General features: G+C 41.2%; 22 protein-coding genes, 2 long non-coding RNA genes and 1 pseudogene across 42 annotated transcripts; 9 read left to right on the top strand and 16 right to left on the bottom strand.

The window, feature by feature from the left end:
• Window positions 1-5,599: 5,599 nt before the first annotated feature.
• Window positions 5,600-25,981, bottom strand: LOC129186863 (macrophage-stimulating protein receptor-like). Of its 2 annotated transcripts, none has more exons than XM_054785558.1 (21): window positions 25,902-25,981; window positions 22,319-23,591; window positions 16,055-16,225; window positions 15,857-15,976; window positions 14,885-15,055; window positions 14,649-14,815; window positions 14,424-14,553; window positions 14,206-14,342; window positions 13,953-14,132; window positions 13,768-13,867; window positions 12,624-12,857; window positions 12,392-12,538; window positions 11,095-11,257; window positions 10,923-11,012; window positions 8,871-9,074; window positions 8,716-8,796; window positions 8,430-8,611; window positions 8,218-8,327; window positions 7,856-8,021; window positions 6,821-6,957; window positions 5,600-6,733 (listed from the first exon to the last, which is right to left on the bottom strand). In XM_054785558.1, exons 2-21 carry the CDS (start codon window positions 23,510-23,512, stop codon window positions 6,514-6,516), a joined length of 4,104 nt encoding a protein of 1,367 aa, XP_054641533.1. In that variant the 5' UTR covers window positions 23,513-23,591; window positions 25,902-25,981; the 3' UTR covers window positions 5,600-6,513. The 2 variants fall into 2 exon arrangements, with proteins under 2 accessions (XP_054641533.1, XP_054641532.1); XM_054785557.1 differs by having other exon boundaries at window positions 22,319-23,731; window positions 25,902-25,951.
• Window positions 25,982-69,388: 43,407 nt separating this feature from the next.
• On the bottom strand, window positions 69,389-72,108 carry inka1b (inka box actin regulator 1b). Its single transcript, XM_054784857.1, has 2 exons — window positions 71,601-72,108; window positions 69,389-70,387 (listed from the first exon to the last, which is right to left on the bottom strand). Exons 1-2 carry the CDS (start codon window positions 71,601-71,603, stop codon window positions 69,476-69,478), a joined length of 915 nt encoding a protein of 304 aa, XP_054640832.1. The 5' UTR covers window positions 71,604-72,108; the 3' UTR covers window positions 69,389-69,475.
• Window positions 72,109-73,473: 1,365 nt separating this feature from the next.
• On the bottom strand, window positions 73,474-109,702 carry gnai2b (guanine nucleotide binding protein (G protein), alpha inhibiting activity polypeptide 2b). The gene is made up of 9 exons (XM_054784411.1): window positions 109,186-109,702; window positions 90,730-90,772; window positions 87,180-87,321; window positions 82,825-82,985; window positions 80,082-80,210; window positions 78,398-78,527; window positions 78,007-78,160; window positions 75,967-76,159; window positions 73,474-74,297 (listed from the first exon to the last, which is right to left on the bottom strand). The coding sequence occupies exons 1-8, from the start codon at window positions 109,301-109,303 to the stop codon at window positions 75,969-75,971; spliced, it is 1,068 nt and encodes a 355-aa protein (XP_054640386.1). The 5' UTR covers window positions 109,304-109,702; the 3' UTR covers window positions 73,474-74,297; window positions 75,967-75,968.
• A 1,391-nt stretch (window positions 109,703-111,093) lies between these two features.
• Window positions 111,094-143,313, bottom strand: slc38a3b (solute carrier family 38 member 3b). Of its 3 annotated transcripts, XM_054784132.1 has the most exons (17): window positions 142,989-143,302; window positions 134,829-134,957; window positions 134,624-134,644; window positions 133,653-133,734; window positions 133,466-133,581; window positions 132,700-132,773; window positions 132,376-132,468; window positions 131,439-131,520; window positions 125,138-125,220; window positions 123,103-123,161; window positions 121,911-122,069; window positions 121,717-121,796; window positions 121,542-121,642; window positions 119,586-119,710; window positions 119,354-119,498; window positions 115,501-115,604; window positions 111,094-115,196 (listed from the first exon to the last, which is right to left on the bottom strand). In XM_054784132.1, exons 2-17 carry the CDS (start codon window positions 134,930-134,932, stop codon window positions 115,092-115,094), a joined length of 1,533 nt encoding a protein of 510 aa, XP_054640107.1. In that variant the 5' UTR covers window positions 134,933-134,957; window positions 142,989-143,302; the 3' UTR covers window positions 111,094-115,091. The 3 variants fall into 3 exon arrangements, with proteins under 3 accessions (XP_054640107.1, XP_054640109.1, XP_054640108.1); XM_054784134.1 differs by lacking the exon at window positions 115,501-115,604 and having other exon boundaries at window positions 142,989-143,313; XM_054784133.1 differs by lacking the exon at window positions 134,624-134,644 and having other exon boundaries at window positions 142,989-143,303.
• LOC129186160 (uncharacterized) lies at window positions 134,812-141,616 on the top strand. 2 transcript variants are annotated; one of them, XR_008572205.1, is made up of 5 exons: window positions 134,812-135,031; window positions 135,147-135,276; window positions 137,601-137,823; window positions 138,672-138,884; window positions 140,799-141,616. It is a non-coding gene; the product is annotated as an uncharacterized LOC129186160 (long non-coding RNA). The 2 variants fall into 2 exon arrangements; XR_008572204.1 differs by lacking the exon at window positions 140,799-141,616 and having other exon boundaries at window positions 138,672-139,145.
• An 855-nt stretch (window positions 143,314-144,168) lies between the features above and the next one.
• On the bottom strand, window positions 144,169-155,316 carry rbm5 (RNA binding motif protein 5). 2 transcript variants are annotated; one of them, XM_054784131.1, is made up of 25 exons: window positions 155,183-155,316; window positions 154,923-154,957; window positions 153,543-153,711; window positions 152,508-152,666; window positions 152,356-152,425; window positions 151,863-151,936; window positions 151,133-151,216; window positions 150,835-150,895; window positions 150,432-150,491; window positions 150,192-150,352; window positions 148,757-148,854; window positions 148,596-148,683; window positions 148,457-148,525; window positions 148,190-148,244; window positions 147,407-147,507; window positions 147,173-147,308; window positions 146,992-147,083; window positions 146,750-146,917; window positions 146,527-146,667; window positions 146,258-146,344; window positions 146,001-146,177; window positions 145,845-145,919; window positions 145,667-145,767; window positions 145,455-145,584; window positions 144,169-145,380 (listed from the first exon to the last, which is right to left on the bottom strand). In XM_054784131.1, exons 2-25 carry the CDS (start codon window positions 154,937-154,939, stop codon window positions 145,255-145,257), a joined length of 2,499 nt encoding a protein of 832 aa, XP_054640106.1. In that variant the 5' UTR covers window positions 154,940-154,957; window positions 155,183-155,316; the 3' UTR covers window positions 144,169-145,254. The 2 variants fall into 2 exon arrangements, with proteins under 2 accessions (XP_054640106.1, XP_054640105.1); XM_054784130.1 differs by having other exon boundaries at window positions 144,172-145,380; window positions 153,531-153,711.
• Window positions 155,317-155,952: 636 nt separating this feature from the next.
• On the bottom strand, window positions 155,953-157,960 carry brk1 (BRICK1 subunit of SCAR/WAVE actin nucleating complex). Its single transcript, XM_054784872.1, has 3 exons — window positions 157,793-157,960; window positions 157,272-157,354; window positions 155,953-156,413 (listed from the first exon to the last, which is right to left on the bottom strand). Exons 1-3 carry the CDS (start codon window positions 157,908-157,910, stop codon window positions 156,387-156,389), a joined length of 228 nt encoding a protein of 75 aa, XP_054640847.1. The 5' UTR covers window positions 157,911-157,960; the 3' UTR covers window positions 155,953-156,386.
• A 518-nt stretch (window positions 157,961-158,478) lies between these two features.
• Window positions 158,479-159,710, bottom strand: LOC129186312 (glutathione peroxidase 2-like; annotated as a pseudogene).
• A 265-nt stretch (window positions 159,711-159,975) lies between these two features.
• On the top strand, window positions 159,976-206,139 carry LOC129185927 (testis-expressed protein 264). Its single transcript, XM_054783609.1, has 4 exons — window positions 159,976-160,347; window positions 167,739-167,960; window positions 193,091-193,256; window positions 205,030-206,139. Exons 1-4 carry the CDS (start codon window positions 160,093-160,095, stop codon window positions 205,296-205,298), a joined length of 912 nt encoding a protein of 303 aa, XP_054639584.1. The 5' UTR covers window positions 159,976-160,092; the 3' UTR covers window positions 205,299-206,139.
• Window positions 206,140-214,522: 8,383 nt separating this feature from the next.
• Window positions 214,523-221,129, bottom strand: LOC129185930 (uncharacterized). The gene is made up of 3 exons (XR_008572167.1): window positions 221,078-221,129; window positions 220,893-220,975; window positions 214,523-220,832 (listed from the first exon to the last, which is right to left on the bottom strand). It is a non-coding gene; the product is annotated as an uncharacterized LOC129185930 (long non-coding RNA).
• Window positions 216,158-242,573, top strand: grm2b (glutamate receptor, metabotropic 2b). 2 transcript variants are annotated; one of them, XM_054783604.1, is made up of 7 exons: window positions 216,158-216,733; window positions 218,396-218,541; window positions 224,009-224,631; window positions 233,669-234,506; window positions 236,829-237,892; window positions 240,046-240,238; window positions 240,317-242,573. In XM_054783604.1, exons 3-7 carry the CDS (start codon window positions 224,116-224,118, stop codon window positions 240,388-240,390), a joined length of 2,685 nt encoding a protein of 894 aa, XP_054639579.1. In that variant the 5' UTR covers window positions 216,158-216,733; window positions 218,396-218,541; window positions 224,009-224,115; the 3' UTR covers window positions 240,391-242,573. The 2 variants fall into 2 exon arrangements, with proteins under 2 accessions (XP_054639579.1, XP_054639578.1); XM_054783603.1 differs by lacking the exon at window positions 218,396-218,541.
• A 1,522-nt stretch (window positions 242,574-244,095) lies between these two features.
• On the bottom strand, window positions 244,096-251,244 carry rrp9 (ribosomal RNA processing 9, U3 small nucleolar RNA binding protein). Of its 2 annotated transcripts, none has more exons than XM_054783605.1 (16): window positions 251,059-251,244; window positions 249,950-250,318; window positions 249,745-249,833; window positions 249,558-249,670; window positions 249,427-249,494; window positions 249,308-249,349; window positions 249,101-249,227; window positions 247,962-248,086; window positions 247,797-247,889; window positions 247,623-247,723; window positions 246,399-246,533; window positions 246,027-246,089; window positions 244,872-245,029; window positions 244,679-244,758; window positions 244,538-244,611; window positions 244,096-244,262 (listed from the first exon to the last, which is right to left on the bottom strand). In XM_054783605.1, the coding sequence occupies exons 2-16, from the start codon at window positions 250,031-250,033 to the stop codon at window positions 244,160-244,162; spliced, it is 1,455 nt and encodes a 484-aa protein (XP_054639580.1). In that variant the 5' UTR covers window positions 250,034-250,318; window positions 251,059-251,244; the 3' UTR covers window positions 244,096-244,159. The 2 variants fall into 2 exon arrangements, with proteins under 2 accessions (XP_054639580.1, XP_054639581.1); XM_054783606.1 differs by having other exon boundaries at window positions 244,884-245,029; window positions 251,059-251,242.
• Window positions 250,459-255,223, top strand: LOC129185928 (uncharacterized). Its single transcript, XM_054783610.1, has 6 exons — window positions 250,459-250,593; window positions 250,807-250,973; window positions 251,069-251,216; window positions 252,870-253,039; window positions 253,109-253,337; window positions 254,224-255,223. The coding sequence occupies exons 2-6, from the start codon at window positions 250,824-250,826 to the stop codon at window positions 254,388-254,390; spliced, it is 864 nt and encodes a 287-aa protein (XP_054639585.1). The 5' UTR covers window positions 250,459-250,593; window positions 250,807-250,823; the 3' UTR covers window positions 254,391-255,223.
• A 204-nt stretch (window positions 255,224-255,427) lies between these two features.
• On the top strand, window positions 255,428-260,687 carry cav4a (caveolin 4a). Its single transcript, XM_054783611.1, has 3 exons — window positions 255,428-257,738; window positions 258,980-259,167; window positions 260,091-260,687. The coding sequence occupies exons 1-3, from the start codon at window positions 257,514-257,516 to the stop codon at window positions 260,239-260,241; spliced, it is 564 nt and encodes a 187-aa protein (XP_054639586.1). The 5' UTR covers window positions 255,428-257,513; the 3' UTR covers window positions 260,242-260,687.
• oxtrb (oxytocin receptor b) lies at window positions 260,450-268,537 on the bottom strand. The gene is made up of 3 exons (XM_054783607.1): window positions 268,413-268,537; window positions 267,420-268,338; window positions 260,450-262,678 (listed from the first exon to the last, which is right to left on the bottom strand). Exons 2-3 carry the CDS (start codon window positions 268,300-268,302, stop codon window positions 262,422-262,424), a joined length of 1,140 nt encoding a protein of 379 aa, XP_054639582.1. The 5' UTR covers window positions 268,303-268,338; window positions 268,413-268,537; the 3' UTR covers window positions 260,450-262,421.
• Window positions 268,538-282,307: 13,770 nt separating this feature from the next.
• On the bottom strand, window positions 282,308-327,140 carry LOC129186141 (SLIT-ROBO Rho GTPase-activating protein 3-like). Of its 8 annotated transcripts, XM_054784084.1 has the most exons (23): window positions 326,982-327,140; window positions 323,041-323,442; window positions 316,083-316,278; window positions 304,644-304,806; window positions 300,988-301,050; window positions 297,159-297,350; window positions 295,981-296,109; window positions 295,689-295,913; window positions 295,502-295,603; window positions 294,437-294,634; window positions 293,659-293,743; window positions 293,117-293,144; window positions 291,180-291,282; window positions 290,475-290,535; window positions 289,305-289,382; window positions 288,935-289,069; window positions 287,797-287,902; window positions 287,507-287,734; window positions 287,225-287,298; window positions 286,482-286,662; window positions 286,231-286,374; window positions 285,909-286,167; window positions 282,308-285,440 (listed from the first exon to the last, which is right to left on the bottom strand). In XM_054784084.1, the coding sequence occupies exons 2-23, from the start codon at window positions 323,105-323,107 to the stop codon at window positions 284,964-284,966; spliced, it is 3,294 nt and encodes a 1,097-aa protein (XP_054640059.1). In that variant the 5' UTR covers window positions 323,108-323,442; window positions 326,982-327,140; the 3' UTR covers window positions 282,308-284,963. The 8 variants fall into 8 exon arrangements, 7 of the variants coding, with proteins under 7 accessions (XP_054640059.1, XP_054640061.1, XP_054640060.1 ...); XM_054784086.1 differs by lacking the exons at window positions 291,180-291,282; window positions 326,982-327,140 and adding an exon at window positions 290,779-290,809 and having other exon boundaries at window positions 282,310-285,440; window positions 323,041-323,534; XM_054784085.1 differs by lacking the exon at window positions 326,982-327,140 and having other exon boundaries at window positions 282,311-285,440; window positions 295,689-295,910; window positions 323,041-323,534.
• ptgis (prostaglandin I2 (prostacyclin) synthase) lies at window positions 327,034-341,120 on the top strand. The gene is made up of 10 exons (XM_054784092.1): window positions 327,034-327,288; window positions 328,352-328,475; window positions 329,289-329,464; window positions 329,532-329,672; window positions 331,142-331,254; window positions 331,322-331,503; window positions 337,691-337,847; window positions 337,947-338,128; window positions 339,591-339,742; window positions 340,767-341,120. Exons 1-10 carry the CDS (start codon window positions 327,218-327,220, stop codon window positions 340,924-340,926), a joined length of 1,458 nt encoding a protein of 485 aa, XP_054640067.1. The 5' UTR covers window positions 327,034-327,217; the 3' UTR covers window positions 340,927-341,120.
• A 2,115-nt stretch (window positions 341,121-343,235) lies between these two features.
• On the top strand, window positions 343,236-386,611 carry kcnb1 (potassium voltage-gated channel, Shab-related subfamily, member 1). Its single transcript, XM_054783679.1, has 3 exons — window positions 343,236-343,544; window positions 346,284-346,938; window positions 376,143-386,611. The coding sequence occupies exons 2-3, from the start codon at window positions 346,363-346,365 to the stop codon at window positions 378,033-378,035; spliced, it is 2,469 nt and encodes an 822-aa protein (XP_054639654.1). The 5' UTR covers window positions 343,236-343,544; window positions 346,284-346,362; the 3' UTR covers window positions 378,036-386,611.
• si:dkey-7k24.5 (somatomedin-B and thrombospondin type-1 domain-containing protein) lies at window positions 384,419-390,578 on the bottom strand. The gene is made up of 5 exons (XM_054783684.1): window positions 390,018-390,578; window positions 388,500-388,691; window positions 388,288-388,366; window positions 388,033-388,218; window positions 384,419-386,274 (listed from the first exon to the last, which is right to left on the bottom strand). The coding sequence occupies exons 1-5, from the start codon at window positions 390,283-390,285 to the stop codon at window positions 386,157-386,159; spliced, it is 843 nt and encodes a 280-aa protein (XP_054639659.1). The 5' UTR covers window positions 390,286-390,578; the 3' UTR covers window positions 384,419-386,156.
• On the top strand, window positions 389,962-398,886 carry rdh20 (retinol dehydrogenase 20). Of its 2 annotated transcripts, XM_054783683.1 has the most exons (6): window positions 389,962-390,228; window positions 393,597-394,025; window positions 395,331-395,429; window positions 395,532-395,677; window positions 395,755-395,886; window positions 395,957-398,886. In XM_054783683.1, exons 2-6 carry the CDS (start codon window positions 393,597-393,599, stop codon window positions 396,075-396,077), a joined length of 927 nt encoding a protein of 308 aa, XP_054639658.1. In that variant the 5' UTR covers window positions 389,962-390,228; the 3' UTR covers window positions 396,078-398,886. The 2 variants fall into 2 exon arrangements, with proteins under 2 accessions (XP_054639658.1, XP_054639657.1); XM_054783682.1 differs by lacking the exon at window positions 389,962-390,228 and having other exon boundaries at window positions 393,468-394,025; window positions 395,957-398,884.
• stau1 (staufen double-stranded RNA binding protein 1) lies at window positions 397,132-408,951 on the bottom strand. Its single transcript, XM_054783681.1, has 15 exons — window positions 408,765-408,951; window positions 407,610-407,899; window positions 405,749-405,870; window positions 405,494-405,650; window positions 403,721-403,877; window positions 403,456-403,627; window positions 403,290-403,385; window positions 402,995-403,207; window positions 401,262-401,405; window positions 401,043-401,189; window positions 400,891-400,957; window positions 400,503-400,822; window positions 400,313-400,435; window positions 400,124-400,203; window positions 397,132-397,889 (listed from the first exon to the last, which is right to left on the bottom strand). The coding sequence occupies exons 2-15, from the start codon at window positions 407,800-407,802 to the stop codon at window positions 397,802-397,804; spliced, it is 2,079 nt and encodes a 692-aa protein (XP_054639656.1). The 5' UTR covers window positions 407,803-407,899; window positions 408,765-408,951; the 3' UTR covers window positions 397,132-397,801.
• Window positions 408,952-409,380: 429 nt separating this feature from the next.
• Window positions 409,381-425,380, bottom strand: pbrm1l (polybromo 1, like). The gene is made up of 30 exons (XM_054783672.1): window positions 425,243-425,380; window positions 424,809-424,959; window positions 424,646-424,743; window positions 424,245-424,392; window positions 422,633-422,779; window positions 422,370-422,486; window positions 422,204-422,272; window positions 421,555-421,653; window positions 421,394-421,479; window positions 421,226-421,317; window positions 420,942-421,158; window positions 420,716-420,857; window positions 420,539-420,624; window positions 419,314-419,593; window positions 419,134-419,239; window positions 417,686-418,325; window positions 417,243-417,463; window positions 416,971-417,159; window positions 416,727-416,884; window positions 416,404-416,646; window positions 416,038-416,183; window positions 415,802-415,959; window positions 413,283-413,466; window positions 413,003-413,210; window positions 412,717-412,915; window positions 412,486-412,641; window positions 411,000-411,164; window positions 410,669-410,733; window positions 410,388-410,592; window positions 409,381-410,302 (listed from the first exon to the last, which is right to left on the bottom strand). Exons 2-30 carry the CDS (start codon window positions 424,935-424,937, stop codon window positions 410,139-410,141), a joined length of 4,917 nt encoding a protein of 1,638 aa, XP_054639647.1. The 5' UTR covers window positions 424,938-424,959; window positions 425,243-425,380; the 3' UTR covers window positions 409,381-410,138.
• A 439-nt stretch (window positions 425,381-425,819) lies between these two features.
• camk1a (calcium/calmodulin-dependent protein kinase Ia) lies at window positions 425,820-445,528 on the top strand. Its single transcript, XM_054783673.1, has 12 exons — window positions 425,820-425,971; window positions 427,606-427,724; window positions 435,949-436,080; window positions 436,702-436,776; window positions 438,924-439,062; window positions 439,135-439,261; window positions 439,478-439,553; window positions 440,110-440,222; window positions 440,297-440,375; window positions 440,574-440,661; window positions 441,026-441,188; window positions 441,644-445,528. The coding sequence occupies exons 2-12, from the start codon at window positions 427,639-427,641 to the stop codon at window positions 441,745-441,747; spliced, it is 1,182 nt and encodes a 393-aa protein (XP_054639648.1). The 5' UTR covers window positions 425,820-425,971; window positions 427,606-427,638; the 3' UTR covers window positions 441,748-445,528.
• On the bottom strand, window positions 439,435-469,841 carry si:dkeyp-67f1.2 (uncharacterized protein LOC556106 homolog). Of its 4 annotated transcripts, none has more exons than XR_008572177.1 (14): window positions 469,534-469,841; window positions 466,694-466,798; window positions 464,599-464,705; window positions 464,413-464,518; window positions 455,806-457,617; window positions 455,629-455,724; window positions 455,526-455,567; window positions 455,321-455,444; window positions 454,281-454,339; window positions 450,921-450,971; window positions 450,749-450,833; window positions 450,549-450,678; window positions 450,230-450,458; window positions 439,435-441,948 (listed from the first exon to the last, which is right to left on the bottom strand). XR_008572177.1 is itself a non-coding variant. In XM_054783674.1 (13 exons), the coding sequence occupies exons 5-13, from the start codon at window positions 455,816-455,818 to the stop codon at window positions 441,898-441,900; spliced, it is 651 nt and encodes a 216-aa protein (XP_054639649.1). In that variant the 5' UTR covers window positions 455,819-457,617; window positions 464,413-464,518; window positions 464,599-464,705; window positions 466,694-466,798; window positions 469,534-469,841; the 3' UTR covers window positions 439,435-441,897. The 4 variants fall into 4 exon arrangements, 1 of the variants encoding a protein (XP_054639649.1); XR_008572178.1 differs by having other exon boundaries at window positions 464,599-464,647; XM_054783674.1 differs by lacking the exon at window positions 450,230-450,458.
• A 2,755-nt stretch (window positions 469,842-472,596) lies between these two features.
• Window positions 472,597-508,373, bottom strand: cfap20dc (CFAP20 domain containing). The gene is made up of 17 exons (XM_054784922.1): window positions 508,022-508,373; window positions 507,859-507,948; window positions 506,420-506,513; window positions 506,268-506,340; window positions 503,423-503,537; window positions 503,160-503,313; window positions 500,678-500,821; window positions 497,279-497,451; window positions 497,109-497,160; window positions 496,072-496,191; window positions 495,858-495,983; window positions 494,528-494,853; window positions 487,971-488,330; window positions 483,993-484,229; window positions 480,834-480,895; window positions 475,209-475,303; window positions 472,597-472,874 (listed from the first exon to the last, which is right to left on the bottom strand). The coding sequence occupies exons 1-17, from the start codon at window positions 508,040-508,042 to the stop codon at window positions 472,756-472,758; spliced, it is 2,361 nt and encodes a 786-aa protein (XP_054640897.1). The 5' UTR covers window positions 508,043-508,373; the 3' UTR covers window positions 472,597-472,755.
• Between the last annotated feature and the right edge of the window lie 64,668 nt (window positions 508,374-573,041).

Here is a 573,041-nt window from a genome sequence, read left to right as displayed (position 1 = left end):
CCAGTTGGAACACTTTGCTCATAGCACTGAACGCGATGCTTTTGAGAAAACTGCAGTGAACGAGGCTAACAGATTGTTTCGCTGTTTGCCATCACTGGATGTTTGCATGAATCACCAACTTCACACAGATCATTAAAAAATAATGACATAATGAAGCCTTACAGATCACTGACACACACACACAGTACACATGTAGCTGAATAATAAACAATTAAAATCGCAACTTCTGATCCATCCATGTCAATTTCAGACTTAAAATAATTTTAGCCCCACCCATTTATGTTAAAATACCCCCACTTCCGGTTTATACCCCGCCCACTCCAAGTACAGATACAGATACAGGTAACTTAGATGGGTGAAGAGATACAGATGCAGATCGTGGTGTACTCGCTCATCCCTAGCTATGACGCACTATTTTAGCGCTTTTGAAACGATTTAGACTTTTTCATCCCGGTAACCGGCCCATGCCTCGTTCCGGCAGATTGGATTCCCTTCCAAATTCCCTCATCCATTCCCCGCCTGCCACAAAGCCCAAACTTTGCACACTCCTGACAGGCGTGGGGGTGCGAGGGCCTGTTCATTGCTCGCAGCTTTAATATTGAATCATTTTCCTGTCTGTCATGTTTTTTTTCCTTCAACTGTTTGCTGAAGTTCTATGTTTGCTTTTGACCAAATGGAATTGTGCTTGCGTTGCTAAACCTAAGCTGTGCTTACTTGAAAATGTACCGCAATTACTTTCTCGGTCATCATTTGCAGACACTTCTGGAAATTCATCACATTCTGACGGCTTTTGCCTCGACGCAGTGTCACAGATGATACCCTCACACTTGGAGTAGAACATTTGGTGCTCTTTGAGGTAACCATAGTTACCACAACGTTGCGGGACCGGATGTCCATACTGTTGATCAGAGCGCATCTATGAATGCTGTTGTCAGAGCAACCGCTCCGTTTCACGGTGCACGTCACTGGTGGGGGAAATTAGCTTAGAAGTCATGAGATATGCGCTCACGCAACTCATACTGAACTTTTAAAAATAAAACCAAGCCTCACAAATCAATGGTAAAAAAAATCTACACTTTAATTTGATTTTTGCGTCATGCTCTCCGGACTGAGCGCCAAGTTTCGTATCCCCGCGATTACTTAATGTCTGCACACAAATGTAATTTATCTCCGAGTTCTCCTGCGCTAATACAGAGTTTATAAGAGCCCTTTGTCTCTGTGCCGCTGGTTACGCGCTTTCATCAAACAATGAAACCAGCTTTCAAACTGCTGCAGTTATTGCTGGGAATAAGTGTTTTATGCACGGTTATTCAACGTAAATGTGCTATTGCTGATCTAATCGTCATAACAATGCAAACCCGGCACCTTTATGCTAAACTTTAAGTGTCCATATTTGCATTTTTTTACTGATCTTCACCAGCGTAGATGTTGCATTTTACCCCAAATGCTCGGGTGAAAGACAGGCACGTTTTGTCACATTCACTTTGCACCAAATGCGCTTTGATCATCCTGAACGCGCTCTACTCGATGCATACAAATCATTTGTGATTCTGTTGTTTTACTTCCGCGCATAGAAGCATACACAAATAGATTATAGAGCATGGATAAGGCAGTTTGCTAATTTTTAACCATATCTTTCTGCCTTCCTACACACCTCTGGTATCAAATGATGGTTGCCATAGAAACAGGCTCACAAGCCACAACATGGCTTTTGGAGGACAGATAGAGAACAACATAAGAGAAAGTCTTCTATTTTCTGTCTTTACGGTTACTTTCCCCCCCCCCCCAGGATAGATTTATTGCAGTTTGAGGATTTTAGGTGACTTTTAATTCCGTAGTTGTGCTTTTCCCAAAAGACTTTGCTCTGTAAGGTCATTTGCAAACACGGCATGACGTTTTAATTTACTATGACCTGACGTAAATCCACTTTGGGCTCAGAGCAGCTGTGTTACAATATTCCTCGAGAAGAGCATCAAAAGCCTCATCCTTCCTAGAATTTAAATTCAATTGCGTGTGTATGTCATTGGTTAGAGCGTTCAAATATCACAAACACTGAATGGGAAACAACAGATTCTCTAACAGCAAATGGGGAAGGAAAAAAAAGCTTCGATTGGATTACTCAGTCTATTCACCATGCAACTAAAGTCATCACATGCTCAGCTGCTTCCAAAGATGGAATCTGGAGTGTAAATAACCCAACAAAACAGCCTTAGCGGGAGTGCAAGTGTACTTTGTACACTCGTGAGTGCAACATTTGTGCAATCAAAGCAATGAGCCAAATCCCTTTGGGTTTGGCATGAAGATAGTTGAGGGTTTTATAAATATAAATATAAATATAAATATAAATATAAATATAAATATAAATATAAATATAAATATAAATATAAATATAAATATGGCCCAGCTTACTGGGAATACAGTCACCCCCCTCGCACTATCGTGATTTTTCAGAAATGAATGGATGATGGCTGTTTTGTGGTCGACTATGGCTTATTATCAATCCAAACTTAATGGAACACAAGTGATGTTTTACTCCGGTTACTAAGCTGCAGTAATGACACAAAACACTGAGACATTACCTTAAAGCAGGGGTGGGCAAACTTTTTCACTGGCAGGCCGCATTGAGTTAACAAAATTGGCCGGAGGGCCAGACTATATATTTGACACATGCACTCTATTTTATGCTAAAATGATAACAGTCGACCCGGAATTATATGCTCGTGTCCCTTTTTTCAGGAGCACTTTAAATATCACACCATATCAAATAACAAAATTACATTTTACTGTTTTGTTTTACTGAATAAGACACCAGGAATGTACACGAATAAAGGATGTGATGTACAATATGATCTATGAGCGCTAAAACGTTGACTATTAAAGAGTATGTCCCCGGGCCATAGTTTGCGCAACCCTAACTTTAAAAAAAAAAATGCCCATCATCCACAATCCTTATGTGAGACCTCAGCACACGTCTTTCTCTTTTCTGTGCGTTCTAAAGATCTAAAAACAACTAAAAAGAGTCAGCTAAGAGTGCACGGCTTCTGAAAAAAAACTCCAAACAGTGCCAACAACGCCCCTTTTGCATAATGTGACCCGCATATTAACCAAGCTACAGCGACATTGTTATTATTCTTATTAATACTGGATCAAGCACAAGGACCCTTGTTGGGCTCAAAGCGGGGGGGGGGGGCATCTGGGATCCCAGGTGTTGCCGATGAGCTCTCTGGAGGATGAATGGATGAAGGAGGGTGCCGACATGACAACCCTAATGAGGTTTGAAACACACCCCCATCCTGCCTTTACCCAAGGATAGGGGCTAGGGTGTGTGTATTGGTGGTGGGTGGGGGGTCGGTGGTGGGCAGACCGAGCACATACATGCTCACAGCATGGAAATAAAACCATAAAACCCTGTTGGAGCTTTTTGGAGGTGTTTTAATAGCGGCCTTTCTAGGCGGAGTAGGTGCGTCCCATTACGTGCATCAATTACCTGCCTCTTTTTTTATCTGTTTTTATATCTTTAGAACGCACAGAAAAGAGAAAGCCGTACTGTACGTTCATGTCTCACATAAGGATTGTGGACGATGGCCAAAATTCCAAAAAAGAGCACGTTTCCTTTAATGTCGCAGCACGCAGATGACGCCTGATATTGTCTCATTCATTTTTGCATCGAGTGTTTAGACCTTTTTAGATGTTTGCATTTTGAAGCCTTTTCCAATTTGCTGCCATGCTGACAATAAAATAGATGATTATCAAGCATCGTTAGCTGCAACGTGGTGTCTTTGGAGGTCGGACGTTCTTTCATGGCTCTGCAAACGTGTCGATGCCTTTCAGTAATAATCCCATCTGCCGAGACATTCACTGCGAGAGCTGACACAGGAACAAACATAACACTTCTCTCCATCTGCAACCTCCCGGCTCCTCATCCACACTCTGTCAATGCGCCGCAACAATGGCCGAGTGCAACGAAGAGCGACGAAAACTGCCTCGCTTTTTCAAGTATGCGCTGATGGTAGACAAGCTCAAGGATAGACAAATTCAATTCAGTGGAGAAAAAGTGGCGGAAATGACTGCAAACGCCGTCTGCGTGGATGGGAGTCACTTGCTTGAGAAGAGCATGTCACAAGGCGGCAAGGCCGTGTTGTTGGAGCCCAGCGCACACAAAGACAAAGTGTTCCAAAGTTTTCAAAAATGTAACAATCAAAAAACACACTCGATGGCGTATACAGAAGGCATTGAACAACGACAACAAAAGGAGACGGCAGCAGAACGGGAAAGCAAACAAAGGAGCAAACAAGCAAACCAACTGGCACAAACGTACAGGCGTCCCTCGCTATATTGCGTTCTTTCACAAAACAATGAATGAATAAATGATGGCTGTTTCAGAAAGACAAGTTTTATGTGGTACTGTGGTCACTCGGCATGAGACGTGACGTTAGATGACATTACCTTTCACACTGCATGGAGACTGGCTGCTGAGCCAGCACAACCCAGCCGACATGCCATGGCTGAGATTGAGTGGGGGGGGGGAGGTTCTCCTCTCCTTCTGTGTGGAAGTGGTAATTTTCTGGCTTCTTTGTCCTTCTTCCCCACTCCATTTGAAACACTTTCTTGAATTTAGAATTAGCAAGTTGGAGAGGCTAACTAGTTAGCGCAGTAGCTTGCTATGCTAGCGGCGGCTGTCGTTTATGTCCCTGCAGTGATCCCGTAGCCTGTGTTGTAGCAATGTAGTGTAAACGATGACAGTGACTGTGGGGGTGTTATTTCATGTCTACAGGGCTCTGATGTTAAAATCCATATTTAGAAACTTAAACAGGTTTTCTGTGCTTTAACTACGGAAATATTCCATTTATTAAGATTGAATCCTACTTCACAGAAATTCACTTATGGCAGTCGGGCCTGTAACCAATGAACTGCGATAAATGAGGGACGACTGTACTTACAAAGATGTGACAAAAAAGTCAGGAAGAATACTTCCAAGGCAGTGGTTCTAATGAGAAGATAGGACATCCGTCCTTTTGCCGTGTGGTCAGCGCTCTCGCCTCCCATTGTGAAGGTCCTATGTTCGAGCCCCGGTGGCGGGGGCGGGTTACATATGTACAGCAAAATGTCCACTTAGAGAGTGGGTGTACTAGGGATGTAACGATATCGTTATTATCACCGTATGGTTGAATGTACTCAGAATGTTTCAAAATGACTGATACACACACTGAAGTCTAACAAAGTTGTATTTTAAAAAAAAACACACGCACACACAATGTACAGTGTTCCCTCGCTCCATCACGGTTTACCTTCGCGGACTTTTGCAGATTTTTTTAGTGCAATTTTAGTGTTTTTAGTTTTTACAGTGACACCTCTACAAACATCGCACACAAACATTACGTACATGCCGGCCAAAGATGTATGCAGTATTTTTTCTCCACAGAGGGCTTCCAGTATTGCGTGCCGGCACCGTCATGAGTTTGCTTGACTGATGCAACTTCAACTTGTCCAATAAAGTTCTTCTCAAAACCAAGACATTCTTGAGTTGCAGTACCAGACAGGACCGCAACGGAGCGCTCAAAGACACAATTAAATGAATAAGTTATTTCACACTTCAACATTTTACAACTTTGCAGTAACAGAACAATTTTATTAAAAAAAAACCCAAAATGTTTGTATTGCCTTTACGTGAATTCCGACACTTGTGACAGTATGACTGTCAATGAGGTTAGTGTGTGTTGCACCCATTGTTGCTTTCTCATTGACACTTCTGTGTTGTAGTGCGTCGCATCACTGCGGCAGCCGGTGTGTACACTTCCATCCAATGCGTTGGGTGCCCTCTAGTGGTGATAAGTGGTACTGTACAAACCTGATCATCCAAACAAGCTCAGTCTCACTGCTTACTTTATGTGGTCCACATATCTTCTAGAAATGCTCTAAACAAGATAGGTTCATGTTCATCTGGTGCGCTGACTTTATTCATACTCTGCATTATGTCTTTATACACAGAAATAATTAACATCCAAAACAAAAAAAGTTGACCCCTGAGCATGAGTTAGCAATCATTTAACGCTGACTTGCAAAAATGTCTAAAACGTACTTTACATTCATTTGGCCTCACGTGTGTTTCACATCCATTTTTTGCTCAGGATTAATTTGTTGTAACAGAATGTGGGACTCAAGTAAGCAAAGTCTTCCATCCATCCATTTTCTGTGCCGCTTATCCTAATTAGGACTGGTCGCCAGCCAATCGCAGGGCACATAGAGACAAACAATCATTCACACTCACATTCATAACGATTAGCCTAACATGCGTGTTTTTGGAATGTTGGAGGAAACCGGAGTACCCGGAGAAAACCCACGCACACACCGTGCGGCCGTAAGCAAAGTCTTTTAAAGGAGAAAGCAAAAACTAAGCTTCTGAGGTGCCACAGTTTGAACACGTGATAAATAAATTCTCGCTTTGTACTCCGTGAGCCGGAGCTTCCCATCACAGAGTTTGCAAGTCTTTCAAGCTGCTCCTCAGCCGTCGGCTTAACCGTCCGTGCCCGACTCCGAGCCCTCGGCTTCGTCCGCAGACGCAGTCAGTGACGGGTACGGCCTGGGCTGGTCCAAGTTGACGTAGTTGACCTTCAGGTTGATGTAGTGCTCGCCAGTGAGACAAGACAGGATGTGCTGCATGTCCGTCACCAGGCTGTGGAACGTTGGTCTGCGCTCAGGCTCTGGGTCCCAACATGCCAGCATGATGGTGTAGCTGTGGGACGATCGCATGATCAGGATTGCGCAAACAAGTCTTACAATTATTTGAAATGACGAGCCTGTTTGTTTAAGAGGATCTTACAGAGTATCGGGGCAGTACTGCGGCTGCGGAAGCCGACGCCCCTTCAGTAAGTAGTGTGTGATGTCGTAAGGGTCCACGTCCGGATATGGACTGGCCCCTCGGGTCAGCAGCTCCCACACCAGCACGCCGTAGGACCACTAGAAAGAGATTTCCACATTTCCCAAGTGAGCTCACAGAATGTAAAAATGTAAACAAATAAAAATGACTTAAATGAGCCGTCAAACGTAATCAAAATGAAAATGACTTAAGTCTAAAAAAATTAAAATGCCCTAAATAAAAGTGAAAAAATTACTACAAATAAAAAGACTTAAATAAAAGTGTAAAAATAAAAATAGTTCAAAAGAGTAAAAAGTAATAGAAATATTTATAAAAAAAATAGTTTAAAAGTGTAAAAAGTAATACAAATATAAAAGACTTACAAGAGTAAACATTATTGAAAAATAAAAATGACTTTAAAGTGTAAAAATGTATACAAATAAAAATGACAAAAGTGTAAAAACTAATAAATATGATTTAAAATCTACAAAATAGTACAAATAAATAATACCTTATAAAAGTCAAAATTAATAAAAAAATAAAATGCCAATTAATAAAAAAAATAACTTAAATAAAAGTGTAAAAATTTATAAAAAATAAAAATGATTTGGAATACAAGAATAAAAAGTAATAAAAATAAAAACTATTTAAATAAAAGTAAAAAAGAATAAAAATAAATAAAAATGACAAATAACAGTGTAAAAAGTAATACAAAATATAAATAAAATGACTCAAATAAAAGTATGAAAAATAATACAAATAAACACCAAATAAAAATGACTGAAATAAAAGTGTAAAAATGAATAAAAACAAATATCACCTAAATAAAAGTGTAAAAAAAACAAATCACAAAAAATCAAAGTGACTTAAAAAAAATTGGGTCCCGACTTAATGTCCATCAGAAAATGTGGGTCCCAGGTTGAGCCCATTTGAGAACCCCTGCTCTAGACAACCCGTCTTCTTTCTCTGGCGTACCGAATGGGTGGATCGTTTACTCACCACGTCCGACTTGATGGTGAACTTTTGTGTTTGCAGGCTTTCAATGGCCATCCACTTGACCGGTAACTTTGCCCGTTTGTGATCTTGAATGCTGTAGTACTCCTTGTCGTAGATGTCCCTCGCCATGCCAAAGTCGGCCACCTTCACCGTGAAGCTTTCGTCCAACCTACGGCAATGAACGCCCACACAATCGGAGCAAATCATTTCAACCACACGCACCGTTATTCACTTTAATCTCCAAAATATTGCACATGCTGAGTGTGTACGAGGCCGTAGCTTATGCTTGCCCCTGTCTGCTCACCGGAACTGCCTCTAGGTCGCGTGGTAGAAACCCAGCAATAGAAGATATGATTAACACTCACATGCAGTTCCGTGCAGCCAGGTCTCTGTGCACAAATTTCTTCTGAGCTAAATACTGCATCCCCTTGGCAACCTGCAGTCCAAAGCCCACCAGGTCTTTTACGGTTGGATTCTGTGGAGGACAAATGCAAATGTCGCAACCCGTCAATTAAGAAAAAGACAGTCGGTTTAGCGAGGGGAAATACCGACGGTCACAAGTTGCAGAAAGTTTTACCCTCTGAGGCGAGCGGATGAAATGACGCACATCCCCATGCTTCATGTATGGCAGAACCACCAGGGGGAGCCCTTCTTTGGGCAGCATGATGCCAAGCAGAGACAGGATGTTGGCATGGTGGAAGCCCTTCATGATAATGCCCTCTCTGAGAAACTGGTCCACTTCCTTTAAATCTGTGATGCCTGTCGATGTAGTTGAAGGCATATCTTAGAGGAAAGGGCTCGTATAGTAATTACTGGTGTAATAAAACGTGTGTGTGTGTGTGTGTGTGTGTGTGTGTGCATACGGTTCAGGGATTTAACAGCACAGTGGACCTCCTGCTTATTGCTGTCTTGCAGATATCCATGATAAACCGTCCCAAAGTGGCCTGTGCAAGATACAACATGAAAATGGATGAAGACACTCAAGGGTGCCTAAACAATCGACGTCTAACAGACTCGCCTTTCCCGATGATTTGGCTGTCTTCGACTCTGAGCATCTCAGCTGGGATGAGGACGTCTTTGACCTCCTCCAGCAGATCCGAGTTAAGGCTGACCATGGAGATGTTGTCCTGCGGCATCAGCGGAACGGCGAGGTGATCGTAGCTGGCGGCGTACAACAGACCTTGGAAGGCCATTCCTCCTGAAGCTGATGTTTGGTTGGAGTCTGTTGGAGCACACGCGTCAGGCAAAATCCTCTTTTACGCACAGATGGCACATGACAGCCACAACGATTCATCAGTCATTCATCCCTTTTTATACGCAAGTCAAGTCGAGTCCGAGCGACTTCCGGACTGCTTTGAAAAGATTCTGGACCACCACGTACATACACTGTGTATGGTGGGGATGGTGTGCTGCTGACCTCGACTCGAGATGTTGTGGATTGGTGGAAGGAATAGAAGGAAAGACCTGCTCAATCCCACCGATACGTCTTCTAATGTGGAAGCAGTGCCTGGGGACTCCATGGTGGGCTCACCTATCTCTTGGGCTGAGGTGGTCAGGAAGCTCCTCGGTGGCAGGGCCCCGGGGGTGGATGAGATGCACCCGGAGTTCCTTTAGGCCCTGGTGCTGTGGGGGTGTCGTAATTGACACGACATCAGGCTCGTTGCCCTTTGTCACCCATTGTTTTCATTACTTTCACAGACAGAATTTGGAGGCACAGCCAGGGTGTTAAGGGGATCCGCTTTGGTGGCTGCAGGACTGGATCTCTACATTTTCCTGATGATGTGGTCCTGCTGGCTTCATCGGACTGTCATCTTCAACTCTCACTGGATTGGTTCGCAGCTGAGCGTGAAGCGGCTCGGATGAGAATCAGCACCTCTAAGTCTGAGTCCGTGGCTCCTGCTCAAAAAAGGGTGGCGTGCCGTCTCAGGGTTGGGGATGAGATCCTTCCCCAAGTGGAGGAGTTTAAGTACCTCGGGGCTTGTTCAAGAGTGAGGGAAGGATAGAACACGAGATGGTCAGGCAGATTGGTGCAACGTCTGCTGAGTCTGCACCAACTGGTTGTGGTGAAGAGGGAGCTGAGCCGAAAGGCAAAGCTCTCAATTTAGCGGTGCATCTACGTTCCTACCCTCACCCATGGTCATGAACTTTGGGTAGTGACCAAAAGGACAAGGTGGCGGGTACAAGCGGCCAAAATAAGTTTGGGGTGGCTGGGCTCTCCCTTAGAGATAAGGTGAGAAGCACTGTCATCCGGGGGAAACTCTGAGTAGAACCACTGTTGCTCCGCATTGAGAGGAGCCAGATGAGGTGGTTCGGGCATTTGGTCAGGATGCCTCCCAGACGCCTCCCCGGGGAGGTGTTCAGGTCACATCCAACCGGTAGGAGGCTTCGGGGAAGACCCAGGACACGTTGGAGAGACTATGTCTCTCAACTGGCCTGGGAACGCCTCAGGATCTGCCGGGTGGAGCTGGACGAAGTGGCCGGGGAGAGGGAAGTCTGGGCTTCCCTGCTTAAGCTGCTGCCCCCGCAGTGGTAGAAGAAGGATGGATGGCTGCATATGTATTCACTAGGGGCAATATTATAGAAAGTAAAGCTCAATATACTTTAGAGTAGTCAGTGTACAGCTTGTATAGCAGTATAGATCCACTGAAAATGAGTCAACACTGCCATTCTTGTCTAAATAGCTGACATCACAAGTGAGTAGCAAGATAATTGTGTCTTGTCAAGCATGGTGGTGGTATTGTCGGTCTGGGGCTGCATGAGTGCTGCCGTCACTGGAGAGCTACGGGTCATTGATGGAAGCATGAATTCTAACATGTACTGTGACATTGTGAAGCGCAGCACGATCCCCTCAAGCTGTGTCCTTTGCGTGAATATTAAGTGTGAGCAGCATTGTTATCTAGCACTGCCTTAATCCTCTTGGACACGGAATTGACCGGAGCTGCACAGGTTGTTACTGGAATCCACTACCACTCCTCCATGATGGCATCACAGAACTGGTGGCTGCTTCGCAATGTCACACAGCACTTTCTTTAATTCACAACTCAGGGGAAAGATCGTGTTGATGTCTCACTCTGTCTGTAGTCGCCCGTCGGGGACAGGTCATCATGGCCGCCTCTGCGATTCATGGACAGCCTGGTTGATAACCGACTCTCTATGATGGCTGAAAGCACAAATGTGATCAGTGAGGATTGCTCAAAAAGGAAACCAACCAAGAACCAAAGAATATAGGACAACTTCCTCACCTCTCTTCTTCTTCCGCAAATGAATCATCACTATTAAGGCGATCCCGGCGCCCACCAGCGAGGCAAAGATGACACCCAGCACAATGGCCGCGATGACTGAGTCGTTGTTGTCGTCCTCATAGAGGACGGTGCCGACGTCGTAGAGGTCCCCGTTCACAGAGACCTGTAGCGGCAGATCGTACTTGTGAGTCATTTATGGGGCTCAATATTGTTCAGCACTTCCTTACCGATACCGACATCAGCTGATACCGATATCGGCAGCAGCTCTTCACGCAAACTGATGTGATGACACATGACACACCTGGATGCATTTCACACATAAACACAAAATAACACAACTACTGCAATATGCTAAACAACGTATGCCACACAGATACTAATAGCATTACATAATATGTATTATTGTCCTATTATTTGATATTCTTTCTTCATTTCATGGATTGATTGAGGCCTGGCGTCTATTAGGGTGGAGGAGGCCGCTATCAACAACTGCAGTAATAACACAAAAGAAAGGTTATTTTTTAAAATCAAAATGTGTTTAAAGAAAGGCTTATAAAATTACAATTTATATTTTAAAAAATCTAATAAAATGTAAATGTGTAAAAAAATTTACTTGTAAAAAAACATAATAAAATTTGTTTTAAAGTCTAATAAAACTACAATTTAGAAAAAAAATCAACTTGTAAAAATATCTAATAAAAATGTGTTTTAAAAAATTTAAAATCACAATTTGTAAAAAAAAAATGTAACTTGTAAAAAAAATCTAATAAAATTTCAATTTGTTTTAAAACGTCTAATACAATAAAAATTTGTAAAGAAAAAAATGTGTAAAAAAGTTTTTTAAAAATTAATAAAATAAAAACAAATGTAATAAAAAAAAGTAATAAACTTCAAATTTGTAAAAAAAAGGAGTGCAATAACGGTTTCACCTGTACACTAGACCAATAAAAATATTTTATAGTAATTTTTAACACATTTTCATGTACATTTGGTACGTAGCTCACATTTTGTATCATTTTATTAATATTTTTGGAGACGTTTAAAAAAGAAATTGAAGTTTGTCCATTTTTTTACTTTACAATGTATAAACATTAAAAAATACTGTGAAAGTTTGAAAAGATTAAGTAAAAATTTGTAAATATTTTGTTAGTATACTTAATATAAAACTGTGTTCATGGTACTTACAGTAAATCAGCCACAATATGAGTTACAACGGCACATCTAACGTCATCCAACATGTCATCTGTATTAAAAAGTATAAATAAAGGTTTTGTGTTTCAATAGCGTTCTATCTCACCCTGACAGGCAGTCCCTCACTGGGGATGACTTGGTTCTTGGGAAGCCTGCAGGTCAGCTCATTCAGCAGAACCTGAGCATTACAGTCCACGCCCCCGATGGTCATGTTGATCTTCATGCACGAGTTGACCGTGTTCAGTTTGCGATGCTGTTGTGCAACATGACATTCAAAGGCTGTGATTACACGCCACATGATGTGGAGGCTCAAGTCATGCCAAAGCGTGCAAACCTACGTGCAGCGAAACCTCGTTGTCTCCGGGTTTAAGGAGCAACACGTTGCCGTCGTTTTCGAACGGGATGACTTTGGCGTCGGGGTGGTAGTCGAAACGTCTCCTCCACAAGTTTCTTTCTCCATCCATGTGAATGGAAAGCTGTCCAATGTCTGACTTGTCCTCCAGCATGTCATGCGACGGCAAAACGGGGGCGCGGCACACCATGTGGGTGGCATTCCTGGTGCCGTTACATTCCTGCAAGGAAATATCAGTGAGTGACGGTGAGGGTTGAATATTAGCCTGCCTTCCTTCACACCTGTGTTTTGGCAGTCTGGTTGGGACCAAAAATAAAATTTCCTACTTCACGGAAATTCACTTATCACTGGCGGGGCTGGAACCAATTAACCGCGATAAACAAGGGATTCACGTATACCTTCTGAATACGGTCGTCCCTCGCAATTATTGCTCCTTCGCTATTTTCAGAAATGAATGAATGAATGATGTGGTAGACTATGGTCTTTTATTAGTCAAAACATATTGAAATACATATGATGTGTAGTATTCTGGTCACTAGGTGGCAGTAATGACACAAAACAGTTCTCCTCCCATTCCATGTGGAAGTGGTAAGTTTTTGGCTTCTTAAATTCAGATGAAGCAAATTTGAGGCTAACTGGTTAGCTTGCTAGCTAGCGGCTGTCTCGATTCCCTGCAGCATAAGACTTGCGCAAAGTGTTGTAAACAAAGAATAATAGCAGTGTAAAGGTGACAATAGGGGTGTTATTTCATCCCTACATGTTACAACCCATATTTAGAAAGTCATAAACAGGTTTTCTTTGCTCTAACTACCAAAATATTCAATTTATTAACACTGAATTCTATATTGTGGAAATTCATTTATCACGGTCCGGTCTGGAACCAATTAACCGCTATAAACGAGGGACGACTGTATTTTGTATTTGTTCTACTATTATTCTACTATATTAAAACTACTGCTCTTTTTCCCATTTTTGCTGTTGTTTTTGTGTATGTTCTTGTTTAATTGTATTTTGAGAATGTGTCGAGGGTCAATAAAAAAAAAAAGCAGCCATGGGCTGTAAATGTCCCCTGGGCCGCACTTTGGACTGCAAGCGTGTAGCGTGTTTGCAGAATGTGTATTTCACCTTACCCACACTTGGGATTCAATTTGGGATGTTTTGGAAGAGTACTGGACTGTAGTCGTGTGTGCAGAGTCCAGACTTTGACCCTCTATCAGCAGCTTGGAGCCACTGAATAACAGCATCAACAAAATAACTCCATTATATTCAAGCAAGATGTTCATCTGATGCAATGTGTCACTTCCTTCTGTCCTACCTGAAGAATCCACAGTGAGGATACACAGAGGTTATAACGGGGTTCTTCTTGTACACGAACGTCTTGGTCGTGGTGACCTCAAAGCTGTCGATTACGACCTTGACGGGAAAAGTCCCGACGCCTGTTGCAGCCTCAGTGAGGCACACAATGGAAGACAACGTCCCATTTCCTGCTGGTGCTCTGCACAGGAACATAGAAGAAGTTGAACCCAACTGACAGACTTTTTGCAATGAAATAGTTCTGTGTTGCTCACCTTTGAATGTGACACTTTCTGTCAGCGATGAAGGCCTGCGTCAGCAGCCCGGAATCAAGGTAGCGGCCTGTCAGCGTGACCAAGGTGCCGCCAAACACAGGACCACATTCCGGCTTGATTTGTGTGATGCTGGGCTCCTAATTAAATGGAGGTGTCATACAGTAAATGTGTGTTTTTAAGGCCATCAATGGTATGAAAATGTATACGGTGAATCTCACCACAAGAGAGAAGCCGGACACTCGAGCTGTGCCTTCAATGGAGTAGTCCCCCCCCACCTTTCCCTCGTGCACTTCCAAAGTGATGGTCAGATTGTGGTTGGACACTTTCTCCTTGACTTTGCATACGAGCCTGCATGGGAAAGGTTGCATCCCCATTTGAAGTGTCAGTATCCATACCCACGTAAGGTGACCTTTGTGTTGCATTGTGTTTCTTTTGCTACTCACACTTGACTGCTGCTTTTTCTAGGCAGGACACGACACAGCGTCCCGGAGCCCAGTGTGACCACGTGGGTGATGCCGTCAGTGATGGGCGGCCTCAGAGGCGACTGAAACTCTCTCCCGCAAAGCGTCAGCTCGGTTTCTCCACCAGCCGGTACCATCTTGGGGAAAAACTGCAAAAGAGAAATTCAGCTCTCAAGTAAGTCACCGGTGTCAGGTCTAAAGTGGCGGATTAGGTTTACCTCTGTGATGACCGGCGCACAAGAATGTTTGTTCCATAGCGAGGTGCACTCGTGTTGCCTGGAGCACGTACCCGAGCACCAGCCGCAGTTCATGAAACGCGGTGCCATCAAACACATGGAGCATGTCACAAAATGTGTACACCCCGGTCCAATGGAAGGCACCCGAAACAACTGGATCCGGGAGAAATGAAGACAAGGATGAAGAAGAACTGAACGGTCAGGACATGTATTAAAACCAGGGATGTGACGCACGCCACGGTAGTACACTAACAGTGTGCAAACAGTGTCAAAGCGCTATACAAGTGAAACCTGGAACCTTGGTTATCGTACGTCCCGGTTAGCATGTTGTTTGGTTAAAGTTGAAAATTTATGACAAAATTTTGCCTCGGTTCCAGTTAGAGTACAATATTTTGCACACATTGTTGTTTTATTAATACACTACAGGTGTCCAACTGTGTTCTTGATGTATTTTTATCACAAAACATCATTTTTAGCAACCTATTAGCTTGCTAATACTTGGAAGTGGAATTCAGCTCCGTCACCCCTCTATGATGTCATCAGCGGTTGACTCTTACTTTGAGTTCCTGTTTCCATATATTAGCAAGCTAACAGGCAGCTAACAAGGATGTTTTGTGATAAAACTACATTGAGAAAACCGCTGGACTCAATATACTAATGTATATTAATAACGCGCCAAAAACTCACGCCATATTCTACTCCAACCGGAAAATGTATGCAAACCGAGGCAGAATTTTGGCGTAAATTTTCGAGGTTAACCGAAAAACACGCCAATTGGGGCGGAACGTATTAATAACACATCAAGACACGCTCCATATTGTACGCTAACCGGGAAATGTACGCAATCCGAGAGAAAATGTTTGCGTACATTTTCAACGTAAACCAAAACAATATGCTAACCGGGTACGAACGCTAACCGAGGTTCCACTGTACTGAGCATGATTCCAGACATACCTGATTTCCAGCCACAAAAAGGAGCAAGTCGTCGTTGTAGACAGCTGCATTCCTAGATATTTCAGTCTCTCCAAGAGAATAGTTGGCAAAAACAAAGGGTGTGTGTGTTGTAACAATCACCTGAAACCGCAAAGATCGCAGTCGTGAACAAAAAGCAGCATGCTGCAAATACAGGAAGCGCAAAATATGGTGGATTACCTGCAGCAGCCTTCCATCTGAAGTCCCAAAGTGGCCCAGAGTTTGTGTCCCACTGATGGTGACCAGGATGGACGTGAAGAGGATGTCTCTCATCTGGCTGTTGAAGAGGTCTATTCTGTAGTAGGGCTTGGACACCAGTGTGGGTTTGGCCGTGCACGTGTCATTGCCTGACTGTGACAAAGACAGTTTGGTTACACAAACGTTAGTGGTGATGCTGTGCAGAGCCACGGGGGATGCACCTATCCCAGCTGACTACAGTACAGCAGGGGTGTGCAAACCTTTTCCAACAAGGGACACATAGTGAAAAATGAAAGGATGCAACTTTGCCACTTTCAGATTTTGTAAGATATGCTAACAAGTTGGGCCGCACGGTGGCCTAGTGGTTAGCATGTAGGCCACGCAGTCAGCAGATCGCTTGGGCATCTCTGTATGTAGTGTGCATATTCTCCCGTGCGTGCGTGGGTTTTCTACGGGTGCTCTGGTTTCCTCCCACATTCCAAAAACCTTTAATTGGTGACTCTAAATTGTCCACATGAATGTTTGATTGCGACCAGTCCAGGGTGTACCCCGCCTGTCGCCCAAAGTCAGCTGGGATAGGCTCCAGCATACCCATGACCCAAATGAGGATAAGCGGCATAGAAAATGGATGGATGGATGCTAAGAAGTTACACAGTATTTCAAGAAAAAACTGCATATCAGCTTTATCATATACAGTAGGTGAAAAATTATATTATTAATACCAACTTCGCTCTTTGCTCTTTTTACCTCACTTTTACTTTTGTTTTTTGTTTTTATTAATTTTCCAAACTTTTCAACTTTCTTCTTAAATCTTCTTCTTAGGCTTTTTAGGCTTTTTTATTCCCATAATATTGTAACATTTTCCCCAACCTAATTTTCCAAAAATTCCAACTTTTGTTTTGTCATTTCTCATAATATCACACCTTTTGAAAATATTATTTTTTTTTAATTTCAACTTCATAATACTAAAATGACAATGTCTTACCTCATAATTTTCACTTTTTTTCCGTCATCGAATAGGACTAGTTTATCTTAATATTTTGACTTTATTCTCGTAGAATTACAGCTGTTTCTTCCATTTCTGCTGTTTTTTTAAAAAAAACATTTCTTCTTGTTCATTTTCTTTTTTGTAGTTATGACTATTTCTGTCATATTTTGACTTTATTCTGATAACATACAACCTTATTTGTTGTTTTGTTTGTTTCTCATAATATTAATGTCTTTTTCTTTAATATTTCACATTTATGCTACTAAAATGGCGTTATTTTTCCCCGTAATATTACGACGTTATTCTTGTCAGATTACAACTTTTTCTCTTAATATTTTCACTTTATTCTCTGACAAAATTACTGCTGATTTTTCCATGTTTGCTGTTTTTGGACTTTAGAAAGAACAAGAAGAGGGTTCTACACACTAAGTCAAGATATGAACTAGGGGTGGGAATCTCAGGCCACCTCACGATTTGATGTGATTACAATTCAGAGGCCTGCGATGCGATGATGAAAACGATTGTCAATGCACCTCGATGCATCTTTAGCTTGTCAATTTTTTTATGCGTAATTTTTTTATATATATAATTTCTTTTTACTCACTGTGTACTACTAAAACAAAGCATATTTGTGATGATCCGCAATTAGTATAAACATGAAACAGATTATCTTTTCATAATTGGAAGGTTTTATGTACCAACATATTTCCCATTGCACAGAAAAAGCAGGAAAAGCAAAGCAGCGTGATTAACCAAAAAAATAGGCTGCCCTTTCACAAAAAATACAAAAAATACAAATGAATAGGCCACAAGAAATCAACATACCTGCGCAACATTACTGAACAGCTCAGTCATGTTCGCACCCGTGTGGCTTCAATTCATTCCTCACGTTTGTAGCACATGAGACGCTAGCTTCCAGTCATCAGTAATGAAGTGCGCCGTTACGGTGACATAAGCCCTGGTTCTCAACAACCGAACACTACCGCAAATCCGTTGCAGTAGAAGTTGCGATTGACTTTGTGTTTTGCGTCGCCTTTAGTTGGGTGGAAAATTAGTTGTCACCTGCTCGATGGTTCTCTGGTTGGCAGCAGCTTCAGCTGGCTGTTTTTCCCTCCTCGTTCAGGTGGAAACGCGCTATGTGGTTTCTCATATTTGTCGTGTCCCCAAACTATTTTAAGCTTGTATGACAAAGTTTGCATTTTGTGTAGCTCATTTTTACCTTCAACTACATGAAAGTCAAAGTGCTTCCAGACGCTCACTTTAAATCGGGTTTAAGCTCGGCCATTTTGGTAGTGTCTTACACTTAGGTGCACCACCATAAACTGCCCGGGTGGCACTTCCGCATTCCGCCTTTTTGTTCCGCATTTATGAATCGATAAATAATCGTCAATGTCCGCATCGCGATGCATTTAAGAATCGATTATTTCCCCCACCACTAATATGAACCCAGAACTTTGTCACTGGAAGGGACAAGTGTCAGCCACCGTGCTTCTTTACACGTCCGCATCCTGTTACTTGTTTTTCGTCTTATGTTGCTTATGTTCTGCCTGCCGTCCTGTTGCTGTCTTTCCTGCATCTGGTCTTCCCACACATTCAGTCTACGCTCTTGCCCTCACGTTTGCCTCTGTCAGCATCAACATAAACATTTACATCTTGTTCATCCATTTATAGAGGAAGTTGTTCCTCCTTGCCCGCAGTTAAAAGTAACAAGCAGCCCATTCAACTGCAGCGACTCTCCTCCATATGTTGACTCAATGACTCACGGCAAGTGGATCTCATGTTCTCACAAGATCTCATATTTCAGCAACCATGATATCTCTATAGAAAGTAAAGTTAGAGTAGTCAGTGTACAGCTTGTATATTAGTATTGATTTACTATCACCACACAGGCCTTATTGTCTAAATCAGGTGTCCAAAGAGCCATTTGCGGCCCGTGGCACATTCTAAAAATATAATTTAACAAGAAAACAAAAAGAAACAAACAGAAATAATTTAAAAAATTAGTTAAAATACATTAAGAGAAAAAATTTGCAGTCTAATTATCCAGAAAAAAACGTAATTTTATGGGAATAAAGTAATAATATTATGAGAAGAAAATGTACAAAGATTTAAGAAGAAAGTTTAAATATTTTTAAAATTCTCATAAAAAAAGATAGACCTATGTTTGTAGTAATAATATGCTTTGTCACCTATGTAACAAAGTTGAGATCAAGTTGAGTTTTTTTCTTGAAATATATATAATATATAAATATATATAATATATACGCATTTTTAGCATATCTTACAAAATATGAAAGCGTCAACGTTGCATCCCTCCATTTTTCACTATCCTTTTCAGTTGATAGTAAATGTATGCTGCTGTACAAGTTGTACACTGACTACTCTAAAGTATACTTTCTACAGTATTGCCCCTTGAAAAGGTATATTGTCATAAAAATGGCTGCTGAAATGTTTTGCTGGATACTGCACATGCAGAGATTCTGCATCTGATAACATTTAACACTGAATGAAGCAAATGAGTGGTCTAAACATTCTAGCTCTTTTAGTCTCCTCAGGCTTACTAGACGGAAAAAAGTCAAACTATCTGAGTTCAGGGTGCACTGCTAAATGCTATAGAAGGCCATTTATCCCAGCAATTTCCTGTTCAAAGCCAGTCCCTCCTCCTCCTCCACTTTTTTTATCAGCAGGATTTATTACGTGTTTGCTGGCAGGCATTCCTGGCCGTGTACACACGGCTGCATGTGAGCTCAAAGGACACAGCTTGAACTCCATAAAAAGGACACGCCACACCTTTGAAATGAAATAGTACTTCGATCTGGTGGAGATAAGTCACCGGGCCGCCTGCTTACTTCCCCTTGTGCTGACGTATCCTTGTGATCACACACGTACAGCAGGGGTGTGCAGACCGCTGTTTCTTTTATTGGCCCGCAGCACATTTTAAAAATGTAATTTAAGAAGCAAACTCAAAAAAGAACAGCAAAAAATGGGTAAATCAGCAGTAATTTGACAACAATAAAGTCAAAATATCACGAGAAAAAAGTTGTAATCAAACAAGAAAGAGAATAATGTTGCAATATTATGAGGAAAAATAACGTCATTTTAGTAGCATAAAGTTGAAATATTAAAGAAAAAAAGACGTTATTAATATTATGAGAATCAAACAAAACAATGAATAAAGTTGGAATTTTTGGAAAATTAGGTTGGAGAAAAAGTTATAATGTTACGAGAATAAAGTCAACATATTATGGGTATAAAGTCATAATCACCAGAAGAAAATGTACAAGAAGAAATAGCTGGAAAAAAACACAGCAAAAATGGGAAAAAACCCCACTGTAATTCAGTACTTTTACAAGAAATCATTTTAGGAGCATAAAGTTAAAATATGAAAGAAAAAATACATCAATATTATGAGAAAAAACAAAACAACGATTAAAGTTGCAATTTTGGGGAAAATTAGCTATAATGTTACGAGAATAAAGTCAAAATATTATGGGAATAAAATCATAAGAAAGAGAAGAAAATTTACCAAGTTGAAATAGTTGGAAAATAAGAAAAAACCCCAGCAGAAATGAAAAAAAATAGCTGTAATTTTACAAGAATAAAGTAAAAATATTAAGAGAAACAAGTCGGATTCTGACAAGGAAAAAAGCCACAATTTTACGAGAATAAACTCGTAATATTATGAGGTAGAATATTATCATTTTAGTAATATAGAGCAGAGAATATAGATATATTAAAGAAAAAATACGTTAATTTTTAAAAGTTGTAATTATTATGGAAATGTGGTTGGGGGGAAAAGTTATAATATTAGTTGAATAAAGTGAAAATATTAATAAAAGAACATTTAGAAGATTATAGAATTATAGAATGTTGGAGAAATAAAAAAAAAAAAACAAGAGCTAAAATGGGAAAGAGTGCAAAGCAAAGAGTGAAAGTGATAGTAATAATAGGCTTTTTCACTGATATCACAAAGCTTAGATGCACTTTATATATATATATATGTGGCAAAGTTGCATCCTTTCATTTTCCAGTATGTGGCCCTCGGTGTGGACATCCCTGGTGTTCAGTATGAGCAAGCTTTTATATGACGTATCTGTCTAGTGCAAATATATGCTGAGAAAAACTTACTGAGTCATGCGCCCCTCCCATTCTTGTATTTTTTACTTATTTATTTTTTCCCTTTCCTTTTCTGTCATCACTGCATAAGCTACCCATTATGTGCTGTTTGTTAAGTTGTCCCAAACACTTAAAACCATGACCATTACCATTACTATGTCAAATGTAGTTAATGCACATCAAATAATATAAGTATGTACTGTAATCGTAATATACTATGAATATAATATTAGTCTAATATGGGACCTTGAAGAGAAAAGTGCACTTTTTTGGAAATTTTGCCCATCATCCACAAGCCTTAGGTGAGACACGAACACACATCTTTCTCTTTTCTGTGCGTTCTAGAGATATAAAAACAGATAAAAAGATGTAGCTAAGAATGTACGTAATGGGACGCACCTATGAAACCTTCTGACAACAGCTCCAAAAAGCGCCAACAACGCTCCATTTACATAATGTGACCTGCATACTAACCAAGCGATATTATTATTATTATTGACATTGTTACGCCCAAGAACTATGTTACCGGCGTAGTGACACCTCGCCCCACCACACCGGCTAGCTACAAGCCGGCTAGCGACTAGCTTCACCACACACTCGCTCACAATGCCTTAGGCCATTAGCGAAAGGTAACGCTACATATTGGAGCTGCCGCCACTGCTGCTGTGTTTTTGTTTTTGAGTTTGGAAAAGTTAACGCTAGGTGTAGCGTTCCTTTCTATGTTGCTATGTGAAATCAATGCACCCAGGAAAGAAGTTCCGCTAATGCTTCAAATGAGCAAAATACTGTAAGTATTCCATGTTATCATGAATGTAGCTGTTACTACATGCTCACAGCATGGATATCAAACCATAAAACCTTGGAGTTTTCTGGAGGTGTTTTTAATAACGACCTTTGTCGGCGGAATAGGTGTGTCCCATTACATGCATTAATTACCTGACTCTTTTTACCTATTTTTAAATCTCTAGAACACACAGAAAAGAGAAAGACGCGTTTATGTCTCACATAAGGATTGTGCATGATGGCCAAAATTCCCAAAAAAAGTGCACTTTTCCTGGAAACTTCCCGGCACACTGTTTGTTGAGAATAGATGACTTCCTGTCTAAGGCTTGCTTATGACCGCTGACCCAGTAGCTACTCACCTCATGTGGGCAGTTCTCACACGTCTGGTAGTGACACAGTCCTCTGGATAATTGTTCCGGTCCAGACCTGCAGCAGTCCTCCACACCGTATTCGATTTTATTGTTGAGCGCGCCCAGGCGGAAGGCACACAGGGCAGAGTTTTTCTGGGGTTCGCCCCTCACGTTCACCTCAGCAAACACGCCATAGAGGATGTCCTCTGTCTCGGACACCCTCAGCTCGTCGGCCAGATTCTTCCCCGCGTGGCCAAAGTGGGCCGCCATGAGTCCGTTATACACAACATCCCGGTAAGCGTCTCTGCGCCGCCTCTTGGGCTCGTACCTGCACTCCAGGACCAGCTCCCGGTACATCCACACCTCATGAATCCCCACGGGGAGCCTGCCGAGACGTGTCTGAAAGGCCGAGTCGGCCTTGGAGGGGTTCTCCCTCTGCATGGAGAGAAAGTAGACAAACTCCTGTGTGGCGAAGCTGTAGATGTAATCGATGTTGTACAAGTCCCTCAGGTGGGGCAGCACGGTCAGGCCCTGCATCACCATTTGGAAGCCGTCTTCGGTGGAAAGCGGCCTCATCACGGACACTGACCTCCGTGGGAACCTCTGCACCACTTTGTCATTCACAGTTGCAGCCACAAAGAAGTAGGACGTGGCCGCCTGTTCCACTATGGTGACCTTGGTGCCCAGTGGACTGGCAAGACAGTCTGGACAGTTGGACGGAGAGTTCTGGTCTTCTTTGTATAAACACCGAGGCTCAGGTGGCATGAACTCAACATCAATGAAGAAACAGATGCCATGCTGGGTGCTGCCGCAAACGTACAAGTAGGGCAGGATGGGCAGAGCCGCGTCCAACAGCAGCACCTCGTTGTCCGTGTCCACCGGATCGCTGGGATCGACTTCTACGTTGCACAGGTTGCACGTTTCACACTCCGGACTTCCAACGGGCCCTGTTTTCACCTCCCATATTTTGCTCAAGTCGTCATTCAGCGCCTCCACCACGTTACGCGAGGCCACGTACGCCTCCCACTTCACAGGGTTGACCGCTAGGTTCTGTATTGCACTTCCGCTTTGGAAACTTGGCAGCGAGTATTTCACAGAAAAGTCCACCAGCGCGCGAGGACCCAGAGGACACGTGTGCTGTCCTGAGGAGATGTTGGCTTGTGTCCATATGCATAGCGTCAACAAGGTGACCCACTCCAGCATCTCAACAGTACAATCCTGGTGGCGTGGCGTGCTACCTAGAATACACTCCTTTCCACTTGGAGAACATTGTGGACCAGCTCTGCGTGGATGACATGGTGACATTTTAGATCAGGGGTGTCTTTTTCCAGTGACGGTCACATAGTGAAAAATGAAAGCTCGGATATGCTAAAAAGTTGTATATATTTCAAGTAAAACGTGCATCTCAGCTTTGCCATATACCTGTACAGGAGGTGAAAAAGCCTGTTATTAATATCAACGCGCTTTGCTCTTTTTTCCCTATTTTTACTGTTTTTTATTTTCCAGATATTTCAACTTTCCTCAAATAATCTATTTTTACATTTTCTTCTCTTAGTATTATGACTTTATACCCATAATATTTTGACTTTATTCCCATATATAATACATTTTTCCCCAATCAAATTTTCCAAAAATTCCAACCTTGTCATAATATTACGACTTTTAAAAAGCAACATTTTTGTCTAATATTTCAACTCTATGCTATTAAAATGACATTATATATCTTGATAACACAGTTTTCCCTTGCTACTTGCGGTTCACCTTCCGTGGATTTGGATTCTGTGTTTTTTTAAAGTGCAAATTTTTTTTTTAAACAGCGTACGAACGCGCATTGTGTTGTGCGTCCTTGTGGTGTATTAGAGCGACCTATTGATGCTCTGTTGTATGTGTCTGTTATTGTATTTACTACTGCTACCAGCAGAGGGTGTTGTATACACGTGAGAGTTGAAGACGTGTGCTGCTGGATGTCCCTCCACCTCATCAGCCGAGCCATAACAGTCCTGATTGGCTAAGGGAGAACCCGCCCATTGTGCTCTGCGTTCTGATTGGCTGTAGACCATTGTCAATCAATCTCTCGTGAACCACTGTTATGTTTCCTGTTTGCTAGCAATCGTAGTTGTATGATCGCTAGAGCGCCATTATAAGATTATGGAATACCGTAAAGGAATCTTCGGTTCATGGAGGACTACAAAGAGGAGTAAAATACTACGACAAGAGCAATATGTTTTCACAAACGCTACAGCTGCACGGCGCCCGAACAAGGCACATCAGAGGAGTGAATACAGTGAGTCACTTAATAAATCCTTGTGTCCAAGAGATTGCTCACTAATATTCAAACGAAATTTGAATTTTGAGTGTGTTTAAACAAGAGAGAAATGTGAGAAAATGTTAATGCCTGTCTGAGAAAAGTGTATAAAGTGTATGGTGAGGGGTTTTACAGCCTTCAAACAGATACAACAATTGCACACAAAGTTGGCTACTTTGCGGATTTCACTTGTTGCGGGCTATTTTGGGAACCTATGCCCCGCGAAAAACGAGGGAACACTGTATTACGAGTTTATTCTCGTAAAATTGCGACTTTTTTCTTGTCAGAATACGACTTGTTTTCTCAATATTATGACTTTATTTCCTTAATATTTAAACTTTTCCCCAACCTTATTTATAATAGTATAATATCAACTCTGTGCTACTAAAATGACAATATATTTCCTCATAATATGACAAGTGTATTCTTGCAACGTTTTTTCCTCATGAGAATCAAACTTTTTTCTTTTTTTTTTCATAAAAGTACAGCTGTTTTTTTTCAATTTATACTGCTGTTTTTTTTCTTCTGGTAAATGTTCTTCTCGAAATTATAACTATATTCCTGGAATAACTTTTTCTGCAATCTATTCTTCCAAAAATGACAACTTTATTTGTTGTTTTGTTTGTTTGTTATATTACAACATCAAAAAGTCGTTTTTGTTTAATGTTTCAACTTTATGCTACTAAAACGACATTATCTTTCCTCTTACTATGACGACATTATTCTTGTAAAAGTACTGCTGATTTTTCCGGTTTTGCTGTATGTTTTTTGTTTTTGTTTTCTTGTGGAATATTTTTAGAATGTGCCGTGTGCCAGAAATGGCCCCTGGGCCGCATTTTTGACACCCCTGTTTTATAGGCACTACACTTTTGCACAGACCAACCTGGCATGAATATCTTAGAAGAGCTCATTTTCAGACTATTTTAGGCCATTACTGTAGTAGTAAGTGATGTGAGACAAGCGGCAGAGGAGTGAAGGTGACTGAGAGAGAATGAGAGCAACTGGGCAAGACACGACTTGCTTGAACATGCGATGCAGCCATGGAGACACTCGGGCCACAAGCACAAATAAACCCGAAAACACTCCAATTCATTAGCAATGTTAAAAGTGTTCCAGTGTAATCGGTTAACATAGAAACAACTCCTATAATGAACCGGTGTGAACTATTATTACACTAGTGAGAGTCCGTCTTATGCTAATGCTGCCACAGAAGTCATCGTGACGTCACATCTTTAAAAGTGAATGTCTAAAAATACGTTTTGAAATACATTTTTAGTGGAGGCTCACCTGACAGGAAGACTTCCAGCCTGTAGTTTGCATAGAGTTCAACTCAACAGGCAGCCACACGCTTGTCAAGTTTGTCGGAGGAAAAACCGGATGTATACTTTGTCTTCAAACTAAAAGCACGAAAGCGTAACTAAACGTAAAAGCATATGAAATACAATCATTTTCATTTGAAGATTTATTTTTAATACAGATATGCGCGGTATCTAACATTGTGGATAGTGATTTAAAAGCCGACCATGTTATGGAACCCTGTATATTGGTGTGAATGTGAAAGTTGCTCCCAGGAAGCACGTACTACCCCAGCTGCTTTGTCCATGGTGAGCCTGCGGAGCGTCAGCCGCACCCGCTAAGGAAGTAAAGAAGTAATTGCGCAACCTGACAGTCAGACGTCCTCATTATTTCTTTGTCATCATTTTTACACCGCACGATGCATCATTATTTCTCTGTTGTCATCATTTTTACACCGCACGATGCAATAATTTTGACTAAGGGTGAGTGTGTGTGTGTGTGTGTGTGGCGGGGGGGGGGGGGGGGGGGGGGGGCTTTATCATATTTGGCATTGCTATGGGGAAATCGTTGCTGCTCTTTTCATTCTCTGCTTGTGGAGGGTTCTGCCAAAAATGCATTTCTTGGAGATGGGAGATGATCTGGTATGAGAAGAATGTCTCCTGAGCCTTGCAGCTCAGGCCTGCATAAAGTAATAGTAATTCAACATTAGCTGGTTTGCAAAAAACTTTGCAAATTCACCTAATGTGCCTGGTAAATTTCAAAAAGTAATGTATCTCATATCATAGCATGAAGAGTACAAGACATTTAATTCATTTATTAATTTAAAAACTTATTAATTTTCATTTAGTTAGTTATTTATTTAAAACCCTGAAGTATATTGAGGTAGCGGGTGATTTACAATATAGCCCAGCTAATATACAACAAGAGAAAAACAGAGGACAAAATCATATAAAATATGTAAGAATTGTATTTTAAACACTAAAAAATGGCAACAAGTAAAATAATGAAACCATTCAAATAAACAATTGAACTTTCAGTATAAAAAACTTTATTCACAATTCACACATGGCTTCACATCACCAATTAACAACCCCTAATCTTGCAAGAAGGAGCTATTTGTGAGGCTCAATGATGTCCTCATTTGCATGATTCAGGAAGTTAAACGCCTAACAACGGATCCAAAGTTCAACAACAAATCTCTGCCGCATTGTGCGTAAATGCACCAAAAAAGTCTGAATTGTCAGTCTTGACATGTTTAACACTTCAAACTTCATCAGCCACCGAGCAATAAAGAATCATTCGATATATTTCCTATCCAAAACACATTATTTTGACTGGAGGCCAAATTTAAAAAAAATGGAGGAACAAACACAACTTCAGGGTTATGCTGGTGTGTGTCTGTCCAGTGAATTGACACACAACTTGACTTTCACTTCCGAAACATGTTTTATGGACACGTTGTGATGTGCAAGGAGCTGCAGTGCCATCTGCTGGATGTGATGAGCCACCGCACCACTTGGCCCCATGATGAAAAGTGCACGTTTCGTCACATCCTCACCAAAACTGAATGGATTTACGGCCCCCAACCTGCAACTTTTATTGTCCCTCGGTGCATTCCAATACTACTGTTACACGCGAAAATTAAAAAAAAACAACAGCAAAAAATAGCGGACATTTTACAAGAATAAAAACAAAATCTTAAGAGAGTAAAGTCATAATATTAAGGGAAAAAATTCATAAAGATTAAATTTGAAAGGGAAAAAAGTCACAGTATAAGAAACAAACAAAACAAAGAATAAAGTTGCAATTTTGAGAAAATTAGTTTGGTATTATTATTATTATTATTATTAAATGCTATAATGTTATAACTATAGATGCACAATGTCTTTTTTTTTTCAAACCAATACCAATAACTTTCTGTTTCTCAAGACCAATAGGGTACCGATAACCAATAACTTTTTTATAACACCTGTTGTAAATTTAGTGTGCACACCTGGCAGTAAGAAGGACTGGAAGGAGAACCAGAGTATAGAGCGGAGGGAGCCACCTGCTGTGGCCCAGCAAGGTGCGCTATATTCAGACACACGCTCAGAGTAGCCGGTGTGACGCCACGGAGATCTCTGGGAAACATTTTGCACTTTTCAAACACGGCAGCGCTGGCGTTTCAGGTGGCTGGTAAGGTTTTTGTGTGCTTGATGGGTTTTTCTTCCCTCGTCGCGGAGCATTTGGTACAACGAGCGCGCAAAGTGTCTTTGTCGGAAAGTGAATGTTTACAAGTGAGCTGAGGGGAAGTCACGGCAGGCCCTTAACGTCACAGGCAGGAGAAAAAAGGAGCGCTTGATTCGCTCACCCTCACCGTACGGGTGATCTCGCCTCACTGGAGCGTTTTTTTTTTTGATTATGGGTAATCAGAGCTACTTTGAATGTTATCGGATTTATCAGTACGATGCTACATAATTATCGTGCACACCTAGTTATAAGAGTAAAGTCAAAAATATTATGAGAATAAAGGCATACTTGTATGAGAAAAAATATACATATAAGAAAGTTGAAATATTTGTAAAATTAAAAAAAACAGCAAAAAAAAGTAACAGTTCATTATAATGGTAGGCTTTGTCACTGGTAAATGAATAAATATATATATTTAATATTAAATATGTTTTAAATATAAAAAACATCTCTGTGTATCTACATGGGTTGGTTTAAAAGTGTATAAAAACTGGCCCCCGCATCCTTTGTGTTTTCAAAAAGTTTGGACCCCCCCCCCCCCCCCAGGTTATTGTTGGTTATTGTTTTTTTTAATGTTATCGCATTTATCGGTATGACTTCGTAATGCCCTCATATCATAATTATCGGGTCAATGATTATCATTCCACCTAGTTAGAATACATTAAAGACACTAAAATAAAGATAAGAAAAGTACATTTATGAGTGATTTTTGTGTAAAAATGAAGAAAAGGCTTATTGGTGTTGATCAACGAATGAAAAGTATGACTTAATATTGGTCTAATTTGGCATAATCCGCGTTATTACGGTGTGCGTGACAGTGGAGTCCAGCAGGGGGCAGGCTCGGCCTTGCAAAGAGCTTGATGACGTTCCCTTCCCTTGTTGGCGTTGATGATGACTGCGTGCAGGAAATGGCTGTGATTCAGGTGGCATTTCCTGCATTACCCCTTCCTATTTTTACTTCCCATTTCAACTTTTTGGGGTCTGCTTTTGTAGATTATGCGTGTCATTGAACATGTGCTGTGTGTGTTATTCGGCATTGTGGATTTTGAGGACTTTTAGCTGCTCAGTGAAAGGTTCGATCACTGCCATTGGGACAAGTTGAAGACAGTCAGATTGCATCAGTGCAGAATTACTTGTATAAACAACTGGTGCTTACATAACCGTGCAGGCTGCACACGCTTAAATATCGTACATGCATTTATAAAATGTTTGACTCACTTCACTTTTAATGTAGCGTGTGCTGTAATGCAAGCAGCTGTAAACATGCTCTTAAAAGTCATTAGATGTATTTTATAGTGTGTTTTATTGGTGCATGAAGTCATTAGGGTGTTTAACAAACTAGAACATGTGTTGGAATGTTAGCAGTAAAAAAAAACAAACAAACAAACAGCATTTGACCCTGCCATAATAACTTTATTATCATGAATCAATGGATTTTAGGCCATTCTCATCTAAAATGGAAAAGAAAACAGTTCATGCTGAGACTTTTGTGTTTATTTGAAGTGTGCCCTGCGTTGTTAACGTCCTGAATATGAGAGGACAGTGAATTACAGAAGTCCGGGTGTATCGGAGCCCTCCTAATCCAGCTGTGTTGTGAGGTATCACTCTTGTTTGTTTTACTGAGATTTAACAGAATTACCAGAAAGTGCTTCCAACTTTTTGCTTACGTCGTCACTTCTCTCTCATTACGGCAGGGGCGTCCAAACCTCTTCCAGCGAGGGCCATAAACTGAAAAATGAAAGTATGCAACTTTGCCACTTTGATACTTTAAAAGTGCATTATTAGCATGAACGTTGGTTTTTGCTCTTTTTTGTCCAATTTTGCTGATTTTTTTGCATTTTCCAAATATTTCAACTTTCTTGTTGTAAGTTTTCTTCTCGTAGTCATGACTTTATTGCCATCATGTTTTCATTTTATTCTCGTAACATTACAACTTTTTCTGCAACCTAATTCCCCCAAAATTACAACTTTTATTTGTTGTTTTGTTCGTTTCTCATAACGTTACGACTTGTAAAAAGAACATCATTTTTTCATCAATATTTCAACTTTATGCTACTAAAATGACATTATTTTCCCTCATAATATTCCAAGTTTATTCTGATAAAGTTATTATATTTTTTTTGTCATTAGCATACAACTTGTTTCTTTTGATATTTTTACTTTATTCTCATAAGATTAATAACCTTTTTCCCAACCTTGTTTTCTAAAAATTGAAATAGTTTTGAATTGTTGTTTTGTTTGTGTCTCATAATATTACAACTTTTAAAAATAAGTTATTCTTTTCTTTAATATTTCAACTTTATGCTACTAAAATGACATTATTTTGATTATTATTATGAGTTTATTCTCTTAAAATTTCATTTTTTTCTCTCATTAGCATACTAATTTTTATGGTAATATTTTGACTTTATTCTTGTAACATAACCTTTTCCACAAACTAATTTTGCAAAGATTACAATTTTATTTATTGTTTGATTTGTTTGTTTATCTTTTTTCTTTAATATTGTAACTTTATGCTACTAAAAGGACATTATTTATAAGTTTTTCCTAAAAATTAAGATTTTTTTTCTTTCGTTAGCATACTACCTTTTTCTTAATATTTAGAATTTATTTTCGTAACAACCTAATTTTCCAAGAATTTGTTTTATTCCTTGTTCCTCATAATATTACAACCTTCTCAGTAATGTATTTTTTCTGTAATATTTCATCTTTACGCTTCTAAATTACATCAAATTATGAAAATTTCTGACTTTTTCTCATTAGATTCCAACTTTTTTATCTTAATATTTTGACTTTAGTCTTGTAAAATGACTCCTGATTTTTCCATGCTTTTTCTTGTTAAATTAACAGCTGTGGTCTTTGGAGAGCCCCAACTGTAAGGATATTTCAACATTATGCAGTCTTTATGCCGTCCTCCCATGGAAAACATTGCCACTGTTTGTTCTAATGAGGGTTTGGAAAGGTTGCAGTCCCATTTTCCTGTGTTTTCCTTGCACACGTCCACTGAATGCATGACTGTGTGTTTTCATGTGCATGCCTGTATGAGTGTTGCTGCAAAAAAAATGATGACATTTCCTGTCTGTATCGTGAGTCTGCACAGCATCACAAGGGTGGAGCGTAACAATTCTGCGGTGACTAAACACAAAAGTCAGAGCCTAAAGATGACAAGACATTGTTGGCTAAGAAAATTTATGTTTTATGCAAGACCGGAAGTCACCTAGACCAGGGGTGTCCAAAGTGTGGCCCGGGGGCTATTTTTATTGGCCCGCAGCGCATTCTCAAAACATGATTTAACAATAAAAATAAAAATAAGTAAGCAACAGGAGCAAAAACGGGAACATCAGCAGTAATTTTACAAGAACAAAGTCAAAATATTAAGAGAAAAAACTTGTAATCTAACAAGAAAAATTCAGAATTTTATCAGAAGGTAATATTACGAGGAAAAATAACATCATTTTATTAACATAAACTGTAAAGATGAATGAAAGATGTTATTTTTTTTAAGTTGTAATATGGTTGGTTTGGAGAAAAAGTTATCATAACATACTGTAGATAGATAGATAGATAGATAGATAGATAGATAGATAGATAGATAGATAGATAGATAGATAGATATTATATATTGTAAATATTACATATATTTAGAAGATTGTTTAAGAAAAAAGTTTAAGTATTTAGAAAATTAAAAAAACAGCAAAAATATAAAAAAAAAAAACTGCAGTAATTTTTCAGGAATAAAGCCAAAATATGAAGAACATAAATGAATAAAGTTGTAATTTTTGGAAAATCATAATTTTCAGAAAAGAACTTACAAGAAGAAAGTAAGCAAGCAGAAAAAAAACATCACCAGCAGAAATGAAAAAAAAAACAGCGTAGTTTTACGAGAATAAAGTCAAAATATTAAGAAAAAAAAGTTGTAATCTAACAAGAAGAAAATTGAAACATTAGAGAAAAAAGACGTTATTAATATTATGAAAAAAGTAATGAATAAAGATGTAATTTTTGGGAAATTGTAAGAACTTACAAGAAGAAAGTAAGCAAGCAGAAAAAAAACATCACCAGCCGAAATGAAAAAAAAAACAGCTGTAGTTTTACAAGCATAAAGTCAAAATATTAACAAGAAAAAAACTTCTCAATTTTACGAGAATGAACTTGTAATATTATGAGGAAAGATGTCATTTTAGTAGCATAAAGATTAATTTAAAAAAAAATTTAAGTCGTAATAATATGATAGAATAAAGTTATCATTTTTGGAAAATTAGGTTGTGGTAAACCTTAGAATATTATGGGAATAAAGTCAAAATATTATGAGAAGGAAATTGAAGAGCCAAGAATGAAGTTCATACCGTCATCCCTTGTTCATCGCAGTTCATGGGTCCCAAGCTAGCGTCTCAACCATGGCGGGTTCCTCTCAGCCACGGCATGTCTGGCGGGTTTTGCTGGCATTCCAACATTACTGATGCCTAGTGACCACAATGCTACATGTAATTGACTTTCAATATTTTTGGACTAATAATAGGCCATAGTCAACCATGAAACAGCCATCATTTATGAATTAATTACTGTATATCCGAAGAACCACAGTATAGGGAGGGAGCAATATTTGAGCCGCCATAAAGTGAGGGACGACCGTATGTACCTTTGGGCTTACTTATGTGTGTTTGTTAGATTTCACAAGTCAATCTGAATAAGCTGTTCTGTTTTTCTGACAGAATAGTTATGTTGTTTCCTCACCCGCAGGCCCTGGAGGTTCTTGGGAGTGGATGTGAAGCAGCCTGTTTGGTCATGAACGTCGGGAGAGAAAGGTCCTTCACACTGGAAAGACTCATGAGGTAACCTCTGGCCACCATTACAAGCACAACCTTCACTGGGCATTGGTGGGGTTTCTAAAATATCAACACTTCTTCCCTTAAACTGTGACGACAAGGCAACATTTAGCCGAGCTAAAGTCTCGTAAAATTGGGCACGTCGTGCTCAACGGTGGTTCAAATTCCCTGGTCCTTGCGCCTTTAGAGGGCACATTTTGCACCAAATTATCGGTTGCAATCAAAAATTTACCAAGCATCTGACCTCAGGTTCCTGTGTCGTTCTGTTTTTTTCAAATTAGGTTGAAGAAAAAAATCAAACTATTATCATAATTGTGAGAAGAAAAGAAATGAGAAAAACAGCTGTAATTTCACAAGAATAATGTCCAAATATTCCGAAAAAAAGTTGTATTGTAACAAAAGGTGCAATTTTACAAGAATAAACTGATTCAAAAATCATTTCTAGGAGCATATAATTTAAATATTAAAGAAAAATATGTTTTTTTTAAGCTGTAATAAATGAGGATGAAGCGGTATAGAAAATGGATGGATGGATGGATAAATTATGAGAAACAAACAAACAAAATTGTCATTTTTGGCCAATTAGGTTGAAGAAAAAGTCAAAATATTATGAATAAAATCATGATTATGAAAAGACAATTTACAGGAAAAAAAGTTTTTAAAAAATAGTTGGAAAATTAAAAATAGAAAACAAAAGCAGAAATGAAAAAAACAGCTGTAATTTTACAAGAATAACGTCAAAATATTCAGAAAACAAAGTTGTATTGTAACGAAAGGTGCAATTTTACCAGAATAAACTCAATGAAAAATCATTTTTAGCAGCATAAAACTCAAATATTAAAGAAAAAAATGTTTCTGAGAAACAAACAAAACAAAATTGCCATTTTTGGGAAATTACATTAGAGAAAACATTTTAATATTATGGGAATAAAGACTACACGTTAATTGGCGACTCTAAATTGTCCATAGGTATGAATGTGAGTGTGAATGGTTGTTTGTCTATATGTGCCCTGTGATTGGTTGGCGACCAGTCCAGGGTGTACGCAGCCTGTCGCCCGAAGTCAGCTGGGATAGGCTCCAGCATACCCCCACGACTCTGATGAGAAGAAGCGGTATAGAAAATGGATGGATGGATGGATGGGAATAAAGACTAAATATTATGGGAATAAAGTCATAATATTCCAAGAAGAAAATTTGCTTGCCAAGATTATTTAAGAAGAAAGTTGAAATCTTTGGAACGTTAAAAAAAACCCTGCAAAAATGGGAAAAAAAAGTTCTTAGCATATCTACATGTGTTGCTTTACAAAATATCAAAGTGGCAAAGTTCCATCCTTTCATTTTTCATATGTGGCCCTCGCTGGAAAAGATTTTAGACACCTCTGATTTAAACCGACATCGTTCAAAACCCTAAAACCCTAAATTTCACCATCCAATCTGGCAAACCCCCCACCCCCTTTTGTCCCATTTGAGCCAACACACTGCGGCAGCGTGTCTCCTGGCGCTCGAGCACGCCTGAAACCCGAAGCCCTGAAAGCCCTGGCTGATAAATATCTCTTAGCACCTCTTAGGGGTTTGTAATCTGCTCAAGCATGCAGACGGAGTGATGTCACATGTTGCTGTCACACCTGGGGGCGCACGGATCAGTATCAAGACCCTCGATAACCCCCCCACCACATACACACACACACTCCGTTCATGACATCAGTAAGGCGACACAATGTCATAACAGCCTGCCAACGAAAACAGAAAATGGGGAAACTCATGTGGTCGTATTTCTACTTCTCTTTTTCTTTTCTTCCCTTCCTTGTTTCTCTTTGTCCTGGTGGCGATATGGTTGTTTTGGAGCGTCACTCATGACCTCTCACTTTCTGGGGAACTGCGGTAAGTGCGTCAGTTGAAAGGTCGTAACCCGCCTGATAGGCTAATGATACAACATAGAAAAACAATTTAAATAACCATGCAGTTTGCACACAATAACTCTGTATGCAGCTTCACTCTAATCACAGTTCATGAATAAATCATACTGTTTTGCGATTGAATACAACGTATTTTTAGTCAAAGTTGAAGAAAATGTTGCATATTTTGGCCTAAATGAAGCATAAAAATGGCTGAATGAAATAAAATAGAAATATGAGACATTCAGAAGATGCATTCAGACACGTTGTGATGATCTGTAGTATTGTACACTGGTCACTAGGTGTCAGTAATGGTACTGTAATGGTGAGACACACAAGCACTAGACTTGATTGCCAGAAGTTCATTCATTCGTTTTCTATACCGCTTCTCCTCTTTAGGGTCACGGGGGCATGCTGGAGCCTATCCCAGCTGACTTCGGGTGACAGGCGGGGTACACCCTGGACTGGTCGCCAGCCAATGGCAGGGCACATATAGACAAACAACCATTCACACTCACATTCATACCTATGGACAATTTAGAGTCACCAGAACAACAGGCTTTTATTGCGGGTTTGAATGATCTCACAACAAGCACAATAATCCCTCATAAAAATCTAGAATAAAAACTCTAAAACCAGGCTAAAACTCAACTCAGAACTACTGATCTCACTTCCTGTCCGCCCACTCAGGTCCCCTTGTACTGGAACACATTTACAGCAGCACACACAGGCACAAGTCTTATTTATGTCTTACAGTAAATGCCTTATTTTCTCTTATTATAGCTACTATATTGGGTAATAGTAGTGTAAAGGTGAATATAGGGGTGTTCATTCTTGACCAGAGGGCTCTAATAATGTTAAAAAGTTTATTTAGAAGGTCATAAACAGGTTTTCTACGCTCTAACTACAAACACTTCCCATTTATAACTGTAAATTGACTTGTTGAATGCTAATTGTACCAAGTGCTCCGCGATGAGGGGAAAAAACCCATCGAGCACACAAAAAACCTTATCAACCACCTGAAACGCCATCACCGTGGCGTTTGAAAAGTGCAAACGGTTTGCCCTGGACCTCTGTGGCATCACACCGACTGTCCGGAGCGTGGGCCCGAATACATTGCTTTTTGCTGGGCCACAGCAGGTGGCTCCTCCCACTCTATACTCTGGTTCTCCTGATAGTAGTGATGTGCTAGTAGTGATGTCATGATATTGGATTAGGACAAATCAACAGGTACAGTTGGTCAAATCCTAATTTGTTCCAGTCCTTCTAACCTCCAGGTGGGCACAAACTACACTTAAATCATCGGTTAAATCGGGTATCGAAGAAGAGAAGCAGAAAGTCATGGGTTTTGGTTTGAAAAAAAAAGATATTGTGCATCTCTAGTTTGGATCCATGAGAAAAATACCAGTGGGAATGCTAAGCCAACCGCATTATAGTGCGGACTGAGGATCTTTTTTTTTAAATTTAAGGCCCGGACCAGAGTACCAAACCACAAGTGTGAATGCAGACAAAAATATCCTGCAACCATGAAGAGAAGCAACATCACAAAGGTCGCAAAGCCACTCTGCTGATGCCTTTTGGCAGCCATCACTTGTCTTCTTGCAAGCGTTTGCCACCATTTGGCCTCTTCAAAGCCCCCGGCCTCCTTTGTTCCTCTTTCAGGCGTACAAATTGTGTCGTCAGCACTCGACTGATAACAATATTAGCGAGGCCGTGCCACAGGAAGGTCGCAGGCCTTCTGTTTGCCTGTTGGACGGAAGGGGTCTGTACTTGGTTGGTGTCTCCTCTTGATGTTTGACGTCTGCAGAAAAACAAAGTCAAGCATTTTCAAGGCGTTTTTGTAGTTGTTAAGGTTACAACTAGTTTCCCCTCACTCGCTGGTGAGAAGCACTCATGCATTTCTGCATCTCGGTGAATCAACCATCTTCATCATTTTTTTAATGAAAAAGTAGCATTAATAAGTCCTAATGTGCATAAAAGATGTTACACACAAACATTTATTTAACTTTCACTTATTTTTTTTTTCCAACAGTGCATGTAAGATGGCTAGTTAAAAGTCATTCATGGCTGTCTTCATCTTTCTTCCGCGCAGTAAAACCATTACAGTCGTCTTCTTCAGTGTTGGAATTGAACAGCCTTGCAATTCCTTTGTCACACACTTTGTCGGTCTCTCTCTCTCTTTCGTTGTCGCTCTCAGTGTCCTCTCAAAATGATTCTTCTGAAGTACACTAAATGTCGCGAGATTAGAATGTGACCATAAATAAGCTGCATCACCGTATAAACTGCAGGGTTCAAAGAAAAAAAAATACACTGGTAAATTGTTGTCCAGGCCAAGTGTGAGTGCAGCCAATGGTTTGGTTACGTCATCTATGCCTGGGTTACTGCGCAGGAGGCTGGGGTGAAGGAGAGCTGTCATCTGTGAAAAGCCCAGTCATGCAGATGTGGCCCAGCGCCTTTGACAAGGTAAGAGTAGAGAAGAAGAAAAGGTGCTCTGACATCTCAGACAGCACGGCGGCTGAGTCTTAGCGGGGAGCTTCACTTTCCTGAGCATCATCTGTGTCCTCACTGACCCGAACCTCCGTGTGTCACAGCAATGTAGTCGCTGGATTCTCATGCACTGATTTGAAGGGTTGAAGGGACTGTCGAAAAACACTTAAAGCTTCTTTGTGGGCCTGTTTGGAAATGTTGTACATGTAACGCCCGAGGTGTCACCTTATATCACAGCCAACATGGTTGCTTCAGACCCATAATTACCTTCTGACCTGTTGGCCTTCCATGATGTTCCAGGGAAAGCTTTGGGGGGGAAATGACTGCGATAGATGAAATTCCATCAGCTTTTCCAGCACTTTCCTGACTGAAATCCATTCCAATGTGAAGGAAGAAGCTTGAGTACAGGAGTATTTCAGGAGAAATTGCGTGTGAATGCTGGCAATGCTGACGGCAAATGGCTGTAGTGCTGTAGCTAGCATGCTAACACCTGGCATGATAGCGCATGCTAACGTGCTAGGTGTAAGGTAATACCTAAGAAGTTGGTAAAAATGCTGACATGTTAAGTAGGGATGAGCGAGTACACCACTATCTGTATCTGTTCACCCATCTAAATTATCCGTATCCGAATCGGTACTCTGAGTGGGCGGGGCATAAACCGGCTTAAATTGGTGCTAACGTTTAGTCTTTATGTAAGTTTATACTTATAAAATGGCTTAAATCTAATTTTCTGTACTGCTTGTCCTCATTAGGGTCACGGGTAAGCTGAAGCCTCCAGTTAATGGAACACACATAGTTTTGGAAAGTTGAAAGGAGCCGGAGAACCTGGAGAAAACCTACGTAAGCACGTGGAGAACATGCAAACTACATTTTCCTCAATTATCTGACCACAAGGTTATATCCTACAGTTGTTTTCCACCTTTCTGTGTCATTTCCAGCTCAAAAAATACATATTTATAAAATAAAAATTCCCTTTAATAACATTTTTGCACATGTTTTTGATGCATTTGATGTGTTTATGCCCTAGAGGGTCTTAGTGGACCTCCACAACGCTATGATGTAAGTCAGCCGAATATCAGATGTCATCTTGAATCATCAACCATACCGCACTTCATCTTCTCCTCATTTGTGTTCCAGTGGTGCTTGCGGATGGATGGAATGTGTGTAGGAGGCTTTCAGAGGCATCAGATTGCCACCTTGGAGCTTGCTAACGGGACCCGCGGCCATCGCTGAGCGTCAGTCACGTGGTCAGCCTTTGTTGGGCCGCCTGGCGGAGGGATGACCTCACTGGTCACGTCCATCACGACACACGGGGTGACTTGTGTATTAGCACGTCTGGGTAAGTTAGGTCCCAGAGCATAGTATTTATTTAAATAATAGGTCTCACAACAGGTTATTGGAAGCGTGTTAGCCTTGATGGTGGAATTCAGACGCTTTAAAAAAGCCTATGTAGTATACTATTGTGTACTTTTGTGTACTTGTATCCAAGGGGTGTCACGGGACTCCCAGCTCACAAGACGAGACGATGCCCGAGACTGGGTCCACGAGAACGAGACGAGGTGAGATTTTAACATTAACTTTAAGAAAAGTACAATAAAACAACTTCAATTTAAGTATAGTTTGTGCACACCTGGAGGTAAGAAGGAATGGAACAAATTAGGATTTGACCAACTGTACCTGTTGTTGTGTCCTAATCAAATATCATGACATTACTACTACCACATCACTACTATCAGGAGAACCAGAGTGTAGAGCAGGAGGAGCCACCTGCTGTGGCCCAGCAAGGTGCACTGTATTCGGGCACGGGCTCCGAGCAGCCGGTGTGACGCCACAGAGGTCTCTGGCAAACCTTTTGCACTTTTCAAACGCCGCTGTGCTGGCATTTCAGGTGGATGATAAGGTTTTTTGGGTTCTTCCTCGGAAAGTGAATGTTTGTTTACAAGTGAGCTCAGGGGACGTTAGGGCAGGCCGTTAAGAAGTCACTTTTGCATAATACCAGACCTTTGAAGAAGGCAGGTGTGCGTAATGTCATGTCCAGAGAGGATATACAGTATATACGTAAGTTGAAGTTTATTCTATGGAAGTTATGAAAGTTATGAGTAAACAAGATAACACACTTGCAAGAATACTCAAGTTTAATCCTCTTTAGCCACCAACCTCCTCCTCTCCGCTCAGCACCATCGGCGGTGTCAGCGGCGGCCGCTACAAGGCCTGGCTCAGGTGTCAGCTCTCAGGCGACAGGTAAAGTGCTGTGATTAGTTCTGCTTCAGGGACAAAAGGAGGGGAGGGGGCTTTGTGTGGCTTCAGGGCAGGTGTGTGCGGCGGCAACTACTAAACCCCCCTCCCCCCCCCCCCCCCAAAAAAAAAAAAAACCCACCAGCAGTGTGAGAGGAGAGGCGGCTGGGAGTGTTTTTATTTTCTACTCTGCTTCATCAATCCAAAAGGAGCATTTTCATGTCAGGTCTCGGTTCTCTCACATTGACTGGTGGGCAGTTCTTTGTCTTGTTGGAGATTCCAGGCAGCAACAATGCCCTCAATGCTCTTTTTAAAAAAGTAAATTATATATATATATATATATATATATATATATATATATATATTTATATATGTATATATATATATATATATATATATATATATATATATGTATATTTATTTTTTTTTTTTTTTAGCTACAATGTTTGTCTCAGTGTTTCAGAATTTTCTAGCAATTTGCACTGCAAAAAATTGCACCATAATATTATAATAATAAAATACATATAAATATTAATCTAAATAATATTTTGTGGACCAGATCAAAATAATAATGGGATTAATTTAATAAATGCATTCATGCAACTTGCATATATATAATATTATATATCGAAGTATAAATGCATTTCAAACTAAGCTAAATAATTAAAGTAATTAAATACAATAGGAAATAAATTGCAATGCATGCACTTAGAAATATAATGCAAAATAACATGAATTGAATGTACAGTAACAATAAATACTGCATAATAGAATGTATAGTGCTTTTGTACAGTTAGTTATAAACATTGATTATGAAGCTTTTCTTCCATTTCTGAATCATTAGACCAACTCAGATGTAATAAAAATACATACTTTTCATACATAAAATAAAGTATTTTGTGTTATTAAGTGGCCAATTTGTGCATCTAGTCCAGTAATAATATATTTTGGAATGTGCCAGCTCCTCTTGGACACCGTCCACTTGTACTGGTACTGTCCAATATGTGGTTCTGTCCCCCGCTGGGTCAGCCACACGTCTTTCTTGGGGAGTAACAGCTTTATATGCCCACCACGGCCATCTTCAGTTACACTAAAGTGTTTGGAAAGAAAAGATCCCCAAAGCTTTCAGGAACTGAGATGTGCGTGAATGCATTGAAATGGTTTAAGCTCGTCTTCTTTGGGGATAAATGTGGAGATTTTACATCCTGCCTCGCTGGCTGGGGAGCATGAATGAGCAGTTTCAGCCTGCAAGACTGCTCGTGTTTAAAAAAAAAACACTTAGCAACTCAATCTAAGGCAGTCAGAAAGAGCTTTATTCTTTTCATGGATAGCGTCCAGCTCAGTGGCAGAGGTTATTCCAGATTTTAGCCACACGCTGTTCATTATGGCGTACAGCCGCAGCTTTATAAGACAAACACAACCAGATTAGAAAGTAAAGCAACTTTCTAGGTTGGCTTCAAGGGGATAACGCAGTAGAAATGACATTATGAAGGAGTGCTTGTCGAGCCCAGAGGGAATGAGACACTGGAGTTGCCTTTAGCTGAAACTCTGAGAGTCAGAGGTCAGCGAGTGTTAGCGTTTTGGGGGGGTGCTCTGTCTGGAGGGACGTGAGGCAGCAAGGTCTGCTTTCAACTTTGCTTGCAGGCAAAGCTGTAAAGAATTGCTGCGGCCATGACAGATTTGTGATGCTGCAATGATGTCTCAGGTCAGCAATGGATGTGAGATTGATGACAAGCAGAAGCTCCATCACTGAGTTTGATGGCCACAGAGACGTTCATGTTCCTATTTTTAAAGCTTTTAGCAAGACTGTAACTCAACTCTGCATGACATAGTGCAGACACACAGTGTTGTTATGCTACAGTATTAGCATTACAGACAGTACAGCACCGCTATTAATAGCCAAAAAACACAACTAATGGAAGCACCCATAGAAATATGCTCTAATATGCCACTCACTTTTTGAATTGTAAAATGTACACCGGCAGTGTTGGGCACATTATGAGAAAATAATGACTTTGAAATTAGTAACAGAATTACTCCTTCATACCTGGGAAAGTCATTATTGCGTTACTTTTTGGAAAAACCTTCATATATGTCAAAGAATTGGGATTTAGCTTTGTAGTGGCGCGTGTTGTCGTGCAATGTTTCATTAGACTTGGGCTTGCAATTTTATACCATAGCACTAGGGGGCAGGGTTTTCCTGAAAGTGAGCAACAACAACTCGCTGACTAGCTATTTAGCTCTCTGTGGTGTACTAGTGAACAATGGCAACTGAAGCGACATCCAGATTGTTGATATAGATATCGGTGCCTAATAATGAAGCACATTCGGCAATCGGTCGATGATAGAGCAGATAGCATGGAAGTCACGGTCTAGCCTTTAGCCTGGTCATCGGGAGACTTACTCGTCCCGAGAGGACAAACTGACGTTTTCGACAGTGTGTGTGTGTGTTTTTACGGAAGTAAAAAACTGTCCGTTATAAAGCAACCCCAAAACAAACGACTAAAACAATGCATTACAAACATTCCAGTGTAAATGCCCCTCAGGGATTGTGGTTCTGTGTTTCTCTGTTGGCTTTTTTAGGGCTGCATATTTAGCACACATGATGACCCACGTGACTATTTGCTCTTTTGTTTGAAGTTGTGTGTAGTTTCATGGATGGTGCACTTTGGATACTTGCACCTTCTGTTGCGTCTGACTCGTGGTCTAGACATGATCTCACCTGATAAAAGTAGCAACACATACGGCCTCGGCTGAGCTCTGCAATGTCCGACGACCACTTCATTATTGTGTGTTTTTGTAACTCAAAGTAAACATCGCTTGTGCCGCACTTAAAGCTGCACAGTTTGTAATCTGTCCCAGCGTTAATAGAAGATATTAGCCGGCCTCGTTTGAAGCGGCTACAGACGTGCAGCTGTTAAATCTCACTGATCAGACATGCAGTATCAAGAGATCACTTTACCACCACTCAGACGTCTGTCCTCGGCAGCCTTGGTTCATTCCTATCAAGTAACAAGCTGCACAGCCATCAAGGTGCATGCTCACCAGCGCTGCGTGGCCAGATGTTGGTCAGCCGTTGAAGACCACCATCAAGCGGCCCCCCAACTCATGCAAGGAAAAATACCACAGTGAGGTGTTTTGGAAAAGGTGGCTGTTCATACGTGACCGCTTTGCTCTCCAGTATACAAACTCTTATTGCTTTAAAGCAGATGTTTCCCAATATAGGAAGTCCTCCCCTCTCCTGCCCTCCCCGCTCACCTTTGGTTTTCCTGCATTGCTGCTATCCTTCATATTCAGGCAGACATATGTCAACAAATAATTGCAGCTTGACGCCAATTTTTTAGAATAATATTTCATCCCACAAGCAACAATGTAATGTTCAAGAGTTATTATTGTTATTATGTTATTATTATTGTTATTTACTATGTTGTAATTATTGTTGTTATTATTATTATTACTATTTATTATTATAATTCTTATTATTTTTATTATTTTTTATTATTATTATTATATATTGTAAGGACAAGTGATATTGAAAATGAATGAATGGAAATTGTTATATATCCCTCAATGAACCCCCCCTAGCCTCGGTAGCACTTGTGCAGCTGCATGCCACTAACACCACCATGCTCCATTATCTTGCTACTTACTGGACAATAACTGCTGTGTGTTGACTCATTTTCAGTGGTAGATACTGCTATGCAAGCTGTACACTGACTACTCTCAAGCACGTGCTGACGAAAAACCTGACAAGGAAGTCCAAATTTAAAGTCGAGGTGCCCTCAAAGCTTGCTTACTTTTCGCAGTGCCAATGAAAACCATGCAAAAAGATGTTACGGTCACGAAAAGAAACCTTGCACTCTCATAACATTCATGTCAGTGATAACAGTCATGATGATTGGGCACCGCATGATGTTTACATATTAATACATAATTAACTTAATCATGTTTTATTCATGTGGTGTAATTTGGCCCCCGCGTTGCAGCTATATATTTTTTTGCAGCTTGTAACACAAGCAAAACTCTGTCACAGAAATTGTGGGCCTATTTTGCAAACAGCACATCAATAAATCAATAACGACTTCCACTGCAAGTCATTTTTCAGGCTGCCACTCAATAAAACCATACAGGATTAAATCACCAATGAAGAAAAGACCATACGTTCATTTTATCATCACTGCACCTCAATTTCCATTTCACCTACGACTAAGAATTTCCAAATATACACAGAATAGAAGATCCTTGTACAGATCTCTGCGGGTTTGGAGAACACGTCATATCTAAGTTGTCTTTCTGCCGTATGATCCCTTGGGATGAAATGCTAACATGTTTCCATAAAACATTTATGAGCTAATGTAATTTGTTAGCTATGGCATGATTTAGTTGTATTTACAAAAATGTACTTTAACTAGCCATGAGCTGACACCATAAAGATTCATTTAAAATGTGCTGACTTTCCTGGAGGCCGTGTCAATAGAATATTCTTAATGAGGAGCCCCTTGGGCTATGTACTTGGCAAACTACAGCATCAACATGTTCTCATGTAAATGTAGTGGTATGTTGTAGGAACAGTAAAGAACTGAACTAAGAAAACTGGTATTTTCTTGGCATAATGACAAATAACGTCTTGCAGGCAGTGTGATGATATTACTGGTGAGGAGCACTTTGGGGTTTCTTCTCTGTCAAACAAGCAAACTCAGTGTTATTCAGCAACATGGGTGTCGTTACTCTTGCAAACCTAACCCACATACAGGCTATGTCAGTTTTCTACAAGAGTCAAGTAATACTGTATATCCATCCATCCATTTTCTACGTTCCCTATCCTGTTCAGGGTTGCTTGTGTAGCTGGAACCTATCCCATCTGTAGGCTGAGAGGTGGGCTATAAACCCATTGGGTGGAAATGGGAAACTAAGAATGGGTCATAGACCAGCAATTCAGCCTCTTTTGGATGCACAAAAGTTAACTCTTTGAGCCAATACACTAAGCCAGCTGATTTACATTGAGTACACAGTGCTACTCATTTTTTTGTACGCCCTGGTTTTCATAGAAGAAACGCATGGAGGGCACGCGTGTGATGTGCTGATTTTTGAGCCGCAGACTGGCCGCAGAGGTTCTTTGTCATGTCAGACAAACTCTACGGGCTCTTATGGTTTTATTTCAGGTTGCAAGACAAACTTACGCACTTCGTACGTCTCGGTGTGTCGTCCGTACGGCCAACGTGTGTCTTGCTTACGTTTTGCTCGTGTCAGGTTTGGGCAAAATGTAATTTTTTTTGTACGTCGCGCTTGCGGACTCCTATGTGTGTCATGCGCCACACGTGCACCCCACGTATGTATAATTAGTGCGGCCAACGCACGTGCAGATATTTCGTATGTCCTCCATGTGTGTCGAGATCTTAGTCCTTCATGGTCACCACAAATACATTCTCCATCAACAACAACAAAAAAATGCAGCGATTTACAGTAATGCAGCGATATAAACCGCACAGCCAAAAAGTTCATGATGCAGCGATTTGGGGAACGCCAAAAATTGCATGGCCAAAAAATTGTGTGTGCAGTTGTGACCTAGGCTTAACAAAGTTACACCACAAGTCTCACCTTTTTTTCATTGAGTACGGCTGCTAAATAAGTCACCGTGAGGCCAAAGTAACTTGCATGTGCCAGCACTTTGATAAAGACAGGTGAGAAACAATTAAATTCAATCAAAAAGTCACAGCAAAACACAAAGGTGGTGTTCTAAGATTCTTCAGTGAAGGTAAAAGTGACGATAAATGTTCATTCATCCATTTCATTTGTCAGTTATATGTATTTGCCGTTGTTTTCTGCATGTAAAACTTTATTCTCGACGAAATGTTTTGTGTTAATATTTTTGGATATCTGGAACGGATTAACTGGATTGTCATGACTTTTTATCTTATCAACTGACCCTTAGGAACGGATTAATAACTCAGGGGTCCAACAGTACTCCATAATCACGGTTCGGTACATACCTTGGTTTTAAGGTCATGGTTTGGTTCATTTTGTGTACAGTAGAGGAAGAAAATTCAAAACACTGAATACTGATAATACAACTACATGTACCCCTAATTCTACTCTATATTACTTTTGTCCATCCATCCATCTTCTTCCGCAGCCTAAGCAGGGAAGCCCAGACTTCCCTCTCTCCGGCTACTTTGTCCAGCTCCTCCTGGTGGATCCCAAGATGTTCCCAGGCCAGTTGAGAGACATAGTCTCTCCAGACATAGTCTCCTGGGTCTGCCCCGTGGCCTCCTACTGGTCAGACGTGCCCTAAACACCTCCCCAGGGAGGCGTCCGTGAGGCATCCTGACCAGATACCCGCGCCACCTCATCTGGCTCCTCTCAATGCGGAGGAGCAGCGGTTCTACTCACAGTTTTTCCCGGATGGCAGTGCTTCTCAACTTATCTCCAAGGGAGAGCCCAGCCACCCTATGGAAACCCTAACAAAACCCGAACAAAACCTCAAAGAATGTTTCAAGGGCAGCAGGAGACCAATGGATGCTGTGCTCCTGCAGCTGTGACTGTGTCCACAAATACCCACCAAGGCCACAGCGAAGGAATGATATCTCGTCATTAAACGCACCTCCTTAAATCACAGAAACTTTGTAGCATCTTCACGCATCCTCCACACTTCCGACCTTAACTAGTTTGCTCTTTCACGCTCCCTTGATGCTCCTATTCTTACTGAAGTGGCAAGATTGGAGGGCATGTAGGGTAGGAGGGAGGCACCAAGGTCAGCTCTTACACTAGTTTCTTTGTTCGGCGGCTGCAGAAATGCTGACTATTTCCTGCCTTGACAGGATGCTATGTATAGCCAGAGAACACGGTCTGCAGAGCACCCACAAGGATTTGGTTTTCATCCACTCAGCATGTCACAAAATGCTTGTTACCCCCTGAAAATTGTGCACATGTGAAATGGTGAGTATTTGGGAAGGTGGTGATAGAACGCAACCAGCAGCCACTTTGTGATATGATCACACCACCGCGAGGTCTCACATCTGCCGCCGCACGTAATAACAGGCTTAGAAGGAGAAGAAAGCGGGAGAGAGGAGATTTTCCTCACATGTGGTTCAATCTGTGCCGTGCCAGCAGAGGGACAAGGAGAACCTGATCCAAGGCCCTTAGTGGTCCAGCGGGGACTCCAGCGTGGCGCTCCATTGTTCGCTTTAGTAACTCAAGACGGAGACATCGCTAATGAATAGTGCTCATGGGATAGTGAATAATCAGCCCTCAGCACTCATGCCTTCTGTTTGGTGTGTGGTTGGCCTTGTTTTGTCAAGTTCTTTGTTGTTTTTTACCGCTTTGTATTTGTTTTACTTTCCGTAGAGACCTTCTCTCGCATGGAACATCACTTCACCGTCTATCTGCATGCCGTCTGTGTATACAGTCACATCTATTTACCTGATGGCAGACATGAGAGACATGTATGTAATCGCTTCAGGCTACAATCAAATTTGAGATTTAACTACTATTAACATGACAGCACATATTTGTTTAGCGCTACAGCCACGTGTACTGTTTGTATTGGTTTGTGTTAAGCTGCTGAACTGCTGCACACACAATGAACGTTTCTCAAAAATGCACCCCTACTGTGTTGCCTGTTCTATTATTTTTCTGACAAATACACCACATGGTGGCGCTGTTATTAAGCCCCAAGGTCGTACTGACTTGAAGTTTCTCACACAACCCCTCTGTAACTGTAGAGTTTTTAGCCGAATCACCACAAAATTTGGTATGCCCATTTAGGGGACTGACAAGCACATGTGTGTAAAATTTGAGCAATATTGGCTGCCATCAAGCAAAAATGTCTCTGCAGGGGCACAGGCGGGGCTTAGCAACTAATTGTCCTTTTTTTGGAATTTTACCCATCATCCTCAATCCTTTGTGAGACATGAACACAGATGTCTTTCTCTTTTCTGTGTGTTTTAAAGATATGAAAATAGCTAATAAGAGGCATGTGATTAATGCACGGAATGGGATACATCTATTCAGCCTACAAAAGCCGCTGTTAAAACATCTCCAAAAAGCTCCAACAAGGTTTTATGGTTTTATATTCATGCTGTGAGCATGTAGTAACAGGTACATTTATGATAACATGGAATACTTACAGTATTTGGGGAACTTCCTTCCTGGGTGCATTGATTTCACATAGCAACATAGAAAGGAACGCTACACCGAGCGTTAACTTTTCCAAACTCACAAACAAAAACTCTGCAGCAGTGGCGGAAGCGCCAATATGTAGCGTTACCTTTCGCTAGTGGCCTGAAGCATTGTGAGCGAGTGTGTAGTGAAGATGGTCGCTAGCCGGCTAGTAGCTAGGCGGTGTGGTGTAATGTGGCGAGGTGTCACTACGCCAATAACGTAGTTCTTGGGCGATAATAACAATAATAAAAACAATGTCGCTGTAGCTTGGTTAATATCCAGGTCACATTATGCAAATGGGGTGTTTCTAGGCGGAATAGGTGCGTCCCATCATGTTCAGTCTTAGCTGCCTGTTTTTAGCGAAAGTCATGTGTGTTCATGTCTCACATAAGTATTGTGGATCACAGGAAAAATTCCAAAAAATAGTGCACTTTTCCTGTAAATCACTCAGCATTTGTCTAATGATGATAAAACTTTTGAGGTTATCTGTATTACATGCACGCTAGCATGTCTTCCAAAGCATTTTGACCACAACTTATAGGGGTCACACATATGTGTCACATATGGCTGCACGGTGGCCTAGTGGTCAGGAGATCGACAAGATCTGGGTTCTCATCTCCATTTGGGCATCTCTGTGTGAAGTTGCATGTTCTCCCCGCGTGTGCGTGGGTTTTCTCCAGGTCCATTCCAAAAACATGCAAATGTGAGTGTGAATGGTTGTTTATCTATATGTGCCATGTCATTGGCTGGCAACCTGTCCAGGGTGTATCCCGCCTCTCACCCAAAGTCAGTGGTGATAGGCCCCAGCATACCCCTGTGGCCCTAGTGTGCATAGAAGACCGGTACTGGAACTGGTACAATGAGGTACTGGTCGGGCATGAATGGGTATGCTTGTGGTTTATTTGTTTTGGACTTGCTTAAGTTACATTAAGTATTGCACACATACAGAATATTGTTTTTGCAGAAACTGCAAAAATAAAACATTTTTACCATGTTGATTTTATGTAAACATACAGTACATTATGGCTGACAACTATAAAACATTCTTTTAGCTTTTTTTTACCACCATGTGGAAGTGATTAAAAGTGTATTTCCCCCTGTTTCATTATTTTCTAATTAAAGTCGCAATGCCAGCGGGAGAAAAGACAGCGGGTTTCTCATTAGTGAGCTTCGTGTGTCGGCCGTCCCAGATGTCCTGTGTGTATTACAGATGTTCTCTTTTAGGTTTTTTTAGCTGCTGCTGTTGTTACTTCCAATGCAGTTCGTGTATAAAAAGTCAACAACAACAAACAAATGCACACGGCATCAAACTAAAGTCTGGTTGTGGTTTTGATTATCTGCCATGTTTACGTCCCAAAGACTGCCTTTATAGGATGCGCACCACTACAAAGAGCACACAGACCTTTGCTTCTGTGCAGCAAGCAGCAGTGTGTCTCCATGTTGGGGGGGTTGTTAAGATGTGGCCATGTCTGGTCTGTGCAAGATTTTCTTCTCTTTTTCAAACAGTGGAAAAAATATTTCTGCCTTGTTGCTGAGGATACATGACTCCATACATCGCAAGTGAAAAGGCTGCTGAATACAGCTGGTGTTATTGTGTGAATGCTGAGAAAGTAAAGCACTGACATGTTACTTTAGCAACAAGACATTTTCAACTTTTACAGACCGTTCATTTTTTAATTTTTGTCCTGTCCAGCCATTAGGGCAGATAGTATTGTTGATCTAAATGCCCTCATGTGCTCAGCAGATTTGCTCTGCCAGCGAAAAGTGTGCGATACAATTCCCCTGTTATACGGAATTTATTTAACTTTGATGTTTTGTTGTTATGCAAACTTGGAGTGGCTGTACCGGAGCAGGAGGGGATAGAGAAGAAGAGAGAAGAAAATAGAGGAGGGAGTGCGTGGACAAGAGGGGGACAATAAAGGGAGATACAAGGACAATTGCGACAACAATAACAAAACAACAAAAACAAATAGGACTACATCAGCAAATGTCTGTGACGGCTATAAAGACCATGACGGAGAGGATTGTTCATTTTTTTTAATTTTACTTTATTTTATTTCATTTCAGATGTAATTTCCTCATTGCAAGTGAAAAGGCTGATTTGCATTGTTGTGTGAATTTTCAAGTATTTGCAAAAAGTATGACTGCAGCTTTAATTTAATTTTCATCATTTTTTTTCTTTTTTTCTTCTTCTCAGTCGGAACCGCACCTCTCCATGTGAAGGAGCAGTGACACACCAACCCTAAACCCTCACCCTATCTCTTAGTCCAGCCACCCTACGGAGGAAACTCATTTTGGCCACTTGTGTCCGCGATCTTGTTCTTTCGGTTACGACACAAAGCTTGTGGCCATAGGTGAGGGTAGGAACATACTGTAGATCGACCGGTAAATCCAGAGCTTTGCCTGTACCGGTTTGGTACAGCGACCGCAATACTGCCGACGCTGTGCCGATCTCACACTCTAGCTCTTGAACAAGATCCCGAGATACTTGAGCTCACTCCGCAATCCGCCCTTTTCTGGCTTTGTCTCATCCTTTGTCTCATCCTAGAAGCTTCACACTAAGCTACAAACCACCCGAGTAACCACTGAAGGTCACAGCTTGGTGAGGCCGTCAAGACCACATCATCCGTGGATAGCAAAAAGGAGACGCTAGCGCCTGAGATGCTGTACCTAGAAATTTTGCCCATAAAAATAATAACAATAACACAACTGATGACAAAGGGCAGTCTTGGCATAGGCCGACATTCACTGTGAACAGGTTCTGCTGACTGATATTGCTGCTGCAGTTGCATAACGACCAAATGGCACGTAGGAGCATGCCGTCTAACCCTTTATGGGATGCCCCCTTCAACAGCATAGACGGGAATGGAAGCTTATATTTAACCACACTAATGATAAATCGATAGGTTGCTCCGATAGTCAACACATGGAAAAGTCCATAGTGCTTTATGCAACACAACAACACGGCGTGACCTTTGGTTGCTTAAGCATTTGATCAATCACTGCTGCTATGCCGTGATAAAAGCTGTTTCCAATACCACAAGGTCAATACTGCATGGCGACTATGAATAAATACCATTTGCATCACCATACACACTCCTGATGAAACGTTTACGACCGAGTGCAAGAATGTACATTTTGCACTGTTGGGTCTTCAGGAGCTTCAAAATGCAAAAAGAAGTGGGAGTGAGTAAGCAATTTATTGCAAAGAAGCATGAAAGTGAAAAAGGTTGTTCATCAGCTGATCAAATGTTTAAGACCATAAAAAAAAAATAAAATAGAAGTAAAATGTTGAAAAAGGAGTGAGTAATGAGTAGCTGCGCCATTCTTGTTAATGAGCTGAAAATGGGCTTGGGCACGCTTGGTGGTGACATTGTTTTGGGTCTACCGCTTGACTTTTTTGTTCCATGAGCCTCGGGACGTTTGAAGAAGTGTGAAATGACTGTCTTACTGCGTCCAACTTAACTTGCCATCGAGAGATCATGACAGTGTGAATACCTGACACTAAATCACATTCAATCCACATTTTGACCAACATTTTTCCTTTTAAAGGCTGTGCTCGTAAACTTTATTGGCACTTTAATGCTTCTTTGCAATAAGTTGCTTTTTGGATCAGGAGTGTATATATACGTAAATATGTCTTATCGTCCATTTGCTCTTTGCTCGTCTATCTGTAGCCTCCAGCGTGCCAGCAGCCAGTGCTTTGTTTTTGGGATGTTTTATTGACTTTCGGCCCTGTGGTCATTCGAAGCCAGGTGAAGTGCTGTTATCGTCTCATTTGAAAGACAGTCACATTGAGCTCGTGTTTGCTGTTTTGCACCTCAATGAGAGCCATTGAGAAGCAGCGGGCGGCTTTCAGGGAGCGTGTCAAAGCTCGCACTCTTCTGAGAAGCTGCTGCTTGGGTGCATTTTGTAAAGAAGGCTCTGGCCACCCTCCCCGGTGTGTGCTGGATCATTGTGGTGGGCCACGGGGGGAACGGTTGGAGGTCGGTGCCATCTGTTTATTCATGGCCGCTGATCAATAGTGATCAGGTAGCAGATGACACTCCCCATCAAACAAAGGAGGCCTTTTACATGACAGTTGTTGTCTTTTAAAGGCCGTATACTGGAGAATGAGACGCAGTTCAACTCATCAATTCAAAACGTGCTGTCAGGTTTTACAAATGATCTTTTTTATGGTGAATTAATTGGTGGTCTTTCGTTTATATTCTTGATAACAGCATCAATGGACAAAAGACAGACTTCTTTGAGCATTTCAACACTTTCTTGGATCATTTACAGCTAAAAAAAATACCCATTTAACTAATACAAATTCAAAATTCGGCCATAATATGAATAATTTATTTGCACGTTAAACATCTCTTCTTTTTTTTTTTTACACCTGTATTTATTTATTATTTAACATTTAAAGACAGGAAGTGAACAAACTACCAGTAATTGCAGACATGTAGAAAACTCTGCTTCTTCCCATTTTGGACCTATCTGTACACAAATAAATAGTGCAGATGGCTTGCACCCATGCAGTGACGTCACAATGATGTCAGAGGCAGCATGAATGACGTTCATTGGTCCCGTGCTTCTGTTATAACACAAACACATTAGAGAGTCTGTCTAAAAAAAAAAAGAGGAAATTGATTGATTGTTCCCAATTGTTGTTCCTGCTGATCAAGCTGCCTGTTATTTAACTCAGTGAAAACGAGCATTGTTGTACGATACAGCTTGCGTTTACAGCCGTCATCAGCCGCATGTTTCCTTCCAAGATGACGTCTCACATTGTCTATACCAGGGTTGTCCGTAGTTCGGGCCCAGTGGCCATTTGCGGCCCGTAGCGCATTCGCAAAATATGATTTAACGAGAAAACTGACGGAAAAATGACGGAAAGTCAACAACGGTAGCGAGACACCTGGTTTACCGATTGCTCTCTCACTTGGAGCCCACCTATGTGCTACCTGGAAGGTCTGCTAGAGCTCCACCAATGTACTCTCACGTCCAAAGTCTACTTAAAGAATGCGTATCATCCTCTGGAAGTTTCACCAGTGATATATCCATCCATCCATTTTCCACGCTGCTTATCCTAAGTAGGGTCGCTGGGTCGCTGGTACACCCTGGACTGGTCGCCAGCCAATCGCAGGGCACATACAGACAAACAACCTATGGGGAGAACATGCAAACTCCACATAGAGATGCCCAAGTGGGGATTCAAACCCAGGTCTTCCCTATCTTGCTAACCACTCACCAGTGATATATGTTCTCTCTCTCTCCAAAATATGTTTTTGTCTAAATGAAGGTGATTCTATGGTTCCCTTTTTTCATATCATAAAGCCAAAAGCAGGGTTACAGCCAGGAATTCTGCCCCCCCCCCCCCCCCCCCCCCCCCCTTTTTAATGAATTAATTACAGATTTCATTAGTAATTACCTATTTTTTGGGCCCACCCCTGGCCAATAACACTCATCATAATTTTTTTTTTTTTAATAAATCCACGTGATCGGTATTGGCCGATTTCCCTCATAGATGATCGGTATTGGAATCAGCAGCGTAAAACCCTGATCTAAAGCCATAATTTCGAGAGGAAAATCTACAGGAACAAAGTTAAAATAGTTGGGAAATTAAAAAAAATAATAATAAAGTAAAAATATTAAGAAAAAAAGTAATATTCTAATGAGAAAACAGTCACAATTTTCCAAGAATTAAAATGTAATTTTAGTAGCAGAAAGTTGAAATATTAAAGAAAAATGACGTTAGGTTTGTAAAGTTGTGATATTATGACAAACAAACAAACAAATAAAGTTATAATATTTGGAAAATTCTAAAAAAAAAAAAAAAAAAAGAGCAAAAAGTTGAGACTAATAATATGCTATTTCACCTATATTGGTGATCCCCAACCCCCGGGCCGGGTCATTTGGTACCGGGCCGCACAGAAAGAACAAATAATTTCCATTATTTTTTTTTATGTTTTATTTTGAAAAGTGGCCGGATTCTCTCTGTTACATCCGTCTTACTTGACGCATGTCCATTGTGCGTGTGCAAACTGTCTAATGCCGCACAGATAGACTACTACTGTATTTTTACCATTTTCTTTCACCATGCTGATACTATGTGGGAATGCATGAAGGTAAGTTTTGATGACTTACTGAGTGCTAATCTGCACATTTGTCTCAAGTTAATTCATGCTAGCACACTGCCTTTTACCACACACGTCAAACAGCGATGCAAAAATCTCTCCAGGCTCGTACTGGTGGATGGTGGGTCGGCATTCATTTTGTGTTTTTAATTAATGTTATTCATGTCTTAGTTTTACACAATGCATAATAAATAAGATAAATTAGATCGCTATAATGTACGAACCACCCCCTCACCCCACCCCACCTCAGTCCGCGGCAGATTTGTGGGAACGCAAGCCGGTCCGTGGGTCAAAAAAGGTTGGGGACCACTGACATATATGACAAAACTGATGTATTTTTTTAGATACTGTATATTTAACTTCTTTGCATATCTTAAGAAATATCAAAGTGGCAAAGTTGCATGCTTTCATTTTTCACTTTGTGGCCCTCAGTGGAAAAAGTTTGGACGCTCCAGATCTACACAAAAGGAAAGCTTGAAGGAGATTAACACACACAAAGAAATTATGATCTACCAGACCACACCGAGACTGCGTGCCCCCCCACCAAAAAAAACCTCACTTAGAAGTCCTCCAAACCAGGAGAATTGCCTTTGAAGAAGCAGGCCTGCAGCCACATGGCTTGTAAAAATATTTCCACTGTTAGATTCCCGGCCAAGATAATGATGATGTGGCAGAAAAGCGCAGAAAGCCTCTCTTTAGTCGGCCAAACTTCCTTCCTCCAAAATCCTCCATCGCCGCTTGAGGGCACGGTTAAAAACTCACACATGCAGGACTTCCACGCCTTCCTTGTAGATTACACTGAGAGACCTTTCTATTTTTGGCTTCCATCAATTAGCAGCCTTTGTGGACGCTGGAGACTTTATTGTGTACAACATCCTGACTTTACTCAAGCCTCCTCTGATTAACTTGCAATATTTCAAATTGACAACTAAATTGTCCCTAAAATTCATTTGAGACAGAAAACTACTACCACGTTTCTTTGAAAACAATGACAGATGAGGTGATTTTATTCAAGATAAGAACTAGCTAGCTAGATAGCAAGATACTGTATACTGTGCTGCGTGTAGCTAGCTAGTTGGCTAGGGGTAGGGGTAGGATTAGGAGTTGGGCATAGGGGGAGTTAGGGGTAGTGTTGGGTTAGGGGTTTTGGGTTTAGGCAAACTTTTATATTAAAAGCATCAGAATCAAGAATCGTTAGGAACCGGAACTAAAACGTGGAACCGGCACCAGAATGGCTCAAATTCAAACGGTGCCCAACCCTAATCATGACAATACTGAATATGGAGTTCTTCATCATGTCCATCGTCGTTCCGGTTGGTTGTAAGATGTTTGTCTCCGTGCTGGCGACGCCGCATGCATACTTGCTGCAAAAGTGACCTTGTTGTGTTTGCACATGGAGCTCCTACTTCATCAAGATGCCCTTGCTGACCACGAGACCAAGCTGTGATTAGACTTGGGATTAGACCATTCCTCCAAGTTAAGGAACTTAGCAGATGACCTTTCAGACACTAAGTTCATGTGATTATATAATGTCTCTTTCTTAACATGCAATACACATGCACACTGTTAAGTGTGTGCCATTCATTCATTCATTTATGGCGGCCCACCACAAATACCTTTGGCACTACCTGTTCATAAACACATTATATTGAATGAATTTAGGATTAAATATTAATAAACGGTATATTTCTGTTGTTAGCGCATAGACAACCCTTTTATGACTTTCTAAATATGATTTTCACCATTATTAGAGCCCTCTAGACATGAAATAACACCCCTACAGTCACCTTTACACTCATATTACCCAATGTAGTCGATATAATGAGAGGAAATAAGCTATTTAAGACATAAATAAGGCTCGTGTTTGTGTGAGTTTCAATAGATGTCTTCCAGACGTTTGACCAGGAAGTGACGTCGGGTATTCAGAGTTGAGTTTTAGCTGGAGTCCCGCCAATACGTGATGATGATTATGATGACTATTATTATTATTACTATTATTATGTTATTATTGTGCCTGTCTTGAGATGAATAATTACAAAATGATAAAAGCCTGTCGTCGGCGATCACGTCTGGTGCGTGTTACCAGTGACACCTAGTGGCCAGTGTAGGCTACGGTTCATCAACGTCAAGCAAGTTGGTCATATTTACACAGGAACATCTCTCTCCGCCCCTACATAAGCACCCATAAAAGCCTCTGAAATAGACTTCCAATAAACACCTGGTACTCTCTGCAGTTGAGTAAAGAGGTGTCTTTCTGTCTGCATGTGGGTACAGTAGCTATATGGCTAAGAAGCTGCAGTGCTTGCATTTAGTTTATGACTCTTTCATGGGATGGAGTCGTACTTGCGGCTAACGTTTGTAATTGTTTCCAGCAGCTCTTCTTGTTCTTCTGTTGCTGTGGCCATGTTGCATAGCTGACGTCATTCCTCGTGATAAAGCGACGGGGGCCATTGATTGGCTTGGGGTTCCTGCCACGGTTTGTGTGTCTGATATGAGAGACAGGAAGGAGAGGGAGTGGAGTGAACAGAAATAGGTTTTTGCACAAAATGGAACCAAACAATGTGCATTAAAACAAAGCAGAAGTGTCCTAAGTGCTCTTTGCAAGATAAATGAAGAGAATTGTCCTTGTGCAAAAGAACAGCATGCTGACACAGCTGAACTAAAGGTCCTACTTACAGGATATACAGCATCGTATGTTGGTATACACACTCCTCATCAGAATGTTAACACCAGTTGAAAAACTGCAAGAATGTACATTTTTAAGAAGGTTCTAAGTAGAGCTTCAAAATGCAAAAAGAAGAAATGGGAGTGAGTGAGTAAGCAAGCCGGCTATGTGGAGATGTTGCAGGGGGCATCCCTCATGACTGAAGGCCCTTGTCTGTGTGGTAACGACTGGCTTTTTCAACAGGACAACGCTGCACTTCACAAATGAATAAACTCTCTCTTTTGGACCATCTTGCATGTTCCCCTCATCTAAATCCAATGGAGAACTTTTGGGGATGGATTTACAAAAATGGACATCAGTTCCAGACAGTGGATGCCCTCCGTGAAGCCATCCTCACCGCCTGGAGCAACATTCCCACTAGCCTCCTGGAAACACTGGCATCAAGCATGCCCAAACCCATTTTTCACCTCATTAACAAGAATGGCACAGCTTCTCATCACTCACTCCTTTTTTAGACATTTTATTTCTATTTTACGGAGGTTAGGTTTTGTTTTGAGCTATGGTCTTAAACTTATGATCAGCTGATGAACATCTTATTTCACTTTAATGTTTCTTTGCAATAAACTTTTTTGTCTCACTCCCATTTCATCTTTTTGCATTTTGAAGCTCTACTTAGAACCTCTTTAAGATCCAACAGTGCAAAATGTACATTCTTGACATTTTTGAGCTGGTCTTACCATCTGATCAGGAGTGTATGTTGAGTGTGTGCTAATAACATGAGTGTCCAGTTGCTTGGCTACTGGAGCAAAGATAATTGGAGCAAATGTGTTGTTTCTCCTCTCCAGCAGCAACACACTGAGTGACATATTTTGACATCTTTGTTCTGCAAGAGAGCAGCTCTGACTTGCGTGCAGTCAGGGGCTACGTTACGCGCGTGTGCGTGAGCATATTTACCGTCAACATGTGATATCATGTGATGTCTGGCCCGCACGTTCCCATTGATTTGGTCTTGATGCTTTATTGTGGCTGTCTTTGGAGGTCAAAGGTCAGTCCTGCACGGGGAGTCAGTTGAAAGTCATTGAGTTGTTGTGGTTTTTACACTAATTACTAGATCTTTTAGTACAAGGGTGTCCAAAGTGCGGCCCCGGGGCACCATTTGTGGCCCACTGCTGTTTTTTTATTGGCCCGCGGCACATTAAATATAATATAATGTAACAAGAAATATAATATAATTTAACATAATTCATGTTGTTAACATAATTAAATTATGTTAAACATAATTTAACACAAAAAATAAAAAAACAAAAAACAACAGCAGCAAAAATGGGAAAATTGTTAGTAATTTCACAAGAATAAAGTCAAAATATTCAGAAAATTTATTTTTTTCATAAGAATAAAGTAATAAATCATTTTAGCAGCATGAAGTTGAAAAAGTCTTAAAATGATTAACACTTGGTGCTAAGTTGTAATTTTTGGAGAATTAGAGTGTGGGAAAATTGATAACATTGTGGGAATAAAGTCAAAATATCAAGAAGAAATTTGAAATATTTGGAAAATTAGTTTTTAAAAAAGCAAGAGCAGACATTTTACGATTATAAAGTCACAGTCTAACGAGAAAAAAAGTAGCAGTTTTATGGGAATAAACTTAATATATTTAAATGTAATATTATGAGGAAAAATAATAAGTCTTTTTTTTTTAAAGACGCAATATTACGCGCAACAAACAAAACAAAGAATAAAATTGTAATTTTTGGAAAATTAGGTTGGGGAAAAAGTTATAGTACTACTAGAAAGAAAACTTTGAAATATTATGGAAATAAAGTCATAATTACGAGAATAAAATTTACAAGAGGTGAGTTAAAAACTTCAAAATATTATGGAAATAAAGTCATAATTATGGAATAAAATTTACAAGAGATGAGTTAAAAACTTCAAAATATTATGGAAATAAAGTCATAATTATGAGAATAAAATTTACAAGAGATGAGTTAAAAACTTCAAAATATTATGGAAATAAAGTCATAATTATGAGAATAAAATTTACAAGAGATGAGTTAAAAACTTCAAAATATTATGGAAATAAAGTCATAATTATGAGAATAAAATTTACAAGCGGTACGTTAAAAAGAAATAGTTAATTTTTTTTTTTTAAACAGCAGAAAGTTTATGAGAATAAAGTCAAAACTTAAAAAAAAAAAAAGTAGTAATCAAATGAAGAAAAAATGTAATCTAGCAAGAAAAATGTTGGAATTTCACAAGAATAAAATAATAGTATGAAGCAGTAGCGTGAAATATTACAGAAAAAATGACTATTTTTTTTTAAAGTTGTAATATTAGGAGAAACAAACAAAAAAAAGAATAAAGTTGTGATTTTTTTCAAACTGAGGTTGGGGAAAAAGTTCTAACATTGTGGGAATATATAAAAGTAACAGCAGAAACGGAAAAAAACAGCACGAATTTTAGATAAACGCAGAGAATAAAGTCGTATTCTAACGAGAAAAGGGTAGCCATTTTCTGAGAATAAACTTGTAATATTATGAGAGAAAATAACGTCATTTTAGCAGTATCATTTAGTAGCATAATGTTGACGTGTTCAGGTCAGAATCAACTGATTAAAGAGCGCCAGACTCTGTGTGACGCTGTGGGGACGCCATTGTGTCTCCGTCTGCCGTCATAACAGAGCGGCTTGGCCTGACGTGATGCGCATGTGCTAATGACGCTTAAAAAATGTTAACGCAGTTATTGAAATGAGTTAGTTACTGCCGTTAATGCGCTATGTTTGATAACTTACCTAACTGATAGTTGAATGAATGAGTAGAAATATGAAATATGCAAACGATGATGTACTTTCTGTAGCCCATGAATGCAGAGAAATAGACCACTAAACTTTTTAGATGACTCTAAAAGGAGGGTATTTTGGCTTTATGGCTTTGTAACACAAGCATGTGTGTGTGTGTGTGTGTGTGTGTGTGTGTGTGTGTGTGTGTGTGTAGATGCACATCCAGTCCACTAGGAAGCACCTTTGTCACCTTTTGGAGCTTATTGAAGCTGTCAAGAGTGTTGTTGATTGTTCTCAGCTGCTTTATTACGATTATTACTGGTGTCGCCTCTTCATTGGTGGACCATCCGACACGCAAGTACTCCATCTGTCAACTCTGTTTGTGTGTGTGCGTGTGTGTGTTGTCTATCAGCAGCTTGCAGGAAACAAACGCACTTCATGTCACGGCTTCCTGGTTGGGGAGCTGATAGATGTTGGGAGGCCGGCAGGAAGTGACCTTGGGAAATCTTCCAGCCGTTCCTTTTCCCTTCCCAGCGAGGGCGTGCTGTCCTCACGCGGGCTGCTATGCGCTCCATCTTTTATTTATGCTTTTCACCCCTAAGCCTGCTCACCTTCCTCCAACGCACACAATAGCCTTTGTTTCAAAGCCATCGGCTCCTTTACACCCACCAGGGTGCCGACTCACGGCGTGCTGCTGTTGATGTGCAGGTTGTGGACAAAAGTATTGGGACGCATCCCTCGGACAATCCAGCCATTCCTCAATCAAGTCTGAATCTTCATTCTTCATTTAGCAAGACTTTTTATACGACTGCATGCCTGCTGTCATACATACAATACAGTATGTGGAACACGTCTTCTGTCATCTGTCCTTGTGTCCCCGTGCATAAAGCAAGGTCAATAAGGGCATGCATGGATGAGTGTGGTGTGGAAGAACCCATCACTACTGCCATAGACAACAGAAGATGCGCAGCAGCAGTATTCATGGATCTGACAAAAGCCTTCGATACAATTAATCACACTATTTTAATTTCAAAATTAGAAAGGTACGGAATTAGAGGTTTAGTCTTAAATTGGGTTAAAAGCTACCTAGCAAAGAGGAAACAATTTGTAAAGCTAGGAGAATATACATCTGGGAGTCTACACAATACGTGTGGAGTACCACAGGGGTCCATACTGGGACCAAAACTGTTTAACTTGTACATTAACGACATTTGCAAAGTAACTAACAACTTAAAATTGGTCTTATTCGCCGATGATACCACCGCTTTCTGTTCTGGTGAAAGCACACAAGAACTCATTAAAAAGGTCAAGGATGAAATGGTCATATTAAAGTCATGGTTTGACAAGAATAGATTATCTCTGAATTTAAGTAAAACTAAAATAATGCTATTTGGTAATAGTAGAAAGGACACGTACGACCAAATACAAATTAATGGAACGGATATTGAAAAAGTGGAAGAATATAAATTCCTTGGGGTTATAATGGATGAAAAAATGAGTTGGAAATCTCATATTAAATATATACAACAAAAGGTGGCGAGAAATATCTCTATATTGAATAAAGCAAAATATGTTCTTGATCAAAAATCACTCCACACTCTGTACTGTTCCTTAGTATTACCATATCTAACGTATTGTGTGGAGATATGGGGAAATAATTACAAAAGCAATCTTCACTCACTCACTGTACTGCAAAAAAGATCTGTGAGGATAATTCATAATGCCAAGTATAGAGAACATACAAACCCTTTATTTTTAAAATCACAGATATTAAAATTCGCAGATTTAGTACACTTTCAAACCGCTAGAATAATGTATAAAGTTAATAATAACTCGTTACCCAAAAATCTAATCAAGTATTTCTCAATTAGAGAGGAGAAATATGATCTTAGAGGAAAATTAAACCTAAAACATTTATATGCGAGAACAACGCTGAAAACCCACAGCATTTCCGTGTGTGGAATTAAATTATGGAACGGATTGAGTAAAGAACTCAAACAATGTACAGAGATGAGCAAATTCAAAAAACAATACAAGCAGTTGATGTTTGCTAAATACAAGGCAGAAGAGTCCTGATTGTTCTGTCAGGTTTGTTATTTTATTTTATTTTATTTTATTTTATTTTTTTTCTATTTTATTTTATTTTATTTTATTTTATTTTTTATTTATTTAATTAAATTTTATTTTTTATTTATTTATTTTTATTTATTTATTTATTTATTTATTTTTATAATTTTCTTTGTTGTGCTTAAAAAAAAAAAAAAAAAAAAAAAAAAAGGTCATTATTATTATTATTATTATTAATGTTCTTTCTTTTTTTGGGGGGAGGGCTATCTCACCGTTATCTATTATGTGTTATCCTGACTATCACTGAAAACATGACATGGAATCCAGGAAGTGAACTACATGTACTGTACTAGATGTAGAATGGATGGGGGGTAGGATTAAATAAGCTTTGCTTCTTCCTACTCCTTTTGGACATGTGGAACTGTCAAAGAATGATTCACGAGATGTATTCCATTGTAACCTTCATGTTCAAATAAACTAAACCAAACCAAACCAAACCAAACCAAACCAGTTGTCTTAAGAGCTGAAGCTGTTATGCTCAATGATTTTTTTTCTATAATAAGAAAAAGAATGAAAAAATGGTATTAATATATAGACTAGATTATCTATAGTTTGTCGGATTATATTTTAATTAATTAGTCATTAATAATTATTTATATATTAATTGATTATATATATATATATATATATATTTATATATATATATATATATATATATATTATATAATCATTATTATTATTATTGTTATTGTTATCATAATACTCATATAATAATAATTATTATGTTATTTGTAGTAGTATTAGTATTATAGTATTGTTATTATGGTTATAATACTTATATAATAATAACAATAATAATACTAATAAAATAATAATTATTATTGTTAGGATTATTATTGTGAGTATTATTATTTGTATCAATAATAACATTATTATTACTATTATTTTTAATAATAATTTTTCATAGTAAAAGCAAATATATATTTTTTTATATACTTTTTTTTCTATCTGCAGCACTTTTAATTTGTCACTGAAAATATTACATATTTGATAGATAAATACTTTCATTCCATTGTTGTATTTCTGTTATTCTGTTATGTATTTTTTAATCATAATATATTGACATTTGTCATATATTATGATAATATATATATATACTATATATATTATTATTATTATTATTAAATGTTATTTTTTTTCATTATTATGATCAGTCCTAATACAACTTGGCAATTTTGTTCCATACATCGCGGTTCACCTTTTGCGGAGCCTCAATGTTTCGCAGATTTTTTTTTTTTACAGCGTATGAATGTGCATCGTGTTCTGCGTCCTGATTGGCTAAGGGACTGTAGGCCATTGTCAATCCATCTCCTCCGTTCCTTCCTGTGCAGTAGAGAATGCGTTTGCTGTGCCAAATGTACATAAATGTTCGATCGCTAGCAGTGTGACTCTGAAGTGCTGTATGTTTGCAAGTTTTATCCCCGAAAACACCCACAATGTCGACGATACGTTGTGCACCGTCAAAGGCACCCAGAAGGCAGAGGAGGATGCTAACCATCGCACAAAACGTTGGACTTGCGGACATGCTGAAGGAAGGTAGAAGTTGCGGCTGTAGGGCGCCATAGCGGAATAAATTCATCTTCGGTTGGAGGAGGAGGACGAGGAGGAGGGAAATACGACGACAGGAATATGTTTTAACAAGGATACAAAAACGCTACAGTACAGTTGGATACTTCGCGGACTTCACTTATTGCGGGCTATTTTAGTAACCCATCCCCAGTGATAAACGAGGGAGCAGCGTATCTACTGTATTTGTATCATTATATGCTATACAGTCGTCCTAATAATGGGAAGTGTTAGTTAGTAACACTAACTAACACTAACTAAAAGTAAGTTTATGCAATACTGTATGTTTCTGTCCTCTCCTTAGGTTGCCGCTTCTGTTTTGTACTTCACGTTATTTACTTGTCATTCCTTCATTCATTCATTATGCACAGTTCATGTCATGCCTCAGGTTATTTGTGCACAAATCTCTTCACACGCACGTCGAACCTGATGCGGTTTGTTGGGAGGCATTTGATGAACTCTTGACGGCTGCAGGTAGCTGCAGTTTGTTTGCAGACGCCCACCGCTGTGTTTGAGGTCACAGGTCACCGCCAGACCTTTTGCAGCGTTTGCACACATCTACGTGCGCACACAGCATCCTTTCAGTGCTCCACGCTGGTGTTTGCATTCCAACGCTAAGTGAATTATTGCTTTATGAGGAGGAATAACACAGCTGGAACGTCTAAAGATGATGATGATGATCATGGCTTGGAGTTTAAACACGAGCACGCCGCTGCACACACAAACAATAACCAGCCTGCCTTTGTTTGTGGCAAACGTAATGGCAGGATGAGCTGTTTCCTCACACACACACACACACACACACGCACACATGCACACACACATACACACTCTAGGCAGTGATGATTGAGAGTGCGCCTCCTCAGGTTTCCTTCTGTTTGTTGTGGAGCAGCTAACGATGGAAATGAGTGAGCACATTTAGCAAACTTTTAGCAGCACATGGAAGCCTCAGGCTGTTTGAAAAGAATTCATTTATTACTTTTTTCATATGTGGGAAAACCCAGCCATTTGGGATTTTTCTCTCCAAAAACAGGAAGGTTTTATTTGTTGCAGAAAACAAATTCACAGTTCAGTAAATTTGCGGATTTCCGGTTCAAAACAATACTTTTAATTTGTAGGAAAACCCGCCCAATTGGCCTTTTTCTCTCCAAAACAGTTTTTCTTTTACAGAAAACATATTCATTTCCCCGCAAATTTGCAGCTTTCTGGTAAAAAAAGAACAAAAAAGTACTTTTATTGTTTGTGGAAAAAACACCCATTTCTGATTTTTCTCTCCGAAAACAGGTGTTTTTTTCTTGGTTTTTTTTTTGCAGAAAACCTATTCATGTCTCAGCATATTTGCGTATTTCTGGTATAAAAAAAAAAAAAAATTATTTATGGGAAAATCTTCCCATTTGGGATGTTTCTTTCCAAAAACAGCAGGTTTTTTTTTCAGAAAACGTACTCACGTCCCTGCGATTTTTTTTTATGGGAAAAAAAAATTGTGGAAAAAAACCCACTCATTTGGGCTTTTTTCTCTGAAAATTTGTGACTTTCTGGTTAAAAGAAGTCATTTTTTTATTTGTAAGGAAACAAATTTCATGTCACATTTCATGACATTCATGTCACTGCAAATTTGCGGCTTTCTAGTTGGAAAAAAAAAGTACTTTTTTATTTGTGGAAAAACCCACCCATTTGGGATTTTTCCTCTAAAAAAATAGCTGTTTTTTGGGGGGGGGATTTGCAGAAAACATATTCATGTCTCGGCAAATTTGTGGATTTCTGGTTAAAAAATTTTTTTTTATTATTTATGGGAAAACCCTCCCATTAGGGATTTTTTTTCTCTCAGAAAATGTAGTACTCCATCCCTGCAAGATTTCTCTGAAAATTTGAGGCTTTCTGTTAGAAAAAAGTATTTTTTCTATTTGTATTTGGGATTTTTCTCTTCAAAGAGGTTTTTTTCGCAGAAAACACATTCATGTCACTGCAAATTTGGAGCTTTACGGTTGAAAAAAAAAGTACTTCTTTATTTGTGGGAAAACCCGCCCACTTTCTTTCCCAGTAAACATATTCACATCCCCGCCAATTTGCAGATTTCTGATCCATAAAAATGACTTACTTTATTGATGAGAAAACCCAACCATGTGGGATTTTTCTTTCCGAAAATTTGTCTTTTTTTTCAGAAACACATTCCCATCACTTGTAAATTTGCAGGTTTTTTTTGTTTTGTTTGTGGGAAAACCTTTTTCTTTGCAAAAACAGGATGTTTTTTCCACAGAAAACACTCCCATCCCGTGCAAATTTGCAGATTTCTGTTAAAAAAAAATTCTGGTTGATGGGAAAACCCGCCCCATTTTTCCTTTTTCTCTCATCGCCGAAAACGCATACTAAATCTCTATTAATGTATGCTGTAAATATGTGCTGAATGACAGTCACTTTTATTGCAAATGTTGATCTGAAATCAGAGGACAATGGAAACGTCAAGCTAGCAGGAGGTTTTGCAGGAGGAGGAGCGAGCCGGCGGAGCAGCAGCAGCATAACCCAGACTTTATTAGAGTGTAAAAATTAGATATTTTCACGGGCGTCCCAATTACTCTTGTTTTTTCACAGTTTGTGGGTGGGCTCGGACGATAACGCCACGGATAGCAGGGATGGACTGTAATGCAAAATACGGGCGCTGTGGGATGTTACGATACAACCAAAGCACAAAGAAATCTTCACTAAAACTTTGTTGTGCGTTGACATTTGTGGCGTTTTCAAGGCAAACACCTGCGGGCAGCTGCTGTGTGTTGTGGTTAGATGGCCGGCCATGTGCACAGCATGAGGGCCCACATGGCAAATAGCCCCCCCAGCACCTCCTGCAGGACTCACATCCTGTGCACTCACCCTTCCCCTAACTTCCTGAGTTTACAGGAGGGACAGGCAGGGAAAGTTGAAAAAAAAAGATGTATAAATGCGTGTACACGCACGCCACAAAGCACATTAAAGATACAACAAAGTCTGCTGACGTGTTCACCACGTTACTCCATGGAGTCCATTTGATGGGCTTTTGCAGGAAAAGTCATGCGTTAGTGGAGAGCTGACATATTTGGGCTTTGTTTTCTTTAGTTTATGGAAATGATAAGTAAATAGGGTGTAAGAGACACCAGATGAGATGATACACGAGATTGGGCCTACGAGAACAAGACGAGACGGGATTTCAACTTTACTTTTAAGAGAAGTGCAATTAAAAAATATATGACAATATATGACAATCTACTCATTTAATTTCTACTATTTTACACTCTTCTGCACTCTGTGTCCACCCACCGACACAAAGAGACTGCATGACTGACAAAGGGGCTCACTCCGTTCATGCCATTGTTCTGTGAAACATGGTGCTGAAAGCAATGCACAGAGTGAACCCTCTTCCTGCCTGTTTGGAGGCGAGAGATGAGGAAAACAGGCATGCATGCACATGATGATGCTATATCGAGGCTGGAAAAATTATCGAGTTCATTTTTTGTGTGATACATTTTTGATGTATTGTTGTGCCAGGCCGAGTGCCCACGAGACATTTTGTTTTCTGAAGGAGGAATCTTGTCACATTTTCATCTTGCGTGATCTTGGGACAACCCCTATAAATAAATATAACAAAAATATTTAGCAAAAATATTATTTTAGTCTGTGTCAAAACTGACATCTTCAGAAAATTGTGTGCAGCATTTTTGGGGCGGTTGCATGTCGCAGATGTTTTTTTTTTCACTTTTTTTCTGAATTTGTTCATTTTTTATGTTTTGGGTTTTGTTTTTGTTTTTTAGAATTGTTATGTCTATTATAGATTGAAATCATTTTTAATTGTTTTTATTTGATTAATGATACTCATACACTCATAGACATAAATGTTGAAGTGCTGCTTTTTTTGGTTGTATTTGTTTATTTATTAGATTTTAGTTTGATAATTTTGTGATTGTCATGTCTGCAATGGATGGAATCCTAATGTATTTTAATTTAATGTAATTCAGTCTGTTGTATCAATCATTCATGCAATTCATAAATACTTTGAATTCAACTTTGAACTGATATTTTCTTTTGAAATTATCATTTTTATGCTGATAAAGGATGTAAAAACCTTGTGTTTTTTAATTTAAATTATTTCAATTTAATGTCATACTTTTTTGTCAATATTTTGTTCATTTTTTGTGTATTTTTCCCCATCATTTTATTTGTTACTTGCTTTTACTTTTTTGTTGTTGTTGCCGTAACAGTCCATTTCCCCATGTTAAAGTCTTATTTTTGCGTTTTTTCTTAATTAAAACTGTTAAAATTAAAACTATATAATATTTTTACACACTTTGGACACAAAACTGTAAGTACTGACGTTTGCTCATGAATACCAAGTAAAGAAATGTGTTTTTAATGGCTAAATTGCAGCGGAGGATATATTGTTAGAATTGCTCCATGTCGGTGTTTCCATGGAAAAAGATATACAGCATATAAGCTATGGAGTAGATGCTGGCGGCTGCAGGAGATGTTTCAAGGTCTCATCATGGAGGCATGAAGAAGGCTGCCGGCCCACGGCAACACGATCTGTGCCATCTGGACGTCACAGTTTTAAGTAAAGTCCTCCTCCTCCTCCTCCTTCTTGGGTGAAGAAGCTGGACGACGACAAGGTCTTTAAAGTGTGTCGTCACATGGCTCGTGTTGCAAATACACACCGGAGCCTCAACTATCAAATGCCTTCGAAATTTGGAGTCCCACTAAAATTTGGGGGGAAAGGACTCACTGTGTACAAATACTTTTGTCCACGGTACTTTAGAGCAGGGGTGCCCAACCACTGGGCTGCGGGAAGCTTTCACGTGCAATGATAAATGAAAAAATAACTACATCAAATTTTATGTAAATGCATATCAATTTCGGAAATAAGGACCATTACTTCATTTAGAAAAAGAATATACAATTACAAATCCCATAGTTTTGGCATTTATATGTTGTTTGTTGCAAGCGGCGACCCGTCCCACTTTGTTCGACGGCCCCTGAACGCACCATCGTGCGTGTGCCAACTTTCTCTGATATGGACGGCACAGATAGACTACTACTGTATTTTTACCGTTTTTCTTTCACCTCATATTTCGTCTCAAATGCTGATACTATGTGGGAATGCATAAAGGTAAGTTTTGATGACCTTATTGAGTGCTAATGTGTATATTTGTCTCAAGTTAATTCATGCTAGCACACTGCCTTTAACCACACACGTCAAACAGCGATGTAATCATCTCTCTGGAAAACAAACTTGGTGGATGGTGGGTGGCTGCAGTCATTTTGTGCTTTTAATGTGATGATGTTCATGTATTAGTTTTACACAATACATAATAAATAAGATAAATTACATCGCTCTAATGTACGAACTCCTCCCTGGTCCGCGGGAGATTTTTTTGGGAAAACAAGCCGGTCTGTGGGTCAAAAAAGGTTGTGGACCACTGATATAGAGCCAAGCTCGTTGGAGATGACGCAACCTTTTGTGGTTTTATGTTTGTAACTTCCTGTTTCTTACTTCCCCTTCCTACTGGTTTGCCTGTCTAGTATATTTCTCTCTATAAAAGCTTTTGGATGTTTTTAATGTCAGAACAATCTGAAAGTCAACCAGCGTAGTTTGGAGGCTCTACTAAAAAGAACACAGACGTGAAGTGTGGACTATAAACTTTTACACTCCATAGTCTCCACTTTGCTGCAGATGCACTCAGATGTTTGAAGCACGAAGTCGGACACAAGAAGCAGGTAGAGCAGTAAGTCCCAAGGACTTTGTACGACTCAGCTAAGCACAAGAAGGACCAGAACTAAGAGGCTGAAAGGGACCACAGCGCCACCTGTGGTAGTGGAGGTTTTCAGTTAGGTTTAGGGTTTGTAACTAGGCTTAGAGTTGGTAACAGCTGGTACAGTTCGGGTGTCAAGTTAGGGTAAGGGCTTGTAACTAGGCTTAGAGTTTTAAGTTAGAGTTAGGGTTGGTAACTATGATTCAGGTTTAAGTTAGGGTTGGTAACTACGGTTCAGGTTTTAAGTTAGAGTTAGGGTTGGTAACTATGGTTCGGGTTTTAATTGGGGTTAGGGTTGGTAACTACAGTTTGGGTTTTAACTAGGATTCAAGTTTTAATTAGGGTTAGGGATTGTAAGTAGGGTTCGGGTTTGAAGTTCGGGCTTGTAACTAGGGTTTGGGTTTTAATTAGGTTTGGTAACTACGGTTTGGGTTTGAAGTTGGGGTTTGGGTTTTAAGTTAGGGTTAGGGCTGGTAACCAGGGCTACGGTTTTAAGTTAAGGTTTGTAAGTAGGGTTATTGTTTTAAGGGTTAGGGTTGGTAACTGAGTTAGGGTTTCCAGCTAAGCATTCATATTGGGACAAGAAAAAGCAGATTTTTAAAGATTTGTGAGTGTTTTTATTGACTTTTTGGGTAAAAAAAAGGATTGTCTCTGCTGCATTTGTACAAAAGGTGAATCCCTTAAATATGAAAGGTTTACTGAGTCAGATGTAACCAATAATGTCGTTGCATATTATGGGCTGTCGACTGCCCGTCTTCATGAGGGCGGTGAAGTGGTGGAAGTCTGAGTCGAGTGCATGAAGGCCCGTGTGGGACTGGTGGAAAAAAGGTTTGACACTTTGGAGTCCCACAGGGCAGGACATGCGCTTGGGGGTCTCAGCAGTCCGTCCGTCCCCAGCGGACTCTGCTGTCCTCTGCCTCATCTCCACACTTTTGGACATCCCTGCCAGTCTCCGCCTCATGTTGAGTAAAATGTCTTTGGCCAGACGTCGCCCAGCACTGGGCTTTAGTTCTGCTTGCTCCGGACACTCTGGGAGGTCCATCCAGTTCTTGATGAGGTCCGCAAAGCTGTTGTCCCCTAGAACCAGAGGCTGCCTGTTCCTGCTGCGGCTCAGTAAGGACGTTGTCCAGTCCTCTGGCTCGCTGGCCTCAAAGGAAGTCCAGCGCTCCAAGCAAGCGTCAGAAGTGGATTTTGGTCGCACCCGACCTGAAGGTCCCGTGTTTGTGCGGAGGCAAGCGGAGGAGGACACCCTGACGTTTCTTGTCCGTCTCAGAACCACTCCTTCATCCTGCCAGGAGGCCTCCGAGTAGCCGGAGTCAAAGTCCACGCTGCTGGGGGAGCCTTGAGCCAATCGCTCGTGGTCTTCCTCCCCGTCTTCTTCTTCAAGAGGGTTGGCCAGACAGCAGGCCGAGTCGTACGTGCTGGCCTCGCTGGCCTCGGACACGCGTTGACCAGACAGTCGCTCCTGCTGCAGGGTCCGCTGCTTGCAGAGGCGCGTGACGGCGAAGGAGGAGCGGACGCACGGCTCGCTCAGCGGCCTGGGCCTGCTCGCCTGCTTCAGGTCCTGCAGGGACCGCATCACGTGGAAGCAGTCGCTGGAGTGTCCCAAACACAGCTAGAGAGAGACGGAGAGACAAACACACACAGATGAAGTCCGCAGCAAACACATCCCTTCATGTCCTGACTGGACTCGTGTTGATTCTGAGCCAATAGGATTCCTCCCGGCTGAGATCACCGGACTCTGTGAGCAAAAACATTCCTGACTAACCTCAGAGCGGCTGCTTTTTATTGGACACCGTCAGCGCTTTGGAGCAGCAGTCAGAGCGCAGGACGCACATTTTACACGGGACAAACTCTCTCTGCTTCCTTTGGATGGAGCGGGGACACACGGATGGTATCCTCTCTTACAGGATGTCCACTATTATACCAGTGCACTTGAACGCAACACACGTTGCAACGTCAGGTAGGGTTAGTGTTAGGGATGCCCTATCCTAACCAGAACCCGTAATTGGCTTGTGGTGTACGAGACACCGAGACAAAGGGGGTCATCTCTGATGTTCCTGTGTACCACTATGTCAGGGGTGTCCAACCTTTTCCCATCAAGGGCCACATGAAAGGATGCAAGGGGCCACTTATATATAATGTTATATATAATGTTATTTGTATAATAAAAGCAAATATATATATAATATTTATATAAAAGTATAGAAAATTATATAAAATATCTTTATTTTTATATATTTTTTTTATTTTGAAATAAAATAACATTCGTGCCATTTCAATCTATTTTGCCCATTTTTGCAGCTGTTTTTTGTAGTTCAATTTTATCCCTACAATGTGTAGCAGGCCAGTAAAAAAAATTAGCTGCGGTCGCAACTGGTCCCTGGGGCCGCACTTTGGACACCCCTGCAGTAGATGGCGCCTGCGTACCACCCGTGGTACTCACGCCCCAGTTTCAGAACCATGTACTAACAACAGCTAATGCAAGTTATAGTAGCAATCTAATATAAATAACATCAAAATTAAAATAAAATATACATAATAAGTAAATAAATAAAAAAAATAGCAACTTAAACAGTTCCAGAGATGTTGTGATGTTGTCACAGCTGTGCGGCTTTGTGAACCATTTGGGACCCCCTCCTCACCCCCCATTGCTCCACCATGTAAAAAGGTCCTGTTCTCCTTCACCGCCAAAACACAACACAATATTGACTCGTGCACATGTACACTCTTCTTGTCTTCTAGTCTTATCACCTAGTGTGTGTGTGTGTGTGTGTGTGTGTTGTGTAGCTGCAGGAGCATGCAAAAAGAGTTTAAAAGCAACTTACCATTGCTTGGCAGTCTCTGCACTAACGCTAAAACTCCTTGTTGTGTGTTCTAAAAGCAAAAATGAAGAGAAATAATGACCATCCCCAGCATTTTTCAAACAGTAGCTTGGTTGCGATACTGCTCCGTTTTGCTCCACATGAGGACTGACAGCCCTCTTTGAAGAAATCAGTATTTGGTCTGAGCCAATCAGCGCCGTGCTGGCAAAACTCTCAACCAATAGCCAGGCGCCTTAAACCAAAGCCCCGCCTCTACGAGACCCACTGTAAAACGAGTCAAAAATTAAGATGAAGCGATGAAATCCGTTGTAAAAAAAATAATGTAAAAATAAATTACGTGTTATTTATTATACTATTTTGCTCGATAAACATTTCTCATTTACAATATTACACGCTAATTCAACATTTTAAGAAGTTGATCATCTGGTTCGAAAAAATAGCCACACAGTACGTAAAACTTGATAAAGGACTCACACTGAAAGAAAACAATGACTTTGTTTTTCGTAATATAATCCACATTGGTGAAAGTCTAGCTGGCTTTGCATTACAAGCACAAAGGCGCCACCTGGTGGTTAGTTCTAGTCATGACTTCAAGATTAGCATACTTGGCTGAATACAAACCTTTTCACACCTTTTCCTTGAGGCTTTTGTGTCGTGTTGAAATGCGTCAAATGCTCCATTTTCTATTCTTTTGGCTTTGGTGGCCGTTTCGACACGCATACAAGCCGTCTGGCAACTTCTTACTTCATTTGCAACAACGAAGATGAAGCAGCACCTTGTCTTCTCTTGCATTCAAGCCTCTACAGCTGATGAACTCCTCCTACTAAGCCGGCAACGTTAAAGCAAGTCCCGTTTTATCCCAAATGTATCATTAGATGTTTCTAATACGTGCCAAAATATGAATATATTTCCAAAGTATAAACAGCTGTCGGTATGATACAGTGCAGGTCTACACTACATTGGTTTTATTCCCTGAAATGGCACTTTTTGTGTATTAATAAAAATTTGACTATATTTACAAACAAAAAGCATTGTCCTATTTTTAAAAAATATTTTAAAAAGTTGTAATTAAACCAGTTTTTCTATATATTTATTTAAATCTATGTATATATTAATCTGATTTTTGTATTGATAAATATCAAAAATTGAGCTGTATTATGTGGCAATGGTTTTGACTTAAAACAACTTTGCTGTGTGTTGGATTGAATAAGAGGACTTTACATTTGCATTAATAAATACTTGATTATAAAGTAACAAAAAATATAATTTTTTTGTTAAATGGCAATCATTTGGACTTAAAAACTATTTATGCTGAAATGAATTATAGAATTTGGCAGTTGTAATTAAATATTAATATTTAGTGTTCATATTTTATTAAATGAAACAAAAAGCATATGTATATACTGTATATGTGCACACACACACACACACACTCATACATACAAATATAATTGATAATATAATTGAAATATAATTGATAATATAATTGAAAAAATTACATGATTTATATGTTTTAATTAAAATAGATTAAAATAAATAAAAAAAAATTGTGTATATATACACACACAAAAAATATATTTTTTAAATAAAATATTTTTTCAAATTACATTTTTGTAGATGTTTTTGTTACATCGTTAAAACTGTAATTCAATAATAAAAAAATAAAATTAAAATTTGTTCCATTTTGAATTGAATTAATAATTTTGCGCTTGTAATTAAATATTTTTGTATTCGCAAAATTGACTATAGTTAAAGCATGCACTTATTAAAGAAAAGTATACAAACAAACAAAACAAAATCCCCCCCCCCCAAAAAATATTAATAAAACCAAAATCCATAAAGTGTGGACATTTTTTCACTTTTTGTAGTATGGCAATGATATGGACTTTATAAAAAAAAAACAACAAATACACAAATTTGAATTAGAAAATAAAGACGCCACATTGTACAGTATATTGCACATAAAAATGGTGCTAAAGTGCGCTAAGGCAAATAAAATTGGTTAAAATATGAGAAAACAACATTTTGACAAAAGGACAGTAGAAATACAAACGCTGACATGACCCAACCTTTATTCTGTACACGGAACAAACGAAGTGGTGTGATGTAGAGTCTCTGTGCTTGGATGCGTGTTTGCTTCTGAAGGTGCGCAGTAGAAATTAGCCCTACAGAATAGTTGACACCACGGAGGGAGAGGGAGCACGTGTAAACATACAGCAGCAAGGCACAAACAGAAATAATTCCACTGTGAGATGATGACAACAAACACAAACACAATCCAGGTTAGCGACAGACATCATTTCAAAGCTCACACATTGGTTTTCCAGTAAACAGGATTTTTCCTTTTTTTGGGGGGGGGGGGGGGGGGGGTGTCAAGCTAATTGATAGAATGTCATGCAGGACAACATTGATGATTATTGGCCGTAAATGTTGTACAAAAGTGGTGTCACATTCTCTTGGAATTAAAAAAAAAAAAAGAAAAAAGTGGTAGAACTCGACGTGAGTGTCGGCTAAAAGTTGTCACAAAATGAGGGTTAAATATTCATTTCAAGGGGGAGTATAAATAGTAAAAGTGGGACAAAGTATGCGAGACAAAAGATGCGATGCTTGTGTTCGTTTGCCCTTCCAGGAATCTCCAATTTTTCCAATATGAGGAGCAGTTCATCGTCACACGCTCGCCGGCGTCTCTCATGCAGCGTCCTGACACAAAACACAAACACAACAGCTTCACATAACAAATGAGCAACATTTTGCTTTCACACGCCCACTTTGAGAGCTGCTGGGGTTCATCACTCATTCATTCATCCACGTATTCATTCATTCCAGGTCAGCAGGGTGCGTATCATACAATCAGATTGCTGTAAAGTGCAGGCGTGGATTGGCTCTTGGCACATTCTAAAAATACCGTTCAGCAAGGAAGAAAAAAACCCAGCAAAAATGGAAAAAAAGAGCACAGGAAAAAAAAATAGCATAAAACTGAAAAATTAAAGGAAAAAAACACGAGAAACAAACAAAAGCTAAGAATATCGTTGCAATTTTTTGGAAAATTAGCATGTGGGGGGGGAAAAAAGTGAGAATATTGCAATAATAAAGTCAAAATATTATGATAGTAACATCACAATATTACAAGGAAAAAAATGTCCAAAAGAATGTTAAAATTTGTTTAAAAAAAAAACAACCAAAAAACAACATTTTACAAGAATAAAGACCAAATATTAAGAGAGTAATGTCATGATATTGGGGGGGCAATAGCATCAAGCTGAAAAATTTAAGGAAAAAAGTCCTAATATGAGAAAGAATAAAGTTGCAATTTTTGGAAAATTACCTTAGGAAAAAAAGTTCTAATATTACAATAATAAAGTCAACACATAATAATAACAGCATTATATTACAAGAAAAAAATTGTACAAGAAGAAAGTTGAAATTGGTAAAAATAAAACAAAACAGCAAAAATTGATTTTATAAAAGATCAAATATTGAGAGGATAAATATTATAATATTGAGAAAAAAATTGAAAGGAAGAAAAGTCCTAATGTGAGAAACAAACAAAACAAAGAATAAAGTTGCAATTTTCGCTAGAGAGCCACAATATCCTTTCTTTCCGGACTAATGCTGATAACTTTCTGCTTCTCAAGACTGATGTGATACAGATAACTTTTTTATATCTACTTAAGTGTAGTTTGTGCACACCTGGAGGTAAGAAGGAACAAGTTAGGAATTGACCAAGTGTACCTGTTGATTTGTCCTAATCAAATATCATGACATTACTTCTACTACTACTACTACTACTACTACTACTACTACCACATCACTACTATCAGGAGAACCAGAGTATAGAGCGGGAGGCGCCACCTGCTGTGGCCCAGCAAGGTGTACTGTATTCGGACACATGCACCGCGAGCAACCCGGTGTGACGCTACAGAGGTCTCTGGCAAACCTTTTGCACTTTTCAAACGCCGCGGCACAACAAGCCATAGGCGTCGTAGCGATGCTGGCGTTTCAGGTGGCTGATAAGGTTTTTAGTACCTCTTTTTAAAAATAGAATAATCCAACAAACAACCGTGTCCCCCCAAAAAAGTTTTTCTTTAAAGAAAGCACAAAACGGGCAATACCTGCTTTAGTTGCATGGTGACAATATTTTTTTTCTTCTATGTAATAAATCAAATTAAGAAGGGCTATTAACGTCCTTTGAAGTGCTGTAAAAAAGCCAAAGAAAAAGGCAAAAATGCCCAGAATGAATAATTTGAGTTCAGGGGTTTCAACTTTTTCGGACTTTAAAGGCATATTTGCCTCAGAAATTCTAATCAAAATGTAAATCAGACGACTTGTGGGGCGTTTGAGGTGGACCCCCATCGCACATGCATCCTACCTTCAGAAGAGGCCGCAGTCTTTCAGGTTGTTTTTGATGATGACGTCGGTGACGGCGTCAAAGACAAACTGCACGTTCTTTGTGTCGGTGGCACAGGTGAAATGCGTGTAGATCTCCTTGGTGTCCTTCTTCTTGTTCAGGTCCTCGAACTTGGTCTGAATGTAGCTGGCCGCTTCGTCAAACTTGTTGGCCCCTGAGAAGAAGACCACGGTTGGAGAGCTGCTTTTACTTTTGGAGCCCTGCCGAGGGGCCCCCTGTGCTCTAGCGAACGGCAGCTGGAGCCGAAGAATGCAGATTTAGCCTGTACACAACTTGAGATTCATGGAGTATGTTATTAAAACGAAGCTTACTACGGTGCACCACTGGGATCCGATATCCTTTTAAAAGCCCCAGAAATGAGCAGGGCCTTTTTAAAAACAGCAGAATGCTCCTGTCATGTCGGCCAGGGGTGTCCAAAATAAAGAATAAAGTAAAAGGCAAAAGTTAGAACTTTATGGGAATAATGTCAAAATATTATGAGAAGAAACTATAGTTGAGTGAAGTTGAAATATTTGGAAATTTGTTTAAAATTTGTATATATATTTTTAAAAAAGCAACAGCAGAAATGAAAAAAGCTGAAATTTTAGGAGAATAAAGTTGTATTTTAACGATAAAAAAGTAGCAATTTTATGGGAATACACTTGTAATATTATGAGGAAAAATAATGTCAGTTTAGTAGCATAAAGTTGAAATATTACAGAAAGGTTTTTTTTTTCCTTTTTAAAAGAAAGACATATGAGAAACAAACAATAAAATTGTAATTTTTGGAAAATTAGGTTGGGAAAAGGTTCTAGTCCTAGTAGAATAAAGTCAAAGTATTATGGAAATCAAGTCATTTTAGTAGCATGAAGTTGAAATATTAAAAGGAAAAAAATATTTTTATGTCATAATATGACAAAAAGAAAAGTTACAAGAGGAAAGTTGAAAAGAAATTGTTGGGAAACGTAAAAACACCCCAGCAGAAATGGGGACAAAACGGCTGTAGTTTTCAGAGACTTTAAGAGAAAAAAGTGTAATTGAATGGCGAAAAAAGAAAAATGAAAATAAATTCAATATTATGAGGAAAAAAATCATGTCATTTTAGTACCATAAGTTGAAATATAAAATGATTTTTTAATTTTTATTTTAAATAGATATAATATTTTGAGAAACAAAAAAAGAATAAAATAGAAATTTTAGGAAAGTTAGGTTGGGGAAAAAGTTACAGTACTCTTAGAATAAAGTCAAAATCGAATGGGAATAAAGTCATAACAGCAAAACTGAAAAGAAATAGTTGGGAAATAAAAAATTAAAGAAAGGGGAAAAAACAGCTGTAATTTTACAAGAATAAAGTCAAACCTAAGAGAAAAGTCATAATCAAATGGAGGAAAAAAAGTAGCAATTTTATGAAAATAAACTTATGGGAAAAAAGAACGAGATGAGATGACTAAGATGAAATGCAGCTTCTTCTTGAAATACACGGTCATGGAAAAATGATTAAACCACCCTTGTTTCTTCAGTTTCTTGTTCATTTTAATGCCTGATACAACTAAAGGTGCCTTTGTTTGGACAAATATAACAATGACAGCAAAAATAGCTCATAAGAGTTACATTTTTTGGCAGTACAATGCTATAGTAGCTACTCCTGTAAGAACTTAGGTGATTTTGGTTATCATGATGAAAACCAAGGAAGTTGCTAGATATAAACTCTTATTTGTTATCATTATATTCGTCCAAACAAATGTACCTTTAGTTGTACCGGGCATTAAAATGGATCAATGAACTGAAGAAACAAGGCTGGTCTAATCATTTTTTCCATCACTGTATAACTTCTTAGCATATCTTCACAAAATATCAAAGTGGCAAAGTTGCATCCTTTCATTTTTCACTACGTGGCCCTCGCTGGAAAAAGTTTGGACACCCCTGATATCGACGATCTTTGCCTAGCGTGTTTTTCTCAAGGTCGGTTCTGTAGAGGAGCTTAAGGTGGTACTTTGTGTAGGAGAAGTATGTTGTGGGTACCTGAGTATTCTGGGAAGCAGATGGTGACGGGGCTGCGCGTGATCTTCTCCTCAAAGAGGTCCTTCTTGTTGAGGAAGAGGATGATGGAGGTCTCTGTGAACCACTTGTTGTTGCAGATGGAGTCGAACAGCTTCATGCTTTCGTGCATGCGATTCTACAAGAGAGGAGGACGCCCGGTGAGCTGCGACGAGCTGCCACCAGGGGGAGCTGTTGTCCCATAACTCAAACGGCAAGAGCTCCAGCTTGTGTGCGCGCTTTCATTCAATTCCTAACCTGTTCAAATAATTGAGGTCAACCGGTTCAAGTCACATGCATTCCATTAAGCAGGTAATTAGTTTAACAGTAAAATGGATGGTGCAGTATTATGTTAAAAGCCTCGTTACGTCCTCACCATCTCCTCATCCTCCGCCAGCACCAGGTCGTATGCACTCAGCGCAACGCAGAAGATAATGGCGGTGACTCCCTCGAAACAGTGGATCCACTTCTTCCTCTCTGAACGCTGGCCTCCAACATCAAACATCCTGCAAGGAAGCCAGGAGGAGACACACGCCGGGTTAGAACGTTTAACTAGTGCAGGGGTGTCCCAAGTGCGGCCTGGCGGCACATTCTAAAAATATCATTGAACAAGAAACCTTAAAAAAACAGCAGCAGCAGCAATCATGGAAAACTCAGCAGTAATTTAACAAGAAGAAAGTCAAAATATTAAGAGAAAAAAAAAGTCATTTTCTAACGAGAAAAAAGTGGTAATTGTAGAATAAACTTGTAATATGAAAAAGACATTTTAGTAGCATAGAATTTCTTTTTTTCCGTCGTAATATTATTAAAAACAAAGCAAAGTTGTACTTTTTGGAAAATTGGATAAATAACAGAGTTGAAATGTTAAAGAAAAACAGTTTTTTTTAAAAAGTCGTAATATGAGAAACAAACAAAACAAAATAATATTGTACCTTTGTGGAAAAATAGGTTGTTGAAAACTTATATTATATTATAGGAGTCCTTACAGGAGTCCATCCATCTTCTACCGCTTATCCGAGGTCGGGTCGTGGGGGCAGCAGCCTAAGCAGGGAAGGCCGGACTTCCCTCTCCTCGGCTACTTCGTCCAGCTCCTCCCGGTGGATCCTGAGGCGTTCCCCAGGCAATTGAGAGACATAGTCTCTCCAACGTGTCCTGGGTCTTCCCCGAGGCCTTCTGCCGGTTGGACGTGCCCTGAACACCTCCCCCGGGAGGCGTCCTGACCAGATGCATGAGCTACCTCATCTGGCTGCTCTCAATGCGGAGGAGCAGCGGTTCTACTCAGAGTTTCTCCCGGATGACAGTGCTTCTCACTTTGTCTCTAAGGGAGAGCCCAGCCACCCTTCGGAGAAAACTCATTTCGGCTGCTTGTACCCGCCATCTTGTCCTTTCAGTCACTACCCAAAGAAAAATGACCACAGGTGAGGGTAGGAATGTAAAAATTGAGAGCTTTGCCTTTTTTGCCTTTGCACCCTCACTCTATCACGGTTTTTCAAAAATGAATAAATGATCGCTGCTTTGAGGTTGCATACGGTCTATTAACAGTAAAAATATACGTGCATATTTAAGCAAGTTGTACGTATTCATGACTTAAATGAAGCATTTTCATAAAAATGACGAAATGAAGGAAAATACAAATATAAGGCATTCAAAAGACCTGTGTGCGCCTTTAAGCGGCGGGCCTGGGAAGTGACGCCTGTGACATCAGCTGGCTCCAGTTGACTGTACTGTACTGTACTGTGTACCGTGTCAGTACAGACCCATTTATCAAACGTTTGAAGACAAAAACCTGCTCATACATCCTCCACATCAGCCCATTAGTATCCCACACAAGTCCCGAGGACATATTTTATGTGCTGCATAAATCTGTAGTTTTAATCGACCAACAAGAATGTGAGGGGTGAGGATCTCATTCATGTACACTCTGTAGTAATAATAATAATAATAATAATAATAATAATAATAATAGTCATAATAATTATGGAGTAGGTGAGCACTGATGGGTTTATATGTGTTTTTACAAGAGAGTGGGTGGTCTGCTTTTCCTGCAGGATGATTCTTACTTGAAGTGCAGCTCCTTGAATGTGAAGTGAGTCTCCACGATGCCGGTGGTCTTGACCCGAGTTCGCAGAACATCCTGCTGGGTGGGGATGTAATCTGCTTTGGCTATCCTCTCCAGATCGTTCAGGTAGCTACAAAGACAGCCAGGCAAGAGGGAACTGAAAACACTGAAAATGGTGCACAGTTTTTACAGCTGGAGCCTAAAATCTGCCAACATGCTGCTTAAAGGAAAAGTGCACTTTTGGGGGAATTTCGCCCATCGCCCACAATACTTACACAAGACATGAACACACACGTCTCTCTTTTCTGTGCGTTTTAAAGATAAAAAAAAAAACAGCTACAAAGAGACAGTTAAGAATGGGACACACCTATTCCGACGAAAAGCCTTCTGAAAAAACCTCTAACAACGCTCCATTTACCGTTACCTGTTATTGTAGGCGCTCGCGCCAAATAACTACTTTATGTGCGTAGTGACACCTCGCCACACCACTATGTGAAATCAATACCCCCAGGAAGGAAGTTCCGCTAATGCTTAAAATGACCAAAATACTGAAAGTATTACATGTTATCATGAACAAAAATATTCTATTTATAAAGAAGGAATCCTACTTGGCGGAAATTCACTTATCGTGGTCGAGTCTGCAACCAGTTAACCGCCAATTAACCACTGTACAACATTTTAAACCTACTGTATACTGCTCAACTGTAAGTCTGAAAAGTAGGTTCCCTTTAACGTGTCTTTCTGATGTTTCACGTACTATATTACCCAGACGACGGTCGATCAGCGATTATTTGTGATGCAGCCTGTCCTCGCTTCCGGCAGCATTGCATCATCATCCTGGCCAGCTGGGAGCTCGGCGAGCCCTGTCAGCCATTGTTGCTTCGCACACACACACACACACGTGTAACATTCAGCCTTTCATCACCAGTGAGCCTTGACAACTGTTAAAAAAAAAAAAAAAAAAGAAGTCATCCTAGCAGACGCTCTTTTCAGTTCAGGATGCACACAAGGAAACAGATATTACTGTACTGTGTGTGCTAGCCGAGGTTGGCGAGGGTTTTTTCCGCCATCAGGCCAGATGATTGTGCTCATCAGCTTGCAATATTAAAGAATGCAACCGCAGGGACGACTAAATAATCAGGTAATAGGTGCTAGAGCCAGTCTCTATGGCTCTCTGGGGAGGTCAAAGTAGGCTTTCCAGACAGACCGAGCGTAGGAAAGAGACACCATTAGATTCACGGTGATCTCTGCGGGAGTATCAGCAATCATTTCGCACAATGATGCCAACAAACACCACGATAAGGAGTGCAAGATGGGAACATGTATGCATTTAAAAGTGCAGTTTTCTCACGCGCTAGCTTGCATTTACATATAGTGGTGAATTACATCATGCGGATGGCATGTGGACAGACGCATGTTACAATAACGAAATAAGCTTTCCTCAAAAGTGTTGACAAATGTTTCTAATTGCAGTCTGTTTCGTGGTTGAATACGGCCTATTATTAAAAAAAAAAAAAGCATATTTAAGAAAATTGTACATATTCGTGGCCTAAATGAAGCATTTTCACGCATAAAAATGTCTAATTTAACTAAGTAAATGAAGTAAAATACAACACAAGGCAGAAGCATTCTAATTGTGAATGTAGTATTCTACATTGGCCACTAGGTGTCAGTAATTGTTCAGTGAGACAAGGACCAGACACCAGAAAAGGCATTTGTTGCAGGTTTAAGTGGTCTCACAACAGACACAATAACATAATAAGAACACGGGCTACGGTTGGCCATAACCCACGACGAGCTAAAACTCAACTCTAAACCTCCAGCGTCACTTCCTGTCCTCCACACATCTGTCCGCCCACCACTAAGGTCCCCTAGGGAACACATTTACTGTGACACACACAAGCAGGAGTTGTACTTAGGTCTTAAATGGCTTATTTACTCTTATTATGTCTACTATATTGGGTAGTACGAGTGTAAAGCTATTTAAAGCCGCCATTACAATTCATTGATGAGACAATAGCCACAGCAGGAAATACGCTGTCTATGCTACCGTGCGAGTCTGTTATGTTATTTAAGTCTAATGTGTCTTATTTTCTCTGAATATGTCTACTATACTGGGTAATAGGAGTCTAAAGGTGACTATAGGGGTGTTATTTCATGCCTAGAGGGCTCTAATCGTGTTAAAAACCGTATTTAGGAGATTGTAAACAGGTTTTCCATACCGTAACTACAAAAGTATTCCAGTTATTAATGTTGAATCCTACTTTGCAGAAATTCACTTATCGCTGTCAGTTTTGGACCCAATTGACCGCCATAAACGAGGGACGACTGTACAGCAAAAATAAATCAGTCACTTGGTGTCAGTCATTGTTCGGTGAGGCCAGCACCGAAGCACCAGATTTGAACAACCGGCTTTTATTGCTATTCAAGCCGTTTGAATAACACAAAAGCCACAACAATTGGAATTACTGTGAATGTTCCAAGTAATCAAGTAATCGCCGGGGCCTCCAGTGAACGAGTTGGCATTCACAACTGTGGCTGTAGTCAACCTCCTGATGTAGTTTTTACTCCAAAACTCCAAAAGATGGCAGCAGTTGCATTTGAAGTAGGAGTGGTCTGCTTTGGTCAGCTTTATCTACCTCTGCATGCGCTTTGAAATGTCGGTTGCACTTGGTGGTGTGAAAGTCAAAATAGCTACATTTTCCCGTTTCCAAATCATGACACATTACATTACACACACTCACTAGGCCGCCGAATCATTGAGCTGGTATTCCCGCGAGCGTGCAAAGCAGCTCTGTATGCCGCCGTCAGCCCACAGTCGCCTGATCACGTTGGCCAGGTCATCAGGGAGGAGACCCTGCTCCTCAGCCGTGGCAGACAAAGCAAAGAGCTGCTGGGCGTCATCCTGCAGGAGCACACGCACGCACACACACACGCACGCACGCACACACCAGAATGTTAGAAGAAACAAGTCATTATTTTAAAAGAAAAAGAACACAAGAATACACACAAAGTAATAATATCACAATGAATTACTAATTTATGAGAATAAAGAAGTCATTTTGAGCATAATGGCCGCCACACACGGGAGGCGACATCGCCTCGAGTCTATTCATTTTCAATGGAACCTGCGCGTGTCACCGTCCAGCCAAGCGACGCGTGAAATTCGTGCGTGTGAAAGTTTGTGTGACGCGAGTCTTGCGACGCGATCCCAGCAGCTTGGGAACTCGTTGGCACAGTTATCTTCAATACTAGCAAGATCCGGTACTAGCAAGAGTCCTCGATCAACACCGGTCGCTTTTCCTCCTCTGAACTACTTTTATACCCCGATATTCCCTCCACATCTGACAGCCAATCAAACCGTGGGAGACTCGTACAATTCCCTCTGGGTGTGAATGTGTCGCTCACCCGTGTATCTGGTCACAATCGTTTGTCGCCTCCCGTGTGCATGGTCTCATACGCGATGGCGATGCATTTGCCAATCGCGGCCGTTTGTCGCCTCCCGTGTGTGGCGCCCATAAAGGACTACGTACTTTTCCGAGGGAAAAAATTTGATATTACAAAAATAAATCTGTAATTTTATGACAGCAAATGAGTAATTCTATGAGAAAAAAGTCATGAGAATAAAGTGGTAAATTTACGAGAATAAAAATGATAAGAAAAATTTCATTTTAAGAAAATAAAGCTGTATACATTTTTTTTTTTCATTTTATAAGGAAAAAAAGCCATGAAATTATGAGAAAAGTATTATTTTTCTGAGAAAAAAAAAAATCATTACAAAAATAAAATTACGTTCATGGGAACATAGCAGTACTTTTCTGAGAACAAAAAATGACCTTTATGATGAAAAAAATATAATAAAGATTTTCAGAGAAAATCTTATACTAAGAAAATAAAGCTACAATTTTTATGAGAATAAAGTAGTCATTTTATGAGAAAGACATTATATGAGAATAGAGTAGTAATTTTACATGAAGACAGGAGTATTGTGTTATTTAAAAAAAATGATATTACAGCAACCTTGCCTCTCGCCCGATGGCAGCTGGGATAGGCTCCAGCATACCCCCGCGACCCCAATGAGGAAAGGTGGCATAGAAAATGGACGGATGAATATTACAGCAATATGGCTGTCATTTTATGAGAATAAAGTACAGCAATGTGGAACTAAACTGCTGCTAGTCATTTTATGAAGAACAAATTTGCCATTCTCCAAGGTAGTACATGAACGATTACACACGAGGGGTGTCACAAGATCTTGCGTGATTAGATTCCTCAGTCACAAAAAGTCTCGTGGGCACAAGGCCTGGGATGATAATAAATAATCACACAATAAATGAAAATTAACTTCATAATTTTGCTGGCCTGCCATGTTTATGAGTGTCTGTTTTCCTCGTCTCTCGCCTCCAAACAGGCAGGAAGTGGGTTCATTCTGTGCATTGGTTTCAGCACCTTCGCACGTTTGTTCCATAAAACAACAGCTTTTTTTGTTGTTGTCGTCCTGTCCAGCCATTAGGGCAGATAGTATTGTTGATCTAAATGCCTCATACGTGCTGAACAGATTTGCTCTGCCAGGGAAAAGTGTGAGATACTCGTTCCCTGTTATACAGAATTTATTTGATGTTTTGTTGCCATGCAAATTTGGAGCGGCCGGACCGGAGCAGGAGGGGATAGAGAAGAAGACAAAATAAAACAGAGGGGGGAGTGCTGGAACAAGAGAACAACGATACAGAGAGAGACAACAGCACCGGCATAAACGAAGTGAGCCCTTTTGTCAGTCATACAGTCTCTTTGTCTTGGTGGGTGGAGGCGGGGCCGCTGCATACACACATTTCTCTTTTTTTCCATCTTTAAAAGTAAAGTAAAATATGTTAAAATCTGAGCGATTCGAAATAATTGGACTTGCCAAAATGATATTTTACTCATTTCAAGCGTACATATTACTTAAGACAAGTGAAATGGTCTAGCAGAGTAAGAAAACATGTCAGAAGTACTTTTGATCTTGATTTCTGATATTTACACTTGCTTATGTTTCAGTGCTTACAGTGCATGTGCACGCGTCAGCGTGGCAATGACGTATGTCTCCCTTTTATAAACCAGCTATGAGCTATTTATTGTTTTCTGAGGCATACATTACAATGTCGGCAGTTAATCCCTCAAAGTGTGGCATATTTTATGTGCAGTACCACATTCCTGTCTGTCCTCTGGGCCTTGCATGATGGACGTGCACGCTCACACTGTGTTGGCCACGGCAATCATGCGTGTGCGTACACACTGTACGCCCACGTGCGGAATTATACGGCATATGTGTGGACTTAGAGTGGAGCCTGGTCACATTTGATGCATTGCTTTCATGTGTGCACACTTAACTTCACATCTTTCTGCTGTCTGCGTATGATTTGCTACCGACGTTGATGGCGGTGTGTTTATTCACATTTGTTCTGTAACAATTAGCTTGACTCATGAACTTGCAAGTGAGTGCATGATAATTACAGCTCCGGGCTAATAATGCTGTCCTTTTGAAGCCCGAGTCCAAAGCCTGGCAACGACAGAATCATTAAGATGGTACAAATTGATGTGATGCATTGCAGAGGAGCTCTGTGGTGTTCAAAGAGGGAGCTGGGCCTTTTAAATCGTCTCATGGAGGTCAGTGAAGAGCGTTTCATGTTATTTCGCGTATACTCACTGGTCACAACATTAGGTACACCTGTAGAACTGCAGTGCACTTGTTGACCACTTGCAAACGACAACCTCAATAATAAACAAACTACTCCACATGAACACAAAATGCTCCTAATTTCTGATAAACGAGTGCACACTTGATGATGCAGTGCTAGTAAGAGTGAGCACACCCCTCACATTTCTGCAAATATTTCATGGTATTATATCTTGAGTTATGTCATGGGACAACGCTGAAAAAAAATGACAATTTAAGTCAAATAAATAAAGTATTCCACAGAGGCGTGGGGGGTATAAAGCTGTCCTTGAACCGTACGTGTGAGTAGAGGCACGGTTTGGGGCTCAATCAGAGTCTGTGTTACTGACACATGAGAAAATAAAAGACAAAAAGGATTTTTTTTTTTTTTAAGGTTTTCTTATATTTTAGGGGTGTCACAAGATCTCGCAAGATGGGCACGAGGCCTGGGATGATAATAAATACATTCATTAACCACACAAGAAATGAAAATGAATTCAATCATTTTGCCAGCCTCAAGATATCGCCATGTACGTGTGTCTGTTTCCCTCGTCTCAGCGCCTTGGTGTGTTTGTTCCATAGAACGACGACATGATCGCTGTGAGGAGGCGGGGCCCGCTAGCATACACACACACACACACACACAGTATATTGTTACATATTTTTAATGTACTTTTCCTAAAATTAAATGTTAAAATATCGTCTTGTCTTGTTCCCGTAGACCCAATCTCATGTGTTGTCTGTATTGTCTAAGTGCTTCTCTGTTCGTTTGAAAGACTAAGTTTAGAATAAATAAATTGGTAGCTAACTCGTTAGCATGCTAGGTTTAAAGCAGCATTCCCCTCTTGTGTCCCTACAGTGATCTCGTAGCCTGCGCATTACAGTTAAGCAATGTGTTGGAAACAAAGCATAACAGGAGCGTACAGGTGACTATAGGGGTGTTATGTCATGTCTACAGGGCTCCAATAGTACTACTAATCAGATTTAGAAAGTCACAAACAGGTTTTCTATGCTGTAACTACCTGTACCAAAATATTCCATTTATTAATATTGAATCTTAATTTGCGGAAATTCGCTTATCGCTGTCGGATCTGGAACCAATTAACCGTGATAAACGCGGGACGATCGCATCTTGATTGTTTGGAAGATAAATACAGAAAGAAAACTTAAAAGGCGCGTCGTTGATGCACGGCCCAGCGGGCTAACAAGTGTTTACCGAGCCTGTAGTTACGACTCCATCCTGGAATGCGTGCGTTTATCAGTCAAGTCTCAACAAACTTAGCTTTCCAACGGCGTATAATACACCTACGCAGACACTGGGGGGTGTTAAACCCCAGCCAGCCAATCCAAAGTAAGCATGGACACATAGAGATGGCGGTTGACGGCGGTTGTGTGGGGTTATCTTACCACTCTGCCAGTGTTGCTGTAGTCTATCTTGAGGCTGACCATGGCTTTGACGATGGCCATGATCGACTGGATGGTGTTACTGTAAACCACAGCGCGGTACTGCTTACACTCGTCTTCCGAGTAGCCGTCCTCATGGATGATCCTGAGGAGATTGACATCATCATCATCATCATCATCATCAGTAGCTCACCAAAGAGGTCGCATTGCAGTGAGCATTGGAAAACGTCTACTATAGTACCATGCTTTGCTTTATAATGTTGGAATTCATCTTTCCCCTCAATGAACCACAGCTCCCAAGTGCTGGCAGCACTCATGCAGCCCCAGACTATGATGCTGCCACGCCCATGCTTCCAGTTAGCAGTTACCTTACTACTCACTTGTGTGTTGTCAGCTATTTAGACAATGACGGTGGTGTGTTAACTCACTTGTGGAATACAGACTACTCTAATATGTATACAGAAATATACAAGTTGGCTTTCTACAGTATTGCATTTAGGTATGAGATACTGTACTTTTTTATATTTTTGCAGCTTTTCTGATAGCATTGCATCATTTATTGAGTTAAATCTTAAATATGCACACAAAGAATAGGTCATCGGAAAGTTTAACAATAAAATAAATAATTAAAAAGGCTAAGTAATACAGAAAAATAAGCATTTTTAGAAAATGTACACATCGACAAATAAATCCTCCATAGTTGCAGTAAGACAAATAAAGTAAAACAGCATTGTGTTTAAATAGCCACAAAAGCAGTAAACAAACATGCACTCTTATTAAATGTACAAAAGACAGCAGCACAAAACACAAAAAGGCTTCATTTCTCACCCAAATTCCAATTAAAACCGAGTCTTGTCGTTGTAAAGGACGATTTTATTCATTTTCATTTGTGATCGTCCACCTAATGTGTCCAGTGAGCTTCCTACATGTGTACTTCTTTCTTCATCACTTCTGTTATTACCGTGCACCTAAACGAGGAATTTAACTGTCTATTGCTGAGATGGAATATTCTGGACTGATGAATCAAACCGCTGAGGGTGCTCAGGAGGTCGTAATCATATTAACTCTCAAGTGAAAGCACTTGCTGCTTGACGGCAGTCGTCATTTAACAGACACATTGCCTCATTTGGAAAATTTGGATTTGCTTTGTCTTTCTCTGTGTGTGTGTGCGTGTGTCTGTGTGTTTGTGTGTGTGTGCGTGCGTGTGCGTGTGGAGGAGTTTAATAATCAATTCATGTTGCAGGCTGACACACATGCATGTTTGTGCTCGTGTTAAAAATGGTGTTTAAAAAAAAAAAAAACAAGAAAAAAAAGGTGTCATACTGTTCTTGCTTTGAGCTCATAAAATATGGATCCAGTGCCCAGCTAGCCTCGAGGAATGTGAATAATAAAGCCAGTTAGGGTCCTGCACGTGTTCTGATTGGTGCTCAGGCCGAACATCACGCTGCGTTTCTTGCACTCCGAGTGGCAAAAGGCAAGCGCAGCCAACAGACATCCCTGGGACACCACAGAGATGATCTGCGATCAAACCGCTGCATGGTTACTGCAAATATTGAGCGGTTACGTTCTGAGGAAGCCAGGAGGATCTGTCTGGGGGGTTGACAGCGTGAGCACACGTGAAGCTCTGCTTTTAGATGGTTTCCCATCTAATATTTTTATTTACGGTTTATCTATTTGAGACCATCACACTTATATAGGGTTGCAAAAATTTGAGGGGGAAAAAAAAAAGGCTACGGAAGTCAAAAAATGGATGCAAATTAATGAATTCATTAATGTAAATTAATAGCAAAAGACGTCAATAGACATCTTTGGCAGTGAAAGAGTTAAATGTGACTTCAGTGTAGCCACTCCTAGGCCAGGTGTTTGCCGCAGGTGTAGCTTGGTGAGGTGTAGCTTCTCCGTGTAGCCCCTGCAAGTCGTAGCTTCTCTGAAGCCCGGTGCTAGCTCGCCACAGTTTCTCCTGGTGTGAGGCGTAGTTGCTCCGAAGCATGGCATTAGCCGCTGCTTGGCCAGGTGTGAGGCGCAGACACTCTGAGGCCCGGTGCCGGCTGCAGATGGCGCTTATATTGAGGGGTAGCTGTTCCGGGGCTCAGTTTTACCCTCTTTTTCCAAAGGTCGGTGCTAGCGGGAGATGACGCCTGTAGCGAGGTGTAGCTTTTCTGGAGTTACAGCGCAAATCTAGTCTATATCGATATGAACGATATGTTTGTTTTTGATATGGTGCTTCAAAGAAATACCAACATATGACGCAGCCCTAGTGACTCATTTATTTATCATCATCCCAGGCCGTGTGCCCAATCTGGTCGCACTTTAATCTTGAAGGATCTTGTGACACCCCAGGCTTGTGTATGGATGTATACGTGTTGTGTAAAATTTGTTTTACCCCAAATTTGCATTTAATAGCATTTTATCATTTTCTTTCAAGTCCTACGGAAAATGTCAAATTGAACAGTTCTTAAAAAAAAAAAAAAAAAATACAAAAAATACAAAAAATACAAAAATCCCGAGCTAAATTTTCAATAGGAATGAATGATGTAAAAGATGGCGGCACCCTGCGTGGCAACCTGGGATGCTCCGATCAGGGTTTTATGCTGCCGATTGCGATAACGATCATCCATGAGTGAGATCGGCCAATACCGGATTAACTGTACAACTTTCTATTTATTTACAATGAGTGGTATTGGACAATTCCAATACCAATGGCGGCTCAATACGGGTGTTGGCAACCCTACGTGGCACAGCACACATGTAGGGTTTGGCGCCGCACGCCGAAAGTTTTTTGTGACCAGCTTTGAAAAGGCATTTATGCCGATCAGTGGCAGAGCCAGAAATGTTTCATTGGGGTGGCCAAGGTGAGACCATTACTCACATAAGGGTGGCAATAAGTTGATACTGAATTCTCAGGAAGGCCAGTGGGGTGGCCGAAGCGTGACCAGGCCACTCCGGCGCTCCGCCACTGCTTTTGGGCCGTCTATTAGAGCAATTAATAGCTGAGCAGTGTGCTGAAGACATGTGTTCAATGCATAGTTTCTGGATTCTGCTCCCCATCACGGCGGCCACACCCGCACGGGGCATAATAAAGTGTTTCAACTCTAAACTCCCTGGTTTCGCAGCCCACTCGTGCTGCTACAGAGAGCTTCCATTATTAACAGATTCATGTACTGAAACACACCAAGCGGAAACGGCAGCTAGGCTGAACTAATATTAACACCACGGAGCTGTGATTGTCCAAATTGTCCCCCAGCCGTGGGGGTGGCCACCGGGGTGGCCGGAGAGTGACCAAGTGACCCCGTAGCTCCGCCACTGATGCCGATCATTTACGGAAATCTACTAAATCGGTGGCCGATCGATCGGAGCATCCCTTGTGGCAACAGAAGCACAGCTTCTACACTCAATTTTGTTACAATCCAGCCTGAAACTTGCAGGATGTGAACAGAAGCTAATAAACGATCCAAAGTCCTTACTGCAGTTACAACAGGCAAGGAGCATTGGAGAAACGCCTTCTCCGACAGCTAGGCGGGATCATTTAGGGGCTAAAGAGAAAAAGACTTACTTCATCTGCTTTACGATGGTGCTCTTCCCAGACTCCCCGGCACCTGTTGGAATAGTCAAAAGATTCAAGTTAGAAAAACCTCAAACGTCTTTGTGAGTTCGTTTGGGGGTTCACGCAATCTCCTCCAGCGTTGACCTGTCAGCGACATCACATGAGCTCCTCTGGGTTGTCTGCTCTTGTTTGGGTTCCTTTTTCTAGTCAGGAGATCAAGCGTAGATTTGCGTGTGGAGAAGAGGGAAGCTTTCAGGCGCAGTGCATCATTAGAGGGAAACTTCAGTCTGTTTGCAGGATTGTGCTACAAATAGACCGTTGAAGCATGCGGCAGGCGGGACGGACACATCTGGGTCTCAAAGTTTCATGGAAATTGGATAAATAGGTTTCACATAATTTACCATAAACCCTTCAGCGTGTTTTTAGTAACGTCAGTAAATGCTCCCCTCGCTCGGCATTCAAAGCTGATGAGTTAACCGGCAAGGCGGGCATATTTGATCTCTGTCGTCGTTGGTATGTCCGTGGCGCTGTCAGGAGGGCGCCACCAAGCGCTGCCACATCACGCCATCTTGACCTAGCTGCCAACAAACATCAGGTCAGAGTGACGACGACGGAATAGGAAGGGGCAGCAGCGCTCCTCTCTCCTCTTTGAGTGACAGAGGATGGCGTGCCAGCTGCAGCAGCACAGGGTGTCAAACGCAACGCCTGAGGCTGCTTCTTCTGTCCTTTCAGCTGATTTCAACCTGCAAGGCATCCTTCAGGGCCAAGTGCTGTCATATAATGCGGTATTAGTCTGCATGCACCATTGAATCTGTCTACAAATAAGACAATATCCTCTATTAAATTAACCTCCAAGTCTCCTATGGTCACCAGGTGAACGGTCTACAAAAATAACAACCACTGGGGTTTCTAATTAAGCAAAAAAACCCAAAAAGTATTAACAGTTGTGGCTGTAGGCAAGCTCCAACCTTATGTACCTTTTAGTGACCCTGCTTTTGAATCTTAAGTAATAATAGCTAAAGCCGTCCATCCGGAGGATTTATCTATTGGTAGATAAACACAATTCATTCAATGATACAATTCAAGGCTTACAATACGATAGCTTGTATAAAAAGTCCCGTTTGTGCCGTAGGAAGAGCTATCAGTCTCTCTGTGGACACACGCATGAATGAAGGTCACCTTCCTGACTCCAGAATAAAACACATCCATTAATATTTCAGGCCCCACGGGGAGGAGAACACGTGACAACACAGGTGAGCGCAGCCTCATTCTTCACGCTCGAGGTGGGCTTTCGGGGGGCAACCTTTTAATACCAGTGTAGTAAAAACCCCATTGAAGTGATCAAAACAAATATAGTGGAGCACAGTACGACGCGAGTGTCGCAAAATATCACATCCGCGTGGCTGCATAGAAGGAGTGTTTAGGTGTTGACACTGAGCAGGATGCAGAGTGATGTTCCATGGAGACCTCTAGAAGCCTAATTAAGTAATCACACATGGGCTCAAATATTTACATGATTGCCAGCAGAGAACATCAAACAGCCGCACATGATGAGCATGTTTAGATTAGCCATTACTGATTGCAGCACCGCAGTGAGGACGGCGCAGCTACTGCATTCACTTGATAGCAAAGACAGTAACACAACGAGGCCTGTCACGATAACAAATGATTGCCAATAAGTGATAGTCAACATTATTTTGAGACCTTTTTTTCATGAATGTAATGATAACATATGGCAAAATAATGCGAGTACCAAAGGTAATTAGTATTGAACATTGTAATTGGAATGCCAAGAGCTTTTAAATCAAATCAATTAAACAAGCATCATAATAAACAAACCAAAAAACAAACGTGACCAGTGAACACAACCTGTTTGATCTTCCACCAAGAAAAAGAAAGACTTCATGTGGGGAAGAGTGCACAGACAGACTGTCAGGATGTGTGCAGGATTCATTTTAACGCGCTCCCTGTACTGATTAATAATAAATAAGATTTACAATAGTGGACCATCTGCGAGCATCCCAGTGCTATTAAAAAAATCCATACTGCAGCACTGACAGCGGAGAGGACATCACCAGTTGGAACACAAGCCTCTCCATGCAAACAAGTTGCATTCTAAAGCTAACTGTGGTCTGCAGTTGTCGCTATTCGTTTTTCATTCCGCATCCTCGAGTGAGTTCAAGTGTAAAAAAAAGCCAAAGCAGAGACCGTTCAGGAATATTAGACGTATTGGATGAAGGAAGATTGCCTGCAGACAAAACTCTTGACACACTCCAAGCAACTATGAGGGCTTTTCAGTCTTTGTGGCGGTCAGGATTTCCATTTCCACTATGCAGTACCGATACAAAGCTACAAAAAAAAAAAAAGCATGTCTGTAATAGAAAGTGGCCAACAGGCTGTGACACACAGTTCATCTGCTATATATCCTGGCTCGCTGCCGCCCCCCGCCCTGCAACCCAATGCTCGCATCCAACAAGCTTTTATAGCCATTAAAAGGTTAACGTCCTGTGGGCGTCGATAAAACTGAGCAGAATGCAAAACAAGCACGCCCTGTGCTCTTCACAAGCTGACACAGCTTAAGTAGTGATGATGTTGTATTATGTAGTGTGTATTCCCCAGCTGACTTTGGGCGAGAGGCGCAGTATGTATGCGCTGTACAGTGTGTGTGTGTGTGTGTGTGTGTGTGTGTGTGTTTGTCTGTCCAGCCTGGCAAAAAGCCCTCTGTGCCATATAATATCCTATTTCCCACCCTGTACATATTTCAAGTGAGGGACAGTCTGTCTAAAAACCAGACGAAAAGACAGGCGTTCAGCGACAGAGTATAGGACTATTGGAGAGGATATACCCACTCGGCCTCGCCCGTCTGTGCCAGTGATACGCAGAGGCGACTCGGACCCGGTTGATCTCCTCAGCTACCTGCCCCCCGCCTCCCAGCCCCCGACGTTGAGGTGCGGTGCCCCTGTTTTTGAACACTTCACTTCCCTAAACTGACAAAGATGAGTGCATAAAATGATTGATTGTTCATTGCCATTTTTGGAACGTTACTAAAAATACAATTACACTGTTCAAAATCTTACTGTTGCACTTGCACTGTCCTAAAAAGAAACACTGTAAACCAGGGTGGCCAAAGTGCGGCCCAGGGGCCATTTTCGGCCCACAGCTTGTTCTTTGTTCTTTCTAATGAGCTATTTTATTATTTGCTTTGTCACCTATGACACAAAGCTTACAGTACAATAAACGATGACATACATTGGATGATCTTAGCATCTTTAATGTACACACCGAAGTGGCTCCCACTCCAGTTTCCTTCACTGCCATGTCAATATTTTTCCATTTTCTTCTGATTATCTGGTTCTGGGTCACGATGGCAGAAGTCTCAGTAGGGAAGCCCAGACTTCCCGGGTCTGCGGCCACCTCTTCCAGCTCTACCGGGAGGACACCAAGGCCTGCTGTGAGACATAATCCCTCCAGCGTGTCCTAGGTCTGCTCCAGGGCCTCCTACCAGCTGGGCATGCCCGGAACACCTCACCAGAAAGGCGTCCAGGAGGCATCAGTACTAGATGCCTCAACTGGCTCCTCCTCTCAAATTGCCCAACAGCGCCCCTGGCCAATAGCATTCATCATAAATAAATTGAAAAATGTCCAGTTAATCAATGTGATCGGTATTGGTATCGGCATATCTCACTCACGAATGATCAGAATCAGCAGCATAAAACCTTGAATGGAGCATCCCTATTAAGAACATTTACACAAATGTTGAATTCTTGCTTGCATATTAACGACGTGGCTCTCCGAGACCTACATCCGGTACACACAGGTAACCTGATGAACGGCAGTGTAGTGATTCACATAGCTGACGTTCATACAGGTGACGTGGGATCAATTCCCGCTCAATGAGCTCTCTTCGATCGTCTTGTGATCGCCAGGAGATCAATCCGGGTCTGCCTGTTGTTTGGGACTACATGACTCCTACATTTTGCTGAATGGCTGATTTTATGATCAGTCTGTAGGAATGCAAATGAATCCCATGCATAGAAGACAGCACAGGTTGGCATTTTGTTATCAGCCTCAGCATCTCTGCATGCTGCAGCCTGTCAGTGCTTCCCAGTGTAAATACCACTTATTTCAGCCGAGACAATACTGTACGTTGTCGAGTTATTTTAAAAACCGTAATGAGCCCTGCTGCCACTCTCAAACCTGAGGCCCACATCGTGCACAGTCTCCTATCCAAGCAGGTGGGTGGCAGCTTCACATGCAACATATGCAGAGAGTTGGGGTGGCATAGGAGAAATGTCGTACGTGTTTAGTATAGGATATGGTCTGGAGTAAAAAAGTAGGTCATGAGCGGCGCAGCGAGCGGTTGAGCTTCACTGCTAGCTGGTCTGTGTAGAGAAGCACACAGCATAGAGTCGCTGTACACACCAGCGATTAATCCCTTTGTTCTGTTTGCTCACCAGTGGGCGGCTGCGGTGAACGTGACCTGGCTACTTAATTTACATCCAGCGAGTCATCACAACACATCCTAAACGGCACTACAGGGGGAAATTGGAGTATAGAAATATTTTGCAGCAGCATAGTGACTAGGCATGGACAATATGCTATCATTACTGTTAGCGGTGTAATGCTTAATGATAATCCATTTTCGGTATGGTGCAGAAGTGTGCCAGGTTCCTCTGCAGTACACACTGGGGGTAAGTGTAACTGCCTCACAATATAGTCTCATGCCTGCTCTGTAAACAAATACAGTGCAGGAGTCCTAGCTCGAGATAGTGCCAGGGAGAAGCCAGAGCTTGAAAACCCTCCTCTATGGTAAAAAGTCTCCCTCGCTGGACCAAAAATGAACCAAACCATGACGTTCAAACCGAGGTGCTTACCAAACTGCGCTTAGGGCATACAGTTACTAGTAGGGGTGTCACAAGATGTCGTGAGATTAAATCATGACAAGATTTCTCGTTCAGAAAAAAGTGTCTTGTGGGCGTAGGATAATAATGAATTAATAAATGAAAATGAGCTGGATAATTTTGCCAGCCTAAATGTATTGTCATGTGCATGCGTGTCTGTTTTCCTCATCTCTCGCCTTAAAAAAGGCAGGAAGAGGAATCACCCTGTGCATTGCTTTTAGCACCTTGGCGTTTTGTTTCATAGAACAACGGCATGAACGGAGTGAGCCCTTTTGTCAGTCATACAGTCTCTTTGTCTCAGTGGCTGGAGGCAGGGCTGTGAACATTTACCCTGGACGTGCGGCCACGTACACAATCAAACTATAAAACTGTAAAAAACCCTTTACGCTCATTCAAAACAATAATTGAAGGATAAGCAACTCCAGAGTAATTTACACTTAGCATTCTGAGTTTTCAAGGCAACCAATCTTCATCTTCACTTCTTAAAGCTTAAGTCCATTTTATGCAAGTTTTCCATGTCATCTCCAAATCGCTTTTCCTCCTCAAAAACTATTGACACGTCGCTCAAATCTTTGCTATAATCACTGTAAACATCCTCTGTCTCATACACCGCTGTGTTTGTTTACCTGTGTGTTATTACACCGATGGAGTCACTTCCGGAAATGAGACTGAACAGCGAGAGCTAGTTTGTCATGGCTGGTGCCATCAACTATAAATGTCATTTTGGCAAATTTACCATTTGATTCCAAAAATCAAACAATGTACAACATAATTACAAACAATATATAACATATCAGGGACCCTTTAAGTACAACACTAGCACGCAAACAGGAGATGTCCTATTAGAATTATATGTTAAATGTATCCATAGTCTTAAGGAAATATCCTAATCCTAACCTGCCTAATTGTAGTATCAATATTTGTTCCTAAAACAGTGACAAAACAAGTGAGGTGAGCCAACACACAGACACACACACTGTATCACATCTGGTGAAAACCCTATACTGTACCTGCAGTGGATCCTATAGAGTGTGTATACCTGTAGCGTGGACAAAGACAATACAGCCATTTAATTGCTTCTTCCCAGGCTAACATATGGCGTTATGCAGCCCTTGCATGAAGCTACTAATTGACAGATACAAGCGACTATCTTCAAAACGCTGCCGGTGCACATAATTACAACAAGGGCCAGGCAGATGTAACATGACATGCATACCAAATGTGGGCATTATAATCAATCACACCCCCCCCCCCCCCCCCCGAGGCTGCACGTTGAGCTATATGGGCTGCAGCATTAACTGTACAACGGGAGGTTCCTTACTATGAACGCATTTACTGTACACTGCAGTGCATCCTTCTGCACGGTTAATCATCTATAGCGTCCAGTTCATGCTTGTAGACATTGGGTGGGCGTCACCGGCATTGCTCTTGACTGCTTCACCAACCAGCATAATGAGTCACTCGGCCTCATCATCTTCCTCTTCTTTGATGATGATGTGGCAGAAGCCTCTGCTCTTTTTGTCTAATCTTTGTCTTTTTGGATCAAAGTGACACATGCTGTAAGTGGTGCCAAGTGTTCTCCTTTCAGAGGCTGCTGATCCACCGTGACTGACATTTCCAGCCAGTCAGAAGAGCCTGCTGCACCGTATGCTGGGAATACAGCATTGTCATAGATTCACGTTGGTTAGTGTCTGACTGCCGAGGGGGAAACTCTTCAAACAAATCTCATTCTGCCTCAAAGATGTTGATACGCTCGAGCCAGTCAAACTTTTCTCAACTGGTTTGAATGGAAAAAGTACAAAAAGGGGGCAGCTGTTTAGAAGAGGCAAGCTATTACTTTCATCAGCCCAAACCTTACACGCAAGACTTAAAGGAAAGGTTTTCTCTCTTACAGTAATTTGCTCATTGCAAGCATTAGCGGAACTTCCTTCCTGGGTGCTTTGATTTCACATAGCAACATAGAAAGTAAACGTAGAATCTTGTGGCTATTGACATATCGTGAATGAAATACAACAGTCAAACTACATTTCAACGCACACCACACTTCCAGACTTCAAAATAAGAGCGGCGCACACCCTGTCTAATAGTGGCAATAAAATAAGTGTCTTAAAAAAATAGCTTACATGAATGAAACGATTGCAATTGCATCTTCTTTAACCACAAGCACGGATACGATCGTTGGTCGAGGATTTTGTAGCAATGAAACGTTAGAAAAATACTGGGCACATTTTACTCAATGACGCAATAAAACAATCTATGGTGATAAAATACGTGTAAAAAGAAAAAAAAATGGAATTAAAAAAAATTTAAACAGGAAAAAACAGTTTTAGGAAAAACAAAACAAAACAGATTTCACGGGGCCTATACCAGTTCACGAGATGAGACGATACGATACACAAGATTGGGTCTACGAGAACAAGACGGGATGATATTTTAACATTACTTTTCATTGTACATTAGGTGTGAATGATGTCTATATGCGCGCTGGCGTGTACCCCGCCTCTCGCCCAAAGTCAGCTGGGATAGGCTCCAGCATACCCCTGCGACCCTAATGACGATAAGCGGCATAGAAAATATATGGAAGGAATATATATTGCAATCTATTCATTTAATTTCTACTATGTTGCACTCTTCTGCACTCCGTTGATGCCATTCTTGTATGGAACAAACGTGCCGAGGTGCTGAACGCAATGCACAGAGTGAACCCTCTTCCTGCCCGTTTGGAGGCGAGAGATGAGGAAAACAGACATGCATGTACATGGCAATATACTGAGGCCGGCAAATTATCAAGTTCATTTTCATTTCCTGTGTGATTAATTCATTTATATTTTTTCTCATCACGTTTTAATCTCGCGAGATCTTGCGACAGCCCTCATGGTAAACATGCTGCCTGTGATTGGTCAATTTTAACAAATAAGTAATTAACCTTAGATTTAACCAGCAGTTTATGTGACAGGGGTGCTTCGGTATTTTTAAATAACCTACTGCCAAAACGCTAGTCAAAGATCCTCTATATAACAGAAGCACTGAACAACCTTAGGGGCGTTTGACCTTACTGTATGTTCTGAATTACATCAATGGGACAAATCAATTGGACATTTTGAGTGTCTGATGTCACAGCTGAGATGTCAGATCAATTGAAAGCCCGTGTCCAGTTGGCATGGAGCACACACACACACACACACACACACACACACACACACACACACACTTGTATTCAATATGCACTCAGCCTCACAGGATTCCCCATCAATCCCACTAATCAAGTGACGCCGTATTGTTAATCGATGGCAACACTTGACATGCGGAAGCTCTTTAGCGAGGCTGAAAAAGTGATCCTTAAGCAGCTCGATACACAATGAAAGAGACGTGTCCAGCATGATGTTTCTGTTTGGAGCCTTCAAAGCCAACATGTAGACCCATACAGACATACTGTACGTTTGTGTGTCATATACCACAGCTATGGTGACAGAATTCGTTTACGTGATTCAATAAACGGAAGTGTGCTTCTTAGGTTGCTGTGAAAACAATGGACGACATTGATTGCCGACAGATGAAAACTAATTTGTTGTTTTGAGGCCACAGCGTGCCAGAGCACAAAGAATAGATGTTTCATTACTGCTGACCTGACAGCAGCATCATCATCTTCTGGGAGACAAATGGGATGTTGTGCCGCTTCCACTTGTGCAGCGTGTTTAATTGATGCTATATGAAGGTGTGACCTCATTCGCTTAACAGCTTCCCCGGCACTCTGCAGAACACCGAGGTGTGGACAGTCATTCAGCCATTTTTCTCAGTTGTAAAATTCGGAGGAACATCTAATGCGGCTTCAGGATTGACTGTCACAATTGTAATTGCCTCAATTTATCCTTTCATGCTGCAGCTTTCAAAAGATGAAGGTCCCTCACAGACAAGATAACTACAGAGACAACAAAGGCAAAAACACAGTTTTCACAATAGGTCAACTCACCACGAGGGGTGTAGTGGTATTCGTGAGCTGATTTTTGGAAATGGAACATTCGGTGTGGTACACAGGTGTACAGAGTTTGGACAAGGAACACATTGAGTGAGGGACAACAACAAACACAGCGCAGCCCAGCCTTTGGTTAGCGGTAACGATAAACCTTCTTCCATCGTTCAAGTCTTCTGTTTGGGAACACTTGTCCTTCCCAGTGAAATACGTGAAACAAAGATAAGGACTAAAGCAGTGCGCCGCCATTGTTCAGTACAGGTGGGGAACAGGGATACAAGTTGGAACTACAGTGGGGGAAATCAGTATTTGACTCCCTCACTGATTTTGCAGGTTTGCCCACTTCGTCGTCAGTGCGGCGTCTGGGAGACATCCTGACCAGATGCTGGAGCCACCTCGTCTGGCTCCTCTCAATGCGGAGGGCAGCGGCTCCATGCCGAGCTTCTCCGGGATGAGAGTGATTCTCACTTATCTCTCAGGGACAGCCCAACCACCCTGCGAAGAAAACTCATTTCCACCGCTTGTATCCCACGAGCTGAGCCTAAAAGGCAAAGCTCTCAATTTATGTTCCTACCCTCACCTATGGTCATGAGCATAGTGACCAGAAATTGCAGCAATAAATATATACTGTAAATAAACGGGCCAATAATTAATCGGCCCGATATGAGGGAATTATGACATCATACCGATAAATCCAATAACATTAAAAATATCTCCGATAAGTGCTAATTTTAAAAAAATGCTCCATTGAGGCAAGATTTCCCGTACTGTATTGGTGAGCAAATCAAGTGCTCCTTTTTCTCCTTGTCCTGTCATTTTTTAAAAGTTAGTTATCTGTACCATAGTGGCCTTGAGAAGCACAAAGTTATCGTATCGGTTTGAAAAGGTTTGGAAAAAAAAGATACTGTGCATTTCTAAAACAAAATCAGCCTACCGGGAAAACTCCCGGTACTCCCAATGGTCAGTCCACCTCTGTCCACAAACGGGTTGTTGGCATAAACGGTTCCACTTTATTATTTCTGATTTATTTGATCTATTATTTGTATTTTGTGGATCCTCAGTGTACACACCCTGTTATTTTTTGGTTAATGTCGAAAATGTATGTACAAATTTTGCCTCGGTTCACCGTCCACCGTTTACAATATGGCATGCGCCGGACTATAGAGCGCACTGGTACGTAAGCCGCACCCACCAAACTTAACCAACCAGTAAAGTCATTCATCGCCATCCTCATCCTCCTCCTCCTACTACTACCGTAACTAAAACCACTCAAGTTGTCCTCTTCAAACAGAAGCTGGACTAATTCTACACTTGATGAAACTTAAGACGCGTCGGCGATCGCTGCATAAGGCTTCAAAACATGATATTAGCTTCCACTTCGCTCGTCCACGCCACTACTTCCTGAAGCTGCCCTCCAAGCATCATGGAAATGTAGATGAAGGCATAAATTAGCCAAAGGCTGGACTGCCCTGTATTGTTTGACTACATTACCATGTTCTCATTATGAATAAATGTACCTTTACACCAGCTTCTACTGGACCAAAATCAGTCCTGTTGTGTATTTATTTATTAACAGCAGACTGTTACACCCACGGTGTAAGAAGGAGAGGTTCCGCAGGTCCTTCATACCGACCGCTGTCAGGCTCTACAACACCTGAACCATTTTGTATTCACTATGTCACTATGCATTCTTCACTTGTGTATCTTGCTTGCTGCTGTAACAAGTGAATTTCCCTGCTGTGGGATTAATAAAGTACTACTACTACTACTACTACTACTACTATTATTTTCCATATGGCTGATCCCGTTCAGTGTCAGTTATGATGTCCTATTTTCAGCCTCAGTAATAACAGACTTATCACCTCTTTTGTTTCACCATTTGTCTCAACAAAACTCCATCAAACTGAAAAGTTTGCCAAGCATTTTTTTTTTTAAATAAACCCCATCAAGCACGTCCTACATCAGCTGCGTTTAGTGTAATTACACGGATAGACTGAAGTATTGAAGTCAATACGGGAAGCGTCTTGATGAATACTTGTCCTGAAAAGACTTTGCCACTTGCTGAGCCACTCGTGCGCTCTTCATCCAAGAAGAGAAGAGAAGTGTGATGACGACGAGAGAACAAAGGAGAAGGAAGGAAGGAAGGCGATATTAGGCATCCTGAATTATGAATGCCGCTCATAATGGAAGTGTGATTGGAAAATGAACGATGGGGACGGCTCCGATTAAGACAGAACCCAACGGAGGGAAGTAACGGTGGTTCACGTGAAGGTCTCGCAGCTTCGTTCGCTCGGAAATAGTGACGGTAAACTCGATTCCTTTTACTGGCTCGAGTTGTTATGAGTCACTCACTAAAGTGAATCGAGAAGCTAAAACTAAACGCTGATCCTCCAACATCTGTCCGCCCACCACCAAGGTCCCCTAGAGAACACATTTACTGTGACACTTCTGGAGAATTACGACTTAAATGGCTTATTTTATCAACTATATTGGGTAGGACGAGTACTGTAAAGCCATTTAAAGCCACCATTACAATACCCTGATGAGCCAACAGCCACCGCAGGAAGAACACTGTCCAGAAAGAAAACAAGGAACTATTCACATGTGAGCCTGTTGTCTTATTTATGTCTAACATGTCTTATTTTGTCTGCTTACATTTACTATGTTGGGTTGTACAAATGCAAAGGTGACTGTGGGTGTTTTATTTCTTGTCTAGAAGGCTCCAATAATGATAAACCGTAGTTAGAAGATCGTAAACAGGTTTTCTATGACATAACTACGGAAATATTCACTTTGTTAATATTGAATCCTACCTCGTGGAAACTCACTTAGTACCGCCAGAAACGAGGGACGACCGTACTGTGGTGTGGCATCTCACCATGTCATGGTGAAAAACGAACAGCACAACACGTAACGGGTCAGTCAACACGACGACCTACCATAGACTCTAACACAGGGGTGTCCAAACGTTTACCACGGGGGCCGCTTATGGAAAAGTCAAAGGATGCATGGACTATTTCGACACGTTTTAATTTGCAAAAAAGGCTGAGGGCCGCTGTTTGGACACCCCTGCTCTTAACCTGTTATTTCCAAATGCCCGCAAGGCATGCTGGATACTGTAGCAGCAACTACAAGGTGATACCTAAGGTGAGGTATCGGGGTTGCACGTTTAGACACATTTTGCACCCTTTTTGTGTGCAGCAGTTCAGGTGTCAGAGTTTGCTTAGGGTGTCTCTCCCCCCCCCCCCCCCCCCCCCCCCCCCCCCCCCCCCCCACAAGAGTAGCTGACATCCGTCATTGGAGAAGAAAAAGGCTTTTCCAGCATCTGTTTAATACGGCGCTCGAAAACCAGGCACTTTCACTAAATGTGCGTCCACGATGACTCATGCTTCATGTTTAGCATGTCCTCAGCTAAATCACGTGGTGATGACAGAACTTTCAGAAAAAACATTATTTTTTTTTCCCCAATAATAAGATGCTTCCTGCTTTCATGACGATTCCGTGGCATCTACGGGGTGACTCATGTTCCCTTTGCCAGAACTAACTAAAGTGCATCCTCTCACACAAATACCACAATTACAGCGTGCACACGGTGTCCTTAAATCATCCGCGAAATTGACAAAAGAGAACAGCGGCGCATTTTACACAGAACCCAGCGAAGCGGGACGCTGTCGTCACTGTTAGCTCGTGCGCACAACCCCGCAATCAGATAATTAGATGTGTGATGACATCAGCCGCGTAGTATAAATGCTTGCCTGACTGAGACAGCTGCTTTTGCAGGAGAAAAATAGCGATACTGTTGGCAGTGTTAAAGCCGACTCAGTCGCCCAACCACTGATCCTATTGTACGGTTCAAGAAAAGACAAAAACAGACCTCCCCCAAGGCCAGCACTAAGTTGTACACCTCATAGATACTCACCTCTTGCAAATATGATTAAAGATTCATGCATTAGGCAGTAACAACTTAGGCAAACGTACACATTCTCTTCTTTAAAAGCATTTTTATCTCCATCAGGGGCGTCCAAACTTTTTCTAGCAAGGGCCACACAGTGAAAAATGAAAGGATGCAACTTTGCCACTTTGTTGTTTAGATATTTGAGCTGTCCCAAAAGCAAAATATATATCTGTGTCAAAGTGAAAGGTATGCCTGAAATGCATCTTTTCACAAAAAGCTGGTTTTCCTCCCTTTTCTAGTGGATATTTTTTCCTGAACCGTACCTACCGAATGTCCTACACGAGGGAAAGGGAGGAACAAACTTTTTTTTTTCCTGACGAAAGATTGGAGTCTAATCGCTCTTTGGGTCGGTTCCGTGTTCATGTAGCCGTCTGTGTGCCTTGAAAGATCAGTCAGAATCGTCGAAAATGGCCGGTACCATTTCCTCAACAGAATTTTCAGAAAATTACAACATTATTTGTTTTTTTTTGTTGTTGTTTCTCATAACATTACGACTTAAAAAAAATAGCAGATTTAGTCTTTAATATTTCAACTCTATGCTACTAAAATGACATTTTTCATCACGATATTGCGAGTTTATTCTCGTAAAACTTTTCTTCTTCTTGTTAAAATACAACTTTTTTCTGTAAATATTTTAACTTCAAAAGTCTTTTAAAATGGCAGCGTTTTTCCCTTTCATTTCTGCTGTTTTTTTTTTTTTGGGGGGGGGGTCCAACTATTTGAACTTTCTTCTTATACATGTTCTTCTTCTAACTAGGACTTTATTCCCACAATATTTTGACTTTATTCTCGTAACATTGGAACTTTTTCTGCCACCTAATTTTCCCCCAAAAATGACAACTTTGTTGTTTCATAGTGTTATGACTTAAAAAGAATAACATCTTTAATACTTCAACTTTGTGCTACTAAAATGACATTTTTCCTCATAATATCACAATGCTATTCTCATTAAATTCTTACTTTTTCTCGTTAGAATAAAACATTTTTTCTCTCAATATTTTAACTTGATTCCCCCCAACTTTCTTCTTATCCATGTTCTTCTCCTATTTAGGACTTTATTCCCAGAATATTTTGACCTTATTCTTGTAACGTTAGAACTTTTTCTGCAATCTAATTTTCCAAAAATTTTATTTTTTTGTTTGTTTTTCATAATATCACGACTTAAAAAGAATAACATCTTTCTTTAATATTTCAACTTCATGCAACTAAAACGGAGTTATTTTTCCTCATATTACAATCCTATTCTCATAAAATTACCACTTTTTCTCTTAATATTTTGACTTTTGAGGTTCAATAACAAAAAAAAAAACAGTTGCGTGTGAAAGCTCTCGATGTAGTACGCCTATACCGTCCCTAGAGGGCAGCAAATCAGCAGTGTGTCCTTTGTGAGCGAACATCAAAAAGAGAAAACAACTTCCTCCTGTTCGGATTTGGCTTTTTTACTGGCTCGCGGCTTATTCTAAAAATAATATTAAACAAAGCCTGCATCAGAACATTACAGAAGAGGATTAAGGCCACACACAAAAAAAAGTTAATAACTAAAAAGGTTGTAATCAAAAAAAGTTTAAAACATTGAATGTCCCAAAAAAACTAAATTACGTATCGACCCAAATACAAAATGACCCATCTCTCAAAGTGGCCCCTGTTTCTTTCAGTTTGTATGTATGTGGCCCTCAGTGGAAAAAGGCTCCTGGATTAAATGATTGCTATCAATTGAGTAACAATGGAGTGCAGTACATGCCGTCACCAGCAGAGGTGCTGTTGATCAGTGAGCTACGTCCGCGCAGACCTCCGCTATGGCAGCAATAGTCAGCTCAGTGCAACACTGGCGTGGAAGCAGCAGCTCACTTTCTAAAAATGTATTTTAACAACAAAAAAAAAATTAATTCAGCAATAATTTTACAAAAAAAATTCAAAATATATTTAAAAAAAATTGTAATCTACTGCGAAAGTCATGATTTTATATTACGTCGTAATATGATGACAAAAAACCCGTCATTTTAGTAGCATAAAGTTTATATATTAAAAGAAAAAAAATATTTTCTGCGATTGGCTGGCGACCAGTCCAGGGTGCACCCTGCCTCCCACCCAAAGTCAGCTGGGATAGGCTCCAGTATACCCCCGCCACCTTAATGAGGATTAAGCAGCATAGTAAATGAACGACTGAATGAAGATCCAAAACAATAAATACACCTGTCATGTTTGGAAAAGTAGTTATAATGCTACGACAAGAAAGCAGAAATATTGTGGGAATAAAGTCAGAATTCCAAGAACATTTGCACCACAGAAGTTGAAATTGTTGGGAAAATTTAAATACAACAGCAAAAATCTCAACATTTTTGCAATTTTAAAGAAAATAAAGTCAAAAAGTTAAGAGAAAAAAAATCTGTATTGTAATGAGAAAAAAAAGTCACAATTAACGAAAATAAACTAAAATAATGTAACTTTAGTGGCACAGCATTTAAATATTGAAAAAAATATTTAAAAATTGAAAAATCAGCAGTAATTTTACAAGAATAAAGTAAAAATATGAAGAAAAAAAAGTTATAATCTACCAAGAAAATCTCATAATTTTACAAGAATAACGTAGTAATATTACATCATTTTAGTTGCATGAAGTTTACATATTAAATAAAAAAAAGTGTTATGTTTTTAAAGCCGGAATATTATGAGAAACAAAACAAAGTTTACATTTTTGGAAAATTATGTTGTGGAAAAAGTCATAATATATCCAGAAAACGTTTGCATGTTCTCCCCGTGCGTGTGTGGTTTTCTCCGGTTTCCTCCCACATTCCAAAAAACATGCATGCTAGCTTAAGTGAAGACTCTAAATTGTCCATAGGTATGAATGTGAGTGTGAATGCTTGTTTGTCTATATGTGCCCTGCCATTGGCTGGTGACCAGTCCAGGGTGTACCCCGCCTGTCGCCCCAAGTCAGCTGGGATAGGCTCCAGCATGCCCCTGCGACCCTAAAAGAGGAGAAGCGGAATAGAAAATGGACGGATGGAAGTCATAATTACAAGAAGAAAATTTGCGACAAGAAAGTTAAAATTGTTGGAAAATTTAAAATAACAGAAAAAAAAAGGTAAAAGCTGTTGCAATTTTATGACAAGAGTCAAAATATGAGAAAAAAAGCTGTATTCTAATTAAAAAAGTCAGTTTTAGGAGAATAAATTCATAATATGAGGAAAAATCATTTTAGTAGCATAGTGCTAAATATTAAATAAAATAAAAGTATATTTTTTTTAAGTCATAATATGAGAAAGAATTTAAATTTTTGGTAATATTATGGGAATAAAGTCAAAATATCATGAAAAGAAAAGTTACAAAGAAAGTTGAAATATTTGGAAAATTAAAAAATGTATAAAAAAAATAGTTTTTTTTCCACCTATTTGACAAAGCTGAGTTGCAGTTTTTTCTTGATACAGATACACACACTAATATATCACACATATACACAGACACACACGTATGTGTACGTATACAGTACATCTAGAACTTCTTAGCATACAAACCACCACGGCCGCTTGAAAACATCTCACCTTTACTCTTGGCAACCTCCTTCGTGGGGGTGATAAATCATGAAAATGCCCACCTTGCACAATATTTTCATGGTCTGAATTCATCAAGATTTTATGCACTCCCTGATGGAGGACACACACACACACACACACACACACACACACACACACACCGAGAGAGAGAGAGAGAGAACTGGCTGCTTTTGTTGACTAGCCATGCTGCAGCTCGCCATCCTGGCTTGCGTTACCAGGTTGTCACAACAAGATGACACATGTCCTGCACCACACACACACAAACACACACACACACACACTCACCCTGCACACACTTTTACTACATGATGCAAGAAGATATATAGAGGAGAAATGTGATGCCAAGCTAATATAGAGGACTTATCACTGGACTCCAAGCCAAAAAGAAACAGGGATAGTCAGGTGAAAAAATTAGGACGCACCGCCCTGATGCCATCTGTGGCACCCCCATGGGACCCCTCATGCTCCAAATGTTTAGGAAGTCTTGCTAGCAAACATGTAACATTAATATTGAAGTATAATATCGTGGCGTTCTTGAGATTTGAGCAGCTACTGACGAAACAGGTGCCGCAAAGCATGCTGGAAGCCGGCATCACTCCCAGCATGCATTACGTTGTGTCGTGTTTAGAGTTAACAAAGTTGTTGCTTATTATTCCACGTAGTAGTAGTAGTAGTAGTAGTAGTAGTAGTAGTAGTACTAGTAGTAGTAGTAGTAACTGCCCGTGTGTGTTTTTACTTACTTGTTGCATGTGGTGCTGTCATTTTTGTTTTTGCATCGTGATTGTAGTTAGTGTTCTATCTTTCACTGCGAGTCAGTGCCTCTGACCATCTTTGAACTTTGGCGGCGAGTAGTACAAAATATGTCCCAGTGGGCTGAAAGTCGAGACCCCCGGTTAAAAGAAATGGTCAATGACTTACGGATAATTAGATGCCAAGTCATGCCCTGCAAGGACGTTTTGCTTGATGGCGGCCATGTTTTTTCAACCGATCTTGCTCAAATTTTTCACACGCACGCGGTTGTCAGTCCCCTAAAAAGGTGTGTACCAACTAGGGGTGCACGATAATTATCGGGCCGATACGAGGGTCTTATGACATCACACAGAATAATCCGCTAACATTAAAAATAGCTCAGATAACCGATGCTCCAACCAGGTGGGATAACCTGCAGGTGAGCAACCAAGCGCTCCTTTTTTTTCCCTCCTGCCTGTGACGTTAATGGCCTGTCATAACTTCCTCTGAGCTCACCTGTAAACAAACATTCACTTTCCGACAAAGACATTTTGCGTGCTAGTTGTGCTAAATGCTCCAAGATGGGGTGAAAAAAAAAAACATCGAGCACACAAAAAACTTCATCGGCCACCTGAAACACCAGCGCCACTGCGTTTGCGAAGTGCAAAAGGTTTGCCAGAGACCTCCGTGACGTCACACCGGCTGCTCAGAGCGTGTACCCGAATAGAGTGCACCTTCCTGGGCCACGCCAGCTCCACCCGCTCTATACGCCGATTCTCCTGACCTCCGTAGCGGCACACCGGCTGCTCGGAGCATGTGCCCGAATATAGTGCACTTTGCTGGGCCACAGCAGGTGACTCCCTCCGCTCTATACTCTGGTTCTCCTGATAGTAGTGATGTGGTAGTACTGATGTCATGATATTTGATTAGGACACATCAACAGGTACAGTTGGTCCAATCCTAATTTGTTCCAGTCCTCCTTACCTCCAGGTGTGCACAAACTACACTTAAATCTAAATTTTAAAAAAAAGAATATATAAAAGTTATCGGTTATTAGTACTATGTCGGTCTTGAGAAGCAGAAACTTATCGGCAGTGGTCTCGTTTTGAAAAAAAAAAAAAAAAAGATATGGTGACGAGCTACTGGTAGCTCACGAGCTACTTGTTGTAGACCCCTGCTTTAGTGCGACACTTAGCTTTTATTTATTTTGAAATATCCTTTTTGTATTTTGTGTATTAAGTGTAGCTATTTCGATATTTGGACCTCATCATTAGACAGTGTAGTTTCATGCTGTGGTTGGAAGGCAGTTCATATGTTTGCGAGTGAGATGTTTTGGACCAGAATGATCTTGCCTACCTAATAGGAGCAGTTTGACTTCTCTGGCCGCCTTCTCTCCATCTTCTCGGAGGTTCTTGTCGATCATTTTGGACCTCTCAGCAGCCGCCTTGTCCTCGGCACTCACCGTGCAGCCCATGGTTCCAAAGACACCGCAGCACCGAACCGGGAAAGACAATCAAATTCCAATGCGTGACAAAAAGTCTCAATAGTCACTGAGAAGCTTCCAGATCTTGTGTGTCTTTCCTCCAAAACGTCACCGGTGGTCCATTTCCACTCACTCAAAACGGCGCGTCCTGCTTCCTCGATCCAGCGGACATTCTCTCATCGGACCTGGTCCTGGTCGTGGTCGTGGTTCCGGTCTCGCTAAATGTGTGCCCCTCCACACACGACGACCGCCACAAGTTGACTGGTGTCTTTCTGTTCCCTTGAATTCGCCTGGTGGAGACACGCCAATTAAAATACGAAAACAGGTGAGTGAGCTCAGCACGTTATATGAAGTGCATCCAATTAGAGCAGGAGGCGGAGACTAGACCACCAGGGGGCGCTGTGCCGACTGGGTCTGCGTTGTGGCATGATTGCGTAATCAGGCTATAATGTATTTATGGGTACACAGCGACCTCTAACGGACAAACGTGGATTGCCACTAAAATCATCCAGTTGGTCTATTACGTGTACTGTACGTTACTGTTATGATACAATATTTGATTATTTAAAGTCATTATATTTTTATTGATAAGTGTTTAATACATTTTTAGCGAAGGCCTAAAAATGCCAAATTTAAACAAACCCGGGTCAGGTTTGTGTCATGGTTGCGTAAAATCAGGTTATAATGTATTTGGGGGTAAACAGCGCCCTCCAACGGAAAAAGTGTAGATTGCCACTAAAATCACGGAGCTGCCCGACGTAGTTCACTGTTAAGATACAATATTTGATTTTTTTTTTAAAGTCGTTATATTATTATTTATAACTTTATGCAACTGCCTAAAAATGCAAAAAATTAAACCAGCTTCTTGTCCGGGATCCTTAAAACTGCCTTTAAATGCGATAAACTTTCATTTTTGCCACTTTTTCATAGAAGAATTTGAGCCTTGGAATTAGTAAAATACAGTAATCAAGAGTAACATATTTATGGTCATTTTTGGTTAAGATTAATATACTGTACTTATAATTTGTCATGTTAATTTTTTGACTGCCTTAATGATTAGATTATGGAAATAATAAGACATTTAAATAAAGTGGCCTTTTTGTGTTTTTCTGCTTTTTGTAAATGTTGGAAACAGGTGGCAGATGATACAACTTTTCAAATATATACAGCTATCACATCTTTAAAGTAAATATTATGTATAAAATCAAACTGTGGTGGGCCGTCAGGGCCTTCTCTGCTGGCCTAAAAGCTAACAGAAGCAGCAACATTGACAACATAAATTCTAGTATCTAGTATTTGTTGCAATAAATTGTATGAATTTATTCCCAACAGTCTATTATCTTTATTTCATAGCGCCTCTTGATGCATTGCTTCCAGTGTGTGCATGTTGGATTTTCTTGTCCAATCAGCGTTCAGCTTCTACGTGTTGCCATGTCAGTCAAATCTGCCCAGGGCCTTCAGAATCAGGAGTGCTGGCCCATGTCACTTCAATTATATTAGCAAAGGGCTTTCAAAACAAACATAAAAATCAATGGTATTTCAGATTTGCCTTACACAATAACAACAGCATTTTTCCATCCTCTGATTGGTTGAACAGAGCAAATGATCAGCATCTCTGGTGAGTATGATGGATTTTATAGATTTTTTTTTCGCTAAATATTGATTCTGAACTGAATACACCCCACCGTAAACCCGCCCTCCATTGTAATTAAATTTTGAAAGGATACACATAATAATAATAATAGACATACGTGCAAATATTGAAATGATGACACCAAACATGATGGAAAAAAACCCATCTACAATTATTTTATTGTCAAACTAAAACGGTCCGTGCTATTTACACTTTACAATCTACTGTGAATACGCCTCACAAATATAAAACGTTTACATTTATATACATCATCTATATAAAGCCACGTCTTACTCACCAAAAAAGCCATTGATGAACTTACTGACAAACCTCTGAATGTGTCATTTCCGCAGACGAGTGTTTTGTAGCATGATCGGGCACAATAGACAGCATCAGGTCCAGGAAATGCACGTTGGACATACCGTGTTGCAATTCCTCATGCTTGCATGTTCTGTTTGTGTTTAAAAGGCCTTTTTAAAACCAGTAGGTAGTTTGTTGTCATTTTGGCATGATCCCTTCAAAGAAACACAAAATAATTGAAAAGAAAAACACTGCAAATACATTGGAAGGGACGGACAATGATCTCCTTGAGGTCTTCATCATAATTTATCAGTGAAAATATCTCATAAAGCATCAATCCAGCCTGCTAAAACTACATATAATAGACTTGTGCATAAATAAAATGTGACATCTGTTGATGTCATATAAAAGCCTCTTTAGGTCCGAGCAGCAGTGGAAAATATCTCTTTGGAAATATTTTCTCCTTTGAAACAGGAAACTATATTGTGTATATTTTCTATTTAAGGATGGCATGTTGTAAGTGCTCTGTGTGTGTTTACAAATCACCACCATCATGACAGGACTCACCACCCAAAAATATAAAAGACATTAAATGGTGCTCATCAGGTCACATACTGACAATAATGACACAAAAGTACTAATCAGAACACAGAATGTCAACAACCAGAAGAGACATTTGCCTCATAAGAGATTTTTTTTTTAAATTATTCCAAAAACCCACCAGTGGGTTCATCTTCACATTGCTTTACGAGAGTTTTGTAAAGTAGTTTCCTCTGGTCTTTAAAAAATCCACACCCACTACAGCAATCCCTCACTATATCGTGGTTTTTCAAATAATAATTGGTTAAAAATGATCGTGGTTGACCATTGTCTATTATTAGTCCAAAAATATTGAAAGACAAGTTATGTGTAGTATTGTGGTCACTAGGCATCAGTAATGTATGAGACGTGACGTTAGATGACATTACCTTTCACACTGCATGGAGACTGGATGCTGAGCTAGCAGAGCCCAAGCCACATGCCATGGCTGAGACGGACATGCAATGGCTGAGACTACGTAGGAAAAAAAAGGTTCTCCTCTCGTTCCGTGTGGAAGTGGTAGGTTTTTGTCTCCTTTGTCGTCCTTCCCCACTCCACTTTAAGTTTAGAATAAGTAAATTGGAGGGGTTAACTAGTTAGCTTGCTCTGCTAGCACCAGGCTGTCTGTTATGTCCCTGCAGTGTTCCCGTAGCCTGACCAATTTGATGTAAAGTAAGGATAATATGAGTGTAAAAGTGACCAAAGGGGTGTTATTTCATGTCTAGACGGCTCTAATAATGTTGAAACCCGTATTAAGAAAGTCATAAACAGGTTTTCTACGCTCTAACTATGAAAATATGCCGTTTATTAACATTGACTCATGTATCGCATTAGGCGAACCAATTAACCGCGATAAACGAGGGATTACCATACAACCATTTAATGGCTGCTTTTTGTATTATCTCTTAAAAATGTTCAGAATTATTAAAAAATTCCTTACAAAGCTAAATGACGTCACTTTCTTGTGTCATTTCCAGAAGATTTAACTAATAAAAATGTACACTGAAGTTAGAATTTGAATACATTTGGGCTTAACTGCATATTTAAACTGGCAGTCGTCCAAAGAGAGGTTTGCCGTGATTAATGATTTCAAAATATTATCAGTTCATAACTGTCATCAATGATTTAAAAACCAAATCGTATTTAACACTGAGCCTCAAACTGTGGGCTGAGGTGGGCTCATCTGGTGGTACAACGGAGATTTAAAAAAAATATAAAATAAAATGACATTGGCAATATGTACATGAAATAATCGTACAAATACAAATGTAATTAAGAAATATGATTTCAAATTAAAATGTCCTTTGCTGAAATAATGTTAAATATTGTTCATGATTTTATTGTTTATGAATATTTCCTGTATACGCCACAAGCTAATTAGCTGGGAGTATAAGCAGGATATTCAAACCCAAGCGGTGATGGCGAGCGGAGGTAATAAAAACGGTGGTACTTGCACCAAACTGAGATGACACTTGGTGTCAAAAGTTTGACAACCACTGATACACACTCCTGATCAAAATGTTAAGACCAGTTGAAAAACATCAAGAATGGACATTTTGCACTGTTGGATCTTAAGGAGGTTCTAAGTAGAGCTTCAAAATGCAAAAAGAAGAAATGGGAGTGAGTGAGTAAGCAATTTATTGCAAAGAAGCACTAAAGTGAAATAGGCTTAAACTAAAGTTTAAGACCATAACTAAAAAAAAAAAGAAACCCCCCTAAAATAGAAATAAAATGTATAAAAAAGGAGTAATGAGAAAGTAATGAGTAGCTATGCCATTCTTGTTAATGAGGTGAAAAATGGGTTTGTGCATGCTTGATGCCAGTGTCTTCAGTAGGCTAGTGGGAATGTTGCTCCAGGTGGTGAAGATGGCTTCACGGAGGGCATCCACTGTCTGGAACTGATGTCCACACACAGGATGGTCCAAAAGAGTGAGCTTATTCCTCTGGAAGAAGTCCTTTGTGAAGTGCAGCGTTGTCCTGTTGAAAAAGCCAATCATTACCACACAGACAAGGGCCTTCAGTCATGAGGGATGCCCCCTGTAACATCTCCACATAGCCATCTGCTGTTTGACGCCCCTGCACAATCTGAAGCTCCATTGTTCCACTGAAGGATCATGATGGCGCCCCCTCCACTGTGCCGTGTGGAAAACATCTCAGGTGGGATCTCCTTGTCATGCCAGTAATGTTGGAAGCCATCAGGACCGTCAAGGGAGGATAAAACTTTCTTCCACCTTTCAATGTCCCATGTTTGCTCTTCGGCAAATCCCAAACAACAATTTTGTGGCGTTGAAGGAGACGAGGCCTTTGAAGAGCTTTTTTTCTTCTTAAAAGCCTTCTCTTGCAGATAGTGTCTGATGGTTATTGGACTGCACTCGGCACCAGTAACAACCTTCATTTGGGCCGAGGATGGTCCCGTGTCTTGACGGACCGCCAATGGGATCCTCCAGCTCATTGTTTTTGGGTCTACCACTTGACTTTTTTGTTCCATGAGCATCAGGATGTTTGAAGAAGTGTGAAATGACTGCCTTACTGCGTCCAACCCCAGCAGCAATGATGCGCTGCGAGAGGCCTTGCTTATGCAGCTCAACAATCCCACCGTGTTCAAAGAGAGAAAGCTTTTTTGCCTTTAACATCGAGAGATCATGACAGTGTGAATACCTGACACTAAATCACATTCAATCCACATTTTTGCCAACATTTTGCCTTTTAAAGGCTGTGCTCTTAAACTTTTGAACAGCCTGTTTCACTTTAACGCTCCTTTGCAATAAATTGCTTACTCACTCACTCCCATTTCTTCTTTTTGCATTTTGAAGCTCTACTTAGAACCTCCTTAAGATCCGACAGTGCAAAATGTACATTCTTGGCATTTTTCCAACTGCTCTGAACATTTTGATCAGGAGTGTGTATAATGAATTTGGACCATTACCGCCAATGCGCTGTAGTTAAATATAGTCCTTTTGAAATGAAAAAACATAAATACACACTCCTGTTCCACGCCTGTCCTCTACTTGTTTGTTTTAGACATTTTAGACACGCACAAAGTACCGCATGTGATTGAAGGTTTTTGAGTGGCCAATGAGTGTACGTGTGTCAACTTGCAGTCAAATGTTATTTCTTTATCGATACAAATGTACTATTTGTTTGATATATTTCATAGCAAATCCCAGGCTTTATGCTGGCTGGGACGGCTTGTGTGGTTTCTTTCAGTGAGTTGACTCTCTCCACTGCCTGGCTCTTCCTTCTCGTCTTTCCACACTCACGAGGGTTCTAGTGGCCGCCGCCGGCATTGCTGCTCCCCGTCGTCCAGTCGATGATGATGAAGCTCAGGCTCATTATCATGAAGGAGACGCCCAATGCGGCAAAGCAGGCAGCCTGAGACGAAGAAGCAGCGAGTTGCACATAGCGTTAGCGCATCACAGAGTAGTGAGTCACCCGTCGCTACATCGCGGCTCGAGCATCGCGCAAATTGTACTTATTCTTTGCCCACGTGAAGCATTTTCAAGCATAAAAATATCTAAATGAACTAACTAAAAGAAGTAAAATACAAACACAAGGCAGAAGAAGCATTCTAATTGTGAATATACCATTCCACAGACGTCAATGTTCAGTGAGACAAGGACCAGACTATACACAACTGTCTGCCTGCCATTTGTTGCAACCTTACAAATGGTCTCACCAGGATTTTGGGCATAGAGTTCATGGGTTCCTTGTCTTTGGGAACAATGCGGATGTAGAAGACAGCAGGGAAGATGAAAATGAGGCAGGGCGCAGACGTGGCTCCTGTAACCATGAAGCACACTAGTTAGTGACAAAGCCTGTCATTAGTAGAAACGTTTTCTGCTTAATTACACTATTTTTTGCCTTCTTTTTCCATTTCTGTTTTTTTTTTGTTTTCCAAATATTTCAACATTTACATTTTATTTTTCTTGTAATGTTATGACTTTAATCCCATAATAGTTTGACTTTATTCTCGTAATATTCTAACTTCTTGCAACCTAATTTTCCATATCTCATAATATGACTTTAGAAAATATTGTCTTTTTTCTTTGATAGTTCAATTGTAATGTTAAACTTTAGTTTTTATTTATTTAGAATTATTTTTTTATATTAATAATTACATGTTTTTTTCTCATATTACAAATTCATTTTCATAAAACTACAACTTATTTTCTTGTAATATTATAACTTTATGCTCCTAATATTTCAAGATTATTATCCTAAAGATTACTGCTGTTTTTTACATTTTTGATGTCATCAAACAATTACAGTGCAGCCCAGCCTCTGACTGCACTGAAAACTGAAAGTTCTCTTCTGTTGTCAAAGTCTCCAGTTTAGAAACACTTGGCCTCCCCAGTGAAATACCATTATTTCCGGTGTATAAGTCGCTACTTTTTTTCTCACGCTTTGAATCCTGACGCTTGTACAGTGATGCGGCTAATTTACGGCTAAAAACTACACATCCCATGACGCTTAGAGTGCAGCTTCAGAAGTAGTGACGCGGGCAAGTGAAGTGGAACCTAATATCACATTTTGAAGTCTTATGCAGAGATCTCTGACATGTCTTAAGTAAGTTTGATCAAGTGTAGAATTCTAACAGCTTCTGTTTGGACTGCTCGGACCGCCAACCGTCCACTATCACCAACAGGTTTCGAAAGGCTGGACTAAATGAAGAGGATAGCTCAAGCTAAATGACTAATTTCCCTGTGAAAAGCGACAACAAAAGAGATGGAGAGAGAGGCTGTTCAATTGTGATGTTTAAAAAAGAAGACTTGAGTGGTTTTAGTTCCCAGGAGGAAGAGGAGGACTTTTGAATGACTTTTCTGGTCGGCTACTGTTTAACTAGTCATCTTACACTCACTGTTCAGCACTGTTTAATTAGCCATATAACATGGACATGGACACCTGTGGCTTATAGACAGGTGCGGCCTATATATGTACAAATCTGTTTTCTCTCTTTAAATTTAGTGGGTGTGGCTTATATACAGGTGAATTCTATAGTTTAAATTAAGGTAATGATATTTTTAGAATGTGATGTGGGTCAGTAGGAAAACAGACGCGGGCCACACTTTGGACACCGCTGGTTTAGGCTTTACTGCCAGTTGAGGTGTCGACAGTGGGGATGATGATAAATAAAACATGGTGCAATGGAGACGGACGAACCCATCCGGTGCACAATTTAGAAAAAAAGAGGAGGAGGAAAAAGTGCAGTTTTCCTTTAAAACTTTATTCACAATTCACACGACTCCATTTACGTTCGACCGGTCATCGTTTCAACAACCGTTTCGGACAAACATTACATCAAATGACTGAAGTATCGATATTTTGATTTGAGAATCGATTTTAAAGGATGATGAGCTGGTATCGGAAGCATCGATCCGCACATCACTGGTTACTGGTGTGTGCATGATGTAAAAACACACAGGGCGGCATTGACGAAGGCGTGCCATTGACTGTGTGTGCCAGCACCCTCCACTCATGACCAGTTGTTGACATGAAGGAAAAGTAAACGTACAGAGAAAATGAACCTTGCTGCTAACCAGGCTAAACAAGGATGTCCAGCATGTTTACGTGCACTCTGTCTTTGTACGCAGCGCTTTGAAGTCGTCCTTGGCAGTGCGTCAACGGAAATGCTTTCAACTTTCACTTCTGACCTATGAAACATGGCCTCCAATCCGAGGAATGAGTGGGACAATAATATTGACGCAGGTCAAATGCTTTTTTTCCCGTCTTTCTATTCTGAGTCAACATGCAGCGGTCACGTTTTTGGACCGACACGCACGGGGAGCGGCATGTCAAACGCGATGAGCTCAGACTGTAAACAGAGACACAATAAGTAAGCCATGATGTTAAAATTACAGTATGCAACGTTAGGTAGGATTGTGCCTTAAAAAGACTAGAATGCTCCTTTTAAAAACATTTATGTGCACAATATGTTGACTTCACCCTTAAGAGATCACATTTTGTGACATTCAGTTTTTATTTTCAAAAACATCTTGGCTGTGTGAATAAAAACAGGTCACACATACCAGAGGATATTCATTTTTAAAAAACATTCTAGAATTGTCATTTCTTTTCTTAAATGAGCCTAAAATGGCAAAGCTACACAAAAACTCACATTTGTACCTAAATGTCATTTTGATCCCATATTTATCTGAATATAAACTAATGCAATCCTTTCTATTTGGACTAGTGCCTTTCAGTTTGCAATTTCTACATTTGCCCACCAGATGGTGCTACTTTTTCCCATTCAAAGCATGCAGCAAAATGTCACACCTTCCACTGCCAGGTTGCCTTCCTACCAACATGGTAAGTGTGTCACTATTGATGTTGGATAATATGGTGTATATGATTGAAAAGGTTTTTAAAAATAAGGATTTTTAATCAACTTTTGTTTATTATTATTTCAGCTTTGTTTTTTAGTTCTGTAAGCATACTGGCCTTTAGAAGGTTCAAATCCTGCCAAAATAATACATTTTATTCATTTATATTTCAGGCAGAATTTTTTTTTTTTGCAAAGACTGAGTCATTTAAAGTAGAAAAAAAAATAATTTAGAATGTTTTCTATAGCAGTTTCGCGAAGCCGACATTTTTCATGACCTTGAATGTGAGTTTTTGATTGAAATCTGATGCTGTCAAAAAATACTGCATGAAAATCCATGTTGCTGCAAATTATTGACCCATTTCAGAAACCAATAATAATCATAATAATACTGTAATAATAATAATAATAGACATAATAAAATACTATAACATTTTGTATTCAGGAAAATATTTGTATTTTTTCAGTTAAAATAATAGATTTGAAATACTTTTCAAGAAGTATTAAAGGTTTAAAAAATATTTTAAAAATAAAAAAATACATACCTAAATAAATAAATATATATTCTGTGTATATATTTGTGTGTATATTTAATGGCAATATTTTTACATATTTTTCTAACAAAACAACCCCAAATATAATATATACTTATATATTAATTATACTTATATATAATAAAATACTTTTAAAAATGTAATTTTCAGTTAAAAATGATACATTTGAAATATATTTCAAGAAGTATTAAGAGTTTAAAAAATATTTCAAAAATATACTACTACTTTTAATGGCAGTATGTTTACTTTTTTTTTTTTTAAACAACTTGACATATAATATATCATATTATATAATAATATAATACACATATATACAATAATAGAATTCAATATATACTTATATACTTACTTTTAATACTTTCAAAATGTATTTTATGGAACACATTTGTATTTTTTCTTTTAAAAATAATATATTTGAAATACATTTCAAGAAGTATTAATGGTTTTAAAAATATTTTTTAAATACACATTTTTAATGGCAATATGTTGACATATTTTTTTCACAAAAACAACCACACATATATGTGTATTATTTCAGGCTGAAGTAGTTACAAAAAAAAATCATAATATAAATGGTTTTGTAGAGCAATTGTTGGGAAGCTGACATTTTTTGTCATTCGTGGCAAGTGAGTGCGTGCGTGTGTATTTACACTCACCGATGATTCCAAAGATGCCCAGAATGTTGGGAGCAAAAATGACCAGCATGTTGATGAAAGTGAGCAGCACCAGAGCGATGGCAATGTGACGCAGCCAGCTGAAAGACTTGGTGGGAAACAACATCTGCTGGATGGCTCGACGCACCTGTGCACAGCACACGCAAACACAGACCAAATCTAAATCGCTCCATGTGGCATTGTAGTATCTGAAAGTAAGAAGGCATGGACTTACAGGGAAGAGCACAATGGGGACGGTGAGCGTGACGGCGGTGAGGACGGCCACTCGCACGCACAGGATCAGAGTGTCGTAAGGATCGATACGGCTGTAAGTGTGCAGCAACTCTGGCTCAACGTTGCCTGCAGGAATGCAAAAGTAATCCCCAATTTTAAAAATTCATTACAAAAGCAAATCAAGTCATCCCTCATTTATCGCTATACCTTATAGTCACCGTTACACTCAATTCAATGGCTTTATTAACAAGCAGAGAATACATGCAGTCAGCATTCACACAGGAGCTGCTGTCGGCCACTCTCAACACTGCTAACCTGCTTCTAGCACTCAGCTAACAGTCAACTCTCGCCAGCTGACGTCACACACGTCACTTCCCAGGCTCTGCCTCTTAAAGGCGCACACAACAAGTCACAGATACTGCATTACACTTCATATCACGTCTTTTGAATGCCTTATATTTCTATTTTCCTTCATTTAGCCATTTTTATGCTTGGAAATGCTTCATTTAGGCCATGAATACGTACTATTTGCTTAACTCATTCAATATCAAAGACGTTTTATAATCCCGAACGCCTGATCCGACGTGTTTATAGCGAGGTGATGACACAACTCTCCACTAATGCATTTAACTTCAGAGCACTTTTAAGCCGTAAAAACGGCCACAAGGTGGCAGATGTGCATTTGATAAGATCATTTCAATGGGAGAATCACACATGACAGGAAGGAGGAATTGAGAGAGTGTGGAGGAGTGTAGCGTGCAGAAGTTTACACATCACACATACACACATAGTTCAGTTCCAAATGTGAAAAGTGTAAATAGTGTTATATTGTTATATTTATATGTTATGTTATATTTGTAAATAAATTGTTAATTTGATTTAAAACAACTCCTATTTTGTGTTGTTTATTTATGTTGGTATAGTTGTTGAGATTTTGAGCTGTCACAAAAGCAAAAAATATTTGTGTCGACGTAAAACTGATGCTTGAAATGTATCTTTTCACAAAAAGCTGGTTTTCTCCCTTTTCTAGTCGGGAACTGATATTTTCCTGAAATTGACCTACGTTCTTCTGCTGATTACTAAAGAATGGAAAAAGGTAGAAACAAACGGGAGTCTAATCTTTCTTTTGTAGGTTCCATGTTTATACAGCCATAGAACACAATATTCTGTATGCCTTGAAAAATCTGTCAAAATCGTCTAAAATGGCCAATACTGAAGAGGTTGTCTTTTGAAAAACGGCTTGGATTGAATGCATTTGTTTTTACTACTAATTAAAGCATATTCCACCACGAAACAGCAATCATCCATCCATCCATCCATTTTCTATACCGCTTCATCCTCATTAGGGTCGCGGGGGCATGCTGGAGCCTATCCCAGCTGACTTCGGGCGACAGGCGGGGTACACCCTGGACTGGTCGCCAGCCAATCGCAGGGCACATATAGACAAACAACCATTCACACTCACATTCATACCTATGGACAATTTAGAGTCGCCAATTAACCTCACCTGCATGTTTTTGGGAATGTGGGAGGAAGCCGGAGTGCCCGGAGAAAACCCACGCACACACGGGGAGAACATGCAAACTCCACACAGAAATGCCCAGGGGAGAATCGAACCCAGGTCTTCCCGATCTCCAGGCTGTTCCTGTATTGGCCAACGTGCTAACCACTAGACCACCGTGCGGCCCAAACAGCAATCATTTATTAATTAATACAACCGCGATGTAGCGAGGGACAACTGTAAATAGTCAAATCTGTGGAAATGATTACACAATGACGAGTAGCTGTTGAGGCTTTTTAAATACACCTCTTTTTTTATTGTAATGAGACTTTGTGGACATTGAACTGGTTTTAGCCTGTTTACAAATTGAGAAAAATGTCCCTGCATACTTTGATTTTTCAGTATGCTTGGTGAAAAAAGAACTACTAAGCCGTTCTACCAACTTGAAATGCTCACCGTAGAAGGTCAAGTAGCCAAAGAGAGCTGCCAGAAAGTACATCGTGTACATGACGAAGATGGAGATGTTGGACACCTTCTGCATCTTCTTCTTGGTTGGACTGGCGTTAAAGAAATAGATGATTTGCGTGTGATATTTTGGAGCTTAGCTTAGCTTCGTAGACAAGCGACTCACTCGCGGAGCTCAGTGTAGATGGGGAGGACCTCTGGGTGGCAAACGAAGGCAAAGGCCAGTATGGGGATGGTGTAGGCTGTCTGCGAAGAAGCAAAGGGACACATTTGCTGTGTTGTGTGCGGAAAACCAGCCTTCCACAAAGTTGGAAGCATAGACTGGTCTTGCAAAGATAAGTCCATGTAGTGTTGGCCTACCTGTGAGTTGATGGTGAACATGCGCGGGGTGCAATGGTCGTCGTCCTCTTGGTGAGCTAGACCGTAATCGCCACTGTGGCTTGACAAGTTCAGGCTCACCGTTTTGTTGATTGAGAACTCCTCAAAAGGGCAGGGAATCTGGAACTTCTTGTAGATGACCTGCACACAGTCACGATGACAAGATGTTAGTCCGAGAAGGATGTGGTTACTCGTGTGATGAGATCTCGTGAGATTAAAATGTGATGAGATTTGTGGTTTAGAGAAAAACTGTATGGTGACAACAGGGCAGATAGTGGCCGTCTTGAGTCCCTGCAGCCTAAGCATTGCAATGTGTTGTAAACAAAGAATAATAGGAGTGCAACATTGACTATAGGGGTGTTATTTCATGACTACAGGGCTCTAATAATGTTAAAAACCGTATTTAGAAAATTTGTCAGACGCTTGATGTAGACGTTTGTACCTTTTATTGCCACTTATGGTACACCATCATCTTTTCACTCAGGAATAATGTGTGTCATTTAGATCCTAACAGAAATCTTCGCCCTCCCAAGAATAAAAAATGACACAGTTCGTAGGTCTTACATCATCCTGCGTGAACCAGGAAGTGGCAAACGGGCAACAAACATTCTATGAACAATCCTAACCCTCTAACAACTGGAAAACCACAAACCAGCGTCATGGTCTCAAGCTGCATGAGTGCTGCCAGCGCTGGGGAGCTGCGGCTCATTGAAAGTAAATGTGGTCCATAGTATGTTGTTCTTGTTTTTTTTTCCAGGAGAAGAGTATCTTACACTTTTCCCTGGCCGAGAAAATCTGTTTAGCATGTAAGGGCATTTAGCTCAACAATACTATCTGCCCCAAAAAGGACAAAACCCCAGAAACAACAAACTGCGAACCACAACATTTTCTCTCAGCGAGCCGCAGCTCTCCAGCACCACCAGCACTCATGCAGCCTGAGACCATGACGCTGCCTCCACCATGCTTGACTGTAGGCAAGACACAATATCTTGTGTATTTGACTAATTTTCAGTGGGTACAACATCTACACTGATATACACGCTGTCCACTGACTACTCTAAAGTATATCTCCTTTCTAGCGTTTTGTACCTTGCCAAGATAAAGTGAAACTGTTTGCTGAAATCTGAGGCATGCTCCCACTTTAGTGGAACATTTGTGCTAGAAGCAAACGTACCGCAGTGAGGAAGAACACCATGCAGCTGAGAGAAAACCCGCTGGTGTAGCCCAGATAGCCTGAAAGAAGACAGAATTGAACAAACATTTAGGAGGAAACAGGGAAATATGAAGTGTCTTTTCGGAGCTGGTTCAGAGTAGGTTTTCAGAGCTTTTGTTTTCCGTGATCATGGTTCCACAGGGGTGCTGAACTGCAGCTGTATTTTCGGGTTCAACCCTGGCTCCAAAAGCTTACTGGGCTGAGCGCTGAACCGTTAAGGTGTTAAGTCAAGTAAATACTAGACCGTTACCTCCGTTTCAACTTCATTGACTCATTTTTTGTAAGCCAGAGAAGACTTTAATCTAGTCAGCAAATGTCTGAATATTGCCATCCTATGCCAGAATTTTACCATCCCGTCCGTCAAACAATGCAATGACTGATGTAGAGGATTATTAAAATTGAAATTGGTCCGCACATTTCTTAATGTTAAATCACTATTTGTTATGAAGGAGTGTGTTTTCACCGCATACAAACTATAAATATTAACATATGGGCGCCACACACGCGAGGTGACGTCGCCATAGACATAGATAGACGCCGCGTCGAGTGGGTTTGTCCACTGCAGCGATACGTCTACGTCGCCGCCATATTGGATGTGTCAGGGCGGCGCTGTAAATGAATAGAAAGATTTGAGAAGATCAAATCCATTGTTTTGGTGCCTAACTGATTCCCAAGTATATTAGTGCGTGTGCGGATGTATAAACGAGAGGAATTAACTTACATTTCTTTGTAGAAAGGCGATTTATGAAAGTAAGTACATTTACTTGTATTCATTTACAGCGCAGCCTTGACACATCCAATATGGCGGCAACTTTGACGTCTATGGACGTTGCCTCTCGTCCATTCATTTTCAATGGAACCTGCGCGACAGGGTGATTATCGCGAGTCACCGACATTCGTGCGTGTTGAATTTTGTGCTCGCGCACGTCATCGTGCACACGCTGGTTTGCAACGCGGTCCCAGAAAGTGGAAACATGTTCAACTCCTGTCCCCCAGAGGAGGACCAATCAGTGGGGGATTCATTGATCGACCAATGAGCGGACAGGATGCTAATCAGTACGCTCTTGCAGGTAAACAGGGAGGGAAAAAAATAACACTTGCCGTGTCAGATTTGCCGGAGCTATTTGACATTTCTAAAAAGAAAAAAAGACTATAGAGATGGCATGGGAACTTGTTGGCGCAGAGTAAACATATCGGGTAAGTTTACATTCATTTACACGGACATTTATGTACATTTATCTTCAATACTAGCAAGATCTGGTCGCTTTTCCTCCTCTGAACTACTTTGTTACCCCCAAATTCCCTCCACATCTGACAGCCAATCATAACCGTGGGAGACTCGTACAATTCGCTCTGCATATGAACACTATCTCACGGGTGTCGCTGGCCAGACGCTCGTCGCCGCCGGTCTGCGTGTTTTGCTGCGTGTTGGTGATGAGTTTCGCCAATCGCAGTCGTTTGTCGCCTGCCGTGTGTGGCGCCTATCAGTCACCATCTAGGTTTATTCCTTTAATCCACACTCATATGACATTTAGATTATGTTTTTTATGGTTATTTCTAACATACAATCACGTGTATTGTATTTTATTTTGGAGAGCCGGAAGTGTTTCATCTCTGTGATGTAGCTGTGTTTGGTCTCCACGCTCTCTCACTTCCTCCTTGGGATTTTTCCATTCACATGATCTCTGCCGAGCTCTTATCAAATGCACTTTTGCCACCTTGTGGATGTTTTTATGGCTTAAAATTGCTCTGAAGTGAAATCCGTTAGTGGAGAGGTGCGTCATCACCTCTTTTTGCCTCTAGTGCAAAAAAGCCCCGTAAAGGACGCATAAATACGTTGTTGGGATCTGGTTCGGGTTTAGAAAAACGTATAACTAAGTCTTTGGTATTGAATGAGTTAAACTAAAAAGCACAATACAGTCCAGCAGAGGCTTAGTACAGAAATTGTGAAATGTCGCTGAACTGTGAGAGAATGTTTAATAGTGTGTGCACTCACCCAGCTGCTTCATGAGGGCGAGGGGCAGGATGACGCTGGCAGACACCATGATGACCAGATAGTTGCCGTTCAAATACCACAGACTGTTCAAGGAGGAAAGCAAACATCATTGTGAACAAGTCAAGCATTTCATTTTCCTGCTAATGCTTACTTCGGCCTTGAGGTTGTGGAGAAACAAAAGTGTTTGCTTTTGTAGCCACACTGGAATCAAAGCTTACATAACTGATGATTTATGACTGCAAGCTGCACAGAAGGAACCCTAACACACGGAATATAGTGTCCGCTTGTCTCAGTCGCATATTTCTTTTACAAGGATGTAATGCCGGGGAAAAAACATTCCATATCCAATTCTGGCATTGCTCCTGTGCTGCTGGGTCATCATATGCTAAACGCAGACACCACATGATCCATTCATGCCGCTCAGAAAACTCATAAAACCCTACAGGACATATGCACGGCACATAGAGTGTACAGTCTACATACAGTATACTGTATATTGAAATGTACTGTCAAACACCTCCTTGTTTCAAAGCCAAAATAATGAATTCATCTGTTCTGTCGTCATTATAAAGATTTATTAACCGTAGGGAGATTGTTTTAAGTCATATTTAATTGGGGTGCATGATATGAGGGAATTATGGCATCATACTGATAAATCCAATAACATTAAAAATAGCTCTGATAACCGATAATTTTAAATTGAATTTTTTAATTTTTGCCGGAACCCATCGAGCACACAAAAAACCTTATCAGCTGCGGCGTTTGAAATGTGCGAAAGGTTTGCCACAGACCTCCGTGGCGTCACACCGGCTGCTGTAGGGTGTGCACGAATACAGTGCACCTTGCTGGTCTATCTGTACTCTGAATGGGCGGGGCATAAACCGGAACTGGAAATCGGTGGGGATTAAATCTGTAGATAATTTGAAACCTGAAATTGACATGGATTGATCAGAAATTGCTATATTTATTGTTTATTATTCAGCTATATGTGTACTGTGTATGTGTATAAGAGATCTGTAAGACTTTTTCATAGGGCTGTCAACATTTTTTTTTCTGCGTATTTAACGCGTATTTAGCGTCATGGCAAGCCACTGCTCTATGTTATGACGACAGACAGCAGCACAGCTCTCCACAGAGTCTGTCGCTCCTTTATAACTTTATTCTGACCTGACCACATCAACAGCAGTGCAATTCGAACACCATATATGTATTTCCAACTCTAAACAAACTAAATAAACGTCTCGAGTCTATTCGTCATTGCAGCGACACTTCCTCGTTGTCACGTGGCAGACCGCGAGATGCATTCACGGATATTCCGAACGTCATATTAACGTCTTTATTATGCGTGTATGTGTGGTCTAAATCGGGTCACCAACACGGTGCCAGCGGGTACCAGGTGCCCCTTAAGGACCAGATGAGTCGCTTGCCAGCCTGTTCTGAAGACAGATCAAATAGTACCACTTACCTGCGAGCTGCATCAGATTTTTTTGTTGTTGCTATTCTTGTTTAAATCACACTTACGTGTAAACTGGAAAGACAATATATTTACTAAACACTTTTAAAAATGTGTAAAGATTGTTTTAGTAGTGCCCATTCTCTCATGTTCCTTTAAATTAACATGTGATTAAACGTAACTCCCAATTACGACGCGAGATGGGTACTTGAATGCAACATGGCACCCGAGGAGCTTGAGAGTTGTTGTAACACGGACCTTGTTTTTGATGTTCAACTAACAGTGTGCGTCTATAAATGTGAGTAACCTGGTTATTTCTCATTCATTCAATGGTAGACGCTGTTTGCATCGTGACATTGTATGTGTTGTGTGCCTTAAGCATCCATCCGCCGAGCTGGTCACTGCTGGCAACTGCTGAGCTAAGTTAGCCTCGTCAGCATTGCCACCAACTTATGATATTGTTAGCAAGCTATTTCAATGTGTTTAGTGCACTGCAGATAGCTGAGATCTTATGTTGCTGTGCGTTTGTGGATATGTCAAGGGAGGGGCGGTCGCTGTGTGTGACTGGCCAATCACAGAGCATGAAGAGTGAATACATAATGAGGATTTTCCATCATCACAATTATGGATCCTGACGAGCTGTACTCGTTTCATGCTCGGATCCGGCAAAAATGCATTATTCAAATGCAAAATTCGAGTATCCGGCTCATCCCTACTTCTTACCTCCAGGGGTGCACAAACTACACTTAACTGTGAATTTTAAAAAACGTTTGATGAAAACTTTGATAAAGAAGGTGAGAATCACAATTTAATTTAATTTTCCAGGATGCAAGTATATATGTGCCCTGCGATTGGCTGGCGACCAGTCCAGGGTGTACCCCTCCTCTCGCCCAAAGTCAGCTGGGATAGGCTCCCTAATGAGGAGAAGCGGTATAGAAAATGGATGGATGGATGTACAGGAAGCCTGCAGCAACAATGACTTCCATCCATTCCTCTTATAAATATTTTACTTTGTTTTCTGCATGCAAAACTATAATTATTCTCTATAAAATGTATTTTTTGTTAATATTTTTGGGTGTCTGGAACAGATTAAATGGATTTATATTGTTTCCTACAGGAAAAATGGCCTTGTTTTTTTTACGTTTCGGTTTTTGTCTGACCTTTCGGAAATAATTAATAACGAAAACGGAGATAGCACTGTAAATGCCGAAAAATAGAACCTGCAAACTGAAATGGCCAACAACCTGTGCGCCTCGCAGCATAGATTCTTTGATGATTTTCACGCCTCCTACATACCAGACTTCCTACTGCTGAACCAGTCCCGCCCCTGGTACCCCTAAAATATGTAAATGTTTGTCAAAGTACACATTCTGGACACATTCTAAAATTGGTGAGTTTTTGAGTATGCTAAACCCCCTGAAAAAAGCGATTTAGTTGCTGGAATGCTAATAATAAATAGTGTACCCACATAATAAAGTGAGGCGCTTACAGAGCAATACTGTCACCTAGTGGTGCTTTATAGGTATTGCTGAAATTGATGCTTAAGCTTTGTGGTTGATAATTGACCTGATTGTATTTCTCGTGTTGTACAAAGGAGCCACACTGTTTCATTTGCCACAATTAGCTCCATACCTGGGTCTATGGTTATCATCACACTTTGCCTTTGCCTATTATCACAAAAAATGCAAAAAAAAAAAAAAAAAAACCTTGAAAAAAGTTAAGCCTTTAGATCAGGGATGTCCAAAGTGCAGCCTGGGGGCCATTTGCGGCCTGCAGCAAATTCTACAAATATAATTAAAAAAAAACAACTAATAGAAGCAAAAATGGAAAACTGAACTGTAATTGTACAAGAATGAAGGCAAAATATTAAGAGAAAATAAAAGTTGCAATTTTATGAGAATAAACTAATATTATGAGAAAAAAATAATGTCATTTTAGTAGCATAGAGTTGAAATGTTAAAGAAAAATTTATATTTTTTCAAGTCGTAATATTATAAGATAATATATTGATATATAAATTAGGGAGGGTAAAAAGTTGGGAATAAAGTCAGACTGTTATGAGGGTTTGAGGGTTTTACTGTGCACACCCTCTTTTCTCATGCCGTAAACACGTTTGCAGCCCGTTGTCATGGCTGACCTCATTGTTTCATGGAACAATGAAGCTGCAGTTTATTTGAATTGTTCCTCAACAGTTTACAGTCAACATGCAATGTGTGGCAGAACAGTAGCAATGACATCATCCGAGGCAGGCGGCCAATGAGATGCTTCATGGAGCAGGGAAATAAATAAAGCTTCCTTGCACCGCATGAGAAAACAAATATCTCCGGGGGACAATGGTAACTTCCAGAGTGGTTGCAAGACAGCGTGCGTGTCCAAGAAGGGCATCCCACCCGCAGCATTTTTATAAATGACGTTTGTCGCGCCCCCTATTGGTTGTGGTCAAATTGCTTTGGAAGACATGTTAGCATACCCGGAAGCCCGTTTCCACCGCTGAAAGAAAAAAAATATCCCAAAAGTAAGTCATAATTATGAGATAAAAAGTCATAATTATGAGATACAAAAAGTCATAATTATGAGATTAAAAATTTTTTATTATGAGATAGAAACTGTGCTGAGTGCCGAGTGAGAGTCTCCAGTGAAGAAGGTGGCACATGCGCAGTTTGTACTTCATATTTTCAACTTTTTATCTTAAAATTTCGACTTTCCTATCTCATTATTATGACTTTTTATCTCGTAATTATGACTTTATCTCGTAATTTTGACTTTTTATCTCATAATTATGACTTTTATCTCATAATCTTGACTTTTTATCACATATTATGACTCTTCATCACATCATTTCGATTTATCTCATAATTATGACTTATGTATCTCATTATTATGACTTTCTATCTCATAATTTTGACTTTTGATCACATAATTATGACTTTTTATCTAATCATTTTGATTTATCGCAGAATTATGACTTTATCTTGTAATTTCAATTTTTTAATCTCATATTTATGACTTTTTATCAAATTTTTGATTTATCTCATAATTATGACTTTTACCTTGTAATTTAAACATTTTATCTCATAATCACTACTTTTTGTGTCATAATTTTGACTTTCTCCTTGCAATTTTCTTCTTAGAATTACGACTGTATTCCCATAATATTTCAACTTTATTCTCGTAACATTATAACTTTTTCTGCAACCTAATTTTCTGAAAAGTACAACTTTATTTGTTGTTTTGTTTCTCTCTCATAATATTACGTCTTTAAAAAAAATAATAATAATAATTTTTTTTTATTCAAAATTCAAATAATTCATTTTTTTTTTTTTAAGATTTCAACTTTATACTAGTAAAATGGTGTTATTTTTCCCTCATAATATTACGATGTTATATTTGTAAAATTACAGGTTTTTCTCATTGGATGGCAACTTTTTTCTTTTGTCGCCTTGTTAAATTATATTCTTAGAATGTGCTGCAGGCCAATAAAAAAACAAACAGCTGTGGGCGAAAATGGCCACTGGACCGCACTTTGGACACCCCTGTACTAGTATATGGTATATATAGTATACATTATATAAAACAGTAGTGATTTGTAGTTGTCGTATTTAAAAAGGCTTGTTCTCAGGTTTATGTTGCTTTTTTTACATGTTTATGTAACACACTGTAATCCGACACTTCAGAACGGTCAAGTGCAGGTTTCAAGTTCACGTTCACAACTTCAGGTCGGCCTTGTTTGGTCGCCCACCCGCCCACCCGCACGTACACACACCCACACACTTCATTTTTGATTATCTCACAGCGGGTTCACGTCCATGCTAAATATATCTAGAAGCATTTCTTAAAAGTGGAGGGTGGCATTTTGGCCGTCTGCCACACGTCATCACTCCTCTATTTTAAGAGGCGGGGGCGTAAATTCAAGTGCGCCCCCGCCTCTCATTCCTCGCGTGGACATGAACCTTCCATGAGGGGGCGGCGCCGAGGCGACCTGTCAGCACGGTTGGCATTAAGCCCTCCCGTTGCAACACCTGCTGCCGTCACTTTCTGTATGTGTGTGTGTGTGTGTGTGTCTTCACATTAGGAGGACGAGCTGGTGTGTTTCTAACAATGATAACATTAATGAAATTGCTGCTAATGTCAAACTTACATTCAAGTTTTTTTTTTTAGCATTTTAGTCGTTAGCATGACGGCATACACGTCCTCGTCGCTCCCCCTGTGCCCCAGCAAGCCTCGCCAACCCGCGCGAGTTGGCTGTGGTGCCCTGGTAAATCGCATGAGTGAATTGACTGTTCCGTACTGTTGAGTGAGCGCAAGTCTTTCTATTCGTTTCTATTTGAGAAAGTCCCCTTCAACTGTCCCTTGACCACTGGAATCCTTTACAGCAGAACAAGACGATGGTGAGTCTCATAATAACGATGATAATACCAAAAGACAAGTGTGATTTCTTGAAAACGTGCACGTGATCCTGAGCATGGTTTTGTTTGCACACACAAGAATCGGGATTTAATTGCTCAGCGTGATTCGCATTTTTTGCAGAATTGACGTCCACTTGCACAATTCAACACGTCCGAAAAGCAGTTGATGCAATCCTACCCCTTTCAACTACTCCCTCGAGGGACGGATGGGAGTGAGCACAGATTACTTCAGGGGGGTGGTGGGCATCCACACCAATCCTGCCAATCCAACTGAGGGTTGATGTTGTGTATGCATCAGCTGACGGACAAGCCTCCTCTCGCTTGGTCAATTATAAGCTTCCATTCTCAACACACCCACCCGCTTCAGTGACTTGTGCAACATCATAGCCCTTGACCCGCCGGCATGCTGTGAAAGTGCGGAGCTATTATTGCTTGTACTCACTCTGCGTTCGGGTCGGCCTTCAAGAACGCCTGGATGACCAGCGGTAACTCCGACTTCACAATGTACAGGTAGCTGGACATGGCTGTCATGACAGAAAGACAAAATACAAACATGAGTGGTCCTCAATGTACACTGAAAACATGAATGTCATTCAGCTTCCTGTTAAGTGGTGCATTTAAGAACCAAGGGACATTTAAAGGAGTCCTATTATGTAAAAGTGACTTTTTAATAATGTTCTAATAGTAATACACTCCTGATCAAAATGTTGATAGCAGTTGAAAAATTACAAGATTTGCGCACTGTTGGATCTCCCGGAGGTTCTAAGTAGAGCTTCAAAATGCAAAAAGAAGAAATGGGAATGAGTAAGCAATTTATTGCAAACGAGCATTAAAGTGAAATAGGTTTGATCAAAAGTTTAAGACCATAGCTTAAAAAACCCCCCCAAAAAACCCAGTGCCAGTAACGTTGGAAGCCATCAGGACCGTCAATGGAGAACAAAACTTTCTTCCACCTTTCGATGTCCCATGTTTGGTGCTCCCCTGCAGATTCTAAACGCCCAATTTTGTGGCCTTGAAGGAAATGAGGCCTTTGAAGAGCTTTTTTTCTTCTTAAAAGCCTTCTCTGGCAGATGGCTTCTGATGGTTATTGGACTGCACTCGGCACCAGTAACAACCTTCATTTGGGCCGAGGATGGTCCCGTGTCTTGACAGACAGATTCGGCTCATTTTTTTGGGTGATATATTGGTACAATACAATATTTCATTGTTAAATAGACCATCTACGTTTGGGGGAAATCACTCCCCTACATTTCTTTTGTCAGAAATGTGTCTTTGCCCACTGCTTGTTGCTCACTAGCAAGCAACGCTCCTGTTATGTAGACAATCTTTGACTACTGGCTCGTCTACTGTACATCAGTGTCGTCCCACTTCTTCCTCACCTCCGATATTCTGCAGAGTGATGGCAATGCCGGCCGCCATTTTTCCAGGAATGCCAAAAGCTCTGAAGCCCAGCTGTTCATAAGCTCGAATTCCTGCAAGCAGAGATCAGTCACTATGGAGGAGACGCCACATCTACATGGTGGGCCATTTGACAAGTCCCCCAATGCTCAACTGCCTAAATATTGTGTCAAGGCAGCATTATTGGGCTGTGGAAGGTATAATAAAAGCGGCCTGGGAACCCGTGCTAAACAGCAATCATTTCATTTTTGCAAGATGGTGGAAAAAGTTTTTTTTCCAAGAGGCCGAGACAAAGACAGACTTACCCACAATGCCAGAGGACTTGAGCAGCAGATGAATAGAATAAGACGACAAGGCCGCTACTGCAGTCAGAAGAAACCTGCAACAGCATTCAATAAAATGTCAATAAAAGTCTAAAAAGTTTATGTGTTCACACATTGAAATCCCTCTCCCTGGACACGATAGGCATCTTTTAAAAGGATCATGTGCTGTAATAAACACACCGACTGTAAATGTACACACTCCAGAAAAGCCACAGCCCAAAATAGTCCCAACTTCATGCGGAATTTGCTTATTCGTGTCTTCTTATTGCAAGCAGGCTGCAGCTCCCATGCATGGCCTTGGTACTGCCAGGTCATTTAGTCTGCATTTTTGTTTGGGTGCCAGCGTAGCAGGGTTGGCATAGATAAAAGCTGGCCCAGCTCTGTATGAGCCGTATGAGACGACAGACCGCATCATTCTTGTACTTTGGATGTATAATCATCAACCTGGAGGGGATCTGCACCACTACCTCCACGTTTGGCTTACATCCTGACACAAACTAACAAAGTAAGAGGCTGAATTATGCCACAGAAAAGTCACTCCAGTACACCGGTCCATCCATCTATTTATAGCTCTTCGGCAGCGCAATTCTCCACCAAAACACTAGGGGCAGCATTTTCCTGAACGTGAGTAATCACTAGCCCGCTTGCAGTGTGGTAGTAAACAATGTAAACAAAAACTTCATATTGTATTTCCACTGAGAAAAGTCTCCCAAGTTATTGCGAAATAAACACCATTGGTCCTACTCACAAGAAAAGGAGTATTCCAGTGTTGGCCATGGCGTAGGCTAGGCCCAGGATTCCACTCCCCATGATGGCATTACCCAAATTGAAGACGGACATGCCAAAGGAGGTTTTCCCTTCAAACTAATTAACAAAAAAGGTGGATGTTAAAACAAACAACCAATACACAACGAGTATTATGCTTTGTCACTCACATCAGTGAATCGCACAGGTTTCTTTCCATCAGCACTGGGCAAAAACTCCTCATTCTCCAAACCTCCATCAGGGTCATCAAACCTAGCGGATGGTCAAGATTTTAATACTGAGCGTTAAAGGAAAAGCGCACTTTTTTTTTTAAATTTTGCCCATCATCCACAATCCTTATGTGAGACATAATCTTTCTCTTTTCTGTGCGTTCTAAAGATATAAAAACAGATAGCAAAGAGGCAGCTCATTATGGGACACACCGACTCCTCCTACAAAGGCCGCTATTGAACACCTCCAAAAAGCTCCAGCAAGGTTTTATGGTTTTATATCCATGCTGTGAGCATGTAGTAACAGCTACATTCATGATAACATGGAATACTTACAGTATTTTGCTCATTTAAAGCATTAGCGGAACTTCCTTCCTGGGTGCATTGATTTCACATAGCAACATAGAAAGGAACGCTACACCTAGCGTTAACTTTTCCTAACTCAAAAACAAAAACACAGCAGCAGTGGCGACAGCTCCAATATGTAGCGTTACCTTTCGCTAGTGGCCTGAGGCATTGTGAGCGAGTGTGTGGTGAAGCTAGCCGCTAGCCGGCTAGTAGCTAGCCAGTGTGGTGTGGCGAGGTCTCACTACGCCAGTAAAGTAGTTCTTGGGCCTAACAATGTTAATAATAATAACAATGTTGTTGTAGCTTGGTTAATATGCAGGTCACATTATGTAAATGCAGCGTTGGCGCTTTTGTGGTTTTTTTCAGAAGGTTTTATAGGCGGAACAGGTGCGTCCCATTATGTATGTCAATGAGCTGCCACTTTTTATCTGTTTTTATATCTTCAGAGCGCACAGAAAAGAGAAAGACGTGTGTTCATGTCTCACATAAGGATTGCGGATGATGGGCAAAATTCCCCAAAAGTGGACTTTTCCTTTAAAACAAGCTACACTGTTAATAGGATTCATAATTCACACCTGTCATACCTGACTGTTTGAGTGCCATTTCTGTGCAAGGATCCACCCATTGAGGCAAAAATGCAAGCATGCATTAAAAAGAAACAAAGCAAACAGGAATTGAGTTGAGTGCGCTGTTGCTAAGCTAAGCATTCATGAGAACCTGGAATGCCCTTGACATGCTGGTGTTGACGCGCCAGCACGAGCGGCGGGGACTGGTATAGCAAACACTCACTGATCTTCCTCCAGCAGCGTCTTCATCGGCATGCCCACATCATCTCCGAGGTCGTGTCTCTTCCCATTGGATAAGATGTTAATCTCCGACTGAGACGGTTCCATCCTGCCGGGTGCAACAGATGCTCTTCTGCAAAGATGGACGGGATCAGCGTCTCCAACGGATAAAGACTTTTATGCACACAGCAAATAAATGGATACGAGGTACTTCCTGGCAATAAACCAACAATACGTAATCAGTAAAAGCGCATTTGGATGTCTCTGATTTGAAGTAACAAATATAGCCTCACTATTACATCACTTTTTTTGTTGTTGACAGGAAAGGACGTATATGGTCTGCTGTCGCTACCAGAGTTTTGAACTGTTTTGGTGCTTTCCTGACTACACTTGGGGAAACAAGATCGGAGCCGCTTACTGACACCCTCACCTTGAACTGGGACAGGCGAGAGGTACAGATTCATTGAAATAAACGAGCTACAAGTGCTGACTTTTACCTTTGTTGACGACTACTGTTCCCAAAGACACGATGTGGCAGCGAGACGCCACACGGACACCATCTTCCTGTTTTGTCATGAGTTATTTCTGGATGTTTCTCACCTTCTTTATCAAAACGCTGGTACTTGGAAAACGTTGGCTCCATTTTGGGTTACGGTACTGAGGTGAGAAACAAAATTGAACTCAAGGAAGAGCTCATGTCAAGACAGGAAGGTGGTTGTGTTTGATCTCGCTGCCACATCGTTTCTTTGGGGACGGTCACGTCAAGAATCACGCTTTCAATGTTCATTCATTTTATGAAAATACATTTGTTGTGTGAGGGATAATAATGCAGTTTTAGTTGCATAATGTTCAGTCATACTACGAAAAACAAACAAAACAAAGAATAAAGTTGCAATTCTGGGAAAATTAGGTTGGTCAAAAAGTTATAATATTACGAGAACAAAGTCGAAATATTATGGGAATAAAGTCATAATTTCGAGAAACTTTAAGAGCAGAAAGTTTAAATATTTGGAAAATTTAAAAAAACAGCAAAAAATTGGGAAAAAAAGAGCAAAGAGGGAAGTTCATATCAAAAATACTCTTTTTGACCAATATCACAAAGCTGAGATGTGGGCTTTTTTCTTGAAATACAGTATATACTTGTATACTTCCTAGCATATTTACAAAATATCCAATATCCTTTCATTTTTCAGGATGTGGCCTTCAATGGAAAAAGTTTGGATACCCCTGCTTTAAAGCGTTTAAAGCATAGCTAGAGAGAAATATATATTATAGTAAAGATATGTTAAAGTGCTACTTTATTTTAAGATACAAATTGGTTAGAAAATAACTTTCAGTTTTGCTTGCTATGTCACGCTTTTTGTTACCCTTTTCCGGAGACTGACCCATGACCTGATGTGCTGTTAGCAAAGCACATCAGGTGATTGAAGTACAGTCAACAGAACAGTAAGAACCTGCTTGATTGCTGAGTGTCACGCCGTTGGTACCTGTGCAGTGAACCCGACAGGACCCGTGTCAAACATCTACTTCCCTCAGCGGTGGGAAGCTCACACAAGCTCAAAACATACGAGTATTTACCTAAAGAGGACGGTGGCATTAATTGGAAGCGGGACCTGATTGGAAAGAGGCTGTTATTTACCATATATGAACACTAGGGTGTCACTCTGTGCGTGTGCTAGCGGCCCCGTCTCCACCCACCGAGATAAAGTATGTCTGTATGACTGACAAAAGGGCTCACTCCCTTCATGCTGTTGTTCTATGGAACAATCGTGCCAAGGTGCTGAAAGCAATGCACAGAGTGAACTCTCTTCCTGCCTGTTTGGAGGCGAGAGACGAGGAAAACAGACACGCATGGCAATATACTGATTATCCACTTCATTTTCATTTCATTGAATTCATGTATCATCATCCCAGGCCTAGAGCCCACCAGACGTTTTTTTTCTGAACGAGAAATCATACTGCATACAAGCATACTGCACAACACAGCAGCAACAGAACCAATGTTGTCATAGCAGTAAGGAGCAAACTGTTGAGCTGAATTAAACAACAGTATGACCGACGAGCGCAACCAAGATTTTAAAGCACACGCAGAGGTAGATAAAGCTGCTATAATTCAAATGCACCGACTGCATTAGGTGTCAGACGTAATTGCCAGAACAGGCATTCATTGCAGGCTTAAATGATCTCAATAATAATAACATAATAATCATAATAATAACACGGGCTACTGTTGGGGCCGTAACCCACGACAAATTAAAACTCAACTCTGAAGTTACTTCCTGTTTTCCACATATCTGTCCGCCCGCCACTAAGGTTCCCTAGGGAACATATTTACTGTGACACACACGAGCAGGAGTTTTATTTAGGTCTTAAATGGCTTAGTTGCTCTTATTACAGTATGTCTACTATATTGGGTAATACGAGTGTACACCATTACAATAGATTGATAAGACACTATATCTACTATATTGGGTAATACAAATGTAAAGGTGGTTATAGGGGTGTTATTTCATGTCTAGAGGACTCTAATGATGTATTTAGTAGGGGTGGCACAAGATCTCCCAAGATTAAAACGTGACAAGATTTCTGGTTGAGGAAGAAAAGCCCCCCCTCCCCGCTTGCGTTATATAAGCAGTGGTCATGACGAGATATGAGGGCTGTGAATTTTGAAATGTTTGAACAGGTGTTTGCGTCTTTTTCCATCCACTCCATTGAAACGAGAGGGTTGTTCAAGATCATTAACATATTTTTTTTCCCTTGTCCCTGTTCGACAAAGTGTTTAGCATGGAGCGGGAGGTCATGGGGGGGTATCAGGAACAGACACAAGGTTCAGCCGGGAGCGCCTGGCAGCACCAGCTCATCCTCCGCCACGTGCCTGCCGCACTGAGGACACATGAACACACGCGCGCCTGTGATGGCGGCCCGCCACTTGATGCACACACACACCCTGCTCTGTGCTCAGCAGTTCACTTTAGGACAGCGCCTGTCTCTCCTAACAGGTACACCTAGGCACCTACACACAAACTCAGCCTTTACTAAGATAATCATGCTCCCTTTTCGTTGAACAATATCGTTGTTGTTGTGCTTGTGCAGTAGTAACAAATGCACACTGCATCATGCTGACAGCTCTTTTTACAAATATTTCTATTAATGATTCTATTATTATATTTATTCTATATATATATATCGATATTAATAAGTGGAATTGTGTTTATTTGTATACATATACACATTTGCTTTTATTATTTCATTAGAATTATTTGAAACACACCTCCACCTGGGCTTTTTAGACTGACGGCAGCATGCAAAAACAGCAGCTGAATATACAGTAGATAAAGCAAAAACAGCCTTAGCTTTGTGTTACAGCTGACAAAAAGTAATAGTTATTAGCAGGGGTTCACAATAAGTATCGGGCTGGTATGAGAGAACATTAAAAATAGCTCAGATCATTAAAAAAAAACCCAACCCTCCAATGAGGAGAGATTACCCGTACTGTGCGGGTGAGCAAATCAAGTGCTCTTGTTTCCTCCTGTGAGTGTGTGCCTGAATACAGTGCACCTTGCCGGGCCACAGCAGGTGGCTCCCTGCACTCTACACGCTGGTTCTCCTGAAAGTAGTTGTTGATTGTTGATTTTCCTCAAGGAAAATGAGTCAAATGGTCATCGCTAATGTTCTGTGTATAAAGCTACAATGACAACAACAAAAACTAGACTAAAAAAGACCCGATAACTGCCATTACGTCTTCATGGAATCCACAAATTGTAAACGTCCACCTCAATGAGCAAATAGCTTGTTTGTTTTCAGTTCAAGTTAAAGTCCACTTTCATGTGCTGCCTCTTCTCATCAGGGTTTGGGTAACCTTGCAGTGAAAGCCAGTCCACCATCTACCCATCCTGCTTGTTTGCTCGCTTGTTGATCGTGCGCAGCCTGCACGAGTATCCAATATCCACCGCCACCACACACCTGACCTGCCGCCAGTATCGTCTTAAAGCCGTTGAAGCTGTGAAGAAGCATGACCACCAACAACAACCAGTCCGGGAAATCCTGTATCATTTATAAGGTCCAGTGTGGGACATTTTAACATAAAAATTCCCAAAGGTGAAAAATGCTGAGTTCAGCTAATACTGCACACAAACACTATATGGATAAAAGTATTGGGACACTGAGGTTTGCTTCCCACAAGGTTGGAAGCACACAAATGGCACAAAACGCTCAAACACAACCTGTGATTGATTAAGTTATTACGTTACAGTACATATCAAATAAAGACGAATCCACATCTTCTCAAGGGACAATACTATGCAAAGCAAACTTGGATACACTTTAGAGTAATCAGTGTACAGCTTGTATGGCAGGATATAATGCCTGTGTTCATTCATTTTCAGTGGACAGCAAATCTTATACTGCTACGCAAGCTGGACACTGACTACTCTAAAGGACAGTGTGCATGTATGTACTGTATATACAGTAGATACACAATACACACTCCTGATCACAATGCCAAGAATGTACATTTTGCACTGTTGGATCTTAAGGAGGTTCTAAGTAGAGCTTCAAAATGCAAAAAGAAGAAATGGGAGTGAGTGAGTAAGCAATTTATTGCAAACAAGCATTAAAGTGAAACAGGCTGTTCATCAGCTGGTCAAAAGTTTAAGAGCTCAGCCTTTAAAAGGCAAAATGTTGGTAAAAATGTGGATTAAATGTGATTTAGTGTCAGGTATTCACACTGTCATGATCTCTTCATGGCAAAGGAAAAAAAGCTTTCTCTCTTTGAACACGGTGGGATTGTTGAGCTGCATAAGCGAGGCCTCTCACAGCGCGCCATTGCTGCTGAGGTTGGACGCAGTAAGGCAGTCATTTCACACTTCTTCAAACATCCTGAGGCTCATGGTTCATGGGAGACCCAAGAAAATGAGCCGCACGATTCCACTGGCTGTCCGTCAAGACACGGGACCATCCTCGGCCCAAATAAAGGTTGTTACTGGTGCCGAGTGCAGTCCAATAACCATCAGATGCCATCTGCCAGGGAAGGCTTTCAAGAAGAAAAAAAATCTTCAAAGGCCTCGTTTCCTTCAAGGCCACAAAATTGGGCGTTTGGAATTTGCAGGCGAGCACCAAACATGGGACATTGAAAGGTGGAAGAAAGTTTTATTCTCCCTTGACGGTCCTGATGGCTTCCAACGTTACTGGCATGACAAGGAGATCCCACCTGAGATGTTTTCCACACGGCACAGTGGAGGGGGCGCCATCATGATCCTTCAATGGAACAATGAAGCTTCAGGTTGTGCAGGGGCGTCAAACAGCAGATGGCTATGTGGAGATGTTGCAGGGGGCATCCCTCATGCCTGAAGGCCCTCGTCTGCGTGGTAATGATTGGCTTTTTCAACAGGTTTTTTTTCCACGCTGCACTTCAAAAAGGACTTCTTCCTGAGGAATAAGGTCACTCTTTTGGACCATCCTTTGTGTCCCCCTGATATAAATCCAATGGAGAACATTTGGGGATGGATGGCAAGGGAAGTTTACAAAAACGGACATCAGTTCCAGACAGTGGATGCCCTCCGTGAAGCCATCTTCACCACCTGGAGCAACATTCCCACTACCCTCCTGGAAACACCGACATCAAGCATGCCCAAACCCATTTTTCACCCCATTAATAAGAATGGCACAGCTACTCATTACTCACTCCTTTTTTAGACATTTTATTTCTATTTTAGTCTGGTTTGGGGTATTTTTGAGCTATAATCTTAAACTTTTGATCAGCTGTTGGTTGTTTTTTGTTTCACTCCCATTTCTTCTTTGTTCATTTTGAAGCTCCATTTAGAACCTCTTTAAGATCCAACAGTGCAAAATGTACATTCTTGACACTTTGATCGGGAGTGTACTGTAGATACTGGATATCATTTCACAAATTCTCGCTCAAATGATCTCAAATTTTAACTTAATGTGTAAAAACTAACAAAGTTGACTTTTTCAGGGCGAAGAATGACATTCAGTGGCAGCGACAAGGCATTAGGAAATGCTGGAAGAGTCAAACAAGAGTGCCAAGTGTCTCCTCCAGCACCGTCAATAAAAATGCAGCAGCTGGAAAGCAGATTTGGACATGACACATCGTCTTACTGCATTTCTACAGTATTATCACCGGACACATTGCTCGTGTACTGGCTTTTATGAGCTTGTGTACATACTGCACATGCGTATGGACGGGTTCCTCCCAGCGTGACACATGAGCACAGCTGTGCCCCTCGCCCATGGAAGAAAACACCTGCAACGTCCACTTAAAGCAATGACATGGCGCACACGCTGGGGTTCGCTGACCCCGGCTCAGCCTTATCTATCCGCTCGCCTACTGGGATGAACCCAGCAGAAAAAATCCATACAGCGGGTTAGTGTTTAGATTGGGGGACAAAGGCCCCCATTTACTTGTGACAACACAGGATCATTTTTTTTCTCCTGCTTTGATGACACTGACGCTCACGGGACGCTTCGTTAGGTACACCCGCCCCATATAATGCAGTTTAATACAAATAATAGAACACTACTATAAACTATAATCACATGTAATATATATTAATAATAAACATTCAACATTTCTTTCCTCAACAACGGGAAAAATTAAAAATGACTTAAATTATTTGAACCAACAGCGCCTCTGCTGGTGGCAGCAAGTAGTGCACTCTGTTGCTTCCATCAACAGTCAGTTCCACACCAGTGATGTGCGATACCACTGATTTCGGTTACTGAGTAAAATACCGACTTTGTGCAAATTCACTTCATGTATCTGGGAAATGTTTAAAAGTAGTCTATTTCATGATAACATCAATAATACAAGGCATTTAATTCATTTGTTCATTAAGTGATTTTTTTTTTACATTTAAATAAATTAATAATTTAAATATCTAATAATGAATTGAAGTAATTTATGTATTTATTTTAAGCCCTAAAGTACGTTGAGGTAGTGGGGTGATTTCCAATATAGCCAAGCTAATACACAACAACAGAAAAAACAGAGGACAGAATCATATAAAATATGTGAAAATTGTATTTTAAACAATCAAAAAGAAAATAAGTAAAATAATAAAACCATTTTAAAAAATGATGAATTATTAAGAACTACTATACGAATTAAAACTTTATTCGCAATTCACTTGGGGTGTCACAAGACTAAAACGTGACAAGATTTCTCGTTCAGAAGAAAAATGTCTCGTGGTAGGCAGGATGTCTGGGATGATAATAAATAATTGAATTAATCACGCAAAAAATGAAAATGAACAGGATAATTTTGCCCGCCCCAATGTATTTATTGCCATGTGCGTTTGTGCTTCGAAAGAGGCAGGAAGAGAGTTCACTCTGTGCATTGTTTCAGCACCGTGGCATGTTTGTTCCACAGAACAACGGCAAGAACGGAGCGAGCCCTTTTGCCATTCATACAGTCTCTGCATCATCAATAGTTATGCCCCCACCCTAATCAACAGTCAGCATGATTACGTTTGTACAATTAAATACAAATTTTAAGTCGTTCTGGATGCATGCAGTTGTGCCTAATCTAGTGTCCAGTACGCCTAATGTACCGAAAATGATATGAATTTGTAATATTAGACCAAACCAACGATACATGAATGTCTTGTAGTCATATTAGACACTTGTTGCGTTAGAAAAATATACAGTATACATATTTATCAGTGCATAATGGATCGTATTGTAGTACCTTAGAAGTATTCATACATACAGTAAGTATACAGGATTTGGAATGGCATAATAATAAACAGCTCTAAGTTTATTCCAGTACTTTTAAGCAGCCTTATTGCAGGTTTAAGACAACCAACCATGGGGGACGAAAGATAGACCACAATGTGTCAGAGTCCCCCTGAGCCACATGGTGGGTCCTGACATCTGGACTAGTGTAATAACATGTCGTTTCCAAAAAAAAAAGACTAACACAGTTTGCAGAAGAAACAAAAATCATAGAGCTGGCTTATCGGCTTGAAATGAAATCACAACTCACTCTATTTTACACCTCTTATGAGATGTTTTATGGCCTGGAGGTGTATTATATTATTATTTGTATTATTATCCTCTCAAACTGGATCGATCCAGTGAGGAACACGCGTGTTGAAAGCAAACACAATGAAACGCATGTATATTTTAGATAGAAAATATGACTTACCAAAGAATGGCTGTGTACAGGAGATTGTCAGGATTAATTCCCCAGTCGTGGAAGGACGGGAGGCTCTTCCTCGTGATTTATTTGGAGTTGTTTTACGCGCAATGGGAGCGCCAGCAGCGAGGAAAGCTTGTGGAGAAATGGTCGGCATTGTGAAGCACATTGGAGCACAAACTGTGGGGGTTGGAGAAGGTCCGCCTCCTCTGGACGCTCCAACCCCCCCGCAGCCAAAACTTGAACACACACCTCCCACACTGCCGCCTCCTCTGTGGCTCAAGTGGAAAGCTTTTACGCACGGAAGCTTTGTACATAAATCACGACGCACGGCGAGTGTGCCGATTAAACAAAACATTCTGTAGTTATGATTTACGTCACTTTCTTGACGTATTGATGCAGCGGCAGGTTAATTTGGTTAGCGATCAATTTCCGACTGACTTCCGCCCACATGCACCTCCTATAATAGACTTGGCTGTAGGTAGCAGTAGTACACTAGCCAAATCAATGTAGCGATAGAGATGCACGATTTCTTTTTTCATACTTTGTTTTTATATCTATACCTAACTGTTTAATATCTACGTTTTTAGAGTTAAACTGTAGTTTGTGCACACCTGGAGGTAAGGTCTGGAACAAATTGATTCGAGTAGCCTGTGTGCCGCCACGGAGATCAGAACAGGAGTATAGAGCGAGAGGCGCCACCTCGGGTGGCCCAACAAGGTGCACTGTATTCGGGCACACGCTATTCGAGCAGCCGGTGTGACGCCACGGAAGTCTCTGGCAAACTTTTTGCACTTGTCTTCCTCTGATTGCAATAAAACTCTTGAATCTTGAATGTGGTCAGGGGAAGTTATGACAGGCCATTAACGTCAAAGGTAGGAATAAGAGGAACGCTTGGTTTGCTCACCCATACAGTACAGGTAATCTTGCCTCATTGGAGCTTTTTTTGATGTTCCGTTTTCAGAACTATTTTTAATGTTATCAGATTTTTTGGCATGACGTCATTAACAACTATACGTTTTCATACTATATAGACTTTTGTTTTTGCCGCAACAATGAACTTCTTTCCACGTGGTGTACCAAAGGTGGAGACAGATTCCGTGCAAGTGACACACCCAATGTATATATTAATCATTTCTATTTAAGACAGCAAAGAAACTCTGCATGTGATTGCTTTACAGCTCTTTTCCTCATTTGCACACCCAAATGCTGGCTCTTAAAGCTTTAACAATGACACTGCTGTAAAAGAGGACATAAAAAAGGTCATTTGTGTAATTTATTTTCCCTAAACAGACAAACTTTTGTATAAACTGTACAGTTTTAACATACTTAAAAAGAGACGTGCACTTTTTGACTTTTGTCCATCATCCACAATCCTTATGAGACATGAACACGTCTCCCTTCTCTGTGCCATCTAAAGCAATGAAAAAAAGCAGTTAAGATTGAGATGCACCTATTCTAGCCTTCTGAAAAAGCGCCAACAACGCTCCATTTGCATAATGTGACCTGCATATTAACCAAGGTACAACGACATTGTTAAACCCAAAAATTCCGTTACTGGTGCCGTGACACCTCGCCACACCACACACACGCTCACAATGCCTCAGGCCACTAGCGAAAGGTAACGCTACATATTGGAGCTGCCGCCACCACTGCTGCTGTGTTTTTGAGTTTGGCAAAGTTAACGCTAAGTGTAGCGTTCCTTTCTATGTTGCTATGTGAAATCAATGCACCCAGGAAGGAAGTTCCGCTATAATGCTTCATATGAGCAAAATACTGTAAGTATTACTGTAAGTAACATGTTATCACTAATGTACTTGTTGTACATGCTCACAGTAGGGATATAAAACTATAAAACCATGTTGGTGACCTTTGAAGGTGTTTTAATAACGGGCTTTCTAGGCGGAATACGTGTCCCATTACGTGTATTAATAAGCTGCCTTTTTTTTTTATCTGTTTTTATATCTTTAGAACGCACAAAAAGAAAAGTTCATGTCAAGGATTATGGATGGGCAAAATAATAATAAAAAGTGTACTTTTCCTTTAAGTCAACATCCCATTAGCACCACAAAAGTAAAACAAACTGTACTTATACTGTGCATATGTACAATGTATAATTTATATTTACTACATTAAGTTCACATGCCTCAATTTGAGATTGGTTCTACTGTGTGGTTTTGGCCACGGTGGAGAGTCAAGATGGAGGAGCAGGAGAATGCAAAATGTGCTGCTTTCAATTCAATCTCGGAGCATCACTTCATCTGAGGCTCATCATTCACTCCAGCTCAGTGAAGCGAGCAAACATGGCTTTACGGACTGCATCTTTGTACGTGTCTGATGCAGACAGGGTGTAGTTGCTGCCTTTCGTGCCGAGACCAGCTCCTTTTGTTCTCAGTTGGGCCTTAAAGAGGCAAATAGAATAGAATGAGGTGATGTGGTACGTTGCACAGCATTCCAATCCAACTAAATGAATACCTCAATGGGAGTAGTGATGCCCTGCTGGTTGCGACCAAGGCCTTTACCCTCCTTCCAGCCCATAGCTTGCAGCATTTTGTTGCCAATATTGTCACTGTTGAGGCCATCTTTGGTGGGCTGCTCATAGTTACTAGAAGAAGGGATAGATTGGAACTTTAGAAAAACATGAATAAAAGTATGTTGTGCAAACTGATTAGTAAGAAGATACCCACACGGCTGGAGTTGGTTGGGAGTATTTCTTCTTTTTGCCGACAGGGGGTTCAGGGATGCCGTATTTTTCCCTTCTCTCAGCTGCTCTGTCCCTGTACTTCAACTACACACACACTTCTTAAGAAGCAAGCACAAAAAAGCAAATATGCCACTCTCAACTTAAATATCCTTTAATCAAACCTCTGATTCTCTTCTCTCCAACTCCTCCAGCTCTGATTCACTCATTTTGGATCGGCGCATGACTTCCAGGTTTTTCTAAAAAAAGACGGATGACATATCACACAAGCAAAAAGTGGAGGCGGTCGTGAAGTAAACAGACGGTGCGACGCTCGTTACCTTGTGGAGATCTGACAGTTGTTGATGTCGAATTAAACCTTCTTTGTTGGGAAACTGCCTCCTACACAACAAGCAGGCCAGCTTTTTCCAGTCAGTCATCTTGTCCTGGCTTCCGTCAGCACCCTCGGCTGCCTCCTCGGGGTCACTGTCGCCACTGTAGGCTGCCACCAGGCCAGGCTGATGCCACAGCAGAAACACAAACATTTATTTCAATGCCATACATCTCTTTGCCTTATAGGTGGAAGAAACACACTCACCTTGGAGGCGTTACCAGAACTGCTGGCTGCTTCCTCTTCTGGGATATTCAGCATCTCTGGTGGGATTCTGTCTAGAACACCAGCTTGCTGAAAATGTAATGAATACATTGAGATTAACATGATTTATATGGGTGTCACAAGATCTCGTGAGATGAAAACGTGACAAGATTTCTTGTTCAGACAAATGAAAATGAACTGAACAATTTTGCTGCCCTCAATATATTGCCATGTGCGTGTGTGTCTGTTTTCCTCGTCTCTCGCTGGGGTACCTTTTTCTCAAAAAGCGTGAAACCCGCATCAGCAGCTGCTGCCTCCTTCCTTTCCTCTTGGCTGATTGGTTGGAAGCTGCTCTTAAAGTTATCCTTCTGCTTATTAAGACTTTTAGCCCACCGCTCCATGTCTTTTGCAATCTGGGGTGGGGACACACAAAGTCAAAAAGAAAGCAAAGAAAATAAAGAAATGAATTGTGCTGCTATTTTCGAAAGATGCTACCTGTTGGGCAGTTTTGCTCTTGGGTTTTTCCTTCTTCTCCTTTCCTTCTCGAGGTTCTTTGGTGCTGGTGGCATTTTGTGCAGCGTTTGTGTCAGCCGAGGCGGGAACGTATGTCTGCTTCTCGTTGTCCCAGTACAGATACTGCTGCGTCTGAGAGTTGTAGTAATACTGGGGAGAAAACAGGAAGTGCATCCTCACATCATGCAGAACATGGACTCATGTTGCGCCTGTGTGCTACTTACATGCGTGTTTGGGTCGTAGTACAGACCAGTTAGAGGGTCATAGTAGTAACCAGAGGACTCATCATACTGATAAGTGGATGTATCCGGAACACCTTTGTCAATCACAACACATAAGAATCACAAACTACAGCAGATAAGCATTCACAAGTAAAATGTGGTAATAATGAGTAAGTGCTCATACCAAGGGCAGCGTCTGTAGCCTGTCCTGAGGTTGTAGCTGTACTGGCAGCTGTTGTCGTGGCAACAGGCACAGCTTCAGCACCAGGGAGAAGTCCGGTCTGGGATTTAGCCTCCAACTGCTGGCCAAATGGTAATCCCTGCGAAAGGTCCATGCAGCACACGTGTTAATTTCCTCAGTGAACACAACCAACCATAGCAGCATTTCAAATCCAAAGCAGCGCAATATGCACGCTACCTGAAGAGCAGGCTGGGCAATTATATGAGGTTGGTAGACTTGGACAGCCGGGGAGAGAACTACGCCAGCTGCAGTCGGAACGATCTTCATTCCAGGAGCAGCTAAAGATTGGACACAAAGTTTTACATATCAGTGCAGGTCATTTATTGTTTTGCATTTAAGCTGTGACTGAAAGATAACATTATTTTAAATATTTAGTAATACATTCATCCCTCATTTATAGCGATTAATTGGTTCAAGACCTGACCATGTTAAATTCCCGTGATATAGGATTCATGAAAAACCTGATTATGACTTTCTAAATACATTTAGCATTGTTAGAGCCCTGTAGACATGAAATAACACGGACAACAACCTTTACACTCCCACTAATTTGTTTACACCACATTGCAACTCTTATGCTGCAGGGACTCTAAGCGGCTGCCAGCTAGCGAGTTAACTAATTAGCCTTGTATTCATTTCTTCTAAACTGAAGCCAAAAACTTTCCACTGCCACATGGGATGAGAGGAGAAAGTTTTTTTCAATATCATGTGGCACATGCCATGGCTGACTTCATGCAGTGTTTAGGTAATGTCTCAATGTTTTGAGTCATTACTGCCACCTAGTGACCAGAGTACTACATCTCAAGTGTATTTCGATAAGATTTGACTAATAATAGGTCATCGTTTACAATGAAAAAGCCATCATTTATTAATTAATTTCTGCAAAAATGCAATATAGCGAGGGAGGAATGTATTCTAAACAGAACGGCCAACATCTGAATCATGGTTAGCAATTGGTACCTCCTAGAAGCCCATTCTCCTGCGAAGTGCTGGTTCCTGCAGCTTGATAAAAAGCCTGAAAAAGATACAGCTAGGTCAGTGGAATACATTTCATTTTAACTGGGGTTTACATTAAATTAGGCTGTAGAAAAACATCCCCGGGGCTGTTCATGTTGCAATGTCTTAACTGCCACTAGATGGAATCAGACATTTGCTGAGCTTTATTCAACTACTACACACACACACAAAATAAATATCCTGTGTATCAGCTTCTTCCGTGACACTAACCTGTGACATTGGAGGGAAGCCTTCTTGCAAGAGGCTGTACTCTGAAGCTCCCTCTCCACTCGGTTGGGGCTAAAGTGGCAAAACAAAAACCAACGCTGTAGCTGAAAACTTGCAACAACAAAAAGACTGATGTGCCTACCTGACTTGAGGACCACTGGGCTGCAGCAATTGCTGTGCTAGCAACAGAAAAGGCACTGACACGATTCCCATCAGGAAGTAAAAGGTCCCTAGTGAAAACCAAACAATTATTCTACACTTAACATATGCAACATTCAGAAAGCAGTTTTGATGGCTACACACTTCCTAGCACTCTTGGCATAGTCCACCCCAATTGTCTTCCCATCCAGTTTTAGTGGAGGTTGCAGTCCTTGCAAGATCGTAAGCAGCTGAGATGCCTCCTGTAAAAAAAAAAAAAAAAAAAAAAAAAAAGGATTACCACCCCACCGACTTGGACATTCAAATATCAATTTTGTGCCGTCAAATGATGAACTTTTTTTTTTTTTTTTTTTTTTAAATCAGATTTATTTTGGTTTTAAAATTCATTGAATTAATTGATTAATCACCATTTGCAACTATGTCTGCAACATGCCCATTTTTACTGTATTTTATTGAAGGAAAGATAAGCGGTTAGGATTTGTATGTATTGTATATAACAGCTGCAACTGAAAAGAAAATTGAAATCTAGCTAAAAGATAGCACACGTCTGAAAATCAATTGACTTAACACTAATTTATTTAATAGTAGAAAACATTTGAATGACACTTTAACCCTGTTATGAGCCATGAGCAGTTGTGCTCAAAGACAACAATTTTTTAAGTTGAACTCACCGTTTTGAGTGTAGATATGTTCTGGGATTTCGGAGCATAATTAAATGCAGCAAATTCTACTTCCGCAGTAAGAGTTACTCATGTGTGATAATATCCACTTACTGTTTTTCTTTGTCTTTGTTAATTTAGACCACACACACGCATAATAAAGACGTGATGTTGGGCGCCGTTGTCTAGTGACAAGAGTCAGTAGTGTGGTTCTGAGGGCTAGAGATGTGTTTTTGAGCTGGAGATGCACATACTGTACAGTGTTATAGTTATACTGCCGTTGATGTGTTCAGGTCAGAATAAAGCTATAAAAGAGCATCAGACTCTGTGGGGGAATGCTATTGTCCGCCTGCCGTCATAAGATGAGATGACGGCAATGCGTTAAGCAAATTATTTTTACGTAACTAAGAGATGCATGATGTTTTTTCAAAACGATACCAATAACTTTGTGCTTCTCAAGACCCATATGGTACTGTTAACCGAAAACCTTTTTTATATCCAATTTTAAAAATTTTGACTTAAGTGTACATGTGCACACCTGGAGGCAAGGACTCAAATTCAGATTTGACCAACTGCACCTGTTGACTTGTCCTAATCAAATATGACATTACTACTACCACATCATCACTATCAGGAGAACCAGAGTATAGAGCGGAGGGAGCCACCTGCTGTGGCCCAGCAAGGTGCACTATATTCGGACACATGCTCCGAGCAGCCGGTGCGATGCCACGGAGGTCTCTGGCAAACCTTTTGTACTTTTCAGATGCCATGGCGCTGGCATTTCAGGTGGCCTATAAGGTTTTTTCTGTGCTCGATGGTCCACCCCTCCACATTGGGGAGCATTTGGCTCAAGTAGCACATGTTACATACTATTTTTGACAGCCCTACATATTTATATAAATTCTTATTGTATTTTTTACCAGAGGAGAAGACAGCTGAAGAAAGGCAAAGCCTCTGTTCTGGCCCGTCTGTTTGTCCTTGATGAGGCGAATGTTGTTGGGGGAAAGATTAGCATATGGCGCCAGGACGGTCATGATGGCTTCCACAGTGCTGAGGGGAGCAATATTTCTCAGGATGATTGCTGTGAATGAGAATGAACAAAGTGAATACATTTCCATATGCACCGTGTTCAAATTAGGTGGTGCAATAGAAGTGCTTACTGTCCCCACAGTAGTCTCCGCTGGCTTGAGTTTCGGGGACATCATTAGTGCTTGAATCTTCTGTTGAGAGAAAGACAAGACGAGGTGCATAACCATCACTTTCTGAGCAGTCAACAAAATGCAACTACAGATACATCGCTTTAATGAGCCCTCATAAGATAAAAGGTTTATAATTAAGCCAATTGAGTTTAGTTTGAGGTATATGCTCTCTCCCCCATCAGTAAAAAAAAAATAATAATAAATAATAAAATAAAAAAAAGAGTGACAGGGCCATATGTCTTGCCCGTAACCTATTACAACTCCAAAAAAATAAAAACAAAATACTGATCTGCATCCCAACACTGCTGCCTCAGACTGCTTGGATGTTGGGAGTCGGTGGCCTCCTGTTGATTTAACTACTTACCAACTTTGGCTGCTCCACACCTGAAGCACTTCAGCCGCCTCCGGAAATTGTACAGGCCACACTGCAAGTAACCGTTCACATCATTTTTATTATACACCTGCTAAAGCCCCGAACAGTGCTGCCTGAGACAACTTGCAGTCAATATTGATGCAGCACACCTTATTTACCCAGATGCCACCTAACCTCTACTCTTTATGCAAATATGCTGACTCTACAAACAAGCTAACATGACTGCAGCTACTCAAGCATGAGTGTGTGCTAGTTTATAAAATGGAAAAATAACAGAGAATTAACTTACAGTATTGCAGAGCCAGTCTCCATAGTTGTGTCTGGGATGACTGTAGTGCATGTCCACATTTTTCCCTTGGATGAACAGATCTTTCTGAAAGAGGAATGCAAGTGTCACCCGCCTATTTGTGGCATGTGTTGATCTCAACTCAACAGAGTAAGCATTTTGGAAGGGGAGAGAATGGGGGGGGACGTGAGGGAGCCCCAGCACATATCCTTTGTGCTTAAGACAGACATGTGATGTATGTGATGTGTAAGAGGGTTCTTTTAAGTGTTTGGGACCCGAGTGCCCAGACTGAGCTGGAGCAAAGTGTATTATGTGACCCTGAAAGACAATTGTGACTGCTCTCTGCAAAACCATACATGAGCTTCCCACAAAAACATGTTGGAGAAAATGACTAAAATAAAAACAGGGAGATTAAAAATCACTCCATGGCTTATAAAAAGTCTGTTCAGTTAACTATCAAAATCTCATCAATAATACCAGTATTGATAACCTCATGATCGTGTGTTAACTGTGTTACACTCATGTTACAAGAGATGGCCTTACAATTAATAAAAAAGGGTAGCTGATACCATTATACTTCTTGAAAACAAGCTATTTATCCAACAACCATGATATAAAAAAAAAATCTGCTCTGTGACATAGAATCTATTGGTTTAAAGCATTTTGGTTGCCTTTGGGGTTATTTTCCCTAGATCTCCAAGATTAAAACTAGACTTGGCGATTGTGAAGCAACCTGATTGGTCTCCATCCATCGGGTAGCATCTTGCAAGTGATAAAAGTCCACGAAGGCGAAACCACGGCTTATACCTAGAGACAGCATTCAAATATAGACGGGAGGCGTGTTAGTTAAGAGTCCATGGGCATATTATTAAAACTGTTCCACAAACTGCTTCACGACCCAGGCCTTGCTTGGTAAACAGGCCGCTCCTTAAGAGTTTTACCATAGCCAAAAAAAAAAAAAAAAAAAAAAAGGAACACCACTGAAACCAATGTTCACGCCAGGCTAACTAATAAAATAAAATGTGTGCCAATGGCTCGTTACTTACCTTCACAGGATTCATAACGAACTGTACTGATGGCACCTGAAACCACCATTTTATGTTATGTTGTTTAAGAAGTAACCTGACCATGTTGCTATGGTTAAATGGGTCTCAACGGAAGCAGATTTGCCCTATGGTCAAAAAGACTAGGGGAAAGGCAGGGTCCATCATGTATCCTACTCTCACCTGTCTTCTTTTTCATCAGTCTGACATCGGCAGGCTGGGGACCCTCCAGCTGATCAATGGCGAAACAAATCTGAACGAAAGAGGCAGAAAGATGGTTAAAAAAGGCCTTCAGTCACAACACAACAGGCTGCATGCGCGCACAAGAGGCATACATCTTCTTCGGTGATGTGAGGAGAGAGACCCCAGAGCATGATGGTCTTGCTTCGCTTCTCATCCCCGGCTTCTCTTCTGTAATCTTGATCTGGGTAGTCTCCGTCAGAGTGGTACCCATCTTCTGATCTATCACTGTTGCGTCTTTTCCGTTCTCTTTGCTTGAATGCAAACAAATCAATACATCACTTAAAAAGGAAAGTGCACTTTTTTGGGGGGAATTTTGCCCATCATCCATATTCCTTATGAGACAAAACATCTCTTTTCTGTGTTCTAAAGATACAAAAATAGCTAAAAACAGGCAGCTCTTTAATGCACATAATGGGACGCACCTATTCCGCCTATGAAGCTTTTTGAAAAAACCTTAAAAAAGCACCAACAACACTCCATTTACATAATGTGACCTGCATATTAACCAAGCTACAGCGACATTGTTACTATTAACATTGCTACACCCAAGAACTATGTTAGTGGCGTAATGATACCTCGGCTAGCGACTAGCTTCACCACACACTCGCTCACAATGCCTCAGGCCACTAGCGAAAGGTAACGCTACATATTGGAGCTGTCGCCACTGCTGCTGTGTTTTTGTTTTTGAGTTTGGAAAAGTTAACGCTAGGTGTAGCGTTCCTTTCTATGTTGCTATGTGAAATCAATGCACCCAGGACAGAAGCTCCGTTAATGCTTCAAATGAGCAAAATACTGTAAGTATTCCATGTTATCATGAATGTAGCTGTTACTACATGCTCACAGCATGGATATAAAACCATAAAACCTTGTTGGAGCTTTTTGAAGGTGTTTTAATAGCGGCCTTTCTAGGTGGAGTAGGTGTGTTCCATTACGTGCATTAATTAGCTGCCCTCTTTTTTACCTGTTTTTATATCTTTACAACGCACAGAAAAGAGAAAGACGTGTGTGTTCATGTCATGTACACAAGGATTGTGGAGGATTTGCCAAAATTCACCCCAAAAATGTTGCTTTAATTTTGCGTTATTAAACAAATAAAAACAAGAAAAAAAACGTACAGGCATAATCACCTCTGGACTGTCCCTGGATCCACGGCGTTCTCCCTCACTGCGATCGCTTCGCCTCTCATCAGCCCAACGGCGGTCACGCTCTTGATCTCGCTCTCGTCTGTCGCGCCAATCGGATTCGTCGCGGGGTTGGTCGGAGCCATATCTGCCGCTCCGTTCAGATCGACTTATCCTATTGGGCGAGCCATTAGAAAGAGAAATGAAGAAATGGCAGGAGAAAAACCATAATATATCCTACAATCAGGCTAGCCATTAGTGACTGGTGCAGGGGAGCTAGCTCTAAAGACTACGGAAACGGCATTCTGGGTGTCCTGATTTTTTTTTTTTTTTTGCAGCGGCTTCCAGAGTGGGAAAATCTGAAAACACTGGTTACTACACGCCATTTTTGTGTAGTAGTGATGTACGGGTCAATACCGAAATATCAATATTTGTGATACCAGGTCTTCATGCTCAAAAATTGATTCTCAATTCAAAATATCGATACTTCTGATACTGCAGTCATTTCAGGTAATGTTTGTCTGAAACATTTGTTGAAAGGATGACTGATTGTAAACGGAGCCATGTGTGGACAGGTTTTCATTCTTCTAATAGTTCATAGTTATCATTTATATTAATGTTTTTATTTTACTTATTCTTTTTTATTGTTAAAAATTCAATTTTCACACATTTTATATGATTGTTTTGTTTTTTCTGTTGTTGTATATTAGCTTGACTATATTGTAAATCATCCTGCTATATTTGAACTGTCTGTTTACAGTTACGTGGCCCTTGTGTATTACATCCTTTCTAGACAGTGATCCATTCCCGCGTGGATGAAAATACAGTATTGACTACTCTTGCACAGTGTGGAAGTTTTTTTTATTTCAACCCGCAAAAAATTTTTTAAAAAATCCCAAGAATGTTTCTTATCCATATTATGGATAATAAAGAACACAAACAGGCTCTGTATTTAGTACATGTAGGGTCAAATTTATATTACCCAGTATGCACTATATATTAACATATGATAGTACTAATTAACTATGTGTATGGGTTTTCTACATTTTTGCTTTTATACACACTGTAATTTTGCGTGCTTATGATTTATCATATACTGCTAACACATCTGTTGAACTGCATTTCAAAGTGTGTAACAATGACGACGAAAGTTGTCATATATTCTATGAATGCTAACAAGTTAGCACAACTAAGTCAAAACCATACTATACTACAAAAAGCTGACGTTATCAGCCAACCAAATCATTTTAATTGCCACATTTAAAACATATTTACAATACATACAGCCAGGCAAGCGTGCACCGTCTATTAATTTGTGATGTCTGCGTGAAATGACAATTTCATTGTCATCTAACTGACATGGCGGCGAACGCCGCTGGTACTCACCTCTTATCTGCTCCCATTTCTCCCCTGCACAACCTCTGCAAAGCAAACATAAAACCATTTAAAAAATTAATTAGCGTGTAATTACATTCACAGACACAACGGTAAATTGCAACAACTGAAAACGTCAAAGGTTATGGTGGCGCTAAATGGCTAAATACTCCCTTATTTGCACGTCGTCATTTCACAAGCATTCAAAAAACCGACGTAAACTCACAGCAATTACAGATTACATTTTGCAGTTTCGAATTAAATGAACTCACCCTTACGGTTAGTTAATCTTAACTATACTACGTGAAGGTATCAAGGCAATATTTGCGAAATAAAAGACCTAAGGTGGTCAAGGACTTCTTCCAACAAAACGACGACACCTTCTTCTTCCCAAGATGCATTGGGGTTTCCCCTGCATAATCACTCACGCACTTCTACCCCGATTTTGCTGTACAGGCGCCAATTGAGCTTTACGTTGCTCATCCAACAGACGTGTGTGCAACAATCTGAATTGGATTTTCGTCATTACTGGAATATAATTTGGAGAACAAAACGCAAAATTATGTTTTATGTTGTTCGAAAGTCGATTAAGTTTGCTGCTTTCAGAAATAGTCCGCTATCCTTTCCTGAAAACCTTAACTCGGGGAGAAGTACTCATGACAGCGCCATTTTGCATTTCTGCGCCCTTGCCTCGAAACAGTCTCTAGATTGCTTCATTTTGTATACATTTCATATTGCCATTTCTTATTATAAATGTATTAAACTATATAAATAACGCGTGTAACTTTATGCAATAAGTAATGAAAACACACTATTAACGTGTGCTGTCTAAAATAGAAGCACAGCAGCTTGAGAAACATCAAGAGAATTTTTTTCCCCAAATTTATGCTAATTAACTTCTGTCAAACACAAAACGACATACGGAGGGGCTCATGGAAGGCCCCAACAGTATTATTTTTGCTGCACTTTGAAAAGCCCTGGTCTAAATGATTTTAAGCAACAATGTACTATTTGATCAAACAGCAACTGAGTTGTTTTTCTTATATTTTTATTACAGTATTTAAATGTTGACACATAACCCAACATTACACTATACACATCAGTCCTTAATAAAGACTAAACAACAAGACTCGTTCAACTTGGCACGAGAGGATATTCCCCGACTCATCAATTCTGTGCTGCGTTATTGACAAGGTGTATAACACATTCCCTTACCAGGCGACAACCAAAATCCACAAAATGTTAACACTTTTTTTAAGGTAATTTCTTAAAAATGTCATGTTGAGGAGACACAGACACATACAAATGTTGGTGGCATCAGATAAAACAAGCAAAACTAGGAATACATATTTTAAAATAAATGTGCAGCAAAACAAAGGGTGGACTCCATCACAAAAAATTCAAAAAAGAAGATTATCTGGGACAGTGGGAGAGGGGAAGATAACAGTGGGAGGCTGTGATGGTCCATGAAGACGTTTAAGTCAGGGTTTCTCCTTTAGTCACCTGTAATAACAGAGAAATATATAGATGTATTGAATGACACACTCAAACTACAAAATTAGTATGGGGAGGGGGACTGAAAAAAAAATACAAAAATAACGTCAAAATATTACACGAACAAAGTACTAATTTTTGGGGAAAAAGTCATACTATTACAAGCAAGCATTGTTGAGGATGTTGTCAGTTTAGACAATGAAATAGTCAATACAGGTGGTTCTTGGTTTACAACATTCCATGTTACGCAAGGATAACATTGCTAATTAACTTTGGACTTCAATGTCTCCCAAGCGGCAGGGTGTCAAAAAAAGCTCAATATTTGCTTTGTTTTTTGTGCCTACCACTCGACTACCGCAACCATCATTAAGGATAAAGATAACTGAATAATAATGACTGCTAGAGGAGTCATGGCTTCTGTGCGCTGTTAAAAAGGAGATCTGGCAGGAGATGTTTTCCTTCCAGACTAGCCTGGGACAGTATTTTAAGAAGGTAGAAAGTCCTGCAAGATAGCATGGATAAAAGCAAGGTGTTGTATTACTTTATTTACCGTATATGTCCTTTATGTGTTCTGCGTACAGTGTGTGTGACTTCAGTTAAATTAGGTATAATTTCCAATTGACAGTATGCTAAAACTCGACATACATCACAGTCTAGGCACGGAGGACCACCTGTATTTAGATACAGTTCGGCAGCTGCTGCGTTCAGGTTCATGTGGGAATTTGGATAAACAGTCCTTCATATGATGAAAATTACACGTAGTTCTCATAACAGTACTAGTTTATTCTTGTGATTTTACCATCTTTTCTTATGGGTGTTGTCTTAATACTCATTTGTAGTGTTCTAAATATAACCCTTTATACTCACTCTTGCTTCGATATATTCAATTCTCCTCTCCAAGGCTGTCAACTTCTCATTGAGCGTAGCCAGACGAGATCGACATGACATGTCTAATGGGGGACAAAATACAAGGTCAAATTTTCGGCATTGTTAAAATATGCATTGATCTCCAAATGATACAATAATTGACATCACCAATACATAAAGGCAATTATCATTTAAACAGGAAACAAGTTGACAAGAGCGAGCAGACTAGCTAGCTAGCTAGCTAACTATCTAGCATTAGCAGGCTGTTGTGACCAAACGGCTCACAAAAACTTGCTTAGGTTTAGTTGAGGGGTATTTCAAAACGAGTATTAGTTAATAATGACAACAAAATTTCGATACAGCTCGACAAAGACATGTCACTTTTGTAAATAAGAACAATACGCTCACGAGCCTATCTGGGAGTGGCTGCGATAGACATCACTGGCATGCTAACCACGACGGGGCAGGCAATCTCTCGATTTGGCGAAGCACAAACATACACAGTAGAACGCAAATTTTACCAAAAGAGTTAAGGAAGTCGGCGATTTTCTTGATGCTGCTTGTGATCACTTCGATATACTCCCGGTTGGCCCAGTCTTGGTGGATTTCTCTCTGCACAGGGTCTTCCTGGCCGGCCATGTTGGATGAGTCGAGTCGCTCTTTGAGTCCAGCTGTGCAAACCGGAAGTAGGCCGTAGACAGCCTTCGTGATATAGTATACGTTATTGTTTTTAATACAATTAGAAATGTGTTATTTTGTCACTTATAATAGTGAAATAAAGCCACTGTCTGTAATAACACAATAATTAAATCGCGTTTCTACAGTCGTCACGTTACTATAGCTTATATATTTTTTTGTACCGGAAGCAGTTGTATAAAATAAGTGCTGTGCATTTGTGTAGTATGCCAAACATTTTTCCAGATTCTAAAAACTACCTTAAACAGGAGTGGTGTTAATTTAATAAAAATGTTTATTATTGCATTTGTTGTAGAAGTGCACAGCATCATTTTGAGAAGTGCGTCTTAAGTAGCCAGTTTAATGCAGTGCTTCAACCAAAATCTATCTAATATATCTTTGTAAAGACATTATTTTTGATCATGCGTTGGATCTCATTAAACTGTGTAGGTGTACCTAAAGATGTGTCTGATGAGGTATGTGCTTCTGTGCATTGTAAACCAGACAGTAATGATCCATATCATTTCAAATATTTATTATAGTCTTCAAATAATTTGGTGATATCAGGCCACGCCATGTCTGACTCAGTCTTTTACATTCACATCAGAAACTCCCCATCCAATATTTCAAGGAGTATCGTCATTGAGTAAAATGGCCAAACAGTCACGGTGTAATGCTAATATCATCCATCATCCATTTCACTCAACTTGCTTAAGAAGCTCCTTAACATCTGCTTCTATGTCAATGGTGTGGAAATTCCTGCTGTAGCGCTTGTAGGGCAGCCCATCCGGAGTCACCAGGAACTTCTCAAAGTTCCAGGAGACGTCACTCCGACGGACAGGACTCCAAATTATGAACTTGGGATCTGTCATGAAAGCCATGGCATCATCACAGGGGAACGGGAGCTTTTCTTTCAGATAGACAAACAATGGATGGGCATCTTTTCCGTTCACATCCACTTTCTCCAGAAGCGTGAACTTTGGTTCAAAGCCATTCCCTGGACGGACGTGCTGCAGCGACCTCAAGATCTCCTCATTTTTGCAGTTTTCCTGTGATAAACAAAAATAGAATAAACATACAATAGAATGTTTTGTGGTGTTATTTCAAACACGATCCTAACTGACATTAACCATGCCCTGTAATCCATTGACAAAAGTAGAAAGTGAAAAAAATGTACAGACTATTATCATGTTTTGTGGATTTTTATATACTTTCGAATGGCTAACCAGTTTGGGCACACTCTGGTGGTGGCCAATGCATTGGTTAACCACTGGCCACTATTTGAATGTGGTTATTTTGTTGTGGAAGATGTTTATTTTTTGTCATGACCATTACTGCTGTGGCCTCGGTAATAAACAGATGAAAAAAAAAACTGCGACTGTTGTCTTGCCACTTTTGTCATGACTAACTACTTAGGGCACCCCTGGTGGTGACCAATTCAGTGACTAATGTATTGGTTAAATAATTGATCATTTTTGTAGCTCGGCCTCTCTCCCTACCTGATGTCCAAACTGATTGCAAGGAGCACCCAGAACAACGAGGCCCTTAGAAGCGTAGCGGGAGTGAAGATCGTTCATCTGGGTGTAATCCCTGGTTGTTGTTCCTCAGAGAGACGCCACATTCTCAACGAGAACCACCTTCCCTTTCAGCGAAGAAAAACGCAATGTTTCGCCAGTCAGTAACTTAGCTGTAAGGTCGTAAAACCTTCTCGCAGCCATTCTTATTCCGGAAGTGTGTCCAACATGTAATGTTTATCTTTTAAGCGGTCTAGTCCAGCCCACTTATTATTCATAGATACATGATTGGCTAAGAAGGAATGCACCACTTTATTACTTTACTTAACTGTACTGTACCATTAAGTGGTTTAAACGTCGAATACGTTACAGGAAAACGAAATAAGGAAGCCATTTAATTAAGTTAGTTTACTAATAATAGAATCGTCTATTTTCCACGTCTTTGAAACTACCAATCTCCCTTCAAGGGCTGTAATGGTACGTTCCAGGAAGTTTCATTCATTGCGCGTCCCAGTGATTTGATTGATACATTTATCAAAAGTTCTCCTCGCATAGAAGGAGTGGAAATAGTTTATTTTTCTATACAGTAATATTCCACGTCTACGACACAAGACAACTGTTATTTCTCTATAATGTCCGAGTGGACGAGCGTGTGTGGGGCAGTTAGCTTGTCTCTCGGTCTTTTGCTACTAGCGGGTTACTTTTTGTACTCTGGACTTTTCTCACAAATCATCGTCTCCACTGGATATCCTCCGATAAAGAAAGTCACGTTTGTTTACAAACTTAAAGTAGGACCGTACAAAAACTGCGGGAAAGTTTTTCATGAAGCGAACAGTATCGGACCGACGCTTTCTTGCATTGGGATATTTTATGATGACCCTAAAAAGGTAAGTAAAACACGAGACAACATTTAAAGAAGACGTGCCATGCCGCTACTGTGGGTTTTGTTTTTTGTTTTTCACCTTAAAGCGTAATTCTTTAATTTAAAAAGTCAGGGTTACCGGTCAGGGTTGGGCAATATTTCCTTTTAGCCGTTAGATGGCAACAGTACCTTTCCATCAAGACCAATTGAGGCATTTGTAGTTTTTTTTTTAAACATGAACAATGAAGACTTCCATTAAATCAGCACAATAATCACGCATTACGTCAGAAGTATCATTTAAAAAATCCATCGCTGTCAGCACTGACATTTAGTCTTTGAATTCATCTTGTGTTTGATACTAAGTGGTACATATGCAAAGGGTGTTGTGTTATGTGTGGCTGTTCAGATTCCAAACAAACTTGATTTGTAGTTTTGGGGTTTCCTGATTGTTAAATGGCTTATGAAATCTTTTTTTAATAGAAACATTCCATTTTGTCATGCTGTCAAAGGAAAGTGCACATCATCCACATTCAATTATGTGAGACATGCACACGTCTTTCTCTTTGGTGCGTACCATTACGTGTATTCCTAGCTGCCTCTTTTTAGCTCTTTTTATATCTTTAGAATGCACAGAAAAGACAAATACATGTGTTCATGTCTCACAAATTCCAAAAAAGTGCACTTTTCCTTTAAATGGCTTATTTTCTCTGATTATATCTACTATATTGGGTAATACAAGCCTAAAGGTGACTATAAGCATGTTATTTCATGTCTAGAGGGCTCTAATAATGTTAAAAAACATATGTGAATGGTCGCACACAGTTTTCTATGCCATAGCTATGAAAATATTCCATTTATAAAGAAGGAATTCTACTTTGTGGAAATGCACTTGTCACGGTCGAGTCTAGAGCTAATTAACAGCGATAAAGAAGGGATGACTGCATACGTTAGCCACAGTAAGAGGTCAGATCAAGTGTGCATGTGTCATAAACCACTAGACTCCGTTCCACACCATAACACTACATACAAAATGTAGCTAGTTGGAAATGTTTGAGATGTTTTCCTACCTTCTGTTCTCGGAGAGCTTGTCCAAACATATCTGAGTCTCTGCACAGCAGGCAATAATTTCTGTTGGAACCACTCCTGATACCTAATCCCACACAGTGTGTGCAGTCTTCCAACCCATGTGGTGCTTTTTCCCACCTGTGAATCGACCAGGTGTACTTTATTTTCCAACAGTCTTTATCCAAACAGAACTTGCAAAGAAGAAATGCAGGGTGGAACCTTGGAATGTTAAATGACGTACATATTGGTCTAACACAACATCCTCGAGTGTGTATACAAAATTGTTGACGTTTTAATAGAAAATGTGACAGCTGCGGATGGCAACGTTTTGTTAATATTCTGGTAAAACAAGCATATTAACTTTGTTTCGTTTTGTGAAGGTAGGTTTCACAAGACCTGTATGTATTTGCTGATTATGTTTTTCAACCACTTCATTATTGTCTCCTCTGATCAGAGCTGTTACTTAATTTTAGCAGCACCTTTCAAATGTCTCATCAGTAGAATCTTCCTCGTGCTGCCTTTAATCCTCTTTTCCCCAGCTGACAATTAAGATAGCATTTGGGTGCTGGCTCTGCACAGTCTCAGCCAAGTTCTGATTTAAGTTCAAATAATTGGTGTAATGATCTCAGCTCATTAGTGTCCGAGCCGCTGGATGCTTTCAGTCCTCGACAGGAACCCCAGAGAGTGCTCTCAAATAGGAGAACTTCCATTTGGCGTCTAGCTGGGGAGACACTTGCCATTGATGTTTGCGGTGAGAAGATTTTTCAAAAGGTGCAGCTGACAGAGGAGCAGTGTCTGCATGACTACTCCCGCCCCCTCACTCTTCTTTTCTCCCCTTTTTCTCACGTTTACCAGCGTTAATCATTTCCTCTGGGGAAACTAAAGACCTCAACAAGGACTTGAGTTGGTCCGGAGATGGTTGCCATGGATACCGGGCTGGAGTGGCTCTTTTTGTTCCTTCCAAAAAAAAAAAAAGCAATCACATATTCTGGGCCCCGCTCATGAATTCTTTCTCCGAGACAACTCTTGAGCTTCAAGAGGTGTTTCCCTGACCTAATGTGCCTTCCCGTCTTCTACCCTGCGGCTTTCTTCATTCTCTACCGAGATGTTTACGTCCTGTCCACGTTCCCATAAGCAACCGGAGGCCGCTAATATGACATTCATTAAAATTTAGCAAGATGAGGCAAGTTTCAAGGAGCCACGGTGAGGTCATAACATGATGGAAGCTGCAGAGGACGAGTCGGTCAGGAATTAGTGCGGCTGGTGTTCTTTGTGGAGGCTGATGAAATAGTCGACAATATAATGCTTGCTTTGACAGAAAGTTCATGTGAAACTCATTTATATGCCAGTGAATATCAAATATGCATGCCCCTCACAGTTTTGTTCAAATACAGGATCACGGGTAAGCTGGAGTCTATCCCAGTGGATCAGAGGGCAAGAGACACACTTTCACCCTGAACTGATCATCAGCCATTCTGACTTAATTCTTGCTCTCTTTTAATACCTCAGAGCAGTGGTTCCCAACCTTTTCCGATCTGAAAGCGTACCAAATCCAAGTTGTAATTGCGAAAAGCTTGAAAACTGATCCCAAAGATGTCAAGCCTTGACCTTGGAAAATGTGTATGAACTAAGGGTGTAATGGTGCGTCATAATCACGGATTGGTACGTCACTTCAGTTTTAAGGTCATGGGTTTGTTTATTTTGGGTACCTACCGTGTGCAGAATACATGTCAGTTTTGTTTGGACCATCCAGGCATCCATTTTCTTATCCTGACCAGAGACATGGGGAAGCTGCAGTCTATCCCAGCAGACTCCGGGTTTCCCCCAGGGATTTTTTTAAGCTGTGGTGGTGGGCTGCATGGGAGCGCGGACTGCTGTGTTGTCCCGCAGCTGCGTCTGCAATTTATTTTTTTTAATGACAAATAGCAATTTTTTATGACTTATTTATATATTAACTTATCTATTTAATTTTTTAAAATGCATGACTAGCAGAACTTGAACCCAGAACATTGCAAAACTGTTAATTTAATGGCAAAGCTAAGTCACTGTCTAAAGCTGTCCACTACGTGTTACTGTTGCACTTTGACACACAACTAGCATTTTGAAGACAATCCATAAGTGTTATAATGATAACAAGAGCGCACGATTGTTAAGTGACACTTTAAAAAAGTAACGAGCTAGCCAGATGCCGCCAGCCAGGCATGTGCACAAAAATACCAGAATGTGGAATGATATTGAAACGTGAGCGATCACACACGCTGCCATAGATAGGCTTAGTATGTGACAAGTTGTTGTCAACTGACTACACATTTTAGGGGCTATTTGTTTATTTTCCCGATGATAGGGAAGCAAGTGAAAGTCAACACAAGATCTGGTCACATGCGCATGTGCCAGCAAGGCAGATTGGTGATTCCGTTGCATGCTTATCAAAATAAAGCTCAGCGAAACATATTTATTATATTTTAAATTGTTTTTGAATTAATGGTGGTCAATATGTGCGTAAATAATAAGCTACATATGCATCTATGTAGCATATACAACCCCTGGCAAAAATTATGGAATCACCAGTCTCGGAGGATGTTCATTCAGTTGTTTAATTTTGTAGAAAAAAAGCAGATCACAGACATGACACAAAACTAAAGTCATTTCAAATGGCAACTTTCTGGCTTTAAGAAACACTAAAAGAAATCAAGAAAAAAAGATGTGGTAGTCAGTAACAGTTACTTTTTTAGACCAATCAGAGGGAAAAAATTACGGAATCACTCAATTCTGAGGAAAAAATTATGGAATCACCCTGTAAATTTCCATTCCCAAAACTAACATCTGCATCAGATTAGATCTGCTCGTTGGTCTGCAGTTAAACAGGAGTGATCACACCTTGGAGAGCTGTTGCACCAAGTAGACTGACATGAATCATGGCTCCAACACAAGAGATGTCAATTGAAAGAAAGGAGAGGATTATCAAACTTCTTAAAGAAGGTAAATCATCACGCAATGTTGCAAAAGATGTTGGCTGTTCACAGTCAGCTGTGTCTAAAATCTGGACCAAGTACAAACAACATGGGAAGGTTGTTAAAGGCAAGTATACTGGTAGATCAAGGAAGACATCAAAGCATCAAGACAGAAAACTTAAAGCAATATGTCTTGAAAACAGAAAATGCACAGCAAAACAAATGAGGAACAAATGGGAGGAAACTGGAGTCAACGTCTGTGACCGAACTGTAAGAAACCGCCTAAAGGAAATGGGATTTACATACAGGAAAGCTAAACGAAAGCCATCATTAACACCTAAACCGAAAAAAACAAGGTTACAATGGGCTAAGGAAAAGCAATCGTGGACTGTGGATGACTGGATGAAAGTCATATTCAGTGATGAATCGCGAATCTGCATTGGGCAAGGTGATGATGCTGGAACTTTTGTTTGGTGCCGTTCCAATGAGATTTATGAAGACGACTGCCTGAAGAAAACATGCAAATTTCCACAGTCATTGATGATATGTCAGGTAAAGGCACTGGGGAGATGGCTGTCATTACATCTTCAATAAATGCACAAGTTTACGTTGACATTTTGGACACTTTTCTTATCCCATCAATTGAAAGGGTGTTTGGGGATGATGAAATCATTTTTCAGGATGCAAAAACTGTGAAAACATTCCTTGAAGAAAGACACATAAGGTCAATGTCATGGCCTGCAAATAGTCCGGATCTCAACCAAACTGAAAATCTGTGGTGGAAGTTGAAGAAAATGGTCCAACCTGCAAAGCTGATCTGGCAAAAGCAATCAGAGAAAGTTGGAGCCAGATTGATGAAGAGTACTGCTTGTCACTCATTAAGTCCATGCCTCTGAGACTGCGAGCTGTTATAAAAGCCAGAGGTGGTACAACAAAGTACTAGTGGTGTGTTGAAGTATTCTTTTGTTGTTGTTTTTTTCATGATTCCATAATTTTTTCCTCAAAATTGAGTGATTCCATAATTTTTTTCCTCTGATTGGTCTAAAAAAGTAACTGTTACTGACTACCACATCTTTTTTTCTTGATTTCTTTTAGTGTTTCTTAAAGCCAGAAAGTTGCCATTTGAAATGACTTTAGTTTTGTGTCATGTCTGTGATCTGCTTTTTTTCTACAAAATTAAACAACTGAATGAACATCCTTCGAGACTGGTGATTCCATAATTTTTGCCAGGGGTTGTATACAGGATATCCATTCATACAATATATTACTTAAAATTGTTTAAAAAAAAAAATTAAGGTGTGGCGGCTTTTATTTTGTAGTGGCGCACCACCACGAACAATTACATGTAGCGGAAACCCTGGGACTCTAAAGCAGGTCCGATCAATCTGTCTTTATTGGTCTTCTCATTTATTAGCTCAGAACAGTGGTTCTCAACATTTTCCAATCTGGAAACCTACCAAAGTTCTCGCATCTGCTGTTGGGAAAAAGCTTGAGCAGGGTCCATGGAAAATGTGAACGAACACTGTGTCTTTAGCGCTACTTTCAAGTCTTCATCAACCAAGCCAAACATTCTTTCGGCATAGGTTCCGATTGGTAAAACAAAACTATTTCTGTTGATTTGATTCACAGCCAGACAAAACGCATACTACAATATGATTTAAAACAGACTAACTGATATGCTTTTCTAAAGGACTGCAATTGTAACCTAGCTAAGTCCGCAAATTCTGTGTATTCTGCTTATACTGCATACGCATAGATAAACAGAACAAGACGCTATTGCTTTTGCTGGATTCTATAAGTGGAATCCTGTGGTTATGAAAAAACCCACTGTGAACTCCCACAGTGTCAGGAATTTATGCAAGTTTGGATCATTAGTGAGCAGACTGCAGTATGTAACCCATAGATGTATTTCACAACATGTTTGACGCATTATCTTTTTGTTTACAAAGCTTGCCCCATACAATCACTAATATTGATTCGGAACAATGATGAGAAGTTGCAGTCAGATTGTTTTCGAGATCATCCCTCATTCCACTGAGACTTTATTGAATGTGCCGTAAATGCTTATAGCTCCCTGTGCGCATCTTTTACATCCACTAAGATATAAGATTGATGGAATCATACAGTGCCCTCCAGAAGTATTGGAACAGTGAGGTCAATACCTTTAGTTTCGCTGTAGACTGAAAACATTTGGGTTTGACAGCAAAAGATGAATATGAGACCCAAGAGCAGCATTTCAGCTTTTATTTCCAGGTATTTACAACTTAGAAGATCGCACCTTTTGTTTGAACCCACCCCATTTTTCATGTGAGCAAATGTATTGGAACATGTAACTGGCAGGTGTGCTTTGTTGCCCAGGTGTGTCCTCTAGGGTGGGGCACCGTTTGAATTTGAACGATTCTGATTCCTTGTTTTGATTTTCCTAACGATTCTCATTTCCGATGCTTTTAAGAGGCAGGATCATAAAGGTTTGCATGGTCTACATTAGGGCGCTAATCAGAGTTATTTTTGGATGAAATGTCTGAACTTTTCCATACTTTTCCATGAATTGTTTAATGATATGAACGTTTTATCAACTTTACAATGCCGTAAGAGTTCTGTTAGTGAATGATCAGAATAGTCACTTATTGTTTTTTTTGTCTTTTTGTTTATTTAGACCACACATAACCGCATAATAATGACATTATTGTGATTTTTGGAGTGTCCGTGAATGCCTCTCCCAGTCCTCTCGTGACAAGGAGGAAGTGTGGTGTGTGTGAGTGGCAGGAAGAAAAGCTCTGACTTGCATGAGGGACTGGAGAAGCTGTTTTGTGTGACCTGTATGCATTAATCTCTAGACCCCGAATATAAGAGGACCTGTTGTTTTCAGATATTTTTCTGGGGAAAAAATAGCATCTTATATTCAGGTCAATATGCTCCAGCTTGGGTCCATGCAGGAAACCAACAGTCAATGACTCACTATTCATGTGCATACATTTGTACTATTCAGCAGCTTGAGGTGAACAGCACATTTGTCCTCATCAGTGTCTCGGAAGAGAAAAATGCACATGGTGGCATTGCTTGGAAGACACCGTGTGATGGGTTCTTGCACACATTGACTGTTCTGGTTATTTATTCTGCGTGCTTCTAGTGGCGCTCAGCCCAGCAGGCTTGCATGTCCCAGGAGGGTTCGTTTGTTTAGAGCGTCTCCTCCTCCCTTACTTAATTGGCATCAGGGTGCACCCAATACCCACAACGCCAAATACTGCAATTAGCGCTGTAATTAATGAGCATATTTTGTCTTCAAATTTAGCACCTGGCTGACAATACAGAAAACATGTATACTGTCAGCAAAGAGCACATGCTGCTTGTGCATTTTCTGTTTAAAATGGTCATCCTATGGTGTTGATTTGATTCAAAGGTGCCTGGACCTCAATGCCGCTGCGCTGTGGGCAGCATTGTGAGCGAGGGAGAGGACAAGGCGGACGAGGAGCTTCTGAAGCGCTATGAGACATCTGGCTTCCGCGTCTTCTCCATTCCTGAAGTCACACACGTGGTCACGACCTCCTTCCCTCACAGGAACATTCTCTCTGTGCTCCTGGGAGTGAAAAGAGTCTATCCAAGGCTAGAGAGCTACATCAAGGTATTTTGCTTTCCGTAACACCAACTGCCCTCTATCACGTCAAAAATATTATTGGAACCACACAGAAATTTCATCCAGCTTCCTACTGTGAGGTTGTAAGAAGCCCCACCAAGAAACACAGTCAAGCCCAAAAGAATTCATACTTTTTAATAGCAGGATCATTGACAATAATGTATTGTTAAATTATAAGTCTGCACACACTGGCAAGATGAAGTGGAATAAAAACAAAAACAAAAACAAAAACATTATGAATCACGTTTAAACGAGAGCGTGTGCGTGTGTCTGTGCGTGCGCGTGCATGTGTGTATGTGTGTGTGAGAGTGACAAATGAATCACTGTAAGGCTCAAGGGCACTTGCGTGAAGCAGAGGCCATTAAGTACTTAGTGTGCAGTAGATCCTCACTTTTTGTGGGCGTTACGTTCCAAGGCTACGAGTGAATGGTGAAAATCCACAAATAATTAGGTGTGTCACAAGATCTCGTGTCCAAAAATCTCGCATGATTTAAAATGTTACAAGATTTGTCATTCAGAAAAAACATGACTTACGAGCACTAGGCCTGAGCCAATAATAAATTAATTAATGAAACACACAATAGATGGAAATGAACTGGATAATTTTGCTGACCTCAGTATATTGCTATGTGTTTGTGTGTCTGTTTTCCTCGTCTCTCGCCTCCAAACAGGCAGGAAGAGGACTGGGAAATGTAAAGCCCCGTCTACACTTGCACACACTTTGTCCTCATAATAGTACGCAATTTAGCGTGCCAATGAGTAAATTGATCCTTAACAAGTGTGAAGTATGTGTAAACTGTGCGGGGCTGCATGCCAGTGTGCAGAAAATGTTGAGATGTTCAAAATTTGTGGCACGCGGAATTTCCGTGAACTAGTCATGAATGCAACATGAACGCACTGTGAACACACCACAACCTATGGTATATGCAAACAAAGTGCAGTGCGTCAAAGTGTGACTGTGTGTCTCATGAATGGGTTCACTTTTCCACCACCTCTTGGAGCAATTCGGGGGGAATTTTCAAGTCATTTCTGTAGCGTGTTGGATCTTTCTTGTGATTTTGTGCTAATAATTAATCATAATGCCCAAAGTGATGTCTTCTAGTCAGCAATTTCCTCTCCCACAATGTCCGTGCCTGTTTTTTTGTACTTTATTGCCTCCTTCCTACTCTTGGCACTCTCTCTGCCTGCAGCTGCAAGAAAATATAGACTTACTTTTCTTTATTGCATGAACTTCTTCTCTGGAGTTCAACATCTTTTAGGTCCTTTGCAAATAGAGGAATTAATGAAGCTATAGGAGTGATGCCTGCTGTTGCGTGGGTGATGCAGGATGCAGCGGGAGACAGCAGGACCAAATAATGCCACAACTGCTTCAGGGATGTGGGAAGTGGTGGTGACAATACATTCCCATGCAGGAACAATGCGTATCGCGCACACTATTGTTGTGCACTAGACGTAAACACTACTTGACAAAATTTAATAAGTAGCGCAGGAGCGTGGTCAGTTCATGCCAATGTGTACCATTTTCGGTCACAAATTGCTTGCACAGTGCATAATTTATGCATAAACAGAACACAACCAGTGCGAAAACTAGTCTTCATGCTTTTCCCGCATGCCAAAAATAAAAAAGTAAACGACACGACACGTATTGCCAGGGCAAATTGCGGGACAATGCGGAGGCAAAATGCATGCAAGTGTAAACGGCACTTAAGTTTCACGTTTGCTTCTCGTCTCACAGCTATTGTGGTGCGTTCAAGGACCACCGAACAATGTCCCAAATCGCACCGCTTGATGAAAAACATGATCAATGTAACATGTAAAAAAATGTAGGCTTTTTTAAACAGTGGTGGTTGTATGCTATACATTTGACCTGCATTACCACATATTTATACATTTTTACCATCTGAAGGCGAATGAGATGTGTTACCTGCGGAAAAATGCCAATTATCAGCCCCCAGAAGTCCGTGAATTTGCATTGGGTGTGAATTCTTAAGCACGACTGTGTGGGGGTCCACTGTCTCAGTTGTGTGTGTTTTTTTCCCCAGTAATATCATAGTTGGTGTCTTTTACGATTCTTTTAGACTTTTTTAGAAGCATCCTCAGGACTTGTGTGTTGTTTAGGTAGTGCACTAAACAGATTTATTGTCGTAGAATGAACTGGAGGGCAAAAAGCGAGGAAAGGAGCGTTTTATGAGCCTACAATGAAGGGCCTGGCTAGGTGCTGCTTGAGGAATGCCGTGTAAATGAGTCATCGGGATGTGGGCGACTTGTGCGGCTATTGTTTAATTATGCAGCGTGCTGGAAACAGGTGGCGGCACCACAGGTTATCTCGGTGGTTCTGCTTCTATTGGAGAATGTGGGCGGGTGTCCTGTCTGCCTGCCTCCGCCATCTGTTTTGGACGCCGTGTAAATCTGGCTGCCCTCCAGTGGCACTTAAGACGATCTAAGAGGTCAACTCGCACAGACGGTCATCTACGGCCATCAGACTTTACATAATTACATAACATTTTTATCTTTGCTTCTGCTCATCTGCGATATCTCATCTGCGTTCTCTTATCCACCTGTGCCCCAAAGATTGGACTGTGGTGTTTGTGTGTGTGAGTCATAACATTTCCTGGTTCTCACTTTGTGTACAGTAAGGGAACAAAATGCAACAGCTAATACACTCCTGATTTAAATTGTAAAAAATAGCAAGAAATGTTGAAAAATAGCAAGAATGTACATTTTGCACTGTTGGATCATAACAAGGTTCTGAGCAGAGCTTCAAAATGCAAAAAGAAGAAATCGGAGTGAGACAAAAAAAAATGTTTTGAGTAGACAATTTATTGCAAACAAGCATTAAAGTGAAATGTCAGGTGATCAAAAGTTTAAGACTGTATTCCAAAAAAAACCGAAACTCCCTGAAAATAGAAATAAAAGTTTGCAGAAAGGAGTGAGCAATGAGTAGTTAATCAGCTGAAAAATGGGTTTGGGCATGCTTGAAGCCGGTGTTTCCAGGAGGCTAGTGGGAATGTTGCTCCACGTGGTGAAGATGGCTTCACGGAGGGCATCCACTTTCGGGAACTTATGTCCATTTTTGCAAACTTCCCTTGCCATCCATCCCCAAATGTTCTGCATTGGATTTAGAAGAGGGGAACACACAGGATGGTCCAAAAGAGTGAGCTTATTCCTCTGGAAGAAGTCCTTTATGAGGTGCAGCGTTGTGCTGTTGAAAAAGCCAGTCATTACTACACCAACGAGGGCCTTCAGTCATGAGGGATGCCCCCTGCAACATCTACAGGTACACGTAACCACCTGCCGTTTGACGTCCCTGCACAACCTGAAGCTCCATTGTTCCATTAAAGGATCATGATGGCACCCCCTCCACTGTGCCGTGTGGAAAACATCTCAGGTGGGATCTCCTTGTCATGCCAGTAACGTTGGAAGCCATCAGGACCGTCAAGGGAGGATAAAACTTTCTTCCACCTTTCAATGTCCCATTTGCAATTTTGTGGCGTTGAAGGAGACAAGGCCTTTGAATACTTTTTAAAAATTATTTTAAAAATCTTCTTTGGCAGTGTTCCTGATGGTTATTAGACTGTGCTCAGCACCAGTAACAACCCTTCATTTGGGCCGGGGATGGTCCCGTTCTTGACGGACAGCCAATGGGATCCTCCAGCTCAGGGCCAGTGACCTGACTTTTTTGTTCCATGAGCCTCAGGTTGTTTGAAGAAGTTTTCAAATGACTGACTAACTGCGTCCAACCTCAGCAGCAATGGCGTGCTGCAAGAGGCCTTGCTTATAGAGCTCAACAATCCCACCCTCAAATGCACTTTTGCCACCTTGTGGCTGTTTTTATGGCTTAAAGCTGCTGAAATCTATTAGTGTACACTTGCCTCACCACCTCTTTTTGCCTTTCACGCAAAAAAACTTAAAAGCCGTATAAATACGTCTTAGGGATCGGGCGTTCGGTTTATAGAAACTTATAAATACGTCTTTGGTATTGAATGAGTTAAGATCCAACAGAGCAAAATGCACATTCCTGCAATTTTTCAACTGGTCTTAAATGTTTGATCAGGAGTGTATAAACTATATATCAGCTGATCAACCTTTGCTCAGATAATTATTTTTATTTAAGTCAAGTCTGTATAACGTCAGGCAGCTATGAGCAGGAAAATCCATACACTTGAGCCGAGATGATGTTACAAAGTTGAGGAATTTGGAGCACGTTTTTCTGAAGCTGTTCTATACATTTGCAATCTCCAGTGAAACCGAGCTGTCGTGTTTTGTTAATGGTACACAGCTCCGTGTTTTGCCAAGTGAAGCGCACCCCACACATAATAATGAAGTCTCAGACCTCTGTAAACAGTTTTTTAAAACCTCACAAGTCAATTTTGTGAGGGAAATGCATTGGAATCCAGTTTTTGTGATGACAAATTCTTTATTCTCTTGCATCACCAAGTATTTTGAGGTGCTGTAGGTTATTCAAACATATTTCTAATGCAAATTACAAATGTAAATGTAGTTTTTGCGAATTTATCGTTCGCTTTCAAAAATCAAACAATGTAGAACATAATTACAAACAATATATAACATATTTAAGCAAAGTTGATGAATCATGTCAGGGACCCTTTAATGAAACAACAACGAGCAATTCAAAAGCACAGTGTGAACAGTCCAGTCCATGTTAAATATTGTGTGAGCTTGTTTCTACTCCTAAAATCTGTGGCTCATGCTCTGCTTTGTAATGTCACAGCACGTGTTGGATTTCATGTCATCCCTCACTGAAATGCGGCTCCACACTGCCGGCAGCACTCATGCAGCACCAGATCTTGACTCTACCACTACCATGCTTGACTGTAGGCAGTGCATAATAAATCTACACCCTGATACAAGCTGTACACTGAAGACTCTAAAGTGTATTCAAGTTTCATGTCTACGGTGTTGTCCCGTGAGAAGATGCAATAAAACCGGTAGCTGAAATGTGGGAGATGTACTCACTTTTGTGCGATACTGTAACAGAAGCAGACAATAAGCCGGTTTCTCTTGAATAAAGCATGCAGTTGATGTCTGACACAGAATATCCCAAGTGGCGGGACCTTTTCAAAGCAGCTCATCAGCATTTAGCAGATCTGGCTCGGCATGGCAGGATGATTCCTCGCCGTCAGACACTTTGTTTTGCCGCCCCATGGTCAGGCCTGATATTTGCCGAGTCAGACCATCGATCAGCCCCAGGGTCTTTCTTCTGTGCCTCTCCCCCTCGGGTGGTGGGCTACATCACAGCTGTCGCGGCGTCTTGAGGTTTGATTGGCACGCGGTGGCCGGGCCTTCAAGACTTGTAGTGAGGACTGGTATGGGAAGATAATATTGCTGACATTCACCGAGATCTAAAGGTTTGAGAAAGGCAGACTATGGAACATTTGTTTGCTTGAGGGCGCTAAAGTTGATTGCCAGTGCTGAGGTTCTGTGCTGAATATAAAACAAGTTTGCCTTTATTCCTCAATCATGTTCTTTTTTTAGACACACATGGCAACATGCTCTTGGAGAAGTGCCTCCTCTTGCAGTTTTACACTACTGTAGTGTTGCCGATATGGTGGGCCGGAGTGGTGCAAACCAGTGCACATCTGCTCATCCTCGGGGCTTATTAAGCATGCAGACATTTGGCTGGGATGTCAATTCAGAAAGGTCAGAATAGGTCATAGGGTTTATACACTGGATAAAGACTTGAGGCAGAGTTGTATGCTGCAAAGTTGTATGGTTATTATTCACTCGCAAAGTACACATTGTATTTGTTGGAAAGGGAATTTGACGTGATTTCCATGATCGGGGATAAATCACATTGATTTGTTGTTCTTTGAATTTTACATTGAATGAGAAGTTCTGTGATGCTGTTACAAAGCTTGTCTACTGCAGAGGGTTCAAATTGTTAGTCCGATTAATCCCGTTTTTCAAATTAATTAATCATGATTAATCACCATTTGCAGATATGTCTGAAATATGCGCATTTTTTACTGTATTTTATTGAAAGAAAGCTAAAAGACAGGACAGGATTAAATATATTTGTAGGTTTTAACAGCTCCAAATGATCAGAAAATTTAAATCAAGCTAAAATATGGCAGACAATGTTTGAAAATCCATTTACCTAACACTAGTTTCTTTAATAGTAGCACAACATTTGAATCACACTTTCACCACGTTATTATGTGCAATGAGGGAAGGGTTGCGTTCAAAGACACCATGTCATTTGAGTTTAATTCACGTTTTGCATACTTAAATGAAAAGTGCACTTTTTATCTCATAAATTTGCCATTTTATCTCATAATTATGACTTTCTTATCTCATAATTATGACTTGCGATTGGGGTATTTTTTTTTCTTCTTTCAGTGGCGGAAACAGGCTTCCATAGTTATTGGCCCACTGCACATGGTAAAAATAAAATTAAACAAAAAAAAGGGGGAAAAATAGAAAAAAAGGCATAATGGAAAGAGAAAAAGCTGGGATGTTGGCACGAATAACGAACAACAACACAGCTTTGTCTTTAAAAATGAACTAATTTTTTTTTTTTTAGCATTTTTGCAACACTATAAAACTATTTTCTAAAAATATCCACATCCTTTGATTTGTCAAGTTGGCGGGGGGTACTCATCAAATTTCTTCAAGGTTGGCAGGTCTGCCACCGTGCTTGACTGTAGTCTTGCTACTCACTTATCTTGCCAGCTATTTTATTGGAATTAATTTCCTTGATCAACTATGGGGAAAATTGAGTTGTTACTTTTTGAATTACATTTCATTGGATGTTCTGAACTCCTGTTTTTAATGCCAGTGTACATATTAGAACAATGCTGCCACGGTGGTCTTGGTGGATGTCGTCCATCTTACTATAACTTACGTCATTGTTCTTTTTTTGACTGCAAGCTATTTGAGCCTATAAAACAGTGCCTCTGCTGGTTGGAGAAAAGTAGTGTACTCAATATACAGTGGAACCTTGGTTAGCGTCCTTAATTCGTTCCAGAAGGTCCGACTCTAACTGAATCAGTTTTTCCCCAAAGAAATAATGTTAATTCATATAATTTGTTCCAGAAAGCCAAAAATGTTAACAGAAAAACACTTTTAAAAATAGTTTTACATGCAGAAAACAATTGGAAATGTATATAAATTCATATAAATAAAAGGGATCAATGACCTTCATTGAAGACGTGATTCTTGACGTGACTGAAAACATGAAGCTGGTGGTGGTTGATCTTGCTACGTGTCAGTGAAGGTAAAAGTAACCTTAAATGTTCATTTTCCCCTCTTATTCCTCATTTATATGCATTTAGAATTGTTGTTTACATGTAAAACTATAAACGTGTTTTGTGTTAACATCTTTGAGATTCAACCTCTGATGACATCATAGACGGCCGACGTAACTTAAGCTAGCTAATAGGATGCTGTCAAGGAAGGGCATTTTGTGCTAAAAATGTATTAAGATGCGTGCAATATTGTATGCTAACCAGAGAATGCACGCAAACAGAGGCAAAACTGTAGCGTAAATTTTCAAAAAGCATGTAAACCAGGGCGGACGCTAACAAAGGTTCCAATTTATAACTAAAAATGAATTCAAATAAAATACAAAGGTGGAACCTCGGTTAGCGTATTTTTTGGTTTATATTAAAAATTACGTACATTTCCTGGTTAGCGCACAATATGACACGTCTTGTCGTGTTATCAATACATTACATGTGTCCATTTTTAATCACAAAACCTACCTGATAGCCGCCTGTTAGCATGCTATGAACTGGAAACCAGAACCGGAAGTCATTGTCCTCCAACTCCGTCGCCCGTCTATGACGTCATCAGCGGTAGACTGTAGAGTTCTTTGCTAACTAACACTATTGAGCCAAAGAAAGTTGCAAGTGCCAGCACTTTGATCAATAAGGTGAGAAGCACTATTGAATTCAATAAATAATTCATCTTGTCGTTCCTGTTTATAAGACTCTTCAATTGAAAGCACTTCCTTATCTCTCTAACCTCTTGCACCTTTCCCATAACAACTTTCACCTGAGATCCAGTGACATCATTACGCTGTCTATTCCAAAAGGCCGCAATGTCTTTGGCTAAAATTCCTTTGGTTTTGCTGCAGCGAGTGACTGGAGCTCCCTTCAACACTCCCTTAAACAGCTCAGCTCTTCCATCACTCCACCTGTTTAAACAGAAACTGCAGCGGTCCCTAGATGACTGTTGGAAGTGATGATTCCTTCTGGTCTTGATATACATTAGCAATGATTTATATTAGAGATGCACAATATCTTTTTTTTAAATTAGGATTTCAGCAAGTTTACCTGTTGATTTGTCCTAATCAAATATCATGACATTACTCCTCCCGCATCACTATTATCGGGAGAACCAGAGTGTAGAGCAGGAGGAGCCACCTGGTGCGGCCCAGCAAGGTGCACTGTATTCGGTCACCCGCTCCGAGCAGCCGGTGTGACTCCACGGAGGGGTCTGGTAAACCTTTTGCACTTTTCAAACGCTGCGACGCTGGCGTTTCAGGTGGCTGACAAGGTTTTTTGTGTGCTCGATGGGGTTTTCCCCCCTCAAAGCATTTGGTACAACGTTCTTCCTCTTAAAGTGAACGTTTGTTTACAAGTGAGCTCAGGGGAAGTTAGGCCCGACAAGCCGGAGAAAAAAGGAGCGCTTGATTTGCTCACCTGCACGGTATGGCTGATCTCGCCTTATTGGAGCGTTTTTTTTTTAATGATCAGTTATGGGAGTTGTTTTTAATGTTATCGGATTTATCGGTATGACGTCATAATTCCCTCACATCGGCCTGATAATTATTGTGCACCCGCAAAGAATACAGTTGGTCTCACGCAGTGTATTAATAAGACAAAAAGACACGTGCCGTATTGCACACTAACTGGAAAATGAAAACTGAAAAACACGCTAACCGGGGTGGACGCTAACTGATGTTCCACTGTAGAACTAGAAATTAATCCAAATAAAATAGAAAGGTGGAACCTCGGTTAGCACATTTTTTTGTTTACATAAAAAATTATGTTTCCTGGTTGTCGTTATTTACTTCACTGTCTTTTCCCCATTGGTTGTATGGTTACATTGTGGATTCATGTATATGTTTTGTTTTTAATTTATTAAAAAAAAAAAGTTCATTTATCCGTTTCATTCATACATTTGTGGGTGGCCAGAATGGATCAATTTGATTAGCATTATTTCTTAGGGGGGAAAAAAAATTTGGATAGTTTGTTTCGGTTTTAGTTGGACCTTCAGGAGCGTATTAATGTCCGCTAACTGAGTTTCAACTGTAATTGAAATCTGTTCTCCTTGTTCCTTTTCGGCCACTTCACAACGTCAGCGCTCATACTCGCCGTGCCTCTTGTATGAGGAATGTTGCATCACCACCCTGCGAGCGAACAGCAGTTCCCACTGGAGGGCTGTATGGAGTTTGCCCGTTCAGAATGTTCAAACATGACTTTTATCTGCAGGCATCTGGGACTCTACTGCTGGTGTTAAATGTCACATCTCCATTTGATTGATCTGATTTTAAACTTCACCCTGTCGCTCTGAATTATGATCAGGCTGCCGAGTGATTGTAATCTAAGAGGGCTGGTTATATTTAGATGTGCGACCAGCTGTTTTGTGTCACGGGTGATGTTATCAATAAAGGAAAACATGTTTTTAAAGGCATTACGCTGCCCTAATTGATAATAGAAGTTTGTTCTTGTGCTTGTCTTAGATGGGATGCAAGAAAGTGTACCTCGAGAGAATCAGGGTAGTTGTGGTTTCGACTCATTGCTGGCTGGCTGTTTGTAGTCCAAGAATGGAGTGGGCTGTTGCTATGGGTAAAATATTAATCTATTTATTGCAGTCCATAACTTTAAACCAGTTTGCTGTGCTGATCCTGTTTTGGGGATATATGAATGCAATTGGATAAACTACATGCAACGCCACCTGACCGTATTCCCAAGTCTCAAAAAACGTTATCATTACTAATAAACATCATCTGCCCGACCATTTTCTTGTGTCCTTGGTGAGATTGGAGTTCAAATGAACTACATCAGAGCGTGTCCTCTTGAGGGGTTTTGTGACCCAAAAAAGCAATCCATGAGGCAATTTTGAACCATTCAAGTATGAGTGCGACAGGACTCGGTCCCTGTTTAAGCAAGGTGAAGGGATGTGGGACCATGGCGAGTGTACTAAGGAAAATGGGTAAGATAAAGAAGAGGCTTAGGAATTAACAGCTTTATTCAGGTCAGTGACTTTCAGGCAGTCCTTTTTCTTACTGTCATGGCTGAACACGTCAATGTAAAGAGAATTGGTGCTTGAGTGACACTTCTGTCACTCACATCCTCAGCAGCTTTTTTTCTTTACCGCTTTTATATGAAATGTAGACTATAGGAGCGCTTCAGAGATAATGTCTGCCATCATATCTGCTTGGATGAGAGACATACACTCCTGATAGATTAAAAAAAAAGAAAAATGTGAAGAATGTCCATTTTGCACTGTTGGATCTTAAGTCAAAATGCAAAAAGAGGAAATGGGATTGAGACAAAAAAGCAATTTATTGCAAAGAATCATTAACGTGAAGTAAGCCGTTCATCAGCTGATCAAAATGTGAGGTTGGAAAAAATGTGGATTGAATGTGGTTTAGTGTCAGGTAGGGATGTCCCGATCCACATTTTTTGGCTTCCGATCCGATCTGATTTTTTTATAGTCTTGCCAATCTGATCTGATCCGGTCTTTTTGTTTGTTTGTTTTTTCAACAATAATAATAAGCTTTTGTTACAAACTTAATTGAATATGGTTTTGAAAATAGCTCCTCAAAGCATTAAAAATAAGGCAACCAAAGTATTGCTGAATGTACGTTTTTATTGCACAGCATGACCAACAATATTGTTAACAAACTCTTTTAGGGCCCTATGAAATCCGTTTTATTTTTTCCCAAACTCCATTTTCTCCGTTTTCAATTTTTTAGAATTCCGTTTTTTTTACCTTTTCCACTTATTTTACTAGCATAGAGTGTGTGCTATTTGGGTTCGTGAATAAAATGCAAAAATCCTTATATTTATTGATGCAATACATCATTGGCTGATTTTGTCCAGTAATTGAGAAATGGGTGCAGCTTAGCTAACTTTTCTAATGGGATGTCAGCCCCAGGGCATATTGCGACAAAATCTTCCACAACTGCCATGCCCGTGCTTGTGATTAAGGAAGATGGAGTCACAGATTCCAATTCCAATGGCGTTATTAATGTAAGATATTTTAATGACACCCATTTTGTTTACACTGTTAGACAGATGTGACAACCAAGCTGGAGTGTTTGTCAGGGTTACGAACATGATACGGCAACTGGATCGGCCCGATCTCGTGGCGGAAGCTGATATTATCCGATCTTCACAAATACAGCGCATCGGCGCCGATCCCAACTCTGAAAATCGGATCGGGACATCCCTAGTGTCAGGTATTCACACTGTCATGATCTCTTGATGGCAAAGGCAAAAAACTTTCTCTCTTTGAACGGGGTGGAATTGTTGAGCTGCATAAGCAAGGCCTCTCGCAGCGCGCCATTGTTGCTGAGGTTGGATGCAGTAAAACAGTCATTTCACACTTCTTCAAACATCCTGAGGCTCATGGAACAAAAACGTCAAGTGATAGACCCAAAAACCATCAGACGTCATCTCCAAGAAAAGGGTTTTTAAGAAGAAACATCTTCAAAGGACTCATCTCCTTCAAGGCCACAAAATTGGGCGTTTGGAATTTGCTGGAGATCACCAAACATGGAGCATTGGCAGGTGGAAGAAAGTTTTATTCTTTGATGAGAAAAAATGTAACCTTGACGGTCGTGATGGCTTCCAATGTTACTGGCATGACAAGGAGATCGCACCTGAGATGTTTTCCACACGGCACAGTGGAGTGGGCGCCATCATGATCCTTCAATGGAACAATGGAGCTTCAGGTTGCGCAGGGGCGTTAAACGGCAGCCGGCTATGTGGAGCTGTTGCAGGGGGCATCCCTCATGACTGAAGGCCCTCGTCTGTGTGGTAATGACTGGCTCTTTCAACGCTGCACTTCACAAAGGACTTCTTCCAGAGGAATAAACTCACTCTGGTGGACCATCCTGTGTGTTCCCCTCATCTAAATCCAATGGAGAACTTTTGAGGATGGATTTACAAAAATGGACATCAGTTCCAGACAGTGGATGCCCTCCGTGAAGCCATCTTCACCGCCTGGAGCAACATTCCCACTAGCCTCCTGGAAACACTGGCATCAAGCATGCCCAAACCCATTTTTCACCTCATTAACAAGAATGGCACAGCTACTCATTACTCACTCCTTTTTTATACATTTTCCTTCTATTTTAGGGTGTTTCAGGGTTGTTTTGAGTTATGGTCTTGAACTTTTGATCAGTTTCACTTTAATGCTGGTTTGCAATTAACAGATAGGACGCGGTAAAATGTCACTTTGCTGTTCCTCAGCTGCATGCGAGTGATAATTAATTAGCACTTAAACCTAAATCTTATCTGGCCATCAATGTAAAAGCGGCTTAATACTGAGAGGTTCTAATGAGACTCGCTTAACTACTGATTGGTAAGATAAAGAGCGTCCCAAAACTTATGTTTAATGGGTGTATTTCAGGTTGTTGTGTTTTGCGACTGAATAAATAGCGTGGCACCGCAGTGGGAAACACTTATCTATAGTTTGCTGGCAGCAGTGTTCACTTCTTCATGCAGGGCTTCTCTGGAGACAAGAGGCTTTGTTGGCTGAGGTTGTTGTTAGCATCTAATTATTATTTGTTGACTGTTTTTCTTCATAAAAACAAACTTTGTGTTACCGAGGATGACTTATTCCCCGTAGAGACCAAGCATTCACAACTTTTGCTTCTGTTAAGTCGCAATCAAATAGTCGTGTTGATTTTCCCCCTGAGGGCATGTTCTGGCGCTAGATTCTCACCATGTGCTTGGAGCTAACCCTCATTTACAATAAGGGCTTCTCTGTATAACGTTTTACACCAGAATAAACAGTAGAGGCTTGGCTGACCTCATCTGCATCAAATTAAATATGTAAAAAGTTCCAGCAAACTTTTCTTTGAAATCAATTGTGTGGTTTTTTTTGTTGGTTTTTTTTTTACTTGCACACAGCAACAAATACAGTCGGCCCTCGCAATATCGTGGTTCAATTTTTGCTCCCTCGCTATATTTTGTTTTTTCAGAAACAAATTGATGAATGATGGCTGTTTGGTGGTAGACTATGGTCTGTTATTAGTAAAAAAATATTGAAATACAAGTCATATGTAGTATTCTGGTCACTGGGTGGCAGTAATGTCACATAATATTGATGAGACATTAGCTTACAAGACATTACCTTCACACTGTATGAAGGCAACCATGTCATGATAGAGTGAAAAAAAGTTCTCCTCACATTCTGTGTGGAAGTGGTAAGTGTATGGCTTCTTAGGTTTAGAAGAAATAAATTTGGGGATAACTGGTTAGTTCCTGAAAAATTTGCCATCAGTACATTGCCCTTGTTTGCACGGTGAAGTGAAGATATAATATAATATACCATATCATATAAAGTTAAGCTCAAAATTATTTATGCTATGGCTAAATTTTAATTTCATTGGCTAAGTAGATACGTTTTAGCTGGAAATTATTCAACAAAGTGGCAACAGATTGTAAGAAGTTAGGTTAGCGATATTAAAGGCACTGCATGTGGGTTCCTTAGCTCTCAAGAGTGCGCCAACATTCGAACAAATAGTATTACATCCTGCCTAGGCCTGTCACAAAAGCAAAGTTTGCTGGACGATAATTGTTCTACAAATTATTGCCGATAAACGATATTATTGTTGACATTATTTTGAGACCATTTTTTCATGAATGTAATGATAATATATACACCGTACACCGTATCAAAAGCAATAAACTTTCATTTCTCACGAGTAAAACTGTAATTGGAAATTCAAAAGGTTTTGACTGCAATAAATTAAACATAATCAATTAAACAAGCAAAAAAGACAAAAAAAATGAAAATCTAATAGTCTCTTTTAGCAAAATCTGCACTAAAATAAAAATCACAACATTTCTGATTTTGAATCAGTGTCACTTTCGTTATTTTTTGAATATTGACATAAAAACAGAGAAATAACGCTGAAATCCTCTGAAGTTAGCACATGCACTTCCTTGATGCACTGTTGGCAACATTGTGTGTGGAATACGCTGTGTACGTTTAATGAGGTGTGACGCTTTGTGGGAGTTTGGTCAAAGTACATGTTTTGGATGCACCAAAATACGTTTGGTGCACAATGAGGTCTTATACTCGGGGGACCACGGCAGCTGAAACGTAAGGTCAACCATTTTGTATTATTTGACTTTGTCCTTGTCACAACCTTTTTTATGTCACAAAATGACCATGTCCAAACGGGCAGAAATTGACATCAGATGGCGTTTTATACACAACAGGCCAAGAAAGTATTCCAGCATGTTGCACGAAAAAAACACGGTGCACCGCACGGTGGTCTAGTGGTTAGCATGTTGGCCAGGATATCTGGAGGATCTGGGTTTGTATCTTATTCTTATTTTATTATCTCTGTGTGGAGTTCGCATGTTCTACCTGTGCGTGGGTTTTTCTCCGGGTACTCCGGCTTCCTCCCATATTCCGGAAAAAAAAACCATGAATGTTTTAATGGGAGACTCAAAATTGTAGGTATGAATGTGAGTGTGAATGATTGTTTGTCTACATGTGCCCTGCGATTGGCTGGCAACCAGCCCAGGGTGTACCCCGCCTCTCAGCCAAGTCAGCTGGGATAGGCTCCAGCATCCTCTCGTGACCCTGGTGAGGACAAGCGGCATAGAAAATGGATTAAATTTACCACATTGAGATATCATATGGACAGTTTTGGACTTGGAGCTTCTTGTCAAGATGTAAAACATAATTGAAATAGAATATTTTCATGCATTTTTTAAATCATCTAAAATGTGAAATTGTTGTGATAGCTCCAAGCTGCCTCGCTGACTTTTATGACTTTGTAGGATAAAAAAAAAAGAACCATAATGTCAAACCATAATGTACAGTAGGCTAAGTGTATAGCTGTGTTTTACCATGGGATTCAGAACTCTAAAACTACAGACTTTCATTTATTTATCCAAGGGAGCATGATGCACTCTCGTGGGGCCCCCGTGAAGATGTAGTCCCCCAGGCTAGCGACCTGGAATGGGAAACACTATCCTGCACATCCTCTTCCTCTTGGTGACCATCAATATCGTTCAGCGGGTCTCTCAGGATCTGCTGCAGATTGGCTTCAAATGTGCAGCATGGGTCGATTAAAGGGAGAGTGAAACAGTATTCCTTGTCTGATTTATTTTTTTTTTGGTGCGAAGCATTGATTACGTTATAGAGGAAGACTGTTTTCCCACATGGTACGCATTAAGTGAGGGACAGGAAGTGTAACTGCCTCTCGATATAGTGACGCTTTGACTCGGTAAACAAATACAGTACAGTCCAGTCTTTGGCTAGGGGGTTTCATGGCTAGCAATAGTGCCAAGGAGAAGCCATAGCTTGAAAACCATTGACCGTCTCTAGTCTTTTGTATTGCTGCTGGTTTTGCTGTGATAATTACGAAAATTTCTTGTGGTTTTTAATTCATATTGGTGAATTTATGACTTACTTATAATTTTATTTATATTATTGAAATATTTAAATGACTATTCTGGTCAACTTGCATGTCACAAAATGTCCATACAAATAAAAAGGCATTGTTTTTGGACAAAATTTTTCCTTTTCAAAAGTACGGGTTTGGGCACGGTTTCAAAGTACAGTGGAAAAGATTAGCGTCGGCTAGCGTCCGCGCTGGTTAGCATGTTTTTCAGTTCATGTCGAAAATTTATGCCAAAATTTTGCCTCAGTCTACTTACATTTTTTGGTTATCGTACAATATAGCGCACGTCTTGTCGTGTTATTAATATACTGCGTGAATCCAACTGTGTTCTTAATGTATTTTTTATCACAAAACATCCCTAGCGTCTAACAAAGAAGTTAGCTTGCTAACAAAATGGCAACCGGAGTATCGGCCAGTATCGGATCAGAAATGAAATCTGTGATATCGCACATCACTAGAGCACACGCTGCAGCAATGCACGTCACTTCCAGGATGCTTTGCTTCGCATTAAGAAGTCAAATTTTTTTTGGTAACACGAACAACCAAATTTAAACAAAAAACAAAAATGTAAACAAAAAAATCCGAATTACCCTCCGAATCATACCCTGCAGTGTGAACGCAGCCATCGTATATTTGGGAACAGTAACATCAAGAATCAGGTCTTCAGTGAAGGTAAACGTAACCTTAAATGTTCATTTATCCCTTTCATTCCTCATTTATAAGTATTTATATGCATTTGGAATTGCGTTCTGCATGTAAAACTATAAAAATGTGTTTTGTGTTAACATCTTTGGCTTTCTGGAATAGATTAATTGGATTTACATGCTCTCTTATGGGACAAATTGATTCGGTTAGCATCCGTTTCGGTTTGAGTCAGACCTTTTGGACCGAATTCATGATGCTAACCATTTACAAAAGTTGCATATTTGTGAAATCGAGTAAATTAGTGGAATAATAAATGGACTTGTATGGAAAACTGCTTTGGCTGATAATCTTTTTTCCCAAGATGCAGCAGTTTTCAATAAAACTGTGATTCTCTGACACGCAACGCCTCCCAGTAGGTGGGAACAAGCATAGAGTGGCACAAAGCATAGATGGGTCGTCTCAAAACTTCCTCATTTATTGACAATTAAAGTAAAGAGAAGAAGGAAAAGTCATGTAATTGTGTAATTTCCCTTGTGGATTCCCTGAATTGCATGACTTTCATGACAAAGTACGATCTGTCGGAAGAGTGTCACTCCTGTGCTCTGGAGCATGTGTATAGTGTGTGAAGCTATGACCTTCACATGACCCTGATATCTTTACTGCTTTTTATGTGTTTGCTCCGGTCCCAGCGGTCCTGATTGTGCAGAGTATGGAAGAAATCTGACAAAAATCAATGGCGCGCTATCCACTATCCCCTTCCCAATTATACAAGCCTCTTGAGCGCTTTCTGTCGGGGATTCCGCTGCAGGTCTTATTATTTGGCTGCCCTTTGGCTCAGAGCGGCGTAGAAGAGGACCTCACCGTGCAGCAAGGCTGCCGGGGTTAGGTCTTCACCGATGAAGACGATGGGTAATCAATGCAGGCGCCATTTTTCACGTGGCCAAAGTCACAGGTCAGCCAAAGCAATACTGAATGATTCATTTTCATCCCAGGTCTTAAATGTAGCAAACAGTCAAATTATGAAAAGACTGACATTGATTTGATCCTTGAAACAACTGTTTCCTGTGTAGTCAAAGCTTGATATGCCTTTTTGCCATTGATCACCGCCGTGTTCCAAAAATGCTTCCAACACATGAATGAGGCGCCGTGTGAGACCGGGCGACACTTTCTGTCAGGACAACAAACAAGGGCACTCCAGTTTATTTTTACTTCATCCCAACAACACCTTTGTGCTGCTATTAATACCCACCTGCTCATATTAATCAGCTGCTGAAAATAGTCAAAAGTGATGTTTAACCACTAGCTCAGCAATTAAATGTAATAAAAATCAAGGCTGAGCCGTGAAATTGCTTTTGTGGGAATTCATTGCAGGGAGTGGGACAGACGGGCACAAATGCATAAATACAAAACAAATCTTGGACTAATTAGTGTATGCAGTGAAAAGGCATTTGAATTATGCATGTAGTCTAAATGAGGCAGTGCTTCAGTTTTAGCTGGACACGCTGCTGCAATATCTGGTAAACAACACCTCAGGTGTATTTGAGTGACCCTGTCACAGGGGACATACTGGGAGCTGTAGTCATCACATGATTGAAATATTGAACTGGTAAGGCTCAATTATTGCTTAAAATTAGATATGTCGCTTATCGATATCTGACAGTCGTTTGTGCATCGAGTCTCGAGCATCGATGCCAACCAGTTTTATCATTCTGATTCTCCTGGGAGGATTCAAATTTTTTTATTTTGATTCCCAGTTTTGATGCCCACTTCCGGAAGAAATAGCCACAAATACCAACGAAGAAGAAGTAGCCGGCGAGCACCAGAAAGAAGAAGCGGCTAAAAAGTTTGGCTTAACTTCGTAAAAAAAGAGCAGCTCAGTGCAACACAATGATATCATGCAAAGGAGGGTGCACTGCAACACGAGTCATGTTCACACATTCATGGTCAAGAAATCAGAATCAGGGAAGTCAATCAATAAAAGACCTTTGTCTCATGCCAATGTAAGCCAGGGTTTCTGGATGCTAGCTGGTGTCGTGGAAGTTGAGTGTAAATAAAGGACAGGAACGACTACGACTAGGCAGGTTTATTCATCGCCATCAGTCACGGGACCTTCTCAAACCACACAACACACTTCCTGCCTTCAAAATAAGAGGGCTTTGGGCTACATCCTGTTTACTTGTTTTAACAAAGTAAGGGTGTCATAAAAAATAGCTTACAGAGACATTGAGGCAGCAAACAAAGTATACTGCTTTTCAAAAGTAAACATCTTTTGTGAAAGTGTCCTCCTGTACAAAGAAACTTCCTAACATTTATACTCAAGATTCAAGTTGAATGCATTGATAATTATACAGTATACTGGTTGAAAATAGCTCTTTGAAAAATTCATAGTAAAGTTGATAAAAAGTTCATATCATTACAATCATTACAATTCTTGAGAAGTTCAGACATTTCATTCAAAAATAACTCTGGTTAGTGCCCTCATTTAAACCATGCAAACCTTTATGACCCTGGTGAGAATCGTTAGCAACCGGAATCGGAACCAGAATCGTGAATATCCTTGAAGCAGTAATAAATGGGATATTTTTTTGTTAGCACATAGAAAACCTGTTTATGACTTTCTAAATACAGTTTTTACCATTATTAGAGCCATGTAGACATGAAATAAAACCCCTATAGCCACGTTTCCACTCCTATTATTCTTTGTTTACACCACATTGCTAATGCGTAGGCTACGAGATGACTGCAAGGACACAAGAGACGGGCGCCACTTTAAACATAGCAAGCTACCGAGCTAATTAGTTAGCCTCAAATTTATTTATTCTAAACTTCAGACAGTGTTTGAAACTGAGTGGGGAAGAAGGACAAAGTAAGAAGCCAAAAACGTACCACTTCCACGCGGAATGGGAGGAGAACCTGTTTTCACTCTAGCGTGTCTGACATGCCGTGGCTGACTCCATGAAGTGTGAAGGTCATCTAATCTAAGGCAATGTCTCGACAATGTAACATTACTGATGCCTCGTGACCAAAATACTACATATAACTTGACTTTCTATACTTTTTTTCAATACTTTTGGACTAATACTAGACCATAGTCAACCATAGAGTGATGTTTGAACCGCAAAGTGGTGACAGACGACTGTGTATATGTAATGTTTTTCTTAGCTTTTTTTTTTTTTTTTTTTTTTACAAAATAAAATATAAATGTATGTCTATCAAAGTGGACTCCTGAATCGGTCAGTATGTGGCTCTCGGTGGAAAAGGTTTGGACAACCTTGCCTTATAGTCACCCCTCGCAGCTCTTTACATCACTGCAAATTGTATATTTACAATCCAGAGGCGAAACTCTAGACCGCGGACATACCGAGCTAGCGAGCTTATTGCCACGTGGAGAGCGTTATCACTCACGCACCGATATCGTTATCAGTTGCCTGTTATTATCGGACATCCCTACTTAAAAAGGAATTACATTGTTGGCTTCATTTTCGCTTCCATGCTGTGAGATAGCGTAAATGCTCTAATTTTAGCTGGGATCGTCATTTACCTAAACCACAAAGAAGAGAGGGCCTTAACTGGAAGCAGACAAGAAGGTGTTTTTCTTCCTGATATTGCAAGACGACAATACTGGGATTCATTGGCCTCATTGTGATAGACTGGCTCATAGGCGCGTCACGACACACTCCGGTCACAAGACGTGACGATACACAAGATTGGGTCCACAAGAACGAGACGAGACGGGATTTTAAAATCAATTTTAAGAAAAGTACAATGAAAAAATATGACTGGACAAACAAACGCCTTTATTTTACCAAGTCACAAAACAATTCTGGTGCGTCCTGAAATGTCTATTGTGCCACAAATTGACGCCAAACAATATTATTGTTGAGCCCAAATAAACCACTGATGTAATAATGTATCATAATAATGCAATATTTCCTTTTGGTATGTCATCTTTCACTCTGTAAAGTTGTGGAATTGGTGTTTGTGACATATATTTTCTCACAGGCAGTTCGTACTGTCTAACATTTGCAGCATTTCTTGAAATGCTCCTTTTCAACTGTGTTAAACAGCAGCATTGCTTTTGCCATGACTTTCTGTGAACGCACACCATTTTGCACTGCTGGGTTTGTATTTACTTTGCCGACCATACAGCTCAGAGAGTGCTGACTGTCAGAATGAAGGCTCTGTATCTTGATATGTAGTTTTTCCAGTTGGGAAAACTGTTGCATGTGTGTTTGTTTTCCTTGTCTCCCGCCTCCAAACAGGCAGGAAGAGGATTCACTCTTTGCATTGATTTCAGCACCTTGGCGGGTTTGTTCCATAGAACAACGGCATGAACGGAGTGAGCGCTTTTGTCAGTCATACCGGAGGCGGGGCCGCTAGCATACACACACAGTGTAACATAGTAGAAATTAAATTGGTCGGTTGCAATGTAATGTCATATTTTTCATACTTTTTCATTGTACTTTTCTTTAACGTGAAGTTAAAATCTCTTGTCGTCTAGTTCTTGTCAGCCAATCTTGTGTATTGTCTCGTCTTGTGAACCGAGTGTCCTACTGTGTGGCCAACATGCTAACCACTAGGCCACCGTGCGGCCAGTTTTACCCTCAAAAACTTTTTTCATCGCAAAAGGACAAGAATAAGAAACCGTTATCTACTAATGCATTTTCTGCCTTCTCTTTATACTGCAATTGTATTTTAGATGGGATTCATTTTGGATCTATTCTGAAGCAGACCAGTGACTAGAGCACATGAAACAACTTGACGTGACGGCTAAATTTACAAAGTAGCTTTGATCCTAACATCACTTCATGTATAGATGGATATAAGTCCTGTTTTCATTCAAAAATATATTACAAACTGCTCACACAATTTACGTCTTTAAAGTAAATGATTGGTGTCTTTGCAGAGGGCAAAGAAAGGTTGATTGGTGTCCATTTTTAGATTTAAGTCAGCTGCATAGTCTTAAAGCACAAGTGCACTTTTTTAAAATTTTGCCCAGCAGCCACAATCCTTATGTGAGACATAAACGTCATGTCTTTCTCTTTTCTGTGCGTTCTAAAGACATAAAAACAGCTAAAGAGATTGCACGTAATGGGACACACCTATTCCGCATATAAAGCCTTCTGGTAAAAACCTCCAAAAACCGGCAGCAACACTCCATTTGCATAATGTGACCTGCATATTAACCAAGCTACAGCGACATTTTTGTTATTTTTATTAACACTGTTATGCCCAAGAACTACGTTACTGGTGTAGTGACACCTCACCACACCATACCGGCTTACTACTAGCTGGCTAGCGACTAGCTTCATCACACACTCGCTCACAATGCCTCAGGCCACTAGCGAAAGGTAACGCTACATATTGGAGCTGCTGCCACTGCTGCTGTGTTCCGCTAATACTTACAATAAGCAAAATACTGTAAGTATTACATGTTATCATGAATGTAGCTGTTACTTCATGCTCACAGCATGGATATAAAACCATAAAACCTTGTTGGAGCTTTTTGGAGGTGTTTTAATAGTGGCCTTTCTGGGCGAAATAGGTGTGTCCCATTATGTGCATTAATTACCTGCCTCTTGTTAGACAGGACACAAGTGCACCTTTCCTTTAACTGCTGCTATTCAGAAGCTCCTCTTCTATTTCTGTTGTGTAAGTCCCCGACCTTCCATTATTTAGAATCAAAGAAATAACGAATAAAAATGAGCCCATTGCCTTACCAATGCTTAATGCATTGTTTGACATGTGACAATTCATGACAGCGTGTGTGTGTCAGTCAGCATGTGTGCACAGAAGTATGCATTATGCAACATCCAAGCATGACTTGTGTATATACACATGCTTCTGAAGGGCTGCAAAAGCAACTGATAATTGAAACCACCCAAAATGGATGGAGCTCCAGACAGTACAGCTATAGGCGTGCCACTTCTGTCAGAACTGGGTTGAGAGACAGATGGCAACGGAAGACGACGTGATGGAGTTTGAAAAGAGGTAAGCTGTCTCCTGTGAAGAATATGCTTTGTGAGTGTGTGCATGTGAGTCCTCCATACTGTTTTCAACTGTTCAGTAACCTCCCTGTCACTGCTTTTACTTTATTCAAAGCCGAGTATCATCAAGAGGCCTGCAGGGACACACTTATGCTCCCAGGATATGTAAAAAAAAAAAAAAAAAAAAAGAAGCTACATAACAATGTTCACGGTTGAAAAGTCGAGGAAAGATACAAATTCACAAGGCAGATGAAATTATTGATGGCTCCAAACGATGGCTTAAGATGGAGTTGAGTCCAGACTTAACATACACTCCTGATCAAAATCTTAAGACCAGTTGAAAAATTGCTAAAAATACTACTAAAATTCAGAGTCTATTCTCATGCAAAATTAGTTGGCTTTCGTAACAATGAATAATAGGAGTGTAAAGGTGACAATGGGGTGTTACTTCATGTTTACAGGGCTCTAATGGAGTATACTGTTACAGTATACCAGTATACTGTAATGGTAGAAAACGTATTTAGAAAGTCATAGATTTTCTATGCTCGAACTATAATAAATATTTCATTTATTCACATTGAGTCCTGCATCGCGGGAATTTATTTATCGTGGTCGGGTTTGGAACCAATTAACTGCTATAAACGTGGGAAGACTGTACTGGGTAATGCAATGTGTGAAGGTGACTATAGGTGTGTTATTTCATGTCTAGAGGGCTCTAATAATGTTTAAAAATTATTTAGAAGGTCGTAAACAGGTTTTCTATGCCATAACTATTAAAATATTACATTGCAAAATATTACAAACGCTAACAACTTGAACTGTAAATCTGACAACAAATTTAGTGTTCAACTTAAGAGGTTTGATTCTAGTCTTTAATTTTCTAACCCAAATGCAGTGGGAAAATAAGCAATGTCAAATAAAAAGTAAATTCTGAACCTATCCTCTTGAAAAATTAAGATTCTGTCTTTTGTCTTTTAATTTAAAAAAATCTGTAAAAAACAAAACAAACAAAAAAAGTTTTAGTCTATCATATTAAAATTGTAAAAATCGCACACAGACATTACCCAACCCAAACTGCTTATAATTATGAAAAATCTTTCTCTTTGTATGTTTGTAGCAGGAATCGTGCCTCTTTTTTTTTGTTTTTTTTCGCCAGCGTTGCTGACTCACATCTCCTCTAACTTGAATGCAACATAGCACTTGACTCATACTCAGTCCTCGTGAGAGCGCGTTGACCTTCACAGTGTACTTTTCCAATGTGATCGATCGCACCGACCGCTCGTTGCACGGGAGCTGCAAGCTGCCAGATGTGTTGCCCATGCCAAAAGCGTGGAAGTAACAGACGTCCACCGTGCATGAGCAGAATAATAAGAGAGGGCGGTGTATGAAAGGTTAATGAGCGCCGAGAAGTGGAGCGCCGTCTCGATGAGTGAGGCGAATGGGGAAAGAATTGGGAGTTTTGACAGCGCACTTGTTATATAATTGACACGTCTGCTCTTGTGCACATGCAACTTTGAATACGCACACTTTAGTTGGTGAAAAAGGGGGAGCAAGACTCAGAAAATCTTGTCAATTTTGATTTCATTGTACCAACATACTCAAGTTTCCTCCGTGTTTCCGTATGTCTGCAAACATAGAGCTGATGTCACTTCAAAAAGGCTCCACACTTGTCTCCCAGAGGCTTCGTAGCTTGTCAGTTTATCTTTATTTTTCTGCAAATTCCACAATATTTTTCAATTAATTAGTACTTTTGTCAATTTCAACTTTCGACCTTTCAGTGACTATTGTGGCTTCTTCTTTCTTTCATTGAAAACGATACCACCATTTCACGCAGCCCTGCATGGGACAATCTGCCCTTATGGATTATGTGGTTTTTCAATACATTTTGCACTGCACGTGTGTGCACACGCATGCCTGTCCTTCCTGCGACGTAATGTCCCATTCCCCACACGGTACATTTTTCAAGTGAGGCCTAAAAGCGGACAAAAGGTGAGGCATACCGATACCTTTTTACTACTACCACATCACTGCTATCAGGAGAAACACAGTATAGAGCGGGAGGAGCCACCTGGCGTGGCCCAGCAAGGTGCACAGTATTCGGGCACACGCTCCGAGCAGCCGGTGTGACGCCACGGAGGTCTCTGGTAAACCTTTTGCACTTTTCAAACGGTGGCTGATAAGGTTTTTTGTGTGCTTGATGGGGTTTTTGGGAGCATTTGGTGCAAAAAGTTAAAGTGAATGTTTGTTTACAAGTGAAGTTACGACAGGCCGTTAACGTCACAGGCAGGAGAAAAAAGGAGCGCTTGATTTCCTAATCAATAATCTCGGCTCATTGGAGTGTTTTTTTAAATTATCAGTTACTGGAGCTATTTTTAACGTTATCGGATTTATTGGTATGATGTTATAATTCCTTCATATCGGCCTGATAATTATTGGTCTGATAACTAACCCCTAGTGTAATGTATATATTTTTATATTTCAGATAGCCTTGGGGTATCTAAAGGCCATGGCACTTGAAGGTCATGGTGTATCAGATGAAGATACGAGACATAAACACTATTAATACACACCATAATCATCAATCTTACTTATTCACACAACTCACACGGAGCAATGAACAACTTGCTGTTTCTCCTTTCTTCTTTCTGCTATGCGCTCTGTGCTATCAGGCATTCAGGTGCGCTCGTAATTGTGAGTGTTCGGCGCTATTTTTTTCATTTTTATTCACGTAGCCCCATGACAATTGGTGTACCCCACTTTGGGAACCTGGCCCTTACACAATATGATAACATGTCGTAAACAAAGAATTACAGAATATGTGGTTTTAAAAAGATTAACATATTACTTTCCCCTTGTAACAGGAAAGAAAGCTGTGCGCGCACCCATTCCTTGAGATCTACAAGGGGGGGTTGATCCACTTCATGGCTCCGTTGGCTCGGCAGGGAGACTTCTATGTTCCGGAAGTCCGTCTGTCGGAAAGGAGGCTTTTAGAACAAGGAGAATTGGACAGTGACACCGACATCTCAGGTACGTTCACTCTATGTTAGACCCTGCAACTAGAAGGAACCAAGCCCTTTATGCATTTCTATGTGTGCGCTTGCTCTGCATAAACATTCAGTGACAGTACAATATAATTATCATTATTACAATCTAATAATTCATTACTACACATTTGGAAAAGTTTTGAAAGGAATTAAACTTGAATTCTGCTCACTTCAACACTGGCATGGAAATCGGAGTTCAGAACACCCAGAGAGAGGTTCTACGGCTATCAAGGAATTTTTTGCAGATTTGAATGCATTCCGATGTCATTTTTGTGAGAACTCTTTGTACCTTATCAATGTAAAATATATCTGCACAGCTGCAGCTAGAACACACATGATTTGCATTTAGATACATTGGCACAACTATTTTAAAGTTAAGTTACATTAAGGAACGTCACGTTTACTCTTGCAAAATCCAACATGTCTGACAAGGAGTAGGAAGAAGGTGACCTTATTTAATCCTACCCCTTCTCCGTGTTTCAGCAATTACTGATGGGTTGTTCACTTCCTGTTTTAAATCTAGTAGGTCACTACAAATGCTGTGGAAACAACAAATCTTCCACTCACTTTGATCCTACTACTGTTTTGTTTATTTATTTAAAAAAAAAAAAAAAAAGGTGTTAATGAAACAAGCGTCCCAACACACCAGTCTGTGGCGGAAGTGTCGTGCCACTCACCAGGCGGCTGTCGACAGCAAGACAAGTAGGATGCCATATGGAAAAGTTTCACTGTAAAAGATGCCCAAGCGTCTTTAACGCTATTCCGCTTGACACTAATTTATCCTCATGAGACTCGTATGCATCTGAGGGAATGTTTACTGGAGACGCTGCCGTATGAAGCGCGTCCCATTATGCAGTGTGTAAAAAGAATCTTGTGCGTTGACAGCGGAGGCCTTATTTTTCACTTTGAGACACTTTTGAACATCGGCAGGGTTCACCATGAACTTTCATTTAGCCTCTCAGACTTTGCCTTTCTTCTGCGCCGGGAGAACGCAGCAGCCTGCGGCCCCGGTGAGCTGAATACCCGGCGAGCAAAGCATCCGAGGCGTAAACGAGGCAAGCGAGCCGGCCTGCATGCTAGGCTAAAAGCTAGAGCGACTAGGCCACCGCTACCAAGCTTGCTGCTAGCCAACGTCCGCTCTCTTGAAAACAAGATGGACGAACTACGAGCAAGGATTACAGCTCAACGTGAGATCAGGGAATGCTGTGTCCTCACCTTCACAGAAACCTGGCTGACGGAGGATATACCGGACTCGGCGATCCAGTTGGAATCATTTGCTGCTTACCGGGGAGATCGGACTTTAGCGTCTGGTAAACACAGAGGTGGCGGCGTCTGTGTTTACGTAAACAAACGGTGGTGCACAGACGTACAGACGATGGAAAAGCACTGCTCGCAGGACATTGAGCTGCTGATGGTGAAATGCAGACCTTTTTATTTACCTCGTGAGTTTAGCGCTGTGTATTTAACTGCTGTTTACATCCCACCACGAGCTAACACTGCTAATGCACTAGGCCTCCTGCATGACATCATCGATAAACACGAGACCAAACACCCAGACGCTGTATTCATTATATCTGGCGATTTCAACCACTGTAACCTCAGGACTGTCCTCCCCAAATATTACCAGTATGTGAGCTTTCCCACAAGGGAAAATAACATCCTGGACCAAGTCTACTGCAACATGAAAGGTGCTTTGAAGGCTGTTCCAAGACCCCACTTTGGAAAGGCTGACCACATCTCTATATTCCTTTATCCAACGTACAGACAACTTCTCAAAAAAGCTCCCCCTGTAAGTACAGCAGTTAAAGTATGGAATGAAGAAACTGATCAAGTACTTCAGGACTGCTTTGGCTGCACAAACTGGGATGTGTTTAAAACTGCAGCGGGGAGGGAAGATTGTACTGTTGATTTGGATGAATATGCTTCTGCTGTTACTGGCTACATTAGCACATGTATAGAGACTGTTACCACCACCAAGTATTACAGAAAATACCCTAACCAAAAACAGTGGATGAACTGTGATGTAAGGGCTAAGCTACGTGCTCGTTCGACTGCATTTGTCATGGGCACCGCTGATGACTACAAAAAGGCCAGATATGACCTGAGGAGGTCCATACGGGAGGCCAAAAGACAGTACAGACAGAAGCTGGAGGGCTACTATTCCACCTCAGACCCTCGGCGCATGTGGGCGGGGCTCCAGCACATCACAGACTATCGACAGCAGAGTAGCGTAGCCACGTCCAGCCAAACCACACTTCCAGATGAGCTGAACGAGTTCTATGCCCGCTTTGACACCCAAACTTCTGATGAGCAGAGAGGGTGGCTGAACCTGGGGAGCACACAGGACGCACCTCTCATGGTGACATCAGCTGATGTGCGCAGGGTTCTAAACAAAACAAACCCACGAAAAGCAGCAGGCCCAGACAACATCTCAGGACGTGCACTTCGGGTTTGCTCATCAGAGCTAGCTGATGTGCTTGCTGACATATTTAACCTGTCGCTTGCACAAGCATCTGTACCGACCTGCTTTAAGTCCACCACCATAGTGCCCGTACCCAAGAAGAGCAACGTGACCTGCTTGAATGACTATCGCCCTATAGCACTCACTCCTATTGTTATGAAGTGCTTTGAAAGAATAGTCATGACCCACATCAAAAAGAGCATCCCGGCGGCAACTGTGGACCCTCTACAGTTTGCATATCGCCAGAACCGGTCCACGGATGATGCAGTCAACACTGCCATCCACACAGCCCTTTCTCACCTACAGGGCCAGGACACATACGTCAGAATGCTATTTATAGACTATAGCTCCGCTTTTAATACAGTCAGCCCCCACAAACTCACAAATAAGCTCCTCACACTTGGCCTGTCTCCCTCCCTCTGTAACTGGGTGTTTAACTTTCTCACAGGCAGACCCCAGTCAGTCAGAGTCCACAACCGCACATCCAGCTCAAGAATTGTGAGCACTGGGACCCCACAGGGGTGTGTGCTGAGTCCACTCCTCTACACGCTCTTCACCTACGATTGCGTGGCCTCCCAGAACAACACCAGCATCATTAAATTTGCGGATGACACTACAGTCATCGGACTGATCACTGGTGGTGTTGAAACATCATACAGAAGAGAGGTGGCGGACCTCATAGCTTGGTGTGAGGGTGAAAACCTTCAAGTTCCTTGGCACACACATCAGCGAGGACCTCACCTGGTCTCACAACACCCAACAAATTCTGAAGAAGTCCCAAAGGAGACTGTACTTCCTGAGAAGACTGAGGAAATTTGGCATGTCCACCACAATCCTGAGTTGCTTCTACAGATGCACCATCGAAAGTGTCCTTACCGCCTCCATCACTGTTTGGTACGGTAACTGTACAACACGTGATAGGAAGGCACTCCAGCGGGTGATCAAGACCTCACAGAACATTGTTGGGGCAGCCCTCCCCTCACTGCAAGACATTTATACATCTAGAGTCCTACGCAGAACACACAACCTCATCAAGGACAGCACACATCCACAACACTCATTATTCACACTCCTGCCATCAGGCAGACGCTACAGGAGTTTGAAGTCCAGGACCACAAGGCTGGCAAACAGCTTTTACCCACAGGCCATCAGGCTTCTCAATGAAGCACTCAGACACGCCACACGCAACACACACTCATAGCACTTTATTTATTTATTTATTTATTTGTATTATTTACTTGCATTAATGTCTCTTCTGTTGTTGTTGCTTAATTTCTTGGTATTTATGTATATGTGTTTATGTTTCTTATGTTCTTATTCTTTCTTGTGTTTTTCTTTCTTTTCCTTGGGAGAATGAACAGAATAAGATTTTCATTGCATGGTATAACTGCTGTTTTACTATGCACATGACAATAAAACTCTCTTGAATCTCTTGAATCTTGAATCTTGAAAACAAACCTTGTACTGAACCCAGATGAACCCAACTGGAGCACTGCATGAAACACAAAAATACACACTCCGTTAATTGTGATACTTCCATGCATACGTATATGTGCATGTCAATAAAAAACAATATATATATATATATATATATGAAAAAAATACATAGAAATGTAATTAAAGCTGCGAGCAGCGTTGAACTGGCCCTCGCGCCTCTCACACAACTCAGGGTTCACATGAGTCGGTGGGCAAGAAGGACTCAACACCAGTATCCCCAGTTTGAAGGAAACGTGTTTAGTTGTTTAAAATTGTCAGTTCCTGTTGCCATTGTAGCCAATTATGAAGTCTGTTTTATTTTTTAATAAATTCCGATTGTTCCATTTAATTTTTTTAGAATTCCATTTTTACCATTAGCACTTATTTCACCAGCATAGAGTGTGATTTTTGGGATAGTGAATATAATTTATGTTAATTAAATGCAAAAAGTTATTATAATGCCCAAAGCAATGTCTTCTAGTCAGCAATTCCTTCTGCCACACCGTCCGTGCCTCTTTTTTTGTAGCTTATGCCTCCTTCCTGCTCTTTCTGCATTGTCTTTCTGCAGCTGCGAGGCAACATAGGCTTAGCTTTCTTTTCTGGAACGAGAGCTTCTTCTCTAGAGTTCAACATCTTCTGAGATGTTTTTGTTGGGGTTGTGGGTTGAAGAAGAGAGTTTATTGAGGCTTGGAGGTTGAGGATAGGGGCAGGGGAAATCCTCAGAGGACTGGTCAAAAACAGGAGTTTCTATCTTACTTGAACATTGAGGTGATCCAGTGCCACTCGAAGGTCGTTAACAAACTGGTGAAGTCTCCTCCTCTCAGTGGGATACCAAGGGATGCCATCAAGGATGATGCAACGATGATTCCACTGCATCAAGGATGATGCAACGATGATTCCACGCCATCAAGGATGATGCATACAACAGGGTGCTGCCATAAAGGAATTAAAGGGAGGGAAGAGGAGGAGGGAGAGGAGGGACCTGGGGTGGATCATGACACAACTTATACTGTAGGTCCCTTGCAAATAGAGGAATTAATGAAGCTATGCCTGCTGTTGTGTGGCATCACGCAGGACCAAATAATGCCACGACAATTTCAGGAATGCGTGAAGTGGTGTTGACAATGCATACCCAGGGGGGAACAATGTACCTTGCGTGTGCTATGGTAGTGCACTAGACGTAAAAACTACTTGGCAAGGTGTAAATAAGTCGTGCCGGAGTGTGGTCATTTTGTGCCGATACGCACTGTTTTTGGTCACAAATTGCATGCCAAGTGCATAATTTATAAACAGAAGGCAAACCGTGCACAAACTAGTCTTCACGCTTTCCAGGTGTGCCATAAATAAAAGACACACACTGCAAGAGCAAATTGCAAGTGTAAACACTGCTGTAGTCTTTTGATGCTTGCAGAAATTAGATCTAGTGAGGTACATCCTCGACGGTGGTCTCTTTTTGAACAAGTGTTGCACAGAAAAGCCACACACATGGCCAAAATTAAGGTTTGTGCGACTTTATGGACTTATTTTTCTGATGTGTGGTCAAAATCCGAATTGCACAACTTTAGGGGCAATTCAGACTTCAGTTGCAAATTTTCATTATTCCTCTCTTCACGTGTCATGTGGACGGCGAGGAGTCGATGCGACATTTGGGTCCGTGACCAGGGATGGTAATGTGACAGGTAGTGGTGCTCCTGTCACACTGTGTGATCAACTCAGTCAGGTCACTCGCCGCAGCCATCACCGCTCCACTGACCCGTCTGCTCGCGCCCACGCGGTGTCCCGCCTCTGCGCACACGCCGATCTTGTCTCGGTGAGCGATCAAGCCTCCAAATCTTACACGTGGATCTGGGTTCTCTTGCATGGCTGCTTAGAAATCCTCCTGTCACTCTGTTCATGTCTGTTCTCACAAGATTGGAGTAGAATTCTGTCTGGAAAAATAATGGGTTGTAATAGAGACCCATGCCAAAGCACATTATATCTTAATATAGTAAATGCAATTATTTTATTTAGGTTTATTTTTTACTAAAATGTAAATAATTAATTAAAAATCTTTTTTTTAAATGTATGTATTTTTATCTTATTTTATTTATTGACTTTTTTGTTTATTTACCTATTTATTGCGACCATATGGGCATGTATGAAGTATATTGTGCGACACAACCGATGTTGTAATAGCGGTAAGGAGCAAAATGCTCAGCCAGCATTAATAGAGCCAGCAGAGTTGATTTGAAAACAACAGCACGGCAAGTGTAAACACGTATGCCTTTCACACCACCAGCTGAGTAGTCACATTTTAAAGCGCATGCAGGGCTAGATAATGCTGCTAGATGCTAACCACTCATGATACTTGAAATGAAATGAAGATGTGCATTTGAAGTATCATGAGTGGTTAGTTAATGTAATTTTTTTTTTTTTAATACATCAGGGGGTTTCCTACAGCCACGGCTGTCAATAATGTTTTTTGATCCAAAGTTGTTAATTGAAACGAGGTGTTTTACAGTAACTTAGTAACTCCAGTAGCTAGCTAGGGATGGATACCTTTCACATTGTCAACGGTACTCAACTGTACCAATTTTTTTTACTTTTGTGTGTGGTTATGTGGTAATAAATGTGAATTCGAGCCAATGCCATTTTCCAGGTCAGACACCAAAACTTGTTTTTTATTGAATAATACAGTAGCCTCCTCAGGTCATTTTTAATGCTATTAAAAAGAATAAATTCCAAGACTTATTATATTCTAAAATTGTTGGTCTTGCTTAAAAATGCACACATTTAGTTGTATTCAATGTTAAAAAAATATGATATTATATGGCTCACACAGAAATACATTTTAAAATATGGGGCTTTCATAGCTGTCTTAGCTAAAAAGGTTCCCCACCCCTGCTCTAACGGATAATAAAACTTTCTACAGCTCTCTGGTGTTTTAATGTGCCTTTAAATGGCATCTACTTTGGTTCTTGTGGTCGTGGTGCTCATCATAGCATGGAAATCACCATTGTGGTAGATTGCTCACACTATACAAGAATTATTTTTAATTGCTGGATTACTTGTTGATTACATCTAAATTGTTGTACATGGATATTTTAGTGGTACTTTACTAAATGAAGTATTACTGAAGATATTGGTTGTGAATGTTCGTTCTCATATGTTGTCAGGAGCGACGCCATGACACTCCACAGAGATTTCCGTTTCGGGACTGAAACATGGTACCTTTGGATTTTACGCGAGTCAGTGCTCGGGAGTACCCACAAAATTTGGTTGGTGCCTATAAAAGTGCCATTTTCAGTACCCTTCCCATCCAATTGCTAACCGTCTGTCACTGGGATGCTGCAGTCACAAATGCCTGCCAGCACCACAAAATGCTTCCAATAACCTCAAAAATCTGAGGAGCATGCCTGAAGTTTATTTTCTGACAGAAATGGGATTTTCCTTCCCCAGTGACTGACTGAAATTAGTGGTTTGCTGCAGTGTGAGATTTATTATACAATAAGTCACAGTAATCACGTTCTTTTAATGCCATTTTAGTTTTGTCTTGCCTACATTAGTAACAGGCGCATATGTGTAAATTAATCAACAGGAGCGTTCATCCGTGTTCTGTATGAGAGGATTATTCCCACACTCCTTTTATCTGTACGATGGAGTCGATGCCCCGCATGTGTTCTCGTATAGCTAACGTTTGTGCAGTGGGCTTGAAAATAACCAGCCAAGTGATTATTATTACTTGTGTTCCAATCCTTTCAGCATCGTCCCCAGTCAAATATTCTCTGTCAATACGTCTCTCCACTCTAATACCACATCTTTGAGCGGTGGCATTCCGCAATGCACAGGCCAGTGACAGAGCACAGTGGCACATTTACATGGACTCTAATTGTTGTGATATGAACCTGAGTAACCCTTAGGAATGGAGCATATTTTGGTGTGCAAAATGGAAATTCATAATGTCTAGCAAAATTGAATAAAAACATACAACAGTGTATCACCTAGAGCTGCAACCATTCATTGATTCAATTGATTAATTTCATGAAAAAAAACGCTGTGACTTCTATTCTGTTGCGTCGATGATTTGTTTGAGTGTCATTCATAAAAACTGATACAATTTGGATGACAAAAAGTAGGATTAATTGAGACTCGATCCCAATCGAGTCTCGAGCAATCAATGGGAACCGTGACTAACATTCCGATTCTCCCGGGATCGTTGAAATGTTGTTGTTTTGATGCCTACTTTGAAGAAATAGTGATCAAAGCAAATTTTTCTGTGGAAAAAGTACATCTTAGTCTTACAATGTTACGCCGTTTGGTGGTGATTATTGCCAAGGACTACTGTACTGCAATAACAATAACCTTTAAACCGCAACCTCCAACCCCCGAATCGTGGGAATGTACATGGCAACAGCCTCAAACTGCCACTTGACACACACGCAGCACTGTGACTCCAAGTTGAGCTACAGCAGATGTGAGGAGACTTTTTCTGAAGGCGCTTAATGATCGCTGCTTTTTGCGTCTTGTTATTTGCTCGCCTTCGCCCTTTTTGTTTCATGCGAAAGGTTAGTTCATACTGTGTGTTTATCATCCTCATCCATTCGGCCGCTAATGACAGCCTTCCTGCTTATTCGGACGTATCGATTGGAGAGAAGTGTTGTGTGAAAACACTCTCAGCCTCACAAAAGGCCAAAAAGGCTGGCAGACTGGCAGACGCAGGTATCAAATTGATCCCATTAATCTGCAAAGGACGTGCTGCAATGTTTCCCACAGGACCACAATCTGTCTGTGGTGGGGGACATTTTAATGTATGTATGTTGTGTGAGCATGGGCACAGCAGGACCCACTGCTCGTTGAGAAGAGCAATACGTTCATACTTTCTCAAAGTGTCCAAAAAGCAAATTAAAGTGAAATAGGCTGTTCACCAGCTGATGGAGTTTAAGAGCTCAGCCTTTAAAAGGCAAAATGTTGGCAAAAATAAGCAGAAGAAGATGGATTGATGGATGGATGGATGGATGGATGGATGGATGGATGGATGGATGGATGGATGGATGGGTATTCACACTGTCATGATCTCTTGATGGCAAAGGCAAAAACACTTTCAGTCTTTAAACGCGGTGGGATTGTTGAGCTGCATAAGCAAGGCCTTCTGCAGCGCGCCATTGCTGCTGAGGTTGGACGCAGTAAGACAGTCATTTCACGCTTCTACCTCCTTCTACACCACAAAATTGGGCGTTTGGAATTTGCAGGAGAGCACCAAACATGGGACGTTGGAAGGTGGAAGAAAGTTTTAGTCTCCCTTGACGGTCCTGATGGCTTCCAACGTTACTGGCATGACAAGGAGATCCCACCTGAGAGGTTTTCCACACGGGGTGGAAAACATGATCAGGGTTCTACAGTATACTGTAGCAACGGTTGGTAAATTGAACACTGATCCCTCCTGCTACATCTTCTTATTCTCTGGGAGACCAGGTGCATATGAGAAATAGTGATACCATCTAATGTACATAGGTGTTAGCTACATTCACAGACAGTTCCATTATGATGTGTTTATAAGCGAGGGCTAATAGGTGGTCTGCCGCCACAGATAAACACTGTCCTGAAAAACATGGAGAAATCACAAGGTTGTGTATGTAACATTAGCTGAAAAAGAAGACCTTTACTTCATTTGGAACGTAGTAATGTTTAAAAAAGTGCTAATGTTGACCTTCCTCGTGAAGCCACGGGCAATGCAAAATGTCACAGTGGCAGGATTAGCATAGAGGCTTATAGTGCATATTTTCTGTTGGGAAATACAAAAACAAGAGCAGATGAAACACGTTGTGTTGTATCTTAAAACCTGAAGAATGAAAGAACACAAAGACGTTGTGACACACGGCATCATTTCAACATGATTGTTGCTCTACGAAGGAGTTTTAGGGCTAAAAATAACAAAACAGGTCACATTAAAAAAAGTTTTAATGTTACGAGAATTGGGTCATGATGTTCGCAAAAAAAGTTGCATGCGGTGAAGAATTGGGTGCTAATTTACGAGTCAGATTGTAACAAGAATCGAATGGAGGGAAAAAACAAGTTCTCATATCCTGACAACAAGTTATATTTTTACAGATCAGTAAAAAGCTGTAAAATTGTAAAATGTTGCAAGAATGAAGTCACAATTTGGATACAGTCAGAATGTTATGGGAATAAAGTTGTATCCATCCATCATTCCATCTTCTTCCGCTTATTCAAGGTCAGGTCGCGGGGGCAGCAGCCTAAGCAGGGAAGCCCAGACTTCCCTCTTCCCGGCCACTTTGTCCAGATCCTCCTGGTGTATCCCAGGCCAGTTGAGAGACATAGTCGTGTCCTAGGTCTCCCCCAAGGCCTCCTACTGGTCGGATGTGCTCGGAACACCTCCCCAGGGAGACGTCCGGGAGGCATCCTGACCAGATGCCCGAGGAGCAGTGGTTCCTCTGAGTTTCTCCCGGATGACAGTGCTTCTCACCCTATCTCTAAGGGAGAGAAAATGTACTCGACCTTGTCCTTTCAGTCACTACCCAAAGCTCATGACCATAGGTGAGGGTAGGAACGTAGATCCACCGGTAAATTGAGAGCTTTGCCTTTCGGCTCAGCTCCCTCTTCACCACCAACAGACCGATGCAGAGTCAGCATCACTGCAGATGCCACACCAATCCGCCTGTCCATCTTGCGTTCCATCCTTCCCTCACTCGTGAACAAGACCCCGAGGTACTTAAACTCCTCCATTTGGTGGAGGCTCTCATCCCCGACCCGGAGATGACATCCTTTTCCAAGCGAGAACCATGGACTCAGACATGGAGGTGCTGATTCTTATCCCAGCTTCTTCACACTCGGCTGCGAACCGATCCAGTGAGAGTTGAAGGTCACGGCTCGGTGAAGCCAGCAGGACCACATCATCTGCAAAAAGCAGAGACCCGATCCTTCAACGCCCTGACTACATTTCCATTTACACATTCTATCCCTAAAAGTAATGAACACAATTGGTTGCAAAGTGCAGCCCTGGCGGAGTCCAACCCTCGCTGGAAACGAGTCCGACTTATCGCTGGCAATGCGAACCAAACTCTGACAGCAGCCACACAGAGAGCGAACAGCAATTTGCTTTGTTTCTTTTTCATTAAGACAATGTGTATTGTGTTGTGAGCTTTCATTGCAGGATTAGCCACAGTAGACCGCAACTGCATTTTATTTATTTATTTAAAAATAAATTCATGTTCTTCTTTTATTGTGTTTTATTATGTTTTAAAAATGACAGTTTTTGAAGATATTTCAAAATAACCCATTTTAGAGCTGTAATTATAATACAGTGAAAGCATCACACCGTGATATTTTTGCCCAAGATTATGATACTGTCAGAATGTCATACTGACCCAGGCCTAGTGTCATTGCTATACATGCTATACATGCTATACATGCTATACATGCACGTAACCAGAAGAACGTCAGCTGAAAGCTTGCCAAAAGCAATTTTCTGAAAAAGTGAGACCAGCCAATTACTTTAACCCGGTAGCAAAGATATCAACGTCTCCTCTTTACTTTGATGCCAACATCATTCATGTGGAACTTGGAGATGCAGAGTAAAACCGTTGGTTTTAAATATGCAGAATGGCCCTCTTAAGCACAGGGTTTGCGTTTGACAGTCAATAAAATTAATTTCCTTTTGTTTGTTTAAAATAACAAATGGATTGCTTTGAAATAGGAGCAGGCAGATTTCGTCTGGCGGACTATTTGTGGAGCCTGGCTTTCCTCGTGCCGTGTTTGTTTATGGAAGTGCTGCGACCATCTGTCCCATCTCCTCCTCATGTGTTTGATGGCCGCTCCGTAGGTGCAGACTCAAACAGCGAGTACAGCTCAGGGAGCGGGATTCTCCTGTCCGACAGCAGAGAGACGTCACCGGCGGCGTCCTCCGTCCGGGACCACACGAACGGAAGTCCCAGAGGGGGAGGCTCACGGCGATGCTCGCTCAGAGAGCTGGACTGGGAACTGACTGACCAAGAAGAAGGAAGACCAGAGCGGTTTAATAAAGACGAGAGCCAGAAAAGCCAGGAGGTTCCCGTCCCAAGCCTGTGGGGGGTTGTTGGCGGTGAGGAGTGAAGGCCCAGCGGCTGTTAAAAGATTTATACCACAGCTTGCATTTTGTCCACGATTTTCTTGGAAAGACTCACACGAGTTAGTTCAACTCTCAGGAGAACTTTTTACGCTTCTCTTGGAGGCAACAATCTCCAATGCATCTTCATTATCATGTAGAAATGTTATTTTATGCATCATTGTTTGCATGATTAGTCATTTGGGGCGACTGTAGGCTGCTTTTGCTCATTCAAATGACAGAAGTGCTGCTATTTGTTGAGTTGGAACATTTTTACATGGATTACACTCAGGTTCACTTTATTTTTTCAATAATGAATCATTAATTGCAAATACATATTATATGGACACAAGTATTGAGATATTAGGACTTTTTATTTGTCCATTTAATCAGAAAAGCCGATGTTGGACCTGAGAGAGGTTCTACTTCCTCCCAAAGGGGTTTGATGTGCTGCTGGCCAAGTTCTTCCACACCAAACTGGTCCAACCATGCCTTTATGGACCCCCCTTGTGCACTTGGCCTTCCTAAAACTGTTCCCACGAAGTTGGAAGCGTAGAATTACCTTGATGTGATTGGTCCAGTCCTTTTCTCTAAGCAAAAGGCTCATGGAGTGTCCCAAGACTTTTGTCCATATTTTGTATAAAGCAACTTTACACTTGACCTTCATTTACTTGTACCACAAATTGTTAACTGCAACTACTGCTGTAATGTTTTATAGTTCTCTTAGCCATCTTATGTTGCAAAACAATAATAAAGGGCTGCTTGATGACCTTCTTAAAAGTCTCCTATTATGCAAAATTGACTTTTTAATGATGTTCTAACAGTGTTATGTGTCTCTGGAGCCTGTTTACGAGCACCAAAGAAAAATCTATCTTTTCACTCACGGGAGGCGCTGAAATAATTGTGTTGAAGTTCCGCTTCAGAGGACAGCTTAGTCAAAGAAAAAAAAAAAAAAGGCTTCGCTATACATCTCAAAATACCACTCTCCATCAGTCAGCTATACGTAGACGTGGGAGCTGTAAGTTTGATCATTTGGGTTTACTTCAGCGAATACTCTAACCTGACATGATGGAGCTGTTCAAATGTGAGTGTAATGTCAGCACTGTTGCCGACGTAGCTAGATTTCTCGTTTAGAAACAAAAAAAAAACTCTCTTGCAATGATAAATTAATTAATGACACGATAAATGAGCTCCGGAATTTATCCGACCTGTGCATGAGAGTCCGTTTTCCTCGTCTCTTGCCTCCAAACAGGCAGGAAGAGGTTTCTCTCTGTGCATTGGCTTCAGCACTCGCACGCTTCATAGAACAACGGCGAACAGAGTGAGAGTCATACACTCGCTATGTCTGTGTGGGGCCGGTAGAATACATGCACAGCAAAAGAGTGGAAGTTAGGAGATGCTTAAAAGACACGTGTGGGAATATTATATAATGATATCATGAGCAAGGCGAGCCCATCAACATGAGCCATCCATCCACCTTCTATGCCGCTTACCCTAATTGGGGTCGCGGGTATGCTGGAGCCTATCCCAGCTGACTTTGAGCAAGAGGCGGGGTACACCCTGAATTTTTCATCTGTAGTCCTAATCCCATTTACTAAAAGTGTATATGATCCAATAATCGGAACACAATGAGCCAACAGTCAAGCGTTTGTCGTGACACCCCTAATTGTGTCCTCCTGTGCCACTCTCTGTATTTGTCTGTTTTCCCTCATTTCTTTGCTCTTGCTAAACGTCTTTTTCAGTTTATCCCCCCCACCGTCCCTTTGCTGTTTTTCTCTCCCAAATAAATATGGCAGCTGCTGCCTGAAAGACCACCTGATGACCCGCAGCCTGTGATGTATGTGCAGTCGTATCCATAGCCTTCATCTTTGAACAAACAAGAGATCACAGCGAGCTCCTCACAGCAAGCAAACGGCGCACTTGCTCGCTCGTTGGTTCGCTAGCTCTCAGTGTGCAAGACGTCGATTTGGAGAGAAGTCCTCTCTGTGCAAAATGTTCATTGAAGAGTCTGCAGACTGCCGTTTCCCCTTTGATGGAGATGGGGGTGAAACACTGGCTTGTTCGGTCTTACATCCAAAACTCTTCTCACACTTTTGTGCCAGTCACAGTTGAAGCCTGCTGCAGCATAGAACTACACACTCAAACCTCGCTTTTCATACGCTCCAGTTTTTGCATTGTTCGATATTATTCCACCTTTAGATTCAGTCTGTTAGCTCAGCGCATTTTCAGCCTAACAGCTTCTCATAGAAGGCCGTCTTGACACACACTCGCATAGCACAATCAGAGTTGTGCAACACTTGCATACGACTGATTACCGAAATATTCTGGGAGAAGAAGGAGGTAGGTGCATATAAGACAAATTGCTCTCACTCTCTCACACAAGCTTAACTTTCACTTTCACTCAAACTTAGCTTTCACTTTCTAGAGGGGCGCAGCAACTACTTTCTATGCTCAGCACGCATGGTTCTGCGCTGTAATCAAAATGTATTGCTCTTAATTTTTAATACAAGTTGAAAAGCTTTTAAATTATGTGATAAGTGACTAATTCTCCAATAGCAACACGGTCCAAAGAACCAGGAAGAAAAGCTAAAGAAAATAACTTGAATTTTACAGTATGATTCGGTTTTCATCTGACGTTTTAGCTAAAATTTTGCCTTGGGTTTTTTATCAACTGCACTGAACTCGTTCACCCCACAATATCCAGTGCCCAAACAAAGCACCCATGTCCGGCTCAATGCCTGTGCATTTTTTTTTATTGAGTGCGGCTGCTAAATCATTCACAGTCGTTACGTGAGACATAAACACACTTGTCTTTCTCATCTCCGTGTGTTCTAAAGATCTAAATACAGCTTAAAAGAGGCAGCTAATTTATGGACGCAATGGGACACACCTAGTCTGCCTAGAAAGGCCACTGTTAAAACACCTCCAAAAAGCTCCAACAAGGTTTTATGGTTTTATATCCATGCTGTGAGCATGTAGTAACAGCTACATTCATGATAACATGGAATACTTACAGTATTTTGCTCATTTGAAGCATTAGCGGAACTTCCTTCCTGGGTGCATTGATTTCACATAGCAACATAGAAAGGAACGCTACACCGTTAAGTGTTAAGCTCTCCAAACTCAAAAACACAGCAGCAGTGGCGGCAGCTCCAATATGTAGCGTTACCTTTCGCTAGTGGCCTGAGGCGTTGTGTGACCTGAGGCATTGCGCCGAGTGTGTGGTGAAGCTAGTCGCTAGCCGGCTATTAGCTAGCTGGTGTGGTGCAGCAATAATAAAAACAATGTCGCTGTAGCTTGGTTAATATGCAGGTCACATGATGTAAATGGAGCGTTGTTGGCACTTTTTGGAGGTTTTTTCAGAAGGCTTTATAGGCGGAACAGGTGCTTCCCATTATATGCATTAATTACCTTCCTCTTTTTAGCTGTTTTTATATCTTTGGAACGCACAGAATAGAGAAAGACGTGTGTTCGTGTCTCACGTAAGGATTGGGCAAAATTCCAAAAAAGTGCACTTTTCCTTGAAAGCAACTAACACTGGCTTTATTTGTCTTAACTCCAAGCCTTTCCACACGTTTTTGTGGAAGTGTAAGTCACACTTGAAGCCTGCTGCAGGGTTGAAGCATTAATTACTTATTAATTACTTGTTACTTTGCACAGTCAGAATTTCAGCAAAGCTTCGTAATAGATCAAATTTGGCAGATTACCCCCTCTCCCCTGAGGATGATCATGCGCACAGAGACTTGACGTTCACACTTAGGATATGGAGGCCTGCAGATGAAATAGTCACGGGGGGGTCACGTGATCTTTTGTAGCAGCGCTGATAAATTGTGGAAAGTCTCCAGAGAGGAAAATGGGCCCATTGCCTCCTGACCTGAGGGCACAAGCCACAACTCTTCCTGCATTTAGTGTTTGGTGGACACAATATGTCCGTGAGAGACTTACAGCCACACCACAACATTAGGAACACCTGCACAATGCTTTATACTGCGTGTATATAAATCACTGAAAAACATGAAGTCATCCCAGCTCTACTTCTCCCGAGCCGCTGCACACAGAAGGTTGAAAATTTGTCAGAAAATGCACAGGCTGTGTTGCCTGTGCTATTATATGTGTGACAAATCCTCCACATGGTGGCGCTGTTATTAAACCCCAAAGTTTTACCCCATAAATTGGATTGGCTCTACAAAAAAAAAAAGAATTGTTTATACTTAACGTGATGCACTGCATTTAGTACAATGCACACTCGAATAATGACTTGTCTTATGATAATGACGTCATAGAACTAATATGCCGTCACTATCCCAAACTGCTTTGAAATGAAGACATGTAGATTTGCAGGCGCAACCTGAATTAATGCATGATGGAACTCAGAAGAGTAGAACCACAGTTTTTGTCATTAATCCCTTCCAGACATGCAAAAATATGAACAACAAGCACACTTTATGGAGAATAATTATTGATTTCCATGCAGAAAACAAAGCAAAATACATACGGTAAATTCCGGTGTATAAGAGGCACCGGTGTATAAGCCGCACGTGTCCACGTCATAAAATGGCATATTGTGGCGCGCACGAGTCCATGAGCACCAGTCAGCTCTTTGTTTTTGTTTGACAGGAGCCGATCATGATCATGAGCTATGAATAAACTCACGACAAGCTTGTCACACCATTGGAAGTTGCAGGAGGCCATTACTCAATATCACAGACTGACTCTCGGTTTCAGCTCACAAACATCAAACTCATCACACAGCAACCTAACACTCAAACGTTACACCTCAGAAATAAACAAACGTATCAAGTTTTATATAAAAAAAACATTTTAAAGTTTTAAAGTTACAGGAAATCTGTAATACTATATTGCTACCTAATGTGTTGTTTTTTTTTATTCCAATTTTACCTCCAACTGCAATGTAATAAATCACACAAACAAACATGGACTGTTGGAGGTTAGACCCCCCAGTGTGCAGAGGCAGGCATGTAAGACGAGTAAAAAGGAGCACGTCAAACGTGAATACAGGCGGGAGCAAAAAGATGGCCGAAAAGGGTCTCCAACATAAGGTGGCACCGGGGGGAAAAGTAAAACTCAAAATCACAGCACTGGCTGGGGTGAAGGCATGCAAAATTACAAATAATACAAAAATAAAGAGGCAGGGCAAAAATACAAGGGGCAGAATAACTAGTCGACGGAGCTGGGCTAATGAACCTGGTCTAGCTTGCTGCTGCAAACTGCTGCACGGGAGTCAAGAGGGCAGAAAACACAACTCACACAGGAAACACATAGAAAATAAGAGTTCTGCAAATCATGACAAGGTAAAATTCAATATAAACCTTTCCTTATAAAAGCAGCAACGTAGAGTAACAGAAATGCTATTTTTCCTGGCAGATTTCGTACATACGGCAATAGAGTCATTCATGCCCCACAGGTCTGGAAAAAAAAATGTAAAAATGTTTTTCATTGGTGGGTAGTGTAATTTCAGATCACCGTCAATCAGAATAATTATTATTTTGAGCCGCATTTTGCTCAGCTAGCCACAGGAAGGATGACTATGCTGGACTTTTCACGCGTGCCTTCCATCCAACTTCCTCCGCTTATCCGAGGTCGGGTGGCGGGGGCAGCAGCCCAACCAGGGAAGCCCAGACTTCCCTCGTCCCAGCTACTTCGTCTAGTTCCCCTACCCTCAGCATATCCTGAGGCGTTCCCAGGCCAGTTGAGAGTCATAGTCTCTCCAACGTGTCCTGTGTCTTCCCCAGGGCCTCCTTCCGGTCGGAGTGCCCTGAATACCCCCAGGGAGGCATCCGGGAGTGCTCCTCACCTTATCTCTCCACCCCACGGAGAAAACTCATTTTGGTCGCTTGTACCCACCATCTTGTCCTTTCGGTCACTACCCAAAGCTCATGACCATATATGGTGAGGGTAGCAACATAGAGCATGTTGATCCTTTCATTTAACTAATTAATCGTAGCTCTGTATTCAATATAAAATTCATATGGCAAAGAAAGAACAACAGCACCATTTATTAAATCTGGCGGGGCACTATCCCCACCGCCCCGAATGCAGTCACAATACAGTATGTCACTGACCTGATTAGCATTTAGCTCCATCTGACTTGGGATCAGCGATGTCGATAGAAGTATTGACGAGTGCATCAGAGAAGCCCTGAGGTGTATAATTACAAACAGCCCTGCCCTGTTTACTGCTCAAACTGCATCAACTTCCCTCTAACTCGAGAGCTTATGGAGTAGGAATGTCTTGACAGACAAGTCCATATCACAGTAATGAGCAGGAAGAATGAGATTGACAGGAAAGAGGGAATAAAGAGGCTTGGAGGCGCCACTTAAACACTCTGAAGATTGGCGACTACCAGCTGAAAGATTCTAAGACTGGAAATGTACTTCCGAAGCTGACTTTTGAAGGTTGTCTCAAAGTTGGATGAAGCTTAAGAAGGACAGAAGGGTATCAGCTGTGATGATGACCATAGAGCAGGGGTCTCAAACTCACTGTGGGGCCACAGGAGGTAGAACCTGGGTGAGGCTGGGCTGCATTAAAGGAAAAGTGCACTTTTAAAAAAAAGTTGCTCATCAATCCTAATGTGAGACATGAACACACGTCTCTCCTCTCTCTTTTCTGTGTGTTTGAAAGATGTAAAAACAGGTAAAAAGAGGCAGGTAATTAATGCACGTAAAGCTCCAGCAAGGTTTTATGGTTTTATATCCATGCTGTGAGCATGTAGTAACAGCTACATTCATGATAACATGGAATACTTACAGTATTTTGCTTATTGTAAGCATTAGCGGAACTTCTTTCCTGGGTGCATTGATTTCACATAGCAACATAGAAAGGAACGCTACACCTAGCATTAACTTTTCCTAACTCAAAAACAAAAACAAACACATAAAGTTAACAACAATAATAATAACAATGCCGCTGTAGCTTGGTTAATATGCAGGTCACATGATGTAAATGGAGCGTTGTTGGCGCTTTTTGGAGGCGTGCTGTTAGCGGCAGTTTTTTCATTTTGATTTCCATCTTTTTCTTATTGATTTTCACTCATTGTATTCTATTTGGACATATTGAATCCCCTTAAGCCTACTGCAGATTGAACTATTTTAACTATTTTGTCGATACATTGTATTTAATTCTTCACCTGCAAGAGGACGTCCTGCACTAAGAAAAGCTAAAATGAATATGTGATTATACAAATTATGTTGCAGTATCCAATTATTATTCTTATTATTTTCTTTTCTTGTGTTTATAGTATATTACATTACATTATATTATATTACTGTGTTTGAACTATTTTCGTCATTTTATTTGCCCCTCTGCAGAATTGATAAATGTTTCCAGAATGAGTATATCATCTCTATTTAATCTTTTTTTTTCTAATAGTTTGACGGTGTGCATTTTACATTATTCATGTAGAATCGATGGGTGCACCAAATTTAGCTTTCAGCTAACTTCCGATTTCCAACGTGCTGTGTTGTTCACCCCAGAAATGCTTTTTTGAAACTGAAATGTTAAATAATATTCAGAAATACTGTTATTTTTTCATTGGTGTGCATAAAAACATGGCGTCTTCAAATGAATATGATATATGACAAATGTACATTATTATGCCCTGACCCCTGTACTCTCTCACCTTGAAATGTGTTTTTTTGCAGCACCGTTTCCCTGGCATGTTTTTGGGTGATAAGTCTCTCGTCATTTTTCTGGAAATAATCCCCTTGGAGCATAACTCAGTGTTTAATATAAGTGTTTAATGTGCTATTTCCTACTAAATTGAAAGGGGACCACCGTGCCTGTTTTGACTATGCAGCTGTTATGGGGCAAATAAATAAATAATTAAATCAATAAATAAGAACACGGTGACTGCAGGACAGCAGCACTTTGTTTTTCTGTCCCCCCCTCCCCTCTGTTATTTCCCCTGACATTAATTGGCATGTTCCTATCTAAAGTCTGCATTCCGCCCACTTGCCATCCATCATTGTAACCTAAACTACAATTCTATTTCAGGAGAAAATTGGTCCCTTTGTGTTGAGAGAATTATGCAACCAGCAGGACCTGCTCGTCATTTTAATTGCCACTGCACTGCAAAAGTCCTTATTTGCCCAATCCCTTCTGCACGGCTATTGTTCCAAAATGTGTGTGTGTGTGTGTGTGTGTGTGTGTTGCTGAAGTATTTGACGGCAGTAGAAAGGGTTGAGCAAACAAGCTTAATTCACACGAAATCAACTTAATGTTGTAGTTGCATACGTTTAATTGTGTTGGCACACGCTGCTCGCTAAGTATGCAACAGGAATGCAGCTGATGTAATTTGAACATAATGTTGTTGGCTCACTTACTGTAGTCGCACACTGCATACTTGTACTGTAGTATCTCCGTCCAATAGGTACACGCTGTCCCCGCGTGCCGTAACATCGACTCACGATCGGAGAAGTATCCACTGAAAAAGAGTCAACACACCGCCGTGATTGTCTAAATAGCTGGCAACACAAGTGTGCAGCAAGATAATTGGTGGTGGTGCATGAGTGCTGCCAGCGCTGGGGAGCTGCAGTTCATTCAGAGGCAGCATGAATTCCAACATGCACTGCGACAGTGTGACGCAGAAACTGGGTTTTCCGACATGACGAGGAGCCCAAACACACCTCCACGATGACAAGTGCCTTGCTGAGGAAGCTGAAGACGATGGAACCCAATCACCTGAACCCAATTGAGCGGAATCCTCGAGTACTGTATATGTAATTCATGTTTGAACCACAGCTCCCCAAGAGCCGGCAGCACTCATGCTGCCCCAGATCATGACACGACCACGACACAAATATCTTGCCACTCGCTTGCGTTACCAGCTATTCAGACAATAATGGCTGCGTGTTGACTCTCTTTCAGGGCATAGTAAATCTAAACTCCTTGGTACCGTGGCCACATCGCAGTTATGGTTCCCCTCAGGGGGCCACTTTCCAATTTTGTTAATAACAAATAATAATTCAGTATGATATACATTTTTCATTAATAACCAATAAAAATAGTAATTTTAAATGGGATTTGACAACAAAAAACAGGAACTTTTCTGTCAACACTGACAACAAATACATTTAGCAAGAAAATTAAGTGTGTTTTTCATTTAAAAAAATATTTTTTAATAGCTTTTTCACTTAATGTAAATATATTTAAATAAGTTAAAAATCGAATATATAATATAATGAAAAATATAAAATCAAATACAACTATTAAAAAGTCAAACCAACATTAATATTAATAACAAAATTAAAATATACGCTATACATATACAAATATATTTTTAAAATCATATTAAAACAAGTGTCTTTTTGATGTGCATTATTTCCAGGCTTTCACGGGCCACATAAAATGATATGGCACCCCGAATCTGGCCCCCAGGCCTTGGGTTTGACACCTGTGATCTATACAGTCGTCCTTTGCAATATCACAGTTCGATGATGGCTCTCTCACTATATTGCGTTTTTTCAGAAATGAATTCATGAATAAATGGTGCATGTTTTGTGGTAGACTATGGTCTATTCTTAGGTAAACAATGAATACAAGTATTAGGAGTGTAAGGGTGCCTATGGGGCTGTTATTTCGTGTCTACAGGGCTCTAATAATGTTAAAAACTGTGTTTAAAAAGTCATAAACAGGTTTAACAAAAATATTCCATTTACAGTTGTTCCTCGTTTTATAGCGGTTAATTGGCTCCCGACCCGACCGTGATAAATGAATTTCCGTGATGTAGGATCCGATGTTAATAAATGGAATTGGAATTTTATTTATTTATTTATGACATTTTTGTAGTGAGACCATAGAAAACCTGTTTGACTTTTTAAATACACTCTTTAACATTATTAGAGCCCTGGAGACATAAATAACAACCCTATAGTCACCTTTACACTCTTATTATTCATTGTTTACAACACATTGCAACTCTTATGCTGCAGGGACTCCAGACAAGCTAGCAAGCTAACCAGTTAGCCTCAAATTCATTTCTTCTAAACTTAAGAAGCCAAAAACTTACCACTTCCACATGGAACGGGAGGAGAACTTTTTTCCACTCCATCATGTGGGACATGCCATGGCTGACTCATGCAGTGTTCAGGTAATGTAATGTAAGGTAACGTCTCATCAATGTTTTGTGTCATTACTGCTGTCATCACTGGTATTTCCATTAGTTTTGACTAATAATAGACCATAGTCTAGCACCAAACAGCCCATCACTTATTCATCCATTCATTCATTTCTGAAAAGCCGAGACTGAGCGATAATCGAACCCCAATATTGCGAGGGACGACTGTATTAACAGTGAATCCGATATTGTGGAAATTCATTTACTGCAGTCGGGTCTGGAACCAATGAACCGCTATACACGAGAGACTGCCATACAAGCTGTACACTGACTACTCTAAAGCATATCCGTGTTTACTTTGTATGGTTTTATCCCTTGAAATGGTTGCAGTATGTACTTTTAAATCATGGAGCAGATTTGTCACTTTTTCATATTTTTGTTTCATTTTGCATGCTGGAACTGTCATGTTAGTGTTATAATGAGTAAAAAAAAAAAAAAGACACAACCTCTCCATCTTTGGAGTGCATTCAGCAGCACTCAGCTGGAGTATGTCATCAGCTTCGATGAGATGGAGGTGAATGAGGACAGACCAAAAGTTGCCTTATGAAATCTCATTGGAGTCAAATAGGAGATGTATTCATAGTCAGTTCATTTTCTCTGTGTGTGTTTTGCTCTTATGGCTTCTGTCCGCCAAGCTGTAGCGTTGCTATTAATTTCATAGAGCCACATGTCGTGTGTGTTTCATTTGGCTTTGTTTTTTCAAGCTGCCGACTGGCGGGAGCGCGCAGCGTGGCCGCGATGCGCACACAGGAGCAGCAGAGGCGCGTCTTTGTTGCAGCACCACCTCCAGATTCCTCCGCTGCCCTTATTCTGAAGTTCATTCTGCCCACTTCCCGCAGAGAAAACCTCATAAGTTAAGTCTGTGACAATTCTCATTCATCAGGTTATTGTACTCTCAGGGCATTGGATCACTCGATCGCAAGTGGACTGTTCGGGTTGTCTTTTAGAAGACGGTTCGGCTCTCGTCCGGGCAGGCTTCAGCACTCCACGCTCACGACTCGGCTAGAGACGAGAGCGGTGATAAGTTAACAAAAAAACCTGCCACTTTATTCACGATTCAAGCTCGCCTCTTGTCTCTCTGGTGCTGAGCCTGCCGGACGTCTTTGCGCACGGCTCGGCTCGGCTCGGCTCGGCTGGACCTGGCTGGTTTGGCGGATGGCAAGTTGGAGAGCACGGAGGAGTTTGCCGGTGTGAGCAAACACTTCAGAACCAAGGACAGAGGCGAGCTGGCAAACAACTGGACAACATCTGCACGCTGTGCGGTGCGTTCACGGTCGCCCAGGAGAGCTGCACATCAGCCACGAGCTGGTAAGACGTCTCTCTTTTTTTTTTCTTTTTTTGTTTTACTTCTCTTTCTTAACCAAAACATTCATGTGCAAGTTTTCTTCTGCTGGAATTGTTTTTAATAATAAAATATATATTTACTGTAACTGTCAACACATCCTCTCAAAAATAATTCCAAATTGCACCTTAAACTGTTTCACTCATAAATGAACCGCGATTATTATTGAATCAAAGCAGGAAATACTAAAATGAAAAAAACTGATCAATATGTGAGTGTGCTGTGTTTAATTTGCTCCCAAAGATGTAAAAACATGATTTGCATTCAGTGGCCACTTCATTAGGTACCCCTGCTACAATCTAATGCCATCCAATACAACAATGCAGGCTTTCTAATCATTTTAATAACTGCCAATGATGATATTGAATGACAATATATTTCCTATTGTGCCTGTAGTTTGCAGTTGTACAAAGCCACACTGGCTGTGCCAGATATTTTCTAATTGAATGCTGCAAGTGTGTCTAATTATGTGGACTTGACTCCCATTCCATGCGATGTCATTTTTTGCACACACAACATGCGAATGAGGTTTGTTTAGCGCAGGGGCGTCAAACTGGTTTTCACCGTGGGCAGTTGTGGTCACCTGGAAGTGTGAAACTGTATAAATAAATGTGTAATCACCTCAGGATCTTATTACGCATGTGATTGTTATGATTTTCATTTTCTGTTGTTTGACCAACACATTTACATTGAAATAAGAAGTCAAGTTGCCAAGCAGAAACAGCTACTGTATTGCATCATTCATCTTAAATGGGCTTTGGCAACAAAAAAAGAATTGCATGCAGCACAAATGTTCTGTCAAAACTGACAGAACAAATACATTTAGCACGATTAAGTGTCTTTTGGATTTTTTAAAATTATTTTTTCCTTAAAATATTGTTTAAAATAATTAAATTAATTAAATAATAATACAAAAGTAAATAGATTTTAAAAATTATGTTTAAAAAAAGTGTATTTTTGACAGTGTATTATTTCCAGGCTTTCACGGGCCACATAAAACGATATGGCGGTCCAAATCTGGCCCCCGGGCCTTGAGTTTGACACCAGTGGTTTAGAGTAAACCTGTTTTTGTGCATACACTAAAATAAAATAACATTTAAAGCTCGTAGCTGACAAGTGTAAGTGAGGATATTAATGTTTTTTTGACATTTATTAACTAAGTGCGGCTTTAAATGGGCAATGGCTCATTAGTTGGGTTTTTTGTACATAATGAGGATAATAAATGATTATCATGTCAGCGTTGGAGGTGTAAACATACAGTATGAGACAATATTTTGGCACTCAATCTCATGCGGGATGAGAGCAGTGTTGAGGCTGTTATTACTCAACGGAGGCAGTGATTCATACGTGCTGATGCTGGATTAAACACTAAATTAAATGTCAATCCTTGCAAAGCCCACACAGGCTTAGTTAGCACCAAATAAAAGAACTCATATTGGCTAAGTGCTTGGGGTGTCTTTATGAAAATCATCCCCTATTATTTGCATAATACAGCCAATTAAATCAGATAAACACATTAGAAACTTGAAATACAAGCCCTGTATCAAATATTAGCTTTCATAAAGGTAATAATGACCAATATGAACTATGTGTTTATTATTGTGATTTTTTTTTTTTTTTACTTATAGCACAAAAATTGATGAGTTGATGAACAATCATGTGAAGTTGATTGGAGCCTTTGAGCAATGGGGACGCAGTACTTGGATGCAACCAGCAGAGGTGCTGTTGATTCGACTAAAGAAGAAGAACATCAGCTATCGCTAACATTGAAACAGTAAATATTTGATTTTTTTTTACTCTAATAACAAATGTAATTCTTGAAAGTAAATGCAAAAACTCTCTCCTTAGTATTTTCTGCCATTAAAAAGTTTATATAAAAACAGCTTGTGTTTTTAATCTTTTCCTGTTTAAAATCTAATAAATAAATAAATAAATAAATAAAATGTGTTTTTTCTTCCACCTTAAATACATTTTTAAAAAATAGTTTAAAATATAACGAATCTCCCTTAGCATTTTCTAAAATTAATTTGGACACATTTTTAAAAAATTATTCTGTGTTTTCTACCTTTCTAATAAATGAAAAAAATATTGGGGAAAAAACTAATACTTCCATTTGTGTTTTCTGCTATCTTAAATTTAAATGTGTTTTTTTTTTAAATCATATTTTTTCCTGCCACATGGCGGCCTAGTGGTTAGCAGTCAGGAGCTCTGAAAGATTTGGGTTCCTATCTTCGTTCGGGCGTCTCTGTGTGGAGTTGGCATGTTCTCCCCGTGCGTGTGTGGGTTTTCTCCGGGTTCTCGGGCATCCTCCCACATTCCAAGAACATGCATGTGAAGTTAATTCACTCAATACCAAAGACGTAGTTATACGTTTTTATAATTCCGAACACATCCCAGCAACGTATTCATACGTCTTTTACGTTTTTGTGTGCGAGAGGGAAAAACAGGTGATGATGCAACTCTCCACTAATGTATGAACACTTCAGAGCACTTTTAAGCCATATAAAAGCGGCCACAAGGAAGCAGAAGTGCATTTGATAAGAGCTGGGCAGGGATCATGTTAATAGATAAACACACGTGACAGGAAGGAGGAAGTGAGAGAGCATGGAGGAGTGTAGCATGCAGAAGGTTACGCATTGTAGGTCACTTTTAACCCATGCACACGCACATAGTTCAATTGTAAATGTGAAATTTGTAAATAGTTGATGGTGTTATATTTGTAGATAAATTGTTATTTTAATGTAAAACAAAACCTTTTTTGTGTTGTTTATGTTGGTATAGCTGTTTACATATTTGAGCTGTCACAAAAGCAAAACATTTTGTGTCGACGTAAAAGTTATGCTTGAAATGTTCCTTTTCACAAAAAGCTTGTTTTCTCTCTTTTCTACTCGGGAACTGATATTTTCCTAAAACTTACCGATGTTCTACTAAATGATTACTAAAGAACGGAAGAAGGTAGAAGCCAACTTTTTTTTTCCGATGAAAGACAGGAGTCTAATCTTTCATGTTCATACAGCCATAGAACACAATATTCTGTGTGCCCTGGAAGATCAGCCAAAATCGTCTAAAACGGCCGCTACTGAGGGGGTTTTCTTTTGAACAATGTCTGGGATTGAATGAGTTCATCGGAGACTCTAAATTGTCCATAGGTATGAATGTGAGTGTGAATGGTTGTTTGTCTACATGTGCCCTGCCATTGGCTGGCGACCAGTCCAGGGTGTACCCCGCCTGTCGCCCGAAGTCAGCTGGGATAAGTTCCAGCATACCCCCGCGACCCCAATGAGGACAAGCGGCATAGAAAATGAAAGAATATTTTTTCCCACCGTTGTTGATTGAGGAAATGCAGTCTGCCGTGGTTGTAGTTAGCAGCGATGTAGCGCTGCAATGCATCATGCTGAGGGGTGTTATTGTTAACTTCTTGAGCTCCAAAGTAAAACAAGATGGCAGTCGGCATTGACGTATGTTCCACAGCTGCATTGTTAGTGAGTGCAGTGACAGTGGGACTGACGTACAGGTGGTTCCTGCGTCCTGTTGTGTTTGTATTCCTTTCGCACATGTGTTTCCTCGTGCACACTGTGGGACCGTACGTGTCGATCACAGCAGAGCTGAGAGGTGGTCTGCACTGATTCATGCATTACACATCCACTCCACACTTGGACCAGACGATGACGGTTATCAGCGCATCTTTCATGCAAATATTGGAGAAGACCTCTGCATTCGCTGCTGCTGGTTCAAAGCTCGCACGGCTGCGTCCTCACGTTTGAACTTCCAGAGGGAATATGCCGCCTACATGCTTTTAATGACGTGATTGAAGGCGGAAGGGGGGGGGGATGATTTGGAAGCTGATTGAGCTCCTGGTTGTCTTTCAAATGGGAAATGTGCTTTCTGATAGCGTGCGTTTCATGTCCTCTCCGGCGTTGGGCCGCATTTGCACTTCTTAGGGCTTTGAGAGACCTCCAACCTTCATTTGGCCTACTTTACAAAGGCCCGCCTAATTGGCTGTTCCTTATGGCGCCATTAATTCACACGGCGACCTTGTCTTTGCAACCAGAAAGCTGCCATCTGCTGCGAGTGCAGAAGAGCAATCAGAGGTTTTCATGTTGGACGTGCAAGTGGCACTCTCACCTTGACTGCTATGAGGTCAAACGTGGTCACCTTTGCTTTATTCCGTCCACGTTGCAGCGCACACATCGCTGGGATCACACTCACTGGATACAAAGCATTCATCAATGCACCGCCACAGCTGCCACCCACAGCCTGATGTAATATTTATCCTGAGTGGGGGAATGCAGCATTCATTAGACTCTTACCTTCCTCTTCTTCACTGCTGTGGATGTCAGAGTATTCCTGGAGCACATTTTGCTGCAGAAGACAAGCCAAAGCAGATGATCATTAATAGTCGATATGTTTATATAACCTCACAGGTACTCCATGTTTGGGTGCCATGTAGGGATGCACGATTTTTTCACACCAATATCTCTAACTTTCAGCTTCTCAAGACCGATAATTTTTTTTATATCTACGTTTTAAATTTACATTTAAGTGTAGTTTGTGCCCACCTGGAGGTAAGAAGGACTGGAACAAATTAGGATTTGAGCAACTGTACCTGTTGATGTGTCCTAATCAAATATCATGACATTACTACTACCACATCACTACTATCAGGAGAACCAGAGTGTAGAGCGGAGGGAGCCACCTGCTGTGGCCCAGCAAAGTACACTATATTTGGACACATGCTCCGAGCAGCCGGTGTGACACCACGGAGGTCTCTGGCAAACCTTTTGCACTTTTCGAACGCCGCGCCGCTGGCGTTTCTGGTGGGGGTTTTTGTGCTTGATGGGGTTTTTTTCCCCGCTCATCGCGGAGCATTTTGTACAATTAGCATGCAACATTTCTTAGAAAGTGAATGTTTGTTTACAAGTGAGCTCAGGGGAAGTTACCACCACAGGCAGGAGGAAAAAAGAGTTCTTGATTTGCTCACCCGCACAGTACGGGTAATCTTGCCTCATTGGGGCGTTTTGTTTTTTTAATTATCACTTATCAGAGCTATTTTTATGTTATCTGATTTATCGGTATGAATAAAGTGGACTTCACTCAAGTTTAAAGGAAAAGTGCACTTTTCTGGGAATTTTGTCCATCATCCAAAATCCTTATGTGAGACAAAAACACACGTCTTGTGCTTTTCTTTGCAAAGACAACTAAAAAGAGGCAGCTAATTAATGCCTATTCTGCCCAGAAAGGCCACCAGAAATCTCCAACAAGGTTTTATGGTTTTATATCCGTGCTGTGAGCATGTAGTAACAGCTACATTCATGATAACATGGAATACTTACAGTATTTTGCTCATTTAAAGCATTAGCGGAACTTCCTTCCTGGGTGCATTGATTTCACATAGCAACATAGAAAGGAACGCTACACCGAGCATCACCTTTTCCAAACTCAAAAACAAAAACACAGCAGCTCCAATATGTAGCGTTACCTTTCGCTAGTGGCCTGAGGCATTGTGAGCGAGTGTGTGGTGAAGCTAGTCGGTGTGGTGTGGCGAGGTGTCACTACGCCAGTAACGTAGTTCTTGGGCGTAACAATGTAATAACAATAACAACAACAATGTTGCTGTAACTTGGTTGATATGCCTGTCATATTATGTAAATGGAGCGTTGTTGGCGCTTTTTGGAGTTTTTTTTTCATAAGGTGCGTAGGTGCATAGGTGCGTCCAATTACGTGCATTAATTACCTGCCTCTTTTTAGCTGTTTTTATATCTTCAGAAGGCACAGAAAAGAGAAAGACGTGTGTTCGTGTCTCGCATAAGGATTGTGGATGATGGGCATTTTTCCCTTACGGACTAGGGGTGTAACGGTACGCCATAATCAAGATTTGGTACGTAAGGTCATTTTAGGTACAGGAAGGGAACAAAACATAAAAGTCGTTATTGTTTGAAGTGCAACGTTAATCGTTCCAGCTGTTCCGCTGTGCAATTGCGGCACATCACTTTCATCTTTATCCGCTTGTCTTTGTCCGTTCCATCACCGGGTAGGCTAAGTGTTCCCAAACGATGGAAGAGGGTTTTTCAAGCTCTGGCTCCTGCTTGGCATTATCTGGACTGCACTGTATTTGTTTACCGACTAGAAGCCTGATGCAGTAACCACTTCCCGTCCCTCACTTTTAGTCCTACTAAATGTTGTGTACCTAAAAATCAGATTCCCAATACTTTCTAGCCCCGCCCTTTCCACTATTAGACATTAACAAGCCCGTCTTTAGACATCACAACTGAAATGATGGTCTCTGTAGAGATCCATATTAATATACAAGGACCACTTTCCTTGCAGTCCAAACCTCTTTTATTTATTTTATTTTTTACCTAGAATGTTTCCATGGCAACCCCCCTTTATTGAGGAGAACCACCATCTATGTGTCATCTCCTGGTAAGCTGGGAAAATCCTCGCCTGGGAGATGTCTGGAATATCTAGTACCTCTAACGTCTGTCATATATCACTTAGAAATGGAAAAAACAACCTAATATCTCGCAAACATGAGTACACCAAACATTTCAGCAGCAAGCATTTGATTGCAGCTTCACAAAGAACACAGCAAGAGAAATGAAACTTGGGTATGCTTTAGAGTAGTCAGTGTGCAGCTCGTGTTGCCAGCTATTTAGACAATGAGAAGTTATCCATCAGTTTGGTAGTGAAAATATTCTAATCAAATGCACGGCCACTTGTGTGATAATATGAGGTTACATTCAAATTTGTATTCATATGCAGTCCTGATCCAAATGTCAAATGTCAAGAATGTACATTTTGCACTGCCGGATCTTAAGGAGGTTCTAAGTAGAACTTCAAAATTCAAAAAAGATTGCCATATAAGTGTGAACAGAAGCTAACCCTTATTATTAGCGAGACAAAACAATAAAGCTGCCCATTTTAATTACGAAGATGTATGAAAATGTCATTTAAGTTGCGGATTGGCCTCATGCGTCTCTTTTTTTGACATTTTTAATTGTCATACAAGTGTAAAAAGAAGTTAACCTTTCTTATTATCGAGACAAAACAATAAAGCTGTTGATTTTAACGATGAAGATGTATGAAAATGTCGTTTAAGGTGGAGATTGGCCTCATGCGTCTCATTTTTTGACATTTTTAATCATCATAAAAGTGTAAAAGGAAGGGAGGCCAGACAAAAAAAAAACTTTGAGAAGAAGTAACGACGATGCTTTGAACTTCCTGCGTATATTCATCTACAGGAAACGTCCACCATGCTGTGTCCACTGGCGGACACTCTGTGAACCACCGCTTCCTTCAATTTTGAGCACCTGAACCCCCCGCCCCCCAACCAAGACCGCATCTCGCCATGCTGAGCGTCTCCCTCCCTCGCCCGAGGTCATCGGCCAATCCGGTGCCTTCTTACTGGCCGCTGCACTTCCTGCTGCTGGAGCTGCTGGTACCAGGGAGCCTGCCCAGCATGTCCAGACTACCCCCGGCCGCCAAGCGCGAGATCATCATAGACGGAGACTTGGTGATCGGCGGCCTCTTCCCGGTGCACCACAAAGGCGAGGGGACGGAGGACTGCGGTAAGATCAACGAGGAGCGAGGCATCCAGAGACTGGAGGCCATGCTGCTGGCGCTGGATGAGATTAACTCCAGTGATCGCATCCTTCCTGGACTCCAGCTAGGGGCGCACATCCTTGACACCTGCTCAAAGGACACCTACGCTCTGGAGCAGTCCCTCGATTTTGTCAGGGCGTCTCTCACCAAGGTGCACGACCCGGGTTTCATCTGTCCGGATGGGTCACGGCCAATCCAGAATGAGGTCCCGCTGGCCATATCGGGGGTCATCGGCGGCTCCTACAGCGACGTGTCCATTCAGGTAAATGCACGCGGTGCTTAGATCACATTTAGAAACATTGCTATCGAACAGCAGTGTTCAAACCTTTTTTTATTATTTTTCATTTTCATTCATTCACATTATTTTTCATCACAATATTAGGAGTTTATTCTCCCAGGATTGATACTTTTTTTCTCGGCGGACATCTTTGTGGGCGGCACAGGAGGTAGAGCAAGGTTGACAGGTCGATCTCCGCTCCCGCCGCCCAGTCACTGTTGCTGTGTCCCGGGGAAAGACACTCCAGTGCTGCCCACACTGGTGAATGAATGCTTGGTGGTGGTCGGAGAGGCCGTAGGCGTGAATTGGCAGCCACGTTTACGTCAGACTACCCCAGGGCAGCTGTGTCTACAGATGTAGATTACCACCAACAGTGTGTAAAATCTATTATTATTATTTCTCAGAATATTTTGACTTTATTCCCTTAAAATTACAGGTGTTGTTTTTCCATTTTTGTTTTTTTTCCCAACTGTTTCAATCTTATTTGTGTAAATGTTCATCTCGTATTTATGACTTTATTATTAATATTTGTACTTTATTCTCGTAACGTTGTAACTTTTTCCACAACCTAGTTTTCCAAAAATTAGACTTTTATTTGTTGTTTTGTTTGTTTCTCGTAATATTACAACTTTTAAAAGACTAAGGTCTTTTTTCTTTAATATTTCAACTTTATGCTACTAAAATGACGTTATTTTTCCTCGTAATATTACAACATTATTCTCATAAGATTATGGCTTTTTCTCATTAGATTACAACTTTTTTCACATAATATTTTGACTTCATTCTTATAAAACGGCTGAGTAGAGTCCATTAAGATATGCCGTAAACAATAAAGGCATTTGAACAGCGTAAGCGAGTTGCAGCTTTTGGTGATTTCCCGTCCCTATTCCAAAGAGCACCTCTTTCTTTGACTTCCACACTTTTGGAGGTCCTGGTAGCGTTCCTCTTTAACCTGTTTTGATTCTAGAAATCATCTCTGTTCCTTAAATTCATCTTAAATGGCGAAACAACGCAAAAATGACACATTTGTTGCGAATGACACTGAAAACCATTGACAATCCTCACCTTTATCTTTACACTAAAGTACCCTTCATGTTAACAATTTCGACTCGGACTACTGCCTTTCAATTTGTATTTGTCCACCAGATGGCACCACTTTTTCCCATTCAAAAGCATGCAGTAAAATGACACAACCTTTTACCATTTTCTGCATTTTCTATGCTAGGGACATGATAAGTGTGCGTCACTTATTATACAGTATTGGATAATGGGGTGCATATACAGATGAATGTTATTTATTATTATTACAGTTACAGTGCCGTTATGTAAATACACTGACCTTTAGAGGGGTAAAATCCACAAAATCAAAAAAAATATGTAATATATTTCAGGCTTTAGAGCACTTTTAAAAGATTTAGTCTTCGTCCTAGTGAAAAAAAATAACATACATAATATTTTCAGAGTAGTTTATGGGAAGCTGACATTTTTTGTCATTAGGTCACCCAGTATTTGTTTGAAATATAGCACTGTAGAAAGAACTAATGCATGACAATTAATGTCGTTAGCAATTATCGCTCCATGTCAGGGACTAACGAAAAATAAAAATAAACAAATCTAAATCTAAAATATATGTAATGAAAATGATTGAATTTTTTAAAAATAATTACTAAATAATTTTTTAAAACTGTGGGCCTTCAAAAGGGTGAAAAACACAACATAATTATTACTTTACGTACACATCCAGCTGAAACAGTGTAAAAAAATATATGAATTGTACTTAAGGTTTTTTAATTTAGCACTTCTTGGGAAGCTGACGTTCAAATGAACAAGAAACTGAAGAAACAAGGATGGTCTAATCATTTTTTCCATGACTGTATATAGTAATTACATCTCTATAGATATAATATTATATATACATATAATATTTGTCACAGCAGTTTGTGGGAAGCTGGAATTTTTTGTCGCAGATTTAAAGATTTACATTTTTTTTAAGCACCGTGATATCTTTTATCGATGGTTGATGTAGCTGTATCGGCACTAAATCAGCATTCATGGCTAATCCATGCAGACAGCAGATGCTCCTTACTGCTTTCTTGTATGATGTCAAGTTAAACGCACACAAGAAGATGATGAAAGCAGCTGTCTTCTTCCAGCATCTTTCTTTGTCTCTCTCACACACACACACACACACACACACACACACACACACACATGCAGGTGGATAGCTTCCTGCCTGCCAAGGAGGAACACCACACAGACGGTTGTCTTAAGTTTCTAAGAATCCTTTCTGGCCCTTGAAAAATGCCAAACTATCAAATGGTCAGCACTCCATTGACGACGAGAAACTAAAGGAGGACAGCCGAGCGGCGTGAGTGTCATTCTGTGACCGGGTGGTCGCTCACATTTTGAAGCAAGTGGTGCAAAAACACATGCTGTTCTTTTGTCAGCATCAAGACGAGGCAAGGACGTGGATTTTATGTGTGAGGCTTTCAGCAAGGACGCACGGCGGTTCCAGCGCTCTTTTTTTTTTTTGCATCAAATTCAGCATCAACACATTGTTTGAGCATATTGCGGTGGTGTCTTATTCAGAGATCACTGCTTCCTCCTCCTGTACTGTTTGTTGCTTTCTGTGTGGAGGTGCTGGCAATTACAGGGCAAAAAATCTGTTGTTGTACTCCCACAGGGAGAAGCACAGCAACTACAAATAGATTTGCTTATGAGGAGCCTTCCCAACGCACACTTTCGCCGATGCACAGCATGAAAAAGTATGGAGAGGCATGTGAAAGTCTGTCAAAACGTGCAACCCCGCTGTATTACTGGCGCTGTTATTTTTCTGACAAAAACACCACATGGTGGCGCTGTTATAAAACCTCATATGCTGGATTGTCTTCAAATTTCTCACACCCCACCAAATTTGGCACCCACCTTTCGGGTATGGACAAGCACGTGTGTAAAATTTGAGCACGATTGCTAGAAAAACATGGCCGCCATCAAGCAAAATTTGTAAAAAATCTCTGAGGATGTCTGTATTTATAAGCATTTTGGCCACCAACCATAGGGGGCGCCACACACACAAGTTTATTTCTAGAGCAGGGGTGTCCAAAGTGCGGCCCGTGGCTGATGTTTTTGTAGGGCCGCGGCACATTCTAAAAATGTAATTTTACAAAAAACCCAACAGCAAAAATGGAAAAATCTGAAGTAATTTTACAAGAAAAAACATCAAAATGTTAAGATTTAAAAAATTTGTACAAGAATGACATCATTTTAGTAGCATAAAGTTGACATATTAAAGAAAAATTCATTTTTTTAAAGTTAAAACAAAATAACAAATAAAGGTGTCATTTTTACAGAATTTTTAAAAATAAGAATTACAAAAATAAAGGCAAAATAAAGTCATAATTACAAGAACAAAGTTTAAATATATTTTTAAAAAAACTGCTGTAATTTTACAGGAATAAAGTCAAAATATTCAAAGAAAAAATTTGCAATTTTACGAAAATAAACTCATATAGTATGAAGTAAAATAATGTCATTTTTGCAGCATAAAGTTGAAATGTACGGTTTTTTTTTTAGTTGTAATATTATGAGAAACAAAACAAAATAAATTTATAATTTTTGGAAACTTAGTTTGGAGGAAACGTTATATAATATTACAGGAATAAAGTCAAAATATTCTGAGAATAAAGTCATAATGTCCATCCATCCATTTTCTATTTCGCTTCTCCTCATTAGGGTCGCGGGTATGCTGGAGCCTATCCCAGCTGACTTCAGGCGACAGGCAGGGTACACCCTGAACTGGTCACCAGCCAATCACAGGGCACATATAGACAAACAAGCATTCACACTCACATTCATACCTATGGACAATTTAGAGTCACCAATTAACCTAACATGCATGTTTTTGGAATGTGGGAGGAAACCGGAGTACCCGGAGAAAACCCACGCATGCACAAAAATGCCCAAGGCAGAATCGAACGCAGGTCTTCCCGATCTCCAGACTGTGATTGTGTGGCCAACATGCTAACCACTCGACCACCGTGCGGCCAAGTCATAATGTTATGAAGACTATTTAAGATGAAAGTTGAAGTATTTTGAAAAAAAGAGCAAAGATCAAAGTTTTTTCGGCTTTTTCACCGATATCACAAAGCTGAGATGCAGTTTTTTCTTAAAATATATTTAACTTCTTAGAATATCTTACAAATTATCAGAGTGGCAAAGTTGCATCCTTTGGTTTTTCACTATGTGGTTCTCGGTGGAGAAAGTTTAGACACCCCTGCTGTGAACAATAAAGGCATTTTCATTTATTCGGGTAAGAGAGTGCTTTGGATTTTTGCAGTTTTTGATGACTTCTATAATGTTTGAAAAAGAAATAGCCTCTGGCAAATTCCATCTATATTTGTCCTACACAGTCTTGAGAATGAAATAGTGAATGTCGTGACGTCTCTAAGACCTCCAAAGACATGCCAGCAGCATTCACAGCCAAAAAGAGTTAAACCAATTGGAAATATTTTTTGCAACTTTGCGACTTTGAAACACCAAGTCTACTGCGAGTCCTTAAATAATTCAAATGCAAAGTATACCAAGGAGATGTCATTTTGTGGCATTGATCACAATGTGAAGTCTGTGCTGAATTAAATATGCAATATAACACTATGAGTCATTTGCACTAAAAAATGCAATATCCTCTGAAGCTCAAATCCCCATTATTATTAATATTTTTAGTTAGAATTTGTCTGTTTTTGTGCACATAAATGCGTAGCTTCCATTGCTGATTGCCCGCGGGTGAAAATGAGAAGTGTGCTGCTGCAGAAACTTGGAGACAAAGGTGTTGTTTTTCATGCGAAGGGATTGTGACATCACCATCGTCACCCTCGCACTTACTTGCCTCCGAGTGTTTGAGTGTGAGCTTCTCGCACATTGTGCACATAAATGCACATAACTGCACATAACTGCACATAACTGCACATAACTGCACACTATTCTAACTTATTGATGGCCAGACATAAGAACACGTTGGTCACTTTTAAAAACCTGTCGTCGTGTGTAGGCATGGGCGGTTACCGGTTTCAAGGTATACCACGGTATGAAAAAGTCACGGTTTCAAAAGTGCTAAAATAGTCCGTCCTACCGTATTGGAGAAAGTGGAGGCCCAACGCGGCCACGATGTGGAAATACAGCACTTTGTCACGTCCTGTGTTAGTCCTCGCAGTTGGAACTAGGCTTCCATGTGCTGAAAGCACGGGCATGAGCTGTGTTGCCAAAAGTCAGGCAACTTAACCATCGCGGCATAGCTAGCACCGACGTTAGCTGCCTCATTATCATCAAGCAGTGCCGGTATGACAAGATGCGTGCCCTTGTAGAGTTTTGCATCCCGTAGTGTGTAGATTTAGTGTGTATTTCACATGGCTTTGTAACTATCCAATGTCTCCACATGGCCATATGTCCTACCGTTTGACGGCCCTGCACAACCTGAAGCTCCATTGTTCCACTGAAGGTTCATGATGGCACCCCTCCACTGTGCCGTGTGGGATCTCCTTGGCATGCCAGTAACATTGGAAGCCATCAGGACTGTCAAGGGAGAATGAAACTTTCTTCCACCTTTCAATGTCCCATGTTTGGTGCTCTCCTGCAAATTCCAAATGTTGAAGGAGACGAGGCCTCTAAAGATGTTTTTTTTTCTTAAAAGGCAGACAATTTCCATGGAAATTTTGGTGAAATTTCCATTGTTTTTTCCTACTTCCTCCCACTTTTGTGATGTTTTCATGCTCTAATACTTTCCACGTGAATGCTTGTACTTCAGGTAGATGCCAGTAAGCCACCCAGCTGTCATGTTATGTCAGGTATACATTATATAAAGCATATGATGCGTTTTTTTTCCTCTCAGGCAGAACTTGGACTGGAGGAAGCTGCACTTCCTCAAGTGTCTGCGTACATGCATCATGCACTGGAGGCCACAGCGTGACACGCACCTCTGGGACATACAGATGGACTTTCTATGTTGGTGGGTGGGGGCGGAAAAAACACAGAGTGAAATCCCGACGAGTCACATGAGTAAGAGGGCGGTATATTCCTACCCATCCTCACATAGCTGCAGTATGGCACATGTAGCGCACATGCAGCAATTTCACTTTTTGCTTCTGTAAATAATGTTGATACGATGATACCACAGAGTGAGAGAGCTTGAAGTGGACCACAGTGATCATCTAATGAGCTGATACCACTTAGGGGGGTTAGAAGTATTGTCATCTAGAAGGCGTCTTTTACTGACGCTATGACACACACCAGGGAGACCACTTTTTGGAGGGGGTGAAAGCACTGAGCTGTAAAGAGCATCTAATTGGTGTCACTTGTTAGTCCCGTTGTTCAAGACTTAAATATTCACACACCACATCCACCTCACATGTCTACCCTTGTGTCATGTTTAAGTACTAATCTGTAGTCTGCCTTTATTTCAGCTTTTTGCTCCCGGATTTATTCATCTATTCATTTATCTTTATTTTTCATTATTTTCCTTTAGTTTTTTTCTGCTAATATATTATGTTTGTGTTCATTTACCTTTAATCTCTTTATTTTTAATTATTTTCCATTTATTATTTCTGTTTCTCTATTATGTATTGATTCATTTACCTTTAATCTCTTTATTTTTAATTATTTTCCGTTTGTTATTTCTGTTTCTCTATTATGTATTTATTCATTTATCTTTAAGCTCTTTAGTTTTAATTATTTTCCATTTATTTGTTGTTTCTGTGTATCTGTTATTTACTTATTCATTTATTTTTAATGTCTTTATTTATTGTCACCCTCTTAATTAATTCATTAATTTTTTATCAGCCAGCTGTCATGAAGATCTGACTTAGACTTTTGTCAAAAACGTGACTTTGCCATTATTTAAGGGGGTGGTGTTATTTTAAATCATTTTCTTAGTATTTAAAAGTACCCAATTCTTAATTCCGTATTTTTTTCCTGTCATCTGTTTTATTCCAATATACACTTATATTTTTTATTTGTTATTATTTAATTTAGTATCTGTTAAAAGTGCTGCATAAATAAAATTAATTGTAATTTATTTGCAAATTCATTTATATCTTATTTTTGAATGATTGTAATATTTATTATAAATTGTTTTCCTTACTTACTCATTTTTTTCATTCTTTTTTCTCCACCACTGCATAAGCTGTTTATCTTTTGTTGAGCATTCTCTCTTTCTCTCGCTATTATGAAAATGTTAACATTTAAACACAGCAAGTGAACAAACTGCCAGGAAGTAATTGCTGAGACATGGAGACGGCGTCGGATTAAATAAAATAGGCTTCTTCCTGCTTCCTTTGGGACACGCTGAATTAATGTGAAGTATAAACATGTGATGTTCCTCCAATGTAACTTTGTCGTTCGTGTCCAAAACAAGTAAAACCGTGACTGTTTTGAGGAGCGTGCGCCTGAGCTTGTTTCGTAGACAAATGCTGCAGTGCGGTCCTGAAAAGTGTCCAAACATTGTGTTGTTTAAGGACCTGCTGCATCCATCCGCAAAGGCTGTACATAAAATATGCAGCATGAACGTATGGAAGTGCAGTGGACATATAGAAGAAGAAGCAGTGGTGGGTGTGTAGCGTGTCTGCTGTCTGAATCCATCACATTGACTCACTTCATGCCCTCTAGAGCTGCTGGAGCGCCCGCTTGGGAGGCCTCCTGTCTTTGGGCTGTTTGAGCTAAAGGAGGCCAAACGCATGTTGATGTGCCCATTAGAGTTGACGTCTTTCAGTTCTCATGTGCTGCGTCTCATCATAACTGTGTGCAATATCTCACAATATCTGAACCGCCATTTTTATGATATCTTCTTGAAGGACAATACTATAGAAGGTCAACTTTAGAGTAGTCAATGTAAAGCTTGTGTAGAAGTATAGCTTTACTATCCACGCTGAAAGTGAATCGACACACAGCCGTTATTGTCGAAATTGCTGGCAACGCAAGTGAGTCATTGGTATGAACTTCGCTCTTTGCTGTTTTTTCACGTTTTTGCTTTGGAATTTTTTCATTTTCCAAAAATTGACATTTTCTTCTTGTAATATTAGGACTTTAGTGTCATAATATTTTGACTTTATTCCCATAATATTATCTTTTTCCTCCACCTGAGTTTCCAAAAAATATTTTGTTTTATTATTTTCTCATAATATTCTGACTTTTTTAAAAAAACATTTTTTTTAAAGATTTCAACGCTATGCTAATAAAATGACATTATTTCTCCTTATAATATTACAAGTTTACGCTAGAAAATATTATGTTATTATTATATCATATATATATATATATATATATATATATATACATACATATATATATATATATATATATATATACATATATATATATATGTGTGTGTGTGTGTAAATTAGGGGTGCAAGATAATTATGGGGCCGATTTGAGGGAATTATGATGTCGTACCGATAAATCTGATAACATTAAAAATAGCTCAGATAACTGTTAATTAAAAAAAAAACACTCCAACGAGGCAAGATTATCCGATACTGTACAGGTGAGCAAATAAAGCGCTCCGTTTTTCTCCTGCCTGTGACTTTAACAGCCTGACGTAACTTCCCTGAGCTCACTTATAAACAAACATTCACTTTCCGAGGAAGGTGGATGCTGTGGGCCAATAAAAAAAAAAACTGCTGAGGTACAACAATGGCCCCCTCGCCACACTTTGGACATCCCTGCCCTATGCAATGATGAAAAAAAACAACAGCACGAAAAAAATGTTAAATGAAAATGAATAAATACAAATGATAAAAATAATACATACAGTAAATAAATACATACCTGTACATTAAAAAATCATTTAAAATAATGGCTGTGATTTGCTGGCGACCATTCCAGGGTGCACCCAAAGTCAGCTGGGATAGGCTCCAGCATACCCCCGCGACCCTAGTGAGAATAAGCGGCATAGAAAATGGATGGATGGATTGAAATAATGTCAACCTAGTTCTAAAAATCCATACATTAAACTTTATGTTGTCTTTCCGTCAAGGTGGCCAACCTCCTGCGACTCTTCCAGATCCCTCAGATCAGCTACGCTTCCACCAGCGCCAAACTCAGCGATAAATCTCGCTACGACTACTTTGCCCGCACCGTGCCCGCCGACTTCTACCAGGCCAAGGCCATGGCGGAGATCCTTCGTTATTTCAACTGGACCTACGTGTCCACCGTGGCCTCAGAGGGCGACTACGGCGAGACGGGCATCGACGCCTTCCAGCAGGAGGCCCGCTCTCGGCAGATCTGCATCGCCACCTCCGCCAAGGTGAGCCGCTCCATGAACCGGCAGGGCTTCGAGAACGTGATCCGCTCCCTGCAGCAGAAGTCCAACGCCAAGGTGGTCATCCTGTTCACCCGCAGCGAGGACGCCCGGGAGCTGCTGGTGGCGGCCGCCCGCATGAACGTGTCCTTCATCTGGGTGGCCAGCGACGGCTGGGGGGCGCAGGAGAGCGTGGTGAGGGGCAGCGAGATGGCGGCGGATGGAGCGTTCACCATAGAGCTGGCCTCCTATCCCATCAGAGAGTTTGAGGACTACTTCACCAAACTCAACCCTTACACCAACTCCAGGAACCCGTGGTTCAAAGAGTTCTGGGAGCACCGCTTCGGCTGCAGCCTGCAGGAGCACGGCTGCAGCGACCGCAGCCTCAGAGACGGAACTTTTGAGCAGGAGTCCAAGATCATGTTTGTGGTCAATGCGGTCTACGCCATGGCCTACGCGCTGCACAACATGAGGCAGGCGGTGTGCTCCAACACGTCCAAGGTGTGTGATGCCATGAAACCCGGGAATGGCAAAAGGTTCTACAAGGAGTTCATCCTCAAGACCAAGTTTGAAGGTGAGCAAAGGAATTACACACCTGGATGTCAGGATTTCTGTTTCTGTCAACTGCATTTCCATTTTTCAAAGCAAGTTCCAAGCATGCTAAACGTAAGCCGCTGCTGGTTGAGCAGATTTGTAATCTCTGCGTCACTGGAACATTTGACGATACATGGCCAGAAAATACCAAAATAAACACACATGCTCATGTTATCTTAGCTCAAAAGCTCATTTACTTCTTATTTTATTATTACAGTGATCCCCTTCTTTATCGCAGTTAATTGGTTCCAGACCTGATAGGTAGGACTCCTTATTTATAAGTGGAATATTCTTGTCGTAGGCGCATACAAAAACCTGTTTACGACCTATTAAATACGATTTTTAACATTTTTAGACACCTCTAGACATGAAATAAACCTGCAATAAAAGCCTGTTGTTCGGGCGATCAGGCCTGGTGCTTGTGTGTCTCACCCAACGTTACAGTAACATTACTGACACCTAGTGACCAGTGTACAATCCTACATATCATCACAACATCTCTGAATGCGTTTCCTGAATGCCTTATGTTTGTATTTTACTACATTTAGACCTTTTTATTCTTGAAAATGCTTCATTTTCACATATTTTTTTTTTACAAATAGGCTGTAGTCAACCACAAAACAACATGAATTCTTTTTTATTTAATTGAAATAGACTGAAGTTATTTATGTATTTAATTACTATTTGTATTTATTTATTATACTTTTGATTCATTCATTCTATTTTAACCATTTTTTTTGTCTTTTTTTCATCACTGTATAGGCCAGAGGTGTCCAAAGTGTGGCCAGGGGCCATTTGTGACCTGCGGCTGTTTTTTTATTGGCCCTCGGCACATTCTAAAACTATAATTCAACAAGAAATGAAAAAAAAGCCCAGCAATGTTTTTTAAAAAACAGCAGTAATTTTAACCAGAATAAAGTTGAAAAAAGTTTGTGATATTATGAGAAAAAAACATATTATTAAAATAAAAAAAAAAAAAGAAATAAATTACATTCAAAATTCCAAATGAAAGGTGCAACATTTCAAAGTAAAGAAGTTACAAAGCAGAAAAGGTGCCATACTCGCCTCTGTTGGTCAGGACTTCAGAGCTGCTCTGCATCGTCTACAAGTGGCATGGCTTTAGTCCAGTGTTGCGTCCTTCTCTGAAAACACAAAGATGTTCCACACATTTGGAAACATTTGGAGATGAAATAGAGAACTTGCAGAACATGGACTTAACGTTAAAGGGGTAGTTCGAATTTTTTTATATGAAGTTGTATGACATCCCCATCAGCAGTGTAGTACATCAACGGCGACTTACCCCCCACTTGGTCCCCTAAGTCCAGTTCTGGTCGGATTTCGGTGATGCTTGGCGCTATATTTGTCTCACGCCGAATCCCTGCACACTGTCGCCTGTCCATTCTTGTGTATGTGACGAAGACGCTCGCATCTTTTTCTGCGACGGAGCGCCATGGCCGTCTTGTTTATGTGTGTCTTCCACGGCGGAAGAAGATGCGAGCATCTTCGTCACATACACAACGATGGACAGGCGAGAGTGCGCAGGGTTACGGGGGGAGACAAACATAACGCAGAGCAATTGGGGGGGGGGGGCGCTGTTGATGTACTACACACTACTGATGGGGATGTCATACAACTTCATGTCAAAAAGTCCGAACTATCCCTTTAAGACATGTAGTGGAGATTGGTCGTCTTCAAAACACAGAATGGTAAGTGTAAATGACTCTAGAGTTGCATTTGTCTCTCATTCTCTGCACTTACTTTGTTCATTTTTGTCTTAAACCTTCCTCTGTTGGAAAAGACAACAAACTTAGAGTATCACTGGGATGCTGTTCACATCCGGCAGCAACACAACCTTTTGCCATGACTACTCTATTGATGAAAAATCTACTGAACCAAGTCGACCATCTACCCCATGAGTCGTTTGTTTACTCTGCTTTAGCTGAGCGATGCCACCCCGATGACATCACCTGGACAGCGAGAGCTAGCTCGTAAATTTACCATTCGCTTTCAAACACTGAACAATGTAGAACATGAACAAACAGTATATAACATATTCAAGCAAAGTTGATAAGTCATGTCGGGGACCCTTGAAGAGACGGACTTTCTACCGGTGGCCAGTCTTGCATTTCCCGGTGCATGTCTCCACAATCGATTAATCTAAGCATTTATGGCTGATTCTTATCGATGCAAGAGGCTTCTATCTCTCGCTTGTCAAACTGGATATCCGGTTGCATCGGTTTATCGTTCACATCCCTAATTTGTAATGTGGGTTTGCATCTGATCGTTCTTGTCTTCCTCCCAGCTCCGTTCCGGCCTGCCGACACAGAGAGCATGGTGCGCTTCGACTCGGTGGGTGACAGCATCAGCCGCTACAACATCTTCCACTACCACAAAGAAGACGGAAAGTTCACGTACAGGAAAGTGGGCTACTGGGACCAAAACCTGACTCTGAACACCACGCTGGTCCACTGGCGTGGCCTGACTCCGCCCACCTCACAGTGTAGCGACCCCTGCAGGAAGAACGAGGTGAAAAGCATGCAGCCTGGAGATGTTTGCTGCTGGATCTGCATCCCCTGTCAGCCCTATCAGTACCTGCAGGACGAGTTCACCTGCGCCGACTGCGGATTCGGCCAGTGGCCTCTGGATAACCTGACGGGCTGCTATGATCTGCCGGAAGAGTACATCCGCTGGGAGGACGCGTGGGCCATCGGGCCAGTCACCATCTCCTGCTTGGGAATAATGTGCACCCTGTCGGTGGTGGGTCTCTTCTTCAAGCACAATGAGACACCCGTGGTGAAGGCGAGTGGACGGGAGCTCTCCTACATCCTCCTGTTGGGAGTCCTCATGTGCTACAGCATGACCTTCATCTACATCGCCAAACCTTCCACCGCCGTCTGCACCCTCCGCCGCCTGGGCCTCGGCACCTCCTTCGCCGTGTGCTACTCGGCCCTCCTCACCAAGACCAACCGAATCGCTCGCATCTTCAGCGGCGTGAAGGATGGAGCCCAGCGGCCTCGCTTCATCAGCCCGGCCTCACAGGTGGCCATCTGCGGCGCCCTCATCTCCTGCCAGCTGCTGGTGGCCATCATCTGGCTCCTGGTGGAGGTGCCCGGCGTGAGGAAGGAGGTGAGCCCCGAGAGGAGAGATGTGGTCACCCTCAAGTGCAACAGCAGGGACTCCAGCATGCTCATGTCGCTCACCTACAACTGCATCCTCATCGTCCTCTGCACCGTCTACGCCTTCAAGACACGCAAGTGCCCGGAGAACTTCAACGAGGCCAAGTTCATTGGCTTCACCATGTACACCACCTGCATCATCTGGCTGGCCTTTCAGCCCATCTTCTACGTCACGGCCAGTGACTACAGGGTAAATATTCACTCCGTGCTTCACGCTGTCACAATCATCAATGGGCTGAATGTGCATAATTGTATTGCACTGCATGTGGTTTTGGTCCAGGCTGTGGAACTGTGGCCCAACACTTCACTCTCTCAGCAGGGTCCTTGAGGGTGCATGGGAGTTTGCCCAACCAGTCCACATGTGCTTTGTTGACTTGGAGAAGGCATTCCACCATGTTCCTCAAGGAATCCTGTGAGGAGTACTCCGGGAGTATGGGGTACCGGACCTAACTTTTGGGAGGAAATCTCCAGATATTTGCTCAGTTTGTTTAGTGTTGATGTAAGACAGTATGTTTGGGTTCCATGTGGACTTCATGCTGTGCGTCTTCTGCACATGGACGTTGTTTCTTGCACGGCGGGGCTATCCGGTGGCGTGGGAAGAGGAGGTGCTCAGGCACATGACCCTAACAGTCAGCTCACATTAGAGGCTGAAACGTGACTAACATGCCCCCGACTGTCCGTTACAACCACCATACATGTCATTAGCACACTTCTACCTACACACACACACACACACAGTGTGTACATATGTGTATGAGTATATGCATGCAAGTCTCGTGAATATTTAGTATTTAACGCCATCACCATTGCAATATCAAATTATAAATGACATCGTGAATTTCTCATTTTATTTCTTAGAACATTACTGAGCATTTTCCAAAAACTGTTTTATACAGTACATATTTTATATATAATAAATGTATACGGCCATTATTAAATATTGCAAATGTATAGAAACATTTCATTTTATATTTTAAGTTATTGTTACTTTTTGTTTTTGCAATTATTGTCATAATTAAAATCTAACAAAAAATAATAATAACTTATAAATTATTCTTATATAAAATAATTCAATATTCAATTTAAAATATAATATGATACTTTTATATGCAGTTCAAAATATATCAAATATATATGAAATATGTCTACGGTACCAGTGAATTTTGTGTGATGTTTTTTTAATTAAAATTAGTTTGGATACAAAATCTATTTTAAAATATATTAGCTACAAAGAAAATATTTGACTTTAATTAGATTTTAACATGTACAAAGAAATGATCATTTTGTTATTTTATTATATTTGTACTAACATGTTTTATTGTATTTTTTGGTTTATTATTTGCATCATGATTTTTATTTAAATACATATGTATATTTTTGTATTATGGACATTTTATGACGTTAATACGAAAAAATGTGTAATACACTGGGCGTCTCTAAAGTCTGGACACGTAAGGTAAAATGCCTTATATCTTTTTTTTCTTATAACAATTTATTGTATTTAATTAAATATAAAAAATATTTTTAATTATTTACATTTTTTATATTTATTATAAAAAGTACTTCTGTTTATTAATTATATTTATTTTAAGTTGAAGTTTTATGTATGTATTTTGTGTAAGATTTTTTATATTTCTTAAATGGTTTGTCAATATGATTTAATTTTAACTTTTTAAAATAATTTTTGAATTTACTGTTTATTGAAAAAGTTTTAAAAAAAGTTTAACTTTTTTGTTTTAACTTTTTTGTGTATTGTATATAGTTTATAAGCATAATGTTATGTTTTATGTTGTTATTTTTTGTGATATTTTAGTGATTTTTATATGAACACAATGTTTGCATGTTATTTTATATCAGAAAATAACACGTGCAGCATCTTCTCATTCTATAGTAGCATGAGAAAGTGTGTCCATTATTTGTGATCATTAATTATATTTTTAAAACAAGTACAAATAAATATTTGGTTGTATTTTATTACGTTTTCTTATATAATTAGATTTGTATTTAAATGTTTTATAGTTGTTTTTTTTATTATAATTTTTATTTAAATACATATGTACAGTACTTTTTTGCCTAATGGTGACACATTTCATGATGTTAATACGAGACAAAAGGGCCAAAATGTTATTTGAAAATGCAGCAAGTATAACACGGACACACTTTGACGCCGAGAGAGTTCAAGTGTAAAAAGTGCAGTAAATATTGGATGAGATGTACTGTATTTGTAGTATGTGCAGTATTTGATTAGCCAGTGTGGTTGTCATGAATTGCTATGAGATGGTGCATTCAGGTGACCTCTGAAGTGTTTTTGCGTGTTCATCCTCTGCCATATTATCTCTGCAGGTGCAGACCACCACCATGTGCATCTCTGTCAGTCTGAGCGGCTCGGTGGTTCTGGGCTGCCTCTTCGCTCCCAAGATCCACATCATCCTGTTCCAGCCTCAGAAGAACGTGGCCACGCTGCGGGTCACGGCCAACCGCTTCAGTGCCACGGTGTCGGCCTCCGCCTCCGCTCCCAGCTCCGGTTACTCCAAAGGTAGGTCGTCGCCTCGCCGTTCACAGCACGTCCCCAAATTGTATGAGAAGCCTGACAAGGACGTTTGTGTTCTCTCAGGATCAGCATCCAACTACGTGCCAGCTGTTTGTAACGGCCGAGAGGTGGTGGACTCCACCACTTCCTCTTTGTGAGAACATGCCAGCCTCCGTTGCGATGCCCCCTTTTGTACAGATTGAATATGCTGTGACTTGTCTGGTTTACACTTAGATGTGCTTGACGTTTTTGTTTTTTGTTTTTTTGCAAGAATTTAGTAGGAAATCATACGAAACGTTCGGCGTTACGTTCATTAACTGTACAGGCAATGTTGAAGTAGCGTTTTAACAACTGTAATGCAAGTGTAAAAAGAAGTTAACCCCTTGAACTTGAAAAACATGTCAGTAAAATGTAATTTTAATCCAATTTTTGTACAAAATCCTACTAAATTCTGGTGAGAACAGGCTCATGTGACGCCTTGCACCGTGCCTTGTCCTATCTCAGGGGTGTCCAAAGCGAGGCTAGGGGGCCATATGTGGCCGGGCCCCAATGGTAAAAATGGAAAAATCTGCAGTAATTTTGCAAGAATAAAGTCAAAATATTAAGAGAAAAAAGTTGTAATTCATGAGAAAAAGTTGTAATTTTACAAAAATAACGTTGTAATACTACGAGTAAAAAATAACGTAATTTTAGTAGCATCAAGCTGAAATATTAAAGAAAACAGATTTTATTTTAAAGTGGTGATATTATGACAAACAAACAAGACAACAAATAAAGTTGTACTTTTTTATTAAAATTAGGCTACAGAAAAAGTTACAAAGTTACGAGAATAAAGTAAAAATATTATAAAGTCATCATAATGGGAAGAAAATTTACAGGAAGAAAGTTGAAATAGTTAGAAAATTTAAAAGCAGAAATGGAAACATTTTAGAAGAATAAAGTCAAAATATTAAGTGAAAAAAGTGGCAGTCTAACGAGAAAAAAAGTTTAAATTTTATGAGAATAAATTCAGAATATTATCAGGAAAAATAATGTCATTTTAGTAGCATAGAATTAAAATATGAAAATACGTTGTTTTTTTAAAGTCGTAATATGACGAGAAAAACAAAACAAAATAAAGTTGTAATTTTTGGAAAATTTGGTTGGGGAAAAGTTATAGTATTGTGGGAATAAAGTCAAAATATTAAGAGAAAAAAGATGCAATCTAATGAGAAAAAGTCAAACTTTTACAAGAATAAATAACGTCATAATATTATCAAGAAAAATAACGTCATTTTAGTAGCATAAAGTTGAAATATTAAAAAAACAACAATTTTAAAGTAGTGGTGTTATGACAAACAAACAAAACAACGAATAAAGTTGTACTTTTTAGAAAATTATATTGCGGAAAAAGTTACAATGTTAGGAGAATAAAGTCAAAATGTTAAGTAAATAAAGTGGTATTCTAACAAGAAGAATAGTTACACCTTTATGAGAATGAAATCATAACATTATCAAAAAAAAATAATGTCATTTTAGTAGCAGAGTTAAAATATGAAAATATGTGTTTACAAATGTAGAGAAACAACCAAAACAAAATAAAGTTTTAATTTTTAGTAAATTAGGTTGGGGAAAACTTATATTATGGGAAGACAGTCAAAATATTATTGAAATAAATTCACAATAATCACAAAAAGAAAAAGTATTATTGTTTATTTTATATATTATTTATTTGGATTAGTTATTATTATTTCAAAAGAAAATTGAAATATTTGGATTTTTTTTAAAAGAGCAAAGACCGAAATATATATTATGGGACACAGTCCGAATATTATGGAAATAAATTCCTATTATCACAAAAATAAAATTTAAGATTATTTTAAAAGACAATTTAAATATTTTGAATATTTAAAAAAAACAACAAAATAACAAAAAAATTTGAAAAAAGAGCAAAGACCAAAGTACATACAAAGTGACTGAGTACTAACGAAATGAGATACCATTTTTTTCCTGAAATATATCTAAGTTCTTAGCATTGCTTTACAAAATATCAAAGTGGCAAATTTGCATTCTTTCATTTTTCACTACGTGGCCCTCGCTGGAAAAAGTTTGGACACCCCTGTCCTATCTAGTCCTTGTTGTTGTTGTTGTGTGCGTGCAGCAATAGTGTTAAACAACGCTAACTATATCTTCATGTCCGTACGGTGGATTTATCCCATGTTTTCAAACGTGAGCAACCTTTGTGATCGTCGTGTGGAAATTAGGCAACTATACTGTGGAGAATGTGTTGATGTCGACACAGTAGAACAAGATGTGCTTTTCTCCAACTCTTGTAAATAAACAACTTTTTTGTCATATCAAAATACACAAAAAAAGCTGTGCTTGGATTTATTTTAAGGAAAAACCTAGCATGATGTTGCTGTTGCTGAGTGTAATGTTAGCACTTTAGCTTACATAGCTGTGCTAGCCTTGCTAACGTTTATATGGGACAGGATAGTTTTACCCATGTGTTGTAATAGTAATACGTTGTTGTATATACAGTATGTGATATATGGCATCTGTTACATTAGAAAAGCGCATTGTTACAGTGTACAGTAGAACCTCTGTTGTTTATTCTTTCCAAAAGGTGTGACGAAAACCGACATGTACAAAAACCGAGGCATTTTTCCTCGTTAGCTCGCTAGCTTATTAGCTAGTGGTCGTCTAGAGTCGCTGCGCCTGCAGTATGAGTTGTGCAATGTGGCGTAAACAACGAATATACTGTATATAGGTGTGTGAAGGTCACTATAGGCGTGTTATTGTATATCTACAGACTCTAATAATGTTAAAATCCGTATTTCTAAAGTCATAAAGTTTTTCTATGCTCTAACTACGAAAATATTCCATTTACAGTAAACCCGATCACGTTAAACGAAGGTCAGCGATATACGAGTCGATGTTGGAATACTTTCGTAGTTAGAGCATACAAAACCTGTTTGACTTTTTAAATACGGGTTTTAACATTATTACAGACCTGTAGACGTGAAATAACGCCCCAATAGTCAGTTTTACACTCCTGTTTGTTTACATCAGATTGCTCAGGCTACAAGATCTCTCCTGCGCTAGCATAGCAAGCTACCGAGCTAACTAGTTAGCCTTTCCAATTTAGTTTTTCTAACTTTAAGAAAGTACTTGAAACGGAGCGGGGAAGGAGAACGAAGACAAAGAAACGTACCACTTCCAAACGGAACCAGTTGAGAATCTTTTTTCCACGTCAGTCATGGCATGTCGGCTCGGCTGGCTCAGTAGCCAGTCTCCATGTGTGAAAGGTAATGTCATCTAACGTCACGTCTCATCACATTACTGATGCCTAGTGACCACAACACGACACATAACTTGTCTTTCAATATTTTTGGACTAATAGTAGGCCATAGTCAACCATGAAACTGCGATCATGCAATGCAATATTGTACAAAAGCCGAGGCAAGTTTTTTGATGAAAACCTAATCATACAAAAACTGGGACGTACTGTGCATGTAAAAAGTGGATAAAGTACACAATAGCACTTCTGGAAACACACAAACTCAACTCATTAGCATTAAAACTACAAACACACACACACACACACACACACAACGATGTGTTCCCAATAGGGCTTACTAAAAATACTTTTTAAACTGTACAAATTCCAGCATCAAGGCTGATCTTGGTTATATTTTTCTTTTGCAAATGTGTCAGTAGCTTCAACTTATCTTTTTCATGATTTTTCTCTTGTGATTGCACTTCCCAGCAGATGTTTCTTCTTAAGCTTGTCTGTTTGAAAGAATTTATAGCAGTCCTGTTGACTTCATGTTGTGGCGTGACAGCAGCATCCATGAGAAAACCACTAACAAATACATGCAGCATTGCAGCAGAAGATGTTGGAAGCCTTTAATATACAAAAGAACAAAAAAAAAACAAGTCCCCTATTCAGTTGTCTAGGCTTGCTTCTTCTTGGCTGGGAGGTTTCCTTTTAATGGGAATGATACAGACCCCGTTCCTGGCCTCTTTTAGTCGCCACCAGCGGCCCAACCTGCATAAAAGAGCATGTATAACTGGAAATAATATATTTTACCTATCAAGCACACACACTGTCGGGACAAAGGTATTGACATGTAGCTTTAAACCCATGCCCATCGTGTATCATTACACAGGAATCACAAGCTTGTTAGACTACGTTATCTTAAATAACAGGTGAGTCCCAAGCAAAACACATTCCCCCTTGGGATTAAAAAAGGACAACACCGCCATCTAGTGGACACCTGTGTATCCCAGGCGGTTGCTATGGTAACAGCAGCATTCAATCACCTGTGCTCCTGTCCGACTCCTGCCACCAAGAAGTGACCAGAGTGGGAAAACTTTAAGCTGTTGACAAAGCCCACCTGAAAAGGAAGAATGCAAAATCAGGAGCGCCGTGGCGGGAACTTGTCCTGAGTGGAATTTATTTACCAGTGGGACGTCAAAGAGAGGCTGCAGTCCTCGATAATTCTGACCGCACTTCCACAGCTGCACCTTCGAGTTGCTGGAACCTGGAGAGCATGACACAAAACGTCACTCAAGGAGATGTGAGTATAATCTTGCTCTGAATACATTTGCATTCATTTCCAGGCTTTCATCACAGCGTGTGCATGCAGACTCTCACTGCCAAAGACACCTGAGGCTACAACGTCGGAGTTCTGAAGCGCGGCCACGGCGGCGACCCAGTGGGGCTGCTCCAGCCCGGCATCGCCGTGGCAACCATGAGCCTGCTTCACCGTGCAGAGCGGCTTCTTCTTGTTGACGCTCCAAAGACACACCGAGCTGAGGGCGAGGAAAGCACCATTACCAAAACTAAACACGTCTACAGTCATCCCTCGTTTATTGCGGCTAATTGGTTCCAGACCCGACCGGGATAAGTGAATTTCCGCTAAGTAGGATTCAATATGAATAAATGCAATATTTTTGTAGTTATGGCATAGAAAACCTGTTTACAAGCTTTTAAGTAAGTTTTTTAAACATTATTAGAGCCCTCTAGACATGAAATAACACCCCTACAGTCACCTTTACATTTGTATTACACCATAGAGTAGATATAATCACAGAAAATTAGACATAAATAAGATAACAGGCTCAGACGTTAGCAGTTCCTGCAGTTTTTTCCAGACAGCGTACGTCCTGCAGTGGCTATTGTCTCAACAATGTATTGTAATGGCGACTTTAAATGGCTTACACTTGTATTACCCAATATAGTAGACATACAAGTAAATAAGCCATTTAAGATGTAAATAAAACTCCTGCGTAAATGTGTTCCCGAGGAGACCTTAGTGGCGGGCGGACAGATGTGTGGAGGACAGGAAGTGACGCCTGAAGTTTGGAGTTGAGTTTTAGCTTGTCGTGGGTTAGGGCCCCAAAAGTAGCCCGTGTTATTATTATGTTGTGAGATCATTTAAACCTGCAATAAATGCCTGGACTGGTGATCTCTTCTGGTGCTTGTCTCATCAAACAGTTACTGTCACCTAGTGGCCAATGTAGAATACTACATTCACAATTAGAATGCTTCTTCTTATGCCTTGTACTTCATTTAGTTAGTTCATTTTGCTATTTTCCTGCTTGAAAATGCTTAATTTAGGACAAGAATATGTACAAGTTGCTTAAATATGCGTATTTTTACTAATAATAGGCTGTATTCAACCACAAAACAGCAATCGTGTGTTAATGAATTGTTGAAAACCTGCGATAGAGTGAGGGTGCAATGTAGCGAGGGACGACTGTATAGATATATGTATATGACAAAGGTTGCGTTGATGACACCACGTACCCGTCGTCAGCTCCTGTGATCATGTGCTCCTCGTTAATCAGCTGGATGCAATCAATTGAACCTCTGCAGCAAACACAAACATGGCAAAATAATAGATCATTATATTAATTCCTTGTAAATGCCCCTAAGTCGGTCCCGCTTATGTCGACAACCCGTCTGTGTGGACCAACTCGTCAAGTCCTGGTCCACCGTTTTCTTATTATTATTAAAAAGTGCCCACCTAAGTTGACGTTTAAACTTAAAGGGCTTCCACAGTATTAAATAAGAACACTCCCACTTTATTCAGCAACATAACGATGTTCCCACCTGATCACTGCCATCACAGAGTTGCAGTCATTCTATAGTAAAAGTGCCACCAAGTGAGACACTTACTCGTGTCCGTGGAAGACCAGCTGCGACTCCTCTGCGATTTTCCACACTCGCACGGAGCCGTCGCGCCCGCCGGCCGTCACGCAGCGTTCTCGGCTCAGACTGTCCAGTCCCGTGATGGCGTCCTGATGGCCAAAGCTTTAAGACCAAATCAAAATCATGAAATGAGGACCAAGAAAAGCACGAGATGGGCTGTATCAAAAATTAAAAATACCATCTGTCCCTTCGAATAATGTGGGGTTTTGATTGACACAAGCATAACGTAATTTCCCCCAAATGGTGACCTCCTCCCTCATAGACACCATGCTCCGAATGATTGTTCACTTAAACACCACAACCCAAATAGACGCCTTCTTTTTACCCATCAGGGGAAAAAAACTTAATAGTTGCTGCCAATCCAATCCACTTTATTTATATAGCACATTTTAGAAACACTGTTTCCAAAGTGCTGCACAGACTAGTAAAAGCAGAAATAAGTCAAAGTAGAAATTACTACAGTAAAAACTAAAAGATCAAATAAAAACAAAGACACTTAAAACAGTAAAATATTTGAAACAAGAAGTAAAAACAATAAAAGCAATAAATACAAGAAGTAAGTAAAATAAATAATTGAAATATAATAGAATAAAAACTAAAATAAATAAAACCAATTCAAACTTAAACAAAAGAATAAAAGACACAGAGGACCACACGACTCACACCGAGTTAAAAGCCTGAGAATAAAAGTGGGTTTTAAGACGAGACTTAAAGCTTTCAATTGGGGGGGCTGTTTTTACATGAGGGGCGAGAGTGCTCCACAGCTTTGGGCCAACTACGGAAAAGGCCCGGTCTCCCCTGGTCTTAAGTCTCTTCGCTGGCCTTTGGACCTCAATGTGCGCCATGAGAATTTATCTATTGCTAACTTTGATTATTTATTGCTAAATGACTTTATTGTAATACTTCTGTTTCCCCGACTCCATCATTGCATGATTTGAACCACTGCAACGTGTTTTGAAATTTCAAAATGAAAGTTTCAATTGATCAGCTACTAGTATGACATTAAAAACAGCCATTGTGAGGCAGTGGAGTGCACCCACGATATGAAGCACCTTGTTAAATGCATGCTTCTATGACAGTGTCGATCCAAACTGAGCATTTATCATCTTTTGATGCAGCTCATCGTTTGTACATTGTGCAGGAGTACCCAATAAACTGCCCGCTGGGTGCGTGCTCGCATGAATAACTCACAGAGTCTCCACGTAGGCGTTTTCATCCACGTTCCACACTTTGACGGAGCGATCGTGCGAGGAGCTGTACAGGTCGTGAGTGCCCTTCCTGAACGAGATACCCTAGAAAGCAAACCGGCAACTTGTAAGTAATAAAAAAAAGGACCAAGTAAAAGGTTGTTGCCGAGCGACATACCGACACGGGGCCTTTGTGTCCTGTGAATTTGTAAAGATGTTTGCACGTTTCAGCCTCCCAAATCATGATCAGCTTGTTCATGTCGCCAGTGGCCTGATAGGAGAACATTTTCCATGTTAGGCACTCTTCTTCAAGACGTTAAGAGGGACTTGCAGTGGTCCTCACCAAGTATTTGCCATCTGACGATATAGACATACACAGGATGTGAGCTGTGTGTCCGACGTGGCGATCCTCCGTACCTTTCCTGCCACCGTGTATGACCTGCAGCTTTTTACCGCTCTCAACATCCCCTGAAGAAACAAGACGACTAAATAAAGCAGACAATTTACACACATCCCCCACACCCCAGTGGCGAGAGCACAGGAGCCGTGACCGTGAGGTACGTAGGTCTTTAGCTCCACGGAAAATGAAAAACCTTCCCATTTCTGCCTTACTCTGATTTAGATACACAATTCTCACATTCAAAAAAAACTAGGGCTGTCAAAATGACACCAAAGTTTAATCAAATTAATCAGTTTGCAAATTAATTAATCACAGATAATCTCCACTTGCAACTATGTGTGAAATGCGCCCATTTTTACTGTATTTTATGCACAGAAACTGAAAATTTAACTCAACCTAAAAGATAACACACGTCTGAAAAGACATGTGCCGAACTAGTCTCTTTAACAGTAGCACAACATTTGAAGCACACATGTTCTGAGCCATGAGAGGCTGCATTCAAAGACATCACGTAATTGAAGTTTAATTCCCATGTTTTGGGTGTTGATGTATTTTCTGGGATTTCCGAGCACACTTAAATGCAGCATATTGTACTGCCACAGTAAGAGTTACATTAGTGAGTGATAAAAATATCCACTTACTCTGTTTATTTAGACCACACATACATGCGTAATAAAGACGTTATCGTGATGTTCGGAGTGTCTGTGAGCTCACCTTGTTTAGTCGTCTCGTGACAATGAGGAAGTTCCGCTGACAAGCGGACAAGAGACGTGTTTGTGAGTTGGAGATACATATATGGTGTTGGAATTAAACTACTGCCGATGTGTTCAGGTCAGAATAAAGTTATAAAAGAGCGTCAGCCTCTGTGTGGGGGACGCTATTGTGCCTCCATCTGCCGTCATAACAGAGAGGCGTGGCTTGATGCGCATGCGTTAACTACGCTAAGAATTTTAACATAATTCAATAAATTTGTTACTGTGCTATTTTTGACAGCCCTAAAAAAACAACACTTTCCAGCAGGAATTTCCACAAAAAAAAAGAAACGTTGCAAATGTAGAATTGTGTCTGTTGAAGGTACCCACACTTAATGATGGAGCAGTCTTTCGCAGCAGAGAAGATGCACTTGTCGTCGGGACTGATGACCAGGCAGGTGATGGGCAGCTTGTGTCCTCTTAGAAGACGGATTTCGGAAGCATCAGGCGGCATTAGCTGAAAGACAAACAGAATATGCAAAAGAAAATCACTGTCAAATTCCCTCCAACATTACAGTGAGTGTTTGTATTACTTACATCTTTGGCGATAAGTCGCTGAAGTTTTCCTTTCTGTTCAAGCTGTGAAAAACAAGATCAATGCAACAACATACTTAACTCTTCTTCTCGTGTGTGTGAGTAACCAAGACACTTCTTACCACATCGTCTTGAAGCCTCCCAGCAATCAGGTCAGTCTCAAACGACTCGCCTTCCGCCTTGTTTTCTTCTAATGAAGACAAAGCAATGAAGATGTAGAGGTGTAGCTTTATGAACAAAGTACAGAGCTTACCTTCTTCCTTCAGCTGACTGAGGTAAAGTTTGGCTAATCTAAGCTTCTTCTCCTGTGGCGTCTCATCATATTCATGTTCCTCTTTGGACTGCCTTTTCTTGCCAGCGATGGGACTGATCACATAGGCGGTTGTTGTTACAAAAACAAGTCATCAAGCAACACTGTTTTACATGAGTTGTGTGCGTACCCCTCTGCCTCAGAGTCGCTGGAAATCTCTTCGTTGTACTTTAAGTTCTGTTTCTTGCTTTTTACTTTACCACCAGAATCGCCGTCACCCTATGGGATAATGATAAAACATACAACGCTAGTTTACGTGTAAAAATATAATAAAGTGCTAAAGTGTCAGGTATGTTAGCAGTTGTGGATGCTGGCAAGCAGTCCACCACACTTACCTTGCGTTTGGACACAGTTGCATTTTTCCCCGTTTTTCCTAATTTAGGTTTCTGTGACGCCTTTATAAAGAAAGGCGAAGACATGGCAGAGGGCGTAAAGATAAAGTAACACACAACCTATTGTCGACAAATCGCAACTTTCTCAAGATTCAAGTCAACATTGGATCCACATGGGTAACATGCAGTTCAACCTAACCACAAAATGAAGCGGAAGTGGATCTTGGCTCTGATTGGCTTCTGCTTACTTGAGCCCGCCTTTTTAAAAATTCTGGAATTCTATTGGCGTGTATTACAGTCTTAGAAGAGCAGGAAATAGTCCTGAGGAAATATGCTTCCCCCTGGGAGACACGGGTCGCTGCTTTGTTCCGCCTGGAAAAGAAAATAATCAAACAACGTGCTTTTTCCTTACAGTTTCATCATGCGCATGTTCAAAATAAATAAAATACGTTTCCTTCATTAATTTTGCTTCAAACCCTTAGCGCTGGTGATAAAAAGTGGACATTGTGACACTAGGATCCATGCACTGTACTACTGCAGTAGTACTACTACTTCCTCTACTACGCAGTATTACCATTTATTGCATTGTCTTTGTCCTCAGTGGGTGTCGTTAGACTTTTATTCATCAAGACAAATTGAAAGGACAGGTGAGGTTTATTTGAAAGGTTATGCAATTAATAACGCACGTATTGCTCCTAACCCAGAGAGAGTTTGTGTTTCTGACTAGGAGCTAAGTAGGTAGCAGAGGGGGGGTCGAGCTGAGGACACAGTGTGGACTTAACTTTCCATTTTTGTGTGTGCGTGGAAGTACGACATCATTCCCTGCCCTCAACTTGACAAAATGTATCTTCACTCTGCAGGTTTTCGTTGAAGCCTTATGCCACCTAAGAGAGAAGCCGGAGCGTCTCCATCCCAACCGCCGGTAAAGATGCTAAAGATCAACACGGTCCCACAGGAGGCTGGTCCAATGGAAGACAAGTTCGGTTTGGCCGACGAGTCCACTTACTCCCCCTTTCTCAGCACCGAGGTGTGATCATGTTGGGTTAAACTGGGCATCAACATTAGTTGTTCTCTACTGCGCGCCCATCACTGGCGTGCTTTTCTTTTCTCACCTGGTTGCAGGAATTTGAAGAGATTGAAGTTGGTTCGAGTCCAGGCATCCGAACCGACACCATCAGCCTGCTGATGAAGATAGAGCAGCTGCAGGCCCAACTCAAGTATGAACGCAGATGTCGAGTATTGGCAGAGAGAGAGCTGCGGGAGCTGAAAGGTAGGAGGAAGGAAGGAGGACTGGAAGACTTTTTTGTTTACGTATCGGCCACAACTTCACAACTAACAAGTATGGTACAAAACAGCAGCAACAGAGCCAATGTTGTAATACTGATAATTTAATCATAATTACATTTTAACTTAATCTTTATTATACTAACTAGAGGTGCACAATAATTATCAGGCCGGTAATTATCGGGCAGATATGAGGGAATTATCACATCATACATGCAATAACATTAAAAATAGCTCAGATAACTGATAATTATAGAGGCGAGATTTTAAACGTACTGTGTGGGTGAGCAAATCAAGCGCTCCTTGTTTCTCCTGCCTGTGACATTAACGGCCTGTCCTATCTTCCCCTGAGCTCACTTGTAAACAAACAATCACTTTAAAACATTTCGTGTGGTGGTTATACCAAATGGTCTGCGATGGGGGGGGGGGACAACATTGAACACAGGAATAAAACCTTATCAGCCACCTGAAATGCCGGCAAAGCTACGACACCTGGGGCTTATTGTGCCGCGGCATTTGAAAAGTGCAAAAGGTTTGCCAGAAGGCTCCGTGGCGTCACACCGGCTACTCTGAGTATGTACCCGAATACAGTGCACCTTGCTGGGCATGTATAGTACAAAACACAGCAGCAGCACAGCCTAATAGTGGCAATTTTAGAATAATTACTTTTCATTTAATGTGAATTATCGGGGCCAATATGAGGGAATCATGACGTGATACCAATAATTACGATCACATTAAAAATAGCTCTGATAACCGATAAATTAAAAAAAGGCTCCAATGAGGCAAGATTACCCGTACTGTGCGGGTGAGCGAATGAAGCGCTCCTTTTTTTTCTCCTGCCTGTGGCGTTAGCGGACAGTCGTAACTTCCCCTGAGCTCATTCACTTAAAGATGTCGGACATTGTACGAAATGCTCCGCGATGAGAGGGGGAAAAAACCCATCGAGCACACACAAAAAACTTCTGAGTCACCTGAAATGCCAGCGCTGCGGCGTTTGAAAATTGCAAAAGGTTTGCCAGAGACCTCCGTGGTGTCACACCGGCTGCTGGGAGCATGTGGCCGAATACAGTGCACCTTGCTGGGCCACAGCAGGTGGCTCCCTCCGCTCTATACTCTGGTTCTCCTGATAGTAGTGATGTGCTAGTAGTAATGTCATATTTGATTAGGACAAATCAGCAGGTACAGTTGGTCAAACCCTAATTTGTTCCAGTCCTTCTTACCTCCAGGTGTGCCCAAACTACACTTTAATCTAAATTTTAAAAAGTAGATATAAAAAAGTCGGTTATTGGTATCATTTTGATCTTGAGAGGCAGAAAGTTGTTGGTGTCAGTTTGAAAAAAAGATATACTGTATCCTGCATCTTTAATACTAACTATGCATTTTTATAATTTCATATTATTGTAGACATATATTTGTACCATTTGTACCAATAAAGGCCTCGCCTCTAAAAAAAGAAAAAATGCCATACTCCTAATAGACGCCTCATACTCTCTGCAGTTGAGTAGATAAACTCACCCAGCCGCCATACGAGCATATGAGAATACGATACTTTTGTTATTCATGTGTTTTCCCACAGTATTGTTGTGCGTAAGTCCATTGGCCTAGCCACATGCTAACACGCGATGCATCTGTGCAGAGATGAACACGCTCATGATGCAAATGAGACACACGGCTCACGAACTGCGAGCCACTCTGGATCACGTCCTCCAAGGCGGCGACCCGGTGATGGCGGCGCACAACTCTCAAGACGAAGCCATGTCTTTCCTGGCGGAGCACGAGGCCGGCATGGTGGCGGACATGCCGGAGGTCAGCGCTCGTTTGTCAGTTGTCGTCAGACGAAGCTGTCACCACGTACTGATTCTTTCATACCCTCAGGACAACCACGACATCCTGTACCTCGCCGAGAACCTCAGGGTTCCACGGAATCTCTACGAGCGCATCGCCGAAATCGCAGACTACAAGAAGTACACCTCGGCGCTGCTCATGATGCTTTTCGACAGAGAGACCCTGGCCACGCACTCTCTGCAGGGACGTAGGAACACCATCACCGGGGAGGACTGCCACAAACCTCAGCTGCCACCTGACATCCTCCGAAGCATCATCGGTAGGTTTTAAAGCTTTTATTTTGGCAGCACAACTCTCGTGCGTGTGGCCTGTATGCACTCCCTACACTGTCTGAGCATTAAAAGTAAGATCACAAGCTAATTTAATCGTCTGTGAATTTTCTCCAGAGAACCCCTAATGCGGCTCAGTAGTGTCTGCTCTCCACATGCCTGTATGCACTCCCTACAATGTCTGTGCTGGAAACATTACATTACAGCCTTATCTAACATCTGTGCATGTCACAATAACTCATACTACAGCTCAGTTGTGCAAAAGGCCTCCACTCGCCTGTATGTACTCCCTACAATGTCTGAACACTAAAAGTGCAATCACAGGCTACTTCAAAATAAATGCATTTACTCCAGTCCACTCAGAATGTGGCTCAGCAGCGTGTATAACCTCCACATGCTTGTATGTGCTCCCTACCATGTCTCAGCATGCTTCTAGAAGTGTGAGAGGCTGTAAAAGATTAGCGTTATACTGTAGATATTTTTGCTAAAGTGTCATAGCACTTAATAAGCGGCCAATCAGATTGCAGTCATGTGGCAGCTAGGGGGCCTATTAGCACGGGGTGTGGAGTACTATGATTGATTGACTGTATAGCTTTATAGTCGTCATTTCACTTATTAATTTCTCAGCATTCACATCCAGCTTGACAGCACTGTACAGTAAGAGGACCTTTATAAAGGCTTTATAAATAGTTTATATATAAGTTAAAAAGGTGACGAAATAAGCATCACTGCATTTTTTAGCTTTAGGTTTATGCTCACTATTCGGTATTCTAAGCTACTGCCACACCTCAACCCTCTGGTGTTGCTTCTAGCAATAAAGCATGAACACCGCCGTCCTTTACAAGTCCTTCATTTGGGCCACGCTTCGTTTTCCAGATCACGTGGCGGTCAAATTCGGCGTGGACAGCAGCCAGATCAAAACGGCCATCCGGACCAAGTTGAACAACGAGGACAAACTGTTGAAGAAGAGACTGGGCTTGGTAAAAGGCGAACACAAAGCTAGCGTAGATGCGTCACTCCTGCCCGACAACGCATCGATATGATGCCAGTCAGTAGTCTTCCTTGGCCTTCGTCCTCTTCGTCTGCTCTCGTGTGTGTGTGCGTGCGTGCGTGCGTGCGTGCGTGCGTGCGTGCGTGCGTGTGATGTACTGTAACTGTGTGACGAGGCACCTCTGCTAATCTAGATGATTCACTAGTGACATTTAGTGCTTGCATTAGGTTATTTTCTAACTTTTATAGGAATACACTTTTTAAAAAACGCGTACGGCTCTCATGTAGAAAGTGTTACGTAACGAGGAGATCTACACATAACGCGCACACGCGTGATATTGAGGTAGGTAGCGGTCAACAAGTGTTCTCATTTGAGGCTTCCCCCCCTCAAGTATCCATTTGTGAGCCAACAAGGACGCTACGTCGACTTGAACGGATGTCCAGCCCGATATGGCTGACTGTCACCTCCTCGCCATTCACGTCTCGTGTCCCAGCAAGAACCCTACTGGTTTTGCCTTGCAGATGCGCCTTTTTTTCCACTTTAATGTGATAATTTAGCTGGAGCTTCACAGCTTGGCTCATTGGCCACATCATTAGGTACACCTGTGCAATCTAACGGTACCTTCTTTGCAAAGACAACAATACTCGGTTTTGTGAGAGCATTTTGCAGCCACGTGAAAACATGTCGCTATCTTCCGAGCGATGGAACTGTAATGGACCAAGTTGCCCACTAGGTAGCGCTATAACACTATCCATACCCACGCAGTGTACCTAATGTTTTGGCTGCTGTGTGTACGTGCACATAAACAGTATATGTTTGTTGTTGTCGTGATTCACTACAATTGTGCCAATAATAAACTTTAGGAATGGTTACTCGCTGCTTGCTCTCGTACGCACTTCCTTCCATCAGCATGGATTTGGGGACTTTTGTCCTCCACCAGCAGATGTCAGTGTTGGGCTGGGCTTCTTGGGACATGTTTTACTGTGCAATGATGACCAAAATCACCCGAGGCGATATTTGACTATTATTTTGAAAGGGAGTAACATGATAGGAGAGATGCAGTCCTCTCTTGAGAGATCTTGTTTGTACCAACAGCTGGAATTCGAGTCCTTGTCGAGTACCCGTGAATTCATGAAACTCCATTCTTTGTCAAGTGCCTGTGAGTCAGTGAAACTCAAGTCTTCATCGGCCCATGAGTCAGCGGAACTCGATTCTTCGTCAAGTACATGTGATTCAGGGAAATTCTAGTCTTCGTCAACTCGTGAGCCAGTGGAACCTGAGTCTTTGTTGACTACCTGTGGGTTAGTGAAACTCGGGTTCTCGTCAACCCGTGAGTCAGTGGAACTCAAAAGTCTTCGTCAAGCACCTGCGACTTTGTGAAATTCAAGTCTTCATCAACCCGTGAGTCAGTGGAACTCGAGTCTTTGTTTAGCACCCATGAGTCAGTGAAATTTTGAGTCTTTGTTGAGTACCCATGAATTTGTGAAAATCGATTCTTCTTCAAGTACGTGTGAGTCGGAAATTCTAGTCTTCGTCAACTCGTGAGTCAGTGGAACTTGAGTCTTTGTTGACTACACGTGGGTTAGTGAAACTCGGGGTCAACCGGGGATTCATGTCAAACTCAAGTCTTCGTCAAGCACCTGTGACTTTGTGAAGCACGAGTCTTCGTCAACCCGTGAGGCAGCGAAACTGGAGTCTTTAGCAAGCACTCGTGAATCAGTGAAACTCAATCATCGCTGAGCACCTGTGAGTCAGTGAAACTCGAGTCGTCATTGAGTATCTGTGAGTGTGAAACTTGAGTCTTTGTCAAGCACACGTGACTTAGTGAAAGTTGATCTTCACTGAGTATCTGTGAGTTTGTGAAACTCAAGACTTCAGTGAAACATGAGGCTTCGTCGAGTACCTGTGCGTCAATGAAACTTGAGTCTTTGTTAACCTGTGAGTCAGTGAAACTCGAGTCTTTGTCAAGCAATGCAAGGCAAGTTTATTTATAGAACACGATTTGTGATTCACTCGTGACCCAAGTTGTCATTGAGCATCTGTGAGTTTGTGTGAACTCTAGACTTCATTGAACATCTGTGAATCAGTGAGTCTTTGTCAACTCGGGAGTCAGCGAAACTCGAGTCCTGGTCAACCCTTGAGTCAGTGAAACTCGAGTCTTTCTCGAGCATCCGTGACTGAGTGAAACTTGATATTTGTCAAACACTTGTGAGTCAGTGAAACTTGAGTCTTTGTTGATGATCCGTGAGTCCGTGGAACTCGAGTCTTCTTTGAGCGACTGTGAGTCAGTGAAACTCAAGTCTTCATCAACTTCTGAGTCAGTGAAACTCAAGTGTTTGTCGAGCAACTGCGAATCAGTTAATGAGAGTCTTTATCAAAACGTGAGTCAGTGAAACTTTAGTCTTCGTCTAGTACCTGTTAGTCAGTGGAGCTCCTGGACTCAGCCAGTGAATCGTTCGTTTTATCGAGCGTGTGATCTTGGGCGGGAAGGGGAAAGGTGAGTTGATTTGAGGCAAGGTCCAGATCTGAAATCTGGGAATCTTGCCAAAAATCATCTGAAAAGTGCCTTTTTCTGTCATTTTTGGGTTGGGGGGGCCAGGTCCTGCAGAGTTAAATGCTAGACACTTTATATTTTGCATAGTAGTACCGGCGTTTGTGTGCTACCTCCGCTTACCATCACTGGTGTTCCTGAGTACCACTAGGTGGCGCCTGCGCACTACAAGCGGTACTCCTTCCGTAGTTTGCGTGTGAAACGCCATCTCCAGAAGGGGGCGGTACTGTGACGTGTTGTAGTGTTGTATCTGATTAGACCGTGTCGTTGATGCTGTGGCCTTTGAGTCATGTATGGAAAATGTTGCACTTTATTCTTACCAAGCAAGTTATTTGGATTTGAATGTAAATCTAAGACTTCAGCTCTACATTCTATTCGTGAATGATCTGTGAGGCACTCCCACTTTAGTCACTTCATATGATCAACTGTTCCAGTGTGTGTGTTTGTGCTGGCAGTATTTATATCCCTCACAGCACAGGAAAGTGATCTGAGCCCATCTGCAAATACCATCCTGGGCAGCATAGCCTTCCTAATATAACCCCCCCCCCCGCACACGGCTAAGGGGGGCCGCGGGCCTCAACAGGAGTCTCTGCAGTCTGGACTGTGTTTGCCTCACCTGCTTAAATGGACGGCCCGAGGAAGGGAGGAGATTCGGAGGAAGTGGAGATTGACCTGGGGGGTTCCAGTGACCCTGAGGAGCTGGATGACGGCGAGCAGACGCCATGGAGGCCCCCCCCTGACCCGCAGGACGAAGAGGAAAACATTCATACGTCTTCTTTGGTGGATATCAGCGATACCAAACCTCTGCTTGACGTCAGAGACCCTCGAGGGATCAACGACTGCCTAAAGGTAGCGTGGCGCTGACGTGCTAACGCCGCTAAATTGCCTTTAAAGTTAAGTTGATATATGGAAGAAAAAAAACAGAATTGTTTAGATTCTCTTTGGTCACGTCACTGACAAGGCCGGTCACACACACTGGCGTCTGTCTGTCACTCGATGGAAGCCCGTTTACGCCACTGAAAGACAAAAGTATCCCAATGCTAAGTCGTCACCATGACATACAAAGTCGAAATTATGACATAAATCAAAATTATAAGATAAAAGTCCAAATTTGTAGGTCAAAGTCATAATTACGAGGAAAAAGTCAAAATTATGAGATAAAGTCATAATTATGACAAAAAAAGATGAAATTATGAGATAAAAAAGTCCAAATTATGAGATAAAAGTCCAAATTACTAGGTAAACAGTCATAATTATGAGAGAAAAAAGTCAAAACTATCAGATAGTCATAATTATGAAATAAAAAGGCCAAATTATGAGGTAAAAAGTCGTAATTATGACTTTTAAGAAAAAGTCAAAATGATGAAATAAAACTCCAAATTGCGAGATAAAAAGTCATAATTGTGAGATAAAAAAGTCAAAATTATGAGATAAGAAACTCCGTAATTATGAGATAAAGTCGTAATTATGAGAAAAAAGTCAAAATTATCAGATAAAAACTTGAAATTAGGAGATTAAAAAAAGTCGAAATGCTGAGATAAAAGTCCAAATTATGGGGTAAAAAGTTAGAATTATGAGATAAAAAAATTGAAATTATGAGGTTATGAGATTGCGCATGTGAGAGTGCCATGTGACGAAGGCTTCAGCGAAGAAGGCAGCACACGAGCAGTTTGTATTTCATACATATTCATTTTATCTCACAATTTAGAGTTTTTATCGCATAATTTTGCATTTTTACCTTGTAATTTCGACTTTTTGTCTCATAATTTTGAGTTTTTATCTCTGACCCTTGACTTTTTATCGAATGATTTTGCTTTTTTAATCTCATAATGATGATTTATCATTGGAAAATGTTTTCTTCCTTCAGTGGTGGAAACGGGCTTCCACACTGCTCTGCATTCATTAGGAAAACGTATGAACGGAATAAGAGACGTTTCCCCAGTGCAAGTAGTCTTTGTTCATTTATACAAGACAATTTACTCTTCAAATCCCCCATCATGCAACTTGTTGCTAGGCAGAGTTTGTGGCGCTCATTCATTCATGATGGAGGAGACTATTGAATATATTTGGATATTTTTTTTTCCATGCAGGTGACGTTTGAGGATGTCATCGCAGAGCCAGCGTCAGTGCGCAGCGGCGACCGAGTGTGGATTTGGAGCCACGCCCTGTTCGAAGTGAGCAGAGTGTGGATCTACAGGATGGTCACGGTGCTCCTGGCCATTCCCATGTCTCTCCTCTCTGGGATCCTCTTTGCCGTCCTCAGCTGCATCCACATCTGGTAGGATAGATCGGAACACACATCCACGTCCTGCTTTTCATGTTCACAATTACACCCTTTGATGACAACTGGCATGCCCGTTTCCACACCGCATGCGTCCCGTCCACTGGACTAATATTAGACACAGTCCAGTATTTATTTCTTTGTATTTGAATCAATGAGGATTCTGGAAGTTCAGTGCAAAATATGAAGATGATGATTGTTCTGTGTGTAATTGTAAAGTCAACATTTTACATTTATTCATATTAATTTAGTTCATTCTTCTTCATTATCATTATCATTATCAGAGCCAGCTGGCCCCCAAAAATCCGCCTTCAGTATAACTTGAAGCTCTAATTTAAAATCCCAATGCTAACTGGAAACCTTAATCCTAATTTGAAACCCTCATTTCAAATCCTAAACCTTACTGAAAACCCCAACCCTAATTTGAAACCCACGGTAGAAACCTTAATTTGATACTCTGAAACTGATTCGGAAGTCTTTTTGGAAAGCTGTACTTTGCAACGCTACAATGGACATCCTGACTGGAAACCCTAACCCTAATTTGGAACCCTAACAGGAACCACCAACCCTTGCTGGAAACACCCCAACCTCCTAAGTGAAAGCCCTAATCGTAACGATGATAACACTCATTTAGTCTGTATATGACCCATGTTTGCATGTAGTTGTATAAAATAGGTATTTAATATAGCTTTTGTATACACAGCAGGTGTTTTATGTAGTTTTTGTTGCTAGGTATTTCATGGTGTATGTGGAGCTATTGTGTGCAAACTGTGCGTTTATTTCAACTGCTTGATGTTGATTGTGTATTTATCATTTATTACTACCATTATTATTTACAGACTTATTAACAGGATTTTTATCAAGTGCAAGCTACGACAACAGGAGCGTGGACTAATTCCACTCTTACCTTTTGAGTGCAGGATGATAGGCCCGTGCATCCAGGGCATTCTTATCGGAACTCGCTGGCTGCGGAGCCTGTGGAACGTGGTGCTGGACGTCATCGTGCGCCCCCTGCTGACCAGCGCAGGACGATGCTGTGGGGGCTTCAGCGTTCATCTGGCTGAGGAATGACTTTTTTTGTGTGTGTTCATTTGGCTTGTGAAGTGGACACGCCCACCCGTGGCGGACGAAGCCTTATGCTTGAATTACCAGGATGTTCCTAATGTTTACTGCTGCTTTGCTCCACGTGTGCTATTGATGACAGGACACGTCATCATTTTAATGCTTCATAATTTCACATGGAAACATTTTGGCAAAATTATTTAAAAAATAACAATTATTGAGGAGGATTGTTTTTTTTAATGCTTTGCTCCAGGGAATGGGCCAAATTATTAGGGACACTTCTCAGCTGTTTGTGAATAAAACTATTTCTATTGTCTCACAGGACTGTGTGTTATACTGTAACAAATAATATACTGTGACAAAATAATAGGAAACAGCAATAATAATCACATTTGTACATGTCAGATGCGTTAAAGCCGTTCACGCGACAATACAGCTCCTTTAAATTGTGTTTTTTGATAACTGACAAGGTTATATGACATATTACAACTCATTTAAAATGCTCATGTTCTCCAAAAGTTGCCTCCCTGTCTTTTCATTCAAGCGTCAATCACATAGAACACCACGGACACAGCAGGAGCTGTTCAAACTGTCTGCTAGCGCGCCATGTGGCCACCAGGGGGCAGCCTTACACAGTGTTGACAGTTGATTGATTTCGACTAAGGGCCGCATACTAAAAAATCAGAAGATGCGGGGGCCGGTTTTACTTTGTTTTTTTAAACCAACCCAAACAAAATATTTAATGTATATATATATTTATATTTACACATATAAAATATGTATTTATTTTATCAGTGACAAAGCGTATTATTATTATGAACTGTTTCTTACGTTACTTTTTGGCTGTTTTTTTATTTGTATTTTTTTACAATTTTTTTACAAATATTTCAACGTTCTTCTTTTACATTTTTTTTCCTCATACTAGTATGGCTTATTCTCATAATATTTTTTACTTTATTATCATAACATCGCATTCACCCAACCTAATTTTCCTAAAATTTCAACTTCATTCTTTGTTTGCTTTGTTTTTTATATTACAGCTTTTTTCCTATAATATTTCAACTTTATGCTATTTTTTTCTGTTAAAATAATGGCTTTACTCCCTTAATATTTTGTCATTATTCTGTAAATTATTGTAAAATCACATTTTTTGTTCTATTTTTGCTGTTGTTTTTAAAATGTTTTATTGCTTAATCGTATTTTGAAAATGTGCTGAGGGCCAATAAAAAAGCAGTCGTGGGCTGTAACTGGCCTCCCTGACGCACATTGGACACTCCTGATTGAAAGGAAAAGTGCACTTTTTAAAACATTTTGCCCATCCTTATGTGAGACATGAACACACGTCTTTCTCTTTTCTGTGCGTTCTAAAGATATAAAAAGAGATAAAAAGAGGCAGCTCATTAACGCACGTAATGGGACACGCCTATTCCGTCCATAAAGTCTTCTGAAAAAACCTCCAAAAAGCACCAACAATGCTCCATTTACATAATGTGACCTGAATATTAACCAAGCTACAGCAACGTTGTTATTATTATTGTTGTTAACATTGTTACGCCCAAGAACTACGTTACTGGCATAGTGACACCTCGCCACACCACACCAGCTAGCTACTAGCCGGCTAGCGACTAGCTTCGCCACACTACATATTGCTACATATTGAAGGAAGTTGCGCTAACGCAAAACACTGTATAACGTGTTGTCATGAATGTACCTGTTACTATACGCTCACAGATGATTTTACATTTTCCATTTCTGTAAGATTTCAGTTGTCTTTCCCAACCCGAAGTTTGCTGGTTCGATCTTGGTGTGATCGTTCAACATATTCATACATTTCAACAATCATGCTCAGCTCATCCAGGCCATGGAGGCTATCCATCAGGACTTTTCCACAAATTCCCACATTTTCCATAATTCAGTATTTTCTGTGGCATCTTTCCCATTGAAAATGAATGGACAATTAGAATGTCGGCCCCTATTGGTGGTAATTCATTTTAGCGTGGCTCAGGTCATCGAGTGGTCATCTCCCAAGCTAATGGTTTCTGGTTGGATACTCAAGTCGCTGAATCCATTTCAACACATCTCTATGACATTGCAACATCTCACTGCAGCTTCTCAGAGCTCCCACACAATTTGTGCTGAAATTGCTTCATCCAGTTGTAACTGAAACTGAATGATGAGAGAATATGTTGTTATTTTGTCTCAGTGTGTGTGCTGGACGTGTGTGACAGGCTCCTCTGGCTGCTGGCCTTCTCCATGGCGCAGTTGGAGGAGGCCTTGTTGTGATGGCGGCTGCAGGAGGATTCAGACAGGTAGCGTGTTTGGGAGCAGCAGCAGAAGAAGCTGTGCAGCACCCCCTGGAACAAGTGGCCAGCAAAGAACATGTAGATCCAAGGGTTGCAGCAGCTGTTCAAACTGGCCAGCAACATGGCGATGATGAAGGCCGTGTCTGTCCAGAAATACAAGAATAATAATGCTGATGATGGATTCTATACTGTAGAGCACCTTTTTACACTGTACCCAAAGTGCTTCATAATAAAGTGAACTCATTATTTAAACCCATCATTAAACACTAATCCTGAACTGAAACCCTGATCCTAATTTCAAACTTTAACTGCAAACCCCAACCCTAAAGTTGAAACCCTAAATGGAAACCCTAACCCTAATTTGAAACCCAAGCCTTGAGACCTTTCTTTAAAACTCTAACCCTAATCTAAAACCCTAAATGGAAACCCTAATGTGAAATCGTACTGGAAACCCTAACCCTTTATTGAAACCCCAGCTGCAAACCCTAACTGGAAACCCTAATGCTAATTTGAAACCCCATCTTGAGACCTTAATTTAAAATCCTAACCCTAACACTAATCTGAAACCCTAAATGGCAACCCTAATTTAAAACCCTAACCCTTTAATGAAACCCCATCTGCAAACCCTAACTGGAAACCCTAACGCTAATCTGAAACCCTAAATGGAAACCCTAACCCTAATTTGGAACCCCAACTGGAAACCCTAATTTAAAACACTAACCCTAAATGGAAACCCTAACCCTAATTTGAAACCCCAGTTTGAGACCTTCATGTAAAACCCTAATCTGAAACCCTAAAGGGAAACCCTAATTTAAAACCCTAACCCTTTAATGAAACCCGAACCCTAATTTGAAACCTTCATTTGAAACTGTAACCCTCATTTAAAACCGCAACCCTTCCGTAATTTGACAGCCTGAAACCCACATCTTAAGGCCAAATGAACCCCCCCCACCGCGGTGATGAAATAAACCCGACCCCTATCAAGTCGCCTTGAAGCGTAAACCCTAAATGGAAGTCCACGGTTTGCTTCGTTGCGTATTTAACGCGCTAACAGAGGTTATTTTTCCGAGTTGAAAGCTGACATGGAAAGTGCCGCAGAGATGAGGCGCAGATGTTCTGTTGTTCCAAATCTTTGTTAAAGCTCAGAAACATCTGCTCTTGTGAGTAAGCCACCACGAAGCTTGACGGACATATTCCTATCCAAAGAAATATGACAAAAGCGCTTAGTAAACTTCAATGTCCTGCGTGGAAAAAAATTGTTTTGTTATTTATGGAATTGATTACAATTCCAGTTGCGGGAGGCACAGAACGCCGCGGGGGAGTATACCACGGGGACGCTGGGAAAGAGAAGATTTCCACTGCTTTTTGATCCTAATGGGGTGCAAAGAATTTAAAGCGCATTCTTTTTTCTTTTTCTCCTCCTGAAGGTGCTGACCTCTCGTGTCGACGACGGTGCTTTGACATCCTCAAGTGCCTTCACTTCATTTCGTGCAAACATCAAGCTGTCAGTCTCACGTGAAGCGGAAAATGCTTTTGATGGCGCCGTTCTCCAGCAGGCAAATACCCTCAAATGACACCGAAGTCTTCACGTTTACATTCTTATCATGCCACAAATGAAACACTCCTGACTCAATTTCATGCCTCTTTAGAGAGCCCGGCTCGTAAGAATGAAGAGGAGGTCCAGTTGAGATCCAAACGGAGGATTACGATGACACCGCCATCATTTATTCCATTAGGAGCGTGCACTACAAGTATATCAAAGACGAGAAGTTTAAGCAAACATTGCATGAGTGCACTAAGTCCCATTTGGAATTCAGGCTCTGTTGAGCTCATTCAAGTCAACTGCCATACATGGCCTCTACAAAATAGGGTTTGAACTCAGTAGAGCGCACTCAGAAATGAAGGATAACGTCCAAATAATGAAGTAAAGTCCTTCTGCACTAAAATCCTGCTTAGTAACAAATATATGATTGGAAATAATGGCTGTGAGAGCATTATATTACAGTATATTACTGTGTTATATCATATCTAGGGCTGTCACAACGGCCGTAACTAATTTATATAATTACGTAACGCAATTAAGGCATATGATTAATGGCAAGCCCCAGCTCTCTGTTGTGACGACAGACGGCGGCACAGTGTACTGTAGCTCCCCACAGAGTCACACAGCCTCTGACGCTGTTTTTTAACTTTATTCTTACCTGAACACATCAACAGCGGTGAGATTCTACCATCACATATGTATGTATCTATCATATATGGAACTCCAACTCCAAACAGGCACGTCTGGAGTCCATTCCGCATTCCATCGACACTTCCTCATTGTCACGAGACAGACCGCAAGATGCATTCAGGGACACTCCGAACGTGACAACAATGTCTTTATTATTATTCGCGTATGTGTGGTCTGAATAAACAGAAACGCGAGGGAAAACAATAAGTGGATAACGCTATCGCTGACTTTGTAACTCTTAATGCGGAAGATCAATTTGCTGAATTTAAGTGTGCTCAGAAATCCCAGAAAATTCACTCAAAGCATGTAAATTGAACTTAAATGACGTGCTGTCTTTGAACGCAACTCCCCATTGCTAAGAACGCAGTTAAAGTCTGATTGAAATATTCTGCCAATAAAGAAACGAGTCTTAGGTAAATAGATTTTCAGACACGTGTGCCATCTCTTAACTTGATTTAAATTTCCAGTTAATTTTCCGCACATACAAATATATATGATCCTGCCCTGTCATTTATCTTTCTTTTAATAACATACAGTAAAAATGGGCATATTTCTGACATAGTGTGATTAATTATTTTGAAAAAATTAATTTGAAAACCGTGATTAATCTGATTTAAAAATGTAATCATTTGACAGCCCTGATCATGTCATATCATATATTATATTATATTATAATGTGATTATTCCTATCAAATTTGATAGCGCTCCATGCACGGCTATAGGACAAGAATGCCCTTATTCAAACAAGTGATGCGTTCCTGTTGGAAGCATGTAAACACACTTTGATGAGCGGCTACATTTCCTCTCCCAGAGGCTCAGGAGGACTTTGTTCGCTGATAACGCTCCTTCACTCTTGGGAAGAAAGTTACACAATACTTGGAAAATGACGAGAATGTCTCATCTTATGCAAGCGGGGGAAATGATTCAAATAACCTCTCATCCGGCCACAGCATTAGGTACACCTGCACGGTCGACACAAAGGGTGCATCAATCGCTGTGACCTTCATAAAGATAATGATGATAATAGTACAAACCATATTACCACAACAGCAACTGCACGTTTGTTGTTTATTTATTTAGATGTAATTTAATTTAATATCATTTAAAAAAAACTATCATTTATAGAATTATCGGGGCTGTCAAAAATAGCGCGTTAAAGGCAGGAACTCATTCATTTAATTAATTACGTTAAAATGTTTAGCTTCATTAGCGCGTACGCATCGTGGCAAGACACACCTCTCTGTTATGGCTCAATGGCGTCCCCACACGCAGTCTGACCCTCTTTAATCATTTTATTCTGACCTGAACACATCAACAGCAGTACAATTCCAACACCATCTCCAACTCACAAACACGTCTCCAGTCGTCCTCGAAACCACACTTCCTCTTTGTCACGAGACTACAGCGAGGTGCATTCAGGGACACTCCAACTATCACAAAAACGTAGCAGAACTCTTACTGCGGAAGTACAATTTGATGCATTTGCTGCAAGTATGCTCGGATATCCCAGAAAATACATCTACACTCAACACAGTCAACTCAGTTTAACAAAAATGAACCCCTCATGGTTCAAATGTTGTGCTACTATTAAAGAGACCAGTGTTTTAGATTTTCAGATACATCTTTTAGCGTGACTTGGAGCTGTTAATACATACAATATAAAACATTGTCTCCTGTCATTTATCTTTTTGTTTGTAAAATACAGTGAAAAAAGGCATATTTCACAAATAGTTGCAAATGATGATTAATCATGATTAATTCATTTGAAAACTGTGATTTATTTGAGTCAATCTTTTTATCATTTGACATCCCTAATAATAAATAATGAAATATGTATGTTGGAGCCTCTCGCAGCTGACTTCGGGCGACAGGCGGGGTACACCGCCAGCCAATCACAGGGCACATTTAGACAAACAGCCATTCACACTCACATTCATACCTATGGACTATTTAGAGTCGCCAATTAACCTAACATGCATGTTGAATGATTTGTCTATATGTGCCCTGCGATTGGCCGGCGACCAGTCCAGGGTGTACCCCGCCTCTCGCTAGAAGTCAGCTGGGATAGGCTCCAGCATAGAAAATGGATGGTTGGATGCACGCGCGGGGAGAACATGCAAACTCCTGCCCAAGCCGAGATTCGAACCAAGGCAACATGCTAACCAACATGCGGCCCAATTCAGAAGTTATTATTTATCTACTTATTCATTTCATGATTATTACTTGTTTTTTTTTAACCAGGATAAAAGAATGTGACATGATAAATCTAGCACATTTATATATACAGTATATGCATAAATAATAGTACAGTGTTAACATCAAGTCAGTGTTTAGGTGAAATATTTTTATGTTGGTACAGTTTGTTTCTAATATTTTGGTTACCTTTCTTTCACCACTACAACTTACTGTAGAACCACAATAACAAACATACTGTTGGATAAAAACATTAAATTCTATCAGATATCATAATTCTGCTAGTGGCCTGGCAGAATTTTAATATTTTTTTTTAAATACATTTTTCCAATTTTGAATGCAACTCTTGGGAGTGTGCATGCGTTCCTAATAAAATGTGTCGATTTTTTTCCCCCGCACAGTTCCAGCTTAGTGTGTTAGTTTAAACTGGTCTTGAAAGCACATTTCGGGTGTCTTACCCTCTCTAGGAGCTGCCGGGTCCCACGCAGACCACATCTGGACAAAGAAAAAGGGTGTCCAGCACACAATGTAGGCCAGCACCACAACAAAAGTCATCTTGACAGTGCGGATCTTGGCTTTGGAGATGAGCCTAACGCTGCTCACCCGACACAGGTGGCGTGCACCCTTAGGTGCCAGAGTCAGGAAGTGCTCCCTCCTGGTCTTGAGGTTGAAATTCTGCCATATTTTCACACAAATCAACCCGTAGCTCACGCTGAGGACGCCCACGGGGAGGATGTAGATGCTGAGGCTCATCCACGTGACGTACGCCTTGGCCCCCCACGGCTGCACAAAGTCCCCCCAGCAGTCGTACACGCCGTCCTCTACCTCCTGCAGGGAGAAGATGTACACCTGAGGCGTGCTGAATATGAGACTGAGCAGCCAGGACGTGCCCACGCACATGCGGTCCCTGCTTGTGCGCACAGGTCGGAGTGGCTGACATATGGCCAAGCACCTGTCTACGGACATCAGCACCAGCATGTAGGTGGACGCAAACATGCCCACCACCTGGGCGTATTTCACCAGCCTGCACAGCACATCAGGCCCGTAGAACCTGAACGTGATGTCCCAAATGAGCTGCGGGAGCACCTGGAAGACGGCCACCACCAAGTCGGCGATGCTCAGGTGCCTCATGAAGTAGAGCATCCGAGACTGGCGGTGCTTAGCGGTGCGGATGGCGCACAGGACGCACAAGTTGCCACTGAGGGCCAGCAGGAGAACCAGCACCAGCACGGCCACCTCCACCTTGGCCACCTCGTCGTTGCGTTTTAAAGGGTTGACACGAGTGGCGTTTGTGGAGTTGGACCACGACGTGTTGTGGAGACGAGGTAAAAAGTCCTCCATGGCGGGTCACGGGGTCACATCATGGATGTGGAGAAACTGCAGAGAAACAAAAAGTTACAGATTGAATGAAAGGATGGCTTAAATACGTCCAATTTGACAAAAAAGCTTACCTTTAATGGTGATGATCGCACACACACACGTGTCCGATGTCTGACTGAGCCCAGGCTGCTTCACTGAGGGGCTTTATGACACAGCAACTCCCCTCCCCTTATCTTCCTCGGTGGGAAACCGCTGCTGCACTCTTTCATCTATCCATCATGCTTCCACTGCACGCCGACCAGTACCAGTGCTCATCATTGGAAAGCATTTCCTTTGTGACTCACCCCCCGCCTCCCCAAAAAACAAACTCAATTGGTGTCAAGGGTCGCACAAGTGGAAAAAGAAGTTAGCCACTGTCTAATAATAATACCGTGCAGCCTGGGTGTTTGTCTACCTAAACCTCAACGAGGAATGTGAAGCACATGCAGAGGTTGATTAAGCTGCTGCTGACCACGACTTCAAATGCTTCTACTGCTATCTTGTGAAGTTAATAAAAAAATATAGTAGGTCGCCTACAGCCACGGCTGCAAATGGCAATGTTTGCGCTAATTGGAAACCCCAATGGTTTTATAATCTACGCGCACGGCGACTATAGGAGATAACTCAACAGAGGTGTTAATGTGTTGCCATCGCTGACAACATTTTTCTTTGGCGTCAACACAAAAAGCCAAAGAAAAAGCAAAACAAACACGTCTCTTCAAAGTTTTTTGGTAAGTTTTAACGGAAATGTTCTCTTTTGGGGGCGAATTTTGCCAATCATCATCCACAGTGCTTATGTGAGACATGAACACACATAGATATCAAAGATATAAAAACAGATAAAAACAGGCAATTTATTAATGCACGTAATGGGACGCACCTATTCCGCCTAGAAAGCCCGCTATTAAACACCTCCAAAAAGCACCAAAAAAGTTTTTATGGTTTTATATCCATGCTGTGAGCATGTAGTAACAGCTACATTCATGATAACATGGAATACTTACAGTATTTTGCTCATATGAAGCATTAGCGGAACTTCCTTCCTGGGTGCATTGATTTCACATAGAACATAGAACAACATGGAAAGGAACGCTACACCTAGCGTAAACATTTCCAAACTCAAAAACAAAAACACAGCAGCAGTGGCGGCAGCTCCAATATGTAGCGTTACCTTTCGCTAGTGGCCTGAGGCATTGTGAGCGAGTGTGTGGTGAAGCTATACGCTAGCCGGCTAGTAGCTAGCCGGTGTGGTGTGATGAGGTGTCACTACACCAGTAATGTTGTTCTTGGGTGTAACAATGTTAATAATAATAACAATGTCTCTGTAGCTTGGTTAATATGCAGGTCACAGTATTTAAATGGAGCGTTGTTGGCGCTTTTTGGAGGTTTTTTCAGAAGGCTTTCTGGGCGGAATAGATGTGTCACATTACGTGCATTCTGTTTTTATATCTTTAGAACAGAGAAAAGAGAAAGACGTGTGTTCATGTCTCACATAAGGATTGTGGATGATGGGCAAAATTCCCAAAAACTTTTCACTTTTCCTTTAAGGCAGATTTTTCCAGAAAATGTTGGCGAAACTTGGCTGAGTGGTTAGCATGTTGGCCACACAGTCAGGAGATCGACAAGATCTGGGTTCGAGTCTCTGCTTGGGCATCTCTGTGTGGAGTTTGCATGTTCTCACCCGTGTTCTCCCCGCATTCCAAAAACGTGCATGCTAGGTTAGTTGGCGACTCTAAATTGTCCATAGGTATGAATGTGAATGTAAATGGTAGTTTGTCTATATGTGCCCTGCCATTGGCTGGCGTGTAGTCAGCTGAGATAGGCTCTAGCATACTCCCGCAACCCCAACTAAGATAAGCGGCATAGAAAATGGATGGATGGATGTTGGCGAAACTCCAAATATGTTCTAACTTTGATTGAATGTTGGTTAGTTTCACCTTCAACCACGTGGCTGTTTTAGATTTAACACACTGTGCTTAAATAATGAAAGCCATATCTTTAAATGTAGAAACGTGTTCCATGAATTCTGCCTAGCAACAAGTAGTGGGCCAGGCCAGCACAAATATGATACTTGATCATTGATACATCTACTTGATATTAGGGTGTCACGAGACACTCAGTTCATGAGACGAGACGATTGGTTCTACGAGAACGAGGCAGAAAAGCACAATTCAAAAATATAGCACAACATATTGCAAGGTGCTGAAACCAATGCACAGAGTGAACTCTCCCCCTGCCTGTTTGGAGGCAAACAGACACGCATGCACACGGCAATATATTGAGGCCGGCAAAATGATCCATTTCATTTTCATCCGCTGTGTGATTAATTTCTGTAGCCCTTATCGTCCCAGGCATAGTGCCCATTTTTTTTCCGAATGAGAAATCTTGTCACGTTTTAATCTCGCGAGATCTTGTGACACCCCTACTTGATATATAAACCAAGTTTCATAATGAATCAGAACTGAAATGCCGGGAGAAGCACTGGTGCTTCCTGAGCTGCGTGCAGGTCTGGCGGCTCTTGCACTCCACGCGTGTGACGCAGCAGACTAAGCCGAAGCATGTGTGTGGCGGTGTGGAGTCATGTTAGCGTGACTCGCACAAAGCTTGTGTGCAAAACAAAACAGACAGTGTGTCCTTCAATCAAACATGCCGTGGATTGTTTACATTATTTCCCTGGGTGCATGGAAATGGCATTGTCCAATACACTACAGTATTGCGTCATGTATACTCCATCTGATGTCTATTAGAGCTGCAGCCCCAAAGCTAAACATTTCATCTAATTCCCTTATAAAAAGTAAATACGATGTAAGAGGCTAAAATATAAATGCACTTTTATTTACTGAGCCAATCGCAGCAAATATGGCGCACTCGCCTTACATTAGACATGTCACATGACCACACGCACCTCACTCCTAACCTTTTTAAATGTCTTCTCAAGGGACCGTATGCGGTCAGCGCCGGGGGTGTCACGGGACACGCGTGTATCGTCTCCTCTGGTGACACCGTTCTCAAAGAGAAATCCCTCGTTTATCGCAGCTAATCGATTCCGGACCAGACCGTGTATTCGGGACGCTCCGATCAAGGTTTAATGCCGCCACTGCCGATCACCTGTGGGTGGAATTGTCCGACACTGATACCGACAGAAGTCATATGCCGCGATCGTCTGTTGATCTTGACAAATCTTAAGTAAGTTTGATCAAATGTAAAATGACAACAGCTTCCGTTTGGACCTTTAACACGCTGACAGCTGCTGAACTTTGTTGAAAAAAAACAGCAGGGAACACAGAGCGCCGGTAGGATTGCAAGGTTTACGTCCGATCCTGCACGACGCACTGCCACATCCATATTACGCGTGTTATCGTTCGCATCACGATGCCACAGCTCACAATCTGATTGGCTTCTGGCTGCCCTCTTCCCGCTGGACAGATTTTGTCTAAATCAGAAATATCATCACGTTTTAATCTCGCGAGATCTCGTGACACGCCTACATAATATCGATTCACACGTTAGCATTGGGAGAGTACTTCTTGCAGTGGCTATTGCCTCATCAATGTAACATTACTGACACCTAGTGACCAGTGTGGAGTACTACATACAATTGCATCATCTGAATGCCTTATATTTAGCCATTTTTATGCTTGAAAATACTTAAATAAGGCCAAAAATACATAAAATGTGTTTTTTTAAAAGTTATAATAGCACTAATTGTAATACTAATTGTAGTCAACCACAAAGCAGCAGTGATTTATTAATTAGTATATTTTCAAAAGCCGCAAAATTCGAAGCGCGACGTGTTGAGGGATGACTGTACATGTTGGGATTCATGCTTCCATCAATGAGCCACAGCTCCCCTGTGCCGGCAGCACTCATGCAGCCCTGGACCAACACTAGCTCCACCATGCCGGACACCAGGTGTCTTGCTACTCACTTTTGTTGCCAGGTATTTAGACAATACTTGTTGTGTTTTGACTCCTTTTCAGTGGGTCGTTAATTTACGCTGCTGCACAAGCTGTACACTGACTTTCTACGGTAATTGGGGGGTATACAGTACACTGCAATACCAATGTGTGCTGAAAGGTGAGTTTGCATGCTGGGTTACCGCGTCACATGACGTAAATGGAGCGTTGTTGGCGGAATAGTTGCATCCGATTACGTGAAGTCTCAGCTGCCTCTTTTTATCTGCTTTTATATCTTTAGAACGCACGAACGTTCATGCCTCACATCAGGTTTGTGGACGATGGGCAACATTCCAAAAAAAGTGCACTTTTCCTGTCAGAACCTTAAGTGCGCCTCATTGCTGGATAAAAGTTGCTCATGTTTGGTTTGTGTAAAGGTAGATGGATACACTACTTTATTTATCTCCAAGGGAAAGTCACGTGCAGGTGCCAACTCAGGTGCACTTCTTGTTAGGAGTTCTAATTTTGTCGCAGTCACAGTGCATTAAAAAGAGATGTGTTGTTGTTTCTTTTTAAATGAAAGAGTAGAGCCAAAATGGAGACCAAGCAGAGCAAAACAGTGTAATATAGCACAGCGCTATCTGTCATGTCATGTGATGACAGCGCGTTACATGATAAGCAAATCAGCCAGAAAAGTAAGCATCCGTAATAAGAGCGCGTTATGTTTTCTTAACTCATTCACCCCAGACGCTCGCCTTAAATTTTCCCATATGCGGCCTTTAAACAACTTTTCCATGAATGATAACGTATTTCAGGCCTTTCCTGTTCAACTATTTCAAGCCACGGCGAGAGTTTGTTTAAAATGGCCGGACCAAGACTTGAAATGGACGTATAGTATACGTTTATACGCGATACATTTAGCAAAACATGAACATAAAAGCCATTTCATTTCAATATTTTTATATTCTAACACACTTGTTATGCATTATTTTGCTGCATCGTTTGGATTTCTACATTTTCTAAAAAGAAAAAAAAGGTTTAATGAACAATGCTGACTGACTCTGACCCGAAAAGAAAAGTCGTAGCCGAGGGTGTCCGTGCTCCGATCACCAAAGGAAAATGGGTTAGAAATGAATAAAACCAAAATCTAAAATTCTTCACCAATATGATCTTTGACCTTGTATACAGTTTAAATGTACGGTATTGCTGCTGCCCAATGTCCACATTTTCTTAAATAGAAACAATTATACTAATATTTATTTATATAAAATTAATAAAATGTATATAAAATTAATTTAAAATGAACAAATCGCATCATTTGGAGATACATTATGGAATTGTTTCATCTTGAAATAATAGTAATAAATAAAGAAATAATAATACAATTAAAAAAATATTTTTCGGATATATTTTTTATTTATTATGATCATTTTAGATTTTTTAAAAAGACTTTTTAATTTAAAATATATTTTTAAATGATTGTTCTAAATGTTTTTTTTTTATGTAAAAATATTGTAATTGCATTTCATTGGCCAGTCATGATAAAATGTGCCTATAATAATAAAATAAATATGAGATCTTTAGCAAATATTTTGTAAGTATTATGATCATTTTAGATAAAAAAAGTAAATTTAAAATATATTTTAAAATTATTTAGCTAAATTTTTTTTAACAAAATATAAAAATAATATAATTGTGTTTCACTGGCCAGTTATGATATAATATGTCTATAATAATAAAAATAAAGCTCTTTAGCAAATATTTTTTAACTATTAAGGTCATTTTAGATTTTTTACTTTTTTTTAAATTTGAAATATACTTTAGAATTATTGTTCTCAATGTTTTTTTAACTAAATGTAAAAATAGTGTAATCGTGTTTCATTGGCCAGCCATGATATACTACGGCTATAATAATAAAATAAATCAACAAAATAATAATAAAATCTGGGGATTTTTAGGAATTATTCAAGATTTACCATTATTATTATTGTAAGGTTTTCTTTGATTAAAAATGTATTTGAAAATGTTAAATTGTTTAACAAACCAAGCCCATTAAATCTGAAGATACTGTGATTGTATTTCACTGGGCAGCTACGGTAAAACAACAATAAATTACGGTAATCAGACATTTTTACAGATTTAGAAATTACTCTGATTATTTGAGGGATTATTTCGATGAAAACAGCAATGAAATAATATAGTTTTAATAATAAAATAAATACATTTATTTTAAAATAATAACACATTTTCAGGAAATATTGTTATTAATTTGAGATTTGTAGAACAATTATTTAGAAATGTAAGGTTATTATATTTATTATTATTATTATATTATTATTATTTTATTTGATTGTAAATTAATTATTATTATCACTTTCTGATTTTTTTTACATGTATTTAAAAATGTAAGATTATTATATTTATTTGAAAATAAACAACTTCATTTGACAGCAATGATATGAGTATAAAAATAAAATAAATCAATACAACAATAACAGATTTCTACAGGTGATTATTTTAGGAATAATTTCAATGTAAACAGCCATGATATAAGAGGGTTTTAATGTTCAAATAAATCCATAAAATAGTAGGAAAATAAGAAAATATTTAAATCAATTATAATTATTATTATTTTAAGAATGTATTTTAAAATATATTAATTTAAAAACAAACAACTCCATTTGACAGCTTTGATATAATATGAATATAAAAATAAAATAAATCAACACAGTAATAATAATAACAGATTTTTCCAAATGGTTATTTTAGGAATGATTTCAATGTAAACAGCTGTGATATCACGGGGTTTTGATGTTAAAATAAATAGATGAAATAATAGTAAAATCAGTATTTTATTATTGTCATTTTTAGATGTTTTAAAAATGTATGGTTATTTCATTTATTTAAGAATAAACAGCTTTATTGGACAACGATATCATTTTATTATGAAAACCTCGTCTCATGAATGTTGCGGATGGACAATAATTCCTAAAAATCTGTCTTGACCTCAGCTACCTCGGCCTTACTGCGTCATTCTGGGTCAAGACGTTGGAAGACCGGTGCACTGTTGGGACGTGAGGACCAGTATGGACGCAATCCAAATATGTCTGATGTGTATTTGTGTGTATTTGTGTCACTTGGCAGCTGTACGATTATTCCCAGGCAAACTTTGATGGAAGTTACATTGGATTTTCCAAGAACGAGTCAGGAAAAGGCAGCGAGGTCAGGAAGTGCTGGAAAGTTCCATGCGGCACTGCGAGCAGGCCGCAGGCGCTGATGGCGCTGAAGCGACACCAAAGAACATGTTGAAAATCACTTTTGGGGAAGTTTGCTCAACTTCACACAAAGGAGAAACTCAACAGTCCGGACGGACAACTTTTGTTTTTTCCTGTTTTGGCATTTTTTTCAACTTCACTGACGTGCTGAGCGTTTGTTTGACTTCCCGTCTTTCTTTGTTCTGCTGCCTGTCGGCCTGTCGGATGTCTTTCACCTGAGCATCAGCGCCATCGGCCCCCCTGGACGATTATTCTCATTCTTACAGTCAATCCTCAGAATGACATAAACTATGACCTTTTTTTCTTTGGCTTTTTTGTAGGGCTGCCAAATGATTACAGATTTTAATCAGATTAATCACAGTTGGCAACTACGTCTGAAATACGCCCCTTTTTTACTGTATTTTACTGAAAGAAAGATAAATACCAGGACAGGATTACATGCATTTGTTAGGGTTGTGAACGGTAAACCAATGCAATCGGACATGCGGTTTGGCAAGCGACAGGTACGGCACGGTTGCATCGGCGGCAGCCTGACTGGTGAGACATGCAAGACTAGCAACCGCTTGTTTTAAACAACGCGAGAGGATTGTCTCTCATGCTCCGTCTCCTAGCATGACTGAAGACGACAATGGCTCTGAATAGCATTAGCGGCGCTAACATTAGCGGTGCGCTAGCGTGTCAGATTTTCAACACATCGGCAAAACTTACGTACATGACAGCGATCCTATTGATCTTATTCATTATGCATTGTGTCAAACTAAGACAGGAACAACATCAAATTAAAAGCACTCAATGAATGCAGAGCCACCATCCACCAGTACAAGCCTGGACTGTGTAATAGTAGTAGTAGTGATGTCATGATATTTGATTAGGACAAATCAACAGGTACACTTGGTCAAATCCTCATTTGTTCCAGTCCTTCTTACCTCATTATTATTATTATTATTATTATTATTAATGATCCTGGCTATGACATGTTGTAGCTAAATGTGCTACGGAGTGTTCACTCTGGGCACAGCAATGTAGTCATGAGTCGGAAAGCTAGTATAAATGGTATCCAGTATTGTAGTATTTGCATCAGTCCGTAGCCACGCTTGTGCTGTACAAGGTGACATCTGGCAGGGATTTTCCTCTTGTTTCTATTTTTTGTCTGCAATTCAACATGACCATGTGACAAAGCAATGTGGGCTAAACGTCTTGTTGTGATCAAACATGATTACGTGGATCAAGTCCAGACCACTAGCACGGCCATCCTGGCTGCAAACGTCCCCACTGCACACAGTCGCCTCCGTGCTGGGTCTCACGGTGTCTTTTCCAAATATTGGCCTTCGTGCTTTCAAATAAACAAACATGCTCAGTTTTTCCACAGTTTCGGGGTAGGACGAAACCAATCAAAAGCGGAAACAATACCCCGAGGCCGGACGGCTAAAGACGGCCGCAGCAGGACGAGATTGCAGAACGCTCCCAAATGTCATCCGTTTTTATCCTCTTCTTTTATTCCCATGAAAAGAGCGGTGCAATTATTACACTGCATTGTTGGTTCACTTCTTTTTACACTTGTGTGACGTTAAAACTTCATGTTTTATATGTCAAAGAAATGGGTAAGAGAGTATCTGCAGAGTGTTTTAATATTCTAGTGGGTAACGTTGTGTAATATTTCTCAACATAAAGCCCATTAAATGGAATATTTAACTAGAAATGAATTACTTGAAATGTGCAATCATTATTTCAATGTCAGCTTACATTCAAATTGCCAAACGTCTTCTGAAATCATTGCAGAGAAGATGTTTGATGTTTATTTAGAATTGTATTATTCAATGAGTTTTTTAAATATCATCTATCCCATGACCTTTATATGACATTCATTGATTCATTCACATTTGAATGATCTATTTAAGTTACTTTATGACTATATTTTGTTCATGTTGGACAAAAAAGCCCTCACTTTTTTACATCATAAAAAAAAACGCATTGTTGATAAGACACTTTTTACACTTTTCTCAGCCAGGCATGAGCATTTCCTCACATTTCTCCCTTCTTTAAACACTCTCAAAGTCCAAATTTTGTTTGAATTTTAATGATCAATCCACGAGGTTGGACACAAGGAATGATTACGTGACTCACCGTATTCGCTCCTCTGACCGTGCCTCTTCGTCCTGGCGCCGTTCGGCTGTAGCGTTTTTGTGTCCTTCTTAAAACATTTTGCTTCTGCTGTCGTCCTGCTCCTCCTCATCCTCCTCGTCCTCCTCCTTGAAACAAAGACTCAAGCTTCTTCTTCTTCTTCTATTGTTTATTGGCGGTTAGCAAGCAGCTCACACAGTTAGCTGGTTTGCTAGCGTCTACTCATAGACATAGATTTAGATAGACATAGATATATTCACAACTTTTTCTTATAAATGTAGGACTTTTTTCTCATGAATATACGACTTTTTTTCTCGGAAAATTACGACTTTTTTTCTCGTAAATTCACAACTTTTTTCTTCTAAACGTGTGACTTTTTTCTCATGAATTTACAAGATTTTCTCATAAATGTACGACTTTTTTTCTCGTGCATTTCTGACTTTATTCTCGTAAATTCACAACTTTTTCTTATAAATGTGTGACTTTTTTCTCATGAATATACAAGTTTTTTATCGGAAAATTACGACTTTTTTTTCTTGTAAATTCACAACATTTTTCTTATAAACGTGTGACTTTTTTCTCATGAATGGACGACTTTTTTTCTTGTGCATTTATGAATTTATTGTCGTAAATTCACAACTTTTTCTTATAAATGTGTGACTTCTTTGTCATTAATTTACGAGTTTTTTCTTGGAAATGTACGACTTTTTTTCTTGGAAATTTATGACTTTATTCTCGTAAATTCACAACTTTTTTCTTATAAACGTGTGACTTTTTTCTCATGAATTTACAAGATTTTCTCATAAATGTACGACTTTCTTTCTCGTGCATTTCTGACTTTATTCTCGTAAATTCACAACTTTTTCTTATGAATGTGTGACCTTTTTCTCATGAATTTACAAGTTTTTCTCACAAATGTCTTTTTTTCTCGTACATTTACAACTTTATTGTTGGAAATTCACAAGCTTTTTCTTAGAAATGTGTGACTTTTTTTTGATGAATTTACAAGTTTTTTCTCGTAAATGTACGACTTTATTCTCGTAAATTTACGACTTTATTCTCGTAAATTTACGACTTTATTCTCATAAATTCACAACTTTTTTCTTATAAATGTGTGACTTTTTTGTCATGAATTGACGAGTTTTTTCTCATGAATGTACGACTTTTTTTCTTGTAAATTTGCAACTTTATTCTTGTATATTCACAACTTTTTTCTTAGAAATGTAGGATTGTTTTCTCATGAATTTACAAGTTTTTTGTCGTAAATGTATGACTTTTTTCTCAAAATCTCCGATTATTTAACACTCTGTCGACAGCTACGAAAAGGCGGGACCTATTTGACCTTTGGCCTCGGGCAACTTTATTCTCAAAATCTCCGATTTTTTTTTTTTTTGGTCAGCGTATCGTAAGTTAGCAACATTAGCATGTTACCTTTCGTTTGCGGTGGCCTTACTCTGGCTCTGAATATTTTTTTCTCATTTCATAACCCCTCCTTTGAGTCGCTTTATGAAGGCATTCCCGTTCCTCCACGTGAGTGAAAGGGTTAGAAAGCGCTTTGAGTTGCCACGCGGGCAGGGCACCTTGGTCGTTCATGTTTTCGGCTGGAAAGCTTGGAAACGTGAAATATTCAGCTTTCTTGTGTTCTACGGGATTAGCATTGTTTAGCTCTAATTCCGCTCTTCATACTTTCATGGTTATTATTATCATTTGCGACGTCTTGGCACGGCTCTCCACCGTGACCAAGGCAAAGAAAGCCTTCAAAGACGCCTAAATGGCTTTTTTGGAGGAGTCATGGCAGATTTTTGCGATGAGAAACACTTGTCTGCTCCCATTCTACCGCATTAATAGCGCTGACGTTCAACCATAGCAGGCTTTATACGGTCTACGGTATGCAAAGCAGCGAGCGCACAAACGACACACACGGTGTTCGGCATGTAACACATCGCATCCCAAATGTGGGAGAGAGATCCCACATCTGCGTCTCATCCAGGGACACTTGATAGCCATGAAATCCACGATGCCGAGGACGCTCTGGGCACAATTGTTGGAGCTACTCATGAGATTTTTACAAGAGTTTTGATCCACATCCAATCTCCGTGTGTGCGGCGGCCCTCCTGGCCATTTACATAACACAGCCACATACTCCGCTGGGAAATCATAGCGGCAGATAATGCTAGCATGATGTCAAAACACAGACCGCTGCCTCCACTCGGACAGTGAAAACATGATTAAAAGCGCTCTCAAATATTGCTTTAGAGCAGCGGTGCTCAACTGGGGGGTCGCGGACTCGTGCTGGGTCGCATACAGCCAGTCAAAAATGAATGAATGAAAATGCAGCACGTCTAATGTAATTACAGTATGTTACAAAAGATGGCCGTTTGTAATCCATTTGCTTGGTTTGAATAACTCCATTAAAAGTGTACAACATGTAAACAAACATAGGAAGGCAACAATAAATAAAAAGAAAGTAAAATTGACTTCAATAAATGTGTAAAAAAAATAATACAAATAAATAAATAAAAAACGTCTTCAATAAAATGGTAGGAAAAAATGCAAATTAAAAAGTACTTAAATAAAAGTGTCAATAAATTATGCAAACAAATAAAAATAAAGATGACAAATGAAAGTAAAGAAAATAAAAACATTTTAAAAAAGACTAAAATGAAAGTGTAAAAAAATAATAAAAAGAAATAAAAATGACTTAAAAATCTTTTAAAAATAAAAATAAAAGCATAAAAACAAAAGTACATAAAAATAAAAAAATGACTTAAATAAAAGTGTAAAAAAATAATGCAGATAAATAGTAATAAAATGACTTAAATAAAAATGGAAAAAAAATGAAGCCACTAAAATAACTTAAATAAAAAAAAATACGAATGACTTAAAAGCGCCCAAAGTCAGCTGGGATAGGCTCCAGCATACCCGCGACCCTTGTGGGGATAAGCGGCATAGAAACCGAATGGATGGATGGATGGATGACTGAAAACTGTAAAAAAAAATAATACTAATAATTGAAAATAACAATGATTACATAAAAGCTAAAGTAAATAAATAAAAATAAAAGTGACTTAAAAAAAGTGTAAAAATGTAGTTAAAAATAAAAAATAAAAATTACTTAAAATAAATAAAAAAATGTAAAAAAAAAACCCTCACAAATAAATAAAACTAAAAATTACAAATAAAAGTGTCATAATACATAATAAAAAATGATAAAAGTGTAAAAAATTACAAAAAGTAATAAAAATGACTTAAAAACCTAAAAAGTAATAACAAATAAATAAATGCGTAAAAACAAAAATACACTTAAAAAAATCAAAATAACTTTTTTTAAAACGTGTAAAAAAAAAAAACAAATAAAAAAAAATATAAAATGACTTAGGTGGGTAAAAATGACTGAAGTGGGCCATTGGAAAACATGGGGTCTCAGCTTGAGCCCATTTGAGAAGCCCTGCTTTAAAAGAAACTAGGATGAGCAAGACAGCGCATAACAAAGTCATCCTGCGCCAGCACACGGCAACAACGCACACGGGTTGGTTGTGTATAGAGGTATAATAATAATAATGTGTGTTTTTCATGACATTGCTGTTTTTCATGGTCATTTTTCAGAACTTGACTTGAACTTGAAATGGCTAACTGACGTAGCACAGCACTATTTGGCTAATTTAATCAAGCTCTGTTTCCTCAGGGCAATTTAGGATGGCACCGTTTTTTTTTAAATTAAAGTTTTACATAATCTTTGTAATTCAATCTTGAATATAACTTTGTCGAACTGAGCTTGCTAATTGACTAGGGCGATGGTTGATTTAATGAGGCTAGCTTGTCAAATCTAGCTAATTTAATAACTCTAGAGCTAAGTACAGTGACTTTAAATGTGCAAATAAAGTACTGTACACTCTTATACGCACTTAAATGCACTGTACAACAGCCACCTAAGGCTGTAAGCTTATTATATGTGCACTAAAATAACATAAATATAAAAAAACGAACAGAAGTTTGAGAGAAGTCCAAATAAAATAGCTACATTTTGTTTTTGGCAAGAATTAAAATCATATAAAGTAATAAATGAGTCTTTATTATTGAATTCGTTACCAAAAAACGTCATAAAGTATAGTACTTCGGTGTTCAAAGTGGACAATGTCGCCATCTACAGGACAACATTGGAAATGCAGCACGATCGCAGCTGGTGATCATTATGTAATGAAAAAATAATAATACATTAAAAAATTGATAAATACTGCATTTCTTGAACCGGATTTGAGTCAACTTGTCTTGTACTAGTTTTTGTCGTTCGTATTGTCTTATTTTAATGAAATATGAAATAATTTCATTAAAAATAAATGCATTTATAAATGTATTTGAGTATTAACATGTTTAACATATTTAATACCATGCAATAGTTTATCTAATTAAATATATAACTATATACTTCCGTTTATAAACTAAGTTTAATCTTAATGTAGTGTTAACATTTCAAATTAGAGTATTAAAAGTAAAATAATTAATTGGATGTTATACATTTACAGTGTTATATAATTCGGTATATGAACAAAATATCAATTAAAATATGAATACAAATGATTAAAACACAATCATAAAAATATCAGTGTAGCTGCAAACAACAAAATGGTGCATAGGAATAAGAATAATAATGGTTGAAATTGATAAACTTTTTAGTGTTATGTAATTGAATATATCATACATATGAACAAAATAATATCAAATTGACACAAATGATTAAAATACATCCATAAAAAAGATACAGATACAAGCTACAAAATGGTGCATTGTAGTAATAATAAATATAATAATTGTTGAAAAAGCCGAAGACAAATAACACATGGCCAGTTTCCCCCGACGTATTCTTTAATGACTGCTTGTGCAAGGATAAGCGTAACCAAAATCTACAGACTAGAGATGATAATATATCCTGTTGCTATCATACACAGTTATTTATTCTTTATACAAGTCAACCCAATGAGAAGATATACAGCATATTTTGAGGATGGTGGTGTGGAAGCAGACCACGTAGACGTGGCTGAAGCTTCACTGATGTGCTATCGTCAAGTTTCTAGTACAAAATGAACACCACGACCCCTGCTAGTGACTTTAAGTGCATGACTTCATGGCAGGACGTCTACTTGATTATACTGACAACTGCATTTTATTTCTAAGCCAAAGTTACATGGAATGACGTGTGTACGGAAGCCTTTTTGCTCTCGTGTTGACACAACAGAGAAGGTTGTGCTTGGTCAATGCGTCCAAAGGTAGCTAACATACTAGCTCAGATGCTAAAGCAACTTCTAGCCTTCTTTGTGCTTTAATAGTTGCATATTGAAACCAAACCAGGATGTGAAAGTGTACCGTGGGTTCCTCACCAGGCTTTTTTTTTAGGGGGGCAGTAGTAGCTTAGGGGTGGCGGGGGTAAGGACCACGATGGATTTTTTTTCGGCAGCGATAACGTTACAAGTGCGCTTTTTTTTGCGTCTTCTTTTTAACGAAGAACTACGCCACTAGGGGGCGCTACAGATTGCTTTCTTATTTGTTCAATTCTCTGGCAAATTAAATGCCCACAGTGGGAACTGTAAACAAATCAAGTGCTGTGTAGCATACCGTACCGCACCACAAGTTGAAAATGTGGTAAAAAATATCCCCTTTATATGAGACAGTGATGTCTATTAGAGCGGAGTCCACTGTGAAGAGACATTAAAGTAAAGCTCTTTATAGTGTGGAAGCCTCCATTATTAATCCTATTAAAGATGACTCTTTTTGTAACATTTAAAAAGACATACTGTAGCTGCCATCCAAGTTGTGAGGCTGTTGCGTTACTTCCTGCTGCCACTAGAGGGAGACAATTTTCAAATCCCTCCACAGTGTACCATAATGTATTAAGCTGGTGGCCAATTATAAAGCCCCGCCCATTTCAGTTAAGCCACACCTGCCCCCTGCAACAACCAGCGGTGTTTATTAGCCTCGCGTACTTTTGCAGGTGGGCTTTAATGAAAATAAAATAGCTCCACAGGATGACTATGAAGGAGTCACAGACTGAAAAGTACCAGCATATTTGTACCTTGCTAACTGTAATGGAGATGTCTCATTATTGGTAGAAAGTATTTTCCAGTGAATCCATTTGTACTTCATTATCAATAAATGGACTCTTAAAGAGTTAGCAACTATGCTAATTTAGGGTCAGTGGATTGATCCGTATATCGATAGCGTTGTATCAGTATCGGATCGATACATGATGTATTTATGTTGTTATTCAAATAAAATGTATGTATTTATACACTATTTTATAGTAGTTTTTGCTTTTCTTTGCCTATTTTTTTTTTACTAATAACAAGTGTATGTACTAAAAGGGATTCATTGTATTATTTTGTTACTATTGTTACATTGCCTTGTTATTAGAGATGCACAATATCATTTTTTCAAACCAATACCTATAACTGCTTCTCAAGGCCGATATGGTACTGATAACCAACAACTTTTTTTATATCTACTTTTTAGAAATGTAGATATAACTGCCGTCTTTTGCACACCCGGAGGTAAGAAGGATTGGAACAAATTAGGATTCGACCAACTGTACCTGTTCATTTGTCCTAATCAAATATCATGACATTGCTACTACCACATCACTACTATCAGGAGAACCAGAGTATAGAGCAGGAGGAGCCACCTGGCGTGGCCCAGCAAGGTGCACTGTATTTGGGCACACGCTCTGAGCAGCCGGTGTGACACCACGGAGGTCTCTGGCAAACCTTTCGCACTTTTCAAATGCTGTGGTGCTTGCGTTTCAGGTGGCTGATGAGGTTTTTTGTGTGCTCGATTGGGTTTTTTTTTCTCTGAGTGAATGTTTGTGTACAAGTGAGTTCAGGGGAAGTTACGACAGGCCGTTAACGTCACAGGCAGGGGAGAAAAGGAGCGCTTTGTTTGCTCACCTGCACAGTATGGGTGATCTTGCCTCATTGGAGCGTTTTTTTTTCTGTGCTATTTTGAATGTTATCAGATTTATTGGTTTGATGTTAAAATTCCCTGATATCGTGCACCCCTACTTGTTATACCTATGCATTGCTCAATTGTTTGCTGAAAATGTTTTGTCTTGTGTTTTACTCGTATTATAAAAGGCAAACTCATTCAATGATCTTGAAATATCTCAAGTAAAAAGTATCACTATCAACAACAATGGCGCTGTATTTACTTGGTATTGGATTGATACCAACATTTGCAAATGGTCCGCCCCTACTGCTCATAAGGAAGTGTAGTATTGACTGTAGTGTATGAGTGGAGAATTTACAAGCCAACTACAGACTTGGTGCTGCCAGAGTGAAGGCCATCAGACTGACGTGTTTTGCTGCTACATGTTACCCTGTTTGTCTGAGGAGGACGAGGACGTGGACGGGGACGGGGAAGGCGCTTTGGGGAAAACCCTGTCAGTGGGTGTCATGCCCGGACTTCCCAGACCTGACGAACTGGAGCTACTGGAACGGTGCGGCCCCTGGCCCTGTGTGAGCACGGGAGCCGGTCGTACCGGTCTGACGGGCGGCGGCCTGACTGGTGCGTTGGGCCTGCGCGCCGCCAGAGCGGGTTTAAAGGTAGTCATCGTTTCAGAGGAGGAGCTGCTGCTGCTCCGCCGCTGGGCTGCGTCAGGATCTCTGATGACCATGGTGTGCAGGGGGCTGCCGGGTACCTCCTGACCACCACCACCACCAGCGGAGGGGTGTTTTAGAGGTTCCAGCGTGTCCAGGACCACATCTGGCGCGTGTTTGGCGACGTTCTGTCTCTCCAGCTCACGCAGCTCATGGAGGGCTGTGTTCATTGTTTTCTCTATGTCCTGACAGACACAGCAGAGGGAAAAATTACATGCACAGTATCCTTTTTTTTTTCAAACTGATAACTTTGTGCTTCTCAAGACTGATATGATACAGATAACTTTTTTATATCTACTTTATTTTTAAATTTAGATTAAAGTGTAGTTTGTGCACACCTGGAGGTAAGAAGGACTGGAACAAATTTTTTTATTTGACCAAGTGTACCTGTTGATTTGTCCTAATCAAATATCATGACATTGCTACTACCACATCACTACTATCAGGAGAGCCAGAGTATAGAGCGGAAGGAGCCACCTGGCGTGGCCCAGCATGGTGCACTGTATTCGGGCACACGCTCCAAGCAGCCGGTGTGACGCCACGGAGGTCTCTGGCAAACCTTTTGCACTTTTCAAACGCCGTGGCCGGCGCTTCAGGTGGCTGATGAGGTTTTTTGTGTGCTAATATTGTTCTCAGCGTCCACACCAACTCACCTCTGCGAGCGCTTCCGCCTCCAGGGTCTTGTGGTCTCCAACGCTGGCGTGCCGAGCCATGCCGGGAGACGATCGCTGAAAAGTGGTGAGATGCCGTTTCTCCGGACTGTCCGTCGGGCCCCTACTCACAGCTATTTTGTGAGGGCTGCAGGGCCGAGGCGCCACCTTCGGGGGCTGGTCTGGGGCGTGTCTGGTGGGGCTGTGGCCCTCGCCGTTCCTGTGGCGCTGGAGCGGACCGCCTTCTGAACGCATTCTCACCCTAGAAGGAGGTGTTCAGGTGATCGGTCGGATGTCCAGGGGAACAAAAAAATGACAAACCTACCTTCCCAATGCGGCTCCGAAGCGGTGTTCCAGAGAATGTTCAGATAAAGACTGGTGCTCATGCCTGGATGAGGATCGGTCATCATGGTATCCACTGCTGGCCTCACTGTCAGTCCTCTGAATGCTGTCAGAGAACGCATCATCCCTTCACCAGAAAAAAACATTTTTTGTCTTCAAGAGCCCACTAAATACTTGTGGTTGCAGACATTAACGGGTAAAAAAACAATCATGGTGGCTTGGCGTGTCGCTTACATGTCCTGCACCACGATGTACTGGTGCGGGATGAGACCGTCCACACCGTTATGTCGTCCCTCCCACCAGTCCTCAGAAGCCCGCAGGTAGAGTAAGAGTGAGGCTCCCTTCTTGAAGGAAAGCTCTCTGGGACTCCGACCAACGTAGTCAAACTTAGCGATGGCCTCAATCTGCTCCAACTCTGCACCAAGAAAAAACAAAACACTTCAACCAAGTTACAGCAATTCCAACTTTATTCTTATGCATTTATGACTTTTTGTTGTAATATTGTTAGCTTTTATTGTAATGTTATGACTTTATTGTTATTTAAGTTTTTCTTGTAGTATTACAAATTTTTTCAAAAATTTTTTTTTACAATGACCTTTTTTTTTTTTTTACTTTTCTTGTGAAATGAAAACTTTTAATTTATAAATTAAATTAATTAAAATATTTTCATCTAATATTACAATTTTATTTTTATAACAAAATTTGTATTGCAATATTTTGCCTTTATTCTTGTAATAGTATTGCTTTTTTCCTGTAATTACACATTTTCTTGTGAAATTCAAACTTGTTTTAATCTGGAAAAAAGTAAAATATTTTTTTTTACATAAAATAATATTACAATATTATTTTAAAAAATAACACAATGTATATTGTAATAGGACACCATTAGCCTGCTAATAGTTTCCCTTTATTCTTGTAAAATTGTGAATGCGTCCTTATAGTGTCAGGTCCAAACAGATGTGATTAGTGTGACTCACCATCATCGCTGGTGTTGGGTCCAGTACCGTTGTCCACCTCATCAAGAGCGCCAGCGTCACTGTGGGGGCTCTCACTGTGTATAATAATAACAATAATAACAATAATATTACTATTCATAATAATGGAACGTCATCACAATATTGTAATGTGTGTTATTATTATGGCTATGAAGTAATGGTACTGCTAAAGGTTGCATTAGAGTACATTACATTTATGGTATGCAAGTATGATATATTAAAATGTTAATTGAAGCACTCTATTATAGGTTTGTTGTAACTCACCAGTATTCCTCGCCTCCAGCCATGCACTTCTCATACACAGGTCCCTCCAGCTCACGCTGGGTTGGGAATATGGCCTCATGGTGGACGATAATGGTCTTAATGACCTCGTTAACGTGCGCCTGGCAGGCCACAGGATCCTGGTCCTCGGGTATGGGCATCAGCGTGGGGCCGAAGCAGATAGCCAGGTTGTAGGAGTCCATCATGTTTTCGTCACTGTACTGGGAGAGACTGCAAGGACAGACGCATTTAGAAGATCCACCTAGAAGCTCACTCGCTGTGAGGTGTCTTACTGGTTTAGAAAGGCAAACAGGTATCTCAGGACGATGACCACAGGCTGCTGGAGCGTGGCAATAATCTGCTGAAGGTGGTGAGCTCTATCTGAACCAAAGTCAAGTTCTGGAAAATAACATCAACAACAGAGAGCAGTCAGAATAGAACTGCAAAAATCAATGGGTAGGAGGATAGTGGTGATTTTAACATTACTTTTAAGAAAAGAGCAATGAAAAAATATTCCAAATATATGACAGTATATTGCAATCTACTCATTTCAATTCTACTATGTTACACTGTTCTGCACTCTGTGTATGCGCTAGCGGCCTCACCTCCACCCACTGAAACAAAGAGACTGTATGATCGACAAAAGGGCTCACTCCGTTCGTGCAATTGTTCTATGCGCCAAGGTGCTGAAACTAATGCACAGAATGTGTTTTGTGTTAGCATTTTTGGGTGTCCGGAACGAATTAATTGGATTTACATGATTTTCTATGGGAAAATTTGCTTTGGTTACAGTCCGCTTTGGTTTGAGTCGGACGTTCTGGAACAGATTAATGACATTAACCATGGCACCACTGTTTACAGGACAGCCAGTCTAACATTAACCTGCCATACATAGACGTACCGCGTACGCAAAGGCTACGGGATCTCTGAAGTGACACAAGAAAGAGACGGCCGCCGCTTTAACAATGGAAATCTACCAAGCTAGTTAGCATCCAATTTATTTATTCTAAGCTTAAGAATAGGCTTGAAACTAAGTGGGGAAGAAGGACAAAGTAAGAAGCAAACAATTTACCACTTCCCCACAGAATGGGAGTATATCTTTTTGTTTCACTTTGTCACGTTGGACAGCAAGGACATCTTCAATGCAACATTACTGACACCTAGTGAACAGAACACTACACATGACTTGTCTTTCAATCATTACAGAGAAAATAATTACAGATTAACAATAGGCCATAGTCAACCACCAAACAGAGATCATTTATTAATTTATTCATATTGGAAAAACCGTGATAGAGCGATGTGCGAACTGCGATGTAGTGACGAACAACTGTACGTAGAAAACATAACCCCTTTTACTGGAGGTTAAAAAAGTAGTGATAGAGATCCACAAATTTAAGAGTAAACGTGTTTTCCTGGAACATGACTCACTCGTAGTAGATATGAGGTCCAGGAAGTGCTCTTTTGGGAACAGCGGCTTCTCCAAACCCCTGAAGTAGAGTTTCAGAACGCCCGCCACAGAGTTGATGTCATGGTCAGTCTGATCGTCCACCAGTGGATCTTCTCCTACACACGATCACTCATATTAGTCATATCCTTGGCATTGTGAGTGTTTGCACATGTATTATTAGTGTAATATGTCATACATTATGCATCCACAACGGTTTACTCTGTACGTGCATTAAAGCAACACACTGGTTTGCGCCTGCTTTGCACTTACAATGCATGTGAGAGAAGGTGTGAGGTTTTTATGTGGACAACATGCAATGTAGACTGAATGGAGACGGACGGGAGGACTAACCTCTTTCAAATGCATTTTTAATGTCGTTGACTTCCACTTGGGATCCTGGAACTCGGAATATACCTTGTTGTTGAAGACCTGTGGACAAATACACCCATTAGATGACCTTTTTCAACCAATAATAAAAATGCTCATTGGACAAAAATAAATGTCAGTGTTTATTTATAGATGGTGAACAGAAATAAAGCAAATTGAGGGTGATGCATGTCCCATGTTCCTAATTTAATGTAATTCTTCTTAATTCTACACTTAAAAAAAAACAAACATTCAGACATTGCTAGATGTATTTTGAGTTCAGTCCAGCACTATAACATTCTTTCGAGTGCTGACATGGTTGAACAAAATAATTTAAAATGATAAAAAACAATTAAAAGAATTTACAGGAAAAGTGTGCTTTTTTTTGAGAATTTTACACATCATCATCCACAATCCATGAACACATCTTTTTCTTTTCTGTGCGTTGTAAAGATGTAAAAACAGCTAAAAAAGAGGCAGCTAAGAATGCATGTAATGGCAAGCACCTATTCTGCCTATAAAGCCTTCTGGAAAAAACTCCCAAAAGTGGCAACAACGTTCCATTTACATCATGTGACCTGCATATTAACCAAGCTACAGCGACATTGTTATTATCACTGTTATTAACATTGCTACACCCAAGAGCTACGTTAGTGACACCTCACCACACCACACAAATTCTATGTATTTTTTTGGCCTAAATGAAAAATGTTAAAGCATATAAATGGATAAATTAACAAAAATACTAATATAAGGCATTCAGAAGACACATTCAGAGACACGTTGTGTTGATAAGTAGTATTCCACACTGGACACTAGGTGTCAGTAATGTTACATTGAGGAAGTACTGTATAAAAACAGGAAGTAAAAACAACAAGAACTCATCCAATACTAACATGTGAGTCTATATTATGTCTTATTTTCTCTTATTATGTCTAAAATATTGGGTAATAGGAGTGTAAAGGTGACTATAGGGGTGTTATTTCAGGTCTAGAGGGCTCTAATAATGTTAAAACACATATTTAGAAGGTCGCACACAGGTTTTGAACCTTTTAACTACAAAAACGTTCAGTACTTTGCGGAAATTCATTAACCGCGATAAACATTTGCATTTGCAAAACCACAAGAGGACATGAAGTCAATATGAGGACCCACCATAGAGATTGATGTATCGGACGCAGCTCTCAACCACCACTGGTATGGGCTGCCCTGAATCCTGCAGTAACATTAATAGAAATAGTCCTATTTATTACAATAATAAGAAGAATATTTGGCAGGTGAACAATAAATCCATGGAAAAATAATGTGTGTGGGTTTTAATCAATTTAAATGATAAATGCTAGGAAAAACAAAAGAGTGTGTTGCTATGATTTACAGTATGTGCACATGAAGGACAGGACAGAGGCCCAGAAATGTAGCTACAGTGATGGTGATGCCACCCAGCTAGAGGACAGAGTACCTGAGTCCTGGTACGGACATTCCGTCTTCCCCTGGCCAGACAGCAGTGGAGAGGCGACAACAACCACAAACACGTTAGTGAGAAAGACAGATCTCACAGATAGAGAAAAATAAAAGAGGAAGTCGGCAAAGCATTGATTGAGGGAGGGAGGGTGGGGAGGAAGGAAAATACACCACTTGGCTTTTTAAGATTGAAAATTATCTTCAAATACGTCAACAGCCTCAACACGGCCGACTGGCGACGAGCAAGAGGAGAGTCAGTGCGTGAGCGATTGTGTAAAAAGAGTGGTCAAAGGTGAGGGAAATTTACAGTAAAAAAAAAAAACAGCAACCCCCAAAAGGACCGCCAGCGAGACAGCGGAGCTCACCAAGAGACAGAGAGCACACACGGGCTGCTGATACCTGGATGAAGGCCTCCAGATTGCCGTTAAACAGCTTACGCCTAAAAACGGAGCGAGGTCTAGACTTCCGCATTCTCTGGGGTTTAGGGGGGAGTAGAGGGGGCCTGGGGAAAAGGGTGAGGGGGTGGGGGGTGCACGGTTGGTGGGACAATGATGAATAATAATGCAATTGCTGTCGCAGGTCATAAAAAAACAGGTTATCTTGTGCCTTTAACAACACCCAAGCCCAATGCTGCATTCAAGAAAACTGGGAATTTCTGAGGTTGTCAAAGTGTTGCCATCAAACGTAAACGAAAAACTAGAGATGCACAATATCTTGCTTTCAAACAGATACAGATAACTTTTTGCTTCTCGAGACAGATATGATAACCGATCTACTTAGATTGAAGTGTAGTTTGTGCGCACCTGGAGGTAATCCTAATTTTGACTGGAACAAATTAGGATATGACCAACTGTACCTGTTGATTTGTCCTAATCAAATATCATGATATTACTACTACCACATCACTACTATCAGGAGATTGTACCACATCACTACTATCAGAGTATAGAGCAGAGGGAGCCACCTGCTGTGGCCCAGCAAAGTGCACTACGTTGGAATTCTAAATTTGAACTTCAACTCTTCTTGGGTTTTTTTAATTTTCATAATATTTCAACTTTCTTCTTAAATAATCTTCATAAATGTTATTTTTGTAATATAAATAATGAGTTCTTACCACAATATTTAGACTTTATTTCCATAATATTATAGCTTTTTTCCCAACCTTTTCTCAAATTGACCACTTTATTTTGCTTTGCTTGTTTCTCATATTCCAACTTAATTTTTTTCCTTTAATATTTCAACCTTATGCTCCTAAAAAGACATCATCGTTTTCTCATAATATTACAACTTATTAACTTTTTTCTCGTTAAAATACAACATTTTTCTACAAATATTTGGACTTTATTCTTGTAATATTACAGCTGTTTTTTTCCCTTTCTGCTGTTTTTTTTTTTTTTTTTAAATTTTCCAGCTATTTCAACTTAGCTCTTGTAAAGAAAAAAAATTACACATTTATTTTGCTTTGTTTGTTTGTCATAATATTAAAACTTTTAAAAATACATATTTTTTCTTTAATATTTCAACTCTATGCTACTAAAATGACATTATTTTTCCCCATAATATTACAAATTTATTCTCGTAAAATTGCAACTTTTTTTCTTGTTAGACGTCCTGTTTCTCTTAATTGTTTTGACTTTATTCTCATAAAATGACAGCTGTTTTTTCCCTTTTCTGCAACCAAATTTTCAAAAAAATTACCATTTTATTGCTGTTTTCTTTGTTTCTCATAATATTACGTCTTTAAAAAATCTTTTGTATGAAAACGACATTATTTTCCCTCAAAGTATGATGACGCTATTCTTGTAAAATTACTATTTTTTTCCTCATTTTTTCTCTTAATATTTTAACTTCATTCTTTTAAATATTGTTTTTGGAATGTGACGCGGGCCAATTAGAGAACAGCTGCGGGCCGCAAACAGACCCCGGGCCTCACTTTGGACACCCCTGTCTTAAATCATCAATGTAGGGGGAAAAAAAAGTCATCAGATGAATTAGCTCGCTGTCTGGTTTTACTGTTGCTTCTTAAAGTGGTACAATTAATCTATAAACTTGAAAAAGACTCATAAAAATGCACTGGACTTCATATGTGAGAAGAATGACCTCATATGTGACACAATGTAACATAAAAACCAGGAAATTGACCTAATAGCCTGATCTCGTAACCTTTAATGATCATATCTTGTTCATCTTTACACAATTACTTCATTAAAACCTCAATTTTACTTCCCATTCCCAACACTCATTTGCTCATTTTAGGCCACATCCAGGAGCACCAGGGGAAAGATTTTACACATCAACATCGACTTTATTCCTTCTCTTGTCACGGGACATCTTACCTTGTTGTTCCATATTCAGCCCTCTCACCTACAAAGGAAAGAAAAGAGATGAAATTAGAATATACGCTGCGTTTAAAATGGTACAGTTGAGTGAGTGCGGCTGCCAGATGGAGACGGAGAGGAGTGTTATGAGAAAACAGGCATCTATTCAGGCGCACTCAATGGGCTTGAGCACCATGGCTGCATTTGTCACGCCGCCAAGCCGCGGTCATTCAGTCGTCGACATGGTAACGGGCACAAGAGCTCCCCAAAGTCCCCGGGATAGCCTGACTGCTCGCTCTGCAGTGTGAAAATATGCGAGCTAGAAATGGGAGGATGATTTCATAACATCACCTCCTGTGTTCACTCACACACACCACTTCATTAGAAATCATCCTAAATCCTTCCTTATGTCACACAATTCACACACTAAGCCTTACATGACTTTGTAGCAGCTTTAAATGTTACTTAGCCACAAGTGAATGCATAATGAATGTAAAGAATACGAGGCAAAAGTCATCCCTCGTGCTTTAGTCATCTCATTTACATTTGATAAGCCTCACCTTCTCCCAGCGTCTGCTTCAGAAGGTCATGCTTGGCTTGAAGTTTGACAATGAGGTTGCTGCCATTCAAGAACTCTTTGTATTTCTGCACAAGAAAACACCAACATAGTCAAAAAAGAGTCATTGATACTGGATCTCAAAATAAATACAGAGCACATTAATTACTAAGAATTAGGTTAAAATTATTTGTAAAAAAAAGTATGTACATTTTTACACGTTTAAATCATAGAAATAATATCAAAACATTTTTTTAAAAATGTAGAATGAGTGCTATTGGCCAGGGGTGCCATATAAAGAGGAATAGTCAGGACAATTCAAAGGTCCCTTGAATGCCAGGGGGCCCAGAAAATACGTAATTACTAATAAAATTAGTAATTAATTCATAAAGGGGACGTGATTTTTTTTTTAAATTCCTAAAATCCCCTTCATTGAGACAAAAATATATTTTACTTACTTACTTTTTGAAGACAACTTGTGAAACTTCCGAAGGATGAGACGCCTTCTTTAACGAGATTTTGCGAACTTGCACCACTGAGAAAGGCTGCTCTCGTCCGATTAATTCAATTATTTTTCGGGTTATTGGCTTAGCCGTCTGAGTGTCGCACACATACCGTAATACACGTTACCGTTGAGGAATTAAAGCCATTGTGTTCAGAGTACCTCTTTGTCTTTGTAATGTAAATATCAGCGTCATTTTATAATATTTGAGTAAGAATGAATTCATCACATCAGCTCAGGTTGTAATTGTTTGTTTGCCGTACCCTCCATCAGAACTTACAGTAAAGTAGAAGCCCTCAGTCTCCTGCTGATTGGCTCGCCTCTTAGCGATGTTGGCCTTGCTCATGTAGGAGTCCGACGAGGCCGATTTGACCGACTCTGTGGACTGACTGTGCTGGAAAGCCTCAGAAACGTCAAAGTCCTCCACTGTCAGCATGTCCTGAAGGGTCTGCATGGTGGCGTCCATCGTCTTCCTCACCTAAAAAACAATATGAAATATCATAATTAGAGATGATATCTGTCTTTTCAAACCGATACAGATAACTTTCTGCTTCTCAAGACCGATATGGTACCAATAACCAATAGCTTTTTTATATCTACCTTTTTAAATTTAGATTTACATGTAGTTTGTGCATACCTGGAGGTGAGAAGGACCGGAACAAATTTGTATTTGACCAACTGTACCTGATTTGCATCAGGAGAACCAGAGTATAGAGAGGAGGGAGCCACCTGCCGTGGCCCAGCAAGGTGCACTATATTCGGGCACGTGCTCCAAGCAGCCGGTGTGCCCCTACGGAGGTCGGGTGAACCTGAGTATAGAGCTGGAGGAGCCACCTGGCGTGACCCAGCAAGGCACATTGTATTCGGGCACGCGCTCCAAGCAGCCGGTGAGACGCCACGGAGGTCTTTGGCAAACCTTTTGCACTTTTCAAATGCCATGGCGCTGGCGTTTCAGGTGGCTAATAAGGTATTTTTGTGTGCTCGATGTTTTTTTTTTTCCCTCATCGCGGAGCATTTGGTACAACAAACACGTAAAATGTCTTCCTAGGAAAGAGAATGTTTGTTTTTGGGAAGGTACGACAGGCCGTTAACGTCACAGGTAAGAGAAAAAAGCAGAGCCTGATTTGCTCCTCTGCCCAGTAAGGGAAATCTCACCTCATTGGAGTGTTTTTTAAAATTATTTGCTATCTGAGCTATTTTTAATGTTATCAGATTTATCGGTATGACGTCATATTTCGTGATATCATAATTATCATGCACAACCTAATGCTAATTGTATAATAACTAAGTAGAAGCGATGCCAGCTTTAGTTTTGTAATTTCAGGTTTAGCAAGGAACATCTCACCTCTTCGTTTTCTATCTTGAGCGTGGCCAGGCGTGTCTGAAGCTGCTGGTAGCGCATCAAGAGCTCCGTCTGGACAGGCTGCTGCGCACTCACCTGACAGACCTGCCAGTAACGCAGCACATACACTTGATAAGCAGCGTGCAACAAACAACACAGAGAGCTTCCTTCCATCCTCCGTCGCCCTCACCTCGTCCCCCATGTGCGGCTGATAGTCGAAGCGTGAGGGCGGACAGAACATCTGGCTGTGCGTGTCCATGAACTTCAGCTTGTCTCCTCGGACGTCCATGGCATCCACGGCTCCTTCTAGAACGTCCAAGCCCTCGTGGCGAGACGTCTCCAGGCTGTACTCAGCCGACAGGTAGGTTCTCAGGGTGCGTGTCAAGCTTGCGTGGAAGCCCAGGTCACAACACTGCTGACAGGGTAGTTGCTGTTATTCACATCATCACTCACACGTTTCTCTTGTGACCGCTTATACTTACATCTATCATATCGGACACATCGTGGATGTAGTATTTAGCCACCAAGGCATTCGTGGCTGCCAGATTGAGAAGATAATCATTGCGGGCCTTTGTGCACTTGAGCTTGTTTTCAAAATACTTGGCTTGCCTCTTTGGAGAAGAAGAAAGATGGCCACATGAGTGCATGATGATAAGGGATGCTTGTTTATGTCAGGATTACACAAAAAACACAAATTCATTCAGTAGCGTGCTTGCTAACACACGGAAAAATGATCTCGTATCTGACTAAAGTGAGTACATAACTGACATTTTAGCACGCATTCTCACGACAGTATACATGAGTGAAAGAGGACTCTGGTAACAACCCAGCCAATTTCATGCACAAGAGGATTAAGGCAGTGCTGGATAACAATGATGCTCCCACTAAATATTCACACCAGGGACACAATTTGGACATGTAATTTGACTTGTTTCACGTAATTTGGCATGCTCTGCTTCAGGAATTTCATGTCAGGATTCATGTATTCATAAATAAATAAAGGAATAATTAAATACATAAATATAAAAATTAAAATGACTTAAAAAGAAGTGTAAAAAACAACAAAAACAAATAAAAATGACTTCAATAAAAGTGTAAAAAAAAATATAAAAAATAAAAGTAGAAACGAGTTAAATAAAATGTAAAACATAATAAAAATAGAAATACTAATAGAAATGACTTAAATAAAGGTAGAAAAAATAAAAAAGACACAAATACACATGTTAAAAATAATAAAATAAAAATAAATAAAAATGACTTAAATAAAAGGGTAGAAAATATTGAAAATTACAAAATAATTTAAATTACTTACATAAAAGTATAAAAAAAATCTAAATAAAAATGACTTAAATATGCATGTTAAAAATAATAAAATACAAATAAATAAAAATGTCTTAAATAAATGTGGGAAAATAATAAAAACAAATAAAAATGGCTTAAATAAAAGGGTAGAAAATATTGAAAAAAAATTCAAATGACTTAAAAAAAAGTGGGTCGTGACTTAATCACCATTGGAGAATGTGGGTCCCAGGTTGAGGCCATTTGAGAACCCCTGCTCTAACGTATATCCAAGTTCACTTTCTATTTTATTATCCCTTGCGGTGATATAAGAAAATGTTAACTGAAATGTGAGATACTGTGAGTCAAGAAAAAGACGCACCTTCTCTTTCAATTTCTCCATCTTTTTCACAGAGCTGCGTCGCTGTGGACGGTCGTCGTGACCATGCCGCATCAAGGCGGCGCTGATGTCGTTGGCCTTGCCGATGTGCTTCTCCTCCTGCTTCTCCGCCTCCTTCAGCTTGCTCTCGGCGCTGATGCTCTCCGTGTGGTACATGTGGTACGTCTTCATCACCTGGCACGACACACACACACACACACACACACACACACCTTCAGCATTGAACAAAGAAGATGGCAATATAATCAAAATATAAAGTTGTCACCGTAAGCGAGAGCCATCATAGGCAAGGTTTGTCATACATTTTACTGTGTGGATATTTCACTTTTAACCAGAGTTATTTAATTTCTTTTTACACTGCCATGACAGTTAGAGAGTACTCACACTAGCACCATGTGGACTTGACCGCGATCACATGTATCCTGCTGTATACTGCAATTCCCTGACTTTATGGATTCTTTTCAGTCTTATTTCAAGTCATTCTGATTATTTGTATTGTGGAGGGTGGCGGCTGTTAGGGGTGTCCCGATCCGCCATTGACATCGGTACAATATCTGCCAAAAAAAAAACAATACCGGATTATATCGGCCTGCATCTAAAATCTGAGATATTGGCACTCTTATACAAGCGGTCCATTCCAGACTCAGCGCCAGCTCTTCCATTCAGCATGCAGAGCCAACGTGATCACAACAGCGTGCGCCAGCGTTTTTAGCAAAGCGTAGGAGTACCGTCAGCCGTTTTTTGTTATACAGTCGGCCCTCGCAATATCGCAGTTTGAATATCACTCCTCATTATGTCGCATTTTTTCAGAAATTAATGAATGAATAAATGATGGCTGTTTGGTGGTAGACTATGGTCTATTATTAGTCAAAAGATATGGAAATACATGTAGTATTCTGGTATATGTAGTATTCTGGTCGCTAGGCGCCAGTAATGACACAAAACATTGATGAGACATTAGCTTACATGACATTACCTTAACACTGCATGAAGTCATGAGGTCAGCCATGTCATGTCCCACATGATCGAGCGAAAAACATTCTCCCCCCATTCAGTGTAGAAGTGCTAGGTTTTTGGCTTCTTATGTTTACATAAATAAATATGAGGCTAACCGGTTAGCTCGCTAGCTTGCTAGCTCGAGTACTTACAAGAGGAGCAACCACATTAGTTGAATGACATCTTTTTTACGCGGGTTTTAACTTTTGGATTATTTGGAGTTTGTGTATTTTAGGTCTACTATGAAATGTGTCGCCTACATTGCACAAAATGTGACAAGATTTCTCTTTAAGAAAAAAAAAACAACATCTCGTGGGCACTAGGCCTGGGATGATAATAAATTAATTCATTCATCACACAACAAATGAAAATGACCTGGATAATTTTACCGGACTCAATATATTGCCATGTGCTTGCGTGTCTGTTTTCCTCGTCTCCCGCCTCCAAACAGGCAGGAAGAGAGTTCACTCTGTGCATTGCTTTCAGCACCTTAGCGTGTTTGTTCCATAGAACAACGGCATGAACAGAGCGAGCCCTTTTGTTAGTCATACAGTCTCTTTGTCTCGGTGGGTGGAGCATACACACAGAGTGCAGAAGCGTGTAATGTACTAGAAATTAAATTAACAGACCGCAATATATTGTCAAATATTCTTCACAGTACTTTTCTTAAAAATAATGTTGTTTTAATGATGTAATTTTGTCTCTTCTCGTTCTTGTAGACCCAATCACGTGTACTGACTCTTCTCATGACACCCGTACACACATGCATGAAGTTGTGGCCACCTTTACAAATAGCGCCAAAGGAGGGTAAGCGCTCCGTGCTTGGGCGTTGATCAGGGTACTCACACAAGGCAAACGTGCCATGCTTTAGGTGTGAAGTGGGCTCAGGCTTCTAGTGTGAGTACATCCTTACATAGTCCACAATTCTACATATTTTCCAGTGCTATGTATTTCTTTTTTTTTATATAATACCATTCAGTAATAGCAGGGAGTGTAATTGAATCATCTTGTTGAACAAGCGGCTTTCAGTTGGGTGTGTCCGACGTCCTTTTATCCAGCTGCTTGTCTGGCTTCACCTTATGAATACCCAGGATACACACAAAAAATCCCTGCTATGCAGTACTGTAGCACATGCACAGTCTTCCTTTCCCAAAGACGAATGCACTCTCGACACCACATACAAATTGTGCGAGGAAAGTGTGGCATAAATGCTGAAAGTATTTATGAAGACTCGAAACGACTGGCAGTATCTTAAAGAAACAGGCCCTTAATGGAGCTGAACAGCAAAATACTTCACACGTACGTAATAGTATCCTTCATGTCATTTAGTAAACCCCCAACATAGAACATGAAATCAAGTTTGCCGTCTTGTGACCATCAGAACATCTGCTTCTCCATCGCTCGCTCTCAAGTTTGGGTTTCCTAGCAACCCCCGCCTGCAAGCAAGCAAATGGTGCGCAAAAGGACAGAGAGATCGATAAAGGAGGGAGGAGAGAGGGGCTTACATCGTGACAGTGAGCAGCACTCCCTGCTACATGACACCGAATACCACTTGGGCTCCACAAGACGATCAATAGTCTATCGCACATGTTGCACACGGGTTTTGCAATTTTAATAGTAACTACAGGCCCGTGACTCTAAATGTTGCTTCTTTTTGTTGGTTCTTGTTTGTTGTATTGTCAGATTTTATATGCTTTTAGATGGGGGAGGGGCCCACAGCATGACCCGCTGCTTCACCAGAAAAAGTCGCTAGGTTTGTCGCTCGAGAGGGGTCTGATGACTTGCTAAAGTGTAGTGTGCTGGGAAAGAGTGCCGGGGGTCACCCGGCATGCCTTGCGGTGTGTTGATAGGGGTATAATGTAGCATGTGTTCGTGCGAAAGGCGTTTATTTACTGTAGATGTCCATGTGGTGCAGTGGATAAGGTTACAAATACTTTATTTGTTGACTAACTGGATAATTGATTATGCATCCTTTCATCAATGAAGTGCCACAGCTCTAGTGGCATCATGTGCTCTATGTGTGTTAACTTTCTGTTATTGTTGTTCGCACCATGAGCGAGGCTGGTGTTTGGGTTGGTGACTTGTTCTCTTGTGCAGTATAATTTGGTATTGGCTAATCTGACTGCTGCAAATAAAAAACACTTCCTGATGCAATGTTTTTTGGCAGGGGTGCCTTCTCCGTCTTCATGTCCATCCATCTCCCCGGTGGTGCTGATTTGAATGAATCATGTCTAGCCTGCCTGGTTTAAATACAAGAGATTTTACTGGAAACCGTGTAAACGGGAGGGCGATGGGAAAGAGAGGCAAAATAGCAGTTTCTTGGGACAAACGGGAGACTTGACAGCAGTTGACTGCATTGTCCTACACCAAACAAACAAGACCAAACACCAAACAAGGAGGCGTCAGCACTGGGCAGCTGTTTTCTATTTACCACACAGACCTGCTCCGCAAGTGAATGCACGTGTGCATACAGTGTGCATGTGGTCTGCACGTGAATGCTATCCGAGGCTTTTGAATGCACACACAAGCTTTCCCAACAAACAGATGTGTCCGACCTTCAGCTGCTCATTTTAAGCTCTCCCCATCTCCCCCAGGGAGAAATTCACAATGGATGAATGTGAATGTCTTTGGGAGCAGTTAGAGGCCGAAGTGCTGATCAAGCAGAAAGTCTGTGTGTGCAGTGTCAGGCTGGCCAGCTGTTTCACAGGTTCTGGTCTGACGGCAGGACGAGCCCTTGGCAGCTACTACGCACGCAAGGCGGACTGGACAACCTGTTCGGGATATTAAATAGGACAATCATATTTGTTTGACTCACTGTGTAGAGCTCCGTGGTGACTTTGACGAGCTCCTCGTGCATCTGCACCCCGATGTCTTTGCTCTGTAAAAGACATTAGTAGACAGTAGATACATAAAACGAATACCATTGAATAAAAAGTGGAAAGTATGAAGGTCAACGCCAACAGATCAAATACAACACACATTGTTGCAGGAAGGTTCACTGCTTGTTTCCAAAGTGTCATTAAGTCATTGTTGCTTGGGGGTCCGGCGATGAACAGCACATGTCCTCTGACAGTACTTAGAGGCCCCCGAGGAAGAAAGGGCTCAAAGGTGAGCATGAGTGTGAAGTTCAACTCTTAAGGGAGCACTTGTCAAAAACTTTGTCTTTCCCCCACATTTAAACCTCAGCGCATTTGCTCAGTTTACTCCACAAATAAACACCCAAGACGACTTATCCCAGTCCCACATGTGTAATATATTACCACCGAAAGAGCAACACAGCATATTTTTTATTTGGAAGATATTTTTAATTTACACTGAATTCATATCCTCTGCAGGCTGTTCATAGAGGACCATGCAGAGGCTGGCGAAAGGCCAAACCATCAAGGCTCCCATCGTGACGGTGCAGAACCCCCAAGAGGGCATAAATTACCCTAGATTCTCATTGCTGTCAAACAATAGCGATTTCAGATCTCTTGGACAGAATATGCATCACAGCCTCCAGAACCACAAGCACTTTCCTGTCGTCACACAAAGCGCATATTATGCAGATCTGTTATGAGAGCGTAACCAATAGCAACTGTGTTAGACAAACACCCAATTGTATTCGCATTGTGAATGAGAAGCTGGGACCAGATAACTCACAGAGTAGGAATATACAGTCGAGCAGTTATTGTCTGGAGTGGCCAGGGGCCAACATTATGAATCAATCAGGTGATACACGCTACGACACTTCTAATACACACACAAAAAAACTCTTCAATAACAATTTTAAATACATAACAATTAAGGGTGTCACGAGATTAAAACGTGACAAGATTTCTTGCTCAGAAAAATACTTTCTCATGGTCACTAGGCCTGAGATGATAAAAAAAATCAATTAATTAATGACAAAATAAAAGAAAATGAACTCGATCATTTTGCCAGCCTCAGTATATTACCACGTGCATACGTCTCTTTACTTCCTCTCCCGCCTCCAAACAGGCAGGAAGAGAGTTCACTCTGTGCATTGCTTTCAGCACCTTGGGGCGTTTGTTCCATAGAACAACGGCATGACCGGAGTGAGCCCTTTTGCCAGTCATACAGTCGTACTGTCTCAATGGGTGAAGGCGGGGCCGCTGGCATACACACAGAAGAATGTAACGTAGTAGAAATTAAATTAGCAGATTGCAATATATTCTCATATTTTTTTTCCATTGTACTTTTCGTAAAAGTAATGTTAAAATCTCATCTCGCCTCATAGATCCAATCTCGTGTAACGTCTCGTCTCATGAGCTGAGTGTCTCGTGACAACGCTAATAATAATACAATACAACACAATGTCCTTTCTCCAGTGTTAAGGATGTGGCAGTAAACCATGTAAGAGCCACAAAGCTATGGATGGGCATTCAATTGAATTTTGAATTGAATTGACTTTTTAATGATGCTCTAAGGCAGGGGTAGGGAACCTATGGCTCGGGAGCCAGATGTGGCTGTTTTGATGACTGCATCTGGCTCTCATACATTTCTTCACACCATAAAAAGTATATTTTTTCCCCCCGCTGACATTTTACAGTAAACCATTACAGAAATCACTGTGTTAAAAATAATGTTCACAATATAAAACGTTCTTATGGATTTTAATCCATCCATCCATCCATTTTTCCAACCGCAATGCCAGCTGTCCTTCCAATATTTTCCAGGTCAGACACCAAAACTCGATTAATATTGGATAATGTCGTAGAGTAGCCCACCCGGGTCATTGAGATGTCAAGAAGTACACTTCCCCCCTTTAATCAAATATTCAGCTTGCTAATTCTGCAGAGCTAACCCTTTCCATGAAGAAGCTGGCGAAAAGAAAGAAAGATACGGAGGACGGTGCAAAACCATGCAACACCAGAAGTCACATTTATTTCTTATTAAATAGCTTCAGTATAACAGCTTAAAATGAATCAATTCTGAAACTTATTGCTCTTTCTTAAAAATGCACGCATTTAGTTGTATTCAGTGTTAAAAAATATTTTATGGCTCTCACAAAAATACATTTGAAAATACGTGGCTTTCATGGCTCCCTTAGCCAAAAAGCTGCTCTAAGAGTACCAGTAATATGTGTCCCGAGCGCCTGTTTATGAACACCAAACATGGATATCATGAACTAAAACCCTCCTTCCTCATGGACACGACACCATCTCTGACGCTCTGAGTATACACCCACCACTTTGTAAAAAGCAGGCTTCGCTACACATATTAAAACAAAGCTCTGTCAATTGCCATAAGTCAGCTAGAGACATGAGGGTTGTAGGTAAGTTAGATCATTTGGTTTTTCGTCACCTACAGTAATAGGCTAACATGATTGTTGCTGTAAAAATGTGAGTGTAACGTTAGCACTGTAGCTCGCATAGCTATCCTATCCTATCCCACTGTTTATTGTTACGTTGTTGTATGCAATGTGTGACATCTATTATATTGGACAGGTGCAGAGTAACAGTGTATATGTAAAAGAGGATGAAGTACACAATACAGTCGTCCCTCGTTTATCACAGTTAATTGGTTCCAGACCCGAGCGTGATGAATGAATTTCTGCGATGTACGACTGAATGTTAATAAATTGAATATTTTCGTAGTTAGAGCATAGAAAACCTGTTTATGAATTTCTAAATACATTTTTTTACATTATTAGAGCCCTGTAGACACAAAATAACACCCCTATAGTCACTTTTACACTCTTGTTATTCTTTGTTTAGAACACATTGCTTACATGACGCTGAAGGGACTTCAGGGACGCACTCTAACAAGCTAGCGAACTAGCGAGCTAACCATTTAGCATCAAATTTCTTCTAAACTTAAGAAGCCAAAAATGTACCCCTTCCACATGGGATTAGAGGAGAACTTCATGGATCATTAATTAATTAATTAATTTCTGGAAGAAGAAAAAAACGTGAGGGACTGATAATCGAACCGCAATATTGAGAGGGACGACTGCAGCGCTTCTTGGAGACAAGCATAGCTTGGACAAACATAGCTCATTAGCATTAAAGCTACAGACACACAAAGTAGGGCTAACTGAAAGCATTTTTAAAAGTTGCAGCGTCAAGGCTAATACACTTCCAATCCACTACTGTGGCACCTCTGACTCTTATTTAAAATTGGTTTAAAAAATACTCTAATTTGGGAGCTGTAAGTGATGAATCATTTTCCAAATATATTTTTTAAATTAATTTAATCAGTAAAACATCTGTTGTTGTTGCTTCATTTATTGGTGTTTATGTTTCTGATGTTCTTATTCATTTTCTTGTGTTTTTCTTTCTTTCTTTTTCTGGGAGAATGAACAGAAGAAGAATTTCATTGCATAGCAGAACTACCTGTTTTACTGTGCATATGACAATAAAACTCTTGAATCTTGAATCTGCCAATCAGCAAAGAACTTGCATACATGGGATGACACACATCACGGCTATGCCGTTTACGTGTGTGCCTTCATCCACTGAATCTGACCTTTTTGAAAAGTCTGAGGACATCCTCGCCCACGTGCGCCAGACGGACAATGACGTTGTTGTTGTACATGTCGCTGAGTGTGGCGTGGTCTCTGCTCTCCCGCCTGGTCTGGTCCAGGACCAAATACCAGCAGTTAATGGTGGACAGGAGATTTTGGTCCTTTCTGGAAAGACAAGAGAAAAAGACGCTGGCGTTGGCGGTTAAAAGGTGGAGACTCGTGAACTGGTTGTTGAGGCTACACAAAGATCTAATCGCTTCTTACACACAGACTGTTATCTTGCATCAGTTTGTACAAGACAAGATCTTCACACACCAAAACAAAGACCATGCTAATGTGATTTCCTGGAGAACAGGCAAGCAGACTTAACAATCCTCACATCTTTCATAACGAGGAGTGTAACAGTTCAGGCGGGCCTGGTGTTACCAACTATTTACATGTGCTTTTTAATGAACTTGTTAACTCCATTGTGTGTCTCAAGCATGAGGCAGACTCTTCTGGTGCCAATGCTTCAAAGAAAAGGAAAGTGAAAAGTGCCGTGAAAATAAATATCCTAAAACGCTCAGTGGAGAAGTCAACATTGGCTGCATGCCCGGCCCGAGCCGTTTAAAGGCCATGACCGTCTGCTCCTATGAAATGGACAGTGATAAGTAAGCAACGTAGTGGTCTCGTTATTGTGACTTCCTCCCCCCAATAAGCCTGTCTCTCCCTCCCAGCGTGCAAGACAACCACGGGGAGAAAAGTAAGAGGGTATAAGTTCCAACTTACACTGAAACTCAACTTATAAGCCCATCGGAAGAATGGAAGTTGTTGGTAAACAAAGGACCACCTGTAGGCGTAATCTGATTTTTCGATACGGAACGTTTGGTACGGTACAGAGGCGTAACGAATTCCCACATGGTTCGCATTAAGTATGGGACAGGAAGTGTAAATGCCTCGTGATTAGGGTTGGGCATTGAGTCCGGGACTAACATTCTGAATCTCCCAGGATCGTTCAATTGATTTTTATTTCAATTCTAGTTTCGCCGATGGGAAGAAATAGCCGTGAACACCAACGAAGAAGAGGCCAGTGAGCACCAGCCAAGAAGAAGCGGCTACAACGTTTGGCTTAACTTCATAAAAAAGAGCTCAGTGTAACATTTGCAACACAGTGATATGCAAAGGAGGGTGCACGACCAGCATGATTACTGTTCACACATTCATGGTGTAGAAATAACACAGTACCTCGTCTCTGATGCGCTTCGTATAAGCAGTCAGAATCAGCGAAGTCCAACAATAAATGCTGTCTGTCTCGTGCTAATGTAACCCAGGGTTTCAGGATGCTAGCTGATGTGGAAGCTGAGTGTAAATAAAGGACGGGGGCTATGGCTACAGCTAGGCCAGTTTAGCAACAGTCAAGGGACCTTCTCAACCCATACGACACGCTTCCGACCTTCAAAATAAGAGCACTTTGGATTATATCCTGTTTGTGTTCACAAAATAAGGGTGTCATAAAAAATAGCTTACGACAACACTGAGGCAGAAAACAAAGTATACTACTTTTCAAATGTAAACATCTTTTGTGAAAGTGTACTCCTGGAAAAAGAAACTTCACAACGTTTATATTCATCTCCTAGTCAAAAATATGTCCGTAATATTTTCATCACATCAAACAAGTAATATAGATCACAATATGGATCTCATATCACCCCTACTCCTAACTGCAAAACCAGAACACAATCAAGACTCTTGAATGAATAGTTTATGAGCACATAATCCCTTCCTGATCCCCTCTTAAAGCTTTATTCTCTCATTCATCTGAAAATGGCACATTGGCTCATACACTGCCTTGGAGTGAAATTGTTTCTCAGTTAAAGATGTACTCACAATCTTGTCCCCTATCTCAAAATGTCCCTCCGACACACACACACACACACACACACACACACACACACACACCTACGCACACACACACACACACCTACGCACACACACACACACAGAGAAAGCCAGCATGCTGGCTGCGCTTGCCTCATTGCTCGAGGGAGCATGTGAGTTCAATTATGTTCACACCGAAGAGTTTGTTTATCTTCTTTTGTCTTCAGGGAACATGGGACTGTTTTTCCATCGTCAAACTGTTGGGACCAAAACACAATCGTGATACTACTTTTTTATTTGACACATGACAAAGGCATGTCGCTGATGGTCCATAGATGACCTATGCCAACGTTTAAGTCCAATTTTATTTCCGCTTTTATGGCGGAGGTCGTTGCAACATGACAGAAGACTCTGAGTCTTCATTCGAAGGGGGAAAACATTTCAGACAAAAGATAGCATCTCTTCACATTTTCTCCCATTTTCACCCCAACCTACTCAAGAGGATTGCTTTAAAGGAAAACCCCCCAAAAATGTGCCCATTATCCACAATCCTTATGTGAGACATGAACACACATATCTTTCTCATTTCTGCGCGATCTAAAGATATAAAGACAGATAAAAAGAGGCAGCTAAGAATGCATGTAATGTGACGCACCTATTCCGCCTACAAAGCCTTTTGATAAATCTCCAAAAAGTGCCAAAAACGCTCCATTTACATATAGTCACCTGCATATTAACCAAGCTACAGAGACATTGTTATTATTATTAACATTGTTACACCCAAGAACTACGTTACTGGCGTAGTGACACCTCAGCACACCACGCCAGCTAGCTACTAGCGACTAGCTTCACCACACACTCGCTCACAATGCCTCAGGCCACTAGCGAAAGGTAACGCTACATATTGGAGCTGCCGCCACTGCTGCTGTGTTTTTGTTTTTGAGTTAGGAAAAGTTAACGCTAGGTGTAGCGTTCCTTTCCATGTTGCTATGTGAAATCAATGCACCCAGGAAGGAAGTTCCGCTAATGCTTCCAATGAGCAAAATACTGTAAGTATTCCATGTTATCATGAATGTAGCTGTTACTACATGCTCACAGCATGGATATCAAACCATAAAACCTTGTTGGAGCTTTTTGGAGATGTTTTAATAGCGGGCTTTCTAGGCGGAATAGGTGCGCCTCATTACGTGCATTACTTAGCTGCCCTTTTTACCTGTTTCTATACCTTTAAAACGCACAGAAAAGAGAAAGACGTGTGTTCATGTCTCACGTAAGGATTGCGGATGATGGGCAAAATTCCCCAAAAAGTGCATTTTTCCTTTAAAATATCCTTTTGTGAAATAGCAGCTATTATTTCCTCCATGTTATATGTTTGGTTCACATTCTGTAACTACAACTGAGAATATGAGCCATATTCTATATTCCATCCATCCATCCATATTCTATACCGCTTCTCCTCTTTAGGGTCACGGGGGCATGCTGGAGGCTATCCCAGACTCCGGGCGACAGGTGGGGTACACCCTGGACTGGTCGCCAGCCAATCGCAGCCATATTCTATATACAAAAGGTAAAAGTATTATTATGCTATGTTTGGATTTAGTGCCTTGACTCTCTAAAATCAAAGACGAATAACAAACAGTGTTTATTTTTAGATCTTGTCTTCAGTTTAAAAGTGTCCTTATCCTTCAAGAGGTTTGCTTTTCCTTCCTTCTTAAAGCAAAACTGTACTTTTTGACAAATTTTGCCCATCATCCACAATCCTTATGTGAGACATGAACACACGTCTTTCTCTTTTCTGTGCGTTCTAAAGACATAAAAACAGATAAAAAAAGAGCTAATTAATGCAGGTAACGGGACACACCTACTCCGCTTACAGTAGAAAGGCCGCTATTAAAACACCTCCAAAAACCTCCAACAAGGTTTTATGGTTTTATTATCCATGCTGTTAGCATGTAGTAACAGGTACATCCATGATTAACGTGTATATACTTCCTTCTTGGGTGCATTGATTCCTCACAGCAACATGGAAAGGAACGCTACACCTAGCGTGAACTTTTCCAAACACAAAAACAAAAACACAGCAGCAGTGGCGGCAGCTCCAATATGTAGCGTTACCTTTTGCTAGTGGCCTGAGGCATTGTGAGCGAGTGTGTGGTGAAGCTAGTCGCTAGCCCGCTAGTAGCTAGCCGGTGTGGTGTGGCGAGGTGTCACTACACCAGTAATGTAGTTCTTGGGCGTAACAATATTAATAACAATAATAATAACAATGTCGCTGTAGCTTGGTTAATATGAAGGCCACTTTATGTAAATGTAGCGTTGTTGGTGTTTTTCTGAGTTTTTCTCAGACGTCTTTATAGGCGGAATAGGTGCGTCCCATTACATTAATTCTTAGCTGCCTCTTTTTAGTGAAAGATGTGTGTTCATGTCTGACATAAGGATCGTGGATGATGGGCAACATAAAAAAGTGACACACTTATTCAGGGGTTTATAAAATGGAGTGAATTTCTTGGCTTCAACCAGCAGAGGCGCTGTTGATTCATTCTCAACTCCAGGAAGACCGTCGGCCTTCAAAAGTCTACACAGAAGAGTGAATTAAAAGCATATTGGTGTAAAAGAAAGCATCCAGAGTGCTGAGCATCAGCATCTTCGTTTATTTGCTTTTTATTGCACTTGGGTAAAAAGGTGAAGCCGCCCTCCCTGCAGGCCTTCCTTTCAAAGCCGAGCACACGCTTGGATCCTTGACACAGGATGCCAGGAGATTAACTGTCAAACCTTTGGCTGCTCTTCAATAAGGCGAGGAGACGAGGAGGAAAAAAAAAAAAAAGTAGTAGAAATATGCACGGCCAAGGTTTGGCGGGTCACAAAGAAGAGAACACAACTCTCAGTGAACATATTGCAACTGTTCACTATTTTATAAGGTTGCTGCATGCTCTCTTATAGCAGAACAAAATGTCCTCCTGCAAAAGGCTAGTAAGCACCCACAGACAAGACCAAAAATGTTCATAATGAGAGAACAAAGTCATAAATCTCGAGTCATAAATGTATTGGTATCAAATCAAATGTAGAATCATACTGTAAATGCAGTAGTTCAGGTCAGGCTATACGGATTTACGTGAATATAAAGTGATCCCTTACTACTTCGCGCTTCCAATTTCGCAGCTTCACTTTGTTTTTCTAAAATATATTAATAAATAAATCATGCTGTTTCATGGTTGACTACAGCCTATTATTAGTAAAAAAAAAATGCAAATTTTACATATTTTTGGCCTAAATTATACAATAGTTACTCTCTGATAATGTGATTCTCCCAAACATGTGTGAGTCTATATTATGTCTTATTTTCTCTCATGTGTACTATGTTGGGTAATATGAGCGTAATGGTGGCTATAGGGGTGTTATTTCATGTCTAGAGGGCTCTAATAATGTTAAAAACTGTATTTAGAAGGTCATAAATAGGTTTTCTATGCTCTAACTACGAAAATATTCATTGATAAATAAGGGATTCTACTTGGCGGAAATTCACTTATCACAGTCGAGTCTGGAACCAATTAACTGTGATAAACAAGAAATTACTGTAATAACATTGATTGGGTACAACCAGGATGCAAAAAGACTACATATAAATAATTTTTTTCCATGACACCTTGAGACTACTTTGTTGTTGTTTGTGAACAACCTTGGTCTTGACCTTGATCTTGATGTGTAAGGGTGTACAGTCATCCCTCATTGAGAGCGGTTAATTGGTTCCAGACCCAACCGCGATAAATGAATTTCCACGATAAAGGATTCAATGTTAATAAATTGAATATTTTCACAGTTAGAGCATAGAAAACCTGTTTAGGACTTTCTCAGTATGCTTTTTAACATTATTAGAGCCCTGCAGACATGAAATAACACGCCTACAGTCACTTTTACACTCCTATTATTTGTTGTTTATACCCACATTGCATAACTCTTATGCAATGTTAACTTGCTAGCTAGCAAGCTAGCAACTTGCTAGCTAGCAAGCTAGCAAGTTAACCAGTTAGCCTTGAATTTATTTCTTTTAAACATAAAAGCCAAAAAGTTACCACTTCCACACAGAATGGGAGGAGAACTTTTTTTTCAGTCTATCATGTGGGACATGCCATGGCTGACTTCATGCAATGTTTTAAGGCAATGAATGGAATGTAAGTTAATGTCTCATCAATGTTTTGTGGCATTACTGCCACCTAGTGACCAGAATACTAAATATCACTTATATTTCCATATGTTTTGACTAATATAGACCATAGTCTACCACCAAACAGCCATCATTGGATGGAGAACGGGGCTCCAATGTACAACTGTTAATGCTGCACTTCAGAGATTGTTTTTTTTTGGTTTTCGGGGGAGCTAACAACCAGTCACTGCTCTTCTGCTCGCGACACTTCACAGACGGCTACTGTCTCTGACCAATCGCATCCGAGTAGGCGTGGCTGGGGGAGGAGGCCGCCGAATTCAAGAGTTTAGGCCAACAGGAGAAGAATGCCGATTTACCCTGTCCACACCTGGAGATTTATTGAGTATTGTATTCAAATAAACTTGCTCTAGTGCCCCAGTACAATCCAATTCATTTTGCAAGCTCGAGTCCCTGTAACTTTCCACCCTTTGTCTCATCATTATACATTTTCTTTTCAGTGAGAGACTGTTACTCCTGAGTGACACTAGAAATAAAAGTATAGCTGATAATAATAATGAGGAACACTGGGATATGTAATAAAGGCAGCTCTGAAAACAGAATTGGGACTAAGGCTTGAGGCTTTGTAGTCATTGTAGTCGGTGAGCAGACAGCCATTTATAATGAAGACCATTTTAAGTGACGGAAGGGGGGTTTGATGAGGGGGATCTGGGACAACGGTTGACAAGGGAAGTCAAGTGACATGAATATCTTACAGGGTGTTCCTTGGACAGAACGCTCCATTAATCAGCCTCACGGAGACGGCAGCTCTACGTGCCTTGACTGCCAAAGAGCGCGAACTAGAGATGGACAGATCGGTAGGTAGCCAGTAGGGGTGCCACGAGACACCCGACTCAAAAGACGAGAAGATGGACGAGATTGGGTCCACAAGAACGAAAGGAGACGAGAGTTTAACATTAATTTTAAGAAAAGGACAATGAAAAAATATGACTGGACAAACAACCTTGTTCATTTAACTGATGCAGATGCGTTGAAATGTTTACTACTACTAATAATAATAATACAGCTCACTCTTTCCCTCTTGTCTACTTGTCTTTGTCTATTTACGTCAAGGCTGTCCAGCTGTCGATTGATATTTATAATTTAAAAGAAAACTATTTCTACAAAAAAATATATACATATTTAAAGGAAAATCTTTGATATTTGTAATAGTTATTAGTATTAACATTTTAGCTTTTTCTAGTTACATTATGACTTTTTGCTCTATTTTTCCACTTTTGCTGGGTTTTTGTTTATTTTATTTCTGCAATGAGCCACCAATGCGAGTGTGTCCAAGCTCTGCCTTCTTGGCACTGTTGGTCAAGAGCTGGGTTCCATTATGCTGTTTTTTGGGGGGGTTTTTTACAGCTTTCAGATGTGCATTGCACGACGCTACAGAGGTGGAGCTCACTCCCGCGCGCCTGCTCGGCGGTGATTAGCCTTTGGTGATTAACGGTGCAGAGAAGTGCGAACATCTACGTGGGTTGATCTGACAAATCCTTGAGTAAAATTGATTAAATGTAGAATTACTACAGCTTCTGCTTGGACATCAACAAGTAGCAAGCAGCTATTTCACTCCGACGGAAAAAACAGCCGCACGTCACTCGCTGATGCTGTGAACACCAAGGCAGGCTGGACTGCAACGTGTGCCTAAATGCTTACTTACACACTGCCACTTCCATATTACTGTATTATCATTCATAGCAGCCATGCCATACTTCACAGTCTGATTCAGTCTGATCCAGTCTGAGCCAGTCTTCTGGAAAATGTTTTTTTTTAAGGTGTGTGTCCCATTACATCTGGCATAAAAGTAACGCTGAATTTCAGAAAAAGAACATCATACCAACAGTAAAATATGGTGGTGGTAGTGTGATGATCTGGGGCGGTTTTGCTGCTTCAGGACCTGGAAGACTTGCTGTGATAAGTGGAACCATGAATTCAACTGTCTACCAAAAAACCCTGAAGGAGAATGTTCGGCCATCTATTTGTGACCTCAAGCTGAAACCAACTCAGTTTCTGCAGCAGGACAATGATCCAAAACACACCAGCAAGTCCACCTATGAATGGCTGAAGAAAAACAAAATGAAGACTTTGGAGTGGCCTAGTCAAAGTCCTGACCTGAATCCTATTGAGATGCTGTGGCTTGACCTTCAAAAGGCGCTTCATGCTGGGAAACCCTCCAATGTGGCTGAATTACAGCAATTCTGCAAAGATGAGTGGGCCAAAATTCCTCCACAGTGCTGTAAGAGACTCATTACAAGTTATCACAAATGCTTGATTGCAGTTGTTGCTTCTAAGGGTGGCCCAACCAGTTATTAGGTTTAGGGGGCAATCACTTTTTCACACAGGGCCATGTAGCTTTGGATTGTTTTTCTCCCTTAATAATAAAAAGTTTCATTGAAAAACTGCATTTTGTGTTCAGTTGTGTTGTCACTGACTAATATTTAAATTTGTTTGATGATCTCAAACATTTATGTGTGACAAATACGCAAACAAATGAGAAATCAGGAAGCGGGCAGAGACTTTTCCCCACCACTGTAAATGTCATGTAGGATAACAACCATGGACAAGATCTCAACATCTAAAGAGCAGTGGACTGGTCACTCTCTCAGCAAAACTGCAGGGTGCGTTATCTTTGTTTTCCAGTAAAAGAGCTGCAACCGTTTCATTCCTTTGACTTCCTTACCGCTCTAATTTTCTGTGACCGGTGAGGATTGGAGAGTCCTGGTCTAGTGTGAAGCTGTTTGAGAACGGAAATGAAATGACAAGCGCGTACAGAAGAAGACGGGGTTGGCGGGGGTTGGTACGAGTGGGTAAAGAGTCTGACCTAGTTGGGAGGAACACTGCAGCCGGAGGCCACAGGCTTCCTTGGTCCTGGATTCATTTCAGGTCAATTCTTCTGCATTTATACATCCTATTCCATTTTTACTGTTCACCCCTTTGTTTCCATGCCAGTGTAGTCTACCAAGCAGTATGGTCCCCTGGGTGTACAGCTTTTGTGAAGTTCCATTGTAAAATGTTGTGATACCATTATTGGTGGGTTTGGATTAAGGTTAGTGTTCAGGTTTTGATTGGGGTTAGGGTTTGGGTTAGATCTCACCACTAGGCATGGGCCGCTTTCAAGGTATACCACGGTGTGAAAAAGCTGTGCGTAATACCATTTCTACGGTGTGAGAGAACATGGAGGTCCACTACGCAGAAGTACTTTGTTATTACATTCTGTTATTCCTTTTTTTCTGTTCTCTGTTATTCCTTGCAGTCGGAACTGGGCTGCCTCGTTATCATTGAGCGGCGGTACGGCCGCGCTGCTGTCGCTGTTGTGGGTCAACCTCACGTCGAGGGTCACCAAATGTGGAGATATGATTCAGAGCAAGACAGGAGTGGAAGATAAGTGGAATAAAGCGTTTATTCTGCACTGAACAACAAGCAACAACCACTTAAAGGAAAACTGCACTTTTTTGGGAGAAGACTTGTGCTCCGGTCCTCAGGTAAAAAATACTGACAGCAAACAAGCAAATTGTTGAGTCTTCGTAGCGAAAATGAAAGCTAGTAGTATCCACTCTTGGCTTGAGGCGTTGTGAGTGATGGTGAGACTAGCGAGGCGTTGTGTTACGCCAGATAAATAGAGTTTTTCATGTTAGCTGCTACAATAACAATATCGCTGTAGCTTGGTTCATATACGGGTCACATAACCCGGAAACACAAGTTTGTGGAAAAGTGCGACCTCCATCCATCTATTCATTTTCTATGCTTCTTATCCTAATTAGGGGGAAAGTGCGATCTGCCACTATGAAATAATAACATAGTAAATACTTGAGTTGCAGTGTTAGCCACAGTAGACTGCATTGAGAGCTGCAGTTTATTTATTTATTATATATATATTTTATATATATATATATTATATATATATATATTATATATATTTTATATAAATATATTATATTTTTTATTTATTTTAAATACTTATGTTTCACTTTCATTGTCTTATATTATATGGTTTAAAAATGACTGTTTTGACTTGGCTTTTTTCTAGGGATGTCCGTTAACATCGGCCCACCGATATTATCGGTCCAATATTGGCATACAAATGTAATATCGGTCAATATCGGTATCGGGTTTTTTCCCTATAAGGAAAGCCGATATAACCCATGAAGCGGCAAAGTTGCAAGATTGCTGAACACGCTACTAATATGCCTCGTGTAGTCAATACTTTACACCAGGAAATGGCGGACAACTCTAACTTCAATCTGAGCGGCATTTGTGGGCGTGTTTCTATGCAGAGTTTGGGGTTTTGTGGACTTTGTGGCCCCGTGTGCGTGCGGCGAGGAGTCCGCTCGCGGTGGCAGTCTGCACGTGCCACATGCTTGAGCTGATGCTTTGCTTGGCCGTGTTCGGGATGGCTGGGCGTGGTGGGTTGTCGGGGCACCTCTGATGGTGCGGGGTGAGATGGCGGTAATGTGGAGGGGCGCGGATGTGGCGGCAGGCGGACGGGGGGCTGGACTCCTCGGCAGAGGGTGCGCGGCTGCCGGATTCACCGGGCTTGTGGAGTTCTTTGCCATGCCCAGTCACAGCTATTTCTCAGGTGTTTGCGTACGTGAGTTGTGCAGTGTTGTTTGCGGCCACGTTGAGAAGCTAATTGCTGATACTGTATCCGTTAGGTAGGTAGGTAGGTAGGTAGGTAGGTAGATAGAAAATTTGTAGTGCAATAATACATCATAAATAATAAGTACCTAAAGGGCTAGATACACTGCAGTCTGATTATTACATTATTACAGAAAATTACCCGTGCTTTTATTTGTGTCTGCACTGAAGCCACCCCAAAGGAAAACGAGACAGGTCGCAGGGACCAGATCCGGTTCATGAGTTAGAACCTCGGTTAGGACAATTGGCTGGAAATTGCACCATCCAAATAAAAACTGAAATACTCTGCAAAAACTCAGAAAGGTAATCTAAGGCCCGATGAAATCAGTTTTGTTTTTTCCCAGCTTCCGTTGTATTTTTTCAGCCTCTGCACACATTGCTCCAAAATCCTCAACAAATTGTACTGCCTGTGGCTTGTGGTTAATTCCAGCTCCAAACAGCCTTATTTTGTGTACACAATTAGACAGTATGTGGTGAACAGTGCTCTTATTTTGAAGGCCGGAAGTGTGTTGTGTGTTGAGAATGTCAGTTGACAGTTAAGAGGAGCTGTGAGCAAGAACAAACGCGCCTCTTGTCCGAAGAACTTACGCAACGTCAGCGGGCATCGTAAAAGGCTGGCTTACATTCACAAACGGTAAAACACGGTGCAAAGACACTCATACAGAGTGAGTCGCACAAACACAGAGTCGCACTTTGGACACCCCCCCGCTTAAACAGGCCAACTAATGCATGTGCTGCAACTCACTTGAAATGCTGATGCTCTCTTGAAGTGCGGATCTTGGCCGAGTAGCGCTCCGCCAGTTTGTCCAGGCCTCTGGAGAACTCTAGCTGGAGCTCGGCCTTTCGACGGAAGAAGTCCTGCAGGTCCTGCAGCAGCTGCAGGCGGGACTCCGACTGCTGCTCCAAACAACGGAACTGCTCCACCAGCTGGTTACGGATCTCTGCAGATCAACAAGGGTTGAGTCACTTTGAGTGGGAAAAGAGACACTGGTGGAGCGGTGCTGTGTTTGACCACCATTACTCCACCCGAGAGTACGGATTCATCAATGTGAGGATGCAATCACGCTAGCAGAAGCACTTGTTTAAGAACAAATTCATCATAATTGGATAAAAGCGGATGTCTGACTGCATTTGTCTGCTGCCAGTGTCTGTGTGTGCACACGTGCATTATGACATGCATGTGTGTTTATTGCTGCAGACAGCACGGAAAACACAAACTAGGTCAGCTTGCATTGTGCTGAGAGAGCCTTCACAATGATTTGTCTCAAAAAAGAGCAAATATCAGGGATTCTTTTAATTACAAGGTTGCTGTGGTTTTCACATTTAAGAGGTCTGGAAACCTGCTGCAGTGCTGCTTCCTTCCTTCCTAGCTAGACACTGAGAGCGCAAAACAACGGATTAAAATAAATAGTTTTTCTCTATATTGTGGACAAATAGGACCGTTTATCTCCTGAAGAAGCAATATGCTATTGTCAGTTATGACTACATGACTGTGGGAGTGACAGTAACTAATGCTAATGGTTTAGCATTAGCATTATGCTAATGGTTTTCTTTGTTTCCAACAAGTTACATGAAGGAATATCACGTTTACACTTGCACAGTTCACACTCGTCTGAAAGGGAGTAGGAAGAAGCAGAGCTTCTTTAATCTTACCCTTTCTCCAGCAGTTACTGATGGTTTGTTCACTTCTTGTGAATCTCTTCGACATGACACCCTTTTTCCTGATTTTTCATCTCGTGTCCTTGGCGTTTATTTTATGCATTTTACTGTCTACTGTGGCAGTCAATTGTGATTTTTCTATTTCTACTTAATTTACAGATGCACTGTGGTTGTTTTACAGCACTTTGTAAATAAAGTTGGATTTGCTTATGTGCTTTAAACATTAAAAATTCCATTTAAACCAATCTTTTTTTTTTGCAGCAAACATGAGACACTTCGTGACACACACACACATGCAGAGAGGGAATGAACAAAGCTCTGCTCTCTCTCTATGAGACATTAAGAAACAGTTGAGGAGCTTTAAGTAGGCCTAACAGACGTTCTCAAGCATGCATGTCATTTGTGTGCAGAGAAAGGAACCCTGTAGAAGAGCATCAATGAAGAAAAGACTTTTTCTTCTGCTGAAAATGGCAACAATTTTAGGAAATGCTCTGCAATCCCAAGGCTGAAAATGTGAATGGAAGTAGAGGTAGATAAACAAAGCCAAAATGAAAGAGTATGCGGTCCCTAGCTGGGAGGAGATGTTATCGTCATGGTCTCCTTGGTGGAGCAGTTGCCTGGTTACATGCCTCTGGAGGCATCTCTGTCCTCGCTCTCTCCTTCTCTCTCTTCTGACACTTGCACCAGCCGCTTCATTTGGCATTTGGTCAAGGACAAGAGTGACTTTCTCTGCTTGGAAATGCTCAAAAACCAACCACAGCTGATGAGCAGCGAGGCAGCAATCGGCTCCAAAATAGAACAAAATGTCACCGCGGGAGGGGTGACAGCTTTTAAAACAAACAGGGAGTGTATGAGATGACAAAATGAGCCAATCTGGATTGATGTAACTGTGCAATTTCAACATCTAGACATCAAATAGTGACTATTTGCATGCTCGCCCCTTGCAGGCGTGTTATTTTTAGAAGCTAAAGTGTTACTAGGGACTGTGCAGTATTGCACTACATGTGATGAATGATTCAGGCTTTCGCAGAGTGTGCATAATCACGTCAGGACACCGGCAAGCACTTCACAATTTCATTTAAAACACATAAAACGTCCGCTTCAAAAGCTAAATGCGCTCTCCTGTCTCCAACATGAACCAAAATGGTTGGAGTATTTTGAGGGCTGTTTATTCCGTTTTTTAATGATGTCCCATTTCAAAGGGACATCAGTAACAAGGAAGGAACAAGACTTACTGGCAATTTTAGAATTTATTCTTTTAAAATAGCCTCAATAGCATGTGAAAGAGGCCTACACAGTTAGCCTCCATCTCACACAGGTCACACACTGCTGTGGGATGGCCTTCCAATCCTTAACCCAAGTCAGCCAAAGTGGTTGCGTTGGTCACTCAAGCATGAACAACACGCCTACACTGATCCAACTGTTGGCTTGAAGTCAGAAGTACATTCTTGATCTAGTATTCTTTGATAAACACCATGCTGTGGAGTGCCATCTTTGAAGATAGAGTTAGCTTCAGACTATGGATATGGTCTGAATATATGGCATTGCCACTCAACTCAATATATCTGCATTGATATTGCCTTCAATGATGACAAGCATAGTTTGTCCAGTGATGGAGATGCCGCCCCGCAGCATTAACGATAGTCCAGCACCTGATTGCCAGCATTTTGGTGTACCAGAAGCTCGAAACAAGATGCAACGCAGACAAACTGGTTGTGTTCATTGTTGAAGCATGAACATCATGCCCAAACTAATTCAACAATTGTTGGGTTGAGGTCAGGACTCTATTCTTCGCTGGTATTCTTAGGTAAACACTAAGCTGTGGGGTGTCATATTTGAGGATGGAGTTAGCTTCAGACTGTGGCTGTATGGTATTGCCACTCAACTCAATATCTCTGCAATGATATTGCCTTCAATGGTGACAAGCATAGTTTGTCCAGTGATGGAGATGCCGCCCCGCAGCATCATACCACAGTCCTGCACCTGTTTGCCAACATTCGGGGGTACCAGAAGCAATGCAATGCAGCCAAAGCGGTTGTGCATGAACATCATGCTTAAACTGATTCAACAAGTGTTGGTTAAGGGTCAGGACTCCATTCTTTCTCTTGTATTCTTTGGTAAACACCAAGCTGTGGGGTGTCATATATGAGGATGGAGTTAGCTTCAGAATGCGGCTGTATGGTATTGCCACTCAACTTAATATCTTGGGTTTAGTGTTCCCTTCAATGATGACATAGTTTTCCAGTGATGGGGATGCCGCCCCACAGCATCATACCACAGTCCTCCACCTGTTTGCCAGCATTCAGGAGTACCAGAAGCAATGCAATGCAGCCAAAGTGGTTGTGCATGAACATCATGCCTAAACTGTTTCAACAAGTGTTGGGTAGGGGTCAGGACTGCATTCTTTCTCTTGTATTCTTTGGTAAACACCAAGATGCGGGGTGTCATATATGAGGATGGAGTTAGCGTCAGATTATGGATCTACGGTATTGACACTCAACCGAATATCTCCGCACTGATGTTGTCTTCAATGATGATGCTTAGTTTTCCAGTGATGGCGATGCCGCCCCACAGTATGCCACTACAATCAGACTCTTGACCGGTAACACTTGGAGCTATCCGGAAGGTCCAAACAAGGTGCAACAAATGCACAAGGGGCATCTTTTAAAAGGGAAATAAACAGGCTTTCCGACACTCCAATTGATTAGCAAGATGTACTGTTTGAACAGAGAAATAATCAACCAAACACAAATTTACATTTTCAGCTGCATTGTTCCACAACATTTCACAACAGCAAATATTTGCCTCTAACGCCAAACACAACTCGAATGACTGTAATGGTGCACACCCACAGCACTGTGCACACTAATAGGACCTATTTATCATGTTGCTTATTCGCCCAACCCTAATGATCAACAACCTGGTGTTCTCTGGGGATTTTAGGAATTTCAGTGTAACTTGGAGGCTGGAGAAAAAAACTACAAGCACAATACTCTGAAAAGGAGTAGGTAGGTGTGTTTCGGCAGTCACTAATAGTTGGTTCACTTCCTGTGCAGGTTACCAGTTCTTGGCTCAAGACCCAAATGAGAAATCATGTATTGCTATAAAAATGGACATATGCTGTACAGAAATTATTGCTGTGCTCTACTACAACAACTGTGAATCAAAAAGCCCCAAACCAAGATGCCTGCTTACATTTTGGCAAACCCAATAAAAATGGACTCTTGAACCTCAGTTTGGAAAAACCCTGCAGATCATATTTGAAACACAAGCAGGCTGCAGTTGATTCAGCGGCGCTCCCATGCCTAAAAACACAGTTTGTGTAGTGCCGCCATGCTCTGAAGCACTCAAACGTGCAAACTACATGCATGGACTTCTGCCCTACGTGAAAGCAAGTGGGCCACGTCGCCTCAAAGGCCGGGCTGCCTGTACAGAAATCACATATTGAGGAGTCATTGTCGTGGAAGCAGACCGCCGCTATAGCTAGTGCCACGGCCAGGAGGCGTCCCCGAGCGCTGTGTCTGCAGTTAGCCATGCGTGGCTAGTCACATGTGTCCTAACCCAGACTGACACGTTGACATCATTTGGCCCAAAATCAAGGCTGTGAGCCCCCCCACAATGCAGTCACGACGGCGCTACGCTCTTGGGGCCTCTGTGCATGGCTTCACGTGGCGCTTTCAGAAGAAAGCTGTTTGAAAAATCACAGGACAGGAAAATCTACATTGTGACGGAATGACATTCCAAGCAGGTTTCACTTTAAACACCCAACACATCATCTTCCAGCCACAAAGACATCGTGTCACCGCTGTTGTAATACAGACATCTGAGGACATTCTTTGATTATGATGAATACATCGACCATTAAACATCTAGTTCACATTTCCTTGCACATGTACGATGTCTTTCTACTAGCACTACAAATATGTTCAAATGACATTCCAAGTACAGCGGAACCTTGGTTGGCATGATTCATTCGTTCCAGAAGGTCTGACTCTAACCCAAACGGACGCAAACAGAGTCCATTTTTCCCCTAAGAAATAATGTAAATTAGGGGTGCCACAAGATCTCGCAAGATTACAACACGACAAGGTTTCTCGTTCAGAAAAATAATAGTTTGGTGGGCACTAGGCCTGGGACAATAATGAGTAAATTAATGATTCACATAATAAATGAACTGGATAATTTTGCCAGCCTCAGTTCATTGCCATGTGCATGTCCATGTGCAGAACAACAGCATGAACAGAGTGAGCCCTTTTGTCAATCATACAGTCTCTTTGTCTCGGTGGGTGGAGGCGGGGCCGCTAGCATACATACAGAGTGCAGAAGAGTGTAGCCTTGTGAGGAGCAATGCAGGGTTGAATTAGTAGACTGCAATATATTGTCATGTATTTTTAAATATTTTTTCATTGTACTTTTATTAAAAGTAATGTTAAAATCTTGTCTCATCTTGCTCTCATGGACCGTCTCATGTATCGTCTCGTCTCATGAACGGAGTGTCTCATGACACCCCTAATTTAAATCCAATTAATCTGTTCCAGAAAGCCATAAATGTTAACATAAAACATGTTTTTATAGCTCAGCAATTATAGTTTGACACGTAAAAAACAATTTGAAATGCTTATAGAGTATATACATAGAAATGATTGATGAAAAGGATAAATGAACATTGAAAGTAAAACTGCACTTTTCTTGGAATTTTGCCCATCATCCATAATCCTTATGCGAGACATGAACACAAATGTCTTTCTCTTTTCTGTGCGTTCTAAAGATCTAAAAACAGCTAAAAACAAGCAGCTCATTAATGTGCTTAATGGGATGCACCTATTTCACCTATAAAGCCCTCTGAAAAAAACTCCTAAAAGCGCCAACAACACCCTATTTACATAATGTGACCTGCATATTAACCAAGTTGCAGCGGCATTTTTATTATTACTGTTATTAACAGTTACGGCCACGAACTACATTACTGGCATAGTGACCCCTCACCACACCACACCAGCTAGCTGCTAGCCGGCTAGCGACTAGCTTCACCACACACTCTCTCACAATGCCTCAGGCCACTAGCGAAAGGTAACGCTACATATTGGAGCTGCCGCCACTGCTGCTGTGTTTTTGTTTTTAAGTTTGGAAAAGTTAACGCTAGGTGTAGCGTTCCTTTCTATGTTGCTATGTGAAATCAATGCACCCAGGAAGGAAGTTCCCCAAATACTGTAAGTATTCCATGTTATCATAAATGTAGCTGTTACTACATGCTCACAGCATGGATATAAAACCAGAAAACCTTGTTGGAGCTTTTTGGAGGTGTTTTAATAGTGGGCTTTCTAGGCGGAATAGGTGCACCCCATTAATTAGCTGCCTCTTTTTAGCTGTTTTTATATCTTTAGAACGCACAGTAAAGAGAAAGACGTTTGTATGGAGGCAGTTATTTTGCACTTGTGTTTTGCTCCACTTTTTGATTCTACTCTTATAATACTGTAAATAAACTTAATGTGTACTAATAATTGCTACTTGTAAATGGGGACTAGTTTCCCCTAATTGTTTGTTTTGTGGAGCAAACTGACTGCTAGGACCTTTTAGTAGGTGTAAAGGACAGGTAAGAATGCACACCAGCCATGTCTGCTGCATGTCCATCCGGCACTGTCTTCATCATCCGGCCACATACATTTAGCCGCAAAGAGGAAAATCCTTTCATGGTTTATAATTGATGTAGACAGCATCCATTATTGATGGACTTTCTCAACTGTTTGCTGTGTGACCTTCCTCTCTATGGCTGCTGCAACATGATCATGTCCTGCAGCTTCATGGGTAATACACATTATGACGCATACTGTGTAGTCTGGAGGGTTTTGGAAGGGTTGTGCAGCAGTCAAGTTAATAAGTTCATAGTTCTTTCACTGCGTGCATACAGTATATACACTGCAGGATCGTTTGCATTGATGCATTGACAGGACAGCCATATGCAGCCAGACCCACCCTCCTCATTACACACACACACTTGTTGTAAAAGTTGCACAATTGCACCAGCAGGCCTGCACACTACTAACCTTTCACTTGGCTCTCATATTCGGCTATGATCTCTTTGTCCTTCTTCACTCTGGCCTGCGTGGACATGTTGGAGGCAGGCTGGATGGGGCAATCTTCGAGGCGGGAAGAGACTGCGCCTTCAGTCCGTCTTGCACTCACTCCTTCTCGGCTTGACTGGCGGCTGAGCGGTGATCAGAGGCCCCGCATCGCCCGAGAAAGCCACACAAGTCCGGATAGGCGAGAGGGGTGGTGGGGGTGGGGGGAGGAGAAGGCGGTCCCAATGTTCTGTTTTGGTTTTGTTCAGCGGTGTCCTATTCTTTGCTGCGTTCAAGACGACGTCGTTCCGGAAGGACAGTCCTCTGTGCAAGCTGTCCTCCACCGCAAGGACTCACGTTTGACTCGCATTGCAGTGGGAAAAAAACCTGAAGCAAAAGACGATACACATGACACAGCCCTCGCTTTCTCTCTCTCTCTATCTCGCTCTCTCTCTGCTAGTTGTTCATGCAGCTGCAGAAAAAAAGGCTGAATGGAAGACTCCTCCCCTTTTTCCTCACCACACCACCTTTTTGTGCATGCATGATTCATATTTCACCTCTCAACTCATTTACATCCATCCATCCATCCATCCATGCATCTATCCATCCCAAAAATCCCCTTGGAGATAATAGAAATGGAAATCATCCGTTACAGGGTCGAACTGTGCCCATTCTAATTCTTATCAACTGCGTTCCAGTGCAAAGTAAACAAAAAACATGGCTGTCGACCTCCATTACGTTTAGCAAGTTGCTATGATGAAAACTAGCATAAATGTATAAAGTACCACTTTTAGCCTCCCTAACTGTCATGCTAGTGTAAAAAGAAGTCAACAGCTGAAGTAGTAAGTAAAAAGTAATACAATTATTACAAATACTGTAGAGTAAAGTGTAAAAGTAAGGATGAGCTAATCAGGGTTTTATGCTGCCCATACATGACTGGAATTGGTCGATACTGATATCGATCACATGGATTAACTGGGGTTTTTTTCCATTTATTTATGGTGAGTGGTATTGGTCAGGGCTGCCGTTAGACCACCAAATAGGTAATTATTTTTATAAAAACTTTTTTGGCGAATTGTCTTTTTTTGTGTTGTTTTTTTGCCTTTATTTGTGTGAAACAATGTTTGTGCTGTTAGACATAAACCTGAATTTAATTTGATGCATGTTTTGGAATATGGGGCATAGATTGTTCAATAATTTATTTTGTAGTTCAAGATATCAAAATGAACAGAATCAAATAATAGAAATAAATATGTTTATGAGATGGGCCGGACGGTGGCTGAGTGGTTAGCATGTTGGCCACACAGTCAGGAGATCGGGAAGACGTGGGTTCGAATCGCCGCTTAGGCATCTGCGCTTTCCTCCCACATTCCAAAATGTTAGACTCCAAGTTGTCCACAGGGTGTGAATGATTGTTTGTCTATATGTGCCCTGCGATTGGCTGGCGAGCCCAAAGTCAGCTGGGATAGGCTCCAGCATACTCACGACCCTAGGGAGGATAAGTGGCATAGATGCATAGATGATGGATGTTTATGAAGTAGAAATGCGTGGTGCTTAAGTTAAAAGAGAATAAATAGTGTCCAGGTTGCAAGCGTGTCCAACTTTCATTACTATTAGAGCTGCCAACTATTTGTCTTTTATTTATGACTGGCAACATTTCAATTTTATTTACCAAACACATCTCTACTGAGAAAAGAGACAACACAACAATCTCCAGGCTGAACCTGTTGTGAGATGTTGAGGTGAGAATAAAACTTTTGTCAGCGCAGTACAAGGATGTGGAGGGTCCCAATGACTAAATACGCCCCTGATTGAAGCCAGGCTCCCTGCCATGAAAGGCATAAGTGTGTACCATTACACCACTAGGGCCGCTCCAAGCCAAGCTCAATGTTGACATTTATTAAAGCTCCAAGCTCATAAAGTCTGCATCCTCTTCATATCCTCCATCTTCATTACAGCACCAAGGGCTGCTTAATATCTACAGAATCAAATAAAACCTTGTTTACCGGACGATATCGCTGTACTCATATAAATGTTATCTCTCAGATCTGTCCAGATATTGAGGATGAGGATATTTTTGTCATTGCATCTTTTAGCCATGAGCAGTATGTTTGCTAACCACCATATTTCAATAAGTCTCTCTACTCTGTTTTGCTTACGTTTTTAAACCTAAGTCTTCCTTCTTTGGGTTGGTTCTTTAAAAGTAGCAGCAAGAAACATTATTTTACTCATCCTTGCTGCCGTTGTGTGTTGAAAAGGTGAGAAAAATGCAAAGTGCAAAGTCATGCTAGCGCTAACCCAACTAAGAATGATGCTAGATGCTAACAGACAGTGAAGTAAATCTGTAATAAAAACAGCAACTTGGAATATACGTTGTTTTATTTTGTGTGGTAAAGTTTGAGGCAAACTATCACATATTGTTGCTTTATGTCAGAAATATTCCAGAGGGAGTTTGGTTCAAACCGAACCTAACAGCAGAGCGCTCCTGTTACAGATCATTGACGAGCGTTTTTTGTTGTTGTTTTTGCAGTACGTACTTAAAAGCAGAGCACTCTTGTCATATAGAGGATCTTTAATTCCTGGTTTTACAGTACATCCTTAAAAACAACCAGTCCTTTCTGTCGTATAGAGGACTTGAAAAACTGCCACAAGGTTTTGTTATGTTGAAGAATTTGGACCAGCGCTTTTGGAGTAAGTCAAGTAAGTAAAAGCAGCGCAGCACTTCTGTCACATCGAGGATCTGTGACTGACATTTTTGCAGTAGGTCCTTAAAAACAGCAGAGCCGTCCTGTCATATATACCGTATGTACAATCTTTGACTAGCGTTATTGCAGTAGATCCTTAAAAACAGCAGGTTGCTTCTGTCACATTGTGGATCTTTGACTAGCATTTTTGCAGTAGGCCTTTAAAAACTGCCACATGGTTTTGTTATGTAGAAGAATTTGGAGTGGTGCATTTCCAGTAAGTCCTTAAAAGCAGCACAGCGCTCCTGTCATATTGAGGATCTGTGACAGACATTTTTGCAGTAAATCCTTGCAAACAGCAGGTCGCTTCTGTCATATTGATTTTTTTTTGTGCAGTATGTCCTTAAAACAAGCACAGTGCTCCTGTCATGTAGAAGATCTGCCAGTGACATTTTTACAGTAGCTCCTTAAAAATAGCAGAGCCCTCCTGTCATATATATAAACAGTCTTTGACTAGCGTTTCTGCAGTAGATCCTTAAAAACAGCAGGTTGCTTCTGTCAGATAGAGGATCTTGGACTAGCATCTCTGCAGTAGGCCTTTAAAAACTGCCACATGGTTTTGTTCTATAGAGGGCTGCTGCCACATTGAGAATCTTTGAATCTTTGTAAAATCTTTTTTTTTTTGCAGTATGTCCTTAAAAACAGCAGGTTGCCTCTTTCAACATTGAGGAACTGTGACAAACATTGTGATTCACTGTTCACTTTTTTAAAATATATATTTTTTGTATGCCAGAGCCTTAGTGAGGTTGACCGAGTGAGTTTATGCCAAACAATTAACTCAACCTACTGCACAAATAAATAAATACAAGGATTATTACGTGTTGACTCTTCCCAGGCCTTCAATCTCAAAGTGCATTACTGCCCTTTGCTGGTAAGGCGCACACAAAGCAACCTGGTCTCTTCAAAGTACAGTAGTAGCATCCTTTTTTCACCCCCCAATGTACTCTATTGGTACAAACCTACTGCTACACATACCTGTGGAGCTTACGCACAGTATCACATGGAAATAAACAAAACAAGTTTGCATGGATACAATGAAGATTTCCTGAAGTTTCAGTAGTGTGTCATCACGTCTTAATAATTGTAATAGTCACGCTGATGCCTACAAATACTCATTTGACGGCAATCAGGACAAGTGACGCGTTTCATGAGACATGCATGTCCTAACATGAGTGTGCTCACCTTGATGATGTCACTGCTGTGCAACGCACACGCTGGCAGCAACCACTTGGAAGGTATCAGGGTATGCTGTTGTTATTGGAAGGACCTGTTCAGGAAGTGTGTAAGAAGGTGTCGCTGTCAGTGGCCGCACCTTTCCACGCCTCGTGACAAGAAGGGGCCGAACAGAACACATAAAAGTCAGTTACCTGTGGCGATGGGAAGAGTAAATAATCAGCAGCGGGTATCACTTCACAGACATGCCATGGATGCTGTGTTCGCTGCTCATAACTGTACTTGTGCTTATTCTCCTCTCCTGCCGTCGCACAAGGTAAGTCTTCAGTCATAAGTGTGGATTTATTGTTTATTTATGATTATTTATTATTGAACTGTCTAGAAATATGTTTTTGGAATATAATACGTGGAATTAATGTATTCAATTATTTACATTATATTGATTAATATGAATTATTTTATGTAATACACAAGGCACACCTACGTGTGGCGCTGTAAACACACACGCGGACAGAACCATATGACACACCACTTTCCAAGGCTGATCTGGAGTAAAGACGAAGTGGAATTACTTCTGCGAGTCATTTTAGAAAATAAGTCGATAAAATATCAATAGTTCAAATATTTAGATATTATGTTGGCTTGTTGTCAAAGCTCACTTTTGGTCATGTGACGGCGACGGATCGGTGACGTCAGCGTTTTCGGTCGTGATATGTGCACACCACTGATTTTCTTTCCGATCCAGTACTGAGTAAAATTCCTGCTTGTATCGGCGATACCGATCCGATACGCTGCAAATTCACCTAATGTGTGTGGTACATTTTATAAAGTAGTAGCATAAAGAATATAATACATTGAATTAATGTATTAAATTATTTACATTTATTATTATTTATATTATATTTTCATTATTTATTTATAGTAATTTATTAATATAAATTATATATATGGTATATTATATTGATTAATATGAATTATTTTAAATATTATATTATATTATTTTAATCATCAATATGTTATATATAATATGAATAATTATTAATATACATATTTTCAAATGATTATTTATGTATTATCTTATTTTTTAAATTAATGATGAATGAACTAATTTGTATTTGTAAACCATACAATACTTTGCCCTTTTTGACCTGAAAAACCTTCCGTGTGGATAGCCCCTGACCTTTAACCTCAGCCACCTAAGCCACCTTGTGTCAGATGTCATTGAAAATCCATCAGGAACAAACGTCCCCACAGTCCCAACAAGGACAAGGAGCAATGACGTTCCAATATCTCCATGTGACCTGTTGCAAATGCTTGTTGAAACTAAAACAAACTCTCTCACCACAATATCATTTTTTTTCTTTCCTTGCATGACACAGAAGGAAAAATGAGCCGCCTTTGGACAAAGGAGTCGTTCCATGGTTGGGCCACGCGTTGGCGTTCTGTGAAGACGCAGCAACGTTTTTGTCCAAAATGAAAGCGAAACACGGCGATGTCTTTACAGTAAGTTGGACGTGTCATCACAGTCCAATAATAATGTCAGCAATAGGTGAAGCTACTTTTAACCCTCATAGGGGACTAAAAAGGCTTGAAAAAGGTGGAGACGTGTAGTAATTCACAGGAATTTATGAGAAATCATGGAAATATAAGGGGAAAACAGACAGATTTATGTTATATATTATTACTATTGTTATACTTGATAGATTTTTAGATGTAGTTGCAGTAGATGTCAACATTCTTTTTTGTTCCTGTTACACAAACATACCAGTGTAAAACAAGGTCTTTCAAATAAATGATGTCATTAAAGTGACCGACTCTGAGTCGTTCCACAGTTCCTCAGATAACTGACCATGGAAAAGTTCAACAAACAGAAAAAAGGCGCACTTGATTTGCTCACCTGCACAGTATGGGTAATCTCGCCTCATTGGAGCATTTTGTTCAATTATCGGTTATCGGAGCTATTTTTAATGTGATCAGATTCATTAGTATGACGTCATAATTCCCTCATATCAGCCTGATAATGATCATGCACATCTATAATTTACATATTATATTTTATGTTGTTTATAGACATGATTTTTTTTTTATTTTAACCTTTTTTATGGAATGTAATATTCACTATTTTTTATTTTTTAACTGTTTGTTTTGTTTTTTTATCATCTATCTTTTTGTGTTGATATAGTGTTTGGCAATAAAGAAGAGTGCATCAGCAGTTAAATGATTAAATCAAATGTTTGATCTGTAGTTGAGAATATTCATTCATTCATTCTTCTTTCCTCTAATAACCATGCAAAATAATGCGCTGTTGTTTGCCAGGTGTGTGTTGCGGGCCATTACGTGACAGTCCTGTTGGATCCAAACTCTTTCGATGCGGTACTGAATGACAACGTCCACCTGGACTTCAGCCGCCACAGGCAGCAGCTGATGATGAGGGTGTTTGGTCTGCAGCTGCCCAGTATGGAGTCCACCGCACAGAGGACCTTCATGAAACGGTGAGCCAGGATTTGTAACATGTTGTACGAATGTCACCATGACTCCATTGTTTGTGTTTGCTTGTAGACACTTTCAAGGTGTCTGCTTGTCCGAGCTGGGTCGTTCCATGAGCGCTCACCTTCTGGAGCTGATCTTGCATCATCAGTGCAGCCAATCAGAGTGGAGGCAAGAGGGACTCTTCAACCTTTGTTACAGCCTCCTGTTCAGGTAACCACGCCTCTAAAAGCACATGCAAACAAATTCAGCAACACCAGAATCTGCTTCAAGACACTTGTTTGTGTTATAAATACGTTTGTCGTGATAAGAAATGGACACAGAAATAATCTGTTCCAGGTTCAAACCATCATAAAACCTTTATTGAATTGCACAGGCAACATTTTTAGTCACATTTTAACATTCAAAACAGTCATGCAAGTGTAAAAAGAAGTTAACCACGGAATATTTCACTTTATGTGGCACATTTATAACATTCACTCATTCAGTACCAACAACATAGTTATACGTGTCTATAACCCCGAACGCCCGATCCCAACAACGTATTTATACGTCTTTTACGTTTTTTTGCACGAGAGGCAAAAAGAGGTGATGACGCTACTCTCCACTGTTGGATTTCACTTCAGAGCAAATTTAAGCCATGAAAACGGCCACAAGGTGGCAGAAGTGCATTTGATAAGACCCAGGCAGAGATCATGTGGACAGAAAAAACACACATGACAGGAAGGAGGAAGTGAGATAGTGTGCAGGAGTGTAGCGTGCAGAAGGTTACGCATTGTAGGGAAATTTCAACACGTGCACACGCATACGCAAATGTGAACAATGTAAATAGTTCATGGTGTTATATTTGTAAATAAATTGTTATTTTGATGTAAAACAACCACTGAAAATCACATTTGACAGCTCATGTTTCACAACTTCTACAATTTAACAAGCCATACAGGTGTAAAAAGAAGCCACGCACTGAATATTAAACTTTTGGCGTCATGTTTTATAATATTTAAAACTGCCATACAATTGTAATAAGAAGTTGTTTGTCAAACTCAAGGCCCGAGGGCCAGATTTGGCCCGCCGTATCGTTTTGTGGCCCGCGAAAGCCTGGAAATAATGCATGTCAAAAAGAACCTTAGAAACCTTTTCAAATTCATTTTCAAATTATGCTTTTTTTAAATATTATTTTATATTACATTAATAAATCATTTTAAATAAACTAAAATAATTTTCGTTTCTTTTGGAAGATTTTTCTCGCTAAATGTACAGTGGTGTTCAAAAGTGTTTGCCCCAGTCCTGATTTCTTATTTTTTTGCATGTTATTCACACTTCAATGTTTCAGGTCATCAAACTAATGTAAATATTAGTCAATGACAACACAGCTGAACACAAAATGCAGTTTTTAAATGAAACCTTTTATTATTAAGAGAGAAAAAAAATCCAAACCTATATGGCTCTGTGTGAAAGTGCTTTCCCCCTGAACCAATAACTAACCTAATAGCGGAACTTTTGTCTTTAGTCTCACATAAGGATTGTGGATGATGGGCAAAATGCTTATTGCTTTTGCGCTTTTGCGCCTTGCTTAACCACTGCACATAAAACACATTTTCTACTCACCGTTAACTTGAATGAAGAGGGTGTTGAGTCTCTTGGCTGCTTGAGATGCTGACCGGTTGTGTTGCTGTGCACAGAGCTGGCTACCTCACACTGTTTGAGAGCGGAGACGACATCGATGACGTCTACACAGAGTTCCGCAAGTTTGACCATCTTCTCGCCAAGATGGCTCGCTGCTCACTCAAAAGAGGTGAGCTGCTTCACTAAAAGTGCGATCCAGTTTGATTTTGCACGATTTAATGCTGAACGTGCGACAGGGGAGAGCGAGACGGCGCTCTCGTCACGGCGGCAACTGTGGCACCTGCTGTCTCGGAGCGAGCACGGCGGGCAGGACGAGTGGAGCTCCTGGCAGGGCAGCTATCAGAGCTTCCTCCGGGAGGAGGGAGTGGATGCTGAGATGCGGAGGAGAGCTCTGCTGATGCAGCTGTGGACCACACAGGTCAGTGCTTTGCTATTTACACTCTTTACTCTTCATCTAGCAAGACATGATGGACAATTGTGTGCTCCCAACTCTGGGAACAATTTGTAGGAAAGCCCTTTTTCTAGGGTCCCAGTGGACAAAGCAAAGTTCATAAAGGCATGATTTCACAATGGAAGAACTTGAGCAGAGACGGTGAAACAACATCAATAACCGTCTTAGAAAATCATCCCAGAGGAGTAAACTCCATATTTTCAATTCTGTAGGTCCCGATAAGCGTGCATGTATTCTCCCGATCACCTATATCAGGGGTGTCCAAAGTGCAGCCCAACATTCTAAAAATATCATTTAACAATGAAACAAAAAAAAAAACAGCAGCAAAAATGGAAAAATGAGCTGTAATTTTACAAGAATGAAGTGAAAATATTAGGAGAAAAAAGAATAACATCATAATATTGTGAGGAAAAATAATGTAATTTTAGTAGCATAAGGATGTATAAAATATTGAAGAAAAAAACTCTTTAAAAATATTTTTATATGAAAAACAAACAAAACAATGAATAATTAGTATGTTATGAAAAATTTGGTTGCAAGAAAAAGTTATAATGCTACAAGAATAAAGTCAAAGTATTATGGCAATAAAGTCCTAATTATGAGAAAAAAGTTGAAATTGTTTTTATAGTTATTTTTTACTTAATATAATACAAATACATATTTTTAATAAAAAAAAATTAAATAATAGTAATAACATGTAAATATATATATATTAAAAATGAATCAAGTCCAAGCTGACATACTGTAAAGCACTGGTTATGCGAGTGGGGGAGTAAGGCGTCTTTCTGCAGTACAATAATCTCTCACCACTTCGAGTGTCAAATGTCACGGTTTTTCAAAAATATATTAACTAACAAATCATGCTGTTTTGTGTTTGAATACGGCTTATTATTAGTGCATATAAGATGCATATTTTAGCACATTTTACATCTTTTTTGCCTAAATTAAACATTTTCAAGCATAAAAATGGCAGAATGAAGTATCATCAACATTGTTGATGACATGTAGTATTCCACACTGGTCACTAGGTGTCAGTAATGTTACTGTAATGTTCAGTGAGATGCACAAGCACCAGACTTGATTGCCGCAACAACAGGCTTTTATTGCAGTTTTGAATCTCACAACAGGCACAATAATCCCTAACTTGAGCTACTGTTGCAGTCGTAACGCACGCCAAGCTAAAACGTCACTTCCTGTCCGCCCCCCACTCAGTTCCCCTGGAACACATTTACAGCAACACACACAACCTTGAGTCTTATTTATGTCTTATTTTCTGCTATTGTATCTACTGCATTGGGTACTAGGAGTGTAAAGGTGACTATAGGGGTGTTATTTCATGTCAGAGGGCTCGAATAATAAAAAACTGTATTTAGAAGGTTGTAAGCAGGTTTTCTATGCTCTAAATACAAAAATATTCCACAATAATTCCTACTTTGTGGAAATTCACTCATCACGGTCAGGTCTGAAATAAATTAAAGACAATAAACAAGGGATTACCGTATCAGTTGATATCCGTAATGAAGTGCTGGACGAGAAAGTGGGCATCTCTACTTCCAACACATTTTCTTTTACATATTTATCATTTTAACACTGGTTCGTGGTCCCATTTGAGCTCAAGTTGTTCCGTTTAACTGACCCAAACATGACAAGTGTGAACTATTCCATCCAGATAATGACTTTTAAACATACCATTTCTATTGTTGCCAAAAACGATTCACAGTATGTGAGAGCATGGAAGCTACGGTGTATTTTTGGTGAAGTATGTAGCTGCTAGTCTTGGAGAGGAGATTCTTCTTCTTCCATATTAACATAAATCATATCGTAGAACATCCAAACACTCCACACCCAAACATTGAATTACACGCTGTTTTAACAAACAATAGGCAAGCAGGTTCCTCGATGGCGGTTAATGTAAGAAGAACATGCCCGGACATGTGCAGCACTCTTCTACTCATGTAGTTCGGAACATTTGACACCTCACAAGTGGATTGTTCATGCAATGGAAAATATTGCCTTTTTATTTTTCTTTTAAATGGGACTACTTGACAGTCAGGAGCCTAAAAGACATGCAATGGGCCACAGATTTTGGTACAACCGTGAAACAAAGCCTGGTTGTGTTATAGTTTGGGCTGCCAAATGATTACAATTTTTAATCAAATTTAATCATGGTTTTCAAAATCATTATTCATGACTAATCACCATTTGCAGCTATGTCTGAAATATGCCCATTTTTACTGTATTTTATTGAAAGAAGGCCAAAAGACAGGACAGGATTATATACATTTGTATGTAGCAACAGCTCCTAATGAATTGAAAATTTAAATCAAGCTAAAAGACAGCACACATGTCTGAAAATCTATTTACCTAACACCTAGCTTCCCAAAGTGGTGTACACCAACTGTCATAGGGGGTACGAGAATAAAAATGAAAAACAATTAGCGTCTAACACTCACAATTACGAGTGTAACTGAACGCCTCACTGTGCAGAGCGCAGCAGAAAGAAGGAAAGAGACAGATCATGACGTTGTTCATTCCTCTGTGTGAGTTATATGAATAAGTAAGCAAGTTTGATGATTATGTTGTACATTAAGAGTGTTTAATCTTGAAGATTTCAATTATATCGGTGGTGTTCCTTTTCCCGAACCGTGAAAACCTGTCAAATGTATGAGCGAGAGAGTGTCGATTCCCTCGAATATGAATGAATGTTGATTAATCATGTTCAATATTTCAAGGTAATGAGGATTTAAAAAGGTTTCTGTTTTTTTAAGAGTGCAGGAGTAGAGGGTACATGGCTAAATGATTATTAAGAACAAAAGTTACAAAAAGTTTATTTACAATTCACACATGGCTCCGTTTACAATCGGTCATCCTTTCAACAGACAAATGTTTCAGACAAACATTGCCACAAATGACTAAAGTATCGATATTTCAGTATCGATCAGCACATCACCAGAAGGGACTAGAGACGAGTTTGTGAGTTGGAGATACATATACTGTATTGTGTTGGAATGGCACTGATGTGTTCAGGTGAGAAAAAAGTTATGAAAGAACGTCAGACTCTGTTTGACTCTGTGGGGACGCTACACTGTGCCTCCGTCTGTCGTCATAACAGAGGGGCGTGGCTTGCCATGATGCTTATGCCTTAATTATGCTAAAAATTGATAACGCAATTAAAGAAATCAATTACTTACCGCCAACGCTCTATTTTGGACAGCCCTAATTACAGTATTCTACTTTCTCGAGCCCTTAGTGCAGTCTCTTACCAGCAGGGGGCGATGGTAATCTATACACGCAGCTGTAGTGCAAAACATCTCCACCCCTCGCTGGAACAAAGATGCTGTTCAGCATGCAGCAGCAGTGCGCAACGTGAGGAAAGCCTCCACAGTGGGTCACCTGATGCGGGAGCTCTCGGATGCTCCGCAGATTAAGAAAAGACCATCCATGAGTGAGTCAGTCAGTCCTCGCTCAGGCTGGTTTGTGTGTGCTGGAAAGTGGAGCATCCCTGCAGAGAGAAGAGGGATTAGCTGGAAAGGTGTTGGAAAGGTGGCACCTGCAGCCTGATGCAGAGGTTGTATGTGTTTATATACTGTATATATATATGTGTGTGTGTGTGTGTATATACAATCAATGCTCATGATTTATTGCTTGCTTTCTCCCTTTTGAGGGCAAGCAACCATGCACACACACACACTCAAAAATCACTGGCATCCTTTATTATTAAAGGAATAAATGATTTAGGAACACGAGTTTTCATCGTCATCATTAATAATTCACATTGCAGAAAACATGACAAGGCTTCTCCTAACTTTGTGAGAAGCAGGACCACTATACTCACCTTCTCTTCCAAACATCCTCCAGAAATAACTGCAACCACTCCACCATCACACCATTTGGAAGCTGACCTAAAAGTCCATGGAAAATAAGGCCCAAAAGTAGGACAAGAGTCCAGAAAAAAATAACCTCCTGGACCACTTGGGGTTTCTTGGTGGACCAACAGAGGTCTGAGGACCCCACTTTGAGAAACATTAGTCCAGGACAAACCTAAATTTAGGCTTTGTGTGACCCCATTTTAGGTCCAAACTCAATAGTCTGGGAAACATTCAGAAAGTGGGGCAGTGCACCAGAAGACGGCACTGTTGTTCACAACATGTATTTGAAATGAAAGACAGAGTAGGCATTGCATTTTAAAATCAATGCACATAAAAATGCACATGAAACTACTATACAAAATACTAATAATGATTAGTATTTCACATCCACAGTTTCAAAGTTCACAGGTAATGAAAGTAGTCGATGTCGTTCACAAATAATTCACAATTCAATTCAATATGGCAATAGATAATTACACATAATTCCTCAATAGTTGTGTACATAACCTGAGTGGAGGTAATATGTCAGTCAAAATAGCTACAGTACGTAGCGTTCATTCTACACACAGTTTTGTTTTATGCCCAGTTAGCATTTGCTATCAAACATTACACATACACATGACATGAAAATGATTATGCAGCCAAGGTCAAGGCAACATATTAAAAAGGTTTCAGCAATGAGCACATTTTTCAAATGATCAGGAAATAATAGTTTAACAAACAAAAGTGTAGAAAACACACATTTCCATAGTGGAGTTCAGGACGCGAAGCCAAGCCATCAAACAATTGACTTTTTTTCTACATAATCAGCCGCTACAAGTCAACAGATAGCTTTTGTTATGGATGTACTGTAGACACCTCAACGCTGAGCTAGTTTATCCGTAATCAGAATAATAAAAATGAAAGTTGTATCTCCGTGTGTGGCTTGAGACGCCTTTTCACCACTTCATACTGCGATACTGTTGTAAAAGTATTGGGTATAAATAAACTCCAAATTCTAATCGTTCCCTGAATCCCTGCCGACTCTCCCTGTCCTTCCCCTGCTATATGGGGCAGTAGAGCGTCCAAGAAAACAGCAGAGTGGGAAGAAAAAAAACTCCATTGGATTTCTGCCCGGCCAATTCTGCCTCTTGCTAAAACTGTGAAGTTGTATTTGCACACAGTGACTTAATTGTTGTCTGCTCTTAGTGTTTCGTGCACGCGTGTATTGTAATTTCCTCAGCAGTGCATATTCCACCCAAAATTCCAGTAGCGTATCTGCTGGCATGGTCATTAAGGACAGAGGGACAGTGTGTGATGTAGCTTGGGAGTGCGGTGGCCATTTGGCCTGGCTGTCAGTGCAGAGATGTGCCTGAGTAGAAAAGAACAGCTCTCTTAACCCTGAGCTATTACTGTCTGACAGGATCAGGTGTCTCTGCCCGAGAGGCTTTACAGCCGTGTAGCATCATTCTCTGGATTGTCCTCACAGAGAAAGCAATCACAGACCCTTCATTAGGCACACCGTGTCCAATTCAGGAAATTCTGCCTTTAAAGACACAGAACAACAGTGCATGTGTACCTAATGAAGTGTCTAGCAGATGCTGCTGTGTTTTGTATGTATGTAAGCATGTGTGTATGTATGTATGTATGTATGTATGCATGTATGTATGTACAGTATATATGTATGTATGTATGTATGTATGTGTGTATGTATGTATGCATGTATGTATGTACAGTATATATGTACGTATGTGTGTATGTATGTACAGTATATATGTACTGTGTGTATGTATGGTATGTATGCATGCATGCATGTATGTATGTACTGTATGTATGTATGCATGTATGTATGTACTGTATGTATGTATGTATGGTATGTATGCATGCATGCATGTATGTACTGTATGTATGTATGGTATGCATGCATGCATGCATGTATGTATGTATGTACTGTATGTATGTATGTATGTATGTACAGTATATATGTACTGTATGTATGTATGTATGTATGTATGCATGTATGTATGCATGTATGTATGTATGTATGTATGTATGTATGTACTGTATGTATGTATGTACTGTATGTATGTACTGTAGGTATGTATGTATGTATGTATGTATGTATGTATGTATGTACAGTATATATGTACTGTATGTATGTATGTACTGTATGTATGTATGTATGTATGTACTGTATGTATGTATGTATGTATGTATGTATGTATGTATGTATATATGTATGTATGTATGAATTGGAAATGACTCAGTTGTGCTAAATGGCATGTGTCTTTGTCCCTCCTATGCAGTGTAATATTGGACCAGCTGCCTTTTGGCTCCTTGGCTTCCTGCTCACCCACCCTCAGGCCATGGAGACGCTTCAATCAGAGATGAGAGGTCTTACCCAGGAGGACGGCTCCCCCCAGCATCCCTCCATAATGGAGACGCACAGCACCCCCGTGTTCGGTACGCATCATCCATCCACCTGGATGGAGAAAGCACCTTCACAATAAAAAAAGCAAAGACGTTACACGCAGTCAAGCTAACGCTCCATCCGTCCCACAGACAGCGTTCTGAAGGAAACCCTGCGCCTCACCGCCGCCGCAATGATCACCAGAGAGGTGGTGCACGACAAAATCCTGCACATGTCCAACGGGCAGGACTACCACCTTAGACGGGGGGACAAAGTGTGTCTCTTCCCCTTCCTGAGCCCACAAATGGACCCAGAGATACACCAAGAACCACAGGTACACTTACTTACTCGTACATTAACATTATTACTAGGGATGCACCGTATCGTTCTTTTTTTTTTCAAACCGATACTGATAACTTTCTGCTTCTCAAGATCGATATGATACTAATAACTTACAACTTTTTTAGATCTACTTTTTAAATTTAGATTGAAGTGTAGTTTGTGCACACCTGGAGGTAAGAAAGACTGGAACAAATTAGGATTTGTTGATTTGTCCTAATCAAATATCATGACATTACTACAGTACTACCACATCACTGCTATCAGGAGAACCAGAGTAGAGAGTGGAGGGAGCCACCTGCCGTGGCCCAGCAAGGTGCACTGTAATCGGGCGGGCGCACACCCCGAGCAGCCGGTGTGATGCGGCGGAGGTCTCTGGCAACCTTTTGCACTTTCAAACGCTGCAGCACTGGCGTTTAAGGTGGTTAAGATTTTTTGGTTGGTTGGTTTAATTAATTTCGAACACGCATATGTGTGCTCAATGTTTTTTTTCCCCTCATCCTGGAGCATTTGGAACAACGTTCTTCCTCTTAAAGTGAATGTTTGTTTACAAGTGAGCTTACGACAGGACGATAATTATTTTGCACCCCTAATTATTAGCATGATGTGCCAACAGCTAATTGACTAATCATTTTCATAACTTCAGTGGGCCTTCAATTCAGACCCCATGCAGCATAATCACATTTCATTTCTATGATAAATAAAAATAGAATAATAGTAATAAAAATCAAATGGAATCATAAAAAATACAATGATGACTTTTTTTTGGTAAAAACCTGGAAATAAATATAATTAAAATGCCATCGTCATTATAAATCCAAAAAAATAACACATAGAAAAATATATATAATCATATATATATAATCATTTACACTAACACTAAATAATAATAATAATTATTATTATTATACTGTGTCAATACAGTATTATACTACTGAAAATGATAAACATTCTAATGATTGTAATTTTTTCTAATGATGACATTTTTAATGTGTCAAGTAATATAATAAAATCAACATTTTATATATAATTGTAAATAAAGACAATAAAAAAGTAAACAAAGCTCATAGAAATAAAGGGAAATATGAATGATATACTGTATAGATTTTTTTACAAATATATTATGACAATAATAGTATACTGATATGAACTGAAAAGTTCGCTTAATTGGAAAATTATGCTGAAACTAAACACTGCCAGTACAACTAATACTTTGAGTAATAACGATGATAATAATAATAATAATCGGGTATATCAATGCAACATCATTGTACTTCGTGGTGATGAGTATGTTCTCATTATTCAGATGACATCTATTCACTGAGTGGCTCATTGTTCTCCCGACTCACAGTGACGCATGCATGCAAGGTCCATTTTGGACACCAATTACTGTAGGTTACCACGTATGATGCACATAGCGCTGGGAGAGACATCTTTTTTTGTCTTCTTTGTGACAGATGTTCAAGTATGACCGCTTCCTAAACGAAGATATGACAGCCAAGGATCATTTCTACAAGGACGGGAGAAGGTTGAAGTACGTCACCATGCCTTGGGGCGCAGGCAGCAACGCGTGCGTGGGGAAAGACTTTGCCGTCACAGCGATTAAAAAGTCAGTGTCTTAAGATCCGTATCTCTCATGTCACATCATGTGTTTTTAAAATGATGTATTCAGCATCAAAGCTGCACTGGCTCCAGTTTCAGCCTAGTTCTGAACGGATTGAAGCCACGGTGTAGGCTGACTGTTGTCACGGTCTGGTACGATTCGATTAAGCGGATGTGGAGACACGGCGGCAGGTTGCTTTCAATAAAGCCTGAAATGAACGAAAAAGGTCAACTCACACAATGTGACGCGACACACAATAACAAAGAAGCTTAAGAGGCACCGCTAGGACATAAACATAACATAAAACTCACCATGGGAGGTGGAAAAGACTGGAAAAGAGGAAAACAACAAACAGAGATGCAACTGAATGCATCCAACACACAAGTAACGAGAGTCTAATGAGCTCTAATGATGAGCTGAATCCATGCCGACTATGATCCAGTAAAGGCTTATGTTCCGTAATAGAGCGGTTAAATATCATTCCATGCAGCAGACGTATTGATGTTACGTCCTAACATGTCATCGATTTTCATGAGGGGCGTCAGGAGACACTCAGTTCACGAGATGAGACAATACAGTGAAAAAATATATGACAATATTGCAATCTACTAATTTCATTTACACTCTTCTGCACTGTGCGTATGCTAGCGGCCCCGCCTCTACCCACCGCGAAAAAGAGATTGCATGACTGAGAAAAGGGCTCACTCCGTTCATGCTGTTGATCTATGGAAGAAACGTGCCAAACTGCTGAAAGCAATGCACAGAGTGAACTCTCTCCCTGCCTGTTTGGAGGCGGGAGACGAGGAAAACAGACCCGCGTGCACATGGCAATATATCGAGGCCGGCAAAAGTATCCAGTTCATTTTCATTTATTGTGTGATTTAACGAGTTATTATTGTCCCGGGCCTCGTGCCCACGAGACATTTTTTTTCCGAACGAGAAATCTTGTCTCGTTTTAATCTCACGAGATCTTGCGACTGCCCTGATTTTCATGAAGCAACATTTGACTCTTACCCTCGTTTCCGTGCAGATTTGTGCTCCTGATGCTCGCTCATGTGGACCTGCAAGTGTGCGACCCGAAAGCGCAAATGCCTCCGGTCGATTCCAGCCGCTACGGTTTCGGGATGCTCCAGCCGGAGGGGGATCTACTGGTCCGTTACAAACTGAAGAGGACAATTACAAGTATTTAATTCACCAATAGATATGTAATTTATATACATACATACAGGGTATGCTAGTATATACAGTGTGTATATATCGTGTACATTTATTTATTCATTATTATTCATGTATGCAAATGTTCTGTTTCAATGTCATGTGGTTTCATTTCAAGACGTGCTTGCCAAATTCAAGAACTACGACATTATTAAAAATAAATGAGGAAAACAAAACAATTGTGTGTGTATTGGAAATGTATTCTCACAGGACACTTCATCAGGTACACCTCCACTGTCTATAAATAAGAGGCGCCACCACTGAAGAGTTATGGCAGGATCCAGAAGGCCGCCACGCACTTCCTTCACTCCCCTCCCGCATGTCAAACCCACCAACTCCCTCAAACCAAAGCTGGTTCACCCCAAAATCTAAATCCTGAGAAGCAAACTCAGCAATGCTGTTTATGCAATGGCCTCTACATTGTAGAGACCAAGCAACCCTTGCACCAACAACATAGGAGAGCAGTTTCTTCAGGCCCGAAGCCAGCAGTTTATTTGCATCTCAAAAAGAAGGGACATTGCTTTGAGGACATCGATGTACAAATTCTGGATAGGCAGGATGTGGTTTGAAAGAGGAGTCCTATAAGATGTTAGCCTGGTTGGTCTTAACCACCTTCAGTGGTGTCTGCCATCTTGACTGTGTTTGGTACAGATGTTCCAGTACACTGTTCCTGCTACCTGGTTATGCTGCTCCATTTATGCCCTTCCCTGCCAGCATCTTACACCCTGCTGTGATGTGCTGCACCGTCTCTGGGGCTTCTCTGCACAGACTGCACCAATGGTCCTGCCTGATGTGGTAGAACTCTAGACCTCTGTTGATCTTGCGTTGAGAGCCTGTTCTTGCCTCCGTGCTCCCTTCCAGTCCAGCCTTTTCCAGCCACTGTTACGTTTTCACAACGCCAGCCAATTCTTCTTCAATTTGCGGGTGGTACATGCCATGCCGGGTTTTGTCTTTCCATGACAGCCCATCTGGACTCCTCCTAAAAAGGCTTCTGTTGCCTGAGGCATTCACTTAGCAGGTCATCCCTGGGGGCCATCTTCTTGATTTATTTTTGGAGGCCTGTTGTTACCTCCTGGATAGTGCCTGTGACGCTCACTAGTCCTCGGCTTCCCTCCTTGCGACCCGGATCTGGGTAAGTGGAAGAAAAAAGATAGATGAATGGATCATTTTATTTTTCATATTCATCCATCCATCCATCCATTTTCTTCTGCTTATCCGGGTCCGGATCACAGGTGCAGTGTCTCAGTAGGGTAGCCCAGACTTCCTGGTCTCTGGCCACCTCTTACAGTTCCACGGCTCCAGTTCATTTCAGGCGCTTATTTCCGCAATCTTGCTCTTTCTGCCAATACTCAAAGTTTGTGAGGGTAGGAACGTACAGTCATGGAAAAAATGATTAAACTAGCCTCGTTTCTTCAGTTTATTGATCCATTTTAATGCCTGCTACAACTAAAGGTGCATTTGTTTGGACAAATATAACGATGATAACAAATATAGCTCATAAGAGTTTAATGTAAGAGCTGATATGTAGCAACTTCCTTGGTTTTCTTGATAATAACCAAAATCACTTACGTTCTGACATGAATAGCTATAGCATTGCACTGCCAAAAAACGTAACTCTTATTAGCTATTTTTGTTGTCATTGTTCTATTTGTCCAAACAAAAGTACCTTTAGTTGTATCAGGCATTAAAATGAACAAGAAACTGAAGAAACAAGGTTGGTCTCATCATTTTCTCCATGACCGTAGATCGACCGGTAAATCAAGAGCTTTGTCTTCTGGTTCAGCTCCTTCTTCACCACGACGGTCTGGTCTACAGACCGGGTCAGTAATGCGGTCTACAGCGACCGCATTACTGCAGACGCTGCGCCGATCTGCCCGTCGATCTCACGTTGATCTCACACAAAAGTTCACAGCTTGATGAGGCCATCAGGACATCCAACGTCCATGTGGAAATAACATTACATCACAATTATAAAAACAGTAAACAAATATATATTTATAAACTAAAACAAAATACCAACAACAATCATCAGCCAGCAGGAATAAAGTAAAAAAATAATGACAAATAAATACTAATAGCAGGATTTTCTATCATTCTTAAAGCAAAACATGCATACTCTTGGCAGGACATAAATACATGTTTGCTTCAACAAGCGTTCGTCAAGTATTTGAACGTTTACATCATATTTTGTTGTGTTGACGATCGCAGACCTGTGGTGCGTTCAGGTGTCAGCTGGATGAGGCTCAGAAAGAGTTAACTGTGATGTGCTGGAGGAGACCGGCGCGCCGCCTGGATCCCACTGTGGAAGACCTCCATCTCCTCCTCCTCCTCTTCCAGCTGCGGTGGACTGGGCAGCACCGGTCCGGTTCCAGATGACAATCTGTCGGTACTTGTTGATCCCCACGGGCCGAGGTGCGGAGCGATAAATGCGGCCAAGTGACGCATGTGGTGGTCGCTGTAGATATGTGTGACATGTCGGAGGAGGGCGGGTATGGATGGCATCAGAGCCCGGCTCTAGTAGACCAGTGACGGCGTCTTCTTTTATGATTTGGATTTACCTCCTTCTCAGCCGGAGATCAACCAAGTCACCACGGTAATGAACGATTTGTCTTATATAAGCTTGTATCATCACATTCTCTAGCTTGTGTACATCTACGCTCGGCTTCTGCGGCGCCAATGTGGAGCAAAACACGCATTTGCAACCATTTTACAGCATTAAACATCACAGAGTTGGTATTGTCTTGAAGATCTGCTTTATTCCCTGCTTGTGCGCGTCGTATAATTGTTGTTCTGGCCGTCACTAGGAGGGAGAACGCTTCTTTTTTGTAAAAAAAAATCTCTTCCACATAATGTGCGCATTTCACTTCGTGAAAGCCTCATTGTGAGTGTTACAGTGTTGATGTATGTTAGAGAAGGAGGCTCTCACAGGCCTGATTGTGTGTGAAAGTTTGTGTGACAGTGACGGATGATCTCATTTGTCAACCCGAAGGACTAAAAACACACAAAAATCCCTTTAAAATGTCAAAAACAGCGCACTGGATGCATTACAAAGTGTGTGTACGTGTGTGTATTCACGGTTTGATTGAGTTTCAGCACTGGACAGCTCCGTGCGTCCCCACCCACGCTGCGTGACAAAGATCCACTCCAATGACACACACAGTGCCTCACACACAACAACTAAAGAGGAAATAGCAGGAACACACAAAAAAAACGTGTCTCCACTGACACGCAGGAGATCAAGCTGATTTATCCTCTTCGATTCTAGGATTTTAAAGGAAAACTGCACTTAAAAAAAGTGCCCATCATCCACAATCCTTATGTGAGACGTGAACACTCTTCTGTGTGTTCTAAAGATATAAAAACAGCAGGTCATTAATGCACGTAATGGGACACACCTATTCCGCCTAGAAAGGCTCCAAAAAGCTCCAACAAGGTTTTATGGTTTTATATCCATGCTGTGAGCATGTAGTAACAGCTACATTCATGATAACATGGAATACTTACAGTATTTTGCTCATTTTTAAGCATTAGCGGAACTTCCTTCCTGGGTGCATTGATTTCACATAGCAACATAGAAAGGAACGCTACACCTAGTGTTAACTTTTCCTAACTCAAAAACAAAAACACAGCAGCAGTGGCGGCAGCTCCAATATGTAGCGTTACCTTTCGCTAGTGGCCTGAGGCGTTGTGAGCGAGTGTGTGGTGAAGCTAGTCGCTAGCTGGAGGTTTTTCGGAAGGCTTTAGAGGCGGAATAGATGCATCCCAATACGTGCTTTCTTAGCTGTCTCTTTTTATCTGTTTTTATTTCTGTAACACACAGAAAAGAGCCAGACGTGTGTTCATGTCTCACATACTGTAAGGATTGTGGATGATGGATACATTTTTAAAAAAGTGCACTTTTCCTTTAAGGTAGGAAGAATAGTGCTGCAAATAATGTGTCTTAACAAAAGCGAGTTATTTTGAGGGGAGAGTAAACTTACAACTGACAAGTGGAGACCCAAATTGCTGAGATTTTTCAATGCAAACTTCTAAAATATATTATTTAACAAATTGAATTTATGTAAAAAAAAACAAACTCAAGGTACTGCAAGCATTATATTGCAGTTGAGTAGGTAAGTAGAATAATAGCTAATAATAACAGGAGGACCATTTCTTCTGTAGAACACCCCTCTGCCTGGGTCACTAGATAGAATAGGGGATTAAACGCCTCCCAACCCGTTATACTGTACCTGGTAGTCTTCATTGAGGGCAGGATTCGCTCACGCAACACATCGTAAGATGCAACAACTTCTACAGCAAAATAGCAGATATCTGCAATTGTGTGTCACATGGACGTCGCCTTAAGTCCGCGCTCGATGTCCTTCCTCTTCCGCTCAGGCTCTCCAAAGGCGGCCAGAAACATGGCCCACACCCCGTGGTGGCATAGCAAACGAATAGCACAGACACTAGGTGCGTTCACCGACCTCTTTTTTTTTTTTTTGGGCAAAGACCAAGCGACCCACTGAAAACAACCCACTAGTTGAGAATCACTGGTGTAGATGATGCGTTTTCTCACCATCATAAATACGAGCAAGTTCTGTTCCTACTAGACTGGTAGGTTGAGTTGAGCTTCTTTTTTCTAAACCCGGAATAAAAAAGTTTCAAAATTCGCGCCACATTCAGGAGAGGATTTGAAATTCTTAAGCTTGGCTCCTTTTTCCCTTGTCAGCATGATGTGATGTGCCGGAGGCCGGTGGTGGAACTTGGCTCTTTATTTCCTTGGCGGCATGACGTGACGTGAATTGGTGACGCGTCACCGGCGAGTGACGTTTCAGCGGGCTTCTTGTGTTTCAGCACCTCTGCACTGTCCATGCCGGTGGCCACTGGTGCAGTTAGCTTGGCTCCTTTTTTCCTTGGCGTATGAAGTGATGTGAATCATGAGACGCTTCATAGTGACATTTCAGCGGCAGCTGGTTGCGTTTTGGTTTTTGAAATTCAATCAGAATGCAACTTGCAAACTTTGCATGTCCATAATAAAACGACTTTTTCATTGTACTTTTCTTAAAAGTGACAAGTTAATTAATGTTAAAATCTCGTCTCATCACATGACCTGAGTGTCTCGTCACACCCCAACTGTAACTGTATTGTGTTTAGCCGAATCGCCACCAAATTTGCTACACGCCTTTAGGGGAATGGCTGAAAATTTGATGAAGATTGGTGGAAAAACATGGCCGCCATCAAGCAAAAGACAGGGACTTTCCAGCTCATTGTCCACAAGTCATGAATTATTTTCATACTTGAACCTACTCTTCAGTCCAAATGAACATACTAACCACCTTCTGGCCTCTTGTAGGCACAATAATGACAGAAAACAGGACCAAGAGGACTCCATAGCTGTGGACATTCACCTGCTTCCTGCGTGAAAGGGCATCATGGAGAAGTCCTTGGCCGAGTTCACCAAAACCGGCTCCCAGTCGACGTCCTCACTCCCGCCTGAGCCGGTGGACATCGTCCGCAGCAAGTCATGTTTCCGAAGGGTCCGCCTCAACGTGGGCGGCCTCCCGCACGAGGTCCTGTGGAGAACCCTGGACCGGCTCCCTCGGACGCGGCTGGGCAAGTTACAAGACTGCAACAGCCACGAGTCTCTGATGGAGGTGTGCGACGACTACAACCTGGAGGAGAATGAGTATTTTTTCGACCGACACCCCGGCGCTTTCACGTCCATCCTGAACTTTTACCGCACGGGCAAGCTGCACATGATGGAGGAGATGTGCGCTCTGTCCTTCAGCCAAGAGCTGGACTACTGGGGCATCGACGAGATCTACCTGGAGTCCTGCTGCCAGGCCAGATACCACCAGAAGAAGGAGCAGATGAACGAGGAGCTCAAAAGGGAAGCGGATAATTTAAAGGATCGAGAGGGGGAGGAATTTGACAACACGTTCTGCGCAGAGAAACGGAAGAAACTGTGGGACCTTCTGGAAAAGCCCAGCTCATCTGTTGCTGCAAAGGTAATCCTTCTTATTGGAATCGGCTCCTCAAATTTAAGTAATTTATTACTTTTTTATTCTATTAGAATCAACTTTTTTTGGATTACATCAGGGGTGTCCAAACTTTCTTTTAGCCATTTAGCAGGGCTGTCACGACTCACTCAGCTCACAAGACGAGATGACACACAAGATTGGGTCTACGAGAACGAGGCGACATTTGAACGTTACCTTTAAGAGAAGTACAATAGCGGACAAATTTTGGCGCTTTTTAATCTCGCAGGGGCTTGCGACACCCCTAGCATTTTGATATTATTCACAATATCGGTTTCAAAAACCACCCCTGTGTTGGCCAACATATGCTAAGCTGTTAAATACATTTCAATAATTATTATGGTATATTTATTATTAATATTACTGTATCATTATTATCATCTTAATCATCATTTCATTTTTTTCTCTTTTCAATGTGGTCCTAATCTTTCATAAATATTACAAAGCATGTTTCATTTTATATGTTATTTTATTGATCTGCGGGCTGAAAATGGCCCCCAAGCCGCATTTTGGACACCCAAGGGTCACATAAATATCGTCATCAATACTGACATCAGGCAGTCGCTACAGTATCGCTATCCCTGGCAAAATATCAGCATGTTGTGTTGGGAATGGCTTTGTGTTGTGACGACGTGGACGTGTGCTGCTTACAGTCCGGCGTGGCTTATATATGTACAAATCTGTTTTTCTCGCTACATTTAGTGGGTGTGGCTTAAACACCGGTGTGTCTTATAAACTGGAAATTATGGGACATATTAAAAGAAATATTGCATTATTATGCGCTCCGACCTCAGGAATCTAGTTATTTATTATTATTATTATTATTATTATTATTATTATTATTATTATTATTATTAGGGGTGCACAATAAATATGGGGGGGATAATTATGGGGCCAATATGTGGAAATTGTGACATCATATCAGTAAGTCCAACAACGCTAAAAATAGCTCCAATAACGGATAATTAAAAAAAAACACTCCAATGAGGCGAGAATACCCGTACTGTGCGGATGAGCAAATCAAGCGCTCCTTTTTCCTCCTACCTGCGGCGTTAACGGCCTGTCGTAACGTCCGTTCTAGGTGCACCAAATGCTCTGCGATGAGGGGAAAAAAAAAACATTGAGCACAAAAAAACCTCATCAGCCGGCGCCGCGGCGTTTGAAAAGTGCAAAAGGTTTGCCAGACACCTCCGTGCCGTCACACCGGCCGCTCGGAGCGTGTGCCCAAATACAGTCCACCTTTCCAGGCCACGCCAGGTGGTTCCTCTCGCTCTGTACTCCGGTTCTCCTGACCTCTGTAGCGCACCTGTGTTGTTTTGTGACTCGGTTAAATAAAAAGTTCATTTATCCAGTCATGTTTTTTCATTACACTTTTCTTAAAATTACGTTAAAATCCCACCTCTCCTCGTTCTCGAGGACCCAATCTCGTGACACCTCTGCTATGGAATAAAAACACTTCCAGTTCGGAGAAGGCCCTTTACTGTTCCCAGTGCACAAAACAAGGCATGCTTGGATGAGACGAGTGGAAGAAGCTCATCGAACACCTTTGAGATGAACGACAACAGAGATTGTGAGCCTTTTCCTCTTTCTGTAGATGTTTGTCCTAATACTTTAACCTTACAGTCTATGATAACACTCTTCTACTGGCTCATTTTATGATCAAACATTTCAAATGCTGCCTGGTTGTGCTTTCACTCGCAATCTTATTGAAGAAGGCACGGTGATGAGGCTCTCGATTGCGAGGAGACGTGAGCCCGTCAGCGGGCAGCTTTCTTCCCCCGTCTTCATGTGAATCAAACAGATGTAAAAGATCAATGTTGATTGAGTTACAGCCAAGAAAGTGCCCGGTCTCCAAAAAAGGAGCTTGGATGTGACTCGCTCCATTATGGCGTGGTGATTGTCAGTGGATGACAACGTCAGCGTGTGCACGTTGTTGTCAGTGAACCCACTGCTTGGCTCAATAAGCCACCCGCTGATAAGTTGATGCATTGAGAAAGAAAGGCTGCAAGCTGGCATAATCAGAAATAAAGAACCAGGTTGCTGAATCAATGTCTAATTAGCTCACGCTAGAGTGTAACGACATGCCATCATCACGGTTCGGTGCTTAGCTTGGTTTTAAGATCATGGTTTGGTCCGTTATGGGTACAGTAAGGGAAGAAAAGGCAAAACATAAAACTGTTTTAAGTACTATTAAAATAAAGCATGAAAAGACGCTAACTCCTAGCAGGTAATTCTCCAACTCCTGATGTACTCGTGGGGCTCACTTTCCAAGTCCGGCAGAACTGCTAGTACTGAAGGGGCGCCTTAAAGGGAGACTGCGCTTTTTGGGGGACTTTGCCCATCAAACACAATCCTCATGTGAAACATGAACACACATATCTTTCTCTTTTCTGTGCATTCTAAAAAGAGAAAAACATGAACATGAGAGAACTAACAATGCATTGCTGAACAAAAAGAACATTAAGACTTGTCTTAATTTTGTTTTGCCAGAAAACATCTTGATGATCTCTTTGGGAAAATACTCAAAAATAGTTTAGGAAGGTGTGTGTCCCATTACATCTGGCGTAAAAGTAACGGCACATTTCAGAAAAAGAACATCATACCAACAGTAAAATATGGTGGTGGTAGTGTGATGGTCTGGGGCTGTTTTGCTGTCAAGATCTGGAAGACTTGCTGTGATAAATGGAACCATGAATTCTGCTGTCTACCAAAAAACCCTGAAGGAGAATGTCCGGCCATGTGTTGGTGACCTCAAACTGAAACCAACTTGGGTTCTGCAGCAGGACAATGATCCAAAACACACCAGCAAGTCCACCTCTGAATGGCTGAAGAAAAACAAAATGAAGACTTTGGAGTGGAGTCAAAGTCCTGACCTGAATCCTATTGAGATGCTGTGGCTTGACCTTAAAGGAAAACTGCACTTAATGCGTTCTAAAGAGAGAAAACGAGTTAGTATGAGAGAGCAAATAAAGCACATCATGGGACACACCTACTTTGATGATAAAACCCTCTAAAAAACCTCCAGCAAGGTTTTATGGTTTGATATCCATGCTGTGAGCATGTAGCAACAGCTACATTGATGATAACATGGAATACTTACAGTATTTTACCGTATTCTGATCATTTTTAACATTACTGGAACTTCTTTCCTGGGGACATTGATTTCACAGAGCTGTAGTTAGGAACTAACGCAATTTCCGTCAACAACAGCAACATAGAAAGTGCGTGTCTGTTTGCTACTACTAATCATGGCAGACTTTGTGAGAGCCGCCGCCGCTGACTACTTTTGGACAAATGAGGATGCAGAACCTTATCTTTTTGAGTCTGAATATACCGAAGATGAGCTACAGGTTTTAGAAGGTTAGTGGGCAAGAAGAGATCGTGAAGCATCGGAGCAGACGGGGTTGGGGGTAATGGCGAGGGGCCGGCATGACTTGTTGGTGTGGAGCTTGTCACAGAGTGACATATCGTGTTCCCATCGATGGAAAGGCTTTGTCTATATGACAAGGAGGACATTGCTCCCAGAGTTTGCTTCACAACAACAAATTGTTAGCAATGCTGCAGCGGTACAAACGTTTTTCTCACCTACCCAAAATCAACTGGAAAAGAGGCCCCAGACCAGCTGCACCAGACGGACAACTATCCATGGAGCAAGTCACCATGTTATTGATTGCGGTACATGGAGCACAGAGCACATGATATCACAACACAGTCCATCTAGCCGTGTACAAACAAAACATGGAATGTAGGCTAATACTTTACAGATAATTTGGTTGTCTGTTTGTAGTTGTTCATATGCTTGTTCTGGTTTTTAGTCAGTACAGAATGTTGTCCTATTGCATTGTTTTGGTATGGGGCTGTTACCTATGGGTGGTGGACGATGGGCAGGTTTTTTGAAAAAGTGCAGTTAAAACCAGTTGCCTGGGGCAGGTGGGGCTCTTCGGCCTGGGAAGGCAGCTCACCAAAGAGAAACGAGAAGGAACACCTCGATTCCAAACCTCTGCTGCCTTGCAGGATACATGACTACGAGAAAGGCTGGGGGGTCATTCCGGAGCTGGCGTGTCGTTAGGGCAACTCCTGTAGTTTTTGTTGCCAAAACGCTTCGCTTTCGAAGGTGGGAGGGATCGTTGCATCCCATTGGGCTAGCTACTGCCCACATTAAGCTGGGCATCCCCCTGCCAATTAGATGCTGTCACGCCAAAAACTGCCTGCTAGGCAAGAACAGAAAGAGCCAAATGAAACACCATGAGACCAGTTCTCAAACATGGATCCTAGAATGTTCATACAATGACTCCAATGACTCTTCTTTGCTTAACTTCCAACACATCAGAGACACAAGAAAGACTGCCATCATTGATGACGAGCTGATTCGACTCGGCTCTTGATTGAAGGAGAAGGACCACACCTTCTTCTGGCAAGGAAAAGCACAGAGCAGCGCAGATAACTTGGAGTGGGTTTTGCAGTCCCTACCGAGTATGGTTGAACCTGATGAAAAAGTGTCTGACTCACTGCCTCCAAATCTCTGATGGCTCCATCACCCTTGTCAGTGCCTGTGCACCTGTGCGTTACAACTCTACCTACCATGGCCCCTGTGTTACCAACACCTATTTCCGGACAAAACCCAAAACTGAGTGTCATGGAGACACCTATGCTCGAAGCACCAGCACCAGCCTGACATGGTCATTGTTAGACAAACAAACCTCAAGACTGGGCTTCTCATCTGCTCATACCACAGTGCAGGCTGCAGCAAAACCAGACCAAACCTGAAGAAGTTTTATCGTACAAAGAACATCCCAAACGTGCAGGATCCTGGTAAAGTTGAACATTTTGCCAATTCTTTTGAGGATGCTTTCTCAACCACCAAACCTTGCCTCTGAGAAATGGGACCAACTCCGGGAGACCATTCGTAAAACAGCCTTTGCTACCTTTGGGAGGAAGACCTCTAAAAACTGGTACTGGTTTGAAGCCAAGTCAAGTGAGATGAATCCTGTCATTGATGCAAAACGTGCTGCCCTTATAGAATACAAGCGCTCACCAAATGAGAAATCTCTCCAAGCGCTGAGAGCTGCCAGGAGCAAAGTCCAACAGACAGCTAGAAAGTGTGCCAACAAATTCTGGCAGCAGCTCTGCAACATTATCCAGAGTGCAGCTGTGACAGGAACCATCAAATGGGTGTACAAAGGAATCAAATGTGCGCTCATCCCAACGCAGACCAAGGCAACCCCTCTCAAGTCATGCAGTGGGGATGCGATCGTTGACTCAGGCAGGCAGATGGAGAGGTGGGTTGAGCACTATTCAGAGCTGTACTCCAGAGAAAATATCATTGTCTCTTCTATCCTTGAATCAATCAAATCCCTGCTCAAAGCAGAGGAGCTTGACACACAACCAACGCAGAAAGGCCACTGACATATCCTTTGGCAAGGCACCTGGTGACAGGAACATCCCCATTTGATCAAGCACGGCAAAAACACCCTTCTGCAGCCTCTTCATGATGTCATTTGCCAATGCTGGTGTGATGGCAAAGTTCTTATTCTAGTACTCTTTTCTTTTATCAAGTTTAGTCTAAACTAATACTGTAGTTCTCACATGACTGACGTATTTCTTTCAGTGTCTCTGCTATGAGACTGACAGGGTCACGCAGGGACCTCGGCCAGCCAGAAGTATCCCAGTGGCGCCTGCGGTGCTTCTCCGATTTATTGTCCCTTCTCTTGAGAGTAGAGCGTCTGCTTGCATGAAAGCCCCCCACATACGTGCTTTCACGTCCTGATAATATAAGCCCGTGTGTTTCTTTTTCTCGAGGCACTCTCCAGTCAACAGCAACATTGAATGTCCTCTCTGCTTGATTAGTGCCAATTCAAAGCTTTAGAAATAAAACAGACAAAAGGACAACTTGGTTTCTGTGGACAAACGTTAGTGATAGAAAACACCGGAAAGACCAATAGTTCCTGAAGACATGGAAGATGCCAAGGTTGTCACCCTGTATCACCAAAGGGCACCGAAGTGGCTGCAAGGACCACAGGGGCACGTCACTCCTGAACAACGTCTGCAAACTCTTCGCCCACATTGTGCTCATGCTGATTGCGGGCAAATCATTCAACAGTTGACATAATCTTCTCCTTCCGCCAATGACAAGAGAAATGCAAAGAACACCACCTGCCCGTGTATGTCGCCTTCAAACGTTTTACCGGCATCTTCTTCCCTGTGCGGATCAATTCCTACTTATGTTCAAAATTCCTCAATAAAGACTTTAATTCACTTTTATTGGATTCGCTGTGACGCCCCTAATGAAATAAAAAAATAATCAAACAATAAAATACATGAATACATGTTTAAATAAAATAGCATTTCCATGAATAAAAATAATAATAACTGAAAACTAAATACAAAAAATATAATTAATCAAAATGCATAACAAATGAATGGAAAATAATCATAAAATCTATAAAGTTAAATTGAAAAGACCAATACATTGCACAAAAATATAATAACAAATATAATTAAAATACCAAAAAATATAAATGAAAAATAAATTGCATGAATAAATATAGTTAATACATATAGTTAAATATACAAAAATGTATCAATGGAAAATAAATAAAAAAACAAATAACTTGCATTCATAAATATAATACATATAATTAAATATACAAAAATTGCTTGAATGGAAATAAAATCTCTAAAATAAAATGAATACCTTGCATGAAATAAATACAATCATGAATGGGAAAAAATAAATAATAATAATAAAAATAATACAAAAAATAATAAAACCTAAATAAAAAAATAAGTTGCATGAATAAATATAATACATATAATTACAAATAAAAAATAGAATGCTAATAAATGAAATCTATAAAATAAAAATAATGTGCATGAATAAATAAAATGATACATTGTGTAAATGAAAATACAAAACATATTTGAATGAAAAATAAATAATAAAACAAAGCAATTTTGTACAACAACACGAACCTCTTTTTGAGTATTATTAGTTTTCGGACCAAAGTGAGCCAGTTGATTATTAGTGATGACCACAATATATAAAAAAAAATAAACTAAAGCTTCCCTCTCTTCAAGTGAAGACATCTCAGCCTCCCACACACATCAGCAGATCAGAACCCCCTCCCTGCCTCCCCAAATCGAAGCCAACACTTCAGCTTCTGCTCTATTTCCCCTTCTGTCTGGAAATTGATGAGCCAAGCCCCTGAACGAGGACGCAGCGTTTTGTGTTCATATGTCCTCTTACACATCATCATCCATCCGACTGGCTGCGCCTCCCCAGCTGTCAGGAGCGCTTGATGGATCCTGCTCGGCTCGTGTCTCCGATCGGGCGGCGGACTGATTTATGAGCGGGAATATAGCCCAGCCATGTTTCTGTGTCATCTTAAGTGTGACTTGAGCGCAGCGTAATTGGAATTTGTCGCCTCCCATCTGATGCACAATGCCAGCTGACAGCGACGTTCAGCGCTGCACTTCTCCGCTGACAATAGAGGAAATCACTGGAAAATGCCCGGATCTGCACCGGGACATTTTAGACCAGGACATTTGTCTTATTTTAGCTGTAAAAGTGTCATACGATCCGCTTCATGTGCTTGGGCCCCTTTTTTCAGGACTACTTGAAACATGGGGGGGTAGTTTTGCATGACTACGTGAACTATGAATCATGAAATATGAACTATGGAGCGGATGTGAACATCAGGTCTCAAAGGACAAACGCAGAGAAGTGAGAATCATGTTTGTCTATTTGGTATGAGCACGCCACTTGCTCCAAGATAACAACATGAAAACACGGGATTCTACCATTTTTCATTCTTGGGCTTGCGTTGTATGGAGGCCCGATTACGCAAAAGAATGAAAGAAAAATATCTCCCAAATTGAAATTATGAGATAAAAAGTCGAATTTGTGAGATAAGAAAGTTCTCATTATGAGATAAAGAGTCACAATCATGAGATAGGAAAGTCAATTATTTTTATCTCATAATTTGGATTTTTTAAAATCTCATAATTATGACATTTTATCTCATAATTATAACTTTATCTCACAATTTTGACTTTTTATTTCATAATTATGACTTTTTTAATCTCATAATTATGACTTTTTATCTCAATTTCGCCCTTCTTATCTCATAGTAATTGTGACTTTGTTATCTCATAATTTAGACTTTCTATTTCATATTTTGGACTTTTTATCTCCTAATTATGACATGTGTCTCATAATTTCCACTTTTTTAGTCTCGTAATGATGGTAATGGTTTAGTTTTATTTGAACGTGCATCCAAGTTACATCACGTAGTACAATTCGTAGCTCCACATGTCCAAAAGGAGTAGGAGGAAGCAAAGCTTCAGTTCAATTCAATCCAGCCCTCCCATCCGTTTTACATCTGTTGCAGTACACTTTACTCACTTCCTGTATTTCATGTGATCTTTTTAATACATAAAAAAGAAGTAAGTAATGTATCAGTGCGGTAATACAAATGTCAGGGTTTTTCCACAATCATAATAAATAATAATCACATATAATAATCAGTGTAATAATGAATAGATAATAATAAATACAAAAAGACATAACCAAACAAGTTCAAGACTCTTCTTCCTTGTATTTTGCAAACATCAACTGCTTGTATTGTTCTTGAAATCGCTCATCTCGGTGCTTTGTTTGAGTTCCTTACTCAATCCGTTCCATAATTTGATTCCACGTACTGAAATGAAGTGGGTTTTTATCGTCGTTCCTTGATCGTACCCTGGTGTATCGCAGTTAATTGGTTCCAGACTCGAACGCGGTAAGGGAATGTCTGCAAAGTAGGATTGAATATTTTGGTTAGAAAAGCTGCTTATGGCTTTCTAAACATTATTTTAACATTATTAGAGCACTGTAGACATGCAATAACACCCCTATAGTCACCTTTACACTCCTATTATTCTTTTTCGAGACCACGTTCCTCAGGCTACGGGATCGCTGCAGGGGATAAGAGATGCCTACCACTAGCATAGCAAGCTACTGAGCTAACTACTTCACCTCTGCAATTTACTTATTCTAAATTTAAGTATTTCAAACGGGGTGGGGGAGAAGGACAAAGAAGCTAAAAACTTACCACTTCCACACGGAATGAGAGGAGAACCTTTTTTTCCACTTGACCTCAGCCATGGCATGTCGGCTGGGCTCTGCTGGCTCAGTAGCCAGTCTCCATGCAGTGTGCAAGGTAATGTCATCTAACGTCACGTCTCATCACATTACTGATGCCTCGTGACCACAACACTACACATAACTTGTCTTTTAATATTTTTGGACTAATAATATCCATAGTCAGTCATTTATGAATGAATTCTTTTGTGAAAAACGCATAATAGTAAGGGAGCGATATTCCAGCCGTGATATAGCAAAGGGGCGACTGTAATGGAAATCAGCTGTGTAGTTTTTTGTGCTTTCTTGCTAACTAACAAATTCCAATCAAAGCAAGACGTTAGCTAAAATGCTACGATCTGTTATGATGGAGACACAAAAGTATTTTGTTGCCGGCGTGACTGAGACCCAATCTTATTTTTTGTGATTTGAGCAGATGACAAAGAATGCAAACGGAGCGCGGGTCCTCCTGGAGAATAATTAATGTGACATTTCCCTGACATTTAGTCGCGAGGTATACAGGAGGAAGCGGCTAGCTATGAGGAAGAAGGAACAAAGCTCCCCCCCGCCCGAAAATATCTCCTCTTAGGAACATTTCAGCATCTCTTGCTTGCTATTAAACACTGATGGTCTCTTTTGTCGCTAGGCAACCGTTTGTTTTGTGTTTATGGGATAACCTGTGGTACCGGAGTGGAGCTGATGAGGCATGACTGGGACATGTTGTGGTTGGTGCTCAGCAAGCCCACACGCACATCAATGACATATATTTAGCTCAGTTACTTGTGGTGTGGTCGGTTCAGTATCATTCGGTTCGGTATCATTCGGTTCAGTATCGTTCGGTATGGTATACAGGCGTCCCGCCACATGTCTACTCATAAACCAACACAGTGCAGCCCAGTCTTCAGCGAATCATGGTTAGCGATACTGCCAAGGAGAAGCCAGAGCTTGAAAACTCTCTTCTTTTGTTCAAGTCTTCTATTTAGAGACAAATTCCCTCGGACATTCACGGTGAAATACATAAACCGACAAAGACGAAAGCAGTCCTGGGCCAACTGATTTCTTTTTGCCAGAGGCAAGCTCACAGTAGAGCAGGGGCGTCCGAGGTGCGGCCCGCGGTTGATCTGTTTTAATCGGCCCTGGACACATTTTAAAAATACACTTAAGCAAAAAGAGTCGTTTGAGTAGTAAGTTTACAAACGATTAAAGTTGAGCATGAAGTCGTAATACTGGGAAAACGAAACGTACTGTGATCGTGTTGTTTTTAAAAAGGTGCTCTGTTGATTTTCGATTGTTGCCTATTGCGGCTTTAAAATGCGTGGCCTGCTGACGAACAAACAAGGTGATCTTTTTGCAGCGGTTTGATTCACGCGCCCTGTGACTAATTGTGTTTACCGACACGACCAGAATAAAATGCAGCTTGATTTAGACTGAAGTCTTTTATTGAGAGGATGACAACACTGTTGATCTCCAAACAACGCTGTCATTCCGTACTTCAGCGCCTTCCTTATGAATAATTCAAGCCTCGTTGCCAAATGTTTTTTGTTCAAGCTAGGAGATGCTGCAGCTACGCAAGCAGATCTTTTGTTGTTGTTTTTACTACAGGAGGGTCACGTCAGGCTGACATACAAGATGCAATAAGGGGAATTTCCTAACGTAGCCGTGTTTTCTAGCGTTTTTTTGTGGAGTAGTGTGTGTATGTGTGTGCGTGTGTGCGTGTGTGTGTGTGCGTGTGTGTATGTGTGTGCGTGCGTGTGTGTGTGTGTGTGTGCGTGTGTGCGTGTGTGTGTGTGTGTGTAAAGAGGCAAAACTCATTAAGAACAATGGCTCCTCTAACCTCACCTGCAGAGTTAATAGCAGACATAGAAACTCTAATGAAGCCGCCTAAGCTTCAAATAAAGAAGCGTACTGTCCAAGTGTGCTCGCGTTTTAGATAGCTAGACGGGGCGTGGCCGTGCTATTGAGTAGTGGCTTCAACCTTTGACCTCTGCCATTGTTGCCGTCACTCCAACACGCCTACTGTATATTTACATTGCACACACCTAAAGGCTGACAATGACCATGCAGGAAGAACAAAGACTTACATCGGGTCATCGGTGTTTTGGTAGTGGAGTTCTCGTTCAGAAGAAAAATGTCTCACGATAATAAATCAATAAATTCATCACACGATAAATGAAAACAAACCTGATATTCGGGTCCGTTTTCCTCATCTCTCGCCTCCAAACAGACAGGAAGAGAGATCACTCTGTGCAAGGGTGACGCAGTAGGACGGCCATTTCTAACTTCTTCAAACATCCTGAGGCTCACGGAACAAAAAGTCTAGTGGTGGACACAAAAACATGTCACCGACCCTGAACCGGAGGATCCCATTGGCTGTCCGACAAGACACGGGACCATCCTCGGCCCAAATGAAGGTTGCTACTGGTGCCGAGTGCAGTCCAATAACCATCAGACACCATCTGCCAGAGAAGGCTTTTAAGAACAAAAACATGTCTTCAAAGACTTCTTCAAGGCCACAAAGTTGCCCATTTGGAATTTACAGGAGAGCAAACATGGGACATTGAAAGGTGGAAGAAAGTTTTATTCTCCCTTGACGGTCCTGATGGCTTCCAATGTTACTGGCATGACAAGGAGATCCCACCTGAGATGTTTTCCACACGGCACAGTGGAGGGGGCGCCATCATGATCCTTCAATGGAACAATGGAGCTTCAGGTTGCGCAGGGGTGTCAAACGGCAGACGGCTATGTGGAGATGTTGCAGGGGGCATCCCTCATGACTGAAGGCCCTCGTCTGTGTGGTAATGACTGGCTTTTTCAACAGGACAACGCTGCACTTCCCAAAGGACTTCTTCCAGAGGAATAAGCTCACTCTTTTGGACCATCCTGCGTGTTCCCCTCATATAAATCCAATGGAGAACATTTGGGGATGGATGGCAAGGGAAGTTTCAAAAGTGGACATCAGTTCCAGACAGTGGATGCCCTCCGTGAAGCCATCTTCACCACCTGGAGCAACATTCCCACTAGCCTCCTGGAAACACCGACATCAAGCATGCCCAAACCCATTTTTCACCTCATTAATAAGAATGGCACAGCTACTCATTACTCACTCCTTTTTATACATTTTATTTCTATTTTGGGGGGGGGGCTTTGGGTGTTTTTTTTAGCTATGTTCTCATACTTTTGTTTAAGCTTGTTTTTAATGCTTGTTTGCAATAAATTGCTTACTCACTCACTCCCATTTCTTCTTTTTGCATTTTGAAGCTCTACTTAGAACCTCCTTAAGATCCAACAGTGCAAAATGTCCATTCTTGACATTTTGCACTTGGTCTTAACATTGTGAACAGAAGTGTATACAGTCTTCCTTATCTGGGACCTCAAAGTGACGTCCTCACCTCAGTCGGCATGCGTTCATGTCATCACATCAGAAAACATTAGTGTTTTATTTTAGGGTATATTTGATGTCTTCCTGCCTAATAATATCCTCCGTACTTTCTCTCTTTTTGACAGAAATGTGACCCGATAGAAGTGAAAAAAACACCCTACAGCCACGACACTAAACATTAAACACGTCAATCAGCACGGAGCATTGTTATTTTTATCTTTGCAAAAGGCGCAAGTCGTGTATGGGATGTCAGGAGACATCCCAGGTGTACCTAATGTTTTGTCCAGTGGGCGGATGCGCTCGCATGCATTCGCTGTCAGCAGGCAATGACATCATATTAGCATTCACAGCATTGAACCACCTTTGACCCTGCCAAAATATATCCATCCATCCATCTTCTATGTCGCTTATCGGGTATGCTGGAGCCTATCCCAGCTGACTTCGGGCGAGAGGTGGGGTACACCCTGGACTGGTGGCCAGCCAATGGCAGGGCACATGTAGACAAACAAGCATTCACGCTCACATTCATACCTATGGACCATTTAGAGTCTCCAGTTAACCTAACATGCATGTTTTTGGAATGTGGGAGGAAGCCGGAGTACCCGGAGAAAACCCATGCAAACGCCACACTGATCTTCCTGATCTCCCGACTGTGTGGCCAACATGCTAACCACTAGGCCACCGTGCGGCCACCAAAATAAATATTATATTAAAGAAATAATAATCAATATAAATGGAAAATGAAATACATGTTTTATGTATTTAATATTTAAATAATATAATAAGTGTATATTATACACTACATGTAATAAATCATTCTAAAAACACAATGAATGAATGACTCTGCATATCAAATAACTGCTAAATGATCATAAAAATAAGGTAAAATATTTAAAAAATAATGCAACATTTTAATCCAAATCAATTTATAAAAAATGTGTAAAATTTATAAAAATAACAGGATTTAAATAATGCGACAGAAACAGACACTGCGTCATGTATAAAAACATGCAGGATACGAGCTGCCGCGTCCAAAGGTTTCGTACTGAAAAAACACGCTACGGCCTAAATAAGCTCCGTGTGCTACGCGATGATGTGGTGCATTCAAGCGCCTCCTCCACGTGACTCCAAATGACTTTCGTCCTCATTTGGATTGGCTAATACGTAAAAGAAAAACCAACCACTCCAGGATGTCTACGTGAGGTTGCTGCAAAGTGCTCTTGCTGTGTTTGGCTGGAGGCTGAGAGAATGTCCGACAGCGTTCACGTTCTCATTCACTGTTAATGCGCCTGTGCGGCGGCAGCGGCATCCGGCGAGCGGTGTTTTGTGAGTTTTCATACAAGCCGAGTCATGCATTTTGGAGTGGATCGCTCAGGCTTTTGTCAGCTGAGCTTGTCAGGCCTTTGCAGCCTTTTCTCTGCTGCACTTTAGATTTTTTTTTTTTTTGCTTGTAGATTGTGCACAGCAACCAAGAAAAAGAAAGGTTGAGCATAAGGGACGTGGCCATGAATTGTCACCACAGAGCTCGGCTGCTGATTGAATTTGGAGTGCAGCTGCGAGCCACAGGCAGGAAGACGTCAGCGTGGCCCGTGAGGAGCCTGACGGGATGTGGACGCAGACAAGAAGAAGACGAGAGAGCGAGATAGGAACTGTAAACATGAAAAATGAATGTCAGACACGTGGGCTTGCATCTCTTCCACCACATGAAGACGCTTTGCCACTGCGGTCCTCAGGTTGCATCCAGCTGATGTTTGTCCACTGCGCCACCCTGGTGGCTTTATAGTGCAGCAGCATGTGGCCTTGGAACAAAGTAAAGAAATCATTGCTGCTGTTAAGAATCGTGACTACGGAGCCGGGCTCACATTGCACATTGGTGATGCTGCCGCTGTCCAGTGCAAGAAAAGCACGATGGAAATCATTCTGTTCTTGCTCCATTCCAGAATCCAGGCCGTCTTTAAAGACGTGATATTTTACAGTCTTACAAAGCAAGCCATTTTACGAGGCTTGCACGTTGCTGCACGTTTGCCACCGTCGGCCGCCGTACCAAAGCAACACGGCTGCTACAAAAACAAAAACATGAAAATAACTAGTTATAATACGTGAAAAAAATCAACAATGTATTACTGTAACGTTACAAGAATGTCGTAATATTAAGACAAGAAAAAAAATCGTGATTTTACAAGAATAAAGGCAAAATATTGCAATACTTAAACTGGAATATTACAATAACAAAGTTTAAATATATTACAATGACAAAGAAAACACAATTGAGTCATAATAGTACAAAATAAGTTGTTGTTTTACAATAAAAAAGTATTTTATGAGTTTCAAGTGGTACTAGTACAAGAAAAGCATTATTTTCAATAAAAGTTTGAAATGTCACAAGAGTGAAAAAAAAGAAGTTCTAATTTTGCCAGAATGATGTTAGAGTATGACAACAATGAAAAAAGTACATTTCACAAGGAACAAAAAATTGTAATATTAGAAAAAGTTATTTTATGAGCAGTGACATAATAATACAAGAAAAACATCATTTGAACATAAATTACATTTCAAGAAAAAACTTTGTCACTTTTCAAGAATAAAGTTGTAACATTAGAAAAACTAGAAAAAGCACACGTAGAGCGCAGACCTCCGCCAAGCACCATAGTTCCCCCCATATTGTGGTTTACACCATAAATATTAGTCCTACACTTATTTTATCTACATAGATTGCTGACGTTAGCATGAAAATGAAAATGGCTACAAAAGGTACTATGCTATTGTTAGCAAGATAGCAATGCTAACGTTAGCATGCTCACATGTAACATAATAGTGCTAAGTGTTTATATATGTGTCTAGGTATGAAAATGGCTAAAAATGCTGCTATGCTAACGTTAGCATGCTAACACGTAGCATAATAGTGTTTATATATGTGTCTAGCTATGGAAATGGCTAAAAATGCTACTAGGTTAATGTTAGCATGCTAGCAGTGTTTGTCATGTATTTTACAATAATAAAGGCAAAATATTTGGAGAAAAAAAATGTTACAGGAATAAAATTGTAAAATTGTGAACATATGAACATATACTAGCATTAAAATGGGAACTGTTGTCAAGTTAGACTTTAGTATGAGTTTGAAATAAAATGTCTCATCTCATTATTGAAGTTTTTCTGGAGATTGTGACTTCACAACATCTTTATTATCCTGGCATTTAATTCTTCGCCAATGCAATAATGCTCCTTCATAACAGAGGGATTATCATCCAAGCCCTTGTCTCATAATGCCAAGAATAATGTAAGAGTGATGATAGAGAAGCAAAAGCAAGAAAAACAATCCTGCTGGTGATGAGGTAGGAAATAAGTCAGTTAACTCATTTGGAAAGGATCCAGGAGGACGCGGTGCAAAGAATGCACATTAAAGCTGATATTTGTCATCTTTGCCGGTGGAGTCACGTCCACCCACAAGCGGGCTGATGTTCAGACGCTCTCAGCCACGCTCAGTTGGAGTAGAGAAACTTAGTGGTGACTCCATGCAGCACTTTCTCATCACAAGAAATGGTCACGCTTTTTTTGTCGCTGCCGCTGTTGTTCGGGTCACGCTTGACAAGTTACACAAACCCCTTGGAGGCCAGACTAGGAAGTAGCACTTTGACGCACTTTTGTGTTTATCTTTCTATTTTCAATAAACATTTCAAAACGTACTTGCATTGTTCGTCGGCTCGGTTAAAAAAAAAAGTCTGTTTGTCCGGTCATATTTTTTCATTGTACTTTCCTTAAAATGAATGTTAAAATATGAATGTTAAAAATACTTATCATCCACAGCGTCTTTGAATGCGTCTTCTGAATGCCTTATATTTCTATTTTACTTCATTTAGCCATTTTTAAGTGTGAAAGATGGTTAATTTAGGCAACTACACAGCACTGCCATTCTATACTAATGGAACAACCAACCATCTAAATATGGAGTTCTTTGTGCCCGACACACACACACACACACACACACACACACACACACACACACACACACACACACAGTCGTGAAGCTGCAGTCCAAATGTCTAAAAAAAGGCCATGTCGGCATCACTTTGAAAAGCAAGCCCCTCCACAGCACAGTGGAACACAACAGGCTTTATAAATCACAACTCAGGGGCGCCCGAGGCCGGATTTCTCCCCACTCGGCAGTTTGGTGGTGCAAAGGTGAATAAACGACTTTGAGGAGATCTCAAGGCCACCGGCAGAAACAGAATCCACTCGGGCCAAGCAGAAACATTCATCAAGCCAAAGCCTGATTGTGAGAGCGGGCGGAGAGCTCTTGACTGGCGGCCTGGGAAGCCTCTCACCTTGACGCTCACATGACCTGGCAACGTACAACACACGAGACTGTGTGTACATTCCTGTGGCAAACTCATGAAACGAGTCAGGCTGCACAAAACGCTCAAAAACAGCAGTAATACTCCTACCTACCTTGATCTATAAAACACACATCACATTGTTTCTTTGCCGTTGCAGGGAAATCAATGAAAAAAGGTCCTTCTATAAAGCACGAGGGCGGTGAGCAAAGTGCGGGGCGTGTGCCATTTTTAGCCTGCAGATTGTTTTGTATTGTAAAACTAAAATGAATCGATTATGAATGAGTCGAGACTTTTTTCCCAAACGAGAAATCTCGTCACGCTCCAATGAGGAGAGATTAGCCGTACTGCGCGGGTGAGCAAATCGAGGGCTCCTTTTTTTCCGCGTGCCAGCCGTACCAAACGCCCCGCGACGAGGGAAAGAAAACAAACAAACATTGAACATACGAAAAACATCAGCCACCTAAAACGCAAGCGCCATGGCGTTTGAAAAGTGCAAAAATGTTTGCCGGAGATCTCCGTGGCGGCACACCGGCTGCTCGGAGCGTGTGTCCGAATATAGTGCCCTTTCCTGGGCCACAGCAGGTGGCTCCCTCCCCTCTACACTCTGGTTCTCCTGATAGTAGTGATGTGGTAGTAGTGATATCATGGTATTTGATTAGGACACATCAACAGGTACAGTTGGTCACATCCTCATTTGTTCCAGTCCTTCTTACCTCCAGGTGTGCACAAACTACACTTAAATCTGCATTTAAAAAGGTAGATATAAAAAAGTTATCGGTTATCGGTACCATACTAGTCTTGAGAAGCAGAGTGTTCATGGTATCGATGTGGAAAAAAAAAAAAAGGATATCGTGCATCTCTACTTAGCATATATCAGAAGTGTGGACTCGGGTCACGATTTTGATGACTTCGGACTCGACTTGACAATACCATCAAAGACTTGCAATGCAAACTAATGATGACTCGGACTCTGATGACTTGAAAACACTTGGGTTTTTCAGTGAGCGTGTTGAGTAAAATGTGTCCTCATCGGCAGTATTCAGCTAACGTGATCGTCGTGATGTCATTTCCAGCAAGACAACATATTTTCCCGCAGAAGCTGCCTCGTTGGATGCACCTATTAACATCCAATCAGCTTTAAGAACAAACAACGAGGGTGTGGATCACATTTCCGTGGGAGAGTGGCAGTGATTAACACCAGGATGTGTCAACACGCTACCGAGGATAATCATCATCACAAATAAAATGTCATATCAACAAAAAACAAACTGAGGTGTGCAAAACCTGCAGCACGAGAATAACAAGTCGGTTCATTTTATTTGGGAGACACTAAACTGTGCTTGTGACTTGTAAGGACTCAAATCTCAAGCCTATGACTTTGGACTTGACTCGATCCGTCTTGACTCGATTTGAGGCTAGACTCGAGACTCGAGACTCGCAAAACACCGACTTTATCCCACCTCTGGCTTATACTGACCTACAGAGGATTGCTTTCAGTATCTTTCAGAGTGATAAAACTGCCACATCTTTGTTGACTAGCTTGCTAAAACAGCACTTGAAGCTCCGCCTCTAACCTCTCAAAGGGTGCCGGTCGTGTTTTGATTATTATTTTCTGGAACTGGTGCGCAGTCAACATATATCTTTGAAGCTCCCGTCATACATTAAGTACCGGATAGCTTGCTCTACGTCTGTAGGGCGAGGCTCTGGTGAGGATGCTGTGTTTACTTCAAGCTTTGTTGGCTAACAAATGAATCAATTTTTGCCGTTTTAAAATGCAGAAAGCCTGCGTGTCTTGCCGATGAATTATTCATTGTTTGAATAAGAAGAAGAGCGGCGGAGAGAAGTACATGCGGTAGGTGTGTGCAGCTGTGCACATACAATATTACATTTCCGTGAGTCACAGCGTCAGTCTCGGCGGTGTTCACCACAGCCAGCGACCTTTGAGCTCTCCAAACATGCCCTCGGCGTGACGGTGCGTGTGCAGCAAGCATGCGTTCTGGAATATTCTCCGACTGCGCGCAGGAAAGAGGCCGGATGACACGCTCGTCTTCATTTGATCGCCTTTGTTCTGCCTTTTATTGGGCTTTGCCTTCGCTGTAGCGCGCTGAAAAGTTCAATGCCGCCATCGCCATGGCAACTGTCATGCGTGTGATGCCGCAACTCGCAGCTGCTTACTGAGGCGTCATTGTCGACTGCTGCGGGTTTTTGTCCCTCCGCCTTTCTTCCGAGACGCTTCTGTTGCGTTCATGCTGCCCCCTTTTCTTGCATTACAGTAGAGCCCTACCGTTCGGGGGGGTCATGTTTACCCGAGTAAACGAGACACTGGGGCTGAGCGATATGACCTCAAATCAATATCACCATAAATTGGGCAGTGTTACCTCCATAACGATAAATCCCCGACCACTGTATATCTTTGCCGTAGGAAAATAATTGCAGGAAATAGAATGAAATAGAATGCACGTAACGGGACGCACCTATTCCGCCTATAAAGCCTTCTGAGAAAACCCTCCAAAAAGCCAACAATGACAGTTTTCATACTCGCTTTGCATTTCGTGTTCTTTTGCTCAACACCATCTTTGTGCAACCCAAAATAAATCTCCCTGGGACTGCGGTCCACAAATATGAATGTATGGTACACGCCCTGGCATGCTACATCCTGTACACACGTGTACTACGCTACACAACACACTGACATCACGTCTCATGCAATTACATTACTGACGGCCACTTATCACACTGCAAGAAGAACGGTGTTGATCAACCCAACCTTCCACAACCATGTCGGGTAATATATTCCAATAATAATAATACCATTTAGAAATATAGTGACTTTTTCTAACAGTTCTATTCAATTCCAGACATTCCACTGTCATGTTATTTGTCTACGTGTGTGCGCCATGTTGGCTTCAGAGACTGGATAGACAACCATCACCAAAATGATCATTTACACAAGGAAAAGCGAATTTCACATGTTCTTGTAGCCATGTGACCATCTATTTGTGACATCAAATAAAAGCATGGAATCCTAAAAAACTTCTACCGACAGCAAACCAATCATGGTTTCCCATAGAGACGCTTTTAGAATGTTTTTATTTACACATTCTTTATTGGTGAATTGTCAATTTTGCATAATGTACATTTTAAAAATCCATACATTTAAAGTCAAGTATTTGTGTTATTAGTTATTAGTATCATTTGGAGCAGCGTTACGATGCATACAAACAAGAAGTGTTTTTAGCACACGAGTGGGAAAGCAGTATCGCACGTCACAGAGAGCAGGCATCTTTCCCGCAGCGTTACTGTATCCAACTGATAACATCGCTAGTTCGCTACGTCAGCGAGTGCCGCTTGAGATGTCATCGCACGGCAACGCAAGTGTACGAGACTTGTACATTCATATACAGAGGCGCCAAAACGTTACTCGACTTTGATTGACTTTGTATGGACTTATTTCAGGAGCAAAATGCGAATGAAAGGGTTAAAAAAAGGTAGTCGCACGTGTGCTCCCACAAACTACTACTTGCCTGTGACGTTAACGGCGGCCTGCCGCAACTTCCTGGGTTTAATTGCACACAAACAAACATTCACTTTAAGAGGAAGGACGAAAAAAACCCATCGAGCACACAAAAAACCTTATCGGCCACCTGAAAAGTGCAAAAGGTTTGCCAGAGACCTCCGTGGCGTCACACCGGCTGCTTGGAGCGTGTGCCCGAATACAGTGCACCTTGCTGGGCCACAGCAGGTGGCTCCCTTCGCTCAATACTCTGGTTCTCCTGATAGTAGTGATGTGGTAGTAGTAATGTCATGATATTTGATTAGGACAAAACACGTACAGTTGGTCACGTCCTAATTTGTTCCAGTCCTTCTTACCTCCAGGTGTGCACAAACTACCCTCAAATCTAAATTGAAAAAGTAGCAATAAAAAAAAAAGTCGGTCCCATATCGGCCTTGAGAAGCAGAAAGTTAGTGTTATCAGGTGGAAAAAAAGATATCATGCATCTCTAATAATTATTATTATTAATATTAAGTGCTTTGGGAGTTTTCTCCACATGAGGTAGCAGAATCAGGTCTTTCCCGAAACATTTCCACATCACCGCCAAAGCTTCCCCAGCCAGTCCGCCTCATTCCAGCACAGTCAGACGTATAAAATTCCCAGTGTGTGCCAGACCCGCCTCCTATCCTATAGTGTTTCTATTTATATGGCCACCGTGGAGCAGCCAGGTTTTAAATTTAGATGCTGAGTCTGGGTTTTCTTCTTCATCTGAAATTCATGAATAATTGAGGAGGAGAGGAGATGAGGTGGCGTTCATTGAGGAGATGGATGATCCAGGCATAGATTTCTTACTTACAGTAGTGCTTTACTTGAGGAGGGGAGGGGAAGAGGGGGTGTTGCTGTGGACTTTGAGCTGCAAACCCTACGGTATTTGAGTTCGGGGAAAGTTGGTTCCCCAGAAATAGCACACGGAGGATCATTGCAAGGTTTTTCCTCTGACCTCAAAATGCATGGCAGCGACCGAGTGAGAGGAAGGAGGAAAACATTTAAATGCAACGCAGAACATGGCGGCCCCATGGTCTTTTTATTTGTATTCATCTCAGATTTTCATTCTTGATTTTATTATTACACTATTACTACACTTTATTATTATTACACTATTTTCAATTCGTGGCCTTTTTGTGCACTGACCCACCACAGGAAAGTACTCGACTGCAATTTACAGGAGGTCCTCGGGCTGAAATTCTACTTAAATGAACACCTAAGTCACTCCAGAACACATGAAGAACATGTAAAAGTACAATAACCAAACATTAAATCCAAGAATTTAATGAAAGAATAAAATTGTGTCTTATTTATAATCTTATTTTTATCCTGTGGTTGTCTTGCACACTGGAAAGGGCGTTGCAAGGGAGGGAGAGACAGGCTTATTGGGAAGAGGAAGTGAAAGCGCCACAGGCCAATACAAAAGCAGCCACGGACCGCAAATAGCCCCCGAGCCGCACTTTGGACACCCCTGATTTAAACGTTCGTACCCTTGGAGCCTTTTCTTTAGCTGCATCACTTAATCTTCATCCATCTGACTCATTGCCTTCTTGATTTGCAACTTCATTTGGTCTGTGTGTGAATATTTACATATTTTATTGCTAAATCAATCCAAAGTCCGCGTAAACGGAAAAAAACAAATCAAATTATGTGATTCACTTGCTGCAGTGAAACCCAAAGATAAGAAATAAAAACGTTCTGTATGACTTTATTGTCATTTCATACTTTCCACAACCAAATAAAAAAAAATCACAACTTTTGTTTTGTTTCTCATAATATTTTCCTTTTTTAAAACGTTTTTTTGATAGATTAGATTTTTTAGAATGTGCCACGCGCCATCAAATAGCAGCCATGGGCCGCAAATGGCCCCCAAGCTGCACTATGGACACCCCTGATTTCAATGTCATACACTTGCAGCCTAGCCTGTCTTTACGGCATAATTTCAACTTCATCCATCTGACTGGCCGCCTTCTTGATCTCGGTCTTCATTTGCCGTTTAGATCTTGGTCATTTGTGGATGTTTATATATTTTATTGCTGAGCCCAGATAAATGGAAAAAAAACCCTAAATCAAATCACGTGATTGGCTCGCTGTGGTGACCCCAATCTGGAAAACCCGCAAGATAAAAACAAAAAAAAGTTCTATGTTAAGATGCAGAGTGAATAAAAGCCAATTAAGGAGAGCCGTGCCTCAGAGGTGACCGGCTTCAATCTACAGCTCTGCGCCTCGCAACATACTACATATTTATTTAGTACGAGATGTGCGAGACGAAGATAAACAGGCTTCTGCTGTTCAAAGGTCTCCTCCTCCCGTCTCCATGGAAACGCCATCTCAGTCTTTCACAGGCTGAGAGGCACAGAGCCCGTCTACATTCTGAATCAGGGCTGTGAATTATTCCACGTTATTCAGTGCTCACATTATGACTTTATTGCTGTTGATCACCGTGAACGACTGTTGCGGCGCGCGGGGCAAACATCTGCCCCCCCCCCCCCGTCCCCGAGCGAGCGTGCCAGCGTGCAAATGGCAACAGAAGGCAGCGCTGATGATGTTTGCACGCGGTAAAGTGCAGCATATACAACAATGCGGGGATATTGATGCACGTGAGAGGGTCGACTCAGGCGCACCTGAGAGAGTCGGGAGGACTGTGTCAGACACGCCTTGCGCAAGCAGGTCCACGTCGCCACCTCCTGTTGAGCTTCAATGGGGTTGTCATGGTGATAGCGGCTGGCAGCCCGATGCTGGCTGGCATCTCTTTGGCCGTGGACGGGGCTCAGGTGTGGAGTCGGGGTGTTTGCCTGAGCTAATGATAATCCTTACGGTTTACGTAGTTTCTTGCGAAACAAAGTACAGCACATGTTGACACAATTCAACACGACCGAGAAAGGAGTCGGAAGAAGCAGAGCTTATTGAATCCGAGCCTTTCTCCGTGTCTCAGCAATTACTGACGGACTTGTTCCTTCCTGGCTGGATGACGGCTGCCTTCCTGTGGGACTCACGGGAACAGGAGCCTCCACGTGTTGCTCCTGATGCTCGCTAATAAGGAAAAGTCGCAGCACCGGGACTTCCTCAAGGGAGGCTGCTAGAATTGTGTCAGTGGCTCTCATAAGGAGAAGCCAGACTGCACTGTATTTGTATTTAGTAGGGCTGCCACAAGATCTCGCAAAACTAAAACATCACAAGATTTCTCATTCGGAAAAAAAAACTGTCTCGTGGGCACTAAGCCTGGGACGATAATAAATTCATGAATTCATCACATAATAAATGAGAATACAGTGGATAATCAATATATTGCCATGTGCATGCATGACTGCTTTCCTCATCCCTCGCCACCAAACAAGTTCACTATGTGCATTGATTTTAGCACCTTGGCACGTTTGTTCCATAGAACAATGGCATGAATGGAGTGAGCCCTTTTGTCATACAGTCTCTTTGTCTGTGTGGGTGGAGGCGGGGCTGCTTGCATACACACAGAGTGCAGAAGAGTGTAATGCAGTAGAAATTATACAGTATTAGTAGACTGCAATACATTGTCATATATTTTATTTTTTTCATTGTACTTTTTTAAAAATGTTAATGCAGAATGCAGATTAGCTGTTTACAGTAATCCCTCGTTTATCACGGTTAATTGATTCCAGATCCAACCGCAATAAATCAATTTCCGTGAAGTAGGATTCAATATTACTAAACAGAATATTGTTGAAATAAGAGCACTAATATACGCAGCATACATACTGTGCACCAACATAAATTCTCATAAAACCCAAAATACGATTCACCACAAAGAAAAGAAAAAAAATGCTGAAGCAAACGAGAAAAAAGCTGACGACAAACAAAATAAAGAGTCAAAACATGCATCATGTTAGTAGACAAACACAAGGGACTAAACTACATTTAATGTGACAAAGTAGCTGCTTTCAAAACATAAAATGACAACTAAACACATTACATTTTCAAAATGATTTGAATGAAGACATTAACTTGTGAATGTATGAGCCCGTGGAAATCCTGCATGGAAGTATGAAGTGAAGTGAAGGTGAATATTCACAGTCGATCAATCGGTGATACGTCATCATTGGCCCGATTCATCAGCGGGCTCTAATTTTTACCATCATTGGAGCCCCGTAGACGCAAAATACCAACCCTACAGTCACCTTTACACTCATATCACCCAATATAGTTGACATAATCCGAGAAAATTTGAAGACATAAATAGGACGTGTTTCAATAAATATCTTCTGGACGTGTGGACAGGAAGTGCCGTCGGGGATCCAGAGTTGAGTTGTAGCTGGAGTATTTTACGACGACGACGATGATGATGACTGTCATTTTTATGTTATTATTGTGACTGTTAAGAGACTAATAATTATAAAATACTAAAAGCCTGTTGTTGGCAATCAAGCCTGGTGCGTGTTACTAGTGACACCTAGTGGCCAGTGTAGACTACAGTTCATTAAAGTCCTGTATTGCCTTAAACTGGTATTTTAGCTCATTTAACATTTTTTAATGCTTGAAAATGCTTAATGTAGGCCAAGAATACCTAACATGTTCGCATTTTTGGACTACTAACAGGCTGCAGTCAACCATGAAACATTTAGTAGTAGTAGTACTTTATTAATCCCACAGCAGGGAAATTCATCTGTTACAGCAGCAAGCAAGATACACAAGTATGTACACAAGTAAAGAATGCATAGTCATAGACAATGCATGCAATGCATAGACATAGACATTTATGAACTAATTCTTGAAAAAACGCAACGGAGCGAGAGACAACTGTACTCAACCCTGAGATTTATGAGTATTTGTTCCAGCTTTGTATTATGGCTTACAAAAGCAAATTAGTGTCATCTCTAATAACAGGGCTCATTAGTAATGAATTTGATTATTAGACACGCCGAAGGCCAAAAAATACAAATAAAAATGTTGCACGTGACATGCCCGAGCGTGGTAGGACTGTGGTAGTGCGTTAATATTAATATTAGTATTAATATTGCATCCACATGGTAGAAACAAACCTTGGTGGTGTGATGTGCGCATCTCCAGTCAGTCACAGTGGCATTTCCTGTCATTCTGCTCACGCCGGATATAAATATCTTGCCTATTTCAAAGTCACCAAAATACATTGGAGAGCGCTTTGTGTGCATGAGGCGCATGCACGGCAACTATTAGCAGCGAGGGTCCACGGGGAGATGCTAAAAATAGCCAACGTAATTTGCTTGATGTCGTTGCAATTATTATCTGCCGAGACGTGCAGTTGTTTGCCTTTGCCTCCTTTTTAGCGGCTTGACATGCAACACGGTGCTTTGATGAAATTACAAGGGAAGGAAGGAAGGAAGGAAAGACGAGGGAAAGGAAGGAAGGAGATGAGGAGTGTGCAGTGGCAGCAGGGACCCAAGCCGTTGGGAAATGTGCAGGGTTTTCCGAGTGGAACTTCATAACCATAATCTTACACAGTGTGCCTTCATTAGTGACCTTTTTATAGCATCACAGTCCTATTACCGCCGCTTCTTTTTTGTCCTGCCCTGCTGTAGCCATAATCTCCCGCAGTTTCAAATGAGGGGTTTGTTAGAAGCATAAATCTATTCTTGCCCTGACTCATTACAAATGGTGAATGTGATTATCGCCTCAGCTGGAGAGGTTAACTGTCACTTCTTGCTACTTTCAAAACAAGCCAGAGAGGGATGCAAAATGGAGCCAAGCTGCTTGAGAGTCGGGTCCCGGTCCGCTTGCAAGTGAACCAGGTTCAGTTGATTTGACCTCAAATATGAAGGATACACGGATCGGTCGTTCACCAGTGTTAAAATAGAAGCAAAAAGCATGCACAGATTTTAAAAAATTAAATACAATTTTTTTAAAAATGTACATGAATAAAAGCTAACGGTTAGAAGACTAAAGCTTTTTTTAATACAAGAAAAAAGTGTTTCATTTTATTTTTTCCTGATAAAAAAGTTTTAATTTCAAAAGAAAAGTTGTAATATAAAAGTAACAAAAAAAGTTTGAATTTTGAAACATCTCCAGCTCTTTTTTAATAAAATTAATAAAAAGTAAACAAAAAGTCTTCATTTTTACAAGAATAAAGTCATAATTTTATAAGAATGGCAAAAACCATATTGGCATCGAAAGACGTAATTTTACGATAAAGTGATTTTTATTTTCAGAAATGACAGCTAGCAAGAGAAAATGTGTTGTGTCTCTGCTGTGCTCTTCTCTCGGTGTGCGAGTATATTTGACAAGCTTTTCATGAACTCCAAGCCGAATATAAAATCAAGCTACGTATTCAACCCAGCAGATGACATTTTGGTGTGGAATATTTCAGCTACGTCACGTAAATGATCACAAAGCTGTCCAATCAAGTCCTCTATTTTATGTTCGTTGCTGCACCGACTTTGGTCACATGACAAAAGTACCAGTGTGAACGCAAAGCCGAGCACAACAAAGCACACGTGGAGTATGTTTTTAAGGATTGGCTCTGTGTATAAATAAGGATAATAAGAATTGCCTCTGACTGGATTGTGCAGCTGTACCTAATGTTCTGGAAAGCATCATTCACAGCTTCAGTCCTCGCAAACACTTTCCTCCAAGGCAGGAGGAGAGGCGCTCAGGGAGCAGGAAATAAACAGATAGGATCATTATTCACGTCTGCCACGATGCTATGGCAACAGTGTCCTCCTGCTCTGATTGGCGGTAGATAAGGTTGCCTCTTGAGCCATTTGGCCGCAGCCACTTTCACGGGGCGGGAGTGGACAAATGATTAGGTTGTGTCGTCAACGCCCGAGCCGTCAATCACCGTCTTTGCAAGGCCTGCCTTCATTTCCTCTAGACAAGTTACAGTGTAAGGAAGCCGTGCTCTTCATGTGTTGGCTTGTTTTTGCAGCCTGTTGATAGGTCGCAAATCATCTCGGGAGGAAAAGAAGATTTGATGCCTTTGCAACGTAATCAAACAGAAATAAGTCAATTTAAACTCATGACTCCATGGAGTCAAAATGTCTTCTTTTTGTTTACTTCACATGTCTGCTATTTCAGTGTGGAGCCCAAACACGGGAACACTGGATTAGATATTTAGATTTACTACCTGCAAACTTTATCTCAGCCATGGGAAGGATGTACATTTTGGGACACATCATCCATCAGTAGTTTACCTTGGAATCAGTGGGTGTTTCGGCCTTTCAACACTAAACGTCCTCATCAAAAGGCGGCCAACTACAGGGTGATCAAGCCTGAGCCCGTCTCCCATGCCCAATCATGAGTAAAGTAGTGCCTGGAAAGTGGAGGGAGATGAGCTAGGCAGTGAGGTAGGGATTATTGTGTCTATTGTGAGGTCATTCGAACTTACAATAAAAGGTTATTGTTCCAGCCATCAAGTCTGGTGTCTCACCGAACGTTTCAGTAATATTACTGACACCTAGTGATCACTGTAGAATACTACATATCATGTGGTCTTTAGAGGAAAGAAATAACTCATTTAAGACAGTTTGATGGCTGACAGGAAGTGACGTCGGGGGTTCACAGTTGAGTTTAAGCTTGTTGTGGGCTCTGGCCGCAAAATAGTAACCCATGTTATTATTATAATTATTATCATGATTATTATGTTACTGTTATTGTGCCTGTTGTGAGATAATTAAACGTGGATGAATGGATGGATGGCATCATGAAAAGAGAAAAAACAGACTGGATAATAACTGTTATTTTTTTAATTACATTATTTGAAGTCATTATTATTTAGGATTAATTAATATCCATTGTTGGTAATTGTTTGTTTTAGCTTTTTAAAAAAAACAAAAAAAAACAGTTATAGCATTTAATTGGTTCCAGATCCAACCGAGATAAGTGAATAAGTAGGATTCAATAATAATGACTGGAATATTTTTGTAGTTAGAGCATAGAAAACCTGTTTGATTTTCTAAATAGCATTTTCATCATTATTAGAGCCGCCTAGACATGAAATAACACCCCTATTGTCACCTTTACATTCTTATTATTCTCTGTTCATCATTCTCATTGCTCAACTGTAATACGCAGGCTACAGGATCACTGCAGGGACACAAGCGACAGGCGCTGCTTTAAAACATAGCAAGCTACTGAGCTAACTAGTTAGCCAACAATTCATTTATTCTAAACTTAAGAGATGGTTTCAAACAGAGTGGGGAAGAAGGACAAACTAAGAAGTCCAAAACTTACCACTTCCACAGGGAGTGGGAGAACAACTTTTTTTCCATTGTGTCATGTCGGACATGCCATGGCTGACTTCATGTACTAGTGTGAAGGTAACGTAATATAATGTCATGTCTCATCAATGTAACATCACTGACACCTAGTGACCGGAATAGTACATATACTGTACCTTGTCTTTTTTTTGACTAATAATAGGCCATAGTCAACCACGAAACAACGATCATTTATTAATTAACATTTTATTGATTAATTTTCAAAAAAACATACGTATCCAAATCCTAAATTACAGTATGCTGCCCTTGCTGTAAAAGGTGTGGACACCCCAGACATCAATAAATTTAGTCCAGGCAATATGACAACTAACGAGACAATGAACAACGAGAAACTGACAAGAAGTGCACAAATACTGGCCACTAAATAGACGCTGAGTAATGACAGCTGGGGAAGACACCAGGAAATGGAATGAGCCAATTGGCTGACACAGGAGGAGCAGGTGGAAACAGGGAAGGCACCAACACAGGAGGACAAACTCCTGATATGTACTGTATATTCTTTATGCATGTTGTATTTAAACCCACTAAAGACAGACCACAAGGCAAGGTAGCTCATCTCTATCTGTTACCTGTCTTTCAGATCCTGGCCATCATCTCCATCCTCTTCATCGTGCTGTCCACCATCGCCTTGTCTCTCAACACCCTACCAGAGCTGCAGGGCACAGACGAGTTCGGCCAGTACACGGACAACCCCCAGTTGGCCCACGTGGAAGCGGTGTGCATCGCCTGGTTCACCATGGAGTACCTGCTGCGCTTCCTCTCATCTCCCAACAAGTGGAAGTTCTTCAAAGGTCCCCTGAACGTCATCGACCTGCTGGCCATCTTGCCCTACTACGTCACCATCTTCCTGACGGAATCTAACAAGAGTGTGTTGCAGTTTCAGAACGTGCGGCGCGTGGTTCAGATTTTCCGGATAATGCGAATCCTGCGTATTCTGAAACTTGCTCGGCACTCCACAGGACTTCAGTCACTGGGGTTCACCTTAAGGAGAAGCTACAACGAGCTGGGCCTGCTCATTCTGTTTCTCGCCATGGGCATCATGATCTTCTCTAGTCTGGTGTTTTTTGCAGAGAAGGATGAGGAGGACACAAAGTTTAAAAGCATTCCAGCTTCTTTCTGGTGGGCAACTATCACCATGACCACAGTAGGCTACGGAGACATCTACCCCAAAACGCTCCTTGGCAAAATAGTCGGGGGTTTATGCTGCATTGCTGGAGTACTGGTGATAGCCCTACCTATTCCTATTATTGTTAACAACTTCTCAGAATTCTACAAGGAGCAAAAGAGACAAGAAAAAGCACTTAAACGCAGAGAGGCCCTGGAGAGGGCAAAGAGAAATGGTAGCATTGTTTCCATGAACTTGAAGGAAGCATTCGCCCGTAGTGCAGAACTGATGGACGTGGTGGTAGAGAAGAACGAGAGGCCTCAGGATAACCACCTCTCACCCAGCCGTTGGAAGTGGACTCCCAAGAGAGCGACGTCAGAAACGAGTTCCAACCGTTCCTTCAACACCCAGCACTTAGGATCGCCTAACAAGGGTCGAAACAGCAGTCCTCAAAAGCTAAACGTTCAAAAGCTGGAGGAAATGTACACCCAGATGGCCAAGACTCAGTCACAACCCAACCTCAACGCTAAAGACCGAGGTTCCAGGGTTGGGAAGCAGAGGGACGAGATAGAGCTGGGAGCGATACAGGATCACCATCCATCAACGCTGGGAACCAGAGAAGGGGTGGGCGACATGAAGAGTCTGTCCAGCATTGACAGCTACATCAGTTGTGCTACGGACTTCCAGGAGAATCCACGATATCCTCATAGCACTCAAGTGGACCTCTGCCATAGCAACAGTGCAGCTATAGCCTTGTCCCAGCACTCCGTGGCCAAAACAGGCCAGGAAACCAGCGGTGCACCCGTGCTGACTCCCGTAACAGTCTCAAAACCCTCCTGCTCAGAAAATGCAAGGAAATTCTTATTTTCCCGTAATGCGTCAAGAAGCCTTTTCTCCAAGGGAGGCTGCCGCAATGACAAGGAGCCCAGGCCGTCGCCACTCTCGGACAGCTCCGTCTTGTCCGACCACTCTCTGCTAAGCCCCGAGGTTTCCGTCTACACCACGGCCAGCAGCAGGACCCCGCCCAAGTCCCCGGAGAGGGCCGCCCTGGCCCCGACCGTCTTCACCTTCCATGACTCTTCCATCAGCAAATACATCGACGCTGACACGGATGACGATGAGCACCTACGCGACATCTCTGACGCCAGTCCCACAGATCGCCTGCTGAGCGACTCCAGCCCCAAACGCAGCATCAACATCAACTACCAGAGAGGCACCAACCATTTAGAAGCCGCCCACAAGATGCTAGGGCAAAACTGTCTATTCCCACGGGAGGGAATATGCGGGGTTCCTCACGAGAACCACGTGGGACCCGAGATAGGGCGCAGGCAAAAGGGGCGTCAAAACACTTTGGACAAAAGTCACTGAGTGCAGAGGTTCAAACTCTAAAGCAGGACATGAGTGCTTGTGATAGAAACACAGAGTCTCACTTCAAAAAGCACCTGAGCATGCCATTGGGCCACACGCTCAGACAGAACACAAAGGCCGACTCGGGGAGTAAAACATTTGGAAATACACAAATTTCACTGCCCCCTTCTTTCAACTCATTCCAATCGGATATTCCACAAGACAAATCAAGCACCCCAAAAATGTAGCCAGCAGGTCTGCTCAGAGATGCCATGGCATGTGCGTCTGAGGGTTCTCCCGACATTCTCCAGGAGGAACAGTCCCCGCCGTCCACTGTCCCGTTAGCTAGTCCCGCTAGTTTTTGTAGTCTTGGAGATACAGGAGAGGACCTAAAAAGCCTATAAGCTACTTCTTCGTGCCCTCCATTCCCAAACCTGGCCTTAGTCATTTGCATTTGTCGGGGGTGGAGCGGGGCGTGCATGTCTGTATTTATGTGTGTGTGTGCATGTGAGGATGATTGCTGATGGATGATGCGATGCTAATTCATGTATACACACTTCTAAGATTGTCCAAGCTGATTTATTTTTATATAGATAAGAGGAAAATACCTTATAGATACACGCTATTTGATGGTCTGCTTTGTCATAATCGCACGTGACACGTAATCCCACGTTAAGGATCGGCTTCAAGGAACGGAGGCTTGGGATACGGGAGGCTCCCGTCATCTGTTTGAAACGCAGTATTTTGTCACATGACATCACAACATAGTCACAACGCTGCCAGCGAACATTATCTTTTCGGAATGGATGAAAGAAGTAAGAGTTTTTTTGTTTGTTTTTTTTTTTAATTTATGGGTGACAGAGGCCACTTCATTAGGTACACTTGCACCATCGAACATGATTTAACACAAATACAAAAATAACAATGCTCAGTTTTGATTTAACAATGTGTTTATTACTGTTGCGTGCATTTTGTTCGCCATGCATCTTGTAGACAGGAAGTGAACAAACTATCCGTAACCGCTGATAGGTGAATTTCCGCAAAGTAGGATTCCTTATTTATAATTCTAATATTTTCATAGTTAGACCAGAGAAAACCTGTTTACGACCTTCTAAATATGTTTTTAACATGATTAGAGCTCTCTACACATAAAAAATACCCCTATGCCTTTACACTGGTATTACCCAGTATAGGAGACATAAGAGAAAATAAGACATAAATAAGACTCGTGCTTGTGTGTTTTTCTGTAAATGTGTTCGGTTGGGAGGGAAGCTGAGTGGTGGGCAGACAGGAAGTGATGTCGGAGTTTTAGCTCGCGGATGCAACAGTAGCCCGTGGTTTTATTAGGGATTTTTTTTTAAATTAGGGATTATTGTGCCTGCTGTGAGATCACTCAAAACTGCAATAAAAGCCTGTTGTTCCGGTGATCAAGTCTGGTGTCTCACCAAACGTTACAGTAACATTACTGACACCTAGTGACCACTGTAGAATACTACATATCAGGTGAATTAGGTGAATTTGGATTTTTGTTCAAAAATTTTTATGCTTGAAAATGCTTAGTCAAAAAATATGTAACATTGGCTTAAATATGCATATATTTTTACTAATAGTAGGACATATTCAACCAAAAAACAGCATAATTTATTAAACATATTTTTGAAAAACCGGGATAGAGTGAAGCCGCCAAATTCAACGTGCGACGTGGCGAGGGATAACTGCAGCTCTTAAAAGTGAGCATTTATTGACTTTGGAAAGGCATAAATGTGACGTGATCGGCTTGTGTAGGTGTACCTAATGTTGTGGCCAGCGTGTGTGCATGCCTCATGCCTACTGTCAACATGCACCAGATGGTTAACCATACAAAAACATGATTCATTTTAAACAGTCACAAATGTTCAGCATGCATTGGCCTTATTTTCACGTATAGGGGGCGCGGGAGGTTGTATATAATGAACATGATGTATAAATCTAATTTAAGGATACTACAGTATACATACACTGAACTGCACATAAGCTGTAAATGCTGAAACTGAAGACATGAAGAGCACAGCACACCCAGGGAAGATGCACACAGCTAAACTTCAAAATATAGATATATACAGTATATAGAGACATGCTTGGTTGCCATGGTGACAGCAACCATTGTTCAGTGTTTTAATTGGGGTGGCGAGGTCTGACTACACGTACGACAACACACACACACGCCTGCACCCATGACTCACTATGATGATCTGATGACGTCGTGTTTATGTCCCGTCCATGTCTAGGTGTTTTCATTAGGAGGAGAACCATGCACTTTAACGGCCTATTCATGCACAGAAAATTGTTCAATGCAGTTGACATGCAGCACACTTAGAAAAAAAATGCCTTTAAAGAGATGTCTGGCCCTTTAAGAGAAACATGGTCCATGAAAGGGGGCAGATCCTTGAAAAAATTTTACTTGCAGGGAAAAAAAGCGTCAATAGTCAAGGTCATATTTAATAGTAGTGAGACTTTTTTTTTTCCCACAAATCCCAATTTCATATTGTGTTTTGAAGTACAGCGAGGGAAACCACAGTGTGCAAGGAATAGCAATGAGGGTGGAAGAGTGGGAGTGTGTGTGTGTGTGTATGTGTGAGATAGTGTGACGCTTAATGGAAAAAGAATTCCCAAATGAATGTACGCATGACAAGGGAAAGCCTCCACGCTGACAGCATCCCGCCGAAGTGCAACCAAAGCATACGTGTACTGTACGCCCTATTAAGTATGATATTAAGCCCAAAATCAGTCAAACTTCAGTCAAATTTCGAGTTAAATTGTTTTAATGCCTTGAATAGCAATCTTTTAGCTGGAAATGACACAAGAAAGTTGTGTTAAAGGAAAACTGCACTTTTTTTGGAATTCTGAGGAAAGTCAATCATTTGCATCGTTCTAAAGCAGGGATGTCCAAACTTTTTCCACCGAGGGCCACATACTGAAAAATGAAAGGACGTAAGGGCCATTTTGACATTACACAAAAAATAAAATGCATCTCAGCCTTGTGATATAGGAAAAAAGCATATTATTAGTTTCAACTTTGCCAATTTTAGATACACTACACTTCAGTACCATCTAGTGGCTCAAATGTGACATGACAGTGACCATTGAATGATCAACTTAATGATTATATAGTCTAAAAAAAAAAAGCCAAAATTATCAATTATCGTCAATAATTTATAGCACAATTATCGACCAGCAAAATGTGTTATCGTGACAGGCCTACGGGAGCCTATCCCAGCTGACATTGGGCGAGAGGCGGGATACACCCTGGACTGGTCGCCAGCCAATCGAATCGCAGTGTTGTTTAAAAATGATGCCACATAACCGTATTGAATGGTTGCATTTCTTTTGCAATGTAGCGAGCGACACTGTCTGTGAGCGTGCACCATTTTGCTTATATTTGCAGACCAAACACCTCAGTAAGCGTTGACTGCCGGGACGAAGGCTCTGCTGCCCGAGCACCTCCATTGGTACTTCCCCTGAAATATTCCCACATACATTCCTCAGTAACCATCGCGTCTGTGCCTTCATTCATGTTGGCGTGGGCCGCCTCACGAACTAACTAACTGCAAACCCTGTGTAGCCACTCACTAGTAGCCCCGCCTCCACAAGGAGACTGAAAGAGAGGAGAGCTCGCTCTCTCAGTTCATTCCACTATGGAAGCAATGCGCACAGACAGATGAAGAGTGAACCCTCCTGTGGCACAGAGAGACGAGCAGATGAGACGCACATGCATACATGCACATGCCAATTCATCGAGGGCGTCATAATTATAATTAGAAATACCTGCTTTTTTTAATCGTTCCATTAATCGTGACAGGCCTAATCATATCGGCCTTGAGAAGCAGGAAGTTATCGGTATCATTTTGAAAAGATATGACAAAAAATAGATGTGAGATAACAATTGTGTAAAAAAAATGATAAAATGAAGATATAATAGTGATTATATTCTAAAATTTATATCTCTAATATCTTATTCCAGTCTTTCTTGTTGTTCTGCCACTTTCTTGTGCTATTTTCCTGCTACAAGACAATGAATTGGAAGTTTCATTTTCTTGGGGGGAAAAAAAAAAGCTGAATTATTTCAAGAAAAGGATGTAAAAAAAATTGCATTTTACTTCGAGCCTTTAAATGTCATATAAGGAGGCCGTTGCGCGGGGAAAAGGAGACCATAAACACAATGGACGTGTGCTCCTGTTCTTCTCTCATTCAGCTCACACTGATGAACGGCTCTCTAATTGGATTTCACTCATGGAACAAGATTAGGAAAAGCCAAGGCCAATGCATGCCCAACATTTCAGCACCCCGTCGACAACAATCAGCCCTGATCGATGACTGCTGATTGCCAATCATCACCATCAATTGACACGCGTCACTCTACAGGACGTTTGGAGCGCACTTCCACGCTGTCTGCACGCATCACCATCTGTCCAATCACGGCGCTTTTCAACATAAACGCAGTCAGGGATGATTTTTGGCTGAAACCTATGACGACAATCAATATTTCACGAGTAGACAGCAAACACCACAGGAGAGGCTTGTAGATGGAAGTCAAACAAACAGCACACTAAAGTTATGGGCGGTGCTTTCTCGCATCAATTTAGTAGGACATCCAACAAAAAGCAACAATACACTCGTCCCTCGTTAATCGGCTGGTTGGATCATTGAACTTTTCCGCGACATTAATACATGGACTATTTTTGTAATTATGGCATTGAAAACCTGTTTACAATGTTCTAGATAAGGTTTTTAACATTATTACAGCCCGTAAGACATGAAATAACACCTATATAGTCATCTTTACATTTAGGCATAAATAAGATACCTGACTCACGTTAGCAGTTCCTTGACTCCTTCTGGACCGCATACTTCCACCATTACCGCGAACTCATCACTTGACTCGTCACTAAGGTTCCACAGGGAACACATTTACTGTGACACTGCTTGAGCAGTAGTTTTATTTACGTCTTAAATGGCTTATTTGCTCCTATTTTGTCTACTATATACTACTTTATACGAGTGTAAAGCCATTTAAAGCCGCCATAAATTATTATTATAATGTATTACAATACATCGATTTATTGTAAAGGAATGGAACAAAATAAGAGTAAATAAGCCATTTAAAAGTCGTAAATCAAACTCCTGCTGTAGCAGTGTCACAGTAAATGTGTTCCCTAGAGAACCATAGTGGCGGAGGATCGCTGGAAGTCCAAAGGAAAACAAGGAACTGCGAACGTGTGAGTCTGTTATCTTATTGATGCATAATATGTCTTATTTTCGCAGATTATACCTACAATATTGGGTAATACAAATGTAAAAGTGACTATATGGGTGTTATTTCATGTCTTGCCATTTAAAGGCGCCATTACAGTACATTGCTGTACTGTCATACTTTGTTATACATTATTGTAATAATGTATTGATGTACTTCTGCCATTAATGGCGACTTTAAATGGCTTTACACTCTTACCCAACACGGTAGACAAAATAAGAGTAAAGTAAGACATAAATAAACCACCTGCTGAGCAGTGTCACAGTAAATGTGTTCCCTAGGGAAGCTTCAGTGACAACCCAGTGCCTGTCTCACCGAACAATTACTGACACCTAGTGGCCAATGTAGAATACTACAGTCACAATTAGATTGCTTCTTCTGCCTTGTATTTGTATTTTAGTTCATTTCGGTAGTTCATTTAGCCATTTCTATCGAAGAATATGTACAATTTGCTTAAATATTTTTTACCTTTTACTAATAATAGCCCATGTTCATCCACTTAAACAGCAGTCATTCATGAATACATTTTTGAAAAACCGTGATAGCGTGAGGACGACTGTAACACCGTTTATGAAATTGTATTTTAAACTGGAAAGCGAGTTTTTTTTCAAGTCACCCCAAAAATGTCTGTTTTCTACTAACAGCAGTGCTTTTTGGTACACAATCTTGTGGAATTGTCCTGAGATTCTAGTGATTCGTGGTACAAAAACAAGTTTTAATACCTAGACTGTGATACTGTGACATGATTTTTTTTTTTTTTTTACTATTACTTAAAGCACAGCTGTTCAGTTTGGTCACATGATAACACAATAGAGTACTTTTCCCCATAACAAGGCACTCCCAGCTGTACAGACGTGTGTTTATGTCTAAAATCCGGAAAGTTTGAGGCTGCGTTCACACTTTTGCTCCGCTAGGACGGTTCATGTGGTCAAGCAAGAACGCCATCATCCGAACGCCGATGTGCACCAAACCAGTGACCTCTGGTGCGATTCAAAAGCATGCAGGAATTATTTTTTTATGTCAAATTGAAGGCAAAAGGTTACGTGACTAAAAATGTTGAACAAAAAAAATTTGCGATTTTTTCTGATTAAAAAAAAAGTTTTAATTTCACAAGAAAAGTTTTTTAAAGTCATTTAAAAAAGTAAAAATAAAGGCATAACTGTACATAAGAATAAATTCATAATTTTAAGGTCAATACAGACACGGACTAGTGTTAAAATGACAGAAAAAGCACGCAAACATTTGATTTTTATTGATTTTTATTTGATTTTTTTAATTTTACAAGACTAAAGGCAAAAACGTTACACGACTAAAAATGCTATTTCACAAAAAAAAGTTGCCTTTTTTTTCCTGTTAAAAAAAAAGTTTAATTTCACAAGAAAAGTTTTGAAAAGTCATTTTAATAAGTAACAAAAAGTCAGAATTTTACGAGAATAAAACCATAATTTTGAGGTCAAACGTGAGCACGGACTTGAAAATTAGAGCAAAAAGTATGCAGATGTTTTTGTTTTATTTGACATGAATAAAGCCAAAATGTTAGATGACTTTAAGTGCTTCATTACAAACAAAAAGTAGATTTTTTTTCTGATTAAAAAAAAGTTTTAATGTCAAAAGAAAAGTTTTTAAAAGTACTTTTGAAAAGCAACAAAGTCAAAATTTTGACATTTTTTAAATTTCACAATAAAGGCAAAATGTTACATGACTGAAAGTGTTTTATTACAAAAAAGTTGATTTTTTTTCTGATAAAAGTTCTTAATTTCACAAGAAAAGTTTTAAAAAATAATTTAAAAAAGTAACAAAGTCATAATTGTACAAAAATAAAGCCATAATTTTGAGGTCAAACGTGAACACGGACACGGGCTTTAAAATAACAGCAAAAGTCAGGCTGACTTTTTTTTTTATTTCAATTTGACAAGAATAAAGGCAAAAGTTAGTTTTACTTTTTAGTTTTAGTAGTTTAAAAGTAGTTGAAAAGTAGTTTTAAAAAGTAACAAAAAGTTATAATTGTACCAGAAGAAAGCTGTCCTATCAAGTCCTTTCTTTATGAACATGTTTTTTTTTACTGTGCAGCTTTTGGTCACATGATTAAAATGCCAGCATGAACGCTAAGCCAAGCGCACATTTTCACATTTTCACAATTTCACCCGGACCACAAGTGTGACCGCAGCCTTGCTGTCATTAGAAAGGATTCCAGCCCCTCTAGCGCTGTGTTACAGGGCTGGGGTCCATTCGGGGGCGTCGGTGTGCAGGAGAAGCGACAAGGAAAAAAAAGCACGCGTTGACTGGAGAAAGGAGAAGAAATACTCCAAACATATAATCTCTATTTTTCTACAATTGAAAGCTCTCAGTGGAATTGACCCCGACCTTGCCTAAGCCATCGGTCTTTGTAAAGTACACACTCTTTCCAGGGAAAAGAACAAAAAGATTGACAAAATCTCTTATACAACGTTGTTTGTAGGTCCCGAGCTTTTCTGTTTTGTACGAAAAAAACAACATAACAAAAAAAAGCAACACATTTCTACCTGTTGACTTTCTATGCTGTCGTTTGTGTATTCATGTTCTATTGTTCGGTGCATGTCGTAACTTTGCCGCCGTGGCTGCTTGTGGCGCACACGCAGCCATGTCCTTCTTGTCTTGTGAGGAAGAAAAAAGAAAAAAAAGAAAAAAGAAAAACAACAATGTCAATGTCCCGAGATGTTTCTATTTCTTTCAGGAAAAGCGAGCGTTCCCCTCCCTCGGATGACTCCGAATCAAATAAAGCAGATCACTTTACATTTTCATGAAGAATGTCTGACTTTCATTGCCGTCTTGAGTAGATGAATACTTGCAGAGTGAGGATGATGAGGAGGAGGTCATATGAAGAGGAAGGTAAGGTCAGTGGGGCAGGAGCAGGCCTCCAGCCTCCTGACAGGCCTCCATGCGCCTCTGCATTGGGGGTTCCCCACTGCCTGCCAGTGGAGAGGCTGCCTCCTGCTGGCGAGTACCGGTACTTCAACATTCTCATGCGGAACAATGTCGCCTTCTACTGGCAGTCACGTGCAAACGTTTGTGATTATTCCTGAGAGAAGAACTACGAAAAACAAGATCACCTCCTTTCTTGGCTGGCTGGACATTCCACTCATTTATTCTCACAAAATGACATCTGTACAATAATAATAATACCGTTTTAATCTTATAATTTACAATGTTTCATTCTTGTAAAACTACAACTTTAAAAAAGAATGATACTCTAGTTCTATTCTTGAAATATTGCAACTTTTAGAAATAATATCATTTTATTTTTGCAATACTGCAACTTAAATACTGTTTTATTCCCCCAATATTACAACTTAAAAATTAAGTTTTTTATTCTCAACATATTGCAACTTAAAAAAAATGTTTTTTGCTCGCAATACTACAATTTAAAAAAAATCAACTTCTATTCTTGAAATATTGCAACTTTTTAAAATAATATTTTATTTTTGCAGATATTGCAACTTTAAAAAAATACTGTTTTTTTCTCACGATATTACACCTTAAGAAAATAATACAGTTTTAATCTTTGCAATTTTATAATTTAAGAAAAGTTATAGTGTTACTTTCACAATATTATCACTTTTAAAAGTTGTTTCATTCTCACAGTATTACATGTTCAAAAAATGGGTTTATTCTCGCAGTATTGCAACTTTAAAAATAATAATACTCAATAGTTCTGTTTTTGCAATATTGCAACTTTGAAAACAAGTTTTATTCTCACAATACTACACCCATCCATTTTCTGTGCCACTTATCCTAATTAGGGTCGCGGGAGGCGGGGTCCACCCTGGACTGGTGGCCAGCCAAAGGCAGGGCACATATAGACAAGCAACCATTCACACTCACATTCACACCTATGGACAATTTAGAGTCTCCAATTAGCCTAACATGCATGTTTTTGGAATGTGGGAGGAAACCGGAGTACCCGGAGAAAACCCACACACGCACGAGGAGAACATGCAAACTCCACACAGAAATGCCCAACAGAGATTCAAACCCAGGTCTTCCCGATCTCCAGACCGTGTGGCCAACACTCAGCCACTGTGCCGTCCACAATATTACAACTTTTTTAAAATGAACTGCTTTATTTTCACAACATGACAACCCTAACAGTGAGAATACTGGACTTGTATTCTTGAAATAGAGTCATTCCCCCAAAAATTTGGTTTTATTTTTGCAATATTGCAATTTTTAAGTTTTATTCTTCCAATATTACAACTTTAAAAAATAAGTTTTATTCTTGAAATATTATAACTTAAAAAAAATAGTTTTATTCTCAGTCTTACAACTTAAAAAAAACAATAGTTTTATTCTTGAAGCATTATTTCTTAAAAAAGTATATAAACATTAGTTCTTGTTGTATTACAACTTTTTTAAAACCTATTCATACTAGATATTTCTTTGTGTAATAATTAATATCACATTATTTTTTTCATTTTGCACATTTTTTCTCTCTTTTTATTCCCCTTTTGAGCCTGGCCTTCATGCTGTTTCACAGGATTCAAATTGTGTATCCAAAGTAAGTTGAAGTGGGCTGCATACCAAAACAACGTGCATAGCCAGTAAATCGCCTCCCTTGTTTATTATTATTGTAGGAATTCAAATCAATAATAATAATAATAATAATAATGAATACCATCTTATGAAGGCATATGATCATGATGACTGTTCAGTGCTCATATTTGGTCATGATGTTGTAGTGTGCACCCTCACCCGTCCTCCTCACTGTCGGTCCTGCCGTCGCCCGCACAGTACCGGTGTCCGGCAGCCAGAGCAGGCGGCTGGCACTCCACGCACACGTGGAGACCCCCCCTCAGGTGTCGCATCCAGCGGGTGTGCGGGCCCCCGTTGTGCTGGCATCCTTTGGTCATGGAGCTCAGCTCAAACTGGACACAATACCTGAAATGTTGAGAAAAAAATGAAAGCGCACACTTAAAGGTCACCCACCGACCAGTGCAGACGTGTTACCCAATAGTGTCGTTGCTGTCCGGGATGTGTCGCTTCTTCCTGGCGTTGCCATAGCCACCCGTGGTAATCAGAGCCGGCACTGCCCACAGAGAATCCATGATCACCAAATCATTTACTTCCGGGCCTCGTGATGGACGTTAAAATGACCACGCGTTGTGTCTCATTGGCTGAAAGTGATCTTCACACTGGAAAACATGAGCACTGTTTCTCACCCAGCGCGCTGAGACAGTGTCCCTGCTGGGTCCAGTAGCGTGCACAGCCGGCGTGCTCCTCCAGATGGGGGCAGGGTTTGCCAGCATTGACTCGATCCTGCAGGACGGTCCTGGTCCGTCTGCGGACGGTGGCCCTGCAGGGCTCCAAACAGCCGGACCACTCGCTCCACTCACTCACCACGCAGGACACAGCTGGGGGGGAGGGAGACCATTATTTTACTTATGTTAATGTATAGTTTTATTACATTGTTTACATTGTCTATTTTTATTAGCATTGTGCATTTCATCATGCATGTTCATTTCTGTTGGTATTAATGTGTGTGTAGCGAATGCGTATGGTAGTTCTATGAAAGCATGTTAGACATTATTTGAAAGTGCATTTTGCTCATATGAATGATTGTTTTGTAGTTATAGTCATGTCATTTTTCTTATGTACATTTTTCTTTTTGTATTTTTAGTTTTATGAATGTATATTTTTCATTTACACTAATGTATATTTGTATTCACACTATTGGTATAATTTTATTTATATTCATGTACATTTTTATTCATATCAATGTGTATTTTTATTTTAATGAATGTATTTTTGTTCATGCATATTTTTAAAATAAAAATCATTTTATTTATACTAATGCTTTTTTATTCACATTGTGTATTTTTTATTTGCATTAATGCTTTTATTTACATTAATGTGCATTGTTATTGATATTAATGTATATTTGTATTTATATTAATGTGCATTTTTATTTATATTATGTATTTTTATTTATAATTAACATCAAATTTTAATAACTTGCATTTTTATTAATAATTAATGTAAAATTGTATTAATATTAACGCACATTTTTATATATATATAATGTATTTTTATTTATAATTAATGCACATTTTTATTAATATTAACATGCATTTTTATTTCTAATGAATGTACGTTTTTATTAATATTAATGTGCATTTTTATTTCTAATGAATGTAGTTTTTATTAATATTAATGTGCATTTTTATTAATATTAACATGCATTTTTATTTGTATTAATATGTATTTTTATTTATAATTAATGTACATTTTTATTTCTATTTATATGCATCTTTATTCAGAATTAATGTACATTTTTATTCATACTGATATGCATTTTTAACGCTACTCCAGACAAAACCAACCCAAAGTTTCATTGGTCAACTTTTCGTGCATGAAAGCAGTGCTTGGGTATCCAACTGGCGGGCCGTAGGCTAAACACGGACCACGGATGACAGCAAACCGCCCCCCGCAAGCTCAGTTTAATACATTTTTGCAGCAGATTCCTAAAACCGGCAGAGCATTCCTGTCCTTAAAGAGCTTCTGTCACATAGAGGATCTTTGATTGTGTTTGTGTCATCAGTGGGGTGTTTAGACACAGCAGAGCATGTGTGTCATATAAAGGATCTTTGACAAGCATCGTGTTACTTGTGTTGTAATTGATGAGGATAGTTTGGTGTGGTGAGGTGTAAAAGTGGAGGCATCTTTGCGGAGGCTCTTACCCGGACATGCGGTGTGGTAGTCATGGCAGCAGTCCACGGTGCCCACGCAGGCTTGGTCACAATAGCAGGTACCAAAGGAGCGATCTGACCTCCATCCCTTGCTGACACACGACGCGTTCCGGCCAGCGCAACACGTGTGCGCCGCGTCCCGGCAGTCCGACACGACCGAGCAGACAAGGAGTGAAACCAGCGTGGCGCCGAGGAACGTGAAGTAAGTCGTGCGCCTCATCGTGGAGACTCGGATGGAATATTCCTGGAGGTTTAGCATGAGCGTTTTTTAAACTGTGCTGGTGGGAGGTCAGCGCGCTGTGACCTCGTCTTCTCTTAAAGGGACAGCGCACTAAATGGCCGACTCAAAAGTGCTCTGAGGGGAAAAAAGTGCCCAAACTCATCTGCAGATAGAACGTATCGCCATCAGAAAATAAAAATATGCCTTTGCTAAGACGATAATGCCCAAAAAACAAAAAAGTAAAGGTAATTTATGCACTGGATTGAGTGTAATAAACTTGAACAGGATCGTGCAAGCAGGAGGAGTGATGCAGTAAAGATAAAAGTTCACATTAAATGAAGGTTTCCACAAGTCCTGTAAGGACAAAGAGTGCCGGGGGTTTACCGGGTCACAGTCTCCATGGCAACTGCACATTGTGTTTGCTTAAAATGATGTGGCCTCTGCTGATGTGTGTGTGAGCGTCAATAGGGCGGCTTAGTGAAGGCTCGGGTTTATTCATGCAAAAACACCAACAGACTCACTCACGTGCGCGTACGGAGGGTAGATTCCACCCCCAAACACTCATCACATCATTTATTATTATTATTATTATTCTTATCATCATACTGCTCCCATAAAGTGCTTCTAATGGGAAAACATCATCAGTTGCACTTCATCAATTCAAAACCGAAGCCCTCAAAAATAAAAGTATGTCGTCTGTGGGTTTCAAATGTGATGAAGTGTCTTTTTACAAAGCATTTCTTTCATTTTTACATTGCAAATGATGTCAAATATTGCCATTTTCATTCATGTTGGGTCAACAGGGCCTTAAATGTTCACATTTTTTACAGTTCGTTGTAAAACATTAATACGCTTTTATTTATTATGATGTAATATATGAGATAATTAGACAAATCATTCTGGGAATATACTGTAATACAATTATTATTTTTTTAGCTTACTAATATTAATCATATTTTTAATAAGTAAGAAAACAAATGTTGATCATATAAATATTAATAATAATTACAAAAATATAACCAAATGAGATCATAATGTAGTCATTTTATTAATTATATTTTCAATTATATTTTCTTTATACTTAATAAAATGTTGACAATATAAAAATAATAAAAAATATAATAATGAGAAAAATAAGGTAGTATAAATAAGTAGTATAAGTTTCATTTATTACTATATAATATATGATATAATTACACAAATAATTCCAGGAATATTACACAATTATTATAATTTCATATTTTCATATATTATAATATTTTCATATATTATTCAAATTTTATAATATATTCATATATTATAATATGGTACAGTTAAACAAATAATTCCACAAATATAACATTATTATAATAAAAAAATATATTTTGTAATATTTTTTAATACTTCAAATGTTGAGCATATAAATCAACATCGAATATAATCATTATAAAAAATTTATTAAATCGACTGCGATTGGCTGGCGACCGCTCCAGGGTGTACCCCGCCTCTCGCCCAAAGTCAGCTGGGATAGGCTCCAGCATGCCCCCGCGACCATACAGAGGATAAGCGGCATAGAAAGTGGATGGATGGAAATAAATCAATGAGATAAATATAAAGACATACTGTAAAATATACTTTTGTGCATACAGTATGCATTAATAAGGGGGGAATTAAACAGTACTGCTACTAATATTGTGTGTGTGTGTGTGTGTGTGTGTGTGTGTGTGTGTGTATATATTTAGCAGTCTCACTGGTAAGACTACACACAGAGCTCACGTGCCAAAGTGCTGCTAGTAAACAAGGCCACCAGTGTTTGGGAGTGAAAACAAGCACTTGATCCAACAATAAGCAACCTTCTTGGAGGTTTAAAGTTCAAATACATAAGCTGCCCACTCTGCAGCTGCCAATAAACAAATAGTACATCAAATACTAAACTACTGAGATGCTGCAGCTTGTATTTCAACAGCCTGCAGTTTATTATAACTTGAAATGAAACTTGGGATATACTTTGAGTAGTCATTTGCTATCCACTGACAAAGAGTCAGCACGCAGCCATTATTGCCGAAATAAATAATAGCTAAGCAACACCGGTGAGCAAGATAATCCTGTCTCGGTAGCGTCATGTTCCGGGGCTGCATGAGTGCTGAGCTGCGGTTCATTAAGGGAAAGATGAATTCCAACACGTCTATGCAAGTTTAATATCAATCTGTTGAGAAGATTGTGTATGAGATTTATATCTACTTTTTAAAATTTAGATTAAAGTGTAGTTTGTGCACACCTGGAGGTAAGAAGGACTCGAACAAATTAGGATTTGACCAACTGCACCTGTTGATTTGTCCTAATCAAATATCATGACATCACTACTACCACATCACTACTATCAGGAGAACCAGAGTATAGAGCTGAGGGAGCCACCTGGCGTGGCCCAGAAAGGTGCACTGTATTCGGGTACACTCTCTGAGCAGCCGGTGTGACGCCACGGAGGTCTCTGGCAAACCTTTTGCACTTTTCGAACACCGCGGCGCTGGCATTTCAGGTGGCTCGGGGGAAGTTACGACAGGCAGTTGAAGTCACAGGCAGGATCAAAAAAGGTCATCTCGCCTCACTGGGGTTTTTTAAAATTAGATTTATCAGTATGACGTAATAATTACCTCATATTGGCCCGATAAGAAGTCTATGTACCAGGGGTGTCACAAGATCTCGCGAGATTTGTCATTCAGGAAAAACATGTGTGGTGGTCACTAGGCCTGGGACGATAAGAAATGAATGAATTAATCACACGATAAATGAAAATGAAGAGGATAATCAATATATTGCCACGTGCACGCGTGTCTGTTTTCCTCTTCTCCCGCCTCCAAAGAGGCAGGAAGAGGATTCACTCTGTGAGCCCTTTGTCTCGGTGGGTGGAGACGGGGCCGCTAGCATACACACACAGTGCAGAAGAGTGGAACGTAACAGAAATTAAAGTAGTAGATTGTCTTTTTTTTCTCCATTGCAGTCCTCTTAAAAGTCATGTTAAAATCTCGTCCGGTTCTCGTAGATCCAATCCCGTGTATCGTCTCGTGTCATGAAAGCGAGGGTGTGGTGGCGCCCCGAGTAAGAAGCACATGGTGTCATACAGCGTAATGTTTCACGTGTACATGGAAACATTCCAAGTACTTGTGCAGGATATTTAGCTGCTGGTGTAAATGCGTGCATTGACAGCTTAGAGCAGCCGTAATGAGCAGCTCAAAGTATTTCCTCTAATCTGTGAGGAGCGTTTAAAAAGAGCGGCACGGAAGCGGAGAGCCACACACGCCTCAAACAGCGCAGCTCGGCCGTCCTCGTGATTTATCAGGACAACCATCATGATATTCTTCATGGACCTCCAGATGATGCTGCTGGACATGATCTACTTCATCCTGCGCAACGGCGTACGGGCCGTCCTGCGTCCGCGCATCAAGTCTATCGACGGCGAGCTGGTGCTGATCACCGGATCCGGCGGCGGCCTGGGTAGCCTCTTCGCCCAGGAGTTCAGCAAGCAAGGTGCCGAGGTGGTGCTGTGGGACATCGACGCCGCTTCCAACGAGCGCACGGCCAAGCTGGTGCGCGACACGGGGGGCAAGGCGCACGCCTACACGGTGGACGTGACCAAAAGGGAGGACGTGTATCGCAATGCAAACTTGGTGAGGAAGGACGTGGGGCGAGACGTCACCATGCTGGTGAACAACGCTGGAGTGGTGGCTGGCGAACGCATGCTGGACTGTCCCGATGAGCTCATCGAGACCACCATGAGGGTCAACTGTCACGCTCTCTTTTGGGTGGGGCACACTACCTTTCATATGATACTTTTTTTAAGGTGAAAGTTCATGAAAAGTTCATTTTTACTGTCTATATTCTTTCCTGCTTATTATAAAGAATAATATATATTGGATGTGTTTAAATCCACCTCTGGTCTAAAAATAATAAATAAAATATATCAAATTAAATTAGAATCAGATATATTTGGCATATATTTGAACTGAAACGGATAATTAAAAAAATACAATTAAATTAAAATATAAATAAAATCACATATTATTAATAGTTTATATATTTTTTTAATTACAAAACCTGTTAGATTTGAATTTAAATGCATTTTAAAATACAACTGAATTAATACAAATAAAACTGTATATACTATAAATATTATTGCATGATATATTGAATGAATATTTGTAAGTATTTTTAATAAACACATTTTTAAGCTATTGTTAAAATAGAAAAAAGCTAGCTTAATTTTTACTGTCTATATTAAAGCCTACTTATTAAAAATGATAATACATATTGGATATGTACAAATACAGCATATGAAGCAAAAGAATCCAACTCTGGTCTCATAAATAAAATACTGTATATAAAATTCAATTATAAAACTTGCCATATAATATAATTGAATTTAAATGGATAATAAAAAATGATATTCATTTTAAGTATAAATATAATCATATACATATTATTATAAATACAGTTTATACTTTTTAAAATTAGAAAACTTGCTATATTTTATATTTGAACTTAAACGTATATTAAAAATACAATTAATGTAAATAAAATTGTATATATTATAAATATGATTACACTATATTTTGAATGAATATTTATAATTCAACTATTGTTAAAATAGAAAAAAGTCATTGACTTGCCACTGCCAGCCATGTTCAGAGCAGAGAGTTTTTGGGCATTTTTGCTGAACTTTCAAGACCCACAGAATGTGAGTTTTGGGACTACATCAACCTTGAAACTTTAGACTCTCTTCTTTCATCAGGTGAAAAAGGTTTGTTTCTAGCCTTTTTGTGTCTTTAGACGTTGGCGGTAGAACATAGGGTAGTTTCAGCACAGAAGCAAATTCTATGGGGGGGGTCTGCTGGTCTCCTTCGAACCGGTACATTTAAGTTCTTAAGTTACTTACTTAAGTTCCCACAATTCAATGTCTTAAAGGGACAGCCTCGTCCTGTAACAGCATTCATAGCTGTAATTTAACAAAAAAAAAGGAGCACTAAAAAATTCAAAGAAACAGTGAATCCGCGAAGGGTGAACCTCACTCGGTGTGTGTGTGTGTGTGTGTGCGTGCGTGTGCATACCAGACAGTGAAGGCCTTCCTGCCCCAGATGAAGGCCCAGAATCACGGCCACATTGTGACCATCGCCAGCGTGCTCGGCCTCTTCAGCACAGCTTGTGTCGAGGTGCCGCATAACTGCAACAGTTTAAAAATGCTTATCATTGCCGTTATTACTATTAAAAGCCACCCAGCATGCGTGCGTGTTTGTCCATTCCACCTGAGACAGGACTACTGCGCCAGTAAGTTTGCCGCCGTGGGGTTCCACGAGTCTCTGGCTCACGAGCTGCTGGCTGAGGAGGTGGAGGGCGTGAAGACGACGCTGGTGTGTCCTTACATCGTCAACACGGGCATGTTTGAAGGCTGCAAGATAAGGCACGTCAACGACAATTGGCAACAAAATTGTGGATGGAATCCATTTGAAGCTAACAGTGTACGATTGCGGCTACCAGGGAGGAGGTGGAGCTCATTTTGCCCCCGCTGGAGCCTCAGTACTGCGTGGAGCAGGCAATGAACGCCATCCTGATCGACCAACCACTCGTGTGCATACCTCGCCTCACCTACCTGCCCTTCCTCTGCAGAGCGTAAGTCTCCCAACCTGCTCACAGTCACGCAAGCACATTTTTTTAAACTGACCTTTTTTCTGTGTTTCAGGTTGTTGCCGTGGGAATCCAACGTGGTTACGTATCGTTTCATGGGGTCGGACAAGTGCATGTATCCCTTCATTGAAGCAAAGAAGAAACACATGCCAAACGGTGTCACGTCTGCCGCATAAGTCGACCTGCCTCAACAAAATAGATGACATTTCATTCAAAAAGTCTTCCTGTCATGTGAGATTACTGTGGACGCGCTAAATAAAGCCTGGGATATATAACACAGTAGCGACAGAACCAATGTTGTAAGGCGCAAGCTGCTTGGTCAGCATTAATAGCGCAGCCGACACGTCCAAGCGCATGCAGAGGTAGATAAAGCTGCTGGATGCTGACCACTCGTGATACTCGTGATGTGCGACACCGCTGATTTCCGATCCGATATCGAGTAAAATTCAGGCTGGTATCAGTGACACAGACCCGATACCTCCGGTAACACTTTACAATAAGGTACAAAAATTACAGTAGTTATGAGGAACGAACGTCCCCAACCCAAGCCACTACTCTTTAGTTCCTCAGTAAGTACTCTAAATTTATGTGCCTTAGTAACTACTGTATTTTTGTGCACCTTATCGTAAAGTGTGACCAAACTTTCTTCTTAAATAATCTTCATAAATGTTATTCTCATATTATGACTTTTTATTCCCCTATCATTTTTGCCTTTTTCCAAAAATGTACTTTTTTCCACTCATATTAAGACTATTAAATAACATTTGTATGCTGCTAAAATGGTTATTTTTACTTCAAATGAGTTTATTCTCATAAAACTGCAACTTTTTCCTCAAATTTTCCAAATATTTCACCTTTGTTCTTGTGAATTTTCTCGTAATTTATTCCCATATTTTGACTTTATTGTCATAGCCTTAGAACTTTTTCCACAAACTAATTTTCTAATACTACTTTATTTTGTTTTCCATATTTACATTTTTTTTAATCTTTCAACTGCATGCAGAAATCAGTTTGAAAAAAGATAAGGTGCATCTCTAATCAATAGTAAAATTCTGGTAGCTGAAACGGCCATTTGTAGTCCTGTGTGCCCAACAGAGTACTGAAAGGTACTGAACGAAACGTGTTCCTAAATACAAGACTTTTTAACCTCAGTTGCTTCAAATATGGACATTTTGACATAGATTGATGAAAATGACAAAAAGACGAGATACCACCGGTTTATTTTGTGCATAACAGCACGCCGGTTTAATTACCATGAAGATCAGTAAGAGACGAGAGGCCGACATAAAGGAGGCAAAGGGCGCATCAGGTGACCGCCCACCCCCCCGTCCCAGCCACGCACAGTGGGAGACAACATCACGTTACGACACACGCCACATTGAAAGTAACACACTCCTCCCAGCCCTACATGCTGATGTCGGTAACACGCCACTTGTGGTTGTTAAATGAAAGCACCGCAGGGGGAAAAAAAAACAACAACAAAGAAAAAGTGAAACAGAAGTTGACCAGCTGCATCCTAGACAGCAATGAGGTCTAAAACCGAGACTTGGTTTATTAAGGAACCACCTCATGGGTGAAAACACATAAAATACTTTAAAACAAGACGACTCAGAGAGCAAACGTAATTCACAGTTTATCGCTTCACTTCCCCCTCCCTCCCTGCCAAGTAAAGGCCTCAAACTCTGGCTAGGATGCAGCTACTCTCTCCACAAAAGAATCAGGCGTACAATTAAACAACATCAAGGAGAGGAAAGCATCAATCTTGTTTAACTGTCAACACTGTGCAACAATGAACATGAGTGACGGCAGCACGCATGCGGCGGCCATTTAAACAGCAACTAAGGACACAGTGTCTTCAATTTCTCTTTAGTGCTTTTTCCAGTCGAGCCAAGCCGACGGTCTACACGGGTCTGTCCGGGGGCGGGGCCAGTGTGCTTGAGTTAGCCTGTTTGAGGTGCAGGTCGCCCTCCATCGCCTGCTTGACACTCCTGTTGAAAGTGAGTCTGGTTAATGATAATGTTCATGTTCTCTGATGTAATGCCTTAAATCAAACCTCCTCAGCTCAAGACTCACTAAATATTTACAACATTTCACTCTGAGAGTCAAGGAAAACTGCCCAGCGGCCCATTTTAGGTCCTGAGCCTCAGTTTGGATAACCCTGCTATGAATACCGTATACAGTATTGACCCAAATATAAGAGCACCATCTCCGTTTTGTTTGCCAGCAATCTCTGAGACACTTTGTGGTGTCACAGCTTCGTCCCTCTCGGTCACTGCGTGAGTGGCAGGAAGAAAAGCTCTGACTCGTTTAGCGCCACCTGATGTTTCGCATACAACGTGAAAGTGCTGACTGCAAACCTGACAAGGGAGTCAAATTTTAAGTTGAGGTGCACTTCAAAACTGGCCTACACGTAAAAAGATAACTGGTAACTTCATGGAAAATAAAACCTAGCACTCACAGAGCATTCATGTCAGTGATAACCATGACGATTGGACACCACGTGATTTTTGCAAATCGACACATAACAGTCATCCCTCGTTTATTGCAGTTAATTGGTTCCAGACCCTGACGCGATTCATGAATTTCAATAATATAGGAATCAATGTTAATACATGGAATATTTTTGCAGTTAGAGCATAGAAAACCTGTTTGACTTTCTAAATATGTTTTTAACATTATAATAAACACCCCTGTGGTCACCATTGCACTTCTATTATTGTGATGCTACAGGGACTCTAGGCAGCTGATAGCTAGCAAGCTGACCAGTTAGCCTCAAGTTTATTTCTTCTAAATTTAAGAAAGTGTTTCAAATGGAGTGGGGAATAAGGACAAAGTACGAAGCCACAAACTTACCACTTTCATACGTAATTTTCCCTCTGTATGCATGGCAGGCTACATGGAGTGCAAGGTAGGGTCATGCAATAAGGATGGATGTCTCATCCATATAACATTACTGCTGCCGAGTGGTCAGAATACTACATATCACTTGCATTTCAATATGTTTTGACTAATAATAGACCATAGTCTACCACCAAACAGCAATCATTCATTAAAGGGATAGTTTGGATTTTTTGACATGAAGTTGTATGACATCCCCATCAGCGGTGACTTACCCCCCACTTGGTCCCGTCAGCCCGGTTCTGGTCGGACTTTGGTGATGAGAAACATAGTTCCAGTTAGTTGCTGGGGCTGCTTAAGTAAAGAGTTTGGCTTCTCAAAACAATATGCGTTCGAAAGAGTAATACATTTACATGACAAACATGCCTCTCTGACGTTGTATTATTGCACGCTATTGGCTGTCCATGTGATGAAGACGCATACGCCGCAAGCGTCGCAGCCATCTTGCTTACGTATGTGTTCCACAGCGGATGAAGACGCAAGGGTCGCAGCCATTTTCATCTCATAAACGACAACGGACAGACGATAGCGCGCATTAATACGACGTCAGAGAAAGTACAGCCGAGCGATTTGTGAGGTCTGATTTTTTGGAGGTGGCATTTTTGTCATGCAAATGTATTACTCTTTCAAACGCATATCGTTTTGAGAAGCCGAACTCTTCACTTACACCCAAATCCAACCAGAACTGAGCTCACGGGACCAAGTGGGGGTCAAGTCACCGTTGATGGACTACACTGCTGATGAGGATGTCATACAACTTCATGTCAAAAAATCCCAACTTTTCCTTTAATGAATTTCGGAAAAAACGCGATATAGTGAGGGAGCGATAATTGAAGTGCGATAGTGCGAGGGATGACTGTATAGCTTAATAACATATTCACATAGAGTAATTTGGCCCCATAGCTAGCGGCTGGTGTGTGTTAGAAGCAAAACAGAAGGCGTTCAAAGCGCTTCCCACACTAATTAGCGCTGGTGACGGCGGTGGACATGAAAGGTAACGACTGTTATTGGATTTCCAAAGGTCCTGTGCTTCGCCAATATTATATCTGTACTGTAGAGCAGAAATTGTGTGCGTATTTTGCAAACTGCACAGCGATAATGACTTCCACTGCAAATCATTTTACAGGATGCACTTACACTTCACATCAGAGCCACTCTATAAAACCATATTGGTGTCAGTTTTTTTAGTCCTTTCCCCCGACTGACCAAACTAATGTCTAGAATCCGAATAGAAGAAAAAACGTCTTATTAAGACTCTTTCTGAAAATAACCGTCTTATGTTTGGGTCAGTATGATAAGTGAAATGCCGAGTGTTGAGGTTTACCCAGAAGCTGGTCCGTTTCCTGTTCGCTCATTTGACTGCTGGTCGAACTCGGAGAGCAATTTCAGTATATTGAGTGCAGCCTGTGGAAGTAAAGAACAGCCTTGATTTCACTCAAAACAACATGCTTGTGAACCGTTTCAGGTAGATTTGTGAGGAAATAGCAATGAGGCTGTGTATTGACTGTCCTACCATATCATGACAGGATTCCACATCTTTTCCTATTCCATGGCTGATGAGCGGCGGCTGGGAGGAACAGTTAATCAGCGACACAAACTCGTTCTTGTTGTTTTTGGGGAAATCTTTGTATTCCACCTGCAAGCGATTAATAAAGTTGGCATTGTTGAGCCCACACAAGTCCGTGATCAAAGCAGATGGTTACCTGCAGGCCCTGCACTGACGCAAGGTAGCCCAGTTGTTCCGAGGGCCTGGCGAGAGGCCCGTGGGGAGGCTGGGTCAGAATATTTTTGTTCTTTAGGATGGTTTCAGCAGTCTGGGACATGCCTGCGTACAGCAGCTCATTGGCAATTACGGCAGTGACGGTGGCCTTGCCTGGGTTGGCCGCTGCTTGACTGTAGTCCTTAGCCTGGCTGCCCTGGCAGGCCCCGACCGCTTGAGCCACCTCGGGCACCATGGGCAGGATGCCTGCAGGCAGCTGCTGGTGGCTCAAGTAAGGCAGGCGGAACTCCTCCTCCTTGGGACCTTGAGGGTTTTATTAGAAGACGTTTCATTAGAACAGCTCCAATCTGTGCATTCTAACTGCTTCTCACCTTCCTCTACAGAACCTGGTTCAAAGAAGGTCACTTTGCGTCCATCACCTGGCTTTTTTACTGGGGTCTGAAGGGTGTAAACAATAAATATCAAATATAAAACATAGACAGGTTATTGCATACGTGCAAACTAGAGACCGTAAAAAACATACCCTCTCTTCGGTTTTAAGTGCTGGTTTAGGGGGTTGGGGCTGAGGCACTTTATATCCCAGAAGCTCCAATATTTTCTCCGCCGCATTCCTTTTGGCCACCTTCTTGCTCGGCCCCATCCCCTCTGCAGACTGGCCGCACACTGCCACCTGTAACATGCAGCAGGCACACCTTAATACAGGTGAGGAGGTTAAACGACAGAGGCAGAGACACAGACTTACCTGCATGACAAACTCCCGACGCCGTGGCAGCCCTCTTTCTGTCACCATGCTGTATTCTGGCTCCTTCTCCTTCTTGGCTTGCTGGATCTGAGCCAGGCGGCTGATGGGATTCATTCCCTGGCCATATTCTGGACTGGTCTGCAACTGTGGGCAAGAGCAAACCCACACATCATGAAGGATGTTGGTTGGTACTTGGCTGCAACCAGTAGAGGGAGCCAGTAATTCAGGCCGAAATAACTGCAGCAGCTGGGACACCAAAGCTAATAACTAGGGATGAGTCGGGTACTCTTTTTGGCCGAGTAGCCGTTACAGATAATGCATTTTTGCAGAGTACAAGCATGAAACGAGTACAGCTCATCGTTATCCGTAATTGTGATGAAGGAAAATTCTCATTGGGTAACTACTTATGTATTCACTGTTCACATTGTGATTTGCCAGTTGCACACAGCGACAGTCCCTCCCGAGACAGACTCGCTTGGCATCACATTATGCCAAAATTGGCGCGTGTAAAAACATACTCAGCGCGCATAAAGACCACCCTCCTCGCGCTCACGATGACTGAATTTGCTGCCCCTGCGTACTGAGTGCAGTGCTTTTGAGAAAAATACAGTGAACAAGGCTGACAGGTTGTTTCCCTGTTTGCCGTCAGTGGATGTTCACATGAATCACAACTAACGTCATAAAAAATATGTTCTGTAAGTGGTTCTTTTACTTTTGTGATCAAAAATGTCATTTAAATCTCAATTTGGGGGGTGTTCTGTAAATAGTTTTCAAATAAACAGTAAATATTGCTACTTCTGATCAATCCACGTCAATTTCAGACTTAAATAATGTACTTATATAAAGCCCCCACCCATTTCAGGTTAAACCACACCCACTTCCAATTTATTCCCCACCCACTCCGAGTACGGATACGGGTACAGATCATTTAGATGGGTGAACAGATCTAGATAGTCATCCCTACTAATAACTCTCTTGGCAATCCTTGGATGCTGTTGAACACAATAACTTTATGTACAGAGCATACAGCAATATAGTTACGACCCAATTTAGTATCACCAATAAATTCCTAGAAATACAGTTTGTATAGTCTTTTATAGCAAAAGAAATGTTGCTCTTTAATACAATTGAAAAAGCGTTTCAAGAAATGCTGCAAACATTTGACAGACAGTACGAACTGCCTGTGAGAAAACACACATCACAAACGCCAGTGCCACCTTACAGAGTGAAAGATGACACGTTAAAGGAAATATTGTATGAATGATCTTAATATTAGTGGTATATTTGCTCTAGATTTAGTTAAATAAAAGTGTGTTTGCCCAGTCATATTTTTTCATTGTACTTTTCTTAAGATTAATGTTAAAATCTCATCGCTTCGTCTCGTGAGTTGGGTGTCATGTGACCCACATAGCAATACGTCCGCATTCCGAAGCGGGTGCTTCTAGCCGCCGGGTTGAGTGTCGCTCGACTGCGTTATTTCACATGCCGACAAGTTCATATTTCTCATCAAGAATCGGTAGGCTCTACATACTTTATTCTGTGACACTTGGCTTGTGCATTTGAATGTGAAGACATTTAGCCTGGAGTCTTGAGCTCCATACTGCCACTTGCTTTGTTTGAACAGGGCAGCTCATGTTTTATTGTGAAACAAACAGCAAGATTGTATCGTTGTGTTATCTTCCGTATTATTGGTAGTATTGTCCTATACACTTATGAAAAGCAGCTGGAAGTACCTTGATGATGGATTTCGTTTTCTTCTTGATGCGTGGCAACGTCTTCTCCACGCTGGGTATGTGAGGTAGCCTCTTCAAGTCCCCCAGCACGGCGGCAGCTGCCAACTTTTTGGCTATCTTTTTACTCTTTCCTTCTCCCTCTCCGGAGAACTCGCCCACGGTGACGCGCACTACAAAGCTCTTCATGTGCGGGGGACCTTCTTCTTTCAGCACCTGGGTCGGACAGAGACGTCGCCCAGTTAGGAATCAAATCTTTGCAACCACTGTCCTCCGCAAAAACCTGACGGTGTAATACCTCAAAATTCACAGGCAAGTTGCGCTTCAGTGCAATTTCAAACACTTGGCTGATTTCTGACTTGTTGAGGTTCTCCTCTTCCGTGTCTCCATTCATCTGTCAGAGGGAAAAGCCAATAAATAGAGATTTAATTACTCGACCAGAGTGCTGACTGCGCTCTTCTCACCACTGGCAATTGCTGCAATATTGGCTCCTTCTGCAGCACTTTCAGGGCTTTCACGGCGGCGTCGTGCTTGGCTAGCTGCCGCGTGCGTCCCTTCCCTATAAACTGCTGGCCTCCGATAGATAGCTCCATGTGGTATATCATTGGTCCCATGGGGGCAAATGGGTAGTAGTATCTGGACAGACAATCAACATTTCTTTCTTTTACTGATTAAAAAAAAAAGACTCTTAAATTGAAGAGTGCACAGGTGCAGGTGGGACAAACTTACTGTTGCATAGAGCGCTGATACGGCCCCGGGACGCGGACGTTGTAATTGATGTTTGGTGGTCTCATTCCCGGGTATGGGTCCATGGGTTTATATATTGGCTTTTTACTAAGTTTTGAACACAATGCGTTCAACTCCATGATCTGCATCAAGCCATCAACTAGAACACAGCACAGCAATGCACGCATCAGCACACACTGGAGGAAGATTCAGAGTGCAACATGTAGGGCCCGATGAAATCCACTTGTTTCCAAATTCCGATGTTTCCGTTTTATTTTTTTTAGAATTCTCTTTTTTTACATTTTACACTTATTTTACCAGCATAGAGTGTGTGCTTTTTGGGTAAGTGAATAAAATGTCCTTTAATTAAATGCAAAAATCCTTACATTTACTGAAGCAATACATCATTGGCCACTTTACAGATGCGGCTTGGCTAACTTTTCTAATGGGATGCCAGCCTCTGCACGTGCTGCTATCTTCAACAAACCCTAACGCCCGTGCTTGTGGTTCAGGAAGATGTCGTCACCGATGCAATTCTGATTGTGTTACTAATGTAAGATATTTTTTATGACACCCTTATTATGTTTACACAATTAGACGAGATGTGGCAAACCGTGCTCTTGTTTTGGAGGCTGGGAAGTGGGTTCTGTTGTGTGTTGAGAATGTCTGTTTACTAGTGATGTGCAATACCGCCGATTTCGTTCCCAATCCGATACAGAGTAAAATTCAGTCTGGCGATACCGATACGATACTTTGCGCAAATTCACCTGATGAGTCTGATCAATTTTAAAACGTTGTGTATTTCATTTCATACTACAGCAGAGCGTTAGGACCACATAGAAAAGGAAAAAAATCGAGAATAAAGTCGTAATATTATGCCTTTTTTTTCTCGTAAATTTACGACTTCAAAAATTACGGCTTTATTCTCGTAAATTCACGACTTTTTTTCCTCGTAAATTTAGGACTTTATTCTCAAAATCTCAGATTTCTTTTCCCCAATATGACCCTGTCATATCATTGCATAAATAATACAAAACATTTAATTAATGTATTAATTAAATGCTTTTTAATTTAAATAAATTATTAATTTAAGTCATTTATTTACTTATTTATTTTAGTATACAGTATTAAGGTAGTGGGGTGATTTACAACATAGCCAAGCTAATATAAAAAAAAAACTGAAAAAACAGGACAAAAATCATAAAATATGCAAAAATTGCATTTTAAACAATAAAAAAGAAAATAAGTAAATAAATGATTAAGTGGTATAAGAATGAAAGTATCAATATTTTGATTTGCAAATAGATTTTAGAGCATGAAGAGCTGGCATCGGAAGTATCGATATTTCAGCATCGATCTGCACATCCCTACTGAGTGCAAAAATAAAAACGTGTCTCTCGTCTTTTTTCCCCACTCAGAACTTGCACGTCATCAGTGGGCATCGTAAAAGGCTCCTTACATTAAAAGTGGTAAAGCCTAACAAGGTGAAGATGTACTCATCCGGCCTGCGTTGCACACACACGGCCGCACTAGCATGCGCTGCTAAACTAAGCTAACCTCGCTGGCTTCCATTCAGTTTTCGCCAACTTTTTCTGGTGTCTTAAGTCGCAGTTTCAACATGTTTAGTTTGGGAGAGGGCAGGTTAGTGTTTGTGATGACATTCCGCCACGATTGAGCTCCCCAACGCGAACATTTGGGGAAGCAATTCCCCCGATTCTGTTAACGCGGAAATCATAGGGCTCTAAATTTGTCAGGAGAGCAGTGTGAGGCGCCTACCTGGCGTTTTGCCTGGGTGACGCGGTGTCCTGATGGTGGGCTTGAGAAGCACAGTCTCAGCCAGGGCAGATCCAGCAGCGGAATGCTGGGCTTTCTTGATGCTGGTCCCCTCTGCATCCCAGTGCTGATCCCCCAGTGTGAGCCTCACTGAGAAAATCTAACACACAATCAACAGATGAACACATCATCCCACAGAAGCTGTGCTTGCAAATGAAGCAGAACCCCCCACAAGCTTCATTCTTCTCCCAAACGTACTTTGGAGTGAGCTGGTCCTTGCTCGCTCAGTAGCTTATACTCAGGTTGGAGCTTGTTGAAACGGGCTAACTCATTCACCAAACACATGGGGGTCTTCTCTTTAGGGTTTGCCATGTTAGATACTGCAAGACAGAAACACAGCCGTCATAAATCCACCCACGGCTGCATAAAACCACAAGACCTCAGTACAGCGAGCATCCAAGACATCATCCTGGGTATGCGTTTTTTCTTTTTGCAACACTTGAACCACCAAGTGTTGGTCCATCTTGGACCACCAAGTGTTGGTCCAAGATGGACCACCCTGTTTGACGAGGCAATGCAAGACCTCACCTCAACGAGGATCGAGGGGCTAACTTTTTGTTGGCTGCACTTAACTTTTAGTAATAGTGCTACATGCTAACGCTAGGAGCAACATTACAGCTGGATCTGCCGAGCACCCGGCAACGTTATCCTCTGCATGGGGGGAGTTAAAATAAAAAGTAGTAGCCGGCGGCTCACACCAAGTCTGCCATGATTTGTGATAGCAAACGCTCTCTCTATGTTGCTGTTGGCGGAAGCAGCATTCGTTTCTATGTTGCTATGTGAAATCAATGCGCCCAAGAAGGAAGCTCCGGTAATGCCTAAAATGAGCAAAATACTCCAAGTATTACGTGTTAGCATAAACGGACCTGCTACTACATGCTCACAGAAAGTATATAAAACCAAGGCTTTATAGGCGGACTACGTGAAGCCCATTGCGTGCATTGTTAGCTGCCTCGTGCTAGATCAATAGATACCCAATTCATCTCCAAGAGAGTTAAAAGAGGGGAAAAAGTACAAGATCACACAAAGCTGCTTGAAAGGGAGCCACTTGCCGCGGGGCAACGGTTAAAAAAAAAAAGCTGGCTCCTAGCAGTTTTTCTCTATTTAGAACACACAGAAAAGAGACATTTGTTTTCATGTCTCACATAATCCATCATCCACTTAAGCCCGCTATTAAAACACCTCCAAAAAGCTCCAACAGAGTTTTATGGTTTTCTATCCATGCCGTGAGCATGTAGTAACAGGCACCGTTATGATAACATGTATTTTGGTCATTTGAAGCATTAGCGGAACTTCCTTCCTGGGTGCATTGATTTCACATAGCAACATAGAAAGGAACGCTACACCTAGCATTAACTTTTCCTAACTCAAAAACAAAAACACAGCAGCAGTGGCGGCAGCTCCAATATGTAGCGTTACCTTTCGCTAGTGGCCTGAGGCATTGTGAGCGAGTGTGTGGTGAAGCTAATCGCTATCCGGCTAGTAGCTAGCCTGTGTGGTGGGGCGAGGTGTCACTACACCAGTAACGTAGTTCTTGGCCGTAACAAAGTTAATAACAATAATAATAATAATAATGTTGCTGTAGCGTTGTTAATATGCAGGTCACATGACGTAAATGCAGCGTTGTTGGAGCTTTGTGGAGTTTTTTTCCAGAAGACTTTCTAGGATAGGTGCGTCCCATCACGTGCATTCTTAGCTGCTTCTTTTTAAGCTGTTTTTATATCTTTAGAACGCACAAAAAAACAGAAAGACATGAGTGTTCATTTCTCACGTAAGGATTGTGGATGATGGGCATGATTTTTTTTTAAGTGCACTTTTCCTTTAAGGCAGTTTAGCTACTGATATTTTACCGTAGAGAACAGTGCTTCACTTCTATTTATGCTTGACAGTAGAGAATGTTTTATATGTTCAAAGATGGCCTGCACATTTAATGGAACACATCACTTCACTTTGTTATTTCCCATTGGGTTGTTTCAAAACCTGCATCCAGGACCGAATGGGTAACACCTCAGAAGACCCACTGTACATGTTAAAATGGTAGCTTTCTGAACAAACAAACCTGTGATGGTATTGTAGGGTGTGACTGAGCCCGCGGGGAGAGCAGAGCTCCTAACGGGCTGGCTGGCGCTCTCTGACGCCAGCATGCTCGTGGTACAGGGGATGCTGTAGCCCGGCTGAGGCTGGCCCATCTGCAATGGGGCAGGGGCGGCGGGCATGGGACTGGCCGGACACTGGAACTGGAGCTGGGACATCCTCGCTGCTCTGGCCTTGTCACTGATGACTTTGATTTAAAAAAAAAAACAAAACTTTGTATCGTGTTTGTAGCAATGGCAGGGGAAGTCTTGATTGCTGGAAAAGAGGATATCAGAATAAATAAGATAACTAACTGGGAAATACTGTATGCATTAGTTCCCAATAAAGTCAAGCCCATTTTATTAAGCCTAGAAGCACACTCCAAACACAAAGGATCAAAATCCAAACAGCACATGTCTTTAAATCTGTTCGTATTTAAGAAATGAACCCCAAATGAGCAAGCACTCTGAGGATGGAGGCAAGGACAAACTCCCTCTAGGATTAGGATTACATTCCTTTTTAAACAGTCATGTCAGACTGTGGTTGAGAGTCAACACGGTGCTGCTGGCTGTCAATGATGCTTTGCATTCAAACAAAGACATTATTCTTTCTTTCCTCAGCTGGTGCATAAATGGGAGGGGTTCATCACTGCTATGTATTATATAGAAATGTACCCCAACGATATATACACTGTGCTGCTTACATTACAACATAGGAGTCCAAACTACTGCTTTGTTTTTCATTGACGCCTTGTGGGGTCTAGACGCAACCCAACTGCGCTTTCTGATCATTCTATTTATGTAACTGCACGCATTTTGTATCAATTATTATTGCATGCAAAATGTGGTAAAATGAGGCCGCCGGCTTACTGCTCTCCTAACAGCCCACCTACTAGCTTACTACGACCGTGGCAAGTAACCACTTCACAGCTTCATCATTTACCACAAAAATATTGCAGTACACTTGCGTTTATGAAAATGTCAGTTGTCAAACTAAAGCCTACAGCAGCTGACATTGTTTTTTCACGCATGGAAGATAATCTATTTCCCGTTTTTCCTAGGAGGACCCAGACAGCCCAGGAAACTGCTAGCTTTGCTACGCTAGCCTCCAAAAGTCTCCGGAAAAAAATAAAAATCCTCACCTTTTCGTCCTCCTGTCACCTTTTGTAGCTACTCCATAGGACACATCGGTTTTGTGTCGTCTGAGTGTATGGATGGTCACTTTCAAGGGTTCATTTATGTTGGTTTAAAATCAAAAAGCAGCCGGTGGAGAGGTAGACACGGTGGAGACAGGGCAAACACTAAAGAGAATGGCCCTATCTTCATTCAGTCTTCCGGAAGCAACGTCACGACAACCGGAAAAACCTCCAGAATAAAGCATGCGTCCTCCTATTATGAATGAAGCGTTGTGCGAAGAAACGGGTGTCTGTTTGAGGTAAGGCATCTATTGGGGTGGTGATATTTAAACAATTTTTTACAACACTAAATATGTATAATATTTCTCCCCGACAAATAATTAAAATGATATGATGTAATCCACCTGCCTCACAGGAGACGAAGGTGCTAATCATCTCCTGCTGCATTCCAATAGCAGTTTGACTTGCCCTCAGGTGAAGGCCCAGGCCATCATAAGTGTGGTTCAGTTTCTCCAAAAAGCTGAAGCTTGGAGGGTGCAAAGAGTGTAGAGGTGCAAAAAAAATAAATCCATTTGAAGAAAATGCACAAAATGAGCAAGGCAATCATTCTATTTCTTTTGTAGTTGCAACATATCAGAGCAAGCGATTTATAAACAAACAAACCTATGACAGCTACTGTAAAAAAAAAAAGAAAAAAAAAGTGGGGGGGCTATTAGATAAGAAAAAAAATTAAACAATCTGCAGGTATTTCAAGACATCATAGCATTATAACTAATGGTGGAACCATGATTGCCTGGGCAGAAATTGAACAAGAGAAGATGTGTTCCATTTATCACTTCCACTCCTCCCACATCCACTTTCCCCTGGCTCTGCAAGTGGCCTCCATATGATGTCAGCAATGACGTGATGCCTAAGGGAAGTCAGTGAGGTCAACTCAAACTGCAATTGGAAAGCAGCCCTAGTCTCTCTCTAACAAATCATCTGGGATAGAGTCCAACTCACCCGCAACCCCAAATGAGGACAACTGCCATAGAAAATGGATGGATGGATAACAACATGATATCAATCAATAAAAAAGCTTCTATAACGGATTAAATGCGTTTTAGTGTTCAAGTCGTCACAATACGGGGCTGTTGTAAGTTTAAATATTCTTCAGTTTATTTTAATAGTACCAACAAACCAAAAACATTTCTTCTGCAAAATTAATTCGCCAGAGTAAAAAAAAAAAAAGCACACAATTATTAAGCTCCTTGGACTGTACTTGCTAATAAATATAAAAATCATAGTGAATTACTATAAAATATTGCTTCTAGGGTGTACAATTTGTTTCCAGGTAGGAGGACAGTTTAGGTAAGGAGTGAGTGGTGTGCGTTCTGCAGGTCACAGATTGTACGCCTGACATATGTTTAGCGAGTCCCGCAGCATCAGATCACGCAGGCGCCACAGTGCATCCGCCATTGTGGTGTGGGCTCCTTTGCTTTTCAGCCAATGAACTGGAAGCCGGCTCTCTTGCTCTTTGGTGAAGTGAGCGTCTCGCCTTTGTGCTGTTACGGAAAGAAGATATGGAATGAACACTTTGAGTGTGATTAAGGAGAGATCATGAGATGACACACGATTAAAAGATCAAACCTTTCAGCGTCTGGTCCCACTTGCTGACAGTGCTAGAGTCTGAATTCAAGCCCTCGATATACTTCAGGTAGGCCTCAGAGTGCAGCACCCTCTGTGTCTTGGGTGGTGGAGCCACAAACATGGGAGCAGTGGGTTGCAGGTGAGAAGGCTGGCCCTGTCCTGGGTATGGAGGTGGAGCGTGTTGTCCTGGGCTGAACATCCCAGGCTGAAATGAAAAGAAGTAACTTTACTTGAAAGCGTCAACAGTGTGACTAAAATCGACTGTATGCAATGTAGCTCACCTGCTGCATTAAGTTTCCAGAGGCGGGACTCCCTGACATGCCATTCACAGTACCGGCCATCATGCCTGTTAAAGAATAATCATTTGTGTCTAATAATGAATCCAAAGCAAATAGTAGTGTGTATTTATAGTTAAAATGTGAGTGTTAGTAGCTGAGTGTTATCGCATGCGTCACATGTGTGAATGTGTTTCCTGTATGTGAAGAGAAACTTGAGAGGCTAGTGGAGGCCAGAGGCTGGCTGTGCTGCTTATGGAGCAGGTAAACCCCCTCCAGCAGGAGAGGCACGACTGGAGGTGAGTGAGCGGGTGTGATTTCCACTAGTAGCCCTTACCCTGATGAAGCATGCCTGGGTACCCAGGCATACCACCTTGATGGAGATGGTGAGGAGGCAGGTGGGGCCCCCCTGCGGGGTAAGGTGGCATTGTGACCACACTCAACAAACCCTCATGGGGGCCCTGCATGGGCATGTAAGGTGGCCCGTAAGCTCCCATCATGCCTTGGAGGGGGGAGAGGGCGAGGAGAGGATGACAACATATCCATGCATAAGTGACATGCAACTATGACATGACATGCACTATTGTTGCACACACTTGACCCCTTTCACACAAATGCCTTGAATCATGCTCTCTTTACTCATGATTATGAGAGACTACCATGTCAACATCCTTTCTGGCCTAATGATTCCAAACGAGACATACGTCGTCCCTTGCTATATCGCGGTTGGAATATCCAGTTTTTCAAAAAATAATTAACTGATCGCTGTTTCGTGGTTGACTATGGCATATTATTAGTCCAAAAATATTAAAAGACAAGTTATATGTAGTATTGTGGTCACTATCAGTAATGTTATGAGACATGACGTTAGATTACATTACCTTGCACACTGCATGGAGACTGGCTATTGAGCCAGCAGAGCCGAGCAAACATGCCATGGCTGAGATCGAGTGGGGGGGGGTTTCTCCTCTCATTACGTTTGGAAGTGGTAATTTTTTTGGCTTTCTTAAGTTTAGAATAAGTACATTGGAGAGGTTACTGACTAGTTAGCTCGGTAGCTTGCAATGGTAGCGGCGGACGTCATGTTGCTGCAGCGATCCCGTAGCCTTCACAATGTGATGTAAACAAAGAATAACAGGAGTGTAAAATTGACTATTGGCATGTTATTTCGTGTCTGCAGGCTTTAATACTGTTCAGCCCTGTATTTAGAAAGTCCTAAACACGTATTTTATGCTCCAACTACAAAAATATTCAGTTTATTAATACTGAATCCTACTTCATGGAAATTCACTTATTGCAGTCGAGTCTGGAACCAATTGAATGCGATAAACGAGGGACAACTGTATTTGCAATCTTTTAAACAGCGCTATGGGTAAGTATAGTGCATCGTTGCATTTGGTATCACAGGCAACAGTTTGATCAAATCTTTATCATCATGTGAGGAACGGTGGCACAATGGTGTCAAGATCCAAAGAAACATTCTGACTAAATTAGGAAACTAAAGTGTCTGGTAGAATTTTATTAATAACTGTCTCATCAGCTTCGATTGCAAAGGCCTTCAACTAGGCTTTATGTGTGAAAGGAGCTGAAGAAATACATGAGTGTTAGCAGGCAAAACAAGCATGGAAGTTTTACTATTAAAAAGGTTATTCATGCAATGTTCATGCATTTTTTTTTTTACATGGAGAAAGTGGTAATAAAGACCATAAGCATAAAACATAAAAAAGGATGGTTGCTTTGTAATGATATTGTTTTAAATAGTCCTGCCTCATTTCCCTGCAGCCATGTAGTCAAACACTGGTGCTGTCTCTGAGAGGGGTTACCTGACACAGGTGTCATGGTCTGGTTTATCATGCCCATCGTGCTAGGTGAAGGCACGATCCCCATCAGTGACCCTACGGGGGTACCTGATCTTGGGGATGCTTGCTTCTGGGCTGGCCTCTCCCGTTCTTGCTGCTCCACAATTTTGGCTGCCCGTTCTGCAAAACAGACATTGGTGTGTCTTGACGACAATTCCTCAATAAGCGCTTGTGACATCTTCTGCAGCTTGTCACCTTCGTAGTCTGCTTTTTTAGAGGCCTCGAGGTTCCTCCACTCAGTGCCCACCAGACGACTGAGCTCCCCGAAGGAGAAGTCCGGGTGTCGGGCCTTGATGACGGCTCGCATTTCACTGCTGAATAGGATGTAGCCGCTCATGTTGATCTTCCTCTTGGCCCCTTCCTTCTTTGACAAGCCTTTAATCTTTGGTGTGGACTAGAAAATATTGAGAGGATGAAAGTGTGTTCATTTCAAGATGAGAAGCAACTGATTTGGGTTTTTTTGAGAGGGGCATTAGTTTACCTGGGAAGGCGTGTACGGCATGATGTCCATATCGCTAGTGAGAGGGGTTTGCATCTGAGGCATGGACGGCGTTTCCATGGCGTCGTCATCATCGTCCATGTCATCCATGTCATCATCTCCATCCTCTATATCTGCTAGTTTAACCTCAAGTTCATCTATCTTCTTGTCCAAAAAGGGAGAAGCTTCCTTCTGTGGAACAATGACTTTTCTGGAGGCAGCAAAAAACAAGACATTCAGCCCCAAGCTTGGACTGATTCTGTTTTGAATGGAAAGAGCTAACCTGAAATAGAAGACCTCATCTTCCACCACTTTGGAAGAGTACGAGAAGCGTTTCAAACCCTTGAACTTTTTGGCTTGTTTCTCAGCGTCAATGTAGCGGCTCTCGCAAAGTAGATTATCCTCTTCTGCAACCTCAGTAGGTCTGCATGACAAGTAGTCCTTGAACGAGGACACCATGCATTTGCCTGAGAGCACAAATGACGTTAAGATTCAAAGCAAAAACTATTGAAGTCAATGAAATATTAGTAGGGATGCTCCGATTAGGGTTTTATGCTGCCAATTCTGATCATCCAGGAGATCGGACGATTCCGATCACATGGATTAACTGTACATTTTTCAATGTATTTATGATGAATGATATTGGCCAGGGATGCCGTTTGACAATTCCAAACAGCAAAAAGGTCATAATTAAAAAATAATACCAAGCTCCACTTAAACAGTGTGGCCATCGTCGTTATGCTATGTTGTGCTCATTTGTCATTATATAAAAGGCATAAAGTCTGAATTCAGCACTTACAATAATAAACTACTAAGAGTTGAAGCAAATATTCTGTGACCCTTTGATACACGCCTACTCAAAATCAGCTGGCGAGCTCGGAGACCCTTGTGATAGTATTACCATCATAAGGCTTTATGTTCATTAAACACCCACACGCAAATAGTGTTTGGAGGACAAGACATCATTAGTATGTAACAAGAGCAAAATTGTTCGGTGACACTTGAAAAAGTTAGTATGCACTCCATCCACTTCCCTGTGGGACAAAAACAAGCTCCAAACTAACCACATTGCTTCTTTGTTTTAAAAACAGAATATCACTGTGGTAAAAAGTCATATTAGGAGTCTGAAGACCAGGAGCTAGGCGGATAACTCTAGCTAGCTAGCTAGCTAGCTGCCGCCAGTGACAGCTAGACACATTGTGTAAATAAAGATGCAAAAAAAGTTGAACAGCAATAGGTCTGATCAGGGAGTGATCAAACATGCTGGCATGGATTGGTGTAGTCTGTGTCAAGCTGAAACCATTGATGTTTTACAGACTAGTGTTGATTCTCAAGGCAATATGGGAAAAAGTGCGTCCCTTGTCAGCTCACGTGTAGGGTTTGCCGCCGCACCCTGATCGTTTTTTGTGATCAGCTATGAAAATGCTAAATCGGTGGCCGATTGATAGGAACATCCCTAAATATTAGCTGTGTAAAGAATGTGTACAGTCCCTTTTCCGTCAAGCAAACGTATTGATAATCCAGTGGTCTGGCATACGTTGAGGGTGTGGGCCCAGTTTAGGAGACATTTTGGTTTTGTGGATTTCTGCCTTTTTAGCCCCATTTCAGACAATCACCTTTTCCAACCTTCCTTGCTAGATCTGGGGTTCCGGGAGTGGCACAGACGAGGCATATTGTGTTTTCGGGACCTGTTTATCGATAATACGTTCATGTCATTTCAGCAATTAACGGAACAATATAATCTTCCAAAGCACCATCTTTTTTTGGTATTTCCAGGTTAGGCACTTTGTTCACAGTCAATTACCAAATTTCCCTGAGACTCCTGGTACGAACATTGTTGATGCACTTCTTGATTTGCAACCATCACGTAAGGGGTTAATTTCTACTGTTTATGTGAAACTGCTGGACATAAGACAGACATCTCTAACTAACATCAAAACAGCATGGGAGCAAGACTTGAATATGTCTTTGACAAGTGACATGTGGCATACAATCTTTAAAATGATCAATTCAACCTCTATCTGTGCCCGCCATAGCTTGCTACAATTTAAAGTTGTACACAGGACTCATATGTCAAAATCCAAACTAGCCTGTATATATCCAGAGGTGGATCCCTGTTGTGATAAATGTAAGAGGGAGGATGCCACACTTATTCACATGTTCTGGTCTTGTCCTAGTCTGGCAAAATATTGGAGGGAAGTCTTTCAGACACGTTCTGTAATTGTCAATTTACCTTTGCAACCCAATCCTTTAATAGCACTGTTTGGCACCACAGGTGAACCCGACTTGCGTTTGACCCCCACTCGACAACAAAGTTTGTCCTTTGCCTCCCTCTTGGCCAGACGGGCAATTTTGTTAAGGCGGAAGGATGCCGCTCCGCCCACCCACGCTCAGTGGCTGAGAGATGTCATGTCTTGTCTAAATTTGGAGAAAAATTCCAAAATGTATGGGGACCTTTTTTAGTATATTTCCACAACTTTAAATTTACCTGAGCTCCCTAATAACTTTCCCTCTCTGTGGCCTATTTACTGTCATCTATTGCTTAATTCACTTATGCATTTGCTTAGGTTGTTTTGCATTTGGTTGTCCTACCCAACTTGGACCTCTGTCTCTTTGGGCTGTGTGTGGCTTACTTTGTGGGTGTTTTATGTGTTGGGGTTTTTTGTTTATTTTGTTGTTTTTTTGTTTTCCTTTTCTCTCTCATTCTCTGTCTAAATTACCAGCAAACATTGTGTACATTTGTTTTTTACTTTGTCAAAATTCAATAAAAATATTTCTGATAAAAAAGAATGTGTACAGTACCTATGACACAGGTCATGGGCAAGGTCTCCTCCAGATGGCTGAGGAACACCTCTCTCTTGTAGAACATCTTGGTGGGCTCGTGCTCTGTCTCCTCCGGATGAATGAAGATAGGCCCAAAGAAGAAAGTGGTTCCATTCTGCACCCAAAGCTTCTCCAACCTGGAACCCAGATATAGAAAACCAATTGGCAACATTAATAGTCAATAGCACAAAATAATCAATAAAACATTGTTTGACCTGGCGACCCGAGGCTTGGACAGCCCATGTGACTGAATGTAAACGCAGTCTCCCACTTTGAACCACATGTTGTTGTAGTGCAACTGTTCGTAGTACTGACAGCCAGGCTCAGCAGCGCTCATCTCCATGGTGACATCCTCCCTCTCCTGATGGATGAAATATGCACACAATAAGGACTTGCCAATTTTATATAGCAGCTTCATCATCTCACTGCTTTCTTGAAGCCAAGCTGTTGTATTTAATATGTTTTCTATGTAATAAGTCTTACAGTAAGGTAGATCATAAGCAGTAGTAGAGACACTGCAGCATTAAGAAATACACTTGAGGTTCTCTCTTTAACTCACATGTCTAATGTCAAAACCTCACCTTCTCCACAAAACTGCTGCCGTCTACATACAAGACTGCAAGCTTCTCCAAGTCAGGCTTGGCAAACATGGAAGCCACACGGACGACAGGCAGGGGCACGTCTCGAGGGACACATCTGACAGGGCTGGGAGGCATGGCCCATATCTTGATCTTCTTGAACAGCTTGGACCTCGCGGTGTATCGAGATTCGCAGATGTAGACGTCCTCGGCTTTGAAGCCTTCCGGTTGGAGTTTGAAATAATCCTGTACAATATATTGGGAAACGCATGTAGCGTGGCTTCTACTGATGTTAAAACTGTTATTTTTGTGTCTTTCAGGCCTACCTTCACACACATGACCACACATTTGCCGAGGACTTTGCTGAGGGACACTCTGTTGTAGTAGTCGCTCTTGAAGGCCTCCTTTTCCAGGAACTTGCGAGTGGCCAGGTGGAAGGTCTCACTCGGCCTGTAAAACCAGCAGCCGTAGAGCCACTTCTCACCTTCATACACAAACAAAGGTCAGATTAGCTACTTGACATGACAAAAGACTGACATGCTTCAGTGTTAAAAAGTGAGTGGACTAAACCTGCGTCGTCCTCCCAGAGACGTTCAACACAGACAATGTGAGGTTTGAGGTTGGGCTCGGATGGCTGCACGTACACAAACTCCCCAACACGATAGGTGGCGTTTTCAAAAGTGCATTCCTGCTGGTACGCGATTCCAGTCTCAGACTCGGGACTCCATATTTCTGCTGGCAGGTCCTGCTCCTTTGTACCTTTGTTTGGGTGAAAAACCAACCATTTGAAACAACGATCAAAAGCAACATTATGTCACTCACTGACGTCTAAGCAGGCATACTTTTGTTGTCCTCTTCCGCATTGGCCTCCTTTTCCTTATCCTCCTCAATTTCTTTGGGGATCTTCTCTCTCTTTTCTTGCTCCACGTCATTGTGCAGGTGTTTCAAGGAGTAGCTAAGCGCGGTGGTTTGAAGAATCTCTCCGTTCTTGCACAGCTCATCCCGGATCTTGATGAAAAATTGTTGCAGTTCTACTGCATCATCAAAGACCTCCGAGTCAGTCCTGCAAATGCAAACAGTGAATGCTAGCATAGTTTGCAGTTGTTAGAAAATGACACCTTATTTAAGATGCAGTTTATATTACAGATCACCAAGTGATCATTTAATTTTTTGTTTTATTATGTTTTTACTCTTAATTTCTACTATTTCTCAGGTCAACAGGGATGGAGGTGACACATCTTCCATATCGACATAAACGTAGCATCAAGAATAGTACTTTTATTACCGGTGTAGTCTCCTGGCCTTCTGCAGCACTTCAAACATGTGCTCCTGAAAGACATCCAGTCTTCTGTAGCGGCCACGCTCCACATTCACTCTGATGACGTCAAAGTTTAGTGGATGCTTCTCTGGGTCGTCTGGATCGACAGCGGGAATTTCAGCCAGCGAGTCGCTGTAGCATCTCCCTTCTTCGTCCTGATGACTCAGCACCGACACGTACAGGTTCCTGATCATCTCTCGCACCAGAGCTCCCACAGCAGGAGGCCCAGAGTCCTCGCCTCCCTCCTGCTGCTTGCGTGTCTCCAGCAGCACCCGGTGCAGCACCAGGGCGTCCCGGTAGATGAGCGACTCGGGCTCGTTGTACATGCAAGCGTTGTTAAACATGAGAGCAAAGTCCTCCACCAGGGCTTCCACGTCCTGGTAACGGCCTGCCGCCATGTGGCTGCGCAGGCGCTCCATGTCGATGGGCCGCTTGATGGTGGCGTAGTAATCGGGCAGCTCAGCGCGGGATGGCAGGCGAAGGAAGATGGTGCTCAAGCGACGGCCTCGACGGTCAGTGAAATTCCGCACCGCGTCGTAGAGCTCATTTAACCTCTGCTGCAGAGGGGTGAGGTATTTGGTCTTCTTTGGAGAGACACCACTCTTTCCTGGATTACGAAATTAACACATTTACAGTCAAGAGGTCAATTTATTTAACACTATGACAAATCCAGGACACAGGATCAATAAGCTTTCTGTACCACGCCCTCTACAAGAAGGGCCAGAGTCGCCTTCACCTGCTGAGGAGACTGAGGTCCTTTGGTGTGTGCAGGACTCTTTTACGGACCTTTTATGACTCTGTGGTGGCCTCAGCCATCTTCTATGCTGTGGGCTGCTGGAGAGGGGGCAGCACGGACAGGGACAGGAGCAGGATAAATAGACTGATCAGGCGAGCTAGCTCTGTCCTGGACGGTCCTCTGGACTCCGTGGAGGAAGTGGGGGAGAGAAGGATGTTGGCTAAGCTGACATCCATCATGAACAACACCTCTCACCCGCTACATGACACTGTTTCCCTGAGCAGCTCCTTCAGCACCAGACTGTTACACCCACGGTGTAAGAAGGAGAGGTTCCGCAGGTCCTTCATACCGACCGCTGTCAGGCTCTACAACACCTGCACCACCTGAACCATGTTGTAGACACTATGCTTTCTTTACACTGTTCTCTTTACTTGTCTTGCTGCTGTAACAAGTAAATTTCCCCGCTGTGGGATAAATAAAGTACATACAATACAATACAATACAATACACAGAGACCCTGCAGCACAGTAAATCTGGCATTTATACTGTATGCCTGTGCCTTTTATACAGAAAACTGCCAGGTCAACTTTGTGACCCCCATTCGAAAAGGCTAAACAAAAGCCAGCTTAAACGGAAAAAAATATATATTTTTGCTGGGTAATTTCTTAATAAAACATACTCAGTTTCAGCTTGGGAGATCCTACGTCCTCCTCTTCAGGGGGCTGTCCCAAGTCTTTGCGCTTATCCATTAGAATCTTCTCCAGGATGTCAGCATCATTATATACCTACAGGACATGATATAACTTCAATATTAGCAAAAATGACAGTTTAGTTATCGTGTACCTTTCATACGTCCTACCTGAGACCCTTCCTCATTATAATGCCGAGCGTTGCGGAACATCAACTTCATGTCATCCATCAGCGCCTCCTCTGTGGTGTAGCGCTCGTTGCGAATGTTCTGCTCAATGGTCTTCAGGTCCATTGGCTCCAGGATGACCTTATAGTAGTCAGGGTAGTCCTTTTTGGAGGGCTTGACCATAAAGAGATCACAAAGGCGTCGACTCGTGGCCACCTCCCTCGCGTCCGTCACTGCAGCGTACAGGGCTTTCATTCGGTTCTTTTTGATATTTTTCTTGAAGCTTCAAAAAGAAAGGGAAATCAAATGAGAAAACAGCAAGAAACGAAGATTAAGGACAGGTTAATTGGTAATACTATGGGTGCACGATAATTATCGGGCCCATGTGAGGGAATTATGACGTTATATCGCTAAATCCGATAACATTACTGTAAATAGCGCCGATAATCGATCATTTTATAAAGCGTTCCAATGAGACGAGATTACCCGTACTGTGACGGTGGGCAAATGAAGTGCTCTTTTTTTCTCCTGCCTGTGACATTAACAGCCAGTCGTAACTTTCCCTGAGCTCACTTGTAAACAAACATTCACTTTTAGAGAAATACATTTTGCATGCCAGTTCTACAAAATGCGCCGCAATATGTGGAAAAAACAAAACAAAACATAGAGCCCACAAAAAACCTTATCAGCCACCTCAAACACTAGCATTGCTACCACACCTGGGGCTTGCTGTGCTACGGCATTTGAAAAGTGCAAAAGGTTTGCCAGAGACCTCCGTAACACACCGGCTGCTCGGAGCACCTGCCTGAATACAGTGCACCTTGCTGGGCCGTGCCAGGTGGCTCCTCCCGCTCTATACTCCGTTTCTCCTGACCTCCGCAGTAGCACACCGGCTGCTCAGCGCATGTGTCCGAATATAGTGCACTTTGCTGGACCACAGCAGATGGGTCCCTCTGCTCTACACTCTGGTTCTCCTGATAGTAGTGATGTGGTAGTAGTAATGTCATGATATTTGTTTAGGAAAAATCAACAGGTACAGTTGGTCAAATCCTAATTTGGTCCAATCCTTCTTACCTCCAGGTGTGCATAAACTACAGTAAAATAATTTTAAAAAATTTGATTTGAAGTTATCAGTTATCAGTGTCATTTTGGTCTTGAAAAGCAGAAAGATCGGTATCGGTTTGAAACCTCCCCCCCCAAAACGATATTGTGCATCTCTAGTTAATACCTTTTTCTCTTGGCACTCCCTGCATCAGATGACAAAACACTGTCTCCATCCTCATCATCTCTTCTTGAAAGTTCCCTCTTTCTTGCCTGAAAAAAAGCAGCATTCAGTAAATGATGATGATCTTCAGCAGCAACAACAACAAAAGAAAAAGTAGTACAAGGATGCAAAATTAATTACCTGCAAAATCTGCTGAAGCCTCAAGGCCCGTTTATAAATGCTTGAGTTTGGCATGTTGTACCGCTTTGCATTCTCAAACATCAAAGTGAGGTCTGCGTCCATTTGTTCCATATTTTCATATTCACCATTCTTCATCTTTGCCCTAGAATGATGAAAACAATGACACTAAGCAACACAATGTTATACTCCAAAAGCACTTGCATCGGCCTCTAAATGTAATCTTTACCTGATTTGCTGCAGGGAGATGGCCTGTTTGATCTGCTGGTAATAGTCGGGATATTCCCTGCGAGAAGGGAGGTTCTGGAAGGGTTCGGAGAACAGCTGGCCTTGGCTGTTCCTCGCGCCTCTCACGGCTTCATACAGTTGGAAGATGGGGTTGCTCATCTCAATGCAAGAACTCTGACTCTCAGCCTCTGACTCTCCTTCATCATAGCACACCGAGCCTGGCAAACATTCAAACAGTTCACCGCTATTATTCTGAAACTAAAGGTGGCGCATCTTTTTGCTTACCGGACAGCACAGGGTCGTCCTCGCTCTCCGAGCCATACTGAAGGGCTATGCTGACACCAGAAAGTCGATCTCCCTGACCAGACCTGCGATTTCTGGATAGCAGCAGTTGGACATCTCAACATTGATGCACAAGCATTGTTTTAATTTTGCTTTATGTTATGTAAATACCTGATACGAAGACTTGATTTTGTGGGTTCGGCATGCTCGATTTCAGTTTTCTTCTGGATGAAAACTTTCTTTATTGTGTTTGCATCCTACAATAATATGACATGTATTCATTATTGAATGTTGTAGATGTAAATGGATTAAATTCCTAAAAGAGGGCATACCTTAAAAACCTGAGATCCGGGTTCATTGTATGTTTTGGCATTTTTGGCCATTAGGTCGATGTCCTTGGCCATTGCGTTGACACTTTTGTAGTATCCCATCTACGAAATTAAGGGGAACAAAATTACTGTACTTATGAATTAACTGCATTTCAAAATCAGCTTTTCACACAAGACCGCAATTTACTACAGGGATAAATTGGGGTTTGGGGGTGGGTCATCTAATTTCCCTGACGCAGGTGCATGTAGTTGTAATGGACGCTGTAGGAAAGAGGAATAACATTGCTGACAAAAAGTGATAAAAAAAAAAAAGAAAAAGAAATACAACAACGTTCTTCTGTCTATTCTTTTTGTCATTTTTTTAAAATGTCACAAACGAGACCGAGTATTTATTGGGAGTGTGGCGTGAAATTATAAAAATGCATTGAAGTAATAATATTTCTTCATAGCGTGAATGGGTTCATTTTGTCTCCATACCAAATATATGTTCAGTTTCTCTCTTTTAAGGTATATTAGATGGAGAATTTACCTCTTCATCATTTTCCACTGCTTTCTTGTTGAGTTGGGGCATTTACTTTTTCAAGTGGATGACGGACTTTATAATTAATTACACCAGAGGCCACTATTGGAGGAAATACTGTCAATGACATACCTGTATTCTTTGAGCAATCATTCTCAGATCAATGGGCTCCTTTATAACAGCATAGTAGTCTGGGTAATGCTAGCAAACAAACATACAAACGTGAGAGTACAACTACTTTCAGAGAAAATTAATTCGAGTCAGAGAGGCATTATTTAGGGTTTCGGGAAATACGTACCACTTTGGAAGGCAGTTTCTGAAAGAGTTCACTGACCACGTGACCTGAGGGATCAGTGTACATCACCACGGCCTCAAGGATCTGCTCCAACACTTCCTTTACGCTGCTGGTGGAATTCTGAAAGAACACCATAAAAATAAATATGTATTGCATAAGCTTGTCATTACGTGACATGCACAACTCCAAAGAGGAATGCAAACTTGGTTTAAATTTGAACCACATACATGCACATTATGAAAAAGGATCTACATCACTAAACTGACCTCATCTTCTGTGGACATCCCTGGATTATCCATGTCGTCCACATCTTCGTCATCGTCGTCTCCATCTCCAGCCTGCAAAAAGTCATTCCTCGTCTGCAAATAGACGTCCCACAACTTGCAGGCAGCTTGATACTCCTCGCTGTCTCTCTAGATTGTAGACAATGGAACAAAACACAAGAAGAAGACTGCAGAGTGTTATTTATTCACTAATTATTCATTGATTTTAGGTATGTGCCGATCAATCGCCCGCCGATGGGTATCGGCCGAGTTCCGTAAAACATTTATCGATAAATGCCTCTCAAAGCCGATCACAAGACCATATAGATCCATATATAGATTATTATTTACGCACATATTGACCACAATTAGTTTGAAAACAATTTAAAATATCATAAAAATGCTTCACTGCTTTATTTTGATAAGCATTGCTCGGAATCTGCTTGACAGGTGACCAGATATGTGACATGTTGACTTTCACTTTGTTTCTTATTAGCAGGAGAATACACAATAGCCCGTAAAATGTGTAGTCAATTGATGACAGCTTGTCACATACTAAGCCTATCTATGCCAGCGTGTGTGATCGCTCAAGTTTCAATCTCAGTCCACTTTCTGGCATTTTTGTTTACATGCCTGGCTGGCGGCATCTAGCTAGCTCAGAGCTACAAGTGGCTTTTACGTTCACGGGATACATCAATCATCATAATTATAATACTTATGGCTTGTCTTCAAAACAGTAGTTGTGTGTCAAAGTTGTGCACCTGTAACACGTAGTGTGTACAGCTTTAGACAGTGATGCTATCAGCGGGGTCACCAACAGGTAGCACGTAAGCTACTGGTAGCTCACCAGCTGATGTTGAGTAGTTCACCAAAGAATATTTGCTTCAACTCTTAGTATTTTTACAAGAGTTCTATTCAAACATGACACCTGAATTTAATGACAAATGAGCACACTGAGTGGAGATGTGCTTTGTATATAAAGTGCCACTGAAATGTTGCCAGTGCTCTCAGCAACTCTGCCATTAAATTAACAGTTTTGCAATATTCTCGATTCATGTTCGGCTAGTTGTTGAAAAAAAACTGAAATAAATAATAAATAATACAAGGAAATGGGGAAGGGAGGATGCCCCTACACAGGAACAGTGGATTGCGATAGTAGAGGAAATTTACGTGATGGAAAGGCTGATGCACCGCCTACGGCTACAGGAGACCCAGTTTGACGACAAATGGACTAAATGGACAATGTTTACATCCAAACAGCTACAAAACATATAATGAACACGAACTGAGCAACGGAAATGGAATGACAAACTTGCAATCAATCTCCCATGTTGGCACTTTGTTTCTTTTGTTTTGTATCAAAAAATGTCAATAAAAATTCAAGTGACAAAAAAAAAATTCAAATAATAAAAAATTGATAGTCATTTAAAAAAAAAAATGCAGATGCAGCAACAGCGGAATGACACGGCGGCGGCAGTCCTCCCTCCCATGCAGCCCACAACCACAGCTTTCAAAAAATCGTAAGGGGAATTCTGTGGAGTCTCCTAGCTCGCTACCTGATTTTAGGAAGCTCACCAAAGGGTCAAAAAATAATGCAAAAAATGATATTTATTACCTTGTAAAAGGATTTGGCATTATTGAACATGAGCTGGAAGTCTGCTGTGATCTGCTCCACTTCTTGATAATCTTCTGACTTCAGCCTATGCTGGATTTTTGTCATGTCTATGGGCTGGGACACCACCTCATAGTAATCAGGGAGGTTTCTGGAGGAGGAATGAGTAAAATATTACATACAAAGTACATACAGTTCATTAAATGATATAATAAATCAATGATGTACCGAACAGACAATTAGTTGTGTAGAAGAAACATCTTTAACAAAAACCAACAACGCTGTTTTGTGGTTGTAGATGGCTACAAACACCTGGAATTGTTCAAAATGACCACCTCCAACAATATCAAAGACCCTAATAAGGACATTCTGGATAGAAAATGAATATCTGAGTTGCACAATACCTTCTTTTCGGTACCCTTAGAAAGAGTTCACTGATGTTTCTCCCTTGGTCGTCCTTGTGGTCCCTGACTGCGTTGAACAGCTCGTGACATACAGCAATCTATACGACATTCGTTTGTTAGATTTGAGGGTAAGGGCGAAATAAATGTGATACTCCAAACATACCGTATCTACAGGGGGAACACTGGAGACCCTTTTTCTTTTTCGACCACTTCCAGTAGAGGCGTCGTCGAGGTCCCCTCCACCGCTGACACTGCTGGAAGGGGACGTGGTTCTTCTCCTTTTCGCTAACATAACTCACTGCTTCTATGACAGGCTACAAATGACAAAGCAAATATGTCGACTTTATTTTGGAGGAATATGCTTATTTAATTAAATACATGCTCATTTATGTTCATGTAAAAAAAAAGGATGTAAAGAAGGCTATGAGGATGGCCAACATAGCGTTAGCATCACTTGGATGTATGAAACAAAGCACTGTTAGCATGTTTCCCCACCGCTAGTCTGCCGCCTTACTAAAAAACACGAAGCCACGGAAACATATTGTTACTTAAAATAAGTTACATTGAGCAAATGTATTTATGAAAACATAATATTACCACAAAATCAGCAAAGATATCAGTAATTCCCTGAGAGAAGATTAGCGGCTAGCTAGTGTTTGAAAACTCCAAACCGGAAGTTAGTTGAGCTCGTTTTGTTTCTCTGTGGAAGCGCCATCAATGGGCAATGCTGCCCCCTTGAGTTTGGGAGTGACAGTGCAAGACTTAACACGTTCTAAAATTGGCAGAAACCTTGGAGAAACAAACATTTTCTTATAGTCAAAATAACTACTTTATCACATGACGTCTGTTATCTTGATGTTTATTATTTGGATTGTAAATTGTAAAAATATTTTACCTAAAAATACTCCGTGAGCCTCCACACAGTAAGCAAAATACACGGAATGGATGCACTATAAATGGATGCAAACTACATTTTTTGTAGTTAAAATCCTGCTTCTACATATTTACAGCTTTCGCCCCTTAATCCGATCAGTCATCATGTCAAGTTATGCGTTTTATTCATGTCTACATGCTCAGTTTCAGTGCACTCGCCATCCTGTTTTAGCCACATTGCGCAAAAATACTCACGATATTATCACAATTATGTGTCAGAAGCACAGAAAGTGATTTCATGCTGCACTATACGTCCAAGGGGGAGACGTGCGCTCGTCTTGACGTCAGGAGGAGCACGAGCCGAGCGGCGCTGCGCACAAGCCCGGCCAGCAGCAGCAGCACATCACCCCCGGAGGCAAGGAGCGCACATTCCGGGCACAGATCGCCAATCAGGTACGTTTCTTTTCACCTCTATGTCTTTGGTGTCAATACACCGAGAACCCTGAAAGCTGTAAAGTGTCCATGCATGAGGATTTTAAAGCCAAAGATGCAGTCTTGCTTTGCGTGCCACATCCTTGAGTGGTGCAGTACACCCACAGTGCATTTGCTTTTTTTCCTGCAAGCTCACAAGCACTATTTCTTTTTAATTGAACTGTATTTTGCACATGCATTAGTAGCCATTTTTTTTTTCAAATCAGTGGAATTAAGTTTCACATGCAACAATATTTATGCATCTTGCCAGTAATAAGCTTCAAAATGTGAAACACAATCGAGGTCTCCAAGCTACCATCATCCCCTCTACTGAACATGCATGTTTTTTTTGCCTTCCTTTTTCTGTGACTGGCCCTGCTGCACTGTTTGCCCTACTTCCAAGCTGTTATTTCAGTCCCCTTTTGTTATCACCAGGCTGCTTGTCAGCAGAAAAAAAGACCCTGGTGCTACATTGAAGGCATAGTTTTTGGGACCAGAATAGTTGAAAAATAATAATAATTTAGTCACAACGGATTTAGAATGATGTGATAGAGTTTTTGACAACAAATAAATTGCAACAATTTCCAATGCCCACGTCAAGCTTGCTTTTTTACTTACAGTGAAGACAAAAGTGAAGGCAGCAAGAAGTAGCAAATGAAGGCCTGGCAAAGCAGCTCCAGGGTGGATACTTGAAATGTGCTCATGTCCATGAGCTCCACATTTCAGGCAGTCGTTAAATGCAAAATATATTACATATTATTTAAAATGATGATTTTGTTTACAATTACGTCAAACATCCAAACACTTCTGAGGACCTGAAAGGTGAAGTATTCTGCATACAGAGGGTGTAATTCCTAAATGTTTTACTGAAACCTCTTAAAATTAAAGCTAAAAGTCACTTCAATTACGTCCGTATTGTTTTAGTTTTGAATCCCTTGCGGTGGTGTATAAATAAAGGCAAATGTCACTGTCAAAATACTTCCACATGGACCTAAATGTATCTGTGAGCCTGTGCTTGATTTTAAGTTTTCTTTATTTGACGGTATAGTGTGAAAGCCGATAGAGACGTTTGTGTTGGCGTTGTCTTGTCTGTCAAACATGAGCTGCACTAATCAAGCATTAATCACATCAGGCAACGCGTAATGGATCTATTTTTATGGACCGCACAAGCAGCAAATATTCTCTGCAGTACAAATAGAATTCCGGACATTTCGGCAATCACAATATCGTATCTTCTCAAGGGACAATACTATAGATATGACATTTTTGGATAGATGGATATTGGAGCAAGGCACTCATCATCTTGGAGGCGTGTTGGGCTCATTGTGTTGGCCTAGTTTCTGCTTCACAATGTCACAGTACTTGTTGAAATGTATGTTTTCCCTTGGTTGCGTTGCCAGCTATTTAGACGATAATGGCTGCGTGTTGACTCATTTTCAGTGGATAGTAAATCTATACCGTTATACAAGCTGTACACTGACTACTCTACAGCTTAATTTCTACAGTACTGTCCCTTGAGAAGATACACTGTAACACAAAGCCAGTAGAAATGCTCATTTTGGGGTTAAAGAATGAAGAGAATGGTGACTAGTGTTTGTTTTCTTGTCACCTGGCAGCCGTAGTGTGGCGAATCCAGTCAGCACAGTAGGATGCCTCTCGGAGAGGATGGCAACGGATGGAAAAAGAAGACGTCCGACATTAAGGAACATTATGACTTCAAAGAAGTGCTGGGGACGTAAGTTGGAAGTTGTCTTGTCAGTAACAGAGTGATGGTATGAGACACAATGTGCCTCGGTTGTTTTTCACCGATAAACTTTCTTTCAATGTATTTGGAGCGGCGCACATTCCAGCAGCAATCGTCCTAATCATGACATGGATCGCTTGGTTTGATGCAAAAACTACTGCTTTGTGGAGCGGTGGCGCACGGGCCAAGAAGGGATAACGGTGCAGTCCCCATTCGAGTCAGGATGATGTGACCTGCACCTTTCATCAAGAAGAAACTGCGTGATAAATTGGCTGTTATTTATTCCTATAAATAGTGGGAGAATCTCTCACTGATTGTTCTGAACTCTTGTTTCCATGCCGGTGTTGTATTGTGCAACAAAATGCCAGGAGGAGTTATAATAGTGTCATAGCTGACGTTAGGCCTGTCACGATAATGGATATATGGATTTATCGAACGTCAAACAAAAAAAAACAGGTCGATTATTATGAACGCTGGATAGATTGACATGTACGTGTATGTGTGTGTGTGCTCCATCTGCTAGTCTTTCTGTGCTACACAAGCTGGATGACATGAGTCGTGTCTGCATGTCCCAATTATCCTTGCTGGACTTGACTGTAGTATAGTTATTCACATAGCTGACTTCCTGGTCTGGTGACCAGTCCAGCTTGAAGTCTGAATCAGCTAAGATGACCCTGAAGAGGATAAGAATTCTCGAAAATAAATAAGTCAATGAACGTTTACCGGTGGAGCTACGTTCCTACCCTCACCTGTGGTCATGAGCTTTGGGTAGTGACCGAAAGGACAAGATGGCGGGTGTAAGCGGCCGAAATGAGTGGCTGGGCTCTCCCTTCAAGATAAGGTGAGAAGCACTGTCATCCGGGAGAAGCTCGGAGTAGAAACGCCAGATGAGGTGGCTCGGGTGTCTGATTAGGATGCCTCCCTGGTGAGGTGTTCAGGGCACGTCCGACCCGTAGGAGGCCGCGGGAAAGACCCAGGACACGTTGGAAAGACTATGTCTCTCAACTGGCCTGGGAACGCCTCGGGGTCCGCCAGGAGGAGCTAGACAAAGTGGCGGAAGAGGGAAGTCTGGGCTTCACTGCTTAGGCTGCTGCCCCCACAACCCAACCTGAGATAAGCGGAAGAGGATGGATGGATGAATGAATGTATGGATGATGACTTGATGTTGACTTTCTCCTAAAAGTACTATAAAAGTATACTTAATCAAATCATGATATCAGATCCAGGATGCATCCTTGCATCCCAGCGATGTTATTATGGGTTATGTAAAAGTCATATTGTCCTCACTCTGTCAGAGTGGCAGAGGTCAGAGTGAATGTGTGGATGAAAAGCTCCTTACTGGCTGACACACATGCAAGCTTAGAGAGGAGCTTCTACAGCGTGAAGTTAATTGATTTATGCTGAAATATTATATTGCATTCCAGCTAATCCTCACAGTTGTATTGCTGTGTCAGGCAGATGGAGCAGATGGGACAGGAAGACATATTGTTAGTGTGGACGCAGCACATTCCGTATTCACACCAGCTCAGAATGCCTCGCTTGTGCTCTTGTCTTACTGTTTTCCACAATATGACACAGTGTTGTTCTTTTCCTTATTTTAGCATGCTAATAACCATTGTGCCATTCCATGAGGAGATGATACAAGTGCACTTAGGTCCAGAAGAAGTTTTTATAGGTGTATTCCCAATGTAGTTATTTAACTCTGCCTGCAAAAGCCGGCTTTTCCACAGCTATTGTCCAATGCTTCAGTGTCACTTAGTTCATTTCAAACATGCAGGAGGATAGAAACAGGAGAAGAAATGTGGTGGATTTCCTCCAACAATAGCTACCGACGCCCACAGACAAAAGCTGCTTTACCCCAAAGACAAAATCACTTGAGGAGTGCCATGACCTCTACCTTGGAGAGACCAAGCAACCCTTATACAAACGCATGGCACAACATAGGAGAGCAGTTTCTTTGGCCCAGAGTCAGCAGTTCATTTGCATTTCTAAAAGAAAGGACGTTCCTTTGGGGATAACGATGTCCAAATTTTGGTTAGAGATGGCCGCTGACCCTCTCGAAACAGAGAAGGAGGTTTGCGCCGTCACCTATCGCAGGGATCACTAACTGGAGGGCCGTGGTCCGAGTCCAGACCCAGATGCCATCCAATACGGACCTGGACCTATAGTCAATTCGTTTTTTAAGTAATTTAAGTTTTAACACAGCACTTCTATTTTGACCTGCGCATCTTTTTTTAGAATTTACAATACTGGGTGATCAGTTCAAGAAATCCATCCATTCATCCATTTTTTTCTGCTTATACCGGTCCGGGAGACTCAGTAGGGAAGCCCAGACTTCCCGGTCTTCGGCTACCTCCTCTAGCTCCACCGGTAGGACACTGAGGCTCTCCCAGACCAGCTGTGAGACATAATCCCTCCAGCGTGTCCTAGGTCTACTCTGGAGCCTCTTCCCGGCTGGGCATGCCTAGAACACCGGGGACACACTTCACCGGGGAGGTGTCCAGGAGGCGTCCGGACAAGATGCCTGAGCTACCTCTACTGGCTCCTCTCTATGTGAAGGAGCAGCGGCTCTACTCTGAGCTCCTTCGGAATGACCGAGCTCCTAACCCAAACCGGATTTGGCCTCCGAAGACCAGGTCACCCAGGCGCCCGCCCTCGACCACCGCCCAACACACAATGCACCAGACCCTTATGTTTTCCCCCGGAAGTGGTGGGTCTATGGGGGGAAGATCTCATGTGGCTTTTTTGGGCTTGGCCTGGCCGGGCCCCACGAGTGACGGCCTAACCACTAGGCTCTCCCCCAGGCCTGGCTCCAGGGTAAGGCCTTAGTGTCCCACATCCAGGCGAGGTGTGGTCTCTCCATTAGATTTTTCCATAAGGTCTTCTGAATCAGTCTTTGTTTGCCTTGGGAGACCCTACTAGGAGCATATAGACCCGGACAATATGGTTCCTAGGATCACGTGGGCACTGAAGTCCCTCCACCACGATACGGTGGTGATTCACGGAGGAGAGTTCACGAAATCCACTGGCCAACTGCTTGTGAGTTAAGCCATCACACATGACGCTACTCAGCCAATCAAATCTGCGCATTTCCGCTAAACATTGCGACTCTAAATACAACAGAGACACATAAAAGTGGAGAGAAGCAAAGCGAGGACACAAAAGTGACTGAGACATCCAGGGAAAGAAGACAAACGAGTGATAGATACGGATAAAGTGGGCAGCGAGATTACCGGGCTGGACTTTGGCTTGGGGAAATTTTCTGCATCTGGATCTACCGGTATTTGAATTGCAGTTGTGTGCTCCTGACCAATCGTCTGCTTACAATAACTTCCTGACATCTCTCCTCCGTTGGAAGAGGGGCGGTTACCGTGCTGTTTTCCCACCAGGACGATCGTGGACCAGCCACACCACAACAACAACCCTATTGCGACACCCCCCCCCACCAGAGACATATATAGGCAGACTCCACACTTCAAAATGGAGAACTACCTTTTGTGTCAAAGGTCTTCGACAAACAAGAAAAGTCCAGTTGCCTCGTTCCAGCCTTTGCGGAGAAGTTAAGTTATCCAGCATATATAAAGCACAAGCCAGTTTGGAGCACAGATCAATACACCGATGGATGCTTCCTGCAGACAGACGATGTTCAAGTATTTACCACTGGATCGCCTTAAGTAAACCTCATCCATGCAAGATAACAGGTGACTCTCTCCATCTCTGTCTGTTGTGAAGCAAACCCCCACAGAGCCCCCCCCCCCCCCATGCGACGTCTCCAAGGAGGAATGAGCTAGTGGATGTTTAATTACACGTGTCTCACAGCAACAGTACACGCGTGCGACTGTACACGTCCTCCGCCGGCTCCCAGCGGCAAGTGTCACTTTACAAATATTAGCCTAATTGATGGTACACTTGCTAATAATCACCGTCACTTGCTGTCATTTCTTTTTTTTTTTTTTGCTTTACCAAGCGCAAAAAAACAAGGATGAATTGAACCGTCCTTACTTTACGTCTTCCATGAAGCAGAAAATAGCCTGTTAGCTAGCATGCAAACAAAGGAAATACTGTTACATTATCTGCCATGAACAAGGAAGTAGTCTTGTAGCTATCCTGTGAACAAAGAAAAATATAATTTTCTGCAATTTCAAAAAAACTTTTATTTGAGCAATTATTTTATTTTTTGCAGTTTGAGTCACCACAAAAGCCTTTCCCTTGTCTAAGAATGTAAATGGCAGAGTCCTGTACGTCGTACATTATCTGCCATGAACCAGGAAGTAGCCTGCTAGCTATCATGCAAACTAACAAACAAAAGTAGTTTGCCACCATTTTTTTCAACTTTTAGTCGAAGAATTATTTTCTTATTTTTCCATTTGAGTCACAACAAAAGTCTTTACCTCATCCAGTAATGTAAATGGTAAAGTACTGTATGTCTTACGTTATCCTCCATGAGCCAGGAAGTAGCCTGTTAGCTAATATGCAAATGAACAAACAAAAATATAGTTTTCTGTAATTTATTTCAACTTTCATTCAAATAATTATTTTCTTTTTTTGCCGTCTGAGTCACAACAAAAGCCTTTACCTTGTCCCAGAATATAAACGGTACATTACATTATCCGTCTTACATTATCCGCCATGAACCAGAAAGTAGCCTGCGAGCTAACATGCGACCAATCAAACAAAAACATAGATTTCCATGATTTTTTTTGTCAACTTTTGTTGATAGAATTTTCTTTTTTCTCTCATCACAACAAAAGCCTTTCCCTTGTCCCAGGAAGTGGCCTGCTAGCTAACATGCGATCAAACGAAAATACAAGTTTCTCTTATTACAGGTACATTTTTCTTTTGTTGTTTAAGTCACAATGGAGACGTTCCCCCATTGACCCCAGAATGGTTGAGTTCAGATTGCATAATCTGATGGTCATTCTCCAGGAACCAGGAAGTAGACTGCTAGCTAACATGCAAACAAACAAAAACATTGCGATTTTTTCCCACTTTTGTTAGAGGAATACATTTTCTTCTTTTGCTGTTTAAGCTGCGATGGAAGCGCCCCCCCAGAGTCCTCATACAATCGTTATAGTGTAATATTAACCGTTAAGAGCCTGCTAGCTCACATGCTAACAAACAAACAGCAACAACAAACAAAAATATATCAATTGGCAATTTTGTCCACTTTGTCCATTGACGTGTATATTTGGCAGATCCAAACTGGCTATGGAAAACTGGGATGGAAAAACAATTATTCCGAGGAAGATGGTGCACTAGCACAATTTACGGACACATTTCTTTGTCAACTCCTGGCATGACAATGACAGTGGTGTGGAAGAACTCCATTGAACACCTCTGGGATGAAGTAAAACAGAGACGGTGAACCTCTGACCTCACACGTGTTCTTCCGGATGAACGGACAAACGCTGTTACTGCAAAGTGAGCGAACCACCGCCGTGAGGCGTTCAGGTACCCCCAGCGGGCCCCTCTGCATGTCTTTCAGCATCCCTGCGGTTGCTGACAATGTTCACGGCCTCCTCCGGTGCTCCACAATCCATCATGCATTCTTTTGGCTACATCTGCTTGATGTATTATTAAAAGGCGTAAAGATGCTGCTCCTGGAAATGCTTTTCTGCGCGTGCGAGGTCTTTTCTCGACCACCTCCCGAAACATCTCAGTAATGTAACCGCTTTGAATTATTCATCCAGTCACCACCATGCATGCAAAAGGTACATGCAGGTGCTTATCAGTAAACAGTCAATGGCCTCCAAATGGGCTTCAATCTAATTCCCTGCAGGGTGTCTTGTCACTCGATACGTCATGTCTGTCTTCATACGGACTCAGTGATTACAGCTCAGGAGCTTAGAATGAGTCCACGTATCGATTCGACCTTGAGATCGGACTTTTGAGACAATTTTGTGACTGTCATTAACATTTTTCTTAGCCTTTTTAGCCCAAAAAGCCCTCATCAAGACCTTTCATTTGAGCTACAACTCAGTGTGGTTTGCTGCAATTCCATGTTTGACCCACAGGTTGATGTCAATCGTCTCCAAAAACTATCCAACTGATCGGCAATCTACCTGCTATATTTGCACCAAGTTTGGACAGGGTTGGATAAAAATTGTAGTATAATGAAGGTTTTTTAGTGTCTAATGTGTTTGACATTGAACTTTGACCTAGACCAGGGGTCACCAACGTTTTTTCTTGCGAGAGCTACTTTTAGAAAATGAAAATGTCCACGAGCTACTAATTTTTGTAGAAATGATTTTCATACCTTATTTCAACCCAAACAAATCAAATATGCGTGTTTTACCAAACCATTCACAAAATGCTGGTATCCACAACTCACATTTTATGTTTCAGAATACTTTTCTTTCTAGTGTTCTCACATTATTAACTGGAAACCTGAATGAAAAGCAGGCCTGCCGGCACCTCGTGTGGTCGTGGGGGGCTACCTGGTGCCCGTGGGCACAGTGTTGGTGACCCCTGACCTAGACATTTATGGTTTGGTGGCACATTGTGAAAATATAATTGAACTAGACAACTAAAAAAAAAAACAACAACAGCAAAAGTGGAAAAATCAGCAGTAATTTTACAAGAATAAAGTCAACATATGAAGAGAAAAAAGTTGTAATCCAATGAGAAAAAGTTGTAACTTTAGGATAATGTCTTACTAGCATGAGGAAAATGTCATTTAATTTAATGTCATTTAAAAATATATGATAGTATAACGTTGAAATATTAATTTAAAAAATTTTTGTTTTTTCTGAAAGTCTGAATGTTATGAGAAACAAACAAAACAACCAATAAAGTTGTGATTTTTAGAAAAATACGTTGTGGAAAAAGTTAATAACGTTACGAGAATAAAGTCAAAATATTATGGGAATAAAGTCAGAATTACGAGAAGAAAATAAAAAAAAAAAACAACAACAGAAGAAATGGAAAAAACAGCGGTAATTTTACGAGAATAAAGCCAAAATATTAAAAGGCAAATGTTGTATTCTAACGAGAAAAAAAGTTGCAATTTTAAGAGAATAAACTCGTAGTATTATGAGGAAAAATCATGTCATGTTAATAGCATAGAGATGAAAAAAAAAGTCGCAATATTATATTTGAAGTTGTAATTTTTGGAAAATTAGAGCGCAGAAAAAGTTCTATTTCGAGAATGAAGTAAAAGTATTATGGAAATAAAGTCAAGATTTACAAGAAGAAAGTTGAAATAGTTGGAGAATTGAAAAAAAATAACAGCAACAGAGTAATTTTACAAGAATAGTCAAAATATTAAAGAAAAATGTCATATTCTAAAGAGAAAAAAGGCTCAATTTTACAAGAAGTATCTCATAACATTATGAGGAAAAATAAAGTAATTTTAGCCTCATAGAGTTACAAGAGAAATATTTAAAAATCATTATTTAAAAAAAAAAAGTAATATGACAAACCAACAAAACAACAAATAAAGTTGTACATTTTTGAAAAATTAGGTTGCCTAAAAAGTTATACTTATTATGTTATCCTATGCTTTGGAAAATGTAAAAAAAAAAAAACAGCAGCAATGGAAAAAACAGCTGTAATTTCACAAGAATAGAGTCAAAATATTCAGAGACAGTTTTACAGGAATTAACTCGTAATGTTATGAGGAAAAATGATGTCATTTTAATAGCATAAAGATGAAAAATAAAACAAAAAACATTATTTCTTAAAAGTTGTCAAATTATGAGAATCAAAACAAAGCAGTACATTTTTGGATAATTAGGTTGTGGAAAAAGTAATAATGTAACGAGAAGAAAGTCAAAATATTATGGCAATAAAGTCATAGAGTTGAACTATTAAAGAAAATTTGATTTTTAAAAGTCGCAACATTGTGAGAAACAAACAAAAGAAAATAAAGTTGTAATTTTTAAAAAAATTGGTTGGGAAAAAGCTCAATTATTATGAGAATAAAGGCATACGATTATGGGAATAAAGTCATAATATTACAAAAAGAAAATTTAGAAAAAGAAAGTTGAAATATTTTGAAAATTTAAAAAAAAAGCAAGAGCAAAAATGGAGAAAAAAGGAGCAAAGACTTCATACAAAGCGTTCATACTAATACTCTAGCCAGCCGTGGTCTCATGGTTATGAAATTCGGGGGATATCTGTATTACATGTACGCTTGCCTGCATTCCGAAGCATTCTGAACACAACCCATAGAGGGCACCACAAATGTCATTGTTTAAATGATTGTCTTCCCCAGGGGAGCCTTCTCTGAGGTGCTGCTCGCGGAGGAGAAGAGGACCCAGAGGCTGGTGGCCATCAAGTGCATCCCCAAGAAAGCTCTGGAAGGCAAAGAGAACAACATAGAGAATGAGATCGCAGTGCTACACAGGTGAGCTGGGCCAAAGTCGTTGACCGGCGGATGCATTGTGGCGCGTGCGCGGCTTGTCCGGAGGCAGATTATACTCAGGGGTCAACAGAACGGGCCACCCGATGCACGGTGTCAGTAGAAACACTCGGATTGTGCACCGGAAATGTCAGGAGTAAAGAAGATAGACCTATTTTTAGTGTCCCTGTTGCCAGGGCAACAGCACACAGAGGCGGAGATGGTGTGGAGTTCCCTGCAGCAGTGTATTGAAGAGAAGGAGACGTAAGGGGAAAAGGAGGAGTGGGGGGTGGTTATGGACTAAAATCTGAAGTCACTATTAAGCAAATAAAAGAGCATTAAATGGGATGAGTCAAGAAAGGGAAAAAAAAGCCCACACAATGTAGGACAAGATGCTCATCCTGCAAAATCCTCCATCATCTGCCACGGTGTTAAAGTGACACGAGATGCTCTGATGGATGCTTCACACTGCATATTTTACACTGGAAAAGCACGTTCATAGCACTTGCTTCCCCTTACAAGGCATTCGAATGGGGACATATGCAGCAGTAATGCCATCTGGTGACCACTCCAGAGCAAGCACTGGGACACAAAAAAAAAAAAATCCATCTTGTGATTCCTCCACAGAATCAAGCACCCTAACATCGTCTCTCTGGAGGACATCTTTGAAAGCACATCTCATCTGTACCTCGTCATGCAGCTGTGAGTTGTGCTTTACGTTCCTCACTGGGTAGAGCTGTGTGCCTATTGTTGTAAAGTGACGCTACGCTCTTACCTCACACACGCAGTGCACTGTTTATAGTCCAAATGAAATATTCAAACCTTTCATCAGCAGCAGAAATGGAAAGAATAGCTGAGCCTCGTGGAGATAAATGCATGCACACACATTCCTAATTGGTAGACTTGCAGTTTGATTGAGCTAACGGAATGCTTGACTCGCGTTGTCAACCACTGATACATCATGTTTACGAGCACTGCTGCCCTTCACGTTCTGAGCTAGTGTTGATGTTCAGGGCGTAAATGACAAGCGGGGTTCCTCAAGGCTCTGTTCTCCATCCACTACGTTAACACATGTCACGGATACCACAGCTACTGTGGCCGTGTGGATAGGATGTACGCTGGAGGTCGTGTCACGCTCTCGATTGTCATTCTGCGGACTTTGGTTCGAGGCCAGCGCAGAACGCGGGGATGGCTGAACCAGGCAGGTTACACACAAATTTAACTGTAGTGGCTCAAGGGCAGAGCCCTGAGGAGCTTCGCTTGCCAGTTTTTGTGTTAGCAGACGTTAAGCCAGTCTGCATGCTTCATGAAGTGGAGTCCCTCACTGGTTTTACACAAAAGAGCCACAGAACGGAGCCTAAAGGAACTCCAGAGAACACAGCCTTAAGGAACAAAAATGACAAGCAGGGAGTTCCTCCTGGTTCTGTTCTGGGACCACTTCTTCAACACATGTTTTTTGCATTGAAAAATAGACAAACTAAAGCCAACGTATGTAGACTTTTAACCCAGCCTACCATACATGCTACTGCGAAGTGGAGTTCCTCATGGTTCTGTTCTCGAGCCATGTGGTACAGAGCCTTGAGGAACAAAAATGGCAAGCAGGGCGTTTATAGGTTCTGCCTTCAAACCACTTGTGTTAACAAACACTAACATTAATGCCAACAAAAGCCAGAGTTTTTAGATAATTAACCCCTCTACATGCTAGTGTGAAGTGGAGTTCCTCATGGTTCTGTTCTCGAGCCATGTGTGTACAGAGCCTTGAGGAACAAAAATGACCAGCTGGCGTTTCCAGGTTCTGTCTTTGAGCCATTTAAACGCAAACATTAATGCCAACAAAACAGTGTTTGTAGATAAACCCCTCCACATGCCACTGCGAAGTGGAGTTCCTCAAGGGTCTGTTCAAGAACCACTTCTTCAAACACACTTTTAGTGGCTCAACGACAGAACCTTGAGGAACTCCACTTCACACATCAACACCAACTTCATTTCCGAGCTAACTGTGTTTGAAAAATGGTGTCAAGAGAGCCCTGAGGTACAAAAATGACAATGGGAGTCCATCAAGGCTGTTTGTTCTCAAGCCAACCTCTTGAGCCGTTTGTTTACAAGCCTAACACAAACACACTATCAGGCTGAAGAGAAGAGTTCCTCAAGGTTCCGCCTGTGAGACACTTCTTTAACACAAGTTTAAGTTGAGTACAAGTGGCTTGAGTGCAGAGCCTTGAGGAACACCGCTTGTCCTTTTGCTTTTGCCATCAACACCGACAACCTTCCGATTTGGTCTTGTGGTATTTTACAGTTAAGACTCGTTTGATCCCTCCAGGTAGTTAAAACCTGCAAGACATTTATAAATCTAGAGTCCTACGCAGAACACACAACCTCATCAAGGACAGCACACATCCACAACACTCATTATTCACACTCCTACCGTCAGGCAGACGCTACAGGAGTTTGAAGTCCAGGACCACAAGGCTGGCAAACAGCTTTTACCCACAGGCCATCAGGCTCCTCAACGAAGCACTCGCACACGCCGCACGCAACACACGCACACACTCATAGCACTTTATTTATTTATTTATTTGTATTATTTACTTGTATTAATGTCTCTTCTGTTGTTGTTGCTTAATTTATTGGTATATATGTTTATGTGTTTATGTTTCTTATGTTCTTATTCTTTCATTTGTTTTCTTTCTTTTCTTGGGAGAATGAACAGAATAAGATTTTCATTGCATGGTATAACTGCTGTTGTACTATGCACATGACAATAAAACTCTCTTGAATCTTGAATCTTGAATCTTGAAAAGTACATTGAATAATACTGAAGCAGTTTTTCTGTTGCGTTTATTGGGCAGTGTATCAGGCGGCGAGCTGTTTGACAGGATTGTGGAGAAGGGCTTCTACACGGAGAGAGACGCCAGCCAGCTCATCCGCCAGATCTTGGACGCAGTCAAATACCTCCACGATATGGGGATTGTGCACAGAGACTTGAAGGTAGCACGGAACGAAGAAGCTGCGCTGTCGGCATTTTGCATACACCTTCCTATAACAGCTGTATTTCCGTAGCCGGAGAATTTGCTGTATTACAGCATGGACGAAGACTCCAAGATCATGATCAGTGACTTCGGCTTGTCCAAGATCGAAGGAGCCGGCAGCGTTATGTCCACAGCCTGCGGCACTCCTGGATACGTGGGTGAGGCATTCATTTTCCGGGTGAGCCGCCCTCTCGTTTGCGCTCTCAGCACTTGCCGAGCTCAGTTGACATCCTCTCGTACGCGTTATCTTGTGAGAGGCTCTCTCATCCACTACTGAGTCAAGTACAAGTGCTCCACGAGTACTCTCGACTTTGCTTAACGTGACCTAGCAGATCAGCACCGGTCAAGATGACTAGTTTGTGTGTACTCCACAGCTCCGGAGGTCCTCGCCCAGAAACCGTACAGCAAAGCCGTGGATTGCTGGTCCATAGGAGTCATTTCGTATATTCTGTGAGTTTAATATTTGTATTGTGCATTGGACATGATGTACACCTGTGCAGTCTAAGGAAATCCAATACAAAAGCTGCTTCAAACACCATCAGATGCAGTTAATATGAAAATGTATTTGTTTGTGTAACTCTTCTACTCCTGAACCACTCAACACAAAAGGGTGAAAATTTGTCAGAACATGCATCCCTGCTGTGTTGCCTGTGCTATTGTTTTTCTGACAAATACACCACATGGTGGCGCTGTTATTAAACCCCAAAGTTTGATGTTTCACAAAGCCAAATGTGCACTACAAAACAATCCACTGCAATTTGCCAAATCAGCAATTTGGCGCACACCTTTTGGTGATTGACAAGCACACACGTGTAAAATTTGAGCAAGATTGGTTGAAAAACATGGCTACTATCATGCAAAACGTCTTTGCAACAAATTGCCCGTAGGTCACTGGCAATTTCATTGATGATATCTGTATTACGTGTCTTCCAAAGCATTTTGAGCACAAGCCGTCATTTACAGGCTGTACCTGGGTATTTTTTTTGACATTCTCATTCCCCGTCAGATTGTGTGGCTATCCTCCGTTTTATGACGAGAACGACGCCAAGTTGTTTGAGCAGATCCTGAAGGCAGAGTATGAATTCGACTCTCCCTACTGGGACGACATCTCTGACTCAGGTATGCCTAAAATAAATAAGCAGACAAAACAAAATGCAGTATTTGTTATCATGAATGCAACTTTCATTTGTTAGCCAAAGACTTCATCTGCCACATGATGGAGAAGGATCCTCTGAAAAGATATACATGTGAGCAGGCCCTGCAGCATCCATGGTAGGAATGCTTTCTTTTGCAGCACCAAGAGGTGATGCACACTGCACGGAAACAAGTATTGGGACACACATCATACCGACAGTTACAAGTCTTGCTAAGACAAAGAATTAAGGTTTTGGAAGAACGACGAGGTTGTAGCCCAATACTCGTGTCCATGCAGTGTACTGCAGAATCACCCAATGTGTTTCACTCTCTCAGGATCTGTGGAGACACGGCTCTGGACAAGAACATCCACGAATCCGTCAGCGCTCAAATCAAGAAGAACTTTGCCAAAAGCAAATGGAAGGTCGGTGAAATGAATTCTAATAATTAACAAGGTGATGCAATGCCAGCAGACATTTCATTTCATTTCACTGGGAGCCAAGCACTCTGCCACCAGAGCCACGTCACCGCTGTAGAGTCAGTGGAACGGGCGTAGTGGGAGCGGCTGCCAAATAAATTGCCCATTTATTTTCAATGGGCAAACTTTCATTGAAAATATGAATTTACACTAAACGTGGGAATGTTTTCAAAGAGCTGAACATTTTGATGTTGGAGTGGTTTGAAATGAAGGAGGAGGAATGAGGGGGAATAAGAAGAAGAAGAAGAAATAGATGAAAAATGGTGCTCCAATTGTACACCCAGCAAGTGTCTTTGTTTGTCCATGGCAGCAAGCATTCAATGCCACGGCGGTGGTGCGCCACATGCGCAGGTTGCAGCTGGGGACCAGCGTGGAGGGACCCAGTCAGATCACTCCCACCAGCCCCTGCCATGGACTTCTGCTGCCTGAAGAGGAGGAGGATGAGGAGTTGGGGAATGGTGAGGAAGAGCGCTGTGAGTTTGCTGTTTTGTTTTTTCTTGCAAGAATCTCACATGCACATGACTGATACTGATACTCCCATAAACCGTTTGTACTGTGCAAAAAGGGGAAGTAGTTACGTGCGCGTGGCGGAAGAATACGTACCAGTGCGTGGGTGGGTGTCCCTTTTGTTCTTTTTGGTGAACTTACTAAAATACATGTCATGTTTTGCTACAGCATTAACATAATATTGTACATAAAATAAGGTCAAAGAACACAGATCATGTTTTTGGAACAGTTACATAATTCTCAATATTAAAAAGGTAGATTTTAAAAGTAAAACAAAAAAAAAAAACAAAGAAATGTTTTCATGTGACATCACTAAACGTGAGCATGAGTCAGCAATCACGTGCGTTTCATCCCAACGTCAGCATCGCGCTGACAAGTGAAAGTGGAGAGCACTAACCTGGCAAGTGTGTCGTGTCCACAGTGTCCCACTACAGCGACGGGCGGCGTGGAAGCGCTGACGGCAGCACGGACCGGGACAGCCTGAGGAGCTGCACCTACTGCTGCAGGCCAGCCAGTCGCATCTGAGCACAACCTCACTGTCTTTTTGTATCATCAGAATGATTCATTTCTAAACGACGACATCAGGAGTCCCTCCGGATCATCCAGAGCCCATCCACCCAGTCTGGCTCGGAATGGCTCAGATCCATGCAAACCTTATTATCTCTGTACTCGGGCTCAGACTGGGTCGGCGCCGAGCGGTTCTGACCTGCCAAGTGTCTCTGCATGCTGGGGAAAGAAGGTGAAAACATACGGAGAGTCTACTTTTCCTTGTTTGTTTTATGGTTGTTTTGTTCACATTCGAGGCCCAGACTGAGATCCGACACAATCTTTGGCCCGGGATCTCAGCGTGGGCGCTCGGCCTGCTCCGTGCCGTGCAACCTCTATAGTGGAAGTCGGTCTCCTGTTTGCATGACCTGGTGAAAAATATGTTTACATGAATAATGCTCATTTTAGTATACACGCGCCATGAAGATGATGATTATTGTTCTTCTTCTTATGACTACTCTGTTGTATTGACGATGATGTACTGCTGTCATTTTTGAGCTATATAATGTGAAGTGAGTAACACCAAAAAAAAAAAAACAACAGCACAGTGGACGTATTGTTTGACATTTCTCGCAAAAATACTCCTTTTTTGTGTGTGTGTGTTTTTGTGCACTCCACGGACAAAAGTATTGGGACACGGGGCCATTACACGTGCAAAATGGACGCAAAAAATACAGAATGCAGTTTGCAACTGTAAGAGCTTCCACTCTTCTGGGATGACAAGATGTTTTACGGGCGAGACGGCAACTTAGCCCGACCCCTGAGGCGTGTCTCCATAATTTTGTCCATTTGTTTTTCATCTAAATACCCAAGCATAAAAATACATACAGTATTCCCTCGTTTATCGCGGTTAAATGGTTCCAGACCCGACCACGATGAGTGAATTTCCGCAAAGTAGGACTCACTATTAATAAACGGAATGTTTTTTCGTAGCTGTGGCATAGAAAACGTGTTTAAGATCTTCTAATTATGTTTTTTTTAAACATTATTAGAGCCCTCTAGACATGAAATAACAGCCCTACAGTCAAGTTTACATTTATATTACCCAATATAGTCGATAAAATCAGAGAAAATAAGACATATTAGACATAAATAAGATAACAAACTCCCTCGTTAGCAGTTCTTTGTTGTTTGTTTCTGGAAAGTGTATTTTCTGCGGTGGCCGCTGTCTCATCAATGTATTGTGGTGGCACCTTTAAACTCATACTGCCCAATATAGTCGACATAATAAGAGTAAATACGCCATTAGAGACGTAAATAAAACTCCTGCTCGTGCTCCCTGGGGGACCCAAGCGCCAAGTGACGTCGGAGGTTCCGAGATGACTTGTCGTGGGTTATGGCCCCAACAGTAGCCCGTGTAATTATGATGACGATGATGATGATTATTATGTTATTATTATTGTGTGAGATCATTTAAACCTACCTGCCAATCACGTCTCACTTTCTGGCGACACATAGTGGCCGATGTAGGATACTACATTCACAAGTAGAACGTTTCTTCTGCCTTGTATTTTTGTTCATTTTGCCATTTTTATGCTTGAAAGTACTTAATTTAGGCCAAGAATACGTACAATTTTTGACTAATAATAGACCATAAACAGCAATTATTTCGTAACTATTTTTTGAAAAAAAAAACAAGATAATGAGGGCGCGATATTCGAACCGCGATATAGCGAGGGACGACTGTACACCACCAACAAAGAAATTAGGAAAAAAAGGGAAACATTTAAGTGTTCTCATTGTGCATGCTAACCTTGGAAGTCAATCCGAAAGCCATACACTTGTAATATCCGCCCCAAGCCCCTTTCACACTGCCTTCTCGCCCTTTTTCCTTGAAGTCGTTCTGTAAGAACAACACTGGCATGGAATGAAGAGACAAAGTTGACCTGGCAACATCTTTGGCGGTAGTATCAGAGCCGTAACAGAGGCTGGACTGTGCCTTTGTCTGTCTTAAAGGCCAAGGAGGCTTATTTACTGTATGCAGCTAATAAACTAATAAAGGCTAATAAACTGCAGCATTCTAAGCCCCTTTCACACTGGCTGTAAAAGCCGGCTTTTTTCGGCCCCATTCCCTTGTTCTACATAAAATGAACTGACATTAAATGGGGGCGCAAAGTTGACCTGATGCAACGTGACCACATTTTCCAGCTTTGGTAATAGTATCAGAGCTGTAACAGAGGCAGGACAGTTCTGTGTGTAAGGAAATTCTGCAATTGCAGCTGTCTGACAAGTACAGTACATGTATGTTTTGCATCACCGCATATGTTATATGACAGTTTGTTTCTGTGTAAAAGGCGGCCCTGGCTTCGCCATGCATACAACTGTCTGCACACACAGTCGCTGGGTTCTGTGTAAAAAGCAAAGCTGGGGTTATTGCCGTGTTTTCTGTTACGGCTCTGATGCCACTATTTTGTGGGATTCCTGTGTAAAAAGGGCGAACTTTGCAGCTTTCTAAGCCTCTTTCACACTGGCTGTATAGGCCGGCTTTTTTCTGCCCCATTTCCTTGTTCTGTATAAACTGCACTGACATTAAATGAAAGTTTACCTGGCCCAATTTAACCAAATTTTCCATGTTTGGAAGTAGTATCAGAGTCCTAACAGAGGCAGGACAGTCCTGTGTGTAAGGGAGTTCTGCAATGCCGGCAGGTGCAAGTGAAGTTTATCTGCAGGATGCCCTGTCGCTGTGTGAAAGCACACATAATTATATGTCAGTTTGTTTCTGTGTAAAAGGCGACCCTGTTGTCCTGATGACAGACGCTGGCGTCGCCATGCATATAGCTGTCTACACACACAGTTGCGGCAATATCCCACCGTTTCTGGGTTCTGTGTAAAAAGCACAGGTGGGTTTATTGCCTTGTCTTCTGTTACGGCTCTGCTATTTTGTGTGATTCCTGTGTAAAAAGGGCTAACTTTGCAACTTTCTAAGCCCCTTTCACATTGCCTGTTAAAGCCGGCTTCTCTTGTGCCCAGTTTTCTTGTTCTGACCAGGCGATTTTCCACCTTTGGAGGAAGTATCAGAGTCTTAACAGAGGCAGGACGACGTCTGTGTGTAGTGCAGTTGCAGTAATATCCAACCGCTGTGTGAACTTGCAACATTCCTAAGCCCCTTTCACACTGCATGCAAAAGCCGGCTTTGTAGGATGCGGTCATGCTTTGCGAAAGCGCACACAGTTGCTCCAGCATTCTCGTCTCTGTGTAAAAGGCGCCGGATCTTCTGCTACGGCTCTTTATTTTGCGGGAACTCTGTGTTAAAGAGGCTTCAGGTACTTTGGTCACGCCGCTTCCATTGTTTTCAAACACAATCCAAACTCCCCAAGCGGCCAACACAGTAGAGTCAAAGAAAGCAATCACTCTGTATTTCTGCAAAATATGCAAACTTGTGTGTGAAGGGCTTCATCGTCATGTCAAATAGCCATCACTTTGATACACTATGACGACCATGATGATGATGACACTCGACGTTTACCTGCGCCATCTTGCTGTGTTTCTCAAGCTTCATTTTATCCATCACCTCACCTCCAAATGCATACAATTCAATCACTTGTATAAAATATATATAAATATATACAGTATATATAAATCTAAGTATATATTGTATATCCTTTTTTTGTAAAGCTGTTTTGAGCTACAAACGTATGGATGCAATGCATCACGGCCTATTGAGCAAGATGTAAGACAAACACAATGATTTGTACCCACGGAAAGCAGGAAATGAAATAAATCTTCCTTGTCTATGCATTGTGTGTGCGCATCGTGTCGCTTGTGTTGCACGGCAAAACACACTTTGAAATGGTTACACGCTCATATGTTGCAGATACACAATGGCTACCGTGCTTTCACAATACAACGCCAGGGAGGTACCCCAAAATATGTGCCTGAAGACATACTACTACTTGTGGTTGTAGTTTGCAGTGGTGTACAACTACACTGCTTCACACAGAGAGGTTTCTATTATTTTGCATAATACACCACTGTCCTTAAGAAAGATGACATGTTGTGCAGATGTACCTAATATTGTGGCCAGCGGGTATAGCTGTGACGTAAAAGATGTCATAGACTACGTCATTAAAAACACCAGTTATTTTTAGGTACTGACAGAAAATAAGTTTATGAGGGGCTGCACTGCCCTCTGTTGGCCAAATGCAATACAACAGGTTCACTCATATAAATACAGTACATACAGAATAATAGGTACAATATTATTTTATGTTTTTCCCTTTTTAATTTATTTGTTCCCTTTTTTCGTCAAGCTGCATTTGCTACCTATTATATTATTCCGCATTGTTTATTCGTTCTTTCCCCATTACAGAACGATAACCGTGAAACACCGGAAGTCAACAAGCTATCAGTAATTGCTGCCACACAAGTATGGACGAAAAACAGTTTATAAAGGAGGGCCTGCACTGCCCTCTGTTGGCCAATTGTAGAACAACATGTACACTCATATAAATACTGTACAAAATTTGTTTTATACTGTTTTATTTTATTTGTTTATTTACTCCTTTATAACGCCGGTTTTTCATGCCTGCATAAGGTTACTATTATTCCACATGCTGTATTTTTCCCTATTCCCACTCAACAAATCAAAACCCGGAAGCATAGATGTCACTTCCTTTCCATACGTCAGGAAGACGTTAATTGCAACACACAAGAGCACGAGTCTTTTTTTATGTCTTTAATTGCTTATTTTCTCTGATTATATCGACTACATTGGGTAATATGAGTGTAAAGGTCACAATAGCAGTGTTATTTCATGTATAGAGGGCTTTAATAATGTTAAAAACCGTATGTAAGCTTGATGATTATGTCGTGTATTAAGATATTAAGCGTTTAATATCGGAGGTTTCACTTATGTTGGTGTTCCAATCCCCGCACTGTGAAAACCTGTCAGTGTATGTGCGTGTCGGGATGAGAGAGCGGACATTCCCCTGAAAATGAGGCTTTATTGCTGCTTGTATGTGTTTTTGTGCTTTGGATAATGCGTTATCATGTTTGGTAAACCTTTCCTTTCGATTTGGTGTCAAATTAATATGCAGATCTAAATCATAGCGATTGTAAGTGGACAAAAGTGAAGCTGGAGTTCAACATATTCAAACAGAAGAATGCCAACATCCGCCTGAAATAAACGATATGTAGGACCCGATACGTCCATACTTTATTCATCTCCAAGAGAAATTCACATCTTATCTAGTTATCCGAACACCGACACCTCGTGGCCAATGTAGAATACAGAACTAGATTCACAATAACAATGCTTCTCCTGCCTTCCATTTGTATTTTAGTTATGCTTGAAAAGGCGAATTTAGGACAGGAATAAGTACAATTTGCTTGAACATGCATAAAAAAAAACTGTGTTCATTTGTTAATGATAAAAAAGCAGCGATATAGCGAGGGAGCAATAATGGAAGCGCGATATTGCGAGGGATTACTGTATTTCTATTTTTGTTAAGTGTGCATTCCTACGGTGTACCGCCTCCCCGAGTCCCACAAACACACCAGGACAAGCAGAAGTACAGTTAATGCACCTCGTTATGGTAATGATGACAATAATGATACACTTTATGGCTGACAGTGGCGGCTTAATGGGCGACTCCTTGCTGCCTCACAGCGAGAGACACCTTGCAGGTGAACACAAACGGCGCATTCGCCTAACATGCAAGCTCATTTTATACCCTCATGAATTGTAAATAATGACAAGTAAATAACAGCCGGGCACGACTCATTTAGGATATCGTGTGACTGAATAATGAGATTTTACATTCTGCCGTCACAAAGATAACACTGGGGAACACTCGACATGTTGCATTTAAAGAAAGACGTGTTTTTAGTCAATTTAAGTGTGCTGAGTTCAAATCTGAAATTAGTTTTTATCTGCAAGCTACAGGTTTTATGCAATCTTTGATTTTTATTAAAAAAGAAAAAAATGGAGCATTATTATAGGATATTGCAATGTCAGCCACAAATCAGTATATTTAACAAGGCAAAAGAAACAGAACAATAAAATGTGATTTTAGATGAAAGTACACCATTGTTAGAAGTGCCATATGTTTTTTCTGGAAGCGTTTCTCAGACAACAGTCTTTACCGCAACATGAGATAAGCGTCATTCTGAACGTTCTTCAGGAGTCAATCACAGCTAATAACGCTTATCACTTTCTGTCTGTACAGTATTTTAGTCAGGCAGGAGTTTGCGTTTGTAACTTTTGCGTTTGTACACTTCATCTGGGCCATCTCGTTTAATACTCCAGCAGTAGTCGGCCATCATACTTTTGTTCCAGCGACATTTGTCCCAAAATGCAAAAAGAAGAAATGAGAGTGAAACAAAAAACAGTCTCGCATCGCAGCGGTCTTCATCCGCTGTGCAACACACACAACAATGAAAGCACAGTGATACCGCGGGAGAGAAAGTAACGCAGAGCGATTGTGAGGTCTGATTTTTTTTCGAGGAGGCATTTTTGTGATGCAAATGCACGCATATTGTTTTGAGAAGCCAAACGCTTCACTTAAGTGGCCTCACCAGCCAACCCGAACTATGTTCCTACTCACGGAAATCCAACCAGAACTCGGCTTCCGGGTCAAAGTGGGGTTAAGTCACTGCTGATGGGGATGTCATACAACTTCATGGCAAAAAATCCAAACTCCCTTTAAAGGAAAAGTGCACTTTTTTGGAATTTTGCCCATCATCCACAATCCTTATGTGATACATAAACACTTCTGTCTTTCTTTTTTCTGTGCGCTCTAAAGCTAGAAAAACAGGTACAAAGAGGCAGCTAAGTATGCACGTAATGGGACACACCTATTCCGCCTAGAAAGCCTTCTGAAAAAACTTTGTACCTGTTTTTATATCTTTGGAACGCACCGAAAAGAGAAGGACACGTGTGTTCATGTCTCACGTAAGGATTGTGCATGATGGGCAACATTCCAAAGAAAGCGCACTTTTACTTTAGTGGCTTTTTTTCTTGTAATTCGATTTTATTTTTTGCATGGCCCCAACACTCGTTTGTACCGTTTTGAACGACTCCGTCATAGAGATTCATTCATGTAACTGGGGGGGGGGAGAGCCTGATAAAAAGCCTGCTACGTGATGTGTGCTGCAAACTCCGACCACAGCAACAAACATCGTTAAAACTGATACACAATGCATTCAAGGTGATAAAAGGCGTTAATACAGTCAAGTTAAACAGGTAACGTGTGCGGCAGCCTGACACGCACACGATCATTTGCACCGTTACACCTTATTCCCCCCCACACACTTCTAAACCACACTGCAAATTAATTCTTTTGCAACTGTTTTCCAATCCTTTTCGTTTATTTCCACGGTTGAAATGAGAAATGCCACCAGTCTAACAATTAGCATGTGGGGGGAAAAGGAGCTCTCATTTAAAGGTGTGGGAAAAGAACATCATCCTGCATTTCACACAACGACACAAAACTGTTGGCGACGTCAAACAGGCGAGCAAAACAAAAAGCGGCAGTGAAAAGTGTGACGTGACAGTAGGCAGGCGTAACCGGTTTCAAGGTGTACCACGGTATGGAAAAGTCATGGTTTCCAAAGCGCTACAACAGCCGTATCGTGTGATACGGTCCTACGCTGTGGAAGTGGCGGCCCAGCGCGGCCACACTGTGGAAACACTTCATCACGTCGCGCGTCATTCCTCGCAGTTGGAACTGGGCTTCCATGTGCTGAAGCCACGGGCATGAGCCGTGTTGGCAAAAGCCGGCAACTAGCATAGCTAGCACCGACGTTAGTTGCCTCGTTAGCATCAAGTGGCGTCGGTGGGTTGTGGAGTTTTGCATCCCGTAGCGTGTGTATTCAGCGTGTATTTCACATGCTACCCAACTCACGTGTAAGCGTAGAACACTATGTAAGCACATTTTCCACATGTTAACGTGAATATCATAACCTAATAAGTGGCAAATGTCCTGCTTTGACGGCTTGTAGTGTAAACAAACACGTACTGACACCACACGTTGCATCTTAGAACAAAATACGCTGATACAGACGCAGTGATACGTTTTTAATAAACGCGAATGCCCGATCCCAACAACGTATTTATATGCCTTTTATGTTTTTGTTGCACGAGAGGCAAACAGAGGTGATGACGCGACACCCCACAAATGCATCATGCACACCCCATAAAAACGGCCACTAGGTGGCAGAAGTGCATTTGATAAGAGCTCGGCAGGGATCATGTGGACGGAAAAAAACACACGTGACCGGAAGGAGGAAGTGAGAGAGCGTGGAGGAGTGTAGCGTGCAGAAGGTTACGCATCTTTCACGCACACACACACGCGTGCACACACATGCACGCACATAGTTGAGTGAGACGCAGGATTAGCCAGCGTAGACGCATCATCGACGCAGACACATTTCAAAATAACACATTTTAAAGCTGTAATTGTAATACAGTGAAAACATGATGTTTTTTTATCCACCCATCTTCTATGCCGCTTAACCTCACCAGGGTCGGGGGGGTATGCTGGAGCCTATCCCAGGTGGCTTAGGGTGAGAGGCGGGGTTATCATAGCGTCAGAATCCCACACCGGTACCATGCCTACTCAGTCACGGTGGAGACCATTTTGTAAAATACTGCAGCGGGTCAGTTAAGATCTCCCGGGGAAACATCCGCCCACCTCCACGGCCACGGGCCATCCCTCATAAGCGTTGCTTTTGTCATCGTTCGCAGCTCGCTGACGGGTGAAGAGCCGAGATGACAATCACTCGTCTTCGCAGTGTCAGAAATAGAAGCGGTGGAAGCGTCACGCCGCAGCATCACTGACCTTCTCAAAGGCGCTGCTGCCGTTTCCTGTCCCGCCTCTTCCTGCGAACACCCAGTTGTCACGGTAACTTACTGACTTGATCAAAGCGCTGCCCATGTCCGTGAATATCTCCCTCATTTCTTCTGTCATCCTAGAGGAAGAAGAAAGAAGCGATTTTTGTGCCGCCGTAAATCATTAGCGCGTGCGGGAATTGGACCTACTTTGTTGTCACGTCGCCGTACGAGGCCACGATGACAATGTGTCCAGATTTAATCTCTTTCAGGTACGCCAAGATGTCCTCTGGGACTTTTCCAAAGAACAAAACAAGTAATGAATCAAGGATTTCAATGTGCTGGTAAAAAATCAGATGTACAAGTAGAAGACACTTCCTACTTCCAGCTTTCATGTTCAGATAGCCACTTTTCTCCACAGCTGCAGTGTCACCTGACAGGAAACAAGCAAACATCATCTGGTTGGCTTGCATATTCCTCATGAGGTGGCCCAATTCAAATGCTCACATTTTACTTTCCTGCTATTTCTGTCAAAAGTCACTTTGGTGCCAATTTTGTTTACCGACATTAATTAGTTCCAGAATCCCCACAAAGTAGGATTCCTTATTTCTAAACGGAATATTAGAGCATAGAAAACCTGTTAACGACCTTCTAAATATGTTTTTTTAACATGATTAGAGCCCTCTAGACATGAAATAACACCCCTATAGTTAGCTTCACACTCCAATTACCCAATATAGTAGACCAGAGGTGCCCAAAGTGCGGCTTGGGGGCCATTTGCATTCTAAAAATACAAATTTAAGAAGAAGAACAAAAAACACCAACAGCAAAAATTTAACATTTTACAAGAATTGACAGTTATTGTCTTTGTGATCACTATCATAGCTAATAACTTCTTTAATGCTATTATGCGTGACTGTTTCAATGCAGTGTTGTCATTGTGGGTGTTGATATCATTTTGTCCTTTCCGTCAGGGCCTTCATAGCCGTCACAGACGTGTGCTGATGTCGTCCTGTTAGTTTCTGTTCTTTTGTTATTGTCGTCACAATTGCTGTTGTTGCTGTCGTCCTTGTCTCTCTCTTTTTTATCCCCGCACCCCCCTCTCTCTGATTTCTTTTCTCTTCTTCTCTATCCCCTCCTGCTCCGGTCCGGCTGCTCCAAATTTGCAGAACAACAAAACATCAAAGTCAAATAACTTCTATGTAACAGGGGAAGTGTAACTCACACTCTTCAAAATAAAAATAATGTCATTTTAGCAGCATAAGGTTGAAAAATTAAAGAAAAATTTTATTTTCTGGAAAAACCGCAGACAGAGAACTGCACAGAGGGCACAGACTAGTGACTACAGGGAGCCGGTCTATGTCGACCAAGTCAGGCAAGGAAAAACTCTACTCAAGGGAAGAAACCTTGAACAGAACCCAGGCACCCCAGGTAGAGGGATTACTGCAGATAGAGGGGGAAACAGGACAGAGGGGGTTAGTGACCAGGGGGGAAAAACGAGCGCAATGACGATAATGATCCACTCCCAGCACCGCCGCCGCCGCCGCCTTCGCCGCCACCGCCCATAACAAGCAGATAAATGTGAAGCACATCTAATAATAGCTGCATCCTTATCAATAGCCAGGATATTATTATCAGCAGATAGAGATGTAGAGATAGGAAAGACGGAGAGACAGAAAAGGGGAAAGAGAAGCTCTGTGCATCTAGAGAGATCCTCCGGCAGCGCAGGCCGATGGCAGCACAGCTCAAAGATGACCCGGGTCATGCCTGAGTCAGCCCTGACGAAAAGCCTCAGCAAAAAGGTGACTTTTAAGTTTGCTTTTGAATAAAGAGTGGGTGTCTGCCCCCTGGACTGAATCAGGAAGATGCTTCCACAAGAGAGGAGCCTGATAGCCCAAGGCTCTACCTCTCATGCTACGTTTAAAAAATTCTTGGAACCACAAAGTAAGCGTAAGCGCTGGGAGTGTAACGTTCTACTGGGCTGATACGGCACCAAACGCCCTTTAATGGTGCGTGGCCATGGAGCGCCTTGTATGTCAGCATTTGAAATTCAATTCTACGTGTTAGGAGACAGCAGGGATGTAAATCTCTTTGTGGTGGACGAGTCAATCCGCACCTTGAGACACGGCTTACGATACCATTCAAAAACGACATATTTTAAAAACAGAACGATTGGATACAAACAATACCATTCAACATTTGGTGATTACAAAATAAAGGTGCCAGTTGTATAAAAGTGGCATTCTTACAGGATTTTCAAATGTGTAAAAGAGCACATCGTATCCCCAAGCGTGCTGTGAGGCAGGGGCCGTTCGGGTGCAACGATAAAAAAAACAAAAAAACTAACTAACTACATCAAATTTGATTTAAATGGATATCACATTTGGAAATCCCACAGCTTTTGCATGTTTAAGTTGCGAGCGGTTACTTGTCCCACTTTGTTCGACAGTCCTTGAACGCACCATGTAACTTTCTCCCACGCTGCACAGATAGACTACTATACTGTATTTTTACCCTTTTTCGTTCACCTCATATTTGCGGCCAAAAAAAATGTTACTCTGATAAACAAAGTCCAGGCTGCTACTGGTGGACGGTGGCTCTGTATTCATTTCGTGCTTTTAATTTGATGCTGTTCCTGTCTTAGTTTTACACGATGCATTATAAATAAGATCGATTGGACGGTTTTGCTGGTGTGTTGAAAATCTTTCCCAGTGACTAGCTAGCACGCTGCTAATGCTATTTACATCCATTCTGGTCTTCAGTCATGCGAAGCTTCAAAAGAAAGTGCAACAGTCCCGAACTGACTGTAAAATTAAACATCAAAAAGACCATAGAATCAGAAATGTCTCTCATTACTCTGCAGTGTACAAATATGAGGGAGGAAGACGACTCAAATATTGCTCATTTGTACTTAAAAATATGTCAGTTGTGTATGACATTTTTTAATGTAATTTTTGACTTGCTGTCTGCGACCTGGCCAGAATGGATCCGCGACCCACTTTTGGGTGCCGGCCCACCAGTTGAAAACCACTGCCCTAGGAAACACATTTATCTTAACACACGTCTTATGTCTTCAATGGCTTAGTCACTCATATTTTGTCTACTATATTGTGTACTATGAGTGTAAAGGTGCCTATAGGGGTGTTATTTCATGTCTAGAGGGCTCTAATAATGTTAAAAACCGTATTTAGAAGGTTGTAAATAGGTTTTCTGTGCTCTAACTACAAAATATTATAATATAAATATTAAGAATGTAGAGTATTAGTAATATGTAAGTATTATATGTTGAGACCCACTGTTGTAGGAAAAGAATGCAATGTAAATTTGTCATTTAAAAAATCAATAGGATGCTTTTTCAATCCATGAAAATGCAAAATAAGTGTGTAGTGGAGGAAAACGTGGGATGACTTTGACTCCTGAGAATTTTGCCGGCCGCAATACATTGCCACGTGCATGCGCGTCGGTTTTCCTTGTCTCTCGACTCCAAACAGGCAGGAAGGAGGGTATGAACGGAGTGAGCCCTTTTGTCAGTCAAATAGTCTCTCATCTCGTAGTCACACTCTCGTGCATCGTCTCGTCTCGTGAACTGAGTGTTATTGAAATCTTTTTGTCGTGACACTACACCTCACAAGCTGCGGACTGCAAATGGCCCCCGGGCTGCACTTTGGAAACACCCCCTGTGGTAAGCCCAAGGATGACTGAACTGTGAACCTGGAAATAAATGAAACAAACTTGCGCTCACCGTTGATGACGACGACGTTGAGGCCGGGTCCCACGTTGTTGAGTATGTGGCTCATGATGCTGCAGCACACATGGAAACATAGTTTTAGCACCACATTGCACAATTCCGCAAATAAAATCAATAAATAAGAAACGTGAATCGGGATTTTTCTTGCTTTGAATTGAGGTCGCGATTCTCTGGCATGATTTTAGTTGACAAGCTCGTGCACAAAAAAAACACACTTAACAAACACATACACTGTATTATTGTTATTATTAAGGTTGAGTTAGTTTCACCCTACTGATGATGTGCTGTTACAGATGTGATTGCAAGTAACAGAAATAACTTCCAATGGTGTTTCTGCCGTGCTTCATGGAAGGTCCCAGAAGGACAGTTGACGGGGGCAGGACTTTCTTAATAGAAATGAATAGAAAGACAAAATACTCCATCAAGTCAAAAAAGATGGCATGCTTGCTCACTCGACGACAGAGCTGCAACAACTAATCGATGAATTGATGATTAACTGGATAATCCATTAACTGATAATAATGTTTTAATTTAAAAATGTAAATATCCTCTGATTTCATTCGAAAGGTATTCTAACTACACTCTGACTCTATTCCAAATATTCTTACGGTATTCCAACAGCATAACAAACATTCTAATCACTTTTTTTTTTTAAACGCAGCCAGCTGCCACAGAACTGCCACATCACTATGAAGCGTAATAGTGACGTTATTCACTTCATACGCCAAGGAAAAAAGGAGCCACGTTAACGCCACCAGTGGCCGCCGGCATGGACAGTGCAGAGGTGCTGAAACCCAAGAAGTCAGCTCAAACATCACTCACCACTGACACATCGCCAATTCACATCACGCCATGCCGCCAAGGAAAAAAGGAGCCAAGCTCCACCACCGGCACATTACGTCATGCCGCCAAGGACAAAAGGAGCCAAGCTTACGAATGTCAAATACTCTCCCGAATGTGGGCTTACGTGTGTTTTTTTGACTTTTTGTGCAGCCCACATGCGCAAAAACAATCATCTTTGCTGAGGGACTTACATTTTACCATCAAAACAGATCTTTGGGCCGACCACGTCAGCGGCTCCGCTGCGCACGTGCACTGCAAAGTGATGAGGCGGGCACGCTCTGGAGAGGCCGCACTTCGGCGGAGGTGAAGATGCTTCTGCGTGATGCGTGAGAGACGCAGGCGAAATGGTGATGAAAGAGATCAAACAAATCAACAAAATAACTTCATTCTGCTCACTTGGTTGCACTTTTACTCCTGTTTGATCCGCACTCTCCATCCCTAAAAAAAACACAAGCACAGCTCGGAGGCGATGTTGGTAAGAAATGAGATAGAAGCTCACCGAGAAGTTGTCTTGCTCTCTGCTGTATGTGCACGGAGTGCTCGGACGTGGCCCACGTCAGCACAAGGACAACAACGACCGCAGCATAGGGAGCAACTGTCGCACACAAGGAGCAAGAGGAGGTCTGTAAACGCAGCACGAGGACCGTGAAATGTTCATCGTTGACCACAATCTCACCCCGGTGCCTCATGGCTGCAGCCAGTAAGTCAGATCCTTTGGCAGCTTTCACTTGTCGTCACAGCGGCTCGTCCGTGTCATCCTTGAATGCACACGTATGGGAAGGGCAGCGCCCTCGCCCTTGTGCCGCGTGGATGCAGGATGTGATATTGTGCATGCATGCACACGCCCACACACGCTCAACCGGATGATCAAGTTTCTCTCAGTCACATTGTCAAATAGACAGCATCCGTTCAACAGTCAAACGGCAACGTGATGCAAACAATGACCTTGACCTTGTTAGGAGACTGAAGGCCAAAGAAAAGTCATAGAGCCTTTAGAATAACATAGGATGAGGAAATAACAACATGGCGTAACTGTCAATCCACCTGGCAACTCCCCTACTCCTGGATTTTGTATAAAAAGCTACTGTACGGTAATAACGTACTATCCCAGCTGACTTTGGAGCCTATCCCAGCTGACTTTTTCACTTCTCATGAGACTATAATAAAAACATACATCCAAACCTGCATAGCAACATAAGTGAACTGTTATCTACAGTAGAATACACGCCCAGATGCAATGACGGCAAACATACAAATGACACGTTGCATGTCAATGTAAACCAAAATGGAACGGAATCCAAATCAGTTTAATCTGTCCTACTATTTACTGTTTGTTTGTTTTTTCCAGCCAAAATGATTAAAAGTGAAAAAGTAAAGCAAGAAATCCAGTGGTTTTGTGAGGCGGGGAGATAGAGTATATAAATATATATTTGTAATGAAGTAGTCCAGAAACAAGGTCAGATGATGTAATACCAAGCACGACCAGCAGAGGGCCTTTGTGCACTGCTGTTCACGCAGTAAAAAAATCACTACTGTATTGTGGGTTTTTTTACATACTGCTAGCATAACATTCAATTAGGCAGTGATGCTTCTGTGTGTGCAAATGCTGTATGTTCAAGCAGACGATGTTAACTCTACAGTTTGGAAGAAAAATATTTAGGTTCTTACAGGCCAGAATAAAGCCACATAATTCAAGTCATCCGTTCAAGTAATTACCACCATCATCAAACTGCTATTGCATGTTTGCATCATCATGCAGTGAGATTCGTTTTTTAAACTTCAATACGCTTCTGACTCCCATCCTAGTGTCATTTTCTTCCTTTGTCGTCATGCGACGCGCTGCACTCCATCAAAGTGCGCTGGGAACGCCACATCAAGTTCACTTCGACTTGTTAGCATGAAAAAAAAGGCTAAATAATAACGTCTGAAAGGGGAGCTGGCCTTCCAGCAGATAGTGGCGGTCTCGGCGGGCCTATTTTTAGAAGTCAATTACCGCGTTTGAGACATCCCAAATGTCACATGGCCACGTGACGGCACTTATTTCATAACAGCCGGATAATGTTTTAAAATCACAAAAGCGCCGCGACTTGGCACTGAAAAATGAAAATGTATAACCATCAATTAGTGACCTTTACAGCCTTGAAAGTGAATTTATATTTCTTTTCTTTTCTCCGTTTGCCACTTCCAATGTACTTTTTAGTCCATTAATGGAATCCAGTCAAGCAGCAGCATGCTGTGTGTATGTTTCAAGGTAGCTGTGTTGTAAACAACTCGTAACACACACACACACACACACACACACACACACACCCAGTGGGTTATTTTGTCAGACTTGGACAAGCTCTTTGGCATCCACAGAGGACAATACCAAAGTACTTTTCAGAGACTCGAATAACCTGTCAGTGTTTTTTCTTTTTAAACCCAAGCAATTCTTCCGTCAGTCGTTGTGCTGCCGCGTGGCCGCCGTGTCCGTTTATTCCAGCAGACCCTGTCACGGAAAAAGAAAAGACTTCAAATACTGCTGTAGGATTTGCCTTATTATTGTCAAAATTGCTGCCACCACAGTCAGGTACCTGTCAAGCGCAGCGATGGTAGCGTCACGGTCGGGGGCTGCATGAGTGCTGCCGGCACTGAGGAGCCGCGGTTCAATGAGGGGACCGATGAATTCAGACATCTACTGTCTTCTCAGGGCACTGAATCGATCGCGACTGGACTTTTTAGGTTGTCTTATAGAAGATGTTTGGCCTCTCATCCGAGCAGGCTTCATCAGTTTAGACACTCACCAGTCAGACTAGATAGGACAGCTCTAGTCTGAGCTTGGTGCAAAATACGATCCATTTATCTATTTAGCAGACCAATGGCAAATGAGATACAGCAGGGGTGTCCAAAGTTTATCCAGCGGGGGCCACATTGTGAAAAATGAAAGGATGCAAGTTTGCCACTTTCAGATTTTGAAAAGATATGCCAAGAAGTCACATATGTTTCAGCTTTAGCACGGAGGTGAAAAAGACGAACATTAATATCAACTTTGGGCTTTTCCCCCTATTTTTGCTGTTGTTTTTTAAATTTTCATTTCAATTTATCCAAATTTTCTTTTCGGAATATGATGACTTTATTTCCCATAATATTATATTACTATATTATTTCTGCTGTTTTTTTAAAAGAAGAAAGTAAAAAAAAAATAGACAATTAAAAAAAAAAAGAAAAACAAAACAAAATAAAAGTGAGTCATTTTTAGAAAATTTGGTTTGGGGGAAAGTTATAATATTAAAGGAATTAAGTCAAAAATATTATGGGAATAAAGAAGTCATCATAATTCAAGAAGAAAACTATGAAGATTATTTGACAAGAAAGTTGAAATATTTGAAAAAAACCCCAGCAAAAATGGGAAAATCAGTAGTAAGTTTACAAGAACAAAGTCAAAATATTAAGAAGAAAAGTTGTAATCTAAAGAGAAAAAGTTTATAATTTTACAAGAATAAAGTCGTAATATTATGGGGACAAATAACAGTTTTAGTAGCACAACACTGAAAGATTAAAGATGTTTTTTTAAACTCTTAATATTATGAAAAAATAACAAAATAAATAAAGTAGTATTTTTTGGAAAATTAGGTTGTGGAAAAAGTTATGTTATGAGAATAAAGTCAAAATATTATGGGAATCAAGTAGGGATGTCCGATATTGTCTTTTTTTTCTTGTTGCCAAGAACCGATATGCCGATGCTGCCCAAACTCTCAATTTCCGATTCCGATATCAACTGATACAGATATGTTTAACAGGACTGGACTTATTAGCGTCCCATGCTAACGTGGAGCTAGCCGACTTCATGGCAGTCGGAGCGGACAGGAACAAAAGAGCGCGTGGAAAGCGCAAAGGAGGTGGGTTTGCGCTGCATGTGAACAAGCTGTGGTGTCATCCTGGCCACGTGAACATTAAAGTGACCATTTATGCAGCATTTTTTAAAAACCCGATACCGATATCTACCGATATCACCTTTTTATGCCAATATCGGGCATCCCTAGAATAAAGTCATAATTACAAGAACAAAATGCACAAGGAAGTTGAAAAAAAAAAAAACTACAGCATTTTTGGAAAATCGGGTTGCGCAAAAAGTGAAGTGAAAATATGATGGGAACAAAGTCATACTTCCAAGAAAAAAAAAAGAGAAAAATGACAAAATATGTAACAAAACCAAAAAAAGTCGTATATTATGAGAAACAAACAAAGTTGTCATCCTTGGAAAATTAGGTTGTAGAAAAAGTTATACTATTACGAGAATAAAGTCAAAATATTATAGGAATGGTCATAATAATACAAGAAAATGATAAAGATTATTTGAGAACATTGAAATATTTGGAAAATAAAAAAAAAACAGAAAAAATGGGGAAAAAGAGCGAAGGCGATATTAATATCCTTATTCACCTATGACAAAGCTAAAATGCAGTTTTTAAAAAATATATATCGAACTTCTTAGCAAATCTACGTGCGTTGTTTTACAAAATATCAAAGTTGCATTCTTCCATTTTTCACAATGTGGCGCTCGGTGGAAAAAAAACCAGTTTTAAGTCGAAAATGTACTTCTATTAGGTTATTTACATACGCGTTAGTTCTACAGTGCCGGCAGCACTCATGCAGCCCCCGACGGTGACGCTACCACCGCTGCGCTTGACAGGTACCTGACTGTGGTGGCAGGTATTTTGACAATAATAAGGCAAGGCAGGTGAAATCCACATTGAGGGGATGCGACAGGGACGCACGGGTTATTACGACATCGGCACTCTTGCGATGGTGCGCTGGAATGATCCAAATGCAAGAAAAAGCAGCGTTGCAAGGAGATTTTCCACAGGAGATATGACATGGCTCCTTTTTGTGACTACTTCTCCATCAGCCCTTCCAGCAGCTCAAAAAAGGCATTGCCGGTTAGGCAGCATGTGTCTACTATTCTTATTTCTGACAGCCCGAATATGTTGACAAGCGCACTGAAGATTCTCTCTCGCCGTCGTCTGTCATTGCTGTCATTGTCATACTGTATGACTCCTTCTCACCACAACGACCAGCCGGTGCGTGACGCGCCAGTTTGCAGCTGCCTTCCAAGTGCGCTAAAAAAGATGCAAAAATACCAACCGAAAACAGGTTTCACATTTGATAAATCACATTGTGGGTCCAAAATAATGACATCTGCACATCCTCCTCCCGATATTGTGTGCATTCTGATAATGTGCGTATACAGTCATCCCTTGTTTGTCGCCGCACTTCTGGAATTGCAGTTGTGACATAGAAAACCCTCTAAATACAGTTTTTAACATTAGAGCCATCTAAACATGAAACAACACCCCTACAGTCACCTTTACATTTGCACTAGCCAATACGTATAGTAGATATAATCAGAGAAATTAAGACATCCATCCATCTTCTATGCCACTTATCCTCACTAGGGTCGCGGATCACAGCTGACTTCGGGCGAGAGATGGGGTACACCCTGGACTGGTCGCCAGCCAATGGCAGGGCACATATAGACAAACAACCATTCACACTCACATTCATACCTATGGACACCAATTAACCTAACATGCATGCTTTTAGAATGCGGAAGGAAACCGGAGTACCCGGAGAAAACCCACGCAATAGAAAACCCCGGGGAGAACATGCAAACTCCACACAAAGATGCCCAACAGAGATTCAAACCCAGACCTTCCCCATCTCCTGACTGTGTGACCAACACACTAACCACTAGGCCACCGTGCGGCCCGAAATTAAGACATATTAGACATAAATATGGGAACATAGACTCACACGTTAGCAGTTTTTTTTGCTTTCTAGACAGTACTTCGGCCTTTGTAATGGCGGCTTTAAACAGCTTTACACTCATATTTTCCTAATACAGTAGACATAATACGAGTAAGACGTAAATAAAACTCCTGCTCATGTGTGTAAATACAGTAAATGTGTTCCGTAGGGGACCCTAATGGCGGGTGGACAGATGTGTGGAGGACAGGAAGTGACGTCAGAGGTTGAGAGTTGAGTTTTAGCTTGTCATGGGCTGTGGCCCCAACAGTAGTCCGTGTTATTATGATGATTATCATTATTGTGCCTGTTGTGATATCATTTCAACTTGCAAGAAACGCCTTTTTTTGGCGATCACATCTGAACAATTAGTGGCACCTAGTGGCCAATGTACAATACTACATTAGCAGTTACAATGCTTCTTCTGCCTTGTATTTGTATTTTAGTCCATTTAGACATTTTTATACTTGGAAATGCTTAATTTAGGCCAAGAATAAGTACAATTAGTTAGAATATGCATATATCTTTACTCATAACAGGCCACGTTCAACCATGAAAAACCCCAACAGAGTGAGGGCGCGATGTACATGAGGCATCTGGGCGTGGCCAGCTTGTAATTACTGAGGGAGAGATCAATTCCCAAGTACAGTCAAACTTTGCTTTTCAGCATTAATTTGTTCCAAAAGGTTGGACGAAAACCAAAACGTACAAAAAAACGAGGATATTTTTCCCACAGGAAATAATGTAAACACCCTTATGACATATGACCCTTACGGCACCCATAAATATTTTAAAAAACTAAAAGTTTTACATGTAGAAAACAATGTGACATAATTAGAAATGATGAGTGGATGGAATTTATTGTTAATGCAGGCTTTCCGTCCATCCTGTCGAGATCAAATTCAATAGTGTTTCACTTGCTGGCACATGCAACTTTCTTTGCCTCCATGGCAGGTTATTTTAGCAGTCAAACTCAATAAGAAATGTGAGTCAGCAACACGTAGGGTCCTTTGTTTGGGCACGTCATTTCGTGGAATGATAATAATAACGTATTCGATTTTATAGCCCATTTCAAGGTACCCAAAGCGCTTCACAATGAAGTGAAGCCATTATTCATGCACTCCTTAGTCACACATCTGCTCTGGGCTAGTCTGACGAAAACATGGCCACCAATCCAAGACAATTGAATGAATTGTCTTGCCCAGGGACATAACGACAGTGAGGATCGACCCGCCATTTCTGGACGACCTGCTCTACCTCCCGAGCTAATGCCGCCCAGAGTATAGGACATACTGACTCTTGTGTTATAAGCAATATTGTACAAAAAACAAGAATGTCCAAAACTGGTGCGCACGAACACCGAGGTCGGACTGTACACCAGACAATTCTTCAGGATAATGTGAGAGAATGTGTGTGCGTCGGCTGAAACTCTGTAGAAGCTGAGCGTTTAAGGACAACAACCCAAAACACCAAAGCAAGTCCACGACAGAACGTCTTCAGGGAAAACAAGGAGTGGCCGAGACAGAGCCCAGACCTCAGGCCAATAGAGATGCTTTGGATTGACCCGAAGAGGGCCATACCACACAAGACGTCCAAAGAACAAGAGCGTTAAAGCAGTTCCGCAAGGAAGAACGGACTAAAATTCCTCCAACGATGTGCGTGTCTGATCCACAGCTACAGGAAGCGCCTGCTCGAGGTTATTGCTGCCAAGGGGGTGGTCAACCAGTTATTCATTCTAAGAGTTTTGTCAAAGCTATTTCTTTTCCTTAGCTTTTCTTCGTGGTCCTTGGGACTGTATTCCCTTTCGGAGAAGCAGTCGATGATCACACAATTGAAAAGGTTTTCAAACTGTATTGAAAAAAAAGAGCAATGTATTTAGTCACATCGCTGGACTCGAGCATTGACAAGGAAGATTCCAGAATGATGGGCATACACAGCATATCAAGCAGCTGCCGAAAGTCAAAGTTTGTGTGAAAGAGAAAGTTAAGCTTGTGTATAAGAGCGAAACCAATGCTTTTGTGTGTCTGCCTCTTCTAGTATTTTGCCATCAGTCATATGTACATGTTGTGCAACTGATTGTGCGCTTAAGGAAGTGAAAGTTTGTGTGAAAGAGAAAGTTAAGCTTGTGTATAACAGCGAGAACTATGCTTTTGTCTGTCTGGCTCTTCCAGTATTTTGCCATCAGCCATATGTACGTGTTGTGCAACTTTGATTGTGCTATGTGAGTGTGTGTGTCAAGAAGGCCTACTATGAGAAGCTATTAGACTGAATCTAAAAGTGTAAAGTTCACAAGCATTTAATTCTAAAAGGTTCATACTTTTTCTTGCAATTGGAAGTCCATGCACTTCAGTGTGACCCGGGGGACATTTGCAGCCCGTGGCTGTTTTTTTATTGGGCTATGGCACACTCTAAAAATATAATTAATCAAGCAAATGAAAAAACAGCATAAATAGAAAAAAACAGCAGTAATTTTATGAGACTAGATTTGGAATATTAAGTGAATAAAGTCGCGCTCCGAGCAGCCGGTGTGACGCCACGGAGGTGACGCAGAGGCGCTGGTGTTTCAGGTGGCTGATAAGTTCTTTTTTCCCCTCATCGAGGAGCATTTGGTACAACTAGCACGCGAAATGTCTCTGCAACAATGAATGTGTTTACACAGAAGTAACAACAGACCCTTAACGTCACAGGCAGGAGAAAAAAGGAGAACTTGATTTGCTCACCCGCACAGTACAGGTAATCATTAATCCATTTTCCTACGCTTATCCGGGTCGCGGGGGCAGCAGTCTCAGTAGGGAAGCCCAGACTTCCCGGTCCCCAGCCACCTCCTCCAGCTCCACCGGGAGGACACCACGGCGTTCCCAGGCCAGCTGTGAGACATAATCCCTCCAGCGTGTACTAGGTCTGCCCCGAGGCCTTCTCCCGGCTGGGCATGCCCGGAACACCTCACCACGGAGGCGTCCGAGAGGGTCCGGACTAGATGCCCGAGCCACCTCAACTGGCTCCTCTCCATGTGAAGGAGCAGCGGCTCTACTCTGAGCTCCTCCTGGATGACCGAGCTCCTCACCCTATCTCCGCTTGTATCCGCGATCTCGTTCTTTCGGTCACCACCCAAAACTCCTGACCATGGGTGAGGGTGGGAACATAGATCGACCGGTAAATTGACAGCCTCATTATTTTCAAATTATTGGTTATCTGAGCTATTTTCAATGTTATTGGATTCATCTGCATGACGTCCAATTCACTCACATTGGCCCGATAATTATCGTGCACCCCTCCTTTTAAAATAATTAATGTCTATGGCATCTAGTACAAACGGCACAATTATATTTTTTTTTTATTGGCTTGAATATAAGAGGGTCCTACGAGTAAAAACGCTGGAGAAACCGTCCGCCTGACCTCTGCAAAAGACAGGCTTGCGCCAACATCCTTAACGTCCAATCAAATGCCCAAATGAATTTATCAAACAATTTAGTCATTTTAGGCTACCAAATCCAGACACCTCGTCTGAATCCATGCACGTCCCCTCGTTGCTGCCAACCTCCTCCATCAACATTGGAGTGCCCTCCTCCAGATGTCTCAGCAGAGAGTACCTATAGTTGCTCTTCCTGCAAGGACAAGAAAAGACGCATCAGGGTGAGGTTATTGCGAGTAACACGCTGAATGTGCATGAGGTCAACGTGCTTACTTGACCTGGAAGCAGTACATCCGCACAATCACGACAGAAGCTGCCAACGCTATCACCGCGACAGAGACCACCAAAGCGATGATTACGGGGTGAAGCCCCATCCCAACCTCAAGACAAATGAATCCAATAAGTTTTAACCATGGAGGTAGTTTAACAGGCCATAAAACCAACAGTTCGCTTCATGGTTTGTGACTCAGATAAAAAGAAATTAGGGCTTGAGATATGACAGCGCTGTTACTGATTCACACACACACACACACACTCACACACACACACACACACACACACACACACACACACACACACACACACACACACAGAAAAGGCCAACAGAGGGCTGCACTTTCTTCTTCAGGCGCTTTGCATCTCAGACTTTCACAGCCTTTCAGACCGATTCCGAAATTCCTGAAGAACGTTTTTGGGCTTTCCTTGAAGCAAATTTTGAAGCTACTTGCGGTCGTGTCGCTCTCCATGGAAGTGATGTTTGCGTGAGTCATATTTAGTGGTGATGTTGAGACCAGAATCCGAACAAACGTGTGGTTTCAGCCTAGGGGTGTAACGGTACACGTATCAGTGATCACATTTTTGCGACAGAGGCTAACTGACGTCTCACACGACGCACATTAAAAATGATAGACAGGAAGTGTGCGTCACCGTTACGTGTCTACTTGGCAAACAAATACACTCCTGATCAAAGACCAGTTGGAAAAATTCAAGAATGTACATTTTGCACTGATGGATCTTGAGGAGGTTCTAAGTGGAGATTCAAAATGCAAAAAGAAGAAATTGGAGTGAGAAAAATAAATTGAGTAACAAACAATCAAAGTGAAAAAGGCTGTTCATCAGGTGATCAACAGTTTAAGACCATACTTCAAAAAAACCCTAACCCTCACCGTTTGACGGCCCCGCACAACCTGAAGCTCCATTGTTCTATTGAAGGATCATGATGGTGCCCCCTCCACTGTGGAGTGTGGACAACAACTCAGGTGGGATCTCCTTGTCATGCCGGTAACGCTGGAAGCCATCAGGACCGTCAAGGTAAAATATAACTATCTTCCACCTTTCAACGTCCCATGTTTGGTGCTCCAAACCCCCAATTTTGTGGCGTTGAAGGAGATGAGGCCCCTGAAGACACTTTTTCTTCTTAAAACCAGATCATCTTCCCTGGCAGATGCTGTCGGACGGTTTTACACTGCACTCGGCACAAGTAACAACCCTCATTTGGGCCGAGGATGGTCCCGTGTCTTGACGGACAGCCAATGGGATCCTCCTGCTCATTTTTTTTTTTTTTTGGGTCTACCACTTCAGTTTTTTGTTCAGTGAGCCTCGGGATGTTTGAGGAAGTTCTTAATGACTGTCATACTGCGTCCAACCTCTGCAGCAATGGCGCGCTGCGAGAGGCCTTGCTTATGCAGCTCAACAATCCCTCCGCGTTCAAAGAGAGAAAGCTTTTTTGCCTTTGCCATCAAGAGATCATGACAGTGTGAATACCTGACACTAAATCACATTCAATCCACATTAGGCCACATTAGGTCTTCAACTTTTTATGAGCTGATGAACAGCAATTTTCACTTGAATGCTTCTTTGCAATAAATCGCTTATGTAATAAATGTTTTGTGTCTCACTCCCATTTCTTCTTTTTGCATTTTTTTGCAAAGTTCTACTTAGAACCTCCCTAAGATCCAACAGTGCAAAATATAAATTTTGAATCAGGAGTGTACAGTGCAGGCCAGCCTTTGCTTAGCAGGTGTCATGGCTCGCCTTGAAAGCCCTCTTCCGTCTCCTGTAAAGTACAAATTTGTCCCTTTACTTGACACAAGTGGATAAGATGAAAGCAGTGTGCCGCCATTGTTCAGTAGAGATGGGGAACGGGGCCACAAGCTGGAACTATTAATGCAGCACTTCAGCCATGAAGAAACTTTACCAAAAACAAAATCACATGTTTTAAAATATAAAATGTATTATTAATAAGCTATACAAACAGATCTCATCTATCACAAAGCAAAGATGTTTTCTTCAGATAGCTTAGCATATTCGGTATTTGCCTACAATGATTGGTTTTGAAGTTTTAGAATTGCATTTAGTGGAGAATTACCTGCCAGCAGTTTGCAGTTGCTGATGACTGAAGCAGTTCAGTTAAAAGGCGTACGCTGCAGAAGAGGTGCTCACTGCAAGGGCTGTGTTACTTTTTCCACCAGCCCTGAATAAATAACGGATATCATTAGTTGAGGGCAATTAGATAAAAGCCTGTTGATTTATTTATTTACTTAGACCTTATGCTATGTTGCATTGCATGCTAATAGTTATTAGTATGACACATTGCACAACATTTTAACTTTGTTTTGCAACCTTTGTGTGGCCCGAATTCTCATTCTACTGTTAGAAAAGGCTGGGGGGCTCCATACAGCCCCCAGTCAGCAGTTTGGACACTCGTGATTTAAGCATGACATTACCTAGTGTTCCAACATACAGTCGTCCCTCGCAATATCGCGGCTCAATTAACACATTCTGTTCACTAGACACCGTTAATGTTACACAGATATGACATCCATCCTTATTCCATTACCCTACCTTGCACTAAATGTAGCCATGGATGCTGAGTGAAAAAAGGTTCTCCTCCCATTCAGTGGCTTCTCACTTTGTCCTTCTACCCCACTCTGTTTGAAACCCTTTCTTAAGTTTGGAATAAATACATTCAAGGCTAGCTGGTTAGCTTGTTAGCTCGCTAACTAGCAGCCGTGCTTGGAGCATAATAGTTGTGCAATCCAGTGTAAACAATGAATAATAGTTGTTGAGATTAAATTCTCCGCACCCTAATAAGGCCACAAGGACCACTTCAGTAAATTAATTAAACAAATTTCACCTCCCCTTACGTGTTTGTTAATCTCCAATTATGAGAAGGAAAGAGAACTCACTCCAATTGAAGATTTACAAAGTGTATTGAAAGTAATTCAGACAGAATAATTTCACATTCTTTGGATATCCAGAAATGAATGAATGAATGGATGGCTGTTTCGTGGCAGGCTATGGTCTATTATTAGTCAAAACATATGTGCATGGCTCAGATCAACTTCACTTGAGTAGTATTTGAAATTGTTGTTCTAACAATGTGTACTATCCCTATCACTCTGACGTTTAGAGAGTGAGGAAGCTTACCAAACCATAAGTTAAGCCGGTTTGTGTTTTTATTTTGCGCTAGCACGGCTATGTTGTAAAAAAGTGTCTATATTTGGACATTGAAATGTTCCATGTAAAGCATGTCTACGTTTGTTGTGAAATTACCAATATTTTCTCTGATAATTTTGTCATGATTTCTACTTAGAATTAAAGAATGGTGTCTGAAATTGGTTTCTAACGTGTTTTATTCAAATATTCTCAGTGTAAAAAAAAATAAATGTTGTGTAATAATTAGTGAAAAGTACATAACCTTCGTGTCCGCCTGCCGATGAATATTTTGAAGAACATAATTTCATGGAAAAACAAACCCCATGATGATTACAATGGTACATATTCATGGAATAATCTCTGCAACTAAAGTGATTTTTTTGTGTATAAAAGAGTAAAATAAGAACATCACCGAGTGGACACCGAGTTATGTACTTTACATTTAAGAAAGATTGAACTACGGAGGTTTGCTATTGGAAATGGAAGATGTCTCGAGCTCAGGTATGTTGGGTGTGTGTGTTTTGCAATGTTTGAAGTTTGTGTTGATAACATTACCAAGGTCTATCCATCCATTTTCTATACCGCTTCATCCTCATTAGGGTCACGGGGGCATGCTGGAGCCTATCCCAGCTGACTTCGGGCGACAGGCGGGGTACACCCTGGACTGGTCGTCAGCCAATGGCAGGGCACATATAGACAAACAACCATTCACACTCACATTCATACCTATGGGCATATCTGTGTGGAGCTTGCATGTTCTCCCCGTGTGTGCGTGGGTTTTCTCCGGGTACTCCGGTTTCCTCCCACATTCCAAAAACACGCATGTTAGGTTAACTGGTGACTAAATTTTCCAGGTATGAATGTAAGCGTGAAATGGTTGTTGTTGCTGCGAATGACTGGCGACCAGTCCAGGGTGTACCCCGCCGCTCGCCCATAAGTCAGCTGGGATAGGCTCCAGCATACCCCCACGACCCTAATGAGGATAAGCGGCATAGAAAATGGATGGATGGAGATTTAGAAGAAATAAATTTAAGGCTACTTGGTTAGCTCGCAAGCTTGTGAGCTTGGCCGGCTTGAGTCCCTGCAGCACAAGAGTCGCAATGTGGCGTAAGCAATGAATAATAGGGGTGTTATTTCTTGTCTACGGGGCTGTAATAATATTAAAACCGTATTTAGCTGGTTTTCTGTGCTCTTAAGTACGAAAATATTCAATTTATTCACATTGAATCCTATATCTAGCAATGTTACAAAACCCATATTTTAGCGAAGAAAAAATCTGTCAGTGAGCGTACGTGCTCGATAGGAGAGTCCGTGCGGATGTCCTTAAAACTACATATTTTTCATCTGATATCGGGTGTATTTTCATTCGTATACATGTTTGTTAGGTAGATTACTTCTTCGTCTTCAATTTCGTATTGGATTTATATTGAGTGTTGGACCACATCACTTCACAGGTTTTTACAGCCCAAGTGATTATACAGTATATTCCGTAGTTCGGATGTCCGTGGGCCATCACAGATTCAATGTTAAAGCAATGGATACCAAAGGCACTATTTTCCGGTATATTATCTGCTCTAAGTTCTTTAATATTTGGAGTAGAGAAGTGAATGAGGCATCAAATTAAAGTTCAAGTCATGCTTTATCAGACACAATTAATCACAAACTTGATTTTACACATTTCAAAAAGTTGTAACATTGCAACTATGTTACGGTCAGGTCTGGAACCAATTCACTGCTATAAACAAGGGACGACTGTAGTTGTTTTGTTACCTTCTATGGAAGTGACTCCAACCTGTCTTCCGTAGAGGTTATTTCGTCCACAAACGAGGTTGAAACCAGTAAAATATGTAAAAACAAAAAAGCTGTACTTTCGCCACCTCGTTAAATGACGTCACCATTCTGACGCGCCAATACGGCTATTACGATTTGTTACCGCCCTGTGATGCGTTCACAGACGTGTTCTACCGTTCCGTTTGAGTATTTTCAAAAGAAGACGAGTCAGTCCACGTCCTGGGTCTTACATCCATAACAAGCAGGAACATCCGGGTTCGGGTGAAAAAAGGCAATATTTCACACCATTAACCGAGTTTGCAAGAACGCCATGTTTGTTAACTTTCGGTTTTGGCGACGCTTGCGCCTGTTGTGGCTTTGTGCGTAGCCACGCCCACTTTTTTTTTTTTTTTTGCATATTTACCAAAAATAAAGTTGTGTACCAAATTGTTAAAAAGCCCATAATTTACCATGTTTTGTGTTGTTTATGCTTCACTGGTAATGTTTAGATTTGGGCGTTGTTTTGTCCCACTGTGTTCGGCCGTCAGTGAACGCACCGCAGTAGTGTGATGTTGCATCAGTTAAAAATGTCTTTTTTATGACTTCTCCGACGCTGTACAGGCAGATGTACCTTTCCTCTCCTTCCTTGCGCCTCATCCTTGTTTTCCCAAGTTAATGCTGTGCGTGAATGCATAAAGGTGAGGTTTAATTCAGTTGTTAGATCTGTGTGAGCTCTATTATACACTTTTGTTCAGTGTGACTCTTGTGTTCATTAATGCTAACATTAGCATTCAAGCTAACTGTATAGCGATTTATTATATTAATAAGCATCATATTGACTTCATTTCCTTATTGAGTTCTGTATTTGATGTGCCTTTGGCTAATCATTATGTTTGTGTAATATTGGTTACATTAATTTACTGTTTATTTATTCAGTGACAATTTGTATTCTTTGTATATTGTTACAGTACCACAGCATAAAGCCTTATAAAGACCACAGCCTACCAGTGCTTGCTGCCACTTATTGACCAAATCCACCAAACAGAGGACAACCTGCCGTGTTCTTTGACTTGAACACACATCTATACCTTTGACCGCTCCAAACCAGTGCATCCTTGGAGACATCTCAACACCCTGAGAACCCTCTCCGTTTCACAAATGTAATTAGTAATGTACAAAACGTACATTATACCACACGTTTATGATTTCTTTGGCTTATTATACTCACTGTGGAAGTTTTCCAACTGCATTGATGGATGTACAGTCCTAATGTGCTTGTGCAGGTTATTTGTAGCTCATGATAGATATGAAATTTTAATCATCCACGACTCTCTGCCTTTGTGTTATCAGCGTAATTGTAGATGAAATACATCCAAATTGGACTCCTGTGGTCATTTATTTTCGCACCTCTCCAGCGTGTTGTCTCGTTCCCCCTCTTCTCTTTTTGCGCTGTGTCAGTAAACCCCGCCCCTCACCACGACACTTAACCAATCACGTGCGGCTTGAACTGGAAAGAAATATAAAATAAACGGGAAAAACCCCAAAGCAGCCGATTCTGATTATACACTTGAGTCGGCTACATGAGTGGTTTCGTTGGCGAGCGACACATCACTATTATACTGTACAAACAAATTAACCATTTCTTGGTTCGCCTGCCCTCATTATGTCGTTTACCGGGCAGCTGCTTTCAAAGACAAACTTATGAAGAGACACAGTAAACATGCAACTGCTTCAGATCCACAAATAAGAGAATGTGGACGTCACAGCTTTAATTCATTAAAATGAGACAAAATACGAGGAGCTGGAACGTTTGATCTTTGCAGGTCTTCCACTTATGTTTGGACCAATTGTCCATCATTCATCACAAAACTCCATAATTTGCATTTTGCAATCTAATAATTAAGTGTGCACGATAATTACTAATTGACCTAATATTAGTCAAAAATAAGCATATTTAAGCAAATTTTGCCCCGAATTAAGCATGATCTAGCATAAAAAGGGCTAAATCAGCTAAAATATAATTAATTCAGAAGACATACTGTACTCACCCATCATCGTCATCAAACAAGTTCCAGTATTTTCAGCACATAAAAACCTAATCAACCACCTAATGCCCGTGCCACGACGTTTGAAAAAGGTTTGCAAAAGGTTTGCCATGCATCTTGCGTGGTAGTTGTACCAAATGTTCCGTGATGAGAGGAAAACTTGAGTGCACAAAAAACAATACCAGCCACCTGAAATGCCAGCACCGCGGTGTTTGAAAAGAGCAAGCCAGAGACCTCCGTCGTGTCACACCGGCTGCTCGGAGTGTGTGCCCGAATACAGTGCACCTTGCTGGGCCACCCATGCCAAGTGGCTCCTCCCGCTCTATACTCTGGTTCTCCAGACCTCTGGAGCGGCACACTGGCTGCTTGGAGCGCGTGTCCGAATATAGTGCACTTTGCTGGGCCACAGCAGGTGGTTCACTCTGCTCTATACTCTGGTTCTCCTGATAGTAGTGATGTGGCAGTATTTGATTACGACAAATCAGTACAGTCAAATCCTAATTTGTTCCAGTCCTTCTTATCTCCAGGTGTGCACAAACTACACTTCAATCTAAATTTAAAAAGTAGATATAAAAAAGTTATAGGTTATCGGTACCATAACCCACAAAATAGAATCAGAGTCCTATTCCATTATTCCTAGCTGCGGTATTCAGGCAAGCGGGCCTGCTTTGAACACTCTAATTTTTTCAAAGTAAACGCTATGTTAGACATTTACACGTAGTTATTTGACTATTTTACACAAAAGAATGAATAAAAAAGAGCAAAAAGACAAATCTTACAATATAAAATATAGAATATATAGACTAGAAAGAGCAAAACGACAAATCTTGTAGTATGAATCCAAAGCAGAATTTGCATGTGGATAAAGACATGTCAGGATGTTCTTTTCAAACAGCTTAGCATTTCTTTTCTCGCCAAGGTTTCCCTTAAAAGAGATTTTACAAGCAGATGTGCTAATAAATGAGCTGCAACTCATTCACGGCCGGCAAGCTGTATTTATTGACTTCTACTCCCTTTACATGCTAACAAGACAAGTGGTGACGCATGATGGTGAGCGGCACAACATGAAAAGCTTCTTTTGCCAGCATTCATCGCTGATCAATAATAAAACGCAGCAGCCATTCATCTGCTGTCAATGTCGTCTGATTTATTGATTTCGATTCTCGCATGCTTTGAGTCAAGCTAGTTCGTAGTACTTTCCCGTCTCTGGATCAAAATAGCAGTTGAGGCAAGGGTCATAGAGCAGATTTAGATACTCGTCCTCCATCTCCTCTTCATTCTCCGACTCATCCCCGCCTGTGGTGAAGCAAGAACATCACTCCATAATACAATTACTGAAACTGTCAATTTAATATTAAACAAAAACTGCACTTTGTTTTGGAATTTTGTCATTCATCCACAATCCTTATGTGAAACATGTACACACATCTTTCCCTTTCTGTGTGTTCTAAAGAGAGGAAAAACAGTTAACATGTGGAAGCTAACAAGCACGTAACGGGACACACCTATTTCCACTATAAAGCCCTAAAAAAACCCTCAGAAAAACGCCAACAATGTTGCATTTTCATAGCTGACCTGTATATAAACCAAGCTACAGCGATATTGTTACTGAAGCAGCTAACACAAAGAGCTATTCTTCTGGTGTAGTGACGCAGCGCCTAATGTCGGGCCCACTCCAAAGCAATGCGATAGGACACCAATCTGTACTGACTGGGAAACAAGAACAAGCATATGAAATGATCTGTAAAGTATTATGCTAATGTTTAAAGTATTATCACTATATTGTGTTTTGTTTTGTTTGTGTGTGTGACTGTGTTGTGATATCATGTGCTATGTGCTCCATGTGTCATAATCAACATCATGGTGACTTACTCCATAGACAGTTGTCCATCTGGTGCAGCTGGTGTGGGGTGTCCTTTCCAGTTGGTTTCTACCACTGCAGGGTTTGTTAGTGCTAACAAGTCGTTATTCGTTGTGCATGTGTCCTCCTCGCCATACACACAAAGCATTTCCATCTATTTCCCACTGTATGCCACTCAGTGCAGCAGAAACACTCAAATTCTGTCGGCATGGCTTGGCAAGCTCCACATTTACAACAACAAGTCTTGCTGACGCGTCACTCTCTCTTCTATGCCTGCTCAGCTTCTAAAACCTGTAGCTCATCCTCCGTATATTCAGGCTCAAAAAGATAAGGTTCTGGATCCTCATTTGTACAAAAGTAGTCGGCGGCGGCGGCGGCTCTCACAGAGCCTGCCATGATTAGTAGTAGCCAACAGACACGCGCTTTCTATGCTGCTGTTGTTGAAGGAAGTAGCGTTAGTTCCTATCTACAGCTCTGTGAAATCAATGCGGCCAGGAAAGACGTTCTGGTAATGTTTAAAATGATCAAAATGCGGCAAAAGCAGTACAAGTTTTTATGAATACCTGTTACATGGTCACGGCATGTATATAAAACCATAAAACCTTGTTGGAGGTTTTTCAGAGGGCTTTACAGTCGAAATAGTTGTGTCCCATTATGTGCATTGTTAGGTCCCTCATGCTAACTGTTTTTCTGTCTTTAGAACGCACATACAAGGGAAAGACGTGCGTGTTTATTGATGATGGATGTGGATGATGGGCAAAATTTAAAAAAAAAAAAAAAAAAGTTTACTTTTCCTTTAACATTGACCCAAAGAAAATGAGATCATATTGTAGGATATATTATTTAAAAATTATATCTATTTGTGGGGGGGAAAAAAATCAATCAAAAAATCACCATACCTAGCCTATTACTCTCTGCAGTTGAGTAAATAAACAGCCTCGGCCATTATAGGAGGGACTATGAGGTTTTTTTTTTCTTTTGGATGGAATTAGATTGTCCAGGTGGACCTAATAAAGCATCTGGATAAATGTAAGCTATATTTTCCAGGCACGTTGAGACGATAAGAAGGCAGGCAGACTCTCCCAGGTGGAATATAGCGAGAGTCATGTGCGGTGACCTTCACACTCAGGTGGATTTTAAAAGTTTTCTGCCATTTAAAAAAATTTTTTTTTTTACTTCCCTCATCAATCAAGAGCTAAGATGTCGTCGGGTGACGAGCGCCTTATGAAGCCGTAAAGAGCTTCTCCCTGTAATCCCCACTACTTTAAAGCACACCAATTTGGCTGTTAAATTGACAGGCAGTTAAATGCTAAAAAGGTTATGGAATGCTCCGGGTGGAACATTTTATCTTATCAGAACTTGGGCGACGATAATGAAAACTAATTATGAGACACATTGTGTAAGAGGTTTGGGGAAAAAAAAAACAAAAACGATGTTGTAAACTGGAAAGGTTTCATCAATTAACCTTGTCGGTGTGTCTGGGGAGGGGGGGTGGGGTGGGGAAAGACCTGTAATGAGTCCCGTCTGTTTTGACCTACAGAGGACAGAGAGCTTCACTCACGTGTTTTTTTTTAAAATTCCTAATTACACTTGTGTGTGCATTCCCATCATGCTTTGCTGCACTGTTTGGTGTCTGAGTGTTTCCATTAGCTCATTGTGTGTGCTCACTAAGGTGAGGGGCGCTAGGTTGTGCCTCCTCTCCCTGACCTCCAAGGACATAAAAGAGGGAGGGTGGGGGGCAGAAGGACCAACCTTAAGGTTTACTGTACCTCTGATTAGATCCTCACGACGGCTACCTGTGTTGCCTGACCTTCTCTGCCGGCTTGGAGGCATAATTGGGGGGCTGAGCACATCCATCCACTCCCTGGGAAAAGAGCATAAAAGAACACATCCATGACAACGTGTACCGTTACACTCTCCATTCCGCTGCATGACATCTTAACAATGAGGGCCCCCATCATCATCTGCTCTCACAGGCCTAAGCAGTGGCCCGCCGTCCTTGGGCCCCTCCTAATACACGCTTAGCCTTGCCGTGTTCCCCCAACTATCATTTATTCCATTCCGACTCCAGCAGCGACTCGAAGCTGACAATATTCTGACCCAGATAGCTCATCACAACCTTGGCCATCTTCTGCGACTTCTCTCTCTCTCTGTCCATACGAGCGTATTCTCCCAGGTTTCAATTATACATAAGTCACTGCGCAGTGTTTTAACACAACGCGTCTCCAGAGGAAATGTGACTTGGCAGCGCGGCAGAGATTAATCTTTTGAAACATAATTCACATCAGTTGCATAATCACCCATTTACATCTTTTGCCTCAGGACAAAGCATCTCATAAAAGCACATCATAGCATCTTTAATGAGGAAAGCATAACCTCTGTGTGTTTTAATATTCATCTGGCTGCGGGCGAATCACACATCCATCTCATCAGCCACAACAGCGGGGATGGGTGGTGCCACTCATCTTCGTCTACTCCATGTTTCAATATTATAATATTCACATTCAACTTGGGAAAAAAAGGAAGTGTAAGAACTTATTGACACCAGATCTTAACTCACCGACCTCAATTGTCGAATTTATCCAATACCAGCGTTGGAGCAGAGACGCTATAATTCTCTGATGTGTCAAACAGCTCTCAGTATCATATAGTACAACACCAGTGCTACTGCAGTACTACCACAAGGCTAACTACAGTACAACCATCATAATAAACATTAGGGCTGTCGAAAATGACGCTGATGCTCTCTTATAACTTTATTCTGACCTGAACACACCAACAGCAGTGAAAACGTCTCCAGTCCGTTCAGCCTCTGAACGACACTTCGTCATTGTCACTAGACGACCGTGAGGTACATTCAGGGACACGCCGAACATTACAACAATGTCTCTATCATTTTTCCATCGTAATTTTCTTAAAATTAATGTCAAAATCTCGCCCCGTCTCGTGGGCCCAATCTCGCGCATCGTCTCATCTCGTGACTCATTTTCAGTGGATAGTAAATCTATACTGCTATACCTTCTGTACACTCGCTACTCTAAATTAAATCCAAGTTTCATTTCTATATTATGCGTCTGTGTAGGCTCTCAGTCGTACAGGAGTTGTCCATCGAGGGAAAGGCTTCTTGAGACGTCATCTGTACTTCTGTGAAGAAGGTGTCAGACGTTTCGCTCCTCATCCGAAGAGCTTCGTCAGCGAACGGAGAGAAGAGGTTTTAATCAAATTGGTTAATACATTTTAAGTGAGTGGTGTAGTCACTTTTCAGAGGGACTGCAGCTCTTGCATTGGACTAGATTGTACACATGCAGCCACTGAAGTGTCCATTGAGAGTAAGTCTGTCCGTGTGTTTAATGATGATGCTCTGAGTGGGTCTCCTTCTAACTTAGTGGTGTCAACTCACCATTCGGTTAGCAAAACTGCAAATTGGTCTTCAAATTTGCCGGTGGGACTTGGCGGTGATTACTGACATTACGCTCTTCCAAAAATCTCCAACTGAAACGCTATCAAGGCCGCGCTGTTTATCAGCCCGGCAATTACTTTCCAAATCCGCCGCAAGAATGGAATGCGAAGACGCGTTTTTAAAAATGCTTAAGGAAGAGAAAAAAAAGCCCTGGCAACACTAAACGCGGCAACAGCAACACTTCAGTTAAAATATCTTCTCCACAGAGAGGATGCCTTGTAGCCCCGCCACGGAACTCGACATTGTCAGCATTCAACGCCTAAAAGAGGAGGAATGGAAAGCATCCGTGGAAGTGTTTCATCAATATGTAAATTAAGAGTGAAACAACAAGCTGGAGACTGCGAGGTGTTTGAGGTACTTGTCAATAGCAAATATTCAATTCGAGCCGGCGAGGAGGATCCCAACCCCACCGGGGATTGCAAATAAAGCAAGGAAACATACTGAGAACACTATGTAAACATGTGAGACCATACATGCTTGTTCATTGCGCTGCTTTTCATCAATAAATCAAAAGTATCCCCGCGCAGGAGGTTGCATAATTTGTCTGTGATGCAATCCCTTTGTCTTCTTTTGTAACATGCGGCGTGCTCGTGTGCTATGAGATGAGATGTGGCCAGATTGGACGCATGAGGAGGAACATGAGCACTGAACAGGCTCTCCAGAATGTTCCACCCGTCCGTTTATCCAGTGCCACATGTTTATGCACCGCTATTCCGCTGCCATTGTTAACCTGTAACATGCTTCATTAATGTTGTGAGCAAGCGGCTGGAGAGACTTGCGCTAAAATCAATATTAAGTCAGCCTCAAACAAGTACTCAACGGTAATGACGCTAATTGTCCTTTCAGGAAGGATCTCCAGATGCACTTGAATTTTAATGATGGGTGTTAGGGATGTAATTCTCCTTGTGGTAGACCAGTGGTTCCCAAACTTTTTACAGTCGCGTACCCATTGAGACATTTGACCTGAAGCCATGTACCCCCACTCCTGCACACTGAAAAACATAAACCTTTTTATTAGGGTTGTCAATCGATTCAAATATTTAATTGCGATTAATCACATTTTGTCCATCGTTAACTCATAATGAATCACACTGAAATCGCAGATAGAAATACGGTTTTATCTACAATAAATAGCAATGTAAATCTCTTTGTGGTAAGTGATATGATACGCATCTGCAACGATAACTACATCCAATTTTATGTAAAGGGATATCAAGGGATATTTAATACGAGCAGCGTTTTGTTTCACTTTGTTTGACGGCCCTTGATCGCACCTCCAACGCACCTACCGCACTGCACAGATAGACTACTATACCATATTTTTACCCTTTTTCTTTCAGCTCATAATTGGTCCCAGTCGCTGGTACTATGGGGGAATGCATAAAGGTAATAATTGATTACCTTATTGAGTGCTAATGTGTGTATTTGTTTGTTGCACAACCTCAATGAAAAACAAAGTGCAGGCTCGTACTGGTGGATGGTGGTTCTGTAATCATTTCGTGCTTTTAATTTGATGATGTTCCTGTCTCACTTTTACACAATACATCATAAATAAGATCAATTAGATTGCTAGAATGTACGTACGTTTTGTTGATGTGTTGATAAATTTTCCCGGTGATTAGCTAGTGCGCTGCTAATGCTACTTACGTCCATTCTGTTCTTCAGTCACGGTAAGCTACGGCGCATGTGCGACAATCGTTTCGCCGGCAGCTCATGGTCTCGCATTGTTTTAGAGATGGAAGGTTGCTAGTCTTGCGATACCCGGTGCATGTCTCTGTAATTCATTCATCGAAGAATTTATGGCTGATTCTTATCGATCCAGGAGGCTGCTACCGGTGCAGCCGCATCTCTCGCTTGTCTAACCGGATATCCGGTCTCATCTGTTTGTCCTTCACAACACTATTGGGTGCCATAGATGAGTTGGGGAATTGATCGATCCACGATGATACAACTCCTCTGGGCGGGAATAATCTGCTGAATACATCACGGAAACAGGAGTTCAGAACATTCAGACAGACTGCAACCCTACACTCTGATGGAAAGTAAATCTAGTATTTCCTGCCATGTAGATTTTAATAAAAATATACATTTTAAAATCTCTGCTTACAACCACACCCGCCTTTACATTACATTTCACCAAGTAAATAATAATGCAATGCTATATATTCTTCACAGCACTGGATTTGCCTGTGGCTCAAAGCCGTGTGAAGATAAACAAAGTCACCCATGTCTTGTGGCTGCTTTACATGATGAAGGAACGGGCCTTCACATTCCAAATGATGGATGGCTCCCTGTAAAGCTAACACTATATAGTCCCGGTGTCACAACACCTCGTGTCACAAGATCTCGCAAGATTAAAACGTGACAAGTGTCACTCGGCCTGGGATGATAATGAATAAATAAATTCATCACACAATAAATGAAAATGAAGCGGATAATTTTGCCAGCCTCGATACGTTGCCATGTGCACGTCTGTCTGTTTTCCTCTTCTAAAAGGTTTCACTTTGTGCATTGGTTTCGGCACCTTGGCGCGTTTGCTCCATAGAACAACGGCATGAACGGAGTGAGCCATTTTGTCAGTCATACTTTGTCTCGGTGGGTGGAGATGAGGCCGCTAGCATACACACAGAGTGCAGAAGTATAGTAGAAATTAAATTAGTTGATTGCAGTATATTTCATATCCATTTAAGTAATGTTCAAATCTTGTCTTGTAGACCCAATCTCGTGTATCGTCTTGTCTCGTGTACTGAGAGTGTCGTGACACCCCCACTATATGGTGAACTTGTTTTTGTAGCATGTCGAACGTCCATATGCAATGCCTATCAGTATTTAAATGGCATAATGGTTGCCAGCCGTTGAGCCTGACAAGGTGCCGGCCGGAAATACAAATAAAATAATCAAAAACAGCGAGGAGGTGAAAGCACACACAGAAGACATTTATTTGCACTCATCTGTGAGGGAGATGAGCCCCCGTCTGCATCTGACAGCTGACATTTAGCCTTCATTCTGCAGTCGGTTATCCTGTGTTTCATTTCAGTGTTTCAATGTGGATGCAGGGAACGTAAATACAGAAAAGAAAATCCATTCATCTGCATTGCATTATAGAAATCATCACTGTTGCCAACACTCTAAATGAAAGTAAATCTGGTGCTTTGAGGCAAGCATTCCTACTCTTTCTAAGTATGACCACAGTGCATCCCACTGGGCATCTTCCAGATTTTTTTTTCACGGCTGCTCGACATAATTGGGAGTTCAAATATACAACATCAAGTTTAAATATTGAAGAAAAAAATACATTGTTTTTTAAACGTTGTAATATTATGAGAAACAAAAAAAACGAAGTAAAGTTGTAATTTTTGGAAAATTAGGGTGGGAAAAAAAGTTACAATATTACGAGAATTTTCCCACCAGGTGCACTGTAGCCGGACACATCATTCGAGCAGCTCAGTGTGCTGCCATGTTCTCACACCACAATACAGAAGTGTCTCATTACCAAGGATGTATCTACATCTACTGCTCACGTTTGGTATTACAGTTTACTACATGGACCTCCAGACACCTTTCCACGCGTTCTCCATGACGTGGGGGTCGCTCGGAAGCACACGAGATGTCGTGAGACCAGAACGTGACCACATATTAGCTGCATCACTGTAAAAGGTGGAGGTTTCAAAGCATGACAAAAAATAGCGGCTTATACACCGGAAATTACGGTAAGTGTTTGTTTGTTTTTTTACCATTGCACCCGAACGTTTCGTCGTCTCCCAGTGGTTGGGGACCCTGCCTTATGTGCTCTTTTACACATTTGAAAATACTGTAGGAATGCCACTTTTACTGTATACAATTGGCTTCTTTATTTTATAATGTACAAACACACTTACAAACACGCAAAATCTGAACATGACTCAAGTGGGATACAATTGCTTAGCTTGCTTACCTGGGGTTGGAGCACTGGAGTGGGTTCATTTCCTTCTGGTAGTGGTGCTCCTGATCAGCTGGCTGCATCAGGGCAAAAAAAACAAAAACAACAGGGTGTTTAAAATATAAAATTATGTAATCGTACCAAATAGCCAAGAAAATATGCTGGATGTCATCGGAAAGGCGAATAAAATGGAAACAAGAAGGGAGCCAAACGAATATAGTCTTGAGGCATTCATTGCATGCGGTGCAATCTATTGTGTGCGAGATTAGAAATGAAACGAACAAAACCAAGGTGCGAAATTTTGATGCGTTTCAAAAAAAATAAATAAAAAATCAGTTTCCATTCAGATATCACCCCCTGGAAGAAACACTAACACATTACCTTCTTCATCTTGTCAAAGCCAAGGAGCATATCATTACCACAGGAGACTATTTAAGCCCAGTGGCTGTTGAAAGGGTCTTGCATTGCACGTCTGTGATGGAAAAAATAGTCATACTGAGGGTGGAGTTTTCACAACGCTTGAGTCCATTTAAGTTATCAGTGTGCACCGGTGCCTTATTTTCCTGTGTTTGCTGTTCTTAAATTGTATCCTGTGGAATGATGGGGATGTACAGTATGGAGTAGGCATGGGTATGATAACCTTTGGCAAAAATATCACGGTTTGACAGTTTCACTGTATTCTAATTACAGCTCTAAAATGTGTTATTTTGCAATATCTTTATTGAAAAGAGAAAAAAAGTCAATGCAGAAGTCATTTTTCAACCATATAATATAGCACGATGAAAGTGAATCATAAGTATTTAAAATAAATAGCAAAAATAACTGAATTCTAAATAAATAGTAGATAAATAAAATGCAGTTGTCAATGCAGTGTACTGTGGCTAATCCTGCGTAAAAGTGAGTAAAAAAAACAACAAAACAAAGCAAAATGCAAACAAATGCAATCAAGTGATCACAAAAGGTCACAAAATAAATAAACAAAAACTCGTAATGTTACGTTATTATTTAATCGTGGCAGGTCGCACTTTTCCACAAACTTCCGTTTCCGGGTCATGTAGGGCCCTATGGTTTTCACGCTATGGGAATCGCGGAATTGGCCAATAAAAACGGAATTTACTGTTAAACGCAGAATCTCGCGGAAAGTGACAATGTGAATGAAATGCACCGTGAGGAGAAGAAACGTTCGTGTGGGGAAGGAAGTATTTCCCCAGCAGATTGCTCAATTGTGACGGAATCGCATCACAGACACGAACCCGCCCCCTCCTGAACTAAAACTAAAAGACAAAGTTGCCAAAAAAACGTGGAAACTACTTTTATATGGAGTGTGCAGGGAAGCTAGCGGAGTTAGCATGGATTAGCAGAGCATGCTAGTGCAGCTGTGTGTGTGCGGCTCAGGCTGGATGAGTGTGTTTAGGGTTAGGGGTAATGTAACCAAGCGTTTTACCATTCTTGCTGACATCTTGCAGGTTCTCAGTGAAAAAAGACGAGAGGCACGTTTATTCTATCAACCAACATTCTTAACACACACACAACACACCTCCTGCCTTCAAAATAAGAGCGCTGCTGCCACATCTTGTGTGATTGTGTAAACAAAATAAGGGTGTCATAAAATAAAATCTTCTATTAACAACACGCCTGGAACTGCATCGGTGACTACGTCTTCCTTAATCACAAGCACCGGCATTACAGTTTGCTCAAGATTTTGTAGCAATGTGTGCAGAGGCTGACATCCCATTAGAAAAGTTAACTAAGCTACATCCCTTTCAGAATTACTGGGCAAACTTGTCCAGTGATGTATTGCATTAATAAATTTAAAGATTTTTGCATTTAATTAATGGGCATTTCATTCACTAACCCAAAAAGCACACACTTGCTAGTAAAATAATAGCACTTATCCTCCACTCCTGTTGCCTTCTCAATCACATCCCCACATTTGGTGACCCTTAACTTGAGTAATACGCCGACCAACAACAGCGCGACAACAGGCAGCTAACCGTGCAACGCCTGCAAGGAACAACACAGTATTCCCACGTACAGTGGCCACACCGGACCTCCACTTTCTCTCATATCGTAGAAACAGTATGACGCAAACAAAATCTTAGTGATTTTGAAACCGTGATTTTTTTCATACCGTGGTATACCTTGAAACCGGTATGGAGACAAGTTATTTCGGGGAGATGGCAAGAGGTGGCATAACGTTATAACATGGGCTCAGCCTCACACACGTGGATGTAAATTCGGTGAAATTGAACACTGAGCATTTGCTACCACGTGTATGCATGAAGAAACCTGTGCACTACAGGGGTTCCAGATGAAGACATTACTACACATTATTAAGCGTGACCGGAAAAGCAATGTGCGCCGACTGCACTGATTTTAGAAAAAGTAAACTTGTGTGTGGCGGTGGCTCATACTTGCTTATGGTATTACAGGAACTTGTCCTTGTTGCCATTCACATTCAAGCAGCGTTTGAGGTGCCAGTCGTACCCGGCTCACATGGGAAAAAGTCTGCAATAAATGTAACTGTGGCCTTCCAAAAAAGGAAACCAGGTGTCCATCCCAGTGGTAATACGACTATGCAATATGCTCTACCTGTATCGCAGCATACTATCAGATCAGCCACCTTCTGTACGTAGGGAAATGGTAACAGGCTCATAAAATTAGCATCTGAAATGACCGTGTTCACTGGGGATCACAGAGAAGAGCCAGTTGGGGCTGCACCGGGCTGCGCTCTCTCCCTAAGTGCAATGTGCTTATGCTAATGGACAATGGATCCAAATGACCTTCAACAGCCACTATACCATCTTTGAATTCTAAAAAGACCACAAGGGATCAGTTCCAATGACCTAAATAATTTTGAGTCAGGCTGGGAAATGGCGGGTATTGTGCCATTGTACCTTTTTAAGCAGTAAGAGGCCAATTAATGTGTTTCTATCTCCATAATCCTTTGTAATGCAGAAAACACACCGGAGAAAGAGGCGTGTTAGCACTTCGCCGTGGCGTCGATGGGGAGCTTGAAATGGAAATGAGCAAGCGTGCGGGTCAGCCGCGGTCACTCAAATTATTCCGGATGGGAGGCAGAGGGGTCAGCGTCGTCGTCATTACCAATGCCTGATGCACGTGCGCACGCTGCTGGCTGGGAATAAAAGTAGCTGAGTAGACCGGCATACAAACCACGGTAATGTGCGTCCAGGTAGAGTTGTCCTCACTGCTCAGGCTCATGCTGACGTTGCACCGATGCATCTGAGACGCGCTGAGGCCCGAGGCTCTGTATTCATCTTCCTCCTGCTCCCTTTTTAGACTTGCAAGCATCTGGAGCTCGTCATCATCCCCTCCGTGCAATTGTAGCCCGCTGGCTGGCTTTAAGTGCCAATCACCAGAATCACCAGGCTGGATGGTCTCGTCTTCTTCCTTTGAAATAATTTCCAAAAACACAGATCACTTCTGCAGCGGCAATCCAAAGAACGACTTTGCATTCCATCGACATAATTCCCCAAATCCTCCAATGTTGTACGGATCTCTTACAACAGACTGCAGTCTTATGACATTAAGGGCAGGATGCTTTTAATGAGGTCATCAATTCATTGAGGAGAGCAGTCGGTTTTTGCCCTGGTGCAGTGTGGGTGAATGTTAATAAAGCAACTCAAACATGTCATATTTCTATGACAACCTTTCAGTCACGCCGCCTGCCAAGAGCTGCCACAAATCAGCAGTCAGGCGCTACAGCGATGATGAGGGATGCGAGGACATGTCGCAGCACTGTTGTGTAAACACGGGAAGGAAACAGCCGTGGAACACGTCTCCCTTCAGGCCTCGTCATCACTCCAGCTGACTACCCTGTTATCCAGCTCGCCTCTGTAACTTCTTGATCACGTGTTGCAGTCTGATGCTTTCCTACCAACATTTCCAGGAGACTGGTACAACATTTAATATGACACGGCTACAGACAAGACTGCCCTTACAAGGTTTCCTAATTAATCATCATAATCGGTATACAGGCGGTCCACCTGCTACGACATTTTGTGTTATGACTAGGGCTGTAAAAGTTAACAAGTTAATAACAAGTTTACGGAAATTCCCTTTAACGCCACAATTGTTTTTGGAGTGAGCGCACGTGATAAAAAAGTTCTCTTCCCATACCATGTGGAAGTGGTACGTTTTTGGTTTCTTAAGTTTAGAAGAAATAAATTTGAGGCTAACTGGTTAGCTCGGGGCCACACAGTCAGGAGGTAGGGGAGAACTGGGTTAGAATCTCCTTTTGGGCATCTCTTTGTGGCGTTTGCATGTTCTCCCCGTGTGTGTGTGTGTGTGTACTCCGATTTCCTCCCACATTCCAAAAACATGCATGTTAGGTTAATTGGCGACTCTAAATTGTCCATAGGTATGAATGTGAGTGTGGATGGTTGTTTGTCTATAAGTGCGCTGCGATTGGCTGGCAACCGGTCCAGGGTGTACCCTGCCTCTCGCCCAAAGTCAGGTGGGATAATGAGGATAAGCGGCATGGAAAATGGATGGATGGATGGATGCTTAGCTTGCTAGCTGGCGGCCGTCTCGAGTCCTTGCAGTGAAAGCGCTGCAATGTGTTGTAAACAATGAATAATAGGAGTGTAAAGGTAGGGTAGGGTAGGTAGGGGTGTTATTTCATGTCTACAGTGCTTTAATAATGTTAAAACCGGAATGTCATAAACAGGTTTTCTATGCTCTAACTACGAAAATATTCAATTTATTAAAAATGAATCCTATATCGCGGAAATTCATTTAACATTCTCGGGTCTGGAACCAATTAACCGCTATAAACGAGGGATGACTGTATGTTAAATTTCTACAGCAGGCTCTCTTGCAGTGTAGCCAAGTTGTAAGTTTTTTGTTTGGTCTTTGCTGCTTTCTTGGCCTCGTGACCTCCACTGGGATTGCCAGCTGCTTAAATACAGCAAACGCTGAAGAGATTTACATGAAGTACTTCCTGCAGAATATTTTCACGGCGGCTAACATCGTTATATGGAAACAGAGAGGCTGTGTTTACATGAGTTTGACCAGCAACACTGGGAAGCAAGAGAAAGGTGCTGAATTTTGTCATTTTTAAAGCTCTCTCAAATGCAATTACGTGGTGGCAGACTGAGTACAAAGAGGGAGCTGTAATGGCAACACATTACAGTCGCGTAATATAGCCACAGACTATTGTTAAAAAATGTGCAGTTTCCATTCATACTGGAGGAGGGAGTTAGTCATTTATTAACCCTTATTCCAGGGGTGTCCAGCGTGCAGCATGCGGACCATTTTCGGCCCTCAGCTAATTTGTTGTTGGCCCTTTGCCTATTTTAAAAATATAACTACAGTATTTATTAGTGAAATACAATATTACATATTACACTAATTTGCTAGCCGCACGGCGGCCGAGTGGTTAGCATGTTGGCTAACTGATTAGCTCGGGGCCCCACAGTCAGGGGAATCGGAAAGACTTGGGTTTGAATCTCCGCTTGGGCATTTCTGTGTGGAGTTTGCATGTTCTCCCCATGCGTGCGTGGGTTTTCTCCCAGTACTCCGGTTTCCTCCCACATTCCAAAAACATGCATGTTAGGTTACTTTAGGTATGAATGTGAGTGCGAATGGTTGTCCAGGGTGTACCCCTCCTCTCGCCTGAAGTCGGCTGGGATAGGCTCCAGCATGCCCCCGCGACCCTAATGAGCATAAGCGGCATAGAAAATGGATGGATGGACTAATTTGCTTTGTCACCTATAACACAAAAACTGTCTCAGGAGATCCTAAACGTAAAAGGGATAGTTGGGATTATTTGACATTAAGTTGTATGACATCCCCATCAGCAGTGTAGTCCAGCAACAGTGACTCACCCCCCGCGTGGTCTCCTAAGTCCAGCTGCGGTCGGATTTTGGTGATGAAGAACGTAGTTCTGCTTAGTTGCGAGTTGAGAGTTTGGCTCCTCAAAACAATATGTGTTCAAAAGAGTAATACATTTGCATCACAAAAATGCCTTCTCAAAAAAAAATCTGACCTCACATAACGCTCGGCGCTATAGTTGTCTCCCGCCGTATCCCTAGGCACTGTCGCCTGTGCATTCACGTGTATGTGATGAACACACTCGCATCTTCTTCCGCTGTGGAACACATACGTAAACAAGATGGCTGCGGCGCTCCGTCGCGGAAGAAGAATGGCATTACCGCAAGTGATGGCTAAAAACCAAAGCAAAGCTGCAGAGGCAGCAGCTGCAATATGTAGCGATACCTGTTGCTTGTGGAGGAATAGGTGTGTCCCTTTACATGCATTCTTAGCCGCCTCTTTTTTTGTCTCTTTTTACTTCTGTAGAACGAAATTCCAAAAAAAGTGCAGTTTTCCTTTAAAGTGGGAAACAAATATTAATTCATTCTTTTTCTATGCCGCTTGTCCTCACTAGGGTCACAGGGGTATGCTGGAGCCTATCCCAGCTGACTTTCGGCGAGTGGCTGTACTGGTCGCCAGCCAATCGCAAACAACAATTTATACTCAGATTCATACATATGGACAATTTACAGTGGAGTAGTCAGTTGACCTAACATGCATGTTTTTGGAATGTGGGATGAAACCGGAGTACCCGGAGACACACACACGGGGAGAACATGCAAACTCCACACAGAGATGTCCAATGGAGATTCAAACCCAGATCTTCCAGATCTCTCTACTGTGAGGCCAACAATCGTGTGGCAGGAAAAATCCCATTATTTTACATTTTTATGGCAGTTTTTGGGACGCTGACTTTTTGTCATTGAGGACAAATGAGTGAGGGAGCAGTTGTCAACATAATTCAGTGCAGTTTTACACCACCCGGGAAGTACATAACCTCAAAAATACAAATTAAATATTGGCAAATAAATACCTCTCTTCCCATAGTGTTTCTCGTCAGTATAATTCCCAAAAATATGACATTGTAAAATCACAGAAATGGGAACGTAAAGAATGGGGATGTTCCTGTCGCCCTGAAATACTTACTGTTTCTTCTACTAGCAGCCCGTTTATTTTGTCTGCACAGTAAATTTAATTTACACCCAGGGATGGGATGCAATTTTCAGGGCTACAAATCTCAAGTTATACGGGAATAAAAGCCTAAAACTCCTGTAAATCTGCAACATTTTGGTGTGACTGTTTGCATGAGAGCAGTACCTTGAAGGGGTCCTCCAGTGAGAGTTCTTGAAGACAGCCCCTTGACAGTGATGTGCTGTTGTTCCTGTCCACAGCATGGTTTACTCCTTCTGGTGCACCTGACCCACACCTCTGGTCCTGTCTTGTTCCCCAGGGTGAGTGACAGCGTTTGGGATCCATCCACTCATCCTCAGCTGGCACGTAGGATGGAGAGTGCAGGTGCATATCAGTGGCAGCTGGGCAAAGCTCTTCTCGTGATGTTTGCTCAGTGTTTTGACTCTCAAGTCGCGTGTCCAAATTTGTATTTGGAAGAGGTTGAGAAATGTCAAAATTGGAGTCTGGCATTAATGTTGGCTGCAGGAATGGAGTGTAGCTCTTCTCCTAAAATAAGAACAAGAAATAATCACATTTAAAAGGAACACTATGCATGAAGCCCTTGCCCTAAAACACCTTAAAAATCATTCCAATAATTGGCTGCTTATTAGGGGAGCATGCCAAGGAATTATGACATCAAACCGATAAATCCAATTAAAAATTTTAAATAGCTCATATCGATAATCGATCATTTAAAAAATCGCTACAATGAGGCAAGATTACCAGTCCTGTGCTGGTGAAAAAATCAAGAGCTTCTTCTTTCCCCTTCCTATGACCTATTCCCGAGTTCACTTCACTTTCCAAGGAAGACATTTTGCGTGTTAGTTGTACCAAATGCCTAGTGGTGATGGGGAAAAAACAAAACCCATCGAGCACACAAAAAACCTTACATTAAAAAAACCTGAAACACCAGCATTGTTACGACGCCTGAAAAGTGCCAAAGGTTTGCCAGAGACCTTCGTGGCGTCACACCTGGTTGCTCGGCGCATGTGTCTGAATATAGTGCACTTTGCTGGGCCACAGCAGGAGGCTCTCTCCCACTCTATACTCTGGTTCTCCTGACAGTAGTGATGTGGTAGTAGTAATGTCATGATATTTGATGAGGACAAATCAACAGTTGCAGTTGGTGAAATCTGAGTTTGAGTCCTTATCTCCACGTGTGCACAAACTACAGTTAAATCTAAATAAAAAAAAATAGATATAAAAAAATTATCGGTTATTTGGAGTGTGCAAAGAGCAAGCTGATAGCTGTCAGTGACTATCACTGCCAGTAAAACATATCATGCTCCCCACAACACAATATTAGTCAACGTTATTATTGTTGTAAATGCCACTTTCGTCTTGTGTGTTCAAAAAATCTATATTTTTTGACTAGCTCTATTCTAGGAATCTTAGAATAATAGTATGGGGTTTCGTTCCAGGGCTAAATAAGCAGTGATCGCTGTTTACTGGTCTTTTATTTTTTGCAATGTGCAAAGAGCTGTCAGTGTCACTTACTGACTGTCAAAAAACATACTTGTGGCTATTTTTGTGTGTGTTATACCCTAGTTATCACAAGACAATATCAGTGAATGTTATTATTGTGCTATTGTTGTGTTATTGAATATGTCATTTTCTCGGCTTTGTTATGAGTTCATGGCTGCATGTGTTTGAATCTGGTTCCTGGAACGTGTTCTGTTTGTGGCGTCACAGTCAAGATGGCATCTGTTCAGAAAAGTTGCGGGGGGTATTTCGTATTTCATCTATCCATCCATCCATCCATCCATCCATCCATCCATCCATCCATCCATCCATCCATCCATCCATCCTCTTCCGTCGCAGGGACAGCAGCCTAAGCAGGGAAGCCCAGACTTCCCTCTACTTCGTCCAGCTCTTCCCGGTGGATCAAGAGGCGTTCCCAGGCCAGGTGAGAGACATAGTTTCTCCAACGTGTCCTGGGTCTGGACGTGCCCTGACCACCTCCCCAGGGAGGCGTCTGAGAGGCATTCTGACGAGACGCCTGAGCCACTTCGTCTGGCTCCTCTCAATGCGGAGGAGCAGCAGTTCTACTCAGAGTTTCTCCCGGATCACAGTGCTTTTCACCTTATCTCTAAGGGAGAGCCCAGCCACCCTACAGAGAAAACTCATTTTGGCCGCTTGTACTCGCAATCTTGTCCTTTTGGTCACTACCCAAAGCTCATGACAATAGGTGAGTGTAAGAACGTAGATCGACCAGTAAATTCAGAGCCTTTGGGCTCAGCTCCCTCTTCACCACAACGGGCCGAAGCAGAGTCCGCAGCACTGCAGACGCTGCACCAATCTGCCTGTCGATCTCAGCAAGACCCCGAGGTGCTTAAACTCCTCCACTTCGGGCAGGATCTCACTCCCGACCTTCAGATGGCACTCTACCCTTTTCCGGGCAATAACCATGGACTCGAACCTGGAGGTGCTGATTCTCATCCCGGCCGCTTCACACTCGGCTGCGAACTTCTATTTCATAGTTCTTTTTGACAGCAGTAAGACAAAATGTTTTCTGAAGTGAAGACTTTCATTTTGTTATTCTTTTCAAACTTTGTTTGGTGTCATGAGCACTTTAACTAATTCTGCTCTACTGTCTCTCCACTGCAAAAAATACAGCACTGTAATAAGCGTCATCCCTCTGGGCCGGTGCCAGTTCTCAGTGAAAAAGTGGACATCTCAAGCAGCCAATCTAGAAAGGTAAAGTTGTTAAATGCAGTCGTTACTTTCTCCGGAAACACAAACACAAAGCTCCCTGAGCACATAGAGTCTTCCACGTCTCAATTTCTTCTCTCAGCTCGCTCCTTTTGCGTCGGCTTTATTCCGGGGTCAGAGGTTAGAATAAGCCCTTTGAGGCTGAAGCTTATCGCCACCATATGTTATTTACTTTCTCTTTCTTTCGGTTCTTTATCATTCTCCCTCGAGTGCAAGGCAGTAAACAACTATTAATGAGTATTATTGTGACCATATTGCTTTTTCCACGTGTTTGTGTGTTCAAGGTCTTTCGACAGGCACACAATTTTTCCAGTCGCTATTCTTTTGCACAATTACATTTCAGTCACATTACATTCCAGTTTACCTAAAAACATATCAGATAGGGCTCCGATACATCTCCAAATAGATCACAAGCAACACTTTTCAATGCTTTTAATATTTCTCTGTGTTTAAGAACAAATGGCTGAAGAGAATTGCATGAACCTGACGCAACACCTTGAAAGACGAGTTGAGAAATGAGCAAACTGTCAGAAATGAGTGAAAATCAAAATCACGTCAAACGCGTGTCAGATAAACCGCGTGCGTTTCATCTACCACGTTGGCGGCACAATAATAATAAGAAAAGCTCGGAGTAATGCAATGATTAAGTCATATGTTGCAAACAGTTACATGTATTTTATTTGTCATGTACATAGATTTTTAATTTCAGCATCCACATTCTTAGAAATGTTGCCAGTAATACACTGGCTTTATTATGCTCTTTGTAAAACAAACACCAGCACACATTTCATCTAATGAGATCGAAGCTGTCCTTGGAAAAATAATAATGCTGAGTTTTGATTGCGGTATTAATTTAACATGTTCCATTATTGTGATTGCTGGCTGTAAAAGGCAGTGTGAAAGGTGCTGTTGTCACAGCAGTGTTTAGTTTTGAATGAACAAATGAACATGAAGCTCTGTACGCCAGCAACATGGCAGGACGTTAAAACATTGTTCATTTGCTTTTGCCGCCCGCCATGTAATGACTCTAAGCCGGTTGGAAATCATTTCCCATTAAATTGGAATTATAAGACTTATTATGGAGTTTTGAATAAGTAAAAGCAATTAGCATTTCTTTGAAGGCAGGAGTCTTTAAACTCGTAGTCCAACACAGTTTAATCTCTCTGCTCAGCATAAAGAAAATTACTCTATAAATTTTGGAACCCTTAATATATTATGTGATTATAACAACCCGGCAAAGGCCATGGAACACGATTTTCGGTTGGATTTCAAGAGGTTCTGGCAAAGCGTCCGATGCCTCCGAAAGGGGAAGCAGTCTACACTGAAATGAGGATACTCTCGGGTGGTGGGAGGAATACTTTGAGGCCCTTCCTAATCCCACTGACACACCTTCCGTAGAGAAAGCAGAGTCTGAGGCCACATGAACACGTCCATCAGTGTGGCTGAGGTAGCTGAGGTAGTCAAAAACTTCCTCAGTGGCAAAGCTCCGGGGGAGGATGACTTTCGCCCCAAATTCTTTAAATGTCCCTGACATGATTCATCAACTTTGCTTGTATATATTACACATTGTTCGTACTTATGTTCTACATTGTTCCATTTGTTGAAAGCGAACGGTAAATTGTCAAAAATGCCATTTGTAGTTCATGGCGCCAGTTGTCACAGCTCAGCCTCATTTCTGGGTGTGACGTAATCATTGTAACACGACTCAGCTACACAAACATAACGGTGTACGAGACAGATGATGTTTACAGTGATTATAGCAAAGATTTGAGCGATGTGTCAATAGTTTGAGGTGGAAGAAAAAGAGAACTTGGAGAAGTTGGACTTAAGCCTTAAGATATCGAGATGAAGATTAGTTGCTCTAGGGTTACTTATCCTATAATTATGGTTTTAAACCTGCTTCTTAATGTGCGTAAAGGTGTTTTTATCTGCTTTAATGTGTCTGTTTTAATGTACTGTACATGTGGCTACTTGTAAAGGTGTTCCTACAAAGCAGTCAGTGAAATGATCACTACAATGTACAGAACTCGAGGTGGGCATCCATCTGTTTCTCGTTCTCTGCACTTCGTACATTGTGGTTTTAAACCTTTGTCTTTTGGAAAATAAAACAAATTGACAGTATCACCCGGACCCTATGAACATCCAGCAGCAACACAACTTTTTGGCATGACTACCATTTTGATGAACAATATACTGAACCAAGTCGATGATCCACCCCCAAGAAGTGTTTGTTTACTCTGCTTTAGCAGAGCGGTGTTACCCTCATTACCGACCGTCACATCCGGAAATTACGGTGAGCTGCGAGAAGTAGGTCGTCATGGCTGACACCATGAACTACAAATGTCATTTTTGCGAATTGTTTTCAAGAAATCAAACAATGTGCAACATAATTACAAACAATATATAACATATTGAAGCAAAGTTGATGAATCATGTCAGGGACACTCAGGAGGCTGGATGTAGTGAGACTGACTTGGTTGACATATTTCTTCAACATTGCGTGGAAGCCATGAACAGTAGCTCTAGATCGGCGGACTGGGGTGGTAGTCCTTTTCAGGATGGGTGAACTGATGGTGTGTTCCAACTACAGGGGTATCACACTCCCCCGCCACCCTGGGAGAGTCTATTCCAGAGTCCCGGAGCGAACGGTACAACTGTTGCAGAGGTGCAATGTGGTTTTCGTTCTTGTCTTGGAACACTGGACCTGCTCTACACACATGCAAGGGTACTGGAAGGTGCATGGGAGTTTGCCCAACCAGCCCATGTGTTCTTTGTAGAAAAGGCATTCAATTGTGTCCCTCCAGTAGTGGGTATTCTACTGCATGCCATTCAGTCCTGAGCAGGAGCCTGGTTTGAGTTGCCAGCAGTAAGTTGAGCCTACCCTTTGTCACCAATTGTGTTTATTATCTTTACTGACAGAATTTCTAGGCTCTGAGGGTGTCCAGTTTGGGGGCCTTAGGATCTCATCTCTGCTATTTGCAGATGATGTGGTAGTGATGGTCTCAAGAAGCTGTGACCTTCAGCGTTTATTGGGGGTTTTCCCAGGTGAGTGTGAAGCGTCCAGAGTGGGACTTAGCACCTCCAAATCTGAGGCCCTAGGTCTCAGCCGGAAAAAGGTGAATTGCACCATTTGTGTTGGGAGTGAGGTCTTACCCCAGTTGAACTTCAAGTAACCGGCGCAGCAACTGCATTATGGACAGTCATGGTGAAGAGAGAGCTGAGACGGAAGCAAAGCTCTTGATTTACCGGTGGATCTACGTTCCTACCCTCACCCTTGGTCAAGAGCTTTGGGTAGTGACTGAAAGAGCAAGATTGAAGATACAAGCGACTGAAATGAGTTTCCTCCGTAGGGTGGCTGGACTCACCCTAATAGGCTGGGTGATGAGTTGGTCACCCAGGAGGAGCTCAGAGTAGAGTCGCTGCTCATTCACATCGAGAGGAGCCAGCTGAGATGGCTCGGGCATCTAGTGTAGATGCTACCTGGTAATGTCTTCGGGCATGTCCAGCCAGGAGGAGGCTCTGGGGTAGACCTTATAGGACACGTTAGAGGGATTAAGCATCGCAGTTGGCCCGTGAATACCTCAATGTCCTCCGTTGGAACTGGAAGAGGTGGGCCGAGATCGGGAAGTCTAGACTTCCCTACTGAGACTGCTGCCCTTGTGTCCCGGATCCGGATAAGCAAAGGATGGACGACAATGGATGGATTAATGGAATAACCCCGTTGACATGTTCAGTTAAAGTATATTCCCCATTGCGAAATGTGCACTCAAGAGATGAAATGTGCATCATGAAGTGTGAGCACTATGTGAGATGTTATGTCGCACTGAATTGAGATTAAAGCGGATCACTGTTGCATTACATTGTTAGGCCACTAAAATGGAAACGTCACATTACAAAGTGCAGCTCAAGGCAGCCGGGCAATTGTGTCAAAGCAATATGTGCAATGTATCCTGAGTGAGCAGAGTGCGTTCGTGCCCCCAGAGTGAGCGTACCTCATCACTTTCACTGCCAATGAAATCATCTTGGGGCTGGGCCTCATAGCGCCTCTCACTCAGGCTCTGAACTCCATCGCCTCCCTTCTCCATCTTCTGCTCACCCTGGCCTTGCCCTCGTTTGGGTGAGTGAGGCGGGGATGAGAAAGTGAACACCTCCTCCCGCAGAGCGAGCCGCAGCTCGGGCTCCCCATCATTACTCTCCCAGCAGCTCCAGACCTGCGGGTCAGGGGACGAAGCAGGCTGGGTCGAGCCGCAGGGAGATTCTGCTGGTGTGGGTGGAGGCGATGTGGAGCTGTTCTTTAGTGAATTTAAACCACACTCATCTGAGATAAAAGATTAAAAGACAAGAGGGGGGAATATTAAAAGACTGAAGAGGGTAAATGAATGTTATAAATGCGGATGCTTGGAGGGTCCAGGAATAGAGGACTTTTCCAATTCATACTGTCTGTACTTCACTACATCGACTGAGAAAAATGGGAGCGTATCATTTAATTAAGTTCAGCCTTAAGAAAAAGCCGCATGCGCTCGTGTGTGCACAAGAGAGACGGAAACCCTCCCACTGCACAGCACAGCGGGCCTGAGCTCAAACACGGGGGCACCTCTCCATATGAATGAGCGAGCACGTTTCAACCTCTCGTCAGTATAATCGCTTCCTTTAATTGCCCACTGTGTGGCAATCCCTGGACCCGGGAGATGTCACTCTGACTTTTATTTAATGTGCCACATTACCATTAATGAACTAACTACTGTGAGCAAAGGAACTTGGTGCTGGGTAGAAACATCCATAGACTAGAATAGAAATTGTGATAATGAGCGATGCTGCCAAAGCAAGAAGTGAATCGAGGACTACCACACTCGTTCATGCGCCACAGCGTCTCACCTTCGTCTTCTCGTGGAAGAGCTTGAGTACTTTGGAAGGAAGTGTTTGTGCCATTAAAATATTTAGCATTCAGTACTTTACTTTGCAGAATTAGTGTGAATGCGTGCATCTCTCGCACAATGAGCTTCCCAGAGCAGTTGTTGTTATTGTTGCGTGTGTGGCAGAAGACTCTGAATAGCTCGACTGCACAAAATCTGCAGCAAAGGCCCTCGACGTGGGTGATGCAAAATTTAAAAAGCGGGGAACAAAAGCAATGATGTATGCAACCTAAAATGAGGCTCATCAATATTTACATCATATTCTGAAGGAAACAGAAACAAAATAAGAGCAGGTGTTTTGTCCTTTATGAAGGATAGACTTGGATTCAACGCTACGCTACTAAAAAGTGGTCATTATTTCACCTGAGAGTCCTGCCGCCACTACATTCCCAGCAGAGGTGAGCCTCACCTGCACTTAGGACCTCAGTCATTCCTTTTGGTGTCAAAGGTTTTTGCCTGCTCTCCAGCCCGCTTGATAGAGGGCTGCGTTTCTCTCTGGTCTCATCTCCCCCGCTGTGGCCAACATGTGCAGGATCTTCAGGGGCAGAACACAACACAACTTTAAAACTCAAGTGCTTTTATTGAATCTTACAGGGTGCATTGTAGCATATAACACATCTTACCCAACAGCGCTTCTAGCCGCTCTGGTCCGGCGCTGAGAATTCGTAGCTTCCTCCTCTCTGATGTTTGCTTGTTGCACGCTTTGCCTCTCGGAGGATGTGGCTGCATGCTAGAAGATGTTCCTTTGTACAATACATGCCAATGGAGCATGAAAATAACCAGGTTTAAGTGATATTGTCAAAATCGAGCATTATCGCTAATTATCGGGGCGACGTGATGCCGATAAATCCAATAACATTAAAAATAGTTCTGACAACCAATAATTAAAAAAAGAACATTCAAATGAGGCGAGATTACCCGTACTCTGCGAAGGTGAGCAAATCAAGCGCTCCTTTTTTCTCCTGCCTGTAACGTTAATGGCCTGTCGTAACTTCCCCTGAGCTCACTTGGAAAAAAGTGTTCACTGTTTCAGAAACATTTTGCGTGCTAGTTACACCAAATGCTCCGCGATGACGGGGAAAAAAAAACAGCACACAAAACAACTTATCAGCCACCTGAAGCGCCAGCGCCGCAGCGTTTGCAAAGTGCAAAAGGTTTGCCAGAGACCTCCGTAGCGGCACACTTGCTGCTCGGAGCATGTGTCTGAATACAGTGCACTTTACTGGGCCACAGCAGGTGGCTCCCTGTGCTCTATACTCTGGTGCTCCTGATAGTAGTGATGTGGTCGTACTAATGTCATATTTGATTAGGACAAATCAACAGGTACACTTGGTCAAATCCTAATTTGCTCCAGTCCTTCTTACCTCCAGGTGTGCACAAACTACACTTAAACTCTAATTTTTTTCCCCAAGTACTGTAGATATAAAAATGATCAGTATCATATTGGTCTTGAGAAGCAGGAAATTATCTGTATCGTTTTGAAAAAAAAAAAAAAGATATCGTGCATCTGTAATTATCATTGTAAAGCTACATTTGTGTTGGATATCAAGTGAGTGCACATGTACTGTATTGACTACACAGACTGAATACATGTACTGTACATTTTCAATGAGAGAATGCACGCTGCCAAAAAATGCATTTGAAACAAACATATCATTACCGTCTCCATCTTCAATGTCTGTGGTTAATCGTTGGTGTGTCAGATTGAACCCCTGTGGTGCGAATCACAGAGACAAAGAGTGCTCAGGTTGAAAAATAAGTACAGTCATACATGACATGATTACCAGAATCATAAACATAAATATGCTATTATGAGAGTCATGTTATTACTGTTTTTCTGTTACAGGGTTCTCCTTTTTCCAACCCATTTGTGGCTGAGCTGCCTTTTCTTCCTGCGTGCGCTGCTGGTGCTGTGGCTCTCGAGCCTGGGGCAGTGTGTGGAGCCGCCTGGGGCTTGCTTCTCTGAGAACTGGCTGATCTGGCAGCAGGATGCTCGTCAGGTCCTGCATAGACGGTCACGTTACCTATTGACGAGGATTGATCCTCTGCAACTGTCATTTGGCAAGTCTGTTCAAGTTGCAAACAATGACACTTTATCGAATGCAGAACATGCTGGTGATCAAAGATAAAAACACTTGAATTGTGCGATCAATCTGCTGTGAGCTGGAGCTGTGAAAGGCGTGCAGGACTTTTGAAAATTAAAGTGCTGCTGCTGGCGTTTTTCCAGGCTTTTATTGGGATTCACATGCAAGATTTAGAAGTGCCTTTTTGAAATTCTGAGAGTAAACAACTCTGAAAACAAGGGCTGTCAAATGATTAACATTTTAAATCTTTAAATTAGATTAATAACAGTTTTCAAATTCATTAATCATGATTAATCCCAATTTGCATGTCTGAATTATGCCCATTTTTACTGTACAGTGGAACCTAAAAAAAATGTACGCCAACATTTTGCCTTGGTTTGCGTACATTTTCCAGTTAGCGTACCATATGGTGCACATCTTGTCATCTTATTGATACGGCCTACTTCCAAACCATTCTGAATGCATATAAGTGATGAATGAAAGCGATAAATGAACATTTAAGATTACTTTTACCGTGACTGATTGTTGACAAAGACGGCGATGTGGCGGGGGGATCAACACGGAAACCACCTTTGCATTTTGCTATGAGTTATTGCTTCATTTCAGTCGCGTTTCTCACCTTCATGATCAAAATGCTGCCACTTGCAACTTTCCTTGGCTCCATTGTGGTTTACCTAATGCGTTATTTTTGACAGCCCTAGCAAAACCATCATGTTATGATTTGGGGTGTCACAAGATCTCGGAAGATTAAAACGGGACAAGATTTCTCGTTCAGAAAAAACTGTCTCGTGGGCAATTAAATAATAAATTAATTACACAATAAATCAAAATGAACTCAATAATTTTGCTGGCCTCAGTATATTGCTATGTGCATGCGTGTCTGTTTTCGCCTCGCCTCCAAACAGGCAGGAAGAGGGTTCACTCTGTGCATTGCTTTCAGCACCTTGGCGCGTTTCTTCCACAGAGCAACGGCATGAACAGAGTGAGCTCTTTTGTCATACAGTCTCTTTGTCTCGGTGGGTGGAGGTGGGGCCGCTAGAATACACACAGAGTGCAGAAGAAATTAAATTAATAGATTGCAATATATTGTCATACATTTGAAAATCTTTTTCATTGTACTTTTCTTAATAGTAAAGTTAAAATCTTGTCTCGCTCTTGTAGACCCAAGCTCGTGTATCGCCTTGTCCCGCGGGCTGAGTGTCCCGTGACACCCCTGAAGCGACCATCATACATGGCAAATTCAGAATGTACAACAAGGATTGCTTTACCTTGGCGGCATGGTTCAGTCTTTTAACAAAAGGTAGAAACACATCTGATGTTTGTGCAAACATTTTGGCTCCATGCAACACAAAGAATGAATGCTATGGCACACACAGGCAAGGAGCAGCATTCTTTGAGTTTGCAAAGACTCGTGAAGGTAACAAAAAAAAAGCACTTGCAATGACAGAGGACAAAATCCTGGCAGCGTAAAAAAATACTCGTGACCTTGAAAATATTAAATAAAATCTGCTGCGTAGGACTGAGACGTGATGTTAGGGCTGTTTGTTGCTTTGTACTTCCTAACAGCTCTTGACGAGGTGCTGAGGCAAGGCTGTCACCATTTAACCGGATGTCTTCTTTAATAGCAATCCTTTTAATTGTGATTAGAGAACCGAATGCTAATGATGCTAATTACGATAAGCTCATTCTTGGAGGTGGTCGCTGCTGTCTTGTGCAGGCACCGCCGCTTGACTCAACGTGACGGAGACGGCTGTCAGAACAAATGAATATGTGGCGATAAAAGAGGCCACAGAGGCGGCGGCAAGCAGGCCTGGATTACTGGTGCGTGTCTTTGGGTATGAGGTGAAAATAAAGGACAGGTGAGGCGGGAAAGATACACAAATGATGAGCACACATTTAACTGCAGGAAAACAAAGTGCACGTGATCTGGAGACGCTAGTCTGCATGCATCCACCTTTCCTTCACCATGATACAACTAATGTGACAATATGCAGTCAGGGTTCTGTGCATAGCTTGGTTTTTGGTGGAACGAGAGAACACAAACGTTAGGAACACTAGCATATCTATGCGAGCTACAGTGCTAGAATTACAGTTAACTGGCTATCATGCCAGGTTAGCTTATTCACTAAAGAAAACCAACATAATACAATTCTCTGTTCTCTGTTATTTTAATTTAAGATGTGTAGCGAAGCCTGTTTTTAAAAAAATTTTCAAAGCTGCAATCCATGATGCGGTGGTCGTATAACAGCCGCATGAACAGAGTGAACCCTTTTGTCAGTCATACAGTCTCTTTGTCTCGGTGGGTGGAAGCGGTGCACTTGCATACACAGAAGGGTGCAGAAGGGTCTAATGTAGTAGAAATTACATTTGCAATATATTGTCATATTTGTTTTTCCACTGTTGTACTATGTTATGTTAAAAATCTTGTCTCGTCTTGTTCTCGTAGACCCACTCTCATTTATCATCTCGTCTCGTGACACCCCTACAAACAAACCATACGATTAACTTGCTGTGGCCACTCCTGACATAGATTACCTTAATTATGTATCATGATTTGTGTAATAGAAAAAAATGTAATAAGAAGGCCTTACCCTTAAAAGTGCTTTTCTCTCTAGTTGACACATGTCCATTATAAAATAGAATTAAATAAACACATGAATCAATTTCCTTGGATTTCCTTTCCTTCCTTTGGTTAACTTTTCATTTGATTTGAAAAAAAAAAAAGGACCAAAACAACCTTGGGCAACGGCTCTTGGGAAAGAGTGGCAGATTGTTAACTAAAGTAATTTGGTTGCCGTGACAACCAGTTTGGCCCTTTGGTACCCTGGTTTTTCATCCTAATAGATGCCAGTTCAAGTGTGGAGTTAAGCTCCTTCCTTCAACACCCCACCCCCACCCCCGTACCCCCTCCCCGGTCTTCTATATGTGTAATCACAAGCGGTACAGCGAGCTGTGAAGCTGCCATGCCAACACGCCATGTTATTTGGTATTCTAGACGGCTCCAACCCAATAAATGTACGCTCTCATCTGACTTGAGGGTCGTGCTGGGCTGGACTTATTCCTTTACACTTCCAGGCTCTGCTTGGACTTTGCATGGGTTGATTTTAAGCACTGATCAATTCAGAGTCAGACCATTACAACTTACCACTGTCGGAGTGTGTTCTCCTCAAAGTGGCCTCCTGCAAGATGGCCATGTTCAAAACCTGACACTCGTGGCGCACGGTTGGTGGCAACCGGCAGCTGCGAGGTATCTGATCCAGAACATATCCAGCTCCACCGAGAAACAGATCTAAATAAAAAAAAATAAGAATTAATAATACAGTCGTCCCTCACAGTATCACGGTTTGATTATCGCTCCCTCGCAATATTGCGTTTTTTCAGAAATTCATTAATGAATAAATGATGGCTGTAATAAATGATGTTTCGTGGTAGACTGCCAAAGCATATTGAATACAAGTGATATGTAGCATTCTGGTCACTGGGTGGCAGTAATGACACAAAACATTGATGAGACATTAGCTTACACTTCATTAGCTTAGCACTGCATGAAGTCATGAAGTCAGCCATGGCATGTCCGACATGATGGAGTGAAAAATTTTTCTCCTCCCATCCCGTGTGGAACTGAGTTCTTAAGTTTAGAAGAAATAAATTCGAAGCTAACTGATTAGCTCACAAGCTTGCTAACTACAGTAGTAGCTGTCTCGAGTCCCTGCAGCATAAGAGTTGCACAATGTCATGTTAACAATGAATAATAGGAGTGTGCTTTCTATGATGTAACTACAAAAATATTGCATTTATCTATCCATCTTCTTCCGCTTATCCCAGGTTGGGTCGGGGGCAGCAGCCTAAGCAAGGAAGCCCAGACTTCCCTCTCTCTGGCTACTTCGTCCTGCTCCTCCCTATGGATTCCGAGGCATTCCCAGGCCAGTCTAGAGACATAGTCTCTCCAATGTGTCCTGGGTCTTCCCCGAGGCATCCTACCGGTCGAGCATGCCCTGAACACCTCCCCAGGGCGGCGTCTGGGAGGCATCCTGACCAGATGTCCGAGCCACCTCATATGGCTCCTCTGCGGAGAAGCAGCGGTTCTACTCCGAGTTTCTCACCTTATCTCTAAGGAACAGCCCAGCCACCCTAAGGAGAAAACAAATTTTGTCCACTTGTACCCGTTATCTTGTCCTTTCGGTCACTACCCAAAGCTCATGACCATAGGTAAGGGAAGGAACATAGATCGACTGGTAAACTGATAGCTTTGCTGTTCATCTCAGCTTCCTCTTCACCACAACGAACCGATGCAGACGCCGCACCAATCCACCCGTCAATCTCGCATTCCATCCTTCCCTGCTTCATGAACAAGATCTTGAAGTATCTAAAACTCCTCCCCTTGGGGCAGGATCTCATCCCTGACCCAAAGATGAGACGCCACCCGTTTCCGGGTGGGAACCATGGACTCGGTCTTGGAGGTGCTGATTCTCATCCCAGCAGCTTCACACTTGGCTGCAAAATGATCTGGTGAGAGCTGAAGACCATGACCCAATGAAGCAAGCAGGCCCACATCATCTGCAAAAAGCAGAGAGTGCTGAGGTGTGTGATCCCACGATAGCTGGAACACACCACAAACCCAGTCTGCCAATCCAGAGGCATCGCACCTGATGTCCACGCAATTCTGCAGACTCATGTCAACCAAAACACCCCCACGGCATCCAGCACCTTAAGGAACTCCAGGCGGACATCATTCACCCCCGGCCGGAGCGCTGCCACCGAGGAGACACAGGTACTGCTTCCTCATTGGAAGACCTATCAGTGGGTTTGTCTTCGAAGTATTCCTTCTACGAGTCCGCAACGTCTTGAGTCGAGGTCAACGGCAGGTAATTAATGCACATAATGGGACACACTTATTCCCCCTAGAAAGGCTATTAAACCACCTCCAATAGCCATCAACAAGGTTTTATGGTTTTATATCCATGCTGTGATCACATAGTAACAGCTACATTCATGATAACATGTAATACTTACAGTATTTTGATGTATTTTGGTCATTTTTAAGCATTAGCGGAAGTTTCTTCCTGGGTGCATTGATTTCACATTGCAACATGGAAAGGAACGCTACACCTAGCGTTAACTTTTCCAAACTTTTCAAAAACAAAAACACAGCAACAGTGGCGGCAGCTTCAATATGTAGCGTTACCTTTCGCTAGTGGCCTGAGGCATTGTGAGCGAGTGTGTGGTGAAGCTAGTTGCTAGCCGGCTAGTAGCTAGCCAGTGTGGTGTGGCGAGGTCTCACTACGTAGTCAACGTAGTTCTTGGTCGTAACAATGTTAATAACAATAATAATAACAATGTCGCTGTAGCTTGGTTAATATTCAGGTCACATGATGTAAATGGGGCCTTTTTTAAAATGAACACAAATGAGAAGGACGTGTGTTCATGTCTCACATAAGGTTTGTAGATGATGAGCAAAACTCCAAAAAAGGTGCACTTTTCCTTTAAGAATGTTGTCCAGTTAATGCATTTACAATACCTCCTCTAGAAATACAGTATGTCGGCTGTCAGGTTGAACAGTGCATAGCGGCTTAAACATGCTGAAACAGTTTTGACATCAATCCTGAATGTCCGGCGCTTTGCATTACCTTCACTTGACAGGCCACTCGGCGGAGTTTTCACAGTGAAGATTCTCCGCACTCTACAGGAGGCAAACAAAGTGATGCCGTCCAGGCTCAAAAAAGCCGCAGCCTTGAACAACTCTCCGGTGAATGACACAAGGTCGACAAACAAAGTAGTCCACTACGACAAGAGCGAAAGGATCTTGTTCACAATCCAACACTGATGGCAAAAGACACAGAGCTCACCTAAAAATAATGACAGGACGTCTGGGACGAGTCGGGATGCTCACAATATTGCGTTTCACTCCTGCCAGAGGTATTTTTGCATGCCAGAGTGTGGCAGACAAGTCTTTATGTACAGTTGATAAGTAGAGCCGTCTTTTCAGGTGGCCAACATCTGTTATTCTGAGGCAGACACACAACAAGGCACATTGTGAATGCTCAGACTGCGGCACAATATAAGATTTTAGTGCTGTGACCACAGACACACTTATCCGTGCTGAATCTGAAAAATACGAAAATATGCAAACGGTATTCACAAGGACTATATTTCTTCCTATATTTCCCCCATGATTCATAATCCCCCCCAAAAAAACTGCATAATTATTGGTAATAAGGTATTTTTCAAACAAAAGGAAATACAGAATGAAAACATAACTAAATATTACCCACCATAAAATCCTACTTAAGAAATAATAAGGTCCATTGATCACATTTATTTTTCAAATGCTCCAGGAAAATTGCTTCATAATAATCCAAATAATATTTGAGGGCTAATTTATTCAGCTAATACTACACTCAACAAAAATAAACAAATTTAATTAGTGGATCGCAATACATTGTCATATTTTTTATTATACTTTTCTTAAAAGTAATGTTAAAATATTGTCTCGTCCCGTTCTCGTACACGCAGTCTCATGTATCGTCTCGTCTCGTGAACTGAGTGTCTCGTGACACCCTTACCATGTACACAAAACTCCTATTTCTCTCAAATATTGTTCACAAATCTGTCCCAGTCTGTGTTAGCGAGCATTCATACTTCATCATCCATCCACCTCCCAGGTGTAGCATACCAAGACGCTGATTAGACAGCATGATTATTACACAGGTGTGCCTTAGGTTGGCCACAATAAAAGGCCATTCCATAATGTGCAATTTAGCTGTACTGGGGTATGTAGGGCAAATGGTTGTCACACCAGATGTTGACAATAAAGTTAAACTTGACATTTTGAGTGGCCCTTTATTGAGGCCAACCCAAGGCACACCTGTGCAATAACCAGCACCTTGACATGCTGCATCAGTGAGGTCAGTCAATGATAATGTTCACTCACACGGATTTAAACACATTTTAGAACAATATTTGAGGGAAATAGGCTTTTTGTGTGTGTAGAATAAGTTGTGTATCTTTCAGTTAAGATCATGAAAAAGGGCAGCAAAAACACAAGTGTTGCGTTTATATTTTAGTTTGTATACATTGTGTGCACAGTTATTAGGCAAGTCAGTATTGTGACCATATTCTCATTTGTTTTTCTGCATATTTTCCAACCCCAGGCTGAATAAACTTGAATGCCTATTGGGTTTAAGCACACCAGGTGATGTGCATGTGTGTACTGAGGGAGGGTGTGGCCTTAGGAGATCAACACCCTTTATCAGGTGTGCACAATTATGAGGGAGCTTATTTTCCTCTAGCAAAATGGGCCAGGAAAGAGATTTAACAGACTCTGAAAAGTCAACAACTGCAAAACATCTGTCATAGGGACGCAGCACTCTTGAAATTGCCGAAATCGCTAAGATATTAGGACGTGCCTACAGAACCACTACATGTTTTGTTGCAAGTGCACAAAAGGGTCGCAAGAAACGTGTCGAGAGAAAAACATGCCAATGAACTGCCAAATATTTGAGACAAATCAAATGTGAAGCTCCCAGGAATCCATTATTCTCCACTGCTGTCATATTCCAGAACTGTAATCTACCTGGAGCGTCAGTGCTCAGAGACATGGCCAAGGCAAGGAAGGCTGAAACCCGACCACCACTGAACAAGACACACAAGTTGAAAGGCTATAACTTGGCCAAGAACTATCTGAAGACAGATTTTTCAAAGGTTTTGTGGACTGATCAGATGAGCGTGACTCTTGATGGACCAGAGGGATGGGCCCGTTTCTGCATCAGCAATGGGTAGAGAGCTCCACTCCAACTCAGACGCCAGCAAGGTGGAGGTGGGGTACTGGTAAGGGCTAAAAGATGAGCTTGTTGGGCCTTTTCAGGTTGAAGATGGATTCAAACTCAACTCCCAAACCTACTGACTTTTTTTTCACACAGTGGTACAGGAAAAAGTGTGCATCTTTCAAGAAGACCATGATTTGTATGCAGGACAATGCTCCATCTCTTGCATCCAAGTACTCCACTGTTTGGCTAGCTGGGAAAGGTCTAAAAATTAAAAAATAATGACATGACCTCCTTACTCGCCTGACCTAAACCCTATTGAGTACTTGTACCTATTGAGTACGATTTATAGAAAAAAGGTACACATCTCTAAACAGTGTCTGACAGGCTTTGGTTGCTGCTGCACAAAAAGTTGATGGTCAAATGATCAAGAAACTGACAGACTCCATAGATGGAAGACTTTACCGTGTTATTGAAAAGGGTGGCTATATTGTTTTTTGGACATGTCAGAAATATTTATTTGTAAAGTTTGTGTTGTTTGTTTATCATTCTGACTTAAAAAAATGAAAATAAAGTAGTGAGATGGGAATATTTTTGTTTTTCTTTGAGTTGTCTAATCATTCTGCACACTAACAGTTGCCTAATAATTGTGCACACAGAGATAGTCTCAACAAAAGCCAAAACCTCACTTTCACTTCCTTAAATATTCAAGTCTGAGGTTTATTAACATTATGGATTGACCAAGCGCACTGTTATTGTTAAATAGTACAACTAATACTCAATATTGGGTATCACCATCAGCTGGGATAAGCTCCAGCTCACTCATGAGAAAAAGAGGTATATAAAATGGGTGGATGTAGTATGTAATAAATGGCATAATCTGTCTAGGTTATACCAGACCTCCACTTGTATATGTATTAAACATAAAGACTGCTGGGTAAGTCTGCAGCACGGACAACCTTACAAACTTACAAAAGCTCCACAGAAAAATCCTTATCAGGAGGAATGTTCACTTGAATGGCCAAGAATCTTTGGAGAAGCCCAACTAAGAAATCAGATAATTGAATTACAGTTTAGCGCACAAATTGACATGGGTGTGGAGTATTATATTGTTGTTAACTTACGAGACATTTTCCCATTCTCTGGCATTTGCATCTTCACCGTCTTGCTGCTGCCATCCAAACGGTACACAAATCCTTTAAGTTCTTTGTCATACTCCTGGAAAGGGACAAAAGCTCAGCAAATGAAGGAAAGTCTATCGGCCATTGTCAGCTCTATTTGGCCACACACACACACACACACACACACGCACACACACACATTACAGTACATCATTGTAAGCAATGGTTAGAGGAATCATTGCAAAAGAAATAAATAACCCAGATGTTATTCATCCCCAACGATGAATTCAAGAACATCATGAGGGTCTAAAAAAAAAAAAATAGGAGATCAAGTGGTGCCGCCCATGGGTTGTGTGAATCAGGGGCAGACTTACCATTAGGCAAAAACAGGCAATTGCCTAGGGCTCTGAGATTTCTAGGGGCCCCCAAATGCCTCATAAAAACTAATTATTGATTTTTTCCCTTTGGTTTAAAGTACATATTCCTGTTTTAGTCTTAATTCACGTGCATAAAATGCATAATCTATCATGATTGTGGCTTCCTCCGCCGCAATGGACTATTCTAGTCTTTAACATTATTAGAGCCCTCAAGACATGAAATAACACCCCTATAATCACCTTTACATTTGTATTGTGCAATACAGTAGATATAATCAGAGAAAATAACATATATTAGACATAAATAAGATAACACAGACTAACACGTGAGCAGTTCCTTGATTTTTTCTGGAAAACAGACTCGTATTACCCAATATAGTAGACAAAATAAGAGTAAATAAGCCATTTAAGTATAAATAGTAAATATAAAATATAAAAATACTAGTAAATAAAACTGCTCGAGCAGTGTCACAGTAAATGTGTTCCCGAGGGAACCTTAGTGACGAGTCTAGTGCTTGTCTCACTGAACAATTACTGACACCGATTGGCCAATGTAGAATACACAACTGTACTACATTCAGAATTACAAAGCTTCTTCTGTCTTGTATTTGTATTTTAGTTCATTTAGCCATTTTATGCTTGAAAATGCTTAGTTTGGGCCAAGAATAAGTACAACCAGTGACTGGGTTTGCCTTGGGCCGGCAAATAATGCCCCTGGTTGACATACATGTAATACAGACACTGCATCCTCAAAGTTTTATAATCATTACACAAATGGTCGGACTTAAGGACAATTTCTTGCCAAGTCCTGCCCACGTTTTTCAACCAATTTTACTCAAATTTTACACATATGTGCTTGTCAGTCCCCTAGATGTAGCTACCAAATTTGACGATGATTCCTTGTGCAATGAGCTGTGTGAGAAATTTCAAATGTTCACCCTTTTGTGGGTTCGGGAGCAGTCCTAGTTTTTGCACATAACCATATTTGCCACTTCTGGGATGACACAAATTGCACCTGTCCAGCTGTGCTGAGCAATTTAGACAATATTATTATTTTTCTCTCACTTTCCGGATGGCTGACTGTCCCCCACAAAGCTTCCACTTGGCTACAGGATCTTTGCCTTGTCCACTGAAGACCTCCACCACAGCTCCACCCTGCAGCACAACACAAATTGTGTTTAGCTTACAGCTATCGGTCGTGTTATCTAGCAGGAACTTCAATACTTACTTGATAATTGTGCTTAAACATTTCCACCACCTGACGACGCGGCAGTGGTCAGAAAGTACTTGGTAACGGAATTTTAAATCCACATTTCACATTAGAAGACTAGAAGGGAGTAACGACGTAACAAACTGGTGTAAAGTTAACTAAACGCAACATTCGTCTCCATAGTTACACAACGTGCCGCTCTGCGCCAATCAGAGATGTTGTTATTGGAGCGATTGCACCAATCAGCAGCCGATCAGAGATGTTGTTGATGTTGAAGATTCAGAATGGCGGTCAGGTAGTGTCGCTGGACTGCTGAGTATTATCTCCGTGGCAAAAGTGTTTTTTCCCCCGTAAAATTAAGCAACATTTGACGAACAGTCAAGCTAAGCAATCGCTTTTACTTTTTATGTGGAAATATATAAAGGCTGAAAACATGTGAGGTACTTGTAACCATGCCGTCAACAGTGCATGATGTCAACAGTACGTGTTCTTTACAGCATTTGAATTTGAAGGTGCTGAGGAATACTACATCCCCCACCCCATTTTAACCAGCACTGCTTTATGAGAGAATCTGATGAATCATGTTTATACTGCCTTTATAAAGCACAGGCAGTGTGCCAATGAAGTTGTTTATTATGCATATCCTGAGCATGTTCATGTAGATTTACTACATAGTGCGGGATTTCTCTTACCTTACAGTGGAGGAAACAATGATTTGATCCCCTGACGATTTTTAAAGTTTACACCCTTATAAAGACACGAACAGCCCAGGATCATTATGGTAGCTTTAGTTTTAGAGACAGAATATCAACAAAAAAGAGAAAGCATTTTAGAAAAGGCTAAAAGTAGGGGGAAAGTAGGGTTATGGGTTTTTGAGCTACTGTATAGTCATAAGCTTTTGATCAGCCAATGAATAGACTATTTTAGTTAAATTGTTAGCAATACATTGCTTGCTCAAATTTTTTGTGGAGAGAGCTAAACTTCCAAGCTGCCAAGCGACAACCTCAAAATCTGGACAAACAATTTAAATGATTTCTGTTTGCGTACCCTTCTCAAAGTGCAAAATCATTAAAATTTTTTGTCCCAATCCTGAAGGTTTTGAGGTTGTCGCTTGGCAGCTAAGAGGTTTAGCTCCTTCCACAGATTTTGAGAGGGATTAAGGTCCGGAGGCTGGCGTGTCCACTCCAGGATCTTCACAAGCTTCTATCTGAGCAGCTCCTTTGTTGCATTGGTCGTATGTTTTGCAGGAAAACCCATCGGCGATCCACTTTCAGTATTCTGGCTGAGGCCAGGTGGTTCTCTTCATCCAAGATGTGACGGAGCATGGTCCCGTTCATCAGGCCCTCCATGCTGTGAAGTCTTCCTGCGCCCTTAGCAGAGAAACAGCCCCAGAGCACAAAGTGTCCTCCTCCATGCTTGACAGTGTGGATGGTGTTCAACATTTGTCTGCCTCCAAATATCGGATTTTTTTTTTTTTTTTTTGATATTCGGTCTCTGTTAAAAGAAAAGAAAAGTTCTAGATGTCTTTGGACACAACAAACATACATCGAAAGAAGTCAAGATGCCAAGTGCAAATTAGACTATACAACTACAGCATTGTATAATTTTAGTAATAATACATAATAATTAATTATTATATTATTAATAAATAATACAAATAATCATTTCAAATTGGATTTACCAACAAAAAAGTAAGAACTCGTCTGTCAAAATTGACAACAAATACATTTATCAAGAAATATTAATTGTCGTTCCGATTTAAAAAATATATGTTATTATTATTCGTACATAATATAATATAAATATATTTAAATATGTTGTATTATATAAATGTAGTATAAAAAAAATAATAAATAAAATAATAACAAATATAATGAAGCTATATTATAAGGAGTTTGACAAATAAAATTAATAATAATACAATTAAAATATATATGCAAATATTTTTAAAATAATATTTAAATAATAAAATAAAATAAATGTCTTTTTGACATGCATCATTTCCAGGCTTCTGCGAGCCACATAAAATGATACTGAGTTTGACGCCTGCTGTTTAGCGTGTAACAGTAAATGTATTTGGATTTTTCTGTACCGATTGGCCCGCGTCTTATTCTAAAAATAAAATGCGTTACAAATGAGATACAACAATTTTGCATTTGCTTTGTCACCTACAACACAAAGCTTACACGGCTTATAAACCGTACACTGGCCTACAGCACATTGAATTGGTTTTAGCGTATTGAATGCATAAAGTGTATCAAAGTGGCCTCATGCATCCTTCAATTTTTCTGTGTGCTATATCTATATATATATATGAGTATATTTAAGTTTTTGTTTGAGAAAACCAGCCGTAAATAAGTTTATTCTAATAGTTGTTAGTTGTGACATTGCGTATGCATTCCTAAGTAAATGTTTCTTTTATGAATAAAGAACACTGCACAGGCAGAACAAGGTCTGCTTGGAAAACTCCGAGTAATGTAATGAGATCCAGTCCAGCGGCTCTGCCATGGACGTACTTTTGGAAAGCTCATACATTAAAAAAAATTGTTGAGTCAGTCAGGAAGGTAATATCAATACTTTATGTTCATTATTGAGTGCAGAGACGCGGTGTTGTATGCCGGAGTGCATTACATCGAAAGGTGCTTTCGATTTATGACTGTGGACGTTTCAAAGGAATAATCTAATAAAGAGCAAGTGAAGTGCAACTAGCAGGGGCAGACAGCGCATAGAAAAGGCAAAACTCTGAATTTTTGTGTGATGTAGAAGAAACAGGAGTCGATTTCAATTGACTGAGGTTAATGCAAAATCCAACAATTCACAGTAGTGGCCACTAATAAGGCACATTTGCATATCAATACGCTTCAGGTATGATGTTTTTAATCATCCCAAGAAGCGTCCAAGTAGCTATAATACCTGCAGATGCTATTTTTAAATAGACACGCATTGAAGTGGCATCTTTGCTTGAAATACAAAAATACAAGGTGTCGTTGTCAAGGTTTTGTTTACCTAAACGGGAGAGCTATTATGGGATCAAGAAGATGTGTTGTGCTGGGTTTAATTAGCTTCTAAAGACGACCATATGGCAGACCCCTCTAACTCCAAACACAATGTGCAGCGTTTCGCGTGCATTCTTTTATTTGTGGCGGTCGGCCATCAATGCATTTGGACCGCCACAAATAGATTTGGCGCTACCTGTGTTATTATAATGGGTATGGGGTGTCACAAGATCTCGCCAGATTCAAATGTGACACACAATAAATGAAAATGAACTCGACCATTTTGCCCGCCTCAATATATTGCCATCAGTTCTGTAGAACAACGGCATGAACGGAGTGAGCCCTTTTGTCAGGCATACAGTCGCTTTGTCTTGGTGGGTGGAGGCGGGGCCACCAGCATTCACACAGAGTGCAGAAGAGTGCAACATAGAAATGAAATGAGTAGATTGCCATATATTTCTTCTATTTTGTCATTGTGCTTTCTTTAAAAGTAATGTTAATATCTCATCTCATCTCGTTCTTGTCTCCTGTATCGCCTCGTCTCGTGACCTGAGTGCTTTGTGACACCCCTACTAATGGGACTGTGACACCTCCTGATGTAGTTTTTTTAGTAACTCCATAAGGTTGGCAGCAGCTGCATTTTCACATATGGTCAACGTCCAGCAGCTTTATCTACCTCTGCATGCACTTTAAAATGTTGGCATGACTCCTCAGCTATTGGCGTGTTACAACATACTGTTCTTTACAATGAACTTGTCTATTTACGTCGTTTGCGTGTTACCGCTATTCCAACATTGGTTGTCTTGCTGCATTTTCTCATGCACTGGAGCGCTAGGGCTGGCCAGGGTCATAGGTCATAGCGCTACATGTTTATTATCTCGCAGCGCACAGTTTGTAGCCTTTCTAATGAGACTGTTGGCTCACGTCACACTGTGGTTAGAGTTTTTCCACACGTCTGTATTTAACCACACACTGGGGGCCTGGGCTGCCGCACGTACAATAGTTTAAACGCTTGTTAGCACACATACATGTGTGCCGTGTTTCAGCTCGTGAAACTCTTTTATGAACTTTGAAATGTTTGCTGTAATGAACGGAGCTGGGAATGTTTGGCCTCACATGCAACGTTGAATGGAGGCTCGAAATGTTGCTAATATCTGTCTTTCTGACGTCTCGCTGCTGATAATGAAGAGGAGTAATACGATCCGCGGTATCGCTGATTTATTATGGCAGCGGAATGCAGATTTCAACGACACACGGCACAATGAAAGGTTCGTTAGTGCCTCCACCCCACCCCCAGGAATGCTTTGACACTGATTGGGACAGACAGCATCATTAAAATACAGCCTGGCATGCATTGAGCACTGACAAATGTGGTATGGAGAAATCAGTTAATAAATCACGCTTGTTAGTGTGCTTGATTGTGATTAATAATTCATTATTTTCAAAATAATCTGTTCATTTGCATCCATCAAAACACATCAATTAGCAAAGGCAATTTGGTTTTCTGGTAGAATGTAAATTGACAAATGCTCAGATTTTACTTTTCATGGGTGAAACTTTGCATGTCTGACTGAAATTTGCATAACTGGACGGGCCATAATCATCCAATTTAAATATGGTCAATGACTTTGTCTTTTTTTCGCTGTTGACTCAGTGTGAGCGTATTGTAGCAGGAGGTTTTATTTTTATGCATCCCACATAATCTTTATCTTAACTGCCTTCTATTAGCAACCTTTTCTTATTTATCCAGTCTTTACTCTCTGATGTCAGAGATCACACCTCCTCCCACAGTGAACAACTCCAAATGTTAGGGTCTGTTCCATTTTGTGCTGTCACCTTTTGGCCTTTTTTGTGCTTCCCCTTAGATCCCTTCACTCCCTGAGTGGGCGGTGCCACGAGGTGCACCTATAGGCACTCTGCCATCAAGGGTTTTTCAGCTACCAGGCTACAGGAGGAGGACGTGGGATCGTTACAACTTGTCTGCATGCTGCCAGTAAAGTGTCTGTTTGCTATCTCTTGTTTAGACCTGTGAAACTAGCTTGTTCCTGTTCCACGTCCTTCTTGCTCCTTGTGATGCTGACCTGCTCACCAGTTTGTTAGCCTGTTTGCTTTTTCCTTTTTGACCCACTTTTTTTTTTTACATTTAAGTGTAGTTTGTGCACACCTGGAGGTAAGAAGGACTGGAACAAATTCAGATTTGACCAGCTGTACCTGTTGATGTGTCCTAATCAAATATCATGACATTACTACTACCACATTACTACTATCAGGAGAACCAGAGTATAGAGCGGAGGGAGACACCTGCTGTGGCCCATCAAGGTGCACTATATTCGGACACATGCTCCGAGCAGCCAGCATGCTGCTATGGAGGTCAGGAGAGTCGGAGTATAGAGCGGGAGGAGCCACCTGGCGAGGCCCAGCAAGGTGCACAATATTCGGGCACACGCTCCAAGCAGACAGTGTGACACCACTGAAGTCTCTGGCAAACCTTTCGCTCTCTTCAAATGCTGCAGTGCTGGCATTTCAGGTGGCTGATAAGGTTTTTTGTGTGCTTTTTTTTTTCTCTTCCCCTCATCGTGGAACATTTGGTACAACTAGCAAGCGAAATGTGAGGATAAGCGGCATAGAAGATGGATGAATGGATGGATAGTTAAAGGTTAACTGTGCAAATTAGCAATTTCAGAAGTGTGGATCAAATTGGTAGCCTTCACATTATTCGGTACCCAAGAAGTAGCTCGGTTTCAAAAAGGTTGGTGACCCCTGATTTATACACTATACACTCCTGATCAAAATTCTAAGACCAGATGAAAAATGTCAAGAATGTACATTTTGCACTGTTGGATCTTGAGGAGGTTCTAAGTAGAGATTCAAAATGCAAAAGGAAGAAATGGGAATGAGACAAAAAAAATGTAGTCAGCAATTTATTGCAAACAAGTATTAAAGTGAAATAGGCTGTTCATCAGCTGATCAAAAGTTTAAGACGACAGCTTAAAAAAACCTGAAATCCCCCTAAAATAGAAATGAAATGTTGAACAAAGGAGTGAGTAATGAGTAGCTGTGCCATTATTGCTAATCATCTGGAAAAATGTTTTTTTTATGCTAGTGGGAATGTTGCTCAGGTGGTGAAGATGGCTTCACGGAAGGCATCCACTGTCTGGAACTGATGTCCATTTTTCTAAACGTCCCTTGCCATCCATTTACAAATGTTCTCCTTCGGATTTAGATGAGGGGAACACGTAGGATGGTCCAAAAGAGTGAGCTTATTCCCATGGAAGAAGTCCTTTGGGAAGTGCAGCGTTGTCCTGTTGAAAAAGCCAGCCATTACCACACAGATGAGGGCCTTCAGTCATGAGGGATGTCCCCTGCAACATCTCCACATAGCCTCCACCGTTTGATGCCCCTGCACAACCTGAAGCTCCATTGTTTCTTTGAAGGATCATGATGGCGCCCCATCCACTGTGTAACGTTGGAAGCCATCAGGACCGTCAAGGGGGAATAAAACTTTCTTCTACCTTACTGTTTGGTGCTCTCCTGAAAATTTCAAAAGCCCAGTTTTGTGGCCTAGAAGTATTTTGTAGATACTTTTTTGTTCTTAAAAATTTTCTCTGCCGGATGGCGTCTGATCGTTATTAGACTGCACTTGGCACCAGCAACAACCTTCCTTTTCCCATGCGAGGATGGTCCCGGGTCTTGATGGACAGCCAGTGGGATCCTGCGGCTCATTTTTTTGGGTCTACCACTTGACTTTTTTTGTTCCATGAGCCTCAGGATGTTTGAAGAAGTTTGAAATGACTGTCTTCGTGCGTCCAACCTCAGCAGCAAGGGTGCGCTGCGAGAGGCCTTGCTTACATTTTGCCTTTTGAAGGCTCTGCTCTTAAACTTTTGATCCGCTGACGAACAGCCTGTTTCACTTTAATGCTTCTTTGCAATAAATTGCTTACTCCAAAATGTTTTTTTGTCTCACTCCCATTTCTTCTGTTTGCTGAAGCTCTACTTAGAACCTCCTTGAGATCCACCAGTGTAAATGTAAATCCTTGCAATATTTCAACTGGTCTCAAGAGTTTGATCAGGAGTGTATAAGCAGTTTAATGTTTGCTTTCTAAATGAGGAATCATAATTGCTTGCCGTTCAAACCCATTAGCGGCATCAATGTAAACGCTGATGCTCTTTTCACATTTGCATGCATGACCTACTTGAGTGCACTTAACCATCTGAAGTCACCTTAACAGAATATGGAAATGTGCAACCTTGAATATGCCTCATCTATTTCTGGAGTGTAAAGTTCACAAAAGACACTTGGTTGTAATCAGGGTCATTACCGCCTCTCTTCCTCTCTACGAGCAGCCTGTGGGACAAACTTTTAACTACTCTGACCTCTTTTTGTATTCCACCATGCATCTACCCATACTTTAAAAGAAGCATCTCACAAAAGGTCCTCATTCATTACATCTGGTAATTTGCCCCCACAAGTCCTACTTTATAGGACAAGGTGTCTGACCCAAGCACTCTATCCATGTCATAGACGGTCACCAAGGTAGCTGCACCGAAATAACTAAACCCCCAGCTGATCTTCAATGCACACAGTGAACCCTCTTCCTGCCTGTTTGGAGGCGAGAGACGAGGAAAACAGACACGTGTGCACGTGCCAATATATTGAGGCTGGCAAAATGGTCAAGTTCATTTTCATTTAGTGTGTGATTAACTCATTCATTCAATCTCAGCCACTTTTTGAAAGACAACCCCTTCAGTACCAGCCATTTTAGACGATTTTGAATGATATTTCAAGGCACACAGACTATTGTGTTCTAGGGCTATATAAACATGGGATCTACCAAAAGAAAGCTTAGACTGCTGTCTTTATTGGGGAAAAAAAGTGTCTCTACCTTTTTCCGATCTTTAGTAATAAGCAGTAGAACATGGGTAAGTTCTCCACCTAGTGTTTTCAGGTTAGGTGTTAGCATGTTAGCTATTAGCATGTTAGCATTGTTGGCATGCCATCACAGATACATTTCGAGCATAACTTTCAGTTTGTAAGAAATATTTGTTGCTTTTGTGACAGGTCAAATATCCAAACAACTGTACCAGCATAAACAACACAAAAAGGGTTGTTTTACATGAAAATAACGATTTATTTACAAATATACTGTAACACTGTGAACTATTTACAATTTTCACATTTGGAACTGAACTGTGTGTGTGTGCATGCGTTAAAATTTCCCTGCAACGCGTAACCTTCTGCGCGCTACACTCCTCCACGCTCTCTCACTTCCTCCTTCCTGTCATGTGTGATTTTCCTTTCACGTGATCTCTGCCGAGCTCTTATCAGATGCACTTTGTGGCCATTTTCATGGCTTAAAATTGCTCTGAAGTGAAATGCATTACTGAAGGGTTGTGTCATCACCTCTTTTTGCCTCTCGCACAAAAAAACAAGACATTTAAATACGTTGTTGAGATCGGGTGTTCGGGATTCTAAAAACGTATAAATACGTATTTGGTTTTGAATGAGTTAATTTATTATTGTTCCAGGCCAAATGCCCACATTTTTATTTTTTATTTTTATTTTATTATAACATTTCAGTTGCAGAAAACACTAAAAGGTGTAAACCTTTTCTGCATGCTTTAAATGTGGGAAAAAGTGCTGGCATTTGCGTCACATAAGATTGTTTCATCAGTTTATTCTAGCATAAATGTGGAATCATAATGGAATTTCCAATATGTCATTTTTTTCCCCATGTACTTTCTTTTTTAATTTAGATTTACGTGTCGTTTGTGCACACCTGGAGGTAAGAAGGACTTGAACAAATTAGAATGTGACCAACTGCACCTGTTGATGTGTCCTAATCAAATATCATGACATTACTACTACCACATCACTACTATCAGGAGAACCAGAGTATAGAGTCGAGGGAGCCACCTGCTGTGGCCCAGCAAAGTACACTGTATTCGGGCACACGGTCCTAGCAGCCGGTGTGACGCCACGGAGGCCTTTTTTTGTTGACCTATTTTTAATGTTATGGGATTTATCTGTATGACATCATAATTTCCTCATACTGGCCCGATAATTATCATGCACTTCTATTTTTAAGTGTAGCGTTGTCATTTTAGGGTAAATCAAGCTGATAAGGCAATGAAAAATGTAAAATGTTTTATAAATTAATACACCCCGGCAAATTTCACATTTTTCCATCTCACACATGTAAAATGGTTAGAAAAGAAATAACTGAACGCCACAAGATGTCTGCAGGTTTTCCTAATGGCTTCATGCTTGATAGTGAATGCTGATGCTTTGCATGTATTTGTATGTTGCTGCTGCAACTCGCTTCTTTGTTTCCTACTGGGACAGTTTAGCCGGCTCTTCCGCTGTCCAACACGTCAATTTGAAACTGATCCGTTCTGACTCGGACCCTGTTGCCCTGTGAGCCGCCTGTCAGCTGTCAACTGTCAGAACGTCTTCCTGAGAGTGCCATGCGGTGATGGGTCTGCTATACCCCTTCCTGATGGAGTTGCATCTCATTTTTAAGAGCCTTCTTTGAATGGGTTTAATGCGTTTATGGTCCTTTTCTGGACACCATGATGCAATACGCCAAGAAACATTACATAGCTGTGAGTATCTACGATACACAAAGGTGTTTTGGAACAATTGAGGAAGACATAGCTTCTGGAATTTGCATCATCCAGCAGATATGCTAGACACAAAGTCTACAAATTGATTTTAACATACATGCACTGATATAAGCCTGAGCCTGCTTGGAATTGGAACAGAAAGGCCTTTTTCAGACTGGCAGTAGCCATCACATCCATTATGGTCACTCACGGCCCAACCCCAAAATGTTGCATCCCAGCTCTGCTCGGAAACGTGACACGAAATAATTGCCATGCATGGTCGGAGGCACACAGGCTCCGCTGGTAAATGGGTAATCTGCGCAATGGCGAGGACCTCGTCTCACACGAGCAAAATGCTGGATATTGCCTGTCTGATGTGAGCAAAGATAGCTGGAGAACGCCGCAGAGGGTTGCCATAACAGAGCTCCAGAAAGGAAATGATTAAAAACATGGACTAAGCCATATCATGTCACCGATGCTCAACAACCAAAAAAAAAAAAAAAACCCATCTGATATCATTTTCTACCAGGCGGGAATTGAAAATAGCAGAAGTCCCACATGTTACAGCGTGTGCACAAACGCCCTTCAGCTGTGACAGGGCAGGTCTGCAGATGAAATAGAATCATTTTGACGTCAGATTTGAAATTCAAAACTATTTCCAATATGTATTAGAATAGTAGATTCAACACTGATATGATTAAAAAGTTTCCCCCTGAGCACCATATTCATCTTAATACGAGCACATTTTACCTCTTAGCCTTCGAACCTTTTTTTCTGGAAATATTAAGACTTTATTTTTTTGAACTTTTCCACGCTTTTTCAATAACTGTCCCACTTTTTTTCCCCTCATAACATTATTACTTTTTATGATATGATTAGAGCTGCTGTGTGTCACGAGATCAAAATTAAACATTTTTAAAACCAAAAAATAAGAATAAAAGACTACCGTCATCGGCTAGCACATTTGATCAATAAAAAATAGTTCGGACAACCGATAATTTAACATGAGGCGAGATTACCTGTGCTGTACAGGTGAGCAAATGAAGCGCTCCGGCCTGTCGTAACTTCCCCTGAACTCACTTGTAAACAAACGTGATGAGGGGGGAAAAAAAAACCCATCGAGCACACAAAAAGCTTTATTAGCCACCTGAAACTCCAGCGCCACGGCGTGTGAAAAGTGCAAAAGGTTTGCCAAAAACCTCTGTGGTGTCACACTGGCTGCTCGGAGCGTGTGCCCGAATACAGTGCAACTTGCTGGGCCACGCCAGGTATCCCCTCCCACTCTATACTCCGGTTCTCCTGACCTCCGTAGCGGCAAACCGAAGCATGTGTCCGAATATAGTAATCTCTCCCCATTGGAGCCTTTTTAAAAATTATTTGTAATGTTATCAGATTTATTCGTATGATGTCATAATTCCCTCACATCGCTCCGATAATTATCGTGCACCCCTAAAATGAATCAATAAATGAAATTGCAAATACTGTCAATGAAAGCGGTAGTTAGTTATTGGAGTGAAGTGAAATCTAAAACTACACACTGATGTGAAAATGTGTTTTTTATATGGGAAGCCTTCAAATTCATACCTTTTCATTGGCACGTCTTCATTCTCCAAGTGGTGTCGTGAAACAAACATTTCACGCAAGCTGTTGAACAGAGAAAATCTGCTACCTTGGACTGAAAGAGATGTATGCCACCTCACGCTGTTCGAGTTTACAACAACAACAAAAAGAAAAGATCTGATCATATTTATATCTCCCAAAAGTCTCTGTACATAACAAGTGCTGGAAAGCACCAAAAGGCTGTTTTGGCAATGCTAATGGCTTATTATTGTCAAGTCCAAGTAATGATTTGGTAAACAGACAGATAAATGGAAGATTTGCACGTGTTTATAATTCGCTTGTGCTCATTGTTGGCTGGCTGTTAAAAATGTTGTCCCTGTAATTGCTAGTTAGGGTCTTCTTTGTGTATAATCTCATTTAGTGTCGCACGTTTAATTGTTTTTTTTGTAGTTGTGATTAGTTCATTATTTGGGGATGTTTTTTTTGTCTGCTGGAATGCATTATCGAATGTGTCTTTTGTTTGTTTGCCTGCTGTCTAAACCATACGGATCACGGGTCAGTACAGCAGCTCATGACGAGATTATGACCATGCTTGTCACTGTGGTGCAGTTTTTAACCTTATGGACTGTCCTGCGCAAAGCTGTGCAAAGTACTAAGATGCCACCCAAAACCTTTCAGGTGGATGCTGACATAACTGCAGTTTCATCAGCGGTGGAATCGTAATTCAATTACATTTCAAAGAAAATGGAGAATCCATGTTTGTTTCATTCACTGCATATTGTCAGCTGAAAAGCAGCTCTACCAATGCCATCCTTGCTATGACAAATAAGATAACGAGAGTGAGCATCGCACCAGGCCATGTTCGACCTGCACTCAGGGCTCCGGCACAAGGAAGAGGAGGAAAAGGATTGTGCCGCCGCCTGGAGCAGTGGGTCATCCGTCAAAACCAGGAGGCGAGACCGGCCTCGACAGAGAGAAGCTGCGACCGGCTCTTTGTGTGGCTGCACGACAGGACCTGGAGCTTGTGGTGGTCACTTCCTGCGGGGCCAGCGCAGACGAGCTGCACCGAGGTCCAGACTGTCCTGCTGGGCTCGCCATGGGTCAGAGGGGGCGGGCTGATGGCTGACAGTGATATCCTGAAGGGAGTCTGGCCCAGAAACTATTGTCTGAAACCATTAGGGGGAACTTTGGACAACTGTGCTGATTCAAAGAAGCAGTCCATTGGTGTTTACACTATCTTCCCTCATATGGACTCAGAGGCCTCTTTTCCACTGCATTGGAACTGCAGATACCACATGGGACTAAGCTTGCCACAATAATCAATAAGTCAATTAACCGCACAATAAAAAAAAACAGGTTCATTTTGCCTCGATACATCGACATGTGCATGCGTGTTTTCCTCCTCTCTCTACCAAACAGCCTGGATGACAAGAGAGTTCACTCTGTGCATCTGTCTTGACACCTGGGAGTGTTGGTTCTATAGCAGAATGAACGACGTGAGTGAACCCTCCTGTCAGTCATTCAGTCTCTTTGTCCCAGTGGGGAGAGGCGAGGCGCTACGCACTAGCGAGTGCACTACTTGCTAGCTGTGTGTGTTGTATACAGTGGAACCTTGGTTAACGTCTGCCCCGGTTAGCGTGTTTTCGGTTAAAATCCACAATTCTTGCTAAAATTTTGCGTTGGCTTTCGTTCAACTGCTTGTTTAGCATCCAAAATACCGTCTAGTTTGGATCAGTTGTGTTATAATTGACTAATATTTAAATTTGTTTGCTGAAAAAGTGTGTGCACCCCTGATATACATGTACGTACATGTACAACGTATACAAACTCATGTTTAGAAATCTAGTAAATATACATATTTTCTGTATTTACAGTAGGAGGTAGGTTTTTGGGACCTGGTCATTCTAAAAGTAGCTTGCAGGCTGAAAAAGTGTGAGCACCCCTGGCCTATAGCATGCCTATCTCTGCCTCTCACGCCCTCCGAAACACCTCCCCACTAGTTGTGAAGCACTGCATTAATACCTCTGAGCATTATTATCTTTGTAAAGGCAGAAATTGTATTGGATCTCATGCACCATTCGTCATTTTAATGATGGAAATGAATAACCACAACATAACTGTACAACAACTGTCCACTGTTAACGTAATGGTATAGTATAATACGCGGGGAAGCTTGTGAGAAAGCATGCAGACTAATTACAGGTGGACACAGTGGAGAAGGTCAGCTAATCTCAAAGGTTTGAAACACGAGAGGGCAGGCAATAAGACCAATAGGTGAGGGGAAGAAGGGGGGGAAAAACAGCATCAGGGCTTGTAATGAAAAGACAAATTATGGCCCAGCTCGCAGAGCGGGGCCTTACAGTCCATTAGCTCCGTTTTAATTGGGCCAGAAGACCCAAGGAAGCGAGGGTCCAGAAAGCAGAGAGACGGTTTCAAGTGTCGAGTTATTTCTGTAAAACATTAGTGAGCGATCCCCTTTCTGCCAGTATGAGACCTTAGACCACAGACGGCGGCCCTCCTTTCATCATTAACCTTTAGCTCACTTTGAAATGACTGCATAATAGAGGAAGGTAATCTTTGCCTCTGCTTAGAAGACCTTCTGCACTGAATTTACTCCATCACTTTCCACTCTTCCCGATAACAAAAAAGTCATTTCTACCACCCAGAGCGATAAGACTCAACGCTAACCCTTTCATTTTCCAATACCTCAAATATTGCTTTGATTCCGCCCATCCACACTGTTACCTTAGCTTTTAGCTTTGCAAACATCCACATCCGCATGCCGCGTGCTGTTAAATGTGACTCTTAATGATTCAATAACGTGTGACCTGAATAAATCAGAGGAATAATAAAAGTGATGTATGCACTGTCATTTAACTTGAAAGGTGGGAAGACTCCTTCCTGCAGCTCTTAAGGTTAAAGACCGCACGGCTGACAATTTGCCAGCCCCTTCAGCCGTGACAGTATTTTCGCGTCTACCTCAAAGTGACTTGTCAGCCTGCGGGCCTCGCAGACGCTTCTCGTGCCAACGCACCACGGGGAAATGACCAAAGACACCAAAAAAAAAAAAAAAAGTGAGACCCAACAGCGAGAACGGTCTTAACAAGAACTTAGTCTCTGCTCGGTTGAGGCAATGTTTGATAGACTGGCTCCTGAAGAAGCCAAGTGTGTAAACAAGCAGAAAGCTGGAACACGATGACCTGCAGGCACAAAGATTAATTGGCACACAAACAGGGGAGCACACGTGGAAAGAAAAGTAAATGAGAAACACGAGTGAGCCACATGAGGACGAGAACTGGCTACGAAGCTCTGCTTCTAAAACGAGAGGAAAGGCAAGGACTATCCCAAATAAAGGAAAGGAAAAAAAATGACCTCATTTTACATCCTTACTTGAAAACTCCAAAGCTCTAGAGTGTTCTTTTGCATTAAATATTCTGTCTTGAAGTGAACATGTGCTGCATTTCCCCGTGGGTTATGCTATAGTGTGTTCAATCCATGAACAATGCTGCCTGAGTCCTCCTCCAGGAAGTCACTTTTCTTCTACGCAGCCATGAATTTACTTGGTGCAGAAGACAGTGTGTTGTCTCTGCAAAGGAAGATTAGGATAGATGCAAAACAATATGCAAAAAAAAAAAAATTATAACCCGCGAGGCATGCCGGGTAACTTCATGTTGGGGAAGTCTACATGTGAGCTTCCCAGCATGCCTTGTGGGTTGTATATTACTGGTACAGTCCCTCATTTATCACGGTTCATTGGTTCCAGACTTTGTAAATGCTGTTTTTTAACCATTATTAGAAGCCTCTGTAAAATAATAGACACTGCTGCACTACTGCTATTTTGCTAACGCCACATTGTGCAACTCTTACGCCGAGGCTACGGGACCTCTGCAGGGACACGAGAGACGGCCCCCGCTGTAAGCATAGCAAGCTACCGAGCTAACTCGTTAGCCTCCAATTTATTGATTTGAAAGTTAAGAAAGGGTTTGAAACGGAGTGAGCGTGAATGATTGTCTATATGTGTCCTGCAATTGGCTGGCGACCAGTCCAGGGTGTACCCCGCCTCTCGCCCGAAGGCAGCTGGGATAGGCTCCAGCATACCCGCGACCCTAATGAGGATAAGCGGCATAGAAAATGAATGGATGGATAATATAGTGTCAGTTATTTTTTATAATTTTTTTCATTGTACTTTTCTTGTACAATCTTAAGCCCCTTCACACTGCTCATAATAGCCTGTATCACCTTTTTCTTTCTGTGTTGCAGTTCTATTCACAGAATGGGGCAAACAAAGTTGACCCATCAATTTTCCACCTTTTGAGGTACTATCACACCTTTGGGTTGAAAGCAATTGTCGCGACTGTTGACACGTGCATCACGCACGATTCCTACAGCTGTGCCGATATCCTGGTTCTTTGTAAAAGGCAAAAGTGGCTTGTTGCCGTATCGTCTGTTGCAGATTTGATGGTGCAATATTTTACTTTGATAGTAGCTGTGAAAGCAGTATCAGAGCCGTAACAGAGCCAGGACAACGTTGGCGTAAATGGTCAATGCCGGAATGTAACACCTGACAATTGTTGCTGTCCAATCAGTATTTGATACACTGGGTTCATAGATGGATTATTGCTATACCTTCTATTAAGCCTCTGATGCACCTATTTTGCAGGACTTCAGCCTTAAGCCCTTTTTACACTGCCTGTAAGAGCTGGCAATTTTCCGCTTTCAGAGGTATCAGAGTCGTAACAGAGGTGATCGAGCATTTGCAATGCTGGGACGGGGGGTGGGGTGGGAAGAAAGAAAAAAATGACAGCTGCAAGCAGCATTGAACCGGCCCTCACACCCCCATGCAACTTAGGGATTACGTAAGTCCATTCCATTTCCTGTTGCCACTGGGTGGCGCTGCGACAAATTCAGGAAGTGACCTATGTACTGTATAACTTCAAGGTGTGGTCTTCACTACACGAACCAGTCATGATGAAGAGCTGACCTTGTGGAGCTGAGCTATTAAGGTTTACAGTTTAGTGGTGAAATGTCTGATCCATTATCAACGTTTGTTGCCATGCACCGCCCACATCTTATGGAACAGCCTAAAATCTTTGGCAATATAAAATCGCCCGTCTGTCTTGTAGCCGTGATTTTCATTTGGGCTCATTTGGTCAAAGTGCCGAGCACTAGTTTGTTGAAATACAACACCTGGTTTTCGCCCCAAAATTGAAACCAAAATGCTCAACTTCCTGTTGGTTTAGAACAGGGTTCAGGGTTTGGAGGGTGCATCCTGTCACGATTGCCGTCTCCACCAAATTTGGTGACTAATAAAATGAGCTAATGTTTTGCTACTGAAAAAGTTTTGGTTGTTCATGTTCGGGACCACTGAAATAACACATTTTTTGCCAGAAAATGCTAGCACAACCACAACATGAGATGTGTCCTGGCTGGTCCTCTCATACTGTATTATTGACCACTCAATTAGCTGACCTAGGGTGGCCATTAGGCGTGTCACGAGACACTCACTTCACGAGACGAGACGATACACGCTGGCATTTCAGGTGGGTTTTTTTTTTGTGTCCAACCAGCACGCAAAATGTCTTCCTCAGAAAGTGAATGTTTGTTTACAAATGAGCTCAGGGGAAGTTACGACAAGCCGTTAATGTCACAGGCAGAAGAAAAAGGGAGCGCTTGATTTGCTCACCCGCATAGTACAGGTAATCTCGCCTCCTTGGAGCATTTTTTTTTTTAAATTATGCGTTATCGGACCTACCGTACTTTTAATGTCATTGGATTTATCGGTATGACGTCATAATTCTTTCATATCAGCATGATAATTATCGTGAGGCCTGTCACCATAATCAATAAAACGATTAATCGAACAATAGAAAAAAATCAAAATAATAGCCCATTCCTGCCTGGTTTAGCTTGCTAACTAAATATAGCAGCACCATTTTTCGGCCTTGAGAATATTTCATTTCCACTTTGGTGCAGTTACCTCCAAATTGCCTTTGTGGCCTTTCTCAAGCCGCCTTCATCACGGTAAGCATAATGTAATAAGCGGGACATTGTCACGTCTTTCAGTTTCATGCTTGCTTTAATCACAATGAACTCTTGCCTGATCATTGCAGCCCCCAACTGTGATTTCACACTTAATCCCCCCCACTTGAGTGGCACTGACTGAGTGCACCATTATGGCTTTCAATTCCTTCCTTATCTTTTTTTGCTCTCGGTCTTCCCGTACTGTAAAGGACTTGTGTTTCCAGAATTTTTTGACATTTTCCTATCTACACCCCCACAGGAAAGTTAATCATTGCTGACATTTCGTCGTCAAACACAATAAATGCAAGCTCTCTTTTGTCTACCCCAACAATGTTCACGCCCGTCTCTTTTGTGCAGCACGTTTCGGAGAAATAAACTCATTACATCTATGACACGGCTGTCACCACGCGTGGTGTTTTGCATGTCCTCCCATACGGTCAGAGTTTTTATACCGCTTCCTTTTTGACTGGGCGAACAGACTCTGTTCTTTCACCATCAAGAGACATTGCCGCCATCTGCTCCCCTATTCTTCCACACTGTGAGGCGAATTTCAACACGCAGAACACTCTCCATGCAAGCCCTTCCTCCAGTCCTTCATCACTCCATCAATTCTCACGTACGCTCGCTCGCTCGCTATTGCCCCTGCCATTGCCCTGCAACTGCCATGGAAGGCTGCACTGCGGGTTCAGACTTTCAAATTTTTGTCTTTGCTTGCATCTGACCTTTCAAGACTCGGCCCACTCAATAACAGCAAGAGCCTAGGGAATTTACACGGCTTTTGCCTCTTCACCACTAACATGATCCAAGTGTTAATGTTATTTCATCATGTGGAGGAAGCTTAGAACATTATAACCAGTCCAACTCGGGTTCAACAGACATAGCACCATCTGCCTTATCCCCGTCTCAAGATGCACGCAGAATGTTAGTCGTATGCTGCAGTTTGCACTTAACTCCCACTTTGAACAGTACAGCTGAACCTCAACATTTCAATACCTTTTAAGGTTGTACAATTTGTCAAAAACATAACTTGAAAGGAAAAGTGCACTTTTTCATCCACCATCCTTATGTGAGACACGAACACACACGTCTTTCTCTTTTCTGTGTGTTCTAAAGATATAAAAACAGGTAAAAAGAGGCAGCTAATTAGTGCACGTAATGGGACACACCTATTCCGCCTAGAAAGGCCGCTATTAAAACACCTCCAACAAGGTTTTATGGTTTTATATCCATGCGGTGAGCATGTAGTAACAGGCACATTCATGATACCATGTAATACTTACAGGACTTTGCCCTATTTTGGTCATTTTGAGCATTACTATTGATTTCACATAGCAACATAGAAAGGTATCTGAGCATACACAAAAACCACCATAGCATTACTTGGACCTCTGTGAGCACCATCAGACGTGCACTCTGTAGTATCGCACCTGTCCAAAACCTGAGAAAGCCGATAACTTCCATTTTGTCATATTTTGTATATGACTGCTGTTCTGCTCCCGGTAACGTTGCTAGCTCAGCAGACAGATAACAGTTTCAAATAGACTTCTTTGCACTTCCATTTTAGAGCCGTTACTTGAAGCTCTGTAAAACTAAACATACAGAAATGAAGTATGTCAAAATGTGATTTACACAGCATATAAAATGATCAAATAATGACATGAAAGAAATGCATTCAAACAAATGTGCTAGCTCAATGCTAACTTGTATAGAAGTCCCATATAGCTTCATACTAGCGATTAGAATTAGCGATTTTTAGGGCAACTTTGAAGGCCTCCAATATGATGCAACATCCCATTTTAGCATATAGTTGACGTATAAAACACATAACAATGTACAAGACACTTACAGGTAAACACTTCCTAAGGCTCCACAAGAGAATTGGCACATTTTACGTCTCAATAGCAAGTGACTACTTCCTGACTACGAAAAACGTTTAGGACAAACTGAATACATGTACTGTATACGCACACTGGCAAAAAGAACCTGAAAACACAAGAAACAAATCACAAGACAGTTAACTTACGAAACACATCTCGTTCCAAACAGACAGCAAGGAGGATTCCTCAATGTAGTGGTCTTTATTCTCTACCTCAGACAAAACAAACCATGGTCTCATACAATTAACTATTTGAATCTTGCACAAAAGTTACAGTTTATCATTTCATTCTCCATTTTTTTTTTGTTGTTTACCATTGACATTGTTGGTTAGGTATACTTTCATTTCCTAATTTGACTTTCTATTTGACGATTTCATCCTGGAACCATACTTGACATTGCTGCCGTATTTGTTGTATATGTTTACTTTTGTCTAAATACATTTTTTTTAATTAACTCTCAACCAAACTTCCGTTCCCTTCAGCAACACAAACTGTAACACTTCCTGTATCCGGTAGGTCCATCCATCAAAATAAAAGCACGGCAGTAAAACATAATGCATTCACTGCGCACTTTTCACTCTGAAAACTGGCTTGCTACTTTGGCTCAGCAGCATGTTTTATAAAGCAGCCCCTTCTCATTCCAAAATGAAAAAAATCTCACCCAGTTTGACCTCTTGTTCTTCTGCTTGCACATACTCTGACAGTCAGTCCCCCTGAAAAGAACCGCTTTTTTTTACTTTGGCTTGGTGAATGGATGTTAAACTGCCCGTTCTTTTCGCCATAATACGGGTTAGCAAGCAGCATTTAGCTCTCTTAACATAATTAGCTATACGCTAACCTGCAAAACAGCGACATGTACCACGTAACGAGCTGTTCATAAATTGATTGGCTGCGTAAGTAAATGTGTTCAAACAGGACCTTATCATCGGCTGGCCTGCGTTCCTCATTGTTTAATATGTTGTTACCGCTTGTTGTTCTGTCACTCACTGAGTTCCATTACAAAATGCTACAGGATAATGTGTTTATATCATTTACAGTTCAAGTTGGATTGCATTTTGTGCGCTGCATGGATTTGCTGTGCGCTGAGAATGTGAGAGCAGTTCGCAATAGCACACACGCGCAACTTAGAGGGAATATTCGCTATGCACCTAGCGTTACCTTTCGCTAGTGGCCTGAGGCACTCACTGTGAGCGAGTGTGTGTGGTGAAGCTAGTCGCTAGCCAACTAGTAGCTAGCCGGTGTAGTGTGGCAAAGTGTCACTACGCCAATAACATAGTTCTTGGGCGTAACTACTTTAATAATAACGATAATAACAATGCTGCTGTAGGTTGGTTAATATGCAGGTCACATTGTGTAAATGGAGCGTTGTTGGCGCTTTTCAGGGTTTTTTTCAGAAGGCTTTATAGGCGTCCCATTACGTGCATTCTCAGCTGCCTCAAAATTCCAAAAAAAAGTACACTTTTCCTTTAATCCTACTATACGCTGGACATCAAAAGTGAAGAGTTTTATTATGTAACTTTCATTTACTTTTTAAGTAAAACTCACTCCCCGACTCTCATGAGCTGCGCTGGTGAGTGGGTTGAAAGTGGGTGGGAGATGTGTGGGTGTGGGATGGAGCCCAGGCAGTGTGCAGGATGATGACTGTTACACATAGAGACTCAAAAAATCTTGGACCTGGACTAACAACCCCATATGCAAAGTATCTATGCCCACGGTGGAACCTCCAAAATCAAGCACAATCTGTTCCTAGTTGACTTCCAAGTTCCAAGAAAACAATTTTTCTCATAAGAAATACTGTCAACTGAATTAATATTGTCTTGGCTCAAATTGTCACCATCAAAAACATGACTGTAAAGGCAATGTTAAAGTAGTTCAACCGTGCATCATTTCCAATCTGCCGTAATCATTTCCATGCAGTTACGTTAGCATGATTTGTGCTTATATTTACGTCATTTTTAATTGCAAGTTATTTTTAAGTCCATCTTTTAAAATGTAAGTGAATTTTATTTTTATTGATCTTTTGTTATTTTTTACACCCTTATTTTATTTTTTTTGTAATTTTTAATTAGATATTTTTTACACTTTTATTAAAAGGACATAATAATAAAATTCATTTCAAGTGTATGAAAACATTTTAAAAAATTAACTGTTCTAAATAAAAAATAACAATAAATACAAAATAAAATGTATTCAAAAGTGTAGAAAAAATTCACTTATTTTTACACTTTTATTGTCAGGAGGAAGACGACTGAAATATTGATAAATTTTACTTCAAAATGAGTCAGCCATGAGTTGTATATGACATATTTGAATGTCATTTTTAACTTGCTGTTGGTGATCCACCCAGAATGGATCCACAACCCACTTTTGGTCCCGACCCACCAGCTGAGAACCCCTGCTGTAGCTGAACAGATAGACACTGGCACTCGTTTGCGGATAACAGCATTGTTTTTCATCCTCACCTACGAGCCATACATTCAAGGGCAAATATAACGACAGTTGGAAATAACCTTCCCACAAACCGAGTTAATGGTAAGGTATATTAGAGATTTGCTTAGCGCAATACGCGCTCCTCTTGTAATGAGAAAAGCACTTAGGAGACCATAATAGCACTCTCCATATGTTCATCTAGCAGTGTGTGGGTGATGAGGAAGCTCATCAGCAGTGGAGGCTGACAGCGCTTCATCAGCGTTCATTTCTTTTGTTGTTTTTAACTGTTTTAAGGCCTTTTGTTTATTTTTATTAGTGTTAACATGTGCGTATGCGTGTGCTCTATGCTAAAACAAATACATTTCTTAATAAAGTGTATCTTATCTTATTAGAACAACAACAAAATAAACAGGCAGCACTTCCTGTCCACAAACATTACACTTCCTTTTAAATAATGTTTCATTGAAGCCGAAGCGCAGTGTTTGACCCGCGCACCTCCTCTCTTCTAAAGACTCTTGAGTCAAAAAATAGAATCCACACCTGTCTTTGGAGATTTTCAAACCATCTGGCATGCACTGAAACTGATGGTAGCAAAGTGAAACAAATGTGCCTTTTAAAATGAAAGTTTAGGACTTGACTTTTTAAGATGTTCTACTGCAATTCAAGCTCAGCATGAGCCACAGCTATGCAGTGTGTCCGCTAAATTGAAATGATGCTTGAAAGATCCCTTTCTCTTCTTTCTCCATGTGAATATTACAAGAGCATTCACTTGACTTCAAATAATTAATTTTCTGACTAATCCAATTAGAGGGCAAAAAAAGTAAACTATATAGAAGCTTCTATGAGACGAATCCATCTGTGCACTGACCTGCAAAACCTTTATTATGCTTATGAATAATAATACATTCATAATACATACAGTCATACAGTTCAACTGCAGTATGTAAGAAAATGCCACAGAGAAAAACATCAATAATAAAATAAAAGGCACTAAAGTCATGAATTTCCCTGGCACATTGATGTACATGGCAGATGTGATGGTTGAGGTGTCAACCAGCAGGTTGTTAATCAAAATTATGGACTATTGTAAATTTTCAGATAAACGCCTTGATTTGGTGTACCACAGAGACTCCTATAGTCACCGAGTGCGTAGTCTACAAAAGCACATAACTGCCAAGGTCTTGAATTAGCACCTGGTCCAAGATCTTTAACAGCTGTGGCTGTAGGCAACCTTCAGATATAGTTCCAGCAGCTTTATCCTGACCACTCTATCTCAGGTCCTCGTAGCTTTTCTTTGTATTTTGGTTTTTCTATTCATGCTTGTGACAGTTTTTTGTCATGCAGCGTAGTTTTGTGTTTTTTGTGGACTTACAATATAAACTGTAAAGAGCCATCACCTCAGCCTCTGCTTCTGGGGCCCAGATCCACGAAAAACCCTTCCAGAACAGTCCGACCACTTTATGGACCTCGCAGAGATTGATGTGCTTCAACTGGCTTGCCCAGGAGTTTACCCTGAGCAGTCACGAACAGACCCTTAAAGATCTGACTGAGGCAGTCCGGGCTCTCTCTCCAAGCATGCAGTCCATTGGCTTGATTGTCACCAAAATTCTAGCCCAGCTCACATCAGCACAAACCCTTTCCGCCGTTAATGCCAGAATTAACATCCTCGCCTGCAGCGTCCTCTCTCCAGGCCCTTCAGACAACCCCAAGGAGCCCAACTTACCTCATCCAGCCATGTACGGGGATGAATCTGGGTCTTGTGGCCAATTCACTTCTGTAGACTCGTGTTTGATCAGCAGCCATTAACGTACTCCTCTGATAGTACTAATGTAGCCTACAATGATGACTTTGTTGGCAGAGCTGCCACCTGGGCACTAGCCATTACTTTACGAGATCCCTCATATCATTGACCACCGAACCGTGTAGCATTTTTAACCACCCTCTTAAGGGCAGCAAAGCATTGTGCTTTGCTGAAACAGACCCTTGCGCCTCGTGTGGTGATTCCTCGGCGAGCTGACAGCAGCCTGCTTCTTTGGTCAGTGCCTGCCGTTGACCCCGTCTCATCTGGCTTGTTCCCTGACTTCGAGGGGCCTATGCAGCTTGGAGGCAGTCGGCCACTGAGAGGGAGTGGCGACTTCGCCTTTGTCTGTTTCTCAACCGTGGGCTAGAAGTTCCGCTGCCTGATTTGCCCTGGATCCCGGCGGGCAGCCACCCCTGGGTCTGGCCCACTTTAGCTCCTCCACTCATTACTATTTCTTGGCCTGGCTCCGCTACTAAGATGCCAAATCTCATTGATTCTGATGCAGACAATTGTTTTCTTAATGAAAAGAAAATAACGTTCCCGTAGTGCCTTAAAAGTAACCTGTTGAGGTCTGGTCCATAGACGGACGTTGCCTGGTCTTGGTTACTAATCTGACCAAGATACTCAGGCTTAGTCTTTATGGCAACCACTCTGGTCCATCCATGTTTTTAATGCCTGCTCGTTCTGCACCCACTTTGCTTGTTCTTACCTGGCTTCTTCATCACAAACCCCTCATAAATGGTAATTTCAAATCACTTCCAGTCAAATTAGCAACTGGAACACGTTTTACCACGTACACTGTTTCTGTTCTGCTCCGTTACCTGCTTCTTTCACTCTTTCCCCCAAAACCCTAGACCTTACTTAGGTACCATCCATTCATCACAACCTCACCCTCCATACGATTGGGCTATAAATTCTCTTCCGGGCTCATCTCTGCTTGTATAACATTTCCATCCCAGAACAACAAGCCCTTGTCTCAAATCTCATTTGCCTCTCTTCGTCCCTGTAAGGAGCAGGTTTTATGTTTGTTGCAAAGAAAGATAAGGCCCTTCGACCTTGTATATATTACTGTGAACTCAATAAGATTACGTCCTTAAGAACGTTTTCCTGCCACTTTTAGACTCCGTGTTGATGCCCCTCATAGTGCTTCAGTTTTCACCAAACTAGATCTTTGCAATACCTACCATTTGGTACAAATATCAGGGGGATGAGTGGGGGATGAGTGGAAGATAGCTTTTAAGACTCCCCTCGGCATTTCGAATACCTTGTCATGCCTTTTGTTTTTTTTACCAATGCCCCTGCAGTTTTTCAATCCCTGCTCAATGATGTACTCTAGGATATCTTAGTGTTTGTTTATTTGCACGATATTCACATTTTTTCTCCTCCCATTGAAACAACTGATCTACTCTAACATCTAGAAAGCTATTGCAAGGGTTTCTGGCATTTGCCAATTTTTACATACATCATTTTAGTCGGATTGCAGAGCCCTTGACTCGGCTTACACTGGTTGAGGTTCCGTTTATATCCAACAGAACAAGGAACCTTGACATGTGCAAGTATTTTGCATGGGATAAGAGAAGTTTGTGGGTGGTGAAGCCGCAACCACCCAACGCAGTGAGTAAAACTCACCCTAAACCTGTGCAATCTCCTAAATGGACTCACTAAAGTCTCTCCAGTCACAAATGATGTCTTTAGCATCACCCCACTGGCACATAACCTCACAAAATTAGCTTATGGGGACCCTTTCAACTGCGGAAATAGTCTGGTGCCATCATTTGCACTACATGCACCGTGTACCTCCTTAATGACACCCACTAGCAGATGCTGGTTGTTAGGACCAACAGGGCTGAGTGGATGTGAGCGCAGCAGTGGGTGATGAGCGTAAACAAAACAGGGCACAGCGGGGATTATGGTAGCGTGCATGAGGCGGGCGTGGAGTGGTCACAGTGTTAATTCAGTATACTAAGAGGCCACAAGGTGTGTTATCTGTCACAGCAAGTAATGCAATCATCTGGCAGAGAGTGGATAACGCACCAGGCGTGATGTACTGCTGCCTGGACGTGCTGACGGATGGCAGGTGTGCATGGTGCGAGAGCGGCGCCATGGCCACTGTGCACACACACATAGATACATAGTGTAGACACAAATAGAGGGAAGCAGAGGACACAAGGGGATTGTAAACAAACAAGGAAAAATGTGTCACAGGTGCTCCTCCTGCAATAAAGGCATCATAGTAAATCAACTAAATGAGGTGAAGAAGAGAATTCTTACACTTGCAAGCAAAACATTTTTTTTTGTTTCCAACACTTGCTAGCCATTTTATTAGCTACTGTTAGGTATTTGACTTATAGGCATGTCCAAGAACATCTGCTGAGGTTCAAACAGAGTACAGTGGAGCCGCCTAAAAGTGGTACAATGTGGAGTTCAGTCAATATTTTCTGGAAAAATATGCCTCCGAAACAGGGGTGATTGCTCATTGAGTAAAAGGGAAGCTGAACCTCCCCTTTAAATGTAATAAAATAATTGGTTAAATGTCCATTTTGGTTACAGTCGGACCTTCTGGAACGAATTAATGAAGCTAACCAAGGTTCCACTGTATACTGAAGTGCCCTACTTGGCTCCAACCAGCAGAGGCACTGTTTTATAGGCTCAACTAGTTTGCAGTCAAAAGTAAGAACAACGTGACATCAGTTATGGGAAGATGGAGACCTTTGCTATGGCAGCTTCTCCTGGCAGCATTGGGCCTCATTCACGAACATCTTCTTAAAAGTCTTCTTAAGAAGTGTACTTAAGAAGGCGTGGGTTGGAAACTGCGCCACATTCACGACACGTTCTTAAGTAGGGATAATCGTTCGCACCGGTGTTCTTAGGTTGATGAATGCCAACTGCGATGCCCGTGCATGTGAGCCCTAATTTGCATAGGTCACCGCCTATTATTTCCCATATAAGGTAAAAAATGTGCCGTGCGCAACAGGCAGCTGGAGGCGGAGATGGCAACGCGCAAGGGCAAGACTGAGGAGCAGCTGGACAACAAACAGAAGAAAAACTTCAATTCTACTGAAATAGAGGTGCTTTTACAAGGAGTGACCGAACACAAGACCACCTTATTTTCAAGTGTATCCACCGGTCATCAGGCCATCCAAAAAGAGTCGGCTTGGAGGAAACATGCAGGAAACATAAATGCCGTTTCCACGGAGAAACGCGCCAACGCAGAGGTTAAAAAGAAGTGTTTTGACTTAAAATAGACTAAAAAAAAAAGATTAGACTGCACCGGAGGGATCTGGAGGAAACGGGAGGTGGGCCATCAATCAGAAACCAAACCATTTCGGAAACTCTAGAAAATATTGACACAATCACCACAATCTGTGGTTACATTTGATTAGACGCTGCCTAATTAATACAGCATCCCCGTGCTCTGGCTCAAGACGTGGCTGGGGGCGCATGTCGTTATCTGGGGGTGCTACGTGCGCAATAGACACACCACATTTCATTGCGATGTTATTCTGATGATCCTGCACACCTGCAAGAACAGAGAGGGAAGCCTGAAGCCTGAAGCGGGACATCAAATATTTGTGGCTTTCAGCAAATAAATCTAATGGTCCCTTTACATTCTCTCTCTGCGCAGCGCACGTCCAGCCAGCTACTTTTTTTTTTGATGAATTGGGATTTGAATATATATTTATCCATGGAGTATATTTTAGTTGTTTTGATGATAAATAATTGTTGGGATATTTTATTTGCACTACATTTTTTGGGATCAGGTTGCAAAATCCATCATGAGGGCGATTGCGCATTGAAAGTGCAAGCTTTGCTTGTGCGTAAGAGTCCTCCTGAGCGTTCGTAGAATTTGTTCTTAGATCTAAGAACTGTGAGTTGAGCACACGTTTCGTGAATGCCAAAAATCTTCAAAGAAGGCTTTAAGAACACATTTGTGCGTAAGAACGTTTCGTGATTGAGGCCCATTGTTCTGATCTGTAGTAGACTGGCATTGAAACGAGAGCACAGAAGAGCCCATTAAATGTAACATTCAAAAAGTGACAAATCGATTTTCCCCGTAGTTGATGAAGGAAATGAAGTCAAATTAAATAGATGGCAAGACAAGTGAGTAGCAAGATAATTGTGTCTTGTCTACAGCACATTTTTGGCTTTCTGGAACGGATGAATTGGTTTGACATGATTTCTTACGAGAAAAATTGATTTGGTTTAGGTCCTTTTTGTTTAGAGCCAGACCCTCTGGAACAAATTAATGACGCTAACCAAGGTTCCACTGTACATGCAAAACAATTCTCACATCTATAACCCGCAAGTCATGCTGGGTAACCTCATGGTAGCTCCTGTTTGCCTTGCTACACAGGCTGGGTGATCTTGGGTCCCACACACAGAAATAGAGGATCTTTGACTCGTGTTTCTGCAATAGGTTTTTAAAAACAACACATAGCTCCTGTCATACAGAAGATCTTTGACTAATTTCTGACTTTATTACTTCATTTACTACCATTTGGTGATGTAAAAGTCATAACATATGTTACTATATATCGGGCAGATACGAAGGAATAATAACGTCATATCGCTAAATCCGCTAACATTAAAAATAGCTCCGATAACCGATAATTTAAAAAAAACGCTACAATGAGGTGAGATTACCTGTACTGTGCAGGTGAGCAAATCAAACGCTCCTAACCCTAACAAGCCTACTTCCTCTGAGCTCCTCTGAGGAAGACATTTCACCTGCTAGTTGTACCAAATGCTCCGCAATGAGGGGGAAAAAAAACATTGAGCACATAAAAAAAACCTTATCAGCCGCCTGAAGCACTAGCATTGCTGCTTGTTGTGCTGCGGCATCTGAAAAGTACAAAAGGTTTGCCAGAGACCTCCGTGGCGTCACACGGCTGCTCGGAGCATGTACCCGAATACAGTGCACCTTGCTGGGCCACAGCAGGTGGCTCCCGCTGCCCCATACTCTGGTTCTCCTGATAGTGTTGGTGTGGGAGTAGTAATGTCATGATATTTGATTAGGACAAATCAACAGGTACAGTTGGTCAAACCCTAATTTGTTCCAGTCCTTCTTTCCTCCAGTTGTGCACAAATTACGCTTAAATCTAAATTTAAAAAGTAGGCATAAAAAAATTATCGCTTACCTGTATCATATCGGCCTTGAGAAGCAGAAAGTTATCGGTATCGGTTTGAAAAAAAAAGATATCATGCATCTCTAGCTATCATACACCAAAATATTTAAGTACTGGTATTACAATATCACCAAAATATTACTGTTTTGCGCATCTGTTTTGCTTTTGGGCTGAACGGTGGACAAGCGGTTAGCATGTTGGCCTCACAGTCAGTTGAAGTTTTGAATCTCCTTTTTGGCGTCTATGTGTGGAGTTTGCATGTTTTGCCAGCACGTTTGTGGGTTTCCTCCGGCTTCCTCCCACATTCCAAACCATGCAAACTCCTTCTTATACTTTAATGACAGTTAAAACGTTGGCTGTACGGTTAATTCAGGTTTTATCATGATGTATGCCTTCCTGCCTGGTGTCCTTTAGCCTTCATCTATCTTCTCTGTCCTTATTCTGCCGATGTAAGAACTCAGAGCTGCTGTCTGTCCACGGAGTTACAAAGAGGTCGAAAGCCTGCGAGGCCTTTTTCTTATTGGATCTCCCTGCTGACATCAGGCAGCCTGATTCAGTTGAGCCATTTAAAGCTCAACTTTAATTTGTTGCTTCTTTCTGCAGGCATGGTAGCCTCTGTCCTCCTGTTGGACTGTACTCAATGAAGGTATTAAGTCGCACTAATTAAAGTTCAGGTCTGCCCTTCAAGAGAGAGTAGTGGCATCTTCCTGATAATAATCATTCTACTGAATTGAAGGAAAACTTCGACCCCAGGCGCTATTGAAATGACACAAATGTAAACTTTATACGTCCCTCACTGCACGGATCAACTATGGCTGAACCCTGAATGTGGCGAATGTTGCGGCAGCTTACAGTAACACCATCATACCCGCAGGACCCAGGCAGATATAGACAAATTTTAACGGATCAGTATCAGCTCAAATTAAGCGGCTCAACATCCAATCCTTTCTGTACTCTATACGGAATTTTATCCCTCTCAGCTTGCTAATGTTGCACTGCTGCAGTTCACATGTCACTCTGCCAGAATACAACCTTTCATTTTTACACTGCATGTAGATTTGTGACTATTATTTCAGAATGAATGTACAATTACTAATACTGTACTCACTAATCATCTGTGCTATTTATTGCTTTGTCTTTCAACACCTTACGATTTTATGGTGCATGATATTTTAAGGCTCTATCTCACAGGACTGGGAATAAAAATCCACAATATGAATGTAATGAAATTATGAAAGAAAATACATAACGTAACGTAAAGTAATTATAAAATATGAATAAATATTACAGCGTAACATGACACAATATTATAACGTAACATAACACAATATTATAGCGTAACACAATATTATAACATAACGTGATATTATAACAACATATTAAATAACATAGCATAACATAATATTATAATATAAAATATTACATAATATGACATAACATAATAATATAATACAGCATAATCTTATGACATAACATATTAAAACATTACTTGTTGCATAATATTACATAATATAACATAACATGACTTAACCTAATATAATAATTAGCGATGTCCAATATTGAATACTTTTTTGTCGATAACCGATATACCAATATTGTCCAACTCTCTATTTCCGATCCGATATCAACCAACACCGATATGTGTAACATCACATATCTCCTGTCATGGAATTGACACATTGTGGTGACCCATGATATTGTTTTAGACATTTCTCTTGGAGATGAATAAAGTATCTATTGATCTATCTTGAGGTTGTTGTAGCCTATGAATGTAGCCACTTAGCTATTGCTAAAAAATTGTTGCTTGTTGTTGAGTTGAGTGGAGAGTAAACCGATTGGTGCCACCTACCTCGACTCCTGTCTCGTCGTGGATCGCATCTCCACATTTAACGTCGGCGCTCTCTGCGCCGGATTTCCCAAATCCCTGCACTTAGTCAATACTGTCTGTGTAGCAGGAATTGTGTGTGTATTTTGCAAACAGGACTAGTCATGAATGACTTCCAATGCAAATCATTCCACAGGATGCAATCACAGTTCACATCAGAGCCATTCCATAAAATGATGAAAAGCGGATGTTTTCCTTTCCACTTTCTCATGCACACCAAATCATTACAGCTTTAAATAAAATACAGTCATAGCCAGAACTGTGTTTCTTGCTAAACCTCAGAGGTAACCTACAGTAAATCCATGAGTGCATTTTGCAGAGGCTTGTGTTTGTAGCTACGTAGTGTCAACGTAATGATTTTGCTCAAACACTGTATGATTTCTGTTATTTATTTTATGTCTCCTGCTATTCTAGCAGCATCAAGACAAAGCAGGAGATCACAGGACTGCTTCTTAACATTAGCTGTCGGGTCCCATGGTTAGTAACACAGTGTAGTAGTGCCTGTTATTAAGGGATACACCTTTGTTCAACAGCCCAGCCCATGTCTGATTGACATTGGAAACATTTAGTGGAGTCTCCACTAGCAGGCTGATGCAAGCTCCTGAAATAAGCTTCAATTAATTAAAAGGCCAATATGAACCAGAGCTACGCTTTGCTTTATTTGATGTCTGTCTTTTAAACATTTTCAAACAATCTCGCAAGTCTCAGATGTTCTTCTGCTTCCTGGAGGTGACTCATTCCACATTTGGGAAACCAGCTTGCACATACGGTACTGTGTAGACTCACTGCAGAACTGATGAGGTGCATTTGCACCTTTTCAAGCGCATGTATTACTGCGGTTTTAGTTTGCATCGGTGTACATCTAGGCAGTACAATATCATACTGAGGGCTGTTTCTGATATTTTACTTATTCTATTTTATCTACTTGAGATGGGCCCCCCCTGCAGACAGTGGTGGCCTGAATGTTGACCATCTCTCTTGATTAAATGTGTCAGTATGGACCCGCCGCAAGCCTTCCGGGTAGGCTTTAAATTGGTGACAGCTGCCACATTTGCTCTCTGATCCACTTTTCCATAGTCACGAGCTCAACATTTGCATTAATGCTGCGTGATGCCTGAAGAAAACCTGCTCTTCCTTCCAAACTCATCCCATTTGGATGCCTTGTTGGTGACTCTGTCCTTCAAATTAGGACACTCTGAAGCATGAGCAGCGGCTGTTGAACATGAGACGCTTTGTCGTTGCGTCTTCTCAGCTCAGATCTGTTTTTGTTTTGTACATTGAAAAGTACAATTTGAAACTGATAATGATTTTTTTTTTAACATTTGGGGAATTTTGAAAAATACATCAGGGTATTCAAAATAAAAATAAATGCATAATTTAAAAAAAATTAAAAATTAAAAAATTTAAAAATAAATGCACGGGTTAAATAAAATTAGGATTCACTCTGGTAATTCTTTTGAATAAGTTATGTACAGTCGTCCCTCGCTATATCGCTGTTCGAATATCTTTTATATCTTAAATATTTATATTTTTACAAAAAATAATTAATTAATAAATGATTGCTGTTTTATGGTTGACTATGGCCTATTATTAGTCAAAAATATTGAAAGACAAGTTATGTGTAGTATTGTGGTCACTAGGCATCAGTCATGTGATGAGACATGACGTTAGATTACATTACCTTTCACACTGCATGGAGACTGGCTACTGACTTGGAGGCGGAACCCACCGGAAGCAAAGAGCTGCCTGTGATTGGTTGCTGTCCCCCGCCCCCGGGATTTCGCTTCTCAACCTGATTGACAGCTAGCAACCAACCTGTTCCATCGTCGAACTTGAGAAGTCGAAGCAGGTAAGTAAGTTTATCATAAATATATCATAATTACTACAGTCGTTTATATGTGGTCTATATAGTCTACAAGTCCATAAGCACCTGACACAGGCTCTGAAATGAACGTAATGTACACTATTGTAGACACAGTTTAATAACATTTGAGGTAAGCTAACGTTAGCTTCTGAGACAGAACACTGCCACACGCAATTCACAATCAAAATGTAAATAAATAACAGCATAATTATTTTTCCCTTTTATGTTGAATTGTGTACCAGTCCAGGGTGTACCCCGCCTCTCGCCCGAAGTCAGCTGGGCTTACCTTCGCAACCCTAACGAGGATAAGCGGCATAGAAAATGAATGGATAGAAGTAGAATTGTGTATGGAAATCTACATTGCTGGAGATGGCAGTTGCAGCAATTGAAGATATCCATGTAATACAGCGGTCCCCAACCTTTTTGTACCCACGGACTGGCTGGTGTTTGCACAAGTGTCCGACGTAACGGGGTGGTAAAAACGGTAAATACACAGTATATTAGTTTATCTGTGTACCGTGGGGGAAAGTTAGCACATGCACAGTGGTGCATTCAAGGACAGTTGAACAAAAAAGGGACAGGAAACTTTGGGATTTCTGTATATCATTATTATTATTATTATTTTTGAATAAAATGCTGGCCATTATTTCCTAAATTGACATGCATTTACATGCCCCGTTTGGCCCCGCTCACGGACAGGGACTGGGCCGCGATTTGGGTTGAAATGTACATTAGAAATAAAACAAAGAAAAAACATATTTTTTGTTCTAACAGGGCATTTCGAGACATGAGATAATGTCCAGGCTCATTTTTAAATTTCAGTCATCTCTTCTAAGAACACCTCAGAGACAATCAACCAGCCAGCAGAGAGTCTAAATATTATGTCCTGCAAATAGCTGGACCTTGTCCAGAGTGTACCCCCCCTAAGGTCCAAAGTTACTGGGATAGGCTCCAGTCACCTGCGATCCCTAATGGGAAGAAGATGAATGAATGAATAATCAAGAGCCAGACGTCAACTGGGAGATTTTTTCAAAGTAGGATTCCTTATTTATAAATGGAATATTGTCATAGTTAGAGCACAGAAAACCGTTAGTGACCCTCTAAATACAGAGTTTACCATTATTAGAGCACTCTCGACATAAAACAACACCCCTATAGTCACCCTTACACACCTATTACCCATTATAGTAGACATAATAAGAGTAAATAAACCGTATTAGACATAATGTAGACTTTTACTTTAGCATTGGGAGAGTTCCTCGTTGTTCTTTTTTTACTTCCGGTTTCTGGACAGTACTTCCTGCGGTGGCTATTGTCTCATGAGTGTAACAGTACTGACACCCGGTGACCAGTGCAGAATACTACACATCATCACAAAGTCTTTGAGTGCCTCTTCTATTTGTATTTTTAGCCATTTCTATGCCGGAAAATGCTTCATTTTGGCAAAAAAATACATACAATTTGCTTAAATTTGAACTAATAATAGGCCATATTCAACTACAAAACAGCATTGATTTATTAATTAGTATAGTTTTGAGAAATTGTGATAGAGTGAAGCTGCAAAATTGCAGTTAATTAGAATACGCAGAATACGACATATCACAGTGTCTTTGAATGCATCTTCTCAATGCCTTTGTATTATAGTTCATTTAGCCATTTTTGTGCTTCAAAATGCTTAATTTGGGCAAAAATACGTACAATTGGCTGAATTATGCACATTATTTGACTATTAATAATCAACCACGAAACAGCATTGATTTATTAGTCAATATATTTTTGATAGAGTGAGGCAGCTAAATTTGAAGGGATGACTGCACAGTAGAGTCAAAATGGTTGCAAAATCTCATTGATGATTACGTATTTGGACTTAAGCGGAAAGCACATCCTTCTACCTAACGACAGCATGTCTTTACGGCGCTGCCTGTGACATCAATTTAAGAGCTCCTTTGTTGAAGTGTTGTTTATGTGATTCTTTCATGTGTGGAGCCAAATGGCCTGACAGTAAATCTGAGGCGGGCTGATATTCCAGTGTGGACTCGTCAGCCAGCTAGGAATTATGTGCATATTGGAAGGCCAATCTCCACATTCTGTGCGAGGTTACAGTGGCGCATACGCTTCACGAGGACACATCTTTTCCAAATGACATTGGCCGTGAACCTTAACGCCAGATTATTTCTATCGTCTGACAAGCACAGACGCTGGGAAGGCAGAATTTAATGCATTCTGAATGTAAAAGAAATATAGCTTTTACTCAACTGGAGCCGCCGATCCCCGGAGCCAGTCCAATGTAGGACGGGGAGTTTTTCCTAACGTTGCTCGATGTTTTCGGCACCCAGAAAGTAAAATGCGTCACCTTAATGATGTTGAGCTAAGTTTTAATTGCTGAACTTTGCAGTAAGGAAGATTTATACCTTATCTGATTTTTAGACAGTGATAAATGTGATTTTGACTGCCCAGGGCTTTAATTAATGTGAAGGTGTATGAAAGCTTTGATGTTGAAGATGTTTTGACTCACAAACCGCACAGATGTTGGATACCTACATCAACTCACTAGTAGCTCTCCCAAGGACTGGACGCCTTATTTATTGAGCCACAAGAGTATTGTTCGTGTTTATTAAAAGACAATCTTTTCTTCAGATGATACAAAGGCTGATTAGTGTATATTCACGTCGGCGGTCACTGTCCCTAGGTGCAATCCGTCGCTGGCTGATTTAATTTCACAAGGCTCATTCAAAGGGATTGCGGGAAAAGAGAAGGCACCCAGGCATCTCTCGCTCTCTCTCTTCATTATGCTCCCAATGCAACATCCCTTCATCTCTGCAAACAATCCATCTGCCGCTCTAAAGCCTGTTTTGTCAAGAGTTGTTAGTCGCTCGGCCCCAGGGATGAGAAGTGCAGGCTATTATTAATCTTGTTTGTCTCGTGTTTCTCTGTCTGTGCCAAAATGCGGGATTGAATGCCCAGTGGACTTTTGTCTTGCACAGACATAATCAATGACATAAGTAAATTCAGATTATCATTGAGACTTGTGAAGGAGGGCTTCCTCCGGGGGGCGGGGGCACTGGTGTCACCTTCGGAATGCTGAGAAGTTAAATGGCTACAGGAGCTGCTTTTTCCCCCTGTTGCTTTCATCCTGGGATTAATTAATTTTCAGCACATTTGCATCACGGCATCTACAGGAGAGATGGGAATTGCAGTAGTCACTCACTATGTGATATTGTCCTGATATTTTGCATATTAACGAGATCATAATATAGAGATGATGCGATAATTGATATTTTGGCTACGATACTCATTCGTTCATTCATTTTCTATGCCGCTTGTCCTCACTGGAGTCGCGGGGGTCTGCTGGAGCCTATCCCAGCTGACTCTGGGCGAGAGCCAGCCAGTCGCAGTCACCAATTAACCTAATATGCATGAATGTGGGAGGAAGCCGGAGTACCCGGAGAAAACCCACGCACGCACGGGGAGAACATGAAAACTCCACACAAAAATGTCCAACGGAGATTTGAACCCAAATCTTCCAGTTCTCCTGACTGTGTGGCCAACATGTTAACCGTGCACCCGGCTACGATACCGTAAAGACTATTTCTTTTTAGCTTTTCTTTCTGGTTCTTTGGACCGCATTGCTGTCGGAGAAGTAGTCAAAGGTCACACCATTTAAAAGGTTTTCAAATTGTATGAAAAAATTAGAGCAATATGTTTGGTTACAGCAAAGAAGAGCCCAGAATGATGGGTGCACAGATAGGGTGCACAGAGCATACACTGTATAACAGTGCCGCGCCCCTCGAGAAAGTCAAAGATAAGTTTGTGTGAAAGTGAAAGTTAAGCTTGTGTGAGAGAGCGAGAACAATGCATCTTTTGTGTTGTTGCCTTTTCCAGTATTTTTCCATCTGACATATGTATGTGTTGCGCAACTCTGATTGTGCTATGTGAGTCTACAGGTGTAATAATAATATGTAACAATACACATCACAAAGATTTTGAAAACCAAGAATGTGTTGACATACAATCACCTAAATATTTTAATAAGCAGTGCTCAATGTTCCAAAATTTCTTTTAAGTTGACAAGGCCCAGGCCTCTATTAACTAATAATATAATTTCAATGAAAACATATCTTTATTGTTAAGACAGTGAATTCCTACATACCCACAATTTAGCAGATATTTGTGTTTTCTATTTTTTTTCATACTTTTTTCTCCAAAGATAGACATTTTTTTCTGTGGAAAACACATCTCGTAAGTCGGTAACAATTTACAGGCAAAATGTACAGCATATATACCAGTGTTTAAAAAAAGCCTACAATGTGTGCGTCTTTATGCTTCACTGATGGTGTTTTTTTGTGAGGCGTTTAGATTTCGAACAGTGTGGCATTCCTTGAATGCACCAAAAGTGAGATGCAAAAGTGAAACGTCATATATTATTATATGTATTATTTTTTACAGTTAAGTCATTTTTTTAAATTTTTATTTATATGTTGTATGCTGGGCCGCACGGTGGTCTAGTGGTTAGCACGTTGGCCAATACAGGAACAGCCTGGAGATCGGGAAGACCTGGGTTCGATTCTCCCCTGGGCTTTCTGTGTGGAGTTTGCATGTTCTCCCGCGTGGGTTTTCTCCGTGCACTCCGGTTTCCTCCCACATTCCCAAAAACATGCAGGTGAGGTTAATTGGCGACTCTAAATTGTCCATAGATATGAATGTGAGTGTGAATGGTTGTTTGTCTATATGGGCCCTGCGATTGGCTGGCGACCAGTCCAGGGTGTCGCCCGAAGTGAGCTGGGATAGGCTCCAGCATGCCCCCGCGACCCTAATGAGGATAAAGCGGTATAGAAAATGGATGTTGCATGCTTTTATTTAAGTCAAATCAAGAAAATATATATATTTTTAACTCCCATCTTTTAAACATTAATATACATAATTACAAGTCCAAAGTGCATTTTTGATGAACTTATTAAGGCATTTTGTGAGGAAATAAGGAGGAAGATGACTAAAATATTGCTCTAAGTCAGACATCAGCATATTAAAGACGGGAGTGTTCCAGACAAGTGGCCCTCACTTTATGGCATTCGGGGTTTCAACGTTTCATGGTTACGTAAGCACTGGAACGGAACTTGTAGGTAACCTGAGGACCACCTGTATGGATCTTTTGTTCCCGTCGTAATTTACAGTAGTCAGTGTGCTGGCGTCATGGCGATGGTTGCTTGCTCAAACAGCAGCCTGGACCACAGCAGTTGTGACAGCCTCGTAGCCCAGGGCATTCAGCTCAGGGAGTTGCCCAGAGGAAGGTTTGTCCTTTTAGTCCAAATCAATAGAATAAAAAGAAGCTTTTTATTTTTTGCGGTCATAAGTGAGCCGGCGGTGGCCTTGGCAGATCAGAGCACATTGCCTTCTGCTCGTTTTTGTTTGCTGTTTATATTTGAAGCCCAGTCGCGTACTATTTCATCTCTTCCCAAACCTTTTGTGTCCATTTTCCCAATGACACAATACTTCCAAAAATAATAATCGTTCAAAAGCTTCGAATTTGATGGATTCAATCTATCACGTTCAAAAAAATATGTATATTAATTAATAAATCTTGCTGTTTCATGGTTGAATATGGGCTATTATTTTACAAAAATATGCATTTATTTTTTTTCTTTTTTGCCTAAATTACGCATTTTCAAAGTATAAATATAAGGCATTGAGAAGATGCATTCAAAGAAGCTGTGATGCTCTGTTTAGTATTCTACATTGGTCACTAGCACCAGACTTAATCGCCGGAGCAACAGGCTTTTTTTTGGAGGTTTGATTTACGGTCGCTCCCTCGCGATATTGCTTTTTTTCAGAAATTAATTAATAAATGGCGACTGTTTGGTGGTAGAATATGGTCTATTATTAGTGAAAACATATTGAAATACAAGTGATATGTAGTATCGTGGTCACTAGGCGGCAGTAATGACACCAAAACATTGAGACATTACCGTACGTTAGATTACCTTAACATTGCATGAAGTCAGCCATGGCATGTCCCACATGATAGAGTGAAAAAAAGTTATCCTCCTATTCTGTGTGGAAGTGGTAAGTTTTTGACTTCTTAAGCTTAGAAAAAATCTATTTGAGGCTTACTGGTTAGCTAGCTAGTTTGCTACCTTGTTAGTTCCGTCTCGAGTCCCTGCAGCGCAAGAGTTGCGCAACGTGTTGTAAACAATTAATAATATGAGGGTAAAGGTGAATATAGGGGTGTTATTTCATGTCTACAGGGCTCTAATAAGGTTAAAAACCATATTTAGAAAGTCATAAACAGATTTTCTAGGTGCTACTGACTACGAAAATATTCCATTTGTTAACATTGAAACCTATATCACGGAAATTCATTTATCGCGGTCGGGTCTGGAACCAATTAACCGCTATAAACGAGGGACGACTGTGTCTCAACAGTACCTAACACCAGCTACTGCCAAGCTAAAACTCAAATCTGAACCCCTGATGTCACTTCATGCACTTCTTGGAAATTCACTTTTTGCTGTATGTAGACTGTATGTATAAAAAAGGCAGTTTTATACTTAAGGATTGTTTCATTAATGGGAATAATCCAGAACGTGGGATTGTTAGTAATGAAACACCTAGGATGAGTGTGATCTTCAGGGGGGGAAATGAGGCGCAGCATGCGTTAATGCAGTGGATTGCGTGGTGGGAACAGCTGACGACGTTAAATCCTTGATAATGGTGATCTTGACAGGGAAGGACGGGAGGGGGCCAAAGGGGAAGGACGCTGCTGATCCTGCCTCCAGCTTTCATCTAGCCACAGGCATCCACCATTTCTCAACACTCCTAATCAATTTCTTTACACCCATGTTTCTCATGTAAGTGAGATCTGATCTGGAATCAATTCTACTTTGGCGTCTTCCATGCTTTGCTGATCTCATCTTTTTCCCATCACATTAGCATGGAGTCTTTACCTCTCGCTGCCATAGAGTCCTTCACCCAACAATCAATATGCAATGTGGGAAATATGAAAATATAGGGTTTTTTTACACCATCTTCAATTATTTGTGTGGTCTTTTTTAAAATATATATTAAGCTTCCAAGACAAATACAATCAAAACAATACCGGTATATAATCTCACCAATCCATCTCGCCAAGCCTCGAAGTGATGAAGGCTTTGCTTTGCGAATGATGCTCCAAAAAATGACCAATCAGCATCTTTTGAAGAGCAAGAGCTACTGGAATGATTTAGATGTGCCAAAAGTCAGGCGTGACTGATCACTTGCAAACAATGGAGGACATCCAAAGAAGCACCAACATTGCTTCGTCTATCTTAAAAGCCCAACGACCCCTACACTCATTTATCCAAATGACTGATTGTCAAGCTAGCACTTTGTGGAAGGGATGGTCTAAATAATCGATTAGTTGATTAATTTAAGAGTGAAATGCTTCCTGAAGCAATTGAGGCAAAGTGGAGGCCTGATAGTTTAATTGTTCAAACAGTATGTTGTATAAATGTATGATTTGCCTACAGTGCCCTTCAGAAGTACTGGAACAGTAAAGCCTAGGTCCCCAAATCACAGAGTTTTTTTTCCGTGGAGAATGTAGTTGTGTGACCATGAAGGAATAAAAACTTGACATGCATGGAGGGCATACGAAATATCTGAACATGCGTACAACAATTACGTATGTGGGGACGGACGAGGACGTGCGAAGTGGGTAAGTTTGTAAGTTTGTCTTGCAACCTGAAAGAAATGTAAGCACCCCTGGAGTTTGAACCTCTGCGATCGGTCTGCGGCTCAAAGATCAGCACGTCACCTGCTCGCCCTACATGTGTTTCTTGCGTTTTTTTGCATGTAGAGCGGCCGTAGGAGCCTGTACAACTGGTTGCGACCTAGGCTTTAAGGACAAGTGCACTTTTTTTTTTTTATTTTGCTCATCATCCACAATCCTTATGTGAGACATGAACACACGTCTTTCTCGTTTCTGTGCGTTCTAAAGGCATAAGAACAGCTAAAAAGTGGCAGCTAAGAATGCACGTAACGGGACACACAACGTAGAATATATATAGCACCTTTTGTTTGAACCAACCCCATTTTTCATGTGAGCAAAAGTATTGGTACATGTGGCTGACTGGTGTGTTTTGTTGCTTATTCAATCAATACATAGCACTGAATGTCTGCTCAGTTTCAGACTGGGTAGGATACACGATGTTAAAAAAACAAAATTCCACTTACGAAGTAGGTAGGTAGTTAAGAAAAAATATGAAAACCAGAGAGCTGTCAACAGTTGGAAAACAAACAATGTGGATCTGAGGGAAGATGGAAAAGCAATCAAAATCATTGGTCATAGTCATATAGTCACCATTTGGATGTCCTGAAGAAAAATGAAAAGCACAATGGCTACATGAAGGCCAGTCTGGAGTTTGCCAAAAAGTACACTGTCTCAGAATGTTTGCGGATCACCTGTGTACTTTTGTCCATGAAGTCTTCTATGAACAGACAGTGATACCTTCACTCCTGTCCCCTGCAGTTATTTTAGGCTCTTTCTTTACATCTCTCACAATGTCATCAATTGCTGATGTTGTCCTTGGTCAATCTGTTTGACATCTTTTACTGGACAGTCCAAATGGTTGTTGTGGCTGTGGCCAATATTTGTGGAATGGTTCTGATTGATTTTCCATCTTCTTCAGAATCACATTTGCTTGTTTTTCACCCATAGACACCTCTCTGGTTTTCATGTTGTTTTCACCTCTAAATGCTGTATACACAGGCAAAACCTACCCAACATTGACATTGAGCAAAGACATTCAGTGCTATGTATTATATATATATGTGTGTGTGCGAAAAGCATTTATTAGAATTTTTGCAATAATTGTTTAATTGAATTTTTTACCTGTATATTTGTGGAAAATTTTCTGACCTTTCAAATAAATCAAAAATTATATGCATAAAAAATAGATACAAAATAACAAAAAATACAGTGTTCCCTCGCTACATCGCGGTTCACCTTTCGCAGCTTCACTGTTTCGCAGATTTTTTAAGTGCGATTTAGCATTTTTTTTAACAATGTATGAACGGGCATTGTGTTCTGCGTCCTTGTGGTGTATTACAGCGATCCTTCGGTGCTCTTTTGTGTGTGCCTGTTATTGTATTTACTACTGCTACCAGTAGAGGGTGTTGTATAGTCATGTGAGAGTTGAAGACGTGTGCAGCTCCACCTGTCTCAGTGTGTTTGTGTGCCTGTACGAGCATATTAGGAACCCACAGTAGATATTAGCCGGCTAAATGTAGTCGCACAACAGTCCTAATTGGCTAAGGGAGAACCCACCTGTTGCGTTCTGTGTCCTGATTGGCAGTAGACCATTGTCAATCAATCTCCTTTGTGCCGTCGCTAGCAAACTAGCTAACTGCGTGAGCGGCTTGCTAACCGCCAATAAACAATAGAAGAAGAAGTGAATCTTCATTTCAAGGCATAGGACGAGGAGGAGGACGACGGCAGGAGCAATATGTTTTAACAAGGGTACAAAAACGCTACCGCCGAATGCGCCAGGACGAATCACGGTCAGAGGCGTGAATACGCCTGAGTCACTTCATAATTTATTGTGTCCAACCTAGTAGGTTGATCATTAAAATTAAAACGAAATTTGAACTTTGAGAGTGTTTGAAATGTGAGAAAATGTTAATGCCTGTCTGAGAAAAGTGTATAAAGTGTTACAAGTGGGAGGGGTGTTACAGCCCTCGAGGGATAAACGAGGGAACAAAATATATTACACCAGTGTTAAAAAATAGCAACAACCCATTATTTCATTTTGCCCCTAGTCAATCAAGCATATTGAATTACATGCTCATCCTTACTGTGTAGTTGATCTTTTCTATTGCTTCTCTTTTTCTAGATTGTGTGCCAGGTTTGTTTTTTGTTTTTTTTCATAGTAGCACATGTCTCTGTAAACTGCAACTGATCCAAAGTCTATGCAAGCAAACATGGCAAGATGATTCAGGTAACACTTGCACAGCAATGTTCCTTTTTGGATTCCTCGACAGGTCTTTGCTACATAAAGTGCATACATATGCAGCGGCACCCCTGTGGGAACCCCTGCAGGACACCTCATTAAAATAGGTTTTGTCCAGATCCCTGGTGGGACAACTTGCGCGACATTCACTCGCGGCAAGCATGATAAAAGCCATTTAATTAATTTCCACCAAAATTTGAGCACTTTCAAATGTGCTAATTTGTGATGGGTTCCACACATGAAAGACGAGTAATGCCTTCATGCCAGAATGGAGAGAGTAAAAAATGTGTTCTTTGATTCTTGCGCCTGATGAAGGTGTTAGCAATTCCCATTCATGGCTTCATAATATGTTTACTTTTAATGTTAATTATCATGGATTTGGGTGCAACTTCATGTCTGCAGTTTCATAATGGATATCGTGCAAGGATGTTCCCGTTACATCCTTCCATTGATGACTTCATCAAACAAAGTCTCAGTTAGGAATAGGCACAATCATCCACTGATTGATCGATTCATTGTTGATTAATTGTGTTTTGAAGCAATATGGGGTGAAGAACGTAAGAACCTCCACTCTGGCAATATAAACTCTTCGAGGCAGCCTTGTGCCCATCACCATTTACCAATTAATCAATACGTCTTTGTTGTTGTTCATCGAGGTGCATTCACAGACACTGGGTCATTACATTATTTTTTTTTTTTGCATAGACCCGTGACCCACTGAAAACAGATCCATGACCCAATTTTGGGTCCCGACTAGGCATGGGCCGGTATGAGATTCCGACAGTGTGATGACGTTGGGCAAAAATATCACGATTTGGCGTTTTTTACAGTACTATAATTACAGCTCTAAAATGTGTTATTCTGAAATATATTTATTGAAAAGAGTAAAAAAGTCAAGTCAAAACAGTCATTTTTAAGCCATAATATAACACAATAAATGTGGAACATATGTATTTAAAATAAATAACAAAAAAATAACTGAATTCTTTCTAAATAAATAATAAATAAATAGTCTACTTTGGCTAATCCTGCAACTCAACAATAAATATTTTCTTAGTAAAAAAAAATACAGGTCACAACATAAATAAGCAAATAAAAAAACCCTTCTGTTTCCGGGTCAAGTGATTGTTGTTAGCAAGTGAGTCGTTAAGTGGATGTTGCTTGTTGTTCAGTGCGGAATAAAGCCTTTACACCACTTCATAACAACAAACCACTCTGTGCTAACGAGGCAGCGAACGACCTTTGGCAACACATGGAAGCCCAGTTCCGACTGCGAGGAATAACACAGGACGTGACAAAGCTGGACCTCCACTTTTTCTCATATTGCAGAAACGGTACTATTTTGGTACACCTTGAAACCGGTAACCGGCCTCATGCCAAGTCCCGAACCACCAGCTCTAAAGCATATCCAGATTTACCCTCTGTAGGATTTTCCTTTGAGAAGACATACTGCCATAAAAATGCTTGCTGAAATGTGAGCACCCTTGTGAGCCGCTTTATCTGAGGTCAAAAGTCAGATACATACTTTTTCAGGTCATAAATTAAAGGTCAAGCCAAGCTTAATCCCAATCTGATCCAGAAGCGCATTTGGAAAGAATTCAACACGGGAAAATCCCATTTCAAATGTTCTTAAACCAATTTACTGGTCACATCTCATCAGATCAAGTTGTGTTTTTTTCCCTTCCAATTCAATTCAATACAGTTGTGGCGAGGGGTGTCACGAGACAGGGGTGTCACGTGACACAGTTCACAAGACAAGACGATACATGAGATTGGGTCTACTAGTCGAGATTTTAGCATTACTTACAAAAATATATGATGATATTTATATTTATATATATATTTTTAGTTTCTACTACGTTACCTTGCATTGCTCCTCATGAGGCTACACTCTGCTGCACTCTTTGTGTATGCTAGCGGCTCCGCCTCCACCCACGGAGACAAAGAGACTGTATGACTGACAAAAGGGCTCGCTCCGTTCATGTCGTTGTTCTATGCACCAAATGCGGCAAAGTGTTGAAACCAATGCACAGAGTGAACTCTCTTCCTGCCTGTTCAGAGGCGAGAGACGAGGAAAACAGACAAATTATCCAGTTCATTTTCATTTATTGTGTGATTAATTAATTTATTTTATTATTGTCCCAGTCGTAACGCCCACGAGACAGTTGTTTTCTGAAGGAGAAATCTTGTCACGTTTTAATCTCGCGAGATCTCGTGACACCCCAAGTTTGTGGCTGATTTGTATCCGTCTACTGGTTGACTTCACCAAATCTTTGTGCTTTAATTGTTTTGGAGTTACTGTCTTATTTCTGCAGGGTTATGAATTTCCTGTGGCCTTGATGTTGTTGTCGTGGTGTGTGCCATCAGACACCTCGCTGGAGGCGCAGCGTAAGGAAATGTTTTTTTAAGGGGATTATGTCATGCTGAGCCTCAGCAGTGTGAATGTGCAAAGTTTGTAGATGCAAGGCACATCTAAGGACCGTGTACCTGCACACACAACCCCAGGCACGGTTTTAATGAGCATTTAGAAAACAAAGAAAGCATTGCGTGTCAAATGGAAAACTAATGTGCTCCCACAGCTGAAAGAATTGATTTAAAAAAAAATTGGGCAACTAAACATCAGAATTAGGAGACTAGGTAGCATATGAAACATGCTACACGTGTCTGTAAAATCACCCTTTCTTAGTGTGAAATAATCATGTCTACGCTGCGGTCCCATGGCTGCGGGAACTTTTCTCTACAGCAGCCAAAAGAAAAGACCTGAGAAACACGAGAAAATATCTCTTCCATTAAACAGAATACATCATCAGAAGAAAAAAGGGGCCCCCGAAGCAAAAGAAAAGCTCTTCTTGAAAACAAACTCACCCAAGTGAATTCCTCAAAAATGGTACGCTGCCACTTTCACCGCGACAAGTTTACTTGTAAGGCAGAACAAAGTACAAACGTACCGTAGGCACCCAAAGAAAGTCATCCCGGTCGCAACTTCCGGAGAAACAAGCGACGATTGGATGCCAACGTCACAGGCAGGAGAAAAGGAGCGCTTGATTTGTCTCATTGGAGCGCATTTTTAAATGATTGGTTATTGGAGGTATTTTTAATGTTATCAGATACATCGGTATGACGTCATAATTCCCTCAGACCAGCCCGATAATTATTGGTCCGATAATTATCGTGCATCCTTAGTGTTTTAGTTCATTTTGCCATTTTTAGACTTGAAAATGATCTTAGAGGAAAATGAAACATAAAACATTTATATACGAGAACAACGCTGAACACCCACAGCATTTCTGTATGTGCAATGAAATTAAAACAACGAACCGAGATGAGCAAATTCAAAAACAATACAAGCAGTTGATGTTTGCTGAATGCAAGGCAGAAGAGTCTTGATCATCACAATGATGTTCTGTCATGCTTGTTATTTATTGTTATTATTTATTATTCCACTGATTATTATATAAAAATAAGATATGGAAAGCAGGACGTGAACAATATGTACTGTAAATGAAATAAGCTTTGCTCCTTCCTACTGCTTTTGGACAAGTGGAACAGTGAAAGGATGATTCATGAGATGTATTCCTTTGTAACCTTCATGTTCCAATAAACCAAACCAAACCAAACCAAAATGCTTTAAAGAACACATACATTTGCTGAAATATGCATATTTTTATACTAATAAAAGGTCATATTCAACCTCTAAACAGCATCATTTATGAATTCATATATTTTTGAAAAAATGTGATAGAGCGAAACACAAAATTCGAAGCGTGCAGCGGTGAGGGACGACCGTACCCCTACACAAGCTGTACGCTGACCGCTCTCGAGTACATCCGAGTTTCATTTTGATAACATCACCCCTTGAGAAGCTATAATAAAATGGTTGCTTTTTGCCTTTGAGAGATACTGCACGCTATAAAAATTCAAATGTGACTGCTGTTCACATTGTCCGTCTCCCATGCTGTGCCTCATTATACATGCAGTGATTACCATTTGGAGTATCAGCCGCCCCTCCCATCAATGACCAGCTGCACACTCAGGGTCAATGTTAAAGGATCGCTTTGCAGCCTACACATTTGAAGCCCACTACATTTATAGCTCCAACATTATCACTCATACATAAAACTGTCCATTTTTATTGCATTTTCCACCTTAAAATGCTTAAAAGAAGCTCAGCTTGGAGTGTTTTTGCCCAAAGTGGCATCTAATCTGACATGCTGCTGTATTTCTTATTTATTTCTGTTTGTTCCATACTGTAGCGCAGTGGGCTTCAAAAAGCCATCTGTCAAGCTACCTGCCAACATCTGTGAGTGTTCCACAATCATCATTAGGTGCGGGGAAAAAATAAAAAATCATTTAAAGGCACAGCGATACGGCACAGAGATCAAGAGAGAACAGGCCCGCTTGCTTTCTTTAAAAGTGTCACTCCCACATTTTCTCCGCCTTTTATTCCAGTTGTATTCTTACATGAAAAGGAAGCGCTCCATTCTTCTCGGACTAAAATGAACTCTGTGATCAGCTCCTCTCTCTCATGCTGCAATCCTTTCTTGTTGTCTGGGGGTGTAGTTGCGGCAAGAGAAAATACTTTTAAGAGCAACATAATGCCGCTTTGCTCTCCCTCTGCTGTCCCTTCCACTTACATCATGTGTTCCTCTCGTGGTGGGCACACATCTTTTCTGTGTCTGCGGAGGAAATAACTCAAAGACCTGCCAGCTGACTCATCCATCACTGGGTTTTTGTGATAGTGCACGCCGTGGGTGAGTCAGCAGCGGGTGACACTCGGATGGGAGGGTGGGCGTCAGTGGTCGTCAGAAAGTGGGGTGCAGTCCCACCCAGGGGCGCTGGGTTTTTTTTCTATTATTTAATATGTGAAAGTCCAATAATAAAGTTGCTTTAATCAAATGTAGACTGAGGCGACCTACACTCTCCACCTTGCAAAAATGCCAAATGGTTCATTCCACGTGATAGGACTCGCGTACGGAAAAGGTTGCTTTAAGGTGCCATGTTTCGCTCTACGAGCGTATTGCACTCACTCACGATTCGAGGACATGTTGACTGGTCCACCGACCCCCAGTAAATAAATTTGAGTAGTGCTAGCCGTCCAGCGCTGCACTTAAGGTGTCAGGGAGTGAGGTTGACCAACGTACTTTCGCACAGCCACACCAGTTGCACCTCATTCTCATCCGGGTCACGGGACCAATGCAACGGTGGTCACCCGCGGAATCCGGCCCTGCACCAGCCGGGGCTCGAACCTGGCTCCACCGATTCCCACTCCATGAGAGTTGAGCAGCGCTAGTCGTCGAGCTAAAAGCGCAACGCGTGCAGTGTGGCTCTCAGGGTGTCAGGAAGTGAGGTTTACCAACATACTCTCGCACAGCCACACCAGTTGGCATCTGTTACACCCCCTAAACTCACCTTAACCTAGCTGTCGAGCTGTGGACTTGTCCAGCGTTGTACGGTTCCCCACCACAGTATTTCAAGTCTTCGCTCACACAGGCATTTGGTGTGTATGTGTCTTGACAAAGTTGGCCTGGCATGAGTATTACAGCGTTTTCAGCCTGCTCGTGACGTGTGTGTGTGTAACGCTTCCGTTTTTTATTAGCTTATTGTCGCGTAAACTACGGCATATAAGCAAACCGGAGTGCACTACAAGGCTGCAACCAGCAGAGGTGCTGTAGTGCGACATCCACCACGGTAAATAACATGTTTGTGGTCAAACTTCCATCCTTGAAAGTGTGTTCTATTTTGTCTTGAATCCTGACGTGTGCACACTTCCATGTAGATGAACTGTATGACTTAGCTGACCCGTGGCCCGGCGTGCTTGGAATATCATTACAATGTCATTAGGCGCCACGCTTAGCATCATGCTAATCACCACCATCTCGGAGAGGCCGCTCGTGACACACCCGCGCGGTGTGAGAGTGACTCGTGCTATCTGATGATTGTTGAATTTATTCCCGTCACTGTGCTGCTGCACCTGAATGCACCGTGACAGAACGCCCAATCTGTCATCCTGCTAAGCGGATTGATAATGCAATGCGACCGGGGGTAAAAAAAAGAAAGAAAAACATTGGTAGCAAGTTGGTGTTTATTTTCCATTGAATGGTCACACGGAGAAGCAGGCAAAGCAGTTTATGTGATGATTTGGTGAATAAGCGATTTGTCATAGAAAATCCCGCTGATCCAGGCTGGCTTATTCACTTAAGGGTTATATAGCTTCGATAAAACCTCGCCTGTATCTCGCGCTGAATTATGTCTGCAAATGAGCATTTTTTTATTCAAAACACCTGCGCAAGGCACCAAATAACCTCACGATGCTGTGCACTCTTCCCGCTTCCCTTGCCATGCAAATGTATGCACGCATAGCCGCTGAATGTTTACCAATTAGCAATTCAAAAGAAAAGAAAATGTATTAGATGTTTATCTTGTGTGTGCCTCATAATGGATTGTCATTGGCTTCATTCTGCACCAAGTACAATTTCTTTTTCTCTATTAAATTTTAACACATGCTGCTCAAGGCCAAATTGGCAAAAATATTTCATCTGTGCGATGATTAAACACGGTGTTAGTCAAAGATCTAATCAAGGGTGTACGACTGGCAACGCATTTCTATATTTCCATCTGATGAACCTGCAAATGAACCCAATAGTAGCTTGGATATTCTTGCATCCAAAGTCTCATTAACCTAAATCAACGACTATCCTAACCCAAACAGTAAGGACAGCAGTTTGTTTTTTTTGGCAGCGGCGCCCCTCTTGCAGTTTATTTGTCATTTTGATGAGCCATTGATTCCCCTATAAATGCGTCCACAAAACAAGATGGCGATAATTCTTGGCATTTTTCTGCTTCTGCAGAGGAAGGCTTGTGTTGATATAATACGTATGTTTCATAGGGGTGTCACGAGACTTGAGATTGGGTCCACCAAAACAAGACGAGACGAGATTTTAAGAAAAGTACAATGAAAAATATGACTGGACAAAAGCTTTTTTTCTTTAGCAAACCGAGTCACACAATTTTGCATTTTGAAATGTTTATTGTCCCACACATTGACGCTGAAATAAACCATCCATCCATTTTCTATGCCGCTTGTCCTCACGAGGGTTGCGGGGGTATGCTGGAGCCTATCCCAGCTGACTTTGGGTGAGAGGCGGGGTACACCCTGGACTGGTCGCCAGCCAATCACAGGGCACATATAGACAAACAAGCATTCACACTCACATTCATACCTATGGACAATTTAGAGTCGCCAGTTCACCTAACATGCATGTTTTTGGAATGTGGGAGGAAACCGGAGTACCCGGAGAAAACCCACACACGCACGGGGACAACATGCAGACTCCACACGGAGATGCCCAGCGGAGATTCAAACTCAGGTCTTCCTGATCTCCTGACTGTGTGGCCAACATGCTAACCGCTCGCAAATAAACCACTGTTATGATAATATACTGTATACTAATAATAAAAATAAATACTAAGAAGAATACAGCTCACTGTTTTCCCTTATCCACTTGTCTTTGTCTGTTTATGTCAGGGCTACCCAGCTGTCCTTATTTATAATTTTAAAAAACTATAATAAAAAACAACATATACATTTAATGACAAATGTTTGTGTTTTTATTGGTTATTAGTATCAACATTTTAGTTATTTCTAGTTACATTATGCCTTTTTGCTCTATTTTTCCATTTTTGCTGTGTTTTCATTTATTTCATTTCTGCAATGAGCCATGTTCCTTTGGTGCAACAGGGCGACAGAGGATTGTGTCCCAACTCTACGTTCTTGGCACTGTTAGTCAAGGGCTGGGTTGCATTATTGAGGGTTTTTTGCAGCTTTCAGAACTACATTGCACGGCATTACGGGGGGAAAAACACTTACAGTGTATGCACACCCATACTTGGTAAATGTAGCGACCATGTCACTAAATTGTCAACACAGATCTCTTCTACGTTTGAGGTGTGTTATGAAATGGAGCCGGTGAGTGTTGGTACTTGAAAGTTGGTGCTGAGCAGTGAGCGTCAATAGAACCGCTCGGTGATTAAGGGTGCAGACAAGTCTGAACATCTACATGGGTTGATCTGACAAATCTTTAAGTAGAGTTGACCAAATATAGAATTACTACAGCTTCTGCACACTGCCTCTTCCATATGACTGTGTTTGCATTCATAGCAGCCATGCCATAGTTCACAGTCTGATTGGCTTCTGGCTGCCCTGTTCTCACCATACAGCTTTTCTCCAAACGAGAAATCTTGTCACGTTTTAATCTGGCGAGATCTCCCCTTATGTTTAATATGATCAGTAATAACGAATGCTGTGACAGATGAACACTCGTGATCCCCCTCAGGCTGACTTTGTCAAACCTCGCTGATCAATGCTGAGATTTTTTTCTTTTTTGAAAACTGCATGGAAGTATGTTGTATTGCTGTCAAACTCAAGGCCAGTCGCTTTATGTGGCACACGAAAACCTGAAACTAATGTTGGTGGTGCCATACTGTCACACAATGGACACAAGCTGGAACTAAACCTGAATGCAGAAGCCATTATGTACTCATAGAAATGAGAGTATACATTCATATGCTTTCAAAATGACCGCTGATGAAGCCTGCCATGAAAGCCAGTATGACACTCCTGCTTTAACACAATCCATACAGCCTTCAGTATTTGCTGCATTTGCTAAGTAACCTTTTAATATTAACTGTCAGAATGGTGCAAAAAATCAGTTGACTGCTGCTGTAAAACGCTTGAAATGTGAGTCCACTGATGTCAAACAACTTCCTGTGCGGTAAACCCTCACCGCTTCGCTCACTTTTGAACTTCGCGGCTTCATTCTATCACAGTTTTTAAAAAAAATATGCAAATTAACAAATGATCACTGTTTCATGGTTGAATACTGCCTATTATCAGTCAAAAAAGATGCCTGTTTAAACAAATGTTGTGGACTTTATGCCTAAATTAAGCATTTTCAAGTAAAAAAATGGCTAAATTGACCAAAATAGAAACATAAGGCATTCAGAAGGTGCATTCAAAGGCGTTGTGAAGATACATAGTATTCTACACTGGTCGCTAGGTGTCAGTAATATTACAGTAATGTTCGGTGAGACACACAAGCACCAGACTTGATAGCAGGAACAACAGGCGTTTGTTACAAATTTGAATAATCTCGCATCAGGCACAATAAATAGGTTGTAACCCATGGCAAGCTAAGACTCAACTTTGAGCCAGTCCCCTCGCCCCCACACCCCCACAACCCCACTAGAACCGAAACACATTTATAGTAAAACACACGAGAACAAGTCTTATTTATCCATGCAACCATTCTCAATGCCGCTTGTCCTCACTAGGGTCACGGGTGTACGCTGGAGCCTATCACAGCTGACTTTGGCCGAGAGGCGGGGTACACCCTGGACTGGTTACCAGCCAATCGCAAAGCACAAAAAAAGTTCTCCTCCCATTCCGTGTGGAAGTGGTAGGTTTTGGCTTCTTAAGTTTAGAAGAAATAAATTACAGTAGAGGCTAACAGGTTAGTCCCTGCAGCATAAGAGTTGCAATGTGGTGTAAACAATGAATAATAGGAGAGTAAAGGTGACTATAGGGGTGTTGTTTCATGTCTTCAGGACTCTGATAATGTTAAAACCCGTATTTTGGAAGTGATAAACAGCTTTTCTATGCTCTAACTGCGAAAATATTCAATTTATAAATCAGGAATTGCACTTAATGGAAATACACTGATCACAGTCGGGTTCGGAACCAATTGACGGCGGTAAATGAGGGATTACTGTATTGGCAGAGTTTGCGTTTACTCGGTAGCGTAGGACTGTACGACTTTTACGGGTTCCACTGCGGTAGACTTTGAATGGCTCAACCATGTGCTGTAAAACTGAAAGCGTGTCGTCTCCAGAGACTTCGGCGAAGTGTAATTAGGACGGTGTTTACTGCAGAGTTTAGTGTTGACAAGTAGTTCTTGAAGCAAAGACTCTAGCGAAGGTTAAAGTCATTACTGTAGGTAACAATTGCTGCTAAGGTGATGAAGAGGATAGTGGCAGGCCTTATTTTGTGCATACCAATCAGAGGCTGAGAGTTAGGGAGGGGGTTGTTGTTGCAGTGGCCCTTCACTCATGCAGATCATCACTTGCAGCGTATTTGTCTTCCGGCTTGTGTTGACGCTCATGTAAATGGACTGTTTGGCTCCGACCAGAGATGCACTGTGCCTTTTCCCCTGATTAGACTGGGCCTAAAGAGAGCGGCCTGTCCTAATGAATCCCAAACACGCAATCAAACCAGTTCAATTCATCTAACCGCAACCCTTCAGCTTGTCGCAACGATTAATTGGAGCAATCTGAGTAATTAAATGTAATTAATAACTTGTAGAGCAACAGAATGTCAACCGCCGAAGAAGGGGGGGGAAAAATGACGCTAAATTTACATTTTTATTAGCAGTCATTTCAAATGAGATTTCTTGTTGTGTGTTTCCTGCCAGACAGCTGGAATTATCAACATGTGCATTTACATTAATGAGCCATTATACCGCAATTACCGCTACAGCAGCACGCCATAACTTCACGTAATGATCTAAAGATGGCCACATGCATTCACAACGTCTCCTGCGTGACTCATTGTGTCCGTGCTCAGGTTGAAATCACGTCGATAAACACGTCCATACATAATGGGCTTAAAGCTGGTTCTGGCCCATCCGCCCGCTCCGGCGCCGCCGCCTCCATAATGTCCCATGCATATGGACAGGCACACTCAGGGAAAGCCGCTCTCCATCTGCTGCGGCGGTGACGGAACACGCACAGCTCACACGTCTAACTCCGGGCACCTGTTAGCGGCAGATAGACGACGGCGCCTGTTGGCAGCTCTCGCTGCGCCGTGTCTTAGCTTCCCGCTGCCTCCGCTTAAATCCAATCCACTCCATCAACTTTACCAAGTAATGCCGCTTCGCTCCGTCATGCTACCACAATTCAAAGCGGTGGTGACCTTTGAAGGGAATAACGTGTCATTAAGAATGCGTCGCCGGTAAACTTTCTGACATTTTCTCTTGCGGTGTTCCCATGGTAAACCACAGGCTTTGGATTATTAGACTTCCAAGGTGGATGCATGGAGCCGCACAACGTAATCAATGCCTGCGAGCGTTACAGAAAGAATTAGGCTATGGCATACGTGAATGTCATTAACACTTGTAGTGCCCCCTATGGGTTGTGCTCAAAATGCTTTGGAAGACATGCTAGCATACATGTACTAGAGCAGGGGTCACCAACGTTTTTCCTTGTGAGAGCTACTTTTACAAAATGAAAATGGCCAAGAGCTACTCATTTTTGTAACATTTATTTTCAGAGCTTATTTTAAACCCAAACAAAGCGGATATGCTTGTTTTACCAGAACATGAACAAAATGCTGGTGTCCACAACTCACATGTTGTATTTCAGAATGCATTTCTTTCTACGGTTCTTTCATTATTAACTGGAAACCTGAATGAAAAGCAGGCTTGCGGGCACCTCATGTGGTCCTGGGGGCTACCTGGTGCCTGCGGGCACCACGTTGGTGACCCCTGTACTAGAGATTTCCTCCAAATTTGATCAGCTCTCAACAAATGGTCAATGACTTCCGGACAATTAGTTGCTATCGCAAAAATGTTCTGCTTGATGGCGCCCATGTTTTCCAACCAATGTTGCTGAAATTCTACACAGAGGTGCTTATCAGTCCCCTACAGGTGTGACGACCGAGCCAAACACCGCAAAATAACATTGGGTGTTTTGTAGTATGCATTGAGCTGTGCGAGAAATGTAAAGTCGCTCCAACATACGGGGTGTAATAACAGCGCCACCATGAGGTGTGTTTGTCAGAAAAATAATAGCACAGGCAACACAGCAGGGGTGCATGTTTTGACACCCTTTTGTGTGTAGCATTGTAGAAGTTAGCTCAGGCATACAAATACACTCCTAATCAAAATTTTAAGACCAGGAAAATGTTGAAAGACGTCAAGAATGTACATTTTGCACTGTTGGATCTTAAGGAGGTCCTGAGTAGAGCTTCAAAATGCAAAAAGAAGAAATGGGAGTGAGTGAGTAAGCAATTTATTGCAAAGAAGCACGAAAGTGAAATCGGCTGTTCATCAGCTGATCAAAAGTTTAAGAGCACAGCCTTTAAAAGGCAAAATCTTGGCAAAAATGTAGATTGATTGTGATTTAGTGTCAGGTATTCACACTGTGATGATCTCTTCATGGCAAAGGCAAAAAAGCTTTCTCTCTTTGAACGCGGTGGGAGTTTTAAGCTGCATAAGCCAGGCATGTCGCAGCACGTCATTGCTGCTGAGGTTGGACGCAGTAAGACAGTCATTTCACACTTCTTCAAACATCCTGAGGCTCATGGAACAAACAAGTCAAGCGGTAGACCCAAAAAAATGAGCCGGAGGACCCCATTGGCTGTCCGTCAAGACACAGGTTGTTACTGGTGCCGAGTGCAGTCCATAACCATCAGAAACCATCTGCCAGAGAAGGCTTTGAAGAGCAAAAAAAAGTCTACAAAGGTCTCGTCTCCTTCAATGCCACAAATTTGCCCGTTTGAGATTTGCAGGCGAGCACCAAACATGGGACATTGAAAGGTGGAAGAAAGTTTTATTCTCCCTTGACGGTCCTGATGGCTTCCAACGTTACTGGCATGACAAGGAGATCCCACCTGAGATGTTTTCCACACGGCACAGTGGAGGGAGCGCCATCACGATCCTTCAGTGGAACAATGGAGGTTCACGTTGTGCAGGGGCGTCAAACGACAGATGGCTATGTGGAGATGTTGCAGGGGGCATCCCTCATGACTGAAGGCCCTCGTCTGTGTGGTAATGGCTGGCTTTTTCAACAGGACAACGCTGCACTTCACAACAAAAGACTCTTCCAGAGGAATAAGCTCACTCTTTTGGACCATCCTGCGTGTTCCCCTCATCTGAATCCAATGGAGAACATTTGGGGATGGATGGCAAGGGAAGTTGACAAAACTGTCCGAACAGATATGCACGTTAGGACTCAATAAGGTCATCAAATCTTACCTTTATGCATTCATGCATACATAGTATCAGTATATTTCCAAAATTGGCCAAAATTGGATGGATGGATGCATACCCTTTTGCATAAAATCTGATGCAGTTTTTTTTATTCAATGAGTGGGTTTTTTAATCACTGTAGCCCGTGTTATTATTATTATTATTATGTTAACGCATTTAAACCTACAATAACTACCTGTTCTGGCGATCAGGTGTCATGTTTTGGGGACATCTAGTGGCCAATGTAGAATACTACATTCACAAGTTGCACGTTTCTTCTGCCTTGTGTTTGTATTTGAGTTCATTTAGCCATTTTTATGCTTGGAATGCTCATTTTAGGGCAATAATAGGTACAATTTGCTTAAACATGTTTTAAAAAAGGGCCATGTTCAACCACGAAACGGCAAGCATTTCTTAATTAATGAAATCCTTAACAAACGCAATATAGCGAGGGAGCGCTTTCTATCCGAGGCACAGCAGGTCATCTCTGGATTGAGTGACAGAGAGCGACTGGATTGAACATTGTGGCTGCTTTTGTAACCATGGCAATGACTTCCTACCTGTACCTCAAAGGCGCCATGTTGTATATCTGTACATATGAATTTTCATAATCCAATTGTTCTATTCACCATTCAAATTGGACTTTCATTTTTCCAGATGGCAGCCTAAAGTTCCTTCACAGATTTGAGTTTTTAACCACAGACCGCTGCTGTAACCATGGCAACCGCAGCACAATGCCTTCCTCAACTTGCAGCTGATTGAAAAGCGGCAGTTTGACCTATTGTGATGTTTCCTTTCAAAGAGACGTCACTCACCGCAATTATGCCCTAATATTTCGAATTCAAGGACGTTCTCAGCATATTTTAGACTTCCCTTAGCAGAAAGTGAAAAAGATGTCCCAAAGAGGACATAACAGCAGACAAAATGCAGGATCGACAGCAGACTGAGCTCACCATCACCTGACGACACTGCGGAGAAAATGTATCTCATCCTTGAAGGCGGCGTGCAGTTGGAAATGTTCAGACATGCAGATGATGCTGACAGAGCTAATTAAGCTGTGTGGCTGTTAAATGAGCTGGCTAAAGGCTCTAACTAGCAGGCTGTTTTGCTGCTTCCTTCCCTTGCGCACTCTGTGGTTACTTTGAAGCACAGACATTTAAACCTGCGTGTAAACATATTTGCATCTGTTGGAAAACACCGCCAGGAAGCTTCTCTAATGTCTTATGGACGATATATTGGAACAATTTAAGGCGATTCCTATCTCAGCTTCTTATCAATGTTGCTTAAGGCCGTGTTTGCAAAGGTTGGCTTCTATCAGAATGAATGATCCTCTGGTGGGATTGCTCTGCTAGGGTGGTTTGCTCCGGCAGTGCAATCACGGCGTGCACAAAACATGCGGACTATGGTGTGATTCAGTTCATGAAGCACGGGGAAAATGACCACCTCTCTTTTTCATGACCCCATTTTGGAAAAATAGTTCAAATCAAAGACAGCAGAAATCATGTTTTCATTATCGGTGAAATAGCGACTGGCAGACGGCATGAAAAAAGGATATCTTATTTCTTAGCTGCTTATTTGATAACTATGCTTCATTGATCAGCGTTGTCTTAAAATTAGTATCACTCAAGAGTGTGTGAGTGGCAGGAAAAAAACCTCTGACCTGCTTGGGCAGAGTCGGTTTGCATGTACAGTCGCCCCTCGTTTATTGCGGTTAATTGGTTCTAGACCCAACAGCGATAAGTGAATTTCCGCAAAGTAGGATTCAATGTTAATAATAATAATTAAAAAACCTGTTTATGACTTTCTAAATACGTTTTTTAACATTATTAGAGCCTGTAGACATGAAATAACACCCCATAGTCACTTTTACACTCCTATTGTTCTTTGTTTACACCACAATACGCAGGCTACGGGATCACTGCAGGGACATAACAGACGGCCGCCGCCAGCATAGCAAGCTAGCGAGCTAACTAGTTAGCCTCTCCAATTTACTTATTCTAAATTTAAGAAAGTGCTTCATATCGAGTGGGGATGAAGGACAAAGAAGCCAAAACCTCAAACATGGCATGTCGGCTGGGTTGTGCTGGCTCCATAGCCAGTCTCCATGTGTGAAAGGTAATGTAATCTAACGTCATGTCTCATCACATGACTGATGCCTAGTGACCACAATACTACACATAACTTGTCTGTCAATATTTTTGGACTAATAATAGGCCATAGTCAGTCGGGTCTGGAACCAATTAACTGAGATAATACGAGGGACGACTGTATAAAGCATTCGGAAGACGCATTCAAAGGCGTTGTGATGATATGTAGTACTCAGTAATTTTACTTTGATGACACAGTTGCCACCACAGGAAGTACTGTACAGAAACCAGATGTAAAAAAAAAGAACAACCCTCCCAATGCTAACATGTTAGTCTATATTATGTCTTATTTTCTGTTATTATGTCTACGTTGTTGGCTAATACGAGTGTAAAGGTGACTACAGGGGTGTTATTTCATGTCTAGAGAGCTCTCGTCATGTTAAAAAGTGTATTTAGAAGGCCGTAAACAGGTTTCCTATGCTCAAACTGCAAACATGTTCCATTTATAAATAAGGACTTCACTTATCACAGTTGGGTCTGGAACCAATTAACCACAATAAACGAGGGAGTACTGTAAACACCTCACATTTCCACAAGCATGTAAAACCCTGAGTTTATTCACGCTTTATTTATTCATCCGTTAGTTTATCTTGATTTTATGACAGCAGTATTTTAGGCAAGGAGAAACACATTTTGGCTGCAAGCAAAGGCACAAAGCAGTCCCATTTCATGATATTAAATGCAGAAACGGGCAACTGAATGTGTGACAAGGCCTCATAATAGTTCCAAATGACTTTTAAGAGGTTGAGCACATTCATTCTTTCTGCCTGGCTCTTTTGTTTTTTTTCCCCCCTCAATTATTCTTCATCGTCATGCCAGCGTTTTCTATCATGAAATCCTTCTGCTTCTTTAATACGATACATGCAAGATATTATTAAGTAAAGAAGCTGTCAGACGCATGACTGTTGGCAGAAAAAAACATTCTTTTTCTCTGTCTGGCCTTGTTGTTTCATACACATATATATATATATACATACATATATATATATATATATTTGATATATATATATTTGATCTGCACACTTTCTGGCTGTGATGGAAGCTGCTACACACCAGTCGCCTTGCCAGAGTTTAATTAAAAGTGGAATATGCACAGGTGCCGGTTCGTGTCTTTGTGCACGAGTATTCTCGTGTGGTGTGATCTGGCAAGCAGATTAGCATGGCGTCTCTGTGACTTTATATATATATTCATCATAGCGCGTCGGGCAGGCTGAAATTTCTTTTGATAACCAACAAATTCTCTGTCTTCTTTTGTCCTGTCGAGCGATTATCTGTGGAAAAGTCAGTCGAATAAGTTTCTTCAGGGAAACCTTTATCATCAGGCCAACACCGCAGCTTTGATGTGAGATAAAGCAAATGAGAATCACATTAATAGCAAAACATGGTTAGGAGGATTTATCCAGAGCAGCTAATGAGCCCGGGAATGTTTCCAGTGTGCAGAGGAAAAATATGACGCATTATTAGCATATAGCACAGAGAAGAGCTAAAAAACAAATCCGCCACCGGTGCTACAAAGGAACAGGTAGACTGTGACGGAGCGCCAAAGACTAAAGAAGATTTAGCACGGCACAAAACAATCAAGATAAACATTCCTCATAAATATTGATGAGCTTTTCCTTCCGTTAAAACCCAAGCAAACAGAATAAATAAGGAAAGCTCATCTTGACTATTTTGTGAATGTATCTTCTGTAAATGTGGACCCTTTGAAGGCTCCATCCTTTTGCTTTGTCGCCACACGTCACTTTGCTTTCATAGACGACAGCAGAGCGTCAAAACAAGGGAAAATGCACTTTGCATGACTTTATATCTCACATCTTTTTCATGAGGAGTATTATGAGGGCTGCACTGGAAAAAAAACAGAAACCAGAGAAAAGTGGAATGATCAGAAAAAGAATCAGCAATGCACATAATGCTAGGACAGGGGTGTCCAAAATATGATTTAAACCGCAACGTTGCCCATCATTCACAATCCTTATGTGAGACATAAACACACATCCTTGTCCTTCCTGTGCATTCTAAAGATGTAAAAACAGATCAAAAGAGGCAGCTAAGAATGCATGTAATGGGACGCACCTATTCAGCCTATAAAGCCTTCTGAAAAAACCTCCAAAAAGTGCCAACAACGCTCTATTTACATCATGTGACCTGCATATTAACCAAGCTACAGCGACATTGTTATTATTATTGTTATTAACATTGTTACGCCCAGGAGCTACTAGCCAGCTAGCGACTAGCTTCACCGCACACTCGCTCACAATGCCTCAGGCCACTAGCGAAAGGTAACGCTACATGTTGGAGCTGCCGCCACTGCTGCTGTGTTTTTGTTTTTGAGTTTGGAAATGTTAATGCTATGTGTAGCGTTCCTTTTTATGTTCAAATGAGCAAAATACTGTAAGTATTCCATGTTATCATGAGTGTACCTGTTACTACATGCTCACATTGTGGATATAAAAACCATAAAACCTTGCTGGAGCTTTTTGGAGGCGTTTAATAGGTGACAAGAAGGTGTGTCCCATTACGTGCATTCTTAGCTGCCTCTTTTTAGTTTTTTTTGTTTGTTTTAGATATAAAGACAGCCGTAGCAGCCATTGGCCAATGAACTACTCTGCTGGGAATAATGTATAATGGGAAGAATTTAAAATAGATGCTGCCTTTTATTTTAAACTCATATTGGTGTCTTTTATATTTTTTGCCACTTTTGAGTGTTAAGTTGCTGTGTGATGATTTTAGTCTTCTATCTAAGACGGCACTGTGAGCCAGACTGTTATATTATCGAGTAATGACCTGCGATTTCCAGTGGGTTGACAAGCTTGCAGTGAGTTCCCTAATAGCTCATGATTGGCTCCTGCCAAATAAAGAGCTACTGTTTCCTCACTGACTCGCGAGTGGCACGGCATTTAAACGATTAGTAGTAGTTGTGAAGTATAGGAGATGTCATGAGATTTGAACATGGCCACGCCGCTGTATAAGCCGCAGGGTTCCAAGTTTAAGAAGAAAGTAGCTTGGAGGTGACATGCACATGGCGATATATTGGGACCGGCAAAATGATCCAGTTCATTTTCATTTATTGCGTGATTAATTAATGAATTTATTATCTTCCCAGGCCTAGTGCCCACAAAAGTTCTTTTTTTCTGAAGGATAAATGTCAGGAGATCTTGTGACACCCTTGTCAGTGCCTTGCCACTGACATCACAAGTGTGTCTTTCTATTCATGTTTCCAACGTTCTGAATGTGAAAGAAAAATGTACCTGTGTTATTATTTCAGCTTTTTTTGTGTGTCGATATGTAAATCTGCCGGCTTTCAAACGGTGTAAATCCCCCAAATAAAATGAGGATTGCTATGCATATTTCAAGCTGAAGTCGTTTTAAAAGGCTGACTTGTTTGAAGTTAACATTTTTCGTCCTTGAGTGTGAGATTTTGTTTTTAAATCTCACACTATTAAAAAAAAAAATACATGAGAGTCACTGCTGCTGCCAGTTATTTACCCATCTCATCACAAGCAAAGCACATTTCCAAAAAATAGGAATCTAAAATTTACTGCAGCTTTTGAGAAGCTGACATTTGTGGACCATGAGGATGTTTTAACGGCGAAAGACTTTTCGTTTATATTCACAAGATCCATCCCTGCGGGAAGAGGCGGGGCACACCCCTTGACCCCGCCCACACATGAAAAAAACCTGAGTGTGAAATGTTGTCGTCCTGCTGCCTGCAAGCTTGCTCATGACCAACGGATGACTATTAATATAAATAGCTATTAATATAAATAGCTCTGCTCTATTTCCACGTATGACACCAAGACACGTAATATTACCACTTTATTCTCCTCATTTACGGCATTATTCGCTTTAACTTATATAACTTTTTTTCCTCGTAAATTTACAGCTTTATTCTCAAAATCTCAGATTTATTTATTTTTTATGTGGCCCTAATATGTCATCGTACAATTATCTTTCCAATACTTGGACATCAAGTATTTGTATTTCTTTTCTTTTTTTTACTAAAACTGAACTGACTAAAACTAGACTAAAACGTTTTTTACTTTTCGTCAGTAATAATGGCAAAATTGTGTGTGCCGTGGCTTAAGAGTATGCAACATGTACGCTGTAGGCCTACATTTGACTTGTATGTATCAAGTATTACTGACTCTGTGAATGAGATGTGTTTTCTGTGGGGAAAAAAGACAGCTATTTTCAGAGAAAATCAATAAAAACGTCTGCGAATGTATCTGCAAATACAGTAACATATTCGTCACGGTACACCTTCATCTGTCAAGACTACAAAATGAAGAAGGGAGAAAGCCTTTTGTCATAACAACTGCGCAGGATCCAGATGAAAGAAAGATGTAATTTGACTTTTGCTTGTTAATGGCACGCACAATTAGCGGCCCTCGCTTGTCACTCATGTCATGCGGTAACAGCGAGGGCTTTAATATGTGCCGTCAGATCACAAGTCACTTCCCAGCAGAGTGAGAAAGCGCTCGTGAGATATTGCAGTGATTAGATTAGTAGGCAACGGAATTACACATAAAATGCGTCTTTCAATCAGGCATAAAAAAGATGCAGCGAAAACACTTGGAATTGCTGATGATGCCGACAGAGCTAATTAAGCTGCGGGTGTCGAACTTGCCGTTCTAAATGAGCCGCTTCGGATATTGTCAGCTTTACACAGCCCAGAATAACAAATTAAAGTGTTTGTACGTCTTAAACGAAGCATACGAGGATGGGGCTATTTTTAGGGTTGGGTTCCCGGCATTGATTAAAAGAGTGGATGAGCGTGAGTCGCCGCTCGATGCTGTCCTGCCGTATTACTGCCAGCGTTGGTCACGTTGGAGATCACTGCGCTACACTGCAGGTTCAAACCTTTTATCATACCTCGAGGTCCCACAATCTTGTATGGGAAGTGTGTTAGCCTTGCTGCAAGAATTAAGTGCTTTTGCTAACCCCGAGTGGGAGCACGCCATTTTGTGTATCTGTAGCTTTAAGGCTAATGAGCTGTGTTTGCCCACACTTCTCTCCGACAGAAGCGATATTATGGACCACTTTTTACATTCAGTGGTGTGAAAAAGTGAAAAGTCAATAACACCACAAGTCAATACAAAATGCAGTTTTTAAATGAAACTTTTTGTTACAAAGGAGAAAAAAATCCCATCCAAATATTGGCTGTCACTGTGGTTCCAAATTTTCAAGTGTCTCACTTAACACTTCACGAAATGGAGCCACAGAAAGTTTCAAGCACCAGCATTTTGATAAAGAAGGTGAAAAACACTGAAAAACACTTGGAATTGAATTAAACCCAAGAAATAACTCATGAGAAAACAGGACGATGGCGTCCGTGTTGTGTCTCACTGCCACATCGTGTCTTTGGGAACACTCATATCAAGAATCACGTCTTCAGTCAAGGTAAAAGTAACCTTGAATGTTCAGTTATCCCTTTCAATATACAGTTATGGACAAAATTATTGGCACGCCAAAGATAGTATTTGTGCCAAAGCTAATATTTTTGGTCATGTTTGTATTTGGTTACAGCGCTGGATCAATGATCAATAAAGAGCCCAGAATGAAAGTACACAGAGTGTATATTGCAGTTGCCGTGCCCCTCTGGAAAGTGAAAGTTAAGCTTTTGTGCCTGGAAAGCAAAAGTTAGGTTTGTATGCCTGGATATTGAACATTAAGCTTGTGGGCCTAGAAAGTGAAAGTTAAGTTTGTGTGGCTGGAAAGTGCAAGTTAAGCTTGTATGCCTGGAAAGTGAAAGTTAGGCTTGTATGCCTGGAAAGTGAAAGTTAAGTTTGTGTGACTAAATGTGAAAGTTAAGCTTGTATGCCTGGAAAGTGAAAGTTAGGCTTGTATGCCTGGAAAGTGAAAGTTAAGTTTGTGTGACTAAATGTGAAAGTTAAGCTTGTAAGCCTGAAAAGTGCATGTTAAGTTTGTACACCTGGGAAGTGAAAGTTAAGCTTGTATGCGCAGAAAGTGAAAGTTAGGTTTGTGTGCCTGGAAAGTGAAAGTTAAGCTTGTCTGCCTGGAAAGTTCAAGTTAAGCTTGTATTCCTGCAAAGTGAAAGTTAAGCTTGTTTGCCTGTAAAGTGCAAGTTAAGTTTGTGTGCCTGGAAAGTGCAAGTTAAGCTTGTGTACCCGTAAAGTGCAGGTTGAGTTTGTGTGCCAGGAAAGTGAAAGTTAAGCTTGTGTGCCTGGAAAATGCAAGTTAAGCTTGTATGCCTGGAAATTGCTAGTTAAGTTTGTGTGTCTGGAAAGTGAAAGTTAAGCTCGGATGTCTGGAAAGGTACCGTATCTGTGGGTTATCTGTGAGCGTTGTGCAGCTCTCTTGTGCAACTCTGTTGTGCTATGTGAGTGTGTTTGTGTGTGTGTCAAGAAGGAAAGTTATTCAACTGAATCTATAGGCGTAGGAATAACATCTAACAGACGCAACTTCAAAAGCGCCTCGTTTCTCAAAAGTGGAGCAAGCAAGAGAGAGATGATAGATTTATCACGGTTGGTGCTCGTAATCACATATTGGTGTTATAACTTGATTAAAAAGTCACTTTTGCATAATAGGGGACCGGCAAAGAGCTCTGTGTACCATATACTTGCTGCATATTCTTTCTATCGTTAAATAGAGAATTACTCGCTCTCTTGCTGGTATGATTACGCTTATGATACAATGTACGTAGCTGATGCGGCTGTCGCCATCCCGCCTACACGTTTGTGACAGCAACCAGGAAGTAGCACGCAAACAAACAATAGACGGACAAATAATCAAACAAAGTGTACTAAATATTATGTTCATTAGCTGTACAGCAACTCATGCAGTGTTGTAGTGGAAGCTTGTCCAGCGTGCACCACTGACTGCGGTATCGTTTGTACGTGAACAAGGGCAGGACGAGCAAGCACTGACATTGAAAGATGGCATTATGGGGATGCAAATGTTCGCTGTATGTAGATGCTTTTTTAATCTAATTCAAGGACAGAAATTTGACTTGCAAAAACTTCACTCGCACAAAAGAAAATTACACGGAGATGAAGTCTTTGCTGTTAGCGACAAACAACATGGAGAAGATGAAACGTGCGCCGAAAAGACGGGACCATCCATCTGAAGGAATTCTGTTTGTAAATTCTCCTCATTTCAGCCTCACTGGGGGATATTCAAACATGGCACACCCCCACCTAACAAGCTTCTTTGTATGTAAAATTGTGCAATATCATTTTCAATGACGAGAACAACAGATTATTGCTGCACACCAGAATCCAGTAAACACCAGATCACACCCATTAGCGATGCTAATAGGAGCACCCGGAGGTCGCAGTCGCCGTGACGACATCCTGAATGCTGCTGCTTGCAAGGACGCTTGGAGCCTGATTGTGATCAGCACACAGCGGTGGTGGCGGCAGACCAGTCCGCATTATCGTACACCGTCATTATTCTTTCATTCTCAGCATTCATTTACTGGAATCAAGGTCCCGTATTGTGTAAAGTGTATTCATTTTTGTAATGACCTTCTAATAGTCATATGTGTCCATAGAGCCTTTTTATGACCACTGAATGTGAGAAAAATCAATCATCTCCCTCACTTATCCACTTTTGAAATGACAGGCTTCGCTACGCATCATAAAACAAATTTCTGCTAAGTATCCATCCGTTTAAGGCTCTGTCCAACTACACAGATTAGTCTGAGAAACAAAGGCATACGTTTTTGGGAGTTTTTACAAAAGTATCTAGATGGTGACCGTTTTGG

The sequence above is a fragment of the Dunckerocampus dactyliophorus genome, chromosome 8, assembly GCF_027744805.1.
Source record: "Dunckerocampus dactyliophorus isolate RoL2022-P2 chromosome 8, RoL_Ddac_1.1, whole genome shotgun sequence".
Lineage (NCBI taxonomy): Eukaryota > Metazoa > Chordata > Actinopteri > Syngnathiformes > Syngnathidae > Dunckerocampus > Dunckerocampus dactyliophorus.
The sequence above is the reverse complement of the archived record's forward strand: the minus strand, read 5'-3'. Positions and strand labels throughout refer to the sequence as shown.

What these genes read in the sequence shown, in the direction of transcription:
- LOC129186863 (XM_054785557.1), bottom strand. Translation starts at nt 23,614, where the DNA reads ATGTCACCATGTCATCCACGCAGAGCTGGTCCACAATGTTCTCCAAGT. An exon ending in ACAACGAGGTTTCGCTGCAC is followed by an intron (nt 12,539 to 12,623) that starts GTAGGTTTGCAC and finishes GTTGCACAACAG; the next exon opens with CATCGCAAACTGAACACGGT. An exon ending in CAGTACTGCCCCGATACTCT is followed by an intron (nt 6,734 to 6,820) that starts GTAAGATCCTCT and finishes ATCGTCCCACAG; the next exon opens with CTACACCATCATGCTGGCAT.
- gnai2b (XM_054784411.1), bottom strand. Translation starts at nt 109,303, where the DNA reads ATGGGCTGCACGGTGAGTGCCGAGGACAAGGCGGCTGCTGAGAGGTCC. An exon ending in TTCAAGGAGCTGCACTTCAA is followed by an intron (nt 78,528 to 80,081) that starts GTAAGAATCATC and finishes GCTTCCTTGCAG; the next exon opens with GATGTTTGATGTTGGAGGCC. An exon ending in TGGCGGAGGATGAGGAGATG is followed by an intron (nt 78,161 to 78,397) that starts GTGAGGACGTAA and finishes CCTCTCTTGTAG; the next exon opens with AATCGCATGCACGAAAGCAT.
- slc38a3b (XM_054784132.1), bottom strand. Translation starts at nt 134,932, where the DNA reads ATGGAACCGTCTCAGTCGGAGATTAACATCTTATCCAATGGGAAGAGA. An exon ending in ACTGGAATACTCCTTTTCTT is followed by an intron (nt 132,774 to 133,465) that starts GTGAGTAGGACC and finishes ATGCTGTTGCAG; the next exon opens with GTTTCTTCTGACTGCAGTAG. An exon ending in CAAGTCCTCTGGCATTGTGG is followed by an intron (nt 132,469 to 132,699) that starts GTAAGTCTGTCT and finishes CTCTGCTTGCAG; the next exon opens with GAATTCGAGCTTATGAACAG.
- rbm5 (XM_054784130.1), bottom strand. An exon ending in CGGAGACTACTGTGGGGACA is followed by an intron (nt 150,353 to 150,431) that starts GTAAGCACTTCT and finishes TCTCATTCACAG; the next exon opens with CAATCATCCTGAGAAATATT. An exon ending in TCCCAACCAACTCCAGCCGT is followed by an intron (nt 145,585 to 145,666) that starts GTGGGTATCTTC and finishes CCCTTCTTCTAG; the next exon opens with TAACTATGAGCAGCCCACCA.
- brk1 (XM_054784872.1), bottom strand. Translation starts at nt 157,910, where the DNA reads ATGGCCGGCCAGGAAGACCCTGTGCAGAGAGAAATCCACCAAGACTGG. An exon ending in CGACTTCCTTAACTCTTTTG is followed by an intron (nt 157,355 to 157,792) that starts GTAAAATTTGCG and finishes GTCCCCCATTAG; the next exon opens with ACATGTCATGTCGATCTCGT. An exon ending in TTGAATATATCGAAGCAAGA is followed by an intron (nt 156,414 to 157,271) that starts GTGAGTATAAAG and finishes CTGTTATTACAG; the next exon opens with GTGACTAAAGGAGAAACCCT.
- LOC129185927 (XM_054783609.1), top strand. Translation starts at nt 160,093, where the DNA reads ATGTCCGAGTGGACGAGCGTGTGTGGGGCAGTTAGCTTGTCTCTCGGT. An exon ending in TTTATGATGACCCTAAAAAG is followed by an intron (nt 160,348 to 167,738) that starts GTAAGTAAAACA and finishes TTTGATTCAAAG; the next exon opens with GTGCCTGGACCTCAATGCCG. An exon ending in CAGTGACACCGACATCTCAG is followed by an intron (nt 193,257 to 205,029) that starts GTACGTTCACTC and finishes GCCGCTCCGTAG; the next exon opens with GTGCAGACTCAAACAGCGAG.
- grm2b (XM_054783603.1), top strand. Translation starts at nt 224,116, where the DNA reads ATGCTGAGCGTCTCCCTCCCTCGCCCGAGGTCATCGGCCAATCCGGTG. An exon ending in ACAGCGACGTGTCCATTCAG is followed by an intron (nt 224,632 to 233,668) that starts GTAAATGCACGC and finishes CTTTCCGTCAAG; the next exon opens with GTGGCCAACCTCCTGCGACT. An exon ending in TCACGGCCAGTGACTACAGG is followed by an intron (nt 237,893 to 240,045) that starts GTAAATATTCAC and finishes TTATCTCTGCAG; the next exon opens with GTGCAGACCACCACCATGTG.
- rrp9 (XM_054783605.1), bottom strand. Translation starts at nt 250,033, where the DNA reads ATGTCTTCGCCTTTCTTTATAAAGGCGTCACAGAAACCTAAATTAGGA. An exon ending in AGCCTCAGGTGTCTTTGGCA is followed by an intron (nt 244,759 to 244,871) that starts GTGAGAGTCTGC and finishes CATGCTCTCCAG; the next exon opens with GTTCCAGCAACTCGAAGGTG. An exon ending in CTCTCTTTGACGTCCCACTG is followed by an intron (nt 244,612 to 244,678) that starts GTAAATAAATTC and finishes CTTCCTTTTCAG; the next exon opens with GTGGGCTTTGTCAACAGCTT.
- LOC129185928 (XM_054783610.1), top strand. Translation starts at nt 250,824, where the DNA reads ATGCCACCTAAGAGAGAAGCCGGAGCGTCTCCATCCCAACCGCCGGTA. An exon ending in CCCCCTTTCTCAGCACCGAG is followed by an intron (nt 250,974 to 251,068) that starts GTGTGATCATGT and finishes ACCTGGTTGCAG; the next exon opens with GAATTTGAAGAGATTGAAGT. An exon ending in CATCCTCCGAAGCATCATCG is followed by an intron (nt 253,338 to 254,223) that starts GTAGGTTTTAAA and finishes TTCGTTTTCCAG; the next exon opens with ATCACGTGGCGGTCAAATTC.
- cav4a (XM_054783611.1), top strand. Translation starts at nt 257,514, where the DNA reads ATGGACGGCCCGAGGAAGGGAGGAGATTCGGAGGAAGTGGAGATTGAC. An exon ending in GGATCAACGACTGCCTAAAG is followed by an intron (nt 257,739 to 258,979) that starts GTAGCGTGGCGC and finishes TTTTCCATGCAG; the next exon opens with GTGACGTTTGAGGATGTCAT. An exon ending in CTCAGCTGCATCCACATCTG is followed by an intron (nt 259,168 to 260,090) that starts GTAGGATAGATC and finishes TTTTGAGTGCAG; the next exon opens with GATGATAGGCCCGTGCATCC.
- oxtrb (XM_054783607.1), bottom strand. Translation starts at nt 268,302, where the DNA reads ATGGAGGACTTTTTACCTCGTCTCCACAACACGTCGTGGTCCAACTCC. An exon ending in CCCGGCAGCTCCTAGAGAGG is followed by an intron (nt 262,679 to 267,419) that starts GTAAGACACCCG and finishes ATTTCTGGACAG; the next exon opens with ACACGGCCTTCATCATCGCC.
- LOC129186141 (XM_054784084.1), bottom strand. Translation starts at nt 323,107, where the DNA reads ATGTCCACGCAGGCCAGAGTGAAGAAGGACAAAGAGATCATAGCCGAA. An exon ending in ATGTGTCCGATATGATAGAT is followed by an intron (nt 295,914 to 295,980) that starts GTAAGTATAAGC and finishes CTACCCTGTCAG; the next exon opens with CAGTGTTGTGACCTGGGCTT. An exon ending in ACCCAACACCAGCGATGATG is followed by an intron (nt 286,663 to 287,224) that starts GTGAGTCACACT and finishes TTCTTGGTGCAG; the next exon opens with AGTTGGAGCAGATTGAGGCC.
- ptgis (XM_054784092.1), top strand. Translation starts at nt 327,218, where the DNA reads ATGCCATGGATGCTGTGTTCGCTGCTCATAACTGTACTTGTGCTTATT. An exon ending in TCGCTGCTCACTCAAAAGAG is followed by an intron (nt 331,255 to 331,321) that starts GTGAGCTGCTTC and finishes AACGTGCGACAG; the next exon opens with GGGAGAGCGAGACGGCGCTC. An exon ending in GCCGTCACAGCGATTAAAAA is followed by an intron (nt 339,743 to 340,766) that starts GTCAGTGTCTTA and finishes GTTTCCGTGCAG; the next exon opens with ATTTGTGCTCCTGATGCTCG.
- kcnb1 (XM_054783679.1), top strand. Translation starts at nt 346,363, where the DNA reads ATGGAGAAGTCCTTGGCCGAGTTCACCAAAACCGGCTCCCAGTCGACG. An exon ending in GCTCATCTGTTGCTGCAAAG is followed by an intron (nt 346,939 to 376,142) that starts GTAATCCTTCTT and finishes CCTGTCTTTCAG; the next exon opens with ATCCTGGCCATCATCTCCAT.
- si:dkey-7k24.5 (XM_054783684.1), bottom strand. Translation starts at nt 390,285, where the DNA reads ATGCTAAACCTCCAGGAATATTCCATCCGAGTCTCCACGATGAGGCGC. An exon ending in CTACCACACCGCATGTCCGG is followed by an intron (nt 388,692 to 390,017) that starts GTAAGAGCCTCC and finishes CCTCCCCCCCAG; the next exon opens with CTGTGTCCTGCGTGGTGAGT. An exon ending in GACAGCAACGACACTATTGG is followed by an intron (nt 388,219 to 388,287) that starts GTAACACGTCTG and finishes TCAACATTTCAG; the next exon opens with GTATTGTGTCCAGTTTGAGC.
- rdh20 (XM_054783682.1), top strand. Translation starts at nt 393,573, where the DNA reads ATGATATTCTTCATGGACCTCCAGATGATGCTGCTGGACATGATCTAC. An exon ending in TCAGCACAGCTTGTGTCGAG is followed by an intron (nt 395,430 to 395,531) that starts GTGCCGCATAAC and finishes CACCTGAGACAG; the next exon opens with GACTACTGCGCCAGTAAGTT. An exon ending in CTGCCCTTCCTCTGCAGAGC is followed by an intron (nt 395,887 to 395,956) that starts GTAAGTCTCCCA and finishes TCTGTGTTTCAG; the next exon opens with GTTGTTGCCGTGGGAATCCA.
- stau1 (XM_054783681.1), bottom strand. Translation starts at nt 407,802, where the DNA reads ATGTCCCAGCTCCAGTTCCAGTGTCCGGCCAGTCCCATGCCCGCCGCC. An exon ending in GTCGGGAGTTTGTCATGCAG is followed by an intron (nt 401,190 to 401,261) that starts GTAAGTCTGTGT and finishes TGCATGTTACAG; the next exon opens with GTGGCAGTGTGCGGCCAGTC. An exon ending in TGGAATCCTGTCATGATATG is followed by an intron (nt 400,204 to 400,312) that starts GTAGGACAGTCA and finishes TTACTTCCACAG; the next exon opens with GCTGCACTCAATATACTGAA.
- pbrm1l (XM_054783672.1), bottom strand. Translation starts at nt 424,937, where the DNA reads ATGTTAGCGAAAAGGAGAAGAACCACGTCCCCTTCCAGCAGTGTCAGC. An exon ending in ATGCCAAATCCTTTTACAAG is followed by an intron (nt 422,780 to 424,244) that starts GTAATAAATATC and finishes TCTACAATCTAG; the next exon opens with AGAGACAGCGAGGAGTATCA. An exon ending in ATCTCCCAAGCTGAAACTGA is followed by an intron (nt 418,326 to 419,133) that starts GTATGTTTTATT and finishes TTCGTAATCCAG; the next exon opens with GAAAGAGTGGTGTCTCTCCA.
- camk1a (XM_054783673.1), top strand. Translation starts at nt 427,639, where the DNA reads ATGCCTCTCGGAGAGGATGGCAACGGATGGAAAAAGAAGACGTCCGAC. An exon ending in GGAGTCATTTCGTATATTCT is followed by an intron (nt 439,554 to 440,109) that starts GTGAGTTTAATA and finishes ATTCCCCGTCAG; the next exon opens with ATTGTGTGGCTATCCTCCGT. An exon ending in GAATGGTGAGGAAGAGCGCT is followed by an intron (nt 441,189 to 441,643) that starts GTGAGTTTGCTG and finishes TCGTGTCCACAG; the next exon opens with TGTCCCACTACAGCGACGGG.
- si:dkeyp-67f1.2 (XM_054783674.1), bottom strand. An exon ending in AGGAGTAAAAGTGCAACCAA is followed by an intron (nt 455,445 to 455,525) that starts GTGAGCAGAATG and finishes CGCATCACGCAG; the next exon opens with AAGCATCTTCACCTCCGCCG. An exon ending in GCAGCAGCGCCTTTGAGAAG is followed by an intron (nt 441,949 to 450,548) that starts GTCAGTGATGCT and finishes TTCTTTCCCCAG; the next exon opens with CATGCAGAGACACTTGGCAG.
- cfap20dc (XM_054784922.1), bottom strand. Translation starts at nt 508,042, where the DNA reads ATGTTTAAGCACAATTATCAA. An exon ending in GACTGAGGTCCTAAGTGCAG is followed by an intron (nt 494,854 to 495,857) that starts GTGAGGCTCACC and finishes CTTTTATCTCAG; the next exon opens with ATGAGTGTGGTTTAAATTCA. An exon ending in TCGTGAGGATCTAATCAGAG is followed by an intron (nt 472,875 to 475,208) that starts GTACAGTAAACC and finishes GCTTCACCACAG; the next exon opens with GCGGGGATGAGTCGGAGAAT.